Source organism: Saccopteryx leptura, chromosome 3 (genome assembly GCF_036850995.1).
Source record: "Saccopteryx leptura isolate mSacLep1 chromosome 3, mSacLep1_pri_phased_curated, whole genome shotgun sequence".
NCBI classification, from domain to species: Eukaryota; Metazoa; Chordata; class Mammalia; order Chiroptera; family Emballonuridae; genus Saccopteryx; species Saccopteryx leptura.
The window spans coordinates 293292149-293868864 of NC_089505.1; the positions used below are offsets into that span (position 1 = coordinate 293292149).

General features: G+C 43.3%; 5 protein-coding genes, 2 long non-coding RNA genes and 2 pseudogenes across 16 annotated transcripts; 4 read left to right on the forward strand and 5 right to left on the reverse strand.

The window, feature by feature from the left end:
* The first annotated feature begins 19992 nt into the window (after positions 1-19992).
* CNGB3 (cyclic nucleotide gated channel subunit beta 3) lies at positions 19993-143620 on the forward strand. The gene is made up of 18 exons (XM_066372425.1): positions 19993-20132; positions 22570-22651; positions 32338-32464; positions 77367-77521; positions 79517-79669; positions 80351-80559; positions 87499-87549; positions 90515-90601; positions 93787-93851; positions 94530-94652; positions 100620-100761; positions 104714-104873; positions 107032-107129; positions 122303-122386; positions 128246-128364; positions 140024-140170; positions 140386-140560; positions 142927-143620. Exons 1-18 carry the CDS (start codon positions 20022-20024, stop codon positions 143182-143184), a joined length of 2346 nt encoding a protein of 781 aa, XP_066228522.1. The 5' UTR covers positions 19993-20021; the 3' UTR covers positions 143185-143620.
* An 8448-nt stretch (positions 143621-152068) lies between these two features.
* Positions 152069-203654, reverse strand: CPNE3 (copine 3). 2 transcript variants are annotated; one of them, XM_066378778.1, is made up of 16 exons: positions 203532-203654; positions 190053-190190; positions 189286-189465; positions 179007-179081; positions 177818-177889; positions 176586-176669; positions 174731-174820; positions 169066-169164; positions 165415-165501; positions 164697-164756; positions 164078-164211; positions 160001-160055; positions 159870-159921; positions 157164-157297; positions 155939-156175; positions 152069-154586 (listed from the first exon to the last, which is right to left on the reverse strand). In XM_066378778.1, exons 2-16 carry the CDS (start codon positions 190182-190184, stop codon positions 154473-154475), a joined length of 1605 nt encoding a protein of 534 aa, XP_066234875.1. In that variant the 5' UTR covers positions 190185-190190; positions 203532-203654; the 3' UTR covers positions 152069-154472. The 2 variants fall into 2 exon arrangements, with proteins under 2 accessions (XP_066234875.1, XP_066234877.1); XM_066378780.1 differs by having other exon boundaries at positions 203507-203640.
* Positions 170559-171055, reverse strand: LOC136397457 (large ribosomal subunit protein eL42-like; annotated as a pseudogene).
* A 13044-nt stretch (positions 203655-216698) lies between the features above and the next one.
* On the forward strand, positions 216699-252966 carry RMDN1 (regulator of microtubule dynamics 1). 2 transcript variants are annotated; one of them, XM_066378790.1, is made up of 10 exons: positions 216699-216908; positions 227196-227313; positions 236016-236112; positions 237902-238061; positions 242734-242823; positions 246764-246819; positions 249146-249233; positions 250307-250337; positions 252144-252273; positions 252743-252966. In XM_066378790.1, the coding sequence occupies exons 1-10, from the start codon at positions 216786-216788 to the stop codon at positions 252816-252818; spliced, it is 969 nt and encodes a 322-aa protein (XP_066234887.1). In that variant the 5' UTR covers positions 216699-216785; the 3' UTR covers positions 252819-252966. The 2 variants fall into 2 exon arrangements, with proteins under 2 accessions (XP_066234887.1, XP_066234886.1); XM_066378789.1 differs by having other exon boundaries at positions 216703-216908; positions 252144-252277.
* A 4314-nt stretch (positions 252967-257280) lies between these two features.
* WWP1 (WW domain containing E3 ubiquitin protein ligase 1) lies at positions 257281-361579 on the reverse strand. 7 transcript variants are annotated; one of them, XM_066378783.1, is made up of 26 exons: positions 361473-361579; positions 360860-361062; positions 344733-344828; positions 326817-326907; positions 322364-322502; positions 321598-321722; positions 312524-312661; positions 312371-312437; positions 309609-309793; positions 293771-294095; positions 289351-289446; positions 287408-287582; positions 285439-285493; positions 285271-285355; positions 285061-285189; positions 282082-282157; positions 281908-281979; positions 279718-279806; positions 276447-276606; positions 275529-275662; positions 275300-275440; positions 270623-270743; positions 263471-263575; positions 261041-261137; positions 260710-260782; positions 257281-258136 (listed from the first exon to the last, which is right to left on the reverse strand). In XM_066378783.1, exons 4-26 carry the CDS (start codon positions 326884-326886, stop codon positions 258037-258039), a joined length of 2757 nt encoding a protein of 918 aa, XP_066234880.1. In that variant the 5' UTR covers positions 326887-326907; positions 344733-344828; positions 360860-361062; positions 361473-361579; the 3' UTR covers positions 257281-258036. The 7 variants fall into 7 exon arrangements, with proteins under 7 accessions (XP_066234880.1, XP_066234879.1, XP_066234882.1 ...); XM_066378782.1 differs by lacking the exon at positions 361473-361579 and adding an exon at positions 361240-361385; XM_066378785.1 differs by lacking the exon at positions 360860-361062 and having other exon boundaries at positions 361473-361494.
* LOC136401100 (uncharacterized) lies at positions 343891-462940 on the forward strand. Of its 2 annotated transcripts, none has more exons than XR_010750467.1 (6): positions 343891-343981; positions 417251-417371; positions 424096-424316; positions 433376-433491; positions 446602-446762; positions 462582-462940. It is a non-coding gene; the product is annotated as an uncharacterized lncRNA (long non-coding RNA). The 2 variants fall into 2 exon arrangements; XR_010750466.1 differs by lacking the exon at positions 343891-343981 and adding an exon at positions 416107-416273.
* Positions 357722-360867, forward strand: LOC136401101 (uncharacterized). The gene is made up of 3 exons (XR_010750468.1): positions 357722-357861; positions 358632-358850; positions 360738-360867. It is a non-coding gene; the product is annotated as an uncharacterized lncRNA (long non-coding RNA).
* Positions 422262-423057, reverse strand: LOC136397977 (cysteine and glycine-rich protein 2 pseudogene; annotated as a pseudogene).
* On the reverse strand, positions 451781-485180 carry ATP6V0D2 (ATPase H+ transporting V0 subunit d2). Its single transcript, XM_066378788.1, has 8 exons — positions 484885-485180; positions 476305-476476; positions 464183-464361; positions 462972-463051; positions 461488-461565; positions 455366-455542; positions 454182-454259; positions 451781-452273 (listed from the first exon to the last, which is right to left on the reverse strand). Exons 1-8 carry the CDS (start codon positions 485012-485014, stop codon positions 452112-452114), a joined length of 1056 nt encoding a protein of 351 aa, XP_066234885.1. The 5' UTR covers positions 485015-485180; the 3' UTR covers positions 451781-452111.
* Positions 485181-576716: the final 91536 nt, after the last annotated feature.

Below are 576716 nucleotides of genomic sequence, written 5' to 3' on the forward strand. Positions count from 1 at the left end.
CAAGGCTGGTACAATATTTGCAAATTAATAAATGTGATTCATCACATAAACAAAAAGAAAGATAAAAATCACATGATTATATCAATAGATGCAAAAAAAAAGCATTTGATAAAATCCAGCACTCATTTATGATTCAAACTCTCAGCAAAGTGAGAATACAGGGACAATACTTCAACATAATAAAGGCTACCTATGACAAACCCACAGCCAACATCATACTCAATGGGCAAAAATTACAAGCAATCCCCTTAAGATTAGGAACAAGGCAGTCTTATTCCACAGTCTTATTCAACATAGTTCTGGAAGTCAGCCACAGCAATCAGACAAAAAGAAATAAAAGCCAATTAATTAAGAAGTAAAACTGTATCATTTGCTGATGACATGATACGGTACATAGAAAACCCTAATGTCTCAGTCAAAAAACTAGTAGACCTGATAAATAAATTTGGCAAGATGGCAGGATATAAAATTAATATTCAGAAATCAATGGTATTTATATACACCAACAATAAACTGTCTGAAAGAGAAATTAAAAAATCGTCTTCACTATTGCAACAAAAATAAATAAATAAAGTTTATAGGAGTAAATATAACCAAGGAGGTAAAAAACTTGTACTCAGAAAATTATAAGACACTGAAAAAAGTAATCAAGGAAGATTCAAACAAGTGGAAGCATATGCAGTGTTCATGGATAGAAAGAATAAATATCATTAAAATGTCTATATTACCCAAAGCACACTATAGATTCAATGCAATTTCTATTCAAATACCAATGACATACTTCAAAGATATAGAACAAATATTCCAAAAATTTATATGGAACCAAATAAAACACATGTATAGTGTCAGTAATCTTGAAAATGAAGAATGAAGTGGAGGTATCACACTTCCTGTTATCAAGTTATACTACAAGGCCATTGTACTCAAAACACCTTGGTACTACCATGAGAACAGTCATGCAGATCAATGGAACAGAACAGAGAACCCAGAAATAATCCCATGCTTTTATGGTCAATTGATATTTGACAAAGGAGGTAAGAGCATACAATGGAGTAAAGACAGTCTCTTTAGCAAATGGTATAGGAAAAATTGGATAGATACATGAAAAAAAGTGAAACTAGACCACCAACTTACACCATTCACAAAAATTAACTCAAAATGGATAAAAGACTTAAATGTAAGTCACAAAACCATAAACATCTTGGAAGAAAACATGGGCAGTAAACTTTCCAATATCTTTTGTAGCAATATTTTTGCCTATTTATCTTCATGAGCAAGTGAAATAAAAAATAAAATTAACAAATGGGACTATATCAAACTGAAAGGCTTTTACACAGCAAACAAAACCATGAACAAAATAAAAAGACAACCCTCACAATGAGAGAACATATTCATCAATATATCTGATAAGGGGTTAATAACTAAAATTTGTAAAGAACTTCAAAACTCAACACCAAGAACATAAACAATCCAATTTAAAAAGGGCAAAAAAACTGAATAGACACTTTTTCAGAGAGGACATACAGATGGCCAATAGCCATATGGAACAATGTTCAATGTCACTAGTCATCAAAGAAATATAAATTAAAATCACAATGAGATCCCACCTCACACCTGTCAGAATGGCGTTAGTTAACAAATCAACACACAATAAGTGCTGGTGAGGGTGTGGAGATAAGGAAACCCTCTTGCACTACTGGCAGGAATGTAGACTTGGGCAGCCACTGTGGAGCTCCTCAAAAAATTAAAAATGGAACTGCCTTTTGACCCAGCTATCTCACTTTTAGGAATGTGTCCTAAGAATACCAAATCACTGATTCAAGTGAAGACATGCACTCCCATGTTTATGGCAACATTGTTTACAATAGCCAAGATCTGGGAACAGCCCAAGTGTCTGTCGGTGGACAAGTGGATTAAAAAGCAGTGGTACATATACACAATGGAATACTACATGGCCGTGAAAAGAGGAAATCTTACCTTTTGTGATGGCATGGATGAACCTAGAGTTTATTATGCTAAGTGAAGTAAGCCAGGAAGAGAAAGACAAATATTATATGATCTCACTTACATGTGGGATCTAATGAACAAAGTAAACTGAGTAATGGAATAGAGGCAAAAGTGGGGTCACCAGGAACAGAGGGACAGCAGTCAGAGAGAAGGGGGATGAAGGGATGGGATCAGAGAAGGTAAAGGGATTAGTGAAATTATATATACATAATACATAGATACAGAAAACAGGAAAGCAAATCCCAAAGGTAAGAGAGGAAGGAGTTAGGGGAATGGGGCAAAGAGGGTATAAATGGGGACATGGAAGTCGGGGTGAGGGTGGTATATTGAGTGGGAAACTTGAATTTATGTTAACACTATAAATTAAAATTAATAAAAATTTTAGAAAAAGGAGTATCAAAAATAAAATAAAATTTAAAAAATAACTGAATAAATGAATCAACAATTGGACAAACACAAACATAATCTGTTGTTATAACTAGTAAATGACATATGAGTAACAAGAGACTCTAAGTTTACTGTTAGCATAGGAGAACCGGTACAGGATTTAGACTTATACTATCTGAAATATTTGATTAAACTTTTTAAAAATATTAATTTGACAAGGATGTAAAATAGATGCTCTGATCCTATCAAAAAAACAGGCTGGCACTTTTTAAAACTGTCGAGGGTTGTGAAAGACAGGTCTAATTTCAGATTGAAAGAAACTGAGGAGTCATGACAAATCCTAAAGTTAAAAATTAGTTATAATTACACAGAATCTGTGGATCGGATGTCAGTGTTCTTTCTATCAATGTCAAGTCCCTGATTTGGAAGTTTGAATGGGGGTCATATTGCAGTGTCCTTGATTGGAATAATGGGACATCCTGTCTCCAGCTTGCTCTCTAAGAGAAAGACTAGTGATAGTCTATACACAAGAGACAGTGAGACAGATAAGGAACAAAGGTAGGAAAATGTAAAATGTGGTCCAACTGGGGAATTCTAATAAAGCAGAGACTGATTTCTTTGTACTGTGTTCTTGTAATTTTTCTGCAAGTTTTAAACTATTTCAGACTAAGTTGGGTTTTTTTTATTTCTAACAAGTGCACAGGGAGAGTCAACATCAGAGATATTTATAAATTAATTTCAGAACTTATGTTCAGTGAAACCAGTGACTTCTCTGATATTATAGAAAAACATAAACAGTGGTACACAAACTGCTCTGGTGGACTCCTCATTGGCTCTGGTGAGAGGGCTTCCACTTCTCAACACACTTTGGCTAATCATCTGGACTCCAGACACATGGTTCACAGCTTCCTCTGGCCAATCCAGAAGTTGCTACAACAGATAAGTGTTCTCCAAGTGCTGAGAATATGGTAATGAACATGAGAATAAATAAGAAAGGACAAGAAGCAGGAGCTGTACAGGAAGAATCAAAGAAACAAGTAACTAATAAGGGGGGACACTAAAGGAACGCTAGTGCCTTAATAAAACAGTGAGAGGAAGCTTCTAGACTGGTGATCAAGAAGATAAATTTAAGTAGATTGATCACAAAGTGATTACAAGACATTCCAACTTAAACACCCAGCATACTGTAGGAACCATGAGGCTCAACCCACAGATAAAATAGACTCTGGCTTCTAATTAAAGAACAAACGAGCATTCGCAGAGGAGCCTCAGATTGCTGTGTATTACATGCATCCCTCAGACCTAAAACCCATAACTTCGCACCATTGGTCCATGTGAGCATTGAAAAGTAATCACATCCTCACATTGGGTCAAGGATTAATATATTTGCTTTATATGCTTTGGCTTTCTTAGCAAAACCCAACAGCTATTATCCTAAACCAACAACCACTTTCATTAGTAGTTGGGTGTATTTTTTACCAGGATTGAGAATATCCTGGTATACCTCAGACATCCCTAGAACATTAGGTTCAGGTCATGGATAATTTTAGACTACAGGGAAGAAAGTTCAGGTGAAGTAGCTTAGCAAGGGGGCTAATTGTATCCAGACAATCTTCTTTAAGAAACGCTCAACAGGACTCCTTGCATAACAGATGGCGATGTGCAGACAACAGAAGCGCTTTCAGATAGCTCACTTGGTGACAAAAGAGAATCAATAAATAAGGACGATAGTCCATCATTGGAGCCAAATACTGAAGCAAGCCAATCAACTTAGTAAAAGAAAGTAGAAGAATGAAGAAACTTGCTTGGTTATCCCATTAATATTCACACCACAAATTCATCATGGCCAGATTACTGTTTATAAAATACTAACATAAGGATTTTTTTCAAAACATTTATTCTATTAGTCACAGTCTAAGCTAATATAGCACTCATTAGTCACAGATGCCACTAGTTATTAACAATCTCCTGAAGGCATTTTTACCCTTAATATCTGTTGCATTCACTGCTCATACATTTTAATTATAAATTAAAAGCAATGCAAATATTATCATCAGAGAAAGAGAGCATTTCTACTTACTGAAATACTGTATTTAAAATCACTTAGTTTCAGAGATTCTTCACATCAGCTTAGTTGCATTACATCTAGTCATATTACATTTGCAGGTGACTAAAAACAAAATTTAAATACTCTAAATTTGTCATTGCAGAAAATCACACTGGCAAATATTTCTAAATAGTGTTCTACATATTAAAAGACATGATGAAAATGTTTTCTAAATATAAGTTGCTAGAAATCCACCTTGTGAGGTCATGAAATAAATATTCAATGTCATCAACTCAAGAAAAATGAATGTATTTGGAAGTTTTCTTTGGATATTTATTTTCTGAACTTTATGTTTTGCTAACCTTACCGAAATGAAAAAAACATTAAATCAGTGTTTTTGGTTCCTTTTAGAAATGCTTTGGACGACGCTTTATATTTAATGTAAAGAAAATTGTGTATATATTTCATATTAATTGTTAATGTTCAATAATAGTTTAATAAAGCTTTGCTATATGTCTGCTAACAGCAGTGAATTTCTTCTCCTTTAAATGTATCATGAACAGTAACCCCTGTGCATTGTTTTGTTCTTTTTCTTACTGTCCCCTGACACAAAGGCACCCTCAGTCACCTGCTTCTCTAAGCTGATAGAACACCACTCACATGCTTCCATTATAGATACTGAATTGTAGTTGCTTCTCCATCCTCTCTCAAGAATCTCAGTGTGTCGCCAGGCATGTGATAGTCACCTCCCTCTAACCCACAGCAGCTAGCAAAGCACCTAAAATACAGCAAAACGTCAAATGTATACAGCTCAACAACATTATATCCTTCAGTAAGCAGAATATTTTAAATGTTAGTGCTCTTCAGAAATATGTATAGTTTATGTTATTCAATTAGCAAGTATTTGAACAGATAACTTTCTACACATTGTCATTTTTATTAGCTAGTGTGATCTTTCCCAAATCTTAGTGGGTTGTTATTCTACCTTCTCTTTTACAGATGAGTGCCAAAACCTTTTCACTGGTGACCTGACATCATGCCCCATGCTTTTTCCTCTAGTCTTACAATTGAAAAAATGCTTCTCATTTATCTAATTTCCTGCCTTCTAAATCCAATTTATTCAGAGAGCAAATTTTTCAGGACTTGGCCAATGTTCAGGCTATCAGTTTATTGCCTGAAAAATAGAACTCACTCCAAAACATGGGGGGGATAACTTCTGATTATTTTAATGTAAATTATTGTTTGAGGTTATCTACTATAAATTCCCTTAACAACTCAGTAGTTGCTCTTTTCTTATTGAAATAATATTCAGATTATTTTAATTTAATTCAGACGGACCTCAAAGAATTATTAAAGTGTTGCTTTCTATGGTAGACATAAGGGAAAGTATAACCTTACATGGATTTGTAATTTGTTTCCCATAGTCTGCCAGCAAAAAAAGAGAGCTCCAACCAATGCCACCTCCCAGAACAGAGAAAACAGGTGGTTGAGAACTATGAGGAAGTTTTCTGCATCCAAATCTCCCCCCAGTGGCAGTGTCTGAAACATGATCACTCAAAATTCCTTCCAAGGAAGGCAGCAGTTCTCAAACTTGGTTCCTATTGGGAGAAAACTTCATTATGGACCCTCCAGACTTGATTTGAACAATTTCATCAGAATAATATGTAAATATGTTTAAGCCTGAAACTGGGCATAAACTCCACTTGCTTGCATCTTTTACGTGACTATAAAGCTAAAATCTGTTTGTAAAATTGACATAAAACTTAAAAATCAATCTGATTAAAGAAAATAACATTGATATGCAGACAATGCTGTGCTAAAGCTAAATTACTAGTCACAGCAATATGGTACTGGGGATTCCAGGATGGTGATGGAGTTGGCGGACATTCCAACTGCCACCTCCCAAGACCAAATTGGATTATAACTTAATTTAAGAACAATCATCTTGAAAAACCATCTTTGGACTAAAGGAAGAGGAATCTATAACAAGGATCACAAAAGAAGCCACACCAAGACTGGTAGGAAGGGCAGAAACATGGAAAGGGTTGCCATGCTCTCAGGAGTGAGCAGAAGCTGAGGGTCCAAAGGGATTCTCACTGTAGGGAGGGTCACCCTGAGAAATGCGGGTGCTCAATCTCAGGCCTGAAACACCAGCCTACAACCCCAACCCTAGAAGAGATGCCGAGACAGCATTTGGCAGTGAAAAGAGCAGGATTTCTGTCCACAAGAAAGAAACTGAGCTCTCAGAGAAGCAGGCTACATCTTAAAGGGCCTGCACAGAAAATTAGGTTCACAGCCACTTACCTGGGGATCCTGTGAAGGGAGGGCTGACAGGACTAAAGTTGCATGAGGAGAGTGCAAAGTTGGAGGACCAAGGAGAGACACTGTGGGGGATCCACCAGAAACCCTATGCTGAGTCATTCTCCAATACTGCAGTAGCCATCTTTCTTGGGTGGGGCATCCCTTCTGTGTGGCACCATCCTGTGGAAAAACAACAGCTCTGTCCTCGTCCTCGGGAGTGAAACTTGCCCCAGTCATGGCTACAGGTGGTTCTGAGAGGCCTCTCACACTGGTCTTCACTGAGTTCCTGCCAGGGAGGCCCAGGGCTGGCACATCCAGGGGCTAGCTGTGGAGAGCATCCACTGCCCCTGACTGGCCCTCAGCAACCTTCTTGGAGCTACAAGCAATTCAGACTGTGTGGCTGACTCTGCTGGGCCCAGGGCTACATGGAAATACCAACCTGCACACCTAGGCTGACTTTTATTCACACTAGGCCTGGGGGAAGGTCCGCTTAAAAGGCCAAGTTTCCCTGAGTCCCACTTCTTGCAGCCTCTGTCTGCTTGTTGGGCTTAGCCTCTGATAAAACCTCTGGTAGTGTTTAGTACCTGCAACAATTCAGGGATTAGAAAAGGTAGTGGGTATGGTTCCACCCCACAGGACCTAACAACCCTTGCTAAAGTGCTATTCTAAGGAAAGGTTCCTCACATCTGGCCCAGCTGAGGCGAGTTCTACTTTCTATGATCAGCACTGGCACAGTGGCTTATGTGCATTGGATAGGGTGAAGTTTCACAGTCAGTGGCCTTCAGCACTGGATATCCAGACCTGCTAGGCTAGCTTCCACAGGGGGAAGGGAGAGAGGTTTGAAGCATGAATAGTTAATGTGCAGGTCCCTGTGAGTCTATTATTAGATCTGGTTAGGGGCTCAGCCCCCTTTAGTGGGGGCACAGTCAGCCCCAGGAGAGTACTCTCTCAGTCTTCCTCCCTAAGACCAGGGTCTCATCAGCTGAAAAAACTTCTCCAGAAGAAACTGTTGGCCCCACTCAATCTGCACCTGCTGCTCACATTGTTAGGGAGAAATAAAATTTGAGTATCCAGCAGCAGCTAAGGGATTAAGCTCTAGAATAGGGGTCATATCTCCATACTGAGCTCCTGACCAAGAGACCCCTGAAGTAGGGGATCCCACTAATGTTATATTCACAACCTCAGCTGTGCTAAACCACCAAGTGTATAATCTGTAGAGGAGTTGGTTGGCAAGGCCAGTCTGAGCCCAAACTACAATATTACTATAGAAGACTCTGTGAGAATACCAGGCAGCCACAAGAGGAAGAGGAGCTGCTAAAGACTGGAGACAAATCTTACAGAGCTTGGGACTTCTACAAAGCTGCTGTCATCTCTAAGCAGGAAGAAGCTGATCCTTATAAAATGCTTTGTGCCTCCCACACTACTCAGGCACAGAATAAGCAGACACAAACAGCAAGAAGTGCAGTAGCTTCAGACAGGTAGCACAGAGGGGTTACAAACAACAGCTGACACCAACCCAAAAAGACTTAGAACCAACACAACTGATAAGTGCTGGCAGACAGCACCAACCTTATACTCAGCTGCCTTTACAAACAGCAAACTCAATGGTAGAGTCTAGCAGTCACCAGACACTGTGGGGAATAAATACACCCAACAAGATGAACACATATGATCAAGATGCACAGTGTGTAACACATATGATCAAGTTTGACCCTTTAACCAGCCAGCCTGAAGGGATAACTATACCCATGAAAAAACCAACTGCATTTAATACTCACATACAATTAGAGGGAAAATAGTATCCTCAAGAAGCATTCCTAGAACAAGGAAAACAGATGGCCTGGAGCTCAGTACCAATGAACTCATCTTCTTCATAAAGACACCACCAAAATAGAAAAGTCAGACAGCGCTAACTAATATACAGACAAAATGGGCAGACAGAGAAATACAACCCAAGTGAATCAACAACAAAAGAAATATCCGGAAAAAGAACAGAATAAAATGAAAGTAATCAAACTACCAGATACAGAGTTTAAAATAATGATTATTAGGATGCTCAAGGATCTTAGAGCAACATGGGTAGTCATAATGAGCACCTAAATAAAGAGATAGCAAGCATCAAAAAGGACATTAAAATCATAAAAAGGAACAAGTCAGAAATAACAAATACAATATCAGAAAAGAAGCCTGCACTAAAAGGGATATACAGAAGGCTGGATAAAGCAGAGGATTGAGAAAGCAATTTAGAGGACAAGATAGACAAAAAATATAAACAGAGCAGCAAAAAGAAAACACTTTAAAAAGACAGAGGAAACACTAAGAGACATCTGTGACTACATGTAGAGAAACATCATCCACATTATAGAGTTTCCTGAAGGATAAAAGAGCAAACAAGAGAAAGAAAACTTGTTTGAAGAAATTGTAGCTGAAAACTTCCCTAAATTGATGAAGGAAAAAGTCACACAAGTTCAAGAAGCACAGAGAGTCTCATTAAAGAGAAACCCAAGGAGGCCTACACCAAGACACATCATATTTAAAGTGCCAAAGTTAAGAGACAAAGAAAGAATACTAAAAGCCACAAGAGAAAAGCAGTTAATTACCTACACAGGAGCCCTCATAAGGATGACATCAGGCTTCTCAACTGAAACACTTGAGGACAGAAGGGATTGGCAAGAAATATTCAAAATGATAGAAAACAAGCACCTACAACCAAGACAACTTTATCAAACAATGCTATCATTTAAAATTGAAGAAAAAATAATAAGCTTCCCAGATTAAAAAAAGTAAAGGAATTCATTACAACCAAATCAGTACTACAAGAAATGTTAAAGGGTCAGCTGTAAAAGAGTGAAGGAAAAAAAGTAGATTTAAAGAATAAAATGGGAATAAATAAGTAGCTATCAATAATAACCTTAAATGTAAATGAATCAAATGCTTTTATTAAAAGACATAGGGTAGTTACATGGATAAGAAAACAGGACCCATGCATATGTTGTCTACAAGAGACCCACCTCAGAAAAAAAGATACACATAAACTGAAAATGAAGGGATGGAAAAAGTATGTCATGCAAATGAAAATGAAAAAAAAAATCTGGAGTTGCAATACTTATATCTAACAAAATAGATTTTAAAACAAAGCTATAGTAAGGAATAAAAAAAGTCACTACATAATGATAAAGGGAACAATCCAACAGGAGGGTATAACCATTGTAAATATTTAAGTGCCTAATATAGGAGCACTTAAATATATAAAGCAGATTTTGATAAACATAAAGGGCAAGATCGACATCAGTACTATAATAGTAGAGGATGTTAATACCCCATTATCATCAATGGATAGATCCTCCAGACAGAAAATTAACAATGAAACAGTGACCTTAAAGGACGCACTAGATCAACTGGATTTAATAGATATCTTCAGAACATTTCACCCCAAAGCAGCAGAATATATATTCTTTCCAGTGGGTATGGTATATTCTCTAGAGTAGACCACATGTTAGAACACAAAACAAGTCTCAATAATTTTAAGAAGATTGAAATAACATCAAGCATCTTCTTGGATCACAATGGCATAAAAGTAGAAATCAACTACAATTGAAAAACTGAAAACATTCAAATACTTGGAGACTAAATAGCATGTTATTAAATAACAAATTGGTTAACAACACAATCAAGAAAGAAAAAAAATTTTCCTTGAAACAAATGAAAATGAACATGCAACACCTCAAAATTATGGAACACAGCAAAAGCAGTCCTGAGAGGAAAGTTCATAGCATTACAGGCATACCTTAAGGAGCAAGAAAAAGCTCAAATAAACAACATAACCTTGTACCTAAAAGAACTAGAACAACAAATAAAGCCCAGAGGAAGTAGAAGGAAGAAAATAATAAAGATCAGAGCAGAAATAAATGACATAGAGGCTAAAAAAAATACAAAAGATTAATAAAACCAAGAGCTGGTTCTTTAAAAGGGTAAACAAGATTGATGAACTTTTACCAGACTCATCAATAGAAAAGGAGAGAGGACTCAAATAAATAAAATTAGAAATGAAAATGGAAAAATAACAAGTGACACAGCCAAAATATGAATAATTTTAAGAAAATACTATGAAGATCTATATGCCAGAAAATTGGACAACCTAGGTGCAATGGATAAATTCCTAGGAACATACAATCTTCCAAGACTCAATCTGGAAGAATCAGAAAACCTAAACAGACCAACTACAACAAATGAAATTGAAACAGTTATCAAAATACTCCCAAAAAACAAAAGTTCTGGACTGGATGGCTACACAGGCAAATTTTAGCACATATCCAGAGAAGAGCTAATACCTATCCTTCTCAAGCGATTTCAAAAAATTCAAGAAGAAGGAAGACTTCCAAGCAACTTTTATGAGGCAAATATTATCCTCATTCCAAAACCAGGTAAAGAGAGTACAAAGAAAACTCTAGACTAATATGTCCGATGAACACAGATGCTAAAATTTTCTACAAAATATTACCAAACCGGATCCAGCAATACATGAAAAAAATCATACACCATGATCAAGTGAGATTTATTCTGGGGAGGCAAGGCTGCTACAATATTCACAAATCAATCAATGTGATTCATCACATAAACAAAAGGAAGGAGAAAAACCACATGATAATAACAATAGATGCAGAAAAAGCATTTGATAAAATCCAGCACAAATTTATGATCAAAACTCTCAGCAAAGTGGGAATACAGGAAACATATCTCAACATGATAAATGCCATCTATGACAAACCCACAGTCAACATCATACTCAATGGGCAAAAATTAAAAGCAATCCCCTTAAGATCAGGAACAAGGCAGGGGTGCCCCTTTTCACCACTCTTATTCAACATAGTCCTGGAACTCCTTAAGCTATAGCAATCTGACAAAAAGAAGAAATAAAAGGCATCCAAATTGGAAAAGAAGAAGTAAAACTATCAATATTTGCTGATGACATGATAATGCACATAAAAAAAAACCTAAAGTCTCAGTCAAAAAACTACTAGACTTGATAAATGAATTCAGCAAGATGGCAGGATATAAAATTAATATTCAGAAAGCAATGGCATTTATATATACCTACAATAAACTGTCTGAAAGAGAAATTAAGAAAACAATCCCCTTCACTACTGCAACAAAACACGTAAAGTACCTAGGAGTAAATTTAACTGAGGAGGTAAAGGACTTGTACTCAGAAAATTATAAGACATTGAAAAAAGAAATCAAGGAAGATACAAACAAGTGGAAGCATATACCATGTTCATGGTTAGAAAGAATAAATATCATTAAAATGTCTAATTTTCCCAAAGCAATCTATAGATTCAATGCATTTCCTATTAAGTATTAATGGCATACTTCAAAGATATAAAACAAATATTCCAAAAATTTATATGGAACCAAAAAAGAAACCAAATAGCCTCAGCAATCCTGAAAATGAAGAATAAAATGGAAGGCATCACACTTCCTTATACCAAGTTATACTACAAGGCCATAGTAATCAAAACAGCTTGGTACTGTCATAAGAACAAGCATACAGATCAATGGAACAGAACAGAGAACCCAGAAATAAACCCACACCTTTATGGTCAATTGATATTTGATAAAAGAAGTAAAAGCATACAATGGAGTAAAGACAGTCTTTTTAACAAATGGTGTTGGGAAAATTGGACAAGTACTTGCAAAAAAATAAAACTGGATCACCAACTTACACTATTCACAAAATAAATTCAAAATGGATAAAAGACTTAAAAGGTTCATGAAACCATAAACATGTTGGAAGAAAACATAGGCAGTAAACTCTCTGATATCTCTCATAGAAATATTTTTGCTGATTTATCTCCACAGGGAAGTAAAATAAAGGACAAGATGAACAAATGGGACTATATCAAACTAAAAACTTTTGCTCAGCAAAAGACACCATGAACAAAATAAAAAGATAATCCACACAATGGGAGAACACATTTGCCCATGTGTCTGATAAGGGTTTAATAACTAAAATTTATAAAGAACTTCTAAAACTCAACACCAAGAAAGTAAACAATCCAATTACAAAATTGGCAAAGAACCTGAATAGACACTTCTCCAAAAAGGACATAGAGATGGCCAATAGGCATATGAAAAAATGTTCAACATCACTAATCATCAGAGAAATGCAAATTTAAACCACAATGAGATACCACCTCGCACCTGTCAGAATGGCGCTCATTAACAAATCAACACAGAATAAGTGCTGGTATGTGGAGAAAAGGGAACCCTCCTGTACTGCTGGTGGGAATGCAGACTTGTGCCACCCCTGTGCAAAACAGCATGGCGTTTCCTCAAAGAACTAAAAATGGAACTGCCTTTTGACCCAGCTATCCCACTTCTATGAATGTATCCTAAGAATACCAAATCACTGATTCAAAATAAGATATGCACCCCCATATTTATGGCATCATTGTTTACAATACCCAAGATCTGGAAACAGCCCAAGTGTTTATCAGTGGATGAGTGGATTAAAACCCAGTGGTACATATACACAATGGAATACTATGCAGCTGTGAAAATGAAGGAAATCTTACCTTTTGCAATGGCATGAATGGACCTGGAATTTATTATGCTAAGTGAAGTAAGCCAGTCAAAGAAAGACAAATATCATATGATCTCACTTATATGTGGAATCTAATGAACAAAGTGAACTGAGGAACGGAATAGAGGCAGAGGAGGGGTCACAGGGAGCAGAGGGACAGCTGTCAGAGGGAAGGAGGATGAGGGGATGGGATCAGAGAAGGTGAAGGGATGAGTGAAATTATATATACATAACACATAGATACAGATAACAGGACAGCAAATCCCAAAGGGTAGGGGGGAGACAGTTATGGGGAGGGGGGCAAAGAGGGCTTAATGGGGGATATGGGGTTGTGGGGTGAGGGAGTTATATTGAATGAGACACTTGAATCCATGTTAACACAATAAATTATATTAATAAAAATTTTTAAACAAAATAAAAACAAAGAAATATGGTACTATTTGCTCCTTAATGTTCTTTTTATTTTTGTATAGCTTTATTACATTCTGTGTGCATAAGAATATACTCTTATTATATATATAGATAAAAATACCACACAGAACAACACCGAATCATAGAATTTAGAGGTATGTAAGAAATACTGCTGTGGCCATCTAAAACATTGTTTGTTGTTACATATCCCATTATGTTATGCGCACTTCTGTTGACCTGCCCGACCCCCAGCCTAAGACAAAGTCTTGCATACTACTGATGACTATTGATAAAGAGGGAGTGAGGCCATAACATCTCTGCTCTTCCAGATACATCTTCTCCACTCTTCTTGCATTCTGCCTCTGCCACAGAGAGCTGCTTTATTCTTACCCCAGACTAAAAGATGGTGTCACTCATCATCCTTCCCTTGTTCATTCACAAGCATTTGTGGAGCACGTAGACGGTGCCTAGCCTTGGCCAGGCACAAGGGATATGAAGGGTGGCCACTGTCCAGCCTCAGGATGGAGCTACACTCTGGTAGGAAATCATACCTGGAAATGGTTGTAAAGTGAGAAATGACCGAATGTAGGTGTGTGCATGGTACAGGGGACACTAAGGACAACCAGGAAGTGATCCTGTTTATGCACCTGTTGAGAGAAGAAGAGAAGAGGGGCAGGAGAAGGAAATGCCCAGCTTGACTAGACAGATAGGTGGGGAGCAGAGTTGCAGGCAGGGTACTAGAACATATGGTAAGCGCATAGATGGATAGAAGTGATAGAAAGCAGAGTCACTCAGGTTACCATAGTAATTTACTGTGGCAGGAGCTGAGTGTGGGAGGAAGCAGAGGTTATAGATGACACAAGAGAGTTAGGGAAGGGTCCATTATAAAGGGCCACTGTCATGCTTAGGAGCTGGGACACAATGCCACAGGGCAGGTAGAATCTCTGAAGGGTCTCAGGTAGGTGATCAGATTCATGTTGAAGGGTGATTGCTTTTGTTCACCCTGGCAGACACCACTACTGTGGCAACTGTCTACAGAGCACTTAGAATGTTGTTGCTGACCTTCCTGCAGCCACTTCCTCACAAATATGCATGCGTCTTCCTTTCTGTCTGCTGCTCGCAAGACAGCTCCTCTGCAGAACACAAAACCACGGAATTTGACATCAGAAGGAAATTTCATACCATTCTTCCCGAACCTGTCATCTCCAGGTTAAAGAAACAGACTCTACTTAGCTCACAGATATACTCAGTAAACAAACATGAGCCCAAGTGCATGTCTCTCATCCTAGAATTCTTTCATTTACCATTTTCTGAACTTCAAGATCTCTGACCTAGGTAGACAGCGTGAATGTATTCATCTGTCATTTTAAAGCCCGTATTAGTGCTATTCTGTTGACAAAACTCAAATTGTTAGATGTATTTTAAGTCGTTCCTAAAGGTGCTTGAATTAATATTTGTGTCACTTTTCTTTTTTCTTGTGATAAGCCTAAGGTTTGAATTTTTAAAGCAGACTCTGAAAAGTCATAGAAATTACCTAGAGCCAAACATTAATGATTCATTCAATGCCTATAGGACACCATCAGACCTACACGGAACAACCTTTTGGGGATAAACCTCAAACTATAAGACATAGCATCTAAACCTGCCTATTTTCTCCTGTATTCAGGCACATTTTGGTTTCAGGTGTATGAGGAGTTTTTGAGTATTATGTGCAAAAGCATGTCTCACAAAAGGAAGATGCCTTGGTCTGAGGACACCCCCACTGGTGCTCCCTTACAAAGCATACAAATGGCTCCCTCTCCAGGCACCAGCCAGCTGCACCATAGAAATCCATAAACTCCAGGGTTATTTCCAATAAGCAATCAGACAGGCCAGGAACATCCTCTTAAATACATTCACGTAGAGAGACTCCTCAGTATCTTTCGACTGGTGAATACTATGAGCAGCTAAGAAGGGGGTCTGATGAGCCCATTTATTCCTCTGAGGGTCCCAGGAAGAGAGAGACAGAGTCACAAACTTCCTGTTAAACCTTCTCCTCATTCCTTGGCTTTGATTTTTGTATCCTAAATTCAAAAAATATGATTGATGATAAGATTAGAAGATTTACTGAAAAGTCCATAAAATAACCCTATACATATTTAATGACCAATTCAGAATTATTGTTGAAGCAATACTGTAATATATATATATTTGCCTTTTAAAACAAAGAACACCATATTTTGGACAAAAATAAGTAACTCTGTATTTCTAAGACATACGGGTCAAATCACATATTGCATCAGGCTATTTATTATATAAGTTTCTATTTGAGAAAATGATTGAATCTAAAGTTAAAACTTCTCATTTCTTTTAAACAATCAGTAAAAGACTTGTGATTTTGGTAATATGGAGAACTAAATTAAAAGTCTTCCTTCACAAGTACTGAAATTCTTTTTCAGTATAAGCATTTAAATACATGACCACTCTCTCAAGAGAATAGTTTGTAGAACTAGAGAAGGAAGGAGTGTGTGCTGAGTTACCTCACGCTGCCCAGGGGTGAGGTCTGTGGAACATGATCATGGTGTCAAAAGGCTTTTAAATTTGATGGGAAAATGCGGAAGAGAAGTAGCCTCACTGAAAACAAAAACAGGACCCCCAGGGGGGGGGGGGGAATTCCACAGCACAGACCATTGAAGAATGTGAAGCTCTGTGTAGGGAAATAAAGACCTCCATAATAATTCTTAACATTGAAGCTGTGCCTCACTCAGATTTGGGGTCAAATTTACATGCACACAAAATATCAATAGTAAGCAGATTTCTTCAGTCATGGAGCGGTGACCACCAGACATGACTGCAGTTGAGAACTCTGTGTTGAACTCTTCAAGTCGCTGTGAGAGTAGAGCTTCAATGCCTCACCAGCACGACAACAAAATTACCCAAGGAGAAGGATGTGTTAACTAACCTGGCCTGACCTGTGGTGGCGCAGTGGATAAAGCGTCAACCTGGAAACACTGAGGTTGCCGGTTCAAAACCCTGGGCTTGCCTGGTCAAGGCACATATGGGAGTTGATGCTTCCTGCTCCTCCCCACTTCCCTCTTTCTCTCTCCCCTCTCTATAATGAATAAATAAAGTCTTTAAAAAAAAAAAGAAAAGAAAAAAAAAAAACAAAAAAAAAACTAACCTTACTGTGGTGGACATTTGGTGATGTATACATGTATCAAATCATCACATTGTACACCTTAATCTTATACAATGTTATATGATAATTATATTCAGTAAAGCTAGGAGGAGGAGAGGTAAATTAATTTTCATTTTAAAAATAAGGCAAGTTAAAAAACAAGATTCCACCAAAAAATAGAGCTGAACACTAACATTCCTTGTCAAATTGTCTTAAGTATTTTTATGCCCCAGTTGCAACCATGGGTTTAAAGAGAGAAAAACAGTGAAATTTTTATATTTACATGAAATATTTATATTATTCAGGGAAACAGGCAACATTTAATTAACTCATTAGCTACATTTCTCCAGGATCTTAGTGTTTTATGTATCCTTGGAACTCCGTGTAGTAAGCAGGACCCCACTCTAAAAGTATTTTCAAACCATGGAAAGAGATTTTCTCTGTAAATTACCTTAATTTCTGGAAGAATAGAACACACTTCTGTAATGGAAATACTAATTGTATCTTTTAAAAATATATCCAATATTTTTTTAAAGCTAAATAATTAAAGGATAATACTATGACTTAATATTCTGTATTGTCAGAAGATAGTGGATCCTAATTGTCCACTTGGGTCTTTGAGATGTTTTGGAGACAAATCTGTTGCAGATGAGAATCAGTAGTTTGTGTACATTTGTACATCTAGGCCTGGTATACCAAGAGATGGTCTGTGAGGAGTAACTTAGTTTCTAATGAAAAGTATCCATTTCAATGACCTTAGCACTACTGTCAGTGGCATAGAGAGCTAAGAAGTGCAGACAGCCAGGGGCTGGCTTGGTTCCTGTCCCCTTCGTATGTGACAACTGTTGCATCTTAATAATCAGAGTGCTGTGAGGGTCTCATCTGGGGATCTTGTTGCACCTGGTAGACATGCCAATCCATAGCACTGCTCAGGACTGTGAACCACCTGCTTCTGAAGGAAAAAGATGAGCTCTTCACTGAACTTGCACAGACCTCTGATGTAGATAGACTTTCGTGACTTAGTCCTTTCACAAGGTTTTGAGTATTTCAGAAAGTAACTGGTTGACAGTTAAATTGTGAAAGAAATATTAGAATGTTTTCCATATCTGGTTAAAATGGTGTAGATGCTAGGAGAGGCTATTCGTTGGAGGATACTTCTACCAGGAGGAGTGGCCCAGCAGAGGGTTCTGATGCTAAAGACAGTTTCAGCTATTTGAGGACAGGACACAGAGGCAGGAAAATATTCATGAATACAGCAGCACATTGCAGTGCCAAGTATTGAGGAAATGCATACTTTTAAAAATGTATGTAATTAGCTCAGTCTGAATTAAGGCAGACCTACAAGTGAGGGCTGCATTTCTCAGATCTCTTAAAGGGCTTTCAATTAAATTCTGTTCAGCGGAGGTTTGAAGCTTGAGTTTCTGTCCTGTACAAAGGCACCGTGGAGATGATATAGGTACATATGTGGTCCTCCTTCAAGGAGGTTAGCCTTATTGGTTAGCTGGTGAATCAGAGAAAAAAAATCTCTGCTGGGGTAAGAATATATTTTTTTTTACAATTTATAAAATTAATCAATGAAATTATAATTATGTAAGTTTATAGAACTAGAAATCAAATCTATAGCTTTCATGATACTTCAGTGATATGTAAAAAAACAATAAACTAGTAAGAAAAATAATTTTCTCCAAGCCTCCTTTCTCTCTGTTATAGGCTGAATTGTATACCCTCAAAGTTCTAATCCCCAGGATCTTGGAATGTGACCATATTTGGTGGTAATTGAGTTAAAATGTGGTCATTGCCCTAGCCGGTTGGCTCAGTGGTAGAGCGTCGGCCTGGTGTGCAGAAGTCCCAGGTTCGATTCCCAGCCCGGGCACACAGGAGAAACGCCCATCTGCTTCTCCACCCCTCCCCCTCTCCTTCCTCTCTGTCTCTCTCTTCCCTTCCCGCAGCCAAGGCTCAACTGGAGCAAAGATGGCCCGGGCGCTGGGGATGGCTCCATGACCTCTGCCTCAGGCGCTAGAGTGGCTCTGGTCACAACAGAGTGACGCCCCGGAGGGGCAGAGCGTCGCCCCCTGGTGGGCGTGCCAGGTGGATCCCGGTCGGGCGCATGCGGGAGTCTGTCTGACTGCCTCCCCGTTTCCAGCTTCAGAAAAATACAAACAAAAAAAAAATGTGGTCATTAAAGTGAGACCTACTCCGCTATAGCTGGTTTCCTTATTAGGAGAGGGAATTTGGACACAAATGTGAACAGAGTGAAGGTGATGTGAGGATGCTGGGAGAATATGGCCATCTCCACGCTGAGGAAAGAGACCTGGAACAGTTCCTTCCCTCGTGGTCTGCAGGAGAAACCAACCCTGTGGACACCTGGATCTCGGACACCCAGCCTCCACAACTGTGAGAAAATCATTTCTGTGGTTTAAGCCTCTGGTCTGGGGTGCTGGTTACGCGGTCCTGACAAACTGATGGCCTCTTCTGTTAAATTCTAATGCACTCAGCATCAGTGTGTGGTAAGCATTTAGGCTGCTAAGAGTGGTAAGCAATATGTCTCCATTTTCATTAGATTTTTTAACAAGTTAGTCAAACAATAAAATACTGAGGCCTGATAAGAAAAAAAAAGAGCCACCAAAACAGAAAAAAGAGACAGGAGTTGCCTAATGATGTAGGACTAGGCATGGGGCCTTTGGGGAGTGACCTGTTGCTTTGCAATATGGGACTTGGTGCACGTTTTATTTTTTTAATCATTTGCATGTGTTACTTCGATTAAAATTATATAGATGGAGATTAGTAGGTGGGTAATTAGAAAAATAAACCAATTGACAATTTGATCATATTTCATTCAGATCAGTGATAAAGTTTTGTTTAATCCTCTCCCTATAAATATTCTGAAGGCATCTGCACTCTCTGAGGTTCATGTACGCCACTCAGCTTGCAGAAGCAGAAGTAATTTGCAGTTCTTAAGCCAAAGCCCTGACTAGCTGGAGAGTTGTCTGTAGGAATTAATCAGAACAAAATCCTGATTAAACAACTAATTGGCTTGTCTACTAATTAAAAGAAAAAACAGAGTACATTTCTCTACCTTGAGACACAGAGGCAGAAAAATAGAAGCTTTCAGAACCACCTCTGAGAAGATGTTCAAACCGCTGATAAGAAAAGTCAACAAGGTGAGGCCTTTAGAAGAGGATGAAGAGAATAAACAAGGTCCTGATCCCAGCTGTCAGTCTCCGTGGCCGAGGACACAGGTATGCTCTTTACATGCCTAAGTCAGTCTCTATTCTCAGCAAGTCTTGTCTGGTGAGGGATTCTCCCAAACACTGTGAGATCTAAGACTGCTTCTTGCTGTTATACCCCACCATCGGGGTCACGCACTGTTTGTCTTTGGGGTTTATCCCCATTGTTCTAGGTATTCTATATATATATATATATATATATATATATATATATATATATATATATATATATTTTTTTTTTTTTTTATTTTTTTTTTTTTTTTTTTAAACAATGATAAATGTTTAGAAGACCATATTGGGATTTGGAAAAGCTGAATAAGACTTCTCATTGTCGGTTTTTATTGCTACCATTGTCCAGAGTGGAATCATGTCTCGAATATTAAATCAGCTGTGTGATTCAGTTTCAACAAGGAATGTCAAACATCCTGGTCTTACTAAACTACAAATGAGCAGTCATTTCTCCAGACCAGGAGTTCTCTTTAGGGAGTGGTTTTGCCTCTAGGAACAGTTGGCCGTGTCTGGAGATATTTCTGGTTATCAGAGCTCTAGGACATGGACATTGCTGGCATTGAGGGGGTAAAGACAAGTGATGTGGCTAAACTTGCTAGGATGAAGAGGATGGCCCTTCACAACACAGAGTCATCCAGTTCAGAACGTCAGTACTGCTGAAGCGGAGAAACCCCACACTGGACAAAGTTTTCATAAACCCTGAGTCTACTCATCTGTAACATGAAGATAATACCGCCTTGTTATACAAACTAGAGACATATGTATCATATGTATAAAGTACATGGAAGGGAGTTCCCACTTGGCAATTATACTATTATTATTAATAATGTGTGTTTATGTGACAGACATAAACCCAAAGTGATAATTATATGATCAGTATTCACTTACAACTGTCTACAGAGCATTTACCTGCAAGAGCTTTGTAAGGTTTATAGAGCAGTAATTATTTTTTCATCTAAGAGAATTAGATGAAAGCTGTCAAGTACAAGCAGGTGTGTACCTCAGGGACAGAGTAGCAAGGTCTCATGATTCAGGTTTAAAGGAGCAGGAGCCTGGCGTGTAGAACACACTGAACGTGTGCCTGGAAAACTTGCCATTCTCTCTAATGCTGAATGTTTCTGCAATAGGCAGGAGACAGAGACAGGGTGGTCAGCCTGACCTCTGGCAAGCGCCCCGGACTTCTTTCTAATTCTTACGTCAGAATAAACAATCCCACATGTTAGAAGATTTTTTTGTTTGTTTTTGTTTTGTTTTGTTTTGTTTTGTTTTAAGCAAGAGATAGACAGGAAGGGAGAGAGATGAGAAGCATCAATTCTTTGTTGTGGCACCTTAGTTGTTCATTGATTGCTTTCTCAACGTTAGAAGTTATTTATATGTGTAAAAACCCATAGATTATCACAAATGTTGAGCTAGGTGTGTCCCTTCAGCTCGCCAAGGTGGGTTCTTCACTGGGAAAGTCACTGCCGTGATGTTGCACCCTTGCTGTCATGACTGTTTTCCCGCAGAGCCCACAGTGAGAGCTCACAGCAGTTACTGTGGGCCACGAGAAGTGCACGGTTGTCATGAGTCCTCAAAGCAGCCATGGGTCCTGTTAGGATTTGCTGCTCACACACAGCTCCCAAAGTGCAGAGGCTGGACTGGACCCTCAGCACCTGTGGTCTCAACACTTGAGAGCTAGGTCACGAGGCTGTGCTGTTCAGAACAGGAATACTTTCTATGCCTTGTCCATCCGCAAAACAGAGAGCTCATCTGTTTTGTAAAATCAAGACCCACTTCCTTTTTAACAGTGGGTTTCCTTTTCTCCTACTCTCGTAGAATCAAGCATGTGGGTCCATCTCTGGCCTCCACAGGCATTGTCTCCTCAAGTGTAACGTTTTGTTGCAGTTACGTTTTTGTGTGTCTGTCCCCCCATCCCACTGTAGGCCAGTGTGCCCCTGTTCTAACCCTGTGTCCTGTCTCACTCTCTCCGCAGAGGAACATTCTCAGGTGTGACTGGCCATGTCCAGTGAAACACACTGACATTTCAAGGGACACCTAGGCTGATCAGAAAAGCGATGAGGGAGGGGCTAATGAAATCATACAGGGACAGAAGAGCTTTGAGTAAACACACAGAACTGCTCTCTTCCTCCTGTCATTTTAAGTTCTTAGCACGCGAGCTAGACCAGGACCGACCAGCACTCAGGTGGAGACCTGAGGACCAGCATCAGGGAACGCACGCCCAGAAGGTGCAGCCACCACTGTGGTGAGAACAAGGGGTGCCTGTGGGCTGGCCACTCATTCAAGTGCAAGAAGAATTATTACTTCCAGTATATCACAAGCAGAGGATTGAGTCTAGTAATTGGCTTGACGGTTAAATGGAAAACTGTGTTATATTTCACATTCCACTTATTCTGTGTGTGACTTAACCATGCACATTCTCTCTCTATTTGGTTCCTCAAAGGGAAAGAACAATAGTGAAAGGACGTCTCACAAAACCACGATGACCCCGGTCACATCTGAAGAGGCGAGCTCCAAAATACAAGGTCAGAGCCCAAACCTGTAAGAAAAAACTAAAGAGACATGCCTATTTCTCTGAAATCTGTTGTCTGATGAAACACTTGTCCTTGATTAAGTAACTTATACAGGGTCACACTTTGAGACTATTTGAAATCTGAATACTTATAAAAACATTTTTTTTTCATTTAGTCATTATTCATTAGATGCTTTTAAAATAAAATTTATTGAGGTAACATTGGCTAACGTTATGTTCAGGTGTGCAACATTGTAAGTGAATAACTGTATGCTCGAAATGCAGTTTCCTAATGTTAACATGTATCCCCAGGGTCACCCATTTCACACACACCCCCTTCTAGTAGCCAGCAGCCTGTTGTCTGTGTCTATGAGTTTGTTTTTCTTTGTTTTGTTAGTTCATTTGTTATTTTTGTGTTATGTTCCACATATAATATAATGTGAAATCTTACAGTTTTTGTCCTTTTCTGTCTGACTTATTTCACGTCATATAATACTCTCAAGACGCATCTGTGTCATCAGAAATGGAAATGTTTCATCTTTTTATGGCTGAGTAACATTCCATTTTTTATATCTACCGCCTCTTCTTTATCCAGTCACCTGTCAGTGGACACTTAGGTTGTTTCCATATCTTGGTTATTGTAAATAATGCTGCAGTGAACATAGGGGTATATATATCTCCTTACAAATTAGTGTTTTCATATTTTTTGAATATATACCCAGAAGAATAATTGCTGAATCATCATCTGGTAGTTCCATTCTTAAACTTTTTTAAGGAAACTTCACACTATTTTCTATCCTCACCCTCCCCCCCAAAAAATGCATTTTTACCACCTACCATGTACCAGGCACTTGTCTGTGGGCTGGGGATACAGTGGTGAGTAATGGGGGCCAAGAGTGTGTTAACTATAGCTCATAGTAAACAGGTATGGGTCATAAAAGCAATAAAATAGGTGCGTATTGTGTGTGTTTAAAGGCTGTGTCCACTCCCCTGCTCTTCTCCCTTTAAATGCTCCCCATTAGCAGTCATGTCTACACCGAAGGCCACCCCACTCAGGTCTACAGTGGTCCGGCTCAGATCCCAGTCGGGCCGGCTCCTTGCTCAGAGCCTGCCCCGTGTTCTCCCAGTGGCCACTGGCACGCAGACTTTGCATCCCACAGAGGCCTGTCTGACGCTGCATTCCTTATCTTCCACTTCCAACAAGCTTCCTCTCCTGACTGATTCCTCTTCCTGGTCCTGTCTTTCTTCAGGTTTCTGAGCAAGCATGAAACTTCACTCATGATTTTTCTTCTCTATTTAGGTCATCCCATAAGGAGAGCAGTCAGCAAATCTCCTTTCATAGCTGCCCTCAGACACACTTCATCCTGCCCAGCCCAGCACTGCCATCCTCACTCCTGCCCACCTGTTCCAGCCCCTGTCAGTGGTCTCATCCAGTTGGGACCCTGCTTCACCCCCTCTCTACCTTTTCATTCAGCCCCAACACTGTTAGCAGATAACTCTCCTTAGCCATCCCTGTGCTCTCACGTCAGCTCAGAACCATAGGGCCTCCATGTTGCCTGCAGGACAGACTCGAACGGACCTCACTCACTTGACTTTGGAGGACCTGATGCAATCTTTTCACAGCCCCCAGGATGAGCACTACACCATAAACAAGAAAATGCCAAACAGATAGAGGCATCTCTAGACAGAATGTGCTGTTGTTAAATATAAACACATAGGTTTTTGTTATAAAAATAGAGTCAGTGGTTTTACTTTTCATCTATACTGCTCACACAAATTAGGGGATATTTTATTGCTTCATATTCATTTTTAAATATCCCCTAATTTTTGTAAGCAGTATATTAAGAGTGCACACATGATTTTTAATGACTTTGTGTTTTCATCCAAACAAATTTTTGAACAGAGGCAAACAGATTTTAACAGCCACAATTTCTGTCTCTAAGGGGAAAAAAAGTGAGAAATACATGAGAATTATGGGCAGGGTTGTAAATAAAGAAGTAAGAAAGACTTCTTACTTTATTTAAGTAAGAAAGACTGTGAGTAAGCTATCTTCTGGCAGAAGGATCTCCACAATTAAAAATGAAGAAATGCCCTTCTCTGTTACATTTGGTGGCTCCTCCCGCAGGGAAAAGTGAAGGACCCTTGTGAGGGAAAAAACCGTTAGTATCAGGAGGGTGGTTAATGAACTTGACTAGCTGGAAGAAAGTATGTTCCCACTTAGAATATTTTATAACGTTATAAAGACAGGTTATTTTTCCTAATCTAATTTATATTTCTATTTTTTTATGATCTCTGTAACCATTTTTTTTTTCTTTTTTTAAATCGATTTGTGAAAGAGAAAGAGCGAGCGAGATAAAGGGCCAGGGAGAGAGGGAGGAGAGAGTAAGAAGCATCACCTCATAGTTGCGGCATCTTAGTTGTTCACTGATTGCTTTCTCATATGTGCCTTAACCGGGGGGCTCCAGCAAAGCCAGTGACTTCTTGCTCAAACCAGTGACCTTGGGCTCAAGCCAGTGACCATGGGATCATATCGATAATTCCACACTCAAGCCAGCAACCCTGCACTCAAGCTAGCGAGCCTGTCCTCAAGCCTGAGACCTCGGGGTTTTGAATCTGGGATCTCAGCATTCTGGGTCAACATTCTAACCACTGCACCACCACCAGTTGGCTACTCACTTTCCACAATATAACTTCTTTAAAAAGCAGGGAGGAGGAAATTCACTTTAGCGTTATGGATTTTGTTTACTTACTTTGAAGACCAGCTCCAGGACTTTATTCAGGCTGGAATGCTTCTCTCCAGGTCAGCAGCTTCCCTGCCGTCTTTCTCACCTGCTCCTCTCAGCCCAGATACACTACAGTGTCTCCCAAGGCATCAGCCTTTGCCTGCCCCAGGGAAAGGAGAACAGGAAACATGCTGCGATAAGTTTGTCACATGAAGCAATTTAATCTCTCGTCCTAACTGATGATGAAAGCTTGGCTGTTCAGTTGGTCGATTCTCTGAGTCAGTATTCCATGCGATGTGTCTCAGAGGGAAACATCGGATAATTGGCTGTTTTCTGATAGAAGTTCACTTATGTAAAACTTGCACAAATAGTGAGATTCCTATACCAAGAGGATGTAGCAAAAAAAAAAAAAAATGTGTTCTTGACATGTTTTATCAACAATTGAAAAAAACACAAATCTTCAAATTTTTTCAGACGGAGAGGTAGGCCCTTCTGTAGGTCACAGCAAACGTTTTCTTGCATCCATCGAAGAGTGGTTAACAGCGGGAGGCATGAGGAAGACTGATGCAGTCTGCTCACACCTATGCGAGCCAAGGGAAGCAAGAACACAGAATATAAGAATAAACCCACAGAATTACCAAGTCATTCAAACCACCATTCTGCTTTACCATGAGTTATTTTATAATGACAACGGTTTCAAATGCACAATTCTTCTCACGTAGAAATACAGTGCTAACAGCATGAAACCGAGGATCTCATCTCTGCTTTGACAAGTTTATCCTTATCCGTATTGTGCTTTTTTTTTTCCAAGTATATTTGTAAGCTTCGTTTTTTCTAGCTGGCAATAGAAGCTTTTGTGGAAGCTTCATTTAGCAGAGGAGCTATTTGTGTGGGAAGGCAGAGAATGTTTTCGTTCATATCTGCAGACTCTGCATGTCTTCAGAGACTTTGATAAGAATAACAATTATGTTTACGATATCTTGTTTTGAAAAAGCAGAAGTGCTAATGTATAAAGATAGCCTCTTATATGTGCTTGGTATTTTTATGTCTTCTACTTCAAAACATTCAGGGGCAATGTCACAACATCTGCAGATGTGATTTCTGATTATAGAACTCTTTTCTTCTGCAGAGCACGGTTTAATCCATATTATTCATGGAAGTAAAGAAAATGGTGCATTTGGATTCAAGTGAAGATAACTGTCTGAAGTCCTCTTTTGATTACAAACATCCTTCTTAGGCTTTCACATCACTTGTATTACTTTAAATGCTTCTTTAAACAATGTTCTGTTATCAGAAGGTGTCTCAGTGACATACCTGACAGTTTATGGTGCTATGAGGTGACTATTTGTGTGGAAATGGATCAGAGTTAGGTGCCTGTAGCTAGTGTGGGGTGGTGGGCTGACTAATGGCCCCTCAAAAACATCCTTACCCTAATCCTCCAAACCTGCAAATTTGTGACATGGGGTGAAAATGTTGATGTTGTTAAGTTAAGGAAAAATATAATATGCTTTCTAATTTGAAGGGATGACAAAAATTGTCACCATGCTGATACCCTAGGTGGTGAGGGCTCATTATAAGAAAACCTGTGGACAGCAGAACTGAAAACCCACTGGGGGGCAGAGGCAGCCCTGGGGCCTCATTGCTGTCTCTGTCTCTCATTCTCAGTCATCACAGCTCCGTCTTTCATGAAGGCTGTGTTTTCCCCGGCCCACCGTGCTCTGGCCTGCTCACACTCCATCTGCTCATTGCCTGGTCCATGTTCCAGAGAGTACAGTCTGCTGCCTGAGACCCCTGCGTTGTCCCCATGGGACTGGGTCCCACTGAGGGCACAGCAGAGAACAAGGGTGGGGGCCCATCAGCTGGAAGGAGCAGCAAGGCCCAGAAGTCTCTCTGTTTTCATTATCAAAGACAACACCAGGCTCTAACTAATAAAATTCCTCAGGTTCCACCTGCTTGTAATACTAGAGACTCCAGCCAACATGGATGAGGCAGGGTTTTCTTTCCTTTTTTTCCTTTTTTTTTTTTTTTTTTGATAAAATACCCTACTTCTTCTAGTTTGTATGATTCAAGTATACTTGCATAATTTAATTAAGTTCAATGCTATGCTGTCAGGCTTCTTTCTGTTAAAAGATGCAGCTAATTTGTAGGAAATTGCTTTCTGCTTTCCCAGTCCCTGGGATGCATTTATGGGGACAGGAGCTCTGGCGTGCCTCACATGCATGAATGTACGCAGCCACGAGTCCGTGTGGCTCTTCTTTTAAAAAGATGATGCACCCCAGTCTGGCTGGCAGAACACTTTGTGTTTATATTGCAGTTTTCTTGAATGAAGTCTTTATCTAATCCTCACAGAAATCCCCATGACAAAACTGTCTCTCATTTTATGGATGAGGAAATCATTATAGAAAAGCAACTTAGCCAGAGTCACCCAGAGAATTAGTGATGTCAGGACTCACGCTCTCCATTGGGTACCCAGCTTCGGTAACTCACCGCACTCCTTAATGCCTGGGCATAAAATGTACTTTCCGGAAGAATTAATTCCAGTAAAAAAAGTTCCTGAAACCAAGCATGACATTGAAAGAGGACGGAATTGTTTGATCCTCACACAGACCAAAGCTCCTGTGTACAGATCTGCATTCTTGTTTGCAGACTGGTTCATTTTCTTACTTGTGAGGAAATACCCTGAATTTTTAAAGTTTCTTTTCATTTTACTGATTTTTGAGAGCAGAAGGGAAAGACAGGAACATCAATCTGTTTCTATATGTGCCTTGACCAGCAACCTCTGCGTTTGAGGATGATGCTCTTACCAACTGAGCTATCTGGCCAGGGTGAACCCCGAATTTTTTAAACATCCCCCAGGACATTACAGCAGATCACGGCTGACTGGAGGCCCTCTGCCCCTCCCCTCCCGAGCCCTACCTCCAGCTTCTGCCCGCACAGCCTCACATGGCTGTCACTGCCTCACAGCCATGCGTTTGCTGATAAACAAGTTTTCTTATTAGAATATTTGGGGGGTTGTTTGGGCATTTATTTTGTGACTCCCACTGATGGACCTTCTCTGCCTCCTGGAACATATGGAGGGAATCTATTTCTTCTCGACGTAAGAGCCATTCAAAGAATTTGACATAGCTGTTAGGTCACTGGTTTGTCTTCAGTAGTTCAGCTAATGAACCAAAGTTTCTCAGCCATTCCTCATAACCGACCTTATTCCTTCCCTTGGGATGCCCCTCTGGATTGCATGAGCACTTCCTGATATAAAACATTCCATTTTTTTGTTCTGGATGTCTTAGGGCGTGCTTTTGGTTACATGGTAGATGCATTCATGTAATGTTTGTCAACTTCCTCTATGTCATTTGACAGTCTGCAAAGATATTATAAAATTTCAAGTGTGATCCAAGTGTTATCACTGAAATTATTCGAAGGACATTATGTATTCCAGCAACTACACAATTAACCACAAACTGAGTCAAAAATAAAACGGTGGTGCCAGAAAATAATCATTAATCATACACTTCTTAAAAGCGTGTTATCCGTGATTTTACCTCCACATGGTCATGCCTGAAGAAGGAAAGAATAGTATCTTGTGTGCACATGACTGAAGTCCTCAGACATAGTCTCTGTTAATTCATCTGACATCTAGTCACTGAGGGATTGTTGGTGTCTAATAAAAGGAGATTTGACTTTGAGACAAAGCTCGCGATGCCTTTGATGTTTGAAGAGGCAGGAAGTCAACCAAGTGCTAACATTTCCCACATCCAATGTTCCCATCAGTGAAATAGTGAAATAGTTTCAAGCCTTCTATTTCTATATCCACCCTCCAAAAAAGCCTGGTGAACCAATGCCTGTCTCATTCATAACCTTATACCCAAGACAAGTCCTTTCTTTGCATCCTTCCTTTTTCAGCAGCTACTTAGAACTACTGATAAAACGTGGAGGGCCAATGGTTAGTGTATCATGGGAAGAGGGAAGCAGTTGTTGCATGCCTGCATGAGTCTCCCTAACTTACTGCTGCACGGGGCCAGGCCATTTGGAAGTGGATGCTAGAGGCCAGAGTGAGACCCTGCCAGGACAAAGACATGTCAGCCGGGTGTGCTGGTTCTTCACTCACAGTCCAACCAGTCCTTTCAGAATACTGGGATTTCCGACATCATGTCTGCCGCGGGCACACAGCCCCGAGCAGAACTTGACCAAGTGTGCTGATGGGTCTGGCAGCTGCTACCCAGCAAGCAGAGAGCACAGTGGACCAAAGACCCATTAGAGAGGGACTGCTGCTGCCCATATGTGAGGTTGGGAAGAAATCCAGTGTGCAGTTGAGAAAGATGCCGGAGTAAGACTAGACGTGGATTTAGGTGGCTCTTTCACAATGCAGACAATGCAGACAGCCTGACCATCTGTTCCCACAGACAAAAAACATGCTGCTGCATGGAGAAAGACACCCCCGGGACTATGGCTGACAGGGATCCTTTTACAACCCCATGGGTATTTTTAAATGGTTCTGCTGAGTTCAAGAATGGACACTAACTGGTGTCTCATCTCCATCTACAAGCCAAGCTTAAGGGTTTGCTTTGTAATCACAATGCTCATGTACAAAGCAGAGGAGGCTGTCAGTTATTTCTAACTACCCTAGATTTGCCATAACCAAGACAGGATCATCTCGGAAAGTCCCGGTGAAGTCCAGAGATGATCTGGTAAGGTGCATACACCTATTTAGAGTCAGTATAATCCAGCCGTTAGGAGTAGACACCAAGATTCCTTGTTAATGGAGAAGAGGACCCTTGCAGAACGCTGGTCACTTAGTTGGCATAGGCAGAAAATCAATCCTGCAAATGTAATTCATATGCTTGCTGAGAGATGCAGCTTATAGCTCGCTTTTGTGAAAAATAGATAATAAAAAGCCTCTTAGGGAATATTGTTTCATATTTTCTGCATGTTTTAGATTAAGAAGTTGTTTTTTTCTTTTCTGATTCTTTTCCTCATATTTCATGTTCTATTTCACCCTGATTTTCTACGAGGGGCAGGTTCCTAGAAAAGTGTATCAACCTCACGGTTCCTAACCCTGTTTTGGTTCAGACACCTTTAGGGAGCTTGTGTTAACCCTCGGTCCTCTCCTGTGAACAAGGAGCACACAGCGTGCAGCCACAAGGGGTCCAGACCCTGGGTGCACTGGACATCAGGCCAAAGGTGAGGAGCATTCTCTGAAGTGTCCCGCAGCGATGGCCTCAATGTCTGTGGACCTGGGACAAGAATGTGGCCACTACTTTCATAGGCAGCAGTATGTTACATGATGTCCAAGATTTGAAAAGTGAGACTTTTGGAGTTGGTTAAGGAGAAATGGGAAAAAAATATAGCTTAACCCCAACACATAGGGACATAGATCCTCTCTCTTATGTCTAGCGGCAGCCAGAGCCACCTCTTAGTACTAAATGACATCTTGAACGTGCTGTTTTTCACTCTGAAATCATCTCAGTGCAGATCAGCACATCGGTGTGCCACCGTGCTGTCTATGAGGGTCCTGTCTGTCAGCTCTTAGCAAGGCCGAGCCCAGAACATGGTTCTCAGACATAGACATCAAAGCCATGGGTATAGTGACCTCCTTTGTAGCACAGAAAATCTGGGTATTGGAGGTGGAGGGGTTTTCATTTAAACATGACAAAAACTTACTTGTTACTGAGTTTTCGATCTTTTATCCAAAATTACCGTAATTTCCAAATTAAGGCAGATAGGTGGTACATAATGAAGAAAGCTGCTGTGGGAAACCCAGGCTTTAAGCTTTCTTGGTTGTTAACTTTTAAAAACTGTAATTAGTGCCTGACCTGTACTGGCGCAGTACATAGAGCATCGACCTGGAACCCTGAGATCACCAGTTCAAAACCCTGGGCTTGCCTGGTCAAGGTACATATGGGAGTTGATGCTTCCTGCTTCTCCCCCCTTCTCCTTCTCTCTTTCTCCTTCTTCCTTTCTCTCTCTTCCTCTTCTCTCTAAAATGAATAAATAAAATCTTTAAAAACTATAATTAGTGACTCAGTTTTATCATTCCCTTTAGTCCTGAAATACGTGCCTGAAAAGTTTAGTACATTTAAAGATTTTAGATGAATCCTAGAAATGTCCATATTACAGGATTTGTATGGTGAAAACTGTTGTCAAATAAGTAAATCCAGATTTCCAATACTGGATTGGCTTAACTCTTTTAAATTATAATGTATTACCATAAAATAAGAGTTACAATTTGGGTCTTGATTTCAACTTTCAAAGCACTGCACATCCAATTAAAAAGAAATTAGAAACTGTGGGCAATGAATAACTGTAGCCTTGTGTTCATTGTATTTTTTGCTGCTTCTGTATATTTTTTTATAGTTAAGTAATTTACTTTCATTAAAACTTTCTCTATAATCTAAATATTTACCAGTGAGTTGATTATCCTCTGGGTAAAATACAATTTAGACTATATTAATTGAAAATTATATTTATAGACTTGAAGGGAAAGTTTAATTTGGGGGACTGAATTTGAAACCAGTGCATATTCGTTTGTGTTGCTTCCTCAGAAAGGATGCCGTAGCTAAAGATCAAAGCAAACGCAAAACTCCAATTGCACTAAAAATTATACCTCAAAATTCTGAAAAAATAATGACATCATTTCTGCGTACTCTGCTTTTCTGAACGTTATGATGCATCATTCAGCCATCAATTATGAATGCCTTAGCAGAACCAAAAATGAGTTTTGAATGATGATTCTTCAGCTTGACTGACTTCGGGAAGAAATACACTTTGCAAACTTTTGGTTCCATAACACAACACTTTTCAGTCTATTTCTCATCAGCCTTTCTGCACAGGGTCCCACCTGGTCTGGCTGGAATCCTCTGGGAGATATTACTGATGCCTTTTCTGGAGAAACATGTAGCGTCTCTGAAGCTCAGATTGTCCCGTGGAGCTCCATGAAGAGTGGTATATAGTCTATGTAAGTGTTCTTTCTTTTCCATAGATAAAACCTCAGAGAAAATTCTGCTCAGGGATCTGAGCAGCAAGTCATACTCTCAAAGCCCAGCAGCACCGACCAGAACAACAGCTGAGCAGAAGGAAGTAGGGGCTGAGGAAGAAGGTGTGGCCAGGTAAGGGTTCAATAACACACTCCATACATGTTAGAGATGCTGCTCAGCCTGCACAGAAAGTTCTCACACTCCCCGAATGAGCTGGGCAAAGGGAGGATGAATTCAGTGGTCACACACCACATGGGAACTGGCCAGATCAGAATGGTGGTGTCTGTCCTGCTCGTTGTCCCTGACCAGTCACTTGTGGCCACTAACCAGGAGGAGCTGGGCAGCCATTGATTGTAGGCTGGATCTCACCAACACAGACACTGCTGCTCCACATCTAAGTATTAGTATCCCAACATATTACTAGGCATGGATTCTAACATAAAGGAATTGAAGAGAGTGTGTGGTTCTTCTCCCAAGTTCCCAAAGAGGAGCTATTCCAATTCTGTAAATATTTTATTTTCCCGAGAGATTGATTATTATTTCTTTTCATTAACTAAAGACAGTGTGGCCTGAGAACCAAGTATAATTACAGAAATGGGTCGTCTCCGTGCCACCAAAGGAATACAGTTTTATAAACACTTCCCACCAGATTACTGGACAGATCACAAAAGAGATGGTGATTCCAATGTGAATGGGTAAATTCACAATGCAGCACAACCAGGAGCCCCTTTACTGTGCCACTTCTTGGCATGTTATTATGGTCCTGCTGTTTCGATTTGAAATGCTTAAGTACAGTTAATAATAATTTCAGTAGGACTCTGATACAATGAAACTGTACCCTTCACAATGAACAGTCAGAAAGAGCTGTCATTTAAAAGAAGTTAAAAATGCCAACTCCTCCCCCAGCCCCAACCCCACCACTCCTCAGCAGGTTCCTATCCTGCATTAAGCTGGGAGCTGCCATCAGGGTTACGTGACAACCTAGATCCCTTGTAGAGCAGTCTGAACAATAGGCACCAGAGAGAGTGCATTTTCAATGAGCGCAGGTTTCGCCGTATGTAAAAATACACACACGCTCACTCTACCCACACGCACCCACAAAAATGCTCTTTAACAAAAATTAAATTTGGCAGAGAGAAGATGCTTAAACTCTGAGGCAAAAACTCAGATCTTACAGCCTGGGTAAGTAATTACTTTATTATTTGTATTACTATCAGTGTTTACAGAATGGTTTGCCATCCTTTTTGTGGGTCAGGACTGTCTTCACAGATAAGCAGCCAGGCCACCAAGGGGTCAATAGTTTGCCTACAGTAACAGGGTCACTAAGCCAAGGTCAAATTTCAAAGGACTCAAATTCCAGAGTAGGACTTATTTGCCCCTCCCACCAACACACTCACCTTTAATCAATAGCTAAATTTCTGAGCCAATCTCTCTTTCTAGCATTTATTTTAGTATATTTAATGTTTTGTAATAACTGCTGTGTATAGGTAGATTTTTAAAGGCCTGGGGTTGAAGCCATAACTAACATTTCTAGGGCTGCAGTTCTTGTCGCTCATACCCATTCCCAGTACAGGTATTGATCGACTTACGACCTATGCAACTTTATGCATATACGACCATTCGACTTTATGACCACAATCGCTAGCCATGACTGCTCTGCATCTGGCAGCGCAAGCGTTGCCCTGCTGGGCATACGACAGTGCTGGCCAATAAAATGTTTTGTATATGTTTATATATTTTGATATGTTTTGCAATTGGGAAAATGTTTCCTATGGTATTTTTTACGCCTGTATTTTGTATTTTTATATGCACCTGTATTTTTTAATTTTGTATGTTTTGCAAATACTAAACCAGTTGTACTGGTAATGCAGTTTTACTTAAACCTGACAAATGTAAAAATAAGAAACAAAATGGTGTAGAGATGATACAAATGGCATAAAATGAACAAAAAAAATTGTGATATATAACAATAATGAAAAAAAAATTATGACAAAATATGACTTAAAGATTTTTATAACATCATTTCACAGTACTGTACATATAGCCTACTCAACTTACAACCAAATCGTGTTATGACCGGTCTGTCGGAACCAACTGTGGTCCTAAGTTGAGCACTAGCTGTATAGCACTATTTCTCTTCTGAAACGAGAAAATGCAAACCTTTCAATTACCCAGAAGGTGGGTGAGTTTGCATATCTCAAACCACAAATGTATGATGTGGCCCACAAAACCTGCCTAGTCTGAATGCCGCCTGCTTTTACTTCGTGCTTTCCCAACACAAACTCTCCCCACCTTTCCCTCTCTCTACCCTAGTCACACTGGTCTTATTTCATATGTTGTACTTGTGAATTGATCATCCTTTGGAATAACTGATTATTTTTTCTGCAATACAGGCAGCAGAGTGGTCTGAGAATGATGACAAGCTGTGTAGACCCATATTAGCATAGAGCTCTTGCTCTTATTAGATGGCTGGTCACACGTTTCCTTAGGACTGAGGAAAACCAGCTGTATTTGGACGAATGTGACAGAAAGGGTCAGCCTTTCTGTCTTCATGCCTTCAGCTGATTTGGTGTGGTCTACCTCCATCAGAGAGGGCAATGTGCTTTATTTGGCCTGCAGACCAGTGTTCATCATGTCCACAATGTGACATGGGAGCCCTCGTGCTCCAGTACTGTGGAGAAGGTACCAAAGCCTTCGTATTTTGATTTCATGGGTATCGATGGTACCATGTCTAGCTAGACTTCCCAGAGGGCAGAGTTGTAATACATCTCCAGAAAATGACAATAATAAAACAACTTCTTATTAAAAGTGTTAGTTCATGATGCTATCAATGAGTAAAGATCATCTTGGTATTTGCAGTTATTAAAAATCAATATCTCCAACCTTGGGGAGGCTCAGGTTTTAAAAAGCTCTTTCTCTGAGAAAAACATTAAAGATTTGATTGATGCGGGCACTATATTTAGATGCTATATGAGTGTCTGATGCTCACCTAAATTTTTTCAATTTTGAAAAAGGATGATTATTCATAAATAAAGTGTTAAAGTCGGTTTCTCATTCTAAATGCATTTGCCTTGTCCTCTGGTCTAAGCACTCTGCTGCAAAGGGATTATGTGTCAAACTGATCAGTTAATATTAGGGAGAATGTATGTTGTGTGTTTTGCTGTCTCTCTCTGTGTGGAGTGGAGTATAATATTATTGATTACAGCTTTAGTTTCTGTCACACTCAGAGATGGGTAGTGGTGAGTACCAGAAAACCAGCAGGATGGATGGATAGATGGACAGATGGATGGATGGATGGAAAGACGGATGGATGGACAGATGGATGGATGGAATAGGATAGATGACAGATGATAGATAGATAGATGATAGATAGATAGATAGATAGATAGATAGATAGATAGATAGATAGATAGATAGAATGAGATATATTAACAGGCCTGGCTCACATGATTATGGAGGCTGAGAAGTCCCAACATTAGGGGAATTCGAGACCCAGGAGAGCCAATGATTAGCTCTAATCTGAGTCTGAGGACTAAAAACTGGGAGAAAGGATGGTATTTTCCATCCCAGTTCAAACACTGGCAGGTTTAAGACTGAAAAAACCAACATTTCAGTTCAATTCAGCAGTGAGGAAAAGACCAGACTTCCACTCAGTCAGGCAGAGGGACTTGCCTCTCACCTGTGAGAGGGTCAGCCTTTCTGTCTTCACGCCTCCAGCTGATTCGGCGAGGTCTACCTCCATCAGAGAGGGCAATGTGCTTTATTTGGTCTGCAGAGTCCAGTGTTCATCATGGCCACAATCACCCTCGCAGACATACACAGCCATGTTTCTTACCTGGACACTCTGCACCCCAGTCTAGCTGACATATAAAATTAAGCATCACACCATCTCCATAACTCACATAAGAGAACTGAGAACTCTTCCAGCCCTGGTTTGTCCAAGGCTAACATCTAGTCTCTCACACCATTTTACACTTCCTCCTACCTCACCTGCAGTGAGCTGGGTGTTTGTGTCCCCTCAGAATTTTATATGTCAAAGTTCTAACCCCCAATGTGATGGAATTAGGAGGGGGAACTTCGGGAAGTGATTATATAGTTCATGAAGGTAGATCCTCTGTGAAGCAAATTAGTGCCCTTATGAAAGGGACCCCAGAGAGCTCCCTTACCCTGTTGCCATTCTGTGAGGTTGCAGCAAGAACCTTGCAACCCAGAAGAGAGATCTCACCAGAACCTAAATATGGGGCACATTGACCTTGGACTTCCAGCCTCCAGAACAGTGAGAAATGAATTTCTGTTGTTTGTATGCCTTATCTGTAGGACTTTGTCACAGCAGCCTGGACTAACTAAGACACTATACCCCCGAAACTCTTTAACAGAGAACCTCTGTGCTCCTGGACACACATAACAGTGACCTCTATCCCCATCCTGCCACGGAACAGAAAGTCCATATGACTGCTCACAGAGTTGAGTATTCTGTTGACAAAATGTTCCCCTGTGCCTTATCTCCAATACTGTTCTGTAAGGATAGAAGAGTATGGATGTATATTTAAGCCAAATTCACATAGTATCTCTCTTTAGCTCTTTATATGAACACAAAAAGTGAGTAAAGTTTACATTACCATTATTATAAAGATGTGAATTCATATTGTTAGAAAGATGTGATTTTCTTCACCGAACCCTCAGTAAGATTCTAAATAGAGTCTGAAACTAATTTTCTAACTACAGTAATGATCTTTATCTCAGATTCATGTCAGCCTAGGAGGAAATCTCTGAGCTATTCAGGCATTACATGCCCACATTTCTGACTGGATTCCAGTTGTCCATTTGTGGAATCCAGCTTCCTTCCTTTATTCTTCTTTTTTGTGTCCTTTCACAGTGTTTTCTAAATTGTCTGTTGAGGAAAGAGAAATCTCTTGCAAATCTTCCCCCTGCCCCCCAAAAGCAACAGATTCATTATCTTGTCAGATGAATCTCTTAGCTTCTGAAAGACATGGTTCACCTCTGGAAAGCCCCCATGCATGCCGTTTGTCTCTCACCAAGAAAATGACCTGTTTCTGGCATTCCATCTTAGTACATTCTTATTTTCTAATATCAAAAAAAAAGTATGTTTTGATGGACACTAATGAATAGCAAGCAAGAGAAGATTTGCTTTGCCTGGAAACATCAAATAGCTGCATCTGGCAAAGAGGCAGAGGTGAATGGCTGAGGGGTTAAGTGGTTCCCTGATGAACAAGCAAGCAAGATGCCCGGTTCCCATGTCCGGGCCCCCATGCAAGAATAATGCTACAATGTCGTGCAGGACTTTTCATCACCACTGCCACCCGCAATGCTGAGAATGGAGGTTATTACTGTGAATAGTCTTCTTGGCTCATAATAGCAATCAGTCTCTTCTTTAGGAGGTTTTTAAACAGGCAGTCATGTCAAAGTAGGGACAATGGAAGCACAATAGAATTCAGACTCTTATCAGTACTCATAAACACTGATGTGTCTTGTAGCTAGAAAAAGTATTAACCATGGCTGTGCAAAAATGCTTAAACATTAGTGTGGCTTCATAGCTGAAATAGAAAGGGAGTGTCAGCTATCAAGTCTACAAATATAAACTACAGTTTATACCCCTGTAAGTTATAAGCTTGTATAAAGAACTCAGCTGCAAATCTGCTGATTTTATGGAATACATAACATAAGCAATGCACTATTACTCTTAGCCCCAAATTAAAATTTCCCTCTATGGTAAGCAATTCTTTTCTATAACTAGGCATTGAAGACACTTTTACCAACAGATTGACAATTTATTTTTAACAGTAATTCCTAACTTTCAGTTCTAGCATTATGGCAGAATAAATGTTTATAGAATATGTATTGGGAGAATGTGATTTAAAATACTAGGTAAAATATATAACACATTTGAATGCATATCTGAGCTGGTGAAAAATGAATCCTATTGTTAGAAAGTTTCAGGAACTGGTGTTGGTTCTGAGGATTTATTCCAAACTTTTACAGCCTAGATATGATTTAAAATGCATCACCAGGAAGATAAACCTGGGGTTAAGCTGGACACAAAGATGGGTTAGAGACTCTTCCATGAAACTGGGATTCCAAAGGATAGCCCACTGGGAGATGAACTGCCCCCCAGAGGAAAACATTGGGGTTAATACTTGTCTTTGTCTGGCTCTAAGAGGAAAATAAAGAAAGAAATTAGAAATGGAGGAGAGCAAAGAAGAACAGAGAGGAGAAGGGAGAAGTGTGGGGGGGGGAGGAGGCTGGGGGAGGGGAGGAGAGGGAACAGGAAGAGAGAGAAACAAAGGGAAAGGAAGGAAAGGAATTCTTACTCATAAGTCAATATTCAGATATATCTGTAATCAGAATTACTATGAGATCTATATCCTGAAAAAGAAAATTGAGCCTGAAAGAAATATTTTAAATGATTATGTTGTAGAGCTCAGACACCTTCCAAAACCAACACAATTGGAGGAAAGCAAACTTTAAAACAAGGTCTCAAAGTTTATCTCTATAGATAAACTTTTAATAAGCATGAATCCACAATCAAAAATTGTTAAACACAAGGGGAAAGAAATCACTGTGAATAAGACAACAAAAATAACAAACTACAGATTCAGACATTAATATCTAACAATAATGAAATTATCAAAAAGAGAATATAAAATATGGTAAGTATATTTAAAGAAACAAAGTGGAAGTCTGAAAATAAGACAAAGGAACAAGAAATTGTCAAAATTAACTAGGCATTTTGCAAATAAACTAAGCAGAGTGCCTACAAATGGAAAATATAATCTCTAAAATTGGAAAGCTAGGCAGCAGATTAGACAGAGTTGAAGGACAGTAAAGTAGAGAATAGATCAGTTAAATACCCAGAATTTGCCTGACCAGGCAGTGGCGCAGTGGATAGAGCATTGGACTGGGATGCAGAGGACCCAGGTTCAAGACCCCGAGGTCGCCAGCTTGAGCAGGGGCTCATCTGGTTTGAGCAAAAGCTCACCAGCTTGGACCCAAGGTCGCTGGCTCAAGCAAGGGGTTACTCAGTCTGCTGAAGGCCCATGGTCAAGGCACATATGAGAAAGCAATCAATGAACTAAGGTGTCGCAATGTGCAGTGAAATGCTAATGATTGATGCTTCTCATCTCTTCGTTCTTGTCTGTCTGTCCCTGTCTAGCCCTCTCTCTGACTCTCTCTCTGTCTCTGTAAAAAATAAAAAATAAAAAAATCCCCAGAATTCCACCCTAGGGCAAAAGGGTGGAAAACGTGAGATATGGTAGGTTACAAAGCATGGAGGAAAAGCGTGAGAAGGTACAAATGCATCTAATCAGAATTCCAGAGGAGATAGAATGGTGGAGATAGTACAATTGGATGAAAGACAACCATTCTCTGATTCAGTAACCAAATAAATGCAAACCAGCATAAATAAATTGAGCCTAAATACATTCTAATGAAGCTGAAAAGTTCAAAAGGCAAAAATGAGATTTCTGAATTAGCCGAAGTAAATATACAGAGTACCTAAAACAGGAGATGTAAACTGATGTTTGGCTTTTCAACAGTAACAGTGGAAACCAGCAGACAATGGAATATTGTTACTAGGATTCTAAAATAACAGTCAACCTCGAATTCTATACCTGGCAAAATTATTATTCAAAAATGAAGGTAAAATACAGACATTTCAGTCAAGCAATAATGAAATGAGGTTAGAAAAATTTTAATGTCTATGTCAGGGAAAGAAAAGTGGTCTGAGAAAATGTGGTACATATATACAATGGAATACTAGTCAGCCATAAGAATTGCTGATATATCTTCATTTACAGCGACATAGATGGAACTTGAGAATATTATGCAAAGCAAACTAAGTAAATCAGAAAAACTTAAGAACTATATTATTTCACACATATATGTGGAGTATAAAACTGAGACTCATGGACATAGGCAAAAGTCAAGTGGTCACCAGAGGGAGGGGAGTAGAGGGGAGGAAAGAAAAGAGGGCCAAGTATGTGGTGACAAACAATGATTTGACTTTGGGTGATTGGCACACATCACAATCAACAATTCAAATGCTATAGAGATGTTTACCTGAAACCTATATGTTCCTGTGGACCAATGTCATCCCATTAAATTTAATTTCTAAATTTAAAGAAGGTATATTTAAAAAGAGGTGTTTAGATAACTGGATATCATATGGAAAAAGCTAAAATTGGATCTGTCCCTCTGCTGCCACAAGGATAAAGTCCCAGTAATCATATTTTTAAAAATTATTTATTGATTTTTAAACAGACAGAGAGAAGGAGAGAAAGAAGCATTTATTTGTTGTTTCACTTAGTCGTGCATTCATTGGTTGCTTCTTGTATGTGTCCTGACTATTTAAATGTAAAATAGTGAAACCATACAATTACTAAGGAAAAAGTGTGAATTCCTCTGTAACCTGGAAATATACAATAAGTCTTAACATTCAAAATTCAGTAACAATACAAAAAGAGCCTAATAAAGTTTACCACGTTAATAAAAGAAGAAGAAAACTTTACAAAAAGTTTATAGGCAAAAGAAAATCAGAAAAACAGGAAAATTCTTATTGTGACTTTCTTTGGGAGACTTGATCATTTTATTCTGGAATTGATAACAGGCATTTAAATTTTGTTTTACTTTAAAAGGCTTTTTAAATTGTTTGTGACTCAGTCAACATTCTATCTCTGTAATATGTTACTGCCTCTATTTTCTTTCCCTTTTCAAAATGTAATACTAGAAGCACAGTGCACTTAAATAGTACAAAGTCAACCAAAATGTTTTGTAATCCCAGGAGTAAAGCAATGATCCTGATACTCAATATGGTGTAACATGAAGGGCCACCTTTATCTCAAAGTGATTATTTTGATTATATGTATAAGAATATGTTCTATATAATGCAATATTCATATATTATGTGCATATATATTATTCACATATGCGTATAATTGGTGTTAGATTACCTGCTAGAGCCTCCCCCTGTGCCTTCTAGTCTTCCTCGTCAAGAATCAGAGGCAGTGAGCCAGGTGGATACGGGGGATGGGGAGGGCAGCAGGTAGGTGGTGAGCTGTGAGTCAACAGATGCTTGTGCCTGTGGCCTGGCAAGAGGAGCCAGCCCACAGGCACAGTGTGTGATCCTCTCACAGTAGCCTCACTATTTATCATGGAGAGGTGAAAAAGCGTTGCCTGTTGCCATAGAAAACCAGACCAGACCGCATTCATGTCTCCTTTCTTCCTTTTAGCTTAGAGAGGAGATTAAACAACTTTTGTATTGTTTTCATGGTGCCTAAATCATGATGTTCAGGCCTGGGACTTTTTGAATACCTAGCAAAGTGGTGGCACCACAGGTTGACTGATGGAGTGGCTGGAAGGAATTGGAAATTGGACTCAGGTTTCCCTGCAGCAGGAAGATGATGCCCATGGATAAAGCACGAGGACAAGCAAGCCAGGAGAGAAGTAGACCCAGATGAACTTGAGTGCACCTGGAAGTTCCTCCTCCCCACAGAGTCATCCATTCTGAGAGCTGGCATGTGGAATTTGTTCCAGCAATGCCAATGCCACGTAATTTTTCCAGAAAACCTCCACATGTAGAAGTCCATATTTTGAGTGCTACCAGAATATATTGGAATTCTTTTTTCTTCTTTTTTTAAAATTTTTTATTAATTTTAATTTACTGTGTTAACATAAATTCAAGTATCTCACTCAATATAACTCCTTCACACCCACCCCTTTGTCTCCCAATACCCTTCCTTTGTCCCCTACCTATAAGTAACTCCCCCCTTCCCTTTCAGATTTGCTGTGCTGTCATCTGTATCTCTGTGTTATGTATATATAATTTCACTAATCCCTTCACCTTCTCTGATCACATCCCCTCATCCTCCTTCCCTCTGACAGCTGTCTCTCTACTCCCTGTGACCCCGCCTCTGTTCTATTCTGATCCTCAGTTCACTTTGTTCATTAGATTCCACATATAAGTGAGATTATATGACATTTGTCTTTCTCTACCTGGCTTATTTCACTTAGCATAATAATCTCCAGGTCCATCTTCGCCATCGCAAAAGGTAAAATTACATTCTTTTTCACAGCCGCATAGTATTCCATTGTATTTATGTACCACTGGTTTTTAATCCACTTGTCCACTGATAGACACTTGGGCTGTTTCCAGATCTTGGCTATTGTAAACAATGCTACACTAAACATGGGGTGCATATTTTCTTTTGAATCAGTGATTTGGTATTCTTAGGATATATTCCTAAAAGTGGGATAGCTGGGTGAACTGGCAATTCCATTTTTACTTTTTTGAGGAAACTCCATACTGTTTTCCACAGTGGCTGCACCAGTCTGCATTCCCACCAGCAGTGCAGAAGGGTTCCCTTTTCTCCACACCCTCATCAGCACTTATTGTGTGTTGATTTGTTAATGAGCGCCACTCTGACAGGTGTGAGGTGTTATCTCATTGTGGTTTTAATTTCCATTTCTCTGATGATTAATGACATTGAACAGTTTTTTCATATGCCTATTTGCCATCTTTTTTTTTATCAAGAGGGTTTTTTTTATTTATTTATTCATTTTAGAGAGAGAGGAGAGAGAGACAGAGAGAGAGAGAAGGGGGGAGGAGCTGGAAGCATCAACTCCCATATGTGCCTTGACCAGGCAAGCCCAGGGTTTCGAACCGGCAACCTCAGCATTTCCAGGTCGATGCTTTATCCACTGCGCCACCACAGGTCAGGCCAATTTGCCATCTTTATGTCCTCTCTGAAGAAGTGTCTATTCAGTTCTTTTGCCCACATTATAATTAGATTGTCTACTTTCCTGGTGTTGAGTTTTAGTTCTTTATAAATTTTAGTTCTTAACCCCTTATTAGACATATTGGCAAATATGTTCTTCCATTGTGTGGGTTGCCTTGTTATTTTGTTCATATTATCTTTAGCTGTGCAAAAGCTTTTTAGTTTGATATAGCCCCATATGTTAATTTTGTACTTTATTTCACTTGCCCATGGACATAAATTGGCAAAAATATTGCTACAAGAGATATTGGAAAGTTTACTGCCTATGTTTTCTTCCAACATGTTTATGGTTTTGTGACTTACATTTAAGTCCTCTAACCACTTTGAGTTTATTTTTGTGAATGGTGTAATTTGGTTGTCTAGTTTCATTTTTTTTGCATATACCTGTCCAATATTTCCAACACTGTTTATTAAAAAGCCTGTCTTTATTATATGCTTTTACCTCCTCTGCTGAATATCAGTTCACCATAATAGCATGGTTTATTTCTGGGTTCTCTATTCTGTTCCATTAATCTGTATGCCTGTTCTTATGCCAGTACCAAGCTGTTTTTTATTACTATGACCTTGTAGCATAACTTGATATCAGGAACTGTGATAACTCCAAATTTGTTCTTCATTTTCAAGACTGCTGAGGCTATTCATGTTCTTTGATGGTTCCATAAAATTTTTGGAATATTTGTTCTATATCTTTGAAATATGCCTTTGGTATTTGAATAGGAATTGCATTGAATTTATAGATTCCTTTGGATAATATAGACATTTTGATGATGTTTAATTTTTTCTATCCATGAACATGGTATATGCTTCCACTTGTTAGTATCTTCCTTGATTTCTTTTTTGAATGTCTTATAATCTTCTGAGTAGAAGTCCTTTACCTACTCAGTTAAAATTATTCCTAGGTACTTTCTTTTGCTGTTGTTGCAATAGTGAAGGGAATTGTTTCCTTAATTTCTCTTTCAGACAGTTTATTGTTAGTGTATAAAAATTCCACTGATTTCTAAATATTAATTTTATATCATACCAACTTGCCAAATTTATTTATAATATCTAGAAGTTTTTTACTAAGACTTAGGATTTTTTATGTGCGGTATCATGTCATCAGCAAATAATGATAGTTTTACTTCTTCTTTTCCAATTTGAGGCCTTTTATTTCTTCTTCTTGTGTGATCGCTGTGGCTAGGACTTCTGAGCTATGTTGAATAATAGTGGTGAAAGGGACACCCCTGCCTTGTTCCTGATTTCAAGGGGATTGCTTTTAATTTCTGCCTACTGAATATGATGTTGGCTGTCAGTTTGTCATAGATGGACTTTATTATGTGGATGTATGTTCCTTGTATTCCCATGTTGCTGATTATTTGGATCATAAATGGGTACTGGGTTTATAAAATGCTTTTTCTGCATCTATTGATATAATCATGTGATTTTTATCCTTCCTTTTGTTTATGTGATCAATCACATCAATTGATTTGCAAATACTGTACAAGCCTTGCCTCCCTGGAATAAATCACACTTGATCATGATGTACGACTTTTTTTTAATTTTTTAATTAATTTTAATGCAGTGATATTGATAAATCAGGATACATATGTTCAGAGAAAACATCTCCAGATTATTTTGACATTTGATTATGTTGCATACCCCTCACCCAAAATCAAATTGTCTTCCATCACCTTCTATCTATTTTCTTTGTGCCCCTTCACTCCCCCCACCCTCTCTCTCTTCTTCCATGACCCCTCCCCACCGCCACACACCCTCCACTACCATCACATTCTTGTCTATGTCTTTGAGTCTCATTTTTATGTCCCATCTATGTATGAATTTATATAGTTCTTAGTTTTCTCTGATTTACTTATTTCACTCCATATAATGTTATGAAGGTCCATCCATGTTATTGTAAATGATGCAATGCCATCATTTCTTATGGCTGAGTAGTATTCCATAGTATATATGTACCAAAGCTTTTTAATCTACTCGTCCTCTGACGGACACTTGGGCTGTTTCCAGATCTTTGCTATTGTGAACAATGCTGCCATAAACATGGGGGTGCATTTCTCCTTTTGGAACAATTCTATGGTGTTCTTAGGGCATATCCTAAAAGTAGGATAGCTGGGTCAAAAGACAGTTTGATTTTTAATTTTTTGAGGAATATCCATACTGTTTTCCACAGTGGCTACACCAGTCTGCATTCCCACCAGCAGTGCAGGAAGGTTCCCTTTTCTCCACATCCTCGCCAGCACTTGTTCTGTGTTGTTTTGTTGATGAGCACCATTCTGACTGGTATAAGGTGATATCTCATTGTGGTTTTAATTTGCATTTCTCTAATGATTAGTGATGTTGAGCATTTTTTCATCTGCCTATTGGCCATCTGTATGTCCTCTTTGGAGAAGTGTCTATTCAATTCTTTTTCCCATTTTTTGATTGGATTGTTTGTCTTCCTGGTGTTGAGATTTACAAGTTCTTTATAAATTTTGGTTATTAACCCCTTATCAGACGTATTGTCAAATATGTTCTCCCATTGTGTAGTTTGTCTTTTTATTCTGTTCTTATTGTCTTTAGATGTGTCTTTTAATTTGATATAGTCCCATTTGTTTATCCTGTCTTTTATTTCAAATGCCCTTGGAGATAAATCAGCAAATATATTGCTGCGAGAGATGTCGGAGAGCTTATTGCCTATGTTTTCTTCTAAGATACTTATGGTTTCACGGCTTATATTTAAGTCTTTTATCCATTTTGAGTTTATTTTTGTGAATGGTGTAAACTGGTGGTATAGTTTCATTTTTCTTCAGGTAACTGTCCAATTTTCCCAACACCATTTATTAAAGAGGCTGTCTTTACTCCATTGTCTTTACTCTTACCTCCTTTATCAAATATCAATTGTCCATAAAGGTGCAGGTTTATTTCTGGGTTCTCTGTTCTGTTCCATTGATCTGTATGCCTGTTCTTATGCCAGTACTGGGCTGTTTTGAGTACAATGGCCTTGTAGTATAACTTGATATCAGGAAGTGTGATACCTCCCACTTTATTCTTTTTTTTTTAAGATTGCTGAGGCTATTCGTATTCTTTTTTGGTTCCATATAAATTTTTGATTTATGTAATCTATGTCTTTCAATACCAATTTTCATTGGTATTGCATTGAATTTATAAATTGCTCTGGTTAATATAGACATTTTAATGATGTTTTTTCTTCCTAACCATGAGGACAGTATATGCTTCCACTTGTTTGTATCTTCCTTGATTTCTTTTATCAATGTTTTATAATTTTCCAAGTACAATTCTTTAGTCTCCTTGGTTAAATTTACTCCTAGGTACTTTATTTTTTTGGTTGTAATAGTGAAGGGGATTGTTTCCTTAATTTCTCTTTCTGACTGTTCATTGTTGGCATATAAAAATGCCTCTGGTTTCTGAGTATTAATTTTCTATTCTGTCACTTTGCTGAATTCATTTATCAAGTCCAGTAGTTTTTTGAATGAGACTTTAGGATTTTCTATATACAATATCATATCATCTGCAAATAATGATAGTTTTATTCTTCTTTTCCAACTTGAATGCCTTTTATTTTTTTTCTTGTCTGATTGCTGTGGCTAGGACTTCCAGGACTATGTTGAATAAGAGTGGTGAAAGGGGGCACCCCTGCCTTGTTCCTGATCTTAAGAGGATTGCTTTTAATTTTTGCCTATTGAGTATGATGTTGGCTGTGGGTTTGTCATAGACGGCTTTTATCATGTTGAGGTATGTTCCCTGTATTCCCACTTTGCTGAGAGTATTGATCATGAATGAGTGCTGGATTTTATCAAATGCTTTTTCTGCATCTATTGTTATTATCATGTGGGTTTTCTCCTTCCTTTTGTTTATGTGATGAATAACATTGATTGATTTGCAAATATTGTAGCAGCCTTGCCTCCCCAGAATAAATCCCACTTGATCATGGTGTATGATTTTTTTCATATATTGCTAGGTCTGGTTTTGTAATATTTTGTTGAGGATTTTAGCATCTATATTCATCAGGGATATTGGCCTATAATTTTCTTTCTTTGTGTTGTCTTTGCCTGGTTTTGGAATCAGAATTATGCTCACCTCATGAAAAGAGCTTGGAAGTCTTCCTTCCTCTTGAATTTTTTGAAATAGCTTGAGAAAAATAGGAGTTAGTTCTTCTTTGAATATTTGGTAGAATTCAGATGTGAAGCCATCAGGCCCCGGACTTCTCTTGTTGGGAGTTTTTTGATAACTGTTTCGATCTCATTTGGTGTAATTGGTCTGTATAGGTTTTCTGATTCTTCCAGATTTATTTTTGGAAGATTGTATGTTTCAAAGAATTTGTCCATTTCATCTAGGTTGTCTAGTTTTTTGGCATACACTTCTTCATAGTATTTATTTTCTTACAATATTTTGTATTTCTGTTGTGTCAGTTGTTATTTCTCCATTCTCATTTCTAATTTTATTTATTTGAGTCCTCTCTCTTTTTTTCTTGGTGAGTCTAGTTAAAGGTTCATCAATCTTGTTTACCTTTCCAAAGAACCAGCTCCTAGTTTCATTGATCTTCTATATTGTTTCTTTAGCATCTATGTCATTTATTTCTGCTCTGATCTTTATTATTTCCTTCCTTCTACTACATTTCGGCTTTACTTGCTGTTCTTTTTCTAGTTCTTTGAGATGCAGGGTTAAGTTGTTTAATGGAGCTTTTTATAGCTTGTCAAAGTGTGCCTGTGGTGCTATGAATTTCCCTCTCAGTACCGCTTTCACTGTGTTCCATAACTTTTGAGTTGTTGTATGCTCATTATCATTCATTTCTAGAAATTTTTTTATTTCTTCTTTGATCTCATTCTTTTTTTTTTTTTTTTTTTTTTTTTTTTTTGAATTTTTCCAAAGTTGGAAACAGGGAGGCAGTCAGACAGACTTTTGCATGCGCCCGACCGGGATCCACCTGGAATGCCCACCAGGGGGCAATGCTCTTCCTATCTGGGGCATCGCTCTGTTGCAACCAGAGCCATTCTAGCACCTGAGGCAGAGGCCACAGAGCCATCCTCAGCGCCCAGGCCAACTTTACTCCAATGGAGCCTTGGCTGTGAGAGGGGAAGAGAGAGACAGAGAGGAAGGAGAGGGAGAGAGGTGAAGAAGCAGATGGGCGATTCTCCTGTGTGCCCTGGCCAGAAATAGAACCCGGGACTCCTGCACGCCAGGCCGATGCTCTAGCACTGAGCCAACCAGCCAGGGCCTTCGATCTCATTCTTAATCCATTCATTATTTAACAAACTGCTATTTAGCTTCCATGTGCTTGAGAAATTTTGGGTTTTTCTTTTGTGGTTGATTTTTAGTTTCATGCCATTGTGATCAGAGAATGTGCTTGATATGATTTCAATCTTCTTAAATTTGTTGAGACCACTTTTGTGCCCTAACATGTGGTCTATCCTAGAGAATGTGCCATGAGCACTTGAAAAGAATGTATATTCTGCTGCTTTAGGGTGAAAGGTTCTGAAGATATCTATTAAATTCAGTTGATCTAGTGTGTCCTTTAATCTCCTGTTTCTTTGTTATTTTCTTTCTTGAGGATCTATCTAGTGAGGTTAGTGGGGTATTGAAATCCCCTACTATGATAGTATTGCTGTTGATCTTGCCCTTTATATCCATCAAAGTCTGCTTTATATATTTAGGTGCTTCTATATTAGGTGCATAAATATTTATAATAGTTATATCTTCCTGTTGGATTGCTCCATTTATCATTATGTAGTGGCCTTCTTTATCTCTTACTATAGCCTTTGTTTTAAAGTCCATTTTGTCTGATATAAATATTGCTACCCTAGCTTTTTTTTTTTTTCATTTCCATTTGCATGAAATATTTTTTCCATCCTTTTACCTTCAGTCTATGTGCATCTTTTATTTTAAGGTGTGTCTCTTGTAGACAGCATATGTACGGGTCCTGTTTTCTTATCCATGCAGCTACCCTATGTATTTTGATTGGATCATTTAATCCATTTATATTTAAGGTTATTTTTGATATGTAATTGTTTATTGCCATTTTATTCTTTAAAGCTGTATTCCTCTTTTGCTATATTCTTTTCCCACTTTGATCTGTTTACAACAGGCCCCTTAACGTTTCCTGTAGCATTGGTTTGGTTGTAATAAATTCCTTGAGGTTTTTTTTGTCTGGGAAGCTTTTAATTTCTCCTTTAATTTTAAATGATAGCCTTGCTGGATAAAGTAGTCTTGGTTGTAGGTTCCTGTTCTGCATTACTTTGAATATTTCTTGCCATTCCTTCTGGCCTCAAGTATTTCTGTGAGAAGTCTGATGTAATCCTTATGGGGGCTCCTTTGTTTTCTAGTAGCTTTTAATATTTTCTTTTTATCACTTAGCTTTGGTATTTTAATTATGATGTGTCTTGGTGTAGGTATCTTTGGGTTTCTCTTTAGTGGAGTTCTCTGTGCTTCTTGAACTTGTGAGAGTTTCTCCTGATCAATTTAGGGAAGTTTTCAGCTATGATATGATTGAACAAAGTCTCTTTCCCTTATTCTTTCTCTTCTTCTTCAGGAACCCTTATGATGCAGATGTTATTTCTCTTCATGTTGTCACAGAGCTCTCTAAGAGTTTCCTCAGACTTTTTGAGTCTCTTTTCTTTTTTCTTCTCTGCTTTCATGCCTTCATTCAACTTGTCCTCCAACTCACTGATTCGATCCTCAGCTCCATCCATCCAGTTTTTAATTCCTTCCATTGTGATCTTCATTTCTGATATTGTATTTGTCATCTCTGACTGATTCTTTTTTAATATTTCAATATCCTTTTTTATACTTGCTATTTCTTTATTTAGGTGTTTGTAATGACCATCCATTGTTGTTCTAAGATCCCTAAGCATCCTTGCAATCATTATTTTGAACTCTGCACCCAGAAGTTTGGTTATTTCCATATCACTCAGTTCATTTCCTGGAGGTTTCTCTTGTGGTTTTATTTTGATTGCACTTCTCTGTCTTCTCATTATGTCTGTCTGTTTGGGTGTTTTGTTTGTAGAGCTGGTTGAGTCTAGGCTTGGTTTTGTCTGCCTCCAGTTTTCAACTGTGTTACTTCTAGGTCTTCTTGGGTTGGCGTCAGCTATTATTTGTAATCTACTTTTGGATTTTGGCCGCTTTGAAGTCTTGATTTGTTTGTTTTCTTAACAGGTGATAGTCTTGTTTACTGATCTTAGCAGGGGGCTTATTTGAAACTGTATCCAGGAATGGGGTGGGTGTAACCTGAGACTCTGAAGGCCTCTTCTGCTAGTTACTCTCTCTGGGGGCAGGGTGTTTTCTCAGCTTCAGCAGGGGGAGGTGTATCTCAGATCTCCATGGAGACCTGAGTTACTGCTCCTCCTCCCCACTTCTTGTTTTCAGCTGTGTCTTGTTGCACTGATTGGAGCTGGAGAGATGTCTGAAGATCTGTGACCCGGAGCATTTTAGTCTTTTGTTTTGTGGAAGGGTCAGCCCCTCCCCCAGCTATGCCTGCCTTCAGCACTGGATGAGTCAGCTTCTCAGATTGTCTCCTGCATTCCTCTGCCCCTCACCGTTTGTCTCTCTCTCTCCCCCCCCCCCTTTCTTTTTGGAAGACAAGCCAGCCCTTTCAAAACACCTCATTCACTGGTCACCAGGCAATTGGCTGTGAGCAGTATTTTCTGCTCTTTTCCATGGAGTGAGAACCCTGCTGGGCTCTCAGCCTCACCCCCCCCCCATTCTTGTAAGCAGGGGAGATTCAGGCACTCCCTACCAGGTTTGTTGTGGCTTCTTCTTTGCTCCTTGGTTTTTGAGAGCTGTTCTTGTAGTCCAGAGTTGGTTTTTCATGCTGATTGTTCCTAAATTAGTTTGTAATCCAGTTCGGTGGTGTGAGCTGGGAGTCTGTGCATCTGCCTACTCTGCTGCCATCTTCAGGTCCTCGATGTATGACTTTTTTAATGTATTGCTGGATCCACTTTGCTAATATGTTGTGAAAATTTTAGCATCTGTGTTCATCATGAATATTGATCTATAGTTTTCTTTCTTTGTAGTGTCTTTAACTGGTTTTGGAATGAGGATAATGCTTACCTCATAAAAGGAGCTTGGAAGCCTTCCTTCCTCTTGAATTTTTTGAAATAGTTTAAGAAGGATAGGTGTTAGTTCTCTTTAACATTTGGTAAAATTTGCCTGTGAAGCCATCTGTTCCAGGACTTTTGTTTGCTGGGAGTGTTTTGATAACTATTTCAATTTCATTTGTTGTGATAGATCTGTTTAGGTTTTCTGATTCCTCCAGATTGAGTTTTGGAAGACTGTATGTATCTAAGAATTTAACCATTTCATCTAGGTTGTCCAACTTTTTGGCACATAGATCTTCATAGCATTTTCTTACAATATTTTGCATTTCTGCTGTGTCAGTTGTTACTTCTCCATTTTTATTTCTAACTGTATTTATTTAATTCTCTTTTTTCTTGGTGAGTCTGGTTAAAGGTTCATCAATCTTTTTTACCTTTTCAAAGAACCAACTCTTGGTTTCATTGATCTTTTGTTTTGTTTTTTTAGCCTCTATATTATTTATTTCCACTCCTTTATTTATTTATTTTCTTCTAATTCCTTTGGGGTTTATTTGTTGTTCTTTTTCTAGTTTTTTTAGATGCAGTTTAAATTGTTTATTTGAGCTCTTTCTTCTTAAGGTATTCCTGTAATGCTATGAACTTCCCTCTCAGGACTGCTTTTGCTGTGTGCCATAAATTTTGAGTTGTAAGTTCATTTTCATTTGTTTAAGAAATTTTTTTATTTCTTCCTTGATCTCATTGTTAACCCATTTGTTATTTAATAACATGCTATTTATTCTCCAAATGTTTGAATATTTTTCAGTTTTTTTATTGCATTTGATTTTTAGTTTTATGCCATTGTGATCAGAGAAGAAGCTTGATGTGATTTCAATTCTCTTAAATTTATTGAGACTTGTTTTGTGTCCTAACATGTGGTTTATTCTAGAGAATGTACCATGAGCACTTGAAAAGAATGTATATTCTGCTGCTTTGGGGTAAAATGTTCTGAAGATATCTATTAAATCTAGATGATCTAGTGTGTCATTTAAGGCTGCTGTTGCTTTGTTTATTTTCTGTCTGAAGTATCTGTACTGATGTTAGTGGGGTATTAAAATCTCCTACTATTATATTATTGCTATCAATCTCACCATTTATGTTCACCAAGATCTGCTTCATATATTTAGATGCTCCTATATTAGGTGCATAAATATTTACAATGGTTATATTCTCCTATTGAATTGCTTCCTTTATCATTATGTAGTGACCTTCTTTATCCCTTACTATAGCCTTTGCTTTAAAGTCTCTACCCCGGTTTTTTTTTTTAATTTCCATTAGCAAGAAATATTATTTCCATCCCTTCACTTTGTCTATGTGTAACTTTTTTTCTGCAGTGGGTCTCTTGTAGGCAACATATGTACAGATCCTGTTTTCTTATCCATGCAGCTACCCTACATCTTTTGATTGGAGCATTTAATCCATTTATATTTAAGGTTATTATTGATATGTATTTATTTATTGCCATTTTAGTCTTTAAATCAACAGTCCTTTTTTCTCCATTTTTCTTTTTCTTTGCTCTTTTTAAAGCAGGCCCCTTAACATTTCTTGCAGTACTGGTTTGGTTGTAATAAATTCCTTGAGTTGTTTTGGGGGGGTGTTATTTTTGTTTTTTTGTTGTTTTGGGGTTTTTTTTTTATCTGGGAAGCTTTATATTTCTCCTTCAGTTTTAAATGATAGCCTTGCTGGATAAAGAAGTCTTGTTTGTATGTTCTTGTTTTACATCACTTTGAATATTTCTAACAAATCCCTTCTGGCCTCAAGGGTTTTGTTGAGAAGTCAAATATTATCCTGACAGGGGCTCTTCTATAGGTAATTAACTGCTTTTCTCTTGTGGCTTTTAGTATTCTCTCTTTGTCTCTTAACTTTGGCACTTTAACTATGATGTGTCTTGTTGTAGACCTCCTTGGGTTCCTCTTTAATGGGACTCTCTGTACTTCTTGAACTTGTGTGACTTTTTTCTTCACCAATTTAGGGAAGTTTTCAGCTATGATTTTTTCAAATAGGTTCTCTATCCCTTGTTCATTCTCTTCTCCTTCAGGAACCCCTGTAATGTAGATGTTGTTTCTTTTCATGTTATCACAGATGTCTCTTTAAGTTTCCTTAGTTCTTTTGAGCCTTTTTTCTTTTTGCTGTTCTGCTTCAGTGCTTTTGTTTTTCTTATCTTCTAAATTGCTTATTCAATTCTCTGCTTCATCCAGCCTGCTGTTGATTCCTTCTGGTGCAGTCTTCATTTCTGATATTGACTTTGTCATTTCTGACTGGTTCTTTCTTATGATTTCAATGTCCTTTTTGATATTTGCTATCTCTTTATTTAGGTTCTCATTGTGTTTATCCATTGTTGCTCTCAAATCCTTGAGCATCCTAAAAACTATTATTTTAAACTCTGCATCTGGTAGTTTGGTTACTTCCATCTTGTTCAGTTCTTTTTCTGGGGATTTCTCTTGTTGATTCATTTAGGTCACATGTCTCTGTCTGCTCATTTTGTCTGTGTATTAGGTAGTACTGTCTGACTTTTCCATTTTTGTGGTTTCTTTATGAAGAAGATGAACTCATTGGTGCTGGCCACCTGTTTTCCTTTTTCTAGGAATGCTTCTTGAGGGTATTATTTTCCCTCTTGTTGTATGTGAGTATTAAATGCAGTTCATCCTTTCATGGGTACAGTTATCTTCTCAGGCTAACTGGTTCTAAGGGTCAACCTTTATCATGTGTATTACACACTGTGCAATGTCTGTACTGTTGGATGTACTTATTCTTCACAGTATCTTTTGCCTGCTAGACTCCACCTTTGGACATTCTGCTTGTGGAGGTAGCTGAGTCTAGGGTTTTGTGCTGTCTGTCACCTACTACCACTTTCTTTTGCTCTAGATCTTCTTGGGTTGGCGGCAGCTGTTGTTTGTAACCTGCTGTGGTCTACCTGTCTGCAACTACTAGTCTTTTCACTGTTTTAGTCTGTGTTTTTTGTGCCTAGGTTGTGTGGGAGGGGCCATGCTTTGTATAAGGATCAACTTCATCCTGCTTAAAGATGACAGCAGCTCCGTAAAAGTCTCAAGATCCATAAGATTTGTTTCCACTTTTCAGTTGCTCCTCCTCCTCTTGTAGCTGTCTGCTCTTCCCACAGAGTCTTCTGTAGTAAGACTGTAGTATGGGCTCAGACTGGTCTCACCCAACCAACCCCTCTACAGGTTGCAAGCTTGGTGGGTTAAGGCAGTGAGGTTGCGAATACATTAGCGGAACCCCCTACCTCAGAGATCTCTTGGTCAGGAGTTCAGTATGGGGAATATGGCAGCAGGTTCACACTGAGTGTGGCCAACAGTCCCCTCTGCAGAAGTTCTTTCAGCTGGTGAGACCCTGGTCTCAGGGAGGAAGACTGAAAGAATCCTCCCCTGGGGCTGACTCTGTCCCTCACCAAAGGTGGCTAAGCCCCTCAACCAGACCCAATAATAGAGTCACAGGGACCTAAATATTAAATATCCATGCTCCAAGCCTCTCTTTCTTCCCCTTTTGGAGTCTAACCCAACAAGAGGATATCCAGCACCTAGGCCAGTTGACTATGAAGCTCTACTTTATCCAATGCACATGAGCCACTGTGCCAGTGCTGATTACAGAGAGCGAAATTCACCTCAACTGGACCAGGTGTGAGGAGCCCTTTATTAGGATACCACTCTAGCAAAGGTTGTTAGGTCCTGGACTAATGCTCTCCATACTTGTCCACTGGATGTGCTGGCCCTGGGCCTCCCTGGCAGTAACCCAGCATAGACCAGTGGGGGACACTGCCTGTGACAGCCCCTCCACAACCTTCTTAGAGCTGCAAGAAATCCAGAGTTTATGGCTGCCTCTGCTAGGCCCAGGTGTACATAAAAATACCAGCTGCACACCTAGGCTGGTTTTTACCCACACTGGGCCTGGGAGAAGGTCCGCTTAAAAGGTCACATTTACCTGAGTCCTACCTCCTGCAGCCTCTGTTGCTGGCTGCTTATTGGGCTCAGCCACTGAAAATACCTCTGTTAGACTCTAGCACTCTGCTAAAGTCTAATTCAGGGATTAAGAAGGGTGATGGATGTGGTTCCACCAGTAGGCCCCAGGTCTCATTCTGTCCAGAATTTTTTTCACAGACCTCAGTAGGGTGTGGCCCCAGGAGTCCAGTGGGTGTGACCTCTGAGACAGAGGTATGGTATTCCTGCTCTCTGGGCAGTTTCTACTGAGTCCCCATGAGGTGGAAGTACCAGTCTTAGAGTCAGGAGCAAGCATGTGGGGGAAGCTTTAGTCTCAAAACCAGACAATTGAGTCACTGATGCACCTCTTGCTTCCTTGCCTCTCAGAACGACTGGTCGCCATGACTGGTGTAGGAGATACATAATTCTTTTATAAAGTCTAGAGCAGACAGAACAGATGTAGCTCACCAGTTTACCAATCTGACAAGGCTACTGTTATAAAATGAGAGATGTGCTCTACAGAAAAGCACTTACTACTGCCATTCCCCATGTAAAACTTATATAGAGGATAGAGTCAAAAGTGTTAGGATATTTTGTGTAATATTTTAAGTAATAACTATGTGGTATTTCCTTTCATTATTACTTTGCTTATTTTTAGGATTTGTGTTTATACTGTAGGATTTTTTAGGTATTTTAGGTTGTATTCCATCTGGCATTATGTAACAATCCATCTTCCATGTCCATAGCATGTGCTTTTCCCCAACCTCTTTAATGCATTCATAACTGTCCACATTATACCAACAGCAAGAGCCTAGAAAAGATGGTCTTTGGTTCCATTTGAGTTATTTGACTGATAGAAACTGGAAAATCTGGTTAAGGCAGGTAAAATGGAAGCTCCCTGTTATGAGAGGAGATGACTCAGTGCATTTCTCAAATCTTTAGCCCTGGGGGAGGGGAGAGTGATAGGTCTGCCTGGGACTGGTCCAAGGAGAAAGAAGGGGAGGAGACAGGAGGGTCGAGGGGGGCAGGGGCACCAGTGACTGTAGTGGTCAAAGAGCTGAATCATGCAGGAAGAAAGGAAAAAGAGATGTCCAGCTACTGAGAGACACTCTCACCGTGGGAAGCACTGGTAGGTGGTATGCAGCCCATGGGGTTTCAAGAAGCAGCAGAAATGCACTGCAGATAAAATTGAGGGAAGCAACCCCATTAACAGCCTAAAAGTAAGCCGGTCTGAGGGCCAGAATGGGAGATGGGAGCTTTCAGATGTCTGCACTCTCTCCCCACTTCTAGAGCAAGGGAAAGAGGCTTCTCAACAGGCCAGCGAGCACAGGGGTGGTGACTCACCAGAGGGGTCCACGGTGTTCTCTAGCGTTAGTTCAGGGTCTGCATTTTCGATGCACAGTTGAAGAGAGTCCTTTTGTGATTAAAACACTATGTTCATTATTCGAGACACCAAGTCAGTTCCTCCAAGGGGAATTGCAAAGTGAAACATAAATATTTTTTAAGTTTCTGATGGAAAATTTATGAGTATAAATTTTGGCTTATTGTTCTCATTTTAAATATGAGAATTTAATGTCTTCTCCAGCCATGGAAGTCCTTCTTGACAGTCCTTCTTTATATGAAAGGTGATGTTTTCATTTATTGCTGTCCTCTCCACACCCCGGAGCATTGGGGCTGTTTGTTACACAAAACTGAGAGCTTACATGTCTAATAATTCTGTACCCATAAATGCCCACCTCACTCTGCTGAGACAAGGAAAGTCTAGCAGCCAGTTCATGTGCCACCAGCCAGTCAGGAAAATCACTTCTGCCCAGGCCAATGGTGGTTCCACTGGAACCATTCTCCAGTGCCCTTCTTTGGGCATCCAGTTCATAGAACTGGCCCAGCACTGGTTATGGTGAGAAGCTGACTGAGAATAGAGTAACACCAGGCTCTACAGGAAAATACAGCAAGGGGACAAGCTGACAGATGCACACTCAGACGCTCCACCACCAGGTATAACATAACACGGGTCTGTGTCTGAGCCCATTTAATCAGCCTTTACTCCTATGAGTGGATGAGCTGGACATATTTGTGTCCTAGGCCACCTCCGCCCCCTGCCTCGGTGTATCTGTCCATCCTTTCTCCTCAATACCGATGTCCTCCCTTCCAGCAATGGTCCCTTTTCCTTCCGGCAGCATTGGCTTTGTTCTCTATTGGATCACTCTTGTCAGCGTTTAAACAACATCAGCAACAAAATGCCCCCCTTTCTCCAGGTGGGTGGCCACTCTTGTCTTGCTTCTTTCCCCTCAAACCTGTGGTCGGTCATCTCCCTCCTTGCCTCCCACATCCTCCTGAGCTTGATTCAGCCAAGACCTCACTCTTTCACTCCACCAGCTTTTATCTACCTTTATGAACACTCTCGTCAGTTTTGTCCATGTCTACCAAAGCCACCAATGCCCTCTAGGCTGCCGGCTGCAGTGGCCAGTCCTTGGTCTGCTCTTTCCCACTCACTGACAACAAGCACAGTTGATCCTCACTCCCTCCCGAAGTGCTGTCCTCATTGGCTTCCCAGACACCTGTCCTCTAGGGTGACACCCAACCCCACTACTGCTTTACCTTGCTGCTCAGCAATGGCTCCCATCTCCCCAACCTCTAGACCTCAGTGGCCCAAGAGCAGTCTTCAGACCCTTTCTCTGCTCCTCCTGTGTTCTCTTAGTATGTGGTTTCACCTGGTCTGTTGCTTTTAAGCAACACTGACACCCTGATGGCCCCTAAACTCATTATCTCCCATCCAGATGGATTTCCAGGCCCATTTCCAATACCAGTTGCCAGCATAGTATCTCCACATTGGTGTCTAGGTCCTAGACATGACAAAACACACGTGTCCAAAACCAGCTATTTATTTCCCTCGCGTTCTCCCGATGCACTCCTCTCGCAGTCTTCTCCTTCTCTGTGGAAGGTACCTTCATTCCTCCACTTGCTTAAGCCGACAATCCGCCCTGATCCTTGTCTCAGACAGGACAGGCAATCCACTAGCACATCTGTTGGCCATTCCTTTCGGATAGCTTCACAATTTTATCCTATTTGGACATCTCCGCTGTTACTACCCTAGTCCACCATCTCTTCTGGAATAATTGGAATCATCTCCTAAGCAGTCTTCCAGTCTGCCCCACTGTGGTCTTTAGTCAACAGACAAGCCCAACGGTAGGGTTGAAATGTACATTATCCCTTCCTCCTCCGATTCCGCGCTGGCTTCCAGCTTGTGCTGCGTGAAAGCTGGAATCCTCCTGAGGGCCAAAATCTCCTGCTACCTGCCCCCACGGCCTCCTCGCCGCTGCTCCGTCCTTAGTTCCCACCATGCCCACCTCACACCGGACAAGCTTCCCCCTCATAAATCCTCAGCTGCCACCCCCACTGCATCCCTCACACCTTCTAGGTCCTCTGCTCAGATGTCAGTTTATTGAAGGGCTGTCCCTGCACACTCCATCCTTTATCCTGGTTTCTTTTCTCCGCAGGGCTCGCCATCACCCGACTCTGTCTCTCCCTCCTGGGTACTTGAGGGGCAGTGTGCTTCTAAATTCATAAATGAATGCTGAGTGAACGATTAGCATCACCAAGTTATGTAATTTTTACAGGGAAGGTGATGTTTTTCCCATAAACTTGTGATTCCATTCTTAAATTTAACCTATTGTCAAGTCCATTTCTCATCAGTAAATATACACCTTCTTTTGTGAATATATATATGATCAAATGCCATGTCTGATTTTACAACATTTTTATCACAAAACACTACCAAGCCTTTTCCAATGGTTTGTAGCAACTTCACAATATCATGTGGTTTTAAGCTATTGGGGGTCAAGAACAAAATTGGACCCTGTGCCTTAACTGGTTCCACAAGTACAAGAAGTACAAGCTTTGCATTCGATTTCCTCTCCACAATTGTTGGTTTCGGCTGCAATCACGTAATGACTCCTTGATCATTAGATTGGGAGCGAGCGCCATAATCAGGGGGTGACTGCCTAGTGGTTCCCCTCCGGAGTTCAGTATGGGAATTAGAGGCAAATGAGAAGAAAGGGGGGAGTGTGCATCAGGACTGCGCAGGCGTCAGGCCTGCCCCAGCGGCCCCGGCAACCCCGGCAACCCCGGCAACCCCGGCGGCCCCAGCGGCCCCAGCGGCCCCGGCGGCCCCGGCGGCCCCGGCGGCACGGGCAACCCCAGCGGCCCCGGCAGCCCCGGCGGCACCAGCGGCCCCGGCAGCACCGGGCACTGGGGCCCAGGTGCTGTCTGTCAGGGCACAGCTAATTGGGGAAAGCTGTGCTGCCCCCACAACTAAGATGCAGCAGTGGCCACATGAAAGAGCTCTGGAGGCCCCTGCACTTTTACCCACTTGGAGCTTAGTGCAGTGTTTTTCTCACACTAATGAGCAATGTATTTAGTCACATGCCTTTAAAATTAGAATCAGAGGGTATTTTTTATAGTAATGAATGTTTTGCTTAAACCGAACAACATGTGTTTTGAAAGGAACTGGAAATGTAACATATGGTTCACATAGACTGAGCCAGGCCTTGTTGAGACATTAATCCGAGGGGCAGGGGCCGTTTGCCGAGTGGGCCCATGCTCAGTCTTTACTCGGTCATCAGTCTATTTTCCTTAGCTCAGATATTTAGTTTTCAGAAGGCCTGAAAACGTACTTCATCCCTGTTCTATAAAGACAGCTTTAGAAACCATTCACAGAGGAACATAAACTATAATATGACAGGAACTTCCTATTCTCGTTGTTATAGTTAGTTTATGTGTGCAACTGCAATAAACTCCCATCCTCAGCTCCCTCAGAGCGTGGGGCCTCTGCACAGACCAGCACGGAGCTGCCAGCTCCGCCTCCTCAGAGGCTTGGTGAGAACTCAGCCACGTGGAACAGCACGAGGTCAAGCTCCTGGCCTGGTTTCCGCAGATTACCACCTGGGCCATGTGCTGTGTTTTATGGTGTCCACACTGTTTGGACCTGTTCTGTGCATTGGGGCAAAGACAAACATTACAGGCCCAGCAACTGAGCATGTCCCTGCCCGCTGAGGATGAAGGCTTGGGCGTTGCTTCCACTCATGGACCTCTATGCTTGCACCCCAAAAAAAGATTTCTGCTTTTAAGGGCTTCTGTTTTTAGATGGCGCTCACCCAGATAATCTCCTCATTTTAAAGTCACCTGACCAGGTGGTGGCACAGTGCATAGAGCATCAGCTTGGGACTCTGAGCACCCAGGTTTGAAACTGAAAGGTTGCCACTTTGAGTGTGGGCTCATCCAGCTTGAGCACGGGCTTGCCAGCTTGAGCACAGGGTTGCTGACTTGAGCTTTGGATCATAGACGTGACCGCATGGTCACTGGCTTGAGCCCAAAAATAACTGGCTTAAAGCCTAAGGTCACTGGCTTGAGCCCAAGGTCACTGGCTTGAGCAAGGGGTCACTGGCTATGCTGGAGCCCTCCCCCCATCAACGCATATATAAGAAAGCAATCAATGAACAAATGAACAACTAAGGTGCTGCAACTCTGAGTTGATGCTTCTAATCTCTCTCCCTTCCTGTCTGTCTGTCCCTGTCTGTCTCTCTCTCTCACTCACTTGTTAAACAAAAATAAAAATAAAGTCTGTCAACTGCAAAGTGCCTTTTGCCATTAAGGTGACAGGTGTCCTAACAAAACAGGACACTGACACGGGCCCATCTTTTACTCCTATTTACACCTGAGGTTTATGCTTTCCGGGATTTTAATGCTCACTGACCCGTCGGATAATTTTGGCAGCTAAATGCAGTAAAAGGCTGAAGAAAACTTAAACGGTGAAAATGAAAACTTCCTCAGACCTGAGTTTTTAATTGGCCAAGAAAAAAGCTGTTTACGCACAGACAGAAATACATATGAGAATTCTCCTCAAAGTGAAATATTGGCAAAGGACTTCAGCAGATAATTAGAATTCCTAGGCAATTTGCTTCTTCCAAGATGCTTTTTGAGAGGCCTGGAGAGGGGGTTTATCACCTATGGATAGCTTTAATGTTTAGACATGGGCTAGCTCAAATTAATTCCAGATCTAATTTTTTTACTCTAATCTGCCCTTAAGTGTATCTGCTAATGCCACATTTCTAATTCCTGGGTCGCTAGTGACCCTGCATGAAGGAGACTGACTACCTCCCTGTCATATATAGATGATCCCCCAAACAAACAAATGAATGAATGATGCTTTGAAAGTCATGGGTTGTTTGAAAACCCTAATGTATTTTTTCATTGTAACAATGTTAACAATAACAGCTAGTTGCCAAGACAGACCTGCAAAATTCAGTTTAGATTATAATGTACTTAAGGCAGGTGCTGCTTGAAAGAACTGTAGACCTAATCCGTGAGAAATTGTATTCTGAGTCCCAGTTGCCACGCCCTTAACGCGGAGCTCACTGTCCCAGTTCCCAGGGACTGACTCAGGCACAAGCCATTGGAGGGGAGCCAGCAGGGCTCTGCTGCGGAGTCCAGAGTCCTCAGAACAGTCCTGCAAGGAGCTGGCAGCAGCTACAAGGCTTCAGGAAGAGAGCTCCTGGGGCAGTACATCCCACCTGGGCAGCCTCTCAGGAAGCCTGGTTGACAGTCTCCTCTCTCCACCAGCTCTGCCCATTGGCTCTGTAAGTGACCATGGCTAAGTGCTTGGCATCTCTGGTGAGCGAGGTAGGAGAATATTCTGTCCCTATGATAAACACAATTCCTTTAATAATTTGCAGTAAGCTCTGTCTGCTAGAAGTAATATTCATTTTAAAGCATGTATTCTTTCTCAGTGCATATTTTTATATATGTCCACTGTAGGACATATGTAATGTCAGCTTGTATGTCACAGCCAAGCTGAAGTCTGCGGGGACCGCCCATGAGCTTGTGCAGCAACTTCTGCGGCACAAACATGTGCTCACACTGCCCCCTGGCGCCCACACGCCAGAATGCAGCCGCCGACTTTACCGAGTGATCACAAAGTAAACTGAGAACAAAGAGAAACAATAGCTCAGGGTAGAAGCAAGCGATTAGAGAAGTTAAGCTGTGTGTGAGTTCCTAGTGTGGAAAAGTAAATGATCAAAACTCTTGTGTTCCTCTCCTCCTCCCCACCCCACCTCCATCTGTCTTACTAACACAATACCACTCACTTTTCTTCATCCTGACCAGGCCTGAAGGTAGGAGAAGAATCCCTGTGCTAAACCTATGAATAAAGAAAATAGATGCCATTATATGTATTTGAATGTATGTGGTGGGTTAAATAGCCTTGTTTGAAACAAACATTTGGTTAATAGGGAAAGAATAATGCACTAGAGGAAAATAAAGATAACATCAAAAATATCAAAGATGATTTCCAAGAATTGTGTTAGGTGGTGAGCTTGTTTGGAAGAAAAGGAGGTGTATTTAGATCCTCGCTGCAGATCAAGCTGCCAAAATTAGAACAAAATCAATGTGGGCCTGAGAGTCGCCTGTGGCCTCCCACGGCTTCATCTTTTCACCTCAGAGTGTCTTAAAAGTAGTCATTTCCTGGGTGTGTCATGACATGAAGGAAGATTAGGGGAAGTATTTTATATATATACATTAAAATGTTTACAAGGAAATTCCAATATAACAGGTTAGGTTATTGAAGACAAAAAAGAGAATACCGAGTTCTACATAATCATCTAAATCTCATATATATGTTTTTCAAACCATATATAGAACAAAGACTTAAAAACACACACCTAATGTTAATAGTGATTTTATTTGTATAGTGCACCTAAAACCCATGTTGTTTTTCTCTTCCTTCACTTTATGTATTTACCAAGTTCTCAATAATGACTACTCGTTTTTAATAACTAAAATATAATTCTTAAGTCTTTAACAGTAGAATCTACCATTAGATGGCATGACAGTGATTGGCCAGTGAGGGCTATGCTATTGGATCAGTGGTAGTCAACCTGGTCCCTACCGCCCACTAGTGGGCATTCCATTTTTCATAGCGGAGCAACCAAAGTATAAATAAAAAGATAGATTTAACTATAGTAAGTTGTTTTATAAAGTTTTATTCTGCCAAACTTAGCAAAAATTCAACATAAAGTACTTGGTAAGTAATTATTATTATATGCTTTAACTTGCTGTAACTCTGCTTTATAAATTTTATAAAGTAAAGTTACTTTCCTACTTTATAAATCACCATTACTGTGGAACCGGTGGGTGGTTAGAAAATTTTACTACTAACAGAAATACAAAAGTGGGCGGTAGGTATAAAAAGGTTGACTACCCCTGCTTTAGGTGATACACTATTTCACTGTGATCTTCCCGTTTCTCTAGTCTATAAAGCTACTACCTCAAAAAGTCCATGGAGGACCCTCCCGAAAGACAGGATCATTATCTCCCTGGGTCTGAGGTGGAGGGAGGTTTTGGCTGGATTTGGAGTAGAGGACTTCTGAGATGTCCTTCAGAGCTTGCCTTTTGCTCCCAGATTCATGAGAATCATGGGTTATTGTTAGTGTCAGAGCCCACAGTTATTTCAGGAATGACTTCAACCCTGAAAGAAACTGAGTCTTGTCAACCTTGTAATATTACCAATATTGACATGTTTTGCATTTTTAGATTTAAAAATTTGAAGTTCCAGTCCACACTCTCTTTTTTTCTGCTTGCCAAAGGAATTTTGCTACAGCCGAGGCCTGTCTGAAACTAACAGAGAGGGATACACTACATGCATGAATTTCAGTTTGGATAATTATGAGCTCATAGCTATTAAAACAGAAATGGTTCATTTTCATAAATTATCAAAGTATAAAAAAGTAAAGCATTATTTCTAGGCCGAGGAGGCATGACTTTAGTGAATTGGATTCATTATTTTCAAGATTGTTTAGATTTTAAATTAGACTGAACATGATAATTTTTCAGAATCTAATGATTAAGACATGGAAATGTCCAAAAACACTTCTTCCCTTCAGCTCACCAATCCACCCACTTTGGGCTGTGCTGGTTTGGATTCATACTATAACCTGAAGACATTGGAGGTGGAGGGAGAAAAGAAGTTAGAATTTCAATAATTTAACCTTCTTAGCTGTATCTGAGAAGCTTTTTGTAAATAGAAAATAACATAAAGGTAGTAAGTCCTGCAGGAAGAAAAATATCTGGACTATTTACCATAGCTTCCATTTAAATATAGCTAGCTGAAAATTTTTATTCATGGGAATTCTCTTGTGGTAAATTTCCATATGGTCAATTAAATGGTGCTAAGTATATAAGTATTTGAAAATGGCAGGCATTATACTTTAATAATTTCCAAGATGCTACACAAATGCTTTAGACTGAGCTGAGTTAATCACTAGTGAATTTTTTAAAATAGCACAAAGGGTTTCAGATGTTTATATCAGTTAAGTAAAATAATCCTTTAAAAAAAATTATTGCTTCTTAGAGTATATTGGGAAGAAACCAAAACGTCCTTCAGTAGATGAATGGATAAACAAATTGTGTACGTCCACACAATGAAATATTATTTAGTGATCAAAAAATGGGCTATCGGGCCACGAAAAGGCATGGAGGACACTTCAATGCATAGGGCTGAGTCAAAGACGCTGGGTGAGGAGGCCACACACTGTAGGTCCCAACCATATGGCAGAGTGGAAAAGGCAGAATGCTAGAGACAGTGCAAGATCAGAGGTTGCCATGGGATGGGGGAGGAGGGATGATGAGGGGAGCACAGGATTTTTAAGGTAGTGTAAAATGTTCTGTGTGGTACTATAATGTTGGATTCGTGTCATTATGCAACCATCAAAACCCATAGGACTGTATAACCACAGCATATATCCCAAAGTAAACTAAAGTAAGCAATGGATCAACATTCCTTCATCGGTTGAAACAGGTGGACCCCATTAATGCCAGTGCACACTGTAGGAGAGCCTTGGGTTGTGGTGTGGTGATACACAAGAGAAGCTCTCTGTGCTACCTGATCAATTTTTCTGGGAACCTAAACTGCCCTAATAAAGTCTATTAATTGTAAATGATCATTCCAATAATGAGAGCTGTCCCTATATGGCATGGGCTGGCAATGACTATACCTAAGAAAGTGGAGAGAGAAACAGAATGGCCATCATCCTGAATGAGGTGGAGAGACTCCCTCCTGTGAGCGGGAGGCTGTACCTTAGAGCCCCTCACAGCCCCATCATCCCTTTAGTCCTTCCTCCAGCAATGGTCCAGGCACAGCTCTCGTCCAGCCAGCTCCTTCTGCTTCCCACTGCGGCCAAGGCCACCAGGAATGCTGTGTTCCCAACACCATCTGTCACTCATGATCCTAACGGTAGTGGAAGGGAGGCGTGCATGTGTGTGCATGTGAAAGCAAAGCTCCTCCCCTTCCGGGCACGCCACACACTGCATTATCTAGGAACAAGTATGTGCCTCACCTCCTCAGCCTCTGTACCCATTTCCACCTAGACCTTCCATGAACACTTGATCATGTCTCCTTGGAACTTAGCACGTGTAATATCATGGAATCTTATAACATTACAATACGTTAATAACAATCATTAACGAAGCAAATGAGTGAATGGTAAGTTTTTTTAAAAAAAATTAATCAATTGAGTGACATTCATAAAGCACAAAACTCACCATTTTAGAGTGAACAATTCAGTAGTCTTAAGTACATTCACAGTGTCGTTCAACCGCGACCTCTGTCTAGGTCCAAAACATTTCCATCACTTTAAGTAAAATACTGTACCCATTAAACAGTTTCTCCTTATCCTCTCCTGTCGTCAGCTCCTAGCAGCCACGGACCTATGTTCCGTCTCTAAATGGGATCGTACAGTACAACCTGTGTGTCTGGCTTCTTTCACTCAACATGTCTTCAAGGTTCACCTGTGTGGTGACAAGTGTCCATGCTTTATTCCCTCTTATGCATGAATAATCGTCCCTGGTAAATACACTAGAATTTCTCCATTAACCCATTGATGGACACGTGGGCTGGTTCCATCTTCTGGCTATTATGTGTGAACGGAGCTGTTGTACACACTGGTACCTGTGCTTAAGTCCCGTTACTCGGGTACACACCTCAGAGTGGAATTGTGGAGTCAAGGGACAATTCCACGGTTAACTTTTTGAGGAACCACCAAATTGGCTCCACAGCTGTGGAACCACCACATGTGTCCCCAGTAATATGGAAGGCACCAGGTTTCCAGTTTCTGTACGACCTCACCAACACGTTTCCCTTCCTCACTGTTATTGCCGTGCTACTGAATGAGGAGCAGTGGGGCCCCCGAGTGGTGGAGTTAGAAACCTTGGGCTGCTTGGCACATACCTTTAACCCCTGCACAGGTGAATTTCCTGTGAAGCTAATAAAGCTGTGTAGCATTGTCCCTGACTGAAGATTGTGTGTTGGAATTAGAATTCATCATCTTCTATCCTTTTCCTCTTTACAACTGCTCTATAAATTGTATGTTTGCCGCCCCATAAACCTTGAGATTTCCCTGCACACAAGCAAATGAGGATGTCTACCAAGCGTGACAGCAACACCCCTATGGACAGCTCTGGTGGTTATTGCTTTGCTCCCAATGTCACCACACGCACAGAATGTAAAGCCTCTATGACAACTATCCCACCCTCTGAGTAGGACGTGTAGGAGCCTGGCACACTGCGTGGCATGGCGGGAACCGTGATGATCCGAGGCCGCTGCCATCGCAGGACACCCTGAGTTATCGCTACACATACATTTCTGTTTTCAAAAGACTGCAGACATCACTCCGCTGCCAAGCACCTCTCCTTCTCTAACAGAAAATGAGAAAGAGCAGAGCCAGGGGGTGTCCACGACATTTCTAAGCTGCACTCTTTCACATTGCTCTAGCGGTCTGTGTGCAGCCAATGGGATGACTCGGTCACATTTACTGAGAGGGATCAAGATGCCCACACAACCTCGTATGATTGCCCATCCCCTGATTTACATAACAACCTGTGATGTGCATCTGAGGTCTGCTGTGAGTGCAGACTGATCAGGTGGGAAGAGAGCCCCTCAGCCATGCCCCAGGGGCTCACTGTCAGGTCCTCCCACCGGGCTCTGGCCTGCCTTTCAGAACCCAGGCCATTTGGGTGGAATATTCCGTGAAGAACAGCGCGTGTCAGACTGCCCACATCATTTGCACCAGACACACTAAGTGATTCTGACTGGAAATTTACGTGATCATACCTATGGTGTTCTCAGTTTTCTGCATTTCCCTCTTGAAGATTACGTGTTCTTCCCCTCTGCAAAATATTAGTGTGCCTTACACATGAGAAAAGTGTGTTTGAGTTAACATTATTCGATTCTAACAAATTCACCTTACAGCACTGACTGCTTTAAAAAGGAGCCAAGTGACTAGATCCTCACTCACTGGTGTTCTGTGAACCCTGAGTGATCTTCGTTTATTTTAAGAGAAGCAATTCCCTATAACACTAGTTTGGCCTCTTAAGAATCAAAATACTCGCCTTTTAAGGATCAACCAACATTGAGCTCAAATCACCTCCATGTTCTCTTCCTTGGCTCTGTCAGCCTTCCATCACCTGTTTCCGTACATCTTCAGTTAGACGGGCTGGGCCTAGGTTAGCTCACCTGAAGTGGGTTATAATAGAGCCCATCTCCGTCATTTTTGTGAGAATCAGGTTGATATTGACACAACTAGCTTCCCAGAAGAGTTAGGACTTGTTGCCCTTCCACAGTTCTCAGCGTGCAGGACTTGTCCTGTGGAACAATGGGGCGCTCCCATGGTCAGCCAGACATCTGAGGGCCCGACATCAGATAGCCAGCCCCCTGTCTGAGGGCCACACCGACAGGTGGGTTCTGACTCAGTGGACCTGGGGAGGGTCCTGAGTTCTGCATTTCCAACAACTCTCAGGGTTGGCCACCTCCGCAGGTGCACAGAACCCTCTTTAAGTAGCAAGGTTAGAGGACTTTATGTGCCTTCCTAAGAATATGGAACGTCCCGGCAAGGACCTCTCCTGTTGCCCTTTTTTATGACCACATGCATCTCCTTCCTCATCCCACACCCTGTCCCCACCAGGCCCCCAACAATCACTGATATGTTCTCACTCTCTATGACTCTGTCGTTTCAAGAACCTTCTATAAATGGAATCAGATACGTAAGCTTTGGAGATTCAGAAGGTTTGTTTCTTTTCCTTTTCTAAAAGTCTTCTAGTTTCATTTTCTTTACCTTTAAGTTCATGATCTATCATACTGAGTTGATTTGATGTAAAGTAAGTTGACTTTTCTGCCTTCACGTCCTGTTGTTCCAGCATCATTTGTTGCGAGAGCTATCTTTCCTTCTTCGAGTGGCTCTTGCATCTTTTGTCAGAAATCAGCTGGTGTCTTTTTAACAATGGCCTAAATGCCCTGCAGGTCTGTCCCCAGTGGTAGATGACTGACAGCCGTGGAAACAACGGCAGTGACCCAGTCAGAGCAAATTCTTCATGAGAATCTAATGACTCACAGAGAAGGGGCTGCTCGTGTGGGAAGGAGACTTTCAACACAGAGCCAGACGACCGGCGTGGTTCTTTCCCGGTTTTCAGAGTGTGTCAGCAACTGGTCTAATCTAACCGGGCTCATCATTTATCTACTTCCAAGAGGTGCTTCAGCCTTTCATTGAGTGGCTGAAAGGTAAGGAGGGATTCAGTTCTATCCCCATGTGCAGTCATTTCCTGTCACACATTCAATTTGGCTCCTTGGTGCTTCAGGTCAACTTGACGCCTTTCACACGTTAAGAGGAAGGAAGAAAGAAAACCATGAGTTGGACACTCCGAGTGTCCCTTAACTGTATGTACCCCACTCTCCTTTATCTCGACATCAAACTGAATGTTCACTCTGCATCATTTCCTTACTAGGCACTGCTGATTCTTTACCTGGACTACAAATGCTGTCTGTCCACGCTTCCAGAGAACAAAAGGTGTGTTAACGGTTTCCAGTCCAGGAAATGTATCCCTGCTGACCATCTGCTATTCACATGCTAATAAGAGAGAGCTCACCCAAGCACTCTGCCCCTGCCGGCACCAACCCTCCTCCCTTCTGGGTGTGCAGGGACCGGGGGCCCGGTGCTCCAGGGCCCCCAGAGCTGGCCACAGTCCCACACACAGGCCCCTGGAGGACAGACTTTCTGCTCTGCATCCTGCATTTCATGTGCAAACTCATGACCTGACACTGTGTCTGAGACCTGCGTGCTGACCTCTGCCTTCCCTGGCCTGGTTTCCTCCTGCACTACTTCTGGTTTCCCAGAGGCTCCCCTGTGACTTTGCTTCATCAACTCACACAGTCGTGGGTTCCTTCTTCCTACAAGGTGCCTCTCTTCACATGTAAATGACTGAATGTCTCCATGGGGAACCCCCACCTGCCAGGGGCACATGTCCATCCACCAGCCTCCCTGCTGAATTCAGTCTCTGCGCCCTCAGCTTGTGTCCACCTCCAGGCCACAGCGCACACAGCCACTGAGATGGTGACGATCTGCTGTGGACCCAGTGGCATTTGCTTGGGGGAGCGAGATACTTCTACATTCCTCTTCTCACCTCTGCCTCTTATGCCTGCTGTCTCATTCCCAGCTGACTGACAGTGGAGAAGCTACTCATCTAGTCAGCACCCAAGGCATTCATCAGCGTGTCTTGGGGTGGCTGGGGCTATTGTGCTCCCCAACTCCACTCCTCCAGGTGTGTCTCTCTCCCAGGCGGCCAGTGTACCTGGGCATGGACTACTTCCCATGGGAGAGCTCCTACCCAAGTGCTTCAGGCAGTGTTGATTCTGCGCCATTGCTTGGTGATTTTGGGCTTGCGTGAAGGCCTTTGTACTTGGCGTTCCCCATCGCTTCTGTGGGTTGCAGTGTGCAAACTGAGACAGTAGGAGTGGTCTGTGGGGGGTAGACATGTGTTCTCGTCAGTGCGGTTCAGAACTATCAGCACATACTGATAACAAGGAGCAGAAGGACGTTTAGTCACTTAGAGCTTCACTTAATTCCCTGCAGACAATGGACCCCTGTGCCACCTGCCTCCGGGGGAAAGCAGTCCCTCCAAATCCTCACCCTCACTTCCTCCCCCCACCCCGCCATGTGGGAAGCATGGCTGTGCGTTCCACCTTTGGTTACTGTGCTCTCCTGCTAGGAGGAACATGGCGCTGCATCTGCCAGGCACGGAGCCATGTTTCTTCCAGTCTGCACCACAGGCACACAGCTCTGCTCCTCGGCCAGGCCGTTGCGCTGTCGTCTGCAGCAAGCACCTCTTCCATCCCCTCAGAGCAGGTTTGGTGAGAGAGGAGGCACCACTCCTCACCACTCTCCATGTGGTTTCTATGTCATCGCCCTGACGGTGGACTGTGACCCCCAATGGCCCCTTGAACTCACGCCCTCCAAGGGCAGATCACATCCAGAATCCCTCTCAGCTGGCAGCAAACATCTCCTGGGAGTGTTTTGGGCACAGTTTTCTTCATTAAAAACAATAGCAGTGGCACTGCTCTAAGTTCATCACAACTATGAGCGTTAAATGAGTTAGCACGAACCCGTGCTCTGTCTGTTTTTAAGAAACTTCGCAAATTTCCTGTTCTCCAGCCAGCAATTTCCCGCTTCCCAGCGTTGTCTATTTTTTCAATCAGCTCTCTGTCATTCTGAGAGATTTATGGCATTCGGCGCATTATCTTAATCCACTGTTTCATCAGCTTCATAAAATAGCTTTTCCCATTTATTCTAGTCGGGGAAGCATTCCGATACGGCCTGCTAGAGTGGCCGCAACAGGGTACCACAGACCGGCGGCTGACACCACAGAAATGTACTTCTCACGGTTCTGAAGGCTGGGAGTCCAGATCCAAGTGCCATCAGGGTTGGTTCCTGGTGAGACCTCTCTTCCTGGTCACAAGTGGCTTTTTCTTGCAGTGGCCTCTCACTGCCTTTCTCCTGTGAGTAAACAGAGAGAGGGGGAGGGTTCTCTGGTGACCACTCTTCTTTTTTGGACACCAGACCTGTCAGACTAGGGTTTGACTCTTAGGACCCGACTTAACATTAGTTACCTTCCCAAATGCCTTGTCTCCAAGTCTCTAAGTGCACTCATGTCAGAGGTTAGGATGCCAACATATGAATTTTGGAAGGACATAATTCAGTCCCTTGCATTTTCTAGTATGTAAGTTTTTAAATAAAACAGCAATTTACTTGAAGAAGCTAATAAGTCAGACCAAATGAAAGGGCATATTTAAGATCAAAGAGAGGGAAATAAACTAAAGAGTCTTCAGTGTAAACATAGAACATCATCTTTGCTCATACAAAATAAGTGTGCAGTAAGAATGAATGAATGAGACATTCAAAATGGGGCTCAGAACTTCTCCAAGACACCAGTGTTCAGGAACCTTTGTGAATTCATTCTGTGATGTTTCAGACTGCCACTATATGGAAAAATGATAAAAATATAGTTGTGGCTTCCTTTACTCTTAAAAAAGTGCTTGGAAGTCAGTAAAGAATTTAAGATGCTTCTTGAAATGAATACACTAGTATGATGACTATCTTGTGTTTATGTTGGCATGCGTGTTCATTCTCTTTACAGTCGGCGTAAGATTTGGGGAGGGCTGCTATTCGTACGTGTGCTGGTGTGTGCATTGGTGTTTATGCATATATGTGTGTGTATGGGGCCTACAGGTGTAAGCTGATAATCAATGTCACAATATTTTTATAGCTTTTTTGTTATTTTAGTCTTAAAATAGTTTTTAAACTTTTCTTTATTTTTTTTTCTTTTTCTTTTTCTTTTTCTTTTTCTGAAGTTGGAAACGGGGAGGCAGACAGACTCCCGCATGCGCCTGACCAGGATCCACCCGGCATGCCCACCAGGGGGCGATGCTCTGCCCATCTGGGGCATCGCTCTTTTGCAACCAGAGCCATTCTAGCGCCTGAGGCAGAGGCCACAGAGCCATCCTCAGCGCCCGGGCCAACTTTGCTCCAATGGAGCCTTGGCTGTGGGAGGGGAAGAGAGAGACAGAGAGGAAGGAGAGGGGGAGGGGCGGAGAAGCAGATGGGCGCTTCTCCTGCATGCCCTGGCCGGGAATCAAACTCGGGACTCCTGCACACCAGGCCGACGCTCTACCACTGAGCCAACCAGCCAGGGCCAGTTTTTAAACTTTTAACAAAGTTAGGTACCACTGCATTTCTAGGGCATTAGAATACGATTTGTGAACAATAAAATAAATGTCATAGGCTCAACCACCAGCTCTCAGAGATGAACAGAAGAGGTCTAGAGCGTGGACTGCTGGGACGGGGTCAGGAGCAAGCTCTGGGACCGTGAATGCATCACAGCACATTCCAGACAGACCAAGAAGAGTTTCGGTTGGGAAACTGTGCCTCCTGATACCCATCCATACATGGCCACATGTAACACTCCTGTGTACAAACAGCACCATATGCACAAGGGAGGGATGGTAAACCACTCAAACCCTTCACAGCTCTGAGAGGTGAGTGTGCGGAGGGAGTAACGAGAGAGTCAGCTGGGCTTTGTCCACCAGACTCATGATGGCTTAATGTGTGTAGCTTGTGTGGTATGCCAGCACACACGGTGGTGAAACTCAGAATTTTAGAGTCATTGCAAGGTTTCTCAATCACAATTTTACTCCTACAAAAGCATTCCCTTATTCAAAGTGGGCTTCTTTAACTGTAACCTTTGAGGACAGCTGTCCAAATTTATCATTAATTATTGTGAAAACCAATGAAAGAAGAAAGGCCCACTCCTCTCTTCCTCCAACACTTCTCAAAGTAGAACATAATACTCTTTGTCTAGTTCCTGCCTGTTATTCAACAAAACAGAAGTAGCAGGTTTCAAAAGGCTTGAATCAACCTGGAATTTTTTTTTAATGAGTTAGGTCATTGAAAAATGAATTTAATTCTTAATTATGCATTTAAAAAATCTAACAACGTTTCCAAATATCAAAATTTATTCAAGATTTATTAGAAGAAGTAAATACCAGTTTTAATTGAGTTTGGGAAATAACGAATGGAAATCCAGAATATTATTTAGAGATCAAAGGCAGATGCTATGTACTTTTTTACAAAATGCCTATTAAGACAATGGAGAAAAAAATGACAAAATTTTATGATCTTACGCCTTTTTTCAGCCAGTTTTCTTAAAGATGATGAAGTCTTCCCTGCGAGAATTAAAGCCACACTGTGGCCCTCTCCTGTTCACTTTGTGTGCAGCATGAGACGCCACTGACCTCTTTCCCAACCTAGCGTCCTGGTCTGTAGCATTTCTCTCTCAGACCCACCTCTCCAATTGCAGCTCCTCAGTTTCTTTCTTTACTCTGCTCTTGAAAGGTCCACAGATTCCGAAGGTTGACCTCCCAGCCTTCTCCTGTTCCATGCAGGCTCTTCCCAGAGTCTGAGCCTCTCTGTGATCACTATCTCCTCTAGATAGGCCCACCCACGGTCAACATCTCCAGCTTAGTCCCACCACCTCCCACACCCAGATTCTCAACTGTCTTCCACGCTATGTGGCTTAGAAAATAGCCTGACTCTTCAGTCACACCTCAAGTTTAACATCAACTAACCTGAACATGTTTGCATGTGGCTCACAGCTTATGCTTCCCTCCAAGTTGCCCACAGGTATCGCAATGATCCACTTTGCTAACTCTGCTCATTTCCCAGGACCACCGTAGCCAATTACCAGAAACTAAGTGGCCTAAAACAACAGGAATGTCTCCTGTCACAGTCCTGGAGGCAAGAAGTCCCAGATCGAGGTGTCGGCAAGGGTGGTCCTTCTGAGGTCTGAGAGAAGGTCTGCCCCGGCCTTTCTCAGCTGCTGCTGCTGGTGTTTCCTAGCTGGTGGCTGCTCCCTGTCATCTCAGCCTCTGTTGTCACATGGTATTCGCTCTGGGAGTCTCTTCCAGGCCGTCACTTGGCCCCCTTGGAAGGACACAATTCATTAGATGAAGGGCCCACCCTACTCCAGTATGACCTCATCTTAAATTAACCAGTTACATCAGTAAAGCCCCTGAGATCACCTTTCGAGAGTCCAGGTGGACACAGATTTTGGCAGGACACATTCCAGGGAGTGCACGGACAGAAACCTGACATTTACATTATCTGTGGTGACGTTAACTCACATGTTTTACCTCGACTCTCTCCCAGAGGTGGATTTAATGGCAGGCACACAGGGCGCGTGCTCTGGGCCCCAACTTATGAAAGGCCCGCAAAACCCAACTTTACACTTTTTTCGAATGACACCAAGTTTGGTTTCCTATGTGCAATTTTAATATTAATAGTACATAATATTTTTTATTTATTTAAAACTATGGTGAACATGTATTTTTATTTTCCCTGTCTCTCTTTTTTTTAAGGGCCCCAATATTTTCTTTTGTGCTTGGGGCCTCAGCTGACCTTAAGTCATACTTCCTGCTCACCACAGCTAATTCTCTTCCTTCTTTTTTCAATTATTTCAGATATAGAAAATAATATTTTTTAAAGCATAGCTAATAATGCCCCTCTTCTGCTTAGAATTCTGCCTTGGGTCCCCAGTGGTCAAGTCAAGGTGATTCGGGATGCCGCGTGAAACGCCGAGCCTTGCTGTGCGCCACGAGGCAGCAGTCAGGCCCTCTCCCCAGGCTGCCCCTGTGCTCTGGGCATTCTGTCTTCAGACCAGCAAAGTGTCAGGACCCCTCCAGCGGCTGCTCAGATACCATCACCGTGTGAACTCACCCCAACCACGGCTCCCCACCTCACCCCAACCACGGCTCCCCACCTCACCCCATCGCAGTCCTTCAGCCCTCTGTGCCGAACCAGTGCATCAGTCTTAAATGAGAGGACAGGTATCGCGGGAGACAGGAAACCTTTCCTAACAGACGCAGTTTCCGAAGAAGCTCTTTCAAGATTCATGTCTTAGGTGTGTACTTTTTAAAAAAACTTACGTTCTTGAATCACAGGAATGTCACACCCGAAGACAACCCCTGTCACGGAGGCTTTTCTCCCGTGACAGAAGGAAGCCCACCCCTGGGCCACCCCAGTGTTACAGATGTACCACCCAGGATGCAGACACTCCACCACCCAGCACAGGAAGTGGGCAGTTGCACAACTTTCTTTTTGCCTGTAGCTCTAAATGAATTTAAGAAAATGAGGAATATTACCATAATTCTATTCCTCTTCATCAACTTTTTTTTAAAAAATGAGTTTTCCCTGAATCTTTATCAAAAAATGAACAAATATCATTCTAATAATAACCAATTACATTTCCATAGGTACATATACAAATTTTTAAGTCTTCATCAGTCTTAATGAGAAATGAGCATTCAGTAAGACTTTCCTTCTTATGTGTATGTACCCAAATTTGTAAAATATGTTTTTCTGTTTGTTTGTTTTGGGGTGTTTTATTTTTGTATTTTTCTGAAATGAGAAACAAGGAGGCAGAGAGACAGACTCCTGCATGTGCTTGACCAGGATCCACACAGCATGCCCACTAGGGGGGCGATGCTCTGCCCATCTGAGGCGTTGCTCCATTACAACTGGAGCCATTCTAGCACCTGAGGCAAAAGTCATGTAGCCATCCTCAGCACCTGGGGCAACTTTGCTCCAATGGAGTATTGGCTGTAGAAGGGGAAGAGAGTGGTAGAGAGGACGGAGAGGGGGGGGGGTGGAGAAGCAAATGGGTGCTTCTTCTGTGTGCCCTGGCAGAGAATCGAACCTGAGACTTCCACATGTCAGGCCGACGCTCTACCACTGAGCCAATTGGCCAGGGCCAAATGTGTTTATTGTATACTAAATCTTTCATCAAGGAATTATGAGGAACAAGTCTTCTAAAATATGTAGTTAGTAATATGAATAAGGAATGCCAAATACAGCTCAAATGAAGTATAGTTCTATAAGGTATATAGATCCATTGATTTCCTCTTTTACCCTCATTTGACTTTTTCTTTGTTTGTTTATCTCACGGAATATATATTTCCTCATCCTTATTTGTCCTTTTTTTGGTTCAACCACAAAATTACCACCTTACCAGGTGGTGGCTCTGTGGACAGAGCGTCAGACTGGGATGCCGAGGACCCAGGTTCGAGACCCCGAGGTCTCCAGTTTTAGCGCAGGCTCATCTGGTTTGAGCAAAGCTCACCAGCTTGGACCCAAGGTTGCTGGCTTGAGCAAGGGGTTACTCAGTCTGCTGAAGACACACGGTCAAGGCACATATGAGGAAGCAATCAATGAACAACTAAGGTGTCGAAACGAAAAACTGATGATTGATGCTTTTCATCTCTCTCCATTCCTGTCTGTCCCTATCTATCCCTCTCTCTGACTCTCTCTCTCTCTGTAAAAAAAAAAAAAAAAAAAAAAAAAAAAAAAAACCCACACACACAAAATTACCTAAAGCAAACTGCATTCTTAGCTTCTGTGTATATGTAGATGAGGGAGAAGATGGACCAAGTTTGCTGTAGGAGAGAGGCTGGAACAAGGGAAAGATGACATAGACTGGTGCACGATGCTCAACTAATGCAGAAAGAAAAATGTATGGTACTGAAAATACAGCTGTGCCTCTGGAAGACTGGCATGCTTTCTAATATGATGTTCAGCATTTTAGCCATGAGGGAGGTTTGCACAATGCAAACTGGTATGATGGTCAATTAGGGCTTTTAGATAATTCAGCAAAAGAAAAGCATTGTCCTAAGGTCTTGGGGCTCGAATTAGATGTTTTGACAGTTTGAATATCTGGCTTTACAGTTAATGACCCACCAACCTTCAACTTCACTTTCTATAGATTTTTTTTTAGTGTGTTGAGGCAGATCAAATAAGGTCAAACAAAAGTTTACAAGTAAGTGGGTTTATTTAGTCAATAAGCATTTATTCAAAACTTAGGTGTCCTAGGTCTCATGGAGGACAAAGAAAACAAGGCTTTCTCACCTTGAGAACTTTGGAATGACGTCATCTACGTACATGGCTTCAAGCGTTCTGTGGTCACTGCTGACACTGGGATCTTGTCACCAGACCTGTATGTCTGAAGGCCTTGTGGGACTCAAAGATGAGGTCCTACACACAGAAATACTAACACGGCCCATCTTAGAGCTCTGCTAGCATGCCTGCTAAAGACTTTTCCTTCAAATGGTACAGGGCAGTGGCAGGATCACAGTCACCGAGTGTGTGGGCTCTGGTTTCCAGGGGCACGTCTGTGTTGTACTAGCTGTGTTTGCATCAAGCTTAATGCCTGGATTTTTCTAATTGTTCTCTTCAGTTACAGGTGGGTACACAGGGAGGTGAAGAGACTCCCTCTTGTGCCTGTTGTCTGCTCATGAACTTGTCTCTATCTCCATTTTCCCCTCATTTAGCCCAAAAAGCAAACCGCTTGGAACCCCTATTATAAATGAGCACATGGACGCCCAGCTGCATGCCCTGGTGAGAAGGCTGCGTCAAAGGACAGCCCTCTACAAGAGACGGCTGGTGGAAGGAGACCTGTCCTCCCCTGAGCCCAGCCCCAAAACTGGTGAGCACTGCTCCGCAAAGTGCTGGGAGGAAGTTACGTGGTGGGGAGGGGGGGGGCATCTCACAAATGTCTTAGTCCAGGTTTCCCCGAAGGCAGCCCGGAGACAATGGTTTAGGTTCAGATAGTTGCTCTCTAGGGCAATGCAGGGAGATGAGAACAGGCACAAGGCAGGACCTGAGACACTCACGGTCTGTCTGGGTCACCGGGGTTGAGCCAGGCTCACACACAGAACTGACCCTGAGGGAGGGCAGAGCTGGGGCATTGAGGATTGCTGCTGGACCGATGGCAGACACCCAGCACTCTGCAGCCAGCTGGGGGGTCACCCTCAGGCAGAGAGAGCGGGGTCCCCTGCAGAAGACCTTGGCCCCCAGTACAGGCGCAAGGTCACAGTAGCAGGTTCTGTTGTAAATGTCGCCTTGAGTACTATCAGACTTACACTGGGGACACTACAGAGCGGAGGACATAGATGTACAGATCCCATGAGGGGAGGGGCTATTGTCAGCCTCCCTGATAATTACAGAAATGTGCTCATGAAAACTGATAGGAGCAATAAAGGAAATCACAAAGTGACGTGTCCTGCAACTACAGGGATAGACAAAAATAGAAGGGGGGGTGTGATAACAGCCAATTACGTAGGACAGAGTTGACGGATCTCTCATAACTCTGTATAAGGAAAATGGGTTTTTAAAATAAACTATATATGGTGTAATAGTTTCTTCTTATAGAGAAGAGGCCAACTAAAACAGTCATTCTAGTTTGACAAATATATTGAAAAGGGTATTTTGAGCTTTATGTATCCATAACTTGAAGGATAGATATGAGACAAAAGAAGCTGAAATGAAAACCTGAGTAACATTTGTGATATCTTTTTGCAATTTAAATCCAAACCACTGTGGGGTGGTGAGCACACAAGGCCATGTACCAGTGATGCGTAGGCATTGTACACCTGAAACTTGTTTCATTTTATTAACCAACACCACCCCAATAATACAGTAAGAAAAAAGAGAGAAAAATAAAACATCATGAGACAGATTAAAAATAATTTAAAAATTGATCCAAAATAATGACTTTATTTATGCTGCAAAATAAATGAGAATCAAGTTTGCATTAAAAAAAAAAAAAAAAAAAAAAACACCTCTGGAACACCTCTAGGATAATTTGTTAGTGAGTTTAAACCTGATTTTTATTTCTAAATTCCAGTGTTTTTAGTACCTGGAAATCTTCATAAATGCCACTATTTCAAGTGTCATAAAATAACTCAACTTTGCCCTGGCCAGTTGGCTCAGCAGTACAGCAACAGATCAGCATGTGGAAGTCCTAGGTTTGATTCCCGGTCAAGACACACAGAAGTGCCCATCTACCTCTCCATTCCACTCCCTCCCTCTTCTCTCTTTCTTCTCTTCCCACAGCCATGGCTCGAATGGTCAAGAAAGTTGGCCCCAGGCACTGAGGATGGTTCCATGTGCCTCACCTCAGGTGCTAAAATAGCTTAGTTGCTGAGCAATGGAGCAGCAGACCCAGATGGGCAGAGCATCGCCCAGTAGGAGGCTTCCCAGGTGCATCCCCATTGGGGCACATGTAGGAAACTGTCTCTCTGCCTCCCCACCGCTCACTTAATAAAAATAAATAAATAAAATACCTCACCAAGCTGTATTGAGAGAGGAAGACTCTGAAATGTGCCAACTTTAAGGAACACAGCTTTGTGTTCATTAAACTAACTTAACTTCTTTCTATTTTTTTAAGTCTTTTTTTTTTAGCTTTTATTTTTATTTTATTGATTTATATATGAGAGAGAGAGAAAGAGAAAGGCAGGGGAAGGAGGAATGGGAAGCACCAACTCACAGTTGCTTCTCTTATGTGCCTTGACCAGGCAAGCCAGAGGTCTTGAACCAGTGACCTCAGGATTCCAGGTTGACACCTTATCCACTGCACCACCACAGATCAGGCAACTTAACCTCTTAAAAACCATTTTCATCTTTGTTTTCTACTCCAAAGCAAAGCCTACAGCTGTGTCATCAACACAGGACAGCAGTGCTGAGCGTGAGGAAGAGAAGTACTGTGGCCTGCTGTGTTGTAAAGTATGGAAGGCACTTCTGACAGGGCGCCTATGGAGAATTAGACTCCCAAAAAGCATCGACTCATACACAGGTACCATCCAGGGTGGACCATCCCAGCGGGAGGGCTGGCGATGACCAAGGACACTGAAACTTAGAGTCACAGATGGCTTCTGTTTTCCCTAGTCCATCTAGTCCTGCCTGTTTTTAAACAGTCCTGCCCCTATGACCTTTGAAACAAAAGCTGCAGAGGTCTTGGCAATGTGTACCCTGACACCCCAAAATCTTTCTGAAGTATCTGTCTGCTTCCATGCCTTCACATTGTTAAAACTGAACAAGTCCCTCTACCGGCCCCTGTGGGCAGAGGGAAGCACTGTGTGAAGGGACATGGTGGCCCCTGTGGGCTGACTGTGCCCTGCCCACGTCAGCCTCCCCTCGGGGTGAGAGGTGGCCACTTGGCACCTGCCTTGGGAGATGCCCTCTCCTGACTCTTACAGTACCATACCTGTGGGCACAGACTCAGTTGCCTCCTGTCCACAAGACCAGAGGACACACTCTAACGTTGGAGGAGCTGGTAAGAGCCCTGAGCAGCCCTTGCAAAGCTGGGTCCCACCGCAGAGGCAGAACGGTCTGACTGTGACTAGAGCCTCCTACAGCAGGTGGCTGACCGCCCCCCCTCCCCGAGGACAGGGCCTCCTCAGCTTGGCCCGACCGAGCCAGGGGAGGATTTCCACGTTGGTCACACAGCCTTGGTCAGCAGCGGCTCTTCTTCTAGATCCGCTCTATCTTCTGTGGCTCCTGCTGGTCAGCACGGCCTACAACTGGAACTGCTGGCTGATCCCAGTGCGCCTCGTCTTTCCGTACCAGACACCAGACAGCGCGCACCGCTGGCTTGTGGCCGACGCCCTGTGTGACGTCATCTACCTCTGCGACATGCTGTTCATCCAGCCCAGGCTGCAGTTCGTAAGAGGAGGAGACATCATCGTGAGTGGGGCCAGGGGTCGGACGGGACTACGAAAGATAAATTCACAGCGTTGTGTTATTTGAAGTCTGACTGCCGGAAACGGCTGGTATTATTATGGTCATAATAATCCCAATAACCACTTTTCTCATTAAAGCTCATTTGCCATGTTCTGAATTTCAAATTAAACATGAATTTTATTAAATTCAGTAATGCATTCTTTGGTCAAGAAAAATACTAACATAAATGGCTTAAAACGATTATAATAAGGCAGATACTCTTTGAACATTAAGTACTATTATTAACATTTTATAAGAAATAGAAACATATCAGAAAAAAATCATTTGATTGAGATTACTGGGGAAAAATAATGATGTCAAAATGGAAAATCTGGGACTTTATACAGAATGAAATCTATCAAATGACTTAAGATGAACATATGCAACTCTTTCATTCATTTCTTTTTTAAAAAAGTTAAGTGTATATGTTTTAATTCAATTTAATTTTTTATCAAAATTTTTATTGAATTGATTGGGGTGACATTGGTTAATAAAATGATATAGGTTTCAGGTGCATAATTCTATTTTTTTTAAAAAAAACATACACACACAACAACAAAACAACCATTGAGCACCCTCTGCCCATACTTTCCTTGTCTTAAAAATGAAAATGACAATCACACCTTCATAGTGCTGAGGGGAAGGCCAATGACTCGGTGCCCATGAAGTGCCTAGTCTCTGTCGGGGGCCAGTTCATTTCTGTCTGTGCCTCAGTAGTCTTTTTGGTCGCCCTCTGAGGAGTATGTTAGTAGCCCCGCTCACAGATGAGGACACCGAGGTGGGCTGAGGGCAGGCGATTTGCTCAAGACTCAGAATGAGAGGGTCGTCCGGGCAGGACTCGGTCCTGCACCCATCACAGCTGGGCCATGCTGGGTCAGATGTACGAGCTGTTTTGAAGTTGACCGTACCCGAGGGTACGCGTGTAATGCTGGCCTGCACTGTCAAAACCACACACACAGATTGCCTAAATGATGTAAAAAATGTAAACTGTCGGTGCAAAAGGGAGTCCTTTTCTATCAGTTCCTCTAGTACTCAAGCCTCAACCAGCACGGGAGGAAGTTGTTTCCTTTCACATTACAATCAGCCATCCACCTCCGCACTTTTCACAGTAAGGCAGGTGTTACTTCACACATTGGAGTCCACTCACCCGCTGGAGATGGCGGGGCTGTGAGCAGGCACAGGCCCTGAGTTCTGGAGGACGCGGACTGTATCGCTGGACATCACTGATGGTCAGCACCCAGGCCTCTGCCTGCACACAGGACAGAAACCAAGTCCCGAATTTTAACCTGGACACTCTGGGAAGCCCCAACTTAGAAAGTCTCTGTAGCCTCAGCACCTTGTCTAATACCCTGACCGCTAGCCACATGTCTACTCAAATTTAAATTCTAACAAATTAAGATTAAATAACTTTAAAAATTCCGGTTTCTCGGCCTGACCTGTGGTGGCACAGTGGATCAAGCGTCGACCTGGAACAGGGAGGCCTCCAGTTCAAAACCCTGGGCTTGCCCAGCCAAGGCACATATGGAAGTTGATGCTTCCTGCTCCTCCCCACTTCTCTCTCTCTCTCTCTCTCTCTCTCTCTCTCTCTCTCCTCTAAAATGAATAAATAAAAATAATTTAAAAAAACAAAAATACAAAAAGAAAAAACAATAAAAATCCCGGTTTCTCGGCCACAGTCCGTACTTCCAGCCCCACAACCCCGTGTGGTGGGGCTGCCATGCCAGGTAGCACAGGGTCTGTCCACCACTGTGAAATGCACTGTTGGGGGGTGCTGTCAGGACCGAGAGCAGCTGACCACCCAGAACTCCACCAAGAGAGCCAGACCACACGTAAGCAGCCACACACCTGCAGACACTGCAAACCATAAACAGTTGTTCTATTTTTTTAGTTACTATGCTCTCTACCCGCCTGTCTCCTGTTCACTCTTCCCAGATTCCTCACATCCATCCTCATCATAAACTCAGCCCCTGCTCAGAAACCATCATTCTCATTCTTAGGAGAAATGATCTCCTCCTTGGTTTGTCCTCAGGGCCAAGAAATTTGAGAGCCAATCCATCCACACTGAGTCAGAAACAGAGGAGGGTACTCAGATCCACACCTTACAACCTCTGCTCCTCTCCCTCCCCCCCCTCCCTCTGCCTGCTTTCCAACTGAGGTCCACTGTGCCTTGTGTGTCCTTGTCACAGTCCCACCCAGGGCAGCCCAGAGCAGAACCTCCAGCGTCACAATGGAGAGAGCAGAGTGGCCAGAGTATGGCACCTTGAATTCCTGTTTATTTGGGGATTAAGAGAGGTTGCTTCTTTTGTCGCCTTAATACTCTCTTTTGAGTCTCCAGGTGATCTTAAATGATCAAAGCAGAGCCCTGGCCGGTTGGCTCAGTGGTAGAGCGTCGGCCTGGCGTGCAGGAGTCCCGGGTTCAATTCCCAGCCAGGGCACACAGGAGAAGCGCCCATCTGCTTCTCCACCCCTCCCCCTCTCCTTCCTCTCTGTCTCTCTCTTCCCTCCTGCAGCCAAGGCTCCATTGGAGCAAAGTTGGCCCGGGCACTGAGGATGGCTCTGTGGCCTCTGCCTCAGGCGTTAGAATGGCTCTGGTTGCAACAGAGCAACGCCCCAGATGGGCAGAGCATTGCCCCCTGGTGGGCATGCCAGGTGGATCCCAGTCAGGCGCATGCAGGAGTCTGTCTGCCTCCCCATTTCCAACTTCAGAAAAATCAAAAAAAAAAAAAATGATCAAAGCGGCTGAAAGGACTAGTTTTGGTGATTTCTTAAAAACATTACTTGCTGTGGAATGCCTCCTACCCTGGGAAGCTTTCCTAGAAAGGCATTCTAAAGGCCAGAGCTGACGCTGCGGCCGGCATCTATCCACAGTGTTCCTGTGCAGATGTCAGCCTGTGCTCAATCTCCGGCACTGTCCCCGGGCTCCCTGGCAGCGTGATGAATGATGATGATGGCGCACAAATAGGAAGTAAAAAGCACACACAAAAAAAGCTAATTTCAACCTCCATTAGATGCACCGGGGGCAGAAAATCAATGTTTGACAAATGGAAAATGACAAAATCAGTAAGGGGAGACTTTTATTTTCAATTTTCTAAGAGGCTTCTGCATACAATGGTGTATTAGAACCAAGAAATATAACCAAAAAAAGCATATTCAACAGGCTGTATTTAAAATGCATTATCACATGCTACAAATATAGAACAGGAATGAATTGCTTTGTCTGTTGAAAAGAAGTTCAATAGTTTCTTTAATTTAGAGGAGGTCATCTTAGCCTTTGAAGCTTGATTACATTTTGCAAAGAGGACTATGCAAGCCGAGCACCCAGCCTGAAGGTCTCCCATGCTCAGTGTGTGCCACCTTTGGAGGACACGGCCCAATCTTTCATTCCTTCACTCATTCATTCATTAATTCATGCAACAAACATTTATTAAAAATCTGCAGTTGCCAGGTATTCCAAGGCTGCAGGATGGAAATATTCATTCCCCAAGACCTTGAAAGGGAAAAGAAAAGTAACAGACAGCAGACTGAGATCCCAAAGGCCAAAAGCAAGAGAGCAAGGAATATGTGAGGTTTTCCGTTTATTTGGAGGATCTCCTAAAAATGATGCCACCCAGAAAGCAGGGCACTGATCAGGGGCCAATGTACGTGCCTCGTCTGGAGTCTCCTTCATCGATGGCAGTGGCGGAGTGGAGACAGCAGCGGGGGATGAGCGAGCCTGGCTCTCTCACCACCACAGCACTTTGCCTGAGACCCACAGGCATGGTCAGTGCCTCCAGTGGCAGTGACTTGATGTTATTCAACCGCCTTCCACATTCAGTCCTCCTAGTTACCATTTATAAATGGACCTGGAGATGAGAAACCACTACCTGCTCAGTGCTCTGCACATGTTACCCAGACTCCCCTTACTTAGCTGTTAAATAACAACAAAGGCTACTTATGATGAAGAAGAAACAGACAGACCAGGGTCAAATTGCATCTCTCAAATTTACTAACAGCATGACCTTATGAAAATAAATGTACCCTTTCAATGAACGCTATCTTTTTAATCCATAAAATGGTAGTCTATCTTTTTAATCCATAAAATGGTAGTCGTAGGCCCCCTCACGAACCTGCTGTGAAGGTTAGAGGAGACAGTGTGCACCCCTGTGCTGGGCTCTTGTATCGAGGAGGTGTCGCTTAAATTGCTGAGTGGTCTGATGCATGAATATTCCACACCCTGCTTCTCCCTCTGGCCTCCTGTTTGTACGACAATGCAGCTCTCACCTCACGATAGCTTCTTGAGAGTAGGGACAGTATTCAATTCCCTCTCTATCCTAGGAATGCAGAGAGCATGCATGAGAATTTGTTGGAGGGACTGAGCCAATGAAAGGCCACCTCAGTTCAAGGTTTTTCTTTCCTTGAATTATCATTTCATCTACATTGAAGTTGTTTCAGATGATACTATTTTTGAAACACTTCTATATGTCCATTGTGGAATTACGGAGTTTCCATGGACTGTTTCTCAGAAGAGGCAAATAACAAATAAATATGATGACAGATGACACCTGGTGCAGCTTCTTCAAAAACTCTCTGTTGGAGGAGGATTTGGGTGCTATTAGCATATCCTTCCCAAAGTCAGCCTCCCCTTGAAGAAGTGTTGCCTGCATACAGACAGGCTTAAAAGAGAGAGATTTACCAGGGAAACATTTTTAAAGTAAGTGCTTGATTGTAACAGGCAAGCATGCTGATCCTCATAAAACTAACGATGCCGGATTTATTTAGGGCTTCGAAGAAAAGGGATGTAGAATCACTAGATGGCATTTTCATTCAGCCTCGTGAGTTGTGGTTTCATTCACATTTACTCCATCACAGGACCCTAGACACTCAGAAGGAAAGGCACAGATGTGCTTTAAAAAAATTTAAAAAAACCAAAAACATTTCTTCATGACTGGCAGGTGGGGGAGTAATCTGACTTGATTTCTTAGCACTCAAAATGAATCCATCTGTGCCATTTATAAAAGCTCTTAAGGCACTGACAGATTTTACTTAAGCTTGGTATGTTATTCAACTTAAACTTCTACGTATGCCATTTTGTTTCACAGTAAAAGTCATTAAACGAGCATGTTGTATCGATTTTCAGATATCTTTCTGTAAAATTTAGTGTGTGTGCACAGGTAGAAGTTGCAGCGAGAAAAGGGGGAGGAAGGAAACGGGGAGCTGGCTCTAACGTCGCTCAGCAATAGTTCAGAACCTCTGAACTTGGACAGCCTGGGTGGGCACTGTTGGAAGATGCTGCTGCTTCCATGTTACAAGTGAACATAATGTGTCAATGAATTAATAGTATATAGACAAGTCCTCCCCACTTATAATTAAAATATAAGGATGTAAGTTCGATGTTAGCATTAATTCTTTTAGGTCTGAATGTTAACAAATGCTTTTCTATTCATCTACCACTTACTACACATCTTTTTTTTTTAACTGAGAGGATAGGAAATAAAGAGACAGACTCTCACATGTGTTCTAACCAGATCCACCCTGCAACCCCGTCTGGGGCCGATGCTCAAATCAACCAAGCTATCCTCAGGGACCAAGGCTCTACCAATCAACCCACTGGCTATGAGAGGGGAAGACAAAGAGAAGGGGGAGAGGGAAGGAAAGAGAAGCAGATGGTCGATTCTCATATGTGCCCTGACCAGGGATCAAATCTGGGATGTCAGCATGCCAGGCTAACACTCCATCCACTAAGCTAGCCAGCCAGGGCCATTATTAAACATTTATTGAGAGCACCTATCATATGTTCAACATTGTGTTGGGAACTGAAGAAGCAGAATACATAGGTATTGCCCCCATGTATCAGCATACATGGCAAACTTTGAAACAATAAGAGTGGATGAAATTTCCCTGGAAGCAAGCATAAAGAGAGCTGAATTCCAGGGGCTGTTGACTTTTAAACAGCTAGCCCTAGAATTTAAGGCCCTGAGAAGTTGGAACTAAAGAAATACAGAGAACCAAGAATGGCATTACAGGTTCTTTGGAAAAAGATCGTTTCAAGGACAAATTGTCCCCTGGCCCCAAATGTCAACTGCTTCAAAAAGTTTCGTTCATCTCTTCATTCCTTTATCTACCCATCCACTCAACACATATTTGTTGGGCTCCTAATCTATTTTAGCAGCTAATTACATAGAGTTGCTAAATTAAATCAGCCTTGTCCTGAGACAGATTACCATTTAATGGAATAAACTGATTCTAAATAAATGGGCCAAGAGAGACACGTGTGATTTTAAAGCATGGCGAGTGCTATGAAAGAGAGGGCTCCCTGGGAGGTCACCAGGGCTCTCGCATGCTGGTCTGGATGGAATAAGAGGAGTGGATGGAATAAGAGGAGTGAACAAAAGTCCTGTGGCACCACATTGCATGGGGTGAGGGTTAACTATGAAGGAGGGACATAGGCTAAAGCAATGCAGAAACTCCCTTTAAGAAGTGTGAGTGTCAGTGCCTGACCAGTGGTGGTGCAGTGAATAAAGTGTGGACCTGGAACACTGAGGTCAGTGGATCAAAACCCTGGGCTTGCCTGGTCAAGGCACATATGGGAGTTGATACTTTCTGCTCTTCCCCTCTTCTCTAGCTCTCTCTCTCTCTCTCTCTCTTTCTCTCTCTCTCTCTCTCTCTCTTTCTCTCTTCTCTCTTCTCTCAAAAAGGAGTAAATAAAATCTTTTTTTTAAAGTTTGAGTATGACAATAGGGAGAAAACAGGTTCCAAGGGAGGGCTATTTTTTGTTTTATTATAAAATATGACAGGCTAGTGCATGTTTATAGGCTGACGTTGGAAGGAGCCAGTAGAGAAGAGCTCTCAATATTTTTAAAGTGATAAAAACAACTGATGACACTGGGTAAAATTAATATAAAATATAAATGTAACATATTTCAGGTGGATTCGCATGAGCTAACGAGACACTACAGGAGTTCTACAAAATTTCAGGTAGGTGACTTACGATTTCAAAATTGTCCAAGCAATCCATTGCCACTTTAATTTTAAGTCCCACTTATAAATTTCTACCAAAAAATAAAATCTGTTTTCCTTCAGAATCATAGCCTTGGTAACCTTCTATTCAGATAAAGGTTTATTAGACAAAGGGAAGCCTGAGCTTTTGCTTCTCAGTAGTTACACAATATATTCCTTGTGTGTGCCAATGTCCACTCAACGTGTGGGTGTTTAGTAGGCAGAACAAAATGGTAGTGCCCACTCTGAAGTTCTGATTTAAACATTAAAGGAAGGAGTGCACTTTGTTCTTTGTCTCATCCATTCAGAACGCTGGCCTTCAAGCACCTGCTGTGATGATGTAAAAGTCTATGAAATCATCTCAACTCCTGTTTTGTTCTTGTTCATATAAGAAAAATAAAAAATAGAAAAGAAATAATCATTTAAATGGCATGGCATGGCATCTTCTCTTCCTCAAAGAGCACTATAATCTTGTGTTTTTTACTTTAATTATTTACAGCCAAGTGCTTTGTCATCTTTTATTTTTCCCCCTAATGCTGAGAAATGGGTAGAGATTTGGGGTTCTCTAGGTCACCCAATCAGTATGCGTAACCTCCAACTCCACCCCCTTTTCAAGAACAACACTTCAGTGGCCTCAAATTTTGTTTAAAAAAAATACAAATCTGGGATTAAGTGCCAAATTGCCCCAATTGGCAACCTATAATGATTAAAATCATTTCAGTTTGTTTTTATCTCCAACTATTTTTGTGAAAAAGTTACCACATACATAGACATTTTTGTGAAAACCCTGCACTACTTTGATGAACTCTAGCAAGAGGACAAATCATCCTTTCTACGTGCCACAAGCTTATTGCAAACTCTTAATGACTTTCTTGACTTTAATGTGGGTTTATAAATGTAAAATGTTGTATTTATTTCATTGGGGGCACCCCCCTTCTGAACCCCCTGCACACTGCCTGCCTGCACTATGGCATTGTGTCATCGTTATTTTGATGCTTGGTGGTTCTACTGTTAGGTTGTTAACTTCTAGAGGACAGAGGCGATGTCTGGCTCCTGTTTGCACCGCCATGCCTTGCAGAGTGCCCTGCACAGAGCACAGTGTTTGTCATACTCCCTCGGTTCATGTTCCTATGATTCAGTGAGAAACGAGTCATCTCTATCAACACACATCCCACCAGTGTTCATGCCAGACAGGACAAAGGATAGTCCATCTGCATGGAGAAGCCGGGTGGGCAGTGGAGCAGCTGATTAGACAGTCAGTAAGAGATCAGGAATGTGAGTTCTAATGCAGTTAGTTTACAGGTTAAAAAAAGAAAAGGAGTCCTGGCCAGTTGGCTCAGTGGTAGAGGGTTGGCCCGGCATGTGAAAGTCCCAGGTTCAATTCCTAGTCAAGGCACACAGGAGAAGCACCCATAAGCTTCTCCACCCCTCCCCCTCTCATTTTTCTGTCTCTTTCTCTCTCTCCCCCCTCCCTGCTGCCAAGCCTCAATTAGAGTGAGTTGGTCCCTGGCACTGAGGATGGCTCCATGGTCTCCGCCTCAGGTGCTAAAAAATGGCTTCAGTTGCAACGATGCAAGGGTCCCAGATGGGCAGAGCATTGCCCCCTAGTGGGCTTGCTCTGTGGATCCCAGTCAGGGTGCATGCGGGAGTCTGTCTCTGCCTCCCCTCCTCTCACAGAATAGAAGGAAGGGAAGGAGGGAAGGAGAGAGGGAGGGAGGGGAGGAGGGAACAAAGAAGGAAAGGATTATTATGATTCAAAATGAAAACATGAATGCTGGGAAAATGCTCTAGACCCGACAACAGGCCTGCACCCTCCCCCCTTCTTATCTGTGAGATGTTGTGATAATAACTGTTAACATGCGCCCCTCAGCTTGTGATGGGGCGCAATATCTGTGAGGTAAAATCAGTGGGGTTTGATGATATGGTACCATTTGCAAACCAATGCCGTCTGTAAGTAATTTGTTTCTGATAGCCACTCTGGTCAATTCAAACTGAAGATCCCATTGCTTTTTCATGACACTTAACTGGTACAGTTAATTAACTCTCCATTTCGTGTGTGTGGCCTTCCAGAAAGCTTCTCCCTGCCCATAATTGCTTTAAATAAATTAAATGGTTTTTAATGTGCCCTGTTTTCCATTACCATATAAACAAAAATGAAAATGAATAATTATCTCATACAAAAGAATTTGTGTTGTTGTCACTGCAAACAGGGAAGTGCTCAAGTATATGATGTTATCATTTCACAATTGCCAGGGTAATGGAAGGCCAGAATAATTTAAATACATGAAAAATGTAAAAATGTACATGTTTAGCTGTACTAGCCCTGTACTAGTGCTTTCACCCATCGGGATGCTGATTAATCGTGAATGGGACTGGGTAGCTCCTCCTCCTTCTCAGCTTGCACAACCTCTGACACATGCTTCTTGGCAGCTTGCTGTTAGTAATATGATCCTAAGAGCACAGCAGTAGGAAGGGTGCAGGCATCTAGAGGAATCAACAGTATAATCAGTTGTGGGCCCTGAAAAATCGGCTGAGACATAAAAATACATCACTGCAGTGAATGTATGGTGCTTTCAAATAAAATCAAGGAAAGACTTGATTTTTTAGTCCAAGAGCTAAAATGTATGATGACATTAGTAGCCATGCCATCTCTGAAACACATGGGACAGTGCAGTGAAAATCCCAAAGACCCCAGAGGACACGTCAGAGGCATGCAGGAGGCGATGAGGCGCATTGGAGTGGGCTGCAGTGTTGTGGTCTGGTCCTCATGTGCTAACAGGCTGTCCCATGGCACCATGCATGCTTAAGTGATGGCAGTTTTGTGTTAAGCAGCAAAGAATTCATGATGGTGGGTGACCAACTTTTACACGCATTGGTATATAAGTCAATCCATATCCCAAAGGCACATAAACACGACATAATTGTGAATGTGTTCTTCCCACAGCTGGATGTCGCATCAGTAATGCCATTTGATATTCTCTACCTCTTCTTTGGGTTTAATCCAATATTTAGGACAAACAGGATGTTGAAGGTAAGATAACTATATTGTGATTCTTACTTGGGATTGCATTATTACCATCATGGAAATCCTGAAGTGACTTAAAAATACCCTGAAAATATCATGTTCTTCATTTCCCCAAACTGTCCATTTTTCTGCCTTCATCAATGCTGCTAATGTCAGAAACTCTGTGATGGAAAGGCACCATTGTTTCTACTGACAGAAGTTGTTCTTGCTTGTTTTTATCCTGTATTTCACAGCAGGTGTGTTTACACTCTAAGATAGGGATGCTTTGCTGCTTCTACAGACAATTGCAGTTACAAATGAATCTGATAACTTTATTTCTTCCCATTTGCTCTTTTTTATTAGACAGTCACTGGACTCCTGGGATACTGGCTGTAATAGGAGAGCGTTCCATCAACCACTAAGCTTTCTTACACATCTAAAACTCTGTGTTCCCAGGAAAAATTTTGCAAAATCAAAGTTATTTCCATACAGGGATACAACTCAAATGTCCATTAACAGGGAACTAGTTAAATGAATTGTGGTACACCTACGTGATAGAAGACACTTTGTAATGCAAAAAAAAACTACACAAAAGGAAGTTTCCTGTGAATTTTATGAAAAGACACTAAGATAAACTGTCAAGTTAAAAAACAAGCTAGTATCTGACCTGTGGTTGTGCAGTATGGAGTGCTGACCTCGAATGCTGAGGTCACCAGTTCGAAACCCTGGACTTGCCCGGTCAAGGCATGTACAAGAAGATGAGTTGATCCCTCCCGCTTCTCTCCTTTCTCTCTCTCTCTCTCTCTCTCTCTCTCTCTCTCCCTTCCCCCCACCCTCTGAAAAATCAATAAATAAAATCTTTTTTAAAAAATGTTTTTAAAAAAACAAGCTAGTTACAGAAGAGCTTATATAACAATACTAACTTTTTTATGACAAAAAGAGGAAATACCCTAATTTATGTGTTTACATAAACAGTGGGAGGCCACAAAAATCTAATGAAAATGATTAACTGAGGTGGCGATGAGAGGAGGAGAGAAAATCGGGATTGACAGAGACAGGATTCTCGAAGAGATATACTTGCTACTGTTGATTTTTTTAAAGATTTCATTTATTAATTTTACAGAAAGAGGAGAAGTATCAACTCATAGTTGCTTCACTTTAGTTGTTCATTGATTGCTTCTCATATGTGCCTTGACTGGGCAAGCATAGGGATTTGAACCAGCAACCTCAGCATTCCAGGTCAATGCTTTAGCCACTGTGCCACCACAGGTCAGGCATACAGTGGTCCCTCGTCTATCATAGGGGTTAGGTTCCAGAACCCCCCATGATAGGCGAAAATCCACGAAGTAGCGACCTTATATTTATTTTTTTATTTATATTTTAAGGCTTTATTTCTATTTAATATTCTTTTAATATGTTTTAATTAATATTTTTATATTGTTTTCAATATTTTAGGCTAGAAAATGTTTGTTTTACTGCCAAAATAATTAAAATAATAAATATGTAAAAATACCTATATACTGCAAAATCCCATGGTACCTGTATAGTGAAAAATCCATGATATAAAATTAGATATATACAATTTAAAAATCCATAATACAATGAGACCATGAAAAGTGAACTACAATATGGTGAGGGACAACTGTACTTGCTACTGTTTTTGAACTAAGTGAGTGTATTGCCTGGTCCAAAAGATTCTATGGCATAAACGTTTTATAATTCAAAACTTCATCAGGTGACTAAAACCAATCTAAGAAGAGTCAGGATGTGAAATGTCATGTAAATCTTGAACAGGAGCAATGAGAGCTTGTATTTCCAAAGATGCTCTTCTTAAAGGGAATGCCAAAGGGTCTACCAATCGAGGGGTCATCTCCTTCACATCTGGGGAAGACGGATGGCAGACCCTGACACCAGGAACACGGCAAGCAGAGCCCCCACAGTATTTGTTGAAAGGAAACTTTGTTAAACTTTATATGCATTCCATCATTGACTCTTCCAAATGACTTCACTTTAGCAATGAGGGAGATGAGAATTAGAGATTAGATGTGTGTAAACTCATTGTCTCTTTGAACAATGTCATGAATAGCTCAGCAACGCTAATATTTACTGCACTTTAAATGTTGTTGAAATAAAACACATTTATTGCAACCGCTTAGAAGTAAAGCTAGCATTGAGCTTCAGGACGCTGTGCCTATTTATGGCTTCAATGTATTATACTTTTCCTCTTTTACTTAGGTTTTGGGGTAGTGCGAATTTAATTATTTTGAAATAAGAATTCTATTATATGCTTTAAAGCAGGAAAAGATATTTTCAGCTTGGTTTTCACTAAGCATTATGAACAAGACTAACTAGAGGATAGAAGTGAAATACAGCCGGCAGCTCTCGGCATTGGTGCCGTGAAGAAAGGAAAACACCACCAAACATACCCTAGGTTTTTAAAGACATATGAATGGAATTATTTTCTTCTTTTTTTTTTAATTTTTTTTAATAATTTTATTTTTTTAATGGGGTGACATCAATAAATCAGGATACATATATTCAAAGATAACATGTCCAGGTTATCTTGTCGTTCAATTATGTTGCATACCCATCACCCAAACTCAGATTGTCCTCTGTCACCTTCTATCTAGTTTTCTTTGTGCCCCTCCCCCTCCCCTATCCCTCTCCCTCTCCCCCCTCCCCCCGTAACCACCACACTCTTATCAATGTCTCTTAGTTTCACTTTTATGTCCCACCTACGTATGGAATAATGCAGTTCCTGGTTTTTTCTGATTTACTTATTTCACTTTGTATAATGTTATCAAGATCCCACTATTTTGCTATAAATGATCTGATGTCATCATTTCTTATGCCTGAGTAGTATTCCATAGTATATATGTGCCACATCTTCTTTATCCAGTCATCTATTGATGGGCTTTTTGGTTGTTTCCATGTCCTGGCCACTGTGAACAATGCTGCAATGAACATGGGGCTGCATGTGTCTTTACGTATCAATGTTTCTGAGTTTTTGGGGTATATACCCAGTAGAGGGATTGCTGGGTCATAAGGTAGTTCTATTTTCAGTTTCTTGAGGAACCACCATACTTTCTTCCATAATGGTTTTACTGGAATTATTTTCAATGGCAGATAAAATTTATTTAATATAGTTTATTTAAATAGATGTCCTTAAGACTAACACACTTTGGGATTTCTTTGGCTTGCTGTCTACACAGTTCACTTCGTTCTTTGAATTCAATCACCGCCTGGAGTCAATAATGGACAAGGCATATGTCTATAGGTAAGCAGAGCTCAGTGCATGCCAGGGCCAGGAGGGGAAGTGAGGGTGCACTGTGGAGCGAGCAGTGTGACCTCCCTGCAAGAGAGAAAGGATGCTCTCAGCTTTTCATCTGGATAAAGTATAAGGTTGTGTTCTAGAACATATTCTGTTGTGGAATAAAAGTATGATAATCGTCCTAGATTTTGGAAGAATATGGGACTAAAAATAGGCTAGATTGACTGCTTTTTTCAGAACAAGTCCACATAAATGAGCGCTATCACAAGCTGATGTCACGTCCCTCTCATGACAAGATGTCTTCAGCCAAATTGTGCTGTCCTGAACTTCACTTGCACGGAGACCTCGGTCACAGTGAATCGTAGCATAAAGCCCCATGAGCTCTCCCAAGGTATCCTGTAAAATTGGGTTCAACATGGAGGGGTGACCCAGGAGGCATGTGTTTCAGGGAGTTGATTCGTGAGAAGAGAGAAAGTGTTTTTACCACTCATCAGCCCCAGTTAGGATGCGGCAGTTGAAAAACTTGCCCAAGCACCACTATTTTACCTGGTACTAATGAGAGTAAGTGGTTCACAAATTTGGAGCAAGGAAGTTCAATGGAGGCTTTAAGGAAAAGGAAATGTTAAAATAGGCTGCTTTCCAGAAACAACACAAGTCCTCACTGTGCACTTCCTCTCCTGACAGAGTAGTGCGGACCACAGGGTACTTGTTGTTCACCCTGCACGTGAATGCCTGCGCATACTACTGGGCTTCCGACTATGAAGGGGTTGGAACTACTCGATGGGTGTATAATGGTGAAGGAAACAAGTAAGTTTTAATTTTAAAAGGAACTGTTATTGTGTCTTCTTAACATTTGTTGTTGTTGGTTTTTTTATATTTATTTTATTGATTTTAGACAGAGGAAGAGATAGAGAGCAAGAGACAGGAAAATCTGTTCCTGTATGTGCCCTGATGAGGTATTAAACTGGCAACCTCTGTGCTTCAGGGTGATGCTCTAACCAACTGAGCCATCCGGCCAGGGCTTAACGTTCTATTTCAGTATAAGAGACTTCTTAAGCCAGTGTTTTAGAAACTGAAAGTTACAATCCATCAACAGGCAGTGGAAACTCTTTAATAGTATGTTTTCAGTGAAAGAGAGTCAAGTAGAGGTGAACAGAATAGGAAGCATCAGAGTCTGTCATGCCTAGTAGGTAGGGGCGTGCATGTGCATGTGTGTGCGTGTGTGTGCACATCCCAGGTTGACCTAGGTAATGCATTCCTTACTCTGCATCATGACCAAAAAAGTTTGGAAGCCTCTACTTTAGACAGCTGAGGGGAAGGTAACTTTTAATAACTCCAATGCTGATTTTTAGCAATGAGCTACGTTAATTATTCAGAAGGCAGGTACAGGGCTAATTAATGGTTTAATGGTTTACGAGTCACCTAGAACCACTAACTCAATTAAACACTCAGAAAGTAACAAGGACCCTAAATTAAACTTGACAATAGATATGCATGTTTCCCAAGAATAAAAGATCATCTGAAAATTTCAGCACAGGAGACTCATTAACGGCAACTGGTTATCCAACAGCAAGGTTTCCTTTTGGTCAAGCAGATTCTACGCACTTCCCGCTCCACTGAAATGACATTGGAGGCACTGTCCTCGCTGGGAAAGAGCACGTCCCAACATGACTTTAAAGGACCACCCACAGTAGCCTCTGGAATGAAAGCCATGACAAGACCCAGCAAAGCAAGCAAAGGGACCTTCCAGAACTGCACCCTGCCAAAAGTGGGGACGAGCATGTGAGGGGTGACAGCAATGCTTGTAAACTTTTCACCAGAACTGGTTTTAAACACTTAAAGTCAGAAGGCCCACAGGTTAGGAGAACACACCCACATACACACACAGAAGACCCCTTGAAAGTTTTCAATCAAATATGAAAGTAATTCCCTTTAGTACGTGGATTAACTTAAGTAGGTATTGAATTTACTCTAAATAACTAACTTATATAGAAAGCTGAGAAAGGTATCCACTATAGTAAAAGTTGCTTAAAAGTGAGTGTGTAATCCAACATTATTATATGCCTGAGTTTTATAAATGTTTTTTTCATATTAGCAAACTAACAGAGATTTGCATCAGAATGCCTTCCATTAAGCTAAAGTGTGCTAATACTTCAAACTTCTGATTCCAGCCGCTGTGCAGACCACACGTCCACAGTGCCTCATCTCTAAAATTCAACAAGATCAGTTACTTTTCATTTTTGCTGATTGTGATTACTTGTTATAAGATACATTTCTAGATAAATTACAACCATTTTCATTGCTTTCAAACTTGTAAAAGAGAATCTCCAACGTCTAGCCTGACTGGTGGTGGTGCAGTGGATAGAGCATCAGCCTGGGATGCTGAGGTCCCAGGTTTGAAAGCTGGAACTCCCCGACTTGAGTGCGGGATCATCTGGCTTAAGCACAGGCTCCCCAGCTTGAGCGCAGGGTCGCCAGCTTGGGCATGAGATCATTGACTTGATCCCATGGTCACTGGCTTGAGCCCAAAGGTCTCTGGTTTGTGCCCAAGGTCGCTGGCTTGATCCTATGGTCACTGCTCAGTGAGAGCCCCCCAATCAAGGCACATATGGAAGCAATCAATGAACAAATAAAGTGACACAACTATGAGTTGATGCTTCTCATCTCTCCCATCTTGTTTCTCTCTCTCTCTCTCTCTCTCTCTCTCTCTCTCTCTCTCGCAAAAAAAAAAAAAAAAATCAAAAAATCTGCGAAGGCCAAAACAAGCATGTGTACTGAAGCTGGAGGAGAGTGGTGAGACAGCCACTGGGAAACAGAAATAAAGAAGGGAGCATCTTCATCCATAGAAGGGAAAAATTAGAATAAAAAAAACGAAAAAAGAAAATTGGTCAGAAAAACATGGACTAAACTTGCCAACCAAGAGATTGTCAATATTAGTCAAAGTAAGCTTTATGACAAAAATAATTTTAGGAGGAAAGAATGTCAACATATAATGATAAACGTTTCAATTCTCCATTTTTTTTATACTAATTCTTAATGTGTACACACCTAAAAAAATATTTCTATCTAATAATAAATCGAAGAAATACATTAGACAAACATGAATACAAGGAAGAGAAATGAGCAAATACACCATCAAAGTGTGAGAAGTCAACATGTAACTGCTGATTGATCTAGCAACCAAAGACAGTTGAGATATATAAGATCTGAGAACCCAGTTAACAGGTCAGATTTAATGGCTACAAATAGAACCTTGCACCAGAGAATTAGAAACCACCTGTTCTTGTTCATCACTCACAGAAAAATTATGAAAAGCGATCGTTGTCTAAGCCAGAAAGCAAGTCTCAGTCCCTGTCACAGCACTGCATCAGACCGCCCAAGCTCCCTGTCTGGGAAGGTGAGCGTTCCCCCATGGGCTCTGCGTCCTGAGACGGGAGGGCTGTCACGCAGAGCCAAAGCCTTCATTTCCAGTGATCAGCCAGGGACGCAGGTTGCGATCTGTACAAAGAAAACAACGTTAAAAGCAGCATTTTTACGTATTTTAAGGTGATTTGTATATGGCCGTTATTCATATGACCCACTCCTCCCATGGCTTCCTATCACACTTGGGCTAAGTGAGCCTTGTGATGGTTTCCGATGACCTATACATTGAAGGGGGCTTCTGAGTCTACTGGTCTCATAAACCTTGCGCTAGTTAGAATTAGGCAGCAAATCGTGCAACATGAGTGGGGCATTGTGAACAATTAAAAATAGAAGGGAAGTGTATAGCTGTTCCGTGAACCTCACCAGAATACCAATGTCTATGCATCTCAGTGGAAAACAGAAGGTCACTGTTATTTATACTGAGTAGATGACATCCTTCATTAGAAATCTGACCAACAAGGAAAGGACTTAGCTCATAAGGAAAACATAAATATTAAAGGATGTTTGGTACCTGGAAATACCGCTAACTTACCTTTGTCCAGATATTTATTTATTTTCTGACATAAAATTCCCAATGCACCCACACCTTTTAGCAAATCCTAGGCCCCAATCCCTAACACAGAGACCCTCAGAGGACAGAGTAAGAAGGACAGGCTGTTGTGGACTCACACCTGTGGATGGGTGAGAAAGAGTCAAAACCGCGGTGCCTAAGAGCTAGGGAAATTCAGGGTCATTCAGCCCTCCATTTCACAAATGAAGACAACGAGACCAGGGTAGATGGAGGTATTTACTCTGGGCCCCTAAATACTTCAGTTCTGACAATGGCAAAAGAAAGGACCAGTCTTTACATGAGACACCAGACACCCTTCAGATGTAATATAAATAGCAGAGCAGCAGAGTCCAGTGGAGCAGAGAGAGACAAAGGCAGCCAGGTAATTAGGCTAATCCTAGAAAATCAATAAGAGACCATCTAATTAAATTACAAATCTCGCCTTTGGTTGTGCATGTCTGGGTGTAAGGCATGACTGAGAAAAGAACCCTAGAAAAAACCTCCAGGCATCAGGACAGAAAACTCCCAGGTCCCACAAGACTGATTTCCTACTCAGTAAGAGCAGTTTAAGGCTAACCCTCCAGATTTGGAGAATCAGGGCCTAACGCTCTATGTTGGATTGTTATTTAACGTTCACAAATAAGAAAACGAGAGCTTGACCTGTGGTGGCGCAGTGGATAAAGCGTCCACCTGGAACGCTGAGGTCGCCGGTTCGAAACCCTGGGCTTGCCTGGTCAAGGCACATATGGGAGTTGATGCTTCCTGCTCCTCCCCCTTCTCTCTCTCTCTCTCTCTTTCCTCTCTCTAAAAATGAATAAATAAAATCTAAAAAAAAATTAAAAGTGAGAGGAAGGACTTCATCTGCTTGTCTCTGTGAACACTACAGTGACTGTCACTTGTCATGGGGTTGGTCACACAGGGGGTGGAGCTGGTAGTTTTCCACTCGTGGGTAGGATTGGGTTCAATAAAGTCCCTTTGTTTAAGAAGACCCACAGGTCCAGGATCTGGGACCAAAATAAATCAGGTAATGGGAAATTATAAATTGGAATTTGAAAGTTAAAAATACAATCCATTAAATTTATTCCATACTTCTTCTAGGTGGTTCTTCTTGGCATCAAGTTCACTATAATATCAGTAAGTCTAAAGAAGCCTGCTTAAAAAAAAAATGCAGAGTAGTAATATCTTTATCTTATTGGCACAGTGGTTTCAAACCCTACTAAAGAATGTAGGATTTTCTTTTCCTATATTCCCCAGATTTAAAAAAAAAAAAAAAAAACTCATGTCCTTCAAAAGGTATTGAATTTTAAAATGAGTTCTTTCTAGATCTATTTTTATTTAAATAGTGGCTTCAACTGCAGTTTGATTCTTTCTTTGTAAACTTCAACCTCCTAATTCTTGACTATCTGAAAATTGTAGACTAGTTTCATAAGAAAAAGATCACCCTTGGCCTGACCAGGTGATAGCACAGTGAATAGAGCATTGGCCTGGGATGCTGAGGAGCCAGATTCGAAACCCAGAGGTCACCAGCTTGAGCACAGGGTCTCTGGCTTGAGCATAGGATCATAGACATGACCACATGGTAGCTGGCTTGAGTCCAAAGGTTGCTGGCTTGAAGCCCAAGGTCACTGGCTTGAGCCCAAGGTTGCTGGCTTGAACAAGAGGTCGCTGGCTCAGCTAGAGTCCCCTGGTCACGGCACATATGAGAAAGCAATCAAGGAACAACTAAGGTGCACAACTATATGTTGATGCTTCTTATCTCTCTTCCTTCCTGTCTGTCCCTGTCTGTCTGTCTGTCTCTCTCTCTCTCTCACTCTCTCTCTACTTCTCTAAAAAAACTAAAAATTAAAATTAAAAATCACCTTTGTTCAAAGACTAGCACACCATTACCTCAAGTGGTCATACCACGTGTGAAGTGAGCACCAGAGCAGGAATGTCAACCAGATGAAGGCAGAACTTGTAAACAGTGCTCCTTTTTCTGTGTCAGCCCTAGGAAGTGGAATAGTGAGGGAGGACCCACTAGATCCAAACATGTTCTGTAAGGAATTGGTGGAAATGTCTAATCCAAACCATGCTAGCAGAGCAATATGAATATGCCTAATCATATCCCTGATCAGGCACAAAAGTTACAATGCACATCCACTGGACTATAATACAAACCTCTGTCCCCACCTCGCTTTGGTCTCCAGGAAACCCTGAGCCACTGCAGCCAGCTGAGTGGATCTTCCCTAATCTTTATCACATTCCTGTCTACTGCCCTGGTTTCCTGTTCTCTTTTTTCCTGGTCTGGAACATTCCCAGTCTCTCCATTTGCAATTGTTCGAGCTAAGTACACAACCTTTATCAAGTGTATGTCTGAGCGTGCTTGGTTTTCTTCAATACTAAATACCCATGTAAATAACATATTATGCCTAAGAGTAATTTCCCTCTTGAGATGGAGCTTAGTCCTCCCCTGTCTCTGCCATGGTTTACACAGTCAGCAATATAATGATCTGTGGGCAGAAAAGAGCAAAGGGTATATACACCTGCTCTACTGTCTGTCATTGAAAACAAGTGGACCTCCCATCTGCATGAGCATCCTTGAGCTCTGACCGCCTCACAGTTCACCAGGGTGGTAGTTCAGCAATGGCCTCAATTTCTCTGCTTTACATTAGACCACTGGTATTTCCCAGTGCTGCCTATAGAAAGAACACTGACCAGTGGGAGGACATGTGTTCTAACGGAGCAGTGATCCATACTGTCCAAGCATGGTGGCATTTTAATGTTCTAGTAAAAAAGCAAAATGTCTATCTTCTCTTTCACAGGTACCTGAGATGTTATTACTGGGCAGTCCGAAGTTTGATTACCATTGGGGGCCTTCCGGAACCGCAAACTTTATTTGAAATTGTTTTTCAACTGCTGAATTTTTTCTTGGGAGTTTTTGTGTTTTCCAGTTTAATTGGTCAGGTAAGTTGAGATGTGAAAATCTAGATACATAACACTGCCACTTTTGAAAAGCTAACGAGTCTTTGTAAACTTTGCAGAGGGGAAAAGAATAAAATCTATATGGGGTTTTTTCTTTTTTTTTTTTTAATTTTTTTATTTTATTTTATTTATTCATTTTTAGAGAGGAGAGAGAGAGGGAGAGAGAGAGGAGAGAGACGGGGGGAGGAGCTGGAAGCATCAACTCCCATATGTGCCTTAACCAGGCAAGCCCAGGGTTTTGAACCAGCGACCTCAGCATTTCCAGGTCAACGCTTTATCCACTGCGCCACCACAGGTCAGGCTATATGGGGTTTTTTCAAAACTAACTTTTATCTACTTTAATGAATTGGAGGAGGGCGTGAATGGGTCACCAGTGCCTTTCGATTTTGAAACTGTTCAGTCCATCAAAAGACTGGTGTGCAATGAATATCAGATGAGACAGACAGAGAAAGTTCCATTTCTAAATTAACTTCTGTCTTGGCGCTTCCAGAAAAACCTTCAAAAGCTCACTTATGTACTTAAAAGTTCAAATATTGTCATGAAATCCCTGGGTAGAATTCAACTTCAGAGGCCATTGAATGCAGAAGTTAGCAAACACTGTCCAAATTAATTTGATGAAAAAAATCATCATTTCATAGCTGTTTATTATGGTATTTCCTTGTGTTCATTCTCAAGGAATTGCAGTCGGGAAAGAAAGGAAAGCAGGTACATAAGTAACTGTTTTAAGGTGCTTGGCATTTGCCAGAGATGGAGCCCAATACCTTTGAGAATTCCCAAATTCACAAGGTACTTCCCATGCCCTGTGTTTGAGAGCAAAAACACCACGCTCAAGTCTGTGTGCTGGGTAAAGAGTTCGGTTCACCAAGTGCTTATTCCCACCAGATAAAGAACTGGTTAAACTATTCTTCATAATGTCTGAAGCTGGTCACACAGCCAACACTCAGCTCCTACAGCCGTGAGTGCTGAGGATCCACTATCATGAGTACTGGAGGGGAGTGGGAAACTCTGCGTTCACTCAGGAGAGGGAGGCATCTTGGGAGGTTTCTGGGAGGAGAATGCATTTAAAACATCTTTGAAAACAAAACCAGATGCAATTCAGCACTCACAGATAGGTGGTCTGAGCCGTCAAAAACAGTGCGTGGAGATGGCAGTGGTGAAACACAGGTCCAAGGGACTGGAACGGGCGCCAGAGGGACCAGAGGGGAGGACACATGGGAAGAAGGTGAGAGATGTGTGTGAGGACAGGAGAGTTGAGGGGCTCTGAGTGCTCAGTTAAAGGTGCTCGCTTTATCCTGAAAGCAATAGGAAGTTGGCCAGGGGAGGATTTTTTAACAAAGAGATTCAAGAAAGATTAATTAAAATATAATGTAAATTGGAGGAGTTGTACTTTTCTAAAATACAGGTTTTATTATTACTTAGGTATGGTGAGGCCAACAGATCAGGATGCAATGGGCATCAGATACATAGTTTGTTGTACAAACAGGTCCTAGAGGCTGGGTCACATCCCACCAGGGGCCACAGGAGGAAGCGGCAGGGAGGGAACAGGTGAGCAGGGTGGGGTTAGGACCAGTTATTTCGGTCACTTTGTGGGCTCTGAGGTGTAGGAGCTGTCTCTAGTTGTCTTGTCCCTGGCCCTGGGGTGATGAGGGCAGGCTGACAGTGACCAGGAGTGTGAGAACCCAAGAAAGAATGGTTAGTTTGCATGTGGAGGGTGCACGGCCAGTAGAGTTTTTATATCTCCAGGAATTAGCTACCTTTGCAAGAGGTAGACCCAGATATCAAAGCATTACAACACAGAAGATTAAAAAACAGGGTTACTACAATGACACAGGGGTAAGGCCACTCCAACCAGAGCGTGGTGACAGAAGAGAGAGAGGTGTATCTATTTAGACCATATTTAGATGCACACCAAGCATTTAGGAACTGTGAGTATAGAATATGATCTTAACAGCTGGGAAGTGGCACTAACAATGATTAGAAATAGCAGGCTGTGTACAGAGAAGTGCAGTTCAAATTCCACATGTGTAATTTACAGTTGTGTGCTGGAGCCTTAGACTAGAATAGGTGCTGACAGTAAAATCCAACATGGACTTAGCACTTACTATGTCCACAGCACTTATTATGAGACTAAAAACTATGTCTAGCTCCCGTTCAGTACTTTCTCCTCCAAGAACAGTCTTCAAGACAGCAGTGCAATGTCACTAGGGAAATTTGGAATGCAGGCCAGACCCACAACTTGAGGACTTGACATCTCCATCTTAATAAGACCTTCAGGTGCTTCATAAGCACCTGAAAATTTGGGAAGCAGTGCTTTACACACTGCACCACAGCGCCTTCGTATTGAACCTGAGACTGCAGCAGGAACGGGAAGAAACAGCAAGCTGCTGAAGATGCAGTGCGAGCCCAAGAGGAAGTTGAAGGCGGGAGGCAGACATGTGTGCCTGAAACCCTCACAGTGAGTGAAGAGGACAGGGAGAACCGTTAGAAACGAAAATAAAAGGGCCTGGGACAGAGCGCCCCTCACACTGCATCCCTGGCTATAACCACACCAAGAGCTGCACATGAACCTGATGATCCCATTGTAACTACAATACTCCCTTCTCTGACCCGGCTCTGCTCACCAACATTTCACCCTCCCTGGGCCCTCGCATGCCACCCTGACCTGCAGCATGCGATGGGTCGCATCCACCTCAAGTCCTGCCCCACCAAACCCAGCACATGAACCGCTCAGACTACTGTCATGATAAGTTCTGGGCCTCCAACACAGAGCAATAATGCTTTTAACAGTCCCTGGCTACCAATTTAAAACTCTATTAAATTCCCCAACCAACCCCTGATGTCCCAACGTTCTCATGGCTGGAGATGACTTGGTCCTAATCATCGTTTTTTCAAGAACAGCGTGGAGAAGGGAGACGCGGGAACCGAGGTCGCGGAAGCACGCCTGGAATAGCCCCCGGGAGTGAGGCAGAGGCTGAGAGATGGGTCTCAGGTTTAACTGTCTGCACAGCTGCTCAGCAGACATGCCTGATCAGTACAAGAGCCTGGTAACTCTGGAATGGGAAGGCTGAGGAAGGCTTTCCTGAGCCAGACCCCGAGGAATGAGCCGTTCCTCCGTAAGTGGGGAAGGCTTGGCTGCTAGAACGAATGAGCAGAGTCTCCAGTGCGTGGACAAGAGACGCTGGCTCGCTCTCCATCATAAACCCCCAGTCAGAGCGAATTTACAACCACTTGCTTCCCTCCCTGTGGGAGGAAGAGTCAAGCTGTATATCTCCTTTGTGCTAAGACCTTAAAGATCAGCTTTTAACCTAGAGTGGGTTTTTATGGCTGAGTTATAAACACCTCAGAACAAAAACCAGACAGTCCCTTAAGTACTGTCACAGGAGTAGATGACGCTTCACTCCTGTGAGTGGGACACGCTGAACACCGTGCTGGCAGCTGGTAGCTGGAGACAGACTTTATCTGTCTCGGCCACACAACGGGAAGCGCGGTGGTGGCCGTGCCGTGGTGGACCGGGTCTGTACAGCCCCCACACTGGGCAGTCCATGAGGGAGGCTTTCAGAGCAAGACTCACCAACACAGACTAGCCACGCTGCCAGGTCAGGGCTCGCCTTTCTTTGCACCATCCCTGTGTAAGCACAGGCTGGACAATTTCTTTAAATACCAAGTAACATCTTTGCAGTAACACACGCATTTTCAAAGAATTGTGTGTGTGGTCCTATGCCTTATGTGACTGAATCTTCACAAAAGCTTCATGTGGTAGAAAAGACAGATCTTAGTGTTGTTTCTGTCTGGTCAGAATCTGCCCGGTACTTGATGTAAGTGGTTGGAGAGTAAGGAAGGGATGTATCGTGTGAGAGTTCCCAGTTCAGCCTGACTGTCAGGACCTCTCCCAGCTCCTCTGCCAGGTGTGGACTGACCATATTCTCGGTTTTAGATGCGAGAAGTCATTGGGGCAGCAACAGCCAATCAGAACAACTTCCGGGCCTGCATGGATCACACCATCGCCTACATGAACACTTACTCCATCCCTAAGAGTGTGCAGAGTCGGGTCCGGACCTGGTATGAATACACGTGGGACTCTCAGAGGATGCTGGGTAAGCATGGCCAGTGACTACATCTCTGTGAACCATGTTCTGTGATGGGCATTCAAAAAGGAGGAAGGAAGACAAAGTGGGTTTGAACAGGAAAGTGAAAACACAACTAAATGATCTCTAAAGCATTAATTATATTCTACGGGTTGTTTTTCTTTAATATCCAACCCTAACTTACTGGTCATGCAAATCATGGAAGAGTAAACGCTGAATGTTATTTGATGCCTGCCAGCTGCAGATATTACACACATTTGTCATAGAATTGGGAAAATGAGATGTCTTTGACCTCTTTTAGGAGACAGGGAAGTGGAGGCCCCTATAACTTCAACCAAGGGCGCAGAGCCAGCAGACTCGTAAATGAACATGAGACTCTCATCTCTCTGAGAAACCATAGTTCTTCCTGCGAAGTCATTGTCTTGCACAGAGCACAAACTCAAACAAGGGACAAGCCTCAGGCCAGCACGCCACAGGGCACCCTGCCTCTTCCAGGAGGCCCTCCGTAATTCATGGTGGTGACTCAGAGTGCAATCACGCAGCAGTTGAAATGATTTCTATGAAACAATATAAAGTAAAAGATAATGGGCTCGTTGACAACAATCAGAGTCAACCTTTAGTTTGCTGCTTCCCATATAAAGAGAGACATTAATTAGTGCCACTGAGAAGCCAGAACAGCCTCCAGAGTGCACATCAAATGCGATTCTCAGATCACGGTGGTGCATAACAGTAGGCAAGGACCCCGGTTGCTCAGAGTGAGGCCTTTCTCACCTTCCTACACTGTCAAGAGACTCAGTCACCGGGAGAGCCCCTCCCCGAATCTGAAAGACCAAGACCACCTCTGGAGCTGAGTGGAGGAAGCACCAGAAGCCCAGCGGCTTCTGTCTCTTCCTAGAGGCCCCTCTCACCCCCAGTGTGGGGGGTCTGAGTCACAGACCTCCACCCAAAGCAAACAGTGACGTTTTTATAGAAAAGATTTTCGTAGGTCGAACCAATATTAGAATCAAAATAAGGATATAATATAGCAATTGATCTCTTTTACGTGGGAAAACATCAAAAAATGTTAACTCCAGACACTGGTAGCATACTAGACACTAAGAATGGGCTGTTTTGTTTCTGGAAAGGCTCTATCCATCTGAAGGCCCATCATTTCATTCACAGGTAGAAACTCTCCAATGTAGTCACAGTCTTTGTTGAGTTGATAAGCCAGTAAATAACAACCACTTGAGCCTGACCAGGTGGTGGTAGAGTTGATAGAGCATTGAACTGGGATGCAGAGGACCCAGATTCGAAACCCCAAAGTCACTGGTTTGAGCATGGGATCATCCGGCTTGAGCGCGGGCTCACCAGCTTGAGCGCAGAGTCGCTGGCTTGAGCGTGGGTTCATAAACATAGCCCCATGGTCACTGGATTGAGCCAAAGGTCGCTGGCTTGAGCAAGGGGTCACTTGCTCTGCTGTAGCCCCCGACCAAGGCACATATGAGAAAGCAATCAGTGAACAACTAAGGAGCTGCAACAAAGAACTGATGCTTCTCATTCCTCCCTCTATCTGTCTGTCCCTATCTGTCCTCCTCTCTATTTCTGTCACAATAAATAAATAAATAAATAAATAAATAAATAAATAAATAAATAAATAAGATTGCTTGAGTCCACTCAGCAGCACATTTCTTCCTTATGGTCCATTCCCAGCTGAGCCGCCCACTGATTATGCCCGATTGGACAAGTCTCTGAGCATTGCTCTATTTTTGTTTCTTCTCTCTGCAAGGCAGGGGTGAGAAACTTACCCTTAGGGTTGTCACAAGAATCAGATAAGATCATTAACAGAGCCCTGAGCTCTCAGATGCCACACAGTCCTCAGCATCATTTGCCATCCTCGATCTTTCTTGGTCCCAGTCTGTCTGCTAGCCTTTGCCCCGTGGTCACTAAACTACATCTAAAGTCTCAGCAAACAAGTGTTCTGGTTTCTTCGGCACTGTTATGTCATCACCAGTTAAAGTGATAGTGCTACTGTGACAAGCATGTGTGGCCAATACAAGTCATGAAAATAGAATTTGATGCAGCTGTTTACTTAGGAAAAGAATTGGCAGTTTGTTTTTTACTTTTCCTCATGGTGATGCTGTTCATTAATTATCCTGCTTTGTGGGTTGATGTGGTTACCTTTATGAAGATGAGTCGGACCTGCTTGAGGCATTGCCCACGATGATGCAGCTAACCCTTGCTGTGGACATGAACTTCAACATCATCAGCAAAGTCGACTTGTTCAAGGCAAGTGCCTCTATGATGAGTAGAAATACACTAGCGATTTCTCTGTATGATTTTTTCCCCTTATGTTTTTGTTAAAACATAACTCAAAATATTCTGGGCCTTGGTCAGGTAACTGAGTTGATTAGAACATCATCCCAGTACACCAGAGTTGCTGGTTTGATCCCTGGCCAGGGCACATACAAGAATTAACCAATGAGTGCAGTAACAGAACAGCAATTTGACGATTCTCTCTCTTTCTCTCAAATCAATCAATAAAAAAATAATAGTAATAATCTGAAATTAGAGGGTCTCTCTTCAACAGATGACTTTTCCTTTAGAAGCCTCTCTGCCCTAATTAGTCAAAGAGAAAGAGTTCAGGCTATTCCTACGTTGACTTAAATTCCATTGGGCTCTGCTGTCTGTGTCTCTGCTGCTGTGTCTTCCTTCCATTGTGAATGTGCACAGGTGACACTAGACAGACAGGCCCAGGTTACATCGGGACTGCCTGACAGTCAGAGAATCTTGCCTGCTCTTGTCTACTGTTACAAACGCTTGGGAACTAAACTTTTAGTTGGCCACATTAAAATGGAGAAACTTTTTTTCATTGAATTTATTGGGCTGACATTATTTAACAGAATTATACAGGTTTCAGGTGCACAATTCTACAACACTTCATGTTGTATTGTATGTTCACCACCCTAAGACTCGTCTCCTTCTGTCACCATCTACCACCTCCACCTTCCTCCACCTCCCTCACCCCTACCACCCCTACCTTCCTCTACCTCCCTCACCCCTTCCACACCCACCTTCCTCCACCTCCCTAACCCCTAACACCCCCACCTTCCTCCTCCTCCCTCACCCCTACCACCTCCACCTTCCTCCACCTCCCTCACCCCTACCACCCCTACCTTCCTCCACCTCCCTCACCCCTTCCACACCCACCTTCTCCACCTCCCTAACCCCTAACACCCCCACCTTCCTCCTCCTCCCTCACCCCTACCACCTCCACCTTCCTCCACCTCCCTCACCCCTACCACCCCTACCTTCCTCCACCTCCCTCACCCCTTCCACCCCCACCTTCCTCCACCTCCCTCACCCCTACCACCCCCACCTTCCTCCATCTCCCTCACCCCTACCACCCCCACCTTCCTCCACCTCCCTCACCCCTTCCACCCCCACCTTCCTCCACCTCCTTCACCCCTACCACCCCCACCTTCCTCCACCTCCCTCACCCCTACCACCTCCACCTTCCTCCACCTCCCTCACCCCTACCACCCCCACCTTCCTCCACCTCCCTCACCCCTTCCACCCCCATCTCCCTCCACCTCCCTCACTCCTTCCACCCCCATCTTCCTCCACCTCCCTCACCCCTTCCACCCCCATCTTCCTCCACCTCCCTCACCCCTTCCACCCCCATCTTCCTCCACCTCCCTCACCCCTACCACCCCCACATTCCTCCACCTCCCTCACCCCTACCACCACCACCTTCCTCCAGCTCCCTCACCCCTACCACCCCCACCTTCCTCCACCTCCCTCACACCTACCACCTCCACCTTCCTCCACCTCCCTCACCCTACCACCCCTATCTTCCTCCACCTCCCTCACCCCTTCCACCCTCACCTTCCTCCACCTCCCTCACCCCTTCCACCCCTATCTTCCTCCACCTCCCTCACCCCTTCCACCCCCATCTTCCTCCACCTCCCTCACCCCTACCACCCCCATCTTCCTCCACCTCCCTCACCCCTACCACCTCCACCTTCCTCCACCTCCCTCACCCTACCACCCCTATCTTCCTCCACCTCCCTCACCCCTTCCACCCTCACCTTCCTCCACCTCCCTCACCCCTTCCACCCCTATCTTCCTCCACCTCCCTCACCCCTTCCACCCCCATCTTCCTCCACCTCCCTCACCCCTACCACCCCCATCTTCCTCCACCTCCCTCACCCCTTCCACCCCCATCTTCCTCCACCTCCCTCACCCCTACCACCTCCACCTTCCTCCACCTCCCTCACCCTACCACCCCTATCTTCCTCCACCTCCCTCACCCCTTCCACCCCCATCTTCCTCCACCTCCCTCACCCCTACCACCCCCATCTTCCTCCACCTCCCTCACCCCTACCACCTCCACCTTCCTCCACCTCCCTCACCCTACCACCCCTATCTTCCTCCACCTCCCTCACCCCTTCCACCCTCACCTTCCTCCACCTCCCTCACCCCTTCCACCCCTATCTTCCTCCACCTCCCTCACCCCTTCCACCCTCACCTTCCTCCACCTCCCTCACCCCTTCCACCCCTATCTTCCTCCACCTCCCTCACCCCTTCCACCCTCACCTTCCTCCACCTCCCTCACCCCTTCCACCCCCATCTTCCTCCACCTCCCTCACCCCTACCACCCCCATCTTCCTCCACCTCCCTCACCCCTTCCACCACCACCTTCCTCCACCTCCCTCACCCCTAAAACCCCCACCTTCCTCCACCTCCCTCACCCCTACCACCCCTATCTTCCTCCACCTCCCTCACCCCTTCCACCCTCACCTTCCTCCACCTCCCTCACCCCTTCCACCCCTATCTTCCTCCACCTCCCTCACCCCTACCACCCTCACCTTCCTCCACCTCCCTCACCCCTTCCACCCCTATCTTCCTCCACCTCCCTCACCCCTTCCACCCCCACCTTCCTCCACCTCCCTCACCCCTTCCACCCCTATCTTCCTCCACCTCCCTCACCCCTTCCACCCTCACCTTCCTCCACCTCCCTCACCCCTTCCACCCCCACCTTCCTCCACCTCCCTCACCCCTACCACCCCCACCTTCCTCCACCTCCCTCACCCCTTCCACTCCTATCTTCCTCCACCTCCCTCACCCCTACCACCTCCATCTTCCTCTACCTCCCTCACCCCTACCACCTTCTCCTTCCCACACCTCCATCACCCCTACCACCTCCACCTTCCTCCACCTCCCTCACCCCTACCACCTTTTCCTTCCTCTACCTGCCTCACCCCTACCACCCCCACCTTCCTCCACCTCCCTCACCCCTACCACCCCCACCTTCCTCCACCTCCCTCACCCCTTCCACCCCCACCTTCCTCTACCTCCCTCACCCCTACCACCTTCTCCTTCCTCTACCTGCCTCACCCCTACCACCCCTACCTTCCTCCACCTCCCTCACCCCTACCACCTCTACCTTCCTCCACCTCCCTCACCCCTACCACCCCCACCTTCCTCCACCTCCCTCACCCCTACCACCCCCACCTTCCTCCACCTCCTTCACCCCTACCACCCCCACCATCCTCCACCTCCCTTACCCCTACCACCCCCACCTTCCTCCACCTCCTTCACCCCTTCCATCCCCACCTTCCTCCACCTCCCTCACCCCTACCACCCCCACCATCCTCCACCTCCCTTACCCCTACCACCCCCACCTTCCTCCACCTTCCTCATCCCTACCACCCCCACCTTCCTCCACCTCCCTCACCCCTACCACCCCCACCATCCTCCACCTCCCTTACCCCTACCACCCCCACCTTCCTCCACCTTCCTCGTCCTTACCACCCCCACCATCCTCCACCTCCCTTACCCCTACCACCCCCACCTTCCTCCACCTCCTTCACCCCTACCACCCCCACCTCCCTCACCCCCTACCACCCTAATCTTCCTCCACCTCCCTCACCCCTACCACCCCCACCTCCCTCACCCCCTACCACCTCCACCTTCCTCCACCTCCCTCATCTGCCATCCACCTCCCCACCGAATTCACCACACTGTTGTCCGTGCCCATGAGTTTTTCAAATATAGAAGCTTTAAAAAATGCATAACAAAAAAGTTTTAACCTTTGAAATGTTTTTTTTACTACCCTTTTCTTAAACTTACACTGGATGTGAGTGTTTCTCATCCAACAGCTGAGTCTGCTTGGAACACTCACTGACCCATCTATTTAATTCATTTGTTTGCAGACATTAAGTTCCTACTATGTTTTAGGCACCATTTCAGCCACCGAGAATACAAGATTCTAAAACAAATACTAGCACACATGGAGCTTAAATTCCAAAGGAGGAGAATGAAAAATAAACATAGAGTGTGTGGAGGTGACAATGCCATGAGCAAAGGGAAAGAGCGTGAGAGGGTGAGGGCGGTGCCGTCATGGTGAAGTGCACTGAGCTCTTGATCAGGACCAGGCGAGGCAGTGAGCCCCACAGACTGGGGGGGGGGGGGGGCACAGGAGGAGGGGCACCAGAAGCCCTGCTCTGGAGACCAGAGCCAAGGCAGAGGGACGGGGAGGACGGGAGGCTGACACTGGGGGCAAGTGTGGGGGCTGTGGATGCCAGCCAGCCTCAGTGCAGAAACCTGATGGTCCTCGGGTGCAAAGCCCACTGGTGGTCCTAAGCCGAAGGTGACCTATTTGAGATCAGTTGGAAAAATGTCAACCTTCCTGCCAGGTGGAAAGCAAACCAGAGGAAGTCCCACTGGAGTTATTATAACCAACCATCTGTGCCAGAGGTGACAGAGACCAGACCTAGAAGTGGCAAAGACAAACTGTTAGGAAATGACTGAATATTGGATGGACTAGCAAGAGAGAGCCCAAGGCTTTGCTCTTCAATGGTGTGCAGGGCGGGAGAGAGGAAAGAGTCAAGGCTGATGCCAAGGCTCTGAACCTCAGGGACAGGAAGAATAGGGACGTCACCTGCAAAGAAGGAAGTCACCCCACGTCAAGGTAGCCCATGACTCTGCGGGGCACTCGTGTGGGGTTCGTCTCCTGGGGCTTTTTTCTCCATATATCCCTTCCTAGTTGTCCATCAAGATTGATGAAAATATAAACCGTGTGATTTAAAATTGGAAGATGACACAAAGCAAAAAGAAATGGTTTAAAATATGTTAGATTACAAGATTTCAAATTAACTGAATAGTCTGAACATTGAGAAAAGCCAAGATTAAGTTCAGCAAGCACAAAAGTCAAATTCTGGACTTAGTCTCAAAATAAGATATTACAAATATAAAGAGAGCCATAGTTAGTTTCATAACAACTGTTTTAGACCTGAGGGTTTTCATTGACCCCAAACTCCATATGAGCCAACAGACTTATGTATGATTATCATCCTATATTTTAATGTAATACTGATTTTTCTTGATTGTTATAACTACATCTGGATTACCATATCACATTGCAAATAATAATTTTTAAGAAGGACTTTGACAAATTGGAGAATGTTCCAGCCAAGGGGATGAGAAGTAGGGGTTGAGTAGGGGACCAAGGTCAGAGATAGTGAAAGGATGCTCTTATAAATAGACTCATTCCATGGTGACACAGATCACATCAACGGTTTCTCCTAGTGGGGGTGGGGGTAGGGACACTGACTAGGAGAAGGTATAAGGGCCCCTTGCAGGTGATAGAATTTCGTTTTTGTCTTGCTATGGAAGTTACACGGTGCATGCATTTGTCAAAATTGATCCAACTGTCCCTTAAAATTTGTGTATTTCACTGCATATATGTGATTCTTCAACTTAAAAAAAAAAACCAACGAATGGTCTCAAAGGAAGGTGTAGAGATATCAAGGGTGTTCAGTGGAGCCATGGTCAATATGCAGTTTTCCAACCTGTCGGGGGGCAGCCGGCAGCCACTGAGAAGCGTGAATCACGTAAGTGAGTCACAGGAAGCACATAAAACAGAAGAGAAAACAAGAGTGCCTCGCACATGAATGTGGTAGGCTTTCTGTTTTACAATGTTTGTTTCTGTTACCTACCTTCAAACACATGCACACACATGTGTAAACATCTGGGTTCCTATAGGTTGTGGTCAAAAACAGGTATGAAAGCTACAAGGCTACACTATTTTAACAGTACTTTCAAATGTTATAAAACTTTTTATACCTTCATGACTAGCTTCACTGAGAATAAGTGACTACAATTGGCTCTTTTTTTAAAGAAGAAAACCTTAAATTTTATACCAATGACTTTTGGGGGATTATCTCTGATTTGGGCAGTTATCAATTTCCAGCCTCAGAGTTTTCTTTTTCCTTTATTTTTGCATATATTTTTTGGGAACTCTTTAAAATCAGCAACATCTGACTGAGAGAAAAGGTTAAATCTTCACATCTTGCGAGAGTTGTGCATAAACTTGAAATTATTCTCTCCTGACATTTCCGTTCAAGATGCGGTTCCTTCCAGAAGGAGCCCACTTTCCATTTATATTCCTGTTAGATGAAAAAAGTTGGTTTTCTTCTAGAGCCAAACAAAGTCGAAAACAAGCAGGTATGGTATCTTCCTAAATGTATTTTTGTGCAATCTCAGTGGTTTGCTTATACACATTTGTTATTTTCCTAGGGAAGTTTAAGCCCAGGAGTAATCCTTCATGCTTAGCTCATAAAGTCTCCCCAGTTGACTCTTGTGCTGTTTCTGGGAGAGTCACACACTTTCCCTAGAATTGTGTGTTCTGCTAGTGCACAAAGTGGGATAGTGCACATGTGTGCAGGAAGAGGGCTCCGGTGTCAACAGCAAGCAGGGGAGGCTCCCGGGCAGAGGCTTACGGCGGGGGCGTTGTGCCCAGCTCACAGACCGAGAGTTCTCTGACCCCGAGCACTGTGGTCACAGATATGAATCTGTGGGTGAGGGCAACGCCGTGGACACAGGCACCTGGGAGGGAGGACAGACAGACAGGGCAGCGTGGTTCCCGCTCTACAAAGACAGGACACGGGCTAGATTATCCAGGGCCAGCAGAGGAGAGTGACTACCAGCCATTGAAAAGCTCCACATCTTGGGTTCTTTCTGAGAATGAATCCTCCATATCTCCCGAGGGCGGGCAGGAGGAGAGAGAGAAAAGGAGAGAGAGCAGGACCGGAGGCTGGCAGACACATTCAGTGTCTTTCCCTCCTCTGGGCTAGGGCAGACAGGTAACTGTCAATCACGTAACTCACAGATACCTGTGTTAGGATGTCCTGAATAGTTTAGGTCTACATCTGGGGCCTTTGGTCAGAAATCCCAGCAGGATTTCCCCCTCTGTAAACTTCAACATGTGCACAGATGCGGTGGGATCTGTTGGCAACGCAGCTCCAGAGAATGCATCGCACTAAATAATCCTGCTTCAGCTTCTCCACAAGGCATGTCTGTCGCTTCAATTTTGCGTTATATTCAAGTTTAAAAAAAATGCCCAAAAGCAAGAATGTGCTTCTGTTCCTTTCCTGCTACCCCTGAGAAATGTGTCTGTGGCATAGGGGAACAGTGAGTGTGCACAACGCTTTGGCAAAGGTCACGTAAGGAATGCCGGGGTGTCGTTAATCATAATGGGGACAATGTCACGTGAGGGTTGTCCATGCTGTCCATGACCCTTCCGTCCCTGCAACACTGTCCCATATACCTGGGTGCACCCAATTCTTTTTCTTTCTTTTTAACTTTTTTTTTTAAGATTTATTGATTTTAGAGAGAGTAGAGAGAGGGAGAGATAAAGGGGATAGGAGTGGGAAACAACAACTCATAGTTGCTTCTCATACATACTTTGACCAGGCAAGCCTGGGGTTTTGATCTGGCATCCTCAGCATTCCAGGTTGATTCTTTATCCACTGAGCCACCACAGGTCAGGCAAGGGTGCGCCCAATTCTTACATGGCCCTGTATCAGGGTTCTGCAGAGACACAGACCAGTAGCTTGTGCAGGGAGAGAGAAAGACAGGTCTATATCCGGATTGGCTGACGCAGCCATGGGGGCGGAGGCCCTGGGAAGGGCTGAGGCTGCAGCTTGAGTCCAGGGCATCTGGAAGCAGAGCTCCCTCTTCCTCACAGAAGTCAGTCTTCTTCCTCTTAAGGCCTTCAACCAACTAGATGAGGCCTGCCCACACCATGGAGCATGCTGTGCTTTAAATCATCAAAGTTTGATGGTTTAAATGTCAATCCCATCTAAAAGTACATTCTCAGGGACACTTAGACAGTGGTACAGATATCTGAGTGCCGTGGCCTGGCCGGGTGGACACAGGATTAGACCTGAGAGCCTCCAATCATGGTCAGAGCTGCAGAACTGCGTGGGACACAGTCCAGTCAATGGCAGCAGACAAGCTGTCGCTAACCCCAAATTTTTTAAAACAGATCAATGTAATCTTCTGAAAAACAGTCTTAGCAGCTGTTTCTTGAGCTCTGACTGTGCACTATGCTGCACTAACTGGCTCGTTACCGTCTCCTGAGTAATCCTCATAGCCAGCCTCTGACGAGGTAGATCATACACATCCCATTTTACAGACAGTGCAGCCACTCAGCTGGCTGCGGCCATGGGACTCCAAGCCCTCAGACGGGGCATGCGCACAGTCCACACACGTCACCACTCTGCGAGGCCGCCTCCCGGGTCCCACCAGCCCACCTGGGTAGGTGCTGGGATGCTGAGACCGGGGAAGGTTCCTGCGCCACAGAACACTGCGAGTTCCAGCCGGTCCTCTGTGATTTCACAGGCTGAGACTTGGCTCGTCCATTAATTTCACACCCTGATCCTTAATCCACACACTTCACTCCTTTCCCGCTAAGAAAAGACCCTCAAGCTCGTGTTTCTTGTATTTTGTTTTCCTCTTAATCAAAGAACGTAGAATTAGAGACACAGAGTCTTTTTTTACTAAATTGTGGCTAATTAGTAAGATCTGCTGCTTCCATATGGGGTGATCAGAGTTTCCAAAGAGCTTGGTGAGGAAGTGTCAAATTAGAATTTTTTTTTTCATAGAAATCATTCTCTTCCTTGCAGATGGAATCTATATATTCCAGCCCAAGCTCAGGTATTAAGCTAATAATGTGTGATGCATTTCTATGGGAAGTTTCCCCTCCTTTCTGATGATTTATCATTTTAGTTTTGACTTTTAAACATGTTTTATCAAGTTAAAGCTCAGGAAGCCACATTCTGCCTCCCTCTCCCAGGAAGTCACCAGAGAAATCACCAGAAGTGGAGACAATGTGATGAAAGCTCTACTGCGCCACCTCGTGGCTGGCATTAAAACCGCACCCTTTAAACTGAGAAAGAGCCCGCGGCCTGATGGGGGAACAGAGGCCCATAGGTGCCAGCACAGGATGGACGGTGGGCATCCACAGCCTGGCCAGCGAACCAGAGTCTCGCCCTACGCTGCTCTGGGGAAAGCTCAGAACCCACCCCGAGCGGGCTTCAGTGTGCATGGTTGGTGGCATGGACCCTGGAAAGCCATGTTGTGGCAAAGGAACGGTTTCTGCCTCTCACACATCACACATGCCAGAGCGTTCCAGGGGCACTTGCTCAGTTTCATCCTTACTGATTTTAGTTTTTACACAGATGGTATCAGTCATAAACATTGTGACTAGACTTTTTAAAAGTATGTATTTTGAACAATGCGCTACAACCCAAGTGAACACTCACCTTCACCTCCTGGGCAGGTGCTCTGCCTAGAGCACTAAAGGGGCACCTCAGATACTCACCCCCAGTCCCCATGATGCAGTGCCCCCCATGGCCAGGACAGCTCTAAAAAATATAAGGCCGCATCCTTGGTCAGTGTGTGATGATTAAGTGACTGAGGTCACATGCAGTGCTCATGTCGTGCATAGTGGATAGAAAGTCATGTTGCCTTTAATGTTTTCCCTGAGGAATAAAACGATTCCATCACAGGGGAGTTTCTACACAGGTAAATTCAGGCTGATCATCAGAGGATGGGTCACATTCATTCTCAGGGTTCTGGCAAACTGGTGACTTCCCTCTCTGAACCATGTGATGCTAAACCTCCTAAAAATGGAATTATTGTCAGTGCCCAAGGAAACCTTGATGGAGATGACTGTTACCAGTGTGTGCAGACATTGAGTGTATGGTCAGGTCCCATATCACTTAGAATTCAGTAAATTGTGACATTATTTACATTGCAAATGATTGACCCCTGTTGGCTGCTGCTCCCTACAGCATCCAGTCATAGCCTGACTTACAAGTCAATGGCTCGGGCGGCTGGGTGCAGAGTTCCCTGTCTGAACGTGTCACCTGCCATTTGTTTGAGGAGAATGGAGTGTAAGGTGGAGCAAAACATGTCCCTGAAGACCCTTGTTTATACAGGACGATGACTTAAAGTCACAGTGAGTTATAAATTACTGACCGTCTTAAGCTCTATTCCAAGGAAACTGAAACGAGCCTAGAAAGGTAGAGATTCTACAGGTGAACTTTACCACCTTCACAGTTGTGCTCCAAGCCTGCCATTAAAAAACTTCCTGGACATAGGAGCTACCATCTAACCTCTGGGTTATGTTTTGAATAAAAGTAGAATTTCTCCCAACACCACTCAAATCTCCAGAATTCTTATTCAAATCTGCAGCACAACACATAGTTTTTGGACACCAATGAATTTCCCAGTGTTGAAAATGGAGTGCTGTCCAACAGTTTCCTTTCTTTTTTTTCTTTTTTCTTTTTTTTTTTTGTATTTTTCTGAAGTTGGAAACAGGGAGGCAGTCAGACAGACTCCCACATACACCCAACCGGGATCCACCTGGCATGCCCACCAGGGGGCGATGCTCTGCCCATCTGGGGCATTGCTGTGTTGCAACCAGAGCCATTCTAGCGCCTGAGGCAGAGGCCATGGAGCCGTCCCCAGCGCCCGGGCCATCTTTGCTCCAGTGGAGCTCGGCTGCGGGAGGGGAAGAGAGAGACAGAGAGGAAGGAGAAGGGGAGGGGTGGAGAAGGAGATGGGCACCTCTCCTGTGTGCCCTGGCTGGGAATCGAACCCGGGACTTCTGCACGCCAGGCCGACGCTCTACCACTGAGCCAACCAGCCAGGGCCTACAGTTTCCTTTCTTACATCAGACCACCATGCCTCCAGCCCTGGTGAGATTGGGGGTACAGAAATGAATAATACACAAATCTACCCTCAAGTTGCTCAGAATGTAGATTTAAACACACACACACACACACACACACACAGTCGTGATAGTCTTCCTCCAACACCTATTTCACCCATGACCTTAGGGAAACAATCAAAGGGCTTTCTGTCTCTAGTTCCTACATCTAAAAGAAAGAGTTAGACCCTGACCAAATAGCTCAATTGGTGAGAGCTTCATTCTGAAGTGCAGAAGTTACCGGTTCAATCCCCAGTCACACACAGGAACAGATTGATGTTCCTCTCTCTCTCTCTCTCTCTCTCTCTCCTTCTACCTCCCTTCCTCTCTGTCTAAAATCAATAAAAAAATATAAATTTAAATAAATTTTAAAAAAGCAGCAGTGATAACAAGATCTTTTTTTTTCTTTTTTTCTGAAGTTGGAAACGGGGAGGCAGTCAGACAGACTCCCGTATGCGCCCAACCGTGATCCACCTGGCATGCCCACCAGGGGGCGATGCTCTGCCCATCTGAGGCATTGCTCTGTTGCAACCAGGGCCATTCTAGCACCTGAGGCAGAGGCCACAAAGCCATCCTCAGTGCCCGGGCCAACTTTTGCTCCAATGGAGCCTTGGCTGTGGGAGGGGAAGAGAGAGACAGAGAGGAAGGAGAGGGGGAGGGGTGGAGAAGCAGATAGGCGCTTCTCCTGGGTGCCCTGGCCGGGAATCGAACCCGGGACTCCTGCACACCAGGCCGACGCTCTACCACTGAGCCAACCGGCCAGGGCGATAACAAGATCTTAATTAACACCAGGCCTCACAGGTTGTTTGGAAGAATGAAACAGGTCAAGATAAAAAAAATAGTAAACTTTAAGGCAAATGTTTATGTTAATATAATGTTGATGTTAATTCTTACACAGTGACTCCCACTCAGTAGAAAAGGGGGAGTTTATGAAACAATGCCTAGGCACTGACTTTCTCTGTGTCAGAAACCTCCTCACCGACATCGGCCCAGGAAACGCAGCTGCATTCCGAGGATGGAATGCTAGCCCCAGGACGTGATGTTTTTAATCATACAGCAATAGAGCAATGTGTATCTCAAGAAAATGATCATTTGCCAAGAGGGGGAAAGAAGATAATTGTTTTCAAACACATCATAAAATATAATGACTCTATAACCCAAACTTCATTTCACTAAGCCTGAGAACCAATGAGGAGAAGTTTGTCCTAAACCTCCGCAGCCCGAAGGCCAGTGGCATCTGTCCACACAGCCATCGTTAAGGGATAGATCACTTAATAGATAAAGTTTGAATCATCAGTTTTTATTACACACAGCTGCTATGCTCTGTGTGCATGATTGGATACGGCAATTATGTTAACGAAAATTCATATTTAAAACTGTTCAAATGCTTTTCTGAGGAAAGCCAAGCTATCAGCTGAAAGCTATCCGCGTAGGTACTGCTGAGATAGCATGGGGGGGTGCCCCCGGTTCTGTCTAACACTTTGCACTGATGGGGTCCCCCTGCTGTGCTTTCTGCCAGAAGTGAAAGGTGCCCTGTAACCCCCCACAAAGGGGACTGCACCTCCAAACAATCCTGGGATGTGCCTTTCACTTTATTATTGTTAAAGTTGATAAAAACTCCTGTCTCCTCAGTTCTTCTCCCCAGATCCATCCTTCTCCCTTCCTCCCCAGTGTGGCCACAAGGGCGATTTTTGAGGGTACCCTTCTGGTCCGCACTTTTATCATTTCACTTGGTATCCATGTAAATGTCTAGAACAGCCTATAGGATTTGGTGTCATTTCTTCACAGTTGGAATCATACTAAATATATTCGGTGCCCTGCGCTGGTGCAGGCCACACTCTTTGTTGAGTCCAACCCTACCTTTGTCTAGAGAAAGAGGAGAGGAGAGATCTGGTTTACTTATTGTAGCCACTCTGTGGGGGTTTGAACCTATAAATCTTTAGTGTCTTTGTCTGTCCTACGCATCCTCCAATGACTGGAATGTGCTATGTGACACATGAGCAGCACCTACAGCCCCCATTTCTTCCACCCCCACTCTCAGGCAGAAGCAAACCCCTGCTCTCAAGTGTCAAGTATTTACCCGGATGTCCCATGCCATGATTCACTTCTACTGTCAGTCACACCTTCTCTGTTTACATGAAATGTCCTCCTAACTAGACTTATCCTCTTTTGTCTCTCCTCACTGCGGGAGTGAGGTATCGAGTCTTGCTCACAGCAGCTCCTCGTCACACCCTGGGGGACTGTTTAAGGAGGTATGCCTGGGAGAGGAGACCTGGCCTCATTTCTTTCCTGGGTCACCAAAAGTTGTACTTTCGCAAGTAAATGTGTAAGATTCTAACAGTAAGATCATCGGACTGCCTCTCTCAAATGGCTACTTGAAGATACTTCCATCGTAAATGACTAACTTTCCTTATCAATCAAGCCACCCCGAGGTCTAAATTTCATATGGATCTAGGTCAGGGTTTCACAGCTGACATCATTACAGAAAACTGGAGAGTGTGAAGGGAATGAAAGCCCAGTCACAAACCTCTTCTTCCTCTGCTCCTGACCATGATCCACTCTCTGTAAAATCCTAATCCCCCGAGGGACGGGCAGGGCCGGCCACAGGAAGAAAGCTGCCATGTGTAGGAAGCTTGGGGAGGAAAATGAAAATATCTGGTGAAAGCAAAAGATTCAAATCCAGTAGATAAAGAGAGATTTTTGAAGTGTCTCTAGACTTCTACTTAGCTTGTTATATAGATAAATTATCATTATTTGGACAGAATACAAATACAAACATATATCCTAACAAATCAGATATGTTTCTTAGACTATTAAAGTGGATATGAACTGTCATCATCACTCAACAGAGAGTTGTTTTTATATCTATTATCCCACCTTTAAACAGATGATAGCCGCATTAGGAAAGAGACATTAAGCTTACGAAGTTAGATAATATCTAACAGTAGTATAAAACATGTTACAAGAAAAAGGCATTCAGCCAAGATTTTGATATATGTAAGTCTTAATAAACTAATAACTACCATATTATCACAATCATTAATAGCTATCATTAATTAAGCATTAAGTTTTGCATGAGAATAACTTTACCATTATGAGGTAAGTATTGTTTTTACCCTCACTTAACTGCTTAGGGAACTGAGGGCATGAAAGGCCACACAGTATGACACACTGTAGACCAGGGATAGTCAACCTTCTTATACCTACCGCCCACTTTTGTATCTCTGTTAGTAGTAAAATTTTCTAACCGCCCACTGGTTCCACAGGAATGGTGATTTATGAAGTAGGGTAGTAATTTTACTTTATAAAATTTATAAAGCAGAGTTACAGCAAGTTAAAGCATATAATAATAATTACTTACCAAGAACTTTATGTTGGATTTTCACTGAGTTTGGCAGAATAAATCTTTATAAAACAACTTAATATAGTTAAATCTATCTTTTTATTTATACTTTGGTTGCTCCTCTACCGCCCACCATGAAAGCTGGAATGCCCACTAGTGGGCAGTAGGGACCAGGTTGACTACCACTGCTGTAGACGGATTGAAACCCAAGTCCAGCTGACTGGATCCAAACTCTCCCTATACTATAGGTGTGGTGGGGGGGGTCCCCTCTAAATTTTGGGTCAACACAAGTCCTTATCTATTGGCAACTAAAATACTGCTCACAAAAATTAGGGGATATTTCAAAATGAATATGAAGCGAGAAAAGAAAAGAAGCATTTGATATATTTTTTTTTTTGTATTTTTCTGAAGCTGGAAACGGGGAGAGACAGTCAGACAGACTCCCGCATGCGCCCAACCGGGATCCACCCGGCACGCCCACCAGGGGCGACGCTCTGCCCCTCTGGGGCATCACTCTGTTGCAACCAGAGCCACTCTAGCGCCTGGGGCAGAGGCCAAGGAGCCATCCCCAGCGCCCAGGCCATCTTTGCTCCAATGGAGCCTCGGCTGTGGGAGGGGAAGAGAGAGACAGAGAGGAAGGAGAGGGGGAGGGGTGGAGAAGCAGATGGGCGCTTCTCCTGTGTGCCCTGGCCGGGAAACGAACCCAGAACTTCTGCACGCCAGGCCGACGCTCTACCACTGAGCCAACTGGCCAGGGCCTGATTTTTTTTTATTAAACAAGAACATCAGAAAAGCAATGGACAATTCAAAGAAAGTTGTTTGATTATGCAAATGAGATGCAAAACTAACTTTCATCGGTAAAAAAAAAACTATACAAAAGGCTGAAAGTACTGGATTATCTACGCATTCCCTGATCCCCTAATTTTTGTGAGCAGTGTGTTTTAGCATTAACAAGGACAATGTCATCTGTTACTCTTTATTCCTGCTGCATTTTAAAATCACCCAGAATATTGGCCTTTTAGCTGTGTCTACGAGAATTATGTTTTCTCTCTTTAGGGTTGTGACACGCAGATGCTCTATGACATACTGCTAAGGTTGAAATCCACTATCTATTTGCCTGGTGACTTTGTCTGCAAAAAGGTGAGTGCGCTGTTTTTCAGTTGAACAGCAAGTAAACAAGTACATGTGAGGCATTCAGATCTATATCAAGAACGCCGTTCAGACAGGGCTGGTCCAGGATGGATTTCCCAGCACAGCAACCGTTATGAAGCACAGGTCTGTAAAAACAGCGCTGTGCTCTCAGACGGCAAGACGCAACGAGACAATGTGGGCTTCGTTACTTAGAGGACATACGTGGGTTGTCTGAAAAGTTGCTTTCTGTCGATGTAAATCATCAAGTATCACACCCCATTAATTCCAAATATTTAAAGTGGGAGGAAAAGTTACAGAACTAAAAGGTGGGCCCGCCCTGTTTCTGTCTCCCAGAGACTATCGGTTACCTCCGTTTAGTTCACCCGGAGAGTGGATAATTAATGCCACATTTAAAAATTTTTACTGTGCTTTTTATGATTACAAAAGTAATACACATATCATTTTTAAAAAGGAAAACATATAAAGGCACAAAGACAAAAACATCCCACCACCCAGAAACAACCGCTATGAATTTTTTATAGATTTTGACCTATCTTCTTATACAACCAGACGGATGGTTTTATACAATTGGCATCCTGGTACACTTATGTTTTGAAACTTGATCTGTGAACATTTTGCCTCATGTTAAGCAATCTTCCACAGCCTCATTTTTAAAGCTACCTCATAGTTGAGTTTATGAAGAGCATAATCAATTTTCAGATGTTCGTCAAGATAAACAACTCTAAGAGGGACATTTTCCCACATCTCTGATTACTTACATGAGGAAGGGAGGAGAGAAGGAATGATGTCCTTGGGCTTTATGTCCCGAGAACCTAAATCAGTAGTCAAGTCAAGAACCATAATGGAAAGCTGAGGAAGATGAGCAGTTCAAAGAAATGAGAGACACTCCAAACCCTGGGTGTTCATAGCAAGTGTGCCGAGAAACACACCATCTGAAATTCTGTGCTGGTGCTAGGGGAGACCTAGCTAGCGTAGCTGCCGCAGGACCCATCGAAGGAAACTTGTCTCCCCAGGCACAAACAAGGGTTCCTACGAGACTTGATGTTCGAGCAGAGTCTTGAAGAAGGAGTTGGCATGAGCTAAGAGCAAACGGCATTGCAGAGAAAGGAAGGACTAGCATGCGCCAGGCAACGGAAAGGGGCTGGGTCTGCCTGGGGTGTGCCAATGACAGCAAATCACAGATTAGAAGACGTTAGGGTTGTTTACTCAATAAAGCTCAGTAAATATTTTGAATCCTATGGGCCAGGCACTGTGCTAGGTACTGGGTATAATCAGCCGTGAGCAAAAAAAAAAAAAAAGAGAGAGAGAGAGATTTCTCTTGTTCACTAGGGTCCCATCTGGTGACATCAGAATCACCTGAATTTAGAAGTCTGGGCTTCATCCCCAGCAGCTCAGTTGATCTGGTGGAGCCCACATTCCAATGTTTTTAAAAGCTCCCAGATGATGCTAAAATAGGGCCGGAGCCGAGAATCAGTGCCTGATGGAAGAGCCAAACCACAAACGAATGAGGTGAAACAAACTTAGAACTCCAGCATGTGCTAACTCTACAAAGGGGAGGGAAGCGGCCAGGGGCGTGCTCACGGCTAAGGAGAAGGAGGAGAAGGGGGAGACTGGCCGGCGGTCAGTGCAACCTTCGCAAAACCTAGTGAGAAATGGTTCTTGGTCAGAAAGTGGAGAGGAGCTCATTGGACACAAAGATTTGAAAATGAGGCCAGACAGAGCTGGTCACAGTCAGGTGACCAGCAGGGACAATGGTGAAAGGCAAACCCAAGCAATGTCGGGGCTTTAGGGCATCCAGGTGGAGACGTGGGAGACAGTCCGTCCAGGAGAGGAGAGGGAACAGGAGGTAAGTCTCTGGGAACCACATATCATGGAAGCTGGCTCAAGTGGTGATCAGAGAAGAGGACCAAGGGCACAGCTGAAGAATCCAGTGTGTGTGGAGGAGGTCAAAGAAGCAGACCCGGAGAGGGCAGCTGTGAAGGGGCTGTCAGAGGTAAGAGAGAGAGGAAAACGGGAGAGGCTGGGACGGGATGGAAACCAAGAGCACACTGTCCCTGACACAGCAGCCCCAGTGACAAGTCAGCAGCTTGGTGATATAAAATTACGTGCGTTAAAATGGTAAATAGAAACCCCAGATTCATTTAAGGGCCCCTTCAGGCTGTGCTGCCTCAAGAATGGTTGAGCCTTGGTGCACCAACAAACGGTCTTGCCGCCCTTCCGTTTGTCCTCTGGCTGCAGGGACTAACAACTGGGATAAGACAGAAACTTCCACACCTGGCCCCTAAGCAATGCCAGTTTGCTTAACAAAGTGCAAGCTGCAGAGGGATGCAGACTTCTCCTAGCTAAAGTCTTCCTCAGATCACAGGCATCACTCAGTGACTAAGCGAGTCAACGAGCACAGATGGGGAAAGAAAAGCAATGAGCAGGGAGAGATGAGAACAAACCACCTTTCTCTTTGGCTTTGGAGAAGGGATCCCAGCCATTGGTGATGTAGAGAGAGATGGATGCTTGTTCCTTGACCGGGTTTTAGGCTGCCAATTTTTGCTTATCATTGCCACAAACCTCTCATCATTGCCAAAGGGAAGGAAAGCAATCTCATGTTCTTTGGAGGTTGCCTAAGTAAATAACTAAAAAAATGGCAGGACCTGGACCGAGTTTGCTGACATGCCTCACCCTGGGGACGGCGCCTGTGCTTGCTGAGTGGGTAGCTTGGTCTGCTTTGAAGCGTATTCGGGACTTTTCCCAGAAACAGTCTGCAAGAATCATTTTGAGTGTCTCAGTGCCCCCACCGGCTCTGGGAGGGGATCCTACCCAGGAACCCTAAAAATGTGACATGCTCCCTCCCTAAGGGTGGGCGCACCCTGAGTGAAGCTCCCGGCCCCCTGTGCCTCCTCCAGGTTAGCCCACAGACCCACCTCCAAAGCTGCTTAGGTCTTATTTTCACATGCTGTCAGACCCTGTGCTCTGAGGAGTGTCTGCTTCACCTGAATGCTAATTAAACTCACAGGAAAGGCTTAAATTAGCCTAAACGCATACGAGAAATAGTGGAAATTTTGGTTCGTTGATTATGCCAGATCTCCTTGGAAAATTATTGCAATGATCATTAAAAAACAATTAAAAGTGATGAAATATATTTAAGTACCCATTATGTGCTTCTACCTCCAGTCAGTTGTAATAACTGTACTTGAAAAATCATTCCAGTTCCCTGAGAATTACCTCATGCAGAGAATAAGGAATAAGACTCTATTCTAATCATTACTTCCTGGAGTATCTCTTGGAAAACTAATTTTCAGATACTTCCCCATATTCTAAAAATAATTCACAGCTACTGTATTGGTTTCTAAAAGATCAGCCTGGGTATTGGAATTATTTCGGAATATGGTCTATCTGTACAGATTATATAGAGTCAGGAGACACGGGACCGCTACTTCTACAACTGTCATCTGCCAGCCTGTGAGTTCGCTCAGCACACCACTGTTCAAACCCCTACCACCCATTTTTAAAAAACAATAACAATCTCTCTCCTGTTTGGCCTCAAAGGGATTTCTGCAAGAATTAAATGAGTTAGTATCTATGAAAATGCTCTGTAATTGTCAAGTAGAATGTGCTTGATAGAGCAAATATAGGTATTAAAATGGAGGAATGTAATGACCAGATAGATATTTATACAATTTTCAAAAGTAGTATGCAAATGCAAGATATTGTTGCTAGCATCAATATCATGGAAATAATATAAGACCTATCTGTACTGGAAATTCATATTGATATATGCCAGATATATATATCAGATCATATATATATATTGATATATAAAACAGAATAAATATGTGCTTAACATTCTGCACAAAGCAACACTTGATCATGGTTCCCTCATTGCTCAATTAAGAGATGCCCTTCTGCAGGCTTCTTTTATTTCTAACGACTGCTATAGGGCTTTGGCTAGTCAGCTAAGTCAATCTGCGCCTTCGTTATTCTTTCTGTGTAATGGAAACAATAGTACTTACTCTACCATCCTCATAAAGGTAATGGGGCAATAACCTGAGAATTTCAGCTTTACAGAGGTTACTGAAAAGGTAGAGTGAAAATTTTAAATTCAACCAATGGTTATAATGCAACAATGATTAATGTTCACGACAATAACCCTTAATGTAAAAAGACTTCAAAATTTCCCAAGGGTTGGTTAAATTACATTTCCCTTGTTCATAAACGAGTGCCTATGTCACAAGCCCTTGCTCACACCAAGATACAGTAGACATTGCCTCAGCCATCACAGCTTAGAACCTCTCATCAACACTGTTTAAACCTGAGTTAATTTTAGTGTGTTCTACCCTTTTGAAAAGGTGTAAGTACTATGATCTAAATGCATACTGGTTCATTCAGAGTTTAACAGCCTTTCATGGCCTGGATGTCATTCACTTCTCTTGTAAGACACATTTATTCTTTTTGCATCTTGTTGTGAGAAGATATGTTCCAAGGGTCTCACCACCACCCACAGGTTGGGTGATTTGTATGAGTCAACAAAGTCCTATTCATGGCTAGAGAAATTACAGCAAAGCACATGGTGCAGGAGCAGCAGGAGAAAGATGTCTACTGGCAAAGGCTGGAGAAATCGGGAACAGGCCTCCCTCTGAGAGAGTCACCTGGGTGCATTTTCCTTCCAGCTGTGGGCTGTAGAGACAAGATCAAAATACCTTCACTCAGGGAAGCCCACCTGAGACTTGGGATCCATTGTTGTTGTTGTTTTTTAATCTTTTTTTTTAATTTTTCAATTACAGCTGACATACAATATTATATTAGTTTCAGGGGTACAACATAGTGATTCAACATTTATATACCTGACAAAGTCATCACCTCAATAAGTCCAGTACCCACCTGGCCCCATACATGGTTATTACAATATCATTGATTATGTCCCCTGTGCTGTGCTTTATATCCCGTGACCGTTCTGTAACCGCCAATCTGTCCTTCTGAATCCCTTCACCTCTTTCACTCATCTACCCAACTCCCCTCCTATCTGGCTACCATCATAATCTTCTCTTTATCTGGGAATCTGTTTCAGTTCTGCTTGTTTATTTTGTTTTTTAGGTTCAATTATTAATAGATGTGTATTTGTTGCCATTTTATAGTTCTTAAACGGGGCTGGTCACATAGCTAGCTACCTGACCAGCCATGGTTTAGACTCCACACTGGGTACCAACTACATATCACAAATCTTTTTTCACATTAAACAATGCTGACAGCTGACTGTGCCCTGCCACTGTGCCTCAGGCAGACAGAACAATACCATTCACCAGTGACCATGAGAGCATGGCAGGACTTGGACAAGAGCCGTGGCCCTGGCTCCAGGGAGTTCCCAGGATAAGCAGAAACTGAGTAGAACAACCTGCTGCATTAGCACTTTTCTCTCAATATGAAGCAAGAGTAACAGCTTAGGTAGCACTCATACCCAATTTCTAAACTCAGACCTTGATGCTACAAGCAGAAGAGTCACGTTGACTGTTTCACACTTGTAGCCCACATTCTTTGGGTAGACCAGGTGTCTTCTTCACAGCAAAGCAGTGGTCACCAAAGCTGGAGGGGCCATAAATTCTTACAATCATTCCTGCAGCCGTGTGCTGATGGCATGATACCCTGTGTCCCATGATGGCATTCATGGGGTCCTGATAATGTCCTTTCACGTGATGTGTTCATCCATTGTCACCAGCTGCCTCAGATCTTGAAGCTGATGGCTTTTCCATTGATGCTCCTTCTTCCTTCTTTTATGTCTATTCCTCTAGAAGACTTTCTGCATCTTCATTTGGGGAGTAATTGTCAAGAACAAAGTTCCTTTTTGTATTTGGCACATAGGGAGAAATTGGCAAGGAAATGTTTATCATCAAGCACGGAGAAGTCCAAGTTCTCGGAGGCTCCGACAGTACTCAAGTTCTGGTCACTCTGAAAGCAGGGACGGTGTTTGGAGAAATCAGGTATCTGACAGACACCTCATAAATCTCGAAGCCTGTGATTTGTTATAAAAGAAAAATCTTAGGTCATAAAATTAGTAAAGTTCCTACTCCAATTTATTAAAGGCTTGACTGTGCTGAGACCATTGATAAAGCAGGAATTTTCACGTTTCTGTTTACCCTTTCCCTTCCCCCACAGACCTGGCACAGTGAGCTCTTTAGTCCCGGGACTCAGGTTGTGCTCATAAGGCAGATGCTGAATGTGTGCTGAATGAAAGGATGGAAGGATAGTGACAGGCCGTGGAGAGAGCTTGTTCTTTTCAGATTGCTGGAAGACTGCAGCCAGGCGGAGACAGCAATGCTGAGTAGACGAGTGATAATGACCACTGCGGCGGGACTGGACTATCTGAGTCCAAATTGTAGTCCTTCACTAACTGGCTTCCTCCCTCTGTGACTTTACCTCTCTGTGCCTCAGTTTCCTCATTTAATGACTATAATAATTATAGTACATATCTAAGAGCAGTGGTAGTCAACCTGGTCCCTACTGCCCACTAGTGGGCGTTCCAGCTTTCATGGTGGGCGGTAGTGGAGCAACCAAAGTATAAATTAAAAGATAGATTTAACTATAGTAAGTTGTTTTATAAGGATTTATTCTCCCAAACTTAGCGAAAATCCGACATAAAGTACTTGATAAATAATTATTATTATATGCTTTAACTTGCTGTAACTCTGCTTTATAATTTTTTTTAAAAAACATGTTTTTAAATTTTTTTTTATTCATATTTAGAGAGGAGAGAGAGGGGGAGAGAGAGACAGAGAGGGAGAGAGAGAGAAGGGGGGAGGAGCTGGAAGCATCAACTCCCACATGTGCCTTAACCAGGCAAGCCCAGGGTTTCAAACTGGTGACCTCAGCATTTCCAGGTCGACGCTTTATCCACTGCGCCACCACAGGTCAGGCTGCTTTATAAATTTTATAAAGTAAACTTACTTCCCTACTTTATAAATCACCATTCCTATGGAACCAGTGGGCGGTTAGAAAATTTTACTACTAACAGAGATACAAAAGTGGGCGGTAGGTATAAAAAGATTGACTACCCCTGTCTTAAGAGGGTTGACAGATAAGTTCATCTTAGAATGGTGTCTGGCATCTATGAAGAGCTCAGTAAATATTAACTATTGTTACTATTTATTATTGACCAGGAGAAGTTTATCAGACAAGTAAGTCCCCAACAGTAAGAAAAGAGACAGCAAAGTTAGGCTTTCTCTTAGCTGCACACTTCTATATGCATTATTGTATATAAGCTTGCTCATTGCTCATCCCATATATGCACTGAGGACCTGGGACAGGCTAGGGTGTCAAGTGCTGCTCTGCACTCTGAGATACACTGTAAGATGGTAAATGAGATGTCACCCCTCTCAGAGCGTTTGTTCAGTCATGGGGGGCAGGGACGGACAGTAAATAAACAATGGATGAGATAAATTCACATTGTGGTAAAAATCATTAGAAAGTACAGATGCCACACTAGGTACAGTGCTCAGGGACAATCTCTTTGGACAGATAAGATTTGAACTGAGACTTGAGAGAGAAAGTGGAGCAGCCATCCAGGAATAGAGAAGCAGCCTCCCGATGACAGAAGGCCCAGTACAGAGGCCTGGGGCAGAGCAGGCTTGTCCGTCATACAGCTCCGTGTGGCCGAGTCCAGTGAACAGGAGGCTGCACAGAGATGAGGCCCAGGAGGTGAGCAAGCATCAAGTGGGCCAGGGCCTCTGCAGGAACGAGTTTGTATTCTATTCTAATTACACATGACTGCCCATGCAGGGCTGCAGTCAAGAGGACAACACAATTGGAATTGTGATTATAAAAGACCCCTCACCAGGCCCTGGCCGGTTGGCTCACTGGTAGAGTGTCGACCCAGTGTGTAGAAGTCCCAGGTTCAATTTCCGGCCATGGCACACAGGAGAAGCGCCCATCTGCTTCTCCACCCCTCCCCCTCTCCTTCCTCTCTGTCTCTCTCTTCCCCTCCTGCAGCCAAGGCTCCACTGGAGCAAACTTGGTCCCGGTGCTGAGGATGGTTCCATGGCCTCCACCTCAGGTGTTAGAATGGCTCCAATCGCATTGGAGCAATGCCCCAGATGGGTAGAGCATCACCCCCTAGTGAGTATGCTGGGTGGGTCCTGGTCAGGCACATGTGGTAGTCTGTCTGTATGCCTCCCCACTTCTCACTTCAGAAAAATACAAAAACAAAAACAAGACCCCTCACCAGCCCCATGGAGAAGAGACAGTAGAGGAGCAAGAACAGAGGAGGCAGGTGGAAGGCAGTTGCAAGGATTCGGGTGAAGGGTGTCAAAGTCGTGAATGACAGTGGGCCTAGAGTGAAGACAGTGCCCTGTGCATGTTCATGTCACATGCAAGGAAATCATGACTCCAAACATTGTGATCTGTGCTGACACAGCAAACCAGACAGGGTTTCGTGGATCAGGGTCCGCAGATCTTTCCACTCTACCACAGAAGAGAGGTCTCCGTCCACCTGATTCCATGGCTGCTCAGACATTGTCATCAGCTTCCAGGCATTTGGAGAATTTCAGATGATTTCACATTCACATAACTAGGGTTTTCTTAGACTGTCAAAGCATGCTATTTCTCTGTTGCTGATATGGCTTATCTCTTTTTTATTTTTCCATCTTTCTCAAAACTGGAGGACATTCCCGGGAGAGTTCTTCTCTGGGCTGGTGGTAAGAGACACTTCTTAGAAGGTCCAAGACTGGAGTCCTTTGCCTATTTCTCTTACTTCCTTACAGGGCGTCCTTGCAAAGGTGATTTAATGCTTCAGTGACTTAATGACCACTGTCATGTTCAAGGTCACAAAGCATGCAACTGTCTAATCGGAAACTTCATAGAAATTAACTAGTTGCCCTCTCCCAAGGGCTGAGTGTGCCTGACAAACAAAGCTTGATAGACACAGGAGACTTCATCGTCGGCGTGGTTGTCATTGCAGGAGGAAATACTCCAGGAGTGGAGTCCAGGGGCTGCTGAGTTGCCGTTGAAGGAATTCTTAACTTCTCGACAGGAGCTTCTCAAATAGCTCTCTTCCCATCTGGTTTCTGAGGCCAAACTGGCACCAGTAGACCAAACACACTCTACCTAAGCTTGCTGAGTAGTCTGGTCAAATCAAGCAAAAGAGAGCTGTTAGCCTTGATTCTGCTCTGGCAGTGGCTGAGGAGACGTGGGCTGCCTCTGCTTCCTCCCAGACGCCACAGGCGTCCCAGCCCTCAGCCACGATGTGGCCCAGAAGCCAGTTGTTTAGCTAGCAAGAGCACCAGATGCTGGGAGATTTAGTCATCGTGGTTCCTGCTCAGAGATTCTGTGACCTTTGTCAAGACAAGCTAAACCCATCACTAGCATGTAGCTTTTTAAAGAGGGTTCTTTTTTTTTTTAGAAAAAAACTGAGTGCTTCCTCAGACATTGTATATTAACCCTAAAGAGCAGAGCCCTGACTAAAGTAGAGTCACAGCACATCACAGAGAAGCCCCAGACCACGTTTCTGATCGGCACCTGGAGAGCACAGTTCCCCTTCTTCAGTGGGGCCCAGGCCCATCGAGGGGAGGCTTCGCGGCGGCTCTGCTTCCACGCATCCCTGATACACGTCTCGCACCCAGTCTCACCCGCATGCTTACCCACTTCCCAGCCTCCTTCTCTCTCTGTGGAAATCTCACCTTCCTTCAAATACATTGGAATTTTGACACTTGGTTTTGCCGCTGTGATTTCAATAGGATGTCCTACTGGTTCCCTCTCTCTTTGGAATGACCTCCCCAGAAAACATCTGCTCACCCTTCAAGACTCAACTCGGAAGTCGGCTGTCTGAAGCTGTCCCTGACCACGCCCAAAACAGCTAACTTACTCTTTTTCTGTGTTCCCCGAGTATCTCATTCATGACTTTAACACAGTAGTGACTGCTGATCCGTGATTCTTTTATTCAGGGGGAGACTCCCAACAGCCTGAGCTCTTAAATGATGAGACCATCCCACCTCTGTGTCACCAGCAGCTACATAGACTGTGCAGTAAGTGCTGGTTTTAGGTGACTCCCTTCAAAGGCGATTTGCAGAAGCTATTTGGCAACTTTCAGTTAATTAATTAGTTCATTGTGATTTGATTAAAACAATAGAAAAGTGTATCTGTGAAGCACCTCACAGAAGAGGCCACACGTGGCACGGTGAACAGGAAACAGTGACTTTTCTCAAGGACCTCACAGACCAGGAAGACGGGAAACAGAAGGTTTCAGCGGCAAGTGACTGAATGTCCGGAGTGTCCCATGTGCTGTGTCAACACTGACAGGGACGTGAGCTCTGACACAGCAACAACATGTGCAGATCATGGCCACCAATGGAGCTCACACGTGACACGAGGGAGGAGCTGCAGGTCGCTTGGGTTTGGTAATCCCTTCAGGATGTTTGGGAACCGAAAGCAGACCTTTCAGTACCTCCCAGATGGCACGTCAGACAGGATGTGTGCACGCACACAGCCAGTCCTGACTGCCCCTCTTTGGGCCTGTAATAGACTGTCCCCGTGACGCTTGCCATGGGCACAATGGATGTGCCCATGCCCTGACCCCTGGAACCCATGACTGTGACCTTATTTGGGGGGAAAAGGGTCTCACAGATGTAATTAAGTTAAGGGTCTTGAGATGAGGACATGCTGGGTCATCTGGAGGTCCCTGAACCCAATAACAAGTGTCCTCACACGGGCAGAACAGGAGAAGCTGGGGACACATGCAGATGGCAGAGAGGGGGTGACGCTGCCACAAAGCAGGAACCCTGGAGCCACGGAGGCTGCAAGAGGTGAGAAACAGCGCTCAAGCCCAAAGCCATCAAGGGGCGCAGTCCTGTGGACAACTTGCTGTGGACTTCTGGGGCTGAGAGAGAAGAAATGTCTGTTTTAAGTCACTGGTTTTGAGGTGGTTTGTTCAAGCAGGCCTAGGAAACTAATATAAAACCAAACTCTTTAAACTGTGAACTTCTGAAATTTAAAAAAAAAAAGTGGCCTTGGCCGGTTGGCTCAGTGGTAGAGCATTGGCCTGGCGTATGGGAGTCCCGGGTTCGATTCCCGGCCAGGGCACACAGGAGAAGCGCCCATCTGCTTCTCTACCCCTCCCCCTCTCCTTCCTCTCTGTCTCTCTCTTCCCCTCCCGCAGCCAAGGCTCCATTGGAGCAAAGTTGGCCCGGGCGCTGAGGATGGCTCCATGGCCTCTGCCTCAGGCACTAGAATGGCTCTGATTGCGGCAGAGCAACGCCCCAGATGGGCAGAGCATCGCCCCCTGGTGGGCATGCCGGGTAGATCCCGGTCAGGTGCATGTGGGAGTCTATCTGACTGCCTCCCCATTTCCAACTTCAGAAAAATACACACACACAAAAAAAAGTACACAGGTCAGCCACCTCCTTCTCCTTGCCCTACATGGCCGGTCACCTCCAAGGCCTGTCAATGTCACCTGCCCACTGTCTGCCACCAATGCCTCTTACCTTGTTCTCTCTCCATGGACAACGCCAGCATCCACTCCAACAACCACGTCCTCTGCAACCCAGTCTACCTGCCACCAGAGTGATCTTCTGGAAACACAGGCATGATCACGTCAGCGCCTTCCCACATAAAACCATGCAGCGCTGCTGCATTGTTCTTAGCAACAAGATCGGAGTTCTCACCCCGACCTCCCAGATCCTCCGCGTGGAGCCCTGGCCTGCCTCCCGCTTCACCCACACCCTCACTCTCCGTTATCCAGACCGCGGTTCCCTCAGGGCCACACGCCTGGGCTGCTGCCTCTGCCCTTCACCTCATCTACACAATTTCAAGACCACTGGACCCTGCCCTGCGGGACCTCCCAGCTCTCCTGCTACAGGCTCTGCTTGGACTGTGTCCCTTTCTTTCAGAGACCAGGTCTAGGTCATTGTACACTCCTAAGAGCATTTACTTCTTCAGTGTCTGTCTCCCTCACCAAATTGCACAGCTGTGCCCACTGAGCTGTACCTAAAATGAGGAGGTAGGGGTTAGGCTCTGAGCCCTGCGCCATGCCCACCCCCATGCACAGCTGCTCCCTACTTTGCACCCACAGGACTGCATGTGCCCAGAGAGGCTACGCTTTTCTGTTCTGCACCCAGATCCAGGCTCCTAGGGGCCCTGGCAGATGTCTTTGGTTTGTTCCTCACAAGATCCCTGGCCTGGGGGCAGTGCCCAGCCCATTTAGTGCCTGATATAAAGTTACTGATGAACCCGATAAGCATCATTACCCTCCACCCAGCTGTGCAGACACACCAATGCACACTCGCTTTGTCATGAACAGGAACCCTTGCCCTGCGCCCTCTGTCGGTGCTCACCACAGAGAGAAGCACCATGGCACATGTCTTTGTACAATTACTTCCCTTTTTCCTTTATTTCTTTGAGGCTTATTCCCCAAAGTGAAATAACTAGGTCAAAAGGTAGAAACATCTCTATAAGTCTTGCAATGTATGGGCCGATTATTTTCCAGAAAAATTGAATAAAGGATGTGATGTGTTGCTATTTTTCCCTGGACCCAGTGATATGACTTAATCCCAGCAGTTTTGCATTTTAACAGGGCATTCTCTTCTGTGTTTCTCTAAATAGCGCCTAGAAAATAATAGGTCCTCAATAAATATTTGCTAAGTGCATTAGTTGTCCATGGACCTATATATTTCATAGTCATCTATCTACCTTCTCCATTTCATCCTTTAGTAAGCATCTTTTTTTCAGCAGACAGACGAGTTAGTGAATAGAATTCAGATATTGATATCTCCTTATAAGCTTTTAGATAGTCTGGTTTTCACTTAACATATTTAAGTTTTGACTTTTCAAATCACCCATTTCATGGATTTTTTTATATTATTGTGAAAATGCCAAATATTTTGAAAAATAAACCTTATTTTGAAACCTTATTTTTCTCCAAACAATGTTTGCCTGTTTCTCCTCAACAACATGCAGGTTTTTTTCAGTGGGAGTCCCAAGGGAGACTTCTATTTCTCTGGACTATTTTAATTCCAAAATCTTACTCTTCATCAGAATAATTCTGTTATTCCCTCCCCAACACCCACCCTGCCTTTCCTAAAAGACAGAAATAGTAGACGCACTAGAAGTAGGTGAGAAGATTGGTTAATATCGAGGGAGAAATGCACTAAATAAATGACAGCGTTATCGTGTCCCAAAGCCTGAGCTCCTTCCATGCTGCAGTGATCGCCTTTCGCCCAGGGCCACTATGCTGAATACGTGGAAGGCACGTAACAAACACACGATTGAAGCAAAAACCAGAAAGTCTCCTAAGTTTTTCTCTGAGGTCACAACAGGGAGAGGAGGGCTGGAATTAGAGCCATTCCTGTGTTTCCTGTCTTGTTGTTCACTGTGACCTGGGATGTGAACTATTAACCTCGACGACTTGCCCTCCATCAGGTGCTCTTTCAGAAACCCTCTCTAGGGTTGGGAATACTTAGGGATCATCTTACTGAGCCACTTTATGAGTGACACTCCTCCATTGGTGGAATGCTGGAGAAGCATTTTGTGGGCAGCAGTGGGGGTTGGGGGGAGATGCTATTTTAAGCATTGCTTAAAGATTTGGGGCAAAATTCATCTGGCAGAGAGACTACTTCTTCTGTTCGGAAACTCATCAAGAACTCCACATGTGGAACCTGTAGACAAGATTAGTTAAAGCTTGAGAAATCTCAAAATAACCTGACATTTAAATGTGTTCTTCCCATTCTTCTCTCATAGTCTGACAGCATAGAGACATTCTCAGGTTCAAATTCAGCCCCCCACTGCTGTCTATTCCTGCTGACCACTGGGTTACCCGGTGCCCAAGGCAACAGGATATGAATGAAATAGGTTCATCCAATCATTGTATCTTCAAATACTAACATATATTTCACAGAAACGTGGGTAGGAAGATAGATAGGAAGTTGGGTAGATGTGTGAAGTATAGGAAGTTGGGAAGAAATTATTGTAATGATAGATAGAAAGATGGATAGATAGAGACAGATAGATAAATGATAGGTAGATAGATAGATAGATAGATAGATAGATAGATAGATAGATAGATAGATATAGATGATAGAGTAAATTTTATTTCACTTCCTTAAAAAAGGGTGAAGGCAGAGACTGTCTTGGACAGAACCTCAGGAAAGAACTAAAAAGTCGATGTTTTTTTCCATGGAGCAATACATTAAAAATGTGAAGTCATTGAGCAAAATAAGGAGGCATTAACATGGTCTGCACTTATAGATTCCAAGAATATACTTCCTGTGTTGAGGGAGTAGTTCCATTTTTAAGCAGCTGGGATAGTCCTGGACCCAAGTTTAATGTGTGGTGCAGGTAAGAAGCCCTGTTTGAGACTTGCATTAGGTTTTTCCTTTTTTTTTTTTTCTGCCTTCTTTGGTTTTAATGGAATATTTTATATGATTCTGTTTTCTCTCCTTTCAGGGTATCCATTATACTTCTTTTCAAGAACATTTAGTGGTGATCTTAGAGTTTGCACTATACATGTTACGCAGATTAATCTAAGTCTGCCTTCACACAGCACCGTACCATGTCCCACCATGCAGAAACCTTGTCACAGGGCTTCCCCAATTCTTCCATCCCTGCCCCTGGGACACTGATGTCATTCATTACACTAATCCATTCGCTACAGTCACCAAATGTATTGTTGCTTATTTTTAAAGTTACCAATTAAGGTTGAGATTGGTGGTGCAGTGGATAAGGCATCAACCTGGGACCCTGAGGACCCAGGTTCAAACCTCAAGATCACCAGCTTGAGTGTGGGTGGTCACCAGCTTGAGCGTGGGATCATAGACATGACCTCATGGTCGCTGACTTAAAGCCCAATGTTACTGGCTTGAGCCCAAGGTCGCAGGCTTGAGCAAGGGGTCACTGGCTTGTCTGGAGTTTCCCTGTCAAGGCACTTAATGAGAAAGCAATCGATGAATGACTAAGGTAATGCAACTACTAGTTGATACTTTTCATCTCTCTCCCTTCCTGTCTCTGTCTGTCTGTCTGTCTGTCTGTCTCTCTCTCTCTCTCACTTAAAAAAAGGATTAAGATAAAGATTTCTGTGTTACTTCACCTCTGTTTGCTCCTTCTCCACTGTTTTTTCATTCTTCACATAGATAAGCATTTCTAACTTTATTATTTTTCTCTTTTGTGAAGAACTTCCTTTGGCATCTCTTGCCCTGTAGGTCTGCTGATCTTGAAGCACCTCAATGTTTGTCTCCCTGACAGAATTTTTGCATCTCCTTCCCTTTAAAAGGATGATTTCACTATGTGTAGAATTCTAAGCCCTGGCCAGTTGGCTCAGTGGTAGAGCATCTCATCTCCCCAGCATGTAGAAGTCCCAGGTTTGATTCCTGTTCAGGTCACACAGAAGAAGCGACCATCTGCTTCTCCACCTCTCCCCCTCCCTCTTCTCTCTCTCTCTCTCTCTCTCTCTTTCTCTCTCTCACTCTCTCTCATCTCTCTTTCCCTCCTGTGGCCATGACTGGATTGGGCTGAGTTGGACCTGGGTGCTGAGGATGGCTCCATGGCCTCTACTTCAGGTGCTAAGAAAAGCTCAGGTGCTGAGCAACAGAGCAATGCCCCAGCTGGGCAGAGCATTGCCCCCTAGTGGGCTTGCCAGGTGGATCTGGATCAGGGTGCATGTGGGAGTCTGTCTCTGCCTCCCCTCCTCTCACTGAATTAAACAAACAAAAAAAAAGGAATTCAGGAATTCTAGGTTAGTGATCATTCCACTCTCCCTTGCACAGTTTCTGGTAAAAATCTGCTGCAGTGATTATTCTTGTTCTACCAGCTCTTTTCAGGATGTTCTCTTTGTCCCTTGTCTATTACAGTTTGAATATAATATGCCTAGGAATAGAAGGTTTTTTGGTATTTTTTATGCTTGGTGATCCCTGAGTTTTCTGGATCTGTGGTTTGGAGTCTGTCACTAAGTTTGGAAATATCTTTGTTATTATTGCTTCAAGTATTTCTTCTAGTATCAGAGAGTGGTGCTAGCTTACATCTATACCATATGCGCCATATGCATATTTTGAAATGGCTCCACAGTTCTTTTTTTCTAAATAATTTTTTTAATTTATTGATCAGAAAGAGAGAAATACTGACCTGTTGTTCCATTTATTTATGCATTCATCATTTGCTTCTTGTATGTGGCCTGGCCAGAGACTGAACCAGCAACCTTGGTGTATCAAGATGACGCTCTAACCAACTGAGCTACCCAGCCAGGGCTGGTCCCACTTTTCTTGATGGTGGTTATTTCTAACAGTTGACAGCCAGTTGGAACATTCCCTTTTCTGCAGCAGCAGTTGCAGAAGCGCACCCTGTCCACTCTAACCCTTCATGTGCAGGGCCCAGGCAGCTACTCACATCTCATGACCCCCAGACAGCAGGGCTGGGGTAGTGCAAACACTCCTGTTGCTGGGATCGTCCTCTGTCCTCCACCTCCCACTTAGAGATTGTGTTTTTATCAATGTGAGCTTCTTTCTCTGTGTCTAACCAATTGACTCTGAGATAGTCCATGTATTCTGTTATCTTCTCAATGCATAACCTATAGTGTGTTTTTAAAAACATTTGAGATGTGTTTTTACTTGCCTTGGTTTCAAAGACCAACCCTTATCCTCCAGATGACTGGTGAGTGATAACCGTTTTATTCACTAGTTTCATTCATCTGTGTGTTCCTTTATTTGCTATTTGTTGATCGCTTCCTGAATCCACAATGCCCAGTTATGGTTCTGAGAAATAGAGAACCCAGAATTCAGTGACACACGAACGGAAGTTCTGTGTGAATGATAATGAGCAGTGACACTGAGAAACAAGAGGGTCTGAGAGTTAAGTCTGGGCTGAGACTGGACTCGCCCGATGTCAAGAGGTGTCATTAAGATTTGATATCGGAGTTGTGTCAGTCAGAGCCTGGGCAGGAAACAGAAGGAACACTCACACAGGATAACTAGAAAGACTCTAAGAAAGGGACGATTGACAGACAAGAGTGAAGGAAAATTCAAGAGGACCCAAAAAGGATGGTGACATATCGTGAAGCTGGTGACAGCAAGGGAGTGCTTCCCATGGCAAGACCCATTGGGACAGGGGAGGACAGGTTACCAGAACCCAGAGAGAGCTGTGGGAGCAGTTCTGATAGGACATGGCCTAGCGTCAGGAGCTGTGGATTCTGGCGGGGAACAGCCACTGCTGATCTAAGTCCTGGCGGGGAGAGGGAGGGGGATAATTGCTGCAGCCCTGCTGTCCTACTTTCTGACTTCCCGTTGGCCTTTCCCACCGGCTGAACCAAAGGGAAGTCAGAGGGCAAGCCCGCAGGGGTCAGCTCCCCGGGAGCAGAGGGGGTGGAGAGGATGGAAAGGGAACCTAGAAGGACAGACGGAGGACACCAGTGCAAAGAGGGTCTGCGCCTCTGCAGGGTGGGGGGCACTCTCACAGCATTGATGGCTCCGAGTCCTCGATGAGAGGTGGGAGTCAGAACAAAACTTGCTCGAGACTGTGGCCACCACCCCTCGATTCTGCACAGTAGTCTGGACCCTCACCAACAGGGCATGATCTCGGAAGCAGTGGAATGGTTATGATCTGACATTCACTTTTCAAGTTTTGCTGGGGGAAGCGTGAGACTGGGGGCAAAGCTGCACGTTTCTCCCTCAGCCTTCTGGCAGCAAAAGGAGGAAACCGGCGGACGGCCAACGTGGTGGCCCATGGTTTCGCCAACCTTCTAACTCTGGACAAGAAGACCCTCCAAGAAATTCTAGTGCACTATCCAGATTCTGAAAAGTTCCTCATGAAGAAAGCCAGGTACAACCTTTAAACCTCATGAGAGAGGAGTCTATTTTCCTTTGTAAAATCCAAGAGGAAAACTAGACAAATGATGGCAGTGATGAGCTTTCTCCATGACACACATTTAGCAAACAGCTGCCGTGCAGTCGTGCATGGAACACTTGGGGGGGGGGGGCACTCATGGTGGGCGTGCCCAGAGCTGTCCCTCACCCAGCCTTTCTCTCTGTACATAGAGTCCTTCTCCAAAAGAAGGCTCCCGCATCAGGAACGGTGTCACCGACCAAAGGACTCGCCTTCCTCTCCCCACCTAAACCAGAGACGCCCAAAATGTTCAGCGCTCTCCTGGGAGGCTCAGGGAGAGCCGGCCTCGCACGACTGCTCAGGTTGAAGAGAGAACAAACCGCTCAGGTGAGCAGGGAGCTCCCACTTATTCCATGTCAGACCTGAGACCATTGGGGCTCACCTCATGTGCCTGATCCCACTCTGCCGGTAGCACTGATTATTATTCAAACCCACATATCTTCACATTTTACCTTCACGGCTCTATTGAAGATGGCTTTGATGTGTATGTAAATCCAGCCGGCCCTCATTATTTGTGGGTTCTGTATTTGCAAGTCTGCCTGCTCATTAATAATTCCTGTAACCCCAGAACTAACCTCACAGTGTTTTGTGGTCGTCACAGACGCCACACGCACAGGGAGCGAACATCTAAGTGGCCCGATGTTCACATTTCCAGCCCAACTCGCTGCAGTTCTCACATTGAGCGAGTGACCTTTCATGGTCTAAGTGTTATGTTCCCGTGTTTGTGTTTAAAAGCAGCCCCCAAGTGCAGTGCTGAGGGGCTGTCTCGTGCTCCTGAGTGCAGGAATGCTCTGATGTGGCCCCCGCAGAAAATCCCTGTGTTAGGTGAGCTACCCACGGCACCAGCCGTGGTGCTGTCGGCTGGGCTTCCCTGCGGTGAATCAACACTTCTATTGACAGAAATACACATACAACAAAGTTACATATTGATGGGTTGACAAGTTATGGCCAGAGGCTCCTCAAAACCTAATCCTGCATTCCACCCCTGGAGGCCAGGGGTATTTGCTGATTCAGTGTTTGTGGCTCTAGGACAAACCGCTGTTGGCAATGAGACTCAAACACACCCGTATAAACAAACATACACCTATAACTATGTGACACATTCTTCCAACAGGTCGGGGAACACATTCACAAATGATCAATCAATTACATATCACAATGTCTAAGGCCAGAGGCACCTCATAGGTTTTATCTAAGCACTCCATGCCATAGATGAAGAAGCTGAATTCCGGCTCAGTGTGTGTGATTAAGGTGACAATCAAGATGGCAGAGCTGGTCCCCAGGTCCTCAGACATCCGGGCCTACACCCAGATGCCTCCTGAGTCCCAGGAATGTGAAGAAACTCAGATGTTCCTGTTGTTCTCCTTCCCCACATCTTTTTTTTATCTTATTTTTATTAATTTTAATGCAGTGACATTGATAAATCAGGGTACATATGTTCCGAGACAACATCTCCAGATTATTTTGACCTTTGATTGTGCTGCATACCCCTCAAAGTCAAATCGTCCTCCGTCACCTTCTATCTGGTTTTCTTTGTGCCCCTACCCTCCCCCAATTCCCTCCCTCTCCTTCCTCGCCCCCTCCCCACCCTTCCACCCTACTCCCTGTTACCATCCCATTCTTGTCCATGTCTCTGAGTCTCATTTTTATGTCCCATCTATGCATGGGTTCATATAGTTCTTAGTTTTTTTTTCTGATTTACTTATTTCACTCCATATAATGTTATCAAGGTCCATCCATGTTATTGTAAATGATCCGATGTCATCATTTCTTATGGCTGAGTAGTATTCCATAGTATATATGTACCAAAGCTTTTTAATCCACTCGTCCTCTGACGGACACTTGGGCTGTTTCCAGATCTTCGCTATTGTGAACAATGCCCACATCTCTTTGATTCTCAATGTAAGCCTGTGCAGGCAGGTGCTGAGAAACTGCAGGTGTCAGGTTTCCTGAGTCTTGTCATCGGGTTACCTCTGTCCCCATAGGGATGGGGAGCTGTGGGGGACAGTGTAAACCCAGCACCTCGTTTAATCAGTGTGAACACAAGAGTCTGTGTAAAGGCTTGTGGGGTAAAGAAATGTGTAAGTGAGGTTCTGCGTTCACCTGGGCACCATCACACCTCACATAAGTCTCTCTGACACTGACCCTAGTGTCAGCGTGAGGAGCGGAATATGTTTTCTCACTGTGAAATGTCTATGGCTGGTGCCAAACACAACAGGTTCTAAAACTAGATAGAGCTCAGGCACCGCAGGACGAGTGGAGATGGTCACAGAGGAAGGGATGTGCATGCTTTTGGGACGCTCTCCCAGGACCTTATGGAGGAGGAAAGCCACACTTTCTACAGTATGTTTATGGTAGTCAGCTAATGCAGTCTATTACAAAAAATAAATATTTAGATTGTGATCTTTATAAAATAAATAAATATTTTTAAAGTAAAGCAAAGAGTCCTGAGCACCTAATTCAGAGAGAGTGAGGACCCACAGGGAGAGAGTCCTTGGCCGGGACCCAAACGAGTCCAGACCCCAGGGAATCAGATGAGAGGCCAAGCCCCACCCCCTGCCCAGCGGTGGGCTCAGCGTGAGAGGCCCACCAATGCCCTGGCTCACTGCATCCAGACATCGCTGCTGTGTGTTAGTTAGGGGACTCCAGTGTCTCGTGATTTCAACACCAATTCTCTGCACCTGCTTTCCCAGAAAAACAGCGAGTGCTCCGGAGAACAGGCCAGAGGCCAAGGAGGGGATGGTGCCGAAAGGAGGCTGGCGGACAGGCCACCGGACAGATTCGAACACGAAGCAGGCCCTGTCCCAGCTGAGGAGGGGCCCCAAACGCTCAGAAGGGCAGCATCCCCCGGAGGACCTGCCAGCCACTCCATCACCATCAGCATGGCTCCTTCTGACGAGGCCGCGGAAGAGGTGCTGACGGCTGAGGTCAAAGGGCAGGCCCAGCAGTAAACATCCGATTACCTTAGATGCAGTCTTGCTGGTTCCCCAAGACCTTATTCCCAGGACAGTGGCTTCCATTCCTGAGAGGAGAGCCTTGCGGGACCCTGAGAAGCCATGGGCCAACCCCGACTTCCTGGAACTCATGGAGAGGGTGAATTTATGCAGCGGTTATAAGAAGATTACTGAGAAACTGTCCGTTTTCTGTTATCAGTCTGGGCAGCTGGAGTTCCTCCTGATTGTAGTCGGTTTTTCTCCTTCCATTTTTCTTCATGTTTCTTCCCTTCCTTTGATTAGCTTGGTCTTGTCTCAGACTCACTAACCTTCGTCTTAAAAATTTTTTGTGTGTTAAAACCTTGTATGGTGCTGCTAGTCTCTATTAAATGTTCTTTGTCAGTGACTATTACCTCTTATTTGAAGGAGAGCACGGTATTTTAATTCAGGTGAGGGTGAAGAGCCACGAGATGTCAGTTCCACCTGGCTGCTGGGGCTGCTGGGGAGCTGAGACACTGGTGGAGCCTGGGGGTGCAGAAGGCCCTGCACGAGAGCCCCAGAAGGACAGGGGCACCCACCGGACTCACAGCCCGGGGACAGGCACACCGCAGCAATATGCAAGGTGGAGAAGCCATGCCCTTCGCAAAACAAGCGAACTCTCGTGTCTTCCCCCATCCCAGGTGAGCAGGCAGCCATTTGCTCACAGGATCTGCTCAGCAGACAGCCAGGAGGAATCGGATCGTCCCCGGCTTCACAGAGCCGAAAGGGACAATTCTCAGAACCTGCCTCAGGCGTTTGCTTCCAGATGTGCCAGGTGTGAGTGCTGGTGAGAAGTGATGAGGGCAGGAAGGTAGGCTGTACCACATCAGGCTGGCACAGCCCTATCATCTCATTATTGCACGGTAGGAAGCTGTCCTTGTGAATCGGCCAACATTAGCATAATCACCAGCCTTATGCTTTAGGGAGGCTAAGAAACCAGGCGGGGGTCAGAAGTAGTAATACATATAGAATTCCATTCTAATAAATGCCATTAGTGTATAACATTAAGTTCTGGATAATAAGCTTATTTCCATGTCCCAGGAGGTGGTCACTTTGCCAAGAGGGCCTTGACAAATTATATTAGCCCGAGAGCCTACGCAGATGCATTCAGCAAACCACGCATAAATCGATCGCTGTAATAAAATGTAGATTTTAGTAGAGTCGCTCGTTTTCTAATCTAGTGTTAGAGTGTCATAAAAACATGGTTAAGTTTTACAAATGGTTGTCTGGTGTTTTCATGGTTTAAGGGAATGTAGAGAGATCGCTAAATAATGCTTACTTGATAAAAGGGAGTTTGCCTGTAGAAAGAGTGACCTCCCCCCAGAAGAGCCAGAGAGAAAAGGTGAAAATAAGGCTGAAAAGATTCTGATCATAGGTAGAAAGGAAAAACATCCTCAATTTGTGAGTTCATTCTGTCCTCTTGTGCCCTGTACAGAAATGAAAATAGAATTCAATTGCAATTTTATGGTCGTCCTCTGGGGCTTATTTCTTCCCCCAGAAGACCCAGTTTCAGGCACCATCTTCATTTCCCAGTCGCTCAGATGCAGGTCTGAGGATAGCCAGCACCTCTTCCTTTGTCCGTGCAGTGCCACCAGATCCCTCTGCTTCCTCAGTCTTTCTAGTTATCCTTTCTTTTTGCATTCTAATGCTAACACTCCACTACCTATTCTCTGTCCAAATAAACATTCATTTTCCTAGCAGTCTGCTCTAATTCCTTTGCCGTGGGAAAAGTCAGATCTAAAATACCAGTCTTTGTCCACCTGAGCTGTGTGATACAACAGTACAGATGGGTGGCTTATTTTATTTTAAATAATGTTTTTAGATTTTTTTTTTAAGATTTTCTTCTCTTTTTTTTTTCTTTTTTTCTTTATTCATTTTTAGAGAGGAGAGAGAGAAGGAGAGAGAGAGAGAGAGAGAGAGAAGAGGGGAGGAGCTGGAAGCATCAACTCCCATATGTGCCTTGACCAGGCAAGCCCAGGGTTTTGAACCGAAATTTTTTTATTTATTCATTTTTATTAGAAAGAGGAGGGGGGGGGGAGAGAGAGATAGAAAGAACAGGGGGAGGAGCAAGAAGAATCAACTTCCATATGTGCCTTGACCAGGCAAGCCCCGGGGTTTTGAACCGGCGACCTCAGCATTCTAGGTTAATGCTTTATCCACTATGCCACCACAGGTCAGGCCAGACTGGTGGCTTTTAAACACAGGACCTGACTTTCCGTAGGTCCGGAGGCTGGAGTGACAGGGTCACAGGCCCTCAGCCCAGCGTGGTGAGGGAAGGGCCGATTCCTGGTTCACAGCAGGCTCCTGTTTGCCCGTTGTGTCCACTTCTGGTACAAGGGCAAGGGTCCCCCTGCAGCCTCTTCTGTATGGGCACTGACCCTCTTCATGAGGTCATTCGTGAGAGCACCTCCCAATGCTGCCATCTTTCGGGGCTAAGATTTCAATGTGTGAACTTGGGGCGGCGGACACCACCATTCGAACCATACGACTTCTCTGCTCAGGGACCAACTCGTCCCACCTTCTGATCAAGCCTCATTTATCCAAGTTTAATTGCCACCACCCTGACCGGTCCTTCCTCGAAAGCTGGTCTTTCTGCTTTCTCCAGAGCAACCACCTACCTCTCTCCCTCCAAGGCTGCCCCAGCTGCCTCTCACAATGGGGATGTTGTCGTCCGGCACATGCTCCCTCCCTGTCCTTCCACTCTGCCAGCCGCCTCGGAAAACACCGGCCATGATGGGCCTTACCTCACAGGCTATCTTTGCATGGCAGAAAGTACCACCTGGACAGCGTGCCACTGTTCTCTGACCTCTGCTTGCTTGTATACTCTAACAAGGCAAAGACAGGCCCTTATGCGTTATTTGTAGAAAGACAGGAAGCTCACGTGGTTCAAGGGAGAGAGAATATTAATAGGCACTTTGGGGAAGCACGAATAGCCACACAATAACATAGAGCAGACTCTGCGTCATCTCAGTTACGAATTAGGTGAAGCACGGCTAAGCAGAATGCCAACAGAAGAGTCTGTGCTTTCTGTAACGGGGGCCTATTCTATATTTATAATACATCTTTTAATCCTCCTTTGAGGAATTTTTAAGAACCTCTGGAAAATATTAATCATTATGCTGCTCTGGAATTTATTACATTGAATCAGACCAAAGCTCCTTGAAATTCGTATTTTAACTACCTCACCCAAACACTGCGGTGAAATTTGATATTTTCCTCTCTGAGTTTTTAGGGCGGGCTGTATTTTCCCTACTCTTAGCTTTTGTAACTAAATAGAAATGATGGTGCAAAGGTCAAATAAAGGTGCATCACTATGCAACACACAATGACATTCTTGACAACAGCTCCCTTGGGTGAGGACAGTGAGGCACCCGGAAGGTCACAGCCCTACTTCCTGCACAGGATGATGGGGCAGAGGTCCCGGGACCCCGCCTCCCTGAGGCCCAGGTGACAGAGTCAGACATAGGGCGTGGAGGCCTGCTGACCAGGCTCTGACCTGGATGCCCACACCCAGCTTTGAACAAATCCGTGTCTGTTGTTTATACCAGAATCCCAGACTTGGGTGGGAATTTAACAATTCCCACTCCCAGCCCCCATCACACATACCCCACGACAAAGCCCGGTGTCCAGGATCACTGCAAAGTAGGCAGAGCCCAAGAACAGGGAGCACACTATCTCAAACATGAAGACCTTGGACGAACTTGACAAAGTACCATATACCTGAAGGAGGGCTTCTCGAATAACACTGGGGAACAAAATTCTTGTTGCATCCACCAAAACACTTGTTCTTACCTAATTCGAGTGTGCTGATCTCAAATCTGACACTAGTTTTTCTCTGTAAGCTACAGTGTTTTTGCAATTCAAGATTTTAGGTTTTCATCTTATTGTAAAATTTTCAACATTTAGTTTAACATAATGAAGTAGAATGTCTTCTTGGGCATTATCTTTGTGAAAATATAATAATTTATATAATGCAGTAAATACACTAATATACTAAAAGATGATTGTATCAGAATTTGTCTACTATTTCCAAATAGAACATATTAAAACACTTATTTTAATCATAACATTTGTGCAAAACTTATTTAAATTCTAGTCAGGCAAAAACTTGCCTTTGTAGCTCTTGCTTTGTGTACTTGTTGAGGACAATCTCTTTTGATTCTCCAGCAGTAGTCTGCTCATCACTAACAGCTCCAAGATTTTCGGGATACTTATCAAGGTGACTGTTCAGGAAGTGAATCTTAACACTCATGTTACATCCAATGTTACGGAAAGCCAACAGCATCCTTTGAACCAGAAGTTCATAGTTTTCTGCTTTTTTGTTGCCAAGGAAGTTCTTTGTAACTGCCACAAAAGACTGCCATGCTGCTTTCTCCTCCTTATTCATCTTCCTGGCAAATTCTTCGTCACGTATGAGGGTTCGAATTTGAGGTCCATCGAATAAACCTGCTTTTATCTTCTCAAAAGACAAGGCAGGAAAAGCAGAAATAATATGTTGAAAGCATTCACTTTCTCTATTCAAAGCCTGAACAAATTGCTTCATTAAGCCAAGTTTGATGTGAAGTGGGGGAAAAATGATCCTGTCTGGATTAACTACAGATTCATTCACAATATTTTGCACCCCTACTTCCAGAGCTTCACGTTTCAGCCACTCCTTCTGTGTCCAGTGTTTCTCCCGAGTTCGGCTGGCCCACAAACACAGAAAGTAAGGATACTTCGTGAAACCTCTCTGTTGTCCTAGCAGGAAATTTACCATTTTAAGATCCACACAAATGATCCAGTTATGCTCTTCATACTTCAGAAAGTCGAGGACAATTTTTATGTCATTCTTACTAAGTCATTCAATTCAGGTTGGCTAAACAGCTGAGGGGTTAATGACTGCTTGTCATCAGAAGACGACCCTTCAGATTCTGCAACCATTTCCTCATGCATCTTTATCAAAATACACTTGATCACCATGTTCACTTTCTTCGTCCTTAGAAGAAATAAAACGATTGAAAACTGGAACCGGGAGTGTCTCAGAGTGTGGGATAGGTCGTATTGCTGAAGGAATATTAGGATATGCGATCATATGCCGTTTTTTCTTGCTGATGTCCTTTGTATGGATCAGACAGAAATAACAGTCACTGCTGTGGTCCTTAGGTTCACACCAAACCATGGGAATACCAAAAGGCATTCCTTTGTGTTTTCCTTTTATCCAGTCACGAAGCATTTTCTCACAATTATGACACACAATATGAGGAGCCCAATTCTTGTCTTGATCGCCAAGGGGAACTTGAAAATAGGCAATATATGCACGTGTCACAAATGATTAATATTGCGCCTTTGACGTTGAAGTGTGTAACAGCCACATATATAACAGAAGGTGTCAGGACTATTCTTACATTTACGCCTACTCGAAGAAGCCATGATTCAATCTTAATACAAATAAGAGGGTGTTTTTTATCAGATAATGTTTTACATTTAAAAACAACTACAATTATGTAAAAATGATGTTTGTAAAACATTAATTGCCTTGTGGTTATGTTCAATCCAAGAGTCGTTGCCCTTTAACTTCAATTTAAAAACCAATGCATGCCATTAACTGTAACAAAAAAATTAAAATTGCATAAAAACTAGAGCATGCACCAAAAAACAGATTTCAGATTTGGAATCAGCGATGCAGAAATATATAGAAACAGTTCTAAAACCCCATGCAATAGAAAATGAAAAAAAAAATTGTTCCCCAGTGTTATCATTTCCAAGATTTCCTGGGGCAAAATGACAAGGGCCCAGTCTGCCAGGTTAGGACTGTATTTGCATTCCAAACCAGAGAGGCAAGTTTCAGATTCAGTATGTCCTTCAGGAAGGGACCAGGCACAGCGCTCTCTATGACAGGAACGTGAAGAACTATCACAGCTGGAATCCTGCTGTTCTCCGTGGAGCGAGTGAGGAGATGCGGTTATGGAATAAAAAGGTTATCCCAGCACACTCATCAGCGACACTGCCAGCCCACCCACTTTCTCACTTGGAGCCACAGACTGTCCATTTCTTCGTGAGGGGGCCCTCTGCCTTTGTCATGGAGCCCTGAACAGCCTCCAGTTTCCGTGTCTGCTAGGGACAGCCCACTACATGCTGTGTTCTCTTCCAGGCTCTGGGGAGGCAGCAGTGAGCAAACTAAACAAAGTTCCCTGGTTTCTTGGCACCTCCGTGTAAGCAGGTGACAAGGACCAGAGATCATGTAAGTAAAGCCCGCACAGGGACGAGGGGTGCCGGTACAACTTTAAATAGGGCGGCAGCGACACTCACTGAAGGCCTGCGGGAGTGCGGGGAGCCAGGCTGCCATGTGACCACAGAGCGCTGCAGGAGGGGTCAGAGTGCACTAGGCATGTCTGAGCAGAACAGCCCCGGGGCTGCAGCCACAGGGCCAGCACCGATGGCAGGAAGGGGACCTGGAGGAGGAGCGGGGCCACACCTGGAGAAAGGCAGGTTCCTGGAGGGAAGGTGCCGCTGGAGAATGAGGAGTTGGAGCTGTGGTGGGAGGAACTGAGCTGGAAAGCGATGGTTGGTGGGTGGTTAGTGAGTGGTTAGTGGGAGACCGAGTACTGAAGCTGGGATGCAGCAGGCTGCTTAGGATAACAGGAGGGAGGACCCGCCGGCAGGGCCTCAGGGTGGGTGGGGGTGAAGGGCATAACAAGGTGATCACCAGGAGAAAGGAGCAGGAGCTGGCCTGATGGTAAGTCCATGCTGGAGGTTTTCAAAGCAAAATGCTACCTGGGGGCAGAAGGGGTTACAGACCTGCTTCTGCCAGTGGGAGGTCAGGAAGAAAACCACACTGGACAGTCTGTGCAGGGGAACCCAGGTGTAATGAGAGTGAAGCACAGGGAAGCTCTAAGGGAGGGACTGGGAGAGGGGGAGGACCTTGCTCTCCAGTGACAGGCTCCAGGGCCTGACAGGAAAGGTGCCGGGGTTGGAGCACATGGGGCAGGGTGAGGAAGCTCAGGATCCTCTGAGGACTGCAGGATCAACAGGTGGCTGGGCAGCTGACAGCAGTGGACGCTGGAAGGCGGAGGCAGCACCTGCCAGCGGCTGTGCTTAGGGCCAGCTGCACTGGTGACTTTGTGACCTCGGTGCCTGGGACAGAGAAAGGGATGGTGCCACAGCTCTGAGCATGGGGGGGGGGGGCGGTGCTGCCTCACCTCTGCTGCTGCTGTCTCGCTGTCATGTGGCTCCTTTTCCGTGTGGTGTCAGTGAACAGTGTCATTCACTGTGAACTCACCTGCTGACAGCAGTGCTGCCCCAGCTCTGACTGTCTTCTGAGTCTGGGCCTGGAAATGGCGCCTGGGAGCGTCTGCGTGTGAACATGGTGGATGCCCTGGCCCCTCCCTTGGTGTGAGGAGGCACACTCCCTCTTATGCTGACACTTGCTTCGCTGATCACTTCTTGTTGGGAGGACGGAAGCAGTAGCCATGCCAGAGGACAACTATCCAGGACATGCAACCCGCTGTGAGTGTTCTGGGGAACCTGGCCAAATGCTGCCACACTTGGTGACAAGCGACAGGGTGACTCTTGCTAAAAGCAGTGGTTTGGCAGACTGAGGATGCATGTCACCATCAGCCGTGAGTCTGCCTCGTGACATACAGCCTAATGCACGCCTGGAGGTGGAGGTGGGTTCTGGCAGGAAAAACAGAATCAGAACCTGACCCAGTATCAACACCAAGCAAGTGTGGGGCCAGACAGCAGAATGTCCGCCAGAAGGTGACCACCACCAACTTCCTCTCAGGCCTCGACGAGGCAACGCCATCACGCCAGACCCTCCTCCTGGTGTTCCTGCGCACTTGGTGGCACCACGACCGCGACCCCAAGACAACCCCTCACACACCCAAGAGGACCCACCATCCACTCCTCCCTCTCACCAGTGGCCCCCATCCCAGCATTTTATTTTCCAACACACATTTCTTTCCTTTCCTAAAACATTTATCTCCATACTTGCTGTTCACCTGATACTTCATAAATGCGTGTAACCTTCTTCACCTGCTAACTTCAGGCCACAGGTTAGAACCTCATCCTCAGGGAAAGCACTCCTTGCCAGCCGGTCGGGCCAGGTCTCCCTGTAACGTGTGACTTCACACACTGACCACACGGCTCTGTGGTACTCAAGTAACATTTCCTTCTCCCCATCCCAATCCACTGTCTCTGTGAAGATAGCAACCTGGGCTACACGGTCACTACTGTGTCCCCAAGCCCTAGCCCAATGATGCAACAGAAGAGAAGCAATTTTTATTTTTTCTTTCTTTTTGTGACAGAGACAGAGAGAAGGATAGATAAGAACAGACAGGAAGGGAGAGAGATGAGAAGCATCAATTCTTCATTGCAGCACCTTAGTTGTTCACTGATTGCTTTCTCATATGTGCCTTGACCAGGGGGCTACAGCAGAGCAAGTGACCCCTTGCTCAAGCCAGCAACCTTGGGCTTCAAGCCAATGACCTTTGGGCTCAAGCCAATGATCATGGGATTATGGCTATGATCCCACGCTCAAGCCAGAGTCCCCATGCTCAAGATGGTGAGCCTGTGCTCAAGCCGGCGACCTCGGGGTCTCGAACCTGGGTCCTCTACGTCCCAGTCTGATACTCTGTCCACTGCACCACCAAGTCAGGAAGAAACGAAGCAATTTTTTAAAGGTTCTGTAGATGAGCTGTCCTGTGTCACATGGCTAGTAACATGTGAGCACCATACCAGTGAGGCCGGCCCAGGTGCAGGCTGAGAACCCTCCCTTACTGTGCCCAGAAAAGCATCGTGGGTGCATCTTTTAAATTATCAAACCCTACAAAGTAGTAACAGCCCCAAACTCTTTCATTCAATAAAGTATGGAACACAGGCCACCTACTATATCACATTCACTTTATTTCTCACTTTTCCACTGGATTTAATAACATTCAGAGAATAGAAATGAAAACAAGGCACAGCTGTAGCACATGAGGGAACATTTTATCCGGAGGGTGTTCAAGTGGACAGTCCACGGGACAGCAGTTCACACAGTTGTCACTTACGTGCTTACTCTGAAAGACACCCGAAAGCACAGCACAGTTCCACGGTCAGAGCCAGACTTGTCCCCGTGCGTCACTCCTGACTGTCAGCCACACAGGAACTGACTCGAGACGGCTCTCCAGGAAGCAGTGATCAAGGCCAGGGACAAAGATGAAGTGTGCACAGCTGGGCCCTGCGTCTGTGCAGGGACAGTGGACAGGGAAAGTCCCGGACCCGAGCCTGCGTCTCTATGACCTGCTCATGCTGATCAGTCCCCCATATCCCCGCAGACGGTGCGTCCACCCAGAGCGCCAGCACCAGCGCACACGCAGTGGTCTGCCTGCTTGCCGTCTGTAAAGGCACTTTCAGAACTAATGGCACCTGAATGAATGGTGGCACAGAAGGGAAAGGGACTATTTTATAAAACAGAACTAAATCACATGTGATGAGGGAAAATGTAGGAATTGCAAGGACTTTATAAAGTAATTTAGAAACCGTAACTGCTTTCATTCCGAACTATAAAAAGGTACCAATCCTTTACCCTTATGCTGGAATCACAGTTCTTATGAGAAACAGCATCACTGATGAACCTGATCAAGAATGTATAATAAAACCTTCTTTTAAAAAAGAAACAATTCTCATTAAAACAGGAACATGGAATTGTGAAGACCTGTGACCTGAGCAGTGAAACTGATGACCTCTCACAGCCAGCAGTCCCCACCCTCCCCCCGCCCCCACTGCAGGAGCCAGTGGGGTGGGGGGTGGGGGCGTGAGGAGGGTGGGCATTAGCTCCGGACCCACCCACCCACACCAGACGGAGTGGCCGTGCCCCTTCCCATTTCACCCTGCACAGAGAACTGTGCAAATCTACATGTGATTAAAAATGAAAATTCTGGAAACCACAGCAACACGTATGTGCTATTTCCAGGCACACAGAGAACTAGAATTGGACTGCAAGGCAACAGGCTCCCAACTGTGGGAAGAGCCACGTCCCTTCTACACCTCAGAGCACAAGGGCCTCGGGCTGAGGGGCAGGTGTCAGGAATGCAGGCAAGTCAGCAGCACTGGGGGCACCCAGCTGAGGATCTGAGACGACGCAGGTTTCCTGTGGGATTCCTAGAGGATGGGCTGACACATGGAGCTGCACAGTGCCGGGGCCCACAGGCCCCGAGTAAGACACTGCTGAGTCTATTCTGATGACAGTACGTTTGCTACGTAATGTGTTCTACGGGGTGAGAATCAGGGAGAGAAGTCTACTCTTACACAAAGCACGTGAAGTCAACTATATCAGAAGTTGGATTTGCTTTAAAGTTACAACAGGTTTAATGCTTAATACTGTACATCCTAGGCTTAGGAAATAGCAGGTTATTAAAATGGAAAATGTGGTTTTTGAATCATAGATAACCATTATCATGGGTTTAAAAATCAGACTAAAAACATTACTTAAAAAAAAAAAGGAGAAAATGTTTAAATAAAGATGTGCAAATTAATGTCTGGGGCTGTAGCAAACAACGTATGAAACTGTCCTTTCTCAACAAGCACAGTTAGTGAGAAGGACACGGAGCCCCCTGTTTGGTCCTCATGCTTTCCTGGACAAAGCAGTCTTGTCCATTTTAACATAATCCATGGAAACACTCTGACAATGTGTTCTAGGGCAAGGAGGCACCTGCAGATGCAGACCACGAGCTCAGACGGCGACCACCTGGGCAGAGAGGTCTAGGCAGCAAACCCGATGCTGCTCGCCCGAGGCTCACACAGGGCCCACTATGTTGTAGGACCGGCGTGCCTCGGCCTTCAGCGCTCTAGACTGTGAACTGCACCTTGTCTGTGCGGCCGCAAACCTCAAGACTTTAGCCCTGGAGAAGCACTGAACCATCACAGAAACAGCTCCAGTGTCGGGTGCTCTGAGAAGCCTTGTCACCAGGACGGAACTCGGGCTTGTTACAGAACATGGCCGCCTGAAATCGCACCATCCCAAGTTTTCATTCTTCCCATTGAGACACACTGAACATGGCATTTTCTTCCAGTGAAAGTGAACAATCACAACAGTATACAAACAGCCTCACTGCAATTACTTAGAAATCAGAAGCAATCACTGAATTGATTGAGCAAAGATTAACTTAGTACTTTTTCTCCAAAAAAGTATAAAAAGAATGCTTAAAGTCAATAAAACCCACTGAGAACTAGGTTTACACCATAAATGCTGGGGTGAAGTGTGTGACACGGCTGGTCCGTCATGGGGGGCGGGGGAGGGAGGACTCTCACTTGGCGGTGGCAGGGTTCTTGGGAGGCAGGAGCTTGTAGGTGTTAAAGTAGCCCACCACCTGCTGGGGGACTTCGGCCAGGACACACTGGGCCAGCGCCTCCTTGGGAGCCTGGGGAAAACAACCAGATGAAGTCATTAGCACATTTTTACTGCCCTCTGATGACAACTAGGCTCCTGAGCTGTCAGTGAGTGGGGAGTCGCCTGTCCTTGGCCTGCGCCTTGTCCCAGTAAGGTCCGGGATCCCGGAATAATGAAGGAATATTCTGCTTTCTCCAGCATTTGTCAGATTCTTTTATGGTGCCAGCATTATAACATGCAATGACTTCGTTCACTAGGCATTAATTTTTTAAGCTTTTTACTTTGAAATAATTATAGATTCATTGGAGCTTGCAAAAATAATACAGAAGATTCCCATGTACCCTTCACCCAGTTTCTTCCAAGGGTGATAGCTTCTGTAACAACAGGACAACATCAAAACCAAGACAGTGACATCCATACTGAGATCTCACCAGCGTCGGCATTTGTTCGTGTGTGTGTGTGTGGGGGGGCACATGGTCCTACAGGACTCCGTCATCTGGACACATCTGTGTAACCACCACCACAATCAAGATACACAACTGTTCCATCAGCACAGAGACACCTAATGTTACTGCTTCTTAACCACACCCCTGCCCGCACCCTCCCCCGGCATCACCAGTGGGGATGTACGATGGCACGGCCGTTCCAGTGTCTTTCATAATTTAACACGCAACAGTACATGACCCAGCAACTGCGCTTCTGGGTAGTGATCCCAGAGAAATGTTCACACAGAAACTAAATACGATGCTAACAGCAGCTCTGTGTTTAGCAGACAAATTGGGAAACAACCGAGATGCCCTTCAACAAACAAATGGCAAGCCGACACAAGGACCACAGCTGGGGTGACTGTCAGAAAATCAGGCCGATTGCGAAGCCCGTCCCACAGGTCACAGGCTGCAGGGCTCATTTACATAATATTCTTGAAATGACAAGATGAACTGGAGACAAGCAGCTGCCAGGGGTCAGGAGGGGATGAAGGTGGGGTGGGATGAGTGTGGCTACGAGCGGGAGACATGGGGCATCCTGTGGGGAGGAACCTTGCTCGTATCCATGTACCAGTTTTACGAGACGTCACCAAGGAGTAAACTGGGGAAGAGTCTCCTGAGAGACTTTCATCCAATCAGTTTTGAGTCTGGTGAATTCATCACATACCTGTAGACAGTTTTTCTGCCATCATGTAAGTAAAGATGAAATATATTTTAAGACATTCACCACCACTGCGGTTTAATGACTGATCACAGACTGCGAGAGGCACCCAAGCACACGACCTGCCACACAAACACTCTGTCCACTCAGGGCTCTTCACGTGGGAAGCTCCCACCTCTGCCTGACACCTACCCAACCCCCCGGTTGTGGATGGGCAAACAGAGGCGCGGTACTCACGTTCTGGAACTGTCTGAAAGGCACAAACTGGACGATATCTCTGATGGCTACCTCGCCCGACGGGGAGCGCAGACCCCCACCATCACTGTCCAGAAACTCCATGGCGCCGAAGTCAGCGCCTCCCACTCCAACAATGATGATGGACATGGGCAGCTTGGCGGCGTTGACAATGGCCTGCCTGGTCTCGTCCAGGTCTGTGATCACACCATCGGTAATGATTAGGAGCACAAAGTATTGCTGCCAAAGAAACAGGGATACCGTGAGCAGCACGGCTCCCCCACAGTAAAGGCAGTTCCCCGAGCCGGGAGTCTCTACCCAGGACATCTCTGCTTAAAAACAGTCTGAGGTCTCTGAGGACAAGGGGTTCAAGGATAGAAATGCTACGGGTTCAATAAAAGTGCAATAGACCACAAAGTGGAGCGGGCATGAACCCACAGGAGCCAGACACGGGGATGCCAGAGATTAAACTCTCAGCAAGCACAGGAATCAATACTTTGGTTTTACAGAAGTATTAAATCTATCTAAGTATTGATCAAGGGAGTGTGTGACATCTCTGACTGAAGAGGGGAATTGTTTATTAGACCAAAATACATTTTTAAGAAATGGATATGGTTCAGGGAAGAAACCTCCTAATTCTGTCACCTCTGATAAATTCTTTTAGAGAGTAGTAAAATGTTACATAAAGTTGTGACTCTATCTTTCGGGCCACTTACGTCTACAATGGAAGTAAGATTTGTAATAGCACCTACCGTGCTGAGCATTCCTGGTGGCCCAGGCTCTGGAATCATCTTATTTTGCTCTTTCAACACCTGTACAAGATGGTCATCCCTGCCCTACTTCTGAGAACGCTGAGGCCAGGAGAGATGTGGTGTGCAAGGTCCCACAGGTGAGGGCTGTCTAATCCACACCATAAATAATTCTGCAGCAGCAGTTCAACTGCTAGGTCTCCCCAAGTTTTCCTCTGTAAAGTCTACCTCCATTTTTGAGGGTTAGAACCAATATAAGAAACTGATTCTAAAAACAGAGAAAAGACCCACGGGTGAAAGGGCTGTTTTGTTTTTGTCTTGTCTGTAAGGATCACTAACTCAACAGCAGGTGTTATTCCCAAACTGAGGATGACTGTACCATTACTTCACGCTCCACCTTTGGATCAACTGTCAAATCAACAGACAAGTGGCAGGGGGAACAATTACGACCCACACCTCCCTGTCCCCAGTGCACTTACAGATGCCGTCTGCTGCTGTGTGGCTGCAGCAGCAAACCTGGCCACGTGGTTGATGATCGGCGAGAAATTGGTTGGTCCGTACAGTTTTATCTGTGGAAGGCAGGCCCGGTACGCTTCCACAATGCCCTGGATCCCTAGACGAGAAGAGCAGTGTTGGAAATTCTCGGGTTATAGCACAACTGTTCTTTATTCCCCACGTGGCTAATTTGATTACATACGCATCAACATGCAGTGCTCTGGAGAGTGTGGGTAGTTCTACGTATGGAGTTCCTCTAAGCTACACCGAATCACACACCTCCATAGCTGTGCTCCATCACATAAGCCGATAACCCCACCCCTGTCCCAGGAGAAGGCATTTCTTTTCATCCCAGCGAAATTATTCATTAATCTACAGTAGCCTCATTACTTCTGATGTGTTTTAGGAATGAGATGCTGATGGAAAAAGAACCATGAAAAAGACACTACATCATACAACCGACTTAAGAGGCAAGAAAGTGACTGATTAAATGGAGAACCCTTGCATATGTGGCCAGAGGCTCCCCAAACACTGGCTGCTACCATCCCTCTAGTGATTCTAGACCTTGATGACGAGGTCAAGCATGCAGGGCAGGCTGCAGAGCCACACACATGCCCTTCCGGGTCAGGGTGGCGCTCCGCAGCAGGTGTCCAGGCACTGCTGGGCCAGCTGGGGTCTGTGTGCAGGGACACCGGGCAGGAGTGTCCGTGGATGGGGCACCCATGTCTCAGCAGACACACTGCCTGCTCTCCCGTGGCCACCGAGGGCACCGCTCCTTCAGCCCGAGGCCCAGATGGGGCAGAAACAGCCGAGCTGCAGCCCAGGAAGCAAGTTGCCCAGACCTGGAGACTGTGCATCTGACAACACAACCCGGTGAATGCCAAACAGCATTCCCGGTAGAAGCACAACTAAGATATTAGTGTCACACACGCACCCATTGCATCTGCCCTCACATCAGAGTCAGACGCAGGTAAGATACTAGATGGAATGCTCTAGAAATTCCCCACAATACATGCTGAGATCACCAAGTAATCTGCCACGGAAGATTGTTAATGTAAAACCCAAACAGGTTTCTCACTTAAAAATGTCCAACAGAACATAGAGCAACAAAGAAGCGAAGCACTGACTTGGCTTAAAAGCTTCAGAGGACAAGTCTCTTCCCTGAAAATTGCAGAGGTCCCATAAACTCCTCTTAGTCGCTCTGAACTTGGGACTACATGGTCTCGTGAACAGCCTTTGAGAATGCAACGTTCACACGTAGAGGAGATTGCACACAGGTGAGGCTGTATGTACCTAGTGGTCAGCCAGCCCACCAGTAATAAAACCACGTTAGCACGGGCCAGAGGCAGGCCTCACAGCAGTGGTACGTGCTGGGAAAACCCAAGTCTGTAACCACAGCAATAATACCGTCCTCCACGCCTGTTGTCTCACCTGGCTCTTCAGTCTGAACATGTACAAAGTATTAGTGAAACGTCTTCACATAAATAGCAACTGCCTTCAGTTCCTCCACCGAAACCGAAACACACCAAAATCCTCCCTTTGTGTTACAGGACCAAGCGACACATGTTATTTCTGGACAAATACATTCAGTGACAATTAGGAGAAGGGATTCACCCTCCTTGCCTTAAAATAAGGCTGCCTTTTTTCTGCAGCGTCTCCTTCATCTGAAACCACAGGCTATTTCTTCCAGACTATAAACCAGAGGTGGGAGCACTGCGCCTGTCTGCCACCCAAAAATGGGCTCACGTTACTCAGAGCACATGAACTTCTAAAATGAAGTGACAGTCATCCACACTTATTGGCAATAGATGAAACCTAATTACAGACTTCAAAAACTGTTCCGATCTCATCACAGGCATGAAACACGTTTCTTGAAAAGAATAATATTCCCACTTTCAAGCGGTTACGGATAAAAAAGTCAGTGAAGTGCATCTGAGGCACACTGAATCGGTGTGGGAGAAGCGTTCTGGAGAGGAGAGAGCCCTGACACGAACTCCCCCAACACCACGTTCACAGCGTCCACCTTGCAAGCAGGGAAGGAGTGGACAGGCTCTTCTGTTCAGAACCCACACATTCTGCAACTGCCGAAGGGACCTTTGCAGAAATTCAGCTTATTGTCTACAATTTTATGCCTCTCCCCCTGCCTCGTTTCCCTCCTCCAAACACACGTGACTCTGTGGGAGACTAGGCATTTAGGTTAATCGTGCAATGGGGCAGAGGAGGAAGCCTGAGCCGCAGCGCTGGCCTTCCCTGCCTGTACAGGGGAGCTGCCCACCGAGCCCCACCGGAGACGGTCTGAGCACCAGCGATTCCACGCTGGACCCCTTCCCTGCTCCTCCGAGAGCAGTCTCAAAAGACCCGCAGATGGGACTGCTCAGTCCACAGAAGGTTTACTTTAAAATGAACTTACACGTGAGCGTAACAGGACTCGACTTACTGAGCCCGTCTTGAGGCTGAGAATTCTTGCGCTGTGTGGAACCTCGGAAGGTGGGAGAACTCAGCCCGGAATCAGCATCATCACAGTGATGTCACCACCCTCCCCGCCAGCTGGGGGCAGTTCTTTTGCTCCATGTGACAGAAAGGTAAATGTGTCCCCAGAGAAGCCTGGAGGGGGAATCTGAGTAGTTCTAAATCACCAGGAAAAGCAAACACGAGGGAGGCTCCAGTTTGCATGCCCACGTCTCACTCACCATTGCAGTAGGGGTTGGACGGATTAAAGTTCATAGGAAACTCGTGCGACACCTGGAAGGAGGAGAGGGGGCTGACGAGGCGGGTCCTGCCTCTCTCGGAGGCCGACCACAAAGACAGGGCTCCCTCTTACCTGCCACTGCGGGGGTATCTGAGCTCCAAAACCAAACGCTGGAAACATCTTATCACTAAAAAGAAAATTTGAAAAAAGTAAAAGATTGTTTTTTTGGTTTTTTTTCAGAATAGAAAGAGTTTTATCTTTACTCAAAACCAAATGAGCTTATTTTTAAAAATTTTTGAATCTTAAAACTAATACAAAGATACAAAAATGTCTCTCTACATATAGTTATAAAAATGGAGTCTATGCTCCTATTTTATAACACATTCTTTTTTACTTATATATTATATATTATTTCATTGAATAAATATGCAGATAAATCCACAAAGCCCTAAAAACCACAAGTTTTTCCATCTATTTACAGCAAACTCATGTGGCCATAAACCCTGGGCCCCAATGACGTGGGGTTACTTGTAACCACTTGCTATGAACATTCATACACTAGCCACAGAAATGGGTGCGAACGCCACACACAGAACTCCCACGTTTCTGAGCACCGTGAATCCACAGCGTCCTGGGAGGGCTGCACAGTGCCCCCACACTGACTCCCCCCGGGGTCCTGCCAGTCAACCCACTGGGATGAACATGCCAATTTCCTACTGGGGAGGGACATCTTTCTCCACAGAAACTCTCAAAGGCTCTTCTTGCATTGAGGACAGAACCTATGTCACATGTGTCAAATCTTAAATAAAAATTCTTTCATGATTTCTGCCCCTTCACAGCCAGACTGTAAACAGCCCACGTGTATTTTCTGCGGGAAGGTTCAGGGCTGTCTTGGACGTTTTCATGCTGAGTCTATCGGAAGTGTGCTGGGGCAGGATTTGACACAGAAGCCAGTACCAACAGTGTCCCTTCTCTGCCCCTTCGATGAGAGACCCCCCCAAACCAGAGCCCACTCGGCTCACCCCAGCTCCCCCGCCAGGGCGGTGGAGCGGAAGTCATCTGAACTAGGCCCCTGAGGGGATGCACACACAGCCCAGTTCCCTCTTCTTCCACGACTGGAGGACCTAGGACCCACAGCAGCTGCCTGGACCTGGGGTGGCCACTGTCGTCTAGGAAGGCAGAGTTTCCCCTCAGTCTGAGCTCCTCACTTCTACACAGGAATGTGAAAGGAACACAAGCACCTATCCAGTCAGCATGTTGCTTTTGGGTGTCTCCATTTCAGCAGTTTTGTCTGTTGTTTATACTGGAGAGTGTTCTAACCAAATTCAGCTCTCGTCCACTTTGACTGCTGTGACAGCCCCTTCCCCTGAAATGCCACCGGCCATATGCTAAGTTCTCATACACACTTGGGTCTACTCCAAGGTCTAGTTTTAGTTCCACAATCTCCAGTCATATGCCTTTAAAATGTTCTACTGTCTACTAGAACAAATTCCTGTTTCTTTTTCTTCCTGAAAAGTTTTTTGGCTATTCTGATTCATTTTTCCTTCTAGAAAATTTTAAGAATTATTTTGTCAGGATTCCATTGCAATTCTGATCAAACTTGATTAATTTAGGGAGACAGGTTATATCTTACATCATTATGACATCTAGAATTGTGGCTTATCTTCTCATTTACACGTGCTTCCTTCATTGTCCGAGTACAATTTGTCGTTGTCCCTCAGTAAAGACCCTAGACTTTCAACAAACCTCATTCTCAACTTCTACTGCATTCTGAATTGTGATCTTTTATCCCCCATGACTTCTTGAATCGGTTACCGCTGGTTAGTGAGAAATCGTTGATTTTTTTTTATGTTGTATCTGACCACCCTTCTCTGAACTCTCACTGCTTTCTAGTATTTTGTTACTGGAGTGTCTCCGGTTTGCATTTGTTCTGCACAGGTCTGCTGAAGTGGACATCTGAATCTGTCGTGGTCTGCTGCCTCAGGGAGAAGTGGCTGGTCCTCCTCTATCGTGGTATCCTGCCTCTTTGAGCCAACTTTTGTAAGTTAAACCTTCCTAAAAATGTTATACTTTAGTCCAGATTTCTAATGTAATAACAGTAAAGTTCAGAGTATCAACATATAAATTTTGTTTTTTCCTGAATTTATGCCTATAATCTGTCTCATTCCAATGATGTTTTCTCTTTCATGGGGGTTGATGTTGGCAATGATGTGCTTCAGTTTTGCTGAACTTGTGAAGAATCACCTCTTTCTTTAATTTAATAATTGGTGGCTTATTTAGAACATTCCAAGTCCTTACCGGCTGTGTCAGAGGAAGGAAGTTACCAGCTGAGGGGCTATGGACAAGGGCCAGCCCCACACCTGTTCTCTGCACAGTGCAGGTGATAATAGTGGCTTCCTCTCGGCAAGGACATGATCAGAGGAGATCATGTAGAAAGTGCTCTAAATCATCCACAACACAAAACAGCTGATACGTATATGAATCTGCTATTACTATGATGACTTCATTTTTCTTCCCAGTATTTAATTTTATTGAAAAGCTAGTTCATTTATACACAATTCTTATTTAAAAATGAAACCATAAACCAGCCTTCTCCTGCCTTTCTTTAGTCATCTTGCACAATCTCCTCATTGCCCTCTATTTCTAATTTTTTTTTAAAAAAGACTTTATTCATTCATTTTAGAGGAGAGAAAGAGAGAGAAGGGAGAAGAAGCAGGAAGCACCAACTCCCATATGTGCCTACATCAGGCAAACCCAGGATTTCAAACCGGCGACCTCAGCATTCCAGGTTGACACTTTATCCACTGCACCACCACAGGTCAGGAACACCTTCTACTTCCAAAGAGCCGGGGTAGGATGCTGTGGTCTGCTCTTTGACCTGAGAACCACCTAGGAATGTTTCCATTTCCACAGGTAAATGCTCCTTAGGTCTTCCTGTTGGGTTAACTTCCAGGTGGCATGGAGAGTGGCCTGGCAACGTTCTACTCTTTATATGAACCCCGTTATGATGGTGTTACTTTGAAATTTTTTTTAACTCTTTTTCTGGATTCTGCCTTAAATTCTATGAGGCTGATACCAGGAATGCCACGTTTGCCTAAGGTTTGTTTGCATTTTTCTGAGAAAAGCCACTTCTTTAAATGTCATAACAGACTAATAAAAAGCAATATCAATAAGTAAAGGCTTTCATCACAAAGTAATAGGAAAAAAACCAAGTGGAATTCTATACTGTGTCCTAAGAGATCCAGAACAAAAAATGTAAAGTGCACATTTTTATTCTATTGTCTACTCCACCTTCAAAAGGACCTATTTAAATCTATTTAAAACCTATCCATGGAGAATTCATTCAAAATATTTTGTAGCAGTTAATTCAGGTTATCCTTTGACACTTGTTCAAAGTTGCCATTAAGAAGATGATTTTTTTTTTTTTTCTTTTTTTTCTTTCATTTTTCTGAAGCTGGAAACAGGGAGAGACAGTCAGACAGACTCCCGCATGCGCCCGACCGGGATCCACCCGGCACGCCCACCAGGGGGCGACGCTCTGCCCACCAGGGGGCGATGCTCTGCCCATCCTGGGCGTCGCCATGTTGCGACCAGAGCCACTCTAGCGCCTGAGGCAGAGGCCACAGAGCCATCCCCAGCGCCCGGGCCATCTTTGCTCCAATGGAGCCTTGGCTGCGGGAGGGGAAGAGAGAGACAGAGAGGAAAGCGCGGCAGAGGGGTGGAGAAGCAAATGGGCGCTTCTCCTGTGTGCCCTGGCCGGGAATCGAACCCGGGTCCTCCGCACGCTAGGCCGACGCTCTACCGCTGAGCCAACCGGCCAGGGCAAGAAGATGATTTTATGATGGCTGCCAAGGAACTCAATGTGTTAAGAAATGGTGTCTGTGTTTATAGGATGTGTTGTCTGGACTGATATCACAGAGAGCTTCCCTAATGAGTGAGCCCTGTGGGAATAGGTCAGAGACAAGAGCCTGTGAACTGCAGTCGCTGTTCAGTCAGCACATTGCACAAATACGTCACAAATGACCACCAATAGTAACCAGAGGTCGGAGGTGAACACTAAGACTGCCCCAAAAAGAAAGACAAGGTAAGACAAGAGAGATTTCAGGGAGAAAGCCACGCCCCCCGCATCCCACCCCACCACTCAATCACAGAGCAAGCTTATGAGACAGAAACCACCCTCCCGGAGCACAGAAAACACATCATACTCACGTGTCATAGTCCTGAATGACCAACCCCACCGACCAGATGGCGGTCAAATACTCATTCACACCGTTGGGGCTGATGTAATGGAGGGAGTCAGGAGACCGTGGGTCACCATTGGAGCCGGTGAAGTCCACCCCCACCTGCAATCACAGCCGCAGCCCTTACTAGTGAAGGCAGGACATCAGGAGAAGGGACACAGACATTCATCCTGAAGCCCGCCCTGTCTCCTCACAAACACCTGAGACCAAGGGTACTTCCACAGTCAAGTAACGTGAGTGTCAGCATGAAACAGCCAGCCACTCCCACTGGCTAGACACCTGCCATCAGGAACGACTACCCCAGGACTTCAGACGCAGGGCTGTTCTTGTATGTCTGTCTGACTGGTCTGTCCATCACTGATCTCACTACAGGATAATCACTGCTCTGTATGTCTGATTCCCGTCAGGAAGAAGGGACAGATCCCACTAGTACAGATAGGAGCTGCAGGGTGTACCTGTCTAAGGGGACCACACATGCTGCGTGTGTGAATGCTATCACCACGTCAGCTGTGCAGAAAGAGAAAAGCCACTACAAAACGAAGTGCTCTTTCTGCAAAACTGACTGAAAAATTCAGTGAGTTACTTACAGTAAAATTCAGCTGACATCCTCCCATAATATAGTCAAGGAACGTGCATTCCACCGTGATCTAAAAGCAAACAGTGACGGGGAAAGTCAGACTCTGCCACTGCTCACAAGATGCCGAGCACTCGGGCAAACAATGTTAACACTTGGTGAAACGAACAGAACAGAACAGGACATAAACCCCCGGAAGCCACCCCTGCACCTGAGTTTAAGCCCCCGCCCCTACATGTCATGAATCTGGAAGATTTTACTTCAAGATAATCGTAGCAATGTTCAGATTACAACAATGGCCAAAGTTGAAATATATATATACTTTATGTTTTAAGAAACTAACAATGAATCTAATATGTTGAGAGCTTTAATAAGCATAATAATCAAGATTTCTTAAAAACACACTTGTTTAAGAAATCTCTTGGATTGGCCTCCCATTCCCAACATCCTTCCTGCCAGTGCAGTGGGAACAGAGCACGGGGGCCTCACGTTTCCTGAGGTAATGAGAAACCTTAACATCCTTGCCCTTTGCTAAAATGCTGTCAAACCTTAGAAGCAAAGACACTTGAAAGACTTCTTTACTATTTCCTGTTCTGTTCTTTCCCCTGAAGCACCCAGGTGCGAGTGAAATTCTCAGCTTCGCTAAGTGCAGGTGTGTCTGGTGGAAACAACGTCAGTGGAAGAACTGGAAATGAGACCTCATGGAATAGAGGCCGGCCGGGTCCACTGACCTCACACTGCTTCACACTGACAATGCCTGAGTTCTTATAGCTTTTCTTCTTCTGCCTCTTTTTCTCATTTATGCATTCGAATTCAATCTGTAGGAAGAAAAGACAGCGTGTTCATTCTCACTGGTGATGTTAGAAATGCCGATGTGAATTTAAGTGAATGACTTTTTCTCCTAGAATCTAACCACCTACTGATGTAGGTCTGTTGCAAGATACAACTCTGAAACAATGACCAAATATGCTAAGTATGTAAAATAGTCAACATGACATATCCTTAAGGCGCTCCTAAAATTATGAACCTTGTAAAATAGCTCATAAATATAAATTTCCTTGCAAAGTTTCTACGTAATAATTTTTGTTCTTTTTTTTTTTTTTTTTTTTTTTTTTTTTATTTTTTTTTTTTTTCATTTTTTCTGAAGCTGGAAACAGGGAGAGACAGTCAGACAGACTTCCGCATGCGCCCGACCGGGATCCACCCGGCACGCCCACCATGGGGCGACGCTCTGCCCACCAGGGGGCGATGCTCTGCCCATCCTGGGCGTCGCCATGTTGCGACCAGAGCCACTCTAGCGCCTGGGGCAGAGGCCACAGAGCCATCCCCAGCGCCCGGGCCATCTTTGCTCCAATGGAGCCTTGGCTGCGGGAGGGGAAGAGAGAGACAGAGAGGAAGGAGAGGGGGAGGGGTGGAGAAGCAAATGGGCGCTTCTCCTGTGTGCCCTGGCCGGAATCGAACCCAGGTCCTCCGCACGCTAGGCCGACGCTCTACCGCTGAGCCAACCGGCCAGGGCTAATTTTTGTTCTTTACAACGAGGAAATAAAATATTATTCCCAGTTGTTACTTTCAAAGAGAACAAAAATTGCTGCTTGGAAAAGCAGAAAAACCTACCGTCAGAACACAGAGATCTATGAAGCCCATTTCTGTGGTAAAACGCATCATCTTTCCACTGGAAATGCATGTTAGAAAAGATCTATTGTCCTCACTATACTTCCTCTGCCAGACAGACTGGTCTTCCTTTCCACCTCCTGTCCACCTGTCTGTCCATAAGGCTTGGCTCATGCCCTCCTCTGTGACATCATCTACCATTCTGGTCTTCTCGATCTTCAACCACCCACTAAACGTCTGAAGCCATATAAAACTGGCACACATACTTGGTATTATTCTCAGTTGTTTCATTTCATTAGTTTTTTGTTTTTTTTTTTCATAGCTAGGATAAATTGACCTCCAAGTTATACTTTCAAATTCTCACCATCTTACCTAACAAATAAGCACATGAGGAATAGTCAGTGGACACTTGGTGAGTCACCTCTTCTGGTTAATGGAAAGCAACTTACATACTCTACACAGAGGCATTACTAATTTCCTGAGAATCAGACATTAAAAAGTACATTTGATTGGCCCTGGCCAGTTGGCTCAGTGGTAGAGCGTCGGCCTGGCGTGCGGAAGTCCCGGGTTCGATTCCCGGCCAGGGCACACAGGAGAGGCGCCCATCTGCTTCTCCACCTCCCCTCCTTCCTCTCTGTCTCTCTCTTCCCCTCCTGCAGCCAAGGCTCCACTGGAGCAAAAAGATGGCCCAGGCGCTGGGGATGGCTCCTTGGCCTCTGCCCCAGGTGCTAGAGTGGCTCTGGTCGCGACAGAGCGACGCCCCGGATGGGTAGAGCATCGCCCCCTGGTGGGCGTGCCGGGTGGATCCCGGTCGGGCGCATGCGGGAGTCTGTCTGACTGCCACCCGTTTCCAGCTTCAGAAAAATACAAATAAATAAATAAATAAATAAGTACATTTGATACAATGATACAAAACAAAATGACGTTAAATTTCCTGAGGCTTCGGGGTCCCACCAGAGTCCTGGCCATCATCGTAAATATTAATTACTGAGCGTTTTGAGGCAGACGTGCTCTGACCAGAGCACTCACTGGTGAGAGGCTGCTCCACCTCAGCACTCACACCACGTGACCGAAGTCGGGCGCTGCTCTGGGCTCCCAGTACAGAGGTGACACACAGAACTGCCTTCGAAGAACAGGAGTGAGCAAGCCTGTTAGCACGGCAACAAGAAAAACCTCATTCTGTCACGAGGTAGCTGGATTTGGAAAAACTTTACATGATCCCTAAGATATTGTACTGGTAGCTGTTTTCTCATTATCTTCTACGAGCAGGTCATTTACTGACTGGAAAATAACGCGCCCACCCCGGGAGAAAACAAGGCAGCCTACTGCACGTACTCCATTCCTTTAGGAGACCTGCGTTATTTGGAGTGTTTAGGCTTTCACCGTTTTCCATTTGTTCCGCCTTTAAAAAACAATCTTTAAATAGAATATCTGCAGCTGAAGTTTACTGCTATTTTAATTCAAAGTATGTTAAGTAGAAGCCAAGTCAATGTTTGCACTTAAACTGGGGGTGGGATGTGAAAAGCCCCTCCTCCATCCCACCAGCACCTCTGTCCTGGCTGCCACTAGTGCCCGGGCTTTGTGACCGCAGAGCGGGACGAACAACGTGACCCGCTAAATATTCCCGACCCCCATGTTTGTTTAAAACTCATTTATCCCAGTTAGTTAAACCAAATGTCTCAGAAGTTTGGTTCATTTAGTTTTAAGTTTTGATCTAGAACGCTCAGCATCTTCTTCTGTATTAAGTCACCTATATGACTAGGGGAAACAAACCTTCTCCCTGGCCACGCCCTCATGCCTGTGAAACCCCATTGCTGCACTCTCAAAAGCAAATGCTACAGTATACATAAAACATGCGCGTGGTCCAGGTCTCTAAGCAGCTAATAAACATTCACATTGTTGTTATAAGTAAACTATAAAGAAAATAAGTTTCTCATTCAAACCAGAAAGATAAGTAAGATGGAAGCAATTTGTAAGTTTTGCTTATAAAATTCCCTGCAACAGGTTTTAGCCACATTGGCTTAGAGACAGAAACGTTTCAGAGGCACTCTTAGAGATGGGCGGGGGTGCTACATAATAAAATGAACACAGTGAAGGCAGACGAGCAACCCTCACAAAACCAGTGCCATCGGGCAGCAGTGCTAGGTTCCCTGACTTAAAGCCATCACCACACTTTCATCCTTCTTCTGGGTAAGGACAAAGCAGAGAGAAGAGCCAGAAGCAGGCTGTAGAAGCAGACAGAGTGCAAGTGCTGGCCAAGGACCTCAGCTGTTAGTGTCATCCCAATAGGACACAGCAGCAAGTTCAGTCCCTGGTGTGGGCATACACAGGAAGTAAACAGCGAATGCATAATAGGTGAAACAACAAAATGATGTTTTTCTTTCTCCCCCCCCACCTACTCTCTCTCTAAAATCAATAAATACATTTTAAAAAATTTTTAAGGTATATACAGTTCAAACCCAAGTATTTGTCCAGTGCTATAGACATTAATGATTGTGCCCAATGAAATGCCAAATGCTTTAAAACTAAGGATTTTCAATCAAACCATACATGTTATCTGTAGCCAAGAAAACCAAACCTCTAAATGTTAACATAAACTCACACCCCAAGTATGAATTTTAGATCATCTGTTACTAAACAAATAAATCCATAGACTTCTGAACATCATATAGTATAAAGCCTGCTGAACTGTTTGCTGTGCCAAGGGAAAGAATGAAATAGTAACTGTATGGCCAAATGGTCCAACATTTTCAAACAAAGATACAACTTACGGGGGAGTTCCTGGAGGCTTCCTTCAGTTTGGTCATGGTGGTCTGAAATGTCCCGATGAGATCATGTGACCCATCGTTATCATAATCATAACACTCTACCTAGAATTAAGTATAACAAAAATACATAAAAATCAACATAACTGTGTTTAAAAAAGGTTTTGCTGCAATCAGTTGGACTTACCAAGAAGTGCCCTTTTCACTAAAGTGAGTGAAATGTTTAATGTGCAGGTAGTTCTTGGAGATGAGGAACCAGCTTCCTTGGAGGGCAGTCTTGAAACCCTCCAGGACTCCAGCTCCCCTTGGGGTGGGTCTAGGACAGGGCACAGGCAGGTGAAAAACAAGGACTGTCCACACTCATTGAGCAGTTCCCAGTTCCCCTAGTGCGTCCCCAATGAGTGCTGATCAAGTCAAAGTGGATTACACCTCTTGCTCCTCCATGTCTTTGCCTGTTGACACTGCCCAGTGGCTAAAAGCCATCATCCGGAGGGTGAGAGGAAGCCCTGCGTGGTGCTGAAGCCGCATAATGAAACTCTAGAATGAGGGGACTACCACCTGGTCAGGCTGGGCTTGTGGGGGGTTGGACATGAAGAGGTCGGGTCATGGTTCCGGCAAAGAAAAGGGAAACTGAGGAAGAAGTACTGAACCCTGTGCTTCCACGGAGGCAGCTGCAAGTCCTGCCTCCGCAACAGCTCTGTCCGTGCTCACTCGGTCTCAGCCCTGCAGGCACGGAGCGGAGAGGGTGCGACTCGGACGCAGTGTGGTGCCAGGTGGGCAGGTGTCATGGAGAGTACACAGCCACGGGAATACCTGAATGTACGCTGCGGCGAGAGACTTAAGGTGCTGTGAGCTGTTAGCAAGCAGAGTCCGTGGTGAACCACCACCATCTTCTCTGTGCTTTGTAATGCCAAAACGGATCGCCTCATCTCTGCGGACACTTACGTGCACCACACACACCCGCCACTCCGGTTTGTCAGGTAGGCAGAGGAATTAAACAGTCTTGGAAGAAATGTCTTGAGTGGGGCCCCGCATAGTAAAGGAGAGCTGTGCTAGGGACACTGGAATCCTTCCAGAGCCCACGACTGAAGAGACAAGCCTAGAATTCAGGGGTGATCTGCATCCTCCACGTGCCATCCCGCTATGACCCTTCACAGAGCTGGGCGAGCCACCAAGCGGCAGGCTCCCAGCATTCCAGTGCACGAAATCAATACGCTCCATATGCCTCACCACAAGCTCCGGGATTCATACATCTCACCTGGTAAAGCAATTCTTTTTCTTCTCAGTTCTATAAGAAGTGAATTAGGTGCTTATCATAACAGGAAGTTATCCTGTTATGATAAGCACCTTTCATCCTTTACTTTATTCCCATTTTTATTCAGGAAGACTAAACATCGGTCAATTAGCAAAAACAAATGAGGTCTAGAATTGCAGTGACCAATTCTGACCATTTCGCTCTTGCCCTGTGTATGTGATGCTCAATTTTTTTTATTATTTTTTTAAGCGAACATAACCCTCAATATTTTATTGTCACATAATAAAACAAAATGCGAGGCTGGGAACTGGACCACCTGGCCCTGTCTCTTACCTCCTCCCAGTTCAGAATGTTTGCATCTCGATAGCCAGCACTGCCTTATATGTGCTGCTGGGCTCAATGCGTTCAGACCTCAGCACAGCCTGCTTTGTAGTTTCAGCCTTTTTGCAGAAAATCGGATTAGTGTGCCCACCACAGCTACTCTGCTTCTTGTCATAACGCCACTGCCCCTGCCTTTCCTGTCCTGTGTCACTTTGTGGAGTTGATGCTTGCCCACTTCTTACAAAAGTCTGGTGGGTTATAGGAACATTCACTGTTTGCAAGAGCGCTGCCGGCATGGAAAGGAAGCTGATGCTCGCGTTTTAAAGCCGAAGCCCTTTATCTGACCCCTTAAGTGTCAAGGAAAATAATATTAATGACTGAAGTAATATTTTCTAGATGCACTAAAATTAAGAAAATGTCAAAAACAATCTTAATAATTTTATCTTAATAGGCTTTTTAAAAATTATGGACAACAGAACTCTGCATTTTATTTTTGCATTCAGGAAACAATTGACACATAAGGCAAAAATCAAACTTTGATAATGCCAAGATTTTAATTAAATAAAGCTTAAGAAGAGCTAACACTGTTCATATGTTCAGTCTGCCTAAAACTTCAGGGAATGCAAAAACAGTTTTTGATTGTAATTTATGATAACTCACCATATTGTCCCATGGCAGGCAGATGTTTGGTGTTAAAGAAAAATGTGACATTCATAATGCTGGCATGTGTTCAGATACCGTTTGAGCCAAGATAATGTAATGACTGTCATTTAATTTCTCTTCATAAGAATTCAGAAGCTAGGACGGTTGTCTGCTTTACATAGCAGCACCTGGGTGCTTGTGAAATTCAGACATAAGCATGTACACATTCGTGCACATGGATGCATGTCAGAATGCACGCACACACAGCACCACATCAGTGAAGGCACTCCCGTTTTAGACAGGTGGCGGCATGCATGATTATTTCTCACTTGCTGCATGTCATGAAAATAATACGCATGCTGAGTGACACACTGCATGTTCCCATGGCTGCAGAGAAACTGCCAAGACTCTAACTCCACCCTCTGCTCTTACCTCTCCCCACACCTGAGCAATCTCCCCACAGCAGGAGAGTCACAGATGCGTGAGTTCTGACACTGCAAAGACACACAGACAGTGAGGATGTGGCAAACCAAGCTGTGTGTCATTGAAACAAACGGAGGCGCGTTTCAGAATGGAAGGCATTCATCAGAGTAAGCTCAGAAAACCAGTGTACTTACTATAATAAAATACCCTGTAGGCAAGCCACGTGTGCAGGAAAAGTTTAAGAAAGAGTGTTTCATTGTTAACATGTTATTACAGTCACACAGCTTTGATTTAGGAATGGGTTTCAGCCTCTCTTGCTTCTTAGAGCTAATGAAGATTCAACTTACTACCTTTAATGTGAAAAGCAAAAGCTCCAGATTTAGTATAATACAATGCAAACTTTCTTTTGATATGCATTTATTTAAGCCAAACTGATGACACAAGCTGGGAAGCAAGATCTTATATGCTCTCAAAGGTAATTTTCTTTTTTAGTGAGAAAGAAAGACAGACAGAAACAGACAGATGGGACAGACAGGAAGGGAGAGAGGTGAGAAGCATCAACTCATAGTTGAGGCACCTTAGTTGTTCATTGATTGTTTCTCATATGTGCTTTGACCGGGGGATGGGGACGCTGGGGGAGCTCCGGCCAAGCCAGTGATCCCTTGCTCAAATCAGCGAACTTGGGCTCAAGCCAGTGGCCTTGGCTTTTCAGTGACCTTTAGGCTCAAGCCTGCGACTATGTCTATGATCCCACATTCAAGCTGGTGAGCCTGCGCTCAAGCTGGCGACCTCGGGGTTTCAAACCTGGGTCCTCAGAGTCCCAGGTTGATGCTCTATCCACAGTGGTACCACCTGGTCAGGCTCAAAGGTAATTTTTCAAGCAACTTTTCTATTTATTTTGTACTATACGTGCCTCAGTGGCATGTGGATTGTTTTGAGCTCAAGGCAGCCTAGACCCTGTGGGCTCAAGAGAAACTTATACTCACTATCTGGAAGAATTTAAATTATGAGCCTGGCTCATGACAAGAGTTGTCACCAGCAGTGACTGTGTATCTGTCTCTGTGGCAGAGCAAACTCATAACCACTGAACACATGCTCTCCCTGCACTGACCTCCTGGCCTTCCAAGGTGTCTTACGTCATCTTGAGCTAAGGATGTCTTCTAGACCTGTTTCCCTTTGTGTGTCTGACTCTCTCATGTAGGAGAGGTTCCCCTACGTACGTACGTAATTATATGTGGTCAGTTTCTCACGCTCATTTGTACGTACATACATAATTAAATTTGGTCAGTTTCTCATGCTCATTTGTCTTGTGTCTGAATGTCAGTCCAGTCGAAAGAACCTTGAAAGGAGAGAAAGTTTGTTCCTCCTCTCTCCCCAGGACCTAGACTCTTACTGCTCTTGGACATATCACACAACTCATACTGATATTAATTTTTAAAGTCCTCTGCAAACTGAGGACAAATTTTCATAGATCTAAGAAATGAAGCAGTTTTCAGTAATAGTAGCATCTGTACTGTTAGTTTATAAAACTTTCATTTTCACTACCTTAATCTTAACTATTTTTGTAGTACAGACATTATTTTCTCTGTTTTATAAGTAAAGATGTTAGATGACCTGCCCAACCAAGATCCCTCAGCGGCTTAAACGGCTGAATTAAGTCTTGGGCTGTGGTCTGATCGAAATCCTATGCCTGTTCCATGCCTTCAACCTTTCCACTTCACCACATTAATGACAAAAACAAAAACAACCTCTGTGTCAGTCTGCTGTCATCAGAGTATAAGAAAAGGCTTCTCTCTGAAATCTTATGTCAAGAAGTGACTCTCGGGTGAAAATGTCTTTAAAATAATATGTAGTTTTGATAAATGGTTATAAATAAGAACATTTAAAAAAAAATACTTAGGCTGCTGCTGCTCCCTCTGCCACTCTGCTGTCCTGACCCTTTGAAACAAAGGGCATCTCGAGTTGTCAGGGCGTGACGGAGAAGCTGCCACCCCTCGATCTGCACTGCACTGGGGGCAGGAGAAAGCTCTGGGTCCTTAGTGAGAGTGACATCTGCCGTTATCCACAAGGGACATACCAAAGGCAAAGAGGGTAGCTGAAAGTTCCTATTGTTAGAGCAAAACAATCTTTTTAAAAGAAATAAAAATTTAAATTGGGCATTTTATTTTAAAATGTAAAGGGTAGCCTAACCAGGCGGTCGCACAGTGGATAGAGCGTCAGACTGGAATGCAGAGGACCCACGTTCAAAACCCCGAGGTCGTCCAGCTTGAGCACGGGCTTATCTGGTTTGAGCGCAGCTTACCAGTTTGAGCCCAAGGTCGCTGGCTTGAGCAAGGGGTCACTCACTCTGCTGTAGCCCCCCAGTCAAGTCACCTATGAGAAAGCAATCAATGAACAACTAAGGTACTGCTACAAAGAATTGATGATTCTCATCTCTGTCTCTGTCTGTCTGTCCCTATCTGTCCCTCTCTCTGTCTCTCTCTGTCTCTGTCACAAAAAAAGGGTAAAATAAAAATCACAACATTTGATTCAGCATGAGGTCAACCATCAGTCAAACATGTTGCCTCTTCAAACTATCTACTGCTGACGTTCCTAAACGTGAGCAAAACTGAAGCCTACCAGTCCCTATTAGAGCACTTACTTTCCTTTTAACACTATCGTATTTCCCCATATATAAGACACACATTTTTCAAAAAATTTGGGGTCCAAAAACTGGGTACGTCTTATACAGTAGTTGCAGATTTTTTTACTTCCATTTCCCATGCTTGTTTTTGTGCTCATTGTTAAAGACAGTGATTCGTCATCAGACACAGATGAAGACAAGCTAATGAATGGGAGTTTTGGCAGTGATGAGGAGTTGTATGAATTTTATGATGAATAAAACTTGAGTTCAGTAACTTTATGTAATACATTTTTTTTCTTCAAATGTCAGGCCCCAAGATTAAGGTGCGTCTTATACATAGGGAAATATGGTAACCAATTAACTTTATAAAAGAGACAAGTTTTTCTGTGTACGTAATTTTGAATTACCTTAATAGTTTTATCCATATCTCCGTAGCACAGAGAGTTGAGGGAGATTTTAAAAGGCCTCCAAACGGGGTTCAGGTTGTTTTTGATAACCTGTGAAAACAGATATCCAGAGACGTGTCAGGAAAGCATTCAGTTCGGTCATTCTGCTCTCGCCTTGCCCAGGTCCTTCTAAGCTCAAGCCGACCGTCCTTCGCCTCTTCAGCCCCTCAGCCGTTTTACTGCAAACCTAGCCAGGACAATATCATACAACTGTTACGTGAAAAGTGCGGTAGACGGTCTCGTTGTGACACGTGTGAGGAAAGGAAAAAATTACCCTTAGAAACTAGACTGTCGATTATGTCAGAAGCCAGGGCTTCCCCACCAGGGCACAGAGCACAGAGCACTCAGATGTGGAACAAGGTCCCAGAAATACCCGTGCTGGGTTGGATCTGAATTAAAGAAGAGTCTTATGTTCATAATGAAACATTTTATAGCTATAATAAGCAGATATAAATAAAGATACACATTTCCCATTTGTGTCCACTGATAAGGCCTAAATGCAATGACACCCCAGGAGCAGCCAGAACATCTGGCCCTCGGGTCTTGGTGTATAAATGCCAACATCCTCTGAAAGGAAACGGGCTGCTTCAGAGAGACGGGTCATTTCAGACCTGGCACAGGATGGGCACTGGCTGACCTGAGGCTACAGCACAAAATAAGAGAACACTGAAAGACTTAAAGACAAGGGGTCATGGTCATGGTCATGGTCGAGGTCATGGTAAAAGCCAGGGGCCGTGTGAAGGCATTCCCCCAGCCAAATCTGGATTAGTTTCAGCAGCAAAAAAGGCGATGGTAACAAATTATACAAAATGGACCCACTGTGTTACAATCCATGAGTCCATGATGACACTAAAAATCAGAGGAGAAAGTAAGGGGAGCATGTGTTAACACACGGAAGGGACAGAGATCTGGTGCAGAATCACTGTGTCATAGCCCAATATAATAAGTGGTTCAGGCTTGGGTCGTCCAGAGATGCAGACACCAGCAGGTGATGAAATGCAAGAGAACAGTCTCAACTAGTCACACCACAGACTACTCATCAATTACAAAGGGAGAACGGGACTTTATCTTGGTAGATCTGGTGGTCGCCAGCGTGACCGCGTGACCATGGTTGGCGTCCTCAGTACTGGGCAGCCTGACAGCGTGCAGAGCCAGATACATACATGATGTCCCTGGTGGCCATGGCTGAGCTGGATCTAGCTGTGAGGGCACAGAAGACTCCAGGTTTGGGCATGCGGGTCTTGAATATTCAAGACAGTTGATGGCTGGAAGGTATAGAGAGGCAGGAAAACAGTCCCATACCGGGAACATAATGGCCAAATGAAAAATGTGAACCTTGACTGGTCCAGGGCAGAACAAAAGCGTCCTTATAAAACATGTGGGATAGCTGGGGAGATCAGAAGACAACGTTATATATCATGTTGACTCTTTCCGGTGCAGCTGGGTAGGAGAATGCCCTTGATCTCAAGAAATTCCTGCTCCGCTATTTAAAGGTGAAGAGTCATGTCTGCAGACTCTGCCAAAGGGAAGCACACACATGTGTGTGGACACACATGTGCCAATGGCAAATGTACAAATGTAAAGGATATACATTTTAGTGCTCTTTACAAGGTTTTAAATTTCTCAAAATAAAAGCTTTACTAACCAGCATGGTAGCACCTCTTCATTAAAAGAAAAAAATTAGCATGTTGACCTTGTGTCTCTGGCTATGTATGTCTGAACTCAGATTGATATTTTTCTAGAAACAGAATTCTTTTTAAGATGGCTACAATTCCAAAGGAAACCTGGACCCTACTTTTCCAATTCAGATGTTCACCTCTGTGCGATGAACCATGAGCCAGTTTCCATCAGATGTCTGCTTGTGGAATTCCAGATATGGGTCTGACTTTCCAAACAGATCCTGCATTAAAAAGAAAAAGCAATGATTCTCCTCTAAACCACTGCATGCTCGTTACACACTAACAACTCCTGAAGTCTGTCCTACAGACTGCGGACAGATAGAGTTCTGCAGCCAACATAAACCACCTCCCTCCTGCCACACTTGCTGACATCCACTAGAGCTGTGACGGCACTTCTGAGAAAGCTCCTCACCTTGTGTGTCACACCCTCACTTCTCAAAAACCACAATGGCTTTAAAATACAGCATTCAAAATGGCCCACCGTTAATAAAATCTGCTTGGGCTGTTTTCCTTACTAACACTGTTCATTCGCACGGCACCGTGTGGTTTTCGGTCAGCAATATTCCAGCACTAGTCCAACTAACTCTCTGAGGGACCACCAATAAATGGATTCACAGAGTGTAGATGATTTGCTAAGATCACAGATCTAACTGCTGATACAGCTGAGTCTTGACTCTGTATCTTACCCTTCTATTTCCACTTGCACACATGAGAGTGGAGGTAAATATGCAGAGTGTGCAGAGAATTAACTCAAGGACACAAAGTACATCCTTCCCTCTGGGATTCCCCACAGCACTCCCAGGCTGTGGAGTGCTCAACAGTGCCCTGCCCGCCACCATCCAGGACACACAGACATATACACTCATACACAGAGACACATTCACAGACACAAGACAGCAGGGTCTGGCAGGAACTGATGCTCTAAGTCAGTGGTCCCCAACCCCTGGGCCGCGAACCAGTACCAGTCTGTGGGCCATTTGGTACCGGTCTGCAGAGAAAGAATAAATAACTTACATTATTTCCGTTTTATTTATATTTAAGTCTGAACGATGTTTTATTTTAAAAAATGACCAGATTCCCTGTTACATCCATCTAAGACTCACTCTTGATGCTTGTCTTGTAAGTTCGACAATTATATTTTAAAATACCAGTTTTTACACCAGTCGCATAATTTTATTTTGTGCATTTATCCGTCCCACCCTAAAGGCCAGTCCATGAAAATGTTTTCTGACATTAATCCGGTTCGTGGCCCAGAAAAGGTTGGGGACCACTGCTTTAAGTGATGGTCAGATGACTGAGCTCACGTTGACCACATTATCATTTTCTCAAACAGGATGTATCCCTGTGGACACCTGCATTGCATACCCACCTTATTATCCAGCTTTCTGGCTTCCATTTCAAACAAGACCACTCTGTTGTCCTTTATTTCTTCAGCTGAAATCTGTGAGCAGACAAGGTAAGTGACAGGAAGCGTGTGTTAGGAATTCAGGTGCACTCAGGACATGCTGATATCCTGATGCTTAACAGTACATGAGATTTATATTAATATAAATGAGTCAAAGGTTAAAAACTAAACAGTACAAATAAGAGATTGATCATTATAGCTTTCACACGTGTGCAATAAATATCTCCCTTAAATCTGCTCTATCTGAACTGGGCACCTTCCCTTTTCAGATGCTGCTGCCCAAACCAATCTCCCCACTGCAATGAGAGCAGAGCCCCAGAGAGCATCACAGCACCAGCTGATGCTGCAAACCCTGAGACGTGTGAGTAAGTCACACCTAGAAAACACTAGCAACTGAAATAACACATCATCATTTTTCATTCTGTTTAACTGAGTCATGGTGCTTACAACCAAATTGCAGGCTGTCGTGCTCTGAGCCACGGAAGTCAGCACCCCCAACATTTAAATTAGAATGAAACAGCCACTCAGGGAAATGAACCTCGTGGTGGCAGTAACCCCAGATGCGGCTCTCAGGGAGTCGGCCCTCACTCGCAGGGCACCGTCAGATGCCGTCGCTCTGGGAGTGACTGACTGACACAGGCTACAGAGGTAAGATCAGTGAAAGCATGGCATATATAGTTTGGGCTCTAAAGGAGGATGAGGCATGTATTCACTAGCCCAGAACCAGGAGTGCACAGGGGAAGTGCAGCTGGGGGACTGGGCAGCAGAGTGCAGGCACAGAGAGATGAGGTTCCGGCCGGGTCACAGTGGAGACCCCGGGACTAACTCCATCCTGAAGAGTGTCTGCCATGGGAGGAGACAAGTCTGCAGGGAGCCAGGTGGACCTTTCAGCTGATGAAGTAGTTTCTCCCTATGTGGGGAGTTCACACTTTATGGCCCTACAGACAATAAAGTGCACATGCAGTTTCCTCTCTGTCTGGCATATGGTTCCCCTGTGTGAGGCTCTTGGCAGCGCGGGGGGTGGGCAGGGGGGGCAGGAAGATGGCGACGCCGTGGGGGGGGGAATGGTGAGGCATGGCTACAGGTGTCTGATGGTACCATGTCACGCGACCTCTTACATAAATGTTTTGAGGCAAAAGACTGATATCGTTACCGTGATGCTGCCCTTCCCTGCAGGTCTGCCGTTCTTAAGCGCGAGCGGTCGAGTCAGCTTCTTACTGGAAACAATCTGTTCAAGATAGAAAGTGAGACAAAGAGCTGCTTCCCTTCACCTTGTGAATGTTTACACTGGATGGCTTTGAAAAAAACGCTTGAGTATATAGTTCACTTAAAAAGTCTTTAGAAACAAAAACAGAAAGTCCATCTCATAAGGATGGCACGATTTTAAAACACAAGGACACGTGTGAAACTCACAGGGAACTATCTCCAAGGAGGCGATCTGAAGACACAACCTCCCCCAGCACCAGCCCACAAGTCCCTTTATCAGCTCTTTCAGAGCTGGGCTTCCTCAGCACAGTGGGAGAGGGCCAGGCTCACGGCACACAAACCGCTGAGACAACGCTGTTGCTGAAAGGCAGGCCAGACCTCGGAACACTCAAAACACAGGACTTAATTTCTCAACTGACACATAACTTTGATAGATAACCCCCACCAAATACCACTTTGACTAAAATAACATAGTAGACCCAGGTCCTCTCCATCAGCTATCATGTCTCAAATTCATTTTAATATTAGCTATATTGACTTTTGTCCAAAAAGTAAATACTTTAACTTCCCTTTGATACTATTTATCAAGTTTTATAAATTGATCAGCTCCCTATTGTCCTTGAGAAATAGGAAATGCCATGGTCTCCAAGCAATTCAATACGGGACAATGGACTTTTAAAAGACAAATTTGAAACATAAATATCACCCACTGAAAAAAACAATGATTCCTCCCCTGAAAGCTTCCCAATTCTATATAAATGGTCATGACCTCTCCTTGGAAGTACGATTCTGGGTGCACAGACACACCCCTGTCTTAACCAAACCTGTCCTGTATTGGAAAGACATAACTAGGCCACTAAACACGGTGAATGCTTAGGCTCAGGTAAACGCAGGAGAGACCCAGCGAGCAAGGGAGGGGTCCCCAGGCTCCAGGCTTAAAGGCATGAACCCTAGCTGAGGAGCAGTGAGCCAGAGGAGGCGTGGTCGGGTAACAGGTACCAGTCCTGCCAGTTAGATCATGAGTAGGTGCTGTCCTGTTATACTATTTGTGATTAAACATAAGGACAGGTGTGCTGACACCTGTAACCAGCACGCAGAGCGGCATTGCAGTGGTTTAGTCATTTATTGAAAAGTTGAGAGAACATACCTGACTCCAAAGGATTAATAGGCTTTGACAAGCACACCTGGTTCCTCCCTCAGGAAAGTAACCATAAATCATACAATGGTCAAGCTGACTGTACCAGTGTATGAACCTGATTACATGGTTTCCAACTTTACAGACTAAACTAATGAGCCTGACTGGTGGTGGTACAGTGGATAGAGAATCAAACTGGGACACTGAGGACCCAGGTTCAAAACCCTGAGGTCAGCCCTGGCCGGTTGGCTCAGTGGTGGAGCGTCGGCCTGGCGTGCAGAGGTCCTGGGTTCGATTCCCAGCCAGGGCACACAGGAGAAGCGCCCATCTGCTTCTCCACCCCTCCCCCTCTCCTTCCTCTCTGTCTCTCTCTTCCCCTCCCGCAGCCGTGGCTCCATTGGAGCAAAGATGGCCCGGGCGCTGGGGATGGCTCCTCGGCCTCTGCCCCAGGCGCTGGAGTGGCTCTGGTCGCAACGGAGCGACGCCCCGGAGGGGCAGAGCATCGCCCCCTGGTGGGCAGTGTCGCCCCCTGGTGGGCGTGCCGGGTAGATCCCGGTCGGGCGCATGCGGGAGTCTGTCTGACTGTCTCTCCCCGTTTCCGGCTTCAGAAAAATACAGAAGGAAAAAAAACAAAAACCCTGATGTCACCAGCTTGAGTGCAGGCTCATCCAGCTTGAGCACCAGGTTGCCAGTTTGAGCATGTGATCATAGATACGAGCCCACAGTCACTGGCTTGAAGCCCAAGGTCACCGATAAAGTCCAAGGTCTCTGGCTTGAACAAGGGGTCACTAACGTGGCTGGAGCTGCCAGGTCAAGGCAAGTAAGAGAAGAAATCAATGAGCAACTAAAGTGCCATGACTATAAGTTGATGCTTCTCATCTCTCTGCCTTCCTGTCCCTCTCATTTAAAAAAAAATCAGCCAACCAGGTGGTGGCATAGTAGATAGAGAGTTGAACTGGGACATGGAGAACCCAGGTTCAAAACCCCGAGGTTGCTGGCTTAAGCACGGACTCATCTCGTATGAGCACAGCTCAACAGTTTGAATCCTAGGTTGCTGGCTTGAGCAAGGGGGTCACTCGCTCTGCTGTAGCCTCTTGATCAAGGCACATATGAGAAAGCAATCAATGAACAACTAAGGTACCGCTACAAGAATTGATGCTTCTCATCTTTCTCCCTTCCTGTCTGTCTGTCCCTGTCTGTCGCTCTGTCTCTTGCTGTCTCTGTCACACACACAAAAAAATTAAACTAATGAAAAGGCCCAATTTTTCAGGGATGTAAAGTATAGCATAGGGAACATAGTAATACTGTCATAACTATGCATGGGGCCAGGTGGGGACTGGAAATATCAGGGGGATCACTTTGTAAATTACATGACTATCTAACCATTGTGCTGTACACCTCAAACTAATACAAAATAATATTGAATGTCAACTGGAATTGAAAAATTATTTTTTAGAGGATTCCAAAATGGCAACAGAGTAGGCAAATGTTCCAACTGCCACCTCCCAGGACCAAATTAAATTACAAATTAAATTAAGAATAATCATCACGAAAAACCAACGTTGGAAGAAATGAAGAGGTCTCTATAACCAAGGATCACAGAAGAAGCCAACCGAGTCTGGTAGAAAGTGTGGAGATGCAGTGGGGCTGCCCTGCTCCCAGGAGTGAGGGGCAGCAAAGGATCCAGAAGGACTCTCACTGTGAGGAGAGGGACCCTGAGAGGTGGGGGTTCTCAGCCTTAGGCCCAAAGCCCTAGCCTAGAGCCCCAGTGCCTAGAAGAGGCAACCAGATAGCATTGAGTGGTGAAAAGAGCAGGGTTTCTGTCTGTGAGAAAGACTCAGCTTTCAAAGATGCAGAGTCAGTCTTAAGGGGTCGTGCAGAAAATCTCGCTCACGGCCACTTACCTGGGGTTCCAGGGTCGGGAGAGCTGAGAGGACTGGAGTTGCATGAGGAGAGTGTAAAACTGAAGGCACAGGGAGAGACACAGTGACGGTGACCGGAGCACCTGTGCTGAGTCATTCTCCAGTGCTAGAGTGGCCGTTTTCATGGGAGGAACAAACCCTCTGTCCTGCACCAGTCTGGGGAAAGGCAACTGCCCCACACCCAGAAATCTCTCCAGCTCCAGCCAAGGCAAAGGGTCTTTCCAGAAGGCGAGGAAGCAGGGGGTGGGTCAGTGACTCAGTTTCCAGTGAGATCAGAACTACACCACCCCTTTCCACTGCTGAAAACGCATCCTGCCCCCAAAAAGCCTGTGGGCAGACCACAACCCTGGATCTCAGAGGTCACACCCACTATACTCCTGTGGCCACAACCTACTGAGATTTGAAAAAAAAAGTCTGGATAGAGTGACAACTGGAGCCAAGGAGCAAGCCATGCCCACTACCCTTCCTAATTTCTGGAGTTCCCTGCTGGGCCCACCGAGCATCCAGAAGTAAGAGGGAGCAGAAAGAGGAACTCAGAGAAATTCAGGCTTTTCTTTGGCTCACATTGTTGGGGAGAAATAAATTTCAAGTATCCAGCAGAGGCTGAGGGATTAGGTCCTGGAGTAGGGGCCACAATCACTGTACAGAGCTACTGCCCAAGAGATCCCTGAAGTAGGAGGTCCCACTAAGGTAGTATTCCCAACCTCAGCTGCCCTAACCCAACAAACTTGCAATCTGTACAAGGGTTGGTTAGGTGAGGCCCTTTGGGCCCACACTACAGTCTTTCAACAGAGGACTCTGGAAAGACGAGGCAGCTGCAAGAGGAGGTGGAGCAGCTAAAAAGTGGAGGCAAATCTTTCACAGCTGCTGACATATCTAAGCAGGAGGAAGCTGATCCTTATAGACAGGTTGGCCCCTCCCACACTACCCAGGCAGAGAAACCATAGACACAAACAGCAAAAGGAGCAGTAGCTACTGACAAGTAACCCACAGCGGATTACAAACAACAGATGATGCCAAACCAAAAAGATCTAGAAACAACACAACTGATAGCTGGAAACAAACTACTTAAACCCTAGACTCAGCTAGTTATTCAAACAGCACACCAAAAGAAGGAGTCTATACACAGAAAAAAAATGGGAAGACAGAGAAATACAATCCAAATGAATCAACAAGAGAAATCCCCAGAAAAAGAACCAAATAAGATGGAAGTATCCAAATTACCAAATGCAGAGTTTTAAAATAATGATAGTTGGGATGCTCAAAGATCTTAGAGTAACAATGGATGGTCACAATGAGCACCTAAATAAAAATATAGCAAGCATCAAAAAGGACATTGAAATCATAAAAAAGAAATCAGTCAGAAATGACAAATACAATAGCAGAAATGAAGACTACTCTAGAAGGAATTAACAGCAGGCTGGATGAAGCAGAGGATCGAATCAGCAATTTAGAGGACAAGATAAACGAAAGTACAGAAGCACAGCAGCAAAAAGAAAAGAGGCTCAAAAAGTCTGAGGAAACTCTAAGAGAGCTCTGTGACAACAAAAAGAGAAACAACATCTGCATCATAGAGGTTCCTGAAGGAGAAGAGAAAGAACAAGGGATAGAGAACCTGATTGAAGAAATCATAGCTGAAAACTTCTATAATTGATGAAGGAAAAAAGTCACATAAGTTCAAGAAGCACAGAGAGTAAGTACCATTACAGAGGAACTCAAAGAGGCCTACAACAAGACACATCATAATTAAAATACCAAAGTTAAGAAATAAAGAATACTAAAAGATGCGAGAGAAAAGCAGTCCATTACCTATAAATGAGCCCCCATAAGGATGACATCCAATTTTTCAACAGAAACACTTGAGGCCAGATGGGAATGGCAAGAAATATTCAAAGTAATGCAAAGCAAAAGCCTACAACCAAGCCTTCTTCATCCAGCAAAGTTATCACTTAAAATTGAAGGAGCCCGACCAGGCGGTGGCACAGTGGATAGAGCATCAGACTGGGATGTGGAGGACCCAAGTTTGAGACCCTGAGGTCACCAGCTTGAGCACAGTTCATCTGGTTTGAGCAAGGTTCACCAACTTGAGCCCAATGTCACTGGTTCAAGCAAGGAGTCACTCGGTCTGCTGTAGCCTCCCCGTCAAGGCACATATGAGAAATCAATCAATGAACAGCTAAGGAACCACAATGAAGAATTGTTGTTTCTCATCTCTCTCCCTTCCTGTCTGCCTGTCCCTATCTGTTCCTCTCTGACTCTCTCTGTCTCTGCCTAAAAAAAAAAAAAAAAAAAAAAAAAAAATTGAAGGAGAACTAAAAGCTTTCCAGACAAAAAAAAAACTAAAGTAATTCATTACAACTAAACCAATACTCCAAGAAATGTTAAGGGGCCTGCTGTAAACACAGCAAAGGGAAAAAAAAAAAAAAAACAGAGAAGAAGAGGACTGTAGATTTAAAGAATAAAATGGCAATAAACAACTACATATCAATAATAACCTTAAATGGATTAAATGCTCCAATCAAAAGATACATGGTAGTGCATAAATATGAAGACAGAACCCGTTCATATGCTGCCTACAAGAGACTCACCTCAGAACAAAAGATACACATAAACTGAGAGTGAAGGGAAGGAAAAAAGTATTTCAAGCAAACAGAAAGGAAAAAAGCACAAGTAGCAATACTTATCTCTGACAAATTAGATTTTAAATTAAAGGCTATAGTAAGGGATAAGGAAGTTCACTACATAATGATAAAGGGAGAATCCAACAGTAACATATAACCATTATAAATATCTATGTGCCTAATATAGGAGCACCTAAATATATAAAGCACATATTGATGGACATAAAGGGCGAGATGACCAGCAATACAATAATAGCAGGGGATTTTAATACCACAATAACATCAATGGATAGATCCTTACGACAAAATTAACAAAGAAACAGCAGCCTTTAAGGACATATTAGATCAACTGCATTTAATAGATATCTTCAGAACCTTTCACCCCAAAGCAGTAGAATATACATTCTTTTCAAGTGCGCATGGCACATTCTCTAGGATAGACCACATGTTAGGACACAAAATGAGTCTCAATAAATTAAGAAGATTGAAATCATATCAAGCATCTTCTCTGATCACAATGGCATAAAACTAGAAATTAACTACAATAAAAAAACTGAAAAACATGCAAACACTTGGAGACTAAATAGCATGTTATTAAATAACAAATGGGTTAACAATGAGATCAAAGAAGAAATAAAAAATTCCCTTGAAACAAATGAAAATGAACATACAACAACTCAAAATTTATGGGACACAGCAAAAGCAGTTCTGAAAGGGAATTTCATAGCATTACAGGCATACCTTAAGAAGCAAGAAAAAGCTAAAATAAACAACCTAACCCTGCATCTAAAAGAACTAGAAAAAGAACAGCAAGTAAAGCCCAGAGGAAGTAGAAGGAAGGAAATAATAAAGATCAGAGCAGGCCTGACCTGGTGGTGGCGCAGTGAATAGAGTGTTGGACTGGGATGCAGAGGACCCAGGTTCGAGACCCCAAGGTCGCCAGCTTGAGCGTGGGCTCATCTGGTTTGAGCAAAGCTCACCAGCTTGGACCCAAGGTTGCTGGCTCGAGCAAGGGGTTACTTGGTCTGCTGAAGGCCCACAGTCAAGGCACATATGAGAAAGCAATCAATGAACAACTAAGGTGTCACAACGAAAAACTGATGATTGATGCTTCTCATCTCTCTCTGTTCCTGTCTGTCTGTCCTTATCTATTCCTCTCTCTGACTCTCTCTCTTTCTCTGTTAAAAAAAAAAAAGATCAGAGAGGAAATAAATGACAAAGAGGCTAAAAACACTACAGAAAATCAATGAAACCAAGAGCTGGTTCCTTGAAAAGGTAAATAAGACTGATGAACCTTTAACCAGACTCACAAAGAAAAAAAGAGAGAGATAGCCTGCCCTGTGGTGGCGCAGTGGATAAAGTGTCGACCTGGAAACGCTGAAGTTGCCGGTTCAAAACCCTGGGCTTCCTGGTCAAGGCACATATGGGAGTTGATGCTTCCTGCTCCTCCCCCTTCTCTCTCTCTCTCTCTCTCTCTAAAAAAAAAAAAAAAAACAACTAAATAAAAAGTTAAAAAAAGAGAGAGGACTCAAATAAATATAATTAGAAATGAGAGTGGAAAAATAACAAGACACAGCAGGAATACAAACAATTGTAAGAAAATACTATGAAGAACTGTATGCAAAAAATTGGACAACCTACGTGAAATGGACAAATTCCTTGAAACATATAATCTTTCAAAAACCAATCTGCAAGAATCAGAAAACCTAAACAGACAAATTATAACACATGAGTTTGAAACAGTTGTCAAAACACTCCCAACAAACAAAATCCCTGGGCCAGATGGCTTCACAGGCAAATTTTACCAAATATTCAAAGAACTGACTCCTATCATTCTCAAGCTATTTCAAAAAATTCAAGAGGAGGGAAGACTTCCAAGCTCCTTCTATGGGGTGAGTATAATCCTCATTCCAAAACCAGGCAAAGACACTACAAAGAAAGAAAACTATAGGCCAATATCCCTGATGAATTTAGATGCTAAAATTCTCAACAAAATATTAGCAAACCAGATCCAGCAATACATGAAAAAAATCATACATCATGATCAAGTGGGATTTATTCTAGGGAGGCAAGGCTAGTACAATATTCACAAATCAATCAATGAGATTCATCACAGAAACAAAAGGAAGGAGAAAAATCACATGATAATAACAATAGATGCAGAAAAAGCATTTGATAAAATCCAGCCCTCATTCATGATCAAAACTCTCAGCAAAGTGGGAATATAGGGAAATACTTCAAGTTGATAAAGGTCATCTATAACAAACCCACAGTCAACTCAATGGACAAATATTAAAAGCAATAGCCTTAAGATCAGGAACAAGGCAGGGGTGGCCCGTTCACCACTCTTATTCAACATAGTTCTGGAAGTCCTGGCCACAGAATCAAACAAGAAGAAGAAATAAAAGGCATCCAAATTGGTAAAGAAGAAGTAAAATTATCACTATTTGCCAATGACATGATACTATGTATAGAAAACTCTGAAGTGTCAGTGAAAAAACTACTGGAACTGATAAATGAATTCAGCAAGGTGGCAGAATATAAAATCAATATCCAGAAATCAGTGGCATTTTTATACACTAACAATGAACTGTCTGAAAGAGAAATTAAGGAAACAATCCCCTTCACTATTGCAACAAAACTAATTAAGTACCTAGGTGTAAATTTAACCAAGGAGGTTAAAGACTTGTACTCAGAAAATTATAAAACATTGATAAAAGAAATCAAGGAAGATAAAAAAAATAAGTGGAAGCATATACCGTGTTCATGGATAGGAAGAATAAACATCTTTATAATGTCTATACTTCCCAAAGCAATCTATAAATTCAATGCAATTCCTATTAAAGTACCAGACATACTTTAAAGATATAGAACAAATATTCCAAAAATTTATATGGAACCAAAAAAGACAAAAATAGCTTCAGCAATCTTGAAAAAGAAGAATAAAGTGGGGGGTATCACACTCCCTGATATCAAGTTACACTACAGGGCCATTGTATTCAAAACAACTTAGTACTGGCATAAGAATAGGCATACAGATCAACGGAACAGAACAAAGAACCCAGAAATAAACCCACACTTTTATGGTCAATTGATATTTTACAAAGGAGGTAAGAGCATACAATGGAGTAAAGACAGTCTCTTTAACAAATAGTGTTGGGAAAATTGAACAGGTACATGCAAAAAAATGAAACTAGACACCAACTTACACCATTCACAAAAATAAACTCAAAATGGATAAAAGACTTAAATGTATGTCATGAAATTATAAACATCTTGGAAGAAAACATAGGCAGTAAGCTCACCGACATCTCTCGCAGCAATATATTTGCTGATTTATCTCCATGGGCAAGGGAAATAAAGGACAGGTGAAACAAATGGGACTTTATCAAACTAAAAAGCGTTTGCACAGCTAAAGACAATATGAACAAAATAAAAAGACAAACCACAGAATGGGAGTACATACTCAACAATATGTCTGATAAGGGGTTAATAACCAAAATTTATAAAGAACTTGTAAAACTCAACACCAGGAGGCTAAACAATCCAAGAAAAAAAATGGGCAAAAGAAGTGAATAGACACTTCTTCGAAGAGGATATACAGATGGCCAACAGGCATATGAAAAAATGTTCAATATTACTAATCATTAGAGAAATGCAAATTAAAACCACAATGAGATACCACCTCACACCTGTCAGAATGGTGATCATCAACAAAACAACACATAATAAGTGCTGGCAAGGGTGTGGAGAAAAGGGGACCCTCCTGCACTGCTGGTGGGAATGCAGACTGGTGCAGCCACTGTGGAAAACACTATGGAGTTTCCTCAAAAAATTAAAAATGGAACTGCCATTTGAATTTGCTATCCCACTTCTAGGAATATATCCTAAGAATACCAAATCACTGATTCAAAAGAAGACATGACCTCCATGTTTATGGCAGCATTGATTACAACAGCCAAGATCTGGAAACAACCCAAGTGTCCATCAGTGGATGAGTGGATTAAAAGCTGTGGTACTTATACACAATGGAATACTACGCAGCTGTGGAAAAAGAAGGAAATCTTACCTTTTTCAACAACATGGATGGACCTGAAGACTATTATGCTAAGTGAAATAAGCCAGGCAGAAAAAGAAAATATCGTATGACCTCACTCATATGAGGAATCTAATGAATAATGTGAACTAAGGAACGGAATAGAGGCAGAGGCAGGATCAAAGGGACCAGAGAGAAAGCAGACGGAGGGAAAGGGGATGAGAGGATGGGATCAGAGAAGGGAAAGGGATTAATGAAATTATATATACATAACACAGAGATAAAGAGAGCAGGATAGCAAATCCTGGAGGGAACGGGGGGAAGGCATTGGGGGTGAGGGTGCAAAGGGGGTATCAAGGGGAACATAAGGAGATATATTCAATGGGACACTTGAATCTATGTAAACACAATAAATTAAAATAATAAATAAATAAATGAAAAACAATTTTTATAAGGCCCAATTCTTAGGTTAAATTTAGACACAATACAGTATAGTAGTGACTTGTACTTACCTGGCCAAGGGTGCATTCACACTCTCCTAAGAAGTCATCATCGCTCAGCTCAATGGTCTTGTTGTCAATATCATAAATCCCAAATTTCAATTTCTGAACCACTTCAAAGTAGTAATCAATAACAAATGACTTGGAAAATGAGGGATTCAAGCAGTTCTTAATTCTTTCTGTGCGCTCCACCTGTGCCCACCCCAAAACAAAAGGGTTTCTTCAGATCAAAGGAGGGCTTCCATTTGACACCTTGATGTGCTACACCAGGGGTCGGGAACCTATGGCTCGCGAGCCAGATGTGGCTTTTTTGATGGCTGCATCTGGCTCGCAGACAAATCTTTAATAAAATAAATAATAACATTAAAAATATAAAACATTCTCTTGTATTACAATCCATTCATTTCCTACCGCACATGTTCATGGTTGCGGGTGGCTGGAGCCAATCACAGCTGTCTTCCGGGACAACACCAAATTTTTATTGGATAATAATAATGTACACGGGTTGTTGTATGGCTCTCATGGAATTACATTTTAAAATATGTGGCGTTCATGGGTCTCTCAGCCTAAAAGTTTCCCGACCCCTGTGCTACACCAAACTATATGCAGGCACAACAGCTAAGGGAGCTCTCCCATGTATAAGAACTTACATCGTCATCAGCCAACCCGCCCAAACTGCACCAACAGATGAGACGTTTTTAAGATTTTTAACATTTTTAAACTCTCATGTCATCAAAAGAACAATTCAGGTTGCTTTCAACCTACAGTATTAGTATTACCTCGTACCACTGCTGACCACTCGTGTTCATGAACAGCACGCATAGAGGATCCGACTTGGACCCTATGTCTTTGTCCAGAAGGTTGTCACAGGAAATACTCAGCTCCACCTTCGACACGCACTGCGCTGCCATCTCGAGCTGTGAGGAAACCGGGGAGGTGAGAAGGGGTACCACTGAAAAGGAGCATCAGGAAGCCCATGTGCTCCCCATGGAACAGCAGAACTCAGGACAGCTGTCCCCACAGGACCAAAGGGAACATGCTAGGCTGAGTCTTGATTATCTCTCGGCATTTGGACGTCACTGACATTGCTGCGGCTGGCTGCTCATTTGCTGTGAGACAGAAAATGTCGTCTCTGAGACGGCAAAGAAGATGCAGTGATCATCTCTTTGCTGCACTGAGCCCTGCCCTTAAGAAAAAGCCCAAATAGCATTTAGCTACAAAACAAAAACACATTAAACTACAGCCTTAAACCTGTTTTTATCTGTTTATTTAACAAGACACTAAATGAGATATTTTCTGTTTTCAAAGATTTCAGCTAAGTCCTAAACCTGGAGAATAAAAGACCCACAAATATACCCTCCCTTTCCCACCCTCCTCATCCATTTTGCAGGGGGTGATTCTCAATCTGGGCTACTCATTGGACGCACTCAGGAGTTTTCAAAGCCACTGGTGCCGGAGTCCCCCAGGCAGAGATTAGTGTGACTAGCTTAGCAGTGGTTTCCCAACTGCCACTTCATGGACTAGTCTGCAGACCAGCGGTTGACAACCACTGCTTTAGGGTCCCGCTGGCCTCGGTGCCTTGGCTTGTGCTAATGCAAACAAGGCCAATAGACCAGTGTTCCAAAGAAAGCTTCCAGCAAACAGGCATGGTGCACTTGTCCTGCGGATGCGCCAGGAATACCAGTTAGCTTAACTTTCACCAGCCCCTTTCCCCTACCTCCAGTCATGGTAAGAAGAGTGCTGGGGACAGGAGAGTCCTTGGGAGCTGGCCTTGAGAGGTGACAGTGCTGAGGGTGAGCTGCCTCCCTCCCTGAACCAAGGGAAAGAGAGGAGCCATGCGTGTCACCACAAAGAAGAGACAGGCATTGTGTTCCCCCAGCGACAAGCCCCTCAGCCAGCACGCAGCATGCAGTGGGGGTGGCGGTGGGAGGGCAGGTCCTGGAGGGGGAAGGTGCTGGCAATCCTGTGACTGTGGAGTGCTCACCACTCTGGGACATGGCTGAGATTCTGGGACAATGGGAACAAGCCCACTCATCATCCTGCTATTTAAACAGGGCTCCTGTGCTGCACAAAATGCCTAAGCAGGTCTGACACCATCAAGATTACAACGAGAAGCGCCCTTTGGCATGTCAGAAACAGCTCATGTCTACGGAGACTCTTTAATTCCTCCAATGGACTCTCTCAACCCTCAGTGTGAGTCAGAAATCAACTAGCATTTCAGATTCCTAAATCAAAGGAAACAGAATAAGGAGACATGTATTGTAATGATCATAGCTATAAATTTCTTGGAAAAGCAATGCCTGGCCTGTGTACCTTCACCTGGAATAGAATTATTCCTGACATGGGACAAACTCACAGATCCCCCATTTGCCTCCTAGATCCCCTGCCCAGGATACTGCAGGAAAGCTGACGCTGCGTGGCCTTTCATTGAGAAGACGGGCTTCTGTGTCACTCTACATTTATTACAGCAGGGGTCCCCAAACTTTTTACACAGGGGGCCAGTTCACTGTCCCTCAGACTGTTGGAGGGCCGGACTATAAAAAAACTATGAACAAATCCCTATGCACACTGCACATATCTTATTTTAAAGCAAAAAAACAAAACAGGAACAAATACAATATTTAAAATAAAGAACAAGTAAATTTAAATCAACAAACTGACCAGTATTTCAATGGGAAGTATGGGCCTGCTTTTGGCTAATGAGATGGTCAATGTCCGGTTCCATATTTGTCACTGCTAGCCGTAACAAGTGATATGACGCGCTTTCGGAGCCGTGACGCATGCGTCCCGCCTCACCAGAAGTAGTACTGTATGTGAGCGACGCCGCGCTTTGGTCTTGAGACTTGTTTGGAGGTTCTAGCAGGGGAGTGCAGCTACTCGTATACCCTTGACCGAAGAACGGTCCTCTCCTCTAGCGGGGAAGGTCGTCCTCTTCGACTGAGCGCGCAGCTTCGGGAGGGACGCACATGGAGCGGTGAGGGAGGAAGGGGACACCCGCCTAGCCAGCCAGATCAGCCGAATCAACCCTGGTGATCAATGGGGTGACAGATGTCGCAGCCAGATCGCCCTCACATCCGCCACGCTTTGGTCTTTCACTGACCACCAATGAAAGAGGTGCCCCTTCCAGAAGTGCGGCAGGGGCCGGATAAATGGCCTCAGGGGGCCGCATGTGGCCTGCGGGCCGTAGTTTGGGGACCCTTGTATTACAGCAGGGGTCCCCAAACTGCGGCCCCCTGAGGCCATTTATGGCCCCCGCCGCACTTCCGGAAGGGGCACCTCTTTCATTGGTGGTCAGTGAGAGGAGCATAGTTCCCATTGAAATACGGGTCAGTTTGTTGATTTAAATTTACTTGTTCTTTATTTTAAATATTGTATTTGTTCCCATTTTGTTTTTTTACTTTATAATAAGATGTGTGCATTGTGCACAGGGATTTGTTCATAGTTTTTTTTATAGTCCGGCCCTCCAACGGTCTGAGGGACAGTGAACTGGCCCCCTGTGTAAAAAGTTTGGGGACCCTTGTATTACAGTATATTCCATATACCACACGGTTCTCACAAGGTGTGCCCCAGACAACAAGGCTGGAGAGAAACCCACGACGCAGGCTGGGAACCAAGCAGGGGAGACCCTGCAGGGAGATGGGCAGTGCTGGGCTTGGAGGATTCTGTGTGAGCAGGTGAAGAGGGGACTGCACTGGGACAGGACCACCAGACACAAGAGAGCTCAGTGAGGACAAAACATTTGTTTTACTTTCTTCCACCATGAAAGACTACCCTATTGCTCTTCTTAAAATCTTCTATCATGTGCTGGGTCATCAATAGAAGGATATGCAAAGAGCACCTCCGCGGATGTCGCTGCTGGCACGGTTCCGGCCGTGATGGGTCTGCATTTAAAATGAGGCTGCACTCAGAGTAGCCATCAGGGGTGGTGCCCATGGGGGACATCTGTGTCCTGGAAGCCAGGCAGTGATGGAGTCATCAGCAGTGCACTCAGTGATCACGTGCATCAGGCTGCTGTTTTGCAGCTCTTGTTGGAGAGGGGAAACCTTGCTCTCTGATTGTGTGTCTCTGCTGTGAGGCTGATCCACACACCCAGGGGCTGCCTTCATTTTCTGTGCAACACTCCCATCCTTGGAAATCGAGGGCTCTCTGGGTGCTGGTAGAGAATGCTCTACCTACTGTGCTCCCGGAACTTTAGACATAGGGCTTGGTGCACATAAGCAAAAGCTGCTGTTACTGCTTAATAGTAGTAATAGTAATAATAATAGTAGTATTAACAGTAGTAATAGTACTAGTAATGATTACAGTAGTATTAACAGTAGTAACTGTAGCAATAATAGTGCTAGTAATGTTGGTAATAGTAGTAACAGTAACAGCAGTAGTAACAGCAATAGTAACAGTAAGAGTAGTAGTATCAGTAGCTGTGGTATTTTAAGACTCCTGGCCTCCAAGGTCTGATCTCCTATCTACCCCTACTTATTCCAGCCCACACCAGGCCCCCGTGTGAACCCCTGCAAAATAGGAACAAAATGAGATTTGCAGTGATGATTATACAACCTCACAGAAATGACTTCCTCACTAGTGACAATGGAGATCCTGCAGGTAAATGTGTGCATCTGGCATGGGCCAGGCACCTTGCTTTCCGTATCTGACCCAGTGTTCGTGGAATAAAGGTTAGTGTCAGTTTTTTCCTTTGCATTGGGCTGAGTCTGTGGGTGCACATCAGCAGTACCCAGGATAACGCAGTGCCCCACGGACAGACTTAGGATGAGCAAGGTTTCCAAAACTCCTCCGGGAGCACAGTAGGTAGAGCATTCTCTACCAGCACCCAGAGAGCCCTCGATTTCCAAGGATGGGAGTGTTGCACAGAAAATGAAGGCAGCCCCTGGGTGTGTGTGGATCAGCCTCACAGTAGAGACACGCAGTCAGAGAACAAGATTTCTCCTCTCCAACGAGAGCTGCAAAACAGCCAGCCAGGTGTACGTGATCACTGAGTGCACTACCGATGACTCTGTCACTGCCCAGCTTCCAGGACACAGATGTCCCCCGTGGGCCCCAACCCCAACAGCAACTCTGAGTGCAGCCTCATTTTAAATGCAGACCCATCACGGCCGGAACCGTGCCAGCAGCGACATCCGCGGAGGTGCTCTTTGCATATCCTTCTATTGATGACCCAGCACATGATAGAAGATTTTAAGAAGAGCAATAGGGTAGTAGTCTTTCATGGTGGAAGAAAGTAAAAGGACTTTTTTTGTACCCTTGGCATTCGGAAAGTAGGAGACTGGCTGGGATGAGTGAGCAGGCAGACGAAGGCACATCATCGGGTGTGTTTTCCACCCCAAAGAGTAGATGGGCAGCAAGAAAAGACAGACAAAGCCCCTGGGACCAGGCACCAGCTTCTCCACTCTACAGGTGACTTCCTGGACAAGTGTTTGGCTTAATCATTTTGTTTCTGAAACACAGATAACTCCTAGAAATACTAAACATGTCAAGTCACCCCAACTTTCCTAAAACAACATCCTATGACAGGGAGGATTCAAGAGGAACTATAATAAAGAGCTCCTATTTGAAGGAGGGCCTGATGTGTGAAATTTGAGGCCCCTGGTTGCTCCCAGGCCCTGTCTGAAACCCTGAGGCCATGTTTGTCCCCTCATCTTCCATAGGCTCAGTGCTCTGATCTGCTCAGAGGAAGGTGGCAAGGAGACTGCCATGTGCCCCAAATCTCAGATGGGGAGGCGCAGCACCTTCCCACACCCATAGCCCAGCTCCACTTCAGGGCACCTGCGTGGCTCCTCTATGCTAACCGCTCCCCCCCACAGTGTTCGTTCCCACCACCATCCCCCCTCCATTCACACCATCACTTTATCACTTCTGATTAAAACAACAGAACTGGCTGCCCAAGGCCCACCCTAGTCTAATGCTCTCCTGGAAATCCTGGCTCTGCTCACACCTGCCCCAGCCAGCCAGACTGAGCAGAGCCCTCTGCCCATCTCAAGGTCTTCAGGATCCTCTGTGAAGGACAGCTCCTCCGTAAGCTGCTGCGACACCCACGCAGCTCGGGCTCGAGTCCTGCTTTCTCTCTAGCACCATGAGCTGAGCTTAAGGACTGGGCTGCACAGCCCCCTTCACCCAGGAGGAATAACTGTGTTTTTATTTCTTTCATAACTGTTCGTATTTCTTTCCCACTATGCACCTGGCTGTGCCCCTTTAGCCAGGTTATCTATATGAACCTCAATTTCTATAAAATGGGGATTACGAGAATTCCCTGAAAACAGTTGATCTGCAGCATGCTCAGCATATGCCAGATGCAACTCAACAAACTGCAGCAATTAGTATTTTATTAACTGCTCATATATTGATTGCCTCGGCATTAATGGCTTATTATTAAATAGTAAGACTAAAGCGCCCTTCTCATCTATGTGTATGAAGAGCTTCTTGGAATAAATAATAAAAGAATCCATGGGATTTACCCAAAATTAACGAGCCTAGGTAGCCAGGTTTGACAATAGAGTGAAGCTCAATTTCCTAAGTAAGTTCTCAGAAGATCCTGTTTATTTGAGCTGCTGCACCATCAGTGCACGGAGAGGGGGTCCAGGGCCAGCAACAGGGTCTCATTATTTGTCCCAAAGTGATGGGGAGGGAAGTCAGTGCCCGCCCACCAATAACAGGAACTGGATGGTCGGTATCTACCTCAGCACAGTTTTCCAAGACAGCTCATGCATCAGGCTGTGGGTTACCTCGGCACAGAAAGTATTTCCTCTTTGCCTGGCTCTCACAAAGGATCCACACGGCCTGGTATCTCAGAGCCTCCCGGGGGTGCTGCTGGGCCACCTCAGGGCAGCAATGCAAGTCTGCAGTAGTGTCCTGCACTGAACACCAGGCTCCAAGAGTGGAAAACTCACGGTAAAGGCATTTACACTGAGCCTGTCCTAGATGTGGACAGAAAGTGATGCCCACATTTTTGGGGGGTTTTGTTTTGTTGGGGTTTTTTTTTTTTGTATTTTTCCAAAGTGAGAAGCGGGGGGCGCAGACAAGAGACTCCTGCATGCTTCCAACCAGGATCCACCCAGCATTCCCACCAGGGGGCAATGCTCGACCTATCTTGGGCATTGCTCTGCTGCAACCAGAGCCATCCTAGCCCCTGAGGCGGAGGCCATGGAGCCATCCTCAGCACCTGGGTCTACTTTGCTCCCATGGAGCCTTGGCTGTGGGAGGAGAAAAGAGAGAGAAAAATGAGAGGGGGAAGGGTAGAGAAGCAGATGGGCACTTCTACTGTGTGCCCTGGCCAGGAATCGAAGCCGGGACTTCCACATGCTAGGCTGACATTCTACCACTGAGCCAACCAGCCAGGGCCTGGGTTTTGTTTTTAAGATGAGAGGAGGGGAGATAGTGAGGCAGACTCCCACAAGCACCCTGACCCTGACCAGGATCGAACCAGCAACCCTGTCTGGAGCTGATACTTGAGTTCCAAACTATTTTTAGCACCTAAGGCTGATGCTCAGACCAACCAAGCTATCCTCAGCACCTGGGGCCACACTCAAACCAACTGAGCCACTGGCTGTGGGAGGGGAAGAGGGAGAGAAGGGGGAGAAGCAGATGCTCACTTCTCCTGTGTGCCCTGACTGGGAATCAAATGCAGGAAGTCCATATGCCGGGTCGATGCTCTATCCACTGACCCACTGGCCAGGGCCTCATGGTTTTTTTTAAATCGCTGCTACGGACACTAGAAATGGATATAGGGAAGTAGGTCAAGTATTAAAGCGCACAGAGAAAAGATGTGTGTTCTTTTCAGGGTGGAAAGGGAACCCGGCAGGGGTGGGGTCACTGGATCAAAGCGGCCTGTACTCCTGTGGGCAGGTGTCTAACTTACCTAGGCCTCAGTGTCTCACATGTTAAGTCCGAGTCTTCAGTCACTTCAGGTAACCTCGCAGGCATCCCCAAACTACGGCCCGCGGGCCGCATGAGGCCCCCCGCCGCACTTCCAGAAGGGGCACCTCTTTCATTGGTGGTCAGTGAGAGGAGCACTGTATGTGGCGGCCCTCCAACGGTCTGAGGGACAGTGAACTGGCCCTCTGTGTAAAAAGTTTGGGGACCCCTGCAGGCCTCCAGTTAGTGCATTACGACTCTCACTTAATTATAGTAGATACCAAATGTGATTAGAAAGTGGTACTAAAGAGTAGGAATTTTTTAAAAAAGTAGAAAAATATCAGAAAATTCATAAGGAACCAAAAAGAGAAATAGAAAGAAAAAGATAAAGTTTCCCAAATTCAGCCTCTGTCTTCCACTATAGAAAAAGCTGTATCTGGCCTGACCAGGTGGTAGCGCAGTAGACAGAGCGTCAGACTGAGATGCAGAGGAAACAGGTTTAAAACCCCGAGGCTGCTGGCTTGAGCACAAGCTCACCAGCTTGAGCGCAGGATCGCTGGCTTGAGTGTGGGGTCATAGACATGACCCCTTGGTTGCTGGCTTTAGCAAGGGGTACTCACTCACTTGACCCCTAACCCCCGTCAAGGCACATATGAGAAAGCTATCAATGAACAACTAAGGAGACTAAGGAGCCGCAACAGAGAATTGATGCTTCTCATCTCTCTCCTTTCCTGTCTGTCTGTCCCTATCTATCCCTCTTTCTTCCTGTCTCTGTCAAAAGAAAGAAAAAAGGAAGGGAGGAAGGGAGGGAGGGAGGGAGGGAGGGAGGGAGGAAGGAAGGAAGGAAGGAAGGAAGGAAGGAAGGAGAAAGGAAAGGAAAGGAAAGGAAAGGAAAGGAAAGGAAAGGAAAGGAAAAAGGAAAGGAAGAGAAAGAAAGAAAGAAAGAAAGAAAGAAAGAAAGAAAGAAAGAAAGAAAGAAAGAAAGAAAGAAAGAAAGAAAGAAAGAAAGGAAGGAAGGAAGAAAGGAAGAAAGGAAGGAAGGAAGGAAGGAAGAGAATGAGAGAAAGAGAGAAAGAAAGAAGAAAAGAGGAAAGGAAAGGAAAGGAAAAGAAAAAGGAAAGGAAGAGAAAGAAAGGAAGGAAGGAAGGAAGGAAGGAAGAGAATGAGAGAAAGAGAGAAAGAGAGAAAGAAGAAAAGAGGAAAGGAAAGGAAAGGAAAGGAAAGGAAAGGAAAGGAAAGGAAAGGAAAGGAAAAGAAAAAGGAAAGGAAGAGAAAGAAAGGAAGGAAGGAAGGAAGGAAGGAAGGAAGGAAGGAAGGAAGGAAGGAAGGAAGGAAGGAAGGAAGGAAGGAAGGAAGGAGAAAAGAGGAAGGGAAGGGAAGGGAAGGGAAGGGAAGGGAAGGGAAGGGAAGGAAAGGAAAGGAAAGGAAAGGAAAGGAAAGGAAAGGAAAGGAAAGGAAAGGAAAGGAAAGGAAAGGAAAGGAAAGGAAAGGAAAGGAAAGCTGTATCTGAAAAAAATAGATTTAGATACTGGTACTTTCTCACTAGTTAGGCACCTTTGCTTGAAGTTGCCACTACATTCTTTCTCCTGAGATGACTTGGAAAATAATGCTTATCAGCCAATGGGACACCAGCCCGAGTGTCCATGCTCAGGGCAGGGAGGCAAGCATTCCTACCGTGCACAGGGTCGCTCACCATTAAACCCTCAGCGCAGCAAAAGGGATCTGCGTCTGGCCTACATTTTTAAAAGAAAATAAATTTCCAGATTCTCAAGTTATCCTGAATAAAATCTAAATAGTAATAATTATTGCTGGTACCAGAACTTTCAGAACCAGGAAAGCAGGAGCTACCCCAAGTGTTGATGCCTGATCACTCTTGATTTTAAAACAAATAAGTATCTGCAGGTCCACCCTGGCCTTACTGCTAACGAGTAAGCAGCTAATGAAGGCCACTTCCTTGATTTCTCTAGAAAACCTCTATGATATATGGCTCTGTCCTGACTCATTAACAGGCCACAAGGTTTACTGAATGCACATTTCAGGTTATACTCCTCTAATCCCCACGCTACGGTGTATACATATAGAAACGACATGATTCCTTTTCCAGTTTATCACAGGAAGAGTTCACCGGAGGGGCACTGAGGTAGGTGTTAAAAGGAGTCAGATGCAATGACAGCTTCTCAGTAGTGCCTCACTTTATCACCATGCCTCTTGGCAAAATGAGACACAAAGGACCCACCTACCGAGTGAGTCATCTTTTACCAAAAGCTGCCTTGATAAAAATCAGAGCTGTGTTCCCTCCTAGAAAACTCCAGCTGTTCAGTGGATACATGTATTTAATTGGGCAAAGGGGGGTATTTTGCATTTGTCACTACATGCCTCTCCCTAGCTGTGACAAACAATGGTATGAGAATTCTCAGTTCGAAACTGCAGCAACGACAACTGTTCTCAAGGCTTGAAAGTATGCTGGACAAGGACTGTGTTTATGCATTTCCTGATTTCAAGGGTATTATTCCCTGTACGGTTGTTCAGCACTCCATTTCAGCTGTTCCTAACTTTTCAGCAAACCCCTAGATACGACTTTATCAGGAACAGCTGACTGATACCGTTCATCCGCTCAGCATCATTGTACACATACTCAAAGGCAGCTTGCTGCATCAGGCACTCCCCTAAGGTTCTGGGGACAAAGCACCAAACAGACAAGTATTCTTGTCCTCCTGAAGTTATACTGCAGGGAGCTAGAACTGAAATTACACTGTATACAGGTGGTAAGAAGTGCTAGAGACCAATAAAGCAGGGAGAGGGAGCAAGAGGTCCTGAAGGCGGGCGGGCAATTTTAGATATACTATAACCTTAATTTTGACAACATCATCAGGAAATACTTGTTCTGATTTTCGCTTCCTGATCCCTGAAGAGATAATGTGTGGATGGGCAAGTTCCTCTTTACAACTGCAGGGATCTATATTAGCATGTGCTGTCAACTTGAGTCTAGAGCAGGGGTCTCAAACTCGTGGCCCGCGGGCCGCATGCGGCCCACCGAACAATTTTGTGTGGCCCGCAGACTAATCCACGAAGTTCAAAATATTTTGGATAAAATTAAGTAAGCCTAGGGGCCTACTTGTATTTTTCATTTCTCTAGCATCCTAGCTAGATATTAGCTTAGTTAACAGCAGTTGTGATGCAAACTACAGTTTCTGGTTGTTTTGTGACACTGAGTAAACTGCATGTACGATTGTGCTTGTTGTACTGACTTCTTTTTGTTTTCAACTGCAGTGAGAAAAGTGTTGCGTAACAGTTGCCTTTTGTAGACCTAGTGCGGCCCGCCTAACGGCTGTGATCTTGCTCTGCGGCCCACATGCTGAGTTGAGTTTGAGACCCCTGGTCTAGAGGTAAGGCAAACTAACCTCAGAACACCAAAGGAGCCTAATGACAATATACATCACCACCACACTGTTGCTTCAGTAATTTTCACAGGAACCAGACATTACACATCCACTTGGTAACAGGGCTTTCAAAATGATTTGCTAAAATGAATATGTGTGTTTTCTTCATATTTTCATGAAGAAACTATATTAGTATGCTGTCCAGCTAAATTATATCGGTAATTCTGACCATCATGCTAACTATTTTCATGTCTTTGCTGAAATTATAATTGCATACTGGTAAGCCATCGTGTGTAAAAAGAAATCTCTCGGCCTCTCCAGGAAAATTACAGTGCCACCTTCCACCTGCCAGCTTTTTCAAATACATTTAAGCCAGCATAATCGTTATTGGAATGTTATCAAGATGTATACATAATGTCTGCTTTTGATTATCATATCAGACACTTAAATAATGTACTTAAATAGAATATATGACACTTGACTGACCAGGTCATGGTTCAGTGGGTAGAGTGTCAACCTGGGACGCATAGGACCCAGGTTCAAAACTCGAGGTCACTGGCTTGAGCGTAGGCTCACCAGCTTCAGGTGGGGTTGCCAGCATGAGTATGGGATCATGGTCATGACCCCATGGGTCACTGGTTTGAGCCCAAAGGTCTCTGGCTTGAAGCCCAAGGTCTCTGGCTTAAGCCCAAGGTCACTGGTTTGAGAAAGGGGTCACTGGCTCAGCTGGAGCCTGCCCAGTCAAGGCACATATGAGAAAGCAATTAATGAACAACTAAAGTGACACAACCACGAGCTGATGCTTCTCATCTCTCTCCCTTTGTATCTGTCCCTCTCTTTCTCTCTCTCAAACACACACACACACACACACACACACACACACACAACACTTTACTTTTAGGTGCTAATTCACACCTCCTTCTCAGCCAATCTTCCAGCAAGTATGTTACAGATTTATTTGGACTTTAACCTGATTAGCAATCTTCCCAAGAAAGGTAAGAAGGTGAAGGGAAACAGCGGTGGGCAGGAAGCTGGCCTGCAGGATGAAGGGAATAGGGGGCACATGAAAGGAAAGCCCATGTGTGGACTTGGAGAGTGGCTTTGATCCTCACTTGGAGATGCATGAGTAGCAGTGGTTCATTACAAATCTTTGAAACTCAAAATGTTATTTAATCCCATTTTACATCCAATGCTGACCTTAGTTTCACTGACTTTCTATCATAATAAATCACTGATTTAAGAATGCTTTGAAATGGAACATTCTAACAGAAACAGAAAAAAGTGCAGCTGTGTCTAAAGCTTCAGGCCCAAGAACTGACAGGCACTAGGGTCAGCAGGAACCAGGTATTGGGACAGACATGTGGAGGAAATGTTCAGGACAGAAGTGTCACCATTGTAGAGAGCGTATGTGTAATCCTTAGGTTCCTTAAAGTTACGTGAGAATGAAGGGTGTTATCTACAAAGTGTTCAGTTATAGGTAAAATTAGGAGACATGTCCAGTCAGTAAGTAGCCCTTAAAAGAAAAGCCCTTAAAGATAAAAGGGGCTTGTCCCTGTCCTGACAACTCCTGTCCCTTTCCATTCTTTTTTTTTTTTTTTCTTTTTAAAGCTAGAGGAGGGGAGATAGATAAGATTCCTGCGTGTGCCCTGACTGGGATCCACCTGGCAACATCCCTGTCTGGGGCTGATGCTCAAATCAATGGAGCCATTCTCAGCTCCTGGGGCTGACGCTTGAACCAATCGAACCAATTGAGAAGGGAAACGAGAGATAAGGGGAAGGCAGAGAGGAAGAGAAGCAGATGGTTGCTTCTCATATGTATCCTGATTGGGGATTGAACCCGGGACATCCCGCATGCCAGGCCGACTACCCACTGAACCAACCGGCCAGGGCCTGTCCTTCTCCATTCTTTAGGGGCTAGATCTGGGAAGAAATCCCAAAAGAGCAGGCACTCTGACTGAGGGATATGTGCCTGGCACTTTCCAGACCCCATCTAATCCAGAGCCTCCTCCTGCATTCAGTCCGAGACTGGCCTCTGAACTGTTTCAGGCCAGAGGCAAATGTATTTGTCCAATTCATCAGCTAAAAAAGGAACTGCTTTTTAGAAAATTCTCACCAAGGCAAAAAAGCAGCCCTGGGTACCACACACAGATCACTGTGTTGGTGTCGCTGTAACTGTTCTTTGTTTTCGTATCCTCACTGGTTTCTGTGTACCTGGGCTCTGGGCCCGCACAAGTTCTGTTTGTGGCTGGCAGCCTCAGGGCTGGAGTGTGCTGACCCCAGTTTGTAACCACAGCAGGATATACGTCGCTATATATAGCTTACAGGAACCAGGAGCCAGACGCTTTGCTGTGCTACAAATATCATCTAATTTAATTCTCCGTTCTTCCTAGGAGCCCTACGACTTAAGAGGCATTGGAACTCCACCTTACAAATGCAGAAGCAGGCCCTGGGAGGTTAACCTGCCCAAGGTCACACAGCTACCAGACCTCAGGGCACAGGTCTGAGCCCTCGGTACCCCTCTCATTCTGGAGTCCTGTTCTTACCGTAAGCCCCAAAACCCGTGTTCTGAGATCGTACAGACCCGAACTTCAACCGTAGTGGTAAATGACGGACGGGCTCTGAGCTTCCCCTAGCCTGAACCCAGTAACAAGAGCGCGCGAGCTGGTGGGTGCGGGCATCAGATGGGACTAACGCGCACCCCGCTCGTCCACGGGCTGGGCCGCCGTGTCCCCACCGCAGGTCCTACCCGCCCGCCCTCGGTCCGACGGTGGGGACAGGGCTGCCTCACGGAAGACCCGGCCCACGCGGGTGATCGAGGTCTGGCGCGGTAGCACTGCGGGATGCGTGGTCGGTCCCGCGCTTCCTCTCCGCTGGGCGCAGGCCCCACCGCGCGGCCCCGCGGCCCCGCGCCCCGCTGGCGTCCCTCCCGCCGCGCGGCGCAGGCACTCCGAGCGCGGGGCCCCACCGCCCTCTCCCGGGGGCCGCCACACCTGCGAGCGCGCAAGCCACGCTCACCTCCGGTCTCAGCGGTGCACACCACGCAGCAAGTCTGCAATCGGCGGGCCCAGAGTCACCGGAACCAGGCAGGTCGGGTTGGGCCGGGCCGGGAGAGGCTGGGCGGGGCCAAGAGGGCGGAGGACGGGGCGATGCGGGGAGTGGGTGGGGCCTAGATGATAGGTGGAGCCTAGTGTGCAGGGCGGGCGAGGCTGTGGTCCCGCCCACCACGCCGGCAGACCTGTTCCCGCTGGTGGGCTGGTCTTAGGTGACCGCCGGCTCACTAATATCCCACGTTCACTCCGGGCACTAAAATAAGTTGTGCGGTACACCAAAATTAATTCCTGAAGGATAAAAGAATTAAAATGTGGGAGGAAATTATACCACGACCTGAACCAGGAACAACCAGCAAGAACCAGCGTGACCGTTCTTACTCAGAGCATCTAGTGGGCAGCGCACCTGAGCCATTTCATGTCTTTAATTTCATCTGATCCTCACAATGCTGTGACCTACGCTGTGCCATTATCCCCATTTCACAAAAGAAGAAATGCGATTCGTTGCCAATAAATGGCCTATTTGCCTAAAGTCAGATTCTAAGCAAGCTGACCCCAAAGGCCCCGTAAGACGAAACATGACATTGTGGAAAATATTGCTCCACTTGACTGCTTCAAATTCAGAACCCTGTCTGTGGGGCTAACCAATGTGTTTCAAGTTTGTAACGTGTGTTAGGTTTGCTCCCTTAAGGCAGCACCATTTGTATGGGGAGGGGGGGGGGGGCTCTGTGGATTCTTGCCTTCAGGGAGGCAGACTGCAAATTGCAGATTTTATTCCTCTGGTTGAGAGGGGCCATTGTTTGCTACTGTTTGCTGGATAAGGGGTATTTTGCCCTAGACTGTTTTACTGGGGAGTGGAGAGAGAGTCCCTCTGAAGGGTGAGTCTATAGAAGGACTACCGGTTGTGGAACCGGAGAATGTGTCGAGACTTTGGGAGCCCTGAGTGACAGGGAAGCAGTCTTCCCTGCCTATTTGCTTGTCTGCCGTTAGGAGACTTAAATAAATGGAATGGCCCGCTGTTTTCTGGCTCCCACCGCCAGAATCCTTTACCATCTTCCAAATCCAATGAGAACCTGCATGGCCATGGCGGCAGCCACCAACCCTACACTGTCCAAGGAAAACATGGACAAAATCAATAGGTGAACACATTGGAAAAAATATTTGCAGTACAACTCTGACAAAGAAAGTTTTCGTATCTTAGGTATAAATTGATTTTTAAATAGAAAAAATGGGCACAGGATAATTCTTTTAATTATAGGAGAAATGGAAAATAAAACAAATGAAGAAGTATAGACTTTCCTAACTAAGGACTTTACATTTAATCCAAAAAATAGAAACTAAATACATTTAAATAATCCTATCAGGATTCATGGGTAGCACGTGTTGGAATCCATGGGAGTCCGAAAAGACCAGAGTAACAGGCTTTATTGAAAGAAAGAAAGGAACCTTGCTGGGCACTTCTCCCTGGAGAAGGGCACCGGTTACAGACTATGAGGCAAATTTTATAGGTTTTGGGAGAGCCTGAGGGGGTACTGAGTCAAAAGTTCTGGTATGTTCCTGTTGGGCAGATAAAATATATTATGCTCACTTTGTTTATGAACAACTGAGATTTGACAAAGGAGGTAAGAGCATACATTGGAGTAAAGAGAGCCTCTTCAACAAATGGTGTTGGGAAAATTGGACAGCTACCTGCAAGAAAATGAAACTAGACCACCAACTTACACCATTCACAAAAAATAAACTCAAAATGGATAAAAGACTTAAATGTAAGCCACAAAACCATAAGCATCTTAGAAGAAAACATAGGCAGTAAGCTCTCTGACATCTCTCGCAGCAATATATTTGCCGATTTGTCTCCACAGGCAAGTGAAATAAAAGACAGGATAAACAAATGGGACTTTATCAAACTAAAAAGCTTCTGCACAGCTAAAGACAATAAGAACAGAATAAAAAGACAAACTACACAATGGGGAATATATTTGACATTGCGTCTGATAAGGAGTTAATAACCAAAATTTATAAAGAACTTGTAAAACTTAATACCAGGAAGACAAACAATCCAATCCAAAAATGGGCAAAAGAAATAAATAGACACTTTTCCAAAGAGGACATATAGATGGCCAATAGGCATATGAAAAAATGCTCACCGGGCGTGGTGGCGCGCGCCTGTAGTCCCAGCTACTCGGGAGGCTGAGGCGGGAGGATCGCTTGAGCCCAGGAGTTCTGTAGTGTGCTATGCCAATCGGGTGTCTGCACTAAGTTCGGCATCAATATGGTGACCTCCCGGGAGCGGGGGACCACCAGGTTGCCTAAGGAGGGGTGAACTGGCCGAGGTCGGAAAAAATGCTCAACATCACTGATCATTAGAGAAATGCAAATTAAAACCACAATGAGGTATCACCTCACACCAGTCAGAATGGCGCTCATCAACAAAACAAGACAGAATAAGTGCTGGAGAGGATGTGGAGAAAAGGGAACCCTCCTGCACTGCTGGTGGGAATGCAGACTGGTGCAGCCTCTGTGGAAAACAGTATGGAGATTCCTCAAAAAATTAAAAATCGAACTGCCTTTTGACCCAGCTATACCACTTTTAGGAATATACCCAAGAACACCATAGCACTGTTTGAAAAGAAGAAATGCACCCCCATGTTTATGGCAGCATTGTTCACAGTAGCAAAGATCTGGAAACAGCCCAAGTGTCCATCAGAGGACGAGTGGATTAAAAAGCTTTGGTACATATGTACTATGGAATACTACTCAGCCATAAGAAATGATGACATCAGATCTTTTACAACAACATGAATGGACCTTGATAACATTATACTGAGTGAAATAAGTAAATCAGAAAAAACTAAGAACTATATGATTCCATACATAGGTGGGACATAAAAATGAGACTCAGAGACATGGACAACAGTGTTGGAGTTACAGGGTGGGGGGGAGGAGAGAAAGAGGGGTTGGTGGAGGGGAGGGGCACAAAGAAAACCAGTTAGAAGATGACGGAAGACAATTTCATCAATGCCACCCCATTGAAATAAATAAATAAATAAAAGAATTTGTCTCACGGCTAATACAGGCAGTTAGAAGAATAGTATAAGGATGCTAATCTTGCTTCTCAGGCCACATCCTGCAAAAGAGGCCCCAAGAAAATTGGTGATCTGGCTCCTCTGATTTTGCCAATTGGATTTAAAAAAATAGGTCAGGAACGCCCTGAAATGGAACTAACAATACATGAGCATAAATTTAAAGGACTTTTAGATACTGGAGCTGATGTATCTGTTATTGCTAAGCTACATTGGCCTCTTTCCTGGCCCACTCATGCAGCAGCCACAGAATTACAAGGTATAGGGCAGAGTAAATCCCCTCAACAAAGTTCTAGTTTTCTACATTGGGAAGATTAAGAAGGTCATTCTGAATTTTTTAAGCCTTATGTGCTCCCTGGATGGCTAGTTAATTTGTCGGGTAGAGATGTTTTGAAAATTATGGGAGTGTTGCTTGTCAGTCCTAATGGTTTAGTCAGTACTCAGATGCTTGATCGGGGATTTCAAAGACTTGTATGTCAACATAGAGCTCTATGTTTTATAGGACATACTCAAGCTTACTCCATGCTCCCTGGAGCTTTAGCACAAAGGAATGCCCTTGCTGATCAAGCTACCCAAAAGAAAATTATTTGGAGCAACCATGACAGATCGAGCAACTCAGTCTCATACTGTTCATCGCCAAAACACTGCAACCCTGTGTAAACATTTTCAACTTTCTTGGGAAGCAACACAGCAGATTGGTAAATCCTGTCCAAGGTGTCCTATACTACGATCTGTCCCTTCATTGGGAGTTAACCCTCAAGGACCCCTACCAGTACAACTTTGGCAAATGGATGTTACTCATATACCTTCATTTGGCAAACAGTCTTAGGTCCACGTTACAGTGGATACCTATTCTGGATTTATAGTAACCTCTGTCAGAACAGGAGAGCCTACTAAGCATGTTATAGCTCATTGTCTGTATGCATTTTTCTATTATTGGATTTTCTAAACTGGTTAAACTGACAATGCTCCTGCATATGTAGCAAAAGCATTTACTGTATTTTGTCAAACCTTTCAAATTATGGGTATTTCTTACAATTGTTAAAGTCAAGGTATTATTAAAGTGTACCCAGAAAATATTTTAAGGTCAATTTAAAAAAACTTAAAAGGGGGGAGTCATATCCTGGAACTCCTACGGGTCTACCATATCATGCTTTTTACTTAAAATTTTTTAAATTTCTTTTGAATGCTGATGAACAGGAGACAACAAATCCTTTTCTCCTGCAAACTTCTACCTTCTTTTATTTGATCCAGCTAATAAGACTGTTTTGTCTTTTTCCAAATAGCTCCAGATATATGGAAAAGATTTATATAGGCAAATGGGGATCCTCAAACCTCTCAGCAAGATCTTCTGAGCATGGCTTTTAAGATACCAAGAGGCAGAAAAAGCCAATAGAGATCAGGTGAACTACCAGCTTTTAGAATACGCTCTTAAAGGCCCCAATGCCCCAAAGGGGTCTCATAGGATGCCATCTGGGTCCTGCTTCAATAGTGGAAAGGAAGGTCATTGAGCTAAAGCCTGCCAGACTTACATGCCTTTGCTGTGAGGAAAAAGGGACACTGGAAGGTAGGCTTCCCCCTCGCTTCTCTAAGGGAGGGTTCAGTCTCTTCCAGCCCTGCTCCAGCCACCTATGACCTAACCTTGCCCAGAATGCTGAGGTTTGCCACTGAAGGCTGAAGGTGCCCAGGGCTGTTGGCCCCATCTACGACACTGTGGACGAGCCTAGGGTATTTCTTCCAAGAAGCAGGTAAGCTGATCTCATTTGTACAAGGACCACTTAACTATGTCTTGCCTGAATAGTCAGGTTTTTTATTCTTCCCTCGAAGATCTCTGTTGTGGGTGTTGATAGTCCTATTTTCTGCTGCTTTGTTTAATATATAGTGTTTCCTTTATTCCTCCTACCTCAATGTTCCACTCATATTTCAGGCTGGGACCTACTCCTAATTTAGAGCTCTCTTTCCCCTTTGGCCAACTTCTATTATGAATCTACCTTTGCCACCCAGCTTAGTGTATCCCCAAGGTTCTCTTTCCCAAGTCGCAGAGCTCCAGGGAAAAGCAACCTGGTCTCATCTCTCCAGGCAGAGGAGAACAGAAGCTCCATCTCCACACATGCTGCAGATGGCTTTTCCAGTCTACCTGAATCATTACCAGCTAGAAGCAGCAGTCATTGGGACTTGGACGTGAGCTGCAAAGTATAGAATTGTGACAACAATTCTAGTGCCATGCAGACTTTTCCTGGATGTGGACTTTTCCTGGACTCCTGCTCCTTGTGACAGCTCCTAACAGACTGAACTGCAGTTGTGTTGCATTTGCAGGGATTTGGAATTGTGATGGTGCTTGGACTTGGTGAACATGTTAAGGACACTACTCTTTTATGGATTCTTGCTGTATTGGCCAAGAGTTTGCTTAAAGGCTTTAATCACTGTAAAAAAAAAAAAAAATAGAAGACTGGATGGAGAGGATGTGGCGCATGTACACCATGGTGTACTGTTCAGCCATAAGAAATGATGACATTGGATCATTTACAACAAAATGGTGGGATCTTTTTTTTTTTTTTTAATTTTTTTTTTTTTTTATTTATTCATTTTTAGAGAGGAGAGAGAGAGGGAGAGAGAGAGAAACAGAGAGAGAGAGAGAAGGAGGGAGGAGCTGGAAGCATCAACACCCATATGTGCCTTGACCAGGCAAGCCCAGGGTTTTGAACCGGCGACCTCAGCATTTCCAGGTCGACGCTTTATCCACTGCACCACCACAGGTCAGGCTGGCGGGATCTTGATAACATTGTACGGAGTGAGGTGGGTGGGTCAGAAGAAACCAGGAACTGCAGGATTCCATACATTGGTGGGACATAATGACGAGACTAAGAGACATGGACGGGAGTGTCGTGGTTGGGGGGGGAGGGAAGGAGGAAGAGGAGGAGGGGGAGGGGGAGGGGCACAAAGAAAACTAGATAGAAGGTGATGGAGGACAATCTGACTTTGGGTGATGGGTATGCAACATAATTGAATGACAAGATAACCTGGACATGTTTTCTTTGAATATATGTACCCTGATTTATTGATGATACACCATTAAAATTAATAAAAATTTATTTATATATATATATTATGCTCACTTTGTTAAAGATGGCACTGCCCACATGGAAGCCCGTCGCTCAGGTGATTGCTTGAGATGGGCATGATTGTATTAATGTGTGTTAGGGGCGGGCTGTGGGCAGGCAGGATCCTTGTAGCCGGGGGCTTGGTTTTAGGACTAAACCTTTCCCACCCTTTTTGTTGCCTTTTTTTTTTACTTTATTTTTTTCAATTTTTTATTTTTATTGAATCCTGAGAGAGGAAGGCGGTAAGGTTGAGACAGAAACATCGATCTGTTTCTGTATGTACCCCAGCTAATGACTGAACCAGCCACCTGTGCATTGCAAGACAATGCTCCAGCCAAGCGAGCCATCCAGCCAGGACCTTTCCCACCCTTTTTGATGTGGGGTGGACTTTGTATCAGAGGCTTCCCTATTTTGTATATTGGATTAAAGGAGTTTTGATTTCTGCACTATAAAGTGGGGCAGACCGAGAGCTTGCTCGCTTGGTTTCTGAGATTAGCATTAGAAGAGAGAGCAGAAAGAGGCCACGTGGAGGAGAGGAGAAGCAGCCAATATGGCGGAGTGTTGAAGGAGAAGACAGTTTGTACAAAGTTTGTGCAGAGAGGAGATGAAGAAAAGAGGTGAATGAGACTGATGAGATTAGAATCCTTTGATTTTAGGAAACTCAGATAAGTTAGTGGCTTTGTGAGCACTGAATGGGTGGGTTTTGGAGCCCAGTGTGGGTTTTTATTTGCCCGCCGGGTGCAAGCTAGGATTAAAGCTAATGTCCCACCAGTTTTTGGCTCTGTTGTTTCATTACCATCTGTGAACCTGCGTGGGCCAGGCAGCTGTGATGGTGGCCATGGATACTGGCTTTACAGTTCCCTTTTATGGTTTTAAGGTTTCGGCTTCCTGGAACACTCCTCCTTGGGAAGTTGATCAGCTTTCTGGAACTCTTCTGCCTCAGGGGCGATTATCCACTAAGTAAGGGTGAGGTCAGGCAGTCAGGTGGAACAACCAAAGGGCAGTTGGAATTTCTGGTAAATTCATATATCTATCAACACGTGCTTCTAGATTTTCAATAAACTAGTGACAGAAGCTTCCATCCTAGAGGGAAGACAAATAACAAGTGAGTTACTACAAATGAGTGAGATGATTTCAGATAGCCATAACTACCATGAGGAAATAGTAAGGGTGATTTGGGGGTCATGGGAGCTTATTTAGAACAAAGATTGAGGAAGGTCTAAAGTAGCAATATTTGGCCTGACCAGGCAGTGGTGCAGAGGATAGAGCATCAGACTGGGATGTGGAGGACCCAGGTTCCAGACCCTGAGGTTGCCAGCATGAGCGTGGGCTCATCTGGTTTGAGCAAGGCTCACCAGCTTGAGCACAAGGTCGCTGGCTCGAGCAAGGGGTCACTTGGTCTGTTGTAGCCCTACCCCTTGTCAAGGCACATGTGAGAAAGCAATCAGTGAACAACTAAGGTGCAGCAAAAAAGAATTGATGTTTCTCATCTCTCTCCCTTCCTGTCTGTCTGTCCCTATTGATAGATATATGAATTTACCAGAACTCCAACTGCCCTTTTGTTGTCCCACCTGGCTGCTTGACCTCACCCTTACTTACTGGATATCACCCCTGTGGCAGAAAAGTTCCAGAAAGCTGATCAACCGCCAAAGGGGGAGCATTCCAGAAAGCTGAAATACTAAAACCGCAGAAGGGACATTCCAGAACTTCTGACTCAGTACCCCCTCAGGCTCTCCCAAACCCTATAAAATCCACCTCATAATCTGTAACTGGTGCTCTTCTCCCTAGAGAAGTGCCCGGCAGGGTTCCTTTCTTCCTTTCAATAAAGCCTGTTACTCTGGTCTTTTTGGACTCCCATGGATTCCAACACCTATCTGTCCCTCTCTCTGACTCTCTGTCTCTGACACACACACACACACACACACACACACATACACACACACCACACAAAGTGGTGATATTTGAATTGAGATCTGAAAAATAAGGATAGAGCTAGTCATGCAAAGATCTGAGGGCACTGGGATAAAAGCAGGGGCAACTTGGCAATTTGCAGGGGCAGAAACAAGACCTTTGTGATCACAGCACAATGGGGAGGAAGAACAAGAGTTTTGTTTTGTTTTTACTAAAGGTTCATAAAAACAACCTTTTGTTTCATTCTTGATTATGCTTTGACATTTAAGTGAAGGTCTGCAGGCACCACTAATTTAACTATAATTTTCAGAATACATAATTTTCATACCTAACTTTCATGCCCTTTTATCTCCACTAGAATAGGAGGCAGTACAGAAAAGGAAATAGTTTTGTACTTTTAGTGTCCAATAAGCAATCTCATTTCAACATGTAGTTTACTGTACTCATTCTGTCTGCTCAAACTATAGTCTAAATTCTATTCTACTTGTGTTCTTGTTCCTTCCCCCACTTATTCCATACAAATTGGATGCACATTATGTGTCAGGCATAACAAGGTTCCAGAAACAAAGAATATGTATGGGACTCAACACCGGATAGACATTTTCATGGGTGTTAAAATGAATGAAATGTTCATGAAATCAATGGATTACACCAAATTTTTTGGCTCAAAACTAACAGTCACAGCCTGACCTGTGGTGGCGCAGTGGATAAAGCGTCAATCTGGAAATGCTGAGGTCGCCAGTTCGAAACCCTGGGCTTGCCTGGTCAAGGCACATATGGGAGTTGATGCTTCCAGCTCCTCCCTCCCTTCTCTCTCTCTGTCTCTCCTCTCTCTCTCTCTCTCTGTCTCTCCCTCTCCTCTCTAAAATGAATTAAAAAAAACCACTAACAGTCACATATTATGTCTCACAGCTTCTGTGTTGAGGGATTTAGGAATGGCTTAGCAGATGGTTCTGGCTTATCAACTTCATAACGTTGCCATCAGGTACTGGGCAGGGTTGCAGTCACTGCAGAGGACTGGGAGATCCACCTCCAAGGTGGCCTACTCGCAAGGAACAGTGATGCTGTGTGTTGGTGGGAGACCCCAGTTTCTCTCCTCATGGTCTTTCAGTAGGGATGCTTGAGTGTCGTAAGACCATGGCTGCTGACTTCCTCCAGGGTAAAAATCCAAGAGATCAAGGTGGAAGCTCAGTGACGTTTATAACTCAGTCTCAGAAGTCACACACCATCACTTCTGCAGCACTCTATTGGTCAAACAGACTAGCCTTGGTTAAATGTGCAAAGGATTCCCCAAAGGAGTAACTTCAGGAGGAAAAGATCATTGCCGGCCATTCAGAGGCTGGCTACTACAGATATCTAATAAACATTTCAAATCTAAATATACAAATAACACCTAATCTTTCTCCCCAAAGCTATTCTTTTCAGTCTCTTCTGTCTCAAGTAATGGCAGAATGTTCTTCCAGCTGTTCGGGTCAAAACGCTTGGAGTCATCTTTGAGTCTCTCCTCTCAGACCCATACGTATTTGACCTGGTCTGTCAGCTAATCTTGTCAACTCTATCTTCAAATATATCCAGATTCTGACCACTCATATCTTCGAGCCTAGTCCAAGTCACCACTATTTCTTTCTTTTTTTATTTTTTTTATTTTTCTGAAGTTGGAAACGGGGAGGCAGTCAGACAGACTCCTGCATGTGCCCTACCGGGATAAACCCAGCATGCCCACCAGAGGGTGATGCTCTGCCCATCTGGGGCATTGCTCTGTTGCAACCAGAGCCATTCTAGCGCCTGAGGCAGAGGCCATGGAGCCCTCCTCAGTGCCTGGGCCAACTTTGCGCCAATGGAGCCTTGGCTGAGGGAGGAGAAGAGAGAGACAGAAAGGAAGGAGAGGGGGAGGGGTGGAGAAGCAGATGGGCGCTTCTCCTGTGTGCCCTGGCCGGGAATCGAACCCGGGACTCCTGTATGCCAGGCTGACGCTCTACCACTGAGCCAACCAGCCAGGGCCACCACTATTTCTTTCTAGATTATTCTCATACCCTAGTAATTGCTTTGCTACGTGCTCCCTTTCAGTCTATTTTCAAAACAGTCAGAAGATCCAATTAATATTTAGATTATATCACAAACAATTAGACAAAGAAAACCCAAGTTCTTACAGTTGCCAACAAGGTCCTTCAATATTTGGTCCCTGTTAGGTTTGCAGTTTGACAAGAGGAATCTCACATTATTGCATCTGGGTGCTGATGGGCTGAGGTCAAAAAAGGCATCAGCCTCGATAGGAGGGAGTCTGGGGGTTTTATAGGGTTGGAAAGTTCTTGCTGATATGCAATGCATATTGGTTGGGAACTGGTAAAACTTCACCGCTCCTTGGATTTCAGGAGGGTCAATCTGCAGTTAGTTGGTTCCAGGCACACTAGAAAGGTGTTTACAGCCTTTGGGTCTCTCAACCACATGTGTTTCTTTTGGGTTAGACTTGGTCACTGTGATCTGCAAAGTCCTAATGAAAATAGAAGTTAGGAGGGGCAAAATGGAGTTTGTTCTATCTAATAGTCTCTACCTCCTCTCTGATCATCTCTCTCATACTCTTCCCTCTGCTCACTGTACCCCATTCATAGTGTACTAACCATTCATGGAAAGCGCCACTTGCCTTCCTAGTTCAGGCCTTTGCACTTTCCCTCTATATGAAATGCTCTGCTCTCCCACAGCTTCATGGCTCACTCCATTTCTTTGGGTCTTTATTCAAATGCCCCCCCTTCCCCAAGTGAGACTTTCTGGGGCCACCATCCTATTTAAAACTGCAATGCCTACACAGAAATGGACTCTCTACCCCTTCCTGCTTTATCTTCCACTTCCACATTTGCTGTGATCATCTATGATATCTTTTACTGTTTATCTTGTTTGCTATCATTCCCCAAGTAGGATACATACTGCATTAGAGATTGTTCATTCACATCTAGAAGAGTAACAGGCACATTATGCAATAAACACTTATTGAATGAAGAAATGGTGTCAGGACTTGTAGTAAGACAGAAATCAGACATGTCATTGAGTTTACAGTAAAGCAAAGGCATACATTACCAGTTCTTATCAACTGCAGCTCTAAAAATACTCAATTAACAAATAATCACAATATAAAAATGAAATTACAAAACATACTCAGAATCATAAAGGCTATGAAAGTATATTTGGGGAATGAAAAAAAGCTTCTCTGAGGAAGTGACATTTGGGCTGAGTTCTGAAAGATGAACAGGAATTAGCTCAGTAAAAAATAATAGAGCAGCATGGAGGAGTAGGAAGAAATCCTGACAGAATTCCTCCTGTGGGGAGGTCTGGGGCTCCTTGGAAGAAAGAGAAGATACTGTGCCTGGGGACAAGAGAAAAATACTGCAGATTTAAAGAGACTGAAGAAACATGACAATTACATGCAATAGGTAATCAGGATGCGATCCTAAGTTGGAGAAAAAAATAGTTGCTATAAAGAACAGCTTTGAGGTATACACTAAATAATAGCATTATGTCAATTTCTTGAATTTGATCATTGTATGGGGACTAAACAAGAGAACGTCTTTATCTCTAGGTATAGAGTCATGATATATGTAATCCACTTTCAAAAGGTTCAGAAAATACTATAGTAGTAGAAATATGTGCATATTATGCATAATATATGTAAAGAAAAACAAGTGTGCCTGACCAGGTGGTGGCGCAGTGGAGCCTTGGACTGGGATGTGCAGGCCCCAGGTTTGAAACCCCAAGGTCACCGGGCTTGAGTGTGGGCTTATCTGATTTGAGCAAGGCTCATTAGCTTCAGCCTAAGGTCGCTGGCTTGAGCAAGGGGTCACTTGGTCTGTTGTAGCCTTACCCCTCTTCAAGGCACATATGAGAAAGCAATCAGTGAACAACTAAGGTGCAGCAATAAAGAATTGATGTTTCTCATCTCTCTCCCTTCCTTTCTGTCCCTGTCTCTGTCACACACACATACACACACACACACACACACACACACACACACACACACAAAAGTGTGACAGAACATTAACAATGGCTGAATTAGGTGAATATGTGGGTTCCTGCAACTTTTCTAAGAATCTAAATTTTTAAAATGAAAATAATTAAAATTTCTCTCTGGCTGAAATATCAAAAACTCGATTTCAGAATTATCGTTACAGCCAGTGCAGTAACAGTCAGGTAGCTACCAGCGGCAATATGTAAAAGTGGCTCCCTCCCCGGAAAAAGACTAGGGTTCTGCATGTGTTGGAAAGAAAATGGTCAATCATTGATGAAATCCTAAAGAAATGTGACTTAGAGGGACGTGGGGAGGCAGCAATCCTAGGGAGGGCGCATTAGACTAAGGATTCCTGTCTCCCGACAAGGTAGCAGGGATGATCAAGTGAACTAAGTACGTGTTAATTCACTGTGCAGCAGAGGAGTAGTTAAAGAACTAGATAAATGCAACCTAATTTCTAAAACCTCCGTCTTGCCTCCTCGCCCGTCACTGATTTTCCTGTGTCCCATGCAGCGGGTCCTGCCTTTGCAGACGTGGGCTCTGAACTGGGATCAGGAACATTGGTTCCTGCGGTGAAAAGGGCTTGACAGTGTCTGCAGGGACCTGGGTTTCACCAGGATCCCTAGCTCCGGGCGCGGCCTCATTCTTCTTTCCCGGCCTACAGGAAGCGGCACTATTGCCCCGGCATCCGTCTGCCTGGGATCCCAGCAGTGTCCTTCCATGTGAGGGCGCCAGGACTGGGAATAACAAGCCTACGTCTTCTTTCACACGTAATACTCGGGCCTATTTCCGAGCATCCCATTCTGTCACGGTGACCAAGCTCTGTGCCCAAACCGTGACGAACGTGACACAGCCGAAGCACAAGCGAGTCTGGGGTCAGAGAAGCGCTCCCAGAGCCCCATACCCTGAGCGCAGGCGCGAGGGCCCGTTAGGCCCCACCCACTAGCCCCACCCACTCTGTATGCCCCGCCCACTGAAGCCCTGGAGTCTGAATTCATCTGCCTGAGGCTGTGCGCAAAACCGGTGCGCCGGAAAAGGTGCTGGCAGGAAGCGGGTGTGTGCGCTTTTTGCTCCGCCCCTCTCTCTCTGCGGTGGCGCCAGCGGCGAAGGGTCAAGTCTGCGAGGAGGTCATGGCGTTGGCCTTGCGGCTGTGGCGCTTTCTGCCTTCCGCACGGGGCGTGGGACCTCGGCTTCTGACTGGTTCTGCGGGCGGGCGCGGGGCGCGCGGGCCTCGGCGACCCGGCGGCTCTGAGGTAGCGTTCCGACTCCCGGGGAGGGGTAGATTGCGGATTTGTTACTTTGGGAGTGGCTGGAGGTGAGGTGGGCCCTGCGCCTGCGGCATGGTGTTTGAGCTGGGCGTTTCGTTACCTGAAAGTCGGAGCGCCCCCTCTCTGGTGGCTGTCGTGCTCACTGGTGGGGCAGAGCTTGGAAGACAGCGAGGCCAAGAGCTGGCGGCGCAGACGCGGGCCCTGGGCAGAGGGGGTGGACTCGGGAGACGGCGCCGCCCGGGTCCGCGGGCAGGGCACGGGCGCCCTGACCCTTTCGGTGTCAGCGCTCCCCGACCTGAGGTGGACCCTGCTGTCACCGTGCGGCGTCTAAGTGCCGCCTCGTGGAGCTTGACTCCCTCCGTGAGAGCTGTTACTTCAATTGTTTTCTTTAAGAGGTGCCGGGCTGGCGGCCGTGCGTCGCCCATGACCGCCGTGCTGAGACTCGGGCACCGAGCAGCGGCCTGGGACGGTGGAGAGGGAGAAACTGGGACAAGGAGCGCAGAGCGCGGTGTCCGCGGAGCGGCGCTGGCCACTGCGGCCCGGATTATGGTCTCCGCCTCTAGCTTGTTAGAATGGCGGCACCTATGACCACAGCAGCGTGTGCTTCACCTGTGTGCGTGTGCTAGGAAGCCAGTTCCCGCGGGCTTGCCGGAGAAAAGGTTCCTGTACAACTCCAGCCTGCTGGGAGCTACCAGTGTCCCTTGAAAAAACCTACTCAAGACAAACTGATGTCAAGAGGAAGAGAGCGGAAGCCTGCCAAAAGATGCCAAAACCCCCCCAACTCCTGAATTTCCTTCTCCCTCAGTTTTTATTGATCAGAATCAGAACAAAGGTAACAGGATTACAAGGGAGGGAGATCCGGTGATAAGAGGAAGGAAAGAATGACTGATGTATTTCTTGCTGACATGGAGAAAGGGCTACTTTGGGTCAGTACATTCTTACTCTTTTGCTAATGAACAAGCACAAAGGTAGGGGCAATCTAGAACCTTGAGGCTAATTTTCGAAAGCCCAGTCACATGCATTCCTCTGTGTTTGCACAAAGGTCATTTACACAGCTTCTTGGTGTTTGCATCCAAGAGACATTCACTCAGGGCTTTTAACTAAAGTTCCCCAATCCAAGTAATAGAGGGTTCAAGGTTAGATAGGTGATTCTCTACATGTTCACACTGCCACCACCTGCCGTGAAGCCCCTGGCATTGACAGCCTGCCTTCTCCCCTGGGACCTGGGATTTATAGGGTGTGGGGCTGTGTGTGGTCACCAGTGCTCCAGTTACGCCCCTGATTCTAGGCCTTTTATCAGGCCGGCTTTCCTCTGAGCACCAGAGCAGGAAGTGGGTGGGAGGTGTGTGTTCCCCAGGAGTATACAGGGTGGGGACTGAATCTGAGGGCTGAGAGGTGTTTCCTTTGCCTTCTGTACTTGTAATCTATGTTACAAAACACCTGTTGTCAGAGTCCTGGGACCCTTTTGGAGGTGAGGTGCCAAGGTGAAGAGAATGCACGCACAGCCAGTGTAAAGCCAGTAGCCACAGCCACCATCACAGCTGCCTGGCCCATGCAGGTTCGCATTTGATTGGGACAGACGGTAATGAAACAATGGAGCCAAGAACTGGTGGGCCGTTAGCTTTAATCCTAGCTTTAATCCCGCGGGCAAGAAATACATTCAGTGGGGAAACACTTCCCTTTCCATTCAGGGCTCCCAAAGCCACTGACTTCTCTGAGTTTCTTAGAATCAAAGGTTTCTACCTCACCAGCCTTATTCACCTCTGTTCCCCCTCTCTCTCTGCACAAACTGGCTTCTTCAGCACTCCACCATCTTGGCTGCTTCTCTGGCCTCCTCCACATGGCCCTTCTCTGCTCTCCTTTCTCTGCTTTCTCCTCTAATGTTGTAAAGCCAGAAGCCTCGCCACTATCACAGCAGCCTGGCCCATGCAGGTTTGCATTGGATTCGGACAGTCGGTAAAGAAACAACGGAGCCAAAAACTGATGAGCCATCTTCTTTAATCCTAGCTTGCACCTGGCGAGCAAGTAAAAACACACACTGGGCTCCAAAACCCACTCACATTCAGTGCTCACAAAGCTACTGACTTATCCGAGTTTCCTAGAATCAAAGGTTTTTAGCTCACCAGACTTATTCACCTCTGTTCCCCATCTTCTTCCTTCTCCCTGCATAAACTCTGCACAAACTGGCTTCTCACTCAACACTCCGCCATCTTGGCTGCTTCTCCTGGCCTCCTCCACGTGGCCTTTCTCTGCCCTGCTCTCTAATGCTAATCCCAGGAACCGAGAGCGCAAGCTCCCGCTCTGCCCCTATTTTATAGTGTAGAAATCCAAACCTTTAATCCAATATACAAAATAGGGAAGTCTCTAATACAAAGTCACTTATCAGAGACATGATGGGATTGTACCACCCCACATCAAAAAGGGTGGGGAAGGCTTAGTCCTAAAACCAAGCCCCAGGCTACAAGGATTCTGCCTGCCCCCAACACACATTAATATCACCTGGGTGACAGCCTCCACATGGGCAGCGCCATCTTTAACAAAGTGAGCATAATATATTTTATTTGCCCAACAAATGTTAATCTCAGGAACCAAGAGCGAGCCAGCTCCTGGTCTGCCCCACTTTTTTTTTTTTTGTATTTTTCTGAAGCTGGAAATGGGGAGAGACAGTCAGACAGACTCCCGCATGCGCCCGACCAGGATCCACCCGGCACGCCCACCAGGGGCGACGCTCTGCCCACCAGGGGGCAATGCTCTGCCCCTCTGGGGCGTCGCTCTGCTGCGACCAGAGCCACTCTAGCGCCTGGGGCAGAGGCCAAGGAGCCATCCCCAGCGCCCGGGCCATCTGTGCTCCAATGGAGCCTTGGCTGCGGGAGGGGAAGAGAGAGACAGAGAGGAAGGAGGGGGGGTGGAGAAGCAAATGGGCGCTTCTATGTGCCCTGGCCGGGAATTGAACCCGGGTCCCCTGCACACCAGGCTGATGCTCTACCGCTGAGCCAACGGCCAGGGCCTCTGCCCCACTTTTATAGTATAGAAATTAAAACCTTTTAATCCAATATACAAACAAGGAAGTCTGATGCAAAGTCACTTATCTGAGGCATAATGAGATTCCTCATAAGAGTGTACCACCCTACATCAAAAAGGATGAGAAAGGCTTAATCTTAAAACTAAGCCTTAGGGTATAAGAACCCTGCCTGCTTACAGCCTGTCCCCCACACCCAATGCAAACTATAAGTGAGCAAACCTGTATATCATATTTACAAACTTATTTGACCAACAGCGCTACAGAGTTATTAGGAGGTAACAGTGGGGAAGGTGAGGACGGCAGTGTTTGCATAGAGAGGGCATGCATAGGCCTTGAGGTAAGAAAAGGGGGTCTTGGTAAGGAGCTGAAAGGAGCTAGGGCATGGGTCAGGATCCTATGGCTCGTGAGCTAGATGTGGCTTTTTCGATGGCTGCATCTGGCTCGCAGACAAATCTTTAATAAAAAATAATGTTAAGCCCTGGCTGGTTGGCTCAGTGGTAGAGCGTCGGCCTAGCATGTGGAAGTCCCGGGTTCAATTCCCGGCCAGGGCACACAGGAGAAGCGCCCATCTGCTTCTCCACCCCTTCCCCTCTCCTTCCTTCCTCTCTGTCTCTCTCTTCCCCTCCCGCAGCCAAGGCTCCATTGGAGCAAAGATGGCCCGGGCGCTGGGGATGGCTCCATGGCCTCTGCCTCAGGCGCTAGACTGGATCTGGTCGCAACAGAGCGACACCCCGGATGGGCAGGGCGTTGCCCCCTGGTGGGCGTGTCGGGTGGATCCTGGTCGGGTGCATGCGGGAGTCTGTCTAACTGCCTCCCCGTTTCCAGCTTCAGAAAAATACAAAAAAAAAAAATAACATTAAAAATATAAAACATTCTCATGTATTATAATCCATTCATTTCCTACTGCTTATGTTCATGGTTGCGGGTGGCTTGAGCCAATCACAGCTGTCCTCCGGGACAACATCAAATTTTTATTGGATAATGCCTAAGGTACACAAGTCGTATGGCTCTCATGGAATTACATTTTAAAATATGTGGCGTTCATGGCTCTCAGCTAGGGTCTGGAGTGGAAAAGTAAACACGTGAAAGGTTGACAAATCAGCAGGCTGTTCTGTTACTGCACACCAGAACTCCCACAAGACGTTATTAGGATCCCTATCTGCCCCAGCTGCAATCAAATCTACCCACATCAATATTCAGGTAACTTTCACAAGCCCATTTCTCCTGCTAGTCGGGGTGGGGTGGGGTGGGGGTGGAACAGCACAGGCAGCAGCCCTTATAGCCTTACTTGACATCTCCATTCCAGAGAGCATGATGTCATTAGCTTCTATGTCCTGCAGCTGCACCAAGCAGGCTGCCAGAGGCTCTGGGTTTCTGCCTGAATTTCACCCCCAACACCATCACCTCTGCCTAGGTGTAGAGCTAGACCAGAGAGAGTTCCACTACCTGGGGAGGGGGTTGTGCCTGTCCCTAAGAGTCTCTTGGTGGATCTTTACCCTCTTGGTGACCACTGGCCAGGCTCCAAGTGTACAGAGGGCAGTTGCAGCTTGAACTTACCCCTCAGAAGAGTTGGAAACGCCTGCTCCCACCGACTCAGAGCCACTCCGCCCGCATGGATGCAGCTACGTGTTCCCCACCCGCTTTGGCTTCTATGGCTGCTGGCTCTTGGCCTGAAGCTGACTCTTGAGCTCCTGAACCCGTAGTTGTCTCTCCAACAGTTATTGCTGCCAACGTTCAGCTTCCAGGGCAAACTGCAACTCACGAACCCACAATTCCTTCTGCAGAGACCGCTCCAGTTCCATCCACCATTGGCACTTGGGTGCTTAGTCTGCATCTCACACTGCAGCTCTCAAACCCGGTCAGCCTGCTCCAGCACTCACTCCAGTTCCCACTATGTCATTGACACTCGATATGCAGCTCATCCCAGAGCCCTTGACCTTGCTCAGCTCACACAAGAGTTCTTGGTTTCTTCTCACAGGATTATAAAAGACACCCAGCCAACGGTCCCCAACGGCTGAGCCACTGGGAATAGCCACTCCTCTATTCCACCCCTCAAGGGTTTTGGTTGCTCCATACCAACCTGCTCCGAATCTTGCCCACTGTGCCAGATGTGATGCTGGTAGCCAAGGCTAGGCAGGTCCACATTGGATTTTTACCAGGCAGACATTAGAAAAACTGTGAAGCAGGAAAGTGTTGGGCCATTCCATTTAATAAAGTCTCACAATGGCGGACGAGCACACAGGCAGAGGAAACCACCTCTCAGGCAAACAAACAGCAAAATGACCACAGTGGTGGGCATGCAATCTGCCATCTACAGTCTCCTCTCCTTGAGCACAAGGACCCATAGCCTCACCTAGGCCATACACAGGTGTTACTGCCATGCGCTCACGTACGAAGGCAATCGGTAAACCAGTGAGCAAGCCTAAGACAGCTGCCCCACAGGTGTCCAGTGTGGGATTCATACTCTTTGCTCCTTGGGGAAAAATATCCTCTGATTGTGGGTGGGTGCTGTGTGAACAGTGGAGTCACTCCACTCGGTGTTGGGTTCTGTCAGAGGAGATTGTTGTAGTGTAGATGTGGTGTGTCTGTGCAAGAGTTGTGTCAGGGCCCTCCTCCATCACCCTCTGGAATAGGAACCTGTTGGTGCCACTGGAGATCACTGACCACCACCACGTTCTGAAAACAAACCAGTTTTATTCTAAAGGTTATAGGAAACCATGAAAGAGTTAAACAGACTTTTTTTGATAGGATTTGCATTGAAAACCACTGTAGTGTCAAGAGTGGATAGGGGCTGGTGGATGCTGGAGACCCATGTGAGAGATCATTGCTGTAGACAGGTGAGCAGTGTGGTGGCGTGGACTATGGTGGTGGCCATGGAACTGAAAACCAGTGGGTGTAATTGGAGGCTGTTAAATGGAGGTGAACGATGTGGACTCAAAAGATGGGTTTGGTTTGGGGGTTAGAGGGAAGGGCCAAGGAAGTGGCTCAGGTTCCTGGCTAGAGGACTGTATGGGTGGTGGTCCTGTTTCCTGGGATTGACTGTAGAAGGTGATCTGGGGGCTCAGATGTATGTTTCAGGATATTTAAGGTGAATGCGATGAGCTGGACAAGGTGACGTATAGACATATTGGAGAGATCTGGTGTTTACCTTATGAGGCCTGGGCTGAAGGAGATACAGATTCAGGAGACTTCAGCATGTAGTTGTAGGTAATACTATGTTAATAGTAAGACCAGGAGAAGGCCTGGTCCCGACCATGGAGGAATTCCAGCATTTAAAAGGAGGAACTGGTAGGAAGTTAGGAAACCAAGAGATGGTGGGTGACACCTTCCTATTTATGTAGTGATGAGTTTGTAGTTTTGAAGTCTTTGTAGCTTGAAGTTAGTATAACATTAAGAAAAAGACATGCTGAAGAGATAGCTTCTTTTTTCTGTTCAACAAACTTTTGGGGCAATATATTATTTGAAAGGCATTGTACTATATATATGAGGGGAAGTGGCACATTTCAGCTATCTCAGTCACACAAGATGTTAGCATTTTGGAGTGTCCCTGAGCCCTGATTCTTTTAGTTCCAGAAACATCATTTTATCTACTTCCCCAGAGAGGAGCAGAAAGCTGCTTCACATTAACCAAACAGGTAAAGTCCAACTGCAAACCGTTCATTAATTTACGATAAGACTTGTAGATGTCAGCTGCCCAGCAGTTCATTTCTCCAAGAAAGCCAGGATACGGTTTATTTAGCATGTCAGCAAAGAGAGTCCATCCCCTAATGCAGGGGTCCCCAAACTACAGCCCACGGGCTGCATGCGGCCCCCTGAGGCCATTTATCCGGCCCCCACTGCACTTCCGGAAGGAGCACCTCTTTCATTGGTGGTCAGTGAGAGGAGCACATTGACCATCTCATTAGCCAAAAGCAGGCCCATAGTTCCCATTGAAATACTGGTCAGTTTGTTGATTTAAATTTACTTGTTCTTTATTTTAAATATTGTATTTGTTCCCGTTTTGTTTTTTTACTTTAAAATAAGATATGTACAGGTGGCCCTGGCCGGTTGGCTCAGCGGTAGAGTGTCGGCCTGGCTTGCGGGGGACCCGGGTTTGATTCCTGGCCAGGGCACATAGGAGAAGCGCCCATTTGCTTCTCCACCCCCCTTCCTCTCTGTCTCTCTCTTCCCCTCCCGCAGCCAAGGCTCCATTGGAGCAAAGATGGCCCGGGTGCTGGGGATGGCTCCTTGGCCTCTGCCCCAGGCACTAGAGTGGCTCTGGTCGCTGAAGAGCGACCCCCCGGAGGGGCAGAGCATCACCCCCTGGTGAGCAGAGCGTCGCCCCTGGTGGGCGTGCCGGGTGGATCCCGGTCGGGCGCATGCAGGAGTCTGTCTGACTGTCTCTCCCCGTTTCCAGCTTCAGAAAAATACAAAAAAAAAAAAAAAAAAAAAAGATATGTACAGGCCCTGGCCGGTTGGCTCAGTGGTAGAGCGTCGGCCTGGCGTGCAGAAGTCCCGGGTTCAATTCCCGGCCAGGGCACACAGGAGAAGCGTCCATCTGCTTCTCCACCCCTCCCCCTCTCCTTCCTCTCTGTCTCTCTCTTCCCCTCCCGCAGCGAGGCTCCATTGGAGCAAAGATGGCCCGGGCTCCTTGGCCTCTTCCCCAGGTGCTAGAGTGGCTCTGGTCGCCACAGAGCGATGCCCCGGAGTGGCAGAGCGTCGCCCCCTGGTGGGCGTGCCGGGTGGATCCCGGTTGGGCGCATGCGGGAGTCTGTCTGACTGTCTATCCCTGTTTCCAGCTTCAGAAAAATACAAAAAAACCCAAAAACTAAAATAAGATATGTGCAGTGTGCATAGGGATTTGTTCTTAGTTTTTCTTTATAGTCCGGCCCTCTAACGGTCTGAGGGACAGTGAACTGGCCCCTGTGTAAAAAGTTTGGGGACCCCTGCCCTAATGAGTAGTTTCCTCAAGTCTGTGCAGCCTTTCTCCTATGTGATCTGCCTGCCAGAGCAGGTAAACTAAAGGACTCACTGATAAAAGCTTAGTCTTTTTCCTCTTTTTCTGAGTACCACCATCACCGCAAGTGTGCACATACACACACCTATACCCACTGTCCCACCCCACCTTGCTTCTCTTTGTTAAATACAGATAAACTAAGAAAAATCAATGTTAAATATGAGACTACGACCCTGGCCGGTTGGCTCAGTAGTAGAGCATCGGCCTGGTGTGCAGGAGTCCTGGGGGTTTGATTCCCGGCCAGGGCACACAGGAGAAGCGCCCATCTGCTTCTCCACCCCTCCCCCTCTCCTTCCTCTCTGTCTCTCTCTTCCCCTCCCGCAGCCGAGGCTCCATTGGAGCAAAGTTGGCCTGGGTGCTGAGGATGGCTCCATGGCGTCTGCCTCAGGCGCTAGAATGGCTCTGGTTGCAACAGAACAATGCCCCAGATGGGCAGAGCATCGCCTGCTGGTGGGCATGCCGGGTGGATCCCGGTCAGGCGCATGCAGGAGTCTGTCTGACTGCCTCCCCCGTTTCCAACTTCAGAAAAATACAAAAAGAAAAAAAATATGAGACTACATCAAGTTTTGTTTTGCTGCCTTGTTGATTTGTCTTGAATCCAGCTTTGTGCAATGTACCAAATACTCAAGAATATAAATAAAGCACTCACAAGCTACAGTAGGCAGGATTCCTCATTCCTACTCTGGATAATCATTAGACATTAAATGTGGATCAGGTGTGGGTTAAAGGAGACTGGAGAGTCACTCAGTTGTGTTTTTGTTAACCTACAGAAACAATGGCTGTCTTGGATGATTTCGAGGGACTTGTTTTACTACCACATGGAGAAAGTGTTGGAGAAAGGTGTTGGTCAGGCAGCTGCATTTGGGATTCTGAAGTTTAGGGGAGACAACCTGGCTTGGATCACACGTGCAGGTTTTGGCATGCTGACGGCATTTAAAGTGATGAAACAAAGTGCGATTACCAGAATACTACAAATCAAATAGGAGAAAAGCAGGTCTGGGGCTAAGCAGGATACACCTGAGCAGGGAGGTATTGGAGATGAGGAACCAACAAAAGAGCCAAGAAAGTAAGTGTTCAATCAGGAGGAAATTCAGGAGACTAGTATTTCAGAAGCCCTGAGAAGAGTGTGTCAAGAGTGAGAACAACAGGTGCTGAGGGAAGGGGCTGGATAGGTTCCAGAGGCAGGAACTCATCATCGTGACTGTGCCAATGGGGGTGGGTTTAAAGGTTTGTGCAGTGTCTTACATGTTGCGTGTTATACATGTGCTGTTTATTGTGTGTCTTGGATTTTATTAAAGTGACTTTAAAAAAATCTAACATCCATTTGTGATTTAAGAAAAAAGAGGATGGAGTGATCTGCTGTCATGCTGTTGATGGGTCAAGTGAGATGAGAATTGAGAATGGCCACAGGAGGTAGAGCCCTTGAACTAGCCAAACACCCACAGGAGAGTAGGGCTACCAGTGAGTGTAGTTCCTGTGAGCTTGAGAAAGAGTGGGAGGAGGAGGTGGAGATCTTAAGAATACAGAAAACTTTTTTTTTTTTTTAAGAATTTTGCTGAAAAAAGTCGGAAGTGAGACTGAAGGGAGATGTGAAGTCAGCAGGAAGCTGTTTGCTCTTTGCTTTGGGAAAGATCACAGATTCCAAAGATGGTACCACTTGTTTTTATACTGATGGAACTGAAGCAGCAGAAAGGGAAAGGGAAATTACGCTGTCATGGGAAGGTGAGACCCACATGTGTTCTCCCCTGTTGGTCTTGAGGGTCTGGCCGTAGTTGTGAAAAGGAATTTCTAAGTCTGTTTGTATTACTCTTTATTTTGTTCGTTGTTTACTGAAAACGGTTTGTAAATCATTTTTGAAAATATCTTTACTTAAAACCATGTATACTTTTTTATGGGTAGTAATTACTATATTTAATATTTTTCTTCTTGTGCAATCTTAAGACATTTGGTGGTGTCTTATTTTATTTCAAACAATTATAATATCCATGCCTCCTCCGCCCAGCAGTTATCAACATGACTGATTTTTAGATAAGCTGCCACCCTTAGCCATTTTTATAGATCTTAACAGGATATGCTCTTCCTACAAAGTAATGTGAAATAGTTTTATTGGAGAAATGATGAGGTTAATTTTAAGTTTCTAGTATTCTTAGGATTGAAGCTTTGGGGGTGGAAGAAAAAATGTAATTTTTGCTTGGTTGTAGCAGTTGCTTCAAATTTTCTGTTTGATGACCTCTGACCATAATTGTTTTTACAGGTGATGGGAAACCCAGGGACTTGCAAAAGAAGCCTTATCTTCTCAGCCTTGTCTTATTTGGGTTTTGAAACTTACCATCTCCTTTCTTCAGCTGCTACAGTTCATGCCACAGCAAAAGGTGAGTCAGCTAAACATCTAGAACAGTAATTTATGGTTATTATTTTTGAATAGATGTTGAAACTAACATTGTTATAGGTGAGATTATTGTCTGCTTTCCTCTACTAGTCAGTCTGGTGTACTATATTTTCCCATGAATAAGCTGCACCCTAATTTTGGGGCCCGAAATTTGAAAAAAAATGTATTATTAAATAAAGTTATTGAACTCAAGTTTTATTTATAAACTTCATAAACTCCTCCTCTGCATGAAAAAGTGGGAAATGCAAGTAAAAAAACTACAACCACTGTATAAGATGCACCCAGTTTTTAGACCCCAAATTTATGTATTTATTTTTTGTATTTTTCCAAAGTTAGAAGTGCAGAGGCAGTCAGACAGACTCCCACATGCACCTGACTGGGATCCACCCGGCATGCCCACTAGGGGCCGATGCTCTGCCCATCTAGAGTGTTGCTCCATTGTGGCCAGAGCCATTCTAGTGCCTGAGGCGGAGGCCATGGAGCCATCCTCAGCACCTGGGCTAACTTTGCTCCAGTGGAGCCTTGGCTGCAGGAGGGGGAGAGAGAGAAAGTAAAGAGGGGGAAGGGTGGAGAAGCAGATAGGTGCTTCTCCTGTGGTCCCTGACCCAGAATCGAACCCGGGACTTCCACACGCCAGGCTGACACTCTACCCTACCACTGAGCCAACTGGCCAGAGCCCCAAATTTTTACGTCTTATATATGGGGAAATATGGTATATTCTAATAACTACAGCTCCTTCAGTGAGAAACACTCAATACAATATAATTTTATGGGATGCTTGGGCTAAGAATATTTGATACATTTTTTTTAAAGGTTTGAGGGACTGTGGAGGGAAAAGGAATATCCCAGAGACCTATCTGGCCCACAGACCCTTAAGTACTTACTCTCTGGATCTGTATAGAGGATTTGTCAATCCCTGCTTTATAATGAATGATAAAATGAGTCTTGTTTCCTTATTGCTCAGGTGTTACCCTCTTCTTGATACAGTTAAAAAAGTCCAATTACTTTGAGATTGAAATGTTTATAAACAATGCAACTTGATACTAAATATCTAATAAGTGGTTGAAAAGTAGAAAAATAACATCAAATTTCTTATTTGGAATTATAGACAAATAGGTATGCATTAAGAGTTGCCATAGTTAAAAAATTAAATTTAGTTAAGCTGCAGACAGAGCCAGAATTTCAGCATATTAGAAAAGTCCTTTCATTTATGGCTTAAGCCTTTTTTTCACACTCCCCACTTTTTAATCATCAAGGAGATTGGGGAGGTTACAGGTCCTATTTCCCAGTCAAGGCACACATAGGAGTGGCTCGATGCTCCTGTCTCTCTCCCTGCCTCTCTCATAAGAAAGAGATTGGAAAAAGTAGCAGAGGTTTGATTTTGAGTAGGTGTTCTTATTAAAGTTCTGGTAGATGAAGAATTTTAGAATGTTGGCTAAAAACTACTAGTGACCGATTTATCTGTGACTATTTAAAAAAGCAGATAATTGAGAACTGTTGTGTGTTTTTTATTTCTTTTTTTATAATGTGTCATTTTTATGAAGGATAGAATAGAGGACTTGGCTTTGTCATTGGCTCAATGGCGTTTTGGCAAATAAAACAACTCAACTCTTTAAAGCTCCCTGGGTGTTTCACCGCGGCTTTAGTATTCACAGCAACCTTGTAAAGTGTACGACAAGTGTATTATCACATTATAATACTAATATTTTAGAAACTTACCTTGAGAGGTGTGCTCAGTGGTTGCACTTTTAAGGTGTGTGTGTTTGTGTGCATATGTATGCACATGCATTTGTTCCACTATAATACTAATTTGTGAATAGACACTCACCAAGTTAAATTTTCTCAAAGTCAGAGTGTCAGAGCAGAGATCAGAACTCTTCCCTCTCCTGGTCGTCTGCGTCAGTGCCCCGCATTGCAGGAGTGAGTGCGGCGTGCTGGTGCTCCCAAGCAGCAGACAACAGTACTTTGAAAGGCAGAGCCCAGGTTACTGTTAGCCTGTGGCCCTGGTCCTTTTTTCAGAAGTGTCTTAATGACTGTGGGGCAGCTGTGCTAGGCTTGTTCTCTGGTTTACCAGCTGCAAGCCCTTTGCTTGATTAGTGCGTAAGCACCTGGCAGAGGCACATGTGTATGGCCTTTATAAGGCAGTCGGTGCTTGTGCTCGGGGGTATTGCGGATGTGCGGATTGCCTGCCGACCGCCGTGAGGGGCCATTTTGCTGTTTGTTTGCCTGAGAGGCAGTTTCCCCTGCCTTTGTGCTTCTCCACCATTGTGAGACTATTAAACAGAATGGCCCAACCCTTTCCAGCTCCACCGTTTTTCTACCATCTTCCCAAATCCAATGTGAACCTGCCTGGCCTCAGCCATCGGCATTACACTGACATAAAATTGCTGCATAGTCAGTAACATTCAAATAACTTTTTAAGGTGCTGGGGCCTAGTGAGGCCTGCCTGAGCTGGGTGTGGCTCTGCACATCTGCATGGTGGGTGGAGGGGTCTCGAGCCATCTGCTTTTTTTTTTTTTTAATTTTATTTATTTATATTTTTTACAGAGAGGGAGTCAGAGAGAGGGATAGACAGGGACAGACAGACAGGAACAGAGAGAGATGAGAAGCATCAATCATTAGTTTTTCATTGCGTGTTGCAACACCTTAGTTGTTCATTGATTGCTTTCTCATATGTGCCTTGACCGTGGGCCTTCAGCAGACCGAGTAACCCCTTGCTGGAGCCAGCGACCTTGGGTCCAAGCTGGTGGGCTTTTGCTCAAACCAGATGAGCCCGAGCTCAAGCTGGTGACCTCTGGGTCTCGAACCTGGGTCCTCTGCATCCCAGTTCGACGCTCTATCCACTGTGCCACCGCCTGGTCAGGCGCCATCTGCTTTTGAGTGAGCACAGGAAGCTGGTCTCAGGGCTCCTGCAGACCAGCTGGAGGTGCCTGCCTGCATGGCTCCCTGTTCCTGCAGGCAATGCCTGTTCAAATGGCAACTGTCAGGGGTGAGCTTAGGCAGCGTTTCCCTTCTGAGGAGACCTCTCCTTGCAGTGAGACCTCCAATGCAGGAACCAGGCCTGTGCCATCAGCACCTTGTGAGAGCTTGAGTGACAGACAGCCTTTGTGGTGTTGGTGAAGGCAGAGAGCAGGGTGCCCTGGTGGGTCTTCTGCAGAGGCGACCTCGTCACTGCAGATTCCCACCTAGTGATCAGCAGGCTCACGCCCCAGGGCAGGAGAAACACACCTTGATGTAGTCAGGCAAAATATGTCCATCTTTATGTTAATGATTCCCAGTGTCACCTAGTGTCATCCCTGCTGCACACTGATTGTCGTTTCTAGTCCTCTGGAGTCTGCGCATCTGTAGCTTGGAGTGTATTCCCAAAAAACATGTCAGTGGAAGTGGTGTAATCTGTGTCCATTTCATTTGGGTAGAGGCTTGGTGTCTACTGAAGGGCACGGGGACACAGTACCCTGTGCAGAGAAGCAAAAGACCTGAACTTGTTTACAAAAAAGGAGAAAGACCCTGAGCAGGGGGGAGATGTCCACATAGGCTAGGGGTGGTGGAAATGAAAGGGTTCCCTCACTGGGCTCTTAGCCCCTCTCTAGCTGACCTAAGTGAGGCATTTTGAAGAATCTTAGGAGAGCGCAGGACATCTCCACCGTGAGTAGGGGCTTCTGGGAATAACTGTCCTGGGAGAGCATGACACTGCGACCCTCATAAAGATGACACTGACCCTGATGAGGAGGCTCGTTTGAAAAAGAGCACAGAAAAATCTTGGCAAGTTCAGTAGGAGCTTAGGCTTTAAACTACGGCCCAAGGGCTGCATGCGGCCCCCGCCGCAGTTCTGGAAGGGGCACCTCTTTCATTGGTGGTCAGTGAGAGGAGCACTGTATATGTGGTGGCCCTCCAACAGTCTGAGGGACAGTGAACTGGCCCCTTGTGTAAAAAGTTTGGGGACCCCTGCCAGTGAGTCTAAACTAATTAAAGCTGCCATTCTGAAGTTAATTGAAGAGATGGTAGTTACAGAATTTTATATATATATATAAAATATATATTATTTATTTATTTTCATTTACAGAGACAGAAAGAGAGTCAGAGAGAGGGATAGATAGGGACAGACAGACAGGAACGGAGAGAAATGAGAAGCATCAATCATTAGTTTTTCATTGTGACACCTTAGTTGTTCAATGATTGCTTTCTCCTATGTGCCTTGACCGTGGGGCTACAGCAGATCGAGTAACCCCTTGCTCGATCCAGCGACCTTGGGTCCAAGCTGGTGAAGTCTGCTCAAACCAGATGAACCCGCGCTCAAGCTGGCGACCTCGGGGTCTCGAACCTGGGTCCCCCGCATTCCAGTCTGACGCTCTATCCACTGCGCCACCGCCTGGTCAGGCAGTTACATAATTATATATCAAACGTTTGACTTCATAAAAGTCGCGAGAGGTAATGGCAGAACTACTGAGCTCTGCAGCTCTTCTGCTTAGCATCCAGGTGCTGGGTTGACTCGTCACAATTCCAGGTGACTGCCCCAAAGGGGTTTCTGGTACTTCTACTGTAAAAAAGTACTTGCTTTCCATGTGTATGCAGTTGTCATTTGGCCCACAGTGTGCATGATGTGCATGATGTCTATGTGTACTGTGTTACAGAATCTTTTTTATCCAGTGCTAATTTCATTGGCTGGCTTATCCCATTGTTCATTTATATGCTATACAGAGGAACTCACAACTTTCTCTACAATGTAAAACTAAAATTACACACATATAGAAATAACTCTTAAGTGTTAGTCCAATCCTAGCACTAAATAAAACCTTGAAAATAAAGAACATTTTACTATTCCAAAGCATAACTTATTTGAAAACTATTCATTGTTTTTATGTTATTTTAATGAAACCTGCCTTATGATTTAGAATTTTTTTATATTTAATCATATTTTGAGCACTTGAAAAGTTAATGCAGAATATGGATGTGATTTTCTTTAAAAAAAACACCTCAATCTTATAATTAGTTGATTGACATGTTTATTTAAATTGTTTATCAGATGAGGCTGTAGCCCTTGGGAAAAAATCAGTTATTGATAAAATATAGAAGCCATGTTTATTACAGCTTAGAAAATGATCCATGTTCCTATGAAAACGACTTCACTGGTCGCTAGTTTTCCTTTGTCTTCTCCCTCCTTTGTTGTGCTGTGGTTCTCATTTTCCATTTTTCTTGAAATTGGTCTTCAAGTAATTCCATTCATCAGAACTTCTGCTTAATTCTCTTTAGGTCTGCTTCATGTTCATTTTGAAACCTATTAAAGATTTTATTTTCATTCATACTGGGATTAAGTTATATTCTGAAGTGAGGCATTTTTAGAAATTAAGGGCATATGAGTTTTTGACATTCCAGTTGGATGGGATTTTGGGACTCATTTTTTAATGGTAATGTCTCTGTTTGCCACAAGATTGTGCCAAATACCTGCTCATCAGTGGTAACTGAAGTACCACAGTAGAAAGTTTTCTATTTTCTTAAGATAGACAAAATTTAAAGCCCCTAGAGATATGCTGACAAATTCATAGTACTGAGGGCGTGTGTGTGAGTGAAAATTCACTTCTAAATGAGTAAGTGGCTCAACCTGAATGACCTTCATAAACGCTTCCATTGTCTCTTCAACCTGTTATCTTGTTTTCTCTTTCCTGATGACCATGCAGAGCTGGGGGGGGGGGGGGGGGTCAGTGCTCCTTCACAGATTGAATTAATTTGGGGGATTATTGGTGTGAAAATTTTGCCTTAAATTTTATGGTATTTTTGGTGCTTAGACCCATCAGGAGCTAAAGAAATCTTAGAGTCTTTAGAAAATGTAGACACTCATTTTCTGCTAAGTCCCTTATGGGAAAACGTCTGAAATAGAGTTGCTTTACCTGCATAGGGGGGCTCACCTGGCTCAGAGTGCACTTAGCAAGACAAACTGCATTCCTACCGGCAGTCAGATCATTGGCTGTTCTTAATTTGCCCACTTAAAAAAAAAATTGAAAAATTCAAGATTTATGATCTTGTACATACTCATTTTAGGCTGAATTTAATATTTCACTGTCCAGGTTGTAAGTGAACTAATAACTCAGTTCCTCTTGGGATATGTGTTGATTACTGAAGTTGAAAAGTAATTTACTTTAAAAGTTTATTACATTTTATAGAATATGGTCTCTTTAAGTCAGTAACATAGCTTGTTTTTAAATATTTTCAGGAAAAGTGCAGAGCATTAAGTAAAAAACAACTGATTTGCAGAGATGTGAGTGGCCTCCACGCTCCCCCGTAGAGCCTGTGTGAGTCTGTAGTGTCAGAGTAAGTGCATCTTTTTTACAAGTTACACTGAGTGATTTTAGAAATTTCTGTTCAGTCAGGAAAAAAACCTTTTTAAAGCATGGATACTATTGCTTATAGTATTATACTGAATAATAAAGAAATTGGAGATAATTGATTTAATAAATTATAAAAGAATAATATACACGACACAATTAAATTATTTTAAATTACTCATTAGATTTCTACATTTTTCTGTTGCTACAGATGATCGCTGTAGAGTCCTGGCTCATGTTAAGGACAGCAGTCTCTCTCTAAGGCCCTCGGGGCAGGGAGTAAAGTCAGTGAGTAGAAGTACCCAGGACTTTACTGTTCCACACACCATGTACACATTCAGATATGCCCAGTCGGTATATTGACTGTCGTGTAAGCTTTCTGTCGCCACTGGAACAAGTTTCCACAAACTTAGTGACTTAACACAAATCTATTATCTTCCAGTTCATAGTTCAGAGTCCACAATGGGTCCCAGTGGGTTCAGAGTGAGGAACTGGCAGGGCTGTGTCTTCTGGAGGCTCGAGGGGAGAAGCTCCTGGTGTTTTTGGCTCTTGGAGACTGTCCGCATTCCTTGTCTGAAAGTCCCTTTCCTCCACGTCCATAGCTCCAGTCCTCTGTCACTCTGGCCTGTTTCCCTTGTCCTACTTCCTCTTTCTTCTTCTGCCTCCCTCGCCCACTTCTAAGGACTCCTGTGATTTTCTTGGGCCCACCTGACTAATCCAAGATCATTTCCTATTTTGATGTTAGCTGGTGAGCAACCTTTACTTCTGTCTATAAACTTAACTCCCATTTATCATGTGAACTGCACATTTTCACAGGTTCCAGGGGTTGGGATGTGGACACAACTGGGGCCATTGTTCTGCCTGCCACAAATATCGACAGGAATGCTAAGACTGCTACTTTTTTTTTTTTTGTTTGTTTGTTTACTTACTCCTTTTTGTAAGAACTTTTGGGTTGTCCTAACACAGATTTGGAGAATCAGCAACTGATAAAAACGTAGAATAAACTGGAAGCAAACTTAAGAAAATTAACCAGCTGTGTGAATATTATTAATCTAGCACCTAACCACATTGAAGTAAGATTGAAGAAGAAAAAAATAAGCCTTTTGGGTTACTTTGTATTTTTCCGAAGCTGGAAACGGGGAGTCAGTCAGACAGACTCCCGCATGCGCCCTACCGGGATCCACCTGGCATGCCCACCAGGGGCGACGCTCTGCCCATCTTGGGGTGATGCTGTGCCGCAATCAGAGCCATTCTAGCGCCTGAGGCAGAGGCCACAGAGCCATCCTCAGCGCCCGGGCAATCTTTGCTCCAATGGAGCCTTGGCTGCGGGAGGGGAAGAGAGAGACAGAGAGGAAGGAGAGGGGGAGGGGTGGAGAAGCAGATGGGCACCTCTCCTGTGTGCCCTGGCCGGGAATCGAACCCGGGACTCCTACACGCCATGCCAGTGCTCTACCACTGAGCCAACCGGCCAGGGCTCTAGGGTTACTTTGTATTGTCATTTAATTTTTCTTAAATTCATATGTTAACTTAATAAAAAATATTTTACATGATTGTGTCATAAATGCATGAATTTTTTTTTCTACTTGATATAGGTTTTAATATTTCAAAAACTTTAACTTCAAATACACTATGATTAACTAAAGCATTCCACGATAAACTAAACACATTAGAATGTTAGGTCATTCGTAGGAATGAATAGTAAGTAAGCACCCTTATAAAAGAGAAAAATCAGTGTCTGTTCCTTAGTTATAATTGGAATATCCTGAAATTCAGACTTAATTTTTTTTTAGTAACAGATTGATTTCAGAGCTTTACACTGTCTATAGGTTTATGTGTTTGGGGTAATATGTCAAGTAGTTAATGAGTTGGTTGGGGTATAGTGTCAGTGAAGTAAGTTTCAGATTCTTGTGTAATTTCATTTAAGTTTTTGATGACAGATTTGGTTTTTTTTTTCCATAAAATGTCTTATCAGTTAGGTCATAAAGAGAATCTGCTAAAACTGTGTGGTTCAGTCCATGCAAATTAATAATTATCAATACTTATTAGTGGATGTTGTATCACTATTTTCTACCATGAATGGTACTTACAGTGGTGGCAGCAAAGACTGGGAGAACACCTTAACTTTTCACAGGAAGTTTCTTTTCTCACTTTTAAAATATATTTACTACCAGAATAAGTTTTCTAATTTTTGATTTTCCAGTATAAATAAATCACTTACTACAATTTTTAAACTTATTTCTACACTTACATTTAGATACTTCAGAATTGCGGATCTGTTCATTTCCTTTGCTTATTGTGAAAGTTTCTTAGAATTGCTGTCATCTGGCTCGGGAAGACCTACTTTACTGTGTTTTTTCTTTTATAGTCTTTAGAGTTGAAGAAATCCTCCAACAAGCAGACTACCTGTATGAAAGTGGAGAGACGGAGAAGCTCTATCACTTGCTGAGCCAGCACAAGGACAGGTGAGCCAGGTGCGCGGGCTGGGTGTGCGGCTTCTTCAGCATCCTCAGGCTGGAACACAGAGTGAGGTTTGCTGGCTGGAAGTTCGTATGGTTTCTTAAAAGTTTCATGTGTAGCTATTCTTACAATAAATGATGCAGAAATGCTACATGTATGTCATTGATTTAGAAAAAGTTGTTCTACTTTTTCTAGTAGAATGTTGAAATGCTTGTCCATTTGTTATTTTGCTTTGGATCATACAAGATAAGTTGCTGAATATCTGTTTATGTCATCGATGTTGTATTGTCTCATTTATTTTAAATTAATTTCTTATTCGTGTAAGATCTGAATGAATTAGGGTGGTGTGTGCCTCCACTGCATGGTATCTCTGTGTTGATTTAGAAGCACGGTCTTTTAGAGAAGCTAAAAATACCTCCTTTTTAAAAACAGATGGCATGTTTAGCCCAGAGTATCAGTGTGCACAGTACTCACTTTGGGGGAGGGGTGGATGGGGGATGGTTCAGCCTCATCTCCTGAGTGTGCCCAGGATGCATCTTTCCTTCCACTGCCCCGTTAGCAACCTGAGGTGGCTGGTCGGCATTTTACACTCACCTCAGTAATCACCTGGAAAGGAAGCTGTCAGTGACTCCATATTCAGCGAGTTATAAATATACTGTTGCTTTCTTTAGTTTAAAAATTTTATGTAAATACCATTTTTTCTTAAGAAATACAGGGTGGGGCAAAAGTAGGTTTACAATTATGAGTACATGAAACAGTTTATTCTTGTATTATTTGTTAATTATTGTGTTAATGTCCATACAAACAACTGTAAACTTGCTTTTGCCCCATCCTGTATATAATATAGTCAGCTTAAAGGCAGACATTTAATAAAAAGGAATTTAAGATTAGTTTAAAACTATTTTTAGCTCTTTGATATGGCTATTTTATAATTATGCCACTTAATACCATATTTCCTCATGAATAAGATGCTCCCATGTATAGGACACACCTTAATTTTTGGGGCCCAAAATTTGAAAAAAAAATGTATTACATTAAGTTATTGAACTCAAGTTTTATTCATCATAAAATTTGTACAACTCCTCATCACTGTCAAAACTCCCATCCATTAGCTTGTCCTCATCTGTGTCTGATGACAAATCACTGACTTCAACAATGAGCACAAAAACAAGCGCAAAAAAGCAAGAAATGCAAGTAAAAGAGTCTACAACCATTGTATAAGATGCACCCAGTTTTTAGACTCCTAATTTTTTGGGAAAAGGTGTGTCTTATACATGGGGAAATAATGGTACATAAATGGTAGTTCTCCAAGGAGTCCAGTGCCCTTACTTGGACCATGCTCTGTCTCATGGCATGGATGGCTCATTCAAACACAGGATTCACTTGGAGATGACATTATCTTCGGTCATCGTTAACACGCGTTCACATACCTGCTGTGTGTGCAGTCTGGGGGCTGCTGTCTGCATGGTGCGGTATGGCCAGGCCTCCAGCTACATGCCACAGTTTGTAGAGCAAGTGTTCAGGAACTCAAATACAAAGACATTTTCTAAGGAAGGTAGTATTTTAATATTAATGGTGTGTTAATGTTAATGTGTAATACTGGACAATTTGTAGGAAATTATAGGAAAGTTGTGTGAGAGGAAATAACTTTTAACATTGTAAATAATGGTATTTGATACTGTGTTCTTGCTACACCCTTACTGACCTGAAAGACCATATGTATTCAGTAGTGATGTGACCTTTGACACTTTTAAATGAGAGCTAAACTGGTGGTTTTGTATTCACTCACATTAGTGAAGATGCAGAGCTACTGTGGCGTTTGGCTCGGGCATCACGGGACCTGGCTCAGCTCAGCAGAACCTCAGAAGAGGAGAAGAAGGTCTTGGTGTACGAGGCCTTAGAGTATGCGAAAAGAGCTCTAGAGAAAAATGAAGCAAGTTTTGCGGTTCACAAGGTGAGGTGCCTAAAGTAACGATGGGTACCACGCACTGGGGGCTGCACTCATCTGTCCTCCCTCATTTACATGAGGGGGAATGTACTCTGTTTAAAGGAGGGGATGACATTTCCTTAAAAAGCTTTTTCCTTTGCATTCTTGAACACTTAACTCTACCTTCATAAGTGCATTTCATAAATTACTTCTGTGAATGCTTATTTTTGAACCAAAAGTGTTAGTAGTTTTATGAATTACCTATATCTTTACTCCTAGTAATGGTACAAGTACTTGACAGATGTTTTCTCACAGACTCACATTCCATTTCTGTTCTGTGAGACCAGGGGTAACTTTTCATGTCACTCCACTAGTTTCTGGAGTTCCTAACTGGTTAGAGAACACAGCATTATTGGTACTGGTACTTTTACTTTTCTGTATTTTTTTGTTAACAATTTTTTTATTTTTTATTTTTTATGGCAGAGACAGAGTTAGAGAGAGGGACGGACAGACAGGAAGGGAGAGAGATGAGAAACATCAATTCTTTGTTGCGGTTCCTTAGTTGTTCATTGATTGATTTCTCATGTACCTTGACTTGGGGCGGGGGGGGCTACAGCAGACTGAGTGACTCCTTGCTCGAGCCAGCGACCTTGGGCTCAAGCCAGTGAACCTTGCTCAAACCAGATGAGCCTGCGCTCAAGCTGGCGACCTCGGGGTATCGAACCTGGGTCCTCCACATCCCAGTTCAATGCTCTACCCCCTGCGCCACTGCCTGGTTAGGCAACATTCTTTTTTAAAACATTTAACTTTTCAATTATAGTTGACATTCACTATTAGTTTCAGGTGTACAATATAGTGGTTGAACATTTATGTACCTTACAAAGTGATCCCCCTGATAAATCTAATACCCACCTGACACCTCACATAGTTATCACAGTATTATTGACTATATTTCCTGTTGTGTACTTACATTCCTGCAACTGTTGTTTAACTGCCAATTTGATGAATGGACTTCTTAGTCCAGGGGTCCCCAGACCGCATGCAGCCCCCTGAGGCCATTTATCCAGCCCCTCCCGCACTTCCGGAAGGGGCACCTCTTTCATTGGTGGTCGGTGAGAGGAGTACTGTATGTGGCAGCACCGCAAAGGGCGGGTCGCTCACGTACAGTACTACTTCCGGTGATGCGGGATGTACGCCTCAGGGCTCCGGAAGCACATCATATCACTGTTACGGCTAGTAGTGACAAACACGGAACCGGACATTGACCATCTCATTAGCCAAAAGCAGGCCCATAGTTCCCATTGAAATACTGGTCAGTTTGTTGATTTAAATTTACTTGTTCTTTATTTTAAATATTGTATTTGTTCCCATTTTGTTTTTTTACTTTAAAATAAGATATGTGCAGTGTGCATAGGGATTCGTTCATAGTTTTTTTTTATAGTCCGGCCCTCCAATGGTCTGAGGGACAGTGAACTGGCCTCTTGTGTAAAAAGTTTGGGGACCCCTGTCTTAGTCCCTTCAACTTTTTCACCCAGTCCCCAACACCCCTCCCATCTGGCAACCATCAGTCTATTCTCTGTATCTATGCATCTGTTTCTTTTTTGTTTTGATTTTTAGATTTAACATACAAGTCAAATCATATGGTATCTGCCTTCCTCTGACCTCTTTTACTCAGCACAGTATCCTCTAGGTTCATCCACGTTGTTACAGATGAAAAGATTTGATTTTTTTATGGCTGAGTCATGTTCCATTTTGTGTATCACAACTTTATCCAGTTGCCTGTTGATGAACACTTAGGTTGCTTCCATATATTTTGATGCAACTGTAATTGGAATTGTTTTCTTAATTTTATTTTCAGATTATTCATTGCTAGTATATTAGAATGCAACTGATTTTTGCATATTGATTTTATATCCTATAGCTTTGCTATACCTCTTTAATTAAAAATTCTTGGCCCTGGCCGGTTGGCTCAGTGATAGAGCGTCGGCCTGGCGTGCAGAAGTCCCGGGTTCGATTCCCGGCCAGGGCACATAGGAGAAGCGCCCCTCTCCTTCCTCTCTGTTTCTCTCTTCCCCTCCTGCAGCCAAGGCTCCATTGGAGCAAAGATGGCCCTGGGCGCTGGGGATGGCTCCTTGGCCTCTGCCCCAGGTGCTAGAGTGACTCTGGTCGTGGCAGAGCAACGCCCCGGAGGGGCAGAGCATCGCCCCCTGGTGGGCAGAGCGTCACCCCCTGGTGGGCGTGCCGGGTGGATCCCGGTCGGTGCATGCGGGAGTCTGTCTGACTATCTCTCCCCGTTTCTAGCTTCGGAAAAATACCAAAAAAATAAATAAAAAAAATTCTTTAGACTTTTTATGTAAGATTATGCCATCTATAAATATAGTTTTACTCTTTCCTTTCATTTGTTAATCCTGCCCAGTTTCCCTGGCTAAAGCTTCCAGCACAGTTATCTTGTTCTTAAAGGTAGGGGAGCTGTTAGACTCAGCTAGTCTCAGGTATGACTGTTGCCTGCCTCCTGGGATCTCAAGTCTTTATTGCTTATATTTGATCTGGTATTATAGTGTTTCAGGCAAGAAGATAAGTCTAATATCTATTGTCCCTTTTTGGCTACAGTATCTGTTTAAAAGCTGTCTTTAAGAATAATAAAAACTCACCTGACCAGTGGTGGTGCAGTAGATAAGAGTGTCAACTGGGGACACTGAGATCCCAGGTTCAAAACCCCGAGGTCACTAGCATGAGCACGGGGTCATTGGGCTAGACTGCAGGATCACTGACACGATCCCATGGTCACTGGCTTGAGTGAGGGGTGACTGGCTCAGCTGGACCCGCCCCAGTCAAGGCACATATGAGAAAACAATCAATGAACAACTAAAGTGCCGCAACTATAGGTTGATGATTCTCATCTCTCTCCCTTCCCCCCTCCCTCCCCCTTTTCTCTCTCTCTCTCTCTCTCTTTTTTTTTTTTGTGTGTGTGTGTGTGTGTGTATGACAAACAGGGACAGATAGGGACTGACAGACAGGAAAAGAGAGAGATGAGAAGCATCAATTCTTCGTTGCGGCACCTTAGTTCATTGATTGCTTTCTCATATGTGCCTTGACTGGGGAGCTACAGCAGAGCAAATGACCCCTTGCTCAAACCAGATGAGCCCGCGCTCTTGCCAGCAACTCCAGGGTTTCGAACCTGAGTCCTCTGTGTCCCAGTCTAACGCTCTATCCACTGTGCCACTGCCTGGTCAGGCTACCCCCAACCCTTCTCTTTTAAAATAATAACAATAGTAATGTAAACTCAATATAGACAGTAGACATTTTAGAAATTGAGAAAGTACAAATATGGAAGACACACCTATGATCACAGGTTCTACCTTCAGCTCTTGCTGATTAGCAGTTAGCTCTAAGTCACAGAATGCCAACCTACCTAGGGGAGAGTGTGTTTGCTTTGCAGGTAGGTGTTAGTGATGTGCATAAGAGAAGGTGGTCTTATCCAGAGCCCTGAGATTTGGGGAAAGCTGAGAGCACCAGGCTTGGGACCCCATGTGACTTTGTCACCTGGATTAGGTGTCTGTCCATAGAAATTAAAAAAAAATTTTTTTTTTCAGAGACAGAGAGTCAGAGAGAGGGATAGGGACAGACAGACAGGAATGGAGAGAGATGAGAAACATCAATCATTAGTTTTTCCTTGCGGCTCCTTAGTTGTTCATTGATTATTTTCTCATATGTGCCTTGACCGTAGGGCTACAGCAGACCGAGTAACCCCTTGCTCGAGCCAGCGACCTTGGGTCCAAGTTTGAGCTTTTGCTCAAACCAGATGAGCCTGCGCTCCAGCTGGCGACCTTGGGGTCTCGAACCTGGGTCCTCCGCATCCCAGTTTGCTGCTCTATCCACTATGTCGCCGCCTGGTCAGGATGTCCGTGGAGATTAAATGAATATAATCTGTAGAGGTGTGTGTGTACTAATATACATTTTTGTAGACATTGAGAGAAAGAAATATTTTGGTGGAGAATAGATTTAAACAGAAGGTTGAGTGTTAACATCTTTCTGGTTAAAATTATTAAAAATCCCACAGAAACAAGGTCAGACAGAAAAGGGGACTATTCATTATGAGAAACTTGTTTCTCACAGAACCTGAAGGCAGGGTGCATGTAGGCTTCAGGAAAAATGCGCTTGATCACCCCTACTTTTCCTCATTCAGAGTCCCGTGACTTCCTTCAGCACACCTGGGTTACAGAACTGAAATATTTGGATTCCTTTCTTAGGGCAGATACTCAGATTGTCTCAGTTTGGGTCTTGTTCAAGTATGGCTGTGGGAACAGTCACAATTGACAGATGCTGCTGTTATTACTGTCATGCTGGGATGTGGAGGAGGAGGCAGCTCCCAAAAAAAAGGGTGAGAAAATAGTCATTACTGAATTGCAGATTTTTCTAAATTTGTACTCAGACCACAGGCATGAGTAATCACTGCATTGTGTTGATAACTTCTCTCTGCTTTGTACTCTAGTTCTCTGTAAACATTTGCTATCCTTGAATTCCTAGAGAGCCCTATCCTCTTTTCTTTGTATATTACAGTGTATTTGACATAATATGTATGTTCAATATCTTTTTGTTGAATGAGAATGACTACTGAGAGAAAATACTCAGTTTAACCTTGTATTAGATGGACTATTAAGCATTGTTATTCTTAACATCTTTTTTCTTCTGCTTTTAGTGGTATGCAATCTGTATTAGTGATGTTGGAGATTATGAAGGCATCAAGGCTAAAATTGCAAATGCCTACGTCATCAAGGAGCATTTTGAGGTACTGATGAATTGAAAGCCATTTGTTTTCTGAGTAGATTTGTTTCACTTGTCCCTCACTATTTTAGCAAACTGCCTCAAACTTGGTGACCTCCAGCAGTGACAGGTTATTGTCCCAATTCTATGGGTTGACAGTACCCAGTGCTTCTGTTTTGTGTGGTGTAGCTGAACTCACTGAGGGTTTGTCCATCTGGCCCCTCAGCTGGTACAGGGGTGTCCAGCACGGTGTCGTCTCCAACGACTTCTGTCCATTTAGTCATGTGGCTGATGCTTCTTTGCTGCACAATTGCTGGCTTCCAAGAATGGGCATTCTCAGGGGGAAGTCCCAGTGTGCAGACGTGCGTCACACTTGGTAATGTCTTGTCAACCTAAATGAGTCATGTGTTACAGAATTGTACACCTGAAACCTGTATAATTTTATCAACCAACATCACCCCAATAAATTCAAAACAAACAAAAAACATAACATTTTTCCTTAGGTGAATCCTTCATTTAAAAAATAAAATGACAGGTGGTTGAGCTCAGAGTCTGCATGAGGGGACTGCATCGGCCAGCCAGATGGGAGGATGTGGTCTCAGTAGTGTGACAGTCACTGCACCACTCCCTCTCACAGCACTGCCTGTACTGTGAGCTCTGGCACGTGTCTGTCTGTGCCCTGAAGGTCCTTCATGTGCTGACAGTCTTCCTCTGCCAGAAACTCCGGGAGTTCGTGTGTTCCACAGCATGCACTGTGCCACTCTCCTCTGGACACAGCGGCCACCGAAAGCCAGCACCTTTCTTTCTCTCATGATATTCTAGACCATCTCAAAAGTCCAAAGGAAGAAAAAGCGATGAAAGCATATATAGAGATAATGTGAGTTAGGCCATGTGACAGCTTTTCTGACTTATGGTGGCAGTCTCAATTCCTGGTTTTGTAATGATGCGTGAAAAGGACTTTGGACGGGGAGTCAGTCAGTAGACTAGCTTCTTATTCACACATGAGTGGTACGTGTGTGTACGCATTTCAATTTAATACGCATTTTTCACATTTTAAGACTTGAAATTAGACTGCTTTATATTTCAGTGGTATCTTACTTGCTTTTTCTTAGTGGTACATCAAATAGTATGTCACAGAGTTTATGATATCTTAGATTCAGTGAAATGTACATTATTTTACTCAGTGGTAGCAGAACCACAGCTCATAAATTACTTTGTGCCTTGGTGCATAGATATACATGTCAGATAACTTTCAGCGTGAACAATGAAAAATTGCAAAAAATGTATTGATGTAGACTTTAAACTTTTAAGAAACAGTTAAGGCTATAGGTTATAACTTTAAAAAATGTTTTTAATAAGATTTCATATGTTTATGTGGTAAGTGTTTAAAAAATGACAGTATATTTATCATTTACAGCTAGTGCTCAACTTACGACCACGATTGGTTCCGATAGACCGGTCGTAACATGATTTGGTCGTAAGTTGAGTAGGCTATATGTACAGTACTGTGAAATGATGTTATAAAAATCTTTAAGTCATATTTTATCTTAATTTTCTTTCATTGTTTTATATCATAATTTTCTTTGTTCATTTTATACCATTTGTATCATCTCTACACCATTTTGTTTCTTATTTTTACATTCGTCAGGTTTAAGTAAAACACTGCATTACCAGTACAACTGGTTTAATATTTGCAAAGACAATTTCCTCTTGGTAGACATCTTGGGAGGGGTTTGATGAAAAATATCCAAGACACAAAACACAAATTGCTGTACCGAGTCTGGGATAACAGTTGAAATGGTACACGCGGAGATGGTAGTGCTGCTGGAAGCTGGTCGGCACTGTCGTACGCCCAGCTGGGCAACACTTGCGCTGCCAGACGGGGAGCAGTCATGGCTAGTGACTGTGGTCGTAAAGTCGAATGGTCGTAAGTTGCATAAGTCATAAGTTGATCAATATTTGTATACTATTTGAGATTCCATGATTATATCTAAAGTCAGACCCTTCTGTTGTCTTTGGGTTGTTTTTGAAGACATACTGACAGGGTCACTTGAGAGGGCCCTGACTCGCCTGTCCCACAAGAAAGCTGGCTTCCAGTAGAGTGCCCAGAGCGCCACATACATGGTGAATTAACTTCTACATCGAGAGTGTCACTAGACCTGCACTGCTGTTGGTAGAGTGCAGAAAAGAGTTACTTATATAATTTTTTGTAGGGCATAATTTTCTAGTGGAAGTTCAATAGGGAAAGATAGCTTAGAGTATAAGTTGTATATACTTCAAAATACATTTTGCTATAAATCATATCACTACATTTATGGAAAAGTTTTCCCTCAGTGCTGATTCTTACCTATATTATTGAGAAGCAAGAGTTCTGTCCAGTCCTAATTGTGAGCTTTTACTCCATTCCCTCTACTGCTGCTGACGGTGGTCAGTGTCAGAAACCAAGTGTCTGGTGCTAAGAGAAGTGAGAATAATGGTGACAAGGAGACATGACTGTGTTGTGTTAGCTCCTCCTGTACATACTCATTTCATCTTCGCCGCAGCCGAACAGAGAGGGGTATTATTTCCTCTATTCTTTTTTTTTTTTAATTTTTTTTTAATTTTATTTATTCATTTTAGAGAGGAGAGAGAGGGGGGGAGAGAGACAGAGAGAGAGACAAGGGGGTGAGCTGGAAGCATCAACTCCTATATGTGCCTTGACCATGCAAGCCCAGGGTTTTGAACCGGCGACCTCAGCATTTCCAGGTCGACGCTTTATCCACTGCGCCACCACAGGTCAGGCTTTTTTTTTTTAATTTTTATTTTATTTATTCATTTTAGAGAGGAGAGAGAGACAGAGAGAGAGAGAGAGAGGAGAGAGAGACGGGGGGAGGAGCTGGAAGTATCAACTCCCATATGTGCCTTGACCAGGCAAGCCCAGGGTTTTGAACCGGCGACCTAAGCATTTCCAGGTTGACGCTTTTATCCACTGTGCCACCACAGGTCAGGCCTCCTCTGTTCTCTAAAAGAGCAAACCCAGGCAGGAACACAGAAACATGCCAAGGTCAGGAAGTTAGAAGTTAGGAGCTGTGATTTGAACCCAGGACATCTGGCTACAGAGCCCACTCTGGCAACCAGCACAAACATCCGAAAATGTGCATCTCACACATTTCAGCCAAGAGCGAGAATGTGGGTATGTGTAAAATCATAAGCTAGTAATTCTCTAGTTTCAAAAGGGTCTTTTATTTTTAATATTACATTAATCTGTGAGATGTCCTTAGCAGTTTTCAACAAAATAATATATAAAAGGAGAAGTTAAGTTCATTAAAGTTATTCTGTAGTGTGTGCTTTACATAAATTCACACAGGACTGTCACATAGTAAATAGAAACTGGGGACACTTTATCAACATTTACCTTGTGCGTAGTTCTGTTAATTCTGTGCGTAGATAGTATTAGTTTTTCCTTGGTTAGGTATAGATGGGGAAGTTGAGCAAAATCTGCATACTGAAGACTTTCTAAGATTATGCACTTAGTTCTTTGGAAAAGAATGCTTTTCAGTAGTCACAGGACTTGGCAAAAAGAACTTCCTTGTTTTTATTTTAATCTAAAAGAAAAACAGCTATATAGATGTTTATGTATTATCTATAAGAATATAACTATTGTATATTATATAGTTGATATATCGAGTATTACATTTTTAAAATTAATTTCACTTAGAAATGTCATGTGTTTCTCATCTTGGGAATCACTATTATCAGTTTCTGAACGCTGTAAAATAATAACCTTAGTACGAGTCATTTAATCGTGTGTTGAAACAAAATTAACCAATTAAAGAACCAGAAAGAAGATTGGTGTGGCTTATCACAGAAGAATTAAAATATAGGGCTGCAAATTTTTTTTTTAAATCATAGCTTCCTCAGTAAACATAATAGAGTTCTTATTGCTATTTAGAAAACAAATGATTGATTTTCTCATTTCTTGTTAGAAAGCAATTGAATTGAACCCTAAGGATGCTACGTCAATTCACCTAATGGGTATTTGGTAAGAAAATTTCCTTGAATTAATATTTCACTGGTATTTAGAACAATCTTATTTTGTAGTGTATAAAAAAGCAAAATGTAAAATATTTTAAAATACTACTTGGCAGTCAAGATTGCTTAATCCATTAAATTAACTAAAAGTTGTGCATGTATTGTTAGAAAAGACTAAATTTGATTGTGATAATGTTAAACATTGTTATTCAGATCATTTAGAAACACATATAACCATTCCCTCTTATCCACAGGGCATGTATCCAAGCCCTTGGTGGGTGCCTGAAACTGCAGAAAGTACCCAACTCCATGTGTGCTGTTCTTCCTACACGCACCTTTCACCTAAGGAAGCTCTTAGACTGCTCCGGGGTGTGTCCACCTTGCCAGCATCACCACTCTTGTGTTTTGGGGCTGTTAGGAAGTGAATCAGGGTGATCTGAGCTCAGGCACTGGAACACCTCCACTGTCAGTCTGGTCCCTGAGACAGCTATTGAGCAACTAATGGGCAGGGGCATCACAGTATGGGGACACTGGACAAAGGGATTATTCACATCCCGGGTGGGGCTCTGCAAGTCGCATAAGGTTTCATCACACTACTTGCAATTTGAAACTTATAAATTTTCTATTTCATAGTTTTGGACCTCAGTTGACCACGTAACTGAAGCTGCAGAGGGTGAAACTGGATAAGGGAGGATGACTAAGACTAAAAGACTTTGAAACTTTTTGGTAGACTTTCTTATTTTGACAGTCAGACAGGGACAGACAGACAGGAAGGGAAAGAGATGAAAAGCATCAATTCTTCATTGTAGCACCTTACTTGTTCGTTGATTACTTTCTTATATGTGCTTTGACTGGGGGGCTACAGCAGAGCAAGTGACCCCTTGCTCAAGCCAGCGACCTTGGACTTAAAGCCAGAGACCATGGGCTCATGGTAATGATTCCATGGCCAAGCTGGTGAGCCCGCGCTCTCCAGGTTTCAAACCTGGGTCCTCCATGTCCCAGTCCAACGCTCTATCCACTGCATCATCACCTGGTCAGGCACTTTTTGGTAGACTTTCAAGTTCCCTTTGTTGGGCACAATTGCTTTTTCCCAGGCACAGTGAGACTGGCTCACTGACCATGGCAGAGGAGCGCGGAAGCCTCAGGGCCTCATGTCCGAGCACCTGAGAGTAAGTCACCTGGTCCAGTGTTCCTAAGAGTCTTATGTGGACCCAGGCTTGCCACTCTTCTGTTTGGGTGTAGTCTGCAGAGCTGAATCGTTATTGTCTTCTAAGAGGTGACTGTAAACAGTCCTGTATCAAGTCTTCTCAGAAAGTGAATCTCCTTCAGGACAAAGGATGCATTGAACTAACCGGACACCTCTAGTCAGCAGACATGAACTCAGCCCTTGTCCAAGAGCCAGCACTTCCCCTACACACTGCAGGGTTGGATCTGTGGGTTTGTCGGCCATTTGCCCTCACCCTTTTAAACATATGCCCATAAAACTGTTGGTTGCCATTGTTTGTTTGTTTTTATTTTGGTAATTTTCTGAAGCTGGAAATGGGGAGAGACAGTCAGACAGACTCCTGCATGCGCCCGACCGGGATCCACCCGGCACGTCCACCAGGGGGCGATGCTCTGTCCACCAGGGGGCGATGCTCTGCCCCTCCGGGGTGTCGCTCTGCCGCGACCAGAGCCACTCTAGCGCCTGGGGCAGAGGCCAAGGAGCCATCCCCAGCGCCCGGGCCATCTTTGCTCCAATGGAGCCTTGGCTGCGGGAGGGGAAGAGAGAGAGAGGAAGGAGGGGTGGGGGTGGAGAAGCAAATGGGCACTTCTCCTATGTGCCCTGGCCGGGAATTGAACCCGGGTCCCCCGCACGCCAGGCGGACGCTCTACCGCTGAGCCAACTGGCCGGGGCCGGTTGCCATTGGTTTTTATGCATATCATGTTTAGTTTTGTCATTTTTCATAATCATTTTTAAACTTCTGTTTTTCTCATGTAAAAAATTGGATAATGATCCTGTTTTCTTAGTAGTTGTGTAGATGGGAAAGATTTGCTGAGCTCAGCTCCTGGGAGCAAGGGAGCACTGGAGCCAATGACATCATTATTACTAGTTCTGCCGTGAACTGTTTATTTTTTTAACTGTTTATATTTGATCTCCAAATGCACCCTATTTGATAGATCAGTGTAAGTCAGTCTCTGCATAATTCAGTGTGAATGTTAACCTACTAAATATTAACGCCCAGTACAAATTGTTTAGGCAGACAACAGAATATTCCTTGTGTACCTATTAAGGTGTTTGATTCTCCTTAAGAGAATATAAGGTGCGATTTGATGTATGAATATTACTTCCATAGGTGTTACACGTTTGCCGAAATGCCTTGGTACCAGAGGAGGATTGCCAACATGCTGTTTGCAGCCCCTCCCAGCTCCACCTATGAGGAGGTGCGTGACGTCCTTGGCACAGTGAATGCTGGCTTCTGAGGCGCAGTGCCTGCGCAGGGCCCTCCCTCAGGACTGTGGCCACGCTGGCTCACTGTGTCCGTGACTGAGTGAGTTCTCTAGGTGGAGGCTGATGTAGCCACGGCTCATGGCTACCTTTGTTTCTGTGTGACATTTATACCATATACAAGTCATAAAATAGAACAGAGAATAGATCAATTGTTCCTTAGCATGTTTTAGGGACATGTTCTTCATAAGAAGCCATTTACATGGAAAATAAAGCCTGACTTTGTATTGGTAACTTTTAAGTGCTATTGAAATAATATTCTGTCATTTTCAAGGCCTTTGCTTTTTTGTATAAAAAAAATTTGATAGGGATTTCTGGGCAGACATTTTGAGCTTATTTGTCAAAAAAATTTTCAGAGTGAGGAAACAGGCAGTTGAAATAGCTTTCCAAATGCTAGTGTCGTCATAAGGAGTACCCCCACCCCGAGTAAGCTATATGTGGAACTTGATATAAAATATATTGAAGTGTATAGAGTACAGTTGGGGAATATTTATTATTAAAAATGCATTCTAAGAGAAAAGATAGCTCTGCTATAACAAATTGTTTTTAAGAAATTGTTATTTAATATAAAAAGTTGAGTCAAAGCTTCAGACTCACAGCTACTTTTTACATTGGAATTTCAATAATAAAGGATTTTTAAAAAGTAAAAAGCCACTGTTACAACCTGTGTGTGTTAAGCAAAGTCAGCTCTGACTTGATGTGTTTCCACTGCTGGTCACTGTTAAGACTTGAGAAGAGAGAGGTCAGAATAGCCGAGCTGCACGGGGCCGCGCTCTGTCCTCGCTGTGCACCGCTGTGGCACCGGCTGTGGCTGGGAGGGTCCCCATGCCATCTGACCTCAGTGTTATTTGGTTATGTCAGCTCTCACTGCTGATGAATTAACCTTTATTTTAAGGTGTTTTAATTGACTTCCGGGTTTATATTTAATACGGGAATAGATTTTGAGTAAATATTTTTTTAATGTTGAGTATGTTTTAATCCTTTCCATGTTTGGGTTGTGTTTTTACAGGCTTTAGGCTACTTTCAAAGGGCAGAGCAAGGTAAAATATTTTTTATTTTAGATACCAATGTAGTTAAAATTGTATGAATGTTTTATAGATAATAGGAATTTTAGAACAAAATATGTTACTTATTCTGATAAACCTTTGTACTAGGCATTAATCACAGTTTTTACAGTTTTTCGTTTCTATTCATTAACAATCACCTGAGGGAGAAATGAGCCCACTGAACTCAGAGCTGCCATTCTGGAAAGGTCCTCCATGTGATGGGATTGAGGAGGCTCTGGCGGGTTAGCTGTCCTCCTCAAGGTCACACAGCTAATGGAGTCGTTTTACATGGGAACACTCTGGGTTTAAAAGAGGGCAGTGTTTGTCTCTGTAGATATTAGTTTCATGTCCCTAGTGCTCGGAAGCAATGGACAGCCTTCAAACTGACACCAGCCCATCCAAGTTTATCCTTTTTAATATTAGCACAAACTAGAGAAGGGACAGTGTATGTTACCAAATACACCAAAAAAATTGCAACTCTATTTTTATAAAAGTTAATCATAAAATTAAAGACAGTGTTTATTAAATTTGAGAGCCTACTGGTATGAACTTTTCTAAGTGCTTTTCATGATAGCAAATCACTTTTTAAAGACCATGTTTTCTGAAGAGTTGTCTGAATGTTAACTGTCTCTGTAATGTATTAGTTCTGATTTACTCTCTTCCTGCCTCCCATTGGTATCCTCATGGTGGTGGTTTATGTATCATGAATGTGAATCTAGGGATGAAGTTTCCTAAAAGGGTGTTAGAGACCGAAGGTTTGGAGTTGAGAAAAACATGGTCTTATCTCGAGCTAAAGTAATCCTCAGGAACTGATCATTCTCCACATTTTACTATAAAGGTTACTTGTGTGTGGCGGCCTTTCCTCATGGCCTATATCTGGTTTAGAAGTCTCTCTGCATGTCTAGGCTAAATGCAGGGGATGGGGGCTGTGTGCACTCACAATTGCATCCTCGCTGTTCATCCTGATCCTGGGGAAACTTGCTGGAGAGCGCTGACTGAATGCATGCACTTCACCCCGAGGAAACCTGAAGCTCATCCACATGGCATCTTGCGGCTAAGTTCACATGAAAGAAGCTAAACAGTTTTGGGTTGAGGAACAAAGTTAAACTGTACCCAGGAGGAAGTATGCTTGATAGAAGGAAACTGAAGAATTAATGAAGTTTGCAAGGCCATCCTGCCCTGTTATTCATAGGCTGTGTGTCCACTTTTTTCCCTCAGCCAAGAATGTTCTCCACTTTTCTGTTAAAACCCTGCTCGGCCTCCGGTTCAGCCCAGGGATAACCTCTTAGAGCTAGTTGTTTGTGTCTTTGGTTTCCTATTGCACTTTAAGTCTTGTACGCCTGTCGAAGTGTTCTCTCTCCCGTTAACACTGTCTTGTGCGTGTCTCCTTTCCATTGTCAATGCCAGCAGAACAGAGACTGCTTCATATGTGCTGAGGGAGCCCTGGTCCGTGTGTATGAGTCAGGGTTTCTGACCCACTCAGCAGACTGTACCGAGTGCCTGTTGTGTTCTAGGCACTGCAGGTGCAGCAGGGAACGAGGGATGGTAATGGAAAGCCCCATAGTGACTGGGTGGAGCACCTGCTTTATAAAATGCTGTGAAGTGAGAGGTGTGTAATAGTCTCAGCACACAGTAGGTACTCAGGAACTCTAACTGGTTTGCACGTGTTTCAGTTAGCCTAATCATTTATTGACCATGCAAATTTATTATTGGCATTCAGAACAAAAAAAATTAAGCCTCTCAAAATATAAGCAATACTATTTCATCTGAGATAAATTTGTTTTTCTTTCTTATAAACAGTGGATCCAAACTTCTACAGCAAAAACTTGCTACTTTTAGGAAAGACATATTTGAAGCTACACAACAAGAAGCTTGCAGCTTTCTGGCTGTTGAAAGCCAAGGACTACCCAGCACACACACAGGAGGACAAGCAGGTAACAGCTGCCGTGCAGGGAGGCAGACGGGTGCCATTGAGGTGCGCTTATGCATAAAGTGGACTTCAGAACTTCTCTAAGAACATAAGGTGTCTAAGTGCATATTGTTGAACACAAATGTTCATTTCAAACGGGAATTATTGACATTTATGCTGATTTCTGTACAGCAAATATTCAGTTGCTGTAACATGTTATGAATTCCTCCTGAAATGCTAAATTATTCCTGTTCGACACGTGGAGCTGATCACATGAGATTTCTGAAACAAATGGCAGGGGCTAGGCAGGTGGTCCTAGTGTATGAGAGTCTCTGAGAGCCTTCCCTGGTGCTGCTAAGAAATTGTATTCTGACAATGCGCTGTGTTGGTTTTTGGAAACTCTTAGAAACTGCAGTCCACCTTATGAACTTAAATTTCAGAAGCTGATTTCTGTGCTGTGCTGTTTACAACATGTATTTTTCTGTTTTAGATACAGACAGAAGCCGCTCAGTTGCTTGCAGGTTTCAGTGGCAAGAATTGAGAATTTCTCAGAGAAGCAAGCATAAGAAATGTAGGAAACATGCCTTTTCATCAAATTATAAGTATGTTAACCATAACTATTCTACAGCTTTCTGCATTCTTTTAATGTGACCATTTAACAAATGTACGAAATTCTAGGTTTCTTCACAAATAACAAGGCAAAAGAAATACTTGTCATGAGATTGGTAGAAGTGTCTCCATGGCTCAGGGACTGGTTACTGTGTGTCTGGGGCCGAGTTCAGGTGGAGTGACAGATCAGAAAGGGAGAGCAGGAAGGAAAGCCGTGAGGAAGGCATGTGGTGCGTCCTCGAGTTGGACTGGTTCCCAGCGGAGGTCTTGCAGAGAAGGGCAGTGACAGTGAGGAGGCCGGGCCGGGAGTCGAGGGTTCTCGGGATAAAGCAGTTAGGTGACATGTCTGGGAGCCAGGCTGCCTGAGGGAGCCGGTGGGAAGGGCTGAGAGCGAGCGGTCCCCATGTGTGATGTGACTCATCTCCCGAGTGGGTTGATCTGTGAGTAGAGACCAGTTCTGCTCCCTAATGGGGTAAAAGGAACACAGAACTCCAGGAGAAAAGGAATGTGAGCTGTTTGAAATAGGCAAATGATGTAGCTCCCTTGGGTCTGGGCCCCATCCCTGCCCTGTCCGAGATGTGTAAAAAGGGGAGTCCCGAGTGTGAGAGTGTGTGGGGTGGACTCCCCAAGGACTAGGGAGGTGTGTTGTCACAATGACTGGTGGGGATGGGTGCTGCTTCTCATGCCTGCTTTCAAACACAAAGGACAACACACAGTAGTGAACCCTGCCTTTCTCTGCTCCTCTGTTTGTGGTCATGTATGTATCCCTGAACCTTCAAGTTGACTGTAGACGTGTTTCATCCGTTACTTCATCATCTCAGCCTGCACACCTTCTTCACCAGTCCCTTCTCACAACTGGAAAGTCAGCTCATTCCTTGTCATCTGATACCCAGTCCTTTAAATACTCTCCAGGGTCCCAGTGCCTTACACTTGTTAAAGCCATGATGCACAGATCATACATTGCATTTGATTTTCCACCTTTGTTTTGTAAAATCTAAAACACTCCCGTCTTTTTGTCTCAGCAGTGACTGTGTAAAACGACCAAGCCAGTTGTCTTAGGTGGTCCCTCACTGCAGTGGGCCCACTTTGAGAACCACTGTCCACCTGACTTTTGAAGTTGTGTATGTTGGATCTGCTCTGCCCAACTTGGTGTTTATCACTTTCATTTAGTGACTCAATGTTTTTTTGGAGATGTGAACTTGTGTTGAGTTAGCAGGCTTAGCAGGTAAGCAAATAGGAGGTAAGAGGTTTGGGTAGAATACCCTCTGCTGAGTGATTTTTGTGAAATGAGGCATTTTTTAGTAATAAAGCCTTTTATTGAGGGGAGGGTCTGTCTTCTGATACAGAGCTTAAATTTTTTTTTACTTTGAAATAATTACAGATTCATAAGAAGTTGTAAAACTTAGCACAGAGAGGCCCTGAACATCCCGCCTCACTTACCTGGTGGTAGCCTGGAGCTGCAGCAGACCCTGCTCAGGTCGACCCACCCTGGAGTGCTGTGTCATATGTCAATACGTGTGACTGTCGTAAAACTCCTTCTTGTCATCACCAACCTCCCTGCCAACCATCCTGACCTGCTCTCTATAATTTTGTCATTTCAAGAGTTATGTAAGTGGAATCATACAGTATGTGACCTTTTGAAATTGACCTTTTTAATTCAGCATATACTGTCTTTGAAATCCAGCTACATTCAGTGGGTGGTTTGACTATTTCATTGTGTGGATGTTCTCATTCACTGAACCTTAATCCATTGAAGGCAGTTAGGCCGTGAGAATCTTTGGTGCTGTGAACATTAGGTACGTCTCATGTCTCTGGGATGGATGCTCAGGAATGCAGTTGCCAGGTCCCATACGGAGCTGGTGTTTTCTCCCCATACCTTTCCCAGGATGTGGCACCTTCCAGGGTTCTGGTCCTGTGCACTTTCTCAGTCTCTTGCGACTCTCAGAAGTCTGATGCCCCAGGTCTTCCCTCAGTTAGCCCTCCTACTTGCTTCTGGGGTGATTTGGGGGACCCAGTCTGTCCTTCCTGCAGCCCCTACCCCTGGGCTTGTCCCAGTGCTGACTGTTCCATGAGACGCTCACCCTCCTTGGACCTGCGCACAGGAGTTTGTGTGTTGTCTTGTAAGCACTGCAGACTGGCTGGGTGGTTACAGTGACCTCATAGACGTTTCCTTCTTTTGTGACTGTGACAAGAAATCTGAACTTGGAAGTGGCTACTACTGTCCTGTAAGAACCTGAAAGCTCTCAGTTAACTTCTTGTTGGCAAAGTTTTCCCAACTGTGTATTTTATTTAGAAAATAATGGGGTGACAATGATGAATAGTTTTATCATAGACCATTGACTGTAAAAATGACTTTTCTCAGACTCACTTTATCTCTAAAATAGCATCATTACAACAAAGAAAATGCAGAAAACACCCACCTCGTAAGTCGTGAGGACTGAGTTCTCATGAGTATCAGTAAGTACTTTATATGGCATTGGCATGATTGTGTTCTCCTGTGTTGAGATCGGGAAGAGAAAAGCTGGAACTTAGCAGATGCCACTTTGAGACTTAGGTTTTTGTTGTTGGAACATTATTTTGGTAGCATTTTTGCTTTTGTGCAGTGCTCACATTAGAACCTGTGTACAGGCCTGTGTGTCTGGGAAGCACTGTGATTACTTTGGCAAGAGCCGGGGATGGAGCTCATGTGACAAGCGTGCTGCACTCAGGCGTGGACAGTGTCTGTGACTGGAGTGTACCATAGGTACAGAGGAGTTTTTCCATTGACAGGCCACATCCCCAGGTGACCTCAAGTTTGGCTGTTAAGTTCACTAGGTCAAGAACAGGAAGGGATTTACCATATCAGTGTTGCTGACACTTGCTGCCCTGTCTGTGAGGGTGACACAAGCTGGGTGGGGTAAGCCGAGGCTGCAGGGTAAGTTTCCTCAACCCTTGGCTCGAACTGCGGAGGGAGGACTGACATCTAATCTGGGAGGTGAGCGTGCTGTGCTTGTGATCAGCTACCTGTGCTGGTGCTGTGTCGCTGAGCCTCCCTCTCCCTCATGAGCTGTCTGCTGGGGCAGGGGGAGGAAAGGCAGGGGTGGGCCAATAAGTGAACAGATCAGGACAAGGGGTCCTGCCTGTGAGGCTGCATTTCTGTCAGGTAGGCATGGTGGAGGCCCTGACGAGTTCTCCTGAAAGCTGATCTGGCTATTGTCAGCACACCTGGTCACAGTAATGTTACCTCAGGTGGGGAGGGGACAAGTCCCTCCAAAGCCTGCTTTGTGACTTTCAGGAACTTCTGTCATCAAAGTCTCATCCAGCAGGGGCACCTCTGTGTATCTAACACTCAGCTCTTAAGGTGCACTTTGAAGTTGGTCATACCCTCAATTGCATGATCTGTTGTATACGTTATATTTTTTAAAAAAAATTTTTCTTTTTTTTTTTTTTCATTTTTCTGAAGCTGGAAACGGGGAGGCAGTCAGACAGACTCCCGCATGCGCCTGACCAGGATCCACCCAGCATGCCCACCAGGGGGCGATGCTTTGCCCCTTTGGGGCGTCGCTCTGTTGTGTCCAGAGCCATTCTAGCACCTGAGGCAGAGGCCATAGAGCCATCCCCAGCGCCCGGGCCATCTTTGCTCCAATGGAGCCTCGCTGCGGGAGGGGAAGAGAGAGAGAGAGAGAGGAAGGAAAGGGGGAGGGGTGGAGAAGCAAATGGGCGCCTCTCCTGTGTGCCCTGGCCGGGAATCGAACCCGGGACTCCTGCACGCCAGGCCAATGCTCTACCGCTGAGCCAACCGGCCAGGGCCTAAAAAATTCTTTAGGCTTGAAGATAACCAGTGTCAAGGATTAGGATTTGGAAAAGAAGTCTATTCAACTGAGTGGATCACTGCCTTTATTGCAGCTTTCCTGTGAGTTATGAAAAAATGTAGAACAGTCTAATATATTGTATAGAAAAATAAATTTTGGCAAACTATTTAGGGAAATTAAATTGTACACTGATCGTGTCTGTATGTACCCAGCAGTGAAATATGTTAACATTCTAAGACGTCAGTTCTGTGGTTATAAAAAAAATTTAAGTTAATGAAGTTAAGAGTATATATTCAAATAATACAAATTTAAATTTTATATTAATAAGGAAGCCTGTATGCTAAAGTAGCATTAATATTATTCCCATCAGATTTTAATTATACATCTTTGTAGTTCAGCAAAAGGACAAAAATAATGATCTATGTAAAGGGGGAGGAACGTTTTTTCAGATGCTTAATTCAGACACATCAACTTGTCATGAATTGTAAAGGAGTGGGGAGATAAAACACTGATAGGAATATCAGATTCACTTGTTTGACTTTGGATGCTAGAACTCTTCCATCCATCTGATTTTATGAACCAAAACTGAATACAAAAGTGGGAAAGTGACATTACCTTTTATATGTCCCTAGGTATCAAACAGTGTCAATTTATTAAATTTAAAGACCATCACATTTAAAAACAAGTACAGGCGTGCCTGATTCTTTAAGCCATCAAACATCTAGCATCCCCAAACGACCATGTAAACCTCAGTGCTTCTCAGTGGGTTCTGTCCCATCTCTAGACCGCGTGGTACTGGATCCGGTAGTACATGACTTGTATTCAGTACTTTGAGCTACCTTAGTGGTGTGGCAGAGGGGAAGTTTCAGCTGTTGTATTTATTTAAAACAAAGCGACAGGGTACATCACCTGTCTTCGGAAAAGCCAGCAGCATTAGTTCACACACGCAGTCAGATTTGGCCTAGGCCCTCAGTACCTAGGCCCTGACAGCACACACCCACCCTAGGGTGGGGGGTGGGGAGGTGGGTGGAGCGTCTAGGCCGCTTCTGCGGGAGCACTATCATAGGAAGGCAGCCTGGCAGCTCTATAAAACTAGAGCCACCACCGGCACGCTGATGTGACACTTAGTTCTAATAAAGTCTCTCGCTTCAAAATTTAAGGGCGAGCTATTTCCTGATCAGTCAGTTCAAGGGAACAATAAATAAAATAGAAAAGGATGAGTTGTTTTGCATATTTCTGTGTAAGAACAGAAAACATCTATACTTCAAGACGTTCAGAAGTCACTGTACTGTACAGAATGGACAGCTTATTTACACATATCTGTGCAATTGTTCTTGGTTGGGGCATCTGAACGCAACAGCTCCTCCAGGACAAGAAGCCCCATTTATTCTTGTCCGAACCCCTCTGTCTCTTCTATTGCAAAGAGAAGTTTTTCCTTCAGTTGTTCGTAACTCTTATATGGTGGTAGATCCAAGCGATTAAAACTGAACAAAAACAAAATCGGACGTGTTTCAATACAATGAAAAAACATTTCTAGTACAATATTTTTAAAGCATATCTGAAGAACTAAATGGATAGAGAAGTGTTACACTATGATACTAATTACTAATATTAACATTAAGAAACTTCTATTCAAACTTAAGACCTACTCAGAGAACATGGCACACCATTTTAATCACTACCTTGACAGATGTTACATCTCTGCCTCTCTCTTTCAAACTTACTAATCAGAACCCGAATGAATTCAGCCTTGTCCTTTCTCATCCTTGTGCTTTAAAGAAGCCCCTCCACCCTCAGTAGACTGGTGCCACTTCCCAGCAGACAGTCCCACCCTGCCTGAGGCCATGTGTCCTGTCTGCAGTTTCTCCTTCACTATCAGCCAGTGACCTCACCCTGTACTTTGAGAAAACATAAATCAACAGTTGATAACGGTCTTCCCTTCACAAAATGTAAAATCCATTCCCAGTGAGGCCAACTTCTCTCCCTCTACTGTGACAACAAAGGCTAGTCCCTCTCATCTGTCCTCGGGGATTTTCTCCTTGGTTATGAACTCTGCTTCAGCACCTCCTCCTCTGCTGGACTCACAGCTCAGTCCAGGCTGCTGGCTCTGCTCACAGAATCCCTTTTCACACTTAAAAGTACTGACAACCCCAAAGAGTTTTGTTGATGCGAAGTATTATCCACTGATATTGACTATATTAGAAGTTAAATCTGAGAAATATAAAATCATTTTGAAATAAATTTTTTTCATAAAAATTGTGAGAATGACTTTTTTTATTTCTGCAAATCTTTGCTGTCTGGACTCTGACATCTGTGCACTGACCCCACTGTGCTGTGCGGTGTCAGTGAGTACATGTATACATACCTGTCTTCCGTGTGCAGTAGGAACTAGAGATGAACACTAGTCCCCTTCTCAGGTAATTGCGGGCATTACTTTTTGACACTAGTATATGTAATACAGGTTCTGAAATTATCAAAGAATTCTTTGTACCATTATGTAAAATCCACTGGTTCATATGGCACTTTGAACCAACATTTTTTTACCTCTAGACAATACTATGGATGTCATGAATTGTTCACTTGGAAATACTGGTTCACCAACTTACAAAGGATTTCCAAATGTAACACTGTACCACAGATTTTTAAATTGTATACATCTAATTTTATATTTTATATTTTTCACTATATCGCGGAGATTTTGCAGTATATAGGTATTATTTTTTAGTTTATTCATTTTAGAGAAGAGAGAGGGGAGGAGCAGGAAGCATCAACTCCCATATGTGCCTTGACCGGGTAAGCCCAGGGTTTTGAACCGGCGACCTCAGTGTTCCAGGTCGACGCTTTATTTACTGTGCCACCACAGGTCAGGCCTATATAGGTATTTTTATGTATTATTTTTATTTTTGTGGTAAAATAAGCATAGGAAGTGTTCAAAGAGTGTGGGGAGGGTTTATAAAGCCTTTAAGTCACTACTTTGTGGATTTTCGCCTACCGCAGGCGGTTCTGGAACCTAACCCCCACCACAGACCAGGGACCACTGTAATTATGATAGGAAAACAATCACACGTGTTAGTAATACCAACAATTTCACCTAAAAAGTCTTGAGAGGCTGTCAAGCTCATGGTTTGTGTGTATATACATACACACGCACACAAGTTTTCCAAAATTCTAACCTTTGTTCAAAACCTCCTCTGCCCACAAATGCTGAGTTGTTTTCCTTGAAGTCAGCTTACTTTACTGCTTTCAAGAAAATGTTTGCCAGCCAGATCCCAGATCCCTGAGACTGACTAACCTGTTAGTCATTGTTTTAGGTCATAAGCATGCTCCATAAGAGCCAGCTAGGTTGGCTTCAACTCAAGCAGCTGCCCATGGAACTTTTTTGTTTTGCTGTCAGTGGCACACATGGTGTTGGAGGACCTGCCGAAGTACTGGCAGTCTGCCACAAGAGTGCAAATGTCAACACCATGAAAAGGTGAAGCATGGGCTTAGCATGAACACGATTCTGACCTGACAGAACCCAGCATGTCAGGTACCACACAGACGACAGTTCCATTCACTGTCCCCTGTGCCTTCTCTGGCAAGTGATTCTGCTTGCACATAAAGCTCCTCAGAGGCTCCACTTGCCCTTCAGTGAAATCCACACTCCACACAGCAGCAGGGGGCCCTGCACATTGACCTGTAGCCATTGCCTCCATTTCCAAAGCACTTATCCCCTCCCCGACACACCAGTCATCTCATTGCAGTTCCTTACTTCAGGGTCCTTGCAAACAACCCCCGTACAGACAGTGTGCGTCTCATTTTCACAGAAGCCTCCTGCCGGCCCAGCTGCGCTTCCTCCCACAGGCTTCCTGGCACTGCTACCTGGCGGCAATTGTGTGCCCATCCCCAAGAAGTGCGGCCTGGTGAAGGGAGGGCACATGGAGCTCTTCCTTTTCACACAGCGGAGCTCCAAGCATAGTGCTCAGGGACAGGATGCGGGGCCCACCAGTCTGCTCCCAAAACCAGTGGATTAGCAGTAGTGAGTATATTTAAAAAAATAACTTGGCTTTCAACTTACCACGTGTGGCTTCTTGGTAGCCAGGTGTCTTTCCCAACTTTTTCAATGCAAAACTTTTGAGGTCCATTACTTCCTAAACCAGGGAAATAAAACAAGATTTATCTTGACAATTAGTTACATGACGTCACATGGTTACACGCATGATAAAGTGTGAGCTACAGGGTCACATGCTTCTGCCCAGAGCAGCTCCTTCCTGCTGCAGGGACCCAGCAGCAAGCATCAGTGCAAAGAGCAGTAGCTACAGAAGCCTGGTACCCGTCACCCTTAGGAGCAGAGCAGCAGGAATGACCCTCAGGCCCATGACTGCAGTGACAACAGAAATGGCACTCACCCATGAGTTCAGCAAAGCCTCCCAAGGGCAGGCGGCAGGTCCCAGTGACAAACTGTAGCAGACGCATCCTCACCTCGTTGTCTGTCTCCTTTACAAACTGACAGGTCAAAGGTAGTGTAAAATAAGTGCTAAGTTATCTTCAGTAATGAATTATTCCTAAATTTCTTCCAGAAAATTAAGAATGAACTTAAGAAATTTAACACCGAAATTGGTTCAAAAGATGTGATAAACAGTGGTTACGATATCTGCCAGTTACCAGGGCTAGAGCTGTGCCAAGAAGACTACAGAGAGGAAGTGGAAGCTTAGGAACACCACTTGTCCAAGGTCCCCCACTGAAGGGAACCAGCACAGCTCAGAGCTGCCCCCTAGCACCATGTGCTGCTTTGTGTGCAGCCCTCCCAGTGCTGGGAGGTGGGCCCTGCACCAGCATCCCCACTGTGCATGTGAGACGAGGCCTACATAGGCGAAGGCCTGTGTCCTCTCATGGCGAGTGAGTGGCAGATGTAACCTTTGAACACCGGTCTGATCTGAGCACCTGCCCTTTCCCTTTAAGGGACTCAAAACAAATGACGTCTCAACACCACTTCCCAACCTTGCTCTTCACACTTGAAAACCAATGTATTGCACAAATAATCTAGTTCACTTTTTTTTTGAGAGAGAGGAAGGGAGAGAGATGAGAAGCATCAACTTGTAGCTGTGGCACTTTTGTTTACTGACTGCTTCTCCTACGTGTGTTGATTGGGACTGGGGAGGGGCTCTAGCCAAGCTAGTAACCCCTTGCTCAAGCCAGTGAGTGGCCTTGGGGTTCTGAACCCAGGCCTCAGTTTCCTAGGTTGACGCTCTATCCACTATGCCACCACTGGTCAGTCCACTGACTTTTCAAAGAGGGGCACAAGTGTGTAACATGGTGAAACACTAATCTGAACTGGTCTGAGTGTCTTCTAACAAGGCAGGGAAGGCAGGAAGCACTGTGAGAGCAGACATGTATCTTACAGGTGGGACTCAGATAAGGACAAGAAACACATGAACTAATCTAACCAACATGTTTCTGTGCACAACAATGCTGCTGACGTTTACTCCATCAGACACAGAACAGCTATGAGCAGGTCTGGCAGAAACCTCACCACTGTCCCTAAAACCAACCCAATCCTGGAACCAACTAACTAGCTGTGTAGACTTAATGTGGCCTAAGGACCAGCTCCTCAGATTTAGACACATATCCACATGACGGGCTGGGGACGACCCTAAAGGATGATGGCAGAGCCTGCACACTGTACACTGGTCCCAGGCACTGAAAGGCAGCCTCCGCACCTCTGCCTCCAGCTTCTCACACCAGACAGACCTTCCATCAGAGACACACCTTCCTCCCCGAGTGCTCTATGGAGATTCTTCTCCAAAGGCTTTTGCTACTTATATTTAAGAAGAATGATTACAGGGCACAGCACTGTAGAATGGCTACTTACCGTTTATTTACCCAGTCCTGCCAGGTACATACTGGGGTTTCTCTGTCAGGGTACCAATAATGCTGCAATAAATACTCTGGTGGGGGCCGTTTTCACATCAAAATCTTTCTCTAAGATGAATTTCTACAAGTGGCCACATGTGAGACACATCCTTAACAAAAAGATGCAATGTTTGGAAAATCTTTCTAGTAACACAAGTACCCAGACTGACCGCAGCTGACAGGAATCAGTTCACCAGCCCAGTCACTAGCACTTGGGAGTCTCCGTTACAAGGCTGATGTGAAGACTGTCCCTGATCTAGACATTTAACATTTTCAAATAAACACACACGTCTGTTAAAGTAAAATGTGCTTTCAGATTACAGAGCAGCATATGGGTGACCAGAGACCAGGAAAGAGGAAGGGGAGACATGACCCTATGGGTTATTCTAATTTCCCAGCATATGTCACCTAAGTGTCTGCTCTTTCTCATGAAAACATACTTCCTCCTTCACTTCCAGAATTAAGTACAATTTGTACAATACTTTGATATTGCTAGCAAAAAACCGCTCCAACTTATTACCGTTACATTCACTTTAAAGAGGTTTTGTCACTCATCCATCCAGGAACACAGCCCTATGGAGCCATCTGTTAACTGGTATTCAGACTGCTACTTTTGGTTCACAATTCAAAGACTAAAAGCCAGGTCTAAAAGCAGTCTCAGTTTAAAAATGTACTGTTTCATTAGAAGACATCTTGCCTGACCTGTGCTGGCGCAGTGGATAAACCATCAACCTATAATCTTGGCATCACTGGTTCAAAACTCTAGGCTTGCCCAATCGAGGCACATACGAGAAGCAATTATGAGTTGATGTTCCTTGCTCGTCTCCCAACCTTCTCCTCTCTCTAAAATCAATCAATTAAAAAAAAATAAAAAGAAAGAAGACATCCTCTCTGGGTGCTGTGTTATAAAACAAGGGAGCAAATACCTGCCAGAACCAAATGATCTGCTTGCTGTTCCTCGTGTAGTGCCGATACACGGTGTTCCTCTGCCAGTCAGCCAGGTCCACCTCCTGCATGCCACACAGCATCACCTGGGGGATGCCAACAACGGCCACAGTAACCAACCCACAACATTCTGTTGCAATGTGTCACACAGATCCCTTGGTACTTGATCTTATCCATGTTTACTGAACTCAGAAAAAACACAGGGTAATTGTTCTTCAAGAACATTAGCTGTGCTAAAAAGAATATCCCTTTACTATAAATACATCCTAAATTGAGTATTCAAATTATTAATGAGTTTCAAACAAACTTCTGCTCCCTCCCCCTCAAAATGCAAGCTAAAGTTTACTCAGAAAGTCACATAAGGGAGCCATGGAGCAAGGGAGCTGGGTTGGCTGTGTGGGCTCAGCAAGCGAGTCACAGAGGCAGAAGCGGGCCCTGGGCTTAGAATAATCAGCTTTTTAAAAAAAATTTATGTTATCTACTTAAAATATACTAACCTTATTTATCCAGGCTTTGAGAATAAAATATCCTATAAATATGAAATTTTCAAATGCCAGTTTATTGTAAGTGGGATGAACCTATTATGTGCATAGTAGTATGATATATATTTTACTTCTCATCAATTCTGAATTTATAGACAATAGGATGCACATATTTTTTAAAGATTTTATTTATTTTTAGAGAGACAGGAGAGAGAGAAAGTGAGAATCATCAACTTATAGTTGCTTCACTTTATTTTTCACTGATTGCTTGTCATATGTGCCTTGACCAGGCAAGCCCCCAGTTTCAAACCCGTGACCTCAGCATTCCAGGTCAATGCTCCATCCACTGCACCACCAGAGGCCAGGCAGGATGCACATGTTTTAATTAGAGTTAGATGAGCTTTGACCCATGTACCTACACGTGTGTAACCACCATCACAATCAAGATACAGAATGTTTCCATGATGGCCCCTTTGCAGTCAAGGCCACCATCCTCACCTGGCACTAGGTGACCACTGACTATCAGGGGTCCCCAAACTTTTTACACAGGGGCCAGTTCACTGTCCCTCAGACCATTGGAGGGCCGCCACATACAGTGCTCCTCTCGCTGACCAATGAAAGAGGTGCCCCTTCCGGAAGTGCGGCGAGGGCCGGATAAATGGCCTCAGGGGCTGCATGTGGCCCGTGGGTCGTAGTTTGGGGACGCCTGGACTAGATTCTTCAGATTGTCACACAGTGTGCACACAGGCTTGTTTGTCCCCCTCCCCCAGCACATTATCTCTGTTGCTCTGGGTAACAGCACTGTTTCATATTGCTGAGGAGTGTTTCGTTATATGAACATACACCACTATCCATTTGTTGGTGGACATTTAGGTTACTTCAAATTTGGGGCTTTGAGTAATAAAGTTGTAATGAACATATGGAGACTCTGTGTGGACATATATTTCACTTCACACTTCACTTGGGTAAATACGTACTAGTGGAACTGGCAGGGCACAGGGGTGAGGTATGTCTGACTCTGTCTGACTCTGCAGGAAACTAACCAGGGGCCCCGGGTGGACATCACTGGGCTTCCAACCTGTACTTCCCAGGGTGCGAGGAGCATCCTCCAGGCGTTTACCTGCTGCCACTGTAGCTCCTTTTGTGCATCAGCCTTTGTCAATCTCTGTCCCTGAGTGCAGGCTGCCTTTTCTCATTTACTTTGAAGAGCAGAGTTTTTAGTTTTGATGATGTCCAATTTAACCTTTCTGTGGGGGTGGTTTATTATTTTTTTGTGTTCTACACCAAGATTTTTCTCCTGTGATTTCTTTTTCGCTTTACTAGTTATGCCTGGCTTAAGTTAATCTTTGCTAAGAGCTGAAGCAGAGGTAAGGGGAACTCTCTTCTATGTGGGATATTCTGTTGACCTAGCATCATTTGTTCAGAACAAGTTTCCTTTCTCACTGAAACATATCAGTTCTTTTGTTAAAAATCAACTGACAATTATTTATGTGTGGGTCTGTTTCTGGACATTCCGGTGTTCCACTGAGAAATACTGGTCTCCTGTCACAAAGACCATGCTGTCTGAGTCACCACGGCTCCATCATAATTCTTGAAACCAGGTAGAGATAGCCTCCAAGTTTGTCCTTTTTCAAAATTGTTTTGGCCTTTGTATTTCATAGTAATTTTAGAATGAGCCTATCAATTTTTATTAAAAAATCTGCTAAGATGTTGACTGGCATTGTGTTGAATATACAAATTAATTTGGAAAGAATTGACATTTTTACAATATTGAGTCCTCCAATATATAAGCTGATATACCTCTCCACTTATTCAAGTAATCCTTAATTTTCCTGAGCAATTTTTTTTTTTTTTTTTACAGAGATAGAGAAAGAGTCAGGGAGAGAGATAGGTAGGGACAGACAGGAATGGAGAGAGATGAGAAGTATCAATCATTAGTTTTTCTTTGTGGCACCTCAGTTGTTCATTGATATAAGCCTTGACCGGGGGCTATAGCAGACCGAGTAATCCCTTGCTCAAGCCAGCAACCTTGGGCTCAAGCTGGTGAGCTTTTTGCTCAAACCAGATGAGCCTGCGCTAGAGCTGGAGACCTCGGGGTCTTGAACCTGGGTCCTCCGCACCTGGGTCTATCCACTGCGCCACTGCCTGGTCAGGCCAATTTTTAAGTTTTAAAGACAGAGGTCTCATATGTCTGTGGTTAAATTAGTTGATTTTTTTGATACTTTAGTAAATGAAACTTCTCAATTGTTCATTGCTAGTATACAGAAGATATAAACTGACTTTTAAAATTACTGACCTTGTACCCACAGTCTTGTTAAATTCACTATTATTCCAAATAGGGTTTGGCTATTGGAATCGGGCCCTTGAGATTTCCTAAGTCGACAATCAGTGATATAACACTCTTCATCAAACAGAAAGCTGTCCTCTATTCCTAGCATGGTTGAGTTTTTATAAAGAATAACTGTAGCCTGACCAGGCGGTAGCGCAGAGGATAGAGCGTCGGACCGGGATACGGAGGACCCAGGTTGGAGACCCCGAGGTTGCCAGCTTGAGCCTGGGCTCATCTGGTTTGAGCAAAAGCTCACCAGCTTGGATCCAAGGTCACTGGCTCGAGCAAGGGGTCACTCGGCCTGCTGAAGGCCCACGGTCAAGGCACATATGAGAAAGCAATCAATGAACCAAGGTGTCACAATACACAATGAAAAACTAAAGATTGATGCTTCTCATCTCTCTGTTCCTGTCTGTCCTTGTCTATCCCTCTCTCTGACTCTGTCTCTGTAAAAAAAAAAAAAAAAGAATAACTGTAAAATCTTCTTAAAGTTTAGCCTGACCTGTGGTGGTGCAGTGGATAAAGCGCTGACCTGGAATGCTGAGATTGCGAGTTGGAAACCTTGGGCTTGCCTGGTCAAGACACATGAGAGGCAACTACTATGAGTTGTGCTTCCCCACACCCCCACCTATTTCTCTCCTCTCTCTCTAAAATCAACAAATAAAAAAATATTCATTTTGTTTGTTAATTGTTTTTTTCCCCAGAGACAGAGAGAGAGTCAGAGAGAGGGATAGACAGGGACAGACAGGAACGGAAAGATGAGAAGCATCAATCAGTTTTTTGTTGTGCGTTGCAACACCTTAGTAGTTCATTGATTGCTTTCTCATATGTGCCTTGACTGCGGACCTTCAACAGACCGAGTAACCCCTTGCTCGAGCCAGCGACCTTGGGCTCAAGCTTTTTTTGCTCAAACCAGATGAGCCCGCGCTCAAGCTGGCGACCTCGGGGTCTTGACCCTGGGTCTTCCACATCCCAGTCCAATGCTCTATCCACTGCGACACCGCCTGGTCAGGCAATAAAAAAATCTTAAAAATAACATCTTAAAGTTTAAATAGATTTTATCTGTAAAAGGGGGCATGATTATGAATAAACACTACTTTGAGTAATGATAGGAACACCATTATTATTATTCATGGGTAAGAGAGACAGTGGAAGGAGTAAGAGAAAGAACAGACTAGGAGTAAAAATCAAAACAAAGTAGAACCAAAAAAGGATGAATATTCTCTCACAGCTCTGCACTATGAGCTAAGGGCAAGTCAGCACCAACTGGACGTTAGTCCCCTTAGGTGTGAAATGCCCACTCTGTCCCAGGCTGTACGTGAGAATATGAAGGCCACCAAGGGTTTGACAAGCACGAGCCTGTCGCAGCTTCCTGGTCCTCCGCTTTAGCGTCCCCAACACCTTTTCCAGGGGACCTCCACGTAGAGGTGCTCCACTGGGGCTACAGAACATTTTACGGGTATGCATCTTGAGGATCCAAAATAGTTAAATTTTCTTCAGATTCTTAATTAAGTCTGATTAAAAAATTAACACTACCCTAAAAACTATCTTCCATTCACTTTTCTAATGTTTCTTTTTTTTCCTAGATTGATTTTAGAGAAAAGGTAGAGAGGGAGAGAGGGAGGGAAAAAAGAGGGAGGGGGTGGGGGGGGAGAGGGGGAGAGAGAGAGAGAGAGAGAGAGAGATTGATTGATTTGTTGTTCCACTTATTTATGCATTCATTGATTGATTCTTCTATGTGCCTGACTGGGGATCAAAGCCACAACCTTGGTGTCTCAGGTTGATGCTCTAACAAACTGTGCTACCTGGCCAGGGTTTAATGTGTGTAAACTAATTCATAAAAGCAAGTTGTTAGGAAAGACATGAACCAGGGTTAGAGACTCAACATGTCATTCAGGCTCCGAGCCCTGATTTTCATCTACTTCCCACATCAGTTGAAGTGTCCAGCAGGCTAATTTCTACATAGGAATACATAGGAATATCACTGTATAAAACACAAAATGCAGCTTTTCATGTGCATCTTTGATTACACGAACACACCACATTGCTTAATAAAGGATCCAAGCTGGCTAATGTTAAAACACTTGCACCTCCAGGGAGCCGAGAGGAAATGCCATGGGCTATCTATCCTGGTGCCCATATGGGAAGAGAAGATGTCACGAATTCAAAGACTAGTTTTTAGGGAAATACAAATCAAAACAACAATGAAGTGTCATTCACACCCATTAGGATGGATACCGTAAAGCATAACAGAAAATAACAAATGTAGGCACAGGTGTGCAGAAATAGGAACCCCTGTACACTTTGGTGGGAATGGAAGCTGGCAGCTTCTCAAAAAATTAGGATTCCTTGTGACCTAGCAGTCCTACTCCTGGGGACAGACCCAAGGAGCTGGAAGCAGGGAGTGAGATACTAGAACAGCCACGCTCACAGCGTCAGTCCTCACAATAACCAAGGTGGAGGCACCCCAATATCCACTGGCTGACAGATGGGTAAAGGACATGCAGTCTACACATATAATGGAGTATGATTCAGCCTCAAAAGAGAAAGACATTATGACACCTGCTTCAAAAACCATGAGGAGATAAAAGATTTGTCTGCGATGAGACCATAAAAAAGGAGGAGGAGAGACAAGATGGCGCTGGAGTAGACGGACGTACCAACATCTACCTCCCAGAACCAAAGTGGAATACAAACTAATTTTAAGAACTATCATCTGGAAAAACCAACTTTGGACTAAACTAAGAGGACTCTTCAACCGAGGAACACTGAAGAAGCCACACCGAGACTGCTTAGTGTATCCCAAGGTTCTCTTTACCATGCCACAGTCACAGAGCTCCAGGGAAAAGCTACCTGGTCTCATCTCTCCAGGCAGAGGAGAACAGAAGCTCCATCTCCACATATGCTGCAAATGGCTTCTCCAGTCTACCTGAATCATTACCAGCTAGAAGCAGCGGTCATTGGGACTTGGACATGAGCTGCAAAGTATAGAATGGTGACAATTCCAGTGCCATGCGGACTTTTCCTGGATGTGGACTTTTCCTGGACTCCTGCTCCCTGTGACAGCTCCTAACAGACTGAACTGGGGTTGGGTTGCATTTTTCAGGGATTTGGCATGGTGATGGGGCCAACTTGGACTTGGTGAACATGTTAAGGACACAACTCTTTTATGGATTCTTGCTATATTGGCCAAGAGTTTGCTTAAAGGCTTTTAATCACTGTAAAAAAAAAAAAAAAAAAAAAGAAGGCTGGATAAAGAAGATGGGGCACATATACACCATGGTATACTAGTCAGCCATAAGAAATGATGACATCGGATCACTTACAGCAGAATGGTGGAATCTTATAACATTATGCGGAGTGAAATAAGCAAATCAGAAAAAAACAAGAACTGCAGGAGTCCATACATTGGTGGGACATAAAAGCGAGACTAAGAGACATGGACAGGAGTGTGGTGGTTATGGGAGTGGGGGGAGGGGGAGGGGGAGGGGTACAAAGAAAACTGGATAGAGGATGACGGAGGACGATCTCTCTTTGGGTGATGGGTATGCAACAGAACTAAATGACAAGATAACCTGGAAATGTTTTCTTTGAATATATGTACCCTGATTTATTGCTGTCACCCCATTAAAATAAAAATTTATTTATAAAAAAAACAAAACCATGAGGACATTATGCTCAGTGACACAGGCTGGTCACAGTAAGACAGACATTGATTCCACTTATATAACAGAGAAAGAGTCGCAAGCAGAGAGAGTAGAATGGTGGGTGCAGGGGCTGGGGGAGCGGGAAGTGTGGGAGTCTTGTTATAGGGAAGTTTGTTTTTCAAGATGAAAAAGTTCTGATCTGTTGTATAATAATGTGAACATACTTAACATCACTGAACAGTACACTCAGAAATGGTTAAGATGGTAAATTCTGTTACGTATAATTTGTCATCCCCCCCCCCCCCCCCAAATCCAATATATTTTTAACAAGTCCAGATACAATTAAGATCACTAGGAACTCATGACTTTAAAATCTGCTCTTTGGGGCAAATCACTACTAAGTCAGGATTTCAGAAAGCTCCCCAAAAGTGTAACAAGGCTGCACTCCTGGTCTAGGGCCCCTGACAGCTGGACTGATGAGGACTTTGAGCCCATGACAGCATCAGAGTTCAGCGAATATAGCCCCTCACCCAGTGCTAGGCTTTTAACACCCACTGAACATCTGATGAGTGAGAGGACTCCAGATTGTGTCGCATGATTTAGAAATGTGCAGACATTCTTCTGTGGAAGCACCAGTCCCCCGTTTCCTATGATACGTAAGGGAAAGAGCCTCACCTCCAGCTCTTTTTCATCAAAGTACTGTAGCCACTGAAGGGGAACAACTTCATTAAAACCGTCCAGGAAAGCTTTGGTCTGTTCTTGTACTCCTCGAGAAAAACGCCATTCTGTCATTAAACTGAAAATAAAGACAGTATTCAAAATAGGTCATTTGTGTATGGTAAAGGCTTAGAAACACCAAGTACTTCTAAAAATCCCGTGTCTTGTCTTCACTGGCAGTGGCTCAGTGAATAGAGCACCAACCTGGGATGCTGAGGTCTCAGGTTTGAAACTCCAAGGTCACTGGCTCACCTGGAGCCCCCTGGGTCAAGGAATATATGAGAAGCAATCAATGAACAAGTAAGGTGCTGCAACTACAAGATAATGTTTCTCTCTCTCTCTCTCTCTCTCTCGCTAAATAGGTAAATAAATAAATAAGTATCCTATTTTTTCCCTAAATATACCATCTAAGGCCCTGTCTGGGTAGCTCGGTTAGAGCATCATCTCAATAGGCCAAGGTTGTGGGTTCAATCCCCACTCAGGGCACATACAAGAATCAACCAGTGAATGCATAAATAAGTGGAACAACAAATCAATGTATCTCTCTGTCTTTCTCTCAAATCAGTAAATAATTTTAATATACCATTTACATTCTTTACACACATGTGTGTGTAGTTTTTGAGTTAACATGTATCAACAATGAGGAAACCAGCTCCCGCACGTGTGCAGCTTAAAGGGTGCTTTCCAAAGTAAGGAACAACAAGGAGGTTCCCTGTCAATGTGACAGCCAGCACAGCAGCACTCATGACCACACTGTGAGCAGGGAAGGCACCACAGCTACCAGATGGGCTCCCCTTTCTCCTGACTAACAGCCCTCCACAGGGAAGCAAGGCTGTGTTGCAGGGACATGAGGACCCTGCCTGTGGGTCATATGCTGGGACAGGTTATGTCCTTGTTAGAGAAAGCTCAGTGCTGACTTAATAGAGAACGTGACAGTTTCCTAACATTTAGAGTAGAAATCATCTAAGATGGAAATAAAACGCTCGAAGAAGCTGTGAAGGAGGGTGGCAAGAAGAAACAAGGAGTGACACCGTCAGTGACAGGTCTGGAAGGGAGGTGGTGTGGAGGCCCCAGGCAGGAGCAGCCTTGGAGAGCAGGTAGAGGAGGCAGACTTTCTGGGACCCCTCAAACCTCTGCCCTGTGTGCGGGAGGAAGGTGGCTGACTCATTCATGTCCAAGGCAACCTTCCACCCGTGTGTGCTGCTTCCAAACCTTCCATTCACCAGTGACAAAACCCTCAACTCTGCCCAGCTGCCACCTTGGGGCTCAGATGACTCTTTTTCACACACACACCCCCCACACACCCCTGCCAACACTAATTAGAAGACAACCCTTGCTCACGGTCCTCACCTTCTCACTTCCTGTTTACCCAAGTTTTATTTTTTTTAAATTTTTTTGTGAGAGAGACAAAGGGAGAGAGATTTGAAGCATCAACTTGTAGTTGCAGCACTTTAGTTGTTCACTGATTGCTTCTCATATGTGCCTTGACCTGGGGCTCCAGTTGAGCAGTGACCCCTTGCTCAAGCCAGTGACCTTGGGCTTCAAGCCAAGCGACCTTGGGATCACATCTATGATCCCATGCTCAAGCCAGTAACCTCATGGTTTCAAACCTGGGACCTTAAGTGTCCCAGGTTGACACTTTCTCCATTGTGCCAGACTGTTTACCCAAGTTTTAAACCACTAGTTTGGCAAAATTTTGACATCCTTCAAGAAGAAACAACTTCCTTCACAAATGTCACTCAGGAAATGTGTGTGCGTGACATGAACTTCCTGTGACAATGACAGGAGTGTCCCCAGCTCTCAGAGTCCTTCTTACCCAGCAGCACCACTAGCTGAATGGCTCTGCCTACTCCTAAGTGGCCCTCATCGGGGTCACTGTCCCATGACTGGGTGTCACTGAGATCTCTTTTTGTCTCTTCTAGTCACTCAACTAACTACAGATGACTCTGTCCATTGCTTAAGTTTCAACTATCACAGAAAAGCCAGTAACTCTCACCCCCAAATCATGCTCCCCATGAGATGAAGATATTTGTAATTCATCTCTCCTCAGACATCCTGCTAACACATGCACTGCCAACCAGTCCAGAAACATCAGTCATTAACTACTTCTTTACAACTATTTCCCCACTCCATGTGAGTCATGACTGACTCTGAGCCATTCTATTCCTGTAACGTCCCCAAAACCCCATCCCGTCATTTTCATCTGTGTCTGCCGTTTCAGGTCTCACTCCCCCGTTCTAGATTCCTGGACCACCTCCTACTTCAGGTCCTCCCCACACAGTCCCTTCCATCTGTGACTCCTGGAGCACCCAGCACAGCCACCCAAAACCACTACTGGTCATCCCATCATGTTGGTGTTCAATAAACATCCAGGAGTCTTGGAAACAATGTGATTTTTGTGGAGTGAGCACAGGCGGCCCCGCCGAGGCCCCCAGCCACTGTTTCTTGCCACCTTGCACGTTCCCACAGCATGTGGCTCCCAGTCCCTGGAACATCTCAATTCCTCTGCGCCTGCTCGTTTCTGCCTCCCAAAGAGCAGTATATCCGCTCCTGTGCACTAAAAACTAAGTGTCACAACTGAAAAAGAAGAGCATTACCTCATAATTTTAAAGAGCAAGATTAAAAAACAAGATCAAAGTGTTATTGTACCAGAGAATGAAACAAAATCTGCCAAAAAATGTTACAGTCATGATTAGGTATAAACTCCTATATAGTAGGTACTCTACAGACTAGATTTTTAAAAATAGTAGTTTCCTTAATAACACAAAGTACAGAATTCAAGGAAGTAAACTAAGTACAGGCATTAAACTGCCCTGACATCTGAAAATGTGGACAGCATTTTCTAAGTGCTTAGGTTGTGCTAGGTATTAATCACTGGATTTTGTGGAGAGCTCAAGGTTTAACAAATACAGAAAGCCCAGTGCCTTTCACACCTTCGTGAATATACTTTCTTCAGTGTTGTCTAACAGAAGTGATAAATGCTCCGAGTGCCCCAAATGTACACAGTGGGGCAACGCCCCACTCAGAGAACCCGAGCGCTGACTGCTGAGTGGGGCGTGATGGTGACACTATGGCAGGTTAAGAAGCAAGCACTGCAGCCACGTCTCCTCAGTGGTCTCTGACTCTCCCCAGGGGGAGACAGCAGCAGCCTGTGTGCACTCCTGCTAACGGTCTTCTGCTGCCTGGTCTGCAGCGGCCCAAGCTGGACACAGCCCGAATGATCCTGAGTCACACAGGAAGGACAGCAAGCTTATCTAGCCATTAGGAAGCGAGTGAATCTAGCTCTCCTGTCCTGGGAAAAGCAAGTTAGAGAGTAATGTGTACATGATCCTGCTTTGGAAACAATTACAAAGAGCAAACATGAAAAATCTGAAAGGAAGAGAAACAAGATCGATACCAAGTCCAAATCTAGGAGGGGAAACGTGGCACCAGGGCAGGAACAGGCCCAGAAAGGCAGTGGGGAGAGGAAATGAGCAATGTGACATGCCACCTGTAACGCGGGTCAGTCAGCAGTTCAGGAGCTGTGGGCCCAATCCAGCCTCTAACGTGCTTTCTGTGCAGTATGTGAGTCTTTACCTACTTTTTAATGAAAAAAAAAATTAAAAGTAACATTCCATGATATAAAAAGCACAGGAAATCAAATTTCAGTGCGTGTTCTGGGGTTGTATCAGAACACTGCCACACGGGCTTGTGCTCATGCTGTCTACGCAGCACAGCGTCAGCTCCGGGGACGGGGCGCGCTCTGGAGCGGGGCTCAACTGGGGCTATATATGGCTCAGGAGCCTGAAACATCTATCTGGCTGCTTCCTGGAAGTCTGCACTGGCCTGGCTGGCACATGGAAACACTTTCTCAAGGTCACACCTGACTCTAACAGAACACTGAGGCTTGGGAGCAGACCTCTCTGAGAAGCAGGCTGCGTGAAGGGCCTTGGACAAACATCCACGTTGAGGAAGTGAAGGAAATGTGGAGCAGCACACCTGAAAGAAGAGGTCAAGAAACTGTAGGCTGTGGTTCATGGGACTCAAGAAGGCAGTTTAAAACTGGTGTAGGAGCCCATGTTAAGACAGGGAGTGAGAGGGCAGGTGAGATGCACCAGGAGATGAGCCCTTCTGGATGGTCGGGGCTGGGGTCCATATCATGCTGTTCTACAGGGCGCCCTGCTCTTCTGTCTGCAAGGAGGTGGCTGCGAGCTCTGCCCAGCCTCTGAGCCCTGACTGGGCAGGGAGCACACAGCCTGTGGCTGTGGACAGTGAAGGGAGTGTGTGTGCTCTGACTGCAAGAACACAGAAGGACACAGGAGGGATGGCAATGCACATGGACCTACAGCACGGTGAACCCTGTGCAGAAGTCAAGAACACAGGAGAACACGGGAAGGGAGAGCAGTGTGAGTGAACCTGGAGCACGGCGGAGCCTGTGCAGAGGTCAAAAACACGGGAGGACACGGGACAGGGTGGCAGTGCGCATAGACCTGGAGCACGGCGGAGCCTGTGCAGAGGTCAAGTAGAGAGAACACGATGAAAAAGGAAATCAGAGGAATGAATGTGGAGCCAGTCCTTCCAGAGGAACAGACAGGGAGGGGCTGGGTGCCAGCAGGGCCTCGGGCCAGCATGCTGCAGGAGCTCTGGGAACCTCACCCGATGTATTCATCCTTGTTATCTTCTGTCACCAGAATATTGGCACCTCCCAATTTCAGGTCATGTGAGGTAACTTTTCCCAGTATCTCCATGTCAACAGAAAAGTACATTTCTAAGCCACATTCTTCAATGTTGTTGTCTCTAGGTGAGAAAAATACAGACATACTTATTAACAAGTCATATAAATTGGTTTCAAGAAAATGCCTTATTGAAACATAAATGTTCAAACCTTATCCAGATAAGGGAATTATAAAATTCAGTATCAATAGATTCCAAATCCTTAATCGTCAGTTTTTTACTTAGCATACGCTTATAGAATGGTAAGGAGAAACCAGTATCAATAAACTTTCCATGGAAAAGTGCCTGCCAAGAAAAACAAAAAACTTATTTTAAAATGTACAAAGTAATTTTTTTTATTGAGAACATAATGATAAGAAATCATAACATAAGAAATCATGAGGCTTTATCTATTTAAGTGAGGTAAAAAAACCAGCTACACGTCCTGTTGACAAGAGGGTATGCCTGACCACTGGTGGCCCAGGACACTGAGGGCCCCAATTCAAAACCCTAGGGTCACCTGCTAGAGCGTGGGCTCATCAGCTTAAGCACAGGATCACTGAAATGATCCCAAGGTTACTGGCTTAAGCCCAAAGATCACTGGATTGAGTCCAAGGTCGCTGGCTTAAAGCCCAAGGTTGCTGGCTTGAGCAAGGGGTCACTGACTGCCAGAACCTCCCCAGTCAAGGCACATATGAGAAAGCAATCAATGAACAACTAAGGTGCTGCAACAAAGAATTGGTGCTTCTCATCTCTCCTCTCCCTCTTGGTGTTAAGGAGCTTTACCAACCCCACTCCAGGGCACTTTATAAATTACATTAACCTATCGAGATGCTGCAGTGGAGAAAGGGCCTCAGGGCTCCCGGGAACACTGCCTTCACTACCCTGGCAGCTGCCAGCCCAGGGAGCCCCGCCCCTCGGCCCCACCTCTACTGTGCTGTGTCCTCTGAAGCCCAAAGCCTCCAGGCCCTCGACTGTGTCTCTGCAGAAACAGCATCTCGCTCTAACAGCAGCCTGGCATTTCTCTGAGGACCTGGCTTTCCACTAAGTGAAGCTTAAATGAACAAATGAGACTTGGCATCAGGCTCACCATGGCAATGAAGCGACCGATGAAACAAAAGTAGGAGAGGTGGTCCGGGTTGATGGTGGATGCGGGGTTGATCTGCAGACAGTAGTTGTTCTTGCCAGCATACTCAAACAAGCAGTACATGGGGTTCAGGACTTCATGTGAGAGCAAGAAGAACCATTCTCTAGAGAAAACAGGGCAAGATCATTCCTTAGCATTCAGTGTACACAAATTTAATAGCGGATCAAATACACAAAGTGCCTACCAGTCCTCACTGCCAAATACAAAGCCAGTGTCGTCACACCTGCCACACTAATTTCTCTGCAGACTTGCTGGGGTATCCCCTCAGCTACAACTGTGTCTGGGCAGAGCCTGCGTTTCCCACTCCAGAGGTTTTGTGGCATCAGTAACAGTAACAAACTCACAGTGGTATTCACTATTCTTTAGATGACCTGCCCCATCTACCAGACTGTAGTAAGCGCCTCAAAAGGAAAGGCCACAGCTTTAGATATTTCTTGTAGCCGTAATGCTTACAGGCATCATGGGACAATGCACAATAGGTTTTGGTAAATATCTGTGGGTGGTTCTGAGCCACACAGCACTGCTGCTATGGAATACGTTTAGTTTTACTGCCAAAGCAGGAGAATTGGCACCCAAATTAAAAGGCAAATTCTTTAAATGTGATGAACATTCTTTAAGTTATCACCCATTTTGCCTCATTTATAAAAGTCTAATACATGAAATACAATTAGATAAAAGGTTAATAATTTATATGACAAAACACGCTCAATTTGTAAATGGCTTTTAACCAGCAATTTCTTCTATAGCCAGGCTCCAACCCAGGTTCCCGCAGGGACTGGTGAGTGAGAGAAAGGGGCTGCTATTCGCTACTGACCCCAATCTTTCACTCTCCACTGTATCCCTGACCAAAGTTATATTGGTTTTAAAGAAAAATGATTTCTGGGCATATAATCCCAGCCCTCATATGATGGGGCAGTGGTGAGCACAGAAGTGGAAGAAGTTCACTACCATCAGGGGAGGCAGCTCCTCTGATTCAGCCAATTGATGCCACGTGAGAAGGTACTTTTAAAAAGAAGCCAGAAATCTTACTTCTTAAGCATAATCTAGTAACTTTCTTTAATGTTGTCAAATAACTTTTTAAAATTTTAAATCAGAATGGGGGCCACCGATATGCAGGCTAGCCCACCCTGGCAGCTCTGTACAAGTGTTCTTCTAAAGGTTTACACAGTCTCAGGAATGCCTAGAGAGAAGGGAATCCCCAAACAACACCAGCTAAGAAACGATAGGTACTGATTCCTAAAACTAAATGCAGTCCCAACACAGCAGCTGAACCAAGTGTGCCTCCCGCTGACACAGGTGGCGTATAACATGGCCAGGGATGAGCACTGAACGCATCTGCTGTGCGTGTGCTCAGACACAGAACTAGGAATAAAGTTCTCAGCTGCTGCAAGCCATGGTCAGCAAAAGCAGCCCAGAGAAAACTGAGTCACTCAGAAGGAGGGCTGTCCCATGGTACCTGACCTGTACCTGACAGCGGGAAAGAGGGAGAAACTCTAACAGGCAGTCACATTCAGCACACCCCTCTTCACGCTCTCAATAACTAAGGAGACACGGAGGGTGAAAAGATCATGAGACAGCAGACGAGCTAGCAGAGTCTAGAGAAGAAAATGAAGAAAATCACAGTAGAAGCAGCAGAAGGCAGGCAGCACTGTGAACAGGGACATGGGGACAGGTGTGAGAAAAACCAAAACAGGTGTGGAAAAGCACAAAGAGAAAGAAATCAGACAGACATGTACGACTGACAAAGGAGACTCCACATACCCACGACTGATGTTCCTGAAGAAAATGGAACACATGGAACAGAAAAAATATTCAAAGACATAATAGAAGAAAAGTCCCCTTAAGTTAAGGAAGATTTTAACATGTTCCTAGAAAAGATACAAAACAATCAACAATGAAATCAGTAAGCTTCGAGAACAAGGACTGGGCTCCCTCTGGCAGTGCCCCATTCACACTGAAGGGACAGGAGGCGAACTCTCAGGCGAGAAGCTGTGTCTGGTCAAGCTACCACTTACATTCAAAAGCAACAGAAAACACATTCTGAAAACTGCTGGAATACATCACCCTTGTCAATTCTGAATTCCTGAATAAACCAACACCCACACACAAGTCAAAACAAAGAATTTGGGAATAAGAAAATTATGGTATGGAAAAACTGACTGTATGCAGTAAAACTTTCAAATTATAAAACTAAACCAGAATTGCTGAAGTAAAAAAGGGGTTCAGATAAGAATGAAAATGTTATCAAGCCAGACACTGTAAAAATAATACTGTATTTCATTTCTCAGATGTACCTTTCTTTTGAATGAACATTTCTGAAACTGGGAGATATCACAATAGCTGTAATATAAACATTCACTATGATAGGTAGTATTTCTTTTCTCAAAAACCTCCTTGATAATATTCTGGATATGAAAATATGCTAATACAACCAAAGCTGATAATCCCACTTACACGCTCCCACCAGCGGTGCCCAGTCCCACATCGCTTTTTGTCAATAGTACTAAACTATAATTATGTAATTCTATATACCTGTAAAATTCATGTTCAGAAAGAGCTGTTTCTATTCAGAGCAAGTTTAAACCTTTGGGAAGATTTAATCAAAATGTTTGCTAAACAATAAATTATTGTTAAATAATTTTTCAAAGCAATTGAGGGTAAAAAACACTAAAAGGATTTCCTAATCATTGTTTCACAAGCATCTACTGTTAACAATATAGTGAATGAATACAGAAAACTTTGTTCTCATAACGACTCGGACTGAATTAACAACACAAACATAGAACACACACTGTTACAATAGTGAAAAGAAACAACCTTGTGCATGCTGATCCATGATTTATGATATCTCCATATAATGGAATATTGTGCAGCCATTAAATAAAAAGAGAGGATTATCTCCATGTGTGATATGGGAAGATTTCCACAATATATAAAACAACAAAAACAAGTTGCTATATTGTACAAGTTGTATGATCAATTCTGTTTAAAAAAAAAACAGCAAACATATATATCACATAGATACAAATTTATATATGGGCAGAGAAAATGTATAAGCTAACCATGAGTACTAATAGTGGTTATAACCTCTAGAGTTGTGTAAATCTTTTTATTTTTGTTCTTAAAAATAATACTGATTGCTTTTAAAAACACATCTTTTCAATACTACATCCATTGTGTGAGACACTATTTAAAAGCAGATGTTTTATTTTACCTTGCTAAACCACCATAATCAAGTCCTTCTTCTCCTCTAAATATTACATACAGTCGCCTCCTCAAGTCATAGGGTTTTAATGCCATAATCTGATTAAAACAAAAACATGGATATTTAAACACAAATATATAGCACAAGTTTCTTCCAAAGACAATTCAATTTAAATATCTATATTTTCAAAATAACACATTTCCTCATGTCACACAACAATGCCTTTAACTCTAAAGATCAAGTGGTGAAGGTGTGCCTCGTGCTGCTCAGTCTCCTCTCTCCGTTGTCTCCCCTCTGTACTGAGTGGTGGCTCCACTCGGTCAGCGCAGCAGAGGAAAGTCTCGCACAGCTCTATGGTTAGAAAATATTCCCTCACTCCATTACTCCCAAAATTTTACAAAAATCTTGTAAAGGCTTTTTCTGATTAGCAACACTAAACAAGAAGCATTAGATCTTGTTTTGGGTCCTGCTTATATACACATTCCATTTCTCAGTAGGAAAGGAATGCAGTTATAGCAGAGAATTATTTATAAGGTGATGCATTTATACATAATAAGTATATCTTTTATTTATTTATTTATTTATTTGTATTTTTCTGAACCTGGAAACGGGGAGAGACAGTCAGACAGACTCCCGCATGCACCCGACCGGGATCCATCCGGCACGCCAACCAGGGGCGACGCTCTGCCCACCAGGAGGCAACGCTCTGCTGCGACCAGAGCCACTCTAGCGCCTGGGGCAGAGGCCAAGGAGCCATCCCCAGTGCCCGGGCCATCTTTGCTCCAATGGAGCCTTGGCTACGGGAGGGGAAGAGAGAGACAGAGAGGAAGGAAGGGGGGTGGTGGAGAAGCAAATGGGTGCTTCTCTTATGTGCCCTGGCCGGGAATCGAACCCGGGACTCCTGCACGCCAGGCTGACGCTCTACCGCTGAGCCAACCGGCCAGGGCCATAATAACTATATCTTAACGCAACACAGATAACCAACTTCATAATCCTTACTGGCTCATGTTAAGGTTACTAGTAATAGGCTTCACTACTGGGTAACAATGAATTCCTACTCACACGTGTCAGTGCCTGAGCCAAGGCTGGCACGCACGGTCAGGGCCCTGGGACAGGCAGGCCCAGGCTCGCCCTGCACATGACAGAGAGCATGATTCTCCTAGGCAGGGGACAGGGTACAACAAATCTGGATGTACACTTACTCAAATAAAGCTCAGACAGAGGTTGGAACAGGTGGTTCCATCTGACACTTACCTTGCTAAGAATGTACTAACTCAAACCAAAAGACAAGTCTGGAGAGTAGCTATGAGTATCCTGTGCCCATGCCAGCAGTGGGTGCAGTAAGGTAGGAGGAGAGTATCCTGACTTCAGAGTCCTCTTTTGGCCCATGGGGTCCCTGAGCACCTGTAGCACAGGGCTTCTGGGTCCTCACAGGAGTGCTTTGTGGGGGCTGAAAAGACTGACATGAAGTTCTCCACGTCACAAAAAAGAACTGTCAAGATTTTGATTTTTTGTCTTTATTCTGTGGAGGACTCGGGGAGTAAACATATTTCACTTGTTTATCCATTCATCAGGCGTTTGCTGAGCACTGCTACATGCGGGCTGCTTCAGATACTGGCAAGGCCACAGCGAACACGACCTCCTGGGGCTCTCATGGAGTGGCACTGTCCGTCGGGCAGTGCTGAGCGTCAGCAGGAAGCACCAAGCACCACAAATGGCTGGGGGCCTGGGAGGCAGGTTAGCAGGGACTTGCAGCTCACAAAGGTCTCACTGAGAGCAGGACATGGACACAGAACCAGCAGGAAGGAGGGCTGCTAGAGAAACAGTCCAGGGCTGCAGTGTCTGTACCTACTTAACTTTAATTTGGTGGTATTACCAAGACATTTTGTTTGCGTTAATAAAATCTTAGCAAAGTAAGTGTCAAAATGTGTCATTCTGTACCATTTATTTTAGCAAGCCCGTTCATGGCAGAGTGACTTTCTCAGCCTCAGTGCCTCTAACTGTGAAGCAAGGCATGTTGGGGGGATGAGTTAAATGGCAGTGCCAAGCACATGGCCATCAGCTTGGGCCCCGTGGGGGTCATTATGACTATGAGTGTAAGGGCCCTCAGTAAGGCAGTCACTGTTGCAGTGGCTGTTTGAGGGGTTAAAATTTCTCAAGCCTTGTCCTTCACAACGAGACATATTAACTCTCCCTTACCTGCTGGAAGGAGTCTTCAAACAGCGTCTGCCGGGACACATTGATCTTCACGTGACTGGGCAGTGCATTGGACTGAAAACAAACATAACATGGTCATGTCACGCAAGCTTATAAACATATTGGGTACAGATACGACGAAATGCTATGACATGAAATATTTTAGCACTGCAGTACCTGGCACAGGTAACGGAAGTGAGCAAGCTTCCACCGAAAGCTACGTTCGTAAGCAATCTGTGGACCACCTTTAGTTCTAAAGAGAAACAGAACAGGCAGGCATTAATGTGCAGTAAAGTCAATCTTTAACACTCCTTGTGACAGTGGAGTGTCCCAGAGGCCTACAATGATCACAGGACAGTTATTTGCTGGGAGAGAGTGAGGGTGTGTTTGCTGAGCCAGCAGGGGTATGAGCAATGAGGACACAAGACCCTGCACACAGAGTCTATGTTATGGACGGGGCTTCATAAAAATCAGTTAACTGAAATACTAATGTCCACTGCAGACTATTTCAAAGAAGACCTATTTCAAAGATAACCCTTAACCCGAAGGACCTGGACAGAAGGGACAAGGAAGCAACTCTACTGCATCTTAACCCTAAGCAAACTAAAAGAAATGTAAGCACAGCAAGATGGGATCCCAGAGACAGGTGGCTCAGTGGCCAGTGAGGGAAGGGGCCAAGTGGGCCTAACGTAGGAACAGGCTTTCCAAATAAGGCCTGGGTCTCCTGCCTCGCAAGTGAGCCTGAGAAATGAGAACAGAGAGCTCTCACCATGAAGGGGACCCTCTGGGACCAAGGGAGGATGTTCTCATACAGCCAGGATCGAGTTCACTCAGCACACATTATGAAGTATGTGCATACACCTGGCACTCTCCTAGATGGTGAGAGCTTCACTTGCTGATAAAACAGAGAAGGACTGTTTTTGTGGAGCTTCAGGACGAGTGGAGGAGCAGACAAGCAGCAGCATGAATGAGGCAGCTGTGCAGGCTGTGAGTGTCTGCATGGGGAACGTGCCCCCCCCCCCACACACACACACACAAAGAGGAGAGAAAGCAGCAGGGCGAGACCAGCAGGGAGAAGAGACTCGCTGCTGAGAAAGGTGAACAAAGCAGGTCTCACGAAGTAAAGTCTGAGTGCACACACGGAGCCACAGCCATAGAGACATTTGCGGACAGGGTGCACGGAGAACAGGAGCCTCAGTGTTGCTGGGACCGCTGGATGACCAGCAATGCTGGAGTGGAGTCAAGAGGCGATGTCAGGGGTCAGGTGCTACGGAGCCTTGTAAAAACTTTGCTTTTTAGTCTGATCAAGAGGGAAACCACAGAATACTTTTGTGCAAAACAATGACTTTTTACTTAGATTTTTTATTACTCAGTCTGGCTGCTGTAGGAGCATGGGATGCAGGCAGGAAGCAGGAGGACAGGCAGCAGGGTAGGTGACACCAGAGACAGCGGGGTTTGGGAAGAGACAGAGGACTTACAATAATTCTGAAACACTGGCCCAAGCACACCTAGGAGTCGCGTGGCCATCACCCCAGATGGAAAGGTTCCGGTAGAACAGGTGCTATGGGAATTGTCAGGAAGGGGTGACCAGCAGATATAACAAAGAAGATTTTGGGGGTTTTATTTTTTTGTATTTTTCCAAAGTTGGGGGGGGCAGGCAGACAGACCCCCACATGCGCTCGACTGGGATCCACCCGGCATTCCCACTAGGGGGCGATGCTTGGCCCCTCTGGGGCTTTGCTCCGCTGCAACCAGAGCCATTCTAGCGCCTGAGGTAGAGGTCATGGAGCCATCCTCAGCGCCTGGGCCAACTTTGCTCCAATGGAGCCTTGGCGGCGGGAGGGGAAGAGAGAGAGAGAGAAAGGAGAAAGGGAAGGGTGGAGAAGCTGATGGGTGTTTCTCCTGTGTGTCCTGGCCGGGAATCGAAGAAGCAAAGTTTGAAGTGAGAGATTATAAAGCAGGACAGTGGGTAAGAGTCACCAAGAGAACATGTGTAGGTTGCTGAGGACGGAGCTCTGGGACCTTCCTTCAATGTTAAGAGGCTGAAGAGAAAGGATAACCCAGCCACCAAATAATCAGGTAAGATGAGGATGGCACAGGGTAAAAAAGGAAGCTTAGTCCTTACCTACTTCTGCCCAGAGACAGAGGTCCTGTATCAAATGCTCTGACATAAGACAGGATGTAAGCCAACCCAGACTGACAACGTGGATAGCACTGGTGTCCTTAGCAAGTTCAGGGGCAGAGGAACATCCCAGAGTTGGGCTAGGTCGAAATCAGAAACAGCAATACAGAGATAACTCCTTCAGGTACTTTTCCTGAAGGTGCAGCAGTCAAAACCAATTTCTACTGAGTGGATCTGTATGTAAGGTGAAGAGTTGAGGGTTCTGTTTTGTATTTTTTACTTTAGAAGAAGAGCTGGCAAGAATAATTTAGCAGAGAAAAAACAACTGATGATGTAGCACAGAAATATGATCAGTGCTGGAACAATGAAGTGGGAAGGAGAGGACGAAACCCTGGCACCAGCAGAGTCTTGGCCTTTGTCACCAACAGGGTCAGAGGGCAGACAGATACTGATAGGTGGGCTGACAGGGTAGGACTCTGCATAAGGCCTTTCATGACGGCTTCTATTCTTGGTGACAGAGACCTTGCCCCTAGGAGTGAAGGTGAAGGCCTCTGTCAAAGGCCTCACAGATACCTTCATCTGAGACACTCAGTCTTGTGGAGCGTATCAGCCCCTGAGGCCACAGTACTGTGCTATGGCACTCAGGGGCAGAGAGCAAACAGACTTGGGTATGAAACAAGTCCCATGACCTGCTGTGTGATTCTGCCCAAGTCAGTTATGCTCCCTAAGTCTCAGCTACTGCAGTTGAAAAAAGAAACTACTAGTGTCTTCCTCAAGGGGGTACTGGAAAGTAAAATCGGCTAATGTCTGTCAAGTGCTTAGAACAATTTGTGGCACATTGTAACCACTATATAAACATTTGCCACTGTTATTATGGAATTATATGCCACAGATCCATTCTGTCATAAGGTACAGCAAAGACAGGTATACTAGGGTATTTACTCAGTAGGTCTTTTTGATCCAAAAGTAAAATATGAGGCTAAATCATCAGCTAACCTACAAAACAGCATTAAGAACCTCAGGCCAAGACTTACACAGATGACTTCCCGTTGCGAGGATCTTTGAAGGTTGTTGTTCTGGTGTTATGATCGACAAAGTACCGCACGCCTTCCCGAGTATACCTAATCTCCCAGCCTTCTGGCAGGGGCTCTTCATTCTGTAAGCTAAAGATCAAAGGTGAACACTTCTCAGGTACTAAAAACATCTGAGTCAAGCTCTACCTGATTCTAGCTACAGATCCGTACCCTTGAGTTCTTGGATCTTCCCACTGGGTGGTTTTTGTGTTATGGTTCACGAAGTAAACTCTGTCTGTTGAATCTACTCTTTTCTCTATAAAACAGAGTGAACACAGCATTTAATAACCATTTCTATATACACCTTTTAGAAATTTTACTAGCAACATACTGGCTTACCCCAGCCTGGCGGCAAAGGTCCGTATGGGTCATTTTCCGCAGCTAACATAGAAGCCTGATTGGAGAAGGGGTTGGGAGAGAAATAAAGTAACAGAATCTTAATATAAAAGGAGACATATATCAAGCACTCAGATGAATCACATTTCACAATACTTTCTAAAAAATATAATAAAAGAATGTGAATGAAGAAATTCCAAAACACTAAGTCCTAAAAGTGTCATGAGTTAAGGGAAGTCTATCAATTATTGTTTTTCTACACAAATTAGAAATAACACACTGACCATCACTGTTTCATCCCAGTCTTTCTACAATGATGTAGAGGCACCAGGTGGGAGGAGAAACTAGTTTATGAAAGCTGGTATTTAAAGGAGACAATGGTATTTGTTTGAAAACAATTACCTGTTTTTTTTTAAAATAAACAAATGCCTATTAATACAGCAAATCCAATATCATTATACAAATAAACATTTATCTTAATATTCTCTCATATATTCATACATACATAAAAACATTTGTTTATATATTATAACCCAGAAATGTATTCTGAATCAAATGTAAACATTCTATCACGAATCTGAAAAGAATGACAAATGTAAAATCCTGACTTTAAAAGCCATTTCTCCATGTTGATGTACACACACTTTGGTGAGTATTCTACCACTCTGAAGCAGGTGCTGATCTCCGTGCTCAGTGTCCCTGTCCTCTCCTCCCCCTTCACAACAAGCTGCTGTTCTGGGGACAGCGACATGTGGCAAGAAGCACTGCATCCCACTCCCTGTGCAGCAGGGCTGGTGGGACGGCCACTCTGGCAAGTGAGGCTTGGGCAGAGGCCCTGCTGAGAAGCTCCCTTTCCCAGTAAAGGGGCAAGGGCTTGCTGGAAAAAGCCAGCTCCCTTCCATGCCACATCCTCTCTGCCCTTCTGCCTTGACTGGGAAAGTGAGCCAGGCGCAGCTGCATAGGACGGAGGTAAGGAGTAGGAAGGAAGCAGGAGAAGGATAAAGGAGCCTCCGCAGAAAGAGCCCAGACCCCTGGTGGCACTGAGGACTGGCCCTGGACTCCTCCCCAGACTCGGCATTGTACTTGGACAACTAACCCGCAGTCAGCTCAAGAGTGTTCTGTCATGTGCTCTGAGAACACAGTTCTGATACAACCCGTGACCCGAGTCTGCCCAGTTGCACTACGTATTCTGTGTGTACCTAAGTTCCACCAAACGCAGACACACACAAATGTACCCTCTGGTCTACTATACCCAGCCAGACAATCTCTGTCATCACAGATCCTGCACAAGCTCCCGGAGCCCACCTTGGTGGCAGACTGCAGGACAGTGGTCACCTGCACAGGAGCCCTCGACATCTCAGCCCTGAACAAGGCAGGACTCTAACAGGCTAGATTTTCTTTTTGTGTCTTTCCTACCTCCTGTTCATCTACCAGCTTTTGTATTTGGGGATTAAGTTACCTCAAAACATTACCTAGAGATGCCCAGTACTTAAAATTTATATTTACTACTTCCTATGATCAAACCCATTTAACAAAGACTTTTTTCCAACTCTTCTTGTGGATTTTCCTTATGACAATAAAGACCTCACCAACTGGTCAAATTTTCAGGTACACTAGATTGTTCAGAAACCTGGGAAGGTACTCAGAGCAGCCTTAATTAAAAGGGGCTAACTAATATTACTTAAAGCCAACAAAAGTGTCATAATTAAAGGCAGAAGACTAGGAATTTATAAAGACACAGTATCTTACAAAAAATTGCAATTATGAAACTACCATTTTATAAAGACAAGCACCGAGTCTCTAAGGTACGTTATTAAATTAGAATTTTTTTTAAAAGCTTGAAGTAGTTCTGTGTATCAGTAACAATGCTAGTTATTTATCAGAGGTCGACTACAAAGTGCTCTGCAATGCAGAGACTGCGATGCACACAGCACAGTGCAGCCGGAGGGCGGGCCGGTGATGCGCTGCTCACCGAGTAGAGGTAGCGCTGGTTGAACTGCTGCAGGGCACCCTGGAGCTGGCTGCGCTGTGACTGCCACTGCTCGAAGTCCCGCACAGACTCCAGGGTGGGACGCTGCCATGTGGTCGTCCTGGTGTTGTGGTCCACGTAGTACACCCGGCCACGGTCATCCACTCTTCTCTCCCAGCTACCACCAAAAGAGTGACAATAAAACTAAACTCTCTCAGTGTAAGACACTGGGAATAGCCAGTTAACACTTCAAGCAAGTGATTTAAAAATCAAGCCCAAGCCATAATAAAATAACTTTAAGAGAATATAAATCGTAATATTTGGCAGGAAAACTATGCCTGTAACTTGCTATTTATTTTAGCTTCATACCTCCCGTTCTATCACTTCCTGATTTCTAAGGATGGTCTCAAAAAGGGTTACAATTGACCCACTCTGACTACCATCTCCCCCTTGTTCTGATAGGCTTACTGAGCTCTTACTGTATGCCTGGCAAACTGCCCACAGCTGCTGCCCATGTCGGGGTGTTAACTAAGTCTTTCTACAGCTCTTTGTCTACTGTCCTGTGGCCAACCTGAGCTGCAGGTACAGACACGCCATCCACCTGCCACAGTGCTCAGGTACAACTCAGAAACAAACCCACCCCAATTCCAGCCTCAGTGCTCCAACACTCCAACACCCTAATGCTCCTTCCAGGGACCCCTATGGAGCCACATGAATGCCAACCTGGTCCCTCAGAACAGAATGCCCCTCCCTGTCTCTGCACCCCTGAACACACCCATCATCCAGGGTCCAGTTCACTTTGAACCCATTGTGGTCATTAAAACTTATACAACAATCTCACAATCCTCTCAGCAACCAATGCCACACAAAAACATTCCCTGCCCTAAATTTTGAAATGCATTTTGTACTGGTACATAGATCTCCCAAGTGGCAAAGATCCCAAGGAGCAATGACAGGTGCAAGCAGAGTATGGGGATACTGTGAATAGTAACCAAGTTGGCTATTAGTGCAGTGTGCTCACAAGATGAACAACACAAAACCACAGACAAGGAACCTCAGTTTGCAAATGGCTTTGTGACAGCCTAACAGCATGACCTGTTTTTAGTGGGTAACAGGAATTCCTGCATTCATTTAAACTCTCTACCATGTCAGCCATACATCATACACTGCACTGTGACAATCTTCATGGACCACCGTGAGCCACTCTAATATCTGCTACTAAATCCCATGGGATAACGTAATTTGGATCACTGTCTATGAAAATCATGTGTATACAGTGACTTTCATTCTTTTTTTTTTTTTTTTTTTTTGGTAAGGTGGCAGGGGGAGACATAGAGAGAGAGAGAGAGAGAGAGAGAAAGAGAGATACGAGACAGACAAACAGGAAGGGAGAGAGATGAGAAGCATCAACTCAAAGTTGCATCACTTTATTCACTGATTGCTTCTCATACATGCCTTGACTGGGGAGCTCAAGGAGAATCAGTGACCCCTTGCTCAAGCCAGCAACCTTGGGCTCAAGCCAGTGACCTCTGGGCTCAGCCAGTGACAATGGGGTCATGTCTATGATCCCACACTCAAGCTGGCAACCCTATGCTCAAGTTGGTGAGCCTATGCTCAAGCCCAATGAGCTGACACTCAAGCTGGCGACCTCTGGGTTTTAAGCCTGGGACCTCAGCGTCCCAGGTTGACGCTTTATCCATTGCACTACCACCAGTCAGGCTAAATTGCCTTTCATTCTTTAAAAAGTTCAACAGGAACTGACATCGGACCAAAATTCTGCAATGACCCTCAGAAACTCATGCCAGGATCTGCCAATCTTTTAGAAAGCCCTTCAAGGCAACACAAGGAAACAATATGCAGATCGAAAGAATCATGTTAGGTCACAGGAAGTAAACTTTAAAACCACATTTCTGATAAAACTTCAGACAGTAAAGCTGCTATCTTACCCTGGAGGTAAAGGCTGTGGCCTCTCCCACGTGGTCGTTCGAGTGTTATGATCCACGTAATAGGTTCTCCCATGAGGGTCCTTCCTCTGCTCCCACCTTTAAAATAATGCAAAAATATAAGTAAAAGGCAACAAATAAGAATATGAAAAATGATTGCTTTTTATAATCAGGGCAATTACGGATAAGTTTCACTTTAAAAGCCTACATATATTTTTATAAAGTTTCTTTTCTCAATTATTAGTGCTTTTTAAGTTCTTAAGTATTTCTTTCTTCATTAACACTACTCTGGAAATTCAGTAAGTATGGTTAGCAAAGAAAAACAGAATAGTACCAAAAGTTTTTAAAATATGCTAATTTATAGAATCCTAAATCATCAGAAAAGAAAAATTTAATCAAGGGTAGAGGAACTTTCAGCCTAATGCGAGCCCAAGGCATAAAACGTCTGTGAAGTAATATCCATTTTCACCCTCAATTTCAAAACTACACATCTGAAAGCTTGGAACAGAAGCCGCCCTGAAGGAGCGCGAGGTTTCTCCCTCCGTGGGAACTGGGGCCCCTCTCTGCCTGGGGGAAGCCTGCAGGTTTTAGACTTCTCTGTGCCACTCCCAAGATTCACTTTTATTCCCCCTCTCAGTTCCTCCTCTGTGACCCTGCCTCTTCTTCACTAATCTTTCCAGAATATGACATAAAAGAGACATTTCACACATACAAAATAAAAACTTGGTATTTCTGAGTTTAACATTCTTGTTTCCAATTTGAAAGTAAAATGAATAGAAAATATTTTTGTTTCTCTTACACAGAAACCCATACATACTAAAGCTAGTCCCAGAACACGCTGCATAGGTCAAGCTGTCATTCTTTCCCACACATGCACACACACACACTCATACACGCAAACAGACACACACAGGCATACACTCACCCTCCTCCCTAACTCCCCAAACACATGTATGCTGGGTTTTCCTTGTGACTATAGAAACCCTCCTGGCAGCTGAGGCGGGAACACGGCCGAGTGCTGTTTCCTCGTCCCTGCGCTTCCATCTCCCACCCTCTCCGCACCCATCATCAATCCAGCTGCAGGCGCAGGGACCCTTCTACTCCTCTTCAGATCCAATTCCTGGGGCTGTGACTTGAATTTTCTCTGCCTGGTTTTAGAGAACACGAGTCCCGGTAGCTTCCTAAGGAGAACATCCAGGCAGGAAACCTGGATGAGCCCAGGTGTCTGCACACTCAACAGTGCGGCTAAACGCAGAACTCAAGGTCACAATGTCCTTCAGCAGCGCAAGCCATGGCCACTGTGTCTCCCAGCTCCTTGTGCTGATTCTGACAAGTCTGGTGCCATTCTGGAGGATGTGAGACTTGCTTGTCTTTTTTGTTTTTTGTATTTTTCTGAAGTTAGAAGCGGGGTGGGGGAGGCAGTCAGATAGACTCCGGCACGTGCCTGACCGGGATCCACACGGCATGCCCACCATGGGGCAACGCTCTGCCCATCCAGGACATTGCTCCGTTCTGGCCAGAGCCATTCTAGCGCCTGAGGTGGAGGCCATGGAGCTGTCCTCAGCGCTCGGGCCAACTTTGCTCCAATGGAGCCTTGGCTGAGGGAGTGGAAGAGAGAGACAGAGAGAAAGGAGAGGGGGAGGGGTGGAGAAGCAGATGGGCGCTTCTCTTGTGTGCCCTGGCTGGGAATCGAACCTGGGACCTCCACACGCCAGGCCAATGCTCTACCACTGAGCCAACTGGCCAGGGTCTTGTCCCCTTTTTAACCTCTGTAAATGCTTAGGTTTTCTTCTTCAGCCCCAACGTACTAAAATTTTCACAACGACGTGTCTTAATGTAAATTTATTTTCGTTTTACTTGAGTTTTGGTGAATAAGAAAATCATGTATGTCCTGCATATTGTGAAAGTTCTATTGTTATTTTGTTAAGGATTTCCTCCCATTTTTTCTCTTTCTGAAACTTCTCTTATCAGACTATTTTATATATTTATCTTTTTGTTCTTTCTGGGAAATTTCTTGACCTTCATCAGCCAAGTCTTACACTGAATTAGATTTCCAAGCACTTTTAGTTCTTCAAGTACTCTATTTTTATAGTATTTTAATTCATGTTATATCTATTCTCATCCTTCTGAGAATACTAAAGCAGTCTGTTTCTCCAATTAACGTTGTCTAGGTTGTCTGTTTTGATCTTTGTCTTACAATAAGAGATTTTTCACAGATAGCTAATAAGTAGGGGGACCAAAAACTGCCTACGGGCTTTGAGTGCCTAGGCAGGGCTGTGGGACTAACAGAGGATGGCAGGAGGATATTTCATCAGAGAACAAGCAGATATCAATATTTTCAGTCATTTTGGGGAGTGGTGGTGGGGGGTCGGGTCTTCAACAGAAGACATTTCCTATCTCTTGGGTGGACAGACAGAAAAGAAATGTGTTTTGTCCACATAAAGGGCTATGAAGCCCTTTTCCAGTTTTATCCTAAATCAGTTACAAATATTTCCAATTTAATATTCAACAAATAAATATTCAGTAAGCACTTATGTTAGCCATTGGTTCTTAATTTTTCCAAAATGAACAATTACTTCCAGAATTCAGTGTGTTTGTTCTAAACAGATTTTATCTTTCCCAAACTAAATTGCTTGCTACACAGATCATTATATTCAGAACTATATACTTTTAGATATCTTCTTTACATTTTCTACATTCCCATCACTAAAACAAGAGGAAGGCAAGCATTTTCTGTGAAGTGTCAGGTCGTAAATTCTTTGCAATTTGAAAAACACTTGTCTGGATCACTGCAAGCTCTTCCCACTGCCCAGGCCACGTGTGGCGGCTGAAGCACTCAGGTGGTCCCCAGGATTCAGGTTCTGTCCTAACTGTGTGAGCTTGGAGTGCCTGCTTCTCTCATGAAACAGCCTGGCTGCTCTCATCTCCTACTTGGTCTGTCGCACTCATGCATGACACACAGCTCCACCTGAAATCTCAGTGCTTGCTCCAGGTCCGCAGGACAAACTGCCGGACTGCAGCAGGGACTCCATACCCCCAGGCTATCTACCCTGCGGCACTGCATACGTGTCTCCCAGCGCTGAACTCCAGCAGGAACAGTCGCTGTGTCCTCAGTGCAGCTCACCCATGTCTACAACACCAGTGGCCCAAATATACACTTGGCTGGTGCTGTTGTTAACCCCACTCCTCTGAGAAAGCCATGTCAGGTCGTCTCTCCCAGAAAGAAGTCTTCGATGTGTGTTGCACGGGGCACCCCCACTCCATCCTAGACTGAGCCCGGCTTTCCCTGTCCTTCCCTGTCTGCACTGTGCCTGCCTTCACCCCAGACCAGGTTCCTGACAGTAGGAACAGCTGCTCATGTGTCTGTTTCACAGTGGCAGACACGGGACAGATTAGGATAAATGACTAGGTTGCCAAAGACAAGAGACAAAGGGATGAGAGACTTTTGAGGGGCAGGATAGTACTGGGTCTGAAATGCTTGCAGGAAGAAGTGGGGACTTCACATAAGTGGTTGAAAACAACTGCAGAAAAAGGTCAGTCTGAACATACAGCCTGAACAGCTAAAGCGAGGGAGGTGCAAGCCCCCAGAGGGAGCATGTGTAGGGGACTCGGCTGAAATCCGGGAGGCAGTGGGCGTACCTGGTGAGAGTCAGAGGAGAGCTCTGAGCAAATCAGCTCCAGCAACAAGTGTGGGTAAGGGCACAATGACCCCACATGGCGACAGCACAATTGAGGGCTGTGAGCACAGAGCAGATATGCCCATGTGTGAGTGTGTCCAGTCCCTAACCAGCACTTCCAGCTGCATCCTGGCTACATGTTTACAAGTCTGAGCACTAAACAAGCCTCTCAAAGGCAGAAACGGGAATCACCAACATTAGTATCTTCAGAGCCGAGGACAGAGTAAACCGCAGGTGGCCTGGGAGAAACCACCTCATGGAACACTCAGGATAGTTGTGAAGCAAACCCTGGCATGCAAATCATGACCATGGGAAAGGTAAAAAGATTAAGAGTTACTGTGCAGCAATGAAAACCCAAGTTTGTAGCAGCCCCTTGTCAAGCCTGGGTGAACCCTGGCACTCAAGATTAACAGAAAAAGCTACTTGTTCTCAAGCCTGGGGTGCAGGCAGCAGACCACAAAGGAAGTGAGAGAACTGAGGTTTCGATGAGAGCTGCCATGGTCACTTTGTAAAAGTGAAAACACACCAGGGCCAAATCAGGAGGCTCCTGCAAATTAATATCACTTTTTCTTTTTTCTTTCCCCTCATCTGCATGCACTCCAACACATCAGTGGTTCTTCTTAGTGTTAAAAAGTGCTTGCTCTGTAGCAAATAAACAGTATGAGTCAGATTTCAAGTCCAGTTACTAGACAAGTTGTACACAAATTCAACAGTCAAACAGTATCAAACGTCTGAAGGTAACATACCCCGAGGGCAGGGTTTCTGTGCCGGCATTCCTCCCAGGCTCCACACTCCCGCCCGGCTGCCTTAATTTGGCTGCTTCGATGGTAGAGCTATTTCCAGAAGCAGAGGCAGCAGGGTTCAGGTCACTGCCAGCCCCAGACGCGAATGCTACGCCGTCGGGAAGGACACATTCATTGTGCTCTGAGGCCGCCGACAATTCTGGGATGGGGACGTCCTCACCAGTGGGTCCAGTGCAACCTGATGACAAAGCGCTGTCCTCAGAGACCACCGCAGTCCCTGTGGCAGGAGTGTCATCCATCGGCGCAGGTGAGGACAACTCTCCATTAACTGCAAAGGACAATGAACAAGATGCTCTGACAAGGAGAGACAGCAGCAGGTCCCGCACTGCTACACTTGAACAGACCCTAGTGCACATGCAGTCATGCCTCGGGTAGTGAAAAAAATAAAGTAAAACAGATTCTGGTTTTTCGTTGCTCACATTTTAAAGATGAACATGTGAATAATAAAAATTTAAGAATATATGAATGTATGGATATATATATTTATATACAAAGAACCTTAGCTTACGGAAAGAGATACCAACATAAGCATAACAAACATTTTCCCCCAAAATTATCAATTCTGAAAGTCTGCATGGGTTATAAAAATACCTTAAGATGACCTTGCAATCATCCTTTCTGTACGCAAATGGTAGCTAACATGTGCCCATAGTGTGGATAGACAGTGGCAGTGAGCAAACTAGAGTCCAAGGACTGCAAGCACTTTCTGGAGAATAGCCCAGCACTGGGGTCTGTTTTAGATGTGACAGATCAATGTCAACTATGGTCACTATGAAAGTTAAGTCGAAATGAAACTTGAAAAAGAATAGACTATTGAACAAAACCCATTAGATTACACTTCCAAGTTCTGGCTGAAATGGGACGGAGCCATAATGGAGCCGTAAAACTAAGAGTCCTGCGGTTATCAGGTAGATTTGTGCAGAGGGAAGGGGACATCACCGTAGAAATGGAGGAATGGGATCTAGTGTGAGTGCATGATGATGGCACAGAAGTCTTTCTGCACCAGCTGTGGGGAGAGAATGGCTTTGGGAAAACATGAATAATAAAATACAAGAAATAAACCACCACAGAGTTACCCTGTCCCCAACACTATAGAGAGAATGCAGAAACAGACCGTGCACAGAGACTCAAGTCTGGGGTCCCCTACCTGATGTACTCATAAGAACAGTGTCATCTCATGTAAACTTGTCAACAGCGCAATTAATGTTCACAGAAGACTAGCAGTACTTTTCAAAGAAAAATAACACCAGTGGGAAAAGAGGAATACTTGAGCACAGATAATCCATATCAACAATACGCAGTCATAGCCTGTATGGACACTGAGCGCAGACATGAAACACACTGCTAGAAACAGGAAGATGATAAATACTGAACAGCACACTCAGTGGTTCAAGCACAAACTCGTCATTCACAGTGAACTCAGCTCTGCTCAGCACCATTTCTTGTTCACCTTTCCAAAACAACCTCCCTGCTTGTCTGCCCACTCCCTCCCTTGTCCAACTACCGTCCATTCTCTATAAATAGCAGCCAAAGGAATCCTTTGAAACAGTGGTTTTCAACCACTGGTCCACCAGAAATTCTGGGCCAGTCCATGAAAGAGTTAACCACCCTGATATTGTATGAAGATTAGAGTCTATAATCATTGAGTCTATAATCTTCATGCAAGATCAGGGTCGTTAACTCTTCTGCAGACCTGCACAAAATTTCTGGTGGACCGGCAGCAGTCCATGAACCAAAGGTTGAAAAACACTACTTTAGAACATGTAAGAGATCTGTCGCTCCCCCATTAAACATGCTAGTGGATTCCCACACAACCAGAGTAAATCCCACACCTGTTAGCATGGCCGTGACAAGGACTCTACCTGGCCTGGTCCACAGCTACGGCTGGAAGACCTCCTACAGTGGTCTTCCTGTTCCCTCCCACCACAGGACTGTGCACAAGCTGTCCCAAGGTCTCGGAGGACCTGAGACAGCCGCCTCTCCTCAGGGAGAGTCTGTGCTCAGGCGCACCTTCAGGAGGGCACTCCCGAGTCAGGCTCCATAGGATGCTGCTGGGTTTCTCCTACAGTGAAACTACTTATTTTATTTATTTGTTTTTATTCATTTTTCATTAAATTCAGAGTGCAAAAACTGTCAGATTTTTTTTTCACTTTTTTATTCCTAATAGCTACAAAATGCTTGGCATGTGAAAACTATAAATATTTGTTGAATCAATAAATTAAAGACAAATCAAAGAACTAAACATACTGTCTCAAAACTATGCAGGTAAGAAAGCATTAGTAGAAATATAATTAAGTATATGAAGAATTCAATAACACAAGATAGAGTAGTTGTGAGTTTCTACTATACACACATATATATACACAGATATATATATACACACACACATATGTATGTATATATACTATATATAAATATATATATATTACATTCAAATGCCCTAAGAATTTTTAGAAAAATTGACATATATAGATATAAAGGACAAAACAAAATCCCCAATTCCACAATCAGGAGGCCATATTCTGACTATAATTCATTAAAACTAGGGGGAAAATGTATTGGGATGCTTTTGCTATACAGTAAAGCATGTCTTTGGGGACATCTTATTTACCCTCATGTGGCCCGTGCCCACACCGCGCCAGCTTCCTGACCCTGACCCTCACCAGTCAGACAAGAAGGCAACCCTGGGAGGCAGGGAAGGGAGCGTGAGACCTTGCTGCACATTTCTTTTACAACTTCCTGGAAATCGGTCATTACTCCAAAACAAAAGACCAATAAACTTGTGAAATCAGTTAGTCATGCCTTAAACTTACCACACTAAACTATTTTATTAATAAAACAATAATTATATATTAGAAAACGACATTTTAGTCTACAGGTTAGGGACAGAGGGAAAAAGTGGCAAAGAAAATAATATTTCTCTTAAATTCTTACCACTGTCCAAGGACCATGGTAATATTTTATTTAGATTATTGCATTTGAAACAATCCTATAATGCAGTTAGTTGAGTATTATTCTCTTTTCATAAATGGAGGAGCTAAATTTTGAAGAGTTAAATTTGTCCAAGGTCACACATTGGTTAATGTGTTAAGTGGCAGAGCAGGGATTTGAACCTCGTCCTATAAGAAGCCAAGTCTATTCTTCACCACATCATGACTGCCTACCATTTAGCTTAGAGTAACTAATATTCATAGCAACTAAACTTATCAAACAGATCCCCTTAATCAAGACTCAAAATAACAGGAGGGGGGAAGCCATCATATGCAATTCTGTCTCTGGTAAAATCCTTTGTCTCAAACCCCTCATCTAGTACAAGCCCTCAATCTGTGGCTCTCCAGGGAGGTGACATGACACACATCCTAGACACCACACTAACACCCAAGCAGGTCTGGGGCCCACGCTGTTATTAAACACAGTAATCTTCCTGCAGCAAAAGGTAGGGAGACTCATCCTAACCATGACAGACTCAAACCACCCAGAAAGTAGTTCTAGTCATCCTGCCATCAAATGAGTTTACCAAAAAAACCTTCCCGCTTTAAAGATTTTAGGGTTGTGGTTGTTGCAGCTACAAGGTTGAAAACCTGTTCTGTGTTAGACACAGGATACATACAACGCCCCCACACAAACATTCCAATAAAAACTAATTTTTAAACTCTTTAGTTCAAAAAAGGAGTACCATTTTTACAGTAACACCTTAGAAGAGATTAACATTCCTTGAAAATATACCTGAATTCATCCTCCTACTAAGGAATGACAGATAGTACTAAAGACATTGGTCAAGTGGTTGCTACCAACACAGAGGTTCCGGACGCCTTTGTAAACTGGCCAATGGAATGATGACAGGTGAACTGTTTTGTGAGATGTCATCAACAATGACATTTCAGAGGAGATGAAAACCACTAAGTTGGTTGGAAGAAAATTATCAGAGGCTATCAAAGCATAAAAGACAAAGAGCCCAACTGAGACGTTATAAAAATCACACACATCAAGGTGAGGGGAAAGCACAGGGCAGAGCAAAGAGCAGAGCTGCTGGCAAGCCAGCATCTTCCCTTCCCAGCCGTGAGTTCTCCAGGCCTCAGCCTGTCCAGTACTAGTATCTTCTACAGAGTCACTAGGATGGTAAAACTGGGAAATGGATGAACAGTGCCAAGAACAGGTGGAAACAGCCCAAGTGTCCATCAGTGGACAAGTAGATTAAAAAGCTGTGGTACAGCCTGACCAGGCAGTGGTGCAGTGGATAGAGAATCGAACTGAGACACAGAGGACCCAGGTTCGAGACCCCAAGGTCGCCAGTTTGAGCGTGGGCTCATCTGGTTTGAGCAAGGCTCACCAGCTTGAGCCCAAGGACGCTGGCTCGAGCAAGGGGTCACTCGGTCTGCTGTAGCCCCCCAGTCAAGGCACATATGAGAAATCAATCAATGAACAACTAAGGAACCGCAACAAAGAATTGAAGTTTCTCATCCCTCTCCCTTTCTGTCTGTCTGTCCCTATCTGCCCCTCTCTCTGACTCTGTCTCTGCCAAAAAAAAAAGCAAAAAAAAAAGCTGTGGTACATATACACAATGGAATAAATACTATGTGACTGTGAAAAAGAAGAAAATCTTACCTTTTGTGATGGTATGGATGGACGTGGAGATTATTATGCTAAGTGAATAAGCCAGGCAGAGAAAAAAAAATTATATGATCTCATATATATATGTGGAATCTAATGAACAAAGTGAACTGAGGAATGGAATGGAGGCAGAGGCAGGGTCAGAGGGACCAGAGAGACAGAAATCAGAGGGAAAGCAATAAAGAAATAGGATCAGAGAATGTAAAGAGATTAGTGAAACTATATACACATAACACAGAAGATATAAATAACAGGACAGCAAATCCTAGAGGGAAGTTAAAAAAAAGGGGGAAAAGAGGGTATAAAAAGGGACACAGGGGTGGAGGATGAGGGAGTTATATTCAGTGGGACACTTGAATCCAGGTAAACACAATGCAGTGGTACCTTGAAATATGAGCAGACCAAGATACGAATTTGATATGGAGATGCGACTCAGTCCATATTTTTGTTCAAGATCCAAGCGAAATTCTGAGATACAAGTCATGATTCGGGAAGCTGCCGCTAGTTGGCGCATTGGCGCACGGGTCCAGTATCAGCAGCATAACATCAGCATCTCGTTCTTTCTCACGTGTTACCCACAGAATCAAGTCAAATCTCATGCGCTGTACTTGTTCTTGCATCATTTCTGCATTTTTTACTAACTTTTTTTGTGTGCTATCATGGGGCTGAAGAAAGTGAGTGTAAAGCACAGTGGTGAGAAGATATAAGAATGATGTCGACAGAAGTAAAGCAAGATATAATAGAAAAACATGAGTGTGGTGTACGAATGATTGAATTGGCAAGGCTGTACAACTGCAATACATCTACAATTTGTACCACCCTTAAACAAAAGGATGCCATCAAAAGCGCAAATCCAGCAAAAGGAACTACAATTCTGTCCCCATTAAGGACAAATATCCATGAAGAAATGGAGAAGCTTCTGCTGGTGCGGGTGAAAGAGAAAGAGCTGGCAGGAGATACAGTGACAGAGACTGTAATATGCAAAAAGGCACGTATTATTTATGGCGACTGGAAGAAGAAAGAACCGTCAACCTCAAAAGAGGCAGCAGAAGATACGTTTAAGGCAAGTCACGGCTGGTTTGAAAATTTCAAGAAGAGATCTGGCATCCTCTCGGTGGTGAGGCATGGTGAAGCTGCGAGTGCTGATGTTAAGGCAGCTGAGGAGTACATCGCACTTTTTGCTGCGCTTATCACAAAGGAAGGCTACATCCCCCAACAAGTGTTCAACTTGACGAAACAGGATTGTTTTGGAAAAAAAATGTCCCAGAGGACTTTCACCACCGCAGAGGAGAAGAAGCTGCCAGGCCATAAACCTATGAAGGACCGTCTGACTCTTGCACTGTATGCAAATGCTAGTGGTGACTATAAAGTAAAGCCACTGCTAGTGTATCATTCCGAAAATCCTCGAGCCTTTAAGACTCAAAAGATTCTTAAAAAAAACTGCAGGTTATGTGGCACACCAATGCTAGCCCATGAGTTATGCGGCAGTTTTTTTACTGAATAAGTAAATCTTGTCTTTGGTCCTGCAGCGAAGAAATATCTTCAAGAAAATACACTCCCGATGAAAGCATTACTAATTCTTGATAATGCTCCAGCCCACCCACCTGGTCTTGAAGATGACATTCTCGATGAGTTCAAATTCATGAAAGTCCTCTACCTCCCACCCAAAATGACTTCAATCTTGCAACCTATGGATCAGCAGGTCATTTCCAACTTTAAAAAGCTTTACACAAAGCACTTGTTCCGCTGCTGCTTTGAGGTGACTGAGAATACAATTCTAACCCTCAAGAGTTTTGGAAAGATCACTAGAAAATCATGATATATTTACACATTATTGACTTGGCATGGCAAGAGGTTACAAGAAGAACCTTGAACTCGGCATGGTAAAGGTTATGGCCTGATGTTGTTGCAGACAGGGACTTCGAAGAATTCAAACCAGAGACTGAGACTGAGGTAGAAGCGTTGGAGGAGATTGTGTCCCTTGGAAAGTCGATGGGTCTGGCGGTAGATGGAGGTAGATGAGGGTGACGTAAACGAGCTCGTCAAGAAACATGAGGAGGAACTCTCAACTGTGGAGTTGAAGGAGCTACAGATGATGCAATATATGGAGCTTCTGCAAGAGATTAGTAGTGAGGAGGAGGTAGAGCCGGAGAAAGTGATTTATACAAGTGAAATTAAAGACATGCTAGCAATGTGGGAGAAGCTTTCAAGTTTCATTGAAAAGAAACACCCAGAAAAAGTTTCAACTGGTCGTGCTTCAGCACTTTTTAATGATACTTATTTGTCACATTTTCGTAACATTTTAAAAGGCAGGCAAAAGCAAACCTCCTTAGATAGATTTTTATTCAAAAGTCCTACAAGTGAAAGTGCAGCCAAAAAGGCAAAAACAGGTGATGATTAAATGAAAAATACGTAATGTTAAGCTTAGGTTAAGTTCAAAGTTAAGAAAGTGCATTTTTTTTACAATTAAGTTTTTGAGGTTTCATTTTAAGTAAAAAAAAGTGCAGTTTTAGTTTTGTTTAAAGTAAAGAAAATGCAGTTTTAGTTTACATTTAGTGTTAAGAAAGTGCAGTTTTAGTTTACATGTCTACAGTGCCTGCATCCCTTCCTCCCTCCCTCCTCCTCCGCCATTCACCTCTGTTAGCCGCACTCGTCTGTCTCCAAGGTAAGAATACAGTACTAAATAACACTTTTTTCTTTTATTTCATACATTTTTTTATGCATTGGTAAAGTATACATGTGTGTTTCTTAATTAAAAACATGTCTTTTTTCATAATTTAGGATGGTTTGGGGATGTTTCACAGGGCTGGAATGGATTAAATATATTGCAGTTATTTTAAATGGGAGAAATTTGTTTGATATACGAGTTGACTGACCTACCAGCTCAGTTACAGAACGAATTAAACTCGTATCTCAAAGTACCACTGTAAATTAAAAATTAATAAAAATTAAAAAAAAATACAAGTGCATCTCATTCTGAATTCAAAAATCATTCCAAACAATAAACCACTCCTTTGTTTAGTCACATGGTTATTATTTTTACTTTTGACAAACTCTTTAGAGAGTTTGTAATGGAGTTACACTGTTAAAATATAATATAAGGTCTACCGGAAAGTTCTGTCCGTTTTTGGAATAAAACAAAATACAAATTTTTCTTACCGTCAATAAACTTTATTAAACAATTTATTTCCACACCAATCATATCTTCTGAATATGATCCGAAATGATTTGCTGAGCTGAATTAAGCCTTTCTGCGATCTCCGATGTTGTCAGAAAAGTATCTTTTTCCAACATGGTCTTAACAACATCGTCAGCAATCAAAGATAGTCACCCAGAATGTGGCTTATCAGAAAGGTTGAAATTACCTGTTTCGAATTTTTCGAACCATCTTCTGTATGTCCTATCAGAAACTGTACCTTTACCACTTTCAATAAATTTATACATGCTTCTGTAGCATTTCTTCCTTGTTGAAATTCATATACAATACAGTGGCGTAAATGAACTTTTATCAGTGGCCATGGGTACACTATCGCTTCATACATAAGACTAATGTGAATCAACTGTTTTAGTTAATTAGCTACGTCAGTATGTATACATTAAGTGATAAAAATAGAGAGGCACACATGCGCCAAATAAACATGTGCTTATGTGTTGAAACTTGTTGTGATAGAAATGGACAGAACTTTCTGGTACACCTTATATTTTTATGGGTAGATACCTGTTTTTTCATATAGATATTTGATAACTCAAAATCCCTCTGGACAAAAAGCACTGGATTCATGCTTTATTGGTACTCAGATAAATCATTTTTCTATGTGCTAATTTTTTTTTTTTTTTTTGGAAGGAGAGAGAGACAGCTAAGGACAGACAGGAAGAAAGGAAGAGGGATGAGAAGCATCAACTCATAGTTGCAGCACCTTAGTTGTTCATTGATTGTTTTCTCATATGTGCATTGATCAGGGAGTTCCAGCTGGGACCTTGGGGACATGTCTTTGATCCCATAATCAAGCCGGTGATCCTCACACTCAAGCTGGTGAGCCCGCACTCAAGCCAGATGAGTCCGTGCCCAAGCTGGGGACCTGAATTTTGATCCTAAGTCCTCAGAGTCCCAGACCAACACTCTATCCATTGAACCGGCACCTAGTCAGGTTCTGTGTCGGTGTTTTTAAAATAAAATTTTGGTCCTTCCCATAGGTACTTTCTCAGAATACTATTAAAAAATAACATTAGCATGACCTATAGTGGCGTAGTGAATAAAGCGTCAACCTGGAACGCTGAGGTCGCGTGTTTGAAACCCTGGGCTTGCCCTGTCAAGGCACATATGATAAGCAATAAATTAACAACTAGAGCCAAAGGTTGCAGCTGTCCCACGAGCAGGCTCCTCCTGCAGGAGCAGGGCGAAAGCCCGGAATCAAGTGAAGACCCGCAGCTCAGCAAAGGTGCTCACCCTGCCCTCAGGGCTGAGCATAACGCCACCCACGGGGGGCGGGGCCAAGGCCAAGGCCACCGAGGCTTGCACACCCAAGCAAGTGATCACAGCCACTCCCATGAAAGACAGGCGGAAACCACAGCAATAACCCAGTGGGCAGGCACCGGCAACGCCCATACCCGAACGCCCTAGGCAGCAACAGTAGAGGGAGAGGCGGGCCTGCAGAAAGACCACACCTAGGGAACACAGAGGCCACACCCAGTGGACTCCAGTGGCCAAAACCTTCTTTTACACAGATAAAATGAAAAGGCAGAGAAATGCAATACAAATGAATCAAGAGATATCCCCAGAAAAGGACCTGAATGAGTCAGATATAACCAAATTGCCAGATGCAGAGTTTAAAATAACGATTGTTAGGATGTTCAAAGATATTAGAACAATAGATGGTCATTCAAACACCTAAATAAAGAGATAACAAACATAAAAAAGGACATTGAAATAATAAAAAAGAATCAGTCAGAAATGACAAATACAATATCAGAAATGAAGAACACAATGGAAGGAATTAAAAACAGGAGAGATGAAGCCGAGAATCAAATCAGCGAGTTGGAGGACAACATAAATGAAGGCATGAAAGCAGAGCAGAATAAAGAAAAGAGACTCAAAAAGTTTGAGGAATCTCTAAGAGAGCTCTGTGACAACATGAAGAGAAATAAAATTCGCATCATAGGGGTTCCTGAAGAAAACGAGAAAGAACAAGGGATAGAGACTTTGTTCAAGCATATCATAGCTGAAAACTTCCCTCAATTAAGGCAGGAAAACATCTCACAAGTTCAAGAAGCACAGAGAACTCCATTAAAGAGAAACCCAAAGAAATCCACACCAAGACACATCATAATTAAAATACCAAATCTAAGTGATAAAGAGAAAATATTAAAAGCTGCTAGAGAAAAAAAGGCTATCACCTACAAAGGAACCCCCATAAGGATGACTTCCGACTTCACAACAGAAACACTTGAGGCCAGAAGGGAATGGCAAGAAATATTCAAAGTAATGCAGAAAAAGAGCCTACAACCAAGACTACTGTATCCAGCAAGGCTATCATTTAAAATTGAAAGAGAAATAAAAAGATTTCCAAACAAAAAAAAACTCAAGGAATTTACTACAACCAAACCATTGCTGCAAGAAATGCTAAGGGGCCTGTTATAAACAGATTAAAGTGGGAAAAGACTATAGCAAAAGAGAAATACAGCTTTAAAGAATAAAATGGCAATAAATAACTACAAATCAATAATAACCTTAATGTAAATGGATTAAATAATCCAATCAAAAGACACAGGGTAGCTGCATGGATAAGAAAACAGGACCCATACATATGCTGTCTACAAGAGACACACCTTAAATCAAAAGATGCACATTGAAGACAAAAAGATGAAAAAAAAAATTTCACGCAAATGGAAATGAAAAAAAGTTGGGGTAGCAATACTTATATCACACAAAATGGACTTTAAAACAAAGGCTATAGTAAGAGATAAAGAAGGTCACTACATAATGATAAAGGGAGCAATTCAACAGGAAGATATAACCGTTATACATCTACGCACCTAATATAGGAGCACCTAAATATATAAAGCAGACTTTGATGGATTTAAAGGGAGAGATCAACAGCAATACTGTAATAGTAGGGGATTTCAATACCCCAACATCACTAGATAGATCCTCAAGAAAGAAAATTAACAAAGAAACAGCAGACTTAAAGGACATACTAGATCAACTCGATTTAATAGATATCTTCAGAACCTTTCATCCTAAAGCAGCAGAATACACATTCTTTTCAAGTCCTCATGGTACATTCTCTAGGATAGAACACATGTTAGGGCACAAAAGCGGTCTCAACAAATTTAAGAAGATTGAAATCATATCAAGCACTTTCTCTGATCACAATGGCATGAAACTAGAAATCAACCACAACAGAAAAACTGAAAAATACTCAAACACTTGGAAACTAAATAGCATGTTATTAAATAACGAATGGGTTAACAATGAGACCAAAGAAGAAATAAAAAAAATTCCTAGAAACTAACAATAATGAGCATACATCAACTCAAAATTTATGGGACACAGCAAAAGCAGTCCTGAGAGGGAAGTTCATAGCATTACAGGCATACCTTAAAAAGCTAGGAAAAGCTCAAATAAACAACTTGACCCTGCTTCTAAAAGAACTAGAAAAAGAACAGCAAGTAAAGCCCAGTGGTAGTAGAAGGAAGAAAATAATAAAGATCAGAGCAGAAATAAATGACATAGAGGCTGAAGAAACAATATAGAGGATCAATAAAACCAGGAGCTGGTTCTATGAAAAGGTAAACAAGATTGATGAACTTTTAACCAGACTCACCAAGAGAAAAAAGAGAGAGGACTCAAATAAATAAAATTAGAAATGAGAGTGGAGAAATAACAACTGACACAACAGAAATACAAAATATTGTAAGGAAATACTGTGAAGAACTATATGCCAAAAAACTAGACAACCTAGATGAAATGGACAAATTCCTTGAAACATATAATCTTCCAAAAATTAATCTGGAAGAATGAGAAAACCTAAACAGACCAATTACAACAAATGAGATCGAAACGGTTATCAAAAACCTCCCAAAAAAGAAAAGTTCTGGGTCTGATGGCTTCACAAGTAAATTCTACCAAATATTCAAAGAAGAACTAACTCCTATCCTTCTCAAGCTATTTCAAAAAATTCAAGAGGATGGAAGACTTCCAAGCTCCGTTTATGAGGCAAGCATAATTCTGATTCTAAAACCAGGCAAAGACAACACAAAGAAAGAAAATTATAGGCCAATATCCCTGATGAATTTAGATGCTAAAATCCTCAACAAAATATTAGCAAACCAGATTCAGCAATATATGAAAAAAATCATACACAATGATCAAGTGGGATTTATTCTTGGGAGGCAAGGCTGGTACAATATTTGCAAATCAATCAATGTGTTTCATCACATAACAAAAAGGAGAAAAACCAAATGATAATCTCAATAGATGCAGAAAAAGCATTTGATAAAATCCAGCACCCATTCATGATCAAAACTGTCAACAAAGTGGGAATACAGGGAACATACCTCAACATGGTAAAAGCCATCTATGACAAACCCACAGCCTACATCATACTCAATGGGCAACAATGAAAAGCAATCCCCTTAAGATCAGGAACAAGGCAGGGGTGCCCCCTTTCACCACTCTTATTCAACATAGTTCTTCTGGAAGTCCTAGCCACAGCAATCAGACAAGAAGAAGAAATAAAAGGCATCCAAATATTGGAAAAGAGTAAAACTATCATTATTTGCAGATGATATGATATTGTATATAGAAAACCCTAAAGTCTCAGTCAAAAAATTACTGGACCTGATAAATGAATTCAGCAAGGTGGCAGGATATAAAATTAATACTCAGAAATCAGAGGCATTTTTATATACCAACAATGAACTGTCAGAAAGAGAAATTAAGGAAGCAATCCCCTTCACCATTGTACCAAAAAAATAAAGTACCTAGAAATAAATTTAACCAGGGAGATTAAAGACTAATACTTGGAAAATTATAAAACATTGATAAAAGAAATCAAGGAAGATACAAACAAATGGAAGCATATACTGTGCTCATGGTTAGGAAGAATAAACATCATTAAAATGTCTATATTACCCAAAGCAATTTATAAGTTCAATGCAATACCGATTAAAATATTAATGACATACTTCAAAGATATAGAACACATATCCCAAAAATTTATATGGAACCAAAAGAGAACACGAATAGCCTCAGCAATCTTGAAAAGGAAGAATAAAGTGGGAGGTATCACACTTCTGGATATCAAGTTATACTACGAGACCATTGTACTCAAAACAGGCTGGTGCTGGCATAAGAACAGGCATATGGATCAATGGAACAGAACTGAGAACCCAGAAATAAACCCACAGCTCTATGGACAACTGATATTTGACAAAGGAGAGAAGAGCATACATTGGAGTAAAGACAGCCTCTTCAACAAATGGTGTTGGGAAAATTGGACAGCTACCTGCAAAAAAATGAAACTAGACCACCAACTTACACCATTCACAAAAATCAACTCAAAATGGATAAAAGACTTAAATGTAAGCCGTAAAACCATAAGCATCTTAGAAGAAAACATAGGCAGTAAGCTCTCTGACATCTCTCGCAGCAATATATTTATATTTGCCGATTTATCTCCACGGCAAGTAAAATAAAAGACAGGATAAACAAATGGAACTATATCAAACTGAAAAGCTTTTGCACAGCTAAAGACAATAAGAACAGAATAAAAAGACAAACTACACAATGGGAGAATATATTTGACAATACGTCTGATATGGGGTTAATAACCAAAATTTATAAAAAACTTATAAAAGTCAATACCAGGAAGACAAACAATCAAATCAAAAAATGGGCAAAAGAAATGAATAGACACTTCTCCAAAGAGGACATACAGATGGCCAATAGGCATATGGAAAAATGCTCAACATCACTAATCATTAGAGAAATGCAAATTAAAACCATAATGAGATATCACCTCATACCAGTCAGAATGGCACTCATCAACAAAACAACACAGAATAAGTGCTGGCGAGGATGTGGAGAAAAGGGACCCTCCAGCACTACTGGTGGGAATGCAGACTGGTGCAGCCTCTGTGGAAAACAGTATGGAGATTCCTCAAGAAATTAAAAATCGAATTGCCTTTTGACCCAGCTATACCACTTTTAGAAATATACCCCAAGAACAACATAGCACTTTTTGAAAAGAAGAAATGCACACCCAAGTTTATAGCAGCATTGTTCACAAGTGAAGTGAAGATCTGGAAACAGCCCAAGTGTCCGTCAGAGGACAAGTGGATTAAAAACTTTGGTACATATATACTATGGGATACTACTCAGTCATAAGAAAGGATGACATCGGATCATTTACAACATGGATGAACCTTGATAACATTATACTGAGTGAAGTAATTAAATCAGAAAAAAATAAGAACTATATGATTCCATACACAGGTGGGACATAAAAATGAGACTCAGAGATATGGACAGGAGTGTGGGAGTTACAGGGTGAGGGGGAGGAGAGGGAGGGGGTTGGGAGAGGGGAGGGGAGGGGCACAAAGAAAACCAGTTAGAAGGTGACGGAAGACAATTGGACTTTGGGTGATGGGAATGCAGCATAATCAAATGTCAAAATAACCTAGAGATGTTTTCTCTGAACATATGTACTCTGATTTATCAATGTCACCCCATTAAAATTAATTAATAAAAATACTTGCCAAAGTTAAAAACAAACAAAAAAACAAGAAAAATGAACTAAAGTGAAGCAACTATAAGTTGATACTTGTTCCTCTCCCCTCCACTGTAAACTCAATAAATAAAATCTTTAAATAAAAAAAAGTAATATTTAATTTAGGATGGATAATATATGGCAGAGTTCTGGGAAACTCTTGTATTTAATTCTGGAATTCTTGACAATGCTGTTCACGTGGTGGTATCTTTCCACACAGATCCATAAAAGTTGGAATCTCAGGAATAGTAGTTGTTTTAAGTGATCTGATCTTAATTTAAAGACAGTTCTGCATAACCTATGATGATGTTTCTTTTCCTGCTTTGTTAACAGAAATCTGAGACAATGTTCTTACTACAAAGTGGGCAGAATCAGAAAACACATGCATTTGCTCAAACCTTTACCCTGGTTATATTCATCTCCTCTTCATTTTCCAGCCACCTTAAATTATTGACTAAGAAGTTCAACCTATTCTGGTACTTAGGATCTTTAAGTTCATTTTTATTTATTTTTTTGAAAAACGGGGCAGCATTAATATAAACCAACTAAATTATTTTAAAAATTCGAGCCAGTTCCCATGTTTACAAAAACTTTCAGGATAATACACGGTATATACCCCCAACCCTGAGTGTAAATGCAACTAGTCTTATCTGCATTCTTTTTAATTTAATCACTGACTGCTTCTCCACATGCTTCTACTTTGAGCACTTCTCTAGAAACAGAAAACACAGGAGAGAACACAGTCTCTGAGTCAAGAGACCAGGACCAGCCTCTGCATACATGGCAGTCACCTTAAGCAAGTCCTAAAATGTTTGAGTGTCAAGAGATTCGTGTGAAAAGAATTAATATATGAAGATTACACAGAAAATAATTCATGAAATTTACAGATTCTTCCACTGAAAAACAGGGTCAGAGGAAATCTTACTCTATAATAGATAACATATATATAGATCTAATATCTATAACAGAGAACTTGTGGAAAATATAAACTCTGAGAGCTATATCAGCTTACATACATTTTTCTACTAAGTCACATGCCAAGAAGAAATAGCTGTTCATGTAAAGATAGGCTAAAGAAACCATTCATTACTGAGAAATCAATGGAGTTCCGGAAATATAGTCCCTATTATAAATAAAATAGTATCTCCCCTCCTGTCACTTGGAAAAAGAAGAAAAAAAAAGGAATGTATTGTGATCTCTAAACTAATGTATTTTTAGCACATTTTCCTAAATAATCTAGAAAATTAAAAATTATTACCAAAAAATCCAGGCATTATAATTTAAAAATTCCTACCATGGAACTGAGGACTAAGGAGGACTGCCCAGTAAGGAGAATGTGGGCACAGACACATAACATCACGTAGTCTCCGTGTGCATGTTTCCGGGACAGCTGTGCTTACCGGTGTCAGTGGCAGGCTCAGATGGGAGCGGTTTGGGGGCTGGCGTGTCTTGGGGTCTGGTGGCACTCTGAGGCGGAAATGAAGGTGCACTGTCTCCATTGACCACGTGCGGGCAGCAGGAGTTCTGCACCACAGTGGCAATGGCTATGTGGTTATCTACTCCATTTGAGCCTTCAGCAGACAGCCTTTAAAAAAAAAAAAAAGATGCCTTACTTCAATGGGTTCAATAAAATAGCTTTTCATCAGAATTTTCATAAGAAATTAATAGGTTCTTAACATTCAAGCAAAATGATAGATGCAGAAAATAATAAATATATGACATTCTTTTTTACATGAAAATTTAAATTATTTTCAGTTCTAAGTGTATCCCATACTGGTAGATAAATCTATACTGACAACTACACTAAATCAAAATAAATTCAGTTCCTCAAAATAATATTCAAACTGTTCATTTTAAATATTATTAACCTTTATTTTAAATGCTTTGAATGTATCTTCAAAATGCTTGTGAAACAAAAATCAATCTCAAACTATTGTAATTTTATTGTACACTGGAAGTCTTCAAATGTTTACTATAAATTATTATTACTAAACACTAAAATTACGAATGCATGATCAGAAAAGCTAACGTTACACCACGGAGTTAGAATGTATAATGTACAAATTCACTATAGCAAATAAACAAGAACCACAACTACAAAACCAAACACTTACATCCCATGGGCAGTGGGCAAGGGAGCAGGGTGGTGCCATGGAAGAGCAGCTGAGGGCTCCTCCAGGGCACAGGCCACTCTGTCTGCTTTCCACAAAGAAGACTCATGTTTTGTTCTGCTTTGTTCTTAAATATAAATCAGACAGTACCCTTTTTATACACTGTGCCTGGAATAAGATCTAGACTTCTTACCAATCATCAACACAGCTTTTCAGAATCAGCTCTCGACCCTGTCTAGCTCTCAGATCTATTCTCCAAGCTTCTCCTCTCCTCACTCACCTCATCACAGCAGATACACTGTATTAACTTTAACTTTACTAAATATAAAAAGCATGCTGAAGTCTTCAAATGCTTATTACGAATTATTATATGCCAGATAGTACAGTCATAAGGACTACAAGACCAACAAACAGTGAACTTAGATGCTGGAGTGGAAGAACTCGCAGAGCATAAACTAACCAGGAATAAACATGGAGTCCCAGCACTGCCATTTCCTCTGCCCAAATGCTCTTCTTTCACAACTCTCCATCAATAGTTCATTATTTTAGCTCAATGGCACTTCCTCAGAGATGAATTCCAGGCCTCTCTCTTTAAAACAGGCTTGCTCCCATCCTGTCACCTTGTTCTGTGTCAATTGGATCAGGCTAATTTATCTCCTCACTAGTTCACTATCCACCAGAATGAAAGTTCCTTGGGAACTTTCAGGCTGGCATGATTGGCGCTGGGACTAGCATCCAGTACCACACAGGCACCCGTAGTCCTGATGAAGGAAGGAGTGCCATGCCCCTTTCCCTTGTCACCTGTGTGTGTGGGCAGGGTGTATAGAGGTAATACAGGCAGGCAAAGTCTGACAAGGGCTCACAAGTGATTCCAACATGTATACCCTGCCCCAGCTGCCAAGCAAGAAGTCTCAGAGCCCGCCTACAGCTCTCCTGGGCTGCAGAACAGATCTTTGATGCAAAGCGGTACTACACAACAAGCAGAACTAGGTTTCAGACTGGTGGTGAGTCAAGCTCCCTCAGACATCTAAAATTGTATTTCAAAACAAACATGCCCACCAGGGGGCGATGCTCTGCCCATCTGGGGCGTTGCTGTTGCAACCAGAGCCACTCTAGCGCCTGAGGCAGAGGCCACAGAGCCATCCTCAGCGCTCGGGCCAACTTTGCTCCAATGGAGCCTTGGCTGTGGGAGGGGAAGAGAAAGAGAGGAAGGAGAGGAGGAGGGGTGGAGAAGCAGATGGGCGCTTCTCCTGTGTGCCCTGGCCGGGAATCAAACCCGGGACTCCTGCACGCCAGGCTGACGCTCTACCACTGAGCCAACTGTCCAGGGCCGACAGTGTTTCATTTTGAGGGTGATAGGTGTTCTGAAATCAGATGGTAGGGAAGGGTGCACAACTCTGCAATTCCACTAAAAACCACTGAAGTGTCCCTTAAGAGGGTGAAGTTTATGAGATGTGTATTATATTTCAATAGAGCTGGTTCTTTTTAACTACTATGTCAGGAATTCAATCAAAATGACATTTTAGACCCTGGCCGGTTGGCTCAGCGGTAGAGTGTCGGCCTGGCGTGTGGGGGACCCGGGTTCGATTCCCGGCCAGGGCACATAGGAGAAGCGCCCATTTGCTTCTCCACACCCCCCCCCCTTCCTTCCTCTCTGTCTCTCTGTTCCCCTCCCGCAGCCAAGGCTCCATTGGAGCAAAGATGGCCCGGGCGCTGGGGATGGCTCCTTGGCCCCTGCCCCAAGTGCTAGAGTGGCTCTGGTAGCCGCAGAGTGACGCCTCGGAGGGGCAGAGCATCACCCCCCTGGTGGGCAGAGCGTCGCCCCTGGTGGGCAGATCGTCGCCCCCTGGTGGGCGTGCCGGGTGGATCCCGGTCGGGCGCATGCGGGAGTCTGTCTGACTGTCTCTCCCCGTTTCCAGCTTCAGAAAAATACAAAAAAAAAAAAAAAAAGACATTTTAAATTCTATGGCAAACTCTAAGGTTAAAATTAAACTTCACCGATGGGCAATGTAACATTACTTGGCCACAAACACTAAACCACGACATTCTACCTGGTCGTTGTCCTGGCTGAAGGCTCTCCGTTCTCATGTAAGGCATCACCATTTTGCTGTATTTCTACTGAACAACAAGAAAGAAAGAAACTAGGTTTTTACATACTTCCTGCTGATTTTCCCCTAAATTTTAAAAACACACAGTTAGCTTACTGGTTGGAGGTGAGCTGCAGCTCGTTAGGTTTTCTGGCTCAATCACCAATCCGTCCAGCACAACAGTTAATTCGCCAGTTTGCACTATGCCATTTTTGTTTTCCAAGGAAAGTTTTAATTGTTCTTTCACTCTTTCCACTAGAAAAAAAAAATCCTAATTTAAAAGCTTTTACCACATACAAAAATGCTTTAGAAATCAAAACTACATATGAAGAATGACTCTAAGTCAGCACTTGGACACAGGTGGGAGGAATCCTTTGCATTTTCATCAGTAGGCTCTTGCTGCACCAGGGCTGCTCCCCTCCACACCTTCCTCACCCCACCATACGCTTCCAGTGGCATTTCAGCTGCCCCTCTGCACAGCATAAACCTCAGAGACATAAATTTACCCAGACGACAAGTGCAGCCATCACCTGAACAGGCTTCTTCAGCCCAGGGAACCACTGAAGACCTGTGCTTGAGGCCAAGTTCTGCATCAGTCAGACAAGTGGGTTACTACTTCTGGCTCTGCTACTTCTACCTGGACTTTCAGTAGTCAAACTATTTTGAGAATCCTCTTCCTCAACATAAAATGGAGATAATAAGAACATTAAACCAAAGAGACTGCCATAGGTTCAAATGCAACACCACACAACGCTTGGAGCCCACATGTGACAAAGAAAGCACTCAATAAATGGTGAGACTGTGACCTCTTTTCTATGTAATGCCAAATATTTCATTCCTATAATTAGGGTATTAAGTTCTTACCTAAATTCAAGGTCATTTCACTTCAATTTTCATCCCACAGAATATGTAAACCATGTAAGAAGAAGAAAACTCGACAAAATACCCACCTCAAACATTTGCGCCACCACAAACCTCATTTCTATGCCACATCACAAAACAAAAACAACAGTAGGAACAATTAGAGAAAGGAGGGAAAATACAAAAGCAGGTGTTCTAGCTGTCTAGACTAACAATATCTGTCTGAAGAAAGCTACACTGACTCCATTCTATTCCACTCTTGTCATCTCCCTCCACTTCAAGTATCTGCAATGTGGAGATTTAGCTTCTTGTTCCTAAAATATTTAGCTGCTTGCACAGTTTCTTAAAGAACAGCCTTTCCAAATCCCTTTAGTGCAGCACTCTAGTGATAAATTCTCTGATTTTAATCTATAAATGCCTGCATTTCCAGAGATCTGCTAGGCATGCAATTTAACATTGATAATGACCTTCTCTCAACTCTTGGAAGATATTTTCCCACTATTTTCTCCTAATAGTGATTCTAACTTATAAATCTCTGCAAATCCCTGTTTTTCTCTAGAGCTGCTTTTTTGTCCTTGGTGTCATGCACTTCACCTAGGACGTGTCTAGGCATGGCTTTCTCTTTCTGACCTTGCGTGGGATATTACGGATCTACAGATTCACACTTTTCATCAATGTTCAAAAATTTAAGCAATTATCTCAAATTATCTCCTCCACACCACCCTCTACTCCAGGGGTCAGGAAACCATGGTCCCCTGGACAAATCTGCCCCCTGCCTGTTCTCAGAACAGCCACTCACTCACATGTTTTCTGTGGCCACTCCCCTGCCACTGTGGCAGAGCGGAGTGGGTGCAACAAGACCAAGCAGCCTGCAAAGCACCACGTTCGCTCTCTGGACTTCACAGAAAAGGGTAATCTACGATGGTGAGTGCATTCTCAGACATCTGTCTAAGAGTGATCTTTGGGCCTAAGCAATCAGGGTCTGTTTCTAACTCTGCTAGTGGTTTGAGGGCACCCCCAGGGCCAAGCTCAGCTCCATTACCTGGCTGTCAGCCAAAAGCTCAGTATTCTGATAGCTGCTATAAGCAGTGTTCACAATTCTAACTCTAGTTTATAACGTTTTCTTTTTAAAAAAGGGGAACCTGGGAGACCACCCTGGCCTCTGCAAAAATCATCAGCGCTACAAAAACTTGCTCTGTCCAGGTCCTGACTGCTCTGCAGGCATGGGGATGTTTCCATCATCCAATCCCTCACAATTCTGAACATGGAACATGGGGTCTAACATTTTTGAATCATAAAATTGGGAGACTATCACATGAATAATTCCCACCCACATGTGTATATGGGAATTCTACTATAGTGTAAACAAGCCCACTCAGACATCGTCATCCACGGGACGGGCGAGGCCTCCTGTGCAGGTGTGCACCTGGGGAAGCGGCGTGAACCCTGCCCAGCCTAGTGTGGGCTTCCGCCACTCATTCCCCACTCATTTCTTCCCACGGACTCAACACCAGAATGGGGGGGGGGCAGGTCCTACCTCCCCTCTAAACTGCTGCTTGCAGCACAGTGGAGAGAGCCTGACCCTCAGTCAGGGGACACACCTCCGTCCTGTCATAAGACAGAGCTAACTAACCATCAGGAACCAGAGGGCAGAAGCTGCTCTACCTGCCTCCCAGACAGACACTCTTCCTCAGCTTCAAGAGGACAATCTGAGTCTCCAAGGATCCAGGCATAAAACCAGATCATGTATCCTAAAATCATGGATTTGTTGAAAACAAACACACTTTCTGTCCCCACAGAAAACAAAAGAGCTTCAAAAATATTTGTTTTTAAGGCATTTCACCCATGCAGATTTACTCAGTCACATTCCAAACTTATTTTTAAAAACTGCTTGCATACACTATTGTCTACTGCTAAGTAACAAATTACCCTAACATTTAGTCCTTAAATAACAATAACCACATATTGCTGCTCAGTATCTGTGCTCCAGGAATTTGGGAGGGGCCAGAAATCTACACCCAGAGCTGTCAGGTTGGTGCTGAAGCAGCTGGGAGGCCCTGTCCTCAACGTCCAGCTTCTCCGCAGTCTTCAGTAGGGTGCCTGTCTCCCACTCAATAGTAGCCCAAGAGACCCAGGCAGAAGCTGGACTGTCTTCCAGGACCAAGCCCTGGAGGCCACGTGCCATCACTGCCATATTCTACTTGCCTTCAGAGCACACAAAGGACTAGCACCAGAAAGAGGAATGAATGCCAGGGGCCACTCTAGGGCCTGGCTGACACACACATAAGTATAATGACAGATTCAGACACAAAACGAGAGAAGAAACCACAGATCCTGAAAGCAACAGTCCCAAGAAAAAAAGCCGGCTTTCTGCCTCCAGGTCTTCCTAGAGCATCACCCTGTGGGTCGGCGTGCACCAACTCACAGACAGTTAGGTTCCCATGCCTGCCAGGCAACACGACACAGTTCAGAATTTATAAAAGAATTTGGAGTAAAAACAAAATAATCAATGTGCAAGAAGAAAATAGAAAACAATAAAATACAGTATTGGAAAAGATTTTCTGAGCATAAAAACAATGAAAGATTAACTTTTATGATAAAGATATTAAACTTCTATAAATAAAAACTGAGAATAAAAAATAAAAAGGCAAATGATTAACTGGGAGGAAAAAAGAGCCCTGATAAACTAGTGAGAAAAAAGAACAAACCAACAGAAAAACATGCAAAGAATAAGATAATCAAGAATAATGAGAGATAAATGACCACAAACATCTGACGCTATTAATACTGAATTTGATGACAAAGTCTTCCCCGCTTTTATCTGTCAGTGTGGCACTCTCCAATGCTGCCGGCGAACAGAGAAGGATGGTCTTTCGGGAAGGCCAGCCAGGCACAGCAGAGGCCGACAGCTGCCCATTCCCTTTGACCTAATAATTTCAATCCTGAAAACCTTTCTAAAGAATGCAAATGCACTTATATCACCAGAAATAAAAATACTGCTTGTTCTAAACCTCAGATTTAAAATATTTTAGTTTGTGTTGATAGAAATTTTTAAAAAGAGAACGTAAGATGTAGTGAACTAAATAACTAGCATCAGCTCAGTAAATAAGGATAAAGCAAATTTTTAAATAAAATTAGATATGCTCTGTCCTCCAATATAATAGACACCTCTTTCTGCTGTTTCCTTACCATTCAATGTAAGTGAATATGTTCAAATATAAGTGAACTTAATAGACTTCAAAATGCTTTCTTTGACAAAAGCTAAGTTCTTTGTTCTACCAACACCATAAAAAACTCAGGGTATACCAGTGTTTGAGTGGCAGCCATCTGTCTCCTTTTGGGAGTGTCTGAAGTGGCTCCCTGTCAGTCTCAAAGCTGAAACAGAACATACAGTTCTGCACATATGCCAACATGGGACCTGGCTACAACTTACACTTTTCACCCGTGCACAGAGTGACAAAGATTCTCTTCTTTACTCAGGTCTACGCAGGCTCCTCTAACGTTCAGAGCTGTGAACAAATACTTGCAGGTTCTAACAGTTTCCAGCTGTGGGCATCCCTGCAATGACCCTAGCTGCACTACCAGTGCCTGCCTGGAGAAAAGCTCAGGGACACTCAAGCATTGCCTGCTTGTTCAGCCCACACCCATGACAGGCCTGATCACCCTTTCTTAGAGCTTTACTACAAATGGCTGATTGCAAGGGTGAACCCTCCTCTGCCCCGAGATGAATTTGTACCCAGGTGTCCTTCTCAAGGACCCAAAAGCCACACCCCTCTGAAATGCTGTCATCGGGAAGGCCAGGGCCTCCATCTCCCGTTTCTGTGGGAGGACAGAACTCTGGAGGACAAAGGCAAAGCTGGCTGAATCACCTTTATACCATCAACCCTTTCTGAGCTTTCACTTTCCTGACTGGACCTAATTCCATCTGCCCCTCTCCACTCCTTTGTTTTCCCTTTGAAATGCCCAGTAAGTTCTGTACAAACTGAAGTTCCGTTCAGTTCAAGCTGGATGCCCCTCCTTAATGAAGCAGAATAGTACCGACTACAGTCTGTCCTGACCACTTAACTAGTGTGTCCAGCTTTATCTTTGACAATAGAAGAATGTTTCCTTTGCAATTTAAGAAATAGTGGGGATGAGAGGAAGAACTATATCTCAGATATCAGTATCTAATGCTGGTGACAATAAAGAAAGCTAAAAATACCACAGGTATCTGCAGAGCCAATGAAAGAACTTCCATAATTCAGAATGGTGTTCATGTAATCTGAACACATAACTGAATGTGAACTGAGCCAAAAATGAGGGCTTAAATCCACAAATGTGCTGAGATACTACATTAGAGGCTGTCTGAGCAAGGGCTTTTGGAGGGTACTACCTGACCAAGATTATTCCTGAGGAAGGGAAGGTGTGAAGCTGAGGTTCACTGGGATTGAAACATGAAGAGGGTTAGGGTCTCCCTGGGAAGGTACAGAGGGATTTTCACGGAAAACACAAATGTTTTACGCTGAGTCAATTGCAGCCTTTATTTAAGGCTGTGGACAGCTGTAACAACTCATATTGTACCACAAAGGCTGAAAAGGTAGTATCTTCCAATACAGAAGAAAATCTTTCAAATCAATTAATCCTCCACCCTTACCCCAAATACATCAGGAAAAGGGATATGTGAAAATATGAATTTTTGAGAACAAAATGTCAGAGCCTCAAGCACAGGAATAAATTAGCCTTATAAATTTGAAGCAGGCCAATGATCTAGACAACTGCAAATGCAGTTTGCTGTGGGCATCTGCTGGGCACTTGTTATGGTGGGTGTGGGGTGGGGGTTCTTAACTGTGCACTCTATTTCTTGTTTCTTCCTTAAACTCTATAAATATTTAATGAAGAAAAGTCCTAGATCTAAGAAAGAAAAAACACAACTTTATGGGCTTCTAACTTCTCTCAAGTTATTAAAGCATAGAAAAGGTAGAATACACAACTTCTGGAAAGACAGAAAGATCTGAACCAAGCAGATCAAAAATGTATCAAACAAAACAGGCATTTTTATTTTAAAAAATCATAAGTAATTAGAAAGAATAAGATAAGCCTTACAGCATTTTAGCAAATGGAAAAGTAAAGTTAAAGAGCAATTCAGGTCTGATTTAAAAGACTAAAGATGTTAAAAGAATAAATCCTTAAGTTGTATGAAAAACTTTAAGATCTTAGGTAAAGGAAAAAAGGTTCATTAATATATGCTATAAGGACTTTTACAAAAAATCTTAAGAACCATTATAAAATAAATGTTTTGGGAAAAAGTTAGAAACATAATGGTAAACATCAAAACTTAAAAACAACATTGAAGGCAACAAAGAAAGGAGTTACCCACCATACAGAGACCAAACAAACAGATGACACTCACTGATGACACACCAGGGAAACGGTCACGGTGACCAGTGTGCACATGGTGCCAAGAGAAACACTGACAGCACAGGGCAGGAGTCACAATGGAAGAGAAAACTTGGCAACCTCTACATTTAGAAATCTTAAAACAAAACACAGATTCCAGACTAGCAATTAAGAAAATGCACTAAGGAGCTTCCAAAATTGATCCTTACAAGAACGTCAATCTGATACAGACTATAAAAAAATTAAAACTCTGCAGAAGAAAAACATCAAATAAAGAGAAAGGAAAGCTATTTAAACAAACAAATTCTGATTCCCAAATACAAACATAATAAAAATAAAGTCATAAGCTGCACGATCCAATATGGTAGCTACGAGTAGCCGCACGTGGCTATTTACATTTAAATTAATTAAAATGAAATAAGATTTAAAATTAAGCTCCTTAATTGAACTTGGCACATTTTAAATGCTCAACTGTCCTATATGGCTAGTGACTACCACACTGTGCAGCACAGGTATAAAACAGCCACCCCCACAAAGTTCTACTGAACAGCAACTTCTAGAGAACTGTGCTAATGAAGGTACATTTTCATTCTGAATACAGAAAAATTACATAAAAATCCAGACACCAAAAGAATGAGTCAATAAAATTCAATGGCACTGGCATTACACAAGACTATTTAAGATTACAGCAGCGGTTTTCAACTGCTGGTCTGCAGACTGGTGCTGGACCAGCAGTTAAAAACTACTGGATTAGAGGTCAAGATTCTGATCAGGACAAGTAGCAATGGAAAGTATAATCTGTGTCATTATACTGTCATTTTGGTTCTTCCTTCTGCCTTCTTCACAAAATTCTTTGTATTTCATCCTTATTTAAGTGGTTCTAATATACATATCCACCCAATAAAAGACAAGTATTGAACAGAGAGAATCATTACTAGTATAAGAATGACAAAAGAAGAGTCATTTTAGGTAAATAGAGTAACCATAAAAAATAGTTTAGGATGAGAGAAAGCTGGACTATTTATCTATATAAGAAATTTCATTCCTATAGTAGAACGATGTTCAAAATTTCTTTAGTTTCTGATCATTATTACGTTTATGTTATTTGTGAAATTTTTTAATACACTTCCACCCTATTCCAAAAAGGATTTAGGGCACGTTTAAATAAATTTATGTTGAAAGATGAGGCAGTTTAGAAAAAGTTGCATTCTGACAGCATGTAGACAAAAATACTGAGTCCACCACAGTATTGTCAAGACAGGGGATGGGCTGCTAGATGAGTGACATAGCCAAATTCACCCATGATCAAATGAATGAACACCCTAAAGAACTGGGCAGCAGCAGGAGGAGACTAACTTAGACGTACTTTTCATATCCTTCCATGATATGAAGAAGAATTCCATGTCTCCGGAAGAATTACATGAGCATAATGACTGAAAGGCTAAGGAGTTGACCAACGACAAGAGCCTGCTTTCAGGAAAGGAGCCCTGTGAAGCCCTCAGAAGACAGTGAACAGAAGAGCTGAACCAAGCAGCCAGAACTGAGCTGTGAGCACAAATGAGACGGCAAAGGAACACCTTACAGGTGTGGAAACCAGGACATGGATTTGCTCTTCTAACCAAGTGGTTTTTAGACTGGTTTGAGAAACAGGGTTCTACAGAAGCTAACGCAGGGACTGGGCACATGAGTGTGCACATGTGTGCTTGGGTGTCCAACGCTGCTGTGTTTCATACATGGATAGACTCCACTGTAAGATTCTATTTGAACATACTCAAACCTGTGGCTGTTGACAGGAAAGCACTGAAAACCCAAGGTAAGTAAAACAACCTCTACTGTCAATCTGCTTATGAATTCCACTGTGTTTGTTATTTACAGTTTTATAAATGCCATCTCCAGTTCACGTCACAACATTCCCCACTATGACCACACCGCAGCCCTTCATCCCTAAAATTACCCTAGCATGTTACAGCCCCACAAATATTTCCTCTGGTTCCAGTCAGCTCCTCCATACTGTAGTATGCCTTCAAGGTTTGATCCTACCTACTGTTCACCTGTACCAAATGTTTTTAAGTGTCTTGCCAGAAATCACACTGGACCACCACAAGCACGCGAGAGCCAGGACTCCTTAAAGGGGCCCTGCTTTCAGTTCTGTTCTCTGTCTACTTTACTTCCTCTCAGGACCTTCCTCTCTGACTTCATCCCTAAGAACCTATTCTCTGTAAACAGGTGCGGGACACAGACATGGTTCAGAACAGCCCAGCACTGGAGCCCTCGGGACACAGGGACTCTTCACTGCAGGTGCTCATTATCAAACACTTTCTAGATAGAACACAACCTCAAAAACATAATACCTTTTTAATAATAACCTGTCCCCCTAGACCAGTGATTGAATTCTCATTTGACAGTGGAGACAGATGAATATAAAAACACTAAGTTGTCATGTTTTTGTTGGATTATTTGGCTCAGAAGTAGTTTATGTTGGTTTGCTTCTTTTTAAAAATAAAACCCATGACATCACCAAAATTTAATTAGAGCCCACTCAACTAAAACCCAAGTGAAGTGCTTAGCCAAGAGGCTGAATAAAAGGGAGCCAAGGATTTGATCAATTATAAGTGTATTTTTAAATTCTGTAAGGCTGTCTAGAGTCCTATTAATTTCTATTACTTCGAAACAAAATTAAGCACCTAGGAATCAGAAAACACTGTGTTGTCATCATTACTGCCAGTAGTCATGTTCTAAAACAAGTCATAAATGAGTGACATCACTGTGCAAACCTACAGGATGGAGAAGCCATGGTAAATGTTTCCTATTTCACAGACCACCACAACTACAGGCAACAACTGACAATGCTCCCTAATAAGTACAAAATTGTATTTTTGCTTTTGGGCTTCAGGATACTTTCAAAATGTCTAAAATAAACTTTAAAGAAACAAAAGTTAGAACAAAAAACTTACACTTTCTGTTGTGTCTTAACAGAGCTTGTTTTAGATCTATTGTGGCTTTCCCTAATAAAGCATCTGCTTTCAAAGTGTGATGACTCCAAACTCGAAATTCCAATTTGGTCTGTGGGGTCACATTTCTGCAGGGGAAAATTATAACAAAAATATAGGAGGATATGCCATTATTCTACGTGCTAATTCCTATCAAGTCATTTACTTCAATTAATTTCTAAAGCCAAGATTCAGTTTGAGGAAAAAATATTGTATGAAACAGTAAACTACTTAAATGATAAAAACAGTACTTACTTTCAAGTACATTATGACTTTAATAGCTAGATCAGAATTGTTGTACTTGGTGAACCCAAACATCAGCAATACATCAAGAGTCTGAGACTTCACAATAACTATTTCTAGTTGAACAAATTTCTAAAGGTTTAAGATGATTGATGGCATTGGCTATAATACACAAATTTATAACATTGTATTTCAGAAATGCCAAAATTAAGAACTGATTTTCTGCCCTATTTATTTTTACAAGACAGGAAGAGAAAACATGGCTACATGAAAATAATTTACTTTGTAAAGCTAAGCAAGGATTACTATGCCTCTTCTGTAAAAGAAATGAAATTCACCCACAAATTTTTCATACTTTAAATTGTTTGTTCTTACTGGAACAGAGGAGTCATTACTATGAAGTTTTCCTACAAAATAATAATTTTAAAAAGTTCCAAGAAGCACACTACCTTTTGAAGATTTTGCATGCTTGACATGAGGTACTTACACGGTTAGCTGTTCATCCCATTTTGGATTAGAAGAACTATTGGATTTTGCTGTTTTCTTAACGTCTCCATCTACAACTACTTCTGTATATATGGCTGTTCCAAACCAGTTCTTTTTTCTTTTTACTTTGGCACTAGAAACTAACAGAAATATGATAATCACTAGTGAATATATACAGCCAGAAAGCAGCATTTGTACTTATAAAGCAATAAAAATGGAAGTGTGCAGCTTGTGCAACTCAAACTCTTTTCATTGACAGAGTAAAATAAAAAACTATAACAAGAGGCCCTGGCCAGTTGGCTCAGCAGTAGAGCGTTGGCCCAGGGTGTGGAAGTCCCAGGTTTGATTCCTGATCAGGGCACACAGGAGAAGCACCATCTGCTTCTCCACTCTTTCCTCTCTCCTCCCTCTCTCCCTCTCTCTCTCTCTCTCTCTCTCTCTCTCTCCCTCTTCCACAGCCAAGGCTACATTGGAGCAAAGTTGGCCTGGGTGCTGAGGATGGCTCCATGGCCTCCACCTCAGGTGCTAGACTGGCTCCGACCACAACGGAGCAACACCCCAGATGGGCAGAGTATCGCCCCCTGGTGGACATGCCAGGTGGATCCCAGTCAGGCGCATGCGGGAGTCTGTCTGACTTCCTCCCCCCTCCTCGCTTCTAACTTCAGAAAAATACACACACACACACACACACACACACACACACACACACACACACACACACACAACTATAACAAGAGTATAATGCCTGAGAACCATTTGAATTTTAACAGTGTTATTGAAATATAATTCATATACCATATAGTTCACCCATTTCAACTATACAATTCAATGTTGGTTGTGTAACCACCACCACAATCAATTTTAAAAAGAAGTCACCACCCCCAAAAAGATACCACATACCATTATGCAGTCACCCTCTTCTTTCCTTCCAATACCTCCCAGCACTCCCAACCTTAGCCCTATGCAACTACAGTTGACCCTTGAAAAATACAGGTTTAAACTGTGCGGGTCCACTTATACAGCTTTTTTGTTCTAATAAACACATACGGTACTGTAAATGTAAACTGCTCACAAAAATTAGGGGATATTTTATCACTTCATATTCATTTTGAAATATCTAATTTTTGTGAGCAGTATATTTTCTCTTCCTTATGATTTTCTTAACTTTTTCTCTAGCTAACTTTATTATAAAGAGTACAGTACACAATACAAATAACATACAAAATATGTGTTAATCAATTGTTACCAGTAAACTTCTGGTCTACAGTCAGCTATTAAATTTTTGGAGAGTCAAAAATTATGCTTGGATTTTCAACTACACAGGGACTGGCATCCCCCTCACATTGTTCAAGGATAAACTGTCATAAGTTACCGTATTTCCCCATGTATAAGACGCTACCATGTATAAGATGCACCTTAATTTTGAGGCCCGAAATTTGGAAAAAAAATGTATTACAAAAAGTTATTGAACTCAGGTTTTTATTAATCATAAAATTCATACAACAAATCAATGTCAAAACTCCCATCCATTAGCATGTCCTTATTTGTGTCTGATGATGAATCACTGTTTTCAACAATGAGTGCAAAAACAAGCACGGGAAATGTAAGTAAAAAATTCTACAACCACTGTACAAGATGCACCCAGTTTTTAGACCCCAAATTTTTCGAAAAAATGTGCATCTTATACATGGGGAAAAGGTACTTTCTTTTCTTAAAACACAATTGACACACAATATTATATTAGTTTCAATTCTACAATGTAGTGATTAGACATTTATATTACTTACAAAGGAATCATCTTATAAGTCTAGTACTACCTGACATGGTACATAGTTAGTAAAATATTATTGACTATTTCCCGGTTACACATCCCCTCCCCCCCCTTTTTTTTTTACAGAGACAGAGATAGAGTCAGAGAGAGGGACAGACAGGAAGGGAGAGAGATGAGAAGCATCAATTTTTTGTTGTGGCACTTTAGTTGTTCATTGATTGCTTTCTCATATATGCCTTGACCGTGGGGCTACAGCAGACCAAGTAACCCCTTGCTCAAGCCAGCGACCTTGGGTCCAAGCTGGTGAGCTTTGCTCAAACCAGATGAACCTGCGCTCAAGCTGGCGATCTCAGTCTCGAATCTGAGTCCTCTGCATCCCAGTCTGATGCTCTATCCACTGTGCCACTGCCTGGTCAAGCCCTGTGACTATTTTTATAACTGGCAATTTGCACATCCTAATCTCCTCTTCTTTTTTACTCAGATCCAGTACACCTGTCTTCTGGCAACTACCAAACTGTTCTCTGTATATGAGTATTTTGTTGGTTCATTTTTTTTAGATTCCACATATTAGTGAAATCAGATGGCTTTTGTCTTTCTCTGTCTGACCCATTTCACTTAGCATAACACCCTCTATGTCCATTCATGTTATTGCAGATGGCAAAATTTCATTCCTTCTTATGGCTGAGTCATATTCCATTGTATGTATGTAGCACCTCTCTTTATCCATTTGTCTACTGATGAGCATACTTAGGTTATTTCCATATCTTGGCTACTGTAAATGCTGCAATGAATACAGGAGTAGATATGTCTTTTTGAATTAGTGTTTTGGTATAATTCTTCTGAATTAGTGTTTTGGGTTTCTTCAGATAAATACCTAAAAATAGAATTGCTGGGTCCTTCTTTGTCTCATGTTATAGCCTTTGTTTTAAAATCTATTTTGTCTGATATAAGTATTGCTATCTAATTTTTTGTCTTTAACCTTCTGCATTTTAATTATGATGTATCTCAGTGTGGGTCTCTTTGGGTTCATCCTGTTTAGGACTCTCTGCACTTACCAGACTTGTCTTTTTCCTTCAGCAGGTTAGGAATACATCCTCAATCCTTCCTCTCTCTCTTTTCCTTCTGGTACCCACATGATGCAGATGTTGTTACACCTGGTGTTGTCCCAGAGGTTCCCTGAACTATGCTCATTTTTTTGGATTCTTATTTTTTTTCTACTGTACTAATTGGGTGTTTTCTGTCACTCTGTTAGCAACATAAACTCAGGGTTTGTATTTTGCTTTCTAAGACAAATAGCATTTCCTACCTGTTAAATAAAAACTAGAAATAACTAGTTTCATGGTAATGAATGCCAAAGGTATCAAATAGCATCTCCTTCTTACACAACGTGAACCCACCCTCCTGACAGATCTTACTTCTAATGGGCTAGGCACAGAGCTGCACACCCACACTCCTCCTGTTTTACATCCATATGGAAGCTTACTATATACACTATTCCACATTTTGTTCTTTCAGTTAATGATACTATCTTAGATCTTGTCTGTACTGGTACACATACTCATTTCTTTCATTTCATTGTCTTCCTAGAATTCTACTCCCACTCTTTTGCTATTACACACTCTCTCTCTCCCCCTTCTGAGTGTGTGTGAGTATGCATATATACATATTTATATAATTTATGTACACATTTATATATAGTATATAAAAACTCTAATATATACACATATTTCTATATATATTACTAAAAACTCTATATATATTACTTGTAGGAAATTACCTTGCAGATATCACTACTGTTTAATAAACAAATAGAAATAAGACTTAATTATATAAATTATATATTGCTTATAATTATGAAAATAATGTAATACTGTATGAATTATAAATTACTATTTATAGTTATATAAACATCATCAATATTTGCAAAATGAATTTCTAGAAGTAAAACTGCTAGCTAAGGATAACTTCTACTTGAATCATGCAATCCAGCTCTCAGGAATGAATGAGCTGATATCCCCCCAACAAGGGTCTTTCATCATCTTGCAGATGCTGTTCCCTTTCCCACTAACACTCTCCGCTGTCAATCTAATTGTGGATGAACTCCGATCACCCCTGCGGGCCCTCTGTGAGTCCTTCTCTCACAATTACATTACCTGCAATCCCAAGTAGACCTAAGACATCACCTTCTAGGTTCTCAGTGCTTCCAGTTAATGATCACTCCACATGGTAACCGTTCAGACAAAACAGACCTGTGCTACCACGCCAAAACCCTGGAGAACTAGGGCCTGTGTTCTCATATATGGAATTCCACTTAACAAATATCTGCCCAATGACTGAATGGGTGGCTCAAAGGATGAAAGAAGGCCTTCAGCTTCCTTCTCCATCCTAATAATCATTTAAGGACCAATTCAGTAATGCTTGTTCCAGTACCCAGTCTCCCACCAAAGAGAACAAATCTTGTTCACACCCAGCACAGGTTCTATAAATATTTACTGAATAAGTATAATACCTTTGGAGGGTGTCTATCATTGAGGCCTGTTGTAATAAATATACTATAGTATGCATCTACAAAAAAAAATACTTATGTTATGGAATAACATAATATATTTAGTCTGCTGAATTCAGACTAAAATAAAGCTTCATCTGGGAGCCACTATTTTAAATTATTATGAAAATAACTTACCAGTTACTTGTAACTGTAACCTTCCACTGTGGTTATTAGTAGCATCAGACCTTGGTGAAGCAGTGGCCATGTCCCAAAATTCAACTTAAACCTATAAAAAAAATTAATTTATTCATGTTAAACAAGAGACTGAAAATTTTTTTCTTTTTTGTATTTTTCTGAAGTTGGAAACGGGGAGGCTGTCAGACTCCCGCATGCACCCGACCGGGATCCACCTGACATGCCCACCAGGGGGCGATGCTCTGCCCATCTGGGGCATTGCTCTGTTACAACCAGAGCCATTCTAGCGCCTGAGGCAGAGGCCATAGAGCCATCCTCAGCGCCTGGCCCAACTTTGCTTCAATGGAGCCTTGGCTGCAGGAGGGGAAGAGAGAGACAGAGAGGAAGGAGAGGGGGAGGGGTGGAGAAGCAGATGGGCGCTTCTCCTGTGTGCCCTGGCCGGGAATCGAACCCGGGACTCCTGCACGCCAGGCTGACGCTCTACCACTGAGCCAACTGGCCAGGGCCCTAAGAGACTGAAATTTTCAATACGATAAAACTAGTTGACTCAATTAAGAAACCACACTTGATACAATATTTCAACACATCACGTTGATATATTCACAGTTGTCCACCATTTAAAATTAAGATTTAGTACTATGAGCATTACAGACAAATATGACCAATAAACCATAGTTATGTCAATGTGAGCAGAGAATCCAGAGTCATCTGTTGGTTTATGTTTATAACACATTATATGGTTATACATGTACATATTATCTGACCCACTCACTCAGCAGTTTGCCACTTTACCCTTTAATATTTAGTGTGAATTTCCTAAGAATAAAAATATTCTCTTAAATAATGACAGTACAATGTTCAAATCCAGGAATTTAATTAGCATATTACTATTACCTGATAGATACTGTATTTCATCAACTGTTCCAACAATGCCCTTTATCGTAATTTTTAAATATAGGGTCTAGTTCAGGTCTAAATGCTGTACCAATTGTCATGTCCCCAGCAAATCTTGCATGTTTCTTTTTATAGATAATTTTTTTCAAGTTCTGCTTCACTCCTCCACCCCTTTTTCACTTTTTAAATAAAATAAAAGCAGAGCTACTTCATGTTTCTTCTGCATGACAAATATTTTAAGGCTAAACTTTATCTACACTTAACCTACTAAAGCTAACGTAGAATGTTCTGGGCAAGACTGAGAAATATTAGTGACTATTAATGCCTCCTGTTTTTCCCTGTTTATAGTCTTTTCTATGCTCCATGTAGATCCTTCTCCAAATTCAGGGAGTCAAAACTCTGAACTCAATACGCCCTCTTCATTTATTCATAGTTGCACATATTCTGTATCTGTGTATGTGTGCATGTTTGTGTAATAAAATGAGAGAGACAGTTGACCACTATTTGCAAAACTGATTTAATGAACATAGAGTTCCAGGTTCTGGGACTTCATTCAGGCCCACTCACGCTGCAGAGGAGCAAAGGAGCTCCAGGGTGACACTGCAGCAGGCACATCAGCTTCCATGTTCACATGAGAAAACAAGGGGAACAGATGCCTTGGAAAATCAATGAACATGAAGAAAAGCAATGGATACTGAGGGCTTCAATTTCTAGCAGTGTGGTATGTGGATATTTTGAAAGGTCTTTCTGCTTTAAGGCAAACAGACTAGACCCTGGATCAATTAAAACCAATGTACTTTGCAAACACTGGTATGTTCTCAAAAAAATTATCAAGCCTGCTCTCACCCATACAATGGTAGCAAAAAACAAAAACAACAACAACAACAAAAAAAACCTGTGTAAAAGGGAACTGAAGTAACAGAGGAAATGGTGAGCAATAAGCAAAACGTATTTTAAGTAAGAGTGCTGACCTTGGTATGCATGTTGATGGCAGCACTGGGACATGGAGACAGAGCTCAGGTCTACTGCAGGGTGAAGGGATGAGACCCACAGCCAACAAGGGCCCAGGCCAGTAGGAACTCAACCACATGGCAGAAGCACAGGCATGTGCTCTTAGGAAAGCACCCCAATTTAAGCCATTGGAATTACCTAACATGAAGAGCAACCATTTATGAGCCTATAATTTGAAATATCAAACTTAAAGGAAACAAGCCACTATGAGAGTAACAGAAACAAAAAAATAAGTTTCCAACTCTCCTCTTTAAATATAATGACCAATTATAAAGTTTTAAAAATTAGTTTTAGCCATAAAAGATAAAAGAAAACATGGTCAAGCAGAGAATGAAAATGGCATTGCATTATTTGAAAAAGAACCAGATAGATTTACTCTTTATTTTAGAATAGTTTTAGATTTACAGGAAAATTGTGAAGATAGTAGAATCATGCCCATACTTAGTTTCCTGTATAATTACATCTCATGCTACATTTGTCTTAACAAAGCAGTATAACATATCATTAATAAATAAAGTCCATAGTTTATCCAGATTAGATAAAACTTGAATATAAATCTGAAAAAATCATTAAGGAGTGCTGAAAAAATGAAAAATACCAAAGAGAGGCTAAAAGATCTGAAGAAGAACATGAGATCTGACATATATTGTCTACTCATAGTCCCAGAGAATGAAGAGGTCATACTAAGAGAGAAAATGACTTAATTTTCCAGAACCAGTGACAGACATGTATCCACAATTCTAAGAAATACAACATATAAAAGGGCTAGAGAAACAGAGAAATTCACTCAAGGGAAACACTACACTCCGTCTCTCACATCAATGGAAAAATTTTGAGAAAAAAATACTGGGAACTGAATAACACCTATGAAAATTTGTGGGACATTAAAGTTATACTTAGAGGCAAATCTATAGCCTTAGAGACTTATACTAGAGAATAACAGTTGAAAATTAATGAGTTAATAGGCCTATCTATTAGGCTAACAACAGGGCAAATGGGCAAGAACCTGAACAGAAACTCCACAGACAGGGACACTTGTAAGGCCAATGAGCACACAATAAGATGCAGAATCTCATGACTCATCACAGAAATACAAGTTGAGACCCCATGAGAGATACTTCCAGTGACCAAAAAAGTAGAACAGCAGTAGCTCTTATAATCTGGTACCAGGTGTTTCAATGGGTAAAACCCATTGAATGTGGCAATGTCATATACAGGGGAACATGTGCAAGTCCTTCAATAAACAATTCTAGATATGTCATAAAATTCTTTGTACTCATGCCAATCATAACATTCTTCATAAAGCAAACACGAATAGTACTGAAATGTCGACTGGTGGAAATGTTAAATGAATAAGGCTAACTCATGCAATAGAACAATATTCATCAGTGGGGATGAATGACTAGAGAAGGGGTTGGGAACCTATGGCTCGTGAGCCAGATGTGGCTCTTTTGATGGCTGCATCTGGCTCGCAGACAAATCTTTAATAAAAAAAAAATGTTAAAAATATAAAACATTTTCATGTATTACAATCCATTCATTTCCTACCGCACATGTTCATGGTTGCGAGTGGCTGGAGCCAATCACAGCTGTCCTCCAGGACAACACTAAATTTTTATTGGATAATACGTAAGGTACATGGGTAGTTGTATGGCTCTCACGGAATTACATTTTAAAATATGTGGTTCATGGCTCTCTCAGCCAAAAAGGTTCTTAACCCCTGGACTAGAGCTTAGGAATCAAGATGAACAGATCTCATCAGGAACACAGCAATGAATGAAAAAGAAAGACAAACGGGTTCTAAGGATTAACACAAAATCTCACTCGGTTCCACCTCAAAAATCTAACACTCCACACCAGGGGTCGGGAACCATTTTGGCTGAGAGAGAGCCATAAACGCCATGTTTTTTTTTGTTTTTGTTTTTGTATTTTTCTGAAGTTGGAAACAGGGAGGCAGTCAGACTCCCGCATGCGCCCGACCGGGATCCACCTGGCACGCCCACCAGGGGGCGATGCTCTGCCCATCTGGGGCGTCGCTCTGTTGCAACCAGAGCCATTCTAGCGCCTGAGGCAGAGGCCACAGAGCCATCCTCAGCGCCCGGGCCAACTTTGCTCCAATGGAGCCTTGGCTGAGGGAGGGGAAGGGAGAGACAGAGAGGGGGAGGGGTGGAGGAGCAGATGAGCGCTTCTCCTGTGTGCTCTGGCTGGGGATCGAACCCGGGACTCCCGCACGCCAGGCCAATGCTCTACCACTGAGCCAACTGGCCAGGGCCTGAACGCCACATTTTAAAATGTAATTTTGTGAGAGCCATACAACGACCTGTGTACGTTACACATTTTCCAATAAAATGAATGTTACGCATTATCCAATAAAAACTTGTTGTTGTCCCGGAGGACAGCTGTGATTGGCTCCAGCCACCCACAATCATGAACATGAGAGGTAGGAAATGAATGGATTGTAATACCTGAGAACGTTTTATATTTTTAACGTTATTATTTTTTTTATTAAAGATTTGTCTGCAAGCCAGATACAGCCATCAAAAGAGCCACATCTGGCTCATGAGCCATAGGTTCCTGAATCCTGCTCCACACTGAAGCCATCATGAAATGCTTCCTGATTAGGGATTCAAAGATGGCAACAGAGTAGGCAGATTTCCAACAGCCACCCCCCAGGACCAAATTGGATTACAACTTAATTTAAAAACAATTATCTTGAAAAACCAACTTTGGACTAAATGAAAGGAGTCTATAACCAAGGATCAAAGAAGAAACCACACCAAGACAGGTAGGAAGAGGGGAGACGAGGAGGGGACTGCCCTGCTCCCAGAAGCAAGCAGTAGCTGAGGGTCTAGAGGGACTCACTGTGGAGAGGGTTGCCCTGTAAGGTGTGGGAACTCAGCCGCAGACCCGGAGCCCCAGCCTAGAACCCCAGAGCCTAGAACCGCTGGCCTAGAAGAAGCGCCTACACATTATTTGAAGGTAAAAAAAAACCAGGGTTTCTGTCTGCAAATGAGCTCTCAGAGATGCAGGCTCCATCTTAAAGGGCCTGCCCAAAAAATCTCATTCACAGCTACTAACCTGGGGCTCCAGTGGGGGAGAGTTGAGAGGACTAGAGTTGTGTGAGAAGAGTGTCAAGTTGGAGGCCCAGGGAGAGACATTGTGGGGGATAGCCACCAGAACTCCTGTGCTGAGTCATTCTCCAGTACTGCAGTCACCATCTTTCTTGGGTGGAGCAATCCCCTCTGAGTAGCACCAGCCTGGGGAGAAACAACTGGTCCACCCTCAAGAGTCTCTCCTGCCCCAGTTAGAGCAACTGGGTCATGCTGAGAAGCCAGGAGGCAGGGAGCGCATCTGTGACTCAGTTTTCTGGTGTTGAGGCCAGAGTCCACTGCTACCCCCCACCAGCTGCACATTCCTGAGTCTAAGACTGATAATTCCACCTACTTGGGAGACTCAATGGAAACTGTCCAGAGTGTGGGCTGACCACACCTCTGGGTCTCACAGGCCACACCCACTGGACTCCTGGGGCCACACCCTACTGAGGTCTATGACAGACTGACACATGGGGCGGGGGGGGGGGGGTGAATCACACCCACCACCCTTCCTAATCTCTGAATTCCCTCAGACTCTAGACTCTACCAGAGGTTCTTCCAGTGGCTGAGCCTAACAAGCATCCAGCAGACAGAGACTGCAGGAGATGGGACTCAGGGAACCTTAGCCTTTTAAGCAGACCCTCCCCCATGCCCAGAGTGGGTAAAAGCCAGCTTATGAGTGCAGCTGGTATTTCTACGTGCACCTGGGCCCAGCAGAGGCAGCCACAAACTCTGGATTGCTTGTAGCCTCAAGAAGGTTGCTGAGGGCCAGTCACTGGCCGTGTCTCCCACAGGTCTGTGCCAGTTTCCTGCCAGGGAGGCCCAGGGCTGGCATATCCAGTGGCCAGCTGCGGAAAGCATCAGTTCAGGACCTAACAACTCTTGTTAGAGTGGAATCCTAAGGAAGGGCTCCTCACACCTGGCCCAGCTGAGGCAGATTTCACTCCCTGTGATCAGCACTGGCACAGCAACTCCTGTGCATTGGATAGGGAGAAGCTTCACATTGGACCAGCCCAGGTGCTGGATATCTTGCCCTGCTGGGTTAGATTTCACTGGAGGAAGGGAGAGAGGCTTGGGACATGGACATTTCAAGTGTGGGTCCCTGTGAGCCTATTGTAGAATCTGGTCAAGGGGCTTAGCCACTTTCTGGGGGGGGGGGGGGAGCACAGTCAGCCTCAGGAGAGAATTCTCTCTCTCTCAGTCTTCATCCCTGAGACCAGGGTTTCACCAGCTAAAAAATTCTGCAGAGGGGACTGTTGGCCCATGTTGATCTGAACCTGCTGCTCACCTTGTTGGGGAGAAATAAAATTTGAGTATCCAGCAGTGGTTCAGAGATTAAGCTCTGGAGTAGGGGCCACATTTCCCATACTGAGCTCCTGACCAAGAGACTCCTGAAGTAGGGGGTCCCACTAACGTTGTATTCCCAACCTCAGCTGCCCTAACCCAACAAGCTTGCAACCTGCAGAGGTTTGGTTGGGTGAGGTCAGTCTGGGCCCACACTATAGTCTTACTACAGAAGACTGTGGGAAGATCAGGCAGCTACAAAAGAGGAGGAGCAGCTAAAAAGTAGAAGCAAATCTTACGGAGCTTGGGGCTTTTACAGAGTTGCTGTCATCTCTAAACAGGAGGAAGCTGATCCTTATACAAAGGTTGGCCCTTCCCACACTACCCAGGCACAGAATACGCAGACACAAACAGCGAAAATGCAGTAGCTGCAGACAGATATCCCACAGCGAGTTACAAAAACAGCTGATGGCAACCCAGGAAGATCTAGAGCCAACACAACTGGTAATGGGTGGCAGAGAGCACCAACCCTAAATTCAGCTAGCTTCACAAGCAGCACACCCAAAGGAAGTGTCTAGCAGCACCAGACACTGTGGAGAATAAATACACCCAACAAGACAGACATTGCACAGTGTGTAATACACATGATCAAGGTTGATTCTTAGAGCCAACCAGCCTGAAGGGATAACCATACCCACAAAAGGACCAATTACATTCAATACTCACATACAACAAGAGGGAAAATAGTATCCTCAAGAAGCATTCCTAGAACAAGGAAAATAGGCAGTCTGGAGGTCAGTACCACCAAGCCTATCTTCTTTATAAAGATGACACAAAAATTTCAAAGTCAGACAGCGCTACCTAATACACAGACAAAATGGGCAGAAAGAGAAATACGACCCAAATGAATCAACAAGAGAAATCCCCAGAAAAAGAACTAAATGAAATGGAAGTAACCAAAATACCAGATGCAGAGTTTAAAATAATGATTTTTAGGATGCTCAATGATCTTAGAGCAACAATAAATGGACATAATGAGCACCTAAATAAAAAGATAGCAAGCATCAAAAAGGACATTGAAATCATAAAAAAGAACCAGCCAGAAATGACAAATACAATATCTGAAATGAAAACTGCACTAGAAGGAATCAACAGCTGGCTGTGTGGAGCAGAGGATTGAATCAGCGATTTAAAGGACAAGATAAACGAAGTCATGGAAGCAGAGCAGCAGAAAGAAAAGAGACTCAAAAAGACTGAGGAAACTCGGAAACTCTAAGAGACCTCTGTGACAACATGAAGAGAAACAACATCTGCATCATAGCGGTTCTTGAAGAAGAGAACAAACAAGGGATAGAGAACCTGTTTGAAAAAATCATAGCTGAAAATTTCCCTAAATTGATGAAGAAAGAATTCACACAAGTTCAAGAAGCACAGAGTCCCATTAAAGAGGAACCCAAGGAGGCTTACACCAAGACACAGCATAATTAAAGTGCCAAAGTTAAGAGACAAAGAAAGAATGCTAAAAGCTGCAAGAGAAAGGCAGTTAGTTAATTAGAGAGGAGCCCTTATAAGGATAATACCTAACTTCTCAACAGAAACACTTGAGGCCAGATGAGATTGGCAAGAAATATTCAAAGTGATGAAAAACAAGAAGCTACAACCAAGATAACTTTATCCAACAAGGCTATCATTTAAAATTGAAGAAGAAATAAAAAGTTTCCCAAACAAAGAAAAACTCAAGGAATTCATTACAACCAAACCGGTACTGCAAGAAATGTTAAGGGGCCTGCTATAAAAAGAGCAAAGGAAAAAAAAAAGAAATTGAGAAAAAGAGGAATGTAGATTTAAAGAATAAAATGGCAATAAATAAGTACATATCAATAATAACCTTAAATGTAAATGGAGTAAATGCTCCACCCAAAAAACATAGGGTAGCTGAATGGATAAGAAAACAGGACCAGTACATATGCTGTCTACAAGAGATCCACCTCAGAACAAAAGATACACACTGACTGCAAGTGAAGGGATGGAAAAGTATTCCATGCAAATGGAAATGAAAAAAAAGCTGGGGTAGCAATACTTATATCTGACAATATAGCCTTTAAAACGAAGGCTATAGTAAAGGATAAAGAAGGCCACTATATAATGATAAACAGAGCAATCTAACAGGAGAATATAAACACTGTAAATATTTATGCACCTAATATAGGAGCACCTAAATATATAAAGCGGATTTTGATGGACATAAAGGGCAAGATCGACAGCAATACTATAATAGTAGGAGATTTTAATACCCCACTAACATCAATGGATAGATTCTCCAGATAGAAAATTAACAAAAAAAACAGCGGCCTTAAATGACACACTAGATCTGCAATTGGAACCATTCTAGCGCCTGAGACAGAGGCCACGGAGTCACCTCAGCGCCCGGGCCGACTTTGCTCCAATGGACCCTTGGCTGTGGGAGGGGAAGAGAGAGATAGAGAGAAAGGAGAAGAGAAAGGGCGGAGAAGCAGATGGGCACTGCTCCTGTGTGCCCTGGCTGGGAATCAAACCCAGGACTTCCACACACCAGGCTGACGCTCTACCACTGAGCAAACCAGCCAGGACCCAGAACTGTTTTTGTTTGTTTGTTTGTTTTAAATCTGATAATCACATACACTACCAAATAATATGTAATATTTTACAACCTAGCTATGTGTTTTTCCCCTAAAAAGAACAGTTTGTGACATGGTCAGGAAATCATTAGCATTCACTACAAGTACTCCCTCATAGCTAAGTTTTGCACCTCACCCCAATTCCCATCTACATATATAAAAATGTTGAATGTTTGTTCAAAATCTTAAATCTCCAAAAGTTCTTCACTGATTGCTTTGAAATTTTGACACAACGTTGCGTTCGAATACGTGCTTTTTTATATATACCTACTATTATACAGATATAGATGTCACACCTGTGACAGGTAAAAACATGCTTTTTCTTGAAAAACAATGCCATCTGTTAGACGTAAAAGCAACACATGCTAAACTAAATATTTTACGATTCCATTTCAATGTTTCCAATTTACAATCCATTGACGTGCAGCCAGACTTGAGGATGCATGGTTGCGAGCACGGGCGATCACGTTCTGTAGCTTCAGATCTGTTTTGTTCTCAAAAGAATGAACGCAATAGGCTAAGAGTGGCTGAAAGACGTCAACGAGAAACAGCAGATCAGCGTCAAACACGACTCCGTGCTCAGCAATCACACGATTACAATCGCCTTGCATTCTGGTACAACCTAGCTGATGATTATAGTTTGAGCTGGCATGTTCTCATCGGCACTATGACTGAGGTGTGTCCTTATTGCAAGGCTCTGAAATTTAACGGAGAAATGAAAGAAATGTGTTGCGCCACCAGAAAACTTAAACTGCCTCAACTTGGAGAACTGCCAGAGCCATTAAAAACCTTTCTTGCTGGATATACCGCCGAATCAAAACATTTTCTATCTAACATCAGGAAATAGAACTCATGCTTCCAAATGACGTCGTTTGGGACAGAAATCATAACAGCTCAATTCATGCCAACTTTCAAAGTGAAAGGACAAATTTATTATAAAGCCAGCTCCCTGCTTTCGTTCCCAGATGGTCAACATAAATTCCTACGAAAGTATCTCATCAGTGATGGCAATGATGAATTGAATGCACGCTGCGGAATTTCTACCGGCATATAAAGGTCCATCGTTTCCCAATTGCAAGAGCTTCTTCATGAAAAAAACAATCTAGTGCATTTGTTCAAACCAGCAATTGACATGATGCCATCTGACACACACAAGATTGTTATTCATGCTGATAAAACGGTTCCTGGAGAACATGTGCGAAGATTCAATGCTCCAACTATAGACAAAGTGGCAATTGTTATAGTCGGAGATCAATTCCAACCTAGAAATATTGTTCTTCATTGGAGAAACAATCAATTGACAAAACTTGCAGAAACTCATCGATGCTATGATGCCCTGCAATATCCAATCATTTCTTGGGATGGTGCTGATGTATATCACTTCAACGTTAAGATGATAAATCCAGTCAGTGGCGAAGAAACAAATACGAAATGCAGCACAATGAACTATTATTCATACTGATTAATGATTTGAAAGAATGAAGACAATCACATTTTGAAATGCCGTCAACTGTTTCACCAATACATCGTAGATATGTATGCAAAAATCAAAACAGAACATTTTTTTTTTAAATGAATTTTTATTAATGGTAATGGGATGACATTAATAAATCAGGGTACATATATTCAAAGAAAACATGTCTAGGTTATTTTGTCATTAGATTATGTTGCATACCCCTCGCCCAAAGTCAGATTGTCCTTCGCCATCCTCTATCTAGTTCTCTGTGCCCCTCCCCCTCCCCCTAACTCTCCCCCTGTCCTCCATCCCCCCACCCCTGGTAACCACCACACTCTTGTCCATGTCTCTTAGTCTCATTTTTATGTTCCACCAATGTATGGAATCATGTAGTTCATGCAAAACAGAACATTTGATATTCACCCGTTTGAATCAGACCAAGCTTCACTTTGAAGAATACGTTCATTTGCGAGATGCAGTTGTAAATGATGGTAATACAACTAATGTTGGAAGACTAACGATTTTGCCATCTTCATATACAGGCAGTCCATGTCATATGCATGAGTATGCTCAAGATGCAGTTGCATATGTTCGTCACTACGGGCGTCCAGACCTATTCATTACATTCACATGCAATCCAGCTTGGGACGATATACAACAGCTCTTACTTCCTGGCCAATCACCGGTGGATAGGCATGACATCACAGCACGTGTTTTCAGACAGAAGCTAAAATCGCTGATGGATTTCATCGTAAAACATAAGAGTGTTTGGGTCTGTGCGCTGTAAAAAATTAATGGGCAACATCGTAGAAGCAACAATCTTGACAGGACCTTTCAAAGGTGAAGATGTCCTCATTCCTTGCATTCCTATGATTCCAACGGATATGCCATTTCAATTTAAGAGACTGCAATTCCCAATTCGATTGGCATTTGCAACCACCATCAACAAAGATCAGGGTCAATCTTTATAACTGTGCGCTTTAGATCTACACACGGATTGCTTCTCACATGGACAATTATATGTTGTGTGTTCTAGACTCAGCAAACCAGACAATATCTATATCTGCATAATGAAACAACAAAAAATATTGTATACCCGCAAGCATTGTGAAATTAAACATTAGAAACGTGCACTTTATCTTTTCTTTCTTTTCCATTTAACCAGACTGAGCCACAGCAATGCGTGTCCAGGTAGAGCTAATTCCTTTATAAAATAGTACAGTGGTCGGCAAACTCATTTGTCAACAGAGCCAAATATCAACAGTACAACAATTGAAATTTCTTTTGAGAGCCAAATTTTTTAAACTTAAACTATATAGGTAGGTACATTCCTTATCAAGGTAGTGCCCACACGTGGTATTTTGTGGAACCACAATCAAGGGGCCAAAGAGCCGCATGTGGCTCGCGAGCTGCGGTTTGCTGACCACTGCACTAGATCAACTGAATTTAATTGATATCTTCAGAACCTTTCACCCCAAAATAGCAGAATATACATTCTTTTCAAGTGCTCATTCATGGTACATTCTCTAGGATAGACCACATATTAGAACACAAAACAAGTCTCAATAAATTTAAGACGATTAAAAGCATATCAAGCATCTTCTCTGATCACAACGGCATGAAACTAGAAATCAACCACAATAGAAAAATTGAAAAACATTGAAACAGAGGCTAAATAGGATGTTATTAAATAATGAATGGGTTAACAATGAGATCAAGGAAGAAATAAAAAATTTCCTTGAAGTAAATGAAAATGAACATTCAACTACTCAAAATTTATTGGAAACAGCAAAAGCAGTCCTGAGAGGGAAGTTCAGAGCATTACAGGCATACCTTAAGAAGCAAGAAAAAGCTCAAATAAACAACTTAACCCTGCATCTAAAAGAACTAGAAAAAGAACAACAAATAAAGCATAGAGGAAGTATAAGGAAGGAAATAATAAAGATCAGAGGAGAAATAGATGACATAGAGGCTAAAAAGCAATACAAAAGATCAATGAAACCAAGAGCTGATTCTTTGAAAAGGTAAACAAGATTGACGAATCTTTTACCAGACTCATCAAGAAAAAAAGAGACAGGAATCAAATAAATAAAATTAGAAATGAAAGAGGACAAGTAACAACTGACACTGCAGAAATACTACAAGGGATTGTAAGAGAATACTACGAAGATCTGTATGCCAAAATACTGGACAACCTAGGCGAAATGGATAAATTTCTAGATATATACAATCAACCAAATCTCAATCTGGAAGAATCAGAAAATCTAGCCCTGGCCGGTTGGCTCAGCAGTAGAGCGTCGGCCTAGCGTGCGGAGGACCCGGGTTCGATTCCCGGCCAGGGCACACAGGAGAAGCACCCATTTGCTTCTCCACCCCTCCGCCGCGCCTTCCTCTCTGTCTCTCTCTTCCCCTCCCGCAGCCAAGGCTCCATTGGAGCAAAGATGGCCCGGGCGCTGGGGATGGCTCTGTGGCCTCTGCCTCAGGCGCTAGAATGGCTCTGGTCGCAACATGGCGACGCCCAGGATGGGCAGAGCATCGCCCCCTGGTGGGCAGAGCATCGCCCCTGGTGGGCGTGCCGGGTGGATCCCGGTCGGGCGCATGCGGGAGTCTGTCTGACTGTCTCTCCCTGTTTCCAGCTTCAGAAAAATGAAAAAAAAAAAGAAAATCTAAACAGACTGATTACAACAAATGAAATTGAAACAGTTCCAGCAAACAATAGTCCTGGACCAGATGGTTTCACAGGTCAATTTAACCAAATATTCAAAGGACTAACACCTATCCTTCTCAAGCTATTTCAAAAAATTCAAGAGGAGGGAAGACTTCCAAGCTCCTTTTATGAAGCAAGCATTATCCTCATTCCTAAACCAGGCCAAGACATTACAAAGAAAGAAAACTATAGGCCAATATCCCTGATGAATTTAGACGCTAAAATTTTCAACAAACTATTAGCAAACCGGATCCAGCAATACATGAAAAAAGTCATACATCATGATCAAGTGAGATTTATTATGGGGAGGCAAGGCTGGTACAATATTTGCCAATCATGTGATTCATCACATAAACAAAAGTAAGGAGAAAAATCACATGATAATATCAACAGATGCAGAAAAAGCATTTGATAAATCCAGCACTCATTTTTGATCAAATCTCTCAGCAAAGTGGGAGTACAGGGAACATACCTCAACATGATAAAGGCCATCTATGACAAACCCACAGCCAACATCATACTCAATGGGCAAAAATTAAAATATCCCCTTTTAAGATTAGGAACAAGGCAGGGGTGCCCACTTTCACTACTCTTATTCAGTACAGTTCTGGAAGTCCTAACCATAGCAATCAGACAAGATGATGAAATAACAGGCATTCAAATTAGAAAAGAAGAAGTAAAACTATTGTTATTTGCTGATGACATGATATTGTACATAGAAAACCCTAAAGTCTCAGTCAAAAAACTACTAGATCTGATAAATGATTTTGGCAAGGTGGCAGGATATAAAATTAATATTCAGAAATCGGTAGCATTTTTATACACCAACAATAAACTGTCTGAAAAAGAAATTAAGGAAACAATCCCCTTCACTATTGCAACAAAAAAAATAAAGTACCTAGGAGTAAATTTAACCATGGAGATAAAAGACTTGTACTCAGAAAATGATAAAACATTGAAAAAAGACATCAAGAAAGATACAAACAGGTGGAAACATATACCGTGTGCATGGATAGGAACAATAAACATTAAAATGTCTTTATTACCCAAAGCAATCAATAAATTCAATGCAATTCCTGTTAAAACAGCAATGGCATGCTTCGAAGATATAGAACAAATATTCCAAAAATTAATATGGAACCAAAAAGAACATAAATAGCCTCAGCAATCTTTAAAAGGAAGAATAAAGGGGGAGGTATTATACTTTCTGATATCAAGTTATACTACAAGGTCATTGTATTCAAAACAGCTTGGTACTGGCATAAGAACAGGCATATAGATCAATGGAATAGAACCCAGAACCCAGAAATAAATCCACGCCTTTATATGGTCAATTGATATTTGACAAAAGGAGGTAAGAGCATACAGTGGAGTAAAGATAGTCTCTTTAATAAATGGTGTTGGGAAAATTGGACAGGTACATGCAAAAAAGTGAAACTAGTCAAACAACACCATTCACAAAAATAAACTCAAGTGGATAAAAGACTTAAATGTAAGTTGTGAAACCATAAACATCTTGGAAGAAAACGTAGGCAGTAAAGTTTCCAATATCTCTCGTAGCATTATTTTTGCAGATTTATCTCCATGGGCAAGTGAAATAAAAGGACAGGATAAACAAATGGAACTATACCAAACTGAAAAGCTTTTGCACAGCAAAAGACACCATGAACAAAATAAAAAGACAACCCACACAATGGGAGAACATATTCGCCAATACGTCTGATAAGGGGTTAATAACCAAAATTTATAAAGAACTTCTAAAACTCAACATCAGGAAGGTAAATGATCCAATTAAAAAATGGGCAAAAGAGTTGAATAGACACTTCTCCAAAGAGGACATACAGATGGCCAACAGGCATATGAAAAAATGTTCAAAGGCACTAATTATCAGAGAAATAGAAATTAAAACCACAATGATATACCAACTCACACCCGTCAGAATGGCGCTCATTAACAAAACAACACATAGTAAGTGCTGGCAAGGCTGTGGAGAAAAGGGAACCCTACTGCACTGCTGGTGGGAATTCAGAGTTGTGCAGCGACTATGGGAAAGAGTATGGAGTTTCTTCAAAAAATTAAAAACTGCCTTTTGATCCAACTATCCCACTTTTAGGAATATATCCTAAGAATACCAAATCACTGATTCAAAAGAAAATATGCACCTCCATGTTTATTGCAGCATTGTTTACAATGGCCAAGACCTGGAAACAGCCCAAGTGTCCGTCAGTGGACGAGTGGATTAAAAAGTTATGGTGCGTGTACACAATGGAATACTATGCAGCTGTGAAATAGAGGAAACCTTACCTTTTGCGAAGCATAGATGGACCTGGAGATTATTATGCTAAGTGAAATAAGCCAAACAGAGAAAGCCAAATATCTTATGATCTCACTTATATGTGGGATCTAATGAACAAAGTAAACTGAGGAACAGAATAGAGGCAGAGGCGGGGTCAGAGGTACCAGAGAGACAGGTGTCAGGGGAAGGGGGATAAAGGGAATGGGATCAGAAAAGGTAACAGGATTAGTGAAATTATATATATATACATAACACAGAGATACAGATAACAGGACAGCAAATCCCAGAGGGAAGGTGGGAGGGAGTTAGGGGGAGGGGGGCAAAGGAGGTATATATAAATAGGGACATGGGGCTTGGGGGTGAGGGTGTTATATTCAGTGGGACACTTGAATCCATGTAAACACAATAAATTAAAATTAATACAAATTAAAAATAAATTAATTTAAAAAACTCTTAAAAAAAAAAAAAGAAGAAATACTTCCTGCTCATATAGACAAGGAAAACATGAATTCTCTTGGTGGTTGTCATGAGCTCATCACGTGTTCTGCATTTCCTTTTAAACTGCCATAATTCCATGATTGAAAAACAAATCCAGAAACAGGGGCACTGTGGATCCTGAGTCTCAAAAGCCATATAATAGACAACACTGAATGAAGCCTGCTGAAGTTAAAGAGCAATCAAATGAAAAGCTGTTGCTTTTAGGAAGTACACCAGGAATCTAAGCACGTTTCTGCACTCTAAGACGTGTGGTGATGCTATTGCTCCCTCTGCATGTTGTAGATAAGAGCATCATTCTGCATGTAGTAAAGTAATGTCCACACAGTCCAAGAATCACTCTCCAGGACTGTTTTTTTGTTATAAATTTGAACATGAATACTATGATTTTTCTCCACATTCTTTTATGTTGCTTGAATATTTTCTTTGAATTGTATAAACATTTGTAAATTAGATTTTCTTCTATAATAAAATAACACTTGTACAAGTTTTAAAAAGTCTATATACAAAATTTATTAAACGGAAAACAAAGAAACATACTTGTGGTAAATACTCATTAAAAAGATTAAAAAAAAAAAAAATTTAGGCCCTGGCCGGTTGGCTCAGCAATAGAGCTTCGGCCTGGCGTGCGGGGGACCCGGGTTCAATTCCCAGCCAGGGCACATAGGAGAAGCACCCATTTGCTTCTCCACCCCCCCCCCTCCTTCCTGTCTCTCTCTTCCCCTCCCGCAGCCAGGGCTCCATTGGAGCAAAGATGGCCCAGGCGCTGGGGATGGCTCCTTGGCCTCTGCCCCAGGCACTAGAGTGGCTCTGGTCGTGGCAGAGCGACGCCCCGGAGGGGCAGAGCATTGCCCCCTGGTGGGCAGAGCATCACCCCTGGTGGGCGTGCCGGGTGGATCCCGGTCGGGCGCATGCGGGAGTCTGTCTGACTGTCTCTCCCCGTTTCCAGCTTCAGAAAAATACAAAAAAAAAAAAAAATTAAAATAGCAGTTGCATCAGGGTTGGGGAAAGACAGGAACATGGGGTACAGGGGCACTCACGGTAACTCTTTAACTGTGTTGGTATTGACCTAGTTGTTAAGTCACGTGGTTAGTTTCCAAATGTTTGTTTTTATTAACTTCCATTTGTTACATATAAACAGCAATGTTAAAATTACAGAACTTTAAATAATTTAAAGAATGCAGAGAAGGCAAAGAAGATCCAGGGAAGTGCAGATCGGTGACTCATCAGGTGTGATGGGAAGGGGTCTGTCTGCAGCGTGGCAGGACAGCAGGTAAGACATAGCTTTCATGTGTACTTAATCTGCCAAGGAAGCAACACACCTTCCTCTGCGCAGTGCATGAGGATCAAAGGATAGGTGAAGATGTAGATTAAAAGAAAACTGAGGGACTTGATTAGTGAATTAGACAGAAAGGTAACTGGGAATAAAGGAGACAGGCACAGGACTGATTATCTGAGAAGCACTGTGAAGTTTAGAGCACTGTGCAGGCTGGGGAACAGTGCACCAGTGAGGTAGAAGACTTCACTCTGTTCCAGGTCCTCCGACCCCGTCCCCCCCCCCCCCCCCCCCCCCCCCCGCAAGCTACTTCTCCCTTTGTTCTGTCAACCAATCCTCCCACTCAAGAATGCATGCATCTGGTAACCAGCAACTGCTGTTTAAACTGCAAAACATAACAAAGATGGTTCAAAAATGGTACCATCTTGCCTTAAAAGGGCAGATACACAGCAAATAAAATGATTAATTTCAACAAACAGTTCCCACACTTCATTTAATATAAAGTTGTGTGGCACTTAATGTAATGTACTATTATATAATTCTTTAATCTGAGCATTACAATAACTCTGTGTAAGTAGGGAAGTACTATTTCATCTTACCCATGAGGAAACTGAGCCTCAGAAGTATTAAAAGTCTACAGCCCTATTTTTTATGACAATGTTATTACCAGGTGTACATTAATTATCAAAATGTATAGAGCTTAATGGTTAAACATAGTCTTAGTTTAAAAGAATTGTTAATCACTTACTCTGTACGAGGAACTGTACTGGGCTCTGGGGATATAAAGATGAGTAAGACACGATTCCTTCTTTCAAGGAACTCATAGTCTAGTGAGGAGATAAACCTGTAAACAAATAAAGAGCTTTCAGTGTGACAGTTACTGAAACAGATGAACATAAAGTGACACATGGGGACACCCCAAAGGAAGCAGCTAATCCAACCTTCAGGAATGAGAAGTTTCAGAGAAAACCTTTGAATGAGCTACATCGGGAATTACTGAGTATGGAGCAATCAGAGAACTCTGGAATAGCAGACAATGGGATGGCAGGACAGTGTGAAGTGACAAGGCTGATGGCACCCGGGTAATCCAAATTGTATAGGATCCCACAAAATGGTTTATGTAGCACTCAAAGTATACCAACTATGGTAATTTACAGTTTATCCTGAAGGTAACAGATAGATAACTGACGAAGTTCAATAACAGCAGCATTTTAGAAAAATAACTTTGGCAGCAGTGGGGTTGGATTTCAAATGAATTTATCTGAACCAGAGCACTGATAGTAGTGTGAAAAAACCCCCGAGGATTTGTGCAAGATCTCTCACTAGTGCTTGTCACAGAATAATTAAAAGCCTTGCTGAATTTAACCTTATGTCTCCTTACATTATCGTGGTTTATCACACCCTTACAACCCCTACCCACTAATTTCCTGCAACTTACTTCCCCACTGTTCCTCCACCTAATTCCTAATCACCCTTCAAGACTCAGCGCGTCACCTTTCCAGTTCTGCATGTTAGCTGCTGTTTCATAGCACCGAAACCTTATTTCTCTATCTCCCTATTAAACTGTAAATTTCTGTATTATGATGCATCTTTAATAATTTTTATTTTTCAATTAGTTAACATAAAATATTATACCAGTTTTAGGTGTACAACATAGTGATTACATATTTATATAACTTACAAAGTGATCACCTGGTAAGTCTAGTACCCATCTGGCACCACACACAGTTATTAGTTTATTGACTTTATTCCCTATGCTATACTTTACAACCCTGCGACTCTTCCGTAACTACCAATTTGCACTTCTTAATCCCTTCACTTTTTACACCACGTTTCCCAAACCCTCTCTCATCTGGCAACCATCCAAATGGTATGTATCTACAAGTTTGTTTCTGCTTTGTTTTTTCATTTATTTTGTTTTTTAGATTCCACATATCAGTGAAATCAGATGGCTGTTGTCTTTCTCTGTCTGACCCATTTCACTTAGCATAACACCCTAGGTACATCCCTGTCGTTGCAAATTGCAAGTTTTCATTCTTTTTTTATGGCTGAGTCATATTCCATTATTTGTGTGTGTGTGTGTGTGTGTGTGTGTGTGTGTGTGTGTGTGTGTGTGTGTGTATCACCTCTTCAATTCTCTATCTTGGCTATTGTAAAAAACAAACAAACACAGGGATACATTTATCTTTTTGAATTATAATGTTTTGGGTTTCTTCAGATAAGTTACCCAGACGTGGAATTTCTGGATCCTTTTTGGTCCCTTGTTATAGCCTTTGTTATAAAGTCTATTTTGTCTGATATAAGTATTGCTACACCTTCTATTTTTCTAAATTTCCATTTGCATGAAATATCTTTTTTCATCCCTTTACTTTCAGTCTGTATATGTCTTTTGATATAAAGTGGGTCTCTTGTAGACAGCATATGTAAGGGTCTTTCTTATTTTCTTATCCATTCAACTACCATATATCTTTTGACTGGAACTTTCAATCTATTTACTATTCTAAATGCTGGTAGGTATATATATTTGTTATTTTATTATTCATGTTGATTGTATTTTTCTTCTTGTTAAAGAAGACCCTTTAACCTTTCTTGTAATACTGCTTTGATGGTGAAGTGAAGAGCTCCTATAGGTTTTTCTTATCTGGGAAGTTTTTTATCTCGCCTTTGATTCTATAGGATAGTCTTGCTGGACATAGTAGTATTGGTTGTAGGCCATTGCTTTTCACCCCTTTGAATATCTTGTACCAATCCTTTCTGGCCTGCAAAGTTTCTGTTGAGAAATCAGTTGACAGTCTATGAGAGCTCCCTTATGGTAATTACTTCTAAGATTCTTTTTTTTTTTTTTGTCTCTAACCTTTGGGGACTATAGCATAATGCTCTCCAAGTCCATTCATGCTGTTGCAAAGGTAAGATTTCCTTCTTTTTTATGGCTGCATAGTACTCCATTGTATAAATGTACCATAGCTTTTTTATCCACTCATCTACTAATGGGCACTTGGGCTGCTTCCAGATCTTGCTATTGCAATAAATAGCAATGCAATAAATGTAGGGGTACATATAGTCTTTTGAATTAGTGTTTTGAGATTCTTAGTACATATTCCAAGAAGTGGGGTTCTAGCTCAAAAGGCATTTCCATTTTTAATTTTTTGACCTAACTCCATACTGTTTTCCATAATGGCTATACCAATCTGCATTCTCACCAACAGTGCATAAAGCTTCCTTTTCCACACCTTTGCTAGCACTTGTTGATTTGACAGACATATGACAGGTGTGAGGTGCTATCTTATTGTGGTTTAATTTGCATTTCTCTGATGTCAATGACATTGACTATCTTTTCATACGTCTATTGGCCATTTCTGCGTTCTCTTTAGAATGTGTCTGGTCAAGTCCTATGCCCATTTTTTAATTAAATTGTTTGTTTTTTGGTGCTGAGTTTTATAAATTCTTTATAAATTTTGGATACTAATCCCTTAGCAGACGTATCAGCAAATACCATACATTCTACCATACAGGGATTGTCTTTTCATTTTGTTGATAATTTCCTTTGTTGTCCAAAAACTTTTTATTTTGATGTAGTCTCATTTGTTTATCATAATTATGATGTGTTTTTGTGTGGGCCTCTTTAGGTTCACCTTGTTTGGGACTTTCTGCACTTTCTGGACTTGTATGTCTTCTTTCTTTGCCAGGTTAGGTATGTTTTCAATCAAATTTCTTCAAACAGGTTCTCAATCCCTTGCTCTCTCTCTCTTCTAGTATTCCTATGATACAAATGTTGGTACACTTGATATTGTCCCAGAGGCCGCTTAAACTATCCTCAGTTTGTTAGATTTTTTTTTTTAATCGAGAGACAGACAGGGACAGACAGGAAGGAAGAGAGATGAGAAGCATCAACTCAGAGTTGCAACACTTTAGTCATTCATCGATTGCTTTCTCATATGTGCCCTGACCAAGGAGGCTCCAGCTGAACCCGTGACTACTTGCTCAAGCCAGCAACCTTTGGGCTCAAGCCAGAGACCATGGTGTCATGTCTATGATCTCACACTCAAGACAGCAACCCCGTGCTAAAGCTGATGCACCCTTGCTCAAGCTGGATGAGCCTGTGTTCAAGCCAGCAACCTCAGGGTTTCAAACCTGGGTCGGTCCTGAGTGTCCTAGGTTGACACTCTATCCACTGCACCACCACCTGGTAAGGCTGATTCTTTTTTCTTTTCAATGCTCTGCTTGGGCACTGTTATCTTGTCCTCTAAATCACTGGTTCGATCCTCTACTTCACCTAATATACTATTTATTCCCTTTAGTATATTCTTCATTTCACTTATATCCTTCATCTCTGTCTGATTGTTTTATGTTTCCTCTCTCTTTGTTGAAGTTGTTACTGAGATCATTGAGCATCCTCATAACAAGTGTTTTTGACTAATAGATTGCTTGTCTCAATTTTTAGTTCTCGTTTTTTTATTTTGGTGTTCTTTTCATTTGGGACATGTTTGTCTCCTCATTTTGGCTGCCTTCATGTTTGTTTCTATGTATTAGGAAGATCTGTTACATCTCCCAGTCTTGGCAGAGTGGCCTTACATAGGTATCTTGTGGGACCCAGTGGTGCAGTCTCCCTGGTTACCTGAGCTGGGTGCTCCAGGTGTCCCTTGTGTGGGTTGTGTGTACCTCCCTGTTGTAGCTGAGCCTTGATTACTGTTGGTACCTCAGTGAAATGGACTGACCTTCAGGCTGACCTGCTCTGAGGGATGGCTGTGAGTACAGCAGAGGAGCCAATGCTAGGGCGCAGATTCGCTTTATTGGGGCTCTGGTGCATCTGAGTCTATCTCTGGGTGTACAACCCATCTTTATAATTCCATCCCCTATCCCAATTTTCAGTCTTTACTAACTATTCAGTAAATACGTATTAAATGAAGATTCACAATTAATAAAACAATAAATCCTGTGAAATTCAGGTAGTTCCATTTTTTAAAATGTACCTACATAGCATAGAACTAAAACTTTAATAAAATTAAAATATGATAAAACCGTGTACAGGTGGGACTATGAACCACCTCACCCACCTCTAACCTGCTAATACTGAGCTCAAGTCCCATCTGACTAGCCAGTGATTTCATCTCTACAACTCAAAATAAATGCTCAATTAAAAAAGTCCAATAAAAAAGTAAAAGATGTTACCTAAAATGCTCATGACTTATTAAATATTCAAATGGCCTAAAGTATATAAATAAGAAATCAGCTCACTATATTTGAATATTCTCTAGCCCTAATATTCAAAAATACTCAAAATTCATATACTATTCCCAAAATTTTATCAATGAGACTTTTCTACAAGTCTGGGGGTACAACGGCTGCTAAGAACACAGTAAAAGTTTTCCCATGGAAACACTAGAAATGGTGGTGAGCTATTAAGACCAAGCCACAGAAGCCTAGTGAACACAGACAGCTGAACCACTTGAATGGTACAAGGAAGCCTACTGCTCCAGAGACATTTCAGGACTGCTACAAATACTTACTTGTGTGCATAGGTATTGCTCCCACAAAATCAAAGCAAAAATCAAACAAATTCGTGAACTGAGAAAAAGCACTTTACATGGTGCCTTGTATATAGTGAATACTCAATAAATTATTTCTATCTTAATCCAGAATCCCCTGATTTCAAACTTTTGCGTTCATCAAAATAACTTTATCTTCCTCACTGTGTACTAACCATGAATTCTGAAAGTGCAGGACAAGTCCTCGCCACAATCCCCACGTGCCTCCCTCACAGCCTGGTGCCCAGGAGTTTCTGACAGTTATCTGCTAAAAAAGGACCTCAGGGCCAACTGAGTCTCCAAACAAGCAGGCTTAAAACCAAAAGGCCTTATTCAGTTTCAGGTTCTTTGTTAAATGAACTACCACACCTCTCAAATTGATAATTTTGTTCAAAATGAAAATACAAAGTACAAAAATTCATGCAGAAAATACTCCTCCAAGAGCTACCAACTTAGACAACTGTCCTAGACAAAAGCAGCCTGGTTAAGTGGCTGGTGAGATAAGGCCTCTGAATTTTCTAGCCTGGGTATCTTATTAAGAACTAGGGCAGACACATTACACTTTCTAGCTGAGTGTCACTTGACAAAAATCACTGCATATTTCATGAAAACATGAAACAGCAGCAATTATCCATAATCACACTGACCTAACTCACAACTGTTTGCATTTTTATACCATTTTCTTCCAGTACACATTTTTATAAAGCTGAAATCCTAGTAGACAAACAATTTTATTTCCTAGTCCTTACCCTGCACCCTGCATTTAAAGTAAGAACTGCCCATTACAAACCTGATTGATTCCCTGGCCAACATCAGAACAATTTAGGCTTTACAACTATAGAACACAGGTTTGGCAACAATATTCTAGAAGGCCACAAGATGGTGATGTTGCTCAATAAAAAAAAGAAATGCACCTTTAACAATAATATAATTAAATACATCATACTAACTTTCAAAAAAACCAGAACAGATTGCCTTCATTCTAAGTAAGGGTTGTCAAAAATGTTTGTACTTTACTAGAAAACATTAGTGAGGAGGAAAATATTGTACTTTCATCAAATTTAGCAGTAACTATTATAATTTTAAAGCTGAACAGTGATGGTCCCTAAAAACAAAACAAAAACACAGGGCTTTGGCACCACTGTCTTTTTATCACATTGATCTTTCCTTCTCTCCCTGCTCTGTCCCCCTTCCTATTCAGGTCATAATAGAAACTTGTCATGCACAATAGAAACGTCATAATTACTGTTAATTTAGGGAGATGATTCCTATTTGTTTCAAAAGGATACAAAACTAATTTACCTCAACAAAGGAAAAGAATACCAAGATCATATCAGCAATGAGAATCAGATAATTCCTTTCTAATTTGCTATAATTTCCTCAATTTCTTATAATATGCAACCTTATGTTTACAATGGCAAAATACCAAAACTTTTCAAATATTTCTGCATTTGGTAAAATTTCCCCACACCTTAATGATTACCAGTAAACACAGGTTTGCCACTCCTGTGCTGCATATTAATTATGAAAATAAGATTCAAACAACACTGAGCATCTTAAAACTTAAATTCCAAACTTATAGAATCAATTTTATAGGAAGAGCTATGTAAATACCCCTAGCAAAAGAATAGACAACAGAGCATGTCTGAGACCACCTGCACTTTACATGGGTGTCTAAGTGATGCAGAAACATAGCGGGTTTTAAACCTGCAATCTGACCCAGGTCTCTGACTCTCAAAATACAGGGGCTGGTAAAACTAGGTTTACAGTGTGCGTATGCAAAACACAGAGTTTAACTTTGTATTACTGTATTTTCCGTACAAACAACTATAAACCTACTTTTGCCTGACCTTGTCATAAGAATAACAGTGACCATATTATTGGGCTCCTATCATTTGTCAATCACCTTACAAAAAAACTATCTTTAATGTTAACAATTACCCTTCAGAGTCTTTCTTGTTTATACTAACAAATGACGAAAGTTATGTTTCAGGAATTGAAAGTGCCTAGGGCCACAAAACTAGTGAGTCAGGATTTTGAACTCAGAATTCCTGGGCTCAGAGCCAGTGCTCTTTTCACTGCATCTGCACTGCAACAACAGAACGGAAAACAAGAAATGGTGAGCTAAACCCATGCCTTAAAAATAAGCGGTTTGCCACATCAATCAGATGTTACTATTCTCTTATTTTTTTTCTCTTAAAGATTCACAGACGGATGATTTTGTGGGGCTTTTAAGCTAGTCATTGAAAATGCTTTTTCTTAAGGTTGAGAGAAAAAGAACAAGTAATCTTACAAAAGGTAATGTGTAAAAATGTAAGCACATTAACGGAGGTAAGCTGTAGGCACTGTTTAGCAAGCCTTTCCATGTGTTCTGGGAAAAACATGCGGGGCTACACAACACTCTTACTTCGCAAAGATCAAGCTTCACATAATTATTACAATCTCATATTTTAAAATGACACAAACATTTCCATAAATAATTGGTCATCTGTTTCAAAGTTTGGTATTTCAATAACATAATACTTTGCTTACCAGACTTTTTTCCTTCGAATCCAAAATGTTTTAATGTTTTGGTATTCTTCAAATACCCAGTATTTGCTACCTGCTCTCATGAAGCAGCAGAAAGCAGAGAGCCGTGACACCCAGGGCTAAGGCTGAGAGGTGAGACACCATTTCAGAGACACAAGCGTCTGTGTCAGACTTGCTGGCGAAGCTCGCTGTCCTCTGCACTGCACTGGTCACGAGGGTAGCATGACATTCACCCCAAAACACTTCCTGGGTGTTTCCAAATACATTAAAGATTCTAATTTGCCAGTACTTAAGTAGTCATGGAGATTCGCTAACTCTTCAATTCCAAAGTACCAATTTCAAGTTTGAGAGAGCATGTTGGGGTAATGTGATTGATAAGAGAGGACCTAGGTCCAAGCGTCAACTCTATTGTCTGCACTCTGCTTTTAATCTGTAAAGAGAGGGTCCTACGATGAGGGACTAGCATTGTTCTAGCATCTGGACCAGTGCCATTTCCTCCATGCTCCAGCACACCGCCACCCTGGCCACATCTTCAGTGCCTGCAGCAGGGCCAGCCACTGCTGACCCCCCAATGCCACAACACAGAGAGCAACAGGCATGACCATCTGCAAACACATCTGCAGCAGCATCAGATCAAAAGTAAAACAAAAAAGAAGTATAGCGAGGATACCTGAGATGAATACAATACTGCTAGTTTCTGTTATAAATATAAAATTTCAAGATATTTTAAGCTACTCAAGTAATAGACACATAGTGTTGACTATTTACAAATACTCTTCCTAAGAATTGCAAAGTATGCTGCTAAGTATAAACTTTCATCAAATATCCTCAATCTTGGAGGCAAACTGACAATTCAAAACACAAAACTTCCCAAAATGAGATAATCACTTAAACAGCTAAAATTTTACTCCTAGAATAATGCATTTTTTCTCATTTAAAATATAGTAGAAATACAGAAACACAATACTTTATCCTTTATCCACAAATCCGAAACCCAAAAAGCTATAAAAACTTCAAGTTCCTTTGTAACTCATTTGATAGCAAAATCTGACCAGACAAGTAGCTATTTTATGTCCCTACTTATCTATACTTAAACACTAACCAAAGGAAGTACAGATGCTACTGAGACCGCATTGGGGTTTTATGTAACATAGTATATTTCTAAAATTAAGAAATAACAATTCTGAAACAATTCTGACATCACTGACAAGCTATCCTAGCTAGTATTTACTGAACACTAAGTGCCAGGTTTAAGCCACACACAGATCTAGGAATTCAGTAGTATTATTATTACTACCACTTTACATATGACTACTGTTTACACGTGCTGAAACTCGGGCTTTTTCTAAAGTGAACCTGACCAAGCTCAATTGGCCAATAAATGAATGCCAGAACTCGTCGAAGTTTGTCTTACTTTAAGGCAGGGGTCTCAAACTCGCAGCCCGCCAAACAATTTTGTGCGGCCCGCAGACTAATCCACGAAGTTTATCCAAAATATTTTGAACTTCGTGGATTAGTCTGCGGGCCGCACAAAATTGTTCGGCGGGCCGCGAGTTTGAGACCCCTGCTTTAAGGCCTAAACCCCTTTAATAGCAAACACTTTAAAGAAAAATCACAAAATTTTAAAAAGTTCTAATTATCAAAAATTTTACCCTAGGAAAATGAAATTCTTGAGAACAATGTTTACTTTCTACTCTGGGTATTCATATCTAAAGAGCAACGCCATATTTCACAGCTCAGAGGACAAGAGATGGGTTTACTCTTTTTCTCCCCAAACTACCGGCCACAAAGTCAGTGAAAACACACAAGACAACAGCCTCCTCAAACAAATGCCAACTAATCCTTTTCACTCAAATTTAGACAGAATCAGGTGTTTGGCATGTTTGGTTTTGGTTTTTTATCAAAAAATGTACTAAGATGATAAAAATATGGTTGATATAAACCTAGGTTAAGTTCTTCCAGTAACAGGCCCAGTTGCAAGATCAGCCATTCCAATAACAGCTATGGTCAAAGGACTAAAGAGGGTTTAAGTGACAGACACAGACTGTGTAAGCAAGACTTAGAGAAAACAGTTTCAAATTTTGAGGTTTTTCTATTAATTAATTCAAATTTAAACTGTTTCTTCACAAGTTCAATGCCCCCTGACAAGCAATGGCTTTCCCCCACAACAGACAGATAGAGCATGGCATCCTACCTCCTTCTACCCTGAAGATCAAATTCTAAATTAGACACACTTCATTCAGAATCTCTATTTCTGAGTAGCTTCTCCTGGCAAAGCGAAAGTAGGTTATCCGATAACTAGTCACCATACCTAATTTAACTGTATCCACAGGCATTTTTAAAAAATAAATGTCTTCATTCAGAAGAGTCTCTTCTTTTGTAGAGTACGGGGAAATTGTCTGGACAAGGGAGCTTAAGTGCTACCTCCTGCAGGACCTCTTCCCTCTACATACTGAAACTACCCTGTAGTAGTAGTACAGGCTCTGCAGTTTCTTCGGGTATGCCCTGGGTAATTACCTTAAGCCTCTTTAAATATCTGAAAGGTTCAGATGTTAAGCTCTCATGTATTTACATTCATACACGTGTGCTTCATGAGCTGTGGCTTCAAAAGTGGTTTCAGGGAGCACCAAAACCCCAAATTAAAGATTCGGTTTCTACCAGACCTTTTCAAACTAACGTGTATCTCAGTTGTTAAACATAAAATTCTTGAGCCCCACTATTAAGGACCATACCATAGATCTTGAAGAGTACTCAACAATTCACATATTTAACAAACATGACTGTGACGATGGTGTTAACAGTATCTCCTTCCCAGACTGTACAGCCAGAACCAAACAGGCTCAGCCACGTTGGGTCAGTCTCTTAGATTCATTTTAGCAACTTATTTTGTACGAGGTGAGATTTAATATGCAGCTCTGCTCATGCCAAAACACCTGTCCTTAAGTTACGCGTGGCTCCCAAAAAAGTGAACTTACTTATATTTTAAACTTATTAATAATAAGGAATTATAAGTATAAAAATGGTTTAAGGGGTGCTTACGTCACAGGGACCACAATTTTGCTTTACAAACATTATTGTGATTAATCCTTATAAAATTCCAGCAAGAAAATATTCTTTATATTTTACAGAAGCAAAAATGAACCAACACTGCTATTAGGCAGTATTGACAGACATCAGTTCTATCTGACATTAATAGTAGAGTCATTCGTTTACTTATTTTAAGGTAAAGTATATCCTTATTTATACAAGAGTAGGTTTATTTAATGAACCCTCCCACCCACCCTAACCAAGCACAAACAAAGAGCAGGACACCGTGGCACGAGGGGGCGCAAGTCAGGACTCGGCAGTTTGCTCCTACTCAGCCACTTTAATCATAATTACAGGCCCACGAAACAGCTATCAAAAGACCTTGTTTTCCTTAGTTAAGCAAAAAGCGATTACACCTACAATTCTGTCATTGCTGGTGCATTTCTTAACTACCCAAGTAATTTAAAGCAGGGAGGAGAGCCATCAAGAAACACCTCCACGTAATTCTATCTGTCCCCTCCTCAGCCCTTGCCCTCCCCATTTACACGATCATGTTTCTCAGTCCAGTCCAGCACCAAACTTCTCCCCAACAGCCAGGGCTCTAGCTTCAGAAATTTGCAGAGATTTGCACTGGGATACAGGAGCCCATTTTTGAGTGTACATGAAATGCTTCAAAACTGCTCCAAAGAGACACCTAAAGTCTTCAAATGAGGTGTTGATTCATTATTCCACACAGAAGCTATAAATGTAATAACAAAACACTTATTTCGTTCATTCCAGTTAGCTATAACATGACTTAGATAATCTAAACTTAAAAAATAAATAAGCTACAACTGAGACCAAAAGAAAATGATAGTGACATAAAGACAAGTAATGAGATAAAGTGAGAAAAACTCAACTGGCAGTCTGGAAGTCTACCTGGTTCTGGATGAGATGAGCATTACCTTATTTATTCCTTTTGTTTCCCTCAGGAAGGCCCAGATTCCAAGCACAAAGAGTACTAGGCAGCTTAAGTTTCAGCTCTTAAGAATTTTCCAGAAGCCCCATTAACGTAATAATTGTAATAATATGTGTCTGTGTAATCCTGGGATTCACGCTCCTGTCTGGCCCCTTCCCTTAAATCTGGGCTGACCTGTGACTCGCTGTAGCGGACAGAATACGGCAGAGATGATGCTATGCTGGTTCCACTCCTATGGCTTAAGGAGACATGGCTGCTTCTGTTCCTGCACTCCTGTGAGCCCTAAACAACATGTAAGGCCAGCAATCCTTCTGGAAAGACCATCTGAAGAGCAGGGGGCCCTTGAAACGAGACTACATGTACAAAAGAAAGATGGAGATGGAGAAAGAGAAAGACAGAGACCAACCAGATAAAAGTGGCCATTTGAGTAACCATGAGCAAGCCAGCAGAGCTGCTCACATGAACTGAGCCCAACCCAGCCCAACCCAGCCCAGCCGCCTGGGACAGCAAAACGTGAGAGAAGGAAAAAAAGAGGGCTGTGTTATGTCACTTAGTTTTAGGGTTGTTTGTTATACAGCAGTAAATAACCAAAACAAGCCCACTTGATTCCTTGTGTTTTTGCATAATTTGCTCAAAACCCAGAAAAAAGGAGTGCAGTTACAGGCATACCAAGCTTTATCACACTTCACAGGTATTGTGTTTTTTACAAATTGAAGACTCTCCACCAGCAAAAAGATGACTTGCTTTGCTATAGTGTCTGGAACCAAACCCACAGCATCTATGACATGTGTCTTTAATTATGATTCCAAATAGTCACACAATCCCAGAAGGTAAGTCTATGCCCTTATACCCTTCTTTACAGTGACTCTACTAAACAACTTCCAGGAGGACAGGCTTCCTGTGTCACCTTAGCACTTGACCCTAGCACCTCGCGTGTCTGCATAAAGCAGGCACCCCAGTATGTACTGGGAACAAGTAATAGGTTTTAGGAATGTTGAGACTAATGCTGGTTTTCCTTATAAATTAGGAACTATCTGACATGGTTTTACAAAATTTCCCCAAAAGTTGTTGAAACACAAACTTGAAGTGTCTACTAACAGCTTTTTAATGGTAAATCCTTTTTTTAATGAAAAAGCTTTTTATGTAATAGTAAAAATCATGAAATATCATAATACAGACTTTTGGAAATCAGATCCTGATTTATTTTCTCCAAAAATACAAATATTTATAGACCAGACTTTTATAAAAGCACAAGCTTTATCTGCAAAAGCAATTGAATTAAAATCCACAAGTTTTCAAAAGGAAACTACCATATTTCCCCATGTATAAGACGCACCTTAATTTTGGGGCCCAAAATTTTTTTTAAAAATGCATTACATAAAGTTACTGAACTCAAGTTTTATGCATCATAAAATTGATACAATCCTCATCACTGTCAAAACTCCCACCCATTAGCTTGTCCTCATCTGTGTCTGATGACAAATCACTGTCTTCATATATTGCCTCGTCCTCAGTTCCATCTATGGCATTAGAAATGCCACCCTTCTACAACCACTGTATAAGACACACCCAGTTTTTAGACCTAAATTTTTCAAACAAAATGTGCATCTTATACATGGGGATATATGGTAATACCTATATCTCACCAATGTATTTTTTCAAACGAGAAATCAACTTTTGCTTTTTCCTTGACAGGAATATAACTATTTTGCAATAAATTCTTATAAATTTCAAAATTACCTTCAAAAGCCACTGCAATGAGGTTACCATTTTAACACAAAGGAGGAAACAGACAAGTTCAACTCTAACAGTACTTAACTGTAACAGACTTCAAACAGGTAACTTCAGACTCCTAACCCATAGCTTTAGGTTATATTTACAGTCGAAGAGTCAGTGGAAAAGGAAAGAATACTGACCCAGGAACAAAAATATAGGTTATAGCTCCAGTTCTATTTTAGCCACTGACTAGCCACATACCCTGGAAATTTAACTTATTTGAGCTTCAGTGTCCTCATCTAAAAAGCAATGACTATCTCCTGACACACATTGCTCAGCTGCCATGAGAACCAAACAATAAGGTATATACCACATTATGAAAAAATGTAAAATGTTATACTAATATCACTCTTCTTCATGCCAGCAGAGTAGAAAATCATCCATGGAGTGCTTTTCTCAGATACTTTTCCTCTCCTAAGTGTTAGCAACTAGTTAGTTCAAAATATTTATCACCTAGATAGGCCAATTTACTGGGTTTTCAACTGCTTGTTATAACAACATATTTTTACAGAAAGAGTAACAAAGACCCCAGTCTTTCTAATAATTATGGAATCAAAGTTTCTACAGCTATAAAAGTTACTAGGTAATAACGTTCTCTGGTTCCCTACCAGGAAGATAATCCTATAGGTGCAGAAAAGTCAACTGTTTACTAATCAAATTATACTATAACCATACTAGAGAGAGTTAGCTACTTAATCTAATGAGAACATTCACTGACTAGATCCCAGCACTTCATTTATGAATGGAGAATAGGAGTATTCTTATGGAGGGCATACATAGAGAAAATAAAGTTCCTAAAGTTTCTTATTTCACTTACTTCCCTCCCCACCAGCCTGAGGTACATGGGAAATAAATGAGTGGCCTGATACCACTGCTTACTCTCCGTACACCCAAATCATCCCTCAGCCTCACCAGAGCTCTGACGCATGGAGACCAGAAGGGTCCACACTGACAAATCCAATGAAAACCTAAGAGCCAAGACTCACGAATTATTAATAATTAAAAGGATCTTCCAGGATCATCTCGTCCTCACTGAAGAGGTCACATAAAGGTAGTAACTATATCTAATGATGGTAAATCAGTTGCATACACATCCTCATAAAAAAGGAAAATCAACTCCCGATTCCACTTTACCCACTTGCTAATTGAAATGCTTAGGACAAATCATGCCACCTTTGGGCTAGTTTGTTCTGTACTATAGTAGCAAATAACATAAGTTAGTCAAAGAAGTCATTGTAAAACACAACACAAGTATAAGGAGTTAGTGTTCCTAGGTGTATATACAATGTGTCTCTATAGTAGGGGTTCTTAGCAGTAAAGGGAAGAATTTGAAGGTTCTTTTGTATTAAAAGCTCCCAGTAATTGTGTGAGCTGCTTCTAGGCCAGCCCACTGGACCACTGGCTCCATGGATAAGTTTCCGGTGAGTCCACAGACACTCTAAAATTATAACCAGAAAACACAGGTGCACAGAGACATTTCCCAGCCCAAATTTCCTTAATTTCAATAAGGATTACTAATCCCCAAAAGATCGAGAATTCCTGCTGCAAAATAACACATATGCCGAAGACGAAGCTTCCACAGATGTACTCAAAATGATACCACTATTCTCCTAAATAATCTGATCAGAACCCTACTTATTTTTACTCTCTTAATTTTCTCTCAGCAATTGTCTAATCTACTTCCTTCTTTCCATTCCTATAATTATAGCCACAGCTCAGCCCCTCACTACCTATGACCACAGCAATCACAGGTTTTTCTGCTTCCAAGTTCTACTTCAATCCATACTGCTTGGCTGCCAGATTAAGCCTCTGAAAACAGCTCTAATCAGTTACATTCCCAACTCAAAGTCATCTGTAAAACCCCCTCTGTCTACCAAATCCAATCATAAACTTTTCCAATTTTACTTCAAGCTTTATCACCTTCACTATTGGCACAAATAATTTATGTTCCAAAAATAATTGGGTCTCCCCAAATGTATGAACTCTGTGCTCTTAGGCCCTTCTCTCTGCTTGGAATATCTTTCCCAGCCTGTCAAGATTCTTAATCATCCTCAAAACAAAGATTTCAGAAGCCAGAAAAAAACCACTTTCCCAAAGGAGATGTGAGCTCTGCCCCCTCTAAATTTAAATGCTGCAGGTACCTTATGTATTAAAAAACAAATGAGGCACATGTGTACAGTCCTACCAGCTTAACTAGTCCATGAAAACAAAAACCGTCATCATCCTCATCTTTACATCCCCCAATACCCCATACGGTCATGCAGTAGATGCTTAATAACTGTGCAAAGTCATAAAAGAAATTATAGACTTTGTGGGGTGAACTTGCTTTTTGAAAGCAGAGACTATCTGTGACATCCTCTATCACGCCAGGCTTCTAAAATACAGTCCTTACTTTCTGCTTTCAAAACTCAGGAAGAACTGTTTGAAATGTCAATAGGCCAACACTGAAAGAACTATTCTACATACTCCGCACTTCAAGAATAGCACCCAACACTTAGCCACTGAGTTTTCAATTTGGATATTAACTATTTGTGAAAAATGATCTTTTCCAGTAGTAGCTAATTTACTGGTTCACGGCTAAAAACAAGTCACATATATAAAAGAACGCCTTTCTTTTTTTTAAAGGTGCCTTTTGCTTGCATAATACACAAAAACTCAGTGTGGCAGATAGGTGGATTTCTACATAAGAATGAACTCTCTCATACAACTGCTCACCAGGTGTTTCAGGTAAAAGCACCAAAGAGGAGAGAAACTTTAGACATCATTCTCTTCCACCACTATTACCAAGAGTATGTCAAAGCACAAATTCAAATCTTTTTTGCACATTAAGCTGCACAAAAAGATACAAAACTTATCCAACAGAAAAAGAAAGCCATGTCAAGCCCCTAAAAGAGTAAAATGTAAACATAACAGACTGTGGTCTTGTCTGGTCACAAAGGTGTCCTGTCATCAGGAGCCAAAGCAGGTCCACCCCCAGCCGACAGGGTCAAGGAAGGAGCGGGCACAGACTGATCCCTCAAAGGCGGTGAAGCGATGGGGCTAACCACAAAACTGACGTACTGTAAAGGACGGCAGAAGGTCCGAGCCAGAGACGAGGACGAGCAAAAACTGCAAGGTCACTGGGACCTGGCGGGTTACCGGGTGGAGGTAGGGTGCGCTGGGGCTGCAGTCGGTGGCTTGGGGAGACAGCGGCAGCGCCCGGGGTCCGGGACGCGCCGCGGAGCGTCGGGCGCGGGCAGGAAGTGTACCGTGCCTCCGGGCGGCTGGGGGACAAGGTGAGCAGCTGGACTGCCGCGCTGCGCAGTCACCGGCACTCTCCGCTTGGCCTGTGCCAGGGCCACCCGGCGAACCTGCGACCCCACCCCGCCGAGTCCGCCCGGGCAGGGCGCGCGGCCTCGGGGTCCCGCCCGCGCCCCCCGCTCGCGCCCCTCCGTCCTCACCGGCTCCCGGCCTCGCAGCGGCGCGTGCCCGCGGCAGCAGCTCAGCCCGCAGCGCCCAAGACCGCCATCTCGCCGCAGGCGCGGCCCCGCATCCAGGCCGCCCGCAGCCGCTCGGAAGCGCTGCCGCCACCCGGCCCTCGGCCCTCCCCCCACCCGCCCGCCTCGCCCGCCCCCGCCGGCCCACACCTCCCTCCCTGGGAGCGCGCCACCCCGCCCGCCGATCCCGACCGAACCCGCTTCCCCGAGCATGCGCAGCCAGGGCGCCGGCGACGCCGCTGGGAAAGTCCGCTGCTCCGGGTCTTCGAGGTGCTCGAGAACATGGACGGCCAGCCAGTGGCAGAGGGGGGCGTGGCCCGGGGCAGTGGAGAGGCGGGCCCCAGGTCGTGATGGGCGGGGCCCTGGCTTTGGGGCGGGGCCAGAACCACGAAAGGGTGGAGATTGGTCAGCCTCAGCGGGCAGAATGTGCGCACCGCTGATCCGACTTTCTGGCTGAGGTTGGACAGTGTGTCACGTCCAGGAAGGACCTTGGGCACCTGTGTTCCTCTGCAACGCATCAAAGCAAAGGTAGGCTCTACATCAGGGGTCGGGAACCTATGGCTCGCGAGCCAGATGTGGCTCTTTCCATGGCTGCATCTGGCTCGCAGACAAAATCTTTAATAAAAAAAATGTTAAAAATATAAAACATTCTCATGTATTACAATCCATTCATTTCCTACCGCTCATGTTCATGGTTGCAGGTGGCTGGAGCCAATCACAGCTGTCCTCCGGGACACCACCAAATTTTTATTGTAAAATGCATAACGTACACAGGTCGTTGTATGGCTCTCACGGAATTACATTTTAAAATATGTGGCGTTTATGGTTCTCTCAGCCAAAAAGGTTCCCGACCCCTGCTCTAAATAAAAACCGCTTGACCTGACTGGACGCTTCAGAACACCTCACAAGAATAAATAAGTGCATGAGCCCAAACTTTGTTTCCCACCCCCATGAGTAAGATGACAGAAACAGGTACACTGTCAGTCCAATGAGGCAGGGCCTGCCATCCCCATTTATACGAAACACAGGTGCTGTTCTTTCCATGTTGCTTATAAAAGAAAAGCCAACCTGCAGATGAAGTCCCTGGTGATCACATTACTCACCAGATGACCTTATCAACAAAAGGTAGCTGCCACCCAGGCAATGCCAACAGGAGTTCCCAATCTGGGGTACAGTACAAGGAGAGACTTTATTCAGGTGAACCGTTTACCAACTTGTGAAACATAGCCTCTGGAGGAAACCAAAGGCTTGCTGTGGGAAGAACAAGAGGAGGGCCCTTATATAGAGGAAATTTCTGCCCTGGTCCCTGATTAGCCCATTTTTATGCAAATGAGGAATCCAAATTTGCACAGCTTGATTGGTCCAAATTGCACTCTCCTGATTGATCAGAACCATGTGTTCTGATTGATAGATGTGGAGCTGCTCTTGATTGGTTTGTAAAGATGCAAATAAGGATGTAGCTATGCAGCTCCCATTGGACAGGGCAGGTCTCAGCCCACTGGCTGAAATACAATACCAGGAGCTTCTTTACAAGAAGGGACAAAGCAGGAGCCCAGTGCTGGAGGAGTTAACCCAGTCTGCAACTTTTCCCTGATGCTTAAACATGCAGGAGACGCCTCTGTTAGCAATGGCTGCTAGACTCAGGTTGTTTGAACCCAATTAACTAGAGCCCTTCTTGAGGTCCACACTGTCTTCAGAGACATAATAAAGGCCATCAAGCATGGCTATCTACAATTTTGGCCCAACTGCCTCACTCAGACCCAACAAATTGCCTACATCCTCACTCAAGCTGACTAGCATTTCTTCTGTCTTGAGCCTGGGTGGCCCTGCTCCTCCCCAAAGTGACACTCTTCACTGTCTGCTCTCTCCTTTGGCCCCCTCCTTGGCATATCTGTAACCCTATTTTTTATTGGCTACAACTCCTCAGAAGGGTGGCTGTTTAAGTCTTTTCTGTTTTAAAATTTCCCTTGACATTAAAACTTCTTTCTAGTTCTCTCTCTTCTCCCATCATAACTAAGCTTGTGAGAGAATCATGTACCAAGAACAGCAATGACACTCTGTGAGTAGTTCTAGGATTCAGTAAACCTCTCTTGATTGAATGAATGCATATTCCCTGCCTCTCCTTTGAATCCTCTGATGCCCCCGGATGCTGGGCACATTGTATCCACAATAATTATTCTAAAATACACATCTGAGTATGTTACTCCACTGCTTAAAATCTTTCATTGGCCTTTCAGAGCTTTCAAGACAAAGATGAACATGATGTTCAAGGCCTCTGTGCTCAAATGTCCAGTCACCTCATTGTGAAAATGCTTCAGGCTTCCTCACTGTGCTCACTGATCTCTGCTTAACCAAGCACTGTTTCCTCTAACTTTTCCCTCATCTTTTCCTCACCTGTCCAGTCTCTTTAAAAATAAGTCCAAGAACATGCTTACAGCTGCCCCCTCAGATATTACATGCACATGCCCAGCAGAGATCTGCAATACATCCCCTGGATGCTTACCTGCTTCCTTCCATTCCCTGCTCTACTCACCCTCACTCTCAGCTCTACCAAGTCCTCAGTTTTCCCCTCTGTTCTGCTGCATTCAGAAGCTCCTAGTACTCACCTAGGCCCCTAAGGTGATAGCCAAAATTGAACCAGCCTTTTATTCTTACATATTTCCTGGTTTCAAATGAACACTTATAAATAAATGTCTTTTTTCATAAATCGTTGTCCATGTCCTTACTATCATAATTTAAATTCTTAAAAACTAATCAAAGGTGTGAACAATTTTAGCTCTTATGAAACATATTGGCAAGTTGCCTTCCACAAAGAATCTAGACTTAGATGTCACATTGCTGGGGATCAAAACACAGCTCTGCCACATGGGGCTACATTCAGACACTTGTGGGACCTCAATGCTTTTACCTTTGTGGGCCTCTTCTCCATAAAATAACATTAAAAGTTATATTTATAACTACATTGATATGAAGATGACCATATTGCTATTATACATTAAAATGTTTGTCAGCCTAAACATTAACTTGTCTTCCTTCTTATTTTAAAAGAAATTAAAACATTTTTATGGTCCCTAACTGTACAGTAGCAACAATTTGAAACAACTTCTGGTGAAAGTGAAAGAACATGCCAAAGCTGGACTACGTTTGAACATCGAGAAGACAGAAATCATGACCACAGAAGAAATACACAACTCTTACATAAACATTGAAAACATCAAAATTGTTAAGATTCTGCTGACCTTGGCTCAGTCATCGGTTTGAACGGAGACTGCAGACAAGAAACCAAGGGAAGGCTGAAACTTGGAAGGGCAACAAGGGAAGAATTAGGAAAGGTTACCAAGAGTGCAGACATGTCTGTCATTAGAAAAGGCTAAGATTACCCACACCCTCATGTTTCCAGTTACTATGTACAGATGCAAAAGTTGAACAGTGACTACACTTGATAGGAAGAAAATTCATTCATCTTCATATGGTCTTGGAGGAGCATTCCATGGATACCCTGGGCCGCCAGGAATATGAACAGGTGGGTCCAAGAGCAAATCAAGCCTGAAACATCATGGGAGGAAAAAATGAAAAAACTAAAGTTGTCCTACTTCAGGCACATCTTGAAAAGACAGGGTTCTCTGGAAAGACAGCAATGCTGGGAAAAAGAGAAGGCAGAAGAAAAAGAGGAAGACCAAATATGAAATGGATTGATTCCATAAAAGAAGACATAGGTTGAGTCAACAGGAGCTGAGCAGGACCACTGAGGACAGGACGCTGTGAACATCACTTATTCATAGTTTCACCATGAGTCACAGATATCTCAAAACACATAACACCCAAAGCTATGATGAGCCTTGTGCCTCCTGTGACAATTGGATAAGTCAGCCCTGCTGCCTCCTTAAAGCCATGAAATTTGGCCAAATTTCTAAAGCTGACTGTGCCTTAAGCATAAAACTAGTATAATGTGACCATATGATGTGGTAGTAAAAAGTCAATGAATTAATACAAATAAAATACATAGAATTACCTGGCACATAATAAATTAGTGTTGTTCTATTGTTATTCTCAAACTTCCATAGCACTCTATAAGAGTATGTGGTTGTCCACTGTGCTGAAGTTGTCAAACAAACTCAAAAAGATTCCTGGAGGCTTTGCTAGGAATAAATGATAGAGATTTATTCAAGGGTCTTGGAGTTTGAAACCTGGAAGCACAGGTAGGCAAACACCCAGAAGAATTCCAAAGAAGAAAGAAAAGTTAAAAGCTCTTACAGCAACAAATACTCTGTTGAGAATTCTCAGTCCTGCATCCTTAGCTCTAGCGTTGGTCCTGAATGATTGACAGTCAGGTGACAGGCCATCAGGGTGATGGAAGCCAGGTCTGATCAGTCCCCATGCTCTGGATAATGAATATTGGGTGGATGTAATTGTGGGTCTCTCTGGGGGTGACCAGGTGACCTGGAAACGTGAGCCCTTCAGGGGGAATTAGAGGACTACCTGGAGGTTCAGGTGTATATCTAAGCATTGACCACAGGACTAGAAAGTTAAAAAAAGTTTCCAAGCTAGCTCGACAAGAATTGTCTTTCTTCATACCTCAACTTTCATCATGTTTATAATTTTAGCAGCTTGGTAAAGTGACTTCATTTTGTGTGCTCCCTGTCTTTACTCTTAAAGTCATCATGGTCTATTTTCTTATGGACAAATATGAAATCCTATTGTGGGTTCATTGCTCATTTTCTTACTGTATTCACAAAAGACAATTTATATACAATGCAAATATCAATCCTGGATATAACTGTTGATATTCTCCATTTTTGTTTTCTTCTATAATTTTTTTTTTTTTTTTTTTGCATCACAAGTTATTTCTAGCAGAGATCATATCCTTTATCTGCCTTATTTTTTCTATTTGTTTGATAATTTCATTTCTGACCTGCTCTATTTCCAACCTGGGCTGGTTCACCCCTCCTTGGGCAACCTGGTGGTCCCCCGCTCCTGGGAGGTCACCCTATTGATGCCAAACTTAGTGTGGACACCCAATCGGCATAGCGCACTACAGCCCAGAACTTCTGGGCTCAAGCAATCCTCCTACCTCAGCCTCCCGAGTAGCTGGGATTAAAGGCATGCACCACCACACCTGGATCATTTTTTTTTTTTTTTACCAAATAGTTTAATCCTTTTGGCACAGCCTCCATTTTGTGGGCCCCAATATATGAATTAATTTTATCATTACTAAACATTTACTAAAAGGATTAACAATGGTGTTAGGACCGGACATGATGTCACATAGAAGGAAGCCAGGAAGTGGGAATTACATTCCCTAGACCAAAGGGACATCCCCTCATCTCATTCCTTCCTTGTGAGGGTTTGCAGGTTGTCTGGGCTGACTTAGGTTTTAACTAAGCTAACCTCCATGAAATGGACAAGTGACTTAAATAAAATCACCACAAAGAAATAGAGATGAAATTAATAACGTAAGCACAATTAGACAAAAAAGAAAGTCTTAGCTGTGATACTTGTCTTAGTGAGCAAACTTTTTGGCAGTCACATTGTTTAAAAAAAGACCTAATCAAATCTAATAAAAAGTCCCCTCCCCCCACTCAGGTTCAAAGCTATGATGAAACTATTGAAATGTGAATTTTTCTGTTATCGTTAGCGGAGAACCTCAGCTACATGTATTGCACATAGAGGAGTAATCACAACTAAGAAGACATTAAAAACTATGCACTCAAAACATAAGGATAATATTTTACAGTTTTTTTCAGAAGTTTTAGAAGTCAAGAGTTACTCAATCTGGCATTGAATGAAACTTGGCTAAACTTTTTTTTTATGTGTGTGTAACAGAGATAGAGAGAGGGACAGATAGGGACAGACAGACAGGAATGGAGAGAGATGAGAAGCATTAAGTCTTTGTTGGTGGTACCTTAGTTGTTCATTGATTGCTTTCTCATATGTGCCTTGACCCGGGGGGCTTCAGCAAACCAAGTGACTCCTTGCTCAAGCCAGCAACCTTGGACTCAAGCCAGCGACATTTGGGCTCAAACCAGAGACCATGGGGTCATGTCTGATCCCACAGTGACCCCGCATTCAAGCTGGTGAGCCTGCACTCAAGCCGATGAGCCTGTACTCAAGCTGGCGACTTCAGAATTTTGAACCTGGGTCCTCTGCGTCCCAGTCCAACACTCTGTGCCACTGCTGGGTCAGGAGAAACTTTGCTAAACTTAATAACACATGTTTAGAAGCTTACTTACCGTATTTCCCCATTATAAGACTCACTTTTTGAGGGGGGTCTAAAAACTGGGTTCATCTTATACAGTAGTAGTGGCATTTCCAATGCCATAGATGGAACTGCGGATAAGGCAATATATGAAACAATGATTTGTCATCAGACACAGATGAGGACAAGCTAATGGATGGGAGTTTTGACAGTGATGAGGATTTATATGAATTTTATGATGAATAAAACTTGAGTTCAATAACTTTATGTAATACATTTTTTTTTCAAGTTTCAGGCCCCCAAATTAAAGTGTGTCTAATTTGGGGGAATGCGGTACAAATAAAGGGCCCGTTGAAGGAAAACTTTTTCTAAAGTGTGAATAGGACTGAATTAATAAATGAAGCCGTAAATAACAAACTCATTTGTATTCCTTTGTCACCAGTGAGGGGAGGTGCACAGAAAACATTGCTGAAGACTGAGAAACAGATATTAGAATGTGAGGTATATTAGAGTGTATGAATGGTTAGAGTTGGGTGGTCATATCAGCATTTCTACTGTCTCAAATTATCTTTGCTAGGTTGCATTTTGAAAGATAAATTCTTAGCAGTAAGAAAGTCCTTACTGGATTAAAAAATGTTTTGTGAAAAATACATGCTATGATGGAGCTACTGCTTATAGTAGCAAACTTTAAAACTTTTCAAATAGGAGAATTTTCTCCCCTATCTAGACATCTTTCAAGTGAAGCATTCTGAATCCTTTTTGTTCATCTTTTTTTATTTATTTATTTTTTTATTTTATTTTTTTTCATTTTTCTGAAGCTGGAAATGGGGAGAGACAGTCAGACAGACTCCCGCATGCGCCCGACCGGGATCCACCCGGCACGCCCACCATGGGGCGACGCTCTGCCCACCAGGGGGCGATGCTCTGCCCATCCTGGGCGTCGCCATATTGCGACCAGAGCCACTCTAGCGCCTGGGGCAGAGGCCACAGAGCCATCCCCAGCGCCCGGGCCATCTTTGCTCCAATGGAGCCTTGGCTGCGGGAGGGGAAGAGAGAGACAGAGAGGAAAGTGCGGCGGAGGGGTGGAGAAGCAAATGGGCGCTTCTCCTGTGTGCCCTGGCCGGGAATCGAACCCAGGTCCTCCGCACGCTAGGCCGACGCTCTACCGCTGAGCCAACCGGCCAGGGCCCATCTTCTTTTTTTTTTTTTTTTAAATTAATCCAATGACTACATCAAAGTGAACTGAATTTCAACAAAACGTTTGACATAATTGTTTTCTGGGAATTAAAAATAAGTGATATATTTTAATAACTAAAGACAATGATCTACGTTTTTCACTTGTATTGACATATTTTGACATGTATTTCTTTTTATCTATGATACCTATTAAAATTAAGTATTAAATAAATTCAACTTAGAATTTAAATACCCAACATATTATATACTGGCCCTGGCTGGTTTTCTCAGTGGGTAGTGTCAGCCCAGCATGTGGATATCCCAGGTTTGATCCCCAGTTAGGGCTCACAGAAGAAGTGACCATCTCCTTCTCTTCCTTTACCTCTCCTCCTTCTTTCCCTTTTCCCCTCTCACAGACAGTGGCTCAGTTGGTTCAAGCATCAGCCCTGGGGTTGCCAGGTGGATCCCAGTCAGGACGAATGCAGGAGTCTCTGTTTCTCTATCTCCCCTCCTGTTACTTTAAAATAAATTATATATATATAGAGAGAGAGAGAGGGAATATACTATAATATCAAGGTTAAAATAAGATGATCTCACAAAAAGCAAAAGAATTTATATTATTAATAAATATAATAGAACATCATTTTATTTTATCATTATCTAAATTTTCCTTTGCTAATTTTTTTCTTATGGCTAAGAGCGTGCATACAATGTTAGTACAATAATAGGTGTATGTAATTTATAAATAAATGTGTATAAATTTATATACAAATTGATTCTCCCTTGTTCAGTGAAAGTGTGGGTTCAGATATTTTCTACTGATCAAGATATGTGACCAAAAATGTTTGGAAATCATTGGATTGGTAAAAGGGATGGAGAGGGCTTTCTAGAGATAGTTAATCTGATAGAATAACATGATATAATTGGAGGAAGAAAACAGACGCAATATTAAAAAAAATAATACTATAAAACTGAAATAAACTGGGAATAACTTAGTATAGAGACTGACAGTTCCACACATTTCAAAACCCTCTCTCATCATTATATATTCATGTCAAGTCAACAGTGGTTGGGCACCTGCGGAGCTCTGCTTGTCCCTGGCAGAAAAGATGAATGAGATGTGGTTTCCTGTCCAGAGCCCCCCACTGGGGAAAACAGAGCATGTGTGACCACGTGCATACACAGATCATTTCTGTAAAATATAATAAGCATGGTACAAGAGGGTTCTGTGAATAATGTGAGATGGTGTCCAGTGACATCTGATGGGATAGGGTTAGGGAAAGCTTCCTGGTGGAGATGGTGTCTGAAATAAGCTTTCTTGAGACCATACTAGACAACAGTATAATTGATTTATAATGAGGAATTAGAATAAACTGGAAAGTACTCATTACAGTTGTTTCATTTTGTTCAATGAGGCAGAAAAAATCTGTAAGATAATTTGTAAAGATTTCTATCTTCATAACCTTCATAAAACGCCTTAAAAGTGTTGGTTGCTGAAGGTGTAAGCTTCAATTATCTGGAACATTCCTCAGACTACACTTGTGTCCAATCAATACACTGTCTTTTACTCTCCCCCATTCAGTCAACACTTCTTGAACACCAGCTCTGGTTCAGGCATTGAACTGAGTGCCAGGAATATAGTTAGAAAAGACTCTCTTTCTGATCTCGAGGGACTTTAAGTGTAGAGCAACAGAGAAGCTAGTGTGAGAACTGCTGAGATACACTGGGTGGCCGCTGCAGTGTTGAAGGCAGGAAAAGGGGCCACGTCAGAGAAGCGATCGAGAAGCTAATCTAGGTCTTGAAGAATAAAGATCACTCAATGAAGAAGGTGGTGGAAAGAAAGCATTCTAGGGAGAAGGAACAGCATGTGTACAAAGAAGCCTGCCACCGTTTTCTAACTTCTCATAACCTTATTCATATCCTTGATCATTACTCCATGCATTCTTGCTTACCTAGGCTAGTTCTGTTAGATCATGATGTACAAAATGTCTACTTGAAGCATGTCTACAATCTGATTTGCCTTTGGGAAGTGGACAAATTTAGAGCTACACTCTATACCCACTATGGCCGAGTCAAGCATGCATACAAGTCAGAGGCTTCTGTTCTTCGTGGCCATTGGTCTAGAAAATATGATATCACTGGTAGTTGTGGGTAGTGACTGGACTTCCAGCTTCCCTGGACCTGCATGCCAATCATCGCCTCCTTCACACTGTCTTCCATCTAAGAAAATCTCTCCCCTGACCACACCCAGTTGTTCACCACCACTGACTGAAGAGAACAACCCAAAGCCCAGCTGGGCCAATCAGATTCTAATTCTGAGAGAATCTGAGGTTAAAATACTAGGCTTTTGGCCTGACCAGGCAGTGGCGCAGAGGATAGAGCATCGGACTGGGATGCGGAGGACCCAGGCTGAAAACCCCGAGGTCACTGGCTTGAGCACAGGCTCATCTGGTTTGAGCACAGCTCACCAGCTTGGACCCAAGGTCGCTGGCTTGAGCAAGGGGTGACTCACTCTTCTGTACCCCACCCATCAAGGTACACACGAGAACATATTAGAAAGAAATCAATGAACAACTAAGGTGCCGCAACAAAGAATTGATGCGTTTCATCTCTCTCCCTTCCTGTATGTCTGTCCATCTCTATCTGTCTCTCGTTTGGTCTCTGTCACACACACACAAAAAAAAGATGTTAGGCTTTGAACCCTTGGTGGTAAAGGCCCCGAAGAAGATATGTACACCCCAGGCCTGCTAGATGGCAGAGGGGAACTTCGATACCCAAAACAGCAGTTGTCTGAGAGGCATACCTACGGGCACAGACGGAAGAAATGTAGGGATCACCTGCCCAAGACATAATGAGTCAGGGTCCTGGTCTCCATCAGAGTGGGAGGTACCCCAAAATAGCTTCTCTCTCCAAAGTCACTTGCCTGTGGATTCTCCAATAGACCAGGTGTAAAGGGGGTTTTTGAAAGATACAGGCATATCTCACAGAATCCAATGGCAGGCCATACCAGCAGGCTTCACAGATGCTGGAACCTCTTCAGACAAGCTACTTCTCCCTCTTCATTCTGTTTGGAGAGCAGCATTTCTCCTCTTGGAACCCCTCTGTTCCCCCTCCATCTTGGTCTTCTTTATACAAACATCCTTCTTTTACACGAGCCTCCTCCAGGTTCTGGAGCCATGATAGTTCAAGCTTGACCTGATATCACGGCTGAGTCACCACCCCCGCTCACAAAGTCAGCCCTTCTGTCCCTTAGTCTGAGTTCATGCGCCCGTAGGTACTGATGGGCAGAGTTCTCTGCCAACTAGCAGGCTGGAAGTTTAGGTGATCTCATCTGGGACCCACCAAGAGTTCAAAGTATAACATCTTAACCTCAGTTGGCTAAATATTCTGGATGGAACCGTTGCTGGAGAACTTGTAAGAATAGGCAAGTACCAGTACAGGGAAAGCAGAGGCTGGGTTCCACCAGGGCATTGTCACTGTGGGGCGTCGGCAGCCTGTTGCAGCCATATTACAACCAGATGGAGGTAGGCGAGACAGGACCAGGCAAGCTTGCCTTGCTGCAGAAGCGAGTAGCAGAGGCAAAATGAAATACAATGTCATACCTCATAAACTTTCCTGAGTGTCAACATCTATCACAGACCTCCCACCCCATCCACACCCAAATTCTGTCCTCAGCTCTGATGTTGCCAATGTTCCAAGACGATCAATGTGACTGTGCCCTCCTAGTGAGAGGAATATGTAGCTACTTGTTTATGCTGAACAAACCCTCAGCCACAAATGTTTTCTCTTCTCCAGCCTGCTTCTGAGATGACTCCCCACCACCTGCCTCCTCCACCACTCCAGAGCCCGCAGGTAACAAAACTTCTCCCGGGGAAGTGCTGCTTGAGCATATTTTCAGGAAACAGCTGAAAGTTGAAATTTCTCCATCTTTTTTGCTTTTTTTTTTAAAAAAAGCAGCCCCATGGCTCAGTGTGCAGGTAGAGCCTAAGTTTACTAATTAGCACACAACCTCCCACTGAGTCAGCCTCCCTGCCTACTTCCTCTTCCATTCTTAGAAACTGGTTTGAATGAGTACAGACTTGCTTGGCTCAGCACTTCTGGAAAGGTAGTGTGACAACATTTCTTAGCATGGGCACCACCATCATTGCAATACACGTTCCTCTGGATGGTGTAATCAGAGTGAAAATAGCATTCTGTTTTGTCGACACTGAGAGGACCTCGACTTTCTATGATGCCTTTGCATACAACATCCTTTGAGAGCAAGGAGCCAGAATGAATTTTATTGAGACATGTAATGAAATAACCCACTTTAAAATCCAGTAGTGATATTTGCATGAGTATTAAGTTAGTCAGCAGGAGGTTTTTCAAAACCTATTATATAAAATGATCTGAGAGAGTTTATATATATATATATTATATATCTGTATCATATATAATATCTGTATCTCATATATATATATATCACATATCATATATATATATGATACAGACAAATCTGTTCTGGTTTGAAGATCTGTTTGGTAAGATAGGCTGGATATTCATTTAGTAAAAAGCAAGCAAAGTATTAAAAAAAGAGTTTGTAGGAAGGAAAGAGGGTTTGTATCGGAAGTGCTCACTCAGGGATTTGGGGAGCAGACAGTATTTAGGGCAGCCTTTGGATGGACATTTAGTAACAGGAAAGCATAGCAGGGATTTTTAGGTGATTCTGGGAAAAAGAATGATATGGCTGATTTCTGTGTTATCAATGATTGGAACTTGGCAAGTTTGGAGTCTGAGTTGGGAGGGTTATTTTGCATTTAAGATCCTTTAAAAATTGTCACATCATAAACATTTTTAATCTTTTCTCTTTAGAGGTCTAATCCTTCCCAGGATGTTTCAGTGCCGTTTAACAAATTGCACCAGCATTCAGTAGCTCAGAACCACCATTTTATTCTGGGCAGGGGTGTCTTAGGTCAGAAACAGGAACAGGACTCAGCAGAACATGGGTCTGGAGCTTCAGATAAGGAGGCTTCAAAGCCAGGATTGACCTGAAGGCTGTGAGCAGAGATCAGCAGGACACATGCTCTTGCCCGTGTCTGGTGGCCAATGCTGCTTGTGGCTGGGCCTTCAGCTGGAACTGTTCGGTCAGGGCACTGTGAGTGCTTCTCCCTGTGGCCTAGGTTTCCTCACATCACAACAGCCCAGACTTGTCTCATGGTGGCTCAGGTTCCAGAGATGTGTGTCTTGGCCAACAAGACAGAAGGAGCTCTACTTTCCTTTTTCTGACCTAGAAGTCAACCTGCGTCCCTTCCACCCTTTTCTTCTGGTTATGAAGAATCCCAAAGCCTACAACAGGCTCTTCTCAAAGCACCACTGACACCACCCTCATCCTGGTAAACTTCGACCTTCGTTGTGATGAAATATTTACACACTTAGTTTTTAATTTACATGAGCTCTGTTATACATTCTCGGCAAGCTTTCTTTGTACCTTCCTATTTTTCTTGGGTTCTGTGATATTCTGTCCTGTTTTACTTCATGTCTCCTTTTAGCCTCCTCTTTTATGGAACCCCCTTTTTTCAGACTAACCCTGTGGTGTTGATGATCCTCAGGGCCTTGTTTCCATTCTTTTCCCCTATATTCAGTGATGGGATTCAGCTGGTTTGCTTTGGTTCGGCAGAACCAATACCCAATATTTTGTTGAGTTTGGCAAACTGTAAATGACACTTGTAATCAGGGTTCCTTACAGGTTACCTTACAGAAGTAAGGTGGGTGCCTGGGCAGCCACCCAATGCGGAAATCACAAATTTATATTCCTTACTCTTTTTTGTTTTTGTTTTGTTTTTTTGTTTTTTTCATTTTTCTGAAGCTGGAAACAGGGAGAGACAGTCAGACAGACTCCCGCATGCGCCCGACCGGGATCCACCCGGCACGCCCACCATGGGGCGACGCTCTGCCCACCAGGGGGCGATGCTCTGCCCATCCTGGGCATCGCCATGTTGCGACCAGAGCCACTCTAGCACCTGGGGCAGTGGCCAAGGAGCCATCCCCAGCGCCCGGGCCATCTTTGCTCCAATGGAGCCTTGGCTGCGGGAGGAGAAGAGAGAGACAGAGAGGAAAGCGCGGCGGAGGGGTGGAGAAGCAAATGGGCGCTTCTCCTGTGTGCCCTGGCCGGGAATCGAACCCGGGTCCTCCGCACGCTAGGCCGACGCTCTACCGCTGAGCCAACCGGCCAGGGCCTATTCCTTACTCTTTTTTAACATTCATCTGTGCAACAGTGTATTCTAAGCAACCTAATGTTCATTCTGTCCATAGGTGAAAAAAACTGCAAGTGAGGACACTAATCAAGAAACAATATAGAAATATCTTAAATAACGGTTTTATTGTGTTTTGTCAGGCATTAATAAATATTTTAAAACTTTCTTATAATCTAGTTTTGTGTACCTCTTTTATTCTTTTTTAAGTATTAAGCGCATGAAATTTATAATAAACTACCTTTCAGTATATCTTTTTTTATACTTAAAATGCTCATTAGGGTAGAGAACTGGTTGTTAAATTATTTGAATTCCACCACTGCCTATATGCCCTTTAAAGCTTTATTTCTCTCCTTCCTAGAACCCCTTTCCTGACAAGCTGGTTTAATGTGTTTGCTTCCATGATCATCATTAGCGATAGTCTAACTTTTTTTTTTTAATTTTTTTTTTATTCATTATAGAGAGGAGAGAGAAAGGGAGAGAAAGAGACAGAGAGGGAGAGAGAGAGGAGAGAGAGACAGAGAGAGAAGGTGAGGAGGAGCTGGAAGCATCAACTCCCATATGTGCCTTGACCAGGCAAGCCCAGGGTTTCGAACTGGCGACCTCAGCATTTCCAGGTCGACGCTTTATCCACTGTGCCACCACAGGTCAGGCGCGATAGTCTAACAATATGCCTGCCACTGAAGATGAGACGCTCAGGGTTTATCTACAGCAGGGGTCCCCAAACTACGGCCCGCGGGTCACATGCGTCCCCCTGAGGCCATTTTTCCGGCCCCCGCCTCACTTCTGGAAGGGCACCTCTTTCATTGGTGGTCAGTGAGAGGAGCATAGTTCCCATTGAAATACTGGTCAGTTTGTTGATTTAAATTTACTTGTTCTTTATTTTAAATATTGTATTTGTTCCCGTTTTGTTTTTTTTTTACTTTAAAATAAGATATGTGTAGTGTGCATAGGGATTTGTTCATAGTTTTTTTTTTATAGTCCGGCCCTCCAACGTTCTGAGGGACAGTGAGCTGGCCCCCTGTGTAAAAAGTTTGAGGACCCTGAGGACCCCTGATTTACCGTTTTCTAACCTCTCTGTTCACTTTCTCTCCTCTAACTATCCTTACAGCCAGAATAAGCTCTCTGTATGCAACTCTGACCATTCACTCTTCTCCTCCTCCTCTTTCACCCTTTCTCCATATTTTCTATCCAGACTGATGTATCTAGTTCTTTTTTAATATCTGTACTTGAATACCTCATAGGCAGATTCAGAGCTGAACCACCCACATCCCCATTAGCATCTTTCTTAGTGCTTCTTATTTCAATAAGTGGTTCAGAGCCTAGTGAAAAAAGTAGATGAAAATCAACATTTCTGCAACAGTTTTCGTGCTTTAATAACCTTAGGTATATGACAGTATATGCACCTACAGGAGATGTATTCAATACAGCTAAATGCAGTGGGATGTAGAATTCAATAAGCTGTGAGTAGTGATGACTTACGTCAATTCCGAACAGAACCATTCAGAGACATCCCCATGACTTTCCTTGAACCCCTTTCCCTCTACCACTGATTGACCTGTCCCAGAGAAGGGCTGCTGTTGAGCCTGTGTCCAGGAAGGGAGATGACCTGGTGCAGAGTCAAAGCAAAACAGCATGGAGCAGGTACCATGACCAAGAAATGAACCTTTGTTGTTGTTGTTTTCTTTTTGAAAGCCAGTGACAGCTTGTGGGAAGTGACTGTACTCATCTGCCAATTCTGTATGTGGTGATGTCACCTGAATAGCTGAAAACTGGCTGAGGTGGAAGTGTTTACTACGGAAATTGCCAGATTCTCACCAACCGGGGCTTTTATTCCTGGAGAGCTTGCTGTTAAAAATGCATCAGTACTCCAATGTTTACAGTCACTAATGTTTGACTTTAACATCAGATGGCTTAGCCTACACTATTCTGAAGCAATGTACAACCTGTGATAAAGATTAATGGGCCCAAACAGAACACCATTGTAGTATGTGCTCCACTGAGGCCAGAACAAGACTTCATGGGTATCAGGAACCCCAAAGGACCTGAGATCTTTTGTACCCTACTTGCATCTCAAGTTAGCCTGCCAGTTCCAAGCATGCTAGTAGAAGACATGAGACTCCTAGATCAGAGACCAAAACTTTTATTACAGCACAAAAATGCGGCACAGGCTTCATGTTCATGTCTACGCCTGCTGTCCCCAAAGTCACAAAGGGGGTAGAATGGCCCAGGTAAAGGCCGCATGTGCAGTGAATTTGGGTCACTGCTAGAAGCTTCAAGCTTAGGACAACTGAATCTTTCTTAATGCACTGCAAGCAGAATTCTGCATTTGCCCTGGAGAGTCATTATCTTTATTACATTTGACAGTAAACAAACCTGCCTTTTCCTGTAGAAAGATTATCATCTCTATCTTCCAAAGCTGTTTGCTGTACAAACATTCTTGAAAAGCAGTCCTGAACATCAATGCTCTGCTCACAAGTGAAGAAATTTGAGAGATCTCTGCAGAATTATCTCCCCAAATGGGTACAGTCCTTGGAGGGCAACCAGTCTGAACAGGAAGGCTTCCAGTCAAGGGTTTTCCATTTTACCATCTACCTAGAGTTTCTCCTCAAGGATGACATGTGATAGAGTTCTTTTTTTTTTTTCTTCCCCCTATTTTCTTAGTTGTCTGTGTCCTAGATCTTTGGACTTAACCAATTATGGAACTTAATGGAATGGTTTTGTTGTTCCTCTGAATGACAGTATAAACAGGGAAAGTATGGGCTGAGACTCTACAGCTGGTCCCCTGGAGGAACATCCCAGGCTTTTCACTCACCAGCCCTTTAGCCTTGGACAAGTTACAAAAGATAACACGCCTGCAGGGGAAGAGTCCCTGTGAGGTTGTAAGACCAGGGGCCGCCATCGTGCAGGTTCTCACATGCAGGTTCTCATTGATTTCGAGCAGACATAAAGAAACCGTGGAGTCAGAGGATGGTGGGCCATTCTTGTTTATTGGTGTCTCACCAAGACAGGCAAGCCTCAAGAAAAGCCAAGGGGAAGGCAGAACACCTACTTTTCCCATGGAGGGCAAGGGATCAGGGAGGAGAGAAAAAGAAATCCTCCCACAACTCTCAGTGGTGGGGGCAGAATCTCCCTTCCAGTAAACATTAGCAAGACAATGGCCCTTCCCAAGCAGGAAGGTAATTAGCCTTTCACCCGGAAAGTGGCCATTTTTAACAATAAAAGTGAGCAAAACCATAAAATACAGAGTTTACAAACTTATTTGCCCAACAGGGCTGTTCGCAGAGGCATTCTTTATCTCTGGGGTTTCCCGGAATTTCAGTACTTGCCCTGGACTTCCACTCTTAGAATCAATGTAGAGATAGAAGATTTAGTCTAGCATGAAAGTTATTGCTTATCTTTAATTTTCCAAATAGAAAGTTAAAGTCTTTAAAAGGGTCAATAACCTGAATGCCTGACTACCAGGCTGGAGAAACCACACTTCGGCAGCAGAGGCCTCTGAGCACCAGAGGCAGATATGGGGTTGGACGCATCCTTATCTCACCGCTCCCCCTCCACTCGGAGAAAAGATGAGATCTACGGAAAGGTGGAAAGTTTGCATTAAGTGAGATTGAATTCTGAATTTTCTTAAAATGCCTGGAATCACCTTAGATGAGTGTAAAGCCAGCAGGCAGGGCCAGGGCCACTATCACAGCAGCCCGGCCCATGCAGGTTCGCATTGGATTCGGACAGTCGGTAAAGAAACAGCGGAGCCAAAAGCTGATGGGCCATAGCCTTTAATCCTACCTTGCACCCGGCGGGCAAGTAAAAATACACACTGGGCTCCAAAACCCAGTCACATTCAGTGCTCACAAAGCCACTGACTTATCCGAGTTTCCTAGAATCAAAGGTTTCTAGCTCACCAGACTTATTCTCCTCTGTTCCCCATCTCCGTCCTTATCCCAAATACAAACTCTACACAAACTGGCATCTCACTCAGCACTTCACCATCTTGGCTGCTTCTCCTGGCCTCCTCCACGTGGCCTTTCTCTGCTCTCCTCTGCTCTCTCTTCTAATCTCAGGAACCAAGCGCCAAGTCCCGTTTTGCCCCCATTTTATAGTGTAGCTTCACAACCTTTAATCCAATATACAAAGTAGGGAAGTCTCCAACCCAAAGTCACCTTCTGAGGCATGATTGGATTGCACCACCCCACATCAAAAAGGGTAGGAAAGGCTTAATCCCAAAACCAAGCCCCAGGCTACAAGGATTCTGCCTGCCTTTAGCCCACCCCAACACACATTAATATCACCTGGGCAACGGCCTCTTTAACAAAGTGAGCATAATACATTTTATCTGCCCAACAATGAGTTTATATTTTTCCTTAATTAGTGGACATAGGTTCTGATGAACTAATTTGTGTTCTGTTCTGGAGAAATGAAGGCAGCGTTCGAGTGGCTGAGAGCCTTTTTCCTGATAATTTCAAGTCTACTCCCTGCATGAGGGGGTTGGGACACCAACACAGAGATGTTTTCGACTGGCTTTATTTATTCTTACTGACAGTATGATGTGCATACATTTACAAAGTCACCTGGGAAGTGTAGGAAGTCTGTCTCAGGTATACCCTGTTTAGTGCTTTTCCTTTTTTATGTTGCTTCAGATCCCTCACTCCATGATTTAGTCACTAATTTTCTCTAAAGTGTGAATGTATAGATTTACTGTTCCCAGGAATATTTTCAGTTCCATAAGACTAACAGAGAAGCTCTTTAAGACCCAGAAAGAATGCACATCTAATTATCAGGTACAAAATCTGAGACCATCGGGGAAGATTTTTGGGGTAGAGGGGAAGGCTTGCGTCTCTCAAATTACATGTCAGAAGTTTCTGCTGACTTTATTTTTTCCGAGCTGCGTGATTTAGTGCTGGGTTCTCAAAGTGCCAAGCCAAAGGGAGCATAATATTGGAAATGTGTGTGTCTCCTGGTCAACTTCAAGGAGAATTATTTTGGATAAGTATTCAAATTCTCTCTTTTTTGTTGTTGATCTTTTCCACCCATGAGTAACAACATACGCGAAGCTATTACTTGTATGTTTTATGGTTGGTGTGTTTCTGTCCTGAGATTTGTCCTGTGAGACAGAGTGGTTATGCGGGCTGCACTGGAGACTCAGCAAATGTTTTGTGCTGGTCAGCAGAATGCTTAGCCTATGGCCACCACTCCAGAAGATGCACACTGCTTCATCAGTTTCACTGTCTCTGAAAATCAGTCTTAGTGAACAACTTAATATTAGCCCATCCTCCCATTAACTCATCTGTTTCCTATCTATAGAAAGATATATAAAAAATGTATTTGAATTTTTATGGATAACATTTTTTTTAAATGTTATTTTATTGGTCAGAAAGACAAATTCTGCTAAACTCTGATCCCAATGATTGAGCCTTCATGGATCCTTTAGTGACACTTTAGTTGTTCATTGATTGCTTTCTCATATGTGCCTTGACCATGGGGCTACAGCAGACCGAGTAACCCCTTGCTCAAGCCAGCAACCTTGGGTCCAAGCTGGTGAGCTTTGCTCAAACCAGATGAGCCCGCGCTAAAGCTGGCAACCTCGGGGTCTCAAACCTGGGTCTTCTGCATCCTAGTCCAACACTATCCACTGCACCACTGCCTGGTCATGTATGGATCCTTTTTTATATGTTTTTCTCCTCTAGAAGAAATTTTATTATAATGGACTTAAATGTGCTAACAGTTTTATTTTATTTAGTTAGAAACAATCACTTAATATTTAAAATTACCATTGTTGGCCCTGGCCGGTTGGCTCAGTGGTGGAGCGTCGGCCTGGCGTGCAGAAGTCCTGGGTTCGATTCCCGGCCAAGGCACACAAGAGAAGCGCCCATCTGCTTCTCCACCCCTCCCCCTCTCCTTCCTCTCTGTCTCTCTCTTCCCCTCCCGCAGCGAGGCTCCATTGGAGCAAAGATGGCCCGGGCGCTGGGGATGTCTCCTTGGCCTCTGCCCCAAGCGCTGGAGTGGCTCTGGTCATGGCAGAGTGACGCCCCAGAGGGGCAGAGCATCGCCCCCTGGTGGGCAGAGCGTTGCCCCCTGGTGGGCAGAGCGTCGCCCCCTGGTGGGCGTGCCGGGTGGATCCCGGTCGGGCGCATGCAGGAGTCTGTCTGACTGTCTCTCCCCGTTTCCGGCTTCAGAAAAATACAAAAAAAAAATAAAAATAAAAAATAAAATAAAAAAATAAAAATAAAATTACCATTGTACATACACTTTCCTCCACTGACATGTCCAGAAACAGATTCTCCAAATTCTACAGAAAGAGAGACCCTAGTAAAGCCATTGGTGTAAAAGTTGTATAGACCTTTTAAAACATTTTTTTTAATTTAAAGAGTGAGATCATGTATCTACATAGAGTGTCTAGATATACAGTGTCTAGCATGTGGTAGGTAACAGGTACATTTTAAAAACTGTACAGAATTCAACCCGGAAAAGTACTTTCTTTTATTGAAATGAAAATCAGATGCCTTCCTTTGTAGCTGCTTCTTTGGGACGTGCAGGTGGGTAGGGCTGCAATCTGCCTGCTGACCCCTCATGCTCTGGGGCCCTGATGAAGTTTGCTTTATCTGTGGTACAGACTCATCCTTGTCCCACATTCATAAAATCACCTGCACTATACTTACTACACTTAACCAAAGTTAATGAAAATAAAATTTTCCCCTATTTCCTAATACCTATTTTGGGCCCTGATTTCAAGTTAAGAAGACTTTGTTTGCTCTGTTGGGCTTTTTAAATGTCTCATGCCACCACCTGAAACTTCATCTGTTTTATTCTGTGCACATTTCCGGGTATTGTAAATGCCATAGGAAAACATGCCTGTGTTTTTATTTTTATTTTTTCAATTGTATACTTTATTGATTTTTTTTTCTTTTTTTTTTCATTTTTCTGAAGCTGGAAACAGGGAGAGACAGTCAGACAGACTCCTGCATGCACCCGACCGGGATCCACCCGGCACGCCCACCAGGGGCGATGCTCTGCCCACCAGGGGGCGATGCTCTGCCCATCCTGGACGTCGCCATGTTGCGACCAGAGCCACTCTAGCGCCTGAGGCAGAGGCCACAGAGCCATCCCCCAGCGCCCGGGCCATCTTTGCTCCAATGGAGCCTTGGCTGCGGGAGGGGAAGAGAGAGACAGAGAGGAAAGCACAGCGGAGGGGTGGAGAAGCAAATGGGCGCTTCTCCTGTGTGCCCTGGCCGGGAATCGAACCCGGGTCCTCCGCACGCTAGGCCGACGCTCTACCGCTGAGCCAACCGGCCAGGGCTACTTTATTGATTTTAATTTATTGTGTTTACATAGATTCAAGTGTCCCACTGAATACATCCCCCTTACCCCCGTGTTCCCCTCAACATACCCCTTGCCCTTTCCCCCAATGCCCTTCCCCCTTCCCTCCAGGATTTGCTGTGTGTTATGTGTATATAATTATGTTATATATGTTATGTATATATAACTTCACTAATCTCTTTTTCTTCCCTGATCCCATTCTCTCATCCCCTTTCCCTCTGTCTGCTTTCCCTCTGGTCCCTTTGATCTCACTTCTGTCTCAATTCCGTTCCTCAGTTCACATTAGTTCACATTATTCATTGGATTCCTCAAATGAGTGAGGTCATATGATATTTTTCTTTCTCTACCTGGCTTATTTCACTTAGCATAATAGTTTCCATGTCCATCTATGTTGTCACAAAAGGTAAGATTTCGGATTTTTTTTTTATGGCCGCTAGTATTCCATTGTGTATATATGTACCACAGCTTTTTAATCCACTCGTCCACTGACAGACACTTGGGCTGTTTTCAGATCTTGGCTATTGTAAATAATGCTGCAATAAACATGGGGCTACAACATGCCTGTGTTTTTATACACTGCAAATAAGATACATGCTTAGATCTATTTTGTCCTAATAGATTATTAAATTTAAGCCCCAAATTACTGTGTATGGTATAGATTGCATAGCTACTCCTCTTAACTCAACATCGGTTTCTGATTCAGACATGGAAGCTATTTAAATAACACATCAGAAGACCTGGAGAGTAAAAGCAGCTCAGAACTAGGAGGATGCTCCCAGGTCTACACCATGCCCAGCTTGTATAGTCCCAGTGACGGGGAACTCTCTACCTTCAGAAAAGTGTGAAAGCCTGGACCATTCACAAACTGGTGATAAATTTGTGTGGTCTAATAATTCTGGCAGTTAGACACTTAAAGGCCATTGTTGCCCTTCCCTTAGTCCACATTTCTCTGTAGGCTAATCATTGCAAATTTCTCTGCAAAGTGCCTCCTTTTGATCTGCTTTATCAACCTGGTCAGTGCGCTCTACTCTCTACACTCTCTGACTCTGCCATGCCCAAGAATGAATAAATACCGTCTGAGTAAGGAGCTGATGTGCACAACTGTGTCTTCCCTCAGTCAAGATATTAATTGTTTTTACTGTAGTCACGTGTCAGTTCATGGATTTCATAAATCTTTTATAAAAGCCAAAGCCTGATTATAACAAAGATAATACATAAGGACTTCCAGGGAACACATTCTTCCAGAGAAGTTAAAAAGAAATTAGATAATGGTATCAGAAAGGAGAAATAGAAAATGTCCTGGAGGAGAGTAAATATCTTGGCAACATGAATTGCGGGTTGTGTTTTAAAATAAGACCTTATAGAAAATTTGTTCAGTGAATTTGCAGTCTTCAAGTTCCTTGTGTACACATACCGAATGTTCCTGTTTATCCTGGGAGCTGTGGTGATGTTGTGCGGTGTGAGATTTAAAGCCAGGCTTTTAAAATGTGTATCCCCTTGAGGACCTCAGGGAAGAGATTTAATTGCTGTACTTTCCAAAATGGGGCTAATAACATTTCCAGCAATGCCCATGTTTGTCTGTTTTGTACATATTGCACCAATGTGTGCACCACACTTAGGAGATAAAATGTCACAGACACCCTGACTCTTGGGTAAAGTACTAAGTATATCTTTAATGACTGGTTTGTCAACTTGTAATCAGAAGCAACGCTGGCATCTTGTGATCTTACTGTTCAGGACTGATTCAAAACAGCCAAGGTAGAGCAGCATTGGGCTTTTCCAGTTTTTCAATTAAATTCTTAATTTGTGGCGGGGGTGCCCTGGTGCTGCCGAAGCTGGTCCCACCAGCAGGAACACACAGACACAGGCGAGTGCGGCTATAAGACAAGGATTCCAGTGTAAGGAGTGTGATTAGACCCTGCATCTGTTAGCGTGATCTGCTTGCATTCACCAGGAGATAACCCCAGCTAACGTAGCAAAGTCAATCTAGTGGAAAGATGTGGGTCATTATTTTCAAGGCCTGGGCTGGAGAGAAGGCAAGGACTGAAGAAGCTCAGACACACAGCAGCGGGCTCGTGGCAGGACCTGCCTGGTCAGGATGCTAGGGACCCAACGGGGTGCAGTCCTTTCATTTTTGGAGTCACCGATCCTCTGGTCCAGGTTGTTCCATTCAGCTTGTTCGTGGGAAAAGAGGGCCCTGATTACTGTCCACTGTCAAGCTTTTGGTCTCAAGAACTCTTTACATTCTTAAAGATGATTGAGAATCCCAAGAGCTTTCATTCATGTGGGTCATATCCATTTATCCTTATTATATTGTGTGAGAAAATGAGACATTGAAAAGCATTCATTTATTAATTTATTTTAAAATATCAATAATAAACTCATCAGATGTTATATGCCATAGATGCCATACAATTGTGAACAGTAACTGTATCTTTCAATAACAAACAAACAAAATATAGTACAAAGAGTACAAAAACATTGTTGCAAATATCTTTAATGTCGGGCTGGATAGTAAACAGAAGAATTCTCATCTTTACTGTTTGCATCTAGTCCTTTTGTAGCATACTGTTTCAGTTGAAGTATAGGAAGACAATTTGGTCCCAGACATGTATAATTAGAAAATAGAGAAGTTACTTGGCCTGTGGTGGCTCAGTGGATAAAGCATTGACCTGTAATGCTGAGGTCACTGGTTCGAAACCCTGGGCTTGCCTGGTCAAGACAGACAACAATTAAGCAATGAACAAGTAAAGTGAAGCAACTATGTGTTGATATTTTTCTATCCCCCATCTCCTCTCTCTGTAAAATCAATAAATAAAATCTTTAGAAAACAATAACAACACCAAAAGAAAATAGAGGAGTGTTTTCAAAGGCTTTTTCAGTTCATTGTGCATAAATTATGTTAGGCTGCATAAGAGAGAATAATCTGAAAGCCTGTAGAATAGGGTAGTGAAGTGCTACCCTAGTGGAAGCCTTTGGGGGCCAGAGGATGGAGTTGGGAGGGACGCCTGCTCCTCACACCAGGAAGTTATTGAAAGCCTGCCTTCCCCCGTTGTCATCTTCCTCACACCATTACTGGGGACAAGGTGACATCAAGGGGAATGCTGACGGTCTGGCACTGGCTGAGATTAAATTCTAAATTTACTTTCCTGAAAATCATAGCTCAAACATGGTCACGTTTATTGCCCTACCTAAGCAGACCCAGCCCCTCTCCAGCTTAGCTATGTGCAGATTTGACCCTAATTATGTGTCTGCAGCCAGGGACGTGGGAACAGATCTCGAGGAGGGCGGTAATCTTGTAAGGCTATTGGGACCTCCACAAGGGCTTCGAGCAAGGAAATGAAGGTGGATCTATCTTCCTTCAGAAGAAAGTAGGCCAGCCCTTCAGATCCAGAGGGTTCAGGGGACTCCAGGGGTCCAAGTTTCTGTAGTACGTCTAACCCAGCTATCCCCATCCCAAACCTCTGACTTGCTCCTTCCCCATGAGAACGCTGTCTTTGCTTCAGGAGACTCGTCAGAATCAGGTTTGACCCTCTTCTGTGGTTCTGCCTCTTTACAATCAAACCCTGTTCCTCATCTTTAGATCTTCAACTACAGCCAATGAGAGTCTCTTCAAAGGCAGTCAAGAAGGTCCCTCCTCGACTTCCACGTTTTGCTTTAAGTTGTTGAGTAGTGAGTCTGCAACTGTTTTTTCTCTGCAAGGAGTCAGTGACACTCAGCAGCCCCTTCTGATCTGTCAGCTATTTCTCAAACGCCCAAAACACAGCACCAGCTTTTGTATGACCTTACAGATCTTTGTATTTTGCCAGAAGTGAGAGTCTAAATCCACACAGCAACCATGGCACAGCTGGGATGCTCATGTCCTCATCGCCACTTGGCCAGCGAGTGATCCAAGTCCAGAGGTTCATACTCGAAGGCTGCTTCTTAGGGCCACCTCCCAGAACCCATAGCCTGAGAATAGGGGTCTCACTGAAGTGATTTATGGCACAAATATGCTCAGGATAAGGGGATGGAAGGAAGCAGGATAGGGCAGGGGATGAAAATGGGGTGTCTCCTAGAGTCCAGCTTTGGTCTCCTTAGGGAGCTCTAGAGCAGAAATGATGTCATACTCAATGTCCCCTTTATTCGTACCTTTCTAGGCAAAGAAACTCCTATTTGGCTGGGGCAATTTTCTGGAGAAGGGGACAGCCACAAGATGTTTTCAGCCAGTAATGAGAATGAAAACAGTTATTGGTAACAACATGTAAAACGTTTGGGAGGCTCAATACCACTGACACCAGTTACTGAGCGGAAAAGCCTCTCTCTGTTTTTTCTGTGCACTGCAATTTTTAAAAGGCCATTGTGTTGAAAACTCCATCTGCTTCTCCATTTATTGGTTTTCCCCCACTCATCTTTGCTTTTATGTGACCACTGCGAAACACTGATCATACCAAATGTGCTATTTTATAACATTCACAGCGCTATTTTTTTTTTTAACACGTTAGCCGTTTTCTGCAAAACATTGTTATCAACCCACGCAAACACTTCCATTCTGGAAGAACTCCATGAGCTGTTCTTAGCACATGAAACAAAGTGGAAACATGATTTGATAGCCTTTCTTTCTCTCCCCCTCCCAATCTGCTTCTCCCCCACCCTTTCCTTTTCCCTTCTCTCTCTTCTTCCTTCCCTTCCTTTCTCCCTTCTCTCATTCTTCTGTTTCCACATCTAACTTTCAGTCTCCCTTTTGCTTGATGCCGTGTATGACATATTGTGGCTTTTTTCCATATTTTTTTTTCTGGCACCATCAGATAGGAATTTCCCTCCTGAATTTAGGTGTTCTGGTCAAAACAAGCTCTGGAGCAGATTCAACAGCGGGAGGCTTTCCAGACTGTCCACATTTAACTACTGTCTCTTCTGGAGAAATTGAATTTCAATTTGGAGCATGTGCAGACTACCACAGTTGTCAATTTTTAGTCTGTGTCAAAAGGAAGGGAAAAGAAAAAATAAGATAGCTAACTTTTATCATGAAGAAAGTATTTTTCCCCATGATTAAATAATATCTGTACCTTCTATGGGAATGTTATGGTTCTTTATCGGTTTATTGGGATGGCCATAACAAAGTGCCATGAACTGGGGGGATTATACAACACAAATTTATTTTCTCATAGTGCTAGAGGCTAGAAAAGCCAGGTGTTGGCAGGGCTGTTTTTTTACTAAGGTCTCTCTCTTTGGTGTGTAGATAGCAGTCTACTCCCTGTATCTTCATCTGGTCTTTCCTCTGTGCATTGATTTGTATCCAAATTTACCTTTCTTATATATAAGGACACCAGTCATACTAGGTTAGGGCCACCTTAATAATCACACTTTAGCTTAATTACCTTTTTAAAGGCCCTATCTTCAGATATATTCACATGTGGTAGTATTAGGGATTAAGACTTCAGCATATGAATTTTTAGGGGGACAATTCAGCCCTAACACATACTTACCAACTATTTAAGAAGCCCTCATTTTCTGGAGACAGGGAAAGTCTAAGTACAGTATTACTTAGTAATTCATAGCTTACAATGTTTTAGAAATTGCTAAAGGGAGGCGTTAGTTTGGTCTGGTATAACAAAATAACATAGATTGGATGGTTTGTGAACAACAGAAATTCTCACAGTTCTAGAAACTAGGAAGTCCAAAGTCAAGATTTCTGTAGATTGTGTGTCTGGTGGGAGCCCATTTTCTGGTTCATAGATAATTGTTGTTTTACGTTAGCCTCACATGATGGAGGAGGCACTGTAAACTGTAAAATATTGATGAAAAAAATTAATAAAGTCCTGTGGGATAGCTCACTTGGTTGGAGCATCGTCTCAACGCACAGAGGTTGCCAGTTCAGTCCCCAATCAGGGCATGTAGAGGAGCAGCTGGATGTTTCTCTCTCTCTCTCTCTTTTCTTCTCTGTTGAAATAAAATTTAAAAATATTTAAAAAGGAAGTTAAAGAAGACACACATAAATGGAAAGGTATTTTGTGCACTGTTGGTGAGAATGTGAATTGATGCAGCCACTATGGAAAACAGTATGGAATTTCCTAAAAAAATTAAAAATAGGACTGCCATATGATCCAGTCATCCTGCTTCTGAGTATATATCCAAAGGAAGTGAAATCATTATCTAGAAGAAATATATGCACCTCCACATTCATGGGAGCATAGTCACAGTAGCCAACATATGAAAACAACCTACATGTCCATTGGTGAATGAATGGATATAGAACATGTGGTGTACCCACACAATGTAATACTATTTAGTGTTAACAAAGAAGGAAGTCCCTCTATGTATGACAACATGGGTGAAACTGGAGGGCATTGTCCTAAGTCATATAAGCCAGTCAGAGACAGACAAATATCATATGGTATCACTTATGTGAAATCTTTAACAACCCCCATACCAAAATATGTTCACAAAATCAAAGAGTAGGACAAATAACAGCTGATGCCAACCCAAGAAGACCTAGAAATAACACAACTGAAAACTGGAGGCAGACAACACCAAGCCTAGACTCAACCAGCTCTACAAACAATACATCCAAACACACAGACATAATGAGAAGACAGAAGTGCAATACAAATGAAACCACAAGAGAAACCTCCAGGAAATGAACTGAGTGATATGGAAATAGCCAAACTTCCAGATGCAGAGTTTAAAATAATGATTGTAATGATGCTTAGGGATCTTAGAACAACAATGGATGGTCATTATGAACACCTAAATAAAGATATAGCAAGTATAAAAAAGGACATTGAAATATTAAAAGAGAATCAGTTAGAGATGACAAATACAATATCAGAAATGAAGATCATGGCCCTGGCTGGTTGGCTCAGCGGTAGAGTGTCGGCCTGGCGTGCGGGGGACCCGGGTTCAATTCCCGGCCAGGGCACATAGGAGAAGCGCCCATTTGCTTCTCCAACCCCACCCCTTTCTCTCTGTCTCTCTCTTCCCCTCCCGCAGCCAAGGCTCCATTGGAGCAAAAATGGCCCGGGTGCTGGGGATGGCTCCTTGGCCTCTGCCCCAGGCGCTAGAGTGGCTCTGGTCGCAGCAGAGCAATGCCCTGGAGGGGCAGAGCATCGCCCCCTGGTGGGTAGAGCATCGCCCCTGGTGGGCATGCCGGGTGGATCCCGATCGGGCGCATGCGGGAGTCTGTTTGAATGTCTCTCCCCGTTTCCAGCTTCAGAAAAATACAAAAAAAAAAAAGAAATGAAGACCACAATGGAAGGAATGAAAAACAGGATGGATGAGGCTGAAGATCAAATCAGTGAGTTGGAGGACAAGTTGAATGAAGGCATGGGGGCAGAGCAGAAAAAAGAAAAGAAAGAGACTCAAAAAAGTATGAGGAAACTCTTAGAGAGCTCTGTGACAACATGAAGAGAAATAATATCCATATCATAGGGGTTCCTGAAGAAGAAGAGAAAGAACAAGGAATAGAGACTTGTTCAATCATACACAGCTGAAAACTTCCCTCAATTAATGCAGGAAAAACTCTCACAAGTTCAAGAAGTACAGAGAACTCCATTAAGGAGAAACCCAAAGAAATCTACACCAGGACACATCATAATTAAAATACCAAAGCTAAAAGATAAAGAGAAAATATTAAAAGCTGCTAGAGAAAAAAAGGCTATCACCTACAAAGGAGCTCCCATAAGGATGACATCCAACTTCTCAACAAAAACACTTGAGGCCAGAAGGGAATGGCAAGAAATATTCAAAGTAATGCAAAACAGGAGACTACAACCAAGACTACTGTATCCAGCAAGGTTATCATTTAAAATGAAAGGAGAAATAAAAAGCTTCCTAGACCAAAAAAACCTCAAGGAATTTATTACAGCCAACCCAATGCTGCAGGAAATGTTAAGGGGACTGTTGTAAACAGATTAAAGTGGGAAAAGACTACACCAAAAGAGAAATACAGCTTTAAAGAGTAAAATGGCAATAAACAACTACATATCAATAATAACTTTAAATATAAATGAATTAAATGATCCAATCAAAAGACACAGGGTGGCTGCATGGATAAGAAACCAGGACCCGTACATATGTTGTCTACAAGAGACACACCTTAAAACAAAAGATGCACATAGACTGAAGATAAAAGGATGGAAAAAAAAATATTTCATGGAAATGAAAAAAAAACTAGGGTAACAATACTTATATCAGATAAAATGGACTTTAAAACAAAGGCTATAGTAAGAGATAAAGAAGGTCACTACATAATGATAAAGGGAGCAATTTAACAGGAAGATATATCCGTTATAAATATCTATGCACCTAATATAGGAGCACCTAAATTTAAATATATAAAGCAGACTTTGATGGATATAAAAGGTGAGATCAACAGCAATACTATAATAGTAGGGGATTTCAATACCCCACTAACATTGCTAGATAGATCCTCAAGAAAGAAAATTAACAAAGAAAAAGCAGACTTAAAGGACACACTAGATCAATTGGATTTAATAGATATCTTCAGAACCTTTCACCCTAAAGCAGCAGAATATACATTCTTTTCAAGTGCTCATGGTACATTCTCAAGGATAGACCACATGTTAGGGCACAAAAGCGGTCTCAACAAATTTAAGAAGATTGAAATCATATCAAGCACTTTCTCTTATCACATGGCATGAAACAAGAAATCAACCACAACAAAAAAACTAAAAAATACTCAAACACATGGAAACTAAATAGCAGATTGTTAAATAATAAATGGATTAACAATGACATCAAAAAAGAAATAAAAAAATTTCTAGAAACGAATGATAATGAGCATACAACAACTCAAAATTTATGGGACACAGCAAAAGCAGTACTGAGAGGGAAGCATAGCACTACAGGCATACTTTAAGAAGCTAAAAAAGCTCAAATAAAGAATTTAATCTTGCATCTAAAAGAACTAGAAAGCCTGACCGGGCGGTGGCACAGTGGATAGAGCGTTGGACTGGGATGACAAGGACCCAGGTTGGAGACCCCGAGGTAACCAGCTTGAGCCCGGGCTCATCTGGTTTGAGCAAAAAGCAAGGGGTTACTGGGTCTGCTGAAGGCCCGTGGTCAAGGCACATATAAGAAAGCAATCAATGAACAACTAAGGTGTCACAATGTGGAACAAAAAACTAATAACTGATGCTTCTCATCTCTCCACTCCTGTCTGTCTGTCCATGTCTGTCCCTCTCTCTGGCTCTCTCTCTGTCTCTGTCAAAAATAATAATAAAAAAATAAAATTAAAGAACTAGAAAAAGAACAGCAAGTAAAGCCCAGAGGTAGTAGAAGGAAGGAAATAATAAGGATCAGAGTGGAAATAAATGACATAGAGGCTAAAGAAACAATACAGAAGATCAATGAAACTAGGAGCTGGTTCTCTGAAAAGGTAAACAAGATCGATGAACCTTTAACTAGACTCACCAAGAAAAAAAAGAGAGAGGACTCAAATAAATAAAATTAGAAATGAGAGTGGAGAAATAACAGCTGACACAACAGAAATACAAAATATTGTAAGAAAATACTGTGAAGAACTGTATGCCAAAAAACTAGACAACCTAGATGAAATGGACAAATTTCTTGAAACATACAATCTTCGAAAAATCAATCTGGAAGAATTAGAAAACCTAAACAGACTGATTACAACAAATGAGATAGAAACAGTTATCGGCCCTGGCCGGTTGGCTCAGCGGTAGAGCGTCGGCCTGGTGTGCGGGGGACCCGGGTTCGATTCCCGGCCAGGGCACATAGGAGAAGCGCCCATTTGCTTCTCCACCCCCACCCCCTCCTTCCTCTCTGTCTCTCTCTTCCCCTCCTGCAGCCAAGGCTCCATTGGAGCAAAGATGGCCCGGGCGCTGGGGATGGCTCCTTGTCCTCTGCCCCAGGTGCTAGAGTGGCTCTGGTCGCAGCAGAGCGACGCCCCCGAGGGGCAGAGCATCGCCCCCTGGTGGGCAGAGCGTCGCCCCTGGTGGGCGTGCCGGGTGGATCCCGGTGGGGCGCATGCGGGAGTCTGTCTGACTGTCTCTCCCCGTTTCCAGCTTCATAAAAATACAAAAAACAAACAAACAAAAAAAAACCTACCAAGGTTTAAAAAAAACAAAAAACAGTTATCAAAAAACTCCCAATAGGACTCAGACAAGATAGCACTGGAGTAGGCGGATGTACCAACATCTACCTCCCAGAACCAAAGTGGATTACAAACTAATTGTAAGAAATATCATTTGGAAAAACCAACTTTGGACTAAACTAAGAGGACTCTTCAACCAAGGAACACCGAGACTGCTTAGTGTATCCCAAGGTTCTCTTTACCATGCCACAGTCGCAGAGCTCCAGGGAAAAGCAACCTGGTCTCATCTCTCCAGGCAGAGGAGAACAGAAGCTCCATATCCACGCATGTTGCAAATGGCTTTTCTAGTCTACCTGAACCATTACCATCTAGAAGCAGCGGTCATTGGGACTTGGACATGAGCTGCAAAGTATAGAATGGTGACAACAATTCCAGTGCCATGCGGACTTTTCCTGGAGGTGGACTTTTCCTGGACTCCTGCTCCCTGTGACAGCTCCTAACAGACTGAACTGTGGTTGGGTTGCATTTTTCAGGGATTTGGCATGGTGATGGGGCCAACTTGGACTTGGTGAACATGTTAAGGACACTACTCTTTTTTTTTTTTTCTGAAGCTGGAAACGGGGAGAGACAGTCAGACAGACTCCCACATTCGCCTGACCGGGATCCACCCGGCATGCCCACCAGGGGCGACACTCTGCCCACCAGGGGGCGATGCTCTGCCCCTCAGGGCGTCGCTCTGTTGTAACCAGAGCCACTCTAGCACCTGGGGCAGAGGCCAAGGAGCCATCCCCAGCGCCCGGGCCATCCTTGCTCCAATGGAGCCTCTGCTGTGGGAGGGGAAGAGAGAGACAGAGAGGAAGGAGGGGGGGAGTGGAGAAGCAAATGGGCGCTTCTCCTATGTGCCCTGGCCGGGAATCGAACCTGGGTCCCCCGCACGCCAGGCCGACGCTCTACCGCTGAGCCAACCGGCCAGGGCCGACACTACTCTTTTATGGATTCTTGCTGTATTGGCCAAGAGTTTGCTTAAAGGCTTTTAATCACTGTAAAAAAAAAAAATAGAAGACCGGATAAAGAAGATGGGACACATATACACCATGGTATACTATTCAGCTAGAAGAAATGATGACATCGGAGCACTTACAGCAGAATGGTGGAATCTTGATAACATTATGTGGAGTGAAATAAGTGAATCAGAAAAAAACAAGAACTGCAGGATTCCATACATTGGTGGGACATAAAAGCGAGACTAAGAGACATGGACAGGAGTGTGGTGGTTACAGGGGGTGGGGGGAGGGAAGGAGAGAGAGGGGGAGGGAAAGGGGGAGGGGTACAAAGAAAACTGGATAGAGGGTGACGGAGGACGATCTCTCTTTGGGTGATGGGTATGCAACAGAACTAAATGACAAGATAACCTGGAAATGTTTTCTTTGAATATATGTACCCTAATTTATTGATGTCACCCCATTAAAATAAAAATTTATTTATATTAAAAAACAACAACTCCCAACAAAGAAAAGTCCTGAGCCTGATGGCTTCACAAGTAAATTCTACCAAATATTCAAAGAAGAACTAACTCCTATCCTTCTCAAGCTATTTCAAAAAATTCAAGAGGAAGGAAGACTTCCAAGCTCCTTTTAAGAGGCGAGCATAATTCTGATTCCAAAACCAGGCAAAGACAACACAAAGAAAGAAAATTATAGGCCAATATCCCTGATGAATATAGATACTAAAATTCTCAACAAAATATTGTATATTAGCAAACCAGATACAGCAATATATGGAAAAAATCATACACCACGATCAAGTGGGATTTATTCTTGAGAGGCAAGGCTGGTACAATATTTGCAAATCAATCAATGTGATTCATTACATAAACAAAAGGAAGGAGAAAAACCACATGATAATTTCAATAGATGCAGAAAAAGCATTTGATAAAAGCAGCACCCATTCATGATCAAAACTCTCAGCAAAGTGGGAATACAGGGAACATACCTCAACATGATAAAGGCCATCTATGACAAACCCAAAGGCAACATTATAATCAATGAGCAAAAAAGAAAAACAATCCCCTTAAGATCAGGAACAAGACAGGGGTGCCCCTTTTCACCACTCTTATTCAACATAGTCCTGGAAGTCCTAGCCATAGCAATCAGACAAGAAGAAGAAATAAAAGACATCCAAATTGGAAAAGAAGAAGTAAAACTATCATTTTTTGCAGATGATATGATATTGTATATAGAAAAACTAAATTCTCAGTCAAAAAACTACTGGGCCTGATAAATGAATTTAGCAAGGTGGCAGGATATAAAATTAATACTCAGAAATCATAGTTATTTTTATACACCAACAATGAACTGTCTGAAAGAGAAATTAAGGAAACAATCTTCTTCACTATTGCAACCAAAAAAAATAAAGTACCTAGGAGTAAATTTTTTTTAATTTTTTAATTTTTTGTATTTTTCTGAAGCTGGAAACGGGGAGAGACAGTCAGACAGACTCCTGCATGCGCCCGACTGGGATCCACCCGGCACGCCCACCAGGGGCGACGCTATGCCCACTAGGGGGCGATGCTCTGCCCATCCTGGGCGTCGCTATGTTGCGACCAGAGCCACTCTAGCGCCTGAGGCAGAGGCCACAGAGCCATCCCCAGCGCCCGGGCCATCTTTGCTCCAATGGAGTCTTGGCTGCGGGAGGGGAAGAGAGAGACAGAGAGGAAGGAGAGGGGGAGGAGTGGAGAAGCAGATGGGTGCTTCTCCTGTGTGCCCTGGCTGGGAATCGAACCCAGGACTTCTGCATGCCAGGCCGACGCTCTACCACTGAGCAAACCGGCCAAGGCCTCCTAGGAGTAAATTTAACCAAGGAGATTAAAGACTTGTACTCAGAAAATTATAAAACATTGATAAAAGAAATCAAGGATGATACAAACAAGTGTAAGCATATACCATGCTCATGGTTAGGAAGGATAAACATCATTAAAATGTCTATATTACCCAAAGCAAATTATAAAGTCAATGTAATACCAATTAAAATACCAATGACATACTTCAAAGATATAGAACACATATTCCAAAAATTTATATGGAACCAATAAAGAACACAAAAGCCTCAGCAATCTTGAAATTTCAGAATAAAGTGGGAGGTATCATACTTCACGACATCAAGCTATAGTACAAGGCCACTGTACTCAAAACAGCCTGATACTGGCTACTGGCATAAGAACAGACATATAGATCAATGGAATGGAACAGAGAACCCAGAAATAAACCCACACCTTTATGGACAACTGATATTTGATAAAGGAGGTAAAAGCATACAATGGAGTAAAGACAGCCTTTTTAATAAATGGTGTTGGGAAAATTAGACATCCACCTGCAAAAAAATGAAACTAGACCACCAACTTACACCATTCACAACAATAAACTCAAAATAGATAAAAGACTTAATGTAAGCCACAAAACTATAAGCATCTTAGAAGAAAACATAGGCAGTAAGCTCTCTGACATCTCTCGCAGCAATATATTTGCCGATTTATCTCCATAGGCAAGTGAAATATAATATAAAAGACAGGATAAACAAATGGGACTATATCAAACTAAAAAGCTTTTGCACAGCTAAAAACAATAAGAACAGAATAAAAAGACAAACTACATAATGGGAGAATATATTCGACAACACGTCTGATAAGGGGTTAATAACCTAGATTTATAATGAACTTGTAAAACTCAACACCAGGAAGACAAACAAATCCAATCAAAAAATGGGAAAAAGAAATGAATAGACACTTCTTCAAAGAGGACATACAGATGGCCAACAGGCATATGAAAAAATGCTCAATATCACTAATCATTAGAGAAATGCAAATTAAAACCACAATGAGATAACACCTCACACCAGACAGAATGGCGCTCATCAACAAAACAACACAGAATAAGTGCTGGCGAGGATGTGGAGAAAAGGGAACCCTCCTGCACTGCTGGTGGGAATGCAGAATGGTGCAGCCACTGTAGAAAACAGTATGGAGATTCCTTAAGAAATTAAAAATTGAACTGCCTTTTGACCCAGCTATCCCACTTTTAGGAATATATCCCAAGAACACCATAGCACTGTTTCAAAAGGAGAAATGTACCCTCTCGTGTTTATGGCAGCATTGTTCACAATAGCGAAGATCTGGAAACAGCCCAAGTGTATGTCAGTGGACGAGTGGATTAAAAAGCTTTGGTACATATATACTATGGAATACTACTCAGCCATAAGAAATGATGACATCGGATCATTTACAATAACATGGATGGACCTTGATAACATTATACAGAGTGAAATAAGTAAATCAGAAAAAAACTAAGAACTATATGATTCCATACATAGATGGGACATAAAAATGAGAGTCAGAGACATGGACAAGAATGTGGTGATGGTAATGGGGGGGGGGGTCGGGGAGGAGGGAGAGGGGACGGGCACCAAGAAGACTATTTGACTTCGGGTGAGGGGTATGCAACATAATCAATTGTCAAAATAATCTGGAGATGTTTTCTCTGAACATATGTACCCCGATTTATCAATGTCACCTTATTAAAATTAATTAAAAAAAATCAAAGAGAAGAATGAGGGTAGCAGGGGCTTGAGGTGGAAGACATAGGGAGGGGTTGGTGAAAGGGTACAAACTTTTAGTTAGAAGTGGAATAAGGTCGAGGATCTGGTATATAACGGAGGGAGCATAGTTGATAATACTGTATTGTATAACTGAAATTTGCTAAAAAAAAAAAAAAAAGAAAAAAAGTAGGGCTTGTGTTTCCAACTAAAAGAAGAGTGAAAAGATTACTATGGACTCTCACAGAAAGTACTGCTCACTTCAATTTGGAGGAGGCTGCATGGCGAAGGTGGCGATTTGAGCTGAGTCTTGAAAAACATCATCTTGAAGAACTCATTTTAGCCACAGAGCAACCAATAGAAGAAAGCTGTGGGGACAGCAAAGAACAGGCTGTGCACTGAAATGGGCACTTACCCCATGGTGGCTGTTAGTCAGAGTATCCGTAATGCCACTAAAATAAAAGGAGTGTGTGATTAAGAAGATAAAAGAGAAGATGACAGAGGTGAGGGAAGGCCTACTCTTCGGAGGCAAGTGACAGAAGAGGATCCGTTGAAGACACCAGAATGTCATATTTAGAGAGAACCAGGCTAGTGAGTCACATGCTATGGGAAAATTACAGAGGTCCAACAGGAGGAGGACTTTGATGGGCTGTTTTGAGATTTCTAGTGATGTCCGAGAAAGGAAGCCATGTTGCATGGAGTACGTGGCAGGAAGAGAGTGTTATTTTTGTGGCCTTTGTGATGAAAGAAAGGCATGGCATGATCATAATTTGAGGGCGAGCTGAGTGAAGAGAACTTTGTAATGATGGTCTATCTTCCTGGCTACAGTAGGGTGAGGTCAGCATTACTTTCCCTAAAGACTATCTTAGAAGATTTATTCATGGCCAGTTACTTTCCCCACTACTGCACTTTCAGGAGAAATGAATCTGACACAGAGAAAGCAGGTGGGAAAGTCCCAGTGTTCACTGTGGCCTGGGTGGCCAAGTTGTTATCTTGAAATAAAATGTTCCCTGGACAAGGATAATTTTGGAGGCAGTGTGGATTGAGATTTGTAAAAAGCATTTATTGTACTGTCCCTTAGCTCCAAGGATAGATGATGATGATATTTTTTCTTTACTGATACCAGTTCTAAGTCTTATTTTTTCTTACAAGTTTAACTGCATGTGAGTACAAAAGGAGGGCACAGATAATCCAAACAAGTGTCCTTCTTGCTACCAAGTCTTTGTACTATTAGTATTATTAATAGTAAAAATGATTTGTTGAATACCTACTGTTTCCAGGGACATCAATTATATTATATCTAATCCTCATAATAACTGTAAGGTAGGTGGTATCACTCCCATTTCACATTAAGGAAATTGAGGATTAGAGAGTTCAATTAAATTACCCTATTTCACATTGCTAGTAAGATAGAGACCTGAATTTCCTATCCTCATTGTCTCTATTGACCATATTTTTAAAACCAAGAATTGGGATCCATAGGGTGACAACACAATGTAATATTTGAAACTGGGTTTCTGTTTTCATAAAATTTGCAATGTTATGAAAAATCTTTGATATGTCTATAACATTATTTTCTTTGCATTGCAGAGCATATTTTTCATAAATCATAAATAATAAACAATACTTAATTTTTTTCATGATTACCAAATTCTTTTGTTATTTAGGGAATCTAAAGAATCCCTGATGATTCCAAAATATATTATTAATGACATGTCTTCTAGTGCCTGTAGTGTCTTCTCTGGTTCCATTTTCAGACCTCTGGGAAGTAACTCTCATTCAGTTTGACAGCAAATAACTAAGGGGAAAATGAACTTATTTCTCATGCAATGAGTGCATAAGTGCCACCAAACTGTAGAGGAATTTTGTTTGTTGTAGAGGACCATTGTATTTATATAATTTATATGATTATATTTACACATAGATACGAATTTAGCTATTAGAAGGGAAGAGCCACATCTGTTTTGGTATAAGAAAGTCTTTTATTCTTGACTTGTTTTTTGATGATATCGCAATTCATTTCAAATACTATCCTAGAGATTGCATAGTAAAGACTTGACTGAAGTTTCTGGTTTCTTTTTCATAATCCATTTTCCTCAGGCTTTTCCCAAGCATCATATGAACAATGTTACCTCCTGTTATCCTCCTGTGGAAGGATTTGTTTCACAGTTTTAATTAGACACAGAGTGTTTACTCTTGTTTATTTAACTGCTCTTGTTGCTACTTTAAAATTTGTGGTAAAGTATATCAAACTCAAAGCTTTTCATTCTAAGCATTTGTGAGTGCACAATTCATTGGCAATAAGCACATTCACATTGTTGTGCAACCATCACAACCATCCATCTCCAGAACTTTCCCGTCTTCCCATGTTCATTAAGATTAACTTCCTAATGTCCCCTCACCTCAACCCTTGGCAACCACCATTCTACAACGTGTCTCTATCAGTTGGGCTAGTCTAGGTCCCTCGTATAAATGAAATCTTCCAATGCCTACATACACCTCATTTAGTTTATCCATTCATTTTGTTGGTGGGCACAGGTTGCTTTCGCCTTTTGGCTAGTATAAATAGTGCTGCTGTGAACATGTGGGCAATCAGACCTTAATTTCTTGCTTTCACTTCTTTTGTGTAGATGCCCAGAAGTAAAACTGCTGAATCACATGGTGATTTTAGGTTTAATGTTTTTGAGAACTCTCCATACCATCTTCCACAGTTTTTACGTTTTACACCATTCCACATTCAACTAGTAATGCACTCAGGTTCTAATTTATCCGTATCTTCATCAACACTTGTTATTATCTGTATTTTTTAAAAATAATAATCCTCCTCATGAGTCTGAAAAACTGCTCTTAAAAGAGTATGTACTGATAATTAAAAGAAACATGTCAAAACCTCAACAATTTATAATATTCTTATGGGTGTTTATTGTGAAGTCAGTTTTAAATTGGATAAAGCAATATTTTAGAATCCCTGTTGAAGTACAGAAATGGGAAAAGAATAAGAATATGTACCACACCACAAAATTTCAAAGACAGGAGCATGTATTAAATAGGAGTAACATAGTCAGGAAAATGAGAAAATTTAAAAAAGAAGGAGAACTAGGGAAGGAGGAAATTAGTAATTTCCTACATAAATCACTAAGCCATATTTACTTATCTACTATGAACACTGAAAGCAAATTCCTTTTGAGTGCATGACTGTTACATCTTTAGTGAATGTTTGAGGTTTGAGAAAGTTGATGGGATAATGGTTTTTTTAAAATAATGGTTTTTGGTGTTATCTTTGTCCTTAAATTATGCCAAGAGTAGAAACTTGTGGGTTTTAATGATCTAACCATTCTTGGGACTTGTTCACTAGACAAAAACAAAACTGATTTTTATGGTAACAGATTTTTAAAGCATTTGCATATAAATGATGATCAATTAACATTCCAGAAGTATGAGTGCATTGTGAATATGCTAATTTCTATATAGTACAAAGGTTTTACTTAGACATGAAAATGCCATAAAATGTACTGAATAAAATGTGACCTGCTTGACTTTTATGTAAAATGCCTTCCTTTACACTAATTTTGACCATAATTTAATTTTTGAAAGTTAAGGTATAGCTTTTGATTCTGCTTCTAGATATTTGTTAATTCATAACTCTCACTGAATATCTGTTGTGTTGACACTTCTGTAGGACTGGGGATGTTTTAAGTGAAAAAAAAAAAAGATTAAAATCTTTTACACTTTAGCCGAAGAAGAAATATAATAAATATTAAATGTAGCAAATGAGTAAGTGATTTAGGCTGTTGGAAGATGTTAAGTGTTATGAAAAAGAACAAGATAAGGTTGTGGGGGGAAGGACAAGGCCTCAGGTGGTCAAAAGAGGCTTGATTGGGAAGGGGACACTTGGGAAGAGGCTTCAAGAGGTAAGAAAGGCAGTCATGTGGGGTCTCTGGAAGAAGGGAATTCCAAGCAGAGGGAAGAGCCAGTGCAAAGTCCGTGAGGCAGGAATTTGTCTGGCATTTCTGAGGAACACCTAGGAGGCAAGTATGGCTGGACCAGAGAGAGTGAGGAATGAGAAAGCAATAGAGGGAGAAAAAAATCACAGGTGCACAAAGATTTATGCACATTGATGCCTATTAATCGGTATTACTGGATAAATTAGGGTGTCAACATGGAATCTCATACAGCCCATATTTATGAAGAATATTTGATGACCTGATGATGTAATGGTAACTGAGACATGTGCAGTAAAATATAATATATAAACAGAGATTTAAATTTATTTATTATTCATAAATTATTTTCTTATTTTGGAAAAGGTATCTCCAAACAAGAAAGTTTTCCTTAAATTAAAAATAAAAAAGAGGAAGTGAATGTTTTCAAACATCAATGACATCAAAGCTGGGAAGTGTCCTCTATATACAATTGCGAGTGAAAGAGTCAGTTGTTGAGTGAGTATTCATTCCCCTCCCCTCACAGTGTGGGTGGAATCTACATCACCAACCTCAGAGTATTGGGCTTTGGCCAATGACATGTTCGTCACTGTGTGAGCAGAAGCTTTAAATGTGCTTGGTTCTTAACTTGGTGGGTCCTGGCATTCCAGATACATGCCCTGGGGAGAGCATGCCTCAGGTAGAACTCACCTGCACTTGACCCATTGCCTGGACCCAAGTCAGAAGCACAGCCACCCCCGTGCTGAGCCCGGTTTATATCTGGTGATCTGTGGTGACCTTGCCAATGAGACCCTGAGCATGAGAATACATGTTTATTTTTGTCAGCCATTGGTCTGTTATGCAGTGTTATTACAGCCATAACTCAGACACAGAGAGTATTTTTTTCCTGATCAACTTTCAAAAACTTGTCCAAAGCTATAACAAATCAACAGAAGACTGAAAAGATACAAGGTCATTGTTCTTGAGGATTTTTCTACTTGGTCTGGGCTCTGAACTCTAACCTCTTTGTTCAGACATGGCTTCATTAGAGGAGCTGAATATTGACTTAATTTGTAAGTAAATTCCAGTTGCAAGAATAGGGAAAGAAAACAAAAAACGAACGGTGTAGGTTAGGTAAGGATAAAACTCAGTAGAATCATTGTGGTTGACGAGAGAGGCCTGGGTACCAATGCTGTCAGCATCACAGTTCAGCCTCTCCCTCTGCTCAGGCTGTTTCCTCTATTCTCCCATGGTGACATTCCTGAGATCCTTCCTCTGTAAGCCTTCTGCATGCAAACCTCCATCCCAGACTCTGTTTTCCAGAAAACAAGGTGTGCTGCATTATCTTATATGTGCAAAAATTAGTGACTAGGGCCCTGCCGGTTGGCTCAGGGGTAGAGTGTCAGCCTGGATTATGGAAATCCCGGGTTTGATTCCCGACCAAGGCGCCCATCTGCTTCTCTACCCTTCCCCCTCTCCTTTCTCTCTTTCTCTCTCTTCCCCTCCCCAGCCAAGGCTCCATTGGTGCAAGTTGGCCCCAGGCACTGAGGATGGCTCCAAGGCCTCTGCCTCAGGCGCTAGAATGGTTCTCGTTGCAACAGAGCAACTCCCCAGATGGGCAGAGCATTGCCCCCTGGTGGGCTTGCTTGGTGGATCCTGGTTGGGTGCATGTGGGAGTGTCTTTCTGCCTCCCTGCTTCTCACTTCAGAAAAAAATAAAACAAAACAAAAAATTTAGTGTATAGACACTTTCTCAATGTACATGTATGCACACTTAAATGCCTAGAAAAATGATTTACATAGTTGTAGGGTTTACTTTTCTCAACACCTATTTTTCTTTGAAACTTTCTAAGTTTACATTGTTTTTCTAATAAAAAACTTTAAAAAATATTTTTAGAAGACAAAACCTAATGTTATAAAAATCCGCTGCAGGCTCTACTAGGGGTAGAGAGCTGAACCAAAGATCTATTAACTATATACCAACCAGTTTTGCCAAGGGCATGGTGTTTGGTTGTATAAAAATTCTTTAATATTTCAACAGTAAATATACATAACCCCAAACAGCTGAAGATACATTATCCAAGGAATGCAAGAAACAACTTTTTGTTCTAATATCATTATTATTTTTATAACATAGAATCAACCTTAAAAAGTTAGATAATGCAAAAAAATAAGTCCAGATGCCTTTCTGTTCATATATACAGATGACAGCAAGGGTGTATAAATCGGTGGAAGTGATTTCTTTTCTTTCTTTCTTTTTTTTTTGTGACAATGACAGAGAGAGAGATAGTGAGAGGAATAGATAGGGACAGACAGATAGATAGAAGAGAGAGAGAGATGAGAAGCATCAATTCTTCCTTGAAGTGCCTTAGTTGTTCATTGATTGCTTTTTCATATTTACCTTGACTGGGGGGCTTTAGCAGAGCAAGTGACCCTTTGCTTGAGCCAGCAACCCTGGGCTCAAGCCAGCGACCTTGGGCTCAAACCAGCAACTATGAGGTCATGTCTATGATCCCATGCTCAAGCCAGCGACCCTGCACTCAAGCTGGTGAGCCTGTGCTCAAGCCAGATGAGCCCGTACTCAAGCCGGTGACCTCGGGGTTTCGAATTTGGGTCTATCCACTGTGCCACTGTCCAGTCAGGCGGTGGAAGTAATTTCTTAATGAGATCATGGTATGAATAAAAAAATGTTAAATTTAAATTTGAATTTAAGATAGGTAACATTGGTGGTATATTATATTCTGAAAGGTTTCTCTAAGCTTAAGAAAAGAGATAGCAAAACACATTAAGGAGTTGGAATCATTCTTAAAGATCACTTATTTCCATGTTTAACAGTGTCTGTGGGAAATGAGGACGTAATAGCCAACAAACACTGAACTCAGAGCTGGGTCCAGAGCCCAAGTCCCTCCTGCCAGCCGCCTGTTTGCACACTGTGCTTAGTATGTGCTTTTTGACCACACTGACTTGATATGTATTCCATATCTAGGTGGATTTCATCTAATTCCAAGTTCTTGTACATGGATTTTCTATTAATATTTCAGACATTTGTTTGTGTGGGGTTTTTTTTTTCCTCCCAGCAAGAACCCTGCTGAATTCTGTATTCCTGGAGTTCTTTAAAACTTTGAAAGTCTATTTGATGTTCTGATGTCTTAGTTGAGTATATTCTCCTTAGGACTATATGAATTTTTTTGTTTTTTGTTTTTCTGTTTAGAAATTTTCTTCAGATATTTCTCCAGTAGATTTTGGCTTGGATCATACTGTCCCTCAATTTTTTTTTTTATTTTTCAGGGGATTATTTTTCTGCATGATACCTACAGAATTTCTTCTTTTCTCGGCCTTTCTTTTCCTTATCCCTCTCTCTCCCTCTCTCTTTCTTTCTCCTGTTAGTTTTCTTATCTTGTTGTTAGCTCTTGTTTTATTTATTAACAGAGTGGATCATCTTCCATCCCTTTTCCTCTTGTTCTGGTGCTGGTAGTATTTTTACAATGTATCTTTGCTCTGATGTATTTAATTCTTGATTCTCTTTCCATTGTGCCTACGAGGAGTTGACTTTCTTCTCTATGGTACAACTTAAAGACATTTTCTGCAGCACAAGGCATAGCAGGAGGACAGGGCCACTCAGAGGACATGGTGTCTAGTGTTTTGTAACAATTTTGAGCTCTGCTTCCATATCTCAAGACTTCTTAATGTTCTGTGCTGAGTTATTTGTTAGGGCAAGCTATCTGCTGTGACAAGCAATTCTCAAACTTTGCAAGTTTAACACAGAACATGTTTATTATGGTTCACTTATGCCCTGGTCCAATGAGAATATTTGTGGGGAAGGGGACCTTAGTCATTCAGGGACCAATTTTATCTTGTGTGACTGCCCTCTTCAACCTGCATCTTCCAGGATCATTGTGGAAAGGGAAGAGAAAGTGAAGGAGCTCAAATGGGATTGGAAGTGGCATTTGTAGGTTTTGCCCATTGACTGAAACTCAATTTCATGGACCCAGGGGAGCTGCAGTGGAGCTTGGGCTTCAGAGACAGTGTGTGCTCAGGGGGACACTGGATGGGTTTGTTGAGCACAGACACGGTCTCTGCTACCAGTACCCTCTCTGCTTTGGTTCTGAGAAACTAATTACGAAGTGAGTGCACCGGCAGGAACTGGCTCTCTAGGTCTGTGGGACTCGGTGCAAGTTGATCTTATCACTAGCTGCTTCTGTGGAACCAGCACTTCCCACCTTTCACGTCTCTGGCAAAAATAAAGATGATTCACTTGGTTCAGCTCCAAAAGCTGCGTATGGAGTATTAGCAAGGATTCTCAGGAATCTGCTGCCTCAACAGTACAGAGAGGTAAGACATATAAAACGTCAAGCACTGCCATGATGCCCCTGAGCCCAGAGACCTCCTGTGAGCTCTCCTGCCCTCCAGGTATACTCCTACCTACAGGAGGGGCTCCACCTGGCTGGTCCCATCTCAGCTGGGCCACCTGCACCATACCTACTGCTCAACTTCATGGCTGTTCCTTCTGTGTCTGCCTGCAAAACTGCCCCCACAAGCCCATCAAACCCTCCAAGGGGAAACCGGAAACACCGCCCACGGGGTACTGCAGAGCCTGTGCTCAAAGCGGCTGGTCCCCCTGCTTCCTAGGGCAGTCTTTGTGTGGCCCTGCACGGCCTACAGTGCCTCCGCCCCTGGTCTGTGTGTAATGTCACTAATAAATGGCTGTCTCCCCCAGCTGTCCAGGTTTGGCTGCCCTGTGTTCAGCCATCTCATACTACTCAGGGTGAAGGATCCTGCCTTCACCAGCAAGGTGAATTGGAAGTTGTCGGCACAGGAGACTTCAGAGGCTAACCACACCACGTGGCCCAGTTCTGCCTCAGCAGCTCGTGATTTTACCCTTCTCATCACCTTTGTTAAGAATGCTGTATTAGATGACACCTGCTTCATTGTTTGGCTTAGCTGTCTTTTTTTTTTTGATGGGTGCGGTGTTCAATTGCTTGGAGACAGACAGGTTTTTATTGTTGTGTTTTTTTTTTTTTACAGAGGCAGAGAGAGAGAGTCAGAGATAGATAGATAGGGACAGACAGACAGGAACGGAGAGAGATGAGAAGCATCAATCATTAGTTTTTTGTTGCGAGTTGTTCATTGATTGCTTTCTCATATGTGCCTTGACCATGGGCCTTCAGCAAACCGAGTAACCCCTTGCTCGAGCCAGCGACCTTGGATCCAAGCTGGTGAGCTTTGCTCAAACCAGATGAGCCTGCGCTCAAGCTGGTGACCTTGGGGTCTCAAACCTGGGTCCTCCGCATCCCATTCTGATGCTCTATCCACTGCGCCACTGCCTGGTCAAGCGAGAGACAGTTTTGAAACAACTCGCTTTTATTTCAAAATTCTTCATAGCCCATGCTTGTAGACAGGGCTAGAAGGAAGGGGATCCAGGATCAGACAGCATCAGTATAGTTATTGGACATGCACAGCAAAGTAGACGGGCAGAGACCCTACATAAGGATGAGACTGTTTGCATACTGGCATAGGAAGGAAACTGAAATAACAAGCAAGCTCTTAAATTATGAGCTTAGAGAAGCTGTTAAGGTGTGTGACCCATTTGATGTCATTTTCCTTGCATCATGCTGACAATTCTTATCTAATGACAAGCCAGTTGCATGTTGATGCTACACATCCCTCGGAGCATTATACAAAGCGACAGCACACAGAGACTCTGTCTTTGGGCCTGACTCTACTTCTGAGAGCAGTTATGCAGCTGGTCAGGCGCATGTGTGTTCCCGTGAATGCTCACATCAGCACTCGGCATTCCTTCTTGGTCACACGGCAAGTAGAGTAGGCCCCTTTTTCAGTGGTGCTCTGAGGACTCCGGCCCCAAAATGTCTACCTGTCACCTTACAGTTCCCTTAAACTTCTTCCTTTGGGTCTGGAAAAGGATTGGGTCTTCAGTGCCGCCAAGGATAAGGAGAATTTTCAAAAGAAAGAATGAGTGGTTAACAATGTTCTTATTATGGGAAATTAACAGTCCAAAAGTCTGTTACTTAAGCTATGTAGGAAAAGATGCTCTAAGTATAAGCTTATGTCAGGCACCTAAGATAAAAATGATGATAATGATGGCAGCTACCATGTAGGAAGAAATGACAAAATCTTAGGCTTGTTGCTAAGAATTTAACATGAGCTATCATCTCTAATACTCACATCAGCAGAGAGGTAGGTATTTTCGTCACCTGTGTTTTGCAGGTACAGAAACGAAGGCTGAGAGAAGTTGGGCGAGGAGCCGCGGGCACACAGCGAACGAGCTGTGGGGCTGGGAACCTCGCGTGGGCCTCTGGGCTCAGCGGTCAGGGCTCCCTACCGATGCTCTGTCGGTCTTCCGGGCTGCAGGGAAGAACACTTGGCGTGAAGGCTCCTTGGGCCTTTGCTTTCAAAACGGTTTCTGTCAAAATCTAACTTAAATTGCTCTTTTATTTCTCGGCCACCAACTGTGGTCTCAGGACTGTGCTAGATACTGTGAATATGAAAATGAATGAAAGATAGTCCCTGCCTTATGCAGCTCATGGCCCAATGGGACAGGTAGAAACTAAGCAAAGAATTGTTGTAAACGCAGCATGATGGCCCTGGCCGGTTGGCTCAGCGGTAGAGCGTTGGCTTGGCGTGCGGGGGACCCGGGTTCGATTCCCGGCCAGGGCACATAGGAGAAGCGCCCATTTGCTTCTCCACCCCTCCCACCTCCTTCCTCTCTGTCTCTCTCTTCCCCTCCCGCAGCCAAGGCTCCATTGGAGCAAAGATGGCCCGGGCGCTGGGGATGGCTCCTTGGCCTCTGCCCCAGGCGCTAGAGTGGCTCTGGTTGTGGCAGAGCGACGCCCCAGAGGGGCAGAGCATCGCCCCCTGGTGGGCAGAGCTTCGCCCCTGGTGGGCGTGCCGGGTGGATCCCGGTCGGGCGCATGCGGGAGTCTGTCTGTCTCTCCCCGTTTCCAGCTTCAGAAAAATACAAAAAAAAAATAATAATAAATAAATAAAAATAAATGCAGCATGATAAGGACTAGGTAAGGACAGAGTGCTGGGCTGGCTCTGGGAGGTTTTGGCGATGGGTGGGTGGTGGGGGTGCTACCCCATGATTACCCTCTTTTAGAAGTTCTAAAGGCACCATGTTTTTGCTTCCTTTATTCTATGTTGTTCTTTGTCCCATTCTTTCTTTTTTTTTTTTAACATGAAATTTATTTTAATTTATTGTGTTTACATAGATTCTAGTTTACCCCCCGAATACATTCTCCCCGCCCCCGTGTTCCCCAGTACCTCTCCCCTGGCCCCCTTCCCGTAACACCCTCCCCCCTTCCCTCCAGGGTTTGCTTTTCTGCTCTCATCCCATCCTATCAGTCTATCATCCCCTTTCCCTCTGTCCGCTTTCCTCTGGTCCCTTTGATCCCGCCTCTGTCTCTATTCCGCTCCTCAGTTCACATTGTTCATCGGATTCCTCAAATGGTGAGGTCATATGATATTTTTCTTTCTCTGCTTGGCTTATTTCATTTAGCATAATAGTTTCCATAGCCATCCATGTTGTCACAAAAAGTAATATTTCCTTCTTTTTCATGGCCCCATAGTATTCCATAGTATATACATACCACAGCTTTTTAATCCATTTGTCCACTGTTGGACACTTGGGCTGTTTTCAGTTTTTGGCTATTGTAAACAATGCTGCCATAAACATGGTGTCCCATTCTTTCTTCAAAGCACGAACATAATGAAATAAAAACATTACCGTGAGAGCCATACAATGGCTAGGAGCTCAAGTTCACCTTCCACACTGACTCGCTGTGTGGCCTCGGTCTAGTTCCTCAACATCCCAGAACCTCCCTTTTCTCCTCTGTGCTTCTTGGATTGGCTGGGAGTATAAATGAAATGATCATCACTTTCTGACCCTCTTTCCTTCTTTATTTTTTAGCATAGCCCTCATCTCTGTGAGATGTTTCTTCTTTATTTATTGATTTTAGAGAGAGAGAAAGGGAAAGAGAGAGAGAGAGAGAGAGAGAGAGAAACATCAATCTGTTCCTGTATGTGCTCTGACGGGGGCTCAAACCCACAACCTTTGTGCATCAGGGCAACACTCTAACCAACTGACCATCCATCCAGGGCTAAGATAGGTTTCATTTACTTGTCGTATTCTTTAAGTTACATTTCATTTTGATGAAAATCACTGATTTATCGTTGCTACCACATGCTTCTTGACCTGATAGAGCTGATGACTAGCGTCGGAAATTATTTAAAAAAAAAAAGAAATCACAGCTTTGGGAGGATGCTCCAAATCCCAAATAAAGATTATGTATCTGCTAAATCAGTAGTGATGAAATACTCTTATCCATTTATTTCTGAAATGAGATACTACGTGAATGAGCCTGGATGCATACCTCATCTCGTGTAGCTTCATATTGTTTTAGACAACATGTTCCTCTTTAAAACAGATCTGCATGATTGTTTCATTAAGTAACAGAGTTGCTCATATTCGATTCTTCCTTCCTGTACTTTCTATATTGAATTGGTAAGTTATACTCAATTAAAAGGAAATAATTGCAATAAAATAAAATACTCTGTTTAGTTTAGTGTTTTTTTTTTTTTAATGTTTCTACTGATAATGATGAGAGTAATACCATTTATCCCAATCAATATACTTTCCCTAGTGTTTTACTCCTGGGGATAGGCTGATAGATTGGGATATTTATCTCTATTTTTCCCTGCACATTAGAAAATATCCTCAAGTACTTTAGAGAAACAATGTTACTGTGTGTATGTTCAATTTGAATTAAGACATACCAACTTTCTTTTCCAATACCATATTATATGGCAAGCCTTGATTCTTGTGGTTTAAGATTTGTTGTTCTAATCCCCAATTTTGCAGATTTAGTCGTACATCTTGAAATTCACAATAACTGGAAGCTATTTAAATTATAAATGAAATCATCATGGATCAGGATTATCGCCTCTTTAATTCTAGGCATCCAGCTTCCCTTGATTGCTGTGGAAGTCACATCAACCACTGAGGTACATGTAACATTGATCTACATGTGAACCATGTTAGTCTTTTCCATAAAACTGTGACTGTTAAGCCACATTCCTGTTCCTGGCATGTGATGGCGACAGGACAGCTTGTTGGCTGGTCTCTCGCACAGTGCTAATTGCAATCACCGACCTGCACAGATATTTTTGGAGATTGTTCCGTTAGTGTCTGGACTCTATTTGAAAGGTGACTAGCATGAGTTGTCCTGGCCGTGGGCCGTGGAGCACCCAGGGCTTTAAGGGCTGGCTTGTAAACATGTAATCAGAAGATCTGGTGCTGCCTGAGAATTTAGAGCAGGTTTTAAATAGCTTGTGGAAAGCTAAGCTGGTGTTTCCAAGTCCAAGTTATCAAAAATAGGTTGCTGGTGTGTGCATCTGACCTTTCCCGGCCTCAGACCCAGAGCCAGGACGGCAACTCTCCTTCTCCTGTCTCCTGAGGTGGAGCAAATGAATGACTTTTGTTTTCAGATAGGAACTATGATTATAAATCTAAGAAACCTCAAACGGTGCTAGCATACAGCCCTGTGAGGGAGGCTCATGGTGTCTCTGAAGTCAGTGCAATCATTCTTTCAATCAAATGCCTGTCAGATAGGAAACCAGGCTCCGGGTGACCTGGTCTTGTCTCTATCATAACATTCAGCCAGGGGCAACCACAAAGAGGAGTCTCCAGAGACAAACCCGGGGATCCCTGATCCACTGAGTAACCTGTTTTACCGAACTTGTCCAATAATGTACTCACAGCTTTTCTTGCTTCCCTTTGTGAGGCCTGGAAGGTGGGCTCCAGCATTCCTAACCATATTTTGTGAAACCCTCCTACCCCCCCCCCCCCCTACACACACACACACACGGCTCGAGGACATGTTAACCAAGCCAGAAGAAGAAAGGTGACTGACACGCTGAGATTCTTTCTGAAATGCGCCTCAAGTGGAAATCTTGTAAAATATGAAAAATACACTAAATCATTCTAGATGAGAAACCATTCAAGGTGCTTAGGCAGCTACATTTTGCCATAGTACTCCACTTAAAAAACAAAACAAAACCTGCTGCTTTGGTCCAGGAAAAAAAAGATTAAGTTTCAGTCTTTTTTTATTTTATTTTTTGAGAGGAGAGAGAGAGACAGAGAGAGAGAAGGGAGGGGGGAGGAGCTGGAAGCATCAACTCCCACATGTGCCTTGACCAGGCAAGCCCAGGGTTTCAAACTGGCGACCTCAGCATTTCCAGGTCGACATTTTATCCACTGTACCACCACAGGTCCAGTCTTTTTTCCATAAAGGGTTTTCTAAGTTGCCACCTGATAGAACTTGTTACAGTGGGTCCTGATCTCCAAATGCCATTGTCCACCCACAAAGGACTCGGTTTAATTGTCTAGCAGAGTTGGTTGCACTTTAACATTGTGTATTCGTTGATTCGTAATTGTAAGTCAAGATTTTTTCAGAAAACATAATGGCATTTTATTCTCTTTATTTATAAAGTCGATAGATATATTTTTGAAACTTTGTACTACATGTTTTCTACTCCTTTCTTTCTTTCTTTCTTTCTTTCTTTCTTTCTTTCTTTCTTTCTTTCTTTCTTTCTTTCTTTCTGTTTTTCTGTTTTTCTAAAGTGAGAAGTGGGGAGGCAGAGTGAGAGACTCCCATATGTGCCTGACCAGGATCTACCCTGCAAGCCCACTAGGGGGTGATGCTCTGCCCATCTGGGCTGTTGCTCCATTGCAACCAGAGCCATTCTAGCACCTGAGGCAAAGGCCATGGTGCCATTCTCAGCGCCCAGGCCAACTTTGCTCCAGTGGAGCCTTGGCTGTGGGAGGGAAAGAAAGAGATAGAGAGAAAGAAGAGGGGGAAGGGTGGAGAAGCAGACGTTCGCTTCTCCTGTGTGCCCTGGCCAGGAATTGAATTCGGGACTTCCACATGGTGGCTGACACTCTACCACTGAGCCAACTGGCCAGGGTCTGTTTTCCACTTCTTAATGTGGGTTACTTAATAGGCCTGTTGTTTTTACTTGACTGGTTCTTGAATTGTGTATAAACACACATACACACAACAGTGCCTCCTGGGCCCTCAGCATTTGCTCTGTTAACTCATGGTGCCATATCCTTTCTTTTTTTTTTTTTTTTTTTTTTTGCATTTTTTTTTTTTTTTTTTTTTTTGCATTTTTCTGAAGCTGGAAACAGGGAGAGACAGTCAGACAGACTCCCGCATGCGCCCGACCGGGATCCACCCGGCACGCCCACCAGGGGCGACGCTCTGCCCACCAGGGGGCGATGCTCTGCCCATCCTGGATGTCGCCATGTTGCGACCAGAGCCACTCTAGCGCCTGAGGCAGAGGCCACAGAGCCATCCCCAGCGCCCGGGCCATCTTTGCTCCAATGGAGCCTCGGCTGCGGGAGGGGAAGAGAGAGACAAAGAGGAAAGTGCGGCGGAGGGGTGGAGAAGCAAATGGGCGCTTCTCCTGTGTGCCCTGGCCGGGAATCGAACCCGGGTCCTCCGCACGCTAGGCCGACGCCCTACCGCTGAGCCAACCGGCCAGGGCCCATATCCTTTCTTGTACACAAATGTACTTGCAACGGGTCCACCTAGCCTTGTGGAACCCTTTGATGTTCGCAACCACCACTGTTTTTGCCTGTTTTTCAGTTCTAGTTTCTGAAGATAGAAATCTGACTGGCCCAGCTTGTCTGTTCGATTGGATCACATAGCCCACACGTAGGTCACTCACCTCAGATACTCTGGGTGCCCTGGACAAACTGCCTGCCTGTAGACACAGGTGGGAGGGCAAGCAAGTTCTCATAGAAAGAGGTGTGCAATGCCAGGCACCATTGGCATTTGGATGTGTTACAAACTAGAAACCAAAGGTTAACCTGCTTCCTAGAACATTTAGCTCTTTTGAAATAAAGTCCTTAAAATCAATCATGGAGCTCTTGAATTTGATTTATCTCATAATAAGGATTTTAGGACAAAGAATTAAAAACAGATCAGCTGAACTGACAGCATTTCTAACACCTCTGGCTGGAGAATCTCCAGAAATATTCTGGTAAAAGACATACATGAGATGGTACCACCTCACCCCACCCCAGTCCTTGAGTCCTGGATGGTGATGCTCTCTGCCCAAGCTCTGGCAGCTGTTTTGTGACCTTTAGGGACCTGACATGGGGAAGCCACTGAACTGAAGGCAACCTCAGTTTTCCTCTTGCACAAGAAAAAAAAGATGGCCATATTTAAAAAAGTCGCTCTGAGTTCCTGTAACTTGATCTGCACGTGATCCTAACTGACACAATAAAACAGGGCTGCACTTAACACCCTCATGCCAGACACGTGGAGGACTCACGATCCTGAAGCCAAACTGGACATGGTCTCATTTTTCAGTGCAGTGAAAAACTTCAAGACCAAGTACAAAACTGAAACATGTAGCCTGACTAGGCAGTGGCACAGTGGACAGAGCGTTGGACTGGGATACAGAGGACTCAGGTTTTGCACCCCGCGGTTGCTACTTTGAGCACAGGCTCATCTGGCTTGAGCGTGGGCTCATCAGCTTGAGTGCAGGGTCGCTGGCTTGTGCCTGGGATCCTAGACATGAACATATGGTCGCTGGCTTGAACACAAAGGTCGCTGGCTTGAGCCCAAGGTCATTGGCTTGCGCAAGGGGTCACTTGCTCTGCTGTAGCCCGTCGGTCAAGAAACATATGAGAAACCAATCAACGAACAAATAAGGTGCCACAATGAAGAATTGATGCTCTCATCTCTCTCCCTTCCTGTCTGTCAGTTCCTATCTGTCCCTCTCTCTGTCTCCCTCTCTGTCTCTGTCACAAAAACAACAACAACAAAACCCTGAAATGTGCATTTACTGGTTTGCTGTCTTCCCATCTGTTTAGTGTCTTTCTCCTTGTGAAGCCCACCTCAAGCCCACCTCTTACGCACTGGGCAATGCGCTGTTTTATAAGCAGTGTGTGTTCTAAATTGGCCATTCCCTTCAAAGCACTGTTATAAATCAATATCTAAATCTCTCCCTGGAGGAACTCCTGAATTTGAATAGTTCAATTTAATTAGTGGCAGAGAATGAATTCAGTCTCGTTTCTTTTCTTCTTCATTGCTCTCTCTCCTCCGCTTTTCTCCGCCTCTGTGTCTGTCTTTATCCAGTCTTCCCCATTTCCTATCTTTCTTATGGTTGGTTCTTTTATCCATATAACATGACACATTCTCCATAAAGAATATAGGTGTCATTCTTAGTATTGATATACCTTTGTGGCAGACATCTTTTCTTTACAAAGTCTGTGGGAGCTTCCTTATTATTGTTGTTTTTTTCTGTGCAAACACATTTCTTGTTTGATGTACAGGCTGTGATGTCACAGCTGTGGATGTTTGATCCAAGCCAAAATACAAGATCACAAATGATAATTACATTTGATTATTTACCAGTATTTTCCCACTCAGATGTATAAAAAACTACTGTACATTTTGATGTTATAGCTACAAGCTAAATCATATAGCTCTATCAGTGCCTGAGAAATAAGGTAGGATTAAATAACATAGTTTGGTGCTTGAAGCTGAACAGATCAGAAAAACATGCTTAAAGTTGAGCAAATCCTATCGAACGCCAACCTATGCCATTTCCATGCTAAGAAGGACCATTTAGCATGTACATGAGAGAAACAAAATAGAACAAAATTTCGTTTTCACTCAAATCAACAAAATTTAAAATAATGCATTGAAACCAGATTTCCCTGCCCATCTTAGTGTGAAAAATCCAAACAAATGTTATTTAACCAGAATCCAAAGTTCAGAGGAAAGCTTGGTGAAAGATCTCTTAATTTTAAAATTGCTGTTTGTAGAAGTTAAACCTTTGTTCTCTGTCTGTAAATTATTAAAATAAGTAAGCAACGAGTTCCCAGGTCTTCCCGTCCACACAGCGGGGTGTTCGCTCTGGCTCCTCGCTCTCGGCAGCTGGGACTGCGGGGGATGCCATGACTTGTACCTTTGCCTTGACTGCCAGCCCAGGTCCCCAGGCAAACTGCAGGCCTGCGTTCCTGCCACCTTCTCTGCAAGTTCAAGTTCGAGAGCCTCAGGCAGGGTAAAATGCTGGTGTGAGATTCGTCTCCAATGCCCATTCCGTTATTTTCTGTGGAATTCACTTGGATTTCTATCGCCGAGTTTTTATTTTGCCTGAAGGAGAAATCATAGTCTAGTCATTTCTAAGTGAAAATGAACTCACTTGTTTTTCAGTCATTTGAATTTGAAATTTAATTGTATTCAGAATATTCCCCGTCCCACTCCCCCGCCCACAGACACGTACACACATACTGTTTTCTTGCCTTCCTCTTTCCTGGGTTGGATTTTCACATGTTTGGGGCTTATGCAACGACCACGAGGAGTAATGGAGAGAGGCCCTATCCCATCCAGGTGTTGGTTTGTTCAGTCCTAAGCTGGATCCTTATTTTCCATAGAATTGATCTACCAGATCTATTTTTTCCCTTCACCTTCGAAATCACATGAGAAGATAACCCCTTTTCAACCCCATTTTGTTATATTTGGAGGATCGATAAAAAAAAAAAACCCAGGAGAAATCAGAGAGAATCCCAATGAATACTTCACATACCATGTTACTACTTTAAAACTTTGTTGAGATACATTGAGCTTATCATAAAGTTCACCCATTTTGAGTGTACAATGCAACCATTTTTAGTAAATTTACCACCATTTCAGGACACTTTCCTTCTCCCCAGTGAGATCCCTCATGCCTATTTGCCATTCATTCTTGGCACCACCCCCAATCCCAGGCAGCCACAAATCCATTCTCTATCTCTAAACTTGCCATTTCTAGACATTTTGTATAAATAAAATCATACAATCATATGTGGTCTCTTCTCTTTGGCTTCTTTCATTTAATATGATCTTTTTGCAGTTCGTTTATGGTGCCCATGTCTCAGCAGATTGCTCTATTTTTTGCTAACTAGTATTTCATTGTATGGGTATTCCATATCCCCCTTCCCATCTGTTCATCAGTTGATGGATAATTAGATTGTTTCCAGTTTGGAGTTATTATAAATAATGTTGCTACAAACATTTTCGTGCAAGTCTTTGTCATTTCTCTAGTGCTTAAGAGTGGAAGAGCTGGGTGATATGGTCGTTTATTTTTGACATTTTGAGAAATGACCAAAGTGTTTTCTAAATGGCTGCACCGTGTTACATTCCTGCCAGCAATGCAGGAGGTCTCTTGTTTGTCCACATCCTTGTCACACCCCTCACTGCCTGATTTTTTAGAGTCCATCTGATGGGTGGGAACTAGTATCTCATTGTGATTTCAATTTGTATTTCTCTAGTGACTTATATTGTTGATCATCTTTTCAAGGACCACTTTTTAAAATTAATTTTAGAGAGAAGAGAGAGAGAGAGAAAGACAGGAGGGGGAGTTGGAAGCATCAACTCATAATTGCTTCCTGTATGTGCCTTGACTGGATAAGTCCAGGATTTTGAACCAGCAACCTCAGCATTCCAGGTCAGTGCTTTATCCACTGCGCCACAACAGGTCAGGCCCATTTTGCTATTTGTTTTCTATATACCTTTTTATTCTTCTGTTCCTTCATTGCTTCCTTCTGTGGTATTAAGTAGGCATTTTCTAGTGTGCCACTTAAATTTACTTACTGTTTCTTTTACTCTTTATTTTTTTAACAGTTATTTTTTAATGGTTGCTCTGAAGATCACAACTGGTATCTTAACTTAAAGTAATCTAGTTTAGGTTAATATTAACTTAATTTTAAACTGTTTATAGAAACAGTGTTCTTTATATTGCTCAGAGCAGCAGAACCACTAGGAAAGTCTGTATTTATATTTTTGTCTGGTTATCTATGTCTATATCTATATCTATTTATCTTTATGTTGTTGCCTATCTGTATCTGAATTTCTAACATGTATCTACATACATTTTATACTTTTCCATCCTTACATTTCTGCAAAAATGGCTTCATGGGAAACTTTCTAATTCTTTAAGTGTTTGAGTGTGAAGATAATGTCTTATTTGAGAGGATCACAATTTCACAGCTTATTTCTTTTTTTAAAAAAGAAAAATTGTTTTACAATGAATCTATATTTATACCTTCTCCTAGGAGACATAAAGTCATTAAAAAATTAATTGGACTTCTACTTTATACCAAAAGTGAATACATGGTCATCTATAACATGATAGAATTTGGACACTGCTTCTATGACCAGACCTGCACAAATTAAAAGAATTTGTTTATTATAGAGATTTGACCTTATTGTGATTGTGTGAGCTGGTTAAGAGTATCAATTAAGGTGGTTGTTCCCAGCCCTGATGCTGGGAAGATGAAGTTCAGGTCATTCTGAAGGGATGTAAAAGTGGGGAGAACAAAAACCAGCTGGAACCCATAGATGTGAATTGGAGCCCCAAAGGACGAACTGAAATCCATGTTGGTTCTCATGATTACTAACCTCAAATACGTAGCTGTCTTGCAGAAGCTGGGGCCCTTCATCACAGAACTAAACACACTCTTGGCCCAGAAGTCAGGGAAGCAGAAGGAGGATCTCGGTGAGGACGAAGTGGGGGCAATCTTCGTCACTGCTTCACGCCAATGAGGTAGGCCCGCAGGTACGTGACCATTACAGCAACAAGATAAGACAGTGTCTGTTATAAAAGAAATATTGCATGGAACACTTGTGAAAAATGGCAAGGCACGTTTTATTCAAGCTACTGCCATAAGGGAGAGAGAATTCGGTCTAAAACTGAGCCCAACTTCAAATGCAGCCAGACGGCCAGGGGTTTACAGCCAAAGGTGTGAGTGAAGGGCTCAGTGGGTGGAAAATTACTAAGAGGAACTTGGTCAGTTCTCGAGGGAGCAGGCATTGTTGCTAAACACTGCACTGTGCAGGCCAAGGACGAGGCTGAGTTGAGAGGAGTGTTCAAAGGACCTTGACTAAGGTTTGGTTGAGATGGGAGGTGGCGGTTCCTTGTCAGTGTGAACTCTCAGAATAATTGTTGTGTCATTTCTGCTCTTTAAATCTCACACGAGAATCTTTCATAGGGTCCATTCTACCTGAGAAATTTGGGAAATGTAAATTCAGTCTAGACAAAGAGACATACTCCAAAGCTACCACACTCCTGTGTGGGGGCCATGGCTCTTCCTCTGGTCTTATACACCTGCTGTGAGATCCAGGGTGTGGGTCTCCCTCTGTGTGAGACTGATTGGAAAAAAGCTGGCTAAATCTGCCCCTGTGTCTACTTTGTTTCTATCTATTTTTTTTTTCATGAGTTAAATTATATTTTACTGTCTTTTAAAGCATTTTATTGTGATAAGAACAGCAAACATGACTTTGGTCCTCTTAGCAAATTTTCAGATTGCAGTATTGCTGACTAAAGGCACAGGTTGTACAGCCCGTCATTAAGGATTATCCATCTTGCTTCGCTGAAACTTTAAGACTGTTGATTAATAACTGCCCATTTCTCCATCCCTCCCAGCCACTGGTAATCACCATTCGCTCTTTGGTGTTATGAGTTCGACTATTTTAGATACCTCATACGAGAGGAATTGTGCAATCCTTGTCTTTCTGTGTCTGGCTTAGTTCACTTTGTTTCTGTCTTCAGGTGATCTTTCTGGTTTCCTCCCCTTGCTCTCTGGGATGGGAGGGGAGGCACAGTTTCACTGGGGATGTGGACCTGGCCATGTTTATTGAGATTTACACAGCGTTATTAGTGGAGATTTTGGGAGACAGTCTGCCAGAAAATGGCCAGATGACCCACAACCAAAGCAAAAACATAAGTGTTTTCATCTACTGTTAGAGGATAACTCAGAAGTGATTTATTTCCAAGTCTGGGGGTGTGCTCCAAGCTTATGAGGCTGTGGAGGTACTCAGAGCAGAGCTTTGTATTGTAAAGTCGCCTATGTAAGAGCCCCAGACTTGCTCAGGTGCTGAGCGCCCTCCCTCCCTCTGTCCAGCGGGTCAGGCTTTCTCTTGTCCCTCTGCTCACGTCTGTCTGCCCATGGCCCAGGCCACTGGAATGATGAAGGGACAGGCTGACATTACAGAGCTTTCCTCCCTGATCTTGTTCATTGGTTCAAAGAGCCTGATGAAAGGCAAACACTTTGTTCATCGAAATTTGATGATAAAAAATGGGAGGAAGGGGGAAATCTGAAAGTAAGTTCACAGCTAAAGTTGACATACTTCAGAATCGGTCTTATGTTATTTAGAGTTACTATTTGGAGTTATGGAAGCAACCATACATGTTATAAAGCAATGGTCTCCAGAAAAGAGAACTGGAAATGGATTTGGGAAGGAGTGAAGGCAGGAGGTGGGAAAGGTCTAATGAAGAAACCAGAGACAATTCAGAGATGCAGGAAGGAAAGACCACCCCATGTTTCTATAAGAGGGTGTGATCGATACACCAGAGTACATATCAGAAGCTGTTGCACTAACCATTGCACCAGTCAGAGGTCACTGGTGAACTTGGAGTATGAGAAGAAAGTTAGTTTGCCCTGAGTTAAAAAGTGAGGCATTGACAGAAGAAAGCTAGGGAGGAGGTTACTCTTTTACATGGTTTGTGATTAAATGGTCCCTGGCAGTTTTGAGAGCCTGGCAACTCTAGTGAACCTTGCCTTCCCTGAAGGGGAAAACAGCGTGTCATGTGCGATGATATTGGAGAATAAGACTGTCCTGGGAAATCTATTGTACAAGAAGCCAAATCATGACCTCTTTTTTTCTTCTTTGCACTTACTTTTGGCTAGTGGGGAGTTGGAGCACCTACAGGGAGAGGAAATTTATGACTGACTTTTTCATGTACGCAATGAGACCCTATAACAGGACAGACAATTTTGCTAGCCAGGGAAAGGTTCCTCTCCTATTTCCCCAGAAATTATGATTTTGCTGAGCTCTGAGAAAGAGTAAAAGTTAACTAGGAAACTAGAAAAGAGAGAATGGATCCTGTGGCCACAGGCGGCTGTGTGGACCACAGAGAGCAAAGGGGACCACTAGGCTGTCATGTCATATATTCTCACAGCATGCAGGCTCTGCTCACGGGGACCCACGCCACAGTCACTATGTCAACTTCTCTGAGACTATCCTTCTTACTCAGTTCCCCTTCTTGCTTCGGTAGAACTTTGTGTCTGTTTCTGCTACCTGGGACACACACACCCCCAAATCCCCAAACTCAGTGCCTCAGACCTAGGAGAGGAGGCCGCAGACACAGACTGGCTCCAGACCCTACAGGGTCCTGTGGGCTCAGATATCATGTTTGTTCTTGTGTTTTTCTTCAGTAAATTTACCATCTATAGGAAAAACGAAGACATGCCCCCACCCCCCTTCTTCATTTAGCACCGAGATCAGGAAGGAGGTGAGTGGGTAGCCATTCACCAATGTGGGCGTTGGGCACCTATGTGTAGGTGTGTGTTTATGGGGGAGTGGCTGGGGTGGAAGATGTTGTCAACACTTGATACATGGTTCAATGCTAAAGATAAATTGAAAAGATAATTTTTACCAACTATAATTTCACTTTTATGGGTTATAGGGGAACTGACTTAGCCCTACTGCCTTGCCTCTGGTGACTGCCATTTATTTACCAGTTAACATTTCCTATCTAGCTGTTCTGACCCCCAGGGAAATTCTTTCTTCAGGTTTGTGTGCAAATAGCCAAGGCAATCAATACTAATAAAGACGGTTCTGGTTCTTTTAGGATACCTAAGTGTCACTTTCTGAGCCTGGACCGCTATTTGCTTTTCATTATTTTATTTAAAGAGTCAACTTGTAATTTTCAGAAATAACAAATAATTTAAGAAATAACTGTGACGAAGATGGACTTTGTTTCATGTGGCACTGCTGATCAGTGTGGCACTGCTTATATCTCCTAAAACTTTCACAACTTTGATTTTCTAAATGTTCTCTTGGGTAGCACAAAGAATGATAAACTCAAAAGGTAGGACATTAGCAATTAAAAAAGTGGATGCTAATGACCAACTGATGCATTTCATTCATATTATTAATTTGTAATATAATATGAATGAAATGCATCAGTTGTTTACCATTAATAACTCTAAAATTTATGGTGACAAAGGGCCCTGAATGTATTAAAAATTTGACACAATGACAACTATTTTAGGGCCTTAGTTATAGAATAAAGAATGAAAAACAAGAAAATCTTAAAGAAATAAACATATATTTAAAAAATGACTAATGGATTTAAGGAATAGAGGAAATTTGGAAAGAAATGAGGAGCAGGAAACATGGAAGAACAGCATTCAACCTTCTGAGATTATTCATATTCCAGTAGCTTTCGGACTCATCTCTTTCAAGTAGCTGTCACTGGCTTGGTGAATCTTTGAGGGGCTGGAGGGCAATATAAGGGAGCCTTAACATGAGAGTCCCAACACTGGGCAGGGGGGAGAGGCTTGATTCTTGTGTCACTCCCATGCAGGCAGTGCCATGAGCATGGCACCAGTGTTGATTGGGAATGGTCTATACTTGTAGACACCTGCAACCCAGATGTAGTCAAGATTCTGTGTACTTGTGGGAGCAAACCAAATACTAAACTGGATGAGGTCAAGTAGCGATCTATTTAACTACTTTGGTTGTGGAGAGAATGAATTTACAGAGGTAATTTTAGGTCCTGGTTGCTGGTCAGCTGGCCTGGTGGTCATGGTTCCTTGAAGTTGGACATCTGTTGTGGCAGCCAGGGCTCTGGCTGCCGATGGTTAATGAGTCCTCTGGTGTGTTCTAATGGTTGCAGCTGCTCTGTGGGTGGCACAGTGGTTTTGAATGTGTGCAACACCATTGAAGTATGTTGATTATGATTGCTTGTGTGCTTACTCTTCTGGGCACATAATCCTTAGACCTTGTTTGAATTCTAAAATAGTTTTTTCTAATGCAAATGGCTACCTGTTATTGTATTAGGAATGTAAATGAATAAAATAATCAGGGCTATACATATAAAATGTGTGTATAGAGACAATCATCATAGCATTACACATGGGAGCAGAAAATTAAAGATCGCCCAAATATCCACCAAGTTTGAAATAAATAATTTGTGGGAATTCATGTAATAAACCACTATGGGCTTTTTCAAAGACCATATTTTTAATGACTATTTAAATGGACAATGTTTATGATGTGATATGGAGGGGAAAGGCAGGATCTGTTATGATGTAAAACAGAAAATAAATAGTTAAGAATGGAGGGCTGTTGGATGTTGTAGGTGGCTTCGCTTTATTCTTTACTGAATTTTCTTTAATTAACTGCATAATTTATATGAGAGAAAAAAATTATAAGCAATAGAAACAAATTTCAAAATTAAGGGATTTTAAGAATTAAGGGGTGTACCTAAACTGTGATGGTACAGTGGATAAAGCGTCGACCTGGAACACTGAGGTCATTGGTTTGAAACCCTGGCTTGCCTGGTCAAGGTGCATATGGGAGTTGATGCTTCCTATTCCCCCCTTCTCTCTCTCCTCTCCCTAAAATCAATAAGTAAAATCTTTTTTTTTTCAAGTTGAAGTTTTATTTAAAATGTAAAAGAAATGGTTCTTGAAATGCTGATGAATAAAGCAAAAGGATACAGTGCTCTCTTCCTACTAGTCAGCCAGCCTATCCAAGTACAGGGCCATATTCAGTACGTAAGTGCGGTAGAATTTCACAGTAGTTTAATGGTAGAGTATCTGTGCCTAGATGATGGAGAGATTCTTGGTGCGTAACCTCAGTTCTGGGTTTACACTTTCACTGAGCGTGAACAAGGGCTCCCGCTCCTTGGCCGTAGCCAAATCCCTTGGGCCCAAAGTTCTTTGCATGGCATCCTTTACAATAGATTTCATCTTCTTTCTCAGTCAGAGTTGTTGATTCAAGACTCTTTCTGCACTAGGCACACGGGAAGCAGTTTTTGTGCCAGGGCTTCCTGGCTCTGGTTATCTTTTCCACAGCATACACCGAGTCCCCACATCTGGAGCACTTGTCAGTGCCTCTGTATTTCTGAGCAAATTGAGAAGTGTTTGGATTTGTTGTAGGCCTGTGAGGTTGAACACTCTCTGGCTTGATGCCCAGCCTCTTGCCGCAGTCCATGTTGAGTGTGCCAGCACCCTGGCCATAACCATAGCCTTTTGGCCCATACTTCTTTTTGTAGCATGTCTTCATCATGAATTGCCACTGTTGTGCTATCTAATTTTTTCCTGCAAACCACGGGCAGAAAGCAGCAGTGGTGGAAACTTCTCCCATCATGTTGCACCTCTTCTGCGTGGTACACGGTCCTGCCGCAGGCCCCACATGTTTCCACTTCCCTAGACGGGCATTTCGAGTTGGATGCAGGACTACGCACTGCAAGCAGAGCGAGCAAAGCGGAGCTGGAATGGGCTTGCAGAATGTCTGAGAGCCAATCGATAAATAAAATATTAAAAAAAAATTAATGGGTGAATATTTTCATTCAAATGGGACTGCTGAAAAAAACTTGAAAAGTTCCAAAGGAATATAGAGTATTTATGAAGCAGTGGGAATTGAACACTCTATTTTATGTCATGGACATTGAAAAATTTCTTTCAACCTATGATCCATATTAGATTCTGTGGTTTATATAGGAAAAAAAAAACCAGTGACATTAGTCACAGGTTTTTTCTGTGTCAGTATCAGCTCTGACCTGTTGCTGCACAGATCGTTGAAATAAAAAAATACGTAGCCTTCAATGAGAGTAAGTTCTGCAACAGAGGGGGAGATGTTCCTAGAATGAAGAAATGTCACAGGTGGACCTGACCCTGGCATTTTCAGCCTGAGGACTTCAATGTCACTGCCGCCCTGCGAACACACTGCTGACAGGTCCTCCCATTAGGTGTTCCTAAGGGTTCCGTGTTACAGTTAAAATCAGAGAGTGTGGGCATAGCACAAGATCATCTACAACAGTAAGTAAATTGTGTGGGCGAGCACCAGGATGGTTCCCCTGACTGGAAGCTGGCAGCTGGCAAACCAGATGTGGACATGTTAGGATCACTTACTGGCAAATGAGCTCAACCATTTTGGAGGGTGATTTTGTGATGTCTCACTTTTAAAAAAAATGTACATACCTTTCAAGTCACCAGTCCACTTGTAAGAATTTACGTTAAAAGAAACATTGCAAAACTACTTGGGTTGGAAGGCACAACTGTGTTCATGAAAACATCTCTCTGTGAGCAAAAAGCGAAAACAAGCTAAAAACCCACCAATATGAAGTTGTAAGTAATTTCATTTATAGTTCTATAATAGAATACTGAGAATCTTTTTAAAAAAGGGGAAGTCCTTGTGGGCAGAGATCAAGGTCCCTGCAGCACAGCTGAGCTCAAACCTCCTCTGCTTGCAACCAGCCAGGTTTCCAACCCATGTGATGGGAGTCAAGGGGGAACAACTTCACTCCTGGCAAGAAGCATTCTGGAATGTGCCGGAACATGAAACATGTGGGGGGCCCGGGTATCCAGGAGGAACACCAACAATACCTAATTTGAGGGGAACAGACAGGAGAGCTCTTCAAGCAAGACCCTGCATTATGGATGAGAACTGAAGAGAAACGTGAAAGAGGGTGTCTGAGGTTAGTTCAAAATGGGCTCAGAAGTAAAGAGTTGTAAGAGCGAGGACCGTTGATGACATTCTGACTTTTGTCATGTTGGAAGAGTTGTACTGATTGTCACCAGCCGGTGTGTTGTTTTCCTGTGACTCCCCTGGAAATCAGCCTTGGCACCAGAGCATAACCCAAGGGGACACCTTCCCCCAGGGGGTTACCCCACTGAGATACTGAGCACTGATTCTCTGGGTCCGAACGAGCTGTCCTCACTTATATCTATGTCATATGAATCGTATTTAAATAGATTCTAATAAGTAATGGATGCTTTTCCTCCATGGCACTTTTTATAGATACTGACTTACTTCAAACTCATGTTTGTAAGACCTCTTCACCTTTGAGTAGCGAACTCAGAATGTTCTCTCAGTGTTGATGGACAGCAGGTCTCTCAGCCTCAGCACTACACAATATTTTGTGGTGGAATCTGCCCTGCACACTGTGGGATGGTATTTTAATTGGTATTGCATTGAATTTATAAATTGCTTTGAGTAATATAGACATTTTATTTTATTTATTTATTTATTTATTTTTAATATTTATTTTTTAAGTATATTTTATTTTTTAAATTATTTTTATTTATTTATTCATTTTAGAGAAGAGAGACACAGAGAGAGAGAGAGAGAGAGAGAGAGAGAGAGAGAGAGAGAAGGGGGGAGGAGCAGGAAGCATCAACTCCCACATGTGCCTCGACCAGGCAAGCCCAGGGTTTCGAACCGGCGACCTCAGCATTTCTAGGTCGACGCTTTATCCACTGTGCCACCACAGGTCAATATAGACATTTTAATGATGTTTATTCTTCCTAACCATGAGCACAGTATATGCTTCCACTTGTTTGTATCTTCCCTGATTTCTTTTATCAATGTTTTATAATTTTCCGAATACAAGTCTTTAATCTCCTTGGTTAAATTTATTCTTAGGTACTTTATTTTTTTTGGTACAATGGTGAAGGGGATTGCTTCCTTAATTTCTCTTTTAGACACTTCATTGTTGGTGTATAAAAATGCCTCTGATTTCTGAGTATTAATTTTATATCCTGCCACCTTGCTGAATTCATTTATCAGGTCCAGTAGTTTTTTGACTGAGACTTTAGGGATTTTTATATATAATATCATATCATCTGCAAATAATGATAGTTTTACTTCTTCTTTTCCAATTTGGATGCCTTTTATTTCTTTTTCTTGTCTGATTGCTGTGGCTAAGACTTCCAGAACTATGTTGAATAAAAGTGGTGAAAGGGGGCACCCCTGCCTTGTTCCTGATCATAAGGGGATTGCTTTTAATTTTTGCCCATTGAGTATGATGTTGGCTGTGGGTTTCTCATAGATGGCCTTTATCATGTTGAGGTATGTTCCCTGTATTCCCACTTTGCTGAGAGTTTTGATCATGAATGAGTGCTGGATTTTATCAAATGCTTTTTCTGCATCTATTGAGATTATCATGTGGTTTTTCTCCTTCCTTTTGTTTATGTGATGAATCACATTGATTGATTTGCAAATATTGTACCTGCTTTGCCTCCCAAGAATAAATCCCACTTGATCATGGTGTATGATTTTTTTCATATATTGCTGGATCCAGTTTGCTAATATTTTGTTGAGGATTTTAGTATCTAAATTCATCAGGGATATTGGCCTATAATTTTCTTTCTTTGTGTTGTCTTTGCCTGGTTTTGGAATCAGAATTATGCTCGCCTCATAAAAGGAGCTTGGAAGTCATTCTTCCTCATGAATTTTTTGAAATAGCTTGAGAAGGATAGGAGTTAGTTCTTCTTTGAATATTTGGTAGAATTCACTTGTGAAGTCATCAGGCCCAAAACTTTTTTTGTTGGGAGTTTTTTGATAACTCTTTCAATCTAATTTGTTGTAATCAGTCTGTTTAAGTTTTCTGCTTCTTCCAGATTAATTTTGGAAGATTATATGTTTTAGGGAATTTGTCCATTTCCTCTAGGTTGTCTAGTTTTTTGGCATACAGTTCTTCATAGTATTTTCTTACAATATTTTGTATTTCTGTTGTGTCAGTTATTGCTGCACTCTCATTTCTAAGTTTATTTATTTGAGTCCTCTCTCTTTTTTTCTTGGTGAGTCTGGGAAAAGGTTCGCCGATCTTGTTTACCTTTTCAAAGAACCAGCTCCTGGTTTCATTGATTCTCTGTATTGTTTCTTTAGCCTCTATGTCATTTATTTCTGCTCTGATCTTTATTATTTCCTTCCTTCTACTACCTCTGGGCTTTAGTTGCTGTTCTTTTTCTAGTTCTTTTAGATGCAGGGTCCAGTTCTTTATTTGAGCTTTTTCTAGCTTTTTAAGGTATGCCTGTAATGCTCTGAACTTCCCTCTCAGGACTGCTTTTGCTGTGTCTCATAAATTTTGAGTTGATATATGCTCATTATCGTTCATTTCTAGGATTTTTTTAAATTTCTTCTTTTATCTCATTGTTAACCCATTCGTTATTTAATAACATGCTATTTAGTTTCCAACTGTTTGAATATTTTTTATTTTTTCTGTTGTGGTTGATTTCTTGTTTCATGCCATTGTGATCAGAGAAAGTACACGAGAAAGATTGAAAGTATAATTTCAATCTTCTTAAATTTGTTGAGGCCACTTTTGTGCCCTAATATGTGGTCTATCCTAGAGAATGTACCATGAGCACTTGAAAAGAATGTATATTCTGCTGCTTTAGGATGAAAGGTTCTGAAGATGTCTAATAAATCGAGTTGATCTAGAGTGTCTTTAAGTCTGCTGTTTTTTGTTAATTTTCTTTCTTGAGGATATATCTAGTGATGTTAGTGTGGCATTGAAATTCCCTACTATTATAATATTGCTATTGATCCCGCTTTTTAAATCCATCAAAGTCTGCTTTATATATTTAGGTGCTCCTATAGTAGGTGTAGGTGCGTAGATATTTATAATGGTTTTATCTTCCTGTTGGACTGCTCCCTTTATCATTATGTAGTGACCTTCTTTATCTCTTACTATAGCCTTTGTTTTAAAGTCCATTTTGTCTGATATAAGTATTGCTACCCCAGCTTTTTTTCATTTTCATTTGTGTGAAATATTTTCTTCCATCCTTTTATCTTCAGTCTATGTGCATCTTTTGTTTTAAGGTATGTCTCTTGTAGATAGTATATGTATGGGTCCTGTTTTCTTATTCATGCAGCTACCCTATGTCTTTTGATCGAATCATTTAATCTACTTACATTTAAAGTTATTATTGATATGTAGTTGTTTATTGCCATTTTATTCTTTAAAACTGTATTCCTCTTTTGCTATATTCTTTTTCTCCTTTGATCTGTTTACAACAGGCCCCTTAGCATTTCTTGCAGCATTGGTTTGGTTGTACTGAATTCCTTGAGTTTTTTTTGGTCTGGAAAGCTTTTTATTTCTCCTTCAATTTTAAATGACAACCTTGCTGGATACAGTAGTCTTGGTTGTAGGCTCCTGTTTTACATTACTTTAAATATTTCTTGCCATTCCCTTCTGGTCTCAAGTGTTTCTGTTGAGAAGTTGGGAGTCATCCTTATGGGGGCTCCTTTGTAGGTGATAGCCTGTTTTTCTCTAGCAGCTTTTAATATTTTCTCTTTATCACTTAGCTTTGTTATTTTAATTATGATGTGTCTTGGTGTAGATTTCTTTGGGTTTCTCTTAATGGAGTTCTCTGTGCTTCTTGAACTTGTGAGACATTTTCCTGCCTTAATTGAGGGAAGTTTTCAGCTATGATACGTTTGAACAAAGTCTCTATCCCTTGTTCTTTCTCTTCTTCTTCAGGAACCCCTATGTTGTGGATGTTATTTCTCTTCATGTTGTCACAGAGCTCTCTTAGAGTTTTCTCAGACTTTTGAGTCTCTTTTGTTTTTTCTGCTCCACTTCCATGCCTTCATTTATCTTGTCCTCTAACTCTCAGATTCAATCCTCAGCTTCATCCATCCTGCTTTTAATTCCTTCCATTATGTTCTTCATTTCTGATATTGTGTTTGTCATTTCTGACTGGTTCTTTTTTATTATTTCAATGTCTTTTTTTATATTTGCTATCTTTTTATTTAGGTGTTCGTAATGACCATCTATTGTTATTCTAAGATCTTTGAGCATCCTAACAATCATTATTTTAAACTGCATCTGGTAATTTGGTTATATCTGATTCATTCAGGTCCTTTTCTGGGGATTTCTCTTGAGTCATTTGTGTTGCATTTCTCTGCCTTCTCATTTTGTCTGTGTAAAAGAAGGTTTTGGCTACTGGAGTCCACTGGTGTGGCCTCTGTGTTCCCTAGGTGTGGTCTGTGTGCAGGACCACTGCCCCCTCTGCTGCTGCTGCCTAGGGTGTTCGAGTATGGGTGTTGCTATTGTAGTCCACTGGGGCAGTTGCTGTAGTTTCTGCCTCTACATTGTGGGAGGGTCTGCTATCACATGCTTGGTGGTACAAGCCTCGGTGGCATCAGCCTTCTCCCTGCCCCTGCTGGTGGGGTTATGCTCGGCCCTGAGGGTAGGGGTGAGGAGGTTTGCTCAGCTGCGGGTCTCCAACTGATTCCAGGCTTTCATCCTTCCCCTGCAGGAGGAGCCCACTTGTGAGACAGCTGCAAGCCTTGGCTCCACAGGCCGGGTTGGGCTTTGTGACCATGCTCAGTCATGGGACTCCGCCTCTTCTGGGCTTTTTCTCTATCCCTGTGGGAGGAGCTGGCTCCTGCATCAGGCCACAAGCCTGGGTTCTGTGGGTGGGGCAAGGTTGCACTCCTGTGCCCTTGCTTAAGGGCAGGTCTCCGCCCCTTTCGGGGCTCCTGCCCTTCCCCTGCAGGCTGAATTGCAGGCAGCCTGTAGCTGGGCTTGACCACTTTCCTGCATCCCCTCCTCCCCAGCCCAGCAAGGCCAAGCTCACACTTGGGCTTCAGTTGTGGCCAGCCAGCTTCTACCCTTGCTGACAGAACCTCGTTTCTGTGTCCCGCCACCACCTGCCCTCGGGTGAGCCCACAGCCGTGTGGGTGGGGGTGCTGCAGCTCAGACCCTAAGACTCACTACTGTAGTCCCGAAAGCTCCCTCTTTCTAAGTAACTCTGCTCTAAGTATTGTGGGAGAGTTTGTTTGGCTGGTGTCCTGCTTTACTTTGCTAGTATTGCTGTTTCCAGGGGAAATATTCACTTCAGATTTGGGGAGTGACTCATCCCAGGGTTAGGGTGGCTGTCTCTCAAAGTGTTTCTCCCTGTGCCTCCTAGATTACACTCTCTTCCCGCTGCTCCAGTCCTCTCCTCTCTCCCCATCCCCCAGAGCCCCGGGTGAGTGGTTGTGAGAGAGGTTTTCTGTGCTGTCCCTTTAAGAAGAATCCTGGGTCTGAGAAATCAGTCTCTTTCTCACAAACAGTATCCTGACTTGTTTATAACTAAATCCTGTCCATACACCTCTTCTAGGCTCTGGGGCTGCAGGCTGGGGCTTTTTTCCTGGGGCTCAGGACTCTCCCTTCTCTTCTAAACTCACTTCCCGCCACGTGAGTCTCACCAGGCTGCCGCTCGCTCCAGGGAGCTGGGCAGCCCTCTCCGCATTTCTGCTTTTCCTACCAGTCTCAGTATGGCTTCTTCAGTGTTCCTTGGTTGAAGAGTCCTCTTAGTTTAGTCCAAATTTGGTTTTTCTAGATGATGATTCTTAAAATTAAGTTGTAATCCACTTTGGTCCTGGGAGGTGGAAGTTGGTACGTCCACCTACTCCATTGCCATCTTGTCACCTCCCTAAGATGATAATTCTTTATGATAACTGTGACAAGTTAAAATGGACACATGCATATGGTGTTAAGGATGTGTGAAATAAAGACACAGACAGTGAAATTAAACAATATTCAATTTTCTTAATTACTTCTTAAGTTTTCTGCATTCTCTTTGAAATAAAAGGTTTGCCATTAGCTTCCCTTTTTTTCCACACATTTCCTTGTGTGTTCTTGTGTTTCCACACATGCTGTGGCTATCACACAGACTAATAAGAGTTATCCTCTCTCACTAGCATGGATTGGTCCTTTTGGGATTTTTTGATCATTATTTAGCAACCTCCTGATGAACATGTTTCAGTTATTGAGAGTAACACATATTGCAGGCTGAGAGGGTCAGCTGCCTCTGCTGCTCCATATGCTGATAGTCACTCCTCCCGTTTGTATCTTGCTGGAACTTGTCACCATGGTGTCCACAGCAGTGGTCTCAACAATCCTAACTGACTTGATCAACTATCTTTATTTTGCAGTTTCTATTTTGTCTGTACTATCTATGATAGGGATACTAGAATTGAGATACCAGGATCCCAATCTGCCTATACCAGGGATCCCCAAACTATGGCCCGTGGCCCACATGTGGCCCTCTGAGGCCATTTATCCAGCCTCTGCTGCACTTCTGGAAGGGGCACCTCTTTCACTGGTGGTCAGTGAGTCCACTGCAAAGCGTGGCATCGCTCATGTACAGTACTACTTCCGATGACGTGAGATGCATGCATCACGGCTCCGGAAGCTCGTCATATCACTTGTTACGGCTAGCAGTGACAAATATGGAACTTGACATTGACCATCTCATTAGCCAAAAGCAGGCCCATAGTTCCCATTGAAATATCGGTCAGTTTGTTGATTTAAATTTACTTGTTCTTTATTTTAAATATTGTATTTGTTCTCATTTTGTTTTTTTACTTTAAAATAAGATATGTGCAGTGTGCATAGGGATTTGTTCATAGTATTTTTATAGTCTGGCCCTCCAATGGTCTGAGGGACAGTGAACTGGCCCCCTGTATAAAAAGTTTGGGAACCCCTGGCCTAGACCTTACAAAGTAAAAGTGAGTTCTCTTTTTTTCTGTGTAAAATAAAATGTATTGAGTAGAACTTTATTTGAAGAGTCTGTTCAGAAAACCCATAAGTAGATCTTTTTACTACTAACAAACTGTGAAATGTAATGATAATCAGGTAAGAGTTTTAATGTTCATTTTTACTGGGTAGATTTTTCTTGATATAAAATTACTTAGGTTCTGTTAGGTTTATGAGACAGGAAAGAGTTCTCAGTGTGGTCAAGACCTATCAAGTACCAGCAAATCTCATCTTTTTAACTTCACTTACTTCTAACCTTCCTTTTAACCTGGATGAGGATGAGTCTCCCTAGAAAGCCTTTTAATCATAGAAAAGGAAATGAGCAAAAACTTGGCAGCACAGGATACTTTTAGAGTAAGGCGACCGTGAGGCTCTGATTATCCAAATGGTAAACTAGTCTGGTTGGTTAGGCATGGCGTTAATGGATTATCACATTATCACATTATCTTCTCAGCGTTACAAAATACAGGATACTGCCATTATCACCATTTTATAGACGAGGACACAGATTTAGAAAAGTTAAGTCACCTGCCCAAGTTCACAGAGCATTCAGTGGAGCCATGGTCCAAAACTGGGAGGTCTCTCTGGAGTGTCTGCCTGTCGCTAAGTACTAGTATGGGAAAGAGTCCTCATGGAGAGAAAACAGCACTTTAATCTCAACTTTGGTTGATTGATACTCATCCTTCTTCTCAGTCCAGCTCTACTTCTTCCATCTGGCCACCCCTATATGTTGTATATTCAAGTATCAATTATTGAGAAGCAACTACATTTAAGTACCTTGCTAGGTGTTCTGGTACAGAGGAAATAGGACTTAACCATCTGCCTTTAAGCATGGAATCCTCTGTCTGGACAATCAGGTGAACCCAAACTGTAGTGTGATCATTGCCACAGGGGTCGCCCACAGTATCCATGGCCTCTGACCCTAGTTTTTTCAGATCTAAAATGGGAATAAGTAATGCCTACTTTCTAGAAACGTGGGTTGTATTTAAAGAGCTTAAACATTAAGGTGTTTTTTGGACAAGGTTAACATTTAAATCAGTGAACTTTATGTAAAGCGATTGCTCTCCCTAATGTGGGCGGGCCTAATCCAATCAGTTGAAAGTACTACTAGAAAGACGGACCTCCTCTAAGCAAGAAGAAATTCCTTCAGCAAATGGCCTTTGGACTTGAACTAAAACACCAACTCTATAGCCTGCCAGCCCACACTGTGGATTTTGGACTTGCTAGCTCCATAATTGTGTAAGCCAATTCCTTAAAATAAACCTCTCTCTCTCTCTGTATATACACATACTATTGGTTATATTTCTCTATAGACCACTGGTTTTCTTGGCCAACTTAGATATCCTATTCTTGTTCCCTAAGAACAACCCTGCCATTTTCACATACTACATCCTTTTCAGCATATCACTAAACATTACTCAAACATAAACAATAATGTGTTCAAGTTAGTAGGGTTGATACATCTATTTATGTTATATTACTTATTTCCTGAGACTGTTGCCCAAGTAGGCCTTATGGTCCAGCATTCCCCTCACACACACAACATTTAGACAGCTACCTCACTTTCCTGTTCCTTGGGGATTCCTACATAGAATATGGCAAAATAACTCCTGGTCTTTGGTTCTATAGAAGTCGTTTGCATTTTGTAGATTCAGGACCACCAGATCTTCAGATTCTGAAGACCTTGGAGATATTAAGTTATAAGTGAAAAGAACCACAGATTTGAATAATATTAAAATTATAATAAAACTTAAATGTCTATAACCACCCCCCCAAAACTAACTCACCCAACTATGCTTGTACATACTCTGGGTAGGGGGTCACTACCTGTCAAAGGTGCTGGTCTTGTCTTTGATAGTTTTGCCTTTCCACACTGTCTGAGTATAAAAAAGACACACAGTACTTTTGTGAAGAAACATTTCAGGATCATATTTCTAAATAAGGAACTTCCATTATTTTAACATAAGGGGCAAAATTGTGTGTGTTTGTGTGTGTGTTTATCATAATTTATTAAGGCATCCCTTAATTATTGGGCACTTACTTTAAATAATATAATTTAATATAATTAACTTATGAGCATATCCAATCTAATAAGTAATCTTATTTAAAACAATCTTTGCTATTTTAATGGGTGAAAAATGATGTGTATATATACTCACCCAATCTTGAACTCTTGCCTTCACAGATGCAAGGTATTATTGTTTTCTTCTCTTTACACTCAGGAAATCCCTGTCTCTCTATACTTTTTTCTGTGTGAAGACCAGGAAGAAGTGATCTGTGAGGTCATAACAGGAAGGATTTACAGCACGATCACCAGCATGTCAGACCTAACAAAAATGTGAGTTGCAGTTCTTTGGATTTGTTGTACCAGCAGTTCCACAGTCACACTTAATTTCCCATTATTGCCATATCATTGAACTCTGTGAAGTGAGCACCTTTCTTCTTGCCAGCCACTGGGAGGAAAGAATACAAAGAATACCCCCAGCAAGGAAGCCAGGCATGTCAACATGAGGGGGGAAATGAAACATCTCTTCATTAAGTTATGAAAATGGGGTGGGTAATTTCTCAGTTCCCTCCCAGGGGTCACAGAGTACAAACCTATGCTTTCTTGATCCTGCACTGCCAAGTAAAACGTCAGGGGAGTTCAGTTCAGTTCTTTTAGGCCAGTGGTAGGGAACATATGGCTCGCAAGCCAGATGTGGCTCTTTTGATGGCTGCATCTGGCTCACAGACAAATCTTTAATAAAAAAAATAATAACGTTAAAAATATAAAACATTCTTATGTATTACAATCCATTCATTTCCTACTGCTCATGTTCATGGCTGCGGGTGGCTGGAGCCAATCACAGCTGTCCTCCAGGACAACACCAAATTTTTATTGGATAATGCCTAATGTACACAAGTTGTTGTGAGGTCAGGAAGTAAATTTCCCTCCTTTTAATCAAGTAGTTAGCTAGCTAATTTCAGAAACCCTTTTGACAAACAAGATGGCTAAAAGAAAAAAAGATGAGGAGCATCGTACTTTTCAGCAGGAATGGACAGAGAAATTTGCCTTTGTGGAGAGAGCAGGTTCTGCAGTGTGTCTAATATGCAATGATAAAATTGCATCGATGAAACGGTCAAATATTAAACGGCACTTCGACAAACGCCATACTACATTTGCATTGAAATATCCAGCGGGGTACAGCAAGAAGAAAGCATGTCAAGAGCTACTGTGTAGAGTGCAAGCCAGTCAGCAGCAACTCCGTGTTTGAACCCAACAAAGTGACTGGAATTCAGCTAGTGACTTTGCTGGTGCTTTAGCAATTGTGAGAAACAGAAAGCCATTCACAGATGGGGAGTATGCCAAAACATTCATGCTTGATGTTGCGAATGAACTTTTTGATGAATTTTCGAATAAAGACAAGATAATCAAACGAATAAAAGACATGCCTCTGTCGGCAAGAACTGTTCACGATCGTACCATCGTGATGGCAAATCAAATTGAGGAAACACAAGTGAAGGACATAAATGCAGCACCATTCTTTTCTCTCACTTTGGATGAGTCAACAGATGTAAGCCATTTATCCCAGTTCAGCGTGATTGCAAGGTATGCTGTCGGTGACACACTATGTGAGGAAAGTCTTGCTGTTTTGCCTATGAAAGAGACATCAAGAGGGAAGGATTTATTCAAGTCTTTCACTGAGTTCGCTAAAGAAAAAAATCTACTGATGGATAAACTTATTTCGGTGTGTAATGATGGTGCTCCATGCATGGTGGGGAAAAACAGAGGATTCGTAAGCGCTTCTTCATAAACATGAAAAGAGACCCATCCTAAGTTTTCACTGCATCCTACATCAGGAGGTGCTTTGTACTCAGATGTGTGGTGAGCAGCTTGGTGAGGTGATGTCACTGGTCATTCGGGTGGTCAACTTTATTGTTGCCTGAGCTTTAAATGATCTCCAGTTTAAAACACTGCTGGATGAAGTTGGGAATAATTATCTGTGTCTGCTTCTGCACAACAATGTGCGTTGGTTGTCAAGAGGGAAGGTGCTCAGCCGTTTCACGGCTTGTCTGAGCGAAATCCGGACTTTTCTTAAAATGAAAACGTCGAGCATCCTGAGTTAGCTAACACTGAGTGGCTCTTGAAGTTCTACTATCTCGTGGACGTGACTGAACATCTGAACCAGCTCAATGTGAAAATGTAAGTGTTGGAAATACAGTCTTGTCCCTTCAACAAATAGTGTTTGCATTTGAAAACAAGCTGGAATTCTTCATCGCTAACATTGAAACAGGTCTTTACTACACTTTGAAAAACTGGGAGAGTTTAAAGATGCATGCACAGCAAGTGACCCTGCTCAACATCTTGATCTCTAGCAGCTAGCAGGCTTCACATCTAATCTCCTGCAGTCATTCAAAGCACGCTTTGGAGAATTTCGTGAGTGCACTCATCTTTTTAAGTTCATCACCCACCCACACGAGTGTTCAGTGGACAGTGCCGACATGAGTAACATCCCTGGTGTCTCCATCAGAGATTTTGAGCTATAAGCTGCTGACCTGAGGGCCTCAGACATGTGGATGAATAAGTTCAAGTCACTGAATGAAGATTTGGAAAGACTTGCATGACAGCAAGCAGAGTCGACGAGCAAACACAAGTGGGGAGAAATGAACAAACTTCAACCCGCGGACCAGCTGATTGTCAAAACTTGGAACGTGCTTCCCGTCACATACCACACACTGCAGCGTGTGAGTATTGCTGTACTGACAATGTTTAACTCTACGTATGCATGTGAGCAGTCTTTCTCACATCTAAAGAATGTTAAGACCAACTACGATCACGTTTAATGGATGGAAGTCTCAATGCCTACATGAAGCTTAACCTCACCATGTATCAACCAGACTATAAAGCCATCAACAAAACCATGCAGCACCAGAAGTGGCATTAATGGTAAGAAGTACTTTACTAATCATTGGTTAGCAACAGCATAACAGCGTTATTAAAAAGAATTCAGAGACTTATTGTACTTTAAAAGTGTTGGTCTTACATAAAATGCACACATTTACTTGTATTTAGTGTTAAACATATTGTATGGCTCTCACGGAATTACATTTTAAAATATGTGGCTCTCGCAGCCAGAAAGGTTCCTGACCCCTGTTTTAGGCCATTGGAAGGGCCATTATGCTCATCCATACTGTCTATTACTAATATCAGATATTATTAAATTAATATATATTTACTGAGTGACTGTGTAAATGAGCTCTTTTTTCCAGCCTCTTAAGTCAATAAGAATCTTTCCCCCATTTATTTTCACTTCTACTGCCCCAGTATTGATTAGACAACCCTCATTTCTCACTCATCTTGCTAATATAATAGTCTCCTAACCCAGTGTCTGGAACCTGACCTATTGTGAGGGTCATGAAAGGAGGAGGCCGGGAGAACATGGATTCGAGGCCCTTGGAAGATTTGATTCAGTCGGATGAACCCGCCGAACTTACTGTGTTTTTTAAAAAAATATATAAACTTACTAGAAAAGTAATATATTCTTACTGTAAGGATCCAGCTACCCAGTAATGTCTATAACAAAATGAGTAAGCAAGGACTTGTGAAGTTCTATTCAAAGGTAACTTGGTACAACTGGGGTGTATAAACTCACAGTTCTGTTTCTATAAAGTTAGGCATGCATGCACACTTGGGCACATATATTCTAGTTTCTAAGTAAATAGAATCATATCATTTGCAATGCTTTGAAACTATTTTCTTTTTCTTTCTTTTTTTTTTTTTTGTATATTTCTGAAGTTGGAAACGGGGAGGCAGTCAGACAGACTCCCGCATGCGCCCGACCGGGATCCACCCAGCATGCCCACCAGGGGGCAATGCTCTGCCCAACTGGGGCATCGCTCTGCCACAATCAGAGCCATTCTAGCGCCTGAGGCAGAGGCCACAGAACCATCCTCAGCACCTGGGCCAACTTTGCTCCAATGGAGCCTTGGCTGCGGGAGGGGAAGAAAGAGACAGAGAAGAAGGAGAGGGGGAGGGGTAGAGAAGCAGATGGGCGCTTCTCCTGTGTGCCCTGGCTGGTAATCGATGAAACTATTTTCTAATCTAACATTATACATCACAATATAGACATTATTTACTGGCTGTTTCCTCAACCTAACACTCTATTTTGGAGAACTTTTCATACCTCAATTCTTTCTAGTGGCTGCTTAGAATTTTAAACTTTATTTTTTAAGTATATTTCTATAAAAATAATGCTAAACTCAATAGCCTTGTACATATAACCCTGTACATGAATATTAGTGATTATTTGAAAGAGGTAGATTTTTAGAAGTGATGTTTGTTGCTCAAAGTAATAATTTTGAGATCCTGCCTAATCACCTGCCAATAAGACTTCACTGCCCCCTTAAGTCTCAATGCTAATGGGCAGGTGTCGTTTTTCTTCTGTAACTAGCTACTTTGGAAATAACAAATTATCTGAATCTTACCAAACTAATAGCTCATCTGTATCTTGTGTTTGTTTGCTTCTCAGTTTTTTACTCTGGGGTTGGACTTCCAGGGTGGGTCTTCTGATTTTCTTACCTATTCTTTCCTATTTATTTATTTATTTATTTATTTATTTATTTATTTATTACAGAGGCAGAGAGAGAGTCAGAGAGAGGGATAGACAGGTAGGTCTGAGAAGCATCAATCATCAGTTTTTCGTTGCAACATCTTAGTTGTTCATTGATTGCTTTCTCATATGTGCCTTGACACGGGCCTTCAGCAGACCAAGTAACTCCTTGCTCGAGCCAGCGACTTTGGGTCCAAGCTGGTGAGCTTTGCTCAAACCAGATGAACCCGTGCTCAAACTTGCGACCTCAGGGTCTCAAACCTGAGTCCTCTGCATCCCAGTCTGACACTCTATCTATTGTGCCACTGCCTGGTCACTTCTTTCCTATTTTTAATCTTTAGGTACTTTTTTGTTTGTTTGTTTTAACTCTTACTCTCAGGAGATTTCCTTTTGCTTGTCCCCCTTCCCATTTTAATTATCATGTTTTTGATTTCCAAAGTCTCATTTGTATGACTTTTCAATAGTACATTGTTTTGGCTCATGTGCAATATCTTCACTTTTGTTCTATTTTCCATGTTGCATTAGAGGCTTTCCTCTGCTGTCTCATCAGCCTTGACCTTCTGCTCGTTATTAATAGTAAGGGACCAGAGAGCTGATGGGAACCTGAACGAACACATGAATGAGACTTAGAAACTTTCAAACTGACTGGATGGTGATTTTGGTGGGCCAGCTGTTAGAGGACCCCAAAGTCAGAATTTGTAGGTCCATTAACCTGATTGGTCAGGTTTTCCAAGAAGCCTTGCTCACCTCCTTCCTGAAGGGCTGGGCCCTGACTCCTGGGGGCTGAGTGTTGAGCTGGGCTGGGCCTGGGGAGGGCAGGCCCAGCTTTTAGGAGTCAGCACTGGCTGAATCCTACTGATGTTTTTTTAATTAAATGAGAGCAGGGGAGTCAGAGAGACAGAGTCCCACATGTTCCCCGACTGGGACCCACCCAGCAGCCCCCCATCTGGGGCTGATGCTCTACCCGCAGAGCCCTCTCGGGTCATTCTACTTTAAGCCCAATACATTTTAAGTGGCAAAGTGATTCAATGCAGGGTTCTTTAGTGGTCACTTAGTGATGACAGATGGTCATCACTTGCTTTAAACCTGTTTTATCATCTACATGCTGGAGTTAACACCTACCACTTAGGTTTTTAAAAAATGAGAATTAAACTAGATATTATGTTAAAATGAGATAAAAATGTTTTTTCTCAACACCTCACACAAGGTAAACTCTAAATAAATAGCAGTTACATAATTTTATTTATTTATTTATTATGTTTATTCTATTGATTTTAGAGATAGAGGAAGGGAGAGAGAAAGAGACAAGAACATCAATCTGTTCCTGTATGTGCCCTGACCAGGGTTCAAACCAGCAACCTCTGAGCTTCAGGACGATGCTCTAACCAACCAAGCTATCCAGTCAGAGTACAGTTAACGTTATTTTAAATTAAGACCTCCACCTTCTTTTATTTTAACAAATGTCTTAATAATATTCAGGATTTGTCCTAATGGGATTATTAAAATTGGAGGCAGGCACAGCCTTACTGTATTTCCCCATCTATAAGATGCACAGTTTTTCAAAAAATTTGGGGTCTCAAAACTAGGTGCATCTTATACAGCAGTTATAGATTTTTTTTTTACTTTTATTTCCTGCTTTTTCACACTTGTTTTTGTGCACATTGCTGAAGACAGGATTTCATCATCAGACACAGATGAAGACAAGCTAATGGATGGGAATTTTGACAGTGATTGGGAATTGTATGAATTTTATGATGAATAAAACTTGAATTCAATAACTTTATGTAATACATTTTTTTTTTCAAATTTCGAGTCTCAAAATTAAGGTGCATCTTATACATGGGAGCATCTTATACATTGGGAAAAATAGTATATATATATTTTCATGTCCAGTATGTGAAACATCTTAAATGCTCCATTAAATCTATGAAACAAGTGAACAAGGTATGTAGCCCAGTTTTATTAAATGACTAAATAAAGGAATAAATGAGTGTCAATGTTTAGTGACTATTGGTTGAAATTGTCAGAAGAAACAGTGACAAGATATCTGAAAACATTCTGTGAGGAATTTAATAGCTATAGTTCTCCTAGAGAACCAAGGACAGTATGATAAATGGCGAAATATGAAATCTACCCCATCAAACATTGCATCATGCCACTGATTACTGATAACATATTCCGTTGCATCATGGGGAATAATCTGGGAACCCCTTGTGGGAAATCTCTCTGAATTGTGTTAAGAACAGACTGTCTCTCAGCTTATTTGGGATTTTATTTGAGCATCTTATACAGGATAATGTATCACCAAATTTCAATTTCTGTAATACATTTAGCATGGTTCCATCAACAGAACTCATTAAAACAAACAGAACAGTTCAGAACTAGATGTTTCTCACAAAAGCCATGGCTTCTAAAATTCTCTTCCCCTCTGACCTGACCAGATTATTCTGGGCACCAAGCAGGGTTCCAGCCTGAATTCCATCATCTGTTGGTTCTAATCTTATCACAACAGTTTGTATTTTAAAAAGAAATACCTTACAGAAAATTGACAGATAATATTTTTTGTTGTTGTTCACAGGAAACACATATTGTAGTTTTCCCTGAAAAATATTCTGGCTCGCGTAACTCTTGACGTCAGACCTGAACTCAAAGCCCATTCTTGTTCTGTTCAAAGCCCATTCTTGCTCTGTAATTTTTCTAAAAGGCCGATGGCAAGTTCTGCAGGAATCATAGTTGGAATAGCTCAAGCTCGAGACTTTGTGATGTTTTTGATGCTGGTTCAATAAACTCCAGGTTATCTCTGGCCAGTAGAAAGGAAATGACTTTAATGATTAAATTTGTGTAAAGCCCTGTGGAAAGAAGTCAGCAATTCCTGTCTACATTTTTTACGAGCCTAAAGGCTGAATCGGAGAGAGATGGTTTAGAGAAGCCAAAGCCCTCACTGAAAGCTGGTTTCTTCAGTAACTGTTCTGGAAGGCCATTGAGAAATGGTGTGCACATGTCTGGGGTTGGAGAAAAAACCACCAGTGGGACAGTGCCACAAGCTTTCTTCATCTTGTGTACAAATTGAAAACGGCCTTGCTGAGTCTCCAGGGATTAGCAGTCATCCAGCCCCATCAATGGAAACCACCATCGGTGGTCCTGTGAGAACAACATCATGAACCAGGAATGACAGAAAGAACAGTTGGCCGATGTAGGTAGAACCTGATGGCATGTTCAGCTGTAGTAACACCAGTAAAATGAGAGCTCAGACTCTGGGCTGAGAGAATATTCAGCCTAAGAGCTTCTAAATTAGGGGGTGCAGACAGTTTGAGAACAAGAATGATCACTGTATTGAGGTGGAGATCCCACTTTGCAGGGTCACCATGGTGATGGACATGTGGGTGACCATGTCCCTCCTCTTGGGATCACTGTTAGACTTAAACGAAAAACGCACATGAATTGCTGAGCCTGTCAGAGGGCTCAGCCACTGTAATGGTCCATGCAGTAGAAACAGCTATTCTACACAGGTGATTAAGTAGATTGTCTTTAGATGCTGCTCTAAGTCAGGCAACTATGAAACGAGCAAGTCTGCATTTAGTCTCAGGCGTCTGTGCTTTCCTGATTTTTATTTTTATAATAAGATAGAGTGGATGAAAGTATTTCTGATATTTTAAGAATTACCTTGCATTCCACAAATATCAAGCCTCCTTCAAACGCACTAGAGAACGTTCAGTGAAGTTGAAAACAATCATGCTGGTTATTAGAGTCAGAGCTCATTGCCAAACAGCGGGTCTGAGGTAGCACAGAGGTTAACTGCGTGCCTGGTCTGCTGCACAATCACACCCCCCCCCCACCCCGCCCCTCTCTCCACTACTTCTTGCCAACTTCCTGGTGCACCCTTTCAGTATTCCCAACAAGTATTAAACACGGTTGTCTACTTGAAAGAAAGTTGACTGCTTTAGAGGGTAGAGCTAAGCTATGTATTAGTTTCAGATTCTGAAAGGGTACATTTCAGAATTCAGAAAAATGAGAAGGAGTGAAACCTCTCAAGGCTACATAGAGAAGCAAAGGAAGATAAGAACCCATCTTGAGACTGAAGAATGTGATTAGCATAAGATACAGACAAAAGCCTCTCTCGCCCCTAACTCAGTAATAGAACATTTTGCATTTCTTTTAAAAGTTATCTCTCTGATAGCGAAGATAAAATGTCAACATGCCCCAAAGTTTTGTGTGGGTTGATCCAATCTCAGAGAAGTAATTCTTTCAAGCTGAGATTTAATGGATCTGAATCTCCTGCTCCTGAGCAGCACACAGGTGGACCCACCTGAAGGCAGGTCTTGGTCCACAGCACTGGGACTCAGGTCCTCAGCCGTCCGGCCTCTGTCTCTGGGACAGTGCTTCTCTTCTCATCCCTGACTGGCTTCCTCAGCTTCCGCCTGCAGCCCTGACTCTTTCTGAGCTCGATCTCTACACCCCCGAACTCCAAACCCATGGAAGCATCCAATGGACCAGCTTAGCTGGGATACGGAAGGATGGTAACAGGCTTCTTGAGATCCAGATGGCTGCAGCCAGGGATCGCTGTCGCAGGATAGGAGGTATCTGGGGCAGGGATGGGCACACAGAAACAGGATGGCCTTCTGGGACATGCTCTCAAGTTCATGGTCTTTTTGTACTTTCAACCTTTCTTCTGGCTCCCTTTCCTAAGCATGCTCCTCTCAGTAGTAACGGTCCACTTCAGATGGTAAATGACAAACTCAGCTAAAATCTATGTAAGCAGGCAGAGAGGTTTTCTCAGCTGTCTCAGTGGCCTTCTCTTATTCACTCTCTTCCCACCCGACTGCCAGAACGGTTCTTCTGAAACCAGCCTTGACTGGGTCAGTTCCCCAAATCATAACCCTTTTACTGATTGAAAGACTGGGTCACTTCCCCAAATCATAACCCTTTTACTGACTGAAAGATCTGGTCCATTCACCTCAATGTTGCCTCAGAGAAACCAGGAATTAGCCTCTCTCCAGACTCATCCTCACCAACTTCCTCTGATTACAGAGCTGGAGGCATGCGGAGCTAGTTACAACTCCCAAGGGAGCCACGCGGCGCCATGTGGCCTCATCCGTCTACCCTCGGGAGACAGTGCCGTCTGTGAGAGCACACTTTCTACAGGCCACGCCTCTCTTCCTCTGTCACATAACACATTCCACGGAGCCTTCCAGATTCAGTGTACCTGTTCTTTCCTCTGGAAAGCTTCCCCTGACAGCTTCAGGTGTATGTAGATTGACATTTTCCTTCTGAGCTTTTAATGACTCCCCAAACAGGTACAGCCTGAGTTATAGCTGTTACGGTGCAAAGCACACTATTTATATGTCTGAGTCTCTATCTTGAGGGAGAATTTAGTTTTTTATACCCAGAGTTTCATCTTCTCCCTGGCATACCATACATAGGTACTTAATAAAGCGTGGAGATTATTCATTAATTTAAAAAGATAAAACTAGAGGGAAACCAATGATCTGTGTACAGCTATGTGAGTCTGGAGGCTGAGGGCAAACTTCCCAGTAACAGTACAAGCAGACTGGGGTCATTGCCCAGTGACCTTCACGCAGCCCTGACTGGTCTACCTTCCTGGTCCCGCTCCACCCCTAATCCTTGGCATTGACTGCTAATCTAAGGGCAGAGATGCTAAGTCTGGCTGGGCCAATAGGATAGTCCCTCCCCTGGACATTTGGAAATGAACTGAGATGTGCAGAAATGGAAGGTTCTCCCCTGAGTCAGCCACCCTGAGTGTCCCAGAGGAGGCTCATGGGCACTGGCCCCGTGATTTCTCACCCTCCTCACGGCGAGCATCCTGCCCTTCCTGTGCATTTGGGAGCAGCTCTTTGGACGCACTCTCCTATGTCATTCAGATTAGCTGGAGTCCTTTTCTTCCACTTGAAAATAAAAAATTTTTTAACCAAAACACACCCTTTGTGAGAGAATGGAAGGAATGCAGACATCACTGGCAGATTCTCTGTGGCTTAATGATTAGGTTCTTGTAAACGTACACAGGGAAGCTCTCAGAGCGCGGATCTTACAGCCCTCGAAGACATCAGATTGAGCAGAGACAGGCACAAAATGATCTTTTTGTTTTTGTTTTTATTTTTCTGAAGCTGGAAACGGGGAGAGACAGTCAGACAGACTCCCGCATGCGCCCGACCGGGATCCACCCGGCACGCCCACCACTCTGTTGCTACCAGAGCCACTCTAGCGCCTGGGGCAGAGGCCAAGGAGCCATCCCCAGCGCCTGGGCCATCTTTGCTCCAATGGAGCCTCGGCTGCGGGAGGGGAAGAGAGAGACAGAGAGGAAGGGGGGAGGGGGTGGAGAAGCAGATGGGTGCTTCTCCTGTGTGCCCTGGCCGGGAATTGAACCCGGAACTTCCGCACGCCAGGCCGACGCTCTACCACTGAGCCAACCGGCCAGGGCACAAAACGATCTTTTCTACAAAGCATATCAACATGATTTAAATCAGCTTTTTTTTTTTTTCTTTGTGGATATCCTATTTTCATAAAAAAAATACATCTTTCTCCCCTTCAGGACAAACGATTTTTCACTTCACATTTAAAATGCTGTGTCTAGCTAGTAAAGGATTCTGGCTCACGTTGCTTCTAGAGATTAGGTCTACTTTCCCTCGATGCCAATTAGAACGACATGGTCCACACAGTGTAGTGTCTGATGTTGCCATGGGAGCTCCAATGAGCAGCTCTCCTTACTAATCAGCCTGACGTACACTGTGAACTTGCTACCACCAGCAGATGACAGGTTAGGAAATAACGGCCTTTTTGTAAACATCGCCTTATATGTCAGGAAACCCAAAGGCAGAATTTATCCAGCTGAAACAGGGGGAGGAAAGTGCGCGGCTAGCCGGAGGGCTAGATTTCAGCGGAGAACTGGCAGAGTCCAGGGGAAAAGACCCTGCTGCTGTGTTCCCACATGGACATTAAAACTTGGTGTGCTCATGCCGCTTGGCCGGTGGCATCCCCACCACCCAGGTTCCTTGAGGATCCTTGCAAGACATGATTGCAAACTGGTGCGGAGGCCATAGCAGCGAGCTCATTCAGCTCCAGCACTTACTGTCCACCAGAATGCTCGCATTATTGCAAGTCTTCCCGGACCGGCGGGGGTTGAACCAAGCCATCTCGGCCCTCAGGAAACAAGAAATAATGGATGGAGCCCAAGGGCACCTGGAGAATTCCAGGCGGCATCTCAGGCCCAGGTGCTCACGCGAGCCCCATGTACGCTTTCATGGCCAAGTGCAGCCAGCGGCAAGTCCACTCCTACTGCTCCCAGGGGGTGAGCAACACATCAGACTCCATAAGGAAGGCCAGAAAACAGCCAGGAGAGAAACCTCTATTACACCGATGGCAAGGACACTACAGAAAACGCCACGCAGAACGACTGGGACGCTGTCTTTTCAAAGGACAGGTGGGCTTGTTTGGCCTAGTATTCTCCGAGCAACACTGTGTTTTTATTATTTTTTGTCTTTTTTTGTGACTTTTTATATTCTGAAATGATCATGAAAGATAATTTCTAATAGTAGTGTTTATAAAATGGCAGCTATAAATTTAATTCCACAAGTATATATTGTGCATTATAAAAGATACTTTACACTCACACACACACACACACACACACACACACACACACACACACACGGCACCCAAAGGAAGGGTTGTGGAGAGCGTGCTTGCATTTTGGTGGCTGCTGGTAGGGACTTCTCTGTAAGTGGCAGAGGAGGCTCAGAACGCAAGGGCTCGTCCAAGTGCGGACTGCTCTCTGGCTGCCCTCCCCCTTACTGTTACAGGGAGGCACCTGTGTCCTTGAGAACTAGGTAGGGACAAGGTTCCAGGTGTCCAGGTCCATGGGAACTGCTCTTCAACTCAGACATTTTGGCCCCACATAGACTTTATAAAAATGGTAAAACATGAACATATAAATTATGTAAACAGAGACAAAAATAAACAGAAACAGAGTATGGGGTGGAGGGAAGTATCTTGGGCCACCAGGGAGAGTTTTCACCCAATGTGGAGGCTTCTGTTTAAGAAGGTGAGGACATATTTATCTAACTTTCTATGGGAATTTATTATAAGACTGAGTTGAGTAAGGGAGAGAGAGGAGACGCAGTAAGGAAAGGTGAGGAATCCCAGGAAACTGAGGAGGAGGCCATACTTGGGGCTGAGTGGAGTTGGCAGACAGACAGTATGATGCCACACTTGGAGGGGAAGGGGCAAGAGATGGGGAGGAGGAATGGGATGGCAGGAATTGGGGAGGGGAGGCCGTGGGTTGGAAGAAGAAGAAACGGCTGTACACAAGAGACCAGACAGTGTTGTGCAGGTCACGATGGAAGTGGGTGGGCCTCATTTATTAGAATTGAGTCATCTTCAGACAACTGTGATCTGGGAATAAAGTAAAATTATTTTAGTGATCTATTTATATATGTCAATATCCAGTAGCAAGGTATGTGTGACTTATTGGAAGTAAACATGGTGTTCTGAACTAACAGAGAAACAAAGGCAATCAGGAGGTGGCCTTCACTTCCCAGGTGCTTTCCGTGCAGTGACTGAGATGGTCACGTGCACAAGTCACTCTTACACGAGTCTGTCCAAGGGAGATATGAATGGAACATTTATTAAGCTCTTTCGGTGTGTAGGCTGTGTATGAAGTGTTGAAACATAGTATGTCATCTAAATCCTATAGCAATCTCAAGAAGTAGATGTGATTATCTCACTTTCACAGATGGGAGAACGATCTTAAAAGTTTAGTAACTTGTCTACATCCGTGACATTCTGGGAATCAGGGAAGATGGATTCAAAGTCCTGACTTTCCTCAAAGGCTCTTTCTCTCTCAGCAATTAATTCTCAGCATGTACATGTGTGTCCGTCTGACACCTAGTGAGATCTGAAGGACTTATTTATGAGGGCTCCATCTGCGGAATTTGCCCAGCAGAGGAAAGGAACCTGACCTGGAGGTCCAGGCAGTAGTCGGTGAGGAGGGAAGGACCCTATGGAGGTAAGTGCCTGTCTATTGCCCCGAAGATGTAAAGGACACTCACCTCTGAAATCGTTTAACATTGACTTTTTTTTTGTCCTGGACTCCCACATACTGCCGAAGCAAACCCTGTCTTTGAGGAAGCCCTGAAATAGTTCTCCTTGACTATGAAACAGGTTCTGGAGAAAGGACTGCAGACAGATGGTCAGAAAAAAAACAACAAAGTCTTAACTAGGACATCCAAAATATCTTCATCTCTAATGACTTTTTTTTACCCAGCTGCATATGTCACACATCTTCCTGAGTTGCAATATATTCAAGGATTAGGACTATTGACCTGGCAAATTTGGGCAGTGTCTCCTGGGAAGCTCTCATCTGGAATGATGCATTTGGGAAACTTTGGGCAGGTTTATTGTTGAGGTGCCCAGGAGGGAACACAATGCCTTCCACGGTGAGTGCATTTTCAGCATCCCTCACCTGGAAGAAAAACTCGTTACTGCAGAGGTTTTGTGAGTCTCCATACATCCTGTGGCTTTCAGTCTGTGTTTGGGCACCGTAGATTCAACATTAGCCTGAGCCTGAAGGCGCTGGTTATGGGCGGCCCTCCCTCTCTCCCCAAGGCTTTCATGTTTCAGTAAAGAAGATTATTTGTTTTGAACAGATGCCTATGTGCTAGTTAATATCAGGAGAGCAAGCTACCAGTGTGTAGTAATAAATGTAACTTGCCCTCCCCCCCGACCCCAAACAATTATTTCAGACAATCTGAGATCCTCCTCTAACTTGGAGCAGTGTCCCGTGTGTCCTGTTGTTGATTGGTGGGCAGACACGACTCCAGTGATGGCGGGGACTTTGGAGGGGACCTTACATGCCATTTGCAATTATTTGAAGTGATTTTTATCTCTCTCCTTTTTCTAAACATCATTTATCACATTCCCTCTTAACACACTCATTAATTTTCCTTACCCAAGTCGAATACTCTGGGCTTGCTTTTGTCTCCATTCCCTAAATGCTTTGAAGGAGAGAGATAATGCCATTAGTTGAATAAACAAATAGTGTATGGCAGCATTTAGGTGGTATGATTTTTTTCTCTCCTTTAATATACTCCACAAACAAGGGATTAACCAGCTCTCGATGGATTCCCTAGATGCCTGTGAATTTCCAGGTGGATGTTAAGTGTTTGGGCAGCGAGAGTGTCATTACTCAGGTTTATCTTACTGTGCAGGGGACACTATGGAGCAATTCTGGTGAGTTTACATGTCCCTTAGGCCATCTTGTGTGGAAACCTGTGTGAGTGGACCACGGGAGGTTGGCTCTGGTTGGTTCAGTGGTTCTTGGCTGACGTATATTCCTGCAATGGAACTGGCCTGGCTTGGACTGTGAGCACAGAGCCAAGGGTGACTGCAGGAAGAGCGCAGGGCCTGACTGTCCCCAGCGTCCCAGCAGAAGCTGTGCAGGGTGAAAGGTCACTGTTTCCCCTCGGCTCTGAGGGTGAGGTGTTGGTGCTAAAACGCTCCTTGCCTTACACCTGAGTTTTTCATTCCGCCAACATGTGTTGCACGCCCGTGATGTGCAGATACTGTTGGGATGCTGGGGGTTCAGGAGTCAGGAACTAGTAGCATCCCTGACTTCCAAATGTTTTTGTGTTTTCCAAATGTTTTTGTGTTTTCACTGAGTGAAGCAGCAACAACCATTCAGACTCATTGCTTTTACCTTTTCTAGCTTCCTGGGTGCTGAAAACATCTGTATCTGGGGGGGGGGGATTGATGGCCCCTGCCTGCTTATGTTTTGGCCTTCCTCCTGCTATGTGAGCCAAGCAAGGTGGCTCTCAGACCATGGTGGCTCTGATACCTTAGCAGCCCAAGGAAGTGAGCCCAAACCCTGGCCTTGTGAGTGCCTCAAGGTCAGGAAATCAGAACTCAAGAACAAACTGCCATGCTATGGCCAGTTGAATTCCCTTGTTTTGCTTCTGCTTTTTCTCTGGCACTGTTTTTCCCCCTGGCTCTCATCAGTGGGGCACTTCTGACCACTTACTGCTGGAGCTGCCTAGTTGGAATGGTGTTTTGTCTGAATAAACTCTTTAATTCGGGGGTCCCCAAACTTTTTACATAGGGGACCAGTTCTCTGTCCCTCAGACCATTGGAGGGCCGGAGTATAAAAAAAAAACTATGAACAAATCCCTATGCACACTGCACATATCTTATTTTTAAGTAAAAAAACAAAACGGGAACAAATACAATATTTAAAATAAAGAACAAGTAAATTTAAATCAACAAACTGACCAGTATTTCAATGGGAACTATGCTCCTCTCACTGACCACCAATGAAAGAGGTGCCCCTTCCAGAAGTGCGGTGGGGGCCGGATAAATGGCCTCAGGGGGCCGCAGGCTGTAGTTTGGGGACCCCTGCTTTGTTTAATATGCCCCAGTTTCTCTTTTAGCAGTTATGTGATTGGCGTCATGGACTCTCCCGGGTGGAGGGTGCTCCTGCATTTCACGAGACAGAGGCAGGCTCTGTGCTATCCTGATCAGAGTAGTGCACCGCATACTCTCACAGAACTTAGCTGGATGGGGAAAACCAATGTTACCAAGCCAACACACACACTCACGGTCGCACACTGTGGTAAGAATGATGAGGTAAAGAATAGGGTGGTCTGAGAGGGATCAGTGCAAGGTACCGCCTTACCTCTAGAAGACCTCTGTGAGGAGGTGAGTAAGCATTATTGCTGCATGCTGGTGATTTGCACAGTTCAAAGGATAGGACAGACAGGTGCCACCTGGAGTGGGGCACCGTGGCAACACCATGACATTGAAACCCAAAGGTAAAGAGCCTGCCATGTGAGAATCCGCCCACGTAGAGAGAAGGGCATGATGTGGCCCAGGGGGAATCTGTAAGGGGCTGGTGAGAGCAGGGCGGTGGCCGGGGGACACCAGCAGGAGAGAACAGAAAGGCAGCAATGGCTGGACCACATTGCTGGATCACAGGGGATACCCTGATGTTATTTCAAAAGCAATGGGAGGCGGTGGAAGAGGATGAAATGAAGGGTGAGAAGGTCTTAGGTTTTTAAAAGCAATCTCAGCTGCAGTCAGGGTAATGACAGCACAGAGATCAGTTAAATGTATGGCTCCAATCTAGCAAAAGATGACCAAGGACTAACTGGATTTAGGTGGTGAGTCACAGACATTCTCTTTGTTAGGAGAAGTGAGAGATGTTATTGACGGGTTGTATATGATGGGTGATTAAAAATGTCATCATAGAACTTGGCTTTTAACGTTTTACATTTTAAAATCTTAATGAACCAAAGCTTTGATAACTGGCATTCCCGGTGACTTTGGCATTGTGTTGGGCACTGGCCAACATATTTCCAGCTGGAAGTCCCAGTGACACTGAACATGATGTGGCCTGGGACCCGGAAATGCTCAGGGACATATGAATTCATTAAATAAAGCAGGCAGTGTTTCTACTGTTCTAACAATTTATAAAAGTAAAGTAACATATTCTTATAGTTCTCCCTCATTTCTCAAATACTAGTAGGATAGTAAATATTATCATTGCAAAGGTTTACATGAAATGCTTTGGCAGACCAGTCACCATCAAATCAGAACATCTTTGTTGCTGATGGGGACATTGCAGAGCAGAGCGGTGGGCCGTGACCTTGGGTGCTGCCCATTGTCTCCAACCCCATGTGGGAAGACAGACAACTTAAAAGGAAATCTTAGAAGCCCTGGGTCTGGTTCCACCAGCTCTTCACATTCCCAGACATGAGACAATATCTTTCCTTTTTGTGTTCCAAGCTAGTTTGATAGAATTTCTGTCATTTTTCACTGAAGGTATTTGGGCCAAAGGACCTCAGTCCTTTGCACTGGAGGCTGTAATGTAAGCAGCTCCATTCGGTACCCACAAGTATGAACACCTCCACTTGCAAAACTGAAAATGACTCCAAAGGAATGAGATAAATCCAACTGGGGAGAATTTTATTTGCTCCTGAAGCTGATACAAAACGGAGTAAAAAATGTGACTGTGTCTTTCCTTCCCTTATCTGTTTTATCTGTGACGCCTGACATTATTGACAGTGTATTCTAAGTGGTAGACCTAAGAGTCATTACTAGTGAAACCCATGTGCAGGTTCAGAATGAGCCACCCCACGATGTGCCTGTGCTGGGGTTGTTTGGAGCTAAAGGCAACTTTAGCTTCAAGCTCAAGAGAAACTTCTGCCCCTCCCTTTAACTACCTAGAGTTTGAATTAGGAGCTTTGCCCATAGATTACCAGCCATAATCTCTTTTTGACCTTCACCTACAGTATATGGCAGGGCAAACTTTTATTTACTAAACATCTGTTCTTAGCATCTTGCAATGACCCTTTGAAGCCCCCTGAGCTGCCTTACTTCACCCCTGGCTCAGGATGGCTAGATCCCCTTTCTGCCTCTGATTCTCTCATGTATGCAGGGTCCTTCCCCACATATATCCAATATACTGTTGTTGGTCTCTCTCCTGTCTGTTTGGTTACTAGGGCCAGCCAGATGAGCCCTGAGGTAGAGGAACATTTCTTCCTTCCCCACAACAGCAAGTCCGAGCTGTCCATTCAGAAACCTCTTAATTTTGGAAGACAGGACTCAGCAGGGTGTATGGCCTTCCTCTGTCCGGGGCAGCTCTGCACGCATTCTGTTGTTTTACTGAGAACTTGCAGGCTGCAGACTGACCCTGTGACTTGCTTCTCAAGGTGTACAAGACAGTAAGTGAGGTAGGTGGTTTTCCTTTCAGACAAAGCATGAAGGGCCTTAAGAAAAGAGGACTATATCTTTTGTTCAGAGAAAGCTATGCAAGTCATAAGTGATGGCTTTAACACCACACTTGATACTCCTTGTATCCAGGGGTTGGTTCACAACTGGACAGCTGTCCCAAGCTTCCCAAATCAAAGTGCATTAGGACAAAGGCAATCTTCCCCATCACAGGTAGTCCACGTGTAGCTCTGGGTTTTTAGGACCTATGGAAGGAACAGACAGTTAAAAAGTGAAATAGACACTCAGTATCTGGGCCTGTGGAGAGCCATGAAGACCAGGGGTAAAGCACTTTTATTAGATTTGATTTTTAATGCAACAGAAGAAGACAGGGAACATAACAAAGGGTTAGTTACAATGAACGCCTAAGGCTGGGTGAAGAGTGAGTGAGTCACAAACGTGGAAACAAGATTTCAGGCTGTGGGGAAATCTTGTTTTTCCTGATTTGTTGTGTCTCTACCGGGTTCTCTGTTCACCAGGGGGCCGTGTGACTTCCTCCTGTGGAACCCAGATAATCGAACATAGTTCCTTTTATTTTTCTCAGTAGCCTCCTCTTCCCATTTATGACTCTCTGCCTCCGAGGCCCTGGGCTGGGTCACAGAATCGGAATGTAGCTGTTGATTTTGGTGCGGTGCCTTTGGGAGATGCACTCGGCGATCCACACGACGTTCCTCATCTCTTGCTCCTTCAGCTTCGTGTAAGCATAGAACACGCCGCAGTGGAACTGCCTATTGAATGCCAGCACATTCATCTTCACCTGAGCAAGGAGAAAATAAAAAAAATAATGCAGGCCATCAGCTGACCCAGAGCACAGTCCGTGCATGAAGTGACATGCTCCAGACTGGCTTGTGCTAGAGCCGGAACATAGGACAGCGGTGGTTTTAAAAGGAAGTTTGCAGAGCCATAAGGCAGATTGTTGCGAACCAGCGCGACTCGTAATTTTGCAGGTCTTGGGTGGAAATGGTGGAGGATTAGAAAATAAACACAGAAAGAAAAAGGAGGGGATCCGGAGGTCTTATGGTGGCTGATGGCCTACCAAAAAGTGCCTGCACTCCTAAAAGCTTTATTTTTATAGTAAAGCAAAGTCATTTGCAAATCAAAGAGAGCTCAGAAACAAAGTCACATTTCCAAGGAAAACCAAGAATTCCGCGAAGTGCAGAAAACCCCCACCATGCATAACATCATATCTTCACAAAACAGAGGATAAAAAGAAAACTGCCTCCAGTCTCTTCAAGGGACATGGGGATGGGAAAAGTGGAAACACAGCTAACACAGAGGTATGGGGAAAGGCATAGCCTTTAGCAACTTAATCAAACAATCAGAGATTTGTGGGGAAGAGCTTATCCTTTTGGTTTATAGCAAATACCCACATCTTAGCAGCACTGTGAGCACAGATGCTCAAGACCTTGGAGTGTGTGTGACATGGGAGTCGCATTTCCTTGGTTTCCAGCTAGTGGGCTTGTCTCCATTAGGGCAAGCAGTTTTCCTTGGCCACAGTTTTAACACTTTATCAAGGTTGTTAGGTCGTCTCACTCCTCTGCAGGGCAATGTCACAGACCCTAGGATTTATCCTCAGAGACGTTACTAGCTTTCTTAGGATGCTCTGTAGCTACCTGACTTATGGTTCAATTGCTTGTTTTCTTTTTCTGTAAACTATCGATAAGGAAAAAAAAAAGTTTAAACTGGGGTAAAGTCTGAAATGGAACGACTCCTGTATTCTATTCCATTTCAATGAAAGAAGGAGAGGTACCAAGTCCCTCACGCAGTTCTGAACACCTCATGTGCAGTTGCAGGGAGTGGAGGCCCGCACTCAGGGCAGACACCCACTTTCTGGCCCATGCGGCCTCCCTAACAGCCTCCTCAGCAGCAGTAGGAGCCAGAGGGGCCCCTACTTGACGACCCATGAACTGTTTCTACTCCTTTTTTACAACAGACACTTGAGAGTGGTGGGAAACGTTCAGAGCTAGACTGATAGACCCCCCCACCACCACCACCACCATTCTGCTACTGAGGCCTGTGCAGCCCCATGGTTTGGGTCAATTTCAAGGTTCAACCAATTGAATCTGTTGGTTTCAATTAATTGAAATGGAAGGGTCAGTGGTTTGGAGAAATGAATAGAATACACTAGAAAAATTTTCTAGATTTGGGGGAACTTACCTGGTACAAAATTAAAATACCATCAAAAAAAAAAATACCATAAAAAATGAAGTCCTTTTGTGAACAGCTCAATACCCAGAAACGGACTAAAGATGAATTAAGCACCCTTCAACCTTTTAAGAGAAAAAACCATCTGAATTCTGTGGATTTCCACAGAAACCATCCTAAATGTTACAACTGTGCCCTGAGTTGTGTTATGAACCTTGACAAATCCACAAAGAGGTGGATGAGGAGGTGCCCCTACCAAGATGTGCCCTGTGAGGACAATCTATGATCATGTCAGCGCTTGGCTTTGTATCTCTCGTTCATTATGGAAGAGCTGCATTCTTTCCAGAAGCCACTGTGTGTGCTTCTGTCTGGACGGGACAGTTCCACATGAAGTCACCAGATGTGAGCCTCAGGGCCCTCGAGGCAGAGATCTAACTATAATTCACATAAGACGATATTTAACATCAAGAACAAGAGAAAAGGCACGTATCAGCAGATAGCATTTCCCTGTCTCCCATACCTCACGCTCGTAAAACACATCCTCCAATGACTTTCCCCCACTGCTGTCACCCACAGCCTCGAACAAAGGTTTGTATACCTTAAAAAAAAAAGAGAGAAGCGACTATTTTTAATACATTCTCATTTCTTATAAATATATGTGATGATTATTTCCTCAGCAATAGGGATTATGTATCTACTTAAAACTCCTATGCAGAAGGATTTGATTTTGTATGTCTTGGGCCTTAGGAGGAAATAACACATTTCCCACACAATGAGAGTGTGGGTGAGATTGCAGCCCATTGGTGTAGGCAGACCCACAAGGCGAGAGGGCGAGGCGTCCTCCTCAGCGTGCAGTGGGAGTTCATTTCCACAGTCAGGTCTCAGGGCTCGTCAGCCACGTTACGGGGGCTCAATGAATGCTGCATCAGAATAAGCTCCTGGGCTCTGAGATGACAACTGATCAAACTGACGTGGAATTTCGAGGGTGGGAAGAGGTAGACATTGGGGAGAGGCTTGTGTTTTAAGATTAGACTACGGAACAGAGCCTCTTGCAGCGACATGGGAGCTGTTTGTTACAAAGGTCAGAGCATTGTTCGCTGACTTGGATCTTTCCCAGAGGTCTCAGGAATTCACAGGGAAAGAGGAGAAGATGGTCCCCCCAGCTCTAGAAAGTGACCCTCAGGGTCTGCATGTTACTGTCCCTAAGTTAGAAGGAATGGGATGGAGGAAGGAGGGTAACCTGAGCCAAGGAGCTTCAGGCTGGGTGCCTCTTCCTGTTCCTTGTTCCTGGTACATAAACCAACATACCCATAGCCTCCCTTGTATTTCAAGCAGATTTTCTGCACCTCACCCTGTTTACCCACTGGGTGCTTCAAAGGACTGCCGGGTCAGGCTATTTTACACAACTCTGACATCTCTTGGGGAATTTGCTTTCTCAAGCACGGCAGAAGCAGTGCCAAGGACCGCTCCTTGGAGACTTAGACGAATGGTTGCTTGGCAGGAAGCTTACAGAGCACCCACTTGGGTTAGAAACCTGAAGTATTTCCCTAGGAGAGACATCATACACAGCAAGAGAGACGCCTCTCCGCCTTACAAACACTGTAACTGCTGTGGATAAGAAGAGTCAACGTGACGTGTGACTTCTAAAGCACACATGATAACAGTCATGCAGATGTTTGGGGCACGGGGTTGGGGTTCACATACTGCATAGTGATCCGCTACCCTCTTCATCTGTTCGAAGTCTTCTGCTTGGGCCAGCAGGCGCAGCCCCTCGGGGTAGAGCTTGCCGCAGGTTGGATAGAGAGCCTCCCGGTCCTCCTTGCTCAGTTCCGTGCCAAAGGAGTTAAGAGTGATGATAAAAGCACGTCTGTCGGCCTCAAACTGAATTTGCAGGAGATATCAATACAATCAGTGAGATCTGACCGTCTACTCGATGCTAACCAGAGCCTCAATGTGACAAACCATTTGCAAAGTGATGTGCTTTCCTTTCGGATCTATGTCTAATTAAAATACAGACATGTGTTATTAACGGCCCATGAGCCTCTTCTCACAGTGGAGCGACCTGTCAGCCAGAGGGCCACACAGCCATGCCGATGGCCTGTACGGCTCCTGAGACCCTGCTCACCTTCAGTTTCTAGGCACTCAGTTATTCACGTATCTGCCACGTAGGCCACTAGTCTCCAATGTCTCTTCCATACAAACTGGAGTAATGCCTACATGTGGGGGCCCATTCAGGGACAGAATAAGATGACCTAAGTTCAGAAGAAAAAGTGCATGCTGTGCGTGTTCATATCTTTTTCTGATCATTGGTGTCAGGAGGATTTTTTTTTTAACATAATGAAAATTTTTGTTACTACCATTTGGACTTGCTTGTATGTGTGTTTTTAAGTCCTAGATTAAATATCAATAAATCTAACTCTGTAGCTAAGAATGATGTGACTCAGACAAGTTGTGTTTCTCTCAGGGCCTCAGTTTTCCTGTTTGTAAGGTGAGGGGGTTTGGCAGCTGAAGTGTCAGGCGGGTGGCATATGCTCACAGCCCCCCTTCCCTGTGCTGAGCCGAGAGCCCCACGCCAGGCCTCTCAGTCTGCCTTTCCATTCCTTTGGTCTCTGTGTTTCTCCTACTCTGACCACCGCGTCTCAGCCTGGCCTCCACAGGCCTCTCTGCCTACCTGGCTGTTTGCCAGGGTGCCCTAGAGCTAAAAAATCTCCTCTATACCCAAGGCAAACTGCACTTCATATATTATTCTAAAGTCTGCATGGAGTTTTCTTCCTACTATACTCTAAAATCTGTATGGTCATGTCTTTGTTGTTCATGGATCATTTCTGAATATCCAGTAGCTGGCACGCAGGGAGATCTTAGGTCTTTCATGTTTCCTGAACCCGACAGAACGGTCTTGGACTCTGCCACGCTAGATGTTCTTTAATCAGCTTCCGTTTGACTAACATAACAAATCCAGACCTGCTGCAGATTTCACCAGAACTCTCCTGTGAGAACAGGTGTTTCCTATGCTGAGTGAGTTAATTCCTTCTGATCCTTCCGGGCACTCTCACGAAAGTTAGAAAGTTACGGGTGAGCCAGAGGCGGGGGCTGCCTTGTTTGTAATTTGAGACCTCTCAGGGGTAAGAGAAGATGGGCAAGAGGGAGATTCAGGCCAAAGAAACCTTCAAACAAAAATCAGGGTGGGGAGGGAACACACAGTGGAGCTCATTGTCCCAGAGTTCTGCAGCGCACTTCCTCGTGGTCAGATGGTAGACTTTATGGAGAGGAACAGGGCCTCCAATGCACAGTCACAGCTCAAAGCTGGGGAAGTGGTGGAGACATGGGGCGGAGGAGGGGTAGGGAGGAACAGGGAGATGGGCACAGAGCTTGTCAGGCCTCACGGGCCACACCACGAGGTGAGGACCAGGACCGAGGCAGGGGCCTACTGAACAGTCCACATGCGAAGTTCCCGCCTTGAGAGTGCGGGTTCCCTCTGCCTACAATGCACGCCCTGCCTTCCATAACTCAACTAGTTGAAATCCTGCCTGCATTTGAGGGTCCAACCAAAAACCACCTCTTTCATAAAAGGCCCTTCTTTCCCCCCCCACTAACTGGTTATGATTTCCTTTGACCCCTATTAAACTGCAGTTTCCCTTTTATTCTGTGTATCGACCTCCCCACATCCCTCCAGTCCAGAGGCTCTGAGTGTGTGTGTATCTGTGTTCCCAGAAAAGACCTATAATCGGGGATTGTGAAAACACTACCCCGTCCTTGCCCATCCCTGACCAGATGTTTGGCACACATCTGACTGTGGAGGAGACTACATGGGACGGAACGCGTTCCTCTGAAGCCCTGTACCATGGCAGGGGGCTGGCATCCTGTCTTTTCCTTCACACTTCCCTACAAACACTATTTCATTATGAAACCACAACTTTGTATCTGTTGTTGTTGAAGAAGATGATGTACTGTTGACTTATTCAAAATCTCTGTCAGTTGCACCCAGCAGAGCTGGGCTGTCAGCTCACACCTGAAAGGAGGGAGCAGGGAACGGGGCCCGGTGGCTGTGCAGGTAGAGGACAGGAACGTGAGCTGGAAGCAAGCCAGTCTTGTCAGCCTGTGCACTGACTGGGGAGACAAGGCGGACCTATTCTGCGCTCATTTTTTACTGATCCATTAACCTGTCTGAAGAGCAGGACTCAGAGGTGGCACGTGTGCCCTGAATGTGAGTTAACTTTTTTAATGCAAAGGTACAATCCTGTAACTAGGTCAGATGTTGGCATGCAAGCCCGGGTAGCGCTCTTCCACACAGTGTGTGCGTGCGTCTGTCTCCTGTCACACCAAAACATATGTGGGAGAACTCTACAGACTGTTAAGTGTGGTTGCACAAATAAAGGTGGAGGAAATTATATGATCTAATATATTTATGTAAATCTGACAAAGCTGATCCTTTCAGGAAATGTTGTAATTGCAGGCCACGTGTCACGGACGTTTCTATATAAAGATCGTTAAATGGATTTTTATTTTTAATGCAGCTTGAAAAAAAAAATCTAATCTAACGTTAGTATTAAGGGCATCAGAAAGAGCCTGTGAGACCACTGGGTACACAGCGGTTTGGTCAAACCTTTTCAGTGACAAGTCTTCTTTTAATGCTAGGCTGTCCTTTTTATAGAGGCTTCAGTTTTATTGAGTTCTGATGTTTTATAGCACATGCATTGTGGTCTTGCTTATAACTCAGCCCTTCCTTGTATATAAGAATTGTAAATTTAATGTAGAGATAATATAGTGAATAAACATGTAGGAATTAAAGCCAGGGACCAGGATTCCTAAGTTCAAATCTTGATGCTACCACTAACAGTGTGACCTCAGACAAGGTATAGCCTTCTCTGTTCCCCAGTTGGGCCTTTTTGAAAAATGGATATTGGCCCTGGCTGGCTGGCTCAGCGGTAGAGCATCAGCCTGGAGTGTAGAAGTCCTAGGTTTGATTCCTGGCCAGGGCACACAGGAGAAGTGCCCATTTGCTTCTCCACCCTTCCCCCTTTCCTTTCTCTCTATCTTTTTCTTCCCCTCTTGCAGCCAAGGCTCCACTGGAGCAAAGTTGGCCCAGGCACTGAAGATGGCTCCAGGGCCTCTGCCTCAAGCAGCAGAGCAATGCCCCAGATGGGCAAAGCATTGCTCCCTGGTGAGCATGCCAAGTGGATCCCGGTCGGGCACATGCGGGAGTCTGCCTGACTGCTTCCCTGCTTCTAACTCAGGAAGTATATATATGGATACTCTCTGTATTATTTTGAAGTTGAAGTAAATTCGTGTATATAAAGTGCTTAGGATAATATCTAGCACACAATAAGTGTTAGCTAGTAATAGTGCCATGTAGAAACTATATTTTGAGCCATAAATAATGGAGCTTCTTCTAGTATGGCTACCAGTTAAGTTTATGAAAAGAAAGGGAGACAGTTTTATAGGGTCACCAGGTCACTTATGTTATGTAACCAGCACATCTGAAAAAGACTTATGCACTTTCTGACATTTAGTGTACCTTGAAAAAAAATGTTCTGTATTTATCAATGTCTACCTTCTGTGTGATATAGATAAAGATGAAAAAATCTTTTGGAGTTCTCTAGTGATAAACTTTTCACTTCAAGGACTGCTTTGGCTTTTTTTTTTTTTTTTTTACACAGAGACAGAGAGAGAGTCAAAGAGAGGGATAGATAGGGACACACAAACAGGAACGAAGAGAGATGAGAAGCATTAATCATTAGTTTTTCATTGCGACACCTTAGTTGTTCATTGATTGCTTTCTCATATGTGCCTTGACCGTGGGGCTACAGCAGAAAGAGTAACCCCTTGCTCAAGCCAGCGACCTTGGGTCCAAGCTGGTGAGCTTTCTCAAACCAGATGAACTCATGCTCAAGCTGGCAACCTCAGGGTCTCGAACCTGGGTCCTCCATATCCCAGTCAGATGCTCTATTCAGTGCGCCACCGCCTGGTCAGGCTGCTATGGCTTTAACAGTTTCAAGAGAAGATAGCAAAGCGTCTTTTTTTTATTTTTTAATTTTTTTGTATTTTTCCGAAGTTGGAAACGGGGAGGCAGTCAGACAGACTCCCGCATGCGCCTGACTGGGATCCACCCGGCATGCCCACCAGGGGGCAATGCTCTGCCCATCTGGGGCATTGCTCTGTTGCAACCAGAGCCATTCTAGCGCCTGAGGCAGAGGCCATGGAGCCATCCTCAGTGCCCGGGCCAACTTTGCTCCAATGGAGCCTTGGCTGCAGGAGGGGAAGAGAGAGACAGAGAGGAAGGAGAGGGGGAGGGGTGGAGAAGCAGATGGGCGCTTCTCCTGTGTGCCCTGGCCAGGAATCAAACCCGGGACTCCTGCATGCCAGGCCGACGCTCTACCACTGAGCCAACCGGCCAGGGCCGCAAAGCATCTTTAACTGTAAAATTTAAACGATGAACTGTTTTGCGGGGAACTAATTTGACCACAAGCAGTTTCAGAATAGATTACAATATATGCAGATGAAGCTGTTCAAGTTTTCTACCCCCCCCCTTTTTTTTGCCTTTAGGGTAGTTCTTTTCAGGATTTTCTTGAAATTAGAGGTCACTGAACTACTCATGGATTTATCTACCATTGGAGTCACTGTAGCAGATAATCTCATGATTGAAGATATTCTTTGGACAAACTTGGTTTCACAGGGCTTTTCTAAGCCAGAAAAAAAAAAAAAAAAAAAAAAAAAAAAAATATATATATATATATATATATATATATATATATACTGTATTATCCCATGTTATTTAAATATATATATATATATATACATATATATATTAATTTTTAAGTCTAGGTGTCTGAGGAAGGCAGCCAGAGAGATTTAGAGATTCAGACAATGTCAAATGCCAATTGTGCCCAGATGCCTGAGATCCTTCTGAGGCCTGGATTTCTTGTGCATTTGCAGAAAATATTCAAAACAAGAGGCCTCTGGGCACAGATAAAATCTCTGATGGTAAGGGGGAATTAAAGATTAAAATAATATCAGTTAGAGGGGTAGAAGCCAGTGGTGAGCCCTTAACTGGAGTCATTCTACCCAGTGCTGGGGTGCACAAGGGCCAACCTCTATGTTAGGATTTCAATAGGGGATGATACCCCTGTGGACTTTGGTGCCAGCTTGTGAGGTCTCAGTGGCCCAATGTGCCCTCATTGGGGGAAGCTGGGAGATTCTTACGAGTTCCTATAATATACTAACAGTGCACTAATTGCCACCCACAGTTTGCTAAATTTTTAACTAGTTATGATCTCTCTTCATACTACACAGCAGAATGAATTATAAACAAACTTTTATAAACATTCTTTTCAAATTCCAAAATAACTTTTCAATGTAGAAAATTTGGAAAATACTGCTTTATTTTTTTTCGTTGAGACACCTTAGTTGTTCATTGATTGCTTTCTCATATGTGCCTTGACCACGGGCCTTCAGCAGACAGAGTAACCCCTTATTGAGCCAGTGACCTTGGGTCTAAGCTGATGAGCATTTTTTATTTTGCTCAAGCCAGATGAACCCGCGCTCAAGCTGGCAACCTCGGGGTCTCGAACCTGGGTCCTCAGCATCCCAGTTCAACGCTTTATCCACTGCGCCACCGACTGGTCAGGCAGAAAATACTGCTTTTAACTGAAGACATCAAATGACATACATATAATAAAATATGTTATATTTATATTTAACAATAAAATATATCATTATAAAACATATTTATATCAAGGAGCTTCTAAGATAAAGAAGTATCAGTAAAATTATATACATGGAAGATATATATGCACATTATTTGGCACAAAAACTTAAAAGACTCTTACCTCAAGAATGGGACACATAACTTCTGCTGTTACATCACCATAATTCTTACAGAATTTATAGAAGGCCTCCAGGTAAGACTTAAAAAGAAGAAATCAGAAAACAATAAGATGAATATATGCTCCTTTTGGAAATTTCTAGATCAGCTTTTCATAGCTTATTAAATGCTTTAATGGAAGTTGAATCATTTCTCCCATAGAGAGATATTTTGTAATAAGTTTGAAAGAAATTTTCATATTAAAGCATGTTGCACAGTCTGAAAAAGAGAACTCCATGCAAGAACAACACTGTACACATCATACCTTATAATTACTCACAAGCACTTTTCTGCATGGATCTTGGATGATCTCACATCATTGGTTCTTGCTACTTTAACAAGAGTGCCAAATTCTTTTACAAGCTCAATAAATAACTTTCAATTTGGTCCTGTGGTGACGTTTCAGCTCCCAAGAGATGCATTTGGGGGGATTTGAACACGGAGGGTTCGATGGGAAGGCAGCGCCCGGGCTGCCTGTGCCTGAGTCCCAACACTGTTATTCACTAGTGAACTGACCTCAGACAAGTAACCTCCCCTCCACACCTCTGTTTTCTCATCTGAGGGATGGAGAGAGCATGGTTGCTGGATGGATAAAGTGACTTAATGCTTATAAATTGCTCCAAACAGTGCCTTCTGTTAGCTGTGTTCAGAGATGCCTCCTGCAAGCCCGTAAGTCTCTATAACAAAGATAATGACCTGCAATGCAGTGCTTTCAAGAGGACCATATGTTTCAGCATACTGTGGTATATATGTGGAATGGTAGTCTACTCAGTTGCTCTATGAGAATGTCCGAAGGCGCTGTGGTCACACAAGGGAAAAGGCAGAGTTCACGCAGCCATTCCACAGAGATACCCAGACAGGGGTTCAGTCAGTGGCCAGATTATGCAAAGTGGTACATCTGATGTCATGCGCACAGTTGGGCAGCCTGGTATGCTGTCCACTGTCAGTAGATTAAAACTGTGTGGACAGGTTAGCTGTGAAATTCAGATGAACTCTGCGTAGCAGCAGGTTCACAATAAATGCTGGACCATCCATCAATCAACACCTTTTATGTTCCAGGTGAAGAGCTGGGCTACAGAGAAGGATGAGGAGTTTTCTCCTCTCAAGCATCTTCTGGCTGGGGAAGCGGACATGCAGGTATCCTCCAAATATGTCCCACTTCATAGTTGCAGGAGTTGGCTGATGGCCAAAGTCACTTCTAATAAAGAACTCTGGCCTGACCTGTGCTGCTGCAGTGGATAAAGTGTTGACCTGGAATGCTGAGGTCACAGGTTCAAAACCCTGAGCTTGCTGGTGAAGGCACATTCGAGAAGCAACCATTATGCTTCCTGCTCCTCACCCGTCCCCCCAAAACAATAAATAAAATCTTAAAAAAAATACCACAATAAAAATTCTGGCTATGATATTAATTTACAATAAAAAAAACATACTATTTGGGGAAACAGTTACCTTGTAGAGTTTATTGCGCAGCATTTCAATATTCAGTTCATCTAGTGCATTTTCAGACATGCAGTCTTGAAAGAATGGAGCTGAGAATGGAAGCCATCACATGAAATAAGTTCATCAAAAGCAAGATTATAAAATGTAGAAAATGTCTCCTGAATGCCCTGGCCCCTGCTCACCCAACCAGGACGCTGGAGTTTCAGTCCACAGATACCACAACCAACCTAATAGCAATGATGGTTGAAGGAGAGGCTGTTTGTGAAGCCTTTGCTATGTGCGCGCCCTGCATGGCGCGCGCGCGCACACACACACACACACACACACACACACACACACACACACTTTAGTTTATCCTCACAATGCTTGGAGCTGTTCACGTCAAGGCTTCCTTTTTGAAGTCCTCCCCCACCCCCGTTATCTAATAGCAATACTTACTATCTGTGGCCTTACTATGTGCCACATACTGAGTTGTACTTATTTAGTGTCTGATTTCGTTTTCAAAGCTCTAAAATGGGGAGACAGAGGGGAACGGAATTGCCCTGTGCCACCTAGTTGGGACCAGGCAGAGCCTGGCTTCATGTCCCTAGATGTCTGACTCCAGGCCCACTTTCCTTCCTCTGGGACCTGCACTCTTAGCATCTAACACTTGATGACACAATTTCTTTTTCTAAAACTTTTGTTCAAAGTGACAAGTATTTTGACAAATGATCAACAGGGCATTGCTACTATCCAGACTTCCTGACTATAATGTGTGCAAAATTGTCCCATTGGCATTTTGAATGCTGCTTTAGGTCATTCGACAGACGTTCCTCAGAAAAAAAATGGCATTCCTGAACTTCCTGAAACAAAACGCTTCTGATCTGAAGCCTTATTCAGAGAGATACTTCAAATGAAAGGATAAGGCACTACTACCAAACAAATAAACCTCTGGAAAAGTCATGTTTTGAACAATTACAAGTCCTATCATTTGTTTGCTGTGGTCTAGTACAGAGGAAAAGGGTTGGGAGGTGAGCCTCAGCTCCTTCTGAGTCACTGGTGACCCCGGCAGGTGACTTCATTTGTCCTGACCTGAGAAATGAGGGGGGTGGACTCGGCGTTGCCCTTCATGTCCCTTCCACTCCTGGCCTCCTCGACAGACTGACGCTGAGTCATGGGGAAAACTGTGACTCGGGTGACCACACGCAAGGGCAGCTGTAGCATCCCGTCCACGCTCATACCTAAGGGCGTTTCCACCAGGACAGCATTGAAGAGGTCGGAGGGCGTCTCTGCGATGTTCACTGCTTCCATTTCCGTGAACCGGCCCAGCGGGTGGCACTTCCCGAGGATTTCCCTCACAGATTTTTTCTGCAGCGCGCCGTTCATCAGCAGGATCACGTTGTCAATCATGTAGCTGCAGCTGGTTGTTAGGAGGGGGCTCGGCCGTTAGGAACACCACCACCACCACCACCACCACCACCACTCCCAGTCAGAGTGAAACACACCCCACCTGCAAACACCCGTCATTGGGCCCGACACTCTCATTAGGGAAGGGGGTCCCTGCATTTTGAACTCTGGGGTTTAAGAGATGTGGGTGGAGAATATTTGACTCTCTGTGGTTGCAGAGTTGAAAAGAAAACTATATTCAGTGTTATAATAACAAATTAACAGTAGGAGATGACGACCCTTGCACAGTGACTGCCCCATGGTGGGGTGGGGGAGAGGGTGTTACATGTCTGCTTTATCAGGATGGATCGACTACAGCTTAAAAATCTGAGAAACAGAAACCCAGGGCGTATTATCCAAACTTTGAAAACTGACCACTTAGATCTGCGATGAAGCCCATCATCAAGCATTCAAAATTTAAACTATTTAAAAGTGAGTTTTAAAATGTAAACACATTTAATTTTTTTATCTTTATTTATGAAAAAGATTCTGTATGTATCTCCCCTTGGAGGCTGGATTCCTATTTTATGTGACTTCTTCACCCATGTGAGCTCTGCCAGGATGTTCTGGGTGCCTGTTCCTTCATGGGCTGGGCAGCTGGGACCACCCGAGCACTGAGGTTGGGAAGTGACAGTGACACAGACCCTTCTCCACAGAGGGCCCGGTTTGCGGGAGGAACTAGGCACAGAATCCACTAGAATTGTGGCAATGTGCACACACTCTGCCAAAGAATTTACAGAGTGATTTGAGGGAGCACTCAGACCATCTGGGACTGCGCTTCTCAGGGAGGGATGGTTGAGCTGAAACTGGCAGAGCGAGTAGCCATTCAGGCAGGCAGTTAGGTGGTGGGAAGTGTCGCCAGGCAAGAGGACGTTTGTCTGGGGCTGCGCATGGTTGGGGAGGGGTCGAGACTGGGCACAGGGTCCTGGCAGCCAAGACGCAGAGTGTGGGGATTAAGGGTGATGGGAGATGCAGTGGCTGTAAGCAGAGGAGACATCGGGATTAAATAGAAGAGGTGAGTGCTTACCTAGGAAGGTATTTTACCCGAGTTATTTTTATTTAATCACGACAACACCACCATGGTGATACTAGGTACTATTATTAATCCAGAGGTAGAAACCTTATCCATGATAAATTTCCAGAAACCACCCTCTGGAAATTTCTCCCAATCCTCATCTACACTATTTAGTGGTCGAGGACAATAGAGGTCTTGGGCTGTGGAGCTGTTAACTGGGAGGAAGTATTGGAGGGCAAGCAGCTTGCGGTGGGAGCAGGTTTGGACAGAATGAGTTCAAGGTGCCCGGGAGCTATCCAGATGAGGAGTCAGGTAGCCCCCCAAGCCCGCGTCCTGAAGATAGCAGGGGTCAGAGGCACTGGAGGTCCAGGAGTGGTGGCATCTAGTCAGGAATGAGGGGATCACAGCCCAGTGAGTAGAGTTCTGTCCCGAGACCTCTGAGGAATATCAACTGAGAACTCTGGGGAATTCCAACATGTAAGGACCTCGATGGATCCCAAGAAGGACTGACAGACTGTGGGAGGGAAGCCAGCACAGAACATTCTGGGAAGTTTTAGAGAATTCTAGGAAGGGGGTGAAGTATCAGTGGCCACAGGGAAGTCCAGTCACAGATGCAGTGTCCGCAGGACACAGCCACTAAGAGGTCATCTGGGGATGCAGGGAGGACACTTTGTGTGGACTTCATGGAAGTGGGTGGGTGGAGGCAGAACCCTGGTGCCTACGTGTTTAAAATGAGTGGAAGTAAAGAGGTTTAACAAATAGAGTTCAAACTACAACCTGGACGTAAAGGAAGAAGAAGATAACGATGTGGAGACCCAGCAGCCAACAGGGCGACTCATTTCCAGTTTGGGTTTTTAAGACCAGAGGCAAATGGCCTGGCCAGATAGCTCGGTTGGTTAGAACACTGACCCGAAGTGAAGAGGTTGCTGGTTCGATCCCCAGTCAAGGAACATACAGGAACAGCTTGATGTTTCTGTTTCTCTTTCTCTCCCTTTCTCACTTACTAAAATGAATAATAATAATAATAATAATAATAATAATAATAATAAGACCAGAGAGAACTGGAGATGTTTAAACAAGAGGGCGAGGTTGCCCGTTAGAACAAAGGGACAGCAGATGGGTGAGTCGAGGTCCTCTAGTGATGAGACTCAACCACGGCTGCAGTCCAGGATTAGAAATCACACCTTTCACTGAGTGTCCTGGAGCTGGGCTGCATTTCCTGATGGAAAACTCTCCTTCACAGTGGTGGTGCTCTGCAGCTCGCGCCAATGAAACACCCAGGGAAGGGAGGCCTGGAGTAGGCAGTGGTCTCTTTATAAAAAAACACACATGACCATAAGGTCTCTACACCTCCCAACCAGCAGAAACAAATGTAGACATTATGGAACTTTAGAATCCTCCTTCTCCCTTGAAGATGATACTAGAATGGAAGTGCTTACATAAATGTCCCTGTATGACTCAAAAGCTATTACCCGAGAAGGCAGCCACTGGCACTTAATCCTAGCAGACGTTTAATTGTTTCCTGTGATGTAAGCATGTGAGCTGCTAACGGTCCCAATCTGTAGATGACTGCAGCACCCGTGGTGACGGCCAACCGACATCAATGGTGTAAAGATTTAGCCCACACAGAACACTCAAACTTATGCCTGTGAGTGTGTGTGTCTGTGCATATGTGTGTACTGAGTCTTGTTATTGTATACAACAAAAGCAAAGGCGATAGAGAGCAATTCTGGTTGATTTCAACTCATTACTTAGTGGCTTTGTTTCTAACGTGGGCCAGTAGCACTGGTTCTCACAGCGTCGTTCAGGAAATGAAGTGAGAACCCAGGCTTAGCCCACGGCAGGGTCAGGACAGGGAGTCTCTCTCCTGTGCCCTACCTCATCCCTGTCCATCACACATATGCAACCAGGTATATAATAAGGCTCTTGGAGTGGCAGGGGGATAATGTGCCAGGAAGATAGTTTACTGTCTCCAGACTAATCTTTATAGACTTCCAGGGTCATGCATATGGTGGTTAGCAATGAAATCACTGCTGATGGAGCCCAAGTAATTTTTGAGCCTAACGACACCTAGGAACTCACCTGGTGCAAAACCCTCGTGTTTTGGGTACTTGTGCTGGTAGGTACTCTTTGCATGGACTTCATGGAAATGGGTCGGTGGAGGCAGAACCCTGGTGCCTACGTGTTTAAAATGAGTGGAAGTAAAGAGGTTTTACAAATAGAGTTCAAACTACAACCTGGACGTAAAGGAAGAAGAAGATAACGATGTGGAGACCCAGCAGCCAACAGGGCGACTCATTTCCAGTTTGGGTTTTTAAGACCAGAGACAAATGACCTGGCCAGTTAGCTCGGTTGGTTAGAACATTGACCCGAAGTGAAGAGGTTGCTGGTGTCAGACCCAGGATTAGTGTCTATTCAGTCAGATGAATTTCTCTCCCACTCACTGTCTAGACAAACATCCTCATGTACAGCCCCTCCTAAACATTTTTGTTCTGTAACTGTTATGGCACCTGCAGAAATCATTACGGAGGAAGTGACTCAGTTTCAAAAATTTCAGGTTGTAAGAATAATTTTTCAAAATGACAACCCTTTGTAAGGATTTTACTATGTGCCAGGCATAATGTGCGTGTTCTCACTCAACCTCACAATTCAGCGCTTTGTGGACCATGATTGTCATCACTTCACAGGTGAGAAACAGGCTCAGCAGTATTCACAGCTCATCCCAGGTCACTGTGAGGAAAGAGGCAAAGTCGGGACCTGGAGGCCAAACTCTGGCTCCCTGTCAGATAAGGCAGCTAAGGCCAGACAACATTTTGGCATTTCCTTTTGGTCTTAGAGCTCCTCTCTCTTTTGCTCCCACACCTGTTTCAGGGTCTTCAGAGGAACTGAAATACCAGTCCTGCTGATAACTTTCAGACTGTGGGCTGAGGGGACAGTTGTGAAAACGGCAAATGATGGTGAGACGCGAACACGGCAAGTTAGAGCAACTGTTGCACGGATAAAACTAAGTACTCAAGGGTCATTACCAGCAGCTGAGAAATGGCTGTCATTCACTGAGCACTCTGGCATGAGACAGAAGAAGAGAAACATCTTCTGAGAACACAGGACAGTGAAACTCAAGTCTAGAAGGAACGTGGCAGATCCCTTCTGAAGACACAGCTACTGTGACTGGAGGGTGTTTATATTATACATCCTTTCAGGCTTCTGTGGTCAGACCTTGAGCTGAGCATGAGCCTGCATTATCTAACTTCCCCAAACCTTAGAGATATTCAAGGTATGCAGAGAGGAAGACATTTGTCAACAGAAGGACATGAGGGCACCAGAGATTTCAATAAATTTCTAGAACATTTGAAACAGATAGGATCTTATTGATAGAACAGAGCAAAAAGAAAAAAAAAAAGCCACAGGTCGAAATGTACACATGATAAAGCAGTGGCCGTGTTGGGAAATGTCCAGGGACATGTCCAGCTTGGCTCGGCTTAAGGTGAACAGAGACCAGGCTGGGGTGTGGTGAGACAAGGAGTCGGGACAATGAACTTGGAAAGGGTTGACTACCACCATCTTCACCCAGTCCTGTGCAAATGAAACCACGCAAATGGCAAACACGTGTAAATCCCAAGTTTCCCTTTTTTTAAAATAGGGCGTAGAGAAGATTAAAATAATTGTAAAAAGCAATTAATTTTGCTCTCACAGTCATTTCTTCTTCCAACAAAATAAAATACTGAAAAATTGCTCGGCAGTCAGTACTGCCTGTAATGACGTATTTCAGAACAAGAACAAGAACACCGACTACTATGCATTTCCCAAACTCTTGGCAGTTCTGGAGCCTGTAGAGGACTTTCCTCTGGTGCTTAAGTTTCTCTACAATCTTGCTCTAACCCGGCTGTTCAGATGAAAAATCCCCCACTCACTGGTCCTTTTCTACATCAGTGTCTTTGTTCCTACTTTCTCTACAGGAGAGCTTCCCTTCCCTGGTGACTGCTAAAAATTGAAGTCTTTCCCATCCTTTAAGATTATATTCAAATGCCACATTTTTCATTAAGCTTTAAAAATGGCTCCAGCTAGAAGTGATGTTTTTGCTTTCTCTAAATTTTTTGTATTTATATTTATCTCGGGATAAAATTAATGTTCAATACACATTGGCATTAACAATGGTGAGCTTGAGAATAGTTAGCTTATTCATTCATGAATATTTATTATATATTTAAGGAGATAAGACTTGGATGCTAGCACTAATTGTGCTACTGTTTGATCAGGTCACTTTACATGTTCGTCGTAAACACAGTTCTACCCATCTCTATTAGTGACAACATCCTTCAAGACGGGGACTCTTCAGCACATTTTTATAGTCTCTGAGAGGCCAGAACCATGTGTGCCCAGAACACAAACACAATGGTAATTTTTTTAAAACAATAAATTTTCCTCTCTGTTCATACACTTAGGTTAACTCTGATCCCCACCAGGTAAATGGAGGTGAGAGAGGTAACTGCTACCTGGCACCTTACCCCGAGCTCCTTTTCTAGAGTCACAGACACCTATTTCTTGCTTTTTCTATACTTTTCTTTCTTTATTTTTATTTTTTTGTATTTTTCTGAAACTGGAAACGGGGAGAGACAGTCAGAAAGACTCCCGCATGCGCCCGACCGGGATCCATCCGGCACGCCCACCAGGAGTGATGCTCTGCCCACCAGGGGGAGATGCTCTGCCCCTCTGGGGTGTCGCTCTGCAGCGACCAGAGCCACTGTATAGCCTGGGGCAGAGGCCAAGGAGCCATCCCCAGCACCCGGGCCATCTTTGCTCCAATGGAGCCTTGGCTGCGGGAGGGGAAGAGAGAGACAGAGAGGAAGGGGGAGGGTGGAGAAGCAAATGGGTGCTTCTCCTATGTGCCCTGGCCGGGAATCGAACCCAGGTCCCCCACACGCCAGGCCAACGCTCTACCACTGAGCCAACCGGCCAGGGCCTATACTTTTCCATTGAGGAGAATTTTACATAAGAGAGACTGCTCCAATGTCACCCTACTCTATAAATGTTTGTGGACATTATGCAACTCACAGGAAAACGCCCACGAGTGCCTCTTCCGGACAGTTAGATGGGTAAACATGTTGAGTGTTTATCCTTCTCTGCTCTGTACTCAGCCAAGAACAATGGTGACCAGGTCTCACCTTTATCATACTCAAAATGCCAGTCGTAACAGGTTTGGGAAAATCTGATTTCTTACGTCAAGAAGAGAAAAAAACAGCCAAAGGGACAGGAGAGAAACAAGGATGAGAGAACAAACTGCTCATATCTATCATAATCTAAAATCTGCATATCCGTTGACAAAGCAATTTTACTTCTGGGAATCTATCCTAAAGAAATTCTGGCCTGAGAAAGCCCAGCTAGATGTACAATGAAGTCTGTGGCAGCATTAAATTAAATAGCAGAGAAACGAAACCACTCAGGTGGACCAAGGGGAAAAGGAACACCCAACACAATGGAGCACAATATGTGCTTTAAATAAGATAGTTCTATAAGTCTATGTAGAAAATTCTTAATAGATTACAAATCATATGAACACTGACTACTATGCATTTCCCAAACTCTTGTTCTAAAACAAACAAACAAACAAACAAATAAAACCACCTATGTAGGTATAATTGTATGTGTGTTTGTTTACACACATATATAACTTTTTTTTTTTACAAAAAGGTTTGGAAATATAATGCAACAAATTTATGAGTGGTTACCTCTGGTCTCTGGGAAATAGGTACTGAAGTACAGTCTTTATCTGCTTCCTTATTTCTAAAATGACATTAATATTAGTAACACCTGATAGGGTTGTTGTCAATAGTAAATAAATTTGATATACATGAAGTGATTATAAGAGTCTGGCTTGTAGCGAGCACTATATAAACCAAGGGATTAAGCAAAAATTCAAAAAAGGAAGATAAAAGAAAACAACTCATAAACACAGACAATAGCCTAGTGATTACAAGAAAGGGGACTAGGGGGAAGTAGAAAAAGAATAAATGGTGTTGGAAGAAGTCGGGAGCTAAGGTGGTGAACACACAACACAATATACAGATGATGTATTACAGAATGTAAACCTGAAACCTATGTGATTTTATTAACTGACATCGCCCCAATAAAATCAATACATTAAAAAAAAACTTTTAGAAACACACATGCTCTTCCATTGAAAAAATAAAGCAAACAAGGTAAGGTAAGATGAGAGCCTTGGCTCTGTGGCTCAGCGGCGGGGTGGATTCCAGGACAGCCTCAGATCTCTTTCCTAACAATTACTGGGGGCGGTGCAATAGAACTTGGGAGAGCCGGTTCCTGGGACCAGCCATGCCCCCTGGTGGCTGACCTACACCTAACCAGGAAGTGGATGGAAAGCAGAGGAAGAGATTTTGCAGAGGGGAACTGTCGTGTGGATGGCAGCCTAAACACATCCACATCCATGACTTTAAATTAACATCCTTAACCCTTGGACACAAACTTCGCTGATGTCGCGTGGCATTGGCCACCCGTCAGCAGTGCTGTCTGCCAGATCTGCCTCTGGTTTTTACCCCTAACACATTGACTAACAAATCACCGATATTCAAGTGTTTTATAAACGATAAAATTCTGAATTGTCTGGGAGGGTTTTTCTAGCACTGTGTAAGGTGTTAATTACAGGACTACATATTGATTTAACAAATATCCAGTGGTCATGATATACTATGGAATCCAGGTAGAACCACAAATAGAAATAAAGTTTATAGCCAAGAGAGACTGTACTCTCCTAACGGTTTCTCTCCTATCCTCACCGCTGTCAGAGGAAATCAGATTTTCTAAATGAAAACACGTCCATTGCTAACAGCCCTGGTGTTACTGCTATTGCTACCCAAACTACCTCCCCACTTCCAGCTTTGCATTAGCATTGTACCCAGTGTTTTGTGACCACTTGTATTCTTATATACAGCTTTTAAACATCACTAATGACTAGTTATATTTGGAATTTTAAGCATTTTTTTTTTTTTTTTTATAAACAGAGTATATTTTAACTAGGTCAACTCGGTAGTTTGTTGTGAAATGACCATGCTCGCTTAATTAACACTAAGACTTTTTCCATATTCAAAATTCTAATATTAGCAAACAATCAGAGGCGGATTAAGGTCAGTTGCGGCCCCGAGCACAGAAGAAAATATTGGGCTGCTTAAAAAAAGAGAGACGGAGAAAATAAAAATACATGTTAACCATATTTTTAAATAAATAAAAAATATGTACTATTAATGTTAAAATTGCTCATATGAAACCAAACTTGGTGTCACTAGAAAGAAGTATAAAGTTGGGGGTTTGTGGGGCCCTTCAGAAGTCAGGGCCCAGGGCGCCTGCCATTAAATCTGCCTCTGCAAACAATACATTGTGGAATCATCACATAAGAGGAATGGTTGATCGACTGCGTCAGTCATCGTAGATACACAGCATTTCCACATATATTTGGGGAATATTTCCATCATGTGACACCTGTCCCTCAATCCAAAGTCTATAAAACCTGGCAGCTTCCTGACTCAGTTAAAATCAGACTGTCCTCTGTCATCATCAATGGTCAGATTTTCTGAATTCATCTAAAATCTGAGCCAACTAATTTTACAAAGTCTAGCCTATTGTTAACAGTTATTTCAAACCATGATCCCTATTCTCTTTAGATCGTGGCTCTGGCAAGTTACTGCTCTTAGGTTTTAGTTTTTTTCATCCATAAAATGGGGCTAGGAACCTAGTAAAGCTCATCAGGATGATTAAATGGGACTGGGTGTAGGGCCCCGGAGTAGGGCAATATGCTACAAATGCTGCCCAGTATGCTGACCATCATTTCTACTCCCACATGCAGGGCCACCCTGTCTCTCAGCTCAGGGATCTTTGATGTCTTTGTAATGTCCCATGACAGACATCTGTCCAGGAGGCATCGTAGGCGACACTGATGATCAGATAAGAAGTTGTATCTGAGGTCACCCTAAACCCAAGCACTGGGCAGGGGGAGCCGTGTGAGCACACCTGGCCTCATCTCCGTCTCCTTATATTGTGAGTTTTTGCTAAAGATTTTTATATTTAAGAGAGAGTCTTGCAGATTCCAACACACTTCCTTAGCCTGCTATTGGAGACTGTCCATATTCTGGCCTGAATTTACTTCTCTAGCCTCCTTTCCCCGTGTCTCCCCCTCCCTCTCTGCACCCCCGGTCCAGCCAGACTGACCGGTTGCTCACTGAGCACAAGCCTTCAGCCCGGAGTCTCAGCCTTCTCTGGTCCCCAAACTCTGCCCATCTCCAGGCACGGAAGTAATGACACCCTGAGGGGAAGGCTTTCCAAATCCTCTCAAAGAAACTAAGTCAGTCCCAGGTTCATATCTAGTCTTTATCCCCGAATCACTGTATCTGTTGGCAGCGGTATCCTGCCTATCAGTGAAGTCCTGAGCTGGAGCACTGACTGGAGGCTGGACGGAATGGGCTGGGAACCGCGCACTGACCACGCCTTCAGCGCACCCGCCCGCTGCCTCCTCACACTGCGGCCACTGTAGTAGGAATAGAACAGTGTCGTAACCCTAAGGACCCCCCTCTTGCTTAGTTAAAGACAGCAACTTCAGCTGCCACTCTAGTCTCAGTCCTGATGCCAAAATACATTCTAGAGGAACCAGAGTGTTAGATGGAAAAAATAAAACATCAACGGTAAATGAATGCAAGAAGAGACCGGTGGATTTATGAATTTGAAATAGGGAAGGCCTTTCTATGCAGGATACAATAATCAGAAGTCAGTAAATTAAAAGAATGATGATTAGAGCTAATTAAAAATTTTCAATGTTTCTACAGTAAAAAATATAAAAATTAAATTATATCAAACTGAGAAAATAATTTTGCAGTACAGGGGGTCCTCGGGTTACAGGAGCGAACTAGTTTGGTTGCATGGCGGAACACTAGGCAGTACAGTGTATGCTCAGTATACTTATGTCCTTCTCCTTTTTCTGTGGCTTAGTTGTGTTTTTATCTTCTAGATTGTGATTTTACAACTGTGTTAGGATAGGTAAGCAACTTAGGCTAGGGTGTGTTTCGACTTACACCAAAATTTGGGTTACGTCACTGTCATAGGAATGAAACTCTGTCCTAACCCTAAGGACCCCTCTATATAATATATCATTAAGGGTTAACTTTCTTAATTACAAGGAGCCCTTACATATCAACCAAAATATAGATATTCCAACAAAAAATAGGTAAAGTGTCTGTCAGGTAGCAAATACAGATGACTAGCTAATTAAGGGATATAAATTAAAGCAAAAAGATACAGTTGTAGTTTTTTTTAAACCTATTGGATGGGCATTTAAAAAGAATGTCTGATATTCTTAATGGTGTTAAGGACACAGGCTTTCTCATGCACTCCTTTGGGATTGCAAATCCCAAAAAGTAACTCCTTTGGGGTTACTTTTGTTAAGTACAACTGAGGAAAAAAAAAAGACATTCCTTTAATTCACTACTTCCACTGCTAGAAATTTAGCCTGGAAATAAATTCAAGACTTGCACAGTAATAAGCTAATTGTGCAGCTTTTTATAATGGAAAAAGATGGACATAGATGACTGGTCAATTGAGTCATGAGACGTGCCATGTACAGAATTCTATGTAGTTATTAAGAAGGAATGATGCTGACAAGAATAGTTTTAAGAAATATTAAGTGGAAACAAAGTGCAGAAGGTAGATGACCACGTCCATATGAACTTGAAGTGTGGGGGAGGGGAGGGTTGAGTGTGTATCAATATAAATCCCCAATTGTACATATTTTTCTGGGAAAGTACATAAGAAACGGAGAAGTGTTACTTTTAGGGAGAGGAACTGAGCAAGGAAGCAAGGGACATGTGGAATAGAGGAATATTTTCCTTGTATGCCTTTTCCTTGAACCATTCTAGGGCTAAGACCTCTTGTGCATAACTTCGTATGGTACATCTAGATCTGCCGACCCCTGTTCCTAGCCTCAGGGGTCCCAAGTTTCTAGTGCTGGGTATAATGTATTAACTGGGTAAATAAAAGGACCAGCACAACTGTGTGCAAGTTCAATGTTTTTTAGAATGAAGGGCCTTCACAATGAAAGACTGTGAAGGGTGAACCCAGCACACCGTGGTCATGACAGGGACTCCTTATCCTGTCGCAAGGGGGTTCAGGAAAGGGCAGAACAACTCGTGATATTTCATTCCCATCCTGATAGGTGATCCATCCAAAAATGTCACATAGTACCTACCATCCATCCCCACATCCCCACGCTGGCCCTAACACTTTAACCATCAGCACCACTTGTTGTTTTAAAACTGAAAACTGAGCCAGACCAGGTGTGAGCACAGTGGATAGAGTGTCAGACTGGGATGCAGAGAACCCAGGTTCGAAACCCTGAGGTTGCCGGCTTGAGCATGGGCTCATCATCCATCGCTGGCTTGAGCCCAAAGGTCGCTGGCTTGAAGCCCAAGGTCACTGGCTTGAGTCTAAGGTTGTTGGCTTAAGCAAGGGGTCACTCGCTCTGCTGTAGCCCCCTGGTCAAGGCAGGTATGAGAAAGCAATCAATGAAAAACTAAGGTGCTGCAATGAAGAATTGATGCTTCTCATCCCTCTCCCTTCCTGCCTGTCTGTCCCTATCTGTCCCTCTCTCTGTCTCTATCACACACAAAAAAAAATCCAAAAACTGAAAACAGGGCTTTTTCCAGAGGCCTACACAATCAGGTAGATAAGTCAGAGACATCTCTTTTCTAACAAGGGAAGTGCGACTCCCCAAGCTTGTCAGTTGCTGAGGTTTGCATGTATCCAAACGTACAAACAATAGGAAAGGTCTTCAGCCAAAACTCCACCTAAGACCCCAACTGCATCTGCAGGCACGATCCCACACCAGGACATTCTGCTGTCACTCACGTCATGTAGGTGAAAAACGTGCTCAGGGGCTCCAGGGAATGATTTCGGAAATACTCAAACTCTCCGCACAGCTTTTTCCTCATCTCGGTGTCGATTTTGGAAACAGTAAGGGGGTTTGTCTGATTAGCCAGGAAGTTGCCGTAGTCAGTGGTCTGGAGATGAACCTTCAGGTCTGAAATTGAATGAAACCCCAAAGCAGGTCAAATTTGGAGCATGCAGTAACAGCCTTTGCACAGTACTGATTCTATGTTATCTTCATGATAAATGCATACTCGATTATTATTACTTATTATTAGATCTTAATATAAGGTCTCTGTATAGATTTAGACAAGTGTATTTCTCTAAAGCAATAAACAACTCAAGGTTAATAAGAATAGCCTAGGACAATATACAGTTTTTCAGTTTCCTAAAAAATGTAGAATTGTCTAGCACAGCTGAAAAGAACATTAACAGCCACCTAGTGCAGAGATGAAGCATGGGGTTCACCAGCATTAGTCATAAGAAACAGTTGCTTGTAAAACAAGTTGAGGAGGACTGGGTAGGACATCTTTTATCCTGAAGACAACAGGAGCCGCTGGGGGACCAGGGATTCTTCAACATCTGAGATTCAGTAGCCAGGTCTTCTTCCTTAGGATCTGGAATAGCTAGATTATATTGTACATTGGGAATACTGTTTACCTGAATGCAGAATTTACTTGTTCGGTTACCTATTTAATTAACTTAATTTTTTTAATTTACTTTTTTTTTTTGGTTGCCACATCTTGTTTGTCCTTTGTTTTTGCAGTTCAGAATTTCATATTATTCAACAGTTTGCATTCTCAGTGCTGAGGACTATTTGCCAACAGAAGGGACACAAATGGTATTTCTTTCAGAACCATGATATTTTGCTCATGGGACATATGTTTCATTTAAACAAAACAACTGTCAAACCTTTCTGATGCCAAGGAGACCCTGAAATTAAATGTCTCTTAGCGATGTTGTCATGCTGTACCCAATGTGCGGGCAAAAGGGAGATGCAGTGGATGGGACTTTTCATCCCAGCACCAAAAGGATCCAGGAGACACTTGAATTGAGATCCTAAGTGTTGGAATCCATGGGAGTCCGAAAGACCAGAGTAACAGGCTTTATTGAAAGGAAGAAAGGAACCCTGCCGGGCACTTCTCCCGGGGGGAGAAGAGCACCGGTTACAGACTAGGGGTGAGTTATATAGTGTTTGGGAGAGCCTGAGGGGATACTGAGGCAAAAGTCCTGGTATGTCGGGAATGCTCCTCCTTGGGGGGCTTCGAGCATGTGGGTGTTGAATCAAAAGTCCTGGTGTGTCCAGAGCCCCTCCTTGGGGCGGGTTGTCAACTTTTTGGAATTCCTTTGTCTCAGGGGCGATAGTCTAGTAAGGGTGAGGTCTGACAGATAAGCGGAACATCAAGAGGGCAGTTTGAAATTCACGTACCTATCATTAAGAACATCTTAGGATCTGCAATGCTCGCTCCCAGACAGCGATGGATCACCAACAACAATGCTTACACATAGATTTATACTTTTCAAATGGGTTTAGTCTTTCTTCCTTGCCTTTTCTGAAGTGCTTATCTAAGTAGGTGTGTGATAAATAGGGCTCTGTGGTCAAATACATTTGGAACAAACAGGCTCCCACACTGCAGGAGGGGGAAGGCTTTGACGCATTAATTTGAACGCTCTTTGGTATAGCACCTCCCCAGCCACTGGGAAACAAGGGAGCTGCACGCATGGCACACTTTGGAAAATTACACTGCTTTTTCATCCAGAGCTGTTGTGTGGCAAGTGGTAGGTTTTATTCTTTTTTTTTTTTTTTTTTAATGAGGAAATGAAATGTTTTCCAAACTATGGGATCACTACCAACTCAATCAGATTATTAGGTCCCAAACAGCAATGGAAAGAAAATTAAAAGGCCTGCATTAGGCTCTTATCATTATACAGAGGGGTGTGTGTGTGCGCGCGCGTGTGTGTGTACGTGTGTGTGCGCGCGCACATACACACAAGGTCATGGTGGCAAAAGGGTCTCCTGTGGGCTCAGTTACTGGACTCAGGGATTTTTAACTTGGATCACTTGGCTAAAGAGGCAGGACAGGGACCTGGACATCGTGGTTATTTCTATTTATGTGTCGGGCAGATAGGTTACAGACAATGATGACTGTTTCGTTGTTTATTTTCTGGCTGCTTCCTGTTTGGGACTCTCTATGAAAGGGAGTGTGCAGATCTTCCAATCTCTAGAGATCCCTGAGAAGGGGCTACCCTTGCCCAGGCCCTGCCATTCTCCACACTCTGCAGTTTCCTGTCTACAGAGCAGGGGCAGAACCTAGGCTTCAGGTTGCTGTGGGGGTTAAACAGGACAAACGTGAGGAGCTGCATGGAGAAGCCACCCCATCTTATTATTCCTTTCTCTCCTCACTTGCGCCCATCCATGTCTAGAATAATTTGATTCTATTGGCTAAGGACTGTGGTGTTTACTTTCTAAACTGGCAGTTTTTCAATCAATGGGTTGGGAATGACCATCACATCTTATTATTACTCCGATTTTAATAAATATATCACTATTATATAAACCAGAATTCTTCCTCCACGTTTGCTAACTCTTCCATCTTATATCAACAAAAATCAAGTCCTCATTGGTGCTTCACCACCCCACAGAGCCTACATTTCCATAATGACCTCTGAGTCCCACCCCTGAAGCAGCTGGTTTCCAACTCCTGGCTGCCCCTCAAGTCACCGTGGCCATCTCCTCATTGACTGCATAGACAGAATGGTTTTACTATACATTGTCACTTAATAGTAACCCCCATCTCCCTGGATGGAGACACAGAGGCCCAGAAAAAGAGCCTGAGTACTTGACTGAAGACCAGCCACACCTGTTCTCATTCAGCATCTCAAAGCTCTATAGCCCCACCTTCAAGGTCCTTCAACATTCTTTTGAAGCCTGAATTCCAGCCTTATCTCCAGGCATGCTAGCACTGCAGCCAAACTGGCTCAGTTCCCCATCCATTCACCTTTATGTTTTTCTTATCAGAAATCTATTACTTTTCCCCGTGGACCTAGAATATCTCACCAGCTCAACTCCCTTCTCCTCCCCACCTACCCCATCTCATTGGCATTTCCTAGCTTACTATCCTCCAAAATTTGGAATCCTATCCCAAACACCATTAACCATAACCATGAAGCTGGAAGAATTATTTCAGGAATTCAAGAGCCCTAGCAGAAAGGGGAAACAAATTCTCATTGTAAACATACCAGAGTTCAGGGATACTTAAGAGTTCCCAGGAGTTCTCACAACTTATAGTCTACAAAACATCTTCAGAAATCTCTGCTTGCCCCAGAAATGGGGAGGTAGACCAGGGAGACATCATCTAAGGGGTCTTATTTTTCTTCTCTAACGTGGAAGCCCTTTTGGGGCAGGGACTATATCTTTTTTATCTACACTTCTTTGGCTGTGGCTAGAAAGGGCTTACTATATGTAAAGCCAGAAGCCACGGCCAGGGCTACCATCACAGCAGCCCGGTCCATGCAGGTTCACATTGGATTCGGACAGTTGGTAAAGAAACAACGGAGCCAAAAACTGATGGGCCATCTTCTTTAATCCTAGCTTGCACCCGGCGGGCAAGTAAAAAACACACACTGGGCTCCAAAACCCACTCACATTCAGTGCTCACAAAGCTACTGACTTATCCAAGTTTCCTAGAATCAAAGGTTTCTAGCTCACCAGACTTATTCACCTCTGTTCCCCATCTCCTTCTGTTGGGCAGATAAAATGTATTATGCTCACTTTGTTAAAAACGGCGCTGCCCACGTGAGGACGTTGCCCAGGTGATATTAATGTGTGTTGAGAATCCTTGTAGCCTGGGGCTTGGTTTTGGGATTAAGCCTTTCCTACCCTTTTTGATGTGGGGTGGTACAATCCAATCATACCTCAGAGAAGTGACTTTGTATATTGGATTAGAGGTTGTGAAGCTACAGTATAAAGTGGGGGCAAAACGGGAGTTTGCCCTCTTGGTTCCTGAGGTTAGCATGAGAGAGCGGAGAGAGTAGAGCCAGCAGCTAAAGGAGGCCACGTGGAGGAGGCCAGGAGAAGCAGCCAAGATGGCAGAGTGCTGAGTGAGATGCCAGTTTGTGCAGAGTTTGTATCTGGGATAAGGAAGGAGATGGGGAACTGAGGAGAAGAAGGCTGGTGAGCTAGAAACCTTTGATTCTAGGAAACTCGGATAAGTCAGTGGCTTTGTGAGCACTGAGTGTGACTGGGTTTTGGAGCCCAGTGTGTATTTTTACTTGCCCGCCGGGTGCAAGGTAGGATTAAAGGCTATGGCCCATCAGTTTTTGGCTCCGCTGTTTCTTTACCGACTGTCCGAATCCAATCCGAACCTGCATGGGCCGGGCTGCTGTGATAGTGGCCCCGGCCCTGCCTGCTGGCTTTACACCTTCCTTCTCCAGCATCAAACTGCACAAACTGGCCTCTCAATGAACACTCTGCCATCTTGGCTGCTTCCCCTGGCCTCCTCCGTGTGGCCTCTCTTTGCTCTGATCTCTTCTCTAATGATAATCTCAGGAACCAAGAGCAAGCTCCCGTTCTGCCCCTATTTTATAGTGTAGAAATGCAAACCTTTAATCCAATATACAAAATAGGGAAGTCTCTAATACAAAGTCACTTCTCTGAGGCATGATTGGATTGTACCATCCCACATCAAAAAGGGTGGGAAAGGCTTAATCCCAAAACCAAGCCCCAGGCTACAACGATCCCCAACACACATTAATATCACCTGGGCAACGGCCTCCACGTGGGCAGTGTCATCTTTAACAAAGTGAGCATAATACATTTTATCTGCCCAACACTATACAGTTGCTGAATTAACTCCCACTTGGAGGCACAGTGGGAAAGGAATGAAGGTCGTGTTCCTGCACAGGGACGGCATTGTTGGTGAGATATAATCTGCTCTTCTCCCTCCTTCCAAAGAAAGATGACAGGGAGGACATGGGAAAGGCTTGCTCCTGAGTCCCCGAGTCCTCTCACCACAGCTGAAAGCCATGGACACTTCCACCATATGTTTTCGAAGATGATCATTACTAAATTCCAGAGCTCTGAATTGTCCGCTGTACTGCTTTGTTTTTTTTTTTGCAGGTAAAAGAATATTTACAACTGTCTTGGTCTGTATTTGTAAAAACCTGGTGAAAATACACCATTGCCATAAGAAGGCATGAAGGAACCTCACTGCATGTTAGTCAGGGGGAGCAGTGCTCTGCCAACTCTCTGATGTTCTGGAAAGGGCAACACTATGGAGACAGTGGAGAGACCAGAGGTCTCAGGTGGAGGTTGAGGATGGGTTCAGGGCAGTGAAACTGACTAAAAGTGCTCTAAAAAAAACATCTTGGCCCTGGCTGGTTGGCTCAGTGGTAGAGCATGTGGAAGTCCTGGGTTTGATTCCTGGTTAGGGCACACAGGAGAAGCATCCATCTGCTTCTCCACCCTTCCCCTTCTCCTTTCTCTCTGTATCTTTCTTCCCCTCCTGCAGCCAAGGCTCCATTGGAGCAAAGTTGGCCCAGGTGCTAAGGATGGCTCCATGGCCTCTGCCTCAGGTGCTAAGAAGAGCTTGGTTGCCGAACAGCGGCTCAGATGGTCAGAGCATCGCCCCCTAGTGGGCTTGCTGTGTGGACCTCAGTCGGGGTGCATGCGGGAGTCTGTCTCTGCCTCCCTTACTCTCACTGAATAAAATAATAATAATAAAAGTCTTTATACAAATATGGAGGTGTTAATGCTTTTAAAGAATACCTTATGCCCCTTTACCATTATTATTTTGGTTCAAGTTTCTTGTAAAGAACTTGAAGGTTTCTGTGTAGACACAGCCTTCAAATTGTACCCATGCACTGGCCATGTGAGAGCTTCCCTCTCTTGACCCTGGGAGGGATTGCATCAGAGTGTCCCTGCGATGACTCAGCTCACTCTCAGTCCATGATAGGCCTGGGAACAGGTGAAGACCTCTCACCACACTTGCACAATTTTGCACAAACATGAATACTAGGACTCTCCAAAGCTTGTCTGGACAGTCTTTTCATTTTCTCCCTTCCAAAGCCAGTGGGGACTTCATATATTCCTTGCAAGTGGCTCTAAAACAATCTGTTGACATCAGGACACCTTTCTTTTTCAGACTAGAAAACTTATCTTTGCTGAGTTGGCTTTTCTGTGAAAGCAGCCATCTGCTTCCACGTCTAAGTATGCTCCAGACGCTGTGACCACTCTGATGGTACAAAGGGGAGGTGGCTGGCTTCTCTCGGTGCGTTCTTGGAGGCAAAGGTGCACTGCCATCCACAAGTTCCTTACTATCCACCACCCTGTGAAATAATCAGGGGGGGCAGGCATGACTTTCTCTGTCACAATGGAGTTGTCCACAACCAGGACCTATTCATGGACCTTCAATTCATGCTCTGACAGGCATTTTCGTGAACAATAGACACATATCTGTTACTGAAAGCCAAATAGAATTTATTCAAAAGACTTCTCTCAGAAGCACTCATTCTGCCCTGTGCTCATTAATTTATTCTTTTACCTCAATTTATGCAGATTTCTTATAGATGATAAAGACGCCACAGTCCCCAAATTTCTAATATAATATGCTGACGGGACATAGGAGTTGGAATTATGTTGTGATTATTTGTAGCCAGCAGAAGAATTAGGAAACATCCAAAAATTTTTTCTGGCTGTTTCCATGGCCAATGAAAGGAGACAGTGCTTCGGCTGGGCAGCTCGCCTCAGCTCTGGCTGTAGCTGGTCAGCATCACAGACAAGTGACCCATGACCCTCAGCCCACGTCAGAAGCCTGCAAAGTCACCTTCACATTCTCCCACTTTGTTTTTTTGCTCTCTTCAACTCTTCCAGGAGGGTTTATCCTTACTGCTTTTTTGCTTTTTCTAGAATAAGTTGGAATTTTTTAAAAGAAACTTTTTTTTTTTTTTTGCATTTCTCTGAAGCTGGAAACAGGGAGAGACAGTCCGACAGACTCCCGCATGCGCCCGACCGGGATCCACCCGGCACGCCCACCATGGGGCGACGCTCTGCCCACCAGGGGGCGATGTTCTGCCCATCCTGGGCGTCGCCATGTTGCGACCAGAGCCACTCTAGCGCCTGAGGCAGAGGCCACAGAGCCATCCCCAGCGCCCGGGCCATCTTTGCTCCAATGGAGCCTTGGCTGCGGGAGGGGAAGAGAGAGACAGAGAGGAAGGCGCGGCGGAGGGGTGGAGAAGCAAATGGGCGCTTCTCCTTTGTGCCCTGGCCGGGAATCGAACCCGGGTCCTCCGCACGCTAGGCCGATGCTCTACCGCTGAGCCAACTGGCCAGGGCCTAAAAGAAACTTATTACGGCCATATATATACAATACTATTGTATGTTTCCAAATTGAGTGCACATAGATGTTTTCAAGAACAAAAATATGTACTGTATCATAGCTGTGACGTCTCTGGTAAGGTTTTGAAAACACTGTAACTTAAAGATAGTTTTCAGAGATGGGGAAAAAGGGAGATGTCAAAGGATAGAAAGGTTTGGTTTTATAACACAAGTCCGGAGCCTACAGTTAACTCCCACTCCCCCCCCCCCCCCCACACACACACACAAATAATAATGAAGCAGGAGGAAACATTTGAAGAGAATGGGTAGTTTTACAGGAGAGACTGTGGTGATGGTTTCCCGGCTGAGTACTGATCATACCTCAATAAACTGATTAAAAAAAAAGAAAAAAAAGATGCTCCTCATTTGCAGAGAGCATCACAGTGGCAACACTCTCCCAGGCATAACCTCACTTTCTTGTCCAAACCACTTGAGAAAGCAGGCATTACTATTGCATTTTACAAGTGAGAGCTCTGGGCTCAGCGGCTGCAGCCCCAGGTTACCGGTCTACACACCCAGCAGGGGTCAAAGTCAGGACCTTTGCCTTCAGGACTGGCCTCACCACACGCCCTTCTGTGGATTTTTTTTTAAAACTTTCAGTTGAAGACAAACCTCAAATAAACTCTCATGGCAACAGATACTGAGGAAATGGGGTAGAGTAAAATTTTTTCAACCAAAGTTCTTAGTATTTTTTTTAATTTTTAACCATAGATCCCTGGGCAATTTGGTGATGTCCTTCTTCAAATAATATTTATAGACATGTAAAATGAAAGTATATATAGGATTTCAAAGGAAACCAAATATATTACTATATAGTTATCAAGATATTTCAAAGAATATAATACTGTGCTCCTTTACTATTAAGACATTAAACATCACAATTAAAGGATGAGAGCAGTATCTACCATAATTTTGAAAGTGATCACAAAGCATCTACCAAAAACTGTATAAGGATCTAAAAATATTGACTTTCTATTGGTGACAAAGTACTTACATTCAAAAGGAAATGCAAATTTTCACATAGACAATACAGAACTTTGAGATATAATGGTTTTTCTGGTGGAAGTTTGTGGACCCCCTGAGGTCCAGGCCCTGGGAATGAGAACCCGCTCTGGGCTCTCAGGCCCTGGAACCAGCCCTCCCCTGCGGCATCATTTTCTGTCTAACCTGTGAGAAGACCAGCTTACCCTCCAGGGTCTCGCACTGGACCAGGTTGATGTAGTCCTGCTGGGTCAGGAGGCCGGCCTTGCACCCTCGCACCAGGCCCTCCAGGTAGCCGTGGTCCACATTGAAGAACAGCTCAGCACTTTCCATCATGGGGACAGCTTAGGGCAGGTCGGGCTGGGACAGCTGGAACAGCGGGGTCTCGGGCAGCTCTGGAAAACTTGCGCTGGTCTGGGGAAGTGTTGGCTGGCAGGCAAGGGAGTTCTCAGGACTCATCTATCAGCTGATAGTCAGGGGATTTGTGACTAGTTTCCTCTGGTTTCAGTGACTTTGAAGGGAGTGCTCAGCCTTGTTTATAGCCAACAGTGAATAAGCTCGATGACCCATCAACCCCCAAAGCCACTGCTGCAGGGAGGAGGGCAGAGAGAGGGGGAGGGACTCAGGGCTGGTTCTGTCCTGCACAACCCCTGGGCCCTTCCCAGCTTTGTTATTGGAAAGGGGGAAACACATTAATATTTTGTAAATATTTTTCCCCCCAGCTGAGCTTTCAAATGTAAATTACATTTGTCCTTAATTTCTTCAGGACTATTAATATAAAGAGAAGGCTGTTCCTGCCTTCTTTCTTTTTTTAAATTAAGTTATGTAAACACATCAGTTGCAAGCAAGCAGGCAGATTGGAAAACCCCAAGAAGTTAACTTAGCATTTTTTATTTTGTTTTAAACTTTGAAACTTTTTGTTATGAGACATTTCAAACATACACCAAAGGAAACAATGCCACAACTAACCCCCACAGGTCCATCACCCAGCTTCAGTAATTATCCGCTGAAGGCCAGTGTTGGGTCTGCTTTACCAGAGGTCAGCAGGCTTTCTCTGTAAAGGGCCAGAGAAAGAGTAAATATTTCAGGTACTGTGGGCTCCTAGAGTCTTTGTTCCAGCCACTCAACTCAGCCACTATAGAAAAAGCAGCCACAGACCACACATAAATGAACAAGCACAATTGTATTCCAATAAAATTTTAGTTATAGAAACAGGTGATGGGCCAGACTTGGCTTCTGAGCCCTACTTTGCCAACCTCTCATCTCTTTTACTGTGCCCCCTTCCTCCCCACCCTGAATCATTGTCAAGTAAATTCAAGATAGCCTATCATCTTATTCATAAATATTTCAGTAAGTATTTCTAAAAGATAAAGATCCTTTCACAAGTGTAAGGCCAGTGGCCACTACCATCATGGCCATGCAGGTTCTCACTGGATTCAGGCAGACAATAAAGAAACAATGGAGCCAAAAAATGGTGGGCCACTGGCCGATTGGCTCAGCGGTAGAGCGTCAGCCTGGTGTGCAGGAGTCCCGGGTTCGATTTCCGGCCGGGGCACACAGGAGAGGCGCCCATTTGCTTCTCCACCCCTCCCCCTCTCCTTCCTCTCTGTCTCTCTCTTCCCCTCCCGCAGCGAGGCTCCATTGGAGCAAAGATGGCCCAGGCTCTGGGGATGGCTCTGTGGCCTCTTCCTCAGGCGCTAGAATGGCTCTGGACGCAACAGAGCGACGCCCCAGAGGGGCAAAGCATCGCCCCCTGGTGGGCATGCCGGGTGGATCCCGGTCGGGCGCATGCGGGAGTCTGACTGCCTCCCCGTTTCCAGCTTAGGAAAAATGAAAAAAAAAAAAATGGTGGGCCATTCCTTTGTTAAAGTCTCGTACTGGCAGACGAGCAGACTGGCAGGGAAGATTGCTTCCCTCTCGTGCAAAACTCCTAAAACCCTGACACATTCTCCGGTTCCACAACCTGGAAAATCTTCTCTGCTTCCTCCTGGAATCAAAGGCCCCCACCAGCCTAAGTGGAGCTCCCTAAGCCCTTTAGCTCCGGTTCCACATCTACACTCTTTCTCTTCCTGCAAAACCCAGGCTAGAGAAAAAAATCCCTTCTCCAGCAAATATTAGCAATACCATGGCCCCTCTCAATCAGGAAGGTAATCCACAATTTGCAATCTGCCACCCTGAGGGCAAGCACCACAGCCTTCCACAGACTACATACACATGGCACTGCCCAGGTTAATGCAAAATGTAAGTGAGAAAACCTAAAAAATACACTTTACAAACTTATTTACTCAACAAGAAGGCAACCACAATTCTATCATTATAAAGTTATTCCTTAATATTATATAAGTTGTCAAAGATCAAGTTTTCTCAGCATGAATTTTTAATTTTTCACACTTGGTTTGTTTGCATGAGACACAACATTTGCTTTATGTGTGAATGTTGGTCAGATAAGTTTATAAATATGATGTATATATTTGCTCACTTATAGTTTGCATTGGGTGTGGGAGACAGGCTGTAAGCTGGCAAGGTCCTTATAGCCCAGTGGTCAGCAAACTGCAGCTTGTGAGCCACATGCAGCTCTTTGGCCCCTTGAGTGAGGCTCTTTGGCCAGCTTAGGAGTACCCTAATTAAGTTAATAATAATGTACCTACCTATATAGTTTAAGTTTAAAAAATTTGGCTCTCAAAAGAAATTTCAGTCGTGGCTACTGGCTTTACAGTGAGACAGGCTAGTAAGCCAGAATCGTTAGAATAGGGAAACTGAGACAGACAGTTGACTAGCCAGGTGTATGGCCAGTAGACATGGCCACCATCACAGCTACCTGGCTTGTGCAGGTTCACATTTGGTTCAGGTAGATGGTAATGAAACAATGGAGCCAAGAACTGGTGGGCCATTACCTTTAATCATAGCTTGCACTCGGTGGGTGAGAAATACAGACAGTGGGAAAACACTTCCCTTTCCATTCAGGGCTCCCAAAGCCACTGACTCATCTGAGTTGACTAGAATCAAAGGCCCCACCAGCCTTATTCACCTATGTTCCCCATCTCCTTCTCTCTGCACAAACTCTGCACAAACTGGCTTCTCCTTCAGCACTCCGTCATTTTGGCTGCCTCTCCTCTGCAATGCTGATGGCAGGACCTGAGATAGCGTGCCCCCCAGTCTGCCTCATTTTATAATGTAGAAATTAAAGCCTTTAAGCCAGTATACAAATAAGGAAGTTTCTGATACAAAGCCACATATCTGAGGCAGAAATGGGATTCCTCATAAGAGCGCACCACCTCACATCATGCAATAGTCAAGGGTGTGGGGAAAAGCTTAGTTTTGAAAAGATCTTGGTATTAAAAAGGTGAGAAAAGTTTAGTCTTAAAACTAAACCTTAGGCTATAATGACTTTGCCAGCTTATAGCCTGTCTCCCACACCCAGTGCAAACTATAAATGAGCAAACATATATATCATATTTATAAACTTATTTGACCTACACCAGGAGTAAATGATTTCTACTTTTTTCCCCCAGCTAGAGGGTAAATAGCTTAAGTCACCCTCCTCAAAGAGATAGAGAGCAGAAGTCCAGTTAGGACCATTTGTGCTAAAGACATGAAGCCATGGGACTAAATCTCATTTTGTTGCATCAGCATAAAGCTGATGAATATTCTATTGAGATCTTACCCTAAGACCTCTCCTAAATGCCCAGCCTTTAAAGCCCCTCGAACCCAATGTCCCAGCACGCCTTCTCCCTCCAGGCAGCACACCTGAGCCTTTTCCTCCCCCCTTCCCATCTTCTTTCCCCACAGGCATGCATCCCCTAAACCCTAAGGGTCGCATTTGGTTCAGGCAGATGGTAATGAAACAATGGAGCCAAGAACTGGTGGGCCATTACCTTTAATCCTAGCTTGCACTCGGTGGGTGAGAAATACAGACAGTGGGAAAACACTTCCCTTTTCATTCAGGGCTCCCAAAGCCACTGACTCATCCGAGTTGACTAGAATCAAAGGCCCCACCAGCCTTATTCACCTCTGTTCAGGGGAGCAGTGGTAGCCAGCAGCTTGTCCAGGCAAACCCCCTGAACTTGTGTCCAGGCCTCCTTTTCTCTGACTTTCCAGTGTGGGCTCGTTTCTTCCCCATAAAGTTTCTAGAGCGCCAGGGCAGCCCGGCCTAGTCTCTCTCCTGCTGCATCTTCTATTCTAGGCCTTTTCTTGTTTCACTCTCCCCAGCTTTAATAAATGTACTCTCAAAACCACCTGGATTCGTGTTATAAAATCTTTCCTGCATGAAGTCTAGAATCCACATAGTACCGGTGAGATATCCACCCCCCCCCCCCCCCAACTAAGAGGCTTCAAGGGCATTTTATGATTTAAGCCAAGGGTACAGAGACATTTTGTAAATATGATTTTTATACTTGTGTGTAATTTATGATGAGAATTAGGCAACACCAGTTCAAGATGGCCGATTGCAATCCTGCTTAGGAAGGGCTATTACATTGCAAATGAAGAGATTTTCAGTACTAGAAGGTCTGAAAGGAAGGAGGAAGGAGATGTGGAACCTGCCCCCCCTTCTCCACAATTGTGAGGAAGAAGATAAACAAGTAAGGAATGCAGGGGGCAGGGACGATCTGAGGAGCCCCTTCCTTTCCCCTTTTCTTTCAGTTTCTGAGACCTTAATGGGTGATTTACAAAAGCTTATCCTTTGATATCATCTAAACCCCCTCCCATCCTGAAATCATGTGATTGACGTATGTACCTCTAGTCTAGACCAATGTTCTGCAAACTCATTAGTCAACAGAGCCAAATATCAACAGTAAAACAATTGAAATTTCTTTTGAGAGCCAAAGTTTTTAAACTTAAACTATATAGGTAGGTACATTTCTTATTGAGGTAGCGCCTGCATGTGGTATTTTGTGGAAGAGCCACACTCAAGAGACCAAAGAGCCACATATGGCTTGCGAGCTGCAGGTTGCCGACCAGGGCTCTAGACCAGGGGTGGTCAACCTTTTTATACCTACCGCCCACTTTTGTTAGTAGTAAAATTTTCTAACTGCCCACCAGTTACACAGTAAGGGTGATTTGCAAAGTAGGGAAGTAACTTTACTTTATAAAATTTATAAAGCAGAGTTATAGCAAGTTAAAGCATATAATAATAATTACTTACCAAGTACTTTATGTCAGATTTTGCTAAGTTTGGCAGAATAAATCTTTATAAAACAACTTACTATGGTTAAATCTCTTTTTATTTATACTTTGGTTGCTCCACTACTGCCCACCATGAAAGCTGGAACACTCACTACTGGGCGGTAGGGACCAGGTTGACTACCACTGCTCTAGACCAGTGGTCCCCAACCTTTTTTGGGCCATGGATTGGTTTAATGTCAGAAAATATTTTCACGGACCAGCCTTTAGGGTGGGACGAATAAATGTATCACGTGACTAAGACAAGCATCAAGAGTGAGTCTTAGACAGATGTAACAGAGGGAATCTGGTCATTTTTTAAAAATAAAACATCGTTCAGACTTAAATATAAATAAAATGGAAATAATGTAAGTTATTTATTCTTTCTCTGCGGACCGGTACCAAATGGCCCACGGACCGGTACCGGTCCACGGCCCAGGAATTGGGGACCACTGCTCTAGACAAAGGAATCACGAGATCCATGTATGTGAACTTATGTTCTTTAAAGGGTATATAAGACGTAAGAAATCTAATTTCGGAGAGCATGTGTCTTTGGAGCTGCTAGCCCTATGTGCTACGCTGGCTTTTTTTTGATAAAAATTCTCTTTTTCTCTTATACAGTTACCTGAGTGTCTATCTCTGTTGATTCACTTTCCAGCAACACCAGTCGGTCCAAGGCAGACCCGAAGGGCCCAGTCCCCTTCCCCTCACCAGTAATAAATCTCTTCAGTTTCTTAGAGCTTCAACTCCCCTTTCCTCCTACTTTTTGTTTAAGAAATGGGGTCACATGTTCCACAGTTTTCTATGGTTTGGAATTTGCTAACTCTTTTGTGTTTGTGTGTGTGTGTGTGTGGCAGAGACAGAGAGAATCAGAGAGAGGGACAGATAGGGACAGACAGACAGGAAGGGAGAGAGATGAGAAACATCAGTTCTCGTTGTGGCACCTTAGTTGTTCATTGATTGCTTTCTCATATGTATCTTGAGGGGGGCTACAGCAGACTGAGTGAACCCTTACTCGAGCCAGCGACCTTGGGTTCAAGCTGGTGAGCTTTGCTCAAATCAGATGAGCTCGTGCTCAAGCTGCTGACCTTGGGGTCTCAAACCTGGGACCTCCACATCCCAGTCTGACGCTCTATCCACTGCTCCACTGCCTGGTCAGGCAGAATTTGCTAATTCCATCTTTAGGTGTCACATAACTTACTGCTTTGTCTTGTCTAACTCCTATAAATCGGTAGTTATATCTGGATGCTAGATTATGTTAGATTTTTTTTTTTCAAGAACATTTCACATCTGTTTTGGGTCCTTCTTTTGGGACACATGTGACTTCCTGTTTTTTCTTTTTCTGTTTTTAATGTCATCAACCATGTATGACCACTACTTAGATCCAGTTTCATTTAGAGTGACAAAAGGGTTCACTTTTAGCTTATCACTCCTTCTTCTTCACATATTAGGTGGAATATGTCTATAAAAAGAAACTTTTCAATATCAACTTACTTGTATTGATAGTTACCCTAGTTCAGCGTTCACACAAGAAAGGCAGGATAAATGCTTTACAAGTTCCGTTTACTCACCAGTTTCCAGATAATGAATTGGTGCCTTTGTATCCTCCAAAGGTGACCAGTAATGGTTTTAAATAAAAGCAATTGTTACTACATTCTGCATTTATCCAGTAGTTAGCATATTCTTTGGCTATAAGTCTGGTAGTCTTTGTTCCACGTTTGTTGTGTACAATTTTTCCCAGACCTGGAATTAGCCACTTCTCTGCCATTCTTCACACATGTTGAGAAAAAGGACAAGATTTTTGCAGTATGGTAGGCAGTGTGATGGTGTGATGCCCCACACTGCACACTGGGAGCTGAGGTCACCGCACATGGGCGTGAGGCAGGTGCCAGGAGCAGCCGTGCTCAGCACAAGAGGAGGTGCTTTTTTTTTTTTTTTTTCCCTGTATTTTTCTGAAGCCGGAAACGGGGAGAGACAGTCAGACAGACTCCCGCATGCGCCCTACCGGGATCCACCCGGCACGCCCACCAGGGGGCGACGCTCTGCCCACCAAGGGGCGATGCTCTGCCCCTCTGGGGGGTCGCTCTGTTGCGACCAGAGCCACTCTAGCGCCTGGGGCAGAGGCCAAGGAGCCATCCCCAGCGCCCGGGCCATCTTTGCTCCAGTGGAGCCTTGGCTGCGGGAGGGGAAGAGAGAGAGAAGAAGGAGAGGGGGAGGGGTGGAGAAGCAGATGGGCGCTTCTCCTGTGTGCCCTGGCCGGGAATTGAACCAGGGACTTCTGCACGCCAGGCCTACGCTCTACCATTGAGCCAACTGGCCAGAGCCAGGAGGTGCTTTTGTGGACAGGGCCACCTTTCCTTAACCTCTCCCTCCAAGGCTTAACTTCTTATTAGAACGTATCAACAAAACAAGCCTCCTTATGGGAGGGTATAGGTAAAACAGTGTATACCATGTATCAAAGAACGGAGTGTTTAAGCCACACGAACTTAACCACTGTGTGTTCTCCAAGAAATCCTAGCCTGGTTCAAATGAATTTCAGTGGGAAAAACCAGAAAGCATGCTCAAGACTCCAGGCAGACTCGGGTTGCCTCTGACCCTGAATCAGAGCTGTCATGACATCCCAGGATTTAACCTGCATCTCACCCACCAAGGAGTCTGCTAATCATCAGAACCACAGACTTCCTGGGTCTTCAGCCTGAAGAGTCTTATGTTTGAGGTTAGGGTTGGGACTCTTGACACTTTGTGGATTTGGTTTCATTCTAAGTTTTAAGGGTAGATTGGCATTTTCTTCTTCCTGAGGAGAAGACAAAGTATTTCAGGTGTTGGCTGGCTATAAAACCTGTCTCATCAGTGATGTGCAATGTGCAGTTTGCTTCTATATGGTATTAATTAAACCTGGGCCTGGTGTATAGTATGTGTTCTCTTTTGAATATCTCATTGTTCTTCAATGACCCTGTGTCATTTCTGATGATAAAGTCTGTTCAAATGGCAAGAGTTCTCCATCCCATTAGGAAAGCATCAATCATCACTCATTACTCATAATATTTAGACACAACATTTACGTAGGTATTACGATAAAGCAAAGGTAGGAAATTCAAAATCCTGGAATGGCTGTTTATTCTAAAAACTTAAGGTCATTAATTAGTATTTGTATCCAAATTTTATATTCTGCGTTGCAGAGAAATGCGTAACGGCCTGAGCAAGATGACTGTTCCCCTATATTTTATATACTGTTCTGTCTTTCTTGTTTTCTTTTCTGCTCACCAAAGCAAGGCATACTTTTTGCAAAATTCCAACCATTACACAGGAATACATGTGATGGGAATTCCTCTAATACCAATCTGGAGAGATAACACGAATAACAGTTTAGGTGAACACTGAAAAAGGTTATTTTAGCTCCAAAGTATTTGTAGCTCATGGTGCCAGAATTAATTTTTCAAAGGGTCATTTTGGTTTTGAACCACAAGAGGTCACCATAACATCACAGAAGTGTCTTTCCATTTGTTTTACCTTACCTGTCCATTTTTTTTTTTTTCATTTGGAAAGTGGCTTCCAGTTGTTGATGTGAAGAGGATTTTTTTTAGACATCTCTGTCAGCATCTTGCAGCCTGTTATTCCCATCCCCCAAACATTGTTGGTCTCGTCATTAAGGCAAACAAATTCTTCTTGTCTTCATCCTAAACAGCGAATTACTTATTTTGTCTTTTCACCTATTATTTCACTGCCTGGTTTTATTTACCCTATTTATTCACAGAAACTTTTCCCATCGAGAGGTGGGCTGTAGAACAGGGTGCAGGTGGGTGTCAAAAGCTCTGTGAACAAACAGGTCTGAGAAATGCAATGGGGTAGGTAGTAGGTCCCATCTTGGACCGTTGAAGTGCCTATTACCATAGTGAAATCTCTGAGTAGTCTTTTGCTTAACCTTGGGACAGCTTTTCCCAAACAGTTGATTGAACAATGGGTCCCTCTCTTTGGACACTTCATGCCTTTCACAACCTGAAGAAGTAATAGTCTTTGGAACATTCTTTGGGAAATTCTGATTTATAACGTTATATTTTAAAATGTTACAAAACTCATATATCCTGCTGTTATATAAATATTCAATTCATTTTTTAACTTGAAGAAATGATATATTTTTGAAATCATATGTATTTTAAAACTTAATAACTTCACACTGCTTTCTCCCCTCCAAATATTCCCATTTTTAAATATTTTTCTCTCTTGATGGCAGAAATTCCAGGACCTGTTCTGCTACAGTAGTGTTTTGTATGGTAATTACATGACCTAACGATGAAAAATTCACCTCTGTAGAAATGATAAATGATGTTATTATGCTGAGCATACAATTTCTTTGAGAAAGTATGAACAAAGAAAGATGAATTATTATGGGTAGGAAAGTCATTATTTTATGTTATTATATATCTAGAAAAATCTCACAGAAGAAAGTTTTGTAATCAGAAAAGGTTTCCTACTAACAAAATTTACAATCTTAGAAAAAGAACAGAACTCAGGTGTCATTTGATATAATGTCATACCACCTGCAGAGATAAGAAAGAACTCATGGCTTTTTAAGACTAATCATTACATTTCCAGATATCTCTAAGTATTGGAAATATCTCTTTTCTAGTAAAGAAAAACGTGTCCCCATACAACTCTAATTAATTAGTTCTATTTTTGCAACATATAAGAATTTATTTTAAAGATTATTTTCTTTGGTTTTCTAATTTCTCTTTAATTGTTTCAAAATAGCTTTTAAATATTTTAAATGATTTTTTTTCCTGAAAATTTCTTGATGAAATATACAATAGAATTATAAAACATATTGGAAATAACAAAGAACTTAGAAACATCAAAAACAGCTTCATTACCTTTGGGAAAGGGAAATCCAACTTCTGAAAGAAAGGCTAAGAAATTTTTTACTTTTTAAACAGAATCATAACTCAGTGGAAGAACTGGGGAATAAAACAAAGATATTCTGACTTCTGGTTTATGATTCACTCCACTATTTTAAAACAGATTTATAAACTATTCATAATTTTATGCAAATGTGCTCTTATTATTATGCATTAACCTTACAGCAATATTCTCAAATGTGTGGGGTTTTCTTTTGTTTGTTTGTTTTCTTGGAGAGAAAACCTTCTGCAGGAAAGTACTTCTCTATTTCTACAACTAGATGGCAGGCTACTGAGTACACTTAGTATGGGACCTCTCCTAAGGTCTAGAGCGGTGAATAGGGTCAGTTATATAATCACAAACCATAGGAGGAAAGAGTGGCTGTTGCTGTCTAGTGTGAAGTGTGCAGGGTTGACGAGCAGGCTAGAAACTCCAGCAGAATTTCTCTGCTACAATTTTGAGGGAGAATACCTTCTCTGAGAAATCTCAGAGTTTGCTCTCCAGGCCTTCATCTGATTGGATGAGGCCCACCACACTGAAGAGCAATCTTCTTTTTCTTAAACAAACAAACAACCTTTTTGGATCTTGAAGAAGTCAGAACTAAGTTGCAATGTTGTCCAAACCAGAAAGTACTGTAGGGCAAATGAATTTGTAAAATCTGTATTTTCTGGATTTTCTCACTTTTATTGTTAAAAATGGCTCCCAAGATATGTGATCTGTGAAACTGCTAATTACCTTCCTGCTTGGGAAGGAGCTTTGTTATGCTAATGTGTGCTGGAGGAGGGGTTTTCACGCCAAAATGTTTTAAGAGAAAGGAAGAAGAAGGAAGAAGAAGGAGGCCATATTTTTGCAGAGAAGGCAGCCAAGATGGTGGGGTGCTGAAGGAGAAGAGAGTTTGTGCAGAGAGGAGGAGATGGGGAACCAGAGGGGCTGAGGCTGGTGGGGGCCTTTGATTCTAGGAAAAACCAGAAAATATTCTCCTGGTTGTGGAACCGGAGAATGTGTGAGTGGGTTTTGGTGCCCTATGTGTTTGTGTTTACTTGCCAGCTGGTGGCGAGGCTAGAATAAAGGAATGGCCCACCAGTTTTCAGCTCCGCAGTTTCTTTACCATCTGACCAAATCTAATGTGAACCTGCACATGCCTGGCTGTGATGGCCACGGCTGCTGGCCCTACAGAACACACACACACACACACACACACACACACACACACACACACACACACACACACGCGCGCATGCACACACATGGGCAGTTAGTGTAAATGTTTAACTTGCAGATGACTCCAGATGTCCATATGACTTGTTGAGGAAGAGGAGACAGAAGTACAGGCAGTGACTTCCCTGAGGCTATGGGACAGGGCACAGATCATTGTCAGGGGACAGCTTCTAGTCCCGACCACGCTGCAGGGTCCTGCCTGGGCCCATCCCTGCACCAGCCTCACGGAGCTGACTCAGGTCCAGCCGCTCATTCAGACCTTCGCAGAGATGTCACTGATCAACCGCTATCCTCATTATATCACTTTGGCCTTAGGTTTTCATCGCACTTAGTGATGGGCATCTAATTTTGACCTATTCTATTCTCCAGGAACGAACCTAATTATTTGAAATTCAGTTCAAAAACCTACGTTAATAACAATGAGGGAATATCGATTGCAAGTCACGGCCCTGGTCCATTCCACCAGTCACAGAGACCCTGGAACTCTCAGAGACAGAGGTCTTCTCACTCCCTTTCCAGGGAGGTAAGAAAACAGAGTCAGGTTGGGGCTTTGTGTACTTTCAGAAGGAAACCATTCAGTGTGGAGGGACCTTCAGGGCAGCTTTGTTCTTCCCATCTCAATTGTCTTCTGGAAGCGGCCTCGGCCTAGGGTTGTTAACCACGCTTCATGTGCTGGCGGTCTCTCCATGGCTGTCACTCTGGGTGGAGTGTGTCTTAGCTAGCATAATTTCGGACACATCTCAGGTGCCCTTAGAGTGCTGGTGGCTCTCAGAATCACCGCTTGGGCTGTGAGGCTGTCCTGAGGAAGCGTCCCCTTTGCATACCGTCAGCTCCAAAGCACCCCATGGCCATGTTCTCTGCCTCTGCGTTTTCCAGCAGCTTAAATATGCAAAAGTGCCAAGGAAATGCAGGCAGAGGGCTTCGGAAAAGCCAACATTGACACAAAAATGAAGCTTTTCGGTTTCCTCTCCATCCCTGGCTACCATTCTTAGAAAGGTCATTCCTTTGCTGAATGATGGTGGGCCGGGGCCTCAGGGCTCCACCGTCTAGTCACAGGCCTTGGTCATGTTTCCCTTGAATTCTAAACCTGGGGGGCATGTCTCAAACCATGTGTGTGTTCATGCCATTTGCCTGAAAGAGCCTGTTCTGCTCCTCAGTTCAGGTAATTAGTCGGATCTTCCTTCATGTGGGAAGGCCCGCAGGGCATCCTGTTAGGATCTGGTGCCAGTGTTTCTGAGACTGAAGTTGGAGGTGTTAGTGTGTGAGTGCTGCATTTCTAGCACCTAACATTGCTGCCTTTGGACCCTCCTGTTGAGCATGTTCCCCCTCTGTTCTGAGCCAGCAGGTGGTATCTATTCTCACAAGGCACCTGCCCAGAGGGCGGGGCAGGGGCGTACAGGAAGCGGGCATTGAGCGTTGGTTGCAGGCTGTGTGGATAATAACTGAGATGGTGGCCAGCAGAGAGGTGTTCCTGTCCCACATCCACGGGGTCTTTGCTTCCTTGTGGGACAGTGTCGGGGGAAGGGACACTGTCCCTTCACTGGGCCTGCCTGTCTTAGTCAACATCTGGCTTCTGGGGAGGAAAGAACCAGAACTATCATTGTATGTGCTGAATTTCCCCCTCAGGTGCCCGTGTCCCCAGCTCTCTCCACTCTAGGGACGGGTCCGGTGGGGGACTTGCTTCTTACCGTTGACCAGATGTTCTTGTGCTGGGCAGAGAAACAAGGGAATTTGGTCTTTTTCTAGATTTGTCCTCTAGTGGCCTTTTTGCCCAGAGTGGATAAGACTGTAGGCTTCTGCATCAGACTGCTTGGCTTCAAATCCCCATTTGGTTTAATATTTGACATTCATCTGTAACATAGGAATAATTCTTGCCACCTACAGGTTGTTGTTAGAATTAGATAACTACGTATAAATAATTTATAGCAGGACCTGACATAACACCTGCAAAAGCTTTTTGATCTTATAATTCTTTATTATAGTTTTGTTACGTTTGTCTTGCCATCAAAACAAAGATTAAAATTTGTTTGAGATACTGATAAATCTTCATACTACTTTTAAAAAGACTCCACGATCCCTACAACATTGTTGAGTCTGTTATGCACAGAGACTCAACACACTGGAGGGAAGTGGGAAGGTCTTGATGCTGGGTTAACCTCACCTGACCTAGGTCTCAGGCACACCATTTACTCTCTGATGTTGAAGACAATGATTAATTCACACACAACAGAGCAGTTGGGGAAATTAAACTGCGCATATGTGCACAGACATCATAAGTACTCAGTAAATAGCGGTTACTTCTGGGTATAGCAAGATTACATTTACAATATTTCTCCAAGTCTGAGATCAAGAAAGGATTAGTATGAAGCAACAGCTAAACATTTAGCTCTTTGAATATGATTTTTAGCTGAAAGAGTTGAGACTCAGTTCTGCCGGAGACCCGTCAATAAACAATTTTCATCACCGTACTGTGGAAGCGGACACTCCTGTTCAAAGCTCCGCGTCGGCAGTAGGCCAAGCTCTCGTGCTGATTATAGGTACATTTTTAGGTGAAGAGCTTGCAAAGCAAGCTTTATCTCACCATTGAAAGCCTATTGGTGTCAGTCATTTTATTTCCAACTCTTTGAGCCTCATTAAATTATATCATTTAGCGAGAAGTGTGATGCTAACTAAAATACGTTGTGAGGATAAATTGCAGACAGTGATTTGGCACTGATAAATTTTACAGTACATAATGTTATGTTTTTCTTTTTTTTGGTAAAGTTTGGGTCTACATTTTGGATTCTGTTTGGAATCGCCTATATAACATCCACATGGTACCTCGCTGATCGGATTGAATAAAACCTTTAATATGTGTTTATAACAACATAAATTTTTTTTTTTTTGTATTTTTCTGAAGCTGGAAACGGGGAGAGACAGACAGACTCCCGCATGCGCCCGACCGGGATCCACCCGGCACGCCCACCAGGGCGAAGCTCTGCCCACCAGGGGGAGATGCTCTGCCCCTCCGGGGCGTAGCTCTGCCGCGACCAGAGCCACTCTAGCGCCTGGGGCAGAGGCCAAGGAGCCATCCCCAGCGCCTGGGCCATCTTTGCTCCAATGGAGCCTTGGCTGCGGGAGGGGAAGAGAGAGACAGAGAGGAAGGAGGGGGGAGGTGGAGAAGCAAATGGGCGCCTCTCCCGTGTGCCCTGGCCGGGAATCGAACCCGGGTCCCCCCAATGCCAGGCTGACGCTCTACCGCTGAGCCAACCGGCCAGGACCAACAACATAAAATTTTTGATTTACTTTTTGATAATTATATTTTCACAGGTAGTTGCAAGTGAAAAGTGCTGATTCAAAAAGAGATGTTAGAAATGAGTCATTTATTTGTTGCGTTTCTCTCTCCATTAGAATGTGAGGTCCATACAGAAGGCACTTTCATCTGTGTTGTGCACTGGTGAATTTCCAGGGCTTAGTAAGTGCCTGACACCTAGTAAGGGCTTCATAACAATTTTTAAAACATGAATGAGTGTTGACTTAAAACAATAATGAGCAAGCTGGGTCCCTTTTTACTTGAAAGCACATGATGGGGAGCGAATATGTTGAAAAAGCAGGTGCAAATTGTTGGTGGCTTTCATGCAACAAACACTTGGACTTATTTGAGGCCAACAAGGAATCCCTGCAGGGGCAAGTGATCATGTTGCTGAGTTAGATGTCTGTCTCGGTCTGTTTTCTGTGAAGATCATGCCCAAGAGTACAGTGACTTCTGCTTGGTGTATTATGTTTTCTCCCACGTATAGATGAGAGCTTGGGGTCTCACTGACATGAAGCTCATTAATACTCCGACGTGATAATCATAGTGGTTTATAAAATGGTGTTCTGAAGAAATCAGGCTCAAGTTCTGGCCGTTGGTGTTGGAAAATGGGATGAAGAATCTGACAGCGACCAGATACCCACATAATTCACCTTAATGTGTCTGTAAACATTGGGAATCCTTTTTATAATATTTTTGGGAGGATTATTATTATTCACTTCAGAATAAGAGATGACATTCATGACTTTGAATTTTATATATATATATATATATATATATATATATATATATATATATTTTTTTTTTTTTTTTTTTTTTTTTTTTTTTGTACTTTTCCGAAGCTGGAAACGGGGAGACAGTCAGACAGACTCCCGCATGCGCCCGACCGGGATCCACCCGGCATGCCCACCAGGGGGCGATGCTCTGCCCACCAGGGGGCGATGCTCTGCCCATCCAGGGCGTCGCTCTGTCGCGACCAGAGCCATTCTAGCGCCTGAGGCAGAGACCACGGAGCCATCCCCAGCGCCCGGGCCATCTTTGCTCCAATGGAGCCTTGGCTGCGGGAGGGGAAGAGAGAGACAGAGAGGAAGGCGCGGCGGAGGGGTGGAGAAGCAAATGGGCGCTTCTCCTGTGTGCCCTGGCCGGGAATCGAACCCGGGTCCTCCGCACGCTAGGCCGACGCTCTACCACTGAGCCAACCGGCCAGGGCCCATGACTTTGAATTTTAAATCCTAGCAACCCATAAGTATGAAAAAAAAAAATCCAGTGCAAGACCAATGAAAGAAACTCAGAAACATAGTAGGAAATCACGCCTGTGTTTCAACTCTCTGTGTCATTTTGTATATTTTCATTTAATTATGTAAACACACAGTCAAATAATTTGTTTTTATTACCCAGGGTAGGAAATCAGTTTGGACGATATTCTTTCACAGTCAGAAAACATAATTTCAGTTCAAAAATTTACTGAGATACCAAGGAGCTGCTCATTTTGGGTCAGTATCTTCTAATCTGCTGAAATCACGATGGGAGGTTTGTTTTCACACGTCAATACTTTCTATAGACAATGTGGATGGATGCTGAATTATGCACCAGGAGGAACTCTGTCAGACTGAGTGTAGAGAGCAGAGAGGTTTCCAGTCGATGTAGGGAATCCAGGGTCAGGGAAGGTCCCCACACTGTTTCCCAGCCAGTGGTTCCCTTGTAGTCAAGGCTACTATGGTGATGTACTCTGAGGCCAGAGAGAAATGCAACCCCAACCCCTGAGGTTGATGGAGAGAATACAGGTTTGTAGAACACAAATTAGCCTCTCACGTGGTTTGTGATGCTTCAACAGCTTTGAAGTTTCTGCAATCCTGAACCCAAACCAAAATCAGCCTACTGTTTCTGGCCAAACTGCTTTCTCTTTCAACGGGTACTCATGTAAGAACAGGTCTCTAAATATTCACTCGGAGTTTAAGGGTTTCCCACTACGTTTCCTCCAGGGGAAGGGTGCAAGGGAAAGTACAGTTTCCAGAATACAAAAAGTGATGGATACGTTTCTACCCTGATTGATCTCACCGGGAAATCATTTCTAAAACAGGCTGCCAAAGGAGATGAGATCAGACTAGGAGGAGTAACAGTTGGGTAAGTATTTTGTTTCTATGAACTAAAGAGAAGAACTGTAAGGAATATTTCTGTAAATATTTAGTTTAAAACTAGCCACGATCCTTTTCACTGGGTGAGAGATATAACCTTAAATTGATCTTAGTAACATTACTTGTCTCCACATACCACCTGGGAACGTCCTTTACTGAAAACAAAGTACTGTTACTGCTGTCAAAGAAAATTGTACAGAAGTGTTCCAGCATACTCCATTCCTCTTTGTTTTGATTGAACACACACACACACACACACACACACACACACGAACGCAATGCACAGGAATCTGTAAGAGATGGGTTGACTACAGAAACACTATTTGGGGTTGGCGAGGGAGATGGAAGGTGCTCAGGAAGATCATGAAGAAGAAGGAAGAACAAACGAGGGCTGCTCACAGAGCGGCAAACAGATTAGCTAATTAACCAGCAGGTTCACAGTTTCCACCCAAGGGAGAAGTTCTCTGCTCCTAATGCACGAGCAGGTTGACTTTCTTCTGGAGACCCAGACATGAACGGGAACTCTAGCGGCACTGACTTTTGTCAGTAAACAATCTCTGTGAGTGTGATTGTTAGTCTCCACTGATGAGTTGAGTGTGTGGCTTTTTGGCAAACACCAAGTGTTTCATGATGAAAAAGAAACACACATCTTTTCAGTTAAAGGCTTTTTAGCTGAGCATGGTCTCTAAGAGAAAGGTTGGGAAGGTAGGATAGAGGTGAGAAATTATGTCCAAGGGGTTCTGTCAACACTGGACAGTCTGTAGTTGGTTGTACTTACTTTGCTGTTCTATGTGTGCTATAATATCCATAGGATTCACTGTTCAGAAGATGATCAAAAATTATTTTAATAATAATACTGCAGATGCAAATAAAGATTTCCCCAGATGTCATGAGCAAAATAGGAGTTGAATTGCTGTGATTTCAACTATTTTTTCCAAATTTCTTCTCTTCTATAAAACCATTAGGATTCAGTGTACTTTCTTTTTAAATTTTCATACAGAAAAGTTGTTTTGGGACGTGCAGTTCTATGACTTTTGATGAATGCAGTCTTGAGGCTAGCACCACCATCAAGACACAGAACAGCCTCATTTCTACCCCACCCCCAAATTCCCTCCTGGGACAAGTCGTAGTCACCCCCTCAGTGAACCCCTAGGGCCATGGGTCTGGTTTTTTTTTTTTTGTTTGTTTGTTTTTTGTATTTTTCTGAAGTTGGAAATGGGGAGAGACAGTCAGACAGACTCCCGCATGCGCCCGACCAGGATCCACCCGGCACACCCACCAGGGGGCGACTCTCTGCCCACGAGGGGGCGATGCTCTGCCCCTCTGGGGCATCGCTCTGTTGCGACCAGAGCCACTCTAGCGCCTGCGGCAGAGGCCCAGGAGCCATCCCCAGTGCCCGGGCCATCTTTGCTCCAATGGAGCCTCAGCTGCGGGAGGGGAAGAGAGAGACAGAGAGGAAGGAGAGGGGGAGGAGTGGAGAGGCAGATGGGCGCTTCTTCTGTGTGCCCTGGCCGGGAATCGAACCTGGGACTTCTGCATGCCAGGCCGACGCTCTACCACTGAACCAACCGGCCAGGGCCCATGGGTCTGTTTTTTGTTCCTCTCGTTTGCTCTTTCTAGAATGTCCTACAAATATAATCATTCATATATTATTTATTTATTTTTGCCAGTATCTCCAAAATCCCAAGGTCTATGAACTCTTTAAAAAGAGGAAAGATTAAAAATCTCATAGCTGCCAGTTGTAGTAGAGTTGTTATAGTAGCATTTAATTATAGCATTATAAAAATATATGTGAGAGAAGACTGGATCAGGATTTCTAGACTCTGAACCTCACGTTGGCCCTGAAAGATTAGGCAAGCTGAAAACATCGGGTGAAAGTGAAGGGATCTTTGACTGAAGGGGGTGTTGCCAGGAGGCTCCTACTGAAACACGGAGGGCAGTTCCTCTGTGATGGGAAGCCCCCTGTTGGCTCTGCATGAGCTGGTCATAGACAGGGCTCTGGAAGAATGAATGGGCCATCTCTGAAACTTGCAAATAGGCAGTGAGGGCACATCTGTAGGTGAATTAGGTCACTAATGTGGCTTTAGTGATAGGGTTACAGGACCTGTAGGCCTTTGGTACCATGGTCTCAGTGAAACATAGGATCTCAGGGTAGATGGAACCCTCCACAAGGAAGGGACCCTGGAGAGCCACACTCCCTTCTGAAAACCTTACACCAGTCTGGCTCAAAGTTTCCTGGTTTTTCTTGAACATCAGGCATTTCTCTGCAGAGGGTGGCTCTCCTGTTCTCTGTCCAGCTGTCTGCTTTGTGGGAAAGTAATGGTATTAAAGTGTCCTCAGGGCCTCAGGGAGGTCAGTCGTGGCTCAAAATAGCACGGTAATACATTTATTTGGTAAATGGTTTTGGATAATGATGATATCAAAAAATTCTTTTTTTTCATTTCAGATTTTTTGTCTAAAGGGCTGCAAAGTGCTCTTTCAGTTCAACCACAGGCTTTCTGGGCTCAAAAAGCATAGCTTAGTGAGTAAATGTTACTGTTGTACAATTATCTTAGACATGGAAATATTTTACTAAATTTCATTTAAAAATGTCTCTGAATCCATTAATATGAGGGATTGCAAGTGCATATAAATGATTTAATTACACATAGTAAGATGCCATCTTGAAATATTCATGTTGCATTTTATTTCCCCCCACTTACACGTGACCTTTCTTCCACATTAACTGAAGAAGTAGGGTTGTTTTCCTGGAAACAAAAGATCAAGAAATAGCTTGTCTGTCTCTCTCTTCTTTTTTTAAAGTTATGCAAGTCACACTCCTGATGAATGTCAGGAAGAAAGCTCCGAGTGCACATGCCCCAGGTGTGAGGAATTAACAAGAGGTTTGGAAAGACACGGGGAACCCTCGCTGTGCCCAGCCGGTCCTCCCCTCCCTGAGGGAGGGGTTAGGGAAGGTAAGCAGGAGTTAGGAAATTCTTACAAGAGACTGGAGGGAGGGGGCAGGAGAGAAGGGGACCCAATGGGACCCTGTGGGAGGAACTGGGCGAAGCAGGAGGCTGCCTGGAACAACCGTGCTGAGCGGGGCTGGCAGGCCCTGCAGAGAAGCCCAGCGTGTTGGACCATTCGTCCCTTCACTGTCGGAGGCTCCGATGACTCTAGTGGATCTCAGGATACATTGATGCTCTTGCAACAGAGGGTGGGCACCCTCTGCGCTCAAAGGGGAAGGAGGACTGGAAGAGAAAATGTCAACCCTACACTTGCCACAGGAATGAAAGAGAGCTATTCGGCTATTGAAAATACATGACCCAATTAGAGCATCCATGTGAGCTAGATGACTCTGGACATCACCAAAGCAAAAGCAAAAAAAAAAAAAAAAAAAAAAAAAAGAATGTAAAGGTCACCTCTGGTGCCTCTTGCTTCCCAGTCAGGGCTCATATTCTTTTTTAAAAATAAATTTCAAGTGAATTTATTGGGGTGCTACCCTCTTCCCCCTTCCCTCTGGTACCTACCGTACTGTTTTCTGTGTCTATGAGTTTTTATTTGTTTGTTTGTTCATTTGTTGCTTTCAGTTTTATCCCACATATGAGTGAAATCATATGGTTCTTGATTTTTTTCTGACTGGCTTATTTCACTTAGCAAAATATTCTCAAAGTCCACCCACATTGTCCCAAATGGCAGTATGTCATCTTTTCTTATGGCTGAGCAGTATTCTGTTGTATAGACATAACACATACTCTGTATCCAATCACCTGTTGAAGGACACTTCTGTTGTTTCCATGTCTGGGACACTGTGAATAATGTTGCAATTGAACATAGGGGTACATGTATCTTTGTGAATAAATATTCTCAAATTTTTTGAGTAAGCACCCAGAAAAGGAACCTCCACGTTCTGCCTTCATGTGTGCTGATTTCACAGCAGGTACTCATCTAAGTCCTAATACAGTTGTCAGCGGACAGACACATCTGGGGACAGATTTGTATTTTTAAGAGTGAGAAGTTAAAAATCAAAATCTTTTCTTGACTTAAACAGAACAAACTTTTGATACGTGACACAGTATGGATGAATCAAAATAGTTATGCCAAGGGAAAGACGTTAGACAAAAAAGTATATACTGGAATGATACAATTTATACAAAACTTTAGAAAATGAAAACTACTTCATAGTAACAGATCACAGATCAGTAGTTGCTTGGGGACCCAAGGGCGCAGGAAGGGACGGAAGAGAGAGAGCAAAGAGCTGAGGAGCCCTGGGTGGAGGGGATGGATGTGTCCAGTATCCTGACTGTGCTTATGGTTTCACTGTTGCACGTGTCTGTCAAACATAGCAAAATGAACACTTAAAATATGTGCCATGTACTTTATGCAAATTACTCTCATTAAAACTGTGAAAAAAGGAACAAATGAACAAACAATACAGGATGGGTAAAAGTTGCCTTCCTGGAACTGGAGCAGACAGCTGCCTACTGCACCTGCTCTAAAAGTCACCTTGTGAACAGTCATCACTTTTCGTTGGAGCAGATGAAGCTACAGGACCAGGAGGTGAAGTGACTCATGAAGGACGCACAGTTTGAGCTGCCCCCTCTACTGTGGCACCCATCAAGCCATAGCGCTGGGTGCCCTGGTGGGAAGTGTCTCAGAGAAGCACATTTTCCTTGCTGCAAGCTGTGCTGTGTCCACGGTACCTCGCGTTGGCCCCGAAGCCTGCAGGCATGTCTGGCTGCTTGCCTCCTGGGAAACCACCTCAGCTAGGGCATGGGACTTGGTGCTTGCAGCTGAATGGGCAGGTTCTTGTGATTCGTTATCTGCATGGCTGCTCCTTGTACTGTTCTCTGAGCAGCTCACGAGCATCCGTCACTCAGCCTTGAAGAGAGAACAGTTTCCTAACCATCCTTTGTGTTAGGATCTATTCACCCCAAGACTGGGAACCTTCTTTAGACCTCTTTGGGGTTATAGTGATGCCTGGACTCAGCTTAACATGTCTGGATTTCAGAGCTCTTGAACCACAACAACCCCTCTGGCTTCTCATGCTTCCTCCCCATCCTGTGATGTAGGTCACAGGCTGGTGAGAGATACCAGGAGAGGACTTCGGCTGCCTGACGCCTGCCCAGCCTCTCCCTCCCCCCACTTCCCCCAGCAGCTGTCCTACCTGGACTGCAGGTGTCTGTCTGGGAAGGGGAAGCTCCTCCACCATGACCTCCACCTCTCTCCAGCCTCTCAGGAATAGGAATCTGTTTTATGTCTAAGCAAATCCGCATCCCAATTATGCAGTGTCTCAGTGTTTCCCTGCAACTGAACATTCTCTCCTTCCATGTGTACACTGTAAAACCGGGCTGCTTAGACTATTCTCAAGCGATGCCTCCAGTAAACATTGACTGGTTCAACCTTCTATCATCTTTAAGAGATTAATTATTGATGTCCTGAAGTGAAGTCACACTGGACATCTACCCCTTCCTAACAATGAGCTGAAGAGGGATAATCTGGGCAGAGAGTCTTTATGGAAATAGGATTTAAATAATTAAAATGCACCCCATGGTCTTTTCTTTCTAGAAGAGATTCATGAGTTGTTTTTCTACTTACCTTCACATATCTGTCAAAAAAAACCCAAACAAAAAACAAAGCTCATCAGCATCTGAGATGCCCTGTGGATTGAAGCCCTTACACCATGCCTTCCTCCCACCCAGAAAATTAAATCACTCCCCACCTAAAAGCCGAGCCCTGTTTCCTTGGCTTCCTTTGACGCAGAGCCAGTCTAATCTCTCCCTGTTCATCTCTCCTGTGATCCTGCTCATGGACCACACACCCTGGGGTCACGCTGGGTTGCGGGACAAAAACTGTGTCCTGAGGTAATGCTCCAACTAAGGGTCCTATGCATTTTTAATATATTTTGAGATATCTCCTCACTTTTATTTTTCCTCTCCTGATCTCTCTCTTCTGGGAAGACAGCAGCAAAGCAAACACTCAAGAAATCAATGACTCACTTCCCAGAAGTCCCAGAGACAAGGGTTTGGTGGCGGTGTCTCAGCAGTGTGTCTGGGTTCTACCCGGGAGGACACGGGTGCTGTTCAGGGTCGTGTGTCACTGCCCTGAAAGGGGTGACAAGCAATTGCTGGGTTTCGGCCGCAGGTTCCTATCCAGGAATCTTTGCAGCAGCATTGCAAATGGGATGCCAAGGAGTGTTAGAACTGAGAGAGGGGGGCGGTGATTGGAGCGATTTAGCTGGGACGTGCCTTCTCTGTGTAACTGAGATTATGGTCTCAATAATACTCAATAGTACAGGCTGTGGTGACTATTGCAGAGTCCTAGGCTAACTCAGCCCACTGCCAGCAGTTCCAGGACTCTCGGTCATGTGGCTCCGTGGTACCTGCAGTGCACCCCTCCCTCCACGCTCCTGACCTTGTTCAAGGCCATTGAGTCCAAAGGAGATATTAAGAGTCCTAGTAGTGCCGTCCTGGAAGAGCCAGGCTTCGGCAGGATGGTCTACTTAGGGCATCTATGTGTTTACTCATTCCTACTGCACCAGGCACAGGGATGGGCTAGGGCCATATTCACCATCATGGATGGTTCATGGTCAGCGTCTGGCTGTTCAGAGCCCCTCCCACATGGTTCAACATTTTCAGTATCATCCCTGGATGTGAAGATAAATAAGATGCAGTTCCTGCTCCCAAGAGTCTTATGGTTTGGTAGGAGGGATGAACCCATAAACAAATGACAGCAATGTAATATAATGCTTTTCTTCTTCTGATCATTTGTTATTATTATTTTTTTAGTTCGGTCTGTTTCAGGCTTCTGGACTTGTTTTCAACTTTCCTTCTGCACTGTAAAAATAAAATCCATCCAGTAGCAGAGTAAAAGTGAACTACATTAACAACCCGGGCATTGCTGCGGCTCTCTGAGCCTCCCTCAGCCCTGAGGCAAAGTCTCTTGTTCTAATAACTTCTTGGACATAATCGATCTTCCTGGGCTTGGATGTTCATGCAGGCGTAGCTAACAGAGCAGCACACAAAGCAGCAAGTGAGCAGCCACGCTCCTCCTCTCTCCCGAGTTGTGGCCATGGTGGATTTTCCTATCACTCCAGAAACAAATGTCTGCTGTGGACCTACTAAGTACCAGGCTGGACTGGGGTGTGTGGGGCTTTGGGCGTATAACTGCTTAACGGATGTGGCTGCTTCAAGAAACTGCACATAGTTCAGTGTGGCTACACGCAGAGTGTGTGTGCATTGGGAATCTGGAGCCCCAGGGAAGTCCACTCCTCGGCTCAGGTTGTCTGACTCTCTGCCTCAATCATTCACCGCCTACACTTCTGTGGACTATTTTGTAAAATAGTCGAGCAGTGCTGAAGTTCACTTCCTAGAAAAGTTTCCTTTACTTGCCCCCGTTCTACTTCCCCAACCCATTTTTCACTTTTTTTGAGAATGAAAAATTGCAAGCACAGATAAATGGAGAGAAAATTCCATAGTGTATGTATACACCAGGACACCATTATGTCGCCTCAGGCAATGACAAGGTGTCCCAGGCTCATCCGGCGTGTTTCTCATTCTCGACCTGAAACCAGGCACTTTGCAAGGAACTCTCTGTCCTGTTACTGGAATATCGTGCTTAGAGGCTGAGAAATATCCCTCAGCTTCCTTTTACGTAGAGGAGGGTGTGGTCTCTTCCATCATTCCAATAGGGCTATATCACAGTACTCGGTTAGATCGATTTTCACTGATTATATTATTGTGATCTTGGAATGCGGTTCACATTGGGGTTCTATTTCTATTTCGGTGCAACTTTTCTGACTACCCCCTGAGCTAACTATTTTTTTGTTTGTTTGCTCAGTTTTCTATGTACCTTATTCTATCTACTTATTCCTCTCAAATCCTTTAGTGGTTTCTTACTGGAGTTTTCCTCACAAGAACATCAGAAAACTTATCACCTGCATTTTTTTTTTTTTTGGACTGTTTGCTTTCTTCTGGACATTTCTCAGGCATTCTCTTCCAGCCTAGACTGGTGGCTTTCCTGGCTGCCTGCCAAGCGGGGGCCCTGGCACTCCGACTTCTCTGTTAAACCTCTTTTGTTTTGTTCTCGGACCTCAGGTCTTCCTCTTTCTTCACCTAATCCTTCCTTTGGGTGGAGAGTGTGCTGCAGAGATTCCTGAGAGCTCCAGAACTGGAGATACAGGCACCTTGGTAAAGTGTCAGATCCCTTGGATGTCTAGAAAGGTATTTATTTCACCATTTCTCTTGATTAGCTGCTTGGCTGAGTACGGAATGCATGACCGAAAATCTTTCTCTCAAAGAATTTGATGACTTGCTCTTTTCCTGCCAGGTTTCTGGTGTTGTTTTAGGATCACAGAGTTAATCTGCTACCTGGTCCTTAGTCATGACCGTTCTGTTCTCTCTGGAAGCTTTGGGATCTTCTCCATATTCTCAGGGTTGAAAAATTTTCTGATCATCATTTTTTATCCTTTTTGTCTGATCTCAAGTCCCTCAGTTTTGTGAAATATTCTTGATTTCTGTCTTTTACAGTTTTTTCTCTCCAGCATTCTTTCTTCCTTTGGGAACTTCAATTATTAGATACTTACTTTTAAGCCATTTTGTTGAAATTTTTTTTTGCTATAATATTTTTTATTTTCCAAGGGCTTCTACCTACTGCATTCCTTTTTTAAAAAACTGAACACCTGTTGTCTCTTGATTCAATTTTTGATTTCTCTGTAAGGATACAGAAATATATGTTCTACATGCATATATATTTATCCGAATGTGCATGATTTACATGGTTTCTGTGTGTGACATATGCCTGATGAATAGAGTAGAAGCCAAATTATTTCACTATTGACAACTGTTTAAAAAGTATTATCAAACATTTCTGATTGGGAAAAGCAGAACTCTCTCAAAGCCAAAGAAATTGGTTAACATATCCAAGGAAGGATTTGCTGTCCCTGAAGGAAGCTTTGTTGTTTTAGTGAATTGTGGTTCCATTGGGCCGTGATGAAAGTGACAATGTCATGACCAGGCATACTTTCTTTCAGAGGAGGAGATGTGGATGCACAGACATGCAGTGGTTCGTGAGTCCCGGAGTGCTGACACAAGCAGGTGAAGCCTGCCTGCTTTGGCATGTATAGTTACAGTCAGTCTTTAATCTGGAGATCACTGAGACAACACAGCCTCCTGCTCTTTGTAAACTTACCCAGGAGCTCACATCACAGGAAAGGGTGTGGTATGGTCACTAAAAAATGTCTGTTGGCTTAGAGCAGGGGTCGGGAAACTTTTTGGCTGAGAGAGCCATGAACGCCACATATTTTAAAATGTAATTCTGTGAGAGCCATACAATGATCTGTGTACATTATGCATTATCTAATAAAAATTTGGTGTTGTCCCGGAGGACAGCTGTGATTGGCTCCAGTCACCCGCAACCATGAACATGAGTGGTAGGAACATGAATGGATTGTAATACATGAGAATGTTTTATATTTTTAATGTTATCTTTTTTTATTAAAGATTTGTCTGCGAGCCAGATGTAGCCATCAAAAGAGCCACATCTGGCTCGTGAGCCATAGGTTCCCGACCCCTGGCTTAGAGGTAACAGATAATAGAATATTCCCTGTGCTGCTGTTGTTTTTTTTTTCTTTTGAATTTCTCCTTTGTCTCCTCAGACATCTGGAGGCTCTAAGAGGCCCCATCTGTGTCCACAACATACTTACTGTTCCAGACGAGGTCACATTCAAAATGGCAGATTCATTTTAAAATTTTCCACAAAGTTTAGTGAAATGACTCATTCTGTATGAATAACATAAAGCTCTCCCTTCACGGCCATTGTTCAATGTCCCTGTTCACACGCGGGTATCTCTGCTTCCTCATCTAACATGTAAGCCCTGATGCCCAGATAATTTCTTAATCGAGCAAGACAGCAATTTAGTTTTCATTTCTTTCTAGAGGACAGATTTTTTGAGATGACATTTTAAAATGACATTTCTATTTCTAATGGATAATTTTCTTTGCCCATTTTGCACATCCAAAAGCATTTTCTTCTTCTTTTCATACATTTTTTAAAGAAACTTCTGAGTCCCCAATTTTCTAGACAAAGCATGTACTCTTTATCTAGCATTGTCAGCATTATGGGCTACCACCCATCAGAAAGAAGAAGGGTTTAGACACCTGGGGTTTTCAATGTCTATGTGTGTGTACATGTGTGCATGAGTGTGTATATGTGTGCGTGCACATGTGTGTTAGTCTCAGGTGCACTGCTGGAGACGCCCGCTGTCTCTCAGTCACCTGTATCGTACCCAGAGGTGGGATCCTGCTTCTCAGTAGATTGATGGGGCTCTTGCTTGTGCTTCTATCCTTTAAGGAGCCCCCAGGGAAACCTGGGTTAGAGCCTCAGCTTTGCCACTGGAGAGCTGTGTGCCTAGTTTACTTACCTATAAAATAGAGACACTACTTCTTCCCTTATCATAAGAGTGCTGTGAAGACTACGTATCATGCATGTAAAGTGTCCTGCACAGAATGAAGACATTAAACCTTCAACAGTTGGTAAAAGAAACATTTTTCTAGATTATTTTTCTGGGAATAGAGCAATATCAAGAAAGGACCTACTCCAACTCTTTTTAGCGACATTTTCAGAATCTGTCGCCAGAGTTGGCTAGCTGCCAACCCAGCTTCTCCTGGAGAACTCGCTGGGAATCCCGAGAGAGACGTGGAGAGTTCTCACCGGGGAAGCTGTCTCAGCACCCCAGGCTGGCTTCTCTCTTTCTCACTGGCTGTTTCTTTGGCTGGAAGGATGTTTGTGTGGCGGCTGTTTGTAAGACTGTCTCCTCTTGTCAGATCTTAGATTAAATTTGAATTCCACAGAAAAAGTTTGTTCCTGACCCCACAATTCAAAGCAGCCCTTCTTACAATCGTTTGCTGTTGTTTATTTTACATGTCGTTTCATCTGTCTCTCTCCCCGACTGGCCGCTTCCCAAGAGCTGGCATCTTTCCATCGAACCACTGAATCCCAACGGATCACACACATGTGCTTCTCACATGGCCGATATTCAAAAATATCTGTTGAATGAATGTTTGAACGGGTAGACCATGTTCAAACACTGAGAAAGCAGAGCACAGAAGTGAGTTGTTGACATAGTATTGGTAACTCACTATGATATAGACCACGCTTAATAGGGGTCTTGAAGCACTGCTCAGTACATCATCATGCACAGAGCCGCTTTAGTCTGTTGTTGGCGGTAGAGCCACAGCCACTGAGAATGTTTTCAGAACAATTTATTGATGGCCAGCCCCAGGCTGAGGGGAAATATAATGAATGTAAGATGTCACAGTGTTTCACATCCCAGCAGTCAGTATTCAAATGCTGCCCCATCACTGCCTGGGCACCTCCCCCGAGGACACCTGTCTTTAAGCAGAACCTGCATTCAGCTTCTCTACACTTCTGTCAATCAAAACTCATCTGCCAGACACCTCGTTCCCAAACGTACATGGTTTCCACACACTCGCTTGACACTAGTTCTGCGCACAGTGTTCTCAACAGTGATGGAACTCCTCTCCCATCGTGTCACCAGGATAATAAAATAAATTAGGATGTATTGTGATGTTACTCTCCCTGTAACGAACAGTGGGTGGCTCAAAAACAACCAGCAGAAAACAGAAAAATAGTCAAGTAAATAAATAATTTATGAATGGGCCAAAAGACTGGTAGAAGAGCGTGTTTGGTACCTCTCCACTGAGACAGACATTCCATTTGCCACACACCCGCCCCCTTCCCTTGTTTGAAGCACACACTGGTGTTGAGTTACTAAGTGGGCTCTCGTGGCCCCTCTTGGGCCTCTGAAATGCCCACAGCAGTTTGTAAATTCTGTCTTTTCTGCAAGCAACCAACCAACCCTGTCATGTTCTCGGAAAAGCTTTAGCTGTTGCTCTTGCTTTGATTGGAGAACTGGGTAGAGGTGAACTTGTGACCTATTTTTCTGATGTTTCACAATCATTAACAATACCCAACCTTACTGAATAGTGAAGTTGCCTTGAGCATGCTTGTAAGGGGTTAACATGAGTTTCTTCATTTTATCTGCTTTTTTTTTTATTAAATTTGATGCAGTGACATTGATAAATCAGGGTACATATGTTGAGAGAAAACATCTCTAGATTATTTTGACATTTGGTTGTGCTGTTTACCTCTCCCCCAAAGTTAAATTGTCTTCTGTCACCTTCTATCTGGTTCTCTTTGTGCCCCTCCCCTCCCCCAACCCCTGTCTCCTTCTTCACCCCATCCCCCCTCCCCCCACACCCCACCCCTGTTGCCATCACATTCTTGTTCATGTCTCTGAGTCTCATTTTTATGTCCCTTCTATGTATGGATTCATGTAGTTCTTAGTTTTTTTTCTGATTTACTTATTTCACTCCGTATAATGTTATCAAGGTCCATCCATGTTATTGTAAATGATCCAATGTCATCATTTCTTATGGCTGAGTAGTATTCCATAGTATATATGTACCAAAGCTTTTTAATCCACTCGTCCTCTGACGGACACTTGGGCTGTTTCCAGATCTTCGCTATTGTGAACAATGCTGCCACAAACATGGGGGTGCATTTCTCCTTTTGGAGCCGTTCTATGGTGTCCTTGGGGTATATTCCTAAAAGTGGGATAGCTGGGTCAAAAGGCAGTTCGATTTTCAGTTTTTTGAGGAATCTCCATACTGTTTTCCACAGTGGCTGCACCAGTCTGCATTCCCACCAGCAGTGCAGGAGGGTTCCCTTTTCTCCACATCCTCGCCAGCACTTATTCTGTGTTGTTTTGTTGATAAGCGCCATTCTGACTGGTGTGAGGTGATATCTCATTGTGGTTTTAATTTGCATTTCTCTAATGATTAGTGATGTTGAGAATTTTTTCGTATGCCTATTTGCCATCTGTATGTCCTCTTTGGAGAAGTGAACTGGTTACAGAAAGCCAAAGAGGTTAAGTAATTTTGCCAAAGGTTGTTCAGGTAGTGGAGAACAAAGCCAGAAATTTGATCTGAGCAACTTCAACCTCACGGTTGGAGCACTTAACTCCTGAGTTACTCTTGCTCTGGTAAGTGCAACTGAGCAGCGATCACAGCAGACCTAAAACACAACAGAAACTGTCTGTGGTGAGTTCAACACATGCAATCCAGAAACAATCCTGCCCCTTGACAGAGACAACCCACTCGGTGAGTTCAGCTGAAAGGGAATCACAGACCATTTGACTTGTTTCATTCTTTATAAGAAATGGCATATCTAATTAAGTAGAATTCCAAAGGTGAAGTACTTCCTGTGTCAGCTGTTCTATGAAGAGCTCCCGGGCTTTATGTTTCGGGGTGGATTTTCCCACTGGTGACCACTAGATGACGCATGGGTTATGCAAACAGCCCCGATCCCTTATTGAGAGGAATTAAGTAGCCCAAAACGAAAGGAAGGAAAACTCAGCAGAGAAAGGTAATGGTGGAATTTGGATGCAATTGAGTAGTGACACTCTATACACTAGCTCTCTAATGGTGAGATCCTGGGTTTCTAGTTCTTTCCCTTTTCCTTTCGGAATAAACATTAATAGTTACTTAGTCTGAGTTCAAGAAGATCTGAATAAAAGCCAAACACTGTCTCAGTTTGCTTTCTCAGTAAACTGTATGCCCATAATTGCAGCTAGGGTTGGCCTTTGGCAAAAGACATTGAAGAACACATTCCAACAAACTGAACACCTGCTTCTGGAATCGTAACATGAACATGTGTTTTCTGACACCGACTGAAAGCCACAAAAAGTTATTTCTTCCTCATTTTCTTCTATTAGTCCATAATAAAAATGGCCATGACGAGCCAGCTACCAGTTCCTAGCCACCAATGGTGGCTACCATTCGAGCCACCAATATTATGGTATTCTTAAATTCAGAGTCTTTCCGTGAACAGGACCAGAACATTCTTGGAAATCTTGCGAGCATACATTTTAAAAGCCATAGGGATGTCACTTATCCTTGTTGAACGTTTGTTTCTTCCTGTACGAAGTGGAAATGTTAATCAGGGCAGCTCTGTGGCACCTCAGGAGACAGAAGAGTGTGGGTGTTAGTGGCCCCAGACACATGTGCCAACACACTGCTATTTGCTTCTGGGTTGTCCTGTATCCACATCCAAGGGCACATGACCATGCTGTGTTTGCTGAAGGGGTGAGGGCACTAATCTCAGTTATGCAGGTGTGGTGGCTGGAATTAGGAATTGTGTGAGAGAGTCATAGCATGTGTCCTATTTTTACACGCCATGCAGGTCCCGCTTGTGAAGAAAGGATGGTGACAGCGTGACAGGTACTAATTACACACCTAGATCAATATATTACTGTTCACCATATGAGCAGTCCTTGTCTCTAACCCCTTTGGTAAATACAGTCGATTACCTGTTAGCTGTTAAACCAGTTGTCATTTTTATTTTAGCTGAGGTCTAAGTTTTTGGATTTAAAACAAAATTGGAAATGACCCAATAGCACATACATGGATGAAATAAAGATATTATAACAATAGTCTTGTTGTGACACTGATCCCACTTAGATAAAATGTGCTGACCTCACGTGTCTTCCTTTGATGGGCTCAGAGTTGTGACTGCTTCACCCAGGCTGCGTTCTCAGTCCAGAGCTAGTAGGGCCTAGGGTGGCCTAGGTGAGTGGCGTGGCTGCAGTGGGGGGGGGCGCCTCTCTCTGCTAGGGTTATCTGAGTGTGGGGTGCTCTCCAAACACATGGCATTTGTTTTTGAGGGATAACCTGCAAAACCAATATTGGCCTGATCTTAATTGCATTTACTTTGCTGAATTTTATAGGCAATTGTTACATTTACTATTTTATTGTCACATTGGCTGTTCATCCTTAGGCTTATAGGCCACAGCTAGCGCATTCAGGCCCACAGTGGGTGCCTAGGATCCCACTGAAAACTGAGCAGCCTTCTCAGCAATGTGGGCCTGGGAGGATGTGAATTGTCCTGGACAGGGAAAGGGGACAGGAGAGCCTTCCCTCTGAAGACTTCTGACGTCACCCCATTTTGCACTCTGCATTCATGATGTCTAATAATCTGGTGGAGGTGATACTCCCTATAAGCCTAGGACCCACTTGGCCCCACATATAGTTACTACAATATTATTGACTTTGTTCCTTGTGCTGTATTTTATATCCTGTGACTTTTCTATAACTACCAATTTGTACTTCTCAATCCCTTCATCTTTTCATCCAGCCCCCCAACCCCCCTTCCATCTGGCAACCATCAGTCTGTTCTCTGTATTTGTGAGTAAATAGATTGTGCTTTGAGTTAAAACCTATAGTTAAACATCATAGTTCTGCTCGGTACCAGAATCTGTGGAGATCATTGTAGTATTGCCATTGTCATTATAAAAAAAAAAAGTAGTTGGCCCTGGCCGGTTGGCTCAGTGGTAGAGCGTCGGCCTGGCGTGCAGAAGTCCTGGGTCCGATTCCGGCCAGGGCACACAGGAGAAGCGCCCATCTGCTTCTCCACCCCTCCCCCTCTCCTTCCTCTCTGTCTCTCTCTTCCCCTCCCACAGCCGAGGCTCCATTGGAGCAAAGATGGCCCGGGCGCTGGGGATGGCTCCTTGGCCTCTGCCCCAGGCGTCTGGCGACGCCCCGGAGGGGCAGAGCGTCGCCCCCTGGTAGGCGTGCCGGGTGGATCCCGGTCGGGCGCATGCGGGAGTCTGTCTGACTGTCTCTCCCCGTTTCCAGCTTCAGAAAAGAAAAGAAAAAAAAGTAAGATTGTTACTGCATGTGACGTCACTGTACGAATCACATAAAACAAATCCTTTCCCTTTCAGAAATTCCTTCTCTAAGAGGTTTGCAGAGTAAGACGGGTGGGGAGCATTTTCATTGGTCAGAATCATCAATAGCAAGGGTTTTGCTCCTATGAGCACGGTGTTTGGTAATGTATGTATTATTAGTATACTTTAGATTATTTGTTTGGTAATTTATTTAGGTTTACACAAACAAACTGGAGTTTGGAGAGTGAAGGGAGTTTGCTTAATGTCTCCAGACAGCTGGCGGGACACCCAGACGCAGAGTGGGCTTGTCCACATTGCACGTGCCGCACGTTGGGGTCTGCGGAATAGATGCAGCACACTGTCCTACCTGTACAGAACCCGCAGTTCAGCCTGAGCTGTGGTGGCGCAGTGGATGAAGCGTCACCTGGAACGCTGAAGTCGCCAATTCGAAACCCTGGGCTGATGCTTCCTGCTCTCACCCCCACCCCACTTCTCTCTTCTTTCTCACTCTAAAATGAATTAAAAAAAAAAAAAAAGAACCTCCAGTTTATCTTTGAAAATGGTTGATGTTGTGAACACAACTAGGACGGGTGGTAGATGGAAATGGTCCCGGGACCAGATAGGGAGACTTTGCAGCTGATAGAAACCTGCATCTGTGAATCGAATTAAGTTCCACATCAAGTACAAACCAGAACATCATTTGAGTGATAAAAGGTGCTGTCACAGGCATCTGTTCTCCAAGGATCTCAGAGACAACTTGAGATGGTCTAAGTGCCTAGCTTGCCCTCCACGCAAACGTGCACCATCCTCATTGGCACGTGCCTCCTGACAGCCACGCAGCAGACAATTGTTACCACTCTGGGAGGCCAGGTTGTGTCTCTGAGAAAGGCATCCGTGTTGGGTCCCAACAAGACCTCTGCAAGGACCCATATAGCTCAGGGCATGTCAGGCACCTCCACCAAACATGCCACTCCAGATGATCTCGGGCTCTATCCTCTGTGGAACCACTAGCTGGAGGTTAATGTTCAGCTGGGCTGTTCACTGGGGCACAAACATAGGAGAAGATTTGCAATCTGTTAATGTTTCCTAAAGTCCTGTTGAGTAAGAGCTAAATTCGTCATTAACAGGGGGAATGTAAATTAGGTGCAGTTTTTAGCAGTCCAAATGTGCCCCTTTGTCAAGGTTATCTTTCAGGTCTTTTTTCTCATTAACGTAATTGTGTGTTTTGGATAATCACAACCAACGGGGCCCTGGATGCGCCAAAGTTCTCTTGCTCAGTCAAACAATAAGGCATCTGCTCCCCCTGTCGCCAAGGAGAACAGCGTTGGGGAAGTTCAGATTTTTGGAGAGAAAAGAGATAATTTAAAAGTAATTGGCTCATATTTTTCCAAAAAGTCATATTTAGTATCTTGCCTTGTTGGAGACGGTGAATACAAAGCAGAGGCACAGAATCAGGCACATAGTAGGTGTTCACAAACCTGCTAACTCCTTGGACGTTCATGTGTGTGATGATCAGGGAATGTAAGTCCTCTATTGCAGACCGACTCTGGCTTGTTGGTACCCAGAGCCTTTCATGCCTCTCCCATCCTGTGCCAATGACGTGAACCTGGATGGTCCCACTCCTCAGACTGGCAGCTTTCTCAGGACAAGGGCCGTGTGTTCCTTGCCTTTTTTCTTCCTGGCAGCTGCCATATTGCCTGGCTGAGGGTAGGTACCAACTCAGTGTTTCTCAAAGTAATGGCTCTAATCTGGCTTCTCTCTGGTCACTATTTCACATTGACTATTCAATCAAAAAGACTCAGACTGCATTCAGTGGACTCTAGACATCTTCCCTTGCCTATGACCGCGACAGCCACTTGCTTATCTACATGCCACAACTCTCGTCCCTCATCATCATTAGGTCTCACGATGCTGTCAGCAGATCTTATAAAACAAAGATGATTATATCCTTCCCCTGCTCAAAATTTTGATGCTTTCCCAAGTCCTTGGGAGTAAATTACACAAATTTTCGCATGCAACACAAGGCCTTTCTGGGGGTAAACAGGCACACCCTCTCCAGGTCCCCGTTTTGTTTGACACCCCAAACACACACAGCTTCACCCCACTCTTCCCCCACTGCCTGGAATGCCCTCCCTCTGTCCCCACAACTTCAGCTTCCTTTATGAATTCTCCAGTTCACAGCCCGACAAGTATCTCTCTTGTGACTCTTTCCCTGGTTCCCAAGCAGACTCGGGCTCCTTTCCTTTGCTCCCGCCCCCACCCACACTTACACATACCTTTATTAACTCAAACGTCTTGTTGCACTGAAATTGTGGGTTTGCCTGTCTCCCTTCCCTTGAGACTCTGGGCTCCAGTGGGTAAGTAGGATGCTGCCTGGCAAACCATCATCAGAAGAAATGAATGCATGAACGAGGAAACGGAGTTGACAGGTGGGACTGCAGAATTGTCTTTATATTAATAAACTCAGAAATTCAAAAAGAAAAAGAATACCCCCCCTCCCCATAATCTGGAGACTGGCGGTAGTGACTCATAAGGCAAAGGCAGAAACGGAGGGATAAAGGGGCTGAGCACTGGGTCCCTGTTTCCCACAGGCACAATGCCAGATGTCCTGATATCGCCCCTCTCCCCCATCCTCTTTTAGTTAAGAGAAAGAGACAGCACAGCATGTCCTTGGGGAAATTTCCATGATGTGGAAGAATATCATGAAAGTGGCCTTACAGCTGGGGAGATGAGTGGAAGTCAGCACAGTGATTTAATAGAAACTGTCACTTGCTCCTAAAGAAGAGAGACGCAAGTCTTTCCTGAGATGCTGCAGCTGGGCGGGGCCATGTCGGCTCCTGGGGACAGGATCTGCACCTGAGTCCTCTTTGCTCTCCTGAGGATGCCCCACAGAGGCTGCAGGTGCACCAGGAGCTTGTTAAATGCGTGTGGAAAGAAACAATATAACCTCTTTTTTTAGAGGCATCAGACAAGTCATTTAAAGAGTACTGGGACCTGACCAGTGGTGGTACGGTCGATAGAGAGAGTCAACCTGGGATGTTAAGGTCCAAGGTTCGAAACCCTGAAGTTTCTGGCTTGAGCACCGGCTCACCAGCTTGAACTGAGGATCGCTGGCTTGAATGTGGGATAATAGACATGACCTCATGGTCACTGTCTTGAACCCAAGGTCAGTGGCTTGAGAAAGGAGTCACTGGCTCGGCTGGAGCCCCCCCCCACCATGTCAAGACACGTATGAGAAGCAATCAGTTAACAACTAAAGAGTATTAAGAGAATTGGGTATTGTCTTTATCTCTGGATTATGGTACCTAAGTGATAGGAACAATGTGGGAGCCTTTCTACTGAAAACATATTAAGTGGTTGTATGGCCAGTAGTCACAGCCATCACAGCTGCCAGGCACATGCAGGTTCCCATTAGACTCGGTCAGATGTAAATAGAACTGCGGAGCCAAAAACTGGTGGGCCATTCCTTTATTCTAGCCTCTCACCGGCAGGCAAGTAAATAAACACACGGGGCACCAAAACCCACCCACACATTCTCCAGTTCCACAACCAGGAGAATCTTTTCCGGTTTTTCCTAGAATCGAAGGCCCCCACCAGCTCAGTCACCTCTGGTTCCCCATCTACACACCTTCTCCCTTCTCATCTCTGCATAAACTCTCTTCTCCTTCAGCACCTTGCCTGCTTCTTCTCCCTCTCTTCTCTGCAAAAACATGGGCTCCTCCTTCCTCCTGCCTCCTCTCTTCTTAAAACTTTTTGGCACAAAAACCCCTCCTCAAATATACATTAGCATAACAATGGCCCTTCCCAAGCAAGAAAGTAATTAGCAGTTTCACAGATCACATATCTGGGCAGTGCCCATTTGTAACAATAAAAAATGAGCAAAATCAAATAATACAAATTTTACAAACTTATTTGCCCAACTGTGGCAATAATGAAAATGAACAGATTACATCTGCCAATGTCATCGGCACGAGAAGGGAAAATGAATCAAACGTATTTTGAAAACGAGGTCTCTGTGTGTTTAGGAGCAGCGTGTCCCACTGCCACGTGTCTGCTGCTTGTGAGTCTTGCTAACTTTGGCCTGAAACATGACACTTGGGGCAGAGGGTTGGGAATCACTGAAGGTTTATCTGGTGTGTTCCACCAAGAGCAGGTCTGTTCAGTTCCCAAAGCAGGTGGTTTTCTTGTTTCTTTTTACCTAACTCTTTCTCTCATCTGGCTTGGCTGGGTGGTCTGGCCCTGCATTCAGGCAGCTGTGGACAGTGGCTGAGCTGGACAATCAGAGGCAGCAGTGGCTGGAGGCTCTCTTCAGAAGTGCTGGACATCTCTGTGTGTCCCAGGTGGTTACACTGGGCTTCCTCCCAGCATGGCCACCTGGGGCAGTTGGGTGCCCCCCAGGGTTCTGGTGGGAGTGTTCCAGTTCACAGGGAAAGGTGACCTGGCCTCAGAGGGCACGTGACATTCTTCCGCTCATTCCAGTGCTTCACCAGTGCCCCATGGTCAGAATGGAGGGGAGGTGCGAGGGGCTAGGGAAACACTGAGGTGGGAGGTGGTGTCGGCAGCCATGCTGGGGAAACACGCCCACCATGGCCTCAGGTGGCAGGAGCAGCCTGTTCGTGGGACACCCATGTCCTGATAGTATGACAACATGGCCTCTGGCATTTGTGACGGGACACCAGGTGAGAGGTCTGAAGGTCTTATACCAAGTCAGCTAAGCTCTCCAGGGAAAAGGCAACTTTTCTCTATTGAGATGAAAACACTGTGTTTATGTTTTACAAAATAAAAATGTGATTTTTCCATTTACAACTGCCATGTATTATTCTACGATGAAAAATAATGATCCCAGATCTCTCTCATAACCTCATCATTTCAAACTCTAACGGTAGACCTGGTGGGTGGGTGGGTGGGGGGGATGTTGACTCTGATAAGTTTTATCCTGCTGCCTGAAAGAAAAAGAAAAAGAAACCTGAGACGTGACATCTCACAGTCCCAGAAGGAAGTGAGGCCACTGGACACGCGTCATGGGGAGCTGGAGCTGGAGCTGGGACTCCAGGCCCCACTTGCGGTGGGAACTCTGCTCGGTTGGAACCAGTTCAGTTCTGGTAGGTGGGCCGGTGGGGCTGATTGGAAGCTACACATTCCTGATTGACGGATTCAGATGCACCAACTGTGAGACGTGGGATTCTGTCCACTGAGCAATGCGTTGCCTTTCAGAATTACGCATTTCTGTGTCACCTTGTATGGCAGGTTAGCCCCCTCGCAATTCCATTCCAGACGATGGTGCTGCCTAATTCAGCTGTATCAGCTGGTGGCCGTTAACAGTGGCCTTGACTGGAGAGGAACTCCTGTCTGTCATCTAGTTCATTCTGCAGTGGCTCTGAATGAGAGCACTATTTTATGAGTTCCCAGGACATGCAAGCTCTCCCTGCAGGTGAGCCACATAGACTTGTCTCAGCCCAACTTGCTTTTGATGTCAGCATAACACCTACCTCCAAGTTCTCAGGCCCTGCTTCCAATATGCTCTTAAATTCTCACTCTCTCTTTCTATCTAATGAAGGAAAATATCTCAAGTGGGCACAGAAATACGTAAGAATAGCCTCTGCATTTTCATCCTACTTGTTGAACTTCAATCTTCTGCTTTGCATCTCTAGAAAGACACTGTGGGCAGGACCAGAGAGAAAGAACACACCCACGAGGGCAAGAGCTGGTCCTTGGTGGTGGGATAAATGTCCTTGGGCTGAAAACTCTGACTCACGGAGGGTCACCGTCTCCAGGATCTTCAAGCTCCTGCAGCGAATGCCTCAGGCGGGAACTGTGATCTGCGAGAAAAGGACCATTCGTGCAATGAGCAGTGCACGCCCCAACTCTCCCACCATCCTGTAAACACAAAAGCTCAGGGTTTCTGCGGTGGTTCTGCCCCTGACAGGGGCCACGTGGAATTGCACAGCGAGTTTGGGTGTGCACAGATGGTTTGTGGGATCTTTCTTCCTGAAGCCAATATGGTCAGACATTTCCTCAAAGGAAAGTGAGAATGTCAACAGCAGTAATTTTTTTCCTTTCATGTTATTTAAACCCCGCTGTGTGTAGGCACACACATCTTTTCTTTTTTCTTTTTTATTTCAGATCTGTCTACAGTTAGAGTTAGAGTGTCAAGGCAGGCTGGGAGCAATTTGTTCTTCCTTCCCAGGTGGTTAGATAAATGCTGCTCTTTGGTTATCACTGAGTGACTTGAGGGTCAGTGGCTTCCTGCGTTAGACTGTCTGGATTGGACTGATATGTCACAACATCGTCAAGCGGAACTTAAGGATTCTAGTTCATCAAATGCCACTGACGACTTTGAGACCAGAGACTACTTGCAGGGTCCTCTTCCTCCACACCCCTCCGCCCTCATGCACCCAGGATAGAAGCCGGCTTCTGGTAACTGTTTCTCGAACCTCACATGCACAGAAAATCAGCCAGCTAAAAACAAACTAGCAGGAGCATAACAAGTTTTATCTCCAGTGAGCAGAGGTGGGCTGGCAGGAACTGGGGTTTGCACAAGGTTAGGGCCCCAATAGCAGAGTGAAGAGTGGGAAGTGACATGAGGGGTGTTTCTGTCTGACTTTAGAAGCTTCAGCTGCACAGACATCCAAGATGTTAGGGTGGTTGCATATTTCCCTGGAGAATAAGCTAAGTTAGAACACTGGAGTCAGAGGATCTAAAACCCAATGACTCACTCTCTCTCTTTCACTTAAATAAAAGCTCTGAACACAAAACGGTGGCCTCGACACCTCCAAACAAGGCACTAGGGAGACAGTAGGCTGTCAAATGAAGTAACAAGACAGAGGTGAGTGGTAATTAGCAACTTCTTAAAAACCTTCGTGCCTAGGACAGGTGCTGTGGGGGGAGATAGAGAATAACCACTACAAGTCCAGGCTCAGGAGTCGGAGGGCTGTGCTCAGCGTAGGGACTGCATCACTTAGCGGCGGTCTGCCTTTTGGGGCAGGTCACTTTATTTTTGTTCACTTCAGTTTCTTCATCTGTAAAATAGAAATACTAATAGTATCTGTCTCTTGGGAAGATGCTCTTTGGAAGAGTGGGTTGATTAAGATAATATGTAGGCGGCACTTAACACAATGCCTGAGCCTTGGTGACTACTCAGTAAATGCAAAGAGTTATATGGTGATAATGAAGATGACGAATACCATTGAGAAAGTAAGGTTCTTAAGGACTGAGTACATATAATCTTGGGAGATTCCAAATAGTCTGTGTAATGATATATAGAGGTTTACTTTTGGTGTTTTTTGACTTTGAAACAACGTCCGGAACTAAATAGGCGTGCTTTATCTTTTAAATGAATAGGGCCCTTATGTAAATACATTAAAGTTTGTCAAAAGATTAACCTTATGTGAAAACTCCAGGCAATAGCTCAAAGTCACAATCAGAAAATATTGTAGTACAACACCATCAGGCCCACCTGAACACCATTAGGCAAATTTTACAACACATAAAATTTATTGTATATCCAAAGATATACAAACCAAGTAAAGGATAGGAATCATCATTTCTGATCTTGAAGACCTTCTGTCCCAAGTGGAGACCCAAGGACAGAAAAGACAAAGGACTCCACTGTAAGGCTCAGAGCCCGGATTACTTGGCAAGGCTGTGATTACAGCCCATTGCTTCTCTGAGAATAGGACACACTCATCTTTCCCCTCCATTTTCCCTGGCACTATCCCAGCCAAGTCCTCATCGCCTCACGGCCAGATTCCTGCCATCATCTAACCTGAGACTCTCTTTCATAACCCTAATTCCAACTTAACCTTTGCTCTTAGGACACTTCTGAAGCAATTAGCAAAGGCTTTTTAAAAGCAAGTCTTTCTTCTTATCTTTCCATTTATAAAGGTACCTTATTACTTCACACAACAACATATTATCTGATTTTCAAGACTGCAAAAGAAGATAGTATGTTTTTTCCTTGAAGGTGATGCTATCTTGTTGCTTTCAACATCTAATTGAAAAATTATATACTGTAAAAATGTGGTAGGTAGCTATAAATTGAAAGTAATGTAAATAAAAATTCCAATGACGTGTTGTAAAATTGGACAGGCTAAGTATAAATTTTATCTGAAAAATAAAACACACAAGATTAAGAAATTATTATTTAAGAATTGAGGGGGAATTTTATCTTCCATATAGTGAAGCCTATTCTTAAGTTATAGTAACTAAAACAGCCTGGTATTCATGCAAAATTGGAATAATAGATCTATTAAACCTAATAGAGAGTTAAGAAACTGAACAATATGTACATTAAAGTTTAGTAAATAATATAGGTACTATTTTACATCAGAAAAGGGAGTAGTAGCTCTTCAGTAAATGATTTTGTGGCTATTTATTTGGGGGAAAAAAGTAAATTATCAAAATTACAATATACACAAAAAATAAACTCCCAGTGGATTGAAGAATTAAATAAATTTAAAACTATTAAAGAATTAGGAGAAAACATAAGGGAATATGCTTTAAAATCTGGAGTAGGCATATGCTTTTAATCAAGAACCAAAGTATAAATATCATGAAAAGTTCATAAATTAACTCTGTACAAATTACAAAGTTCCTGTGCTCTAAAAATGTTAATTGTCAAGGAACAGATAAGAAGGAAACATTTGTAACAAATACTCTTTAAAGATTGGCGATTAAGTGTTATATGAAAATGTGGAAAAGTTAAGGGTACAGTATGCAAATTAGTTAAGAATTTTGTAGAAATTTGGCAGTTTTTAATAAAATAATTGTGTATACTAGAAAAATACTTTCATATATATATGTATATATATATATATATATGCAAAGAGATGTTCAGAAGAATATTCCTTTCAGCATTGTTGGGGAAAGTGAGAATTGCTAAGCCCCTAAATGGACTGCTGATGACATTATGTTCTATTCACATGAAATAACTATGCAGCAGTTTTAAAAAGGAGATCTATGAACTTAAAACATGTTAAACTAAGTGAACAACAGTACAATTCCATTTTTGTGAGCAAAACCAAACAAAATTTTGCCAACCAAAACGGCTTTGCTTATATAGTTATATCTACATATTTAAACATAGAGACAATGGTTTGAGAAGATACAATCCAAATTGCCAAAGTAGTTTTTCTGTAGCAGGTTAAGATAAGGGAGGAGAGTTGATGAAAACTGAGAAGTGGGCTTTCTCTGTATTTTTACAATCCTCACGTTTTCATGCAGAGCTTGTGAATTAAATAAATTTATTTTATTTTTTTAAACTAAGTATCTTTTATTTTTTTAAAAAATTTCTTCATTTTAGAGAGGAGAGAGAGTGAGAGAGAGAGAGAGAGAAAGGGGGAAGGAGCAGGAAGCATCAACTTCCATATGTGCCTTGACCAGACAAGTGCAGGGTTTTAAACCGGCGACCTCAGCATTCCAGGTCGACGCTTTATCCACTGCGCCACCACAGGTCAGTCCAACAAATACATTTTTTAAAGGTTTAAAAAATATGTGATGAGCTAACCCTGGGGAGCTGACTTCACTCTGGCTGCTGGGCTATTGGGCAGCACCTGGGTGAGCAGGTAAGGTGATAAACTGAATCGGAGGTGAGATAAAGGTGGTCTAGGGTCAGCATCTCTGGTCACAACAGGAGCTTACACCTGTAGTTCCTTCATACTCCTTAGCGTACTTTGCCTATCCTGCCTCACTGAACAAAACGCTAATGAGCTCTCGACAGGAAGAGCACAATGAGCTGGCTGGTGGGACCCCAGGCTTTGTGAACTCAGAGAGAGGCATCTGTTGGTGGCAGTGGAGGGGGAGGGGACTAGCTGGAAGTTCAGAGGTCATTGCAGTGCGGTGCCCTGGCTGGCTGGCACTTCTGTTCTGTCCACGTGCTGGGAGCAGCAGGTGTGGCAACTCAGCCCAACCTGCACTGCTGGCCTGTGAGAAGATCCGTTTTAAAGACAAACGCAGCTGGACAGACAGCAGTAGCTGTAACATGTGTGTGCTGGTTGATTTATAGCACCTTAGCCTGAAATTTCAGCACCACCTTAAAATTTTGGCCTCTGTTTTTATGGCAATGGGGTGAGAGATGGGCCTGAGACATTATCCACCTTGATCTAGCAGGAGGGTCCGTGGTCCAGGTGACAGGAGTGGATCTCAGTACACCTTTGGTTTTGGGGAGCACAGCTTCTTGCTCTCTAAGAGCTGTCTCCTTCCTCCTTGACCCTTGACCTTGGATCCCAAGTACGAAGCTGATGAGTTGAGGACCATTGCATAAGGACAGGCGGAAGGCTTGGGACTCTAGTTACCCCAGCCTGTGCCCGCCTCAGCCCAGCCCAGCCCAGCAAACAGCAGTGAAGGGAGAGTGTGTCATTGAAAGACCTTTGAGTTCCCTCTCTCCACATGCAGGATCCAAGCCAAATCCTCCATGCTTCCTCTGACTTGATCGACTTCAAATCCTTCTGGGTTATTACTCAACACTCCTGCAGGGAGAGGGCAATGTGAAGGCAACACCTGGCTAAGGACAGACTCCACACTGAAAATGATGATGACTGATGGATTTAAGAGGACCCAGGCAAATGTAGCTTGTTAGTCACTCCTTGAGACCAGAGCCAAGAGCCAGCACTTGCTAAGTATTTAATAAGTAGACGAGTGAATGAATGGACAAAGCACTGAGATTCAAAATGAGGCCTTAGGGTAGGAGACAAAGCTGCCTCTGCAGGTTTTGGAAACAAGAGGAGCAGGTCCTTCAGAGGTCTTGACTGATTCTACTTAAGGAGAATCCCCTCCCCTCTCTATATTTTCCCAGTCCCTCCTGTTCTGATAGGAATGCGTTCCAGGGCCAGAGGGAGGCTTCCCAGCTTTGGCCCGTGCCTGGTGGAGGCTTCCTGCATTTATAAACAACTGAGAGTTTGTTAAGGTAGTACCTTTGCTCTTCTGCTAATGAGGCTGGGGCAGATAATAGCAAATCACCTTAAAGGCTACGTATAAGTAGATAAGACATTTGAATGTGTAAGGTCTTAGAAAAAAATTAAATCAAGAGACTGTTTCTATTCCTGTTTGAAGTTGTTCAAACGCCATTGACTGTATTAACCCTTCCTGTGGTTAGATTCTTACAGGATGCACTGTTCTTGACATGTTGTCAAAGTATTCCAAATGATGGACAAAATCTGGAAGATGAGGCCGTGAAATAAGGGGTCATTCAAGGTGCTTGTGCAGGAGGTCTGGAAAGTTGTGAGAGTCAACTCCAAGGTGGCATTTGAGAGGATGCAGTGAAGGCAGGAAATGGGACTGGTTTCTAGCCAGAGGGACAGAAAGAGAAGACTGAGACATAGTTATCAGCTTCCAAAAGCCCTTTGATCTATGGATCAAAAAGGAGGCAGATGAACAGGCAGAGAGGGGAGAAAATAAACAGATATGTAAGGGAAATGGGAGCAGATTGATGGAGGAAATAAACCAGATGAGCATCAGAAGGAGAGAATGTTGGTAACAGAGTCAACAAGATAGAGTCTTAAATGAATACTAGTTGTGACATTACCTGTATCGTTGAATCAGTGATATAAATTCTTACCTGTAACTAGGGTTTGATTCTTTTTTTTTTTACAGATGAGAGGAGGGGAGATAGTGAGACAGACTCCCACATGCGCCCAAACCGAGATCTACCTGGCAACCCCATCTGGGGCTGATGCTTGAGTATCAAGCTTTTTTTTTAGCTCCTGAAGCTGATATTCTCTGACCAACTGAGCTGTCCTCAGCACCTTGGGCTACGCTTGAACTAATCAATCCACTGGCTGCGGGATCGGAAGAGGGACAGAAGGGAAGAGAAACAGATGGTCGTTTCTCATGTGTGCCCTGACAGGGAATCAAACCCGGATGTCCATACACTGGTCCAATGCTCTATCCACTGAGCCACCAGCCAGGGCCTAGGGTTTGCTTTTTTTTTTTTTTGGTATTTTTCTGAAGTGAGAAGCAGGGAGGCAGAGAGACAGACTCCCGCATGCACCCTACCGGGTTCCACCCGGCATGCCCACTAGGGGGCAAAGCTCGCCCCATCTAGGGTGTTGCTCCATTGCAACCGGACCTGTTCTAGTGCCTGAGGCGGCCATGGAGCCATCCTTAGCACCCGGGCCAACTTTGCTCCAATGGAGCCTTGGCTGCAGGAAGGAAAGAGAAAGATAGAGAGAAAGGAGAGGGGGAGGGGTGGAGAAGCAGATGGGTGCTTCTCCTGTGTGCCTTGACTGGGAATCGAACCTGAAACTTCCACATGCCAGCTGATGCTCTACCACTAAGCCTACCAGCCAGGGCCTAGGATTTGATTCTTAACAGTGCACTTTATCTTACCCACTGGTGTTCCAAATATGACTTAACATCATGCAGATGGTCAGTTACTTGCCTATAACCAAAGTGATACATTTTATAGGTTGACCTTTTAATAGGGCATTTGGTCCTTAAATAATGAGATTGTGAATTTGGATTTGGACTGAATACTTCCTAGAGTAACTCTGTCAGAGGTAATGCAAAGACATCATATTTAACTTTGGGAAAATGCACTGATTTAAAATCAACCATTTTAAAAGCATATGTTCTATAGTTTCCTTTAAAATTACAAAAAGATTGTAAATTCTGTAAAAAGCATGAAATAAATTTAAATGTAGTTACATTGTTCCTTGAACTTTTCAATTCATAAGTAATGTAAATATATTTTAATTTAACTGCTGTCTTCTTAATACTGGGGACATAAATGCAAAATATAAACACAAATATTGTAAAAGGTACTCTGCTTATGCAATTCTCAAATTTTCTGTATAATCTGACTCCTACAGTGATTGAACACTTCCAAATTAACACACAACCTTAGGTTACATGCCTCTGTCTTAAGAGACATTAGCAAGTCCAGATTCATTGGGCCTTTACTAAATTTATTTCAGAAAGAATTTTGATCTAATAGAGAAATGAGTAAAGGAGAAAGAGAATCTGCAGTTTACTGTGCAAACTAGCATTTTGAAAATTAATTGTTCTACGCATGGATTTTTTTTGGTGTAAAAATATCAATTTCTTATGTCTCTGGCTGTGTTTGCATGGGACAATGGGATCAAATTAAAATAAAAAATTGGTTTCCATCATCTGTATGAAGCTGTTGATTTTCAAGTGAGAAATCTCAGTGTCTGAAAATATCTTATACAACTTCTTCTGTTTTTGATTTAAAAATATTTTATAGTTCTTGCTCATCAAAATCACTGTTGTATACACAGTGGTCAGCTCTGGTCCTCCAAGATGCTAAGACAGGTTTAGAAGAGCAAGAGGTATAACAGGGGAAAGTCCTGCGGAAGATAAAGTGGACAGGGGGCAGAAGCAGGGGGACTACAGACAGAGGGAAGTTGGAGCTGGGAACAGGGAGGATCCGGGAGGGAGAGCCCCCCAGTGTTGTGCAGCACAGGAGGTCTTGGCGGAGCCCTGGTTAGAGGAGTCTCCTGTCAGGCAGAGATGTACTCCTCCCCTCCCCCAGGCTCAGCATTGGCTGGGTCAGCCTAGGGCCATATGACACAGAAAGTCCTGACCGTGAGGTCATTGGACATATCGGCCACCTACACCCCCCGAAGAAGGACCTGAGTGCCACAGCTTCCTGACTGTCCAGTGGGGAAAGGCCGTCAGGCAGGACAGAAACAGATACATTGGAGTCTTTGGTTCAAGTCATTTATTAACAACAACAATAACAGTAATAATATCATTGCCTGGGGTGATAGCATGGTGCAAATTACAAAGTGCTGTAATATACCTTTTCTGGTTTTACCACGCTCACTTCCCAAGTGACAGGGGTGAGAAGGTCGGCAACACTACCCACATTCCTTATCATCAGAGCTGGGACCTTCTCCACTAAACCACAACTATATCACTGTCATGCAGATCTTGTTTCAGAGACTTTATCTTGATTTTTCTTCTTTCCTGATGAACTCGAACATATTGACAAAAGAGCTACCTGTAACATGTGTGTACACTCCAGGGAGTGATTGCTAAACACATACCTGGGTCGCCCCAGTAGAACTTTGCCGACATGCTGCGTGTCCTGTACACCTCTTCTATATCACAACTCCACCCATTTAAGGAAAGGAAACGTTTGGGGGAGCAGTGAACTGAAAATACCTCCAATGTCTATCAAGAGGGAAATGAGCAAACACATCATGTTACTTACATGAAAACAAATAATCTCTTAGCAATAGAAAATGACCTACTGACAAACACAACCACAGAGGTGACACTTAAAATCACCGTGCTGAGTGAAAAGAGCCAGACAAAACAGTGCAGACTGTATTGAGTCGTGTAAGTCCTAGAAAAAGCAAACTGATCTATAGTGGAGAAAAAAATCCAAAAAGAACCCAGCACATTAGTGGTTTCCCAAGACCAGGAGTCAAGAAAGGGTGGACTGTTAAGGGCAGTAGAAAATGGGAAGATAAAAATGTCCTATATCCATCAGTCAAACTCTTTGAATTGTACACTATACTGGAAACGGTTTATTGTATTAAAAGTATACATGCGTGGTGTTGGGGGAAGTCCGTTCAATGACCACGACAAACGTCTACCGTGGTTGTACATTTATCTACTTCCTTGTGTTTCTGGCAAGTTTCAATCTTTGTATTTTGAGGCTATTTTATTAATTGCTCACCAATTTAACACTGTGGCATTGTTGTGAAAAATTAAATCTTCTATTGATGTGAAGTGATTTTGGTCATGATTTTTTCTCAAGAGCAAATTTTGTGTAATACTAAAATGGCTACATCCACCATGTTGTTAGCTAGCATTGCACAGCGTAGACCTCTTTTCTAGACTTCTCTTTGAATTCGTGAATGTGAAGTTGAAAGCAAAGTATGTTTGAATTTGCGTTGCAGTGAGGACCTTTCAGAATCTGGTTGTGCTGAGTGGTGAAGCGAGACGAAGCATTAACACTCAGGAATGCGGCATTGATCTGGGAAGCCTAGCACCTGTTTCCTGCTGAGAAGAACATTTAAGACATTGTTTTTGGTGTGGAGAAAGACAATACACACAAAAGTCACTAACTGCAAATGACCCACTTTTTAAGGTTCTCCTGCCACTTTTTTGTGTGTGTATTTAAATTATTTGCAAGAATATTGATAGAACATTGCCTGAATTTCAGCAGCCATGTGTACTGGCGTTTTTAGCTGTATATGACAGAAAAGTCAATGTGTCAGCATGAAATTCTCTAACAGGATGCCCACAGGTCAATGGGAAACTGTGTCTTCCAAACATCAGCCTTCATTAGTATTAACCACATCAATCTTTGGGAGGTAATTTGGAAAGGCCCCTGTCATAGTAAATTTCTAGCTTTAACACTTGAACTCATTACAGATTACAGTGAATGGAAAATGGTGGCGTGATCATTCGGTTCTGGCTGCCCAGAAAACTGGCACAGAGCTGGCTAATGTGACCATCTTGCTACAATAGCAGCTGTGTATGTGTTGATTAGTGAAAACTCAGGAGTATATTTAGTCATGTCAGGCCTCAATTCTTTTCACAGAAATCCCTGCTTCAACAGGTCCTGACTCTCCCTTCAGGATCTCACAAATCTGCCTGCTGGCTTCATGGGCGAGTTCGTCTGACAGAATCGGCTCACACCTTTTCTTAATCTGAGATGATGTTGTGTTTTGTTTTTTACTGAGCACATTTAGTAGAGAGAGTTTTCTTTTACATACCCATCAACTAGTGATAAGGGTGTTGAGGTATCAGGTAAGACCCCAGAGATGCTAGGTCCCCTGCTTGAGCACTGACTGGGGTGACAAAGGGCTAAAGATCTATTATTGTCTCAAACAATCTGGTCACTATCACGCATTGATTCTTAATTCCATCATTGTGTGCATCTAAAAATAGGCTCAGGCTCTTCCCCAGCAGGCTCTCCTTTATTTCCCCCCTATTTTCTTTCTTGTCTGTCTTCCTCCTGCCTTTTCCTGACAATGAATGAGCCTGGGCTCTTCAGCTGCCGGCAGCCCCCATCCTGACCCGCAGGAGAGCTCAGTCACAGCCTCAGGTGTTCTGTGGTGCAGGGGTGGACGTGGGCACATGGAACCTTTCTCAGTCTCTCACCAGGAACTTACCAGACTGCCCACTCGGTTACCCTGGTTACAGCCCACACACTTGCACATTCATCAATAAAATAAAGTTCGTTATTACCCAAAGAAATACGTTTTGCTTCTTTCTGGCAAGGAACAAATTATTCTCGCATTGAATGTGCTGCCCACTCACGCCTATCTTTTTTGGTGCCTCCTGTCTCCAGCCCCACTTTCTGCGCTCTCTCTCCCTCTCTGCTGCTGTACTTCACCGACTCCCATCTGTGGAGCAGTAAACCGAGGCCGAGCAGCAGCACTGCAGACCTGCCCCAGGGATGCAGAGCAAGGCGTCTGGCTTCTCTCCCGGCTGCTGGGAGCTTCGCTCCTTCATGGCCCCCACAGAGTTCCAGGGCTGCCAGAGCATGTATATTTTAAAAGGTTATTGATGGAACAACAGAACACCATCGAAGCCCAATGTCTTCTGGCTAGGAGGAATTTGTGATGCTATGCACGAATGAAAACGGTATCTAAGTTTCACAAACATCAATTATTTCCAGAGTCTGGACTGCAATGTCACCAGGTGACACTGATGGGTAGCAGACAATAGGGTTGGGGAAGACTGTGAGAAAAACCGGGTCTCCACCTAGTGCCACCTAACAAGGATCAATGTACATTTGAAATGGCTAAGACAAATTCTACAACAGACCAGATTCTACCTCTAAAGCAGGCGGTTTGCAAAACATTTGACTATTTCTGTGAGATCCACAGAAAGGAAAGCTCTCATAGTTTGTGTTAAGTACATATGCGCATCTGTAATGCACGCCCAGGAAACAGGTGTTGTGCTAATGTCCCATCCACAAGGTCTACAGTCAGATTAACTGCGAGTAAAGATGCGACTGCCCGCAGGCCCAAGCTGGGTTTCTCTCTGCTTTCCCTAAGTGAAGCAAACAAGCCGACCGTGGTCATCCACACACAACATTACCAGTGGAACTGAGGTCCTTACACAGGTCTGTGGCCTCCCCACAGTCAGTGCTGTCCTTTGGTGTGATGGTCTCCTAGGTGTCCAGAGAAGGTGACTCAAAGTGCTGTCACCTGAAAGAAGCTGACAGGTCAGGAATGCTGCCAGAGCCCCAGGAGGAAGGGCCCCTTCCTGTTCCACCTCTTCAAGAAGTACTGAGCATGCTCTGTCTTTAGGGTCGAGAAACAAGTTGAGATTTTAGGCACATAATCAGAACAAAACGGCATGGCTCCAGCCATCTCTTTTGGATTCCAGAAATGAGTTCCTGAAACCAAGGCAGCACATCGTTGCTGGAACAACACCCCAAGCCTCCGCGAGCACTGAGCATCCTGAACTCTCTGGCTTTGTAATAAAAGAGACGGACCAAATAAAGAAGGATCCTTGGAAATAGAAAGAAAAAAAAAAAGAGAAATAGTTTTAGAAAGCAAATAACCTAACTCAAGGGTTCATGATTTCCATTTTATTCTTTCCCATTCATTCAAGGAATTTGACTGTCCATTTAAGGACATTTTTTTTTGCATAAGAAAGAGCGGTCCTGCATGCCTCAACCACGTCTTCTCTCTGTTCAGGGGAGGACGGTGGCTGAGTGGAACACTGTCCTGTCCTTTTTTTTTTTTACTGTTTTGTCTGATTCTGTGATGGCCCAGTAACCCAGGCCTGTTGCCCACTGGGTTTCCTTTCTATTGGGTCCAGTCCAGGCCTGTCCTTCTCTTGCCCACACAGACACATCCTGAGCCCTGGCCACTGCATGCCCTGACTTAGCAGATGCAAAAGGTCTTAAATATTTGCGAAAAGGGGGGAGTCATGAATCCATTTTGAGCAATTTTTGTGCTATAAGCACTCTCTGCAGAAAAACACATGTGCAAATACACATCATCTTTGCATCTAGTTTCATGCAGTAAATGCACTTTGAACTAAATAAAGATCTGGTGACCTTGCTGATAGTTGTGGAGGGGGGCGGGTAGGCATGGGGGAGTGGAGCAGCCAGGAGGACCAGCACCATGGTGGGCACCAGTTGCCACCTGACTGCACAGAAAAAGGATTAGAGTCTTCAGTTGGAGATGGAGGACTGCTGGCTCTGGGCTGGAGGATGGGGGGCAATTTTTCAGTATAACAGGCCCTTTCTCATGGTTGATTTTTAAAAAATATGTGTACAAGTCTTCTCAAAAATCGTCTCTAAAACGGTTTCAATAAAATGATGACTGAACAAGAAAAAGGAATCTGTTCTGTCGGCAGGAGAGCATGGCCACCTTCTGCTTAACGACTCTCATGTTGAAAGGAGCATGGGCTCAGTGAGAACCCCACAGTCTAGGCTGTAAAACCTGCATCGATAATCATGCATTGTTCAGGCAGAGTGGGAGGAGGCAGCTCAATGACTTTGATCAGAGACTGCGTCAGATTTTTTTCCCCCTGTCAGTTTTGCAAGCGATTGTGAAGAGTGAGTTAGGAAATAGAGCAAAATGCAAAAGAATGTTTGGGTTTCCTTGCTGTTGAAAGGAGGAAAGAAGAATCTTGTGGAAATTTGAGCTCAAGTTTTCCAAATCACTCTTCGCCACACAGAGATCGGTCGGCCTTGGGCAGGCGGTTCTGAGGGGACTTCGGTGAGGGCTTGTCGATATTTTGTGCATCAGTGAGGAGCACTCAGCCTACAGAGCACATTTCATAGGCGTTTGCCAATGTTACATATAGATTTTCTCAGTCTGCAAACTATTGCTGCGGTATTAGTCAGACTGCAGGACAATGACACAAAGCATCACAGGCCATCAATACAAAATGCTCACTGAAGAGCTGACCTCCTAAACAGCTGCAGACAATGCAGAGGAACCTGATTCACCCTGAGAAACACTTTCATCTGGAAAGGAACCGGTTTTTGTTTTTTTTGGTACTATAATAAGGGAAATAATGGCAAACTTATATTTACTGTGATAACTAGGTAAAAGCTATTCTTAGATGAATTTTTGAGTAGTTATCCCCATTTTATTTTATTTTATTTTATTTTATTTTTTTACAGAAACAGAGTCAGAGAGAGGGATAGATAGGGACAGACAGACAGGAATGGAGAGAGATGAGAAGCATCTCTATAGTTTTTTGTTGCAACACCTTAGTTGTTCATTGATTGCTTTCTCATATGTGCCTTGACCGTGGGGCTTCAAACCAGATGAGCCCGTGCTCAAGCTGGCGACCTTGGGGTCTTGAACCTGGGTCCTCCACATCCCAGTCTGATGCTCTATCCACTGTGCCACCGCCTGGTCGGGCATCCCCATTTTATTGACATGAGATCATTATACAAGATGATTGGAAGATAATTTAAATTTTTTATATATCTTAAGAATCCAGAGAGCTCAATTACAGTTGTTTCTCTTTCTTTAAGTAATGTGAAAGCAAGTGAACAAATATTATTTTCTTGTCCATTTCTGCCTTCCTTGCTTAACAGTTCTCACCATCCGGTTCAGAGGCAAACTTAATACTCCTTTCGTTTCCCCCAGTAATTCTGTGTTTGCTTTCATCAGCATACATAGGAGAGGTTCTTCAGAAAGCAGTTGAGAATGTGGTAGATTGTACCACTGTTCACCAACATCCGATGCCCCTGTTCTTCCAGGTATAAGGAGGACCACACTTCCCAATCCCCCGGCATCTGCATGGGTCCTGTGACCCATTTCAGCCAGCAGACTGTGGGTCAACCCATAGCTAAACATCTAACTGCCGGTGTCAGGCCTTCCAGAGGGATCTTCTGTCACCATGGTAACAATGGAAGCATGTGCAAGAGGAATCCGCCATCAGGTGGGCTCCTTGGGTCACTGTGATGACCAGAGCGATGAGCACAGTCCCTGCCAACCCAGCTGGTCATGGCACATGCTAGAGAGAAATCTTCGTTGTTTTAACCATTAAAATTCTAGGAGTGTTAGTTAGCACCATAAAACCTAAGCTATTCTAGTGGATACAGAGAGAAAAATTAATGATAATCAGTACTAACAATTCTAATAAGACCACTAATAAGAATTCTAATAAAAGCTGCTATGGATTTGATGTAGACAATAGTTTGTTCTTACCTGTAGTTTCAGTTGTACAAAGTTTCACTGACCTGTGGCACACCGTGGTCCAAAAGCGTTGAATAGGAAATTCTAGAAATAAACAATACATAAGTTTTAAACTGTGCGTCATTCAGAGTAGTACTGTGATGAAATCTTGAGCCCTCCCAGTCCATCTTGATGTGAATGGAAACATTCTCTTTGTCCAGGGTCTCTAGGTTGTACATGCTCCCCACCTGTCAATCACTTAGCAGCTGTCTGGGTTCTCAGGTGGACGGCTATGCTATTAAAGGGCCTATGTTCAAGTCACATTTTTTTTTTTTTTACTTAATATTGGCCCAAAGTGCTGGAGTTTAAACTTTACCATAGGTGTGTAGCAATAGGAGTAAACATAATATATATATATATATGGTTGGCACAATTTGCACTTTCAGGCATCCAATGGGGGTCTTGGAGTGTATCTGCTGCAGATAAGGGGGAATGACTATACTATGTGTCAGCCACTTAAAACTACCTTATGAGATGGTGATTATTAATATGATTCCTATTTTATAGATGAGGCAACTGAGTCACTGTGACAACTAAGTAACAGGATTACCTAATTAAGAGTCACTAGAATGAGAATCAGAGTGACCTCCTAATAATGCTCTAACTGTCCCTTCTAAGCCTTCATCCTTGTGCCCCAGGGAAAATGGTGTTCTTGGCTAGAGCCCCAGGAGTTCCATCTTTTAGTTCATATTATAGATGAGAAACATTTAGCTCAAGCCAGTATTCTTCTCTCTTAGTAGAACTTTACAGAAAGCTCTAAGTTGAACAAACATTTAAGGGATATCTATTATGAATTAGACATTCTACTTAGTGACTTTTACATAGTTTTTTCACTTATTTCTCCTTGAAATCCTTTCAATTCGTATCACCCTCAGTTTATAGGGGGAAAAAATGAAGGATCAGGGCAGATAAGCAATAGGCCCATGCTTGCCCCACTTATAGATGGCAGAAGAGGAGTTCACACATCCTGGCTGACCTAAAACCCCGCTCTTTCTCTATTAGGAGAGAACTCATGTACACACACGTAGTAAATGAAGCAAACCTCTGTTGAGTTGAATCTTATAGGATGGCCTGGGCCTTGGATAAAGTTTGCTTAGGGACCATGAGAACTACTTCCAGCTCTGGACTTTCAGCAGTCGGAGTGTGTCTTCTTCCACCGGCTCAGAGCATGAGCTATGTTCAGGCCGGGAACCCACAGCCTTGGACAGGGAACCATTCTGCCTGCCATGATAGAAGGGGATGTGCGGCATGGACTTCCAAATATGCCCGACAACACAGCAAAAGCCACACACACAGCATCTATAGAGGCTCTGGGCTATCCCCCAAAAGTCCACCTTGACACCCTAACTCTCTCCCTACAGCAAAGGCTTACATGAGTACCAGGGATGGGTCCACGACACTTCACTGGCTTCTATACGGCTCTCATAAAAGTGTCAGCATGCAACATAGGCCCTTCACTGTAGACCCCCTGCCTGTCCATTTTCAAATCCCAACTCTGAAAAAAAGCATTTGTGAACGTCTTCATACTCTGTCCCTTAACAATGGTACCAACTTGTCCATAAAATCAGCATCATTACCGAATCCTCTCGACAATCCCAATTCACACAGATTGCTGCAGGAGCAACAGTCAGACAAGGAGGACTGTCGGACCCCTACTCTCCCGAATCTCAAACATGTGATTCATCAGGAGAACTCCTCCAGCAGGCAGCGCCTTGCTCTAAGTGTGATAACAGTGGGTTTTATCTTAATACAAACAAGCACAGAGCCATGCCCTTTCCTTATCTTGGACTTGGAAGTTTCTTCGCAGAATGTTCTAAGTCCCTGACACCTCGCTCCCTGTGCAAACAAACCTCACCTCAACTTCTTCCAACAGTGCTTGTCAAAGATGGAGACTAGTTATAACTGGTTCTCTGTTTTTGGAATAAAATCCAGCCCAAAGGATGAGTGTCTTTAAGATTCTGTCTCCTCACTACAATCTATGTAAACACAATAAATAAAAAAAATGTAAATAAAGTGACAACACAAAAAAAAGTGTAAAAGAAAAAGATGAATGCAATAATCAAGAAGCTAATAAAGTAAACAGGGCGATAAAAAAAAAAAGATTCTGCCCTGGAGGTAGCTCTTAGAGTCTCGCTGGGTGTTTCCAGTTCACAGTGCTGAGTTTTCCTTGTGTGTGTGTGTGTGTGTGTGTGTGTGTATGTGTGTGTGTGTGTGTGTGTGTGTGTATGTGTGTGTGTGTGTATATGTGTGGGTGGGAGGGGGGGGTGTCCTGAGCACTGCAGACACAGAGATGAATGTCAATATCTGTGTCTTCTCTGTGTCTCCAAAGCCAGGTATGGGGTTGGCAGAGGCAGCCTTTCCTGTCAGCATGCAAATGTTTATGCCAGCAGGAAGGTGTATATGCCATCATCACTTTCCTTTAAATGTCTTGCTGTCACTGCAGCCCCTAAAGCCCTCAGCCTGTTCTCTGCATTGAGCTTTATTAGCTGGATCTGACTTTCCACAGTGAAGAAAGCCACTTTCATACCAGACACGGCGTTACTGAGTCATGGTTTTAGATAGTAATTACAAAAGTAGTTAAATAATGACATAAAGATATTATTTACAACAGACTTGATATGGAAACAATCCAAGAGTCCATAGATACAGGGAGAAGAAAGTGTTACGTATATGCAATGGGATATGACTTGGCCATAAAAGGGAATGAAATCTTGCCATTTGTGACAGCATGGGTGAACCTAGAAGGTATTGTGTTCAGTGAAGTAAATCAGTCAAAGACAAGTACCACCTGATTTCATAGATATGTGGAATCTAAAGAACAAAAGAAACAAACCAGCAAAATAGAAAGGTGTAAGGCCAGTAGCCGCGGCACCATCACAGCTGCCTGGCCCATGCAGGTTCGCATTTGATTCAGACAGACGGTAATGAAACAACAGAGCCAAGAACTGGTGGGTGATTAGCTTTAATCCTAGCTTGCACTCAGCGGGCAAGAAATACACACAGTGGGAAAACACTTCCCTTTCCATTCAGGGCTCCCAAAGCCACTGACTTATCCGAGTTTCTTAGAATCAGAGGTTTATACCTCACCAGCCTTATTCACCTCTGTTCTCCATCTCCTCTCTGCACAAACTGGCTTCTCCTTCAGCACTCTACCATCTTGGCTGCTTCTCCTCTCCTCCATGTGGCCTTTTTCTGCTCTCCTCTCTAATGCTAATCTCAGGAACCAAGAGAGAGCAAGCTCCTGGTCTGCCCCATTTGATAGTGTAGAAATCAAAACCTTTAATGCAATATACAAACAAGGAAGTCTCTGATACAAAGTCATTTATCTGAGGCCTAATGGGATTCTTCATGAGAGTGCACCACCCCACATCATCATGTAATCAGTCAAAGGTGTGGGGAAAAGCTTATTCTTAAAACTAAGCCTTAGGCTATATCGACCCTGCCTGCTTACAGCCTGTACCTCACACCCAATGCAAACTATAAGCGAGCAAACATATATATCATATTTATAAACTTATTTGACCCACAAAAGGGATTCATGGATAGAGAGCTGACTGATTACTGCCAGGTGGGAGGAGGGGTGGAGCCTGGTGAAAAGGGTGAAGGGACTGAGAAGTATAGATTGGTAGTTACAGAATACTCATGGGATGTAAAGTACAGCACAGGGAATGGAATCAATACTATTGTAGGAACTATGTATGGTGTCAGATGGGTACTAGACTTATGGGGTGAACACTGTGTCAAGTATATGATCGTCTAACCACTGTGCTGTACACCTGAAACTAATATAAAAGAGTATTGAATGTAATTTTAAAAATTTTGGCTCTGACTGATTTGCTCAGTTCATTGGAGCATTGTCCTGACACACCAAGGTTGAGGGTCAGGGCCCATGCAGGAATCACCCAATGTATGCATGGGTAAGTGGAACAGCAAATCGATGTTTCTTTTTCTCTCTCCCCTTTCCTCTCTCTCTCTCAAATAAAAAATAATAATTTTTTTAAATAATAATTTTTAAGGGAAAAGAATAAAAATTCAGTTTCTAAGACTTACATGTGCCAGGTATTCCCTCATCTGGGCCAATGTCAGGAGCCAGGGGTCGGCAGCGCTGTAGCTGTGGGAAAGCTGCTCATTGTCGGGGCTTGCATCGGCTTCCAGGGGCTCGTGTCAGCCACTTAAAAAAAAAAAAGTAGATGCACTCTTTTTAAAAAAAACTTAGAAATAATTGACATAATAGTTTCATCTATACAACATAATGATTCAACTTTTATGTATATTGTGAAATGATCACCATGATGTCTAGTTAACATCTATCACCACACAGTTGTAAATATATTTTCTCGTGATGAGAACTTCTAATATCTACAAACAGCCTTTCAAAAATGCAACGCAAGGGTTATCAACTACAGTCACCATTGCTGTCCATTATACACACATGACTTATTAAATTTATAACTGGAAGTTTGTACTTGTTCACCTCTTCACTCTTTCATTCCCCTTCCCCCACCTGCCAACTACCACCTCAATCTATGAGCTTGGTTGTTTTCTTTGTTTGTTTTTTAAGATCCCACATATAGGTGAGATCATATGGTATGTGTCTTTCTCTGTCTGAGTTGTATCACTTAGTATAATGTCTTCAAGCTCCATCCAGGTTGTTGCAGATAGCAAGATTTCCATCTTTTTTCTTTTTCTTTTTTTTTATTTTTATGGCTGAGTAATGTCTTGGCTCTTGTGACTAATGCTGCAATGAACACGAGGGTCATGTATCTTTTTGAATTAGTGTTTTCTTTTTCTTCAAATGAATACCAAGAAGTGGAATTGCTGGGTCATAAAGCACCTCCATGCTCTTTCCCACAGTGGCTGCACCAATCTGCGTTCGCAGCAGCAGAGCATGAGGGTTCCCGTTTCTCCACGTCCTCAACAACACTTGGGATTTCTTGTCTTTTGGATGATAGTCATCTGAACAGGTGTTAGGATGAGATAATTTCTCACTGTAGTTTTGATTTGTATTTTGCTGATGATTAATGATGTTGAGCATCATTTTCATGTACCTGTTGGCCATCTGTATGTTTTCTTAGAGAAAATCTCTCTTAAAGCTCTCTGTCCTTTTTTTAAAAATCAGATTTATTTTTCTGCTTTTTGCTTTGAGTTGTATGAGTTCCTTATGTATTTTGGATATTAGCCCCTTATCTTATGTGCTTTGCAAATATTTTCTCCCATAGTTGCTTTTTCATTTGTTGATGGTTTCTTTTCCTGTGCAGAAGCTTTTCAGTTTGATGTCATCAGGTAGGCTGCGTGATGAACAATTCATTTCATTAGTTATTGGCATTCCATCTTAACATTGCTTGCAATTACTGTTAAATATGTGGATTTCTCAACTATGTGAACTAGTGGTTGGCAAACTCATTAGTCAACAGAGTCAAATAGCAACAGTACAACGATTGACATTTCTTTTGAGAGCCAAATTTTTTAAACTTAAGCTATATAGGTAGGTACATTCCTTATCGAGGTAGCGCCTGAATGTGGTATTTTGTGGAAGAGCCACACTCAAGGGGCCAAAGAGCCGCATGTGGCTGGCAAGCCGCAGTTTGCCGACCACTGATTAGGAAGTTGGAGGAGAGAGTCCAAAGAACTGTGGTTTATGCCTAGAGGGGGTTCAGAAAGCATTCAGTCTGCTGGGAGCAGGAGCACTGCTGTTTTGTGCAGATCCAAGACCATACCTGCTGGAACTCCTGAAATTAGTCAGTGTGGTGCCTGAATGACACCCACCCCTGCCCCAGGACAGGGGTCTGGGTCCCTCGCCCTGTGGTTGCCTGCACCCCAATCTGAACTTTCTCCTCAGCTGCTCTGGTAGGTCTTCTGATAACCTTTCCTTCATAATATCTTAAATTTTCTTTCAAGTCGAGTCACGTTTCAATGCAGTCTGAGGTTTTATAAGAACACTGTTGACGCTCTGTCCCCATGGAGATGCCTGAGAACAGTACGCTTTTGCGTACAGGCCGGGCAGTGGTCAGCATGGAAGGGGGCTTTTGTTTTGTTTTTAGAATGAAGCTCCTGGCTGGTTTCAGAGACTGCATTCTTGAGGAGGCAGCTTGCAGGGTTTTTACACAATCCTCTCTGATAACCTTCCCGACCCTGGGTTCTGCGTGCCCCAGACCCACAGCAGACTCGCTTGCCGGTGGAGTTTGGGCTCCAGAGGCATTCTTTTGACAATTCAGGCAGCTGATAAGGGCTAAACCTGCATTTTTAAATTTTGGGAATCTGGAAGGTGACATCATTTCTATACGGAAACACCTGCAGCAAGCAGGAACCAACAAGGAAATGAAAAGCATGCTAAGTTCTCTGCTCCCCTCTTTAGACCTCTTGTATTCCTATTCTTTAGATAATGTGGAAAGCTAAATTTGAGTCCTATTCCTCCATTACCAGTGGTGTTATCTTGGGCTTGTTTATTTTCCTCTTCGAACCTTGGTTTCTTCATCCAAAAAATGGAAATAATAACGTACCTACCTCATTGGATTAGTAAGAAGATTAAATAAGATAGTGTTTATAAAGCACCTAACACCATATACCAGTGGTTCTCAAGCTTTTTGAAGTCAGGGCACATTTAAAATCCTACAAATAATTGTAGGCACACGATATACAAATTTCTGAGAAATATGTTATAATAACTAAGTCAAATATTAAAAAATATATATATAAAGTCCAAGAGTGCTTTTATGATAATTAAACAAAATAAATATGACAAAATTAAATTTATTCTGACATTAAAAAACATTTTATGTTACATATTTTGAGTTATGCTTTTTAGAATTCGTAAAAAAGAGGGGTTAAAAAAATAAAATAATGACAAAAAGGTTATCTTTTTTAAATATATAGATACATTCTTAGTAAGATTTCGTAAATTCAGCAGGTCCCAGAGCAAATGTGTTAAGTTTTTTCATTCTTGTGTTTATGAGAAACATGAGCCTGATGTGTCCTAGCGATTTCTTCAATGTTTAGGCACATATTTGAAAGGCAAACTCTCATTTCCTCATCAATACATTGAAGAATTCCTCTCTTTTTACTCTTAATTGTGTTGAGGGTAGAAAATCCTAATTCACATAAATAGGATGTTGAAAATTGTAGTAAAATGTTCAAAGCTTTTTTAGATATTGCTACATATTCTTCTTTTTTAGAAATCCAAAAGGCTTCAAGAGACAATTCCTTATGTTTAATCATCAATCCAAAACCCCACCATACATAGCATCTTAACTTTACACCAAAGAAAGGATAGAAGAAACTTGCCTCCAGTCTTTCCAGGGAACATGGAGGGTAGTGTAAACAATCCAGCACCACAGCTTAACAGCCTTTTGCAACCTAATGAGGCAAGTGAGGTGGGGGGTTGGGCAGACTGTCAGCTTACAGCCAATTCCCCACACCTCTGTCCCCAAAAATCTATAGATAATATATATATATATATATTTTTCATTTTTCTGAAGCTGGAAACAGGGAGAGACAGTCAGACAGACTCCCGCATGCGCCCGACCGGGATCCACCCGGCACGCCCACCATGGGGCGACGCTCTGCCCACCAGGGGGCGATGCTCTGCCCATCCTGGGCATCGCCATGTTGCGACCAGAGCCAGTCTAGCGCCTGAGGCAGAGGCCACAGAGCCATCCCCAGCGCCCGGGCCATCTTTGCTCCAATGGAGCCTTGGCTGTGGGAGGGGAAGAGAGAGACAGAGAGGAAAGCGCGGTGGAGGGGTGGAGAAGCAAATGGGCGCTTCTCCTGTGTGCCCTGGCCGGGAATCGAACCCGAGTCCTCCGCACGCTAGGCCGACGCTCTACCGCTGAGCCAACCGGCCAGGGCTGTCCCCAAAAATCTAAACTCCAAAAACCCTGTTGGTTTTTTGGTCCCCAACAGGCATGTATTTCTCTGGAATACCATAGGGCACACCTGGAAATCTTCTAGGGTGCACCAGTGCACCCTGGCGCACACTTTGAGAGCCACTGCCATATACTATTAATAACATCATAAATATTAATAATCATATATCAAGACTGGTCCATAGTGGATACTCAATATCTGATTATTAAAGGGACAAAAGGTAGCAATTGCTACGTTATCTGATGTTTAAACAAATGATTGCTTTGCTCCCTACTGAAATGTGGTTGCTTTCTCTCCCAGAACAACTCACAAGGATGTCATCAAAGCTAGAGATTTTTGTTTTTATTTTTTAATCTTCTTGAAGTGTTTAATGCAGAAGCAAGAGGAAATGCTGGGTGAAGAGCAAGACTGGATTGCTTTCAGATGTACCAATCTAAAATGTATGAGCCTTGTGGAATAAATGAATTCTTTTTTAACTTTGTACTATATCAGCAAAAGCTGTATTTTTCCATTTTGGTTTTCCCCTGCTTAGTATGGGAAGATTATTAATGATTCAGAGTCAAGACATTAAATAACCGTGAATCATAGAGTGAGAAAATTCTTCCTTCTCAACTGTTCTTCATTCCTCTGATTATGTCAAGGCAAGGTGCTTAGTTACAAATTAATAAGACCTTGTCATCTTACTAATCTTTGTTATAAAGAGAGAGAACAAAGACCAGGCTGCAGTTTTAGAGGATTAAATAATACTGTATTGCTTTCATTGTACATATTTTTCTGTGTAACTTCTATTTTTGTTAAGTTAAACTGAATAGTAAAATACCATTTCTTATTTTAAAAAAAAGTTTGAATTAAATAAAATGAGCCATTTAAAGAAATATATGTACTAACTAGTAGTACAATTTATACCCATGTACATAGAGTGTGATGGTGGCAACTGAATAGCTTCACATTGGGAGAAGGCCGGACTCAGTGGCCTTCCCTTCTTCCTTCAGCCCTTGGGGACCCTGGGTGGCATAGTGACTCACTTGTCAGTGCTGGGGGCACTGGTTTGCAGGGCGGGGGGCTAGGTTGAAGTGTGTACTCTCCCCACCTCCCATTGGGCCACCGCTTCTCCTTGAGCTGCAAAGAACTAGGAGGAAAGGAACTAGAAGAAAAAATGAGAAGAAGTAGGAGTAAGATTACTGTATTCATTCCCAGATTGTCTGGATACGCAGATGTTTTCTTAAAGAGAAAAAAGAAAAGAGTCACTTGTCAAAAGAAAGACAGCTGTAGTCTGAACACAAATATGTCCAGTGATCAAAAATACCTCAGTAGTTGAAGCAATTGGCTTGTTCGCCACAGTTTTTGTTTTTGTTTTTTTCTTCTCCCTGATAGAAGTAGGCTACTCTCCAGTATCTACAGGAGACAATGTTACTTTACAAATTATTTCTCCCTTCCTCTTTTTCTTTCTCTCCCTTTTGCTGCTCTAGGCTGTTCTGAGATATTTTTCCATTACCTCAAAACTATTGGCCTAGAAGATATGAAATAATTCCTTTACCAAGTTTAATGAAACATTTGACAGGCAGAAGCATATGAATGCATTAATGAAAATGTTGTAATCTGATAGAAACTATTCTCAGAATCTACAACTGCATAGTGTTTATGCTAATATGAAAAGGTGACTGAAACTTGATTTTTTGTTCCCTTTATATGCTGATCCCCAACAATGTCCACTGAATAATATGCCTATGACTGTACTCAACTCTTAATACTCATTTTACTTTTTATTTATTTTTTATTCAGTGAGAGGAAGGGAGGCGGAGAGACAGATTCCCACATACACCCCAACTGGGATCTACTCGGCAAACCCACTAGGGTGCGATGCTCTGCCCATCTGGGTCATTGCTCCATTTCTCAGCAACTGAGCTCTTCTTAGCACCTGAGTCGGAGGCCATGGAGCCATCCTCAGTGCCCAGGGCCAACTCACTTCAATCAAGCCATGGCTGCAGGAGGAGGGGAGAGAGAAAGAAAGGACAGAAAGATAAATGAGGGGGGAGCAGTGGAGAAGCAGTTAGGTGCTTCTCCTGTGTACCTGACCAGGAATTGAACCCAGGACATCTGCATGCTGAGCCAGTGCCAGGATTGAGCCAACCAGCCAGGACCTATTATTATTATTATTAATAAACTGTTTTTATCAAGAGTAAAATTTAGCAGATGCTTACTTGAGTGTGAGTATTGCTTAGTTCTTAGGAACGGTTAGTTGTGGGCAGAAAGTATCTCGAGGTGATCCCACACTTTCTTAGAAGGCCACTGAGGCCCAGACAGATGAATAACCTTGTGGAGGCGACACCCCATGGCTGCCCAGAGCTAGAGCAAGGAGCCAACCCAGCCTCCCAGGTGAAGCTCCACCATAGCTTCTGCTTTGAGGCCCACAGGGCTGGGAACATGGAATACCCTGTGACACATCAATCTTAACAATTTCCTCAGTTACTTTAAAAAGAGAGATGATTCTCCCCTAATTACCAGTACAAAGCCATCAATTGTTCTGCACCCGGCTTGTTACCAAGCGCTCTGTGTATCCCTTTTGAATCCTAAACTTAAACACTTACTTCCCTGAAGAACTTCCTGTAATTGAGATCAAACCAGGCCCTGGAGCTTTATCAAGAATTGAGTTTCTCTCATTTCCTTTTTCAGGAGAAACTTGAAGAAACAACCTCTCAAGCTGTGGTTTGCCAGGGTCTGTCTGTCTCCTCTTCAAAGAAGGGTGTCTTTCCTTTCGGATCTGTTCCTTCAGTAAACAGCACAGTGGCATTTATTGCTCAAGGGAAGGGAGAAAAAAGAAATGATCAACTAGACAGAAAAGGCAATATTTTGAGACATACCAAATAGTCTTTTAATTTGATGGGTGGTTTTGCATAGAGATATGGGACATCGTTTTCCAAGATAATTTATGTCTGCTCTGGATAATTTATATCTATAAATATAAACTCACCTGCCTGACCTGTGGTGGCGCAGTGGATAAAGCGTCGACCTGGAAATGCTGAGGTCGCCGGTTTGAAACCCTGGGCTTGCCTGGTCAAGGCATATACGGGAGTTGATGCTTCTAGCTCCTCCCCCTTCTCTCTCTCTGTCTCTCTCTCCTCTCTTTCCTTCTCTGTCTCTCTCCTCTCTAAAAAAGAATAAATAAAAAATAAAATAAAAAATAAAAAAAAATTTAAAAAACAAACAAACAAAAGAAATATAAACTCACCTTATATGTTATATATGTGATAATTTATCTATTAAAATATATACTTTATATATATGTAATATGTACATACATATAGATATCTCATTAATATAGTATCCCTCACCCTCAAAACACATGCGCGCGCACACACACACACACACACACACACAAATGTAGGTATAAAAATGAAAAAAACCAAGATCACCCTTCCATTAAATAAGAGAGCAAAGCTGGCTCCACCGTGTGCAGTCGCCGGAGAAGGTTAGGAAGACCCACCCCCGGTGTGGTCCATGCCTGTGGTGAGCACAGCCCTGCAGAGCTTGGTGTCTCTTTTGCTTTTCCAGATCCAATGTGATGATTAGATGAAGGTTCTCTGACCAGGTATTAAGCAACGACAAAACCTTTAAGATAAAGTAAATTCTTTCCTCTGAAGGCCCTAAAGTTATATGCAGCATTTTGTGGGCGTGTAGATTAGGGTTTTGTTTTGTTTCTGGGAAGGTGGCCCACAGAAGCTATCAGGTTCTCCAGGGGGCTATGGGGGAGCCAAGGGTGCTGGTGGCTGAGCTCAGGCACCTGGCAGCTCTTGGGAAGGCACTCTGGGTGGGTCTCCTCCTCCCCTCACACGAGGACACACTGTGTGTGTGACTCCACTTATAGAAAATTCAAACTATACTAGAGTGACAGGAAGTAGGTGACTGTCTGGGTCCGGGTTGCAGGGGACAAGGTAGGAGGACAATGGTAGATATTTTGAAGCTTTTTTTCTTTTGAAACCTTGGACCTGAACATTGAATGAGTCCTCATTTTAAGGAGATGAATCATTCCTGGTGTTCTTTCCCAGAGAGAGGCATGGGGGTGGAGGGGAAGACCTCTGAGTGTCCCTCTTAGTTTTGCCTCAGACATGTGATCATCTGTCAGTCCAGCAGCTTCCTCATGGACAGTGCCAGCTGTCATTGCTCATGGCTGACATCTGCGCTCAGCTCTCCCACTCTGCTCTGGGCACAGATACTGGACACGGCTGTAGGCTTGTTCCCGAAGCAGCTCTGCATCTTCACAAAGGGGCCCAGCACAGTGAGCACTGACATCATCATCATCATCACCCTCCTCCTCATCATCATAAATGTGTCCACTTATTATATAAGGTCTACCGGAAAGTTCTGTCCGTTTCTATCACAACAAGTTTCGACACATAAGCACATGTTTATTTGGCGCATGTGTGCCTCTCTATTTTTATCACTTAATGTATACATACTGACGTAGCAAATTAACTAAAACAAAGTTGTTTCACGTTAGTCTTATGTGTGAAGCCATAGTGTACCCATGGCTACTGAGAAAGTTTATTTATGCCACTGTAATTTTTACGAATTTCAACAAGGAAGAAATGCTACAGAAGCATGTCTGTCGCATCCACCATATTTCCCGGACTTAGCACCCTCTGACTATCACTTGTTTTTGTCCTTACAAAATTTTTTGAAGGGCAAAAAATTCAAAAATGAAGAAGATATTAAACAAGCATTGGTTCAATTTTTCACATCAAAAGATAAAAACATTTTTCAAAAATGGGATACACAAATTGCCCTCACGCTGGCAAGAAATCATTAATAATAATGGCAGTTATATTATTTAATAAAGTTTATTGACGGTAAGAAAAATTTGTATTTTGTTTTATTCCAAAAATGGACAGAACTTTCCGGTAGACCTTATATTTCTATTATGTACCAGGGCCTGTGCTTAAAAAATTATCTACATTATTTCTCCCCAAAATTCTATAATAGATATTATTCTACATATGACACAGATTTTAAAAGTAGACATAGCAAAACTGAACAAATTGCCCAAGGTTGCTCAATTCCTAGGCAGAAAGGGAGGAATTTGGACAAGTTAGGGGGATGCCCCTGAGAAAGAACTGCTCTCACCTCAGCTAGCCGAGTCCATAGACGAGAGCGGGTGTTTGACACTCTCACTAATTGCAGGGTGGTTTTTCCTGTTTAGGTTGAAAAATTACCTGACTTGAATTTCATCTCTCCTTTCCTCCCGTGATGGAATCATGTGCCCAAGGGCATGATGAGAGGCAGCAAGAGCTAGAATGGTCCATCCAAATGGTGTGGTGAAGGGTTATTTTATTATTATTGACAGTCACCCAAATAAAGCCAAGTTAAAATGGATTCTTCAAAGAACATGATCTGCACTTTTTGGCCAAGAGCAGTCATGATCCAAGTCCTCTTAAAATTTATTATATGTGTGTCATGTCCACGTCTGCTTTGCCCACACACTTTCTCCAAGGGCAAGTGCCACCTGGTGGGCAGGAGCCCATTTCAGGGAAACACAAACCACACTATATCTAAGTGGCCGTCTTTAGTCACATGGCACTACGGGAGACTCCTATTCCTTCTTCTCGGCATGTGCCAGGATGAAGTCCTGTGACGTTCACTTTCATGTGAAGCCATTTCTACTCTCAGTCAGTTTTATAGAATGAGAGGATTTGCTGTTCACATTTTGAATGCTGTTGATCCATAATATATATTATTTTTATTTTTATGTGTTTATGTGCATAAATCAGAATATAGTGGGTTTTCTTTTTCCTGGACTCTCATTCTTTCTCCTGCTTTTTCTTCGTCTCCTGCTCAGTCCACAGATTCGGACAACAGACGTGGTCAGCATTTACTAGTATCCCCTGAGTAATACTGGGCTAGCGTGGTGTTTGGTTTGTAATATTTATAAATTCACAAGGGCGAGAGCATGGGCCAAGGCCCTTTTTTCAAACCTAATGTCTCTTCCTGTTAGAACAACACTTGACTCAAACATTCTTTCTTCCTGGTGTGCTCTTGAGTTTATCTCCAAGGACCTGTGGAAATTCACTCAGAAGAGAGGCAGTCTAAGACTTTAATCCCTTCAACAGAAAGTCAAACTGAATTTCTGTAATTCAAGGGGAATTGTTCTTCCCACCACTAGCAAATAGTCAGTGTATGTGGAGCTGGGATTAAGTATGGTAAGGTTTTAATAAGTAGGAACACTTACGGTCTGCTGTGTCTGTTTTTAGGAGGAAGATAATCTTCTATTGTCTACATCCTTAGAGTTCTGCGTAGCCTTTCCCACCTAGATTTGGAGGAGTTGGCAATATTTCTGGACTTACCGCAACTGTAGACATCATTCTATTGCCGTTACTCACCAACCTCACAATTGCCCTTGATTTGACTAATCACTTAGTATTATTACCCTTCATCACAGCTGCTTCAGTAAGTTCTGCTGAAAGAAAGGGTATTTGCGGGAATGACTGAAGCGGGAACCCCAGCCGCTCTGAAACACTCGCCCTTAACTGTTGCTACGTGCCCACCATGCTGGCTCGTGTCTACTGTAACCTCACAAGTACTCGCAGAGATATTTTTTTGCAGATTTATGGAGCAATTACTGACTTACAATGAGGTGCACTTGTTTAAAATGCACAGTTTGATAAAGTTTCATTGCATCTATGAAACCATATGGCTGAGTTAGTGTCGATGTGTTGGTAGTCACATTGTTTTTAATCAAAGCAATTTTTTAAAGAGAAATTTTTTAAACTAAAATTACAGTTTAGGGGGTCAACTTCCAATTTGGTTCATTTTCTTTACCCAGTATAAGCACTCAAAGTAATAAATTTGGGGTGGTAGATGGACTAGAATTAACTTCATAATAATTCTAAAATGAGAAATATCTTAATTTGCTTGGTTTTAACCTAACATTTTCTTAATGATATTTTTGAATTTAATTTTTAGGGTGACACACTGGTTAACAAAATTATGCAGCTTTCAGGTGCCCAATTCTACATATAACGCATCTCTGTCCATCGTATTGTGTGTTCACCTCCCCCTCAAGTCAAGGCTTCGTTCATCACCCTTTTTAATGATATTCTATTTTTTTTTTTTAATGGGATATCATTGTAGTCCAAATTTGGCAAGGCTTGTTTTTCTAAATTTTGTGTGGAATTTATTTGACTCTGTTTATTCTGGTAGCTATTATTTGTTTTACCTGATTATCACATAGGTGACTTTCAATGCAAAATAAGGTTATTTGAACAATTAGGTCTCATTCTAAAATAACTTATGACCCCCAAGATGTATTAGTCTGCACCTTAGTTGAACATTTTCATAAAAAAAAAAAAACAAGAAAGAAAGGGTGTGTGGTGAGCAGCCCCCACATTGCTGCGGTCCCAGCAGTCTAGAGGGCATGTGCATTGTCACCCTTCTGCTCAGACTGGTGTCTGCGTCCAGAGATAGCAGCTAGGTCCTGCCCAGCCACCAGGAGCCCGTCCCCTGGCCTTACATAGGTTTCATGTCAATACCTCTCATTCTCTTCTTCCTCCTCTTGTGACTCCACCAACAGGGAGAGCAGATAGCAATTCTCCTTTCTCAGAGTTCTGACGTGGCTTCTTTTTCCTGAAATTCTGATACCGGGAGGCCTGGCTTTTCTGAGCTCAGAAAAGTCATCTATTTCTGAACTGTAGAAACTTGTTCTTTATGCCAACAGAATATTGATGTTATAATACCTTTATTTCTCCTGGCATCCTTCCTTTGAAGATGCCTCTGCTATTTTTAGGCCTCTGACATCCAGATAACGTAAGAGGGATGAAATAATGTCTTTTGCCGTGTCTTCTTACCATAGCCTCAACATAAGCAGTTATGTTTAAAAAGTTCTGAAACGACAGGGATGGTCTCAGGAAGTGGATGGGACCCAGGTCTTGTTTTGTTTGTTTGTTGTTTTAAGACTGAGAGAGAGAGAGAGACAGGAAGGAAGAGAGATGAGAAGCATCAGCTTGTAGTTGCAGCACTTTAGTTGTTCATTGATTGCTTCTCATATGTGCCTTGATGGCAGGGGGTAAGGGGTGGACTCAAGCTGAGCCAGTGACACCTTATTCAAGCCACTGACCTTGGGCTCAAGCCAGTGACCTTGGGATCATGTCGATGACCCCACACTCAAGCCAGCAACCCCACACTCAAGTAGGCAAACTTAGGGTCTTGAACCTGGAATCTCAGCATCCCAGCTCTACACTCTATCCACTGTGCCACCACCAGTCAGACCCAGGTCTTGTATATTACATTGTAAGACCCTTAAAGGAAATTTATTTTTGCATCTTCCCTGAGCTGGCAGAGTACCCACATGCAGCTAGTATTTAACAGTCATCTGTGAAGCGACTATCTCTTTGGCCAGGAAGTGAGGAAACACCTGTATAATCATGTCAGGCTAGAAGCAGCAGGGGGCGAGCATCAGAGAAATGCAGCTCAGTGCCATTCTGAAAAATTAATTTCTGGCCTCAACATTATTTCATATGTATTTTAGTGGAGATTTTTAAAGGTGAGCCACTGTTGCTTAGATCTTCAAATATGAGTGTTGAATGCAATGTCTGCCTTAGGGTTAATTGTGAGTTTTGTGTGGGGGAGGAACATACAGCTTAGACGGGTCTGTAAACTCCAGGAGGGTCAGGACCTACACTGGCATGGAGGGCCCCGTGGAATGAATCTCTCTATGATGGGAAACACTGGCATGTGAGCTGCAGAGAGGACTGGTTTTACAAGTCTGTCTTGTTCTCCTAGCATTCCAGGCAAAGACTGTAAGAGATTCCTACTGTCCTTGAGATTCTTGGAAAGTCTGAGAAAGTGTAAGAAGAAGGAAAACATCTAGTTGTATTTTACTGACAAAATATTATGGACTTTTTTTACTTAGTCCTTAGCTTTTAAAACATGCTGGTCCATATCTCTACCTCAAAAAATACATTATGGTAATGTCTACTGAGTATATTTGAATCTTTAGAATTCCAGACTATTTTGATGTTATGGACTGTGGTTGTCTCCATCATGTTAATTAAATTTTTGATGAATCTGTAAAATACAGGGGTGAGCAAAAGTAGGTTCACAGTTTATATGGAAAATAATTCAGTAATTAATAAATAATAATACAAGAAAAAACTTCATATTCACAATTGTAAACCTATTTTTGCCCACTTCTGTATAATGTAATATAATAAATCCTAAAACAAAATATAATATTCTAGTGGTTTAGAGGTACAATTAAGGAAGGAGAAGACAGGCCCTCTACCCCTCGTCCCTGAGGAAGAAGAAACAAGCAGAATGCAAGGGAAGGGAGCTTGCAGGGGCAACTGAGTCAGCCAGTTAGAGATGAACTACTTCTTATAGTTCTCTGAAAGGATGACTGGGGCCACTTGCTACACAGAGCAAAGAAGATAGAACTTCTCTGAAAACCTTTTCCCTTTGTCTTTTCTTAAAAGTTTTTAAGAAACAATGTTTACATACCTTAATTTAAAAATTCCAACATGTATCCTCTGAACCCACCTAAACTCACCCTCCCATCCTGAAGTCATGAGAGTGACGTATACAGACAAAGGGATCACGAGCCCCTTGCGTGAAAACCTGTGTTCTGTAAAGGTATATAAGATGTAAGACATCTAACTTCGGGAAGCACATGTTTGGGTGCCTCTTTTGTGGTCACACTGCTCCACCGGATAAATAAATCCTACTTCCTTCATCAAGTTGTCTGGGCGTTTTTGTCCTCCTTTGATTCCTGCAATACAATAATATGAAAATGTAATCTCACCTACAAGTTGAAGAAGTAAAATAAACAGCTATGGTTGTTGAGTAAGGTGGTATTTCTCATACTACCAAGACTAATTTTCATTGACCGTGAGATGCCATAGATTAGGAGATAGATACACTATTACCTTTCGTGCCACAGAACAAGCAAAGCATAATTATATCTGCCATAGGTCATCGATGAAGATGTTTCCTGGTTTGAGAGATGATAAAATAGAAAAAGAGAGTGCATCTTAGAACTGATGACATCACATAGAGGATAAACTGAAGTCAGTAGAAGAGTGCATGTCCTAGTGTTCATGACATCATCATGAAACAGTAGGTCGTAACCAGAACCATAGGTTTACTTTTTAGGTTCCAGTCAGGTCATGCAGACAAGTTTGTCTTTGGATCAACTAGGAATTCCAGAAGGCAGAATATATCTTCTGGTTTCTATCTGATAGCCAGGATTAAATGTTCTAAACCTGCATGTCAATTTTATGTCTGCATAATTAATTCTGGGCAGTTTGATTGATAAGGAGCATTGCTATGTTAGATGTTCTACTAATAGTCTTTTTAATAAAGCAGCCATTTATTGTGGTGTACTGTTACCTCACTGTGTGGAAACAGTGACCAAATATACAGCTTCTCATGGGACCCTGACTTGGTGTGACAGTTGCTTGCTCCCTGCATTACAGTCCCTTTCCCGGTTCTGTCCACCTTCAGCCATGATCCCTCCAGTCAAAACATGTTGCTGCTGCTCTGGGCTCCTGGACTGCCGTGACTTGGGGCAACAGAGCTCAGTGTGTGGTAAGCAGCGGAGATAAGATCAAAGTCCCAACAAAAACAGAGTTAGAATGGCCAGCCTTTTGCGTCAGGCAGGCGCTGCCCACACACCGACCTGGTGTCTCTAAAGCCTTCAGCGCAACTCAAGGGAGATGTGGGGACAGGAAAACAGGACAAGATGTTCAAGGTCATACTTTAGGTTTTCAAAGCCAACTATCTATCTTAGAATCTTTTGATTGCTTTCTTTACTCTGCTCCCTCAATCAGACCTGTTGAACCAGTTGAAATATTCCTTTTGTGAAGTTAAGGACATGCTCAACTGAATTTTTAAAAAGTGCAATGGATAACTTAAAAGTTAATAATTTGAAGTGCCTGATTTAGAAAAGAAGAACAATTAGAACCATATATAAGCTTAAGAATTTATAGACCTGTCATTCTATTTTGAGGTTAAAGACCAAAATTTAAAATATAGCTCTCCCTTATTAATAATATTTTCTTCAGCTGAATTCTAAGAGCTACTAATCCTTTCACTGAAGTTGTGGCCTGAGCTTTTCTTTTTAATGAAACTGCAGTAATAAATGAACATATTATTGTAAAGGAGAGTTTCTTATAACAGAATCAGTCATATGCATCCCTCGGCTCTTCTAGATTTAACTAATTTAAAAATAATTAATAAATATACTGCTCACAAAAATTAGGGGATATTCTACAGCTTCATATTAATCTTGAAATACCCCTAAGTTTTGTGAGCAGTATATATATTGATTCAAATGGAATAGTCACGTGAGCTTTTGATATTAGCTTTGTCATTAGAAATCTGTGATTTTTAAAAATATTTTTAATATATTCATTTTAGAGAGAGAAGAGAAAGAGAGAGAGAGAGAGGGAGGAAGGAAGGAGTGGGAAGCATCAACTTGTAGTGCTTCCCATATGTACTTTGACCAGGCAAGTTCAGAGTTTCGAACCTGCAACCTGTGAGTTCCAGGTCTATGCTTTCCACTGCACCACTACAGGTCAGGCATGGAATCATGATGTTTTTACTGACAACTGGTAACATAGGAGGGCCCAGGTTTTAGAAGGAGAGAGTTGACCTAATTCTAATATATATATATATATATATATATATATATATATATATATATATATATATATAGAGAGAGAGAGAGAGAGAGAGAGAGAGAGGAGAGAGAGATCTTTAAAATATTTATTTATTTATTTATTTATTTATATTTTGTGTGACAGAGACAGAGAGAGATAGAGAGAGGGACAGATAGGGACAGACAGACAGGAAGGGAGAGAGATGAGAAGCATCAATTGTTTGTTTCAGCTCCTCAGTCTCCTTAGTTATTCATTGATTGCTTTCTCATATGTGACTTGACCCGGGGGCTATAGCAGAGTGAGTGACCCCTTGCTCAAGCCAGCGACCTTAGGCTCAAGCCCGTGACTTTGGGCTTCAAGCCAGAGACCTTTGGGCTCAATCTAGCGACCATGGGGTCATGTCTATGATCCCACACTCAAACCAGCGACCCCACGCTCAAGCTGGTGAGCCTGTGCTCAAGCTGGCAACCTCGGGGTTTCGGACCTGGATCCTCTGCATCCCAGTCCAATGCTCTATCCATTGCGCCACCACCTGGTCAGGTTAATTCTAATATATATTAAAGCTCATTTTATTAGGAAACGTGGAGCTTACTACTATGGAATTCAAGATATTTTGTTTATTTGTGTAAAAATAATACTTTGTTAATTCTTAAGCTTTAATGTTTCTGTCAAAATGCTTTTGCAGACCTTACATGAATGTTCAGAGTTCTTAGGAATTGTTCATTGACAAGAGTGATTTTGAGGAAGCCAAAGACACACAAGTAATGAATTATTCATAAAAACCATGAAACCGGAGGAGAAAATAGAGACTCGGATGTTTTTTCCTGGAATCCCGGGGAACATAGGTTTTCCCAAGACCATGAAAATTTGTGAAGATTTTATGGCTCCTTTCTTTAGCTTCTGAAAGGCAAACCAAAAAACAAAACAAAAACAAAAATTTCAAAAATTCATGGTCTAAAACGCCCCACAGCTCTAAAAGTAATCGATCTTATTTTCACTATTAGCTTAGCAGCCAGTTAACCAACAGGCACGCTACTGCTCCCTTGGAGTGACCTAGGATTATTTTTACATGCAGAAGGTCCAAAGTCATAACCACAAAGGCCGCACCTCCCTCCTTGTGTGGGTTTTGTTGTAACACCACTCATTAACTGGCAGCCTCTTAGGTTTCTGTGGTTCTTACAATCATCTTGGCAGTGCAGTTCGTGTGTGTGTGCGCGCGCCCGCGCGCGCCCACGTGAGCGCACCATGAAAGCTGTGGTCCTGACTCATGCCCCTTTCCCCAGTGACTCTGTTCCCTCGGACAGCCACAAGATGCTCGGTTGTACTCCCTGTGAATCAGAGCTAAAAATGGTTCCTGGAGAAAAAAAAAAATAGATTGATGGTCATTCCTCATTCCTGAAATGTGTTATTATTAGTTTGAGCCAGTTGCATATGAAATGAAACAGGCATATTTAACTATCAAACGCCGTTTTATAATCCAGCAGTACAGTTCCATCCTCACCGTTATCCTCTGTCACAGATAGTTCTGTGTATACACCATGCTTAAGGCCCAGCTGTACTTCTAGTGCCTTCATTGTGTGGATCACTGCCTTCCCAGCTTTGCTAGAAAACAAGGTCTTTTGAAAGACTCTAGGCTATAGCTTCCCTAAAGACATTAAATTCAATAAACTTTTATGGAGTTCTTGCCACGTACAAGGTACATGGAAATCAGGCAAAGATAAAACTAAAACAATGGGGTCTTAGACCAATACTTTGCAAAGGAGCTCATAGACTTGTGTAATTGAGTACACAATATAATTTACGTAAATTACTTTGGACAATTGTCCTGTGTGTCATCTTGTGTGTGTGTCTCTCTCTCTCTCTCTCTCTCTCTCTCTCTCTCTCTCTGTGTGTGTGTGTGTGTGTGTGAGGGGGAGATAAGCTGTGGTGGGAGAAGGACATCTTTATAAAACGGGTGACTTTGGGTCAAGGTCTTAAAGACTTGGTGGCATACATGATGTTTATCGGTCCCCTGAAACACAGCAGAAACTGGGCCGAAAGGATATGTGGGTGCACGACTTGTCCAGAGAATGGCCAGTTGTTCCAGGGCAGGGGTGGAGAAGCCATGGGAGACAGTGGGAAGAGACGCAGGAACAGCGGGCTGTGACTGTCCTCACAAGACACGCGCAGCAATTTAGACGCCTACAAAGCAGAGTGAGCAAGGACTATTAGGGTTCTGTTTATAACTCTCTTTTTGTTTCTCTCCCTTTAAATGTCTATTTTCTTTTTTCAACGTACCTATTAGTAAAACAGTGAGTGCATATGTAATGTCAATGAATACACATCTCCTGAGAATTCCTGTCTAACCATTCCTGGACAGACAGCACAGTCAGAGCCTGCGGATGATGGAATGAAAGACCACATCCTCTCCAGTTTCAAATAGGAGATAAAAGCAGACAGCCTTCTGAATTAGGTGAAGATGGGTAGATCCTGAAGGGCCTTGGAGATGATATAATTCGATCAGACTGCTGCGGGCCTGGGGCTCACTGCACTGAAAGCTCCACGGCATGCGGGTGGAAGGGCTGGGTCTGCTTACCCATCTGCACGTCTATCAGGACCTCACATGCTTTCTCTTAACCAAAGACACTCTCGCCTTTTAACAATATCTTATCAGCAAACTGAATGTGTGTCCTGTGTTTGGGGTGCTGACAGATAAAACCCCAGCACCGTTAGCTGAAGCACAGTGAAAACAAGATACGGAAGAGCTCTCCTAATGGCGGGCAGTACTTTAGTAGGAAAAAGTAATCGTCATTTATAAAAGAGCATTCAAGGTGAAAGCTTGTTTTCTGCAAGACTGTCCTGTGCTCTGACCGCCACTCTCCAGACTGTCCTTGACAACAGAGAGCTTGGGCCAGCCAATAATCTGACTCATAAGGCCCCTGACAACCGTCAAGTCTTTGACCCTAAACTGAAATTCTTACGACACAACAGTGTCTTCTTTTGAAAAATTTCCCCTCTGTCCTTTTTTAAAAATTATTTTTTGACAGAAGCAGAGAGAGAGAGAGAGAGAGAGAGAGAGAGAGAGAGAGAGTCAGAGAGAGGGACAGATAGGGACAGACAGACAGACAGGAAGGGAGAGAGACGAGAAGCATCAGTTCATTGTTGCAGCACCTTAGTTGTTCACTGATTGCTTTCTCATATGTGCCTTGACCAGGCGGCTACAGCAGAGCAAGTGACCCCTTGCTTGAGCCAGCGCTCTTGGGCTTCAAGCCAGCGACCTTTGGGCTCAAGCTAGTGACCGTGTGGGTGGAAGGGCTGGGTCTGCGTTACCCATCTGCACGTCTATCAGGACCTCACATGCTTTTTCTTAACCAAAGACACTCTCGTCTTTTAACAATATCTTACGGAGCTTTTCCATATCTTGTTTTCACTGTGCTTCAGCTAACGGTGCTGGGGTTTTATCTGTCAGCACCCCACACACATAGATCAATGTCTATGATCCCATGCTCAAGCCAGCGACCTAGGAGTTCTGAACCTGGGTTCTCCGCGTCCCAGTCTGACGCTCCATCTACTGTACCACTGCCTGGTCAGGCTCCCCTCTTTTTTTTTTTAAATGAATTTTAGAAAGAATTCACATCCAGGCATCACTGCATAGACCCACTCTTAAGGTGAAAGGCTTCAAAGCTTTCTCTTTTTGTTGATTCGGGTTTCACTGCAATTTTGTGGGGTTTTGTTTTCTTTGACCTATTTCCTTCACCATCTAAGGCAAGTCAAATTATATTTTAAATCAGAGGCCACAGACAGGACACTTGTGGGTAGAATCTGACTGACAGACTGCTTTTGTCTTTGTTTCCATCTCACCTAATTTCTTTTATAATTTTTAAATTTTGAAAAATACTGTTTAATCTAGAAAATGTGAACAAAGAACATCTATATATGCTTCGTGCAGACTCAACACATTTGACACATTTTGTCATGTTTGTTTGATCATTCTCTCTCCACACATGCATACACACACACACACACACACAGTTTTCTTCATACAGTTTTATTTTTTTATTTTTATATTTTTGTATTTTTCTGAAGTTAGAAACAGGGAGCAGTCAGACAGACTCTCGCATGCGCCTGACCGGGATCCACCCAGCACGCCCACCAGGGGGCGATGCTCTGCCTATCTGGGGCATTGCTCTGTGGCAACCAGAGCCATTCTAGTGCCTGAGGCAGAGGCCATAGAGCCACCCTCAGTGCCCGGGCCAACTTTGCTCCAATGGAGCCTTGGCTGTGGGAGGGGAAGAGAGAGACAGAGAGGAAGGAGAGGGGGAGGGGTGGAGAAGCAGATGGGCGCCTCTCCTGTGTGCCCTGGCTGGGAATCGATCTTCATACAGTTTTAAAAGTTTTTGACAATAGACTGCATATACTGTTCCCTTTTACTCCTTAATACTTCAAGGTGTATTTTCTAAGAACAATGATAACTCCAGTATAAAGATAATTTCCATAACTCTGGGATAGTAATCAAATTTAGAGACTTTAGCGTTGGTACATTTCTCTGACCTTTCCGAACTCCCCTTTAGTCCCTTGTCTCCTGACGCCTCTAGAGCAGGATGCAGGACATCAGTGCGGCCTCCCATTTGGTATTCAGTTGTGTCTGCTCAGTTAGGACCAGTTCTTCAGTCTTTCTTTGGTTTTGCTTGTTTGTTAGGACAGCTGCAATGCATTTGAAGAACTCAGGACACTTATTCCATAGCATGTCACTCCTTTTGGGTTTTTAAATGTTTCCTTGTGCTTTAGATTTAGTTTATGCATTTTGGATTAGAATATTACAAAACAGATGTAAGCTGTTGAAAAAGTATTTCAAATTGTTTTCACAAAGAAGCTGATGTAAATGGTTTTGGTATGGAAAAAAATTATTTATAATGCAAATGTCATCACAATATAGTTGTTTTACAAATTTATTTTTATATGCATATGTTCTTTTTTTCAATAAGTACACTGACCTCATAATTAATTAATTTTCATGTAAGGCATACATTTGGCCCCCTGGTACTGCCCACACACTAAGCAATGGGTCTTTACAAATAATTTGAGAATGCCTGACAAGGCGGTGGTGCAGTGGATGGAGCATCGGACTGGGAAGCAGAGGACCCAGGTTCGAGACCCTGAGCTCGCCAGCTTGAGCGCGGGCTCATCTGGTTTGAGCAAAATCCCATCAGCTTGAACCCAAGATGGCTGGCTCCAGGAAGGGGTTACTCAGTCTGCTGAAGGCCTGCAGTCAAGGCACGTTTGAGAGGGCAATCGATGAACAACTAAGGTGTTGCAATGCGCAATGGAAAACTAATTATTGATACTTCTCATCTCTCTTCGTTCCTGTCTGTCTGTCCCTGTCTATCCTTCTCTCTGACTCACTCTCTGTCTCTGTAAAAAAAAACACCCAATAACCAAAAAAAATAATTTGAGAAAATGCTCTCAGCTAGTGCAATGATAATTACATTTTGCATGTGTATTAAATAAGAACTATTACCATAAACCATATAAAATGTCTTTATGCTGCTTGGCATTTACAAATTCAGTGGCCTTTAAGAAAGAACGTCACATCAGAATTTCCGACCTGTCCCACTTGTCAGTCATTTAAAAAGTGAGCAAAAGTCAGCCTTTGAATACAAAAGGCAAATATAATAAATAACCTTGAAAACTTAAAAAAAATAAGTATGGCCTTAATTATCACAGGCAGTTCATCCAGGAAACATAAGCTCATATAGAATAAAAATATTCCTCTCTTAGCATGTCTTACCTTAATTTCTGCTATAATTACATTGCATCACTTTTAAAACATTCTTCTTCTCGATATAATCATCATGCCCCTGATAGAACAGACAGAGAAAACGCTGGGACTTTGTTATTTATTAACGCATTGCTCTCCACCTTAACCATCAGACCTATTCTTTACTTTCCTGGGGGCTGCACTGACCTCAAAAAAATTACTCTGTTTGTTCTTGATATTTTTTTACAAGCCTTGGTTTATTCCCAATGTTAACCTTTGTGACTCTTCTTATAGCAAGCCCATTTTACATTATGTGTTCTCCTTAACTGTGTCATGATGTAATCTGGCATGGACTGAGCTTTTAGCACTGAGGTTTCGCCAGCCCTTCTGAAAACATTCTTCTAAAGTTTAAAATTAACCTGATATTGAAAACATAGCATTTGGGGAAATATGCAATGGCCAATGTCTAATGAAAGTGATAGGGTGTCAATATAGTATACAACCAATAATATACAATATATGATCGCTAGTGCACCATATGTAACTTATTTCTTAGATTTTCTTTAGCACCCCCACCCAGGAATGTGGGAGAATTGCTAAAGCAAGAGGTTCCCATACCCCTGAGGACATGACTGGTGCCCAAGAAGTAATAAAGACTGTGATTAGATCGGAATGCCACAGAGAAGAAATTATGATTCCAGGAACCAGTCATCCTGCCTGATGACTCTTACCATGCTGGGGACCAGCTATCCTACTTTATGACTAACTGCATGCCCTCCATTGTACTAACCTCACCTGAATAAAAGTATATAATCAGCCCTTACAACTGAGATTGAAAGGCAGGCTTTGGGCTAGCTAGGATATGCCCCCGTCTTCTCAAGTTACTGGGCAATCTTGATTCAAGACACCTGTTTACCTCAAACCCAGTTTCAGCTTATTGGCTTTTGTGGCAGTGGGTGACCCAAACCCCAGACCAGTTGTGGTCTGGTAACAAAAGGAAGTGCAGACAAGTTCAGATCATGTTAGTGGGTGACACTCGCACGAAGCACACCTGAATGGAAAATTACCCAGGGAGCCAGCTGGTGCTGTGGCGACCTGAAATACTTGCAACTTCTGAGTCACACAGCCCTGGCTTTCCTTCCTCAGATGCTGGATTTCTTCTCTGTCACACTCTGGCTTTTGGTTTCCATTGACCTGTGTAAATGACCTTGGGGGGAGGGACTACTGAATTCTTTGTTCTGTCTAGATCTCCTCAGTAGGCACACCTGGAAGTACTTGTCATAACACAGTGAAAATGAAGCAGCTGCTTTTTGGCTTCATTCTTCTGGTTGTTCGGGGATCAACTTTGTTCGTCTGAACTTGCTTATTCATTTTCCAAGGTAGAAAGTGCTTCTCCCTCCATTTGAAGAAAAGAATAGTGAAGCAAGAGCAGCAGGATGTGTTGGTATTCAGCTTAATGAAAGTGAGACCTGGGCTTAAGTAAAATCAATAATGCATACAATGAAAGGCCAGGATCATCTGGCAATAGGAGATACTTGCCAAATACAATCCTGAACTGACGCTCAGGAAGAGGCCAAAATGTATCTTAACTACATAGGAGGAAAAATACAGCCTTGAATTAAGAGATCAGGCAAACTTTTCCCAGAGAAGTTATCCTACAAATTCAGTTTTGTTTTGTTTTTAAGGTGAAAGGAGAGGAGACAGTGAGGCAGAATCCTGCATCCACCCTAGACAGATGCTTGAGTACAGAGTTATTTTTAATGCCTGAGGCTGATGCGCTCTAACCAAGCTATCTTCAGCACCTGGGTCCATGCTTGAACCAATTAAGCCACTGGCTATGGGAGGGGAAGAGAGAGAGAAGGGGGAGGAAGGGAAGAAACAGATGCTCGCTTCTCCTGTGTGCCCTTACTGGGAATTGAATTTGGGACATCCATATGTCTGGCCAATGCTCTATCCACTGGGCCACTGGCCAGGGCCCCCACAAATTCAGTTTTGATGGGAAGTAGAAATCAAACTAATCCTTACTCTAATTAGCTCTCACCCATGTGTTGAGGTTGAAAGTAGGCCCAGTAATGAGAAATCTTGGGACACCCCATGAAATCTCAGTCTTAATTCCCCTACATCACTTAGAAACACCCCTAGACTTCATCTGATTTTGAAAAAAAAAAAATAACTTCAGGATGATTAAACCAATTGTTATACCTTACACGGTATGGCAACTGTTAGATGAGTGAAGAATTTAAATTTTAATTTGTACACAATCACTCTAAGCTCTTACCATTTTCCCAATAGCTTATCACCGTTGGTAAGAGAAAATTTTGGCCAAACATTGTCATCTGGTGTTCCCCGGCCTCTGCCACCTGGCCTTCCGCTACTCCCTCAGCTGGGGACGCATTCTGGTTCTTTTTCAGGTGGTCACTGTCTTAAAATTCTGAGATTAGAAACGAACACTGTGCATGTTTTGATGATGCCATCCTCATTCACAGAAGCAATGCGGTAACTGAAGATTCCAATATTTTCCAGAACAAAGGTTCTTTTCAGCAAATGGTCACTCGATAATTGCTCTGTGACCATTTAAACACTGTGATTACAGTCCTTCAAATGGTCTGAGTCCTTACTGAAAAGTGTCCTTCTTACAGTCACTGGGTCATGTGCTCTCTCTCTTGTGCTTCTCTGGTTCAACTCTTATTTGAAAAGAAAATAAGCTTTGTGTCAGCAAGGAAAAAAATTACTGTCTTTTCTGGTAATCTCAAACTTGAGAACTTGATTATCTTTATCCAGTCGAGCACATGGAGATATGTATTGGGAATACTGTATTTCTAGTATGTTCCTGAACATTCATTATGTGCCAAGTTTAACATGGTCACATGGATCATCTCATATAATTTTATCTGGGCATCACCCCCTCTGAGGTGGACACTATAACTCAATTTTGAAGGAAAGAAATAGTTTAATAGAAATGCCTGTGTCACCCAAAGTTACATAATAAGTGAAGCTATTAAAGTCATTCTTGAGAGAGAGAATGGAAGTCCTAGCAGTAGTGGTGAGAGTGGAGAGGAGGAGGCTGGCTACCTGAGAGGAAGAAAGAACTGAGTGACAGCTGGGGACACCTTGGCAGCTGTCCCAGGGAAGACACCAGAGAACCAGAGGGAACTCGAGCCATCTCTAACTTCCCCAAAGCCAGCCTTCACACACCAATAGTCATGTTCCACCTCAGGGCTCCTGGGTATGGATTTAAGATTCTTTGGGGCTTCAAAGGTATTATGGTAGGTTCAGTGCTGATATCTCCAGCAAATCTTTCTCTCCAAATCTCCAACTTAACTCTGAGGCTCTTGCTGCTCACTTCCCCCAAGAAGAACCAAATGGAGGAGACGGCCCTAGAAAAAGGCATGAAACTCCCACAGGATGGTTGAGAGATGGGTTATGGGGAGCAGAAAGTTCAGAGGTAGACTGGGGATCTCAAAATTGAAGGTCAGTCTCTGCTGACTTCACAGGGTCATCTCTATAATCTCTGGTCCAGAGTTAGGACTCTCTTTGTTTGGGAAGAAAGGGAACCAAACCAACCATCTACCTGGTTTCCTGGGTTGCATTTTTCTCACAACCCTAAACTCCGTGAGGACTAGAGTCCTGTAAGCTGCCATGCTGTACTGTGTTCCCCAAACTGAAACCACAATAGATATGCTGTCTGTTGTTCTTTGTCAGTCGTCTGACTTGAGTCTGTACACTACAGTTAATCTCATGTTCAAGAAACTTTCTATATCTGGTTACAAAAGCTCGGACTGTGTATGTACAAGCCAAACAAAAGCCAGGGAAGGACAGAAGTGCACTCATGAGGCTGTGGCAGAGCTGCAGCAGAATAGGAACCTTTATTTTCCTTTTAAATGGGGGTGAAACACACACCAGAGATGATTCTCATTGTGCCATCACAAGGGTCGTTGGTGACAATCACTGGTCATAATTCTCGCCTTCATTCCTACTCACAGACATCAGTTCAGACCATTCAGGGGGAGATGGAAATATTTCACTGGACACAGATGTTTACACAGGGGATCAAATATTCTGGCTTGATTTTTGGAACTGGTAAAAGTCAATCATTTCTGAGTTGCCTTTTAATATTTAATATTAATATTAAAAGAATAAATTAATAATATAACACCAGCAACACATTAATTGAATTAATGTTTATTATTAAAGTTGGATTTTGATAGTATTAATATGATAAGAATATAAAAAAAGATTTTATATAAAACTTATAAACATACAGTCAAAAGAGGCAACAGGCCCATTCTGATATAATGATGAATAATTTAAATTCTCAGCAACTGGAGACTAGTAACCAGTAAGGGTTTAGTTGTAGAAAGAGAATGCTTGTTAAAAATATTCAACATTCTGGTAAAAGACCAGATCTGCCTGCCTCAAAATGCCATTGACCTATTTCCTCAATTTTATCACCATTTCTCAAATATAATTCTGACCTTAAGTCACTTCTGCAAACTGAATGATGGTAACAAATTCAGCCTTTAAGAATCCATTCACTTATTTATCTACGACACTTCCTGAGCATCTCGTCTGAGCCTAGACCAGGCTAGGGGCTGAAGGTGGAGACAACCAAGTCATTCTCTCTAACCTAAAAAACTCATAAATATTTTGGCAAGGTCAGTAATGGCGCTAACATGGTAGTAGTTGACATTAATTGAGCATTTGCTATGTGCCGGACAGTTTTCTAGGAACCTTATGTGGATAAGCTCTTTTAATCTATGACAGTGTACTTTTAGAGATAGACACATGATTATTTCTACTTCACAGGTGAGGAGAACATTAAGTGGCTTGCTCAAGGCCACAAGACAATACAAGGCAGAAACAGAATTCAAATGTAGGAAACTAGGCCAGACCTCATGGTCTCAAAATCTATGCAGTGGTAAGAGGAGGCACCATGGGAACCACAGAGAGTGACATACAGCATGTGAAGGGAGGGGTGTGTACCCTGTTGCTGGTGCTGGTGGGGGGGTATCCAGGAATTGGGTGGGAGGTGGCAGGAGAGGGGCTGGTGTGAGGCTGAGCCAGTCGGTAGGACCCGATCAGGCTGGGCCTGGTGATCCTTCTTAGGGACCTTGGATCGCACCCTATTTCTGATGCTCAACTCCATTTTGTGTTCTTGTTTGAGTGTTTGTTTCCATCGTTCTGAGTGACAATTTTTGAACTGGTACACATGACACCACTTCTCAGGGGGCTTCCATTTCCTCAATAGACTTCAAGGAGTTTGGTTCTGATGATGCGTGAATCCCTTCCAGGATTGAGATTTGTTTCTGTCTTACCCCTTGGGCTCTCGTTTGTGTGGTTAAGTGCTTTCTAAAGCTAACGTTTCTATCTCTCCGCCTCAGCTCTGTATAGGAGCAAAGTCTGGTGAAGCCTGAGTAATTACAGTCTATAGGAGTAATGCTCCTTCTCCCATGTCCATGGAGGAGGGGGTCGCAATGTTAAGGAATGACCCAGCTAGAGGAAAATTACAGGTTAGATGTATGCAGGGGTAAAACCAAATTACACCCTAGCAAGGCCTCGTTCTTAGGAAGCTCAATTCCCTCAGCATGTCCGGAGCCGCTGGTCTCCGGCCCTCCCGTCAGAGTGAACTCGGATTCAGAGTGAACTCGGATTCAGAGGCAGCTTGGGCCTGTCTGTCCTCACTCAGACACCTCACCACCACTTCGTGTTCTGCCAAAACAATGTCGCCTTGCAACCCAGCCAGCTCTCCCTCCAGTCTCTTGCTCACATTCAAGACCTTCCTCTCCTGGGGAACTGGCTGCTGCATTTGCGTGTGTGCACCCTGCAGGCCACTCTTTTCTCTCTTAGGACAGCCAGTGGGCCTCGCTTCCCACCTCTCCAGATGTGCCTAAAGCCCCTTCATGCTCATTAGTGAAACTGGAAGTGATTCCCTTTCAGTGGCCAGAAGTTTCTTGAAAATGACTTGTTTACAAAAACTTCTTTGTCGTTTTTACTTTGAGATTTTGGTTCTCCGTAGGAAGGGGAACCGGCGAGGCGCACAGGCACATAGAAGAATGGGTTTTTCCTTCTTTTTTTCTCTCTCTCGGCCCTCCTCTCCGAAGCCCTTTCCATCCAGGTAGGACAGGAACCAGTGTAAAAGACACAATTACTATGGCAGGACTAGATCGAATGACAGGAACGTATGTGAATGGGGAAGTGGGAAGGAATTCAGGGATGAGGTTAATTTCCAGACAAGTGAGAGTCCACTGCACATGTTTGTAATAGAGACAAGACGCAGGCTTGGCTCTGGCCAGGTTAGGGCTGATGCTTAGGGGCAAACCTGACTGCTGTCAAGAGAGAAGCAAGCGGACACTAGGGGATGGGCAATGGGTCTCCCCTGAACCCTCCTGAGAAAGACCCACTCAGTACAGTGCGAGTCAGCCCCTTCCAGAAACGAGCTCACAGAGAAGACTTTAATGGACTGCACTTCAGGCTTCTAGCACGACAAAGCCAGCTCAGGTGAAGCCACTGTAGAGGCTGTGCTGTGGTCCTACGTGCTGCTCTGTGCTGGGTGGGTTTATCCAGGAGAGGTTAGAGCAGGGGTTCCCAAACTACGGCCCCGCGGGCCACATGCGACCCCCTGAGGCCATTTATCCGGCCCCCGCCGCACTTCTGGAAGAAGCACCTCTTTCATTGGTGGTCAGTGAGTGGAGCATAGTTCCCATTAAAATATTGGTTAGTTTGTTGATTTAAATTTACTTGTTCTTTATTTTAAATATTGTATTTGTTCCCGTTTTGTTTTTTTACTTTAAAATAAGATATGTGCAGTGTGCATAGGGATTTGTTCATAGTTTTTTTTATAATCCGGCCCTCCAACGGTCTGAGAGACAGTGAACTGACCCCCCGTGTAAAAAGTTTGGGGACCCCTGGGTTAGAGGCTGAAGACCGCTGTGTGCATCTGCCCTGGGCTTCATTATTTAGGAGACGGTCAGGCAGGAGAAAGACTTCCACGGCCAAAGACATTGGGATTTGCAACTGCTCTTTGAAAATTGAAAATGCACATTAACACACAAGGGCTCTGAGAAGCCCTGCAAGAAAGAAACATTCTCACCTTTGTTTAACCCACTTTTTTGCCCAATTGTGTATCAACACAGAACTAGTGCTTATTGTCTTTGTGTTGCATTCAAGGTACAGATCAGTAGTTAGCAAAATTAACTGGTTTAATTAAACACAAATGTTTATTTTATTTTATACTATATTAGAAATTATACCAGCTTCTCTATTGTTATAAAATAATGGTGAGAATTTGGTGAAATTGAATGAAACCTTGCTTTAAATGTCACTGACATCATACTTTGGGCCAAACAAAAACTCTTTCCTTTGTAATCCAAGAAAATGTCCACGTTGATATTTATAAAATGATTTACTTAAACTACTCTCAGCATCAATTTAACCATACTCATTTATAATTTTTCCAATATACTGAACATTAACTCAAAAAGACTTTCAAGAGCTGGTGGTTGAGGGTTTTTTTGAGCAAAGATAATTTTTTTTCAGTTTCAACTGAACTCATTAATCATTTTATATATGACAGGCTACCCATGATTCAACTTATAAGACAAACATTTCTTAGATAAGCACTGTTGGCAAAGGAGTTTGTAAAATTTGTATTTTTTGAGTTTGCTCACTTTTATTGTTAAAAAATGGTGCCGGGCAGCCAAATGTGTGCTTGCCCTCAGAGCAGGGCAGTTGATTGCAAATTGCGGACTGCATTTCTGCTTGGGAGGGGCCATTGTTTTGCTAACTTTTGCTGGAGGAGGGGTCTTTGAGGGCCCAGGTAGTTTTGCAGGGAGAGCAGATAGAATGCAGAGTGCTGAAGAAGAAGGCAGTTTTGCAGAGGAAGAAAAGGTGTGCAGATGGGGAACCAGAGCTGAGGGGCTTTTGCGAGATCCGCTGAGACTGGTGGGGCCTTTGATTCTAGGAGGAACCAGAGAAGATTCTCCTGGTTGTGGAACCGAAGAATGCATCAGGGTTTTGGGAGCCACTGAATGAAAGGGAAGTGTTTTCCCTGTGTGTTGCCCGTCAGCTGGTGCAAGACTTTAATAAAGGAATGGCCCACCATATTTTGGCTCCACTATTTCTTTACTGTCTGCCCGAATCCAGTGTGAACCTGCATGTAAATGGCCATGACGGTGGCAGCCCCTGGCTTTACAGGCACTAAACTCTCTTGCAGTGAGCCTTGTGTGTTTAACAGTATAAATGAACAATTAACAATATTCTATCTTAGATTCCTTTTTTGGTGTTAAAGGGACAGGAAATTAATAAAAGATAGTTAAAGAACTACTGTGGCAGCCTTCTGACTCTATGATTAGATGTGAAAAATTCTCCCTAGCACTGTTTGCCCCCAGCAAACAAACAAACAAACAAGCATCAGCGAGTGAATTGTGCATGAGTCAGACGTCCTCTCCAAAATATTTTCCAAGCAGCACCTTTACAGTAGTTAAGTTCACTCCCGTTCTCTGTCCGTTCTCTGCCCTTTCATTGTACAAACCTTCTATTTTGGGATCATCGTTTATCTGGGGTATAATGCAGATTTTAGTCTGTCTTCATTTTTAGAACCCACATCATAATTACATTCTCTTACTGAGAAAATTACTAGGCAGAGAGAAGAATCCCCCTCTTCCCCCTTTACTACATCAGGCTTTGCTGGTTAAGAGTTCTTCACACTGCACATTTTTAGAGAGTCATAAATCATCAGGTGAAACCCTTCAATGAGAGATATACTTCCCTTTTCAAAGTTGGAGACAATACAAAATATCACAGTCAGACAGGGTGCTGCCCGGGGATTTTACAGGTGCAGACACGGAAGGTCAGGGATGGAAAGGAGTTTTCCCATGATCACATACGAGTTAGTGCAAAAAAGAACACAACCTGGATGGTCTTGTTCCTAGGCAAGTGGTTTCCCATGACAACAGGCTAATCACTTAGAGACATCGCTGTAGATGAATCATGTTTTTCTTCTGTTGATCAAAGAGGTTTATGGAAGGATGAAGTCATAGAGTTTATAGGTATTTATTAAGCCCTGACCATATTGGTAAATAGCACAGTAACATACAGACATCTGTCCTGAAGTCTAGCATCATAATTCAACTGTCTGTGGGTTGTCATCTTTCCCAAGTTCCTCAGCCTGGTGAAATGTAACTTCATCATTTTGAGCCCTCAATCTTGTTTTGGCCCTGAGTTCCTGTCTCAGAAATACCCTCACCAACCCTACAGCTTCCCAACCTGAACACGTGGACACCGACCTGGGTACCTCCCTCTCCTCCAGACCTCACATGTGATCACTCACCCAGCCCTGGAGCCTTACCTCCTGAGCATCTTTCTCATCCATGACCTCCTCTTCGCCTCCCCGCACAACTTTGTGCCAGATCTTGCCATTTCTGCGGAAAGGCAATAACCTCCGAGTAAATTTCCTGCACTCTCTTCTTATTTTCATATAGTCTTACTTGTTTATTTTGCTTTTGGTGTCAAATCTGAAAAATCACTGCTGTGACTGATTTGGTCAAGGATTTTATCAGCTATGTTTTCTTCTAGGAGTTTTATGGTTTCAGATCTTACGTTTAAGTCTTTAATCCATATATGAGTTGAGTTTTGTGTCTGGTGTATGATAGTGGTCTTTTTTGTTTGTTTTATTTTTGCATGTGGCTGTCCATCTCTCCTATCACAGTTTTTTGAAGAGACTGTCCTTTCTGCATTGTATATTCTTGGCTCATTTAATGTAAATTAATAGACCACTATTTTTCTTTTTAAAACTGAGGCAGAGTAGGGACCTCTACAGGGGTGAGGAGCAATGGGGAGAGAGAGGCACAGCAAAGCAGAGAAAACGCTGTCCCCACTCCTCACATCTGAGTTATAGGACAAGTAAAATTCGGAAAGGTGAGTGCCTCCAAGCACTGGTCCTGGGTAGGCAGGGATGCTGAGTAGACTGAGGACATAAGGCCGTACGTCATCATATCCCAGAAGCACAAAAAGCAGTAAGGCTTGGTGTTCAAACAGACTGGAGATGTCAGGTTGCTTTAACAAAGAAGCTTCTTCATGAGTAGTAACTGGTGAAACCAGGGACAAGTGAGAGAACAGCTGAGCCCCTCTTGAAGGACGGTCAGTGCTCGTTGCAGGGGTAGCACCATGGTTGTGCTGCAGAACCGGGGCTCATGTTCCTGCACCCCTCTCCTCCAGGGAGATGTGGGGAGGGTGGCATATGGGGCTGGGGGAGCAGTACAGGGGTCCTGCCTGGGCAAGGTGGTGAGTCACGTGACCCCTGCCCCCTCACTGAGGAGAGGAAGGTCATGGCTATGGCCAGGTTCCCAGATCCCTCGGCCTTCTCAAGATGAGTGTTGAGTGGACCTCTAAGTGATAGGGACTGTGGGAAATTCTAAGTATCCTCATGTCTCCTTATGTGTCACAGTGTCCTGTCTGACCCTTTGTCCTTGTTGATGTAAATAAAAAAAGGATGAGCAAATCATCCATTGATTCTAGAATATTCCATTTCCAGAGAGATAAAGGAACCCCCTTTTGAAACCTACATCATTCTTTCTGGTTCTCAGGGATCTAACTGGAGTTTTTCAACATTTTTGGCTCAGAGTGTCTTCAGATAAACCCTTTATGGTAGGGCTCTTTCCTATGCTTTGATTTTTGGTTTTCAACTTCCAGCCCCATGGTTTTCAACCATTGTGCATGAGGATTTCTAAAACACACAACTGACTATTTAGTCAGGGGCACTGACCTCTTTTCCCTTAGACCAGGGGTCCCCAAACTACGGCCTGTGGGCCGCATGCGGCCCCCTGAGGCCATTTATCCAGCCCCCGCCGCACTTCCAGAAGGGGCACCACCATCTCATTAGCCAAAAGCAGGCCCATAGTTCCCATTGAAATACTGGTCAGTTTGTTGATTAAATTTACTTGTTCTTTATTTTATTTTATTTTATTTTTTTGTATTTTTCTGAAGCTGAAAACGGGAAGAGACAGTCAGACAGACTCCCGCATGCGCCCGAAGGGGATCCACCCGGCACGCCCACCAGGGGCGACGCTCTGCCCACCAGGGGGCGATGCTCTGCCCCTCTGGGGCATCGCTCCGCCATGACCAGAGCCACTCTAGCGCTTGGGGCAGAGGCCAAGGAGCCATCCCCAGTAACCGGGCCATCTTTGCTCCAATGGAGCCTTGGCTGCGGGAGGGGAAGAGAGAGACAGAGGAAGGGGGGGGGTGGAGAAGCAGATGGGCGCTTCTCCTATGTGCCCTGGCCGGGAATCGAACCCAGGTCCCCCGCATGCCAGGGCGACGCTCTACCGCTGAGCCAACCGGCCAGGGCCTCTTTATTTTATCTTATTATTATTTTTTGTTATTTATTTTAAATATTGTATTTGTTCCTGTTTTGTTCTTTTACTTTAAAATAAGATATGTGCAGTGTGCATAGGGATTTGTTCATAGTTTTTTTTATAGTCCGGCCCTCCAACGGTCTGAGGGACAGTGAACTGGCCCCCTGTGTGAAAAGTTTGGGGACCCATGCCTTAGACTGTCACATAAAAAATGACAACACCCAAAACAACAATAGCTGTCTGGTGTGAATGAATCAAAATTATACCTTTTTTTTGTCACATCAGCAAAAAATATAGTATTTCTTTTGGTGTGCTGCAGAATTTTAGTCATTAGTTCACGTGTGCCATGAGATGAGAAAGGTGTAAAATCGTGGCTCTTGCCTAACATCCAGCAACTGCTCTCTTACAGTGGTTGCAGTGTGACAAATTCTGTTCTGCTAGGTGGTAACCATGGTGCATTATTTATCCAGCTTCATGCTACCCATCTACTTCCTCCAATATCAGCCTGATATTCGGACATGCTTGTTTCCCTAGCTGAGTGTATCGGGTCACGAATGATAACACTGGTGTGGGGGTCACCTGGCACTTGACCATCTCCCCATTTAACCCTCTGGCAACCTCACTGCTTGTGAAAGGCTACCTTCCAGAGTTTTCCTGGTGCGTGACCTGGGAGGGAACCAACGAACACTAGTGTGCCAAGAGTCAAAGATGACCTCTGACATTTCTGTCAGCTCCTTTCTTCCTCCTGCAACACGGCAGTCACAGACTGCTTGCTGTTGTTGGATAGCCATGGCGTGTAGAAATCTTGAGAGTATGTTGGGTTTTAGCCAAGGACACAGATGCTAAAGGGAGGAAATAAAAGGCTGTGGGTTTGAGCTTTCCTACTCTCTGCCTTCATTCTCAGTCACCGTGTTTACCCCCGAGGGTGAAATGGTTCAGCTCTATCAGCTGAGAGAGTCTAAGCCCAAATCCTTCCTGACTTTTGTTTATGTAATACTCTCTCCTTGACCTCATCACAAAGAGGTCAGAGGGCTGCACTTCTTGTCTGGAAAGCACACCAAGGGTTTCTTGCTTACTCCACTTACTGTGAGTCTTCAAAGAAGCTGGCCAGGCTTCTATTAGAATGACCTCTGGGCAGTCCACGCCATCTCCTTCCTGTGCTCCTCTGCGATCCTGAGAAGGAGGCCTGGCAGAGTTTTCCTCATGGATGAGGCCTGACTTCTCATTGTTTGATTTATAGATATTTGATTTTGTGTATTTGTTGATTTTGTAATTTGTTGTGAATTATTGTTGTGCATGCGGTCATTAAACCACAGGCCCCATACTCTGTTGGCTATATTAAATGCATACAAGGGATACTATTAGCACTGCGTACTCCCAGGGAAGATAAGGCCTGGGCCCCAGGACCAGCTTCTCGACCTAGCCATGATCCCACTTGGTCCCAGGTGAATGCCCCCCCCACACACACACACAACAGTCTTCAAGAGACGACATGTGCCTCTCTGCCAGAGGCTGACACTGCTCAGAAAAAGTCAGAACCAACCTCCCAGAACTGTATGCATGGCCACCTTCCAAGCTACCCAAGAAAGTGTGGTTCATTACCTGAAAGTCAATCTTCAATTTTGTTCAAAACAAAATGAACAGCACGAACCCCTAGGATCCTGTATGGTCCCTCACCTTCTTTATAGCAACTAGTTCTTAATAAAGTTCCTGTGTTTCCAAAATACCAAGTCCTCTCACAAAGGCTCTATTGAAGCTACTGGTATATTAACTTAAAACAAAAATAAATACAAAACATAAAATAACGAATTGGGGGTCAGAGAGTGAGAGTCTGGGTTGGTTCTTACAGGTAGGCTGTTTACCCTTTGCAAGTCACTCACTTCTCCAAGCATCCATGCCTTTCAGTGGATGAGGTGAATGCTGACCTCCAGGTCCCCACTGAGCCCCTGTTAGACAAGCCCCCCATTCACTGTGGTGGCTCCTGTTGTTACCAGGGTTGGATCGGACAACGTAGGGCATTGGCCCTGTGGATGGAAGGTGTTAGATAACTAATACATATCAGGCCCTGAAAACAAATGAACAAGAAAGTTTGAAAATGTTTTGATCATTGGCAGCTTCACTTGAGTAAATATTTGGCTCACCAGGGTGCCTGGAACGCGGTAACTATTTATCAAATGGATAAATTTACTGAGCATGTGGACCTCAGGAGAAGTCAACAGCCTGGTTTGGGAGGAAGTGAATGGATTTTACTTCCTCCCAAACATTTCACCAGAGGTTTCTGACTTTGCTTGACTTGCACATTTTACCTTAAGAAAGGTTATACATGAGGATGGATTGCTAAGCAACAGAAATTCTGATTACCATTCTCAAGGAACTAACAGAATATGTCAATGCTTGGCTTTCCTAGCCTGGTCACATCACAGACTCTGGGCTCCATTCGAGAATACAAAGTTCTTCCTTCATTTACTGTGTTGTTCATCACTGTGTCAAGTGTGCTGAGTGCTGGATGCTGGGCACTTTCTGGAGGGGATGTTCTCCTTTGCAAGGCTCACATGGATACTTTGTAACTTGCCTGGATCGCAAGGCCCCTGGGGGCAGATAATCACAGACCAGGGTAGTAGGTATCTTCACATCAACGATCTCTGCAGGAATTGAAGCATCTCACTGTCATTTCCGGCTGGCACTGGTCCAGGGAGGTAAGGGTTGCCTGTGGGGGCTCGGTGAGTCAGTTTTTTTCATGAGCAAACTTGTCTTGGCTGCCCTAAAAACTGACAGGCCCCTGGGCACGCCACCCGGTGAAACAGGAGAGACAGGTGGAAGGGGTTCCCTGTAGGTTGGCCAGAGGGAGCCAGATCCGGGTTTCAACTTGGCCTTTGCACAGG

Excerpts from the sequence above, each read along its gene's own strand:
- ATP6V0D2 (XM_066378788.1), bottom strand. The coding sequence starts at position 485,014 with ATGATGGAAAGTGCTGAGCTGTTCTTCAATGTGGACCACGGCTACCTG. Across the intron at positions 464,362-476,304 it reads ACGTTTTTCACCTACATGAC|CTGCAGCTACATGATTGACA; the intron begins GTGAGTGACAGC and ends CCTAACAACCAG. Across the intron at positions 463,052-464,182 it reads CCTGGTGGAAACGCCCTTAG|CTCCATTCTTTCAAGACTGC; the intron begins GTATGAGCGTGG and ends TTCCATTCTCAG.
- CPNE3 (XM_066378778.1), bottom strand. The coding sequence starts at position 190,184 with ATGGCAGCGCAGTGCGTGTCGAAGGTGGAGCTGAGTATTTCCTGTGAC. Across the intron at positions 176,670-177,817 it reads CCAGAAAGCTGGATAATAAG|GATCTGTTTGGAAAGTCAGA; the intron begins GTGGGTATGCAA and ends TTTTTAATGCAG. Across the intron at positions 164,212-164,696 it reads GATGTCAGCTGAATTTTACT|GTGGGGGTGGACTTCACCGG; the intron begins GTAAGTAACTCA and ends CTGTGATTGCAG.
- WWP1 (XM_066378783.1), bottom strand. The coding sequence starts at position 326,886 with ATGGCCACTGCTTCACCAAGGTCTGATGCTACTAATAACCACAGTGGA. Across the intron at positions 282,158-285,060 it reads CGCAACGGGAAGTCATCTGT|AACTAAAGGTGGTCCACAGA; the intron begins GTAAGTCTTGGC and ends GTTTCTCTTTAG. Across the intron at positions 275,663-276,446 it reads TCGGTCGCTTCATTGCCATG|GCACTTTTCCATGGAAAGTT; the intron begins GTGAGCCTGATG and ends TTTTCTTGGCAG.
- CNGB3 (XM_066372425.1), top strand. The coding sequence starts at position 20,022 with ATGTTCAAACCGCTGATAAGAAAAGTCAACAAGGTGAGGCCTTTAGAA. Across the intron at positions 122,387-128,245 it reads GTGACTTTGTCTGCAAAAAG|GGAGAAATTGGCAAGGAAAT; the intron begins GTGAGTGCGCTG and ends TTTGGCACATAG. Across the intron at positions 128,365-140,023 it reads ACGGTGTTTGGAGAAATCAG|CCTTCTGGCAGCAAAAGGAG; the intron begins GTATCTGACAGA and ends TTTCTCCCTCAG.
- RMDN1 (XM_066378790.1), top strand. The coding sequence starts at position 216,786 with ATGGCGTTGGCCTTGCGGCTGTGGCGCTTTCTGCCTTCCGCACGGGGC. Across the intron at positions 238,062-242,733 it reads CAAGTTTTGCGGTTCACAAG|TGGTATGCAATCTGTATTAG; the intron begins GTGAGGTGCCTA and ends TTCTGCTTTTAG. Across the intron at positions 246,820-249,145 it reads ATTCACCTAATGGGTATTTG|GTGTTACACGTTTGCCGAAA; the intron begins GTAAGAAAATTT and ends TTACTTCCATAG.